This window comes from Manis pentadactyla, chromosome 7, assembly GCF_030020395.1.
Source record: "Manis pentadactyla isolate mManPen7 chromosome 7, mManPen7.hap1, whole genome shotgun sequence".
Classification (NCBI taxonomy): Eukaryota; Metazoa; Chordata; class Mammalia; order Pholidota; family Manidae; genus Manis; species Manis pentadactyla.
In genome coordinates, this window is record NC_080025.1 from 14170215 (window position 1) to 14746930 (window position 576716).

The following is a 576716-nucleotide window of genomic DNA, read 5'->3' on the forward strand; positions in this document are numbered from 1 at the left end:
TCCAGCAGGATAATGTAGGTTGTATCTTCCAAAATTTCAGAAACAGTCGTACATGCCTGAACTCCTAAGGTTTTATGAAATCATAGGGAATTTCAAGGGACTTTTGTAGCTGAATAAATTCCACACCCTGTGCTCCTACACTTGCCAAATAAACTCAAAGTAAACTTTATGTCCATGAATAAGGGATTTATTTTAACTATCAAGACTGAATGACTTGATTCTTATTAGTTCTTATTTTTACTCTCTTATCCCAAAGCTGTTTCAGCAAAGGCAAAGCTAAAATTCCCCAATTTTTTTCAAATTGTTGTTGGATACTGGCTGCTGATGCTTGTATTATAAGTGAATAGGCTTGAAAGAGAAAAAGGGATTGGCTCAGAGTCCAGGCAACTAGAGTTTCAAGGGCTTTCAGTCCACTGTTGTTCTCCACTCCCCTTTCAAAAATGTGTAAAAAATTAAAGGCAACTTTTCACTGGATGAAATCCACATTTCCCCATCCCTTAAGATAAGCAGTAAAATACTGGGGGGAAAATGGTTGGAAAAAAATACAACGAGTCCTTATAATGACAAATAATCTTTTAAATGCATATTTTTCTGCTTGTCTTTTAACTCATTCCAAATAATGGTTTCGCAATGGTTTTCAGCCCTGCACTGCTCTCCCTATGAGTTTCTTTGCATCCTGTCATTTGGCTGGTTTTTGGGTTTTCTTTATGTTGGCCATTAATCAAGAATCGCCCAGAGCTCCACCCGCTCTGTGCTGGTCTCTGTTTCCTTCTGCCAGTATTCCTGCTGGGACCATATCTGCTGGAAAAAGTCAGCTTTCTCAGCCCAAATATCTTCAGTCAGCCTGTTGCTCTAAGCATTGAAAACTGGGGATATAGAGAATGCTCAGCGAATATAAATCCTCTTTTTTTCCTTCAGCTTTGACAGAGGTCCTAATTGCTGTAGAGGTTACTTCTTAACCAGGTCCAAAGGACCTGTTCTCGTCTGCCTCAAATTCTCTCCTGCTTTGTCCCTGTTTGTTTTGAAACTGTCTCCCAACTTGACTTCCATGATGGCTTCATTTTCTTCCCACCACCCTCATAACTTTTAGTCCTGTTTGATAACTATAGAAATCTTAGGATTAAATTCTTGACTCATTCTTATCTTCATCCCCCTTCACAATCTTAGTTGTTATACATTCCTAAGGTTTAACCACCTTGATGGCATGGATTCCAAAAGCCAGCCCTCATCTTTCATCCTTGCTCCAAACTATGTCTCTGGTAAGATGAACTTCCAGCACCTACAATGCTATGGTTGAAAGCAAATCCATCTTTTCCTTAGACTGGTGTCTCTTTCTGACTTCTTTCTTAACCATTCTCCTGGTACTCCAGGCTTAATGCTTTAAGTTACTATTTACTCCTTTTTTTCTCTATTTTATGTTCCACCTGTCACAAAGTTCTGCTACTATTCCTCCATTTATTCTTAATCACAGAAATAATCCTTTCTCTTGATCTCTATGAATTTACCTCCCTAATCTCTATCCTCTGTCCACAACAATAACTGGTTAAGACAAGTTATTGCAGTCTTCTAAAACATTCATGGTACCTTATCATTGATTATGGAATCAAACTGAACTCCTTCTGCCATGTAAATTCTCCATCAACTGCTTCAGTGTATTTTGTCCACTTATCATTTAGATCTGTGCAGCCCAGTATGGTAGTCACTAGCCACATGTGACTACCCTTGAGCCCTTGATTTGTAGCTAGTCTGAATTGAGATGTGTAAGACTAAACTGCACACTGAATTTCAAAGACTCAGTGCAGTTAAAGTCATGTAAAATGTCTCATTAATGGTTTTTGCACATTAATTATGTGTTAAAATAATGTTTGGGATATATTGGGCTAAATAACATGTATTATGAGAATAATTTCAACCTGTTTTTTTTTTTAACATCAATGTGACTGCTTGAAAATTTTAAATTACAAATATGGCTCACTACATATTTCTATTGGCCAGTGCGGCAGTAGACAACCAGCAAGCCTCTTCTGGGCTAGGCACTATATAATGGATCACAGGCAATTTTTAAAAGGAAAAACTAATTCAGACTCATCTCATCCCTCACAAACCAGCAGGGGAGATAAGATATTGAAAGTCAATTATTGATACAACTGGAAGGCAAACACCAAGTGACTAAAGATTAGCTCTGTGGGTGCTGAAGGGAGAGAAGTAGTCAGCGATACCTTCTCTGGAGAAGTGGAACTTCAAAAGGTCCTTGAAGGAAAGATGTTATTTCTTTTCTGCAGCTGTAGAAGAAAGAGAAAGGCATTCTGGGACAGCAGAGGTGGAAAAGCACTGAGTAGAAGTGGGCTAAAAGGTGCAGACCGGTTTGTTTGGAATGAAAGGGACTTGGGTCTACACATCTGTGCCTCTAGGCACTCACAGTGACTTCTAGAATGACTTCTTGCTTGCTTTCCAGCAATCTCCATCCCATCACTGTCTTCCAGCCTTTATAGTACTCAGGATCTGAAACTAGAAAATAGAGGTATGTGCTTGTTGCCGGCCAGATGCTCGCTCTGCTTCTGACCAGATTTCCGGAAAGCATGCTTCAAACGTACAATCCAGGCAAATGGGGTTTTCACTGAGCAAACATTCTCCTCAGTCAGGTAAGCCTTTGAATGGAGAGCCCAACCCACGTAAAGGGCCCAACACAGTGTTTAGTTAAATTGCCACCTACCTGGGTTGACCGTTCAGACTTGCTCATGACTGTCCCAGTTTTAGCACTGAAAGCCCCATGCCGCTGCAGACCCAGGGGAATAGAGATAGTAGGTCCACCTGACTGTGCCATATTCCAGGCTCAGGCTTTGTTTTCCATTTCTAGTCACTGGCCTCCTGCTAATTTGATTTCTATGACAACATGACAGAGATGGTGTAATTATGTTGAAAAGGAATGTGGTGGCTTTCTCTGGCCACAGCTGTGCTGACTTGACATCACTTGATTTTTTCCTAACCCTGGTTTCATGATGTCCTTGGTGAGGGGGCCAGGTGGGGGGTTGTCAAAATTCTTCATATTAAATTCATTCATGTTTCATTTTTAAAATATGCTACTGGATACGGTCAGGAGGGAGGACGTCATTAACTCCATCAAATTAAGGAGAGATATTTCAGTTCCAAAGTGTGTATAGAGGAAGTCCTACATGCACGTTAGACTTCTCTCTCCCTTGGAACCTAATTGTCCCTTTTGGTTCTCTGTCACTTCCCTTGAGACCACCTTCTGGCCGCTTTGAAGACATGCTTCTCTTGTTAGTCCCATTCTTGTGCTCAAGGGCTATTAGCTAAGGGGCAGCATCAAAATGCACTGAAAACCCCTGGATGAGAAACTTGGAGAAGGAGGTTCAATTGCAAGCTCTGGCAGTAAAAGGGTTGCAAAGGTTAAGCAGCCTCCAAGTCCCAAAGGAATGGTGAAAGGATAGACGGTAAGTTTGAACTTTCAAGATAGTGAGGTGACACCTTTCAGGTCAGAGGATCTGCGCTATCTATTTATAAAGCTAGATCTAGCAGAATCACCCACCCAGAAGTTCTAGCACAAGTCTGAAAAAATATCTACGTTCCAGTTTCCACTGAGCAACAACTTCTTGCACAGTGCTGTGAATTCCAAGTTGCAAAACTTGGGTCTCAAAATATTCATGTGGAAAATGTTACACTCTAGCACCTTCCAGGGCTATTCTGTAGCCACATCATGAAATTCTTTGAGCTCAAACAGTGAAAAGTAAATTAACTTCTGGTGGTGGAGGGAAGGGAGAGGGACAGTTGATTCCTGGCTCGGCCTGACTTTGATGTCTTTAACTGTCTGACTTAGGCTTATAAGATCTATCCCTTAAAAAACTCTTTTGAGTTAGTAATATGTCCTAAAGACCTCAGGGCATGAGTGCTTCAGAGAGAATATTTTAGAATTTCACACCTGTTTTATTCTTGTATTCAGATTGGCACAAATTGTTGCCTCTGAGCAAATTAAGAAGTCTTTTTTTTTTTCTTTTGTGTTCTAGTCAGGCAGACAGAATCTGTTTAAATGATGAGCTGTCTGGTCCAAGTACTTCTCCGTAACAAGTCAATGCTGGCTTAGTTAGTAAGGGGCAAACATCTGGAGTTCTTCCTCTATTATACAGAAGGATCGAGGCTGCTGCCTCTCATGTGGTTTGTCCCCTGGTCTAGACTACCAAATCAAACCACACTGTGCCCAGCAACTATGCCTCTTCTCCAGAAGCTATAGAAGAACTGGCCCTCCTGTGCTTTGACATGGAACTGGAGAGAGAGTGCTTACAGCCAGACCTGACCTCTAAGGCACTCCAGTTCGGCTTAGGTTTTCATTTTGATCCCTCCCAGAATGTAAATCTGGGGAAACACTCCTGAAATAAAAACAGACAATTGCATAGGGATGTGCAATAAAAAACACAAATGAATCCTGCTGTGCTGCTGATTTAACTAAATGTATGGTTTTGAGCAAAAAGTTCTCAATTACATTTTTGGGGGGCGTTTCTTTTTCCTGTGAAGTGGGGGGCAATAATCCTTATTTTAACTTCTCCAAAAGATTGTGAGAAGATACACAGGTAAGTGGAAACACAGTGGACAAGTTAAGTCACTAACTAAGGTTTTACAGTTGCATTAGTTTATACCCCCATCAGTCTAAAATTCAGTGCCAAATACATTTGAAGTTAAAAACCTAACTCTTAATTCTCAGGCTATACACGTAAATCATGTGATATAGCCTTATTGTTAATATTACATTGAACAGTATAAAGTTTTAAAAATGGGCCCCTTTAAACCAGATTAATCTGTCCAGGTTGTATTTCAACAACACGACTTCCTTCTTTGGTGCCATCTTCCATGTGTCAGCAATAGTGACAGGCAGAATGTGACCTATGACCTATTGATTGCCCAAAATGACTTCAGTATGCTGGTCATGCTGCCTCCCTTTCTGTCTTTTAAATTCAAGAATAACTGACATATAACATTATCTTTGTTCAAGGTATACAACATAGTAATTCAACATTTGTATACTTTGCAAAATGACCACCACAATAAGAAGCCTAGTTACCACCTGTCACCATACAAAGTCACAAAAAATTTTTCTTTTTGTAATGGGTCAATGTTAAGGTTTACTTGGCATCTTTCAACTCTGCAATACCATACTAAAGATGATAGTCACCATCTGCATGACATACCCATGATTTATTTTGTAACTGGCAGTTTGTACCTCTTGATCTCAGTGGTTTCCCCTTCTGCTGGCCTTGTGTCCACCTTCTTTATAGGCTTCTTACAGTTCAGGGAACCTTAGTGCAAAAAAATAACTAGCTGAAGAAAGAGGAGAGAAGAAAAACAGCCTTGAAACGACAACACTGAAAATTTTTAATCATGTCAGAACCTATGTGGGTATGTAATAGGTTTTTAAAGTATACAAAAATATGTTCACATTTGCTATGAAATGCATCTGAGTGTGTGTCTCAGGAAAATCTATTGGATGCCCAGTTTTAATCTCAGTCTGCCAGCAAAGCCAGGCAGGTGACACTAAAATTTGAATCTAGTTGGGTATCTAACAATAGTGAGCTGGACAGAGGGAGGGCATGGGCCTGAGAAAGCATTTAAATACACAAATTTAAACACCAACCCAGACAGGCAATGCACAAATATGGACTGAGTAAGCCTCAGGGCTGCAAACATTTAACATCTGCCCTAAAGGTTACTCATATAATCATGCTGTCAACTGAAGTCATTTATTAGAAATATTTTTTAAAACCCATTCCTCCAGGCTTAGTGGATATTTAATTTCTATGCTAGTCTAGTATGGTATTCCTCTAAGGTACTGTTTTATTTGTTGTTTTTTAAAGAAATACAAAGTTTAGTGTAAATTTCTTTCCAAAAGTTACATAAGCATATTTCCCATGAGAAACTATACTCGTTGGTGTGGGAAACTTTACAGAGGAGTGTATTAGTAATAAGATTGTGCATGATCATCAGAACAGCAAAATAATCTTTTTAACTGAGTGCATATTCTAATCCTTCTGTATGAACTATGTGAAAAAAATCTTTGAAATATTGTTGAGGAGGTAGTGTTGGCCAAATTGAACTTGACAGCTCCCCCTTATCTAGTTCCAATGTGATTAGACTTTGAGGCGCATATAGAAACATAGAGAATACTGGTTTAAAATATGATTCAGTGAGTACATTCCAGCATGAGATAAAGCAATTCAGAACAATGAAAACTGCACTGACTCAAAGTAGCTTCAACATCCACAATTTAACATATTATTTTTGGGGGTGGGGGTTTAATTTGGTCCAGACTGTTTCACATCATTTTGTATTTAAGACAGTCTGGCAGTAATATCTAAGGGGGGAGCCATTCATTTTACAAATGGATGTTGTAGACCAGTGAGATCTGGCTGGCTGTGCTCTACATTACCCTCAAAGGTGCCATTCATGTGGACAACAATATAAAAGAATTATGCAGTACAATTTACACAGTCAGCTTCACTGTGGAGTCAAGGGTTAAATAAGCTGTTCTTTATAAGCACAATTCTCAAATAACAGAAATTTGTCCATTTAAGTACCCAAATTTAAAATGTCTTTGTATGTATTTGTAAATAAGCATTTTAAATGGATTTTTTAAATTAGTGCACAATTTTCTGGACCTTAAAAGAGACTTGGCAGAAGAAATTTTCCTGTACCTTTTGGCCATGATAATGAGCCTGCAAATAATGAGAACACTGTTTTGTAATATATGTTATTCCAGTGGTTATTGAGGTCTGCATGGTTAATGACCACTTCAACAGTGTTCTTAAAATGTTATTGGTATGTCTTTAAAGGAAAGACATATTTTCAAGGACCTGCCTTAATTTGGGTTTTTCCAGAAACAAACAATGAGACAAGGATTTGACTGCAAGAAATTTATTTGGAAATAGGGAATTAAGACAGGGAAGGGAAGGAAGCTAATACAAGGTATGTTATCAAAAGTGCCAGGAGTGGAGCTTAACCCTTTGGGAAATAGTGTACATATGTGTCTCAGAATGATCTCACTGAGGGAGAGGGAAATGGGATATCTGTACACCAATTCCATCATGTTTGACCCAGGGCTTCTCCTGGGGCTAACTCCCCCAGAACATGGGCAAGCATATTTTAATGGCCAGAGAAAAACCCTACAAAGAGAGGCAAGGCATAACCTTCTTGGTCCTTATTATGTAGTAGCAATCCTGTATCCTCATACTAACCAGGGCTTCCTTCTTGGTTATTGGTCATCTGGAATAAGAAGCTGCTGAAAATGCAGGGGAGAAGATGTAACTTAGGGTTCAGTGGAGCCCCTCCTCTGTCCATTTATAGAAGGAACCCTCTCCCTCCCAGAAATGAAAATGTCTAGCTCCACATAGGCAAACGTTGTGGGGATGAGAAGCACAAATTCCCCATTTCCTGACCCACGTACATATTTTATTGACATTAGTTTTTATATTGAGGCACAATAAAATGCACAAATCTTAGGGTATACCATGATGAATTTTAACATGTATATACATTCATATGACTATCACTTAGATCAATATACCAAACATTCTAATTTTTTCCCGTTCACCTTTTCACCCATGCCCTAGGCCCCCTCCCCTATGGTAACCGCTGGTTTGTTCTGTGTTTACTAATCTATTTCAGTTTTGTTGGTTTGTTTATTTGTTTTGTTGAGCAGATTCCACGTGTAAGTGAAGTTATATGTTATTTATCTTTCTCTGTCTGACTTATTTCACTGAGCTTAATACCCTCTAGGTCCATCCATGTTGTCGCAAATGGCAAGATTTCTTTCTTTTCTATGGCTGAGTAATATTACACTGTATATATGTACTACATCTTTTTTTATCCATTTATCTATCAAAGGACATATTTAGGTATTGTAAATAATGTTGCTATAAACGTAAGAGTGCATATATCTTTTCAGATTAATGGCTTTGTTTTCTTTGGGTAATTCCCAGGAGTAGAATTGCTGTGACCCATGTATTTTAAACACAGATCCTATGGCAGGCTCACTTATTAAACTAAATTAAAATGTGATATGATGGGGACTACAGCCCCTGTATCCTACCAGCTTGCCCAAGATGTGGTACTACTCTTAATTTATTATCATGGCTGGTGGGGCATTTTCAGAAGACTTCCATTCAGCCTTTCTTAACATAGGACTTCCTCTGCTGGTCAAAGAAACAATGTGAGTTGAGGTTTTAACAGCTCTAATTGTATTCCTTTTGATTATGCACTTGGGCAACACAGACATTCCTACCTGGCAGTTCCATAGAGCCACTGGATCTACTGTGAGTGGACTTGGGCCAGGACTCTAGACTCCATTTATCATCTAGCCTCTGTGCACCCCACTCTAAAAGGGGGCTCTGGTGTTGGCTTAGGTCCATTGGCATGAGTGTCCTGCACATAACTTAAATCTGCTGAGGAAATGTAGGAAATAGTATCAAGCATGTGCTCAAGGTCATGTCACCCACAAGAAGAGACCTGAGGTATTTGCACACCAACTCCCTTCAGCCAAGGTTGAGGGCTGCTCCCAGGCGGGTTAATTCTCTGGAATATCTGGCCTGCCATGTGCTAAGGCACAGCAGGCTCTGTTGACAAGAAATAGCCCTCAGTTGCCATTGGCAGTTGGAAGTCAATATTAAGTGCATTATTGACACAATAGCTGAAGGGGTAGGCATGAGACACTGACATTACCTTCTACTTTTAATTAACTTTTTATTTTTATCTATTTGACTTTTATTGTATTTCTTAAATGTCTCACAAACATGTGCCTTCTGTTTCTATCCCTTAGAAAAATATAAAACTTACCCAAATTATAAATTAAAGCAAAAGAAAATTTGCAAACCAATAAAATTCAAACTAACATTAATTCAATATGAGAGATGATATTTCATAAAACCAAAATGTCATGTAAAATATGAATAGGATATTGATTGCTAAGATTTTTGAGTCAGTCTTCCTTTATTTCACATGAAGCCTCAACTTTTGCCACTACTTTTCTCTTTTTCTTTAACTGTTAAAGAACTTTCATTTATATAGGGACCCATAAAATCATTTACCTTCACTTGGGTGAACCATCCTCTCTTCTTTTATTCTCAAGATCCAAAAATTAAAATTTTACTATAATGGACATGCAAAGTCTGGCAAAGAAATGTAATAAAAATTATATATTCTTAGAGAACGTAAGAGGATGTAAGAAAAACACTACATTGCATAGAGAAACTGTTTTAAAATGAACAGGACTGGGACTTCTGGCCAAGATAGAGTCATAGGAATAAGATTTATCTTTTCTACTGAAATTACCAAAAAGAAAAAAAAGAGAGAGAGAGAAAACCCAGACTAAATATATGCAACAATGCTTTTCAAGACATGCAAATAAGCTTATGAAAAGATGCTCAAACATCACTGGTTTTTAGGAAATTACAAATTAAAACCAAATGAGATACTAGTTCATGCCTATCAGAATGACTAAACTTAAAAAGACGGACTGTAGTACATATTGTCAAGGACTTGGAAGAACTGCAACTCCCATCCACTTTTTTTTTTTTTTTAACTCCCATCCTCTTTTGATGGGACCATATAGCTATTCTGGAAAGCAGTGTGGCAGTTTTTTAAAACATTAAGCATATACCTACCACATGACCCAGCCATCCACTCCTAGGCATATAAAAGAAATAAAAGCATGTGTCCATAGAAAAGCTTGTACACAAATTTTCATAGCAGCTTTATTTGTAATAACCCCAAACTGGGAACAACTCAAATGGCCATCAACAGGTGAATGGACATACCAACTGTGGTGTAACAGTATAATTGAATAGAGTGCAATAAAAAAAGAAATGAACTATTGATACACACAACAACGTAGATGAATCTCAAAATAGTGATACTGAGTGAAAGAAGTCAGATGAAAAAATCGCAGCATGCTGTTTAAGGGAAAAGGGTGTGGGAAAGGGCAGGAGTGAGGGGCTACCAGGGGCAAGAGGGAACCTTGGGGGTGACAAATGTGCTCATTAGCTTGATTGTGGGGATATTTTCATGGGTGTTTATGTGACAGAACTTATCGGATCGTATACTCTAAATGTGCACTTCATTGTATGCCAGTAATGCCTTAATACAGTTGATAAAAATGTAAAGAACTGGACTGAGGCTCTAAGAGCTGACATGAAACTGAATAATTTAAATTATTGAAAAGTTTTGGAATTGGGCTAGAGAGAATTGAGTCACTCCTCAGGAGAAATGGCGTAAGTTAACAAACACAGTTAGGGAGATTGTTATTCTTTATATTTTAGTAAGTTAAGACTTTGCAATATGTTACAAAACCAACCATTCATTTGCAGTCACCAAACACTACAGCCAACCAAGAGCCTCATTATCCTATAATATCTTGATAACCCAGTGTTAGTCCTGCTAGTGCATTTGCAGGGTCTCCTGGCCGATCATGTGCTCAGGCTTGAGAACTAATCTCATTTCTCTTCCCTCTGAATTCTGAGACAGTCAAGAAATAGATACAGAAATTGGAGGCAAATATTAGCTTTGATTTATTATAACTGGGTTGGGGAATACAGCTTGGACCTAAGGTCCAACACCTTCCCTTATGATTTGAAGTTATCCTGCCAGCACCTGAACAGTTGCATTTCATCCCTTCTCTTCCCTCCACCCCTCTGCATCACCAAGGCAGGGACAACCGCAGTAGATTCATATAAAGAAGCAGGTGCAGAGACACCCAGGTTTTGTCTCTTCAGGTACTGAATGTGTCACTGCAATGAGCTACTTGAGGAAATGTTTGGAATTATTGAGGGACTTATTGTCATTTTAACCATCAAGCTGATTAAGATGAGAATGTGTATTTTTGAATCACCAACTGTTCTCTCTAAATAAATCAGTGGATTAGGATTCAGGAGTTATTTTCTTTTAAAATGACTGCACATATTGATGGAATCAACACTAATGTTTGTACATTTTTTTCAGTTGATGTCGAATTCACAAAATAGTTTTGACTAACTGAAATATATCTTTTCCCATAGCAAAGTTGTCATGCACATTTCTCTTACATTTCAGTTATTTAAATGTAAAGTGAAATACAGTAGATATGAAGATGTACACAGGAGTTGCATTTTCATTTTGAAATATGTTGATACAAAAATATTATACCATTTGTTCATTTAATTTAGGTGTATTCAATTCTAGGTGCAGAGAGAGAGCGAGAGAGAAACAACGCACATAGTACAATTCCATTGACTCTTCTACTTAGTGTGTTAATGCCCCAAATTAAGCATGAGGGGCTGTGAGTCTGTTCTTCATTCATTAGCTGCTCTCAGATCCCATATGTCTTTCATCCCATTGCACTAAGCATGACTTGGTGGTTTAAAGGAACATCTATTTTGTATAACATGGTCCCCAAATGCAATCTAATTCATCCAGTGCCAACCGATGAAGGAGTGATCTGCTCCAATGTTGGAGGAAAAACGGATCTTGTTGTAGTAAGTGACAGATACTTTGTCTCTTAAGTGGTGACTGTTGGACCCCACCACCACCATCCTGAAAGCTTTCCAAGAGGAGGAATTTCCCTTTTCTTTCTATGCTACCTGTTTAACCTTTCCGCTGGATAAGATACAGGACCTTGGTAATACTTACCATTCACCCAAGTCATTTAGCAGAGAGATTTGGGGAGGAGTTAATTCTGGTTTCTCTCTGAGTATAGTATTTGCCCTTAACTGTGTAGGTGGTTTGTCAAGCTTATTGATGAAACCTCTAGCTTACTTGTTTGTTTTTTTTCCTAAAAAGTACAATTCTGAATATCTTTATATTTTGTTCTCTTCACCGTTAGCAACAACACGTATCGATTTTATACTATAAGGTATTATTTTGTACTTGTTCTGGAAGTAGGTTCACCTGAAGGACCACTGTTCTTTCTCTTTTAATGATAGGAGAACTTCTGTGGCAAACTTTTATCATAAACAGTGTCCTGAGTACTAGGGTGGCAGGATTGCTAGTCTAATAAAAATGTCTTCAGAGAGTCTTCAATATCCTTCCCATTGACTTCTCTTTTGCAGCTGCTTGTTCAAAACCATCTTTCAGACTCACTTGTCCCAACATATACTGGTTGACATTCTAAATTCATGCTAGACTGCTGTGTTTTCTGTTTACATTTCTGACTTCACTCGGAATTGTATGTTTAAAATATTATTTTCTTCTTCAATAAGTCACTTTTGGGCAGCCCTGCATCCTAGCTATGATTCATTGTGTTATATTTTTATACTGTTGAGACTTACATTATTCATATTCTATTCTTTAACCATAATTTCCAAATTGGCCAGCATTCAAATGGATACACCATTCACTACCAGTTCAGCACAGCATTATCTATCAAACTGGTGTCTGCAAATTCTCCAGTTTGAGAAACAGTGCTGTCTCTCTATGTAACATAATGTCTTTATTACATTCTGCTATGGTCTTGATGAGCATACAATGTTTGTATTATGATTCTCTTTCAGAGTTTGACATTATAATCACACCTTCATTGTTGGATCTTAAGAATGAAAGAGAAGAGAATGGCTCAAACCAAATGAAGGTAAATGATTTATGGCTCTCTATAGAAATGAAAGTTCTTTAGTAATATTTTTTGTGTGATTTCCACTGTCATTTTACTTCTCAAAGGGCTGTTTTGCTTCTCAAAAGCTTGTCCCATGACATTGCCTATATGTGATGTAGGAACATTCTCTGGAAGTTCTCCAGTCAACTGGGTATCTTGACTGCAGGGATGTATTTGAATGTCAGGAGAGATGCACCTCGAGTGCATCATTGCTCTCGTAATGAAGGTGGCAGGTGCCTGTGGGTCAAGGTTGAAGCAGTTGGCAGGAGAATAGTCCCTGCCTCAAACATGCTTCACCACTAGACAAATACAGGATTTCAATACTTAGGACAACTTGTCCATTAACATTGTGATTTCAAACAGAGACGTGAGTGGAAATGTAGGTGGAGACACAGCAAGACAACAACTAGGCATTCGTCAAAGTCATTTGTCAACAACATGAAATGTGCCACAAGCCTGTACAAATACAAAAGATAATATGTGGGGTACATGACTAGAAAAGATCAGTTTTCTAACATTACATTATCCATCTCTAATGTACTGCTTAATTTTCCTACTAACGGATTAAAACAATGTCTTCTTAATGGTTAAGAGAGGTTACATTATGGTGATATGGCTCAAGGAGGTTAAAAGAGGTTATACAAAGGCAAAGCTTGAAGCAAATGCAGGGGAAAATGAAGCCAGGCTAAACTGATTGGTTGTCTGTGCGTGTGGAAGCCCTGTGATTAGTGATATTGGGGGCGTGGTGGCGGGGTGTGTGCAGGTGTGCAGCCAGAGAGCTGCAATTGTTGCTTTCTGTCTGGTGTTGACATAGGTGTCAAAGCCAGTTGACAAGCTTGATATGTTGGGCAATTCTTGTGATAACTTAGTTCAAGCTTCTGCACTTAGGCAAACACATAAGTGAAAAACAGACTGTAAATGTCCACTAGCTGGAAGACCCAAGCCTCACCAGGTTTTGCTTCCTGCACCATATACATGTCATCCCAGCACATGGTCAGGATGGCCTGGGGCAGGATGGTCGCATGCTTTCTCATTCACAGACCCATAGATGACAAATTCTCTGCTTTATACCATTAACTGAAGTTCACTGTGATCCTGAAAATAACTGTTGGGCTGACATTAAATAATATCAGGGATATATAGGGGCTTAACAACTTTTCTTAAATTAAATCTTAACAGCGGTGATGTGATTTTGTGAATGCAAAAGGGAACTCTGACACCCCTAAGGGAGTTTGAAGATAAAAATAATGTTTCTTCTGCTGTGGCCATAGAGTCAGCTACAAAAATCGTTTCAAGAACATCGCGTTTTTACTCATCTTTCTAAAAACAATAGAGGATACATACATAGGCAACTTTTTTTCCTTTAGAGTACAAATACAATTTTGCTTAATAAAAAATAAAAGGTAATGTACAACTGTTACATGTCTGGTGCTTAAAACTTAAACTTTGTTATAAAGAAATAATGAGTTACTGGGCCTAAGAGTTCTTTTTCCAGTAAGTGTGAGGCTTTGAAAATTCTCTTAATGCAATTGCATTGATCGTAATCCAGTTCATAGAGAAATAGGGGGCTTTTAAAATACCATACAAGCAGATAAAACACACGGTTCACTTCCCAAGAACTTTCCATTAAGAATAATAATCAATGCAATCAATGTGTAGAAAAAAATTCGTATGTGAAACAGTATAACAAAGGAGGGATAACATGGCAGGATCCACATTCTTGAATGCCCGTCTTTCACACTCAGTATAGGCATACCCTGGAGATACTGCAGTTTCAGTTCCAGACTGCTACAATGAGGCAAATGCCTCCATACAGAGAGTCAAATGAATTTTTTTGTTTCCCAGAGCATATAAAAGTTATGTTTACACAATAACGTAGTCTATTACATATATAAAGTGTGCAACTGCATTATGTCCAAAAAACAGTGTGCATACCTTAATTTAGGCAAAAATTTAACCATAATTTAAGCAAAGAAGCAATACGGCCCTTTGAGAAGTAAAATGGTAGTGGAAATCGCTCAAAAAAATTACTGAAGAACTTTCATTTCTATAGAGAGCCATAAAACCATTTACCTTCACTTGGTTTGAGCCATTGTCTTCTCTATCGTTCTTAAGATCCAACAATGAAGGTGTTATGCTAAAAATTGCCAACCATCTGAGCTTTCAGGGAGTCATAATCTTTTGCTGGTGGAGGGTCTTGCCTTGATGCTGGTGGTTGCTGACTGATTCAGGTGGTGTTTGTTGAAGGCTGGGGCAGCTGTGTAAGTTCTTAAAAGAAGACAACAATGAAGTTTTCTTCATCAACTGACTCTTCCTTTCATGAACAATTTCTCTGTAGCATGTGATGCATTTGATAGCACTTTACCCACAGTAGGACTTCTTTCAAAATTAGAGTTGATCCTCTCAACCACTGCTGCTGCTTTTATTATATAAACTAAGTTTGCATAATATTCTACATCCTTTGTTGTCTTTTCAACCATCACAGCATCCTCACCAGGATCAGATTCCATCTCAAGAAATCACTTTCTTGCTCATGCATAAGAAGCAGCTCCTCATCTGTTAAAGTTTTATCATGAGATGCAGCAAATTCAGTTGCAACTTCAGGCTCCATTTCTAATTCTAGTTCTCATGCTATTTCCTCCCCATCTGCAGTGACTTTCTCCACTAAAGACTTGAACCCCTCAGAGTCACCCATGAGGGGTGGAATCAACTTCTAGACACCTGTGAATGTTGATAGTTTGACTGCTTCCCATGAATCATGAATTATGGTTCTTAACGGCAACTAGAATGATGAATTCTTTCCAGGAGGTTTTCAATGTACTTTGCTCAGATCCATCAGAGGAACCGCTATTTGTGGCAGCTATAGCCTTACAAAAAGTATTTCTTAAATAATAAGACTTGAAAGTCCAAGTGCCTCCTTGACGCATGGGCTGCAGAATGGATGTTGTGTCAGCAGGTATGAAAACAACATTCACTGCTTTGTACATACATCTCCATCAGAGCTCTTGCGTGATCGGGGGCAGTGTCAAGAAACAATAGTATTTTGAAAGTAATTTTTTTTTCTGTGTAATAGATCTAAACAGCTGGTTTAAAATAGTCAGTACACTATGTTATAAATAGATGTGCTGTCATGTAGGCTTTGTGGTTCCATTTCTAAGGCACAGGCAGAGTAGATTTAGCAAAATGATTGGGAACCCTAGGATTGTCAGAATGGCAAGTGAACAGTGGCTTCAACTTAAAGTCATCAGCTACATCAGCTCCTAACAAGAGAGCTGGCCTTCCCGGCAAAGTTTGAAGCCAGGCACTGACTTCTCCTCTCTATCAAAGTCCTAAGTGGAATCTTCTTCCAACAGAGGCTGTTTCATCTCCATTGAGAATCTGTTGTTGAGTGTGTCAGCTTCATAATTCTCTGAGCTGAATCTAGGTAACTTGCTGCAACTTCCATACCAGTACTTGTTGCCTCACGTTGCACTATTACGTTATGGAGGTGGCTTCTTTCCTTAAGCCTCATGAGCCAGCGTCAAATTGTCATGCAGCTTCGTCACCGCTGTCAATTTTCACAGAATGGGAGAAAGTCCAGGCCTTGCTCTGCATGAGGCTTTGGTTTCAGGGAATGCTGTGGCTGGTTTGGTCTTCTATCCAGACCACTAAAACTTTCTCCTTATCAGCAATTAAGCTGTTTCGCTTTCACGTTGTTTGTATGTTCACTGGAGTAGCACTTTTAATTTCCTTCAAGAACTTTCCTTTGCATTCACAACTTGGCTAACTTTTTGGTGCAGGAGGCCAGGTTTTTGCACTGTCTCAGCTTTTAATGTGCCTTCCTCACTCAGTTTAATCATTTCTTTGCTATGACTTAAAGTGAGAGATGTGCAACTCTTCCTTGCACTTGAACACCTTAGTCTACTGTAGAGTCATTAATTGGCCTAATTTCAATATTGTGTCTCAAGGAACAGGGAGGCCCGAAGAGAGGGTGAGAGGTGGGAACAGTGGTTGGTGGAACAGTCAGGACACACTCATTTATTGTTAAATTTGCCATTTTATGCTTGGTTTATACAAGTGGCACCCCAAATCCAATCACAAAAGTAACAGCAAAGAGCACACTGACCATAGATCACCATACCAAATATAAAAGTAATGAAAAAGTTTGAAATATTGTGATAATAACCAAAATGTGACACAGAGACTTGAAGTGGGCAAATGCTATTGGAAAAATGGCACCAATAGACTTGCTTGATGCAGGGTCGCCACAAACCTTCAATTTATAAAAAAATTCAGGATCTGCAAAGCACAATAAAGCAAAGACCAATACATGAAATATGCCCATAGTTGGTTTTTTATAAATAAAATTGTATCTCCCATTTGCTCACAAACCACTGAAGGACACAGCTGTAGTTCACGTCCACTTAAATTAGTAAATCTGAACCCAGGATTTTTTCTTTCAGTTTCATATTCAATAGGAAATCATAAGCAATGCAGAGGTCATATATAAAGCTCAAAGTTTAAAATAAGGGATATATTCAAATGAGATTAAAATAGGGAAAAGTAAAATTCACCTTTTTAAAGTTTTTAAAAACGCCATGCCAGGTTTCTAGTAGAATTCATTAAGGATCCAAAAGTAAAGAATTTCAGTGGGCTTGGTTGAGAGATACACTGTACCAAGCTTTCTCCAGAACATGTTTTGACAACCACTGTTCTATGTGATTTTTAAGCTCATATGTGTTACAAAGCAAATGAAATCCATATGTTTCTGATTCACTTACATTCAACTCATCAAAATGTCGTTGTAGGAGCTTCTTGTCTGAGAAGCTTCTAAACCATACTTTATCCTCATGAAATAGAGCTCAAAGGTAGAACTGGATAGTATTTAGCTATATAATTATTTTTAAACTGTCTATTGAATTTCCCTGAACTCGTGTGGCTTAATCCATATTATTATGTTATCTGTTGGAAAACGGTAAACAGTACAAAACGTTTAGCCAAATACATCCTCACTGTATCTTCGTTCCATTACCTGTGTGCTTTCCATTGTTTTGCAAATGAAACAGATGGAATTTGACTTGCAAGGAGAAATCTGTTCTCTTCTTAAGGAACACAATGCATTCAATAATTTTTCTAGTTCTCCACATAAACAATAATGCTGGTCAGCCATGGAGTCAAGCAATTCTCATTCCTAGCTCTTGGCTGGACTTTATTCAGGGAATTTGATCAGAGCTTAATTATTGTTTATAATTAGTTTAGGTGTCAGCTCCATGAAGATAGTGACTGCCATTTCCACATCTGGTACAAAAGACTATTAGTTGAAGGGATGCATGTGGCTGGTCTTGTTGAGGCAGCTGGTACCCTGCTCTTTGTTCCTTGTTCCTTAATAAAGCACATGCAGCCCCACAGTCGATTTTGTTTCAAGTAGACGTGCTTGAGGATATATAGAGATGTAATAGTAAATCTAATATTGGGTTTTGCAGAAGATTTAAAATATTTTAACTGCTCAGATCATTATATCATCAAGCATTCTCCAGGCAGTGTTTCCAAGCTACTGTATTATAACCCAAATGGGATTCAAGAGAGTGGTCAAATAAAAAATCCACTGGACATCTTGACTGTGGCATCGCTAACATTCCGTGCTATCCCCTGAGTAAAGGTCTTCTCCAAAGACAGTGAGTGCTTTTAGGGCTTGGGATTTCTCTGTCACTTCTTCACCCACCTTGTGGTGGCTAGAATTCTGCTGCAACACAACCAGTGGCCCCTGGTATGTGGCCCTCTTAGGCAAGGACTTCGCAAAATACATATTTACTAGTTTGGTCTGTTTTCCCCATTAAGATCCCACAGTTATTTTCCATTCTCTTCTAAAGGAGATTTTGTCATTGAATTCTCTCCTCTCATCAGGGCTTAGGGTGGCAGTGAGGTATAGAGGAACAAAGTATTTAAGGTCAGATAGACCTGGGAAGAAGGATGTGCAACTCTGGGTAAATGGTTCAACCTCTCTGATCTTCAGTTTGGTTATATCAAATGCAGTCATAATAGCCAGCTTGAGGGTTGTAATAAGAATTAAATGAGAAAACCTACATAGTGCCAAGCACATAATTGATTCTCAGAAAACTATTTCTTTCCACTCTGAAGAACATCAAATATACCTTTAGGTTGTTCACAATTATTGTGTCAGTGTGTTCTCATCAGGCACAACCTATAGACTAGGCAGGCTGTTGGGTAACTTGGACCCTGGAGTGAAGAAAAGGTACATGGCCATATCCTCACCGGGTTTCAAGTGGAGTGGGAAGGAAACATTAAACAATGATACAGACGAGTATGTATTTGCACATTACAATATGCTATGAAGGAGAAATAGAGAGCTGTAAGCCCACTCCTGCCAGACTCCCATCTCCTGGTCATCCGGCTTGTTTCCAGTCACATATCAGGATCATAACACCAAGTGGATGTGCATGGTCCTAGTTGCAGTCATATTCCATGTTTTCAATCATATTTGGTTTGTATGAAGAAGGAAGGGATCACTATTTGTGTTTGTCACATATAAGAGCACTTGCAAAAGAGTATGGGATCCAAGTTAAAGCATTAATAAGAGAGAGGTGAACATTATCATTGATGTCTATTTATTATAAATGGTCAAATTATTAATAGATTTACATCTAGAAGACTGTAAGATGAATCTCCTTGCCCTAGGGAAATCCTATAGGCAAGATTTTTATTGCCAATATTGAAGAAACAGTAGTCCTTGTATTTTGTTGCCCAGGAAAGGCAGTGCTCCTTTTTTTTTTAGTTTTATTAAGATATTCTTTATATAAAAATTGCACATATTTAATGTATGTATTTTGATGAATTTGTACATATGCATACACTTGTGGCACCATCGCCACAATGAAAGTGATAAATACAGCCATCACTTCCAAAAGATTTCTGTTGTCCCCTTGCCTTCTTGTTTGTGCTAAGAGCACAGAGCATGAGATCGACCCTCTTAATGAAATGATAAGTGTACAGCACAGGATTGTTAACTATAGGCACTATGTTGTACTTAGATCTCTAGAATGCATTCATCTTTTATAACTGAAACTTTACACCCATTGAACAGCTATTTCCCATTTTCCCCTCCCTGCCATCCCCTGGCAACCACCGTTCTGTTCTCTGCTTCTGTTAGTTTGATTATTTAGATACACATATAAGTAGTATTACGCAGTTTTCATCCTCCTGTGATTGACTTATTTCATTCGACTTCCTATCTTCCACATTGTTGAAAATGGTAGGATTTCCTTCTTTTCTAAGGCTGAGTAGTATTTCATTGTGTGTATATGCCACATTAAAAAAAAATCTATTCATCTGCCCATAAACATCTGGGTTGTTTTCATATTTTGACTATTGTAAATAATGCTGCAGTGAACATGTGGGGTGTGGATATCTCTTTGAGGTAGTGATTTCATCTTCTTAGGATATGTATCCAGAAGTTGGATCATTTTTTATTTTCCGAGGAACCTTTATACCGTTTTCCATAGTAGCTGCACATTTCATATTCCTACCAACAGTACACAAGGATGCCTTTCTGTTTTATGGACAGTGATTTAGAATTCAGAAACAACGTAATGAGTGATGAATAGGGACAGCTCACATGGCATAGATTACCCATAGCCTAAGTGGACGTGATTGTTAATAGTGGTATACTAAGCTCTGGGCTGTGTGAAGTAGAAAGTGGAAGGCAGAGAATATCTTCCCCTTGATATAGGGCCAATCCCAGGCCACATTTAAATAAAATTTAATAAATTTTAAATAAAACCACAGGAAGTTTTTAAATGAAGTATAACATCCAAACCAGGAAACTGACATTGGTACAATTCATGGACTTTACTTACCAATTAAACATGCAGTTGTTTGTGTGTGTGTGTTTGTGTGTGTAGCTCTGTGCAATTTTATCACATGTGTAGCTTTATGTAGTCACTACAACAATCAAGATACTTCACTATCACCATAAGACACCCTTACTACCCATTTATAGCAACACCCACCACTCCTCCTACTCCTTTCCGCTGTTGACTACTAATCTGTTCTCTCATCTCTATAGTTATATTATTCAGGAAGGTTGCATAAATGGATTCTTACAATATTTATCCTTGTGAGATCCTTCTTCCCTTCATAATTACCCTGCAGTTCATCCAAGTTGCTGCATGTATCAAGAATTTGTACTCTATATTGCTGAATAGTACTTCATGGAATGCATGTACCGTAGTTTGTTTAGCCATTCAGTCAACATTTGGTTATTTGCCAGTTTTTGGTTATAATGAATAAAGTTTCTGTAAACATTTACGTACAAGTTTTCTCATGCAAATAAGTTTTCATTTCTTGGGAATAAATGCTAACAAGTGCAATTGCTCGGTTGTAGGATAATTGCATAGTTTTGTGAAACACTGCCAAACTGTTTTCCAAAGTGGCTGTGGCATTTCACATTTCCATTAGCAATGTGTGAGTGATCTAATTTCTCTGCATTCTTGCCAGAATTTTGTTATCACTTTTTAATATTTTAACCTCTATGGTAGTCATGTAGGATATCTCAATTATGGTTTTATTTTTCATTTCTCTAATAAGTAATCATATTGACTGTCTTTTCATGAGCTTATTTGCTGTCTGTATATCTTCTTTGGAGAAATGTTTATTCATATGTTTTGTCTATTTTCTAATTGGATTTTTTAAGTGTTCAGTTTTGAAAGTCCTTTATATATTTGCTGGACATGTGATTTGCAAACATTTTCTCCCTGTTGTTACTTTTTAGTTTTCATCTATTTAGCAGGGTCTTTCACAGAGGAGAGGTTTTATATATATATCTGGAGGTCCAACTTACCATTCTCCTTTTATGAATTATGTATTTTTTTATATATATTTGGAGGTCCAACTTACCATTTTCCTTTTATGAATTATGTATTTTTTGTCTTGGTCTAGTCCTCATTCCCAAAAACTGTCTCTTATTTTTTTCTAGAAGTTTTATAGTTTTCTATCTGCCATTTAATTCCATGATCCATATTGAGTTAAATTCTGTGTAAGTTGTGAGGTTTAGGTTATAGTCCTTTTTTGTGTATGAAGTCCTCTGCTCCAGCTCCATTTATTGAAAATGTTATATCTTCTCCACTGAATTGCTTTTGCTACTTTGTCAAAAATAAATTGAATCCATATTTGTGTGGATCTATTTCTAGGTCTCTATTTTGTTCCACGGATCTCTGTGTCTATCTGCCAGTACCACAGTCTTGGTTACTGTAGCTATGTAGGAAGCCTTAGTCTTGGGAAAAGTGAATCCTCCCCATGTATTCTTCTTTCTCAGAATTGTTTTGGCTATTCAAGGGCTTTTCTCTTCCTATATAAATTTTAGAATAAGCTTGTCTATTTCTGCAAGAAACCTTGCTGAGACTGACAGGAATTGTGTTAAACCTATAGATCAACGTAGAGAGATGACATCTTTATTATGCTGTCTTCCAGTCTATGTACCCAGTTATGTCTTTTCAAGTATTCAGGTCTTTGATTTCTTTAAACAGCATTTTGTGATTTTCATTAACTAGATCTAGTACATATATTGTTAAATTAATACCTAAGTATTTTTTTTTTGGAGCAATTGTAAATGGTATTGCATTTTTTAGTTTGAGTTTCACGTGTTCATTGCCAGCTGGTAGAAACTGAATTAATTTGTGTGTGTTGATTTACATCATGTGACCCTACTGGACCCATTTTTAAATTCTAGGAGTTTTTTGTAGATTCCTTGGTATTTTTAGGTAGATAATCTCATCTGCAAATAGAGACAGTTTTATTTCTTCCTTTTTATTCTGGGTGCCTTTTATTTCTTTTATTTGCCTTATTATCATGGCTAAACCTTCTAGGAAAATGCTGAATAACAATGGTAAGAGTGTACATCCTTCCCTTGTTCCTGATCTTATAAGGAAAGCTATCAGTCTGTCACCATTGAATATGATGTTAGCTGTAGGGTTTTTGCAGATGTTTTATATGATGCTGAGGAAGTTTCCTCTATTCTCATTGTACTGAGAGTTTTTATAATGAATCACTGTTGAATTTTGTCAACTGATATGCTGATATGATTTCTGCTCTCTAGCCTGATGACTTGGTAGGTTACATTCATTTTCAGACATTGAACCAGATGGTATACCTGGAATCAATTCTGCTTAGTCTTGGTGTATTATTCTTTTTATATGTAGCTGGGTCACTAAATTTTGTTGAGGATTTTTGCATCTAAATTCCTGAGTACTACTTGTCAGTAGTATTTTCTGTGTTGTCTTTGTCTCTATTGGTATCAGAGTAATAATGGCCTTGTAAAAGGGGTTTGGAAGTATTCCTTCCTCTTTCTGAAAGAGATTGTACAAAACTGGTGTTAATTATTTGAATGTTTGGTAAAATTTTCCAGGGAAGACATCTGTACCTGGATAGTTCTTTCTCAAGAGCTTTAAAATTACAAATTCAACTTCTTGAGTACCTACAGGACTATTCAGGTTATCTCTTTCATCTGTCTCAATTTTGGTAGTTCCTGGAGTGCAGAAAAAGGGTGAAGGAGAAAGTATTTGGATAAAGGCAGTATCACCACCACATTAGGCAAACTATACCTGGAAGTTAGTCCCAAGCTAAACACTTCCTAGCACAGACCACTTGCCACTTTTCTCACTGATAGAGCTTCCAAATGCCCAGACTTTGTAGAAGATCCCTTTTTTTTTTTTTGAATAGCATATAAGACTAGTTAAGAGTGGGTAACTGAGACAGTAGTAATTAGTCTATACATGTAGTTCAGAAGTCAGTATCCCCCTTTATAATTGCACTGTGTGGTAATACAGGCTCACCATCAGGTTTGCAGCCACCCTTACTCCAGGGTAAGTGTAGTCATGTATGGAGACTGGACAGTGACAGAATACCCAAGCTTCTGCTGTGGGCAAAGGTTGAGCAACCCCAGATGCCGTAGGAACCAACAAATGCCTTACAAACCAACTCTAGGAAATATGCTCTTTATTTGCAATTGGAGACCATTGATTACAAAAAGAAAGAAAAAATCTGCAGTTCATTTTTCAGAGAAGCTGACCTAAATGTCAATGAAACTGTTGTTGATTATCAGGAGGAGGAAGTCCCCTTCCATTTCCTCCTTTTAGTAGTGTCAGAGCATCGGAGGCCAAGAGTTTCTTAGCACCACTCCCTTGGAACCATGGTTGGAGGCTTTTCCAATGTCGCCAGGCTCTGCGAGATCCGTATTCTATAAACAGAGTTTAGTCACTCAAACCTTTGGCTTTTTAATCAGCTTCTTGGCAAGGTTGCTGTTGACTGCCCACAAAGAATTCCATTCTCTCGAGAAACACCTGTTGATGTAGAATGGTTCTTTCCCATCGGCTCTTCACGTTTATCACTTTTTAGCAAATATTCACAATGGAGGCACTCCCCTTCAGAAATATATCTGAGCATCTACATTCATGAGGAATCAATTTTGTTAAGCCCACTGGAAGAACACAAGCCCTGAGCATGTCCACCAAATACCCAGGCCTGGTTACAAGTGGTCATTAGACCATCAAATAATCAAAGACCCCAGCTGGTCGCAAATACCAGCCAGGACATCCAAGTTTTCTTGACTCATAGGACAGCCATCTACCCGTTCCCAATCCAGCTCTTGGTCCGAACACCTTTAACAACAGAATAAGTTTCATAGATCACCATAATGGAGAATTTTTTTTTTTCAGTTTTAGAAAAGTAGGACACTGATGAGTATTGTAACTCCAAACTACACACATTGCAGGATTTCAATCTGATGGAGTCATACATTACAGGGATTTGGTCACTGTATAAAACTCACCAGATTTCCAAAACATGCATTTTATTCACATTTCTCCTATTGAAGATATTTAGGAAGTATGAATACTTTAACCAGAGATCCACTTCTAGCATTTTTATTCAGACCATCTTTCCTTTTCTGGGCAGATTGTTTTGGTATGGTTTTGTAAAGTGAAAGTAGAAACAAGGAGACAGATGTCCTTGGGTTTTATGAATAAATTTTCTTATCAAATCAGCTTGCAACGGCAACCTAAACTGTTCGTAATGTGTGGGGGTGATGACATGGAAAAGTTTAATTCGCTCCATCAATCTTCTTGCAGAGTATGCCAACCAGAAAGAGGCACTGTGGGTACAAACTCTGTAACTACAGCTGCTTTAGCCTAAAACTGCAAGGAAATATTCCCACTTTCTCCTTCCATGAAAACATGCAGCTGGTTTCAGTATTATTCTTTCCTGCATTTTGAACTTGTGGAATTTTTTTCGAGCCTGCTCTTCTTCCTATTTTATTATTCTATTCTATTGTGAGAAGCAGTGAGACCTGGAGCGGGAAGATGCCTCTGATTTCCCCAGGGGAAAGGATATGCCAAGGACCAAGGTCGTACCACTGTTCACATCCCTTAAGTCAGTGCTCCCCAAACTTCTCTCAGGTCATGCCAGTAACCAAGGCACTTGTTAAAAATACTAATTCCTAATCTGTGTCGTTGAAGCATCTGATTCCATAGGCTTAGGGTGGGACCCAGGAATCTTTCATTTTAATAAGTAACCAAGATGTTGTTATCATCAGGGCAGTTTGGGAAATATTGAAGTAAAGCAGGATTTCACACGTTGTATTCCAAGGACCACCTTTAAATCCTCAGGGTCCCCAAAGGAGGCCCTGTAGGTTGCACCATGCCCAGCCAAGTAGGCAGGAGCCAGAGCTGAGGTTCCACCAGCCCTGCCAGCCTGGAAGCACCCACTGGCAGGAGTGGGACCTGAGGCAGGGGAACTTTTTAAATTGGCTCATGCAGAGGAGGCACTTCTTTCTAAATGGCACCACACTGCACATGTGCTAGCAACTGGTCCTGATCCGAGTAGCCTCGAATGCTGGTCATATGTACAGATTCCTGGATTCTTTCCCCCGTCTACTGAAAAAGGATCTCTGGATTTTATTGTATTTTAAACAAGCTCTGTCACTCTCTGCTGTGATGACTCTCATGCATACCAAAGTAGGAGAACCACCACAAATTTAGAATCAAACCTTTTAAATGGCAGTCTTTTTAATAGATATGGTTCTGTATTCTTTCATCCCTAATCTTTGAGGACAAATGTCAGAAATTGCAGGTGGCAGAGAACAGGAATCAGAAAGGGATTCAAGACTCTAGTGCTCTGTTAGTAAATCTGAAAAGTCAAAGTTTGTAGGTCCTCAGTTCCTTCGACCTAAAGGCACTCTACCAATCCCTAATGCCTTTGGGTCTGGAGGCAACTTATAATAAACACTGCACACCCAAATTGTGACTCTCACTCCTGGAGCTCAGCCAGCACCCTGACCTACACCGCTGTGGTAACCCAGCAGCTGTGTCTCCCTCCTTTTCCTCTAGTTTCCACACTTCATGATTCCTTTGCTCAGGGGTCAGTTGTGCTGCAGCTCATTTCAAAGTCTGTCTCTATTCTCTATACATGTTGCAAGGTCCTTGAACCCAGCCCCTCTGATACTTCATCTTACTCCCATTGCATTGCTTTCCAATTGCTGATTCTCTCTGCAGCCCCTTCTCCTCACCCTGCTCACTCCTCACACCCGAATGGCTGTTACCAGCCACAGTGCTCAGACCATGTACCCTCAGCACCAGGGGTTGCTCCCTCAGGACATGCTGGTCTCCTCCCTGTGGGACCCAGCTCCTTTGCACACCCACAACTGGTTAAGCTGCACAGGGCCTCTGCACATTCAGATATCTGGAAACAGATGTTTTTGATTTGTTTACCTTTTTGTTTAGTTCTACAACTTGGCTGTTACTGCACTAGTTTGTGTGCTGCACGTGTCACAAGGTGGTCTCTGATTTAAAGCCTAGTGAAATGAGACACAGGAGAAAGGGCAGCGTTGAGAATCACCACAAATTTTAAGCAACTTTCTCAGTACCTAATTATCTTATAACTAGAAGTTTGTACCTTTTGACCACCTTCATCCAGTTCTCCCATCCATACCCCCCGACCTCTGGTCACCACAAACCTGATCTCTTTTTCTATGAGTTTGGTTTTTTTTGTTTTCTTTTGTTTTAGATTCCACATAGAAGTGAGATCATACAGTATTTGTCTTTTTCTGTCTAACTTAGCATAATGCCCTCAAGGTCTTTATGCTATAGTTAACACTGCTATATGGTATATTTGAAAGTTGCTAAGAGAGCTGATCCTAAAAGTCCTTGTAACAAGGAAAATAATTTATTATTATATGAGGTGATGGATATTAACTAAACATACTGTGGTAATCATTTCATAATATATGCACGTCATTATACTGTTCACCTTAAACTTCTACAGTGAATGTCGATTATATCTCAAAACTGGAAGAAAAAACACTTAAGCTTAAGCAACTTCATATTTGCCTGTAAACCTTACATAGTGATTTAAAAACTGCTTCCCTCTTTCTTAGAGTATTTTCTGATCTTAGAATTTCCTTTTGAGTCTACATCTGAGTTTTTCTCCTGTTTCCTGCCTTCCAAAGCCGTGAAAGCCTCTAAGTGCTGGTTCGTCTACCCACTTTGAGACACAGCGAGGGATGCCTTCCTGTTCTCAGACTCCTTCTCTGTGTTACCCCTACTACGGCAGCTGCTGCTGGTGGTATCCAGACTTCTCCCACCACTCCAGAGTGCAGAACATTCTAGATTCTGTTTGACATATCAGGAAGGGAAGATGCTTCCCTGATGAGAGGGACTGGTCTTTAATGTGGCTGTGCTAGCCTCATATAACGAGAGTCATATACATAGCAGGAGAGCCAAAATAATCTTTAGCATTTTAAAACAGCTTTCCAAGGGGTAAAAGAACCTCTAGTTTTGGGAAATCATTGGGTGGGGGATAAAAACCACAACTGCAATCAACTGATTTTTTCCTAAAAGCTGTTATTTTGTCACAAAGATTGGATCAAGCTCTGTTACTAGTCTGTGATCATGAGAAAATGACCATTACCAAAAGTGAAAGGATACACATGTTATTGATTAAATGTTGTTAATGAGGAATACTGTTTTATTCAATAACACAAAGTGAAGTTTTAGTCTTAGAAAGCAATTCTTTTTCTGCTAGAATTTGCCCGCAGACAACTGAGTTATGGATGGATGACGAATGATTTCCCACGTAGCCAAACCAGGCTTGAGTCATCACTGCCAACTCTACTCAATGTTGTCAAACATGTGACACAGATGTCCTACAAAGCTCTGCTAGTTGATGCACTTTCAGTGGCCTTGGGTCTGGAAATCAGTGAGTGCAGACGACCTCATAAAGTGACTGTCCTGTTGGAACAGAACCACACACTAGACCAGTTTCTGCATGTGCTTTAGTGACTGATTCACAGTGGGAAAGACAGACCAGCTCAGGTGGCAACCTCATTTAGGATCAGGAAAGCTTAGGCCACATCCAGTGACAGCATGTCATCATCAGCAGAGGAAAGGACAAACTCATACAAATTGCTAAACCCTCTTCCATCTTCCAGCATTGTTTACTTGTTGCTGGTCTTTTATTATATTTCAAGCTACCCAGAGAACACTTAAGTCGAAAAAGACATTCTCTTTTATTGACAGTACTGGAAAGGTAATATAAAAGCCCTTCTCTTACTCAGATAATTTGGAAAATATTTAATTGCTCTTCCACTTCCGTCAGCTGGGGCTGCAGGAGGGTGAGTTACAGCAGGCTGGAAGCTGGTGTGCATTGTAGAGAGCCCGGCTCCTGGTGTCTCCCTCAACCCTCATGTTCTGTGTTGGAGAGAAAGTAAATCGGTGCTCTGATATTAAAAGCTATTCATTCCCAGAAGAGCTGGATCCATAGCAACATAATATTTAAAAACTAGGATTTACATTTTGAAAGCTTCAGAAAGGGATTTGGTGCCTTTCTTCGTTGGTTTAAGGAGAAGGCAAAGAGATAGACACGGGGGCGGGGGTTTGGTTATGGGTTTTGCCCAGGTTAATGGGTGGTTTGGGATTTCACTCCACTTCTCTAAGTCCAGGGTACAAGACATATCACCCCAAATCTTAGTAGGTGGGGTTGGGAGAGGGATGAAATAATGGTGAGTCAGTGCTTAGTGTCAGGATTCAGATAACAATTCAAAGTTTATAATACTCAGAAACACCGGGAGTACACCAGACTGGCTTGGCTTGGTCACAACAAATGGCTCTTTTGAGATTTCTCAGTTACCACCTGTTCTCCTCAGGACAAACATTTATAACTGTCTTACATCAGTGTGTCTCCACTTCTGTTTCCAGAGGGATGGAATACATAGGTATGATGGGGCATAGAATATTATTATTATTAGAATATTATTATTAGATGATGATCTCCATGGCCTCTATCACAGACCTTTAGTAGTCAAAAGATCTATCTGGTAATTTGTTGAAAATGCAATTTTAATAAAGACCCCTATATATATCCAGATATGTTTGTACATACGTCATGTGCGTATGTACACACACACACACGTATGCACACATTTATTTATGCATGTGTTTGTTTATGAAAAATAAGGAAGAGGGCAAAACATTCTGGTGTCCAGACACATGGATATACAAATACAAATGCTACAACCATTTGTGTTTTATGGGAAAAAAATGTGGAGCACTATATATATGAAGAGACATGACTTTACCTTTAGTAAAATTCTATAATTATAAGACAAATTTTAAAAACACTTTTTTCTATATATCTAAAAATGAATACACTAACTGGCTTAATGGAGGAAAAAATAGATAACATGAAGAACTTTTGTATTTTTCTCCAGGGAGCAATTGCTTAGTATTATTAAGAACTGCAGATATTATTTCCAGTTTACAGGAATAGTTTGAAACTTATACCAGAACTTTCAAAGCTAACCTCTGAGTTCTGAGCCTTTGCCAATACACAACATTTATTTCTGGCTCCGTCTGTGCTTGCAGAACTTGCTTACACCAAGCTTTATGGAGCCTTTGATTTTTATCCAGAAGTTTGGTCTAGCACTCCTGATGAATGAACTCCCCTTTTAGACAGGTTAATGGCCTTTCCATAGGGACTGAAATGTTTGTACCAGATTGGCTTATTTTAAATAAACATATAAAACCCATAATGGCAATGGGGAGAATACACAGGGTCCCAGTGCTGGGGCTTGTGTCACAGCAGGAATGACTCATCAGTAAGGCAGTCAGAGTTCCCAGAGTCAGTAATTCCCATTTTACCACTGGACTGGGAGATAAGGATAGAGCCAACTTTTAAAAAATCAATTTTTGAAATTTGACATCTTATGTTTGGTAATATCTTAGAACTACGTTTATATATCTTAAACGCTATCTTTTCTAGTCCTTAAAAAATACTTGGGGGCATCTTACAAACGAAAAACTCTGCAGGGCCAAACATGAGCATAAGAGATTACAGAAACTTGGTGATAAAGCCTAATCATATCTACTTAATAAAGGACAAAGGCATTTCTTATAAAAAAGGCAAAAATAATCAAATGCTAATTTTATTTTGCTTTAAATTTGCTGAGTCTAGTGATTACGTTTTTCTAAGGTGAAGTCTCAATAACCCTATACTCCTTGTATTTAATGAAAAGGAGATTGTGGTTCATTTTCTCCAACAAACATATCTAAGAATTTTGAGAACAGGCAACCATGTTAACCTGGGTTATTATTCAAAAGATGTGGGGCTTAGAATTATTGTTCAAATAATGATTTCAATTTAGATAAGAAACAGATCTGAGAATGTGTGGCCAATCTCCTGGAGTCTGGGAGAGCTGCTCTCACGTTCTGGCCAATCATTCAATCCGTAGTTTATTAGTTATCCATGTATGTGGCAAGAACTGTGCAGGCAATGAATACTTAAAAATGGAGGGGTGATTGGGTCACTTATGGCCCAGTGAGCGTGCCTGGATATGCAACAGATTACTGGAATATGCCATGACGAGTGATGACGGAAGTATAACGGGGTCTTCTAGGGAATCACAGGGTCAGAAGATCGGGCTTGCCTCAGAGTTGGGAAAGGCTGTGTAGACAAGGCAACCTCTGAACTGGGTCTTGGAAGCTGTACAGGCGTGTCCCTGATGGGGAAGGAGTTGGCCATTCCAGGCCAGGGGAACTGCCCGTGCCACGATTTGGAGTCCTCGAGTCACCGGATCTTCTAGAAAAGTTTCGTGTTGCCTGAGGCTAGTTAGCTAGATGGGTACCAGCATCGGAGATGGGCTCTGTGGCTGGATTCGCCCATCCTTTTCCTACATTATCCTCATCCACCCAGTTTATAAAAGTTGACTAGATGATCTTAAGTTTCAAGATTCTATGATCCGATGAAAGGAAAAAAAAAATCTGTTCTTAGTTGGAAGAAAAGAACTCTTTGGGGTGAGCAAGGGTGTGGGATTGTTTCCATGAAAGTGAGGATTTGCAGCTGCCTCACGCAAGCTACAGTAACAGGAAAAAAAGGGGAACTTTGGTTTTTATTCTTAGTACACTTTGACATGTGCCTCTAGTGCTATTCGGAAAGAATATGACAGTTTTTCCTCCGTTAATAAATATGCTTCTTTCCATTTTGTTTTATTAAACTCCCTCTTCAGAAGGAAAGTTTTTGTCCTTGTTTCAGTCTTGGACAGAAAGTGCTTGTTTTAAAATCCAGGCTATCTACTGCTAAGAACCAATTTGTTATCATTTGCAGATAGGCACGTGTGCAGGAATCTTAGGACCCCGTCCTGGGTGGCACTGCCTCATAACAGGTTCCTTTGTAGATGTCAGAAACAAACTGAATCTCAAGTTAATTGGGATGAGAGGAACAACCTGTAAGAATGATAATGAGAGAAAAAGAAATAAACAGAACATTCCCCACATAGCACATAATTTCAATTAAAAATGTAGAAGAAAAATAATAAGATGAAAACATTTGGGATTTTTTTTTACTGTGTCATATTGAAAATTACTGTGAGCCCTCATATTTATGGGAAAAAAATTAATCTGCTGGTGACTTAAATAATTGAACTTTTTTTTAACTCAAAAACACAGAAACTGGAGTTAAACTTTAAGTTTAAACTCTAGGAAAAGATGATTACTTTTCCAAATGATATTTCCTTAGGGTGTAATTTTACACGTTGAGAACATCAGAACAAAGCAATTATCTGATTTTTTTTAACTTCAATTTTAACTGTTTTCTTTAACTTTGGTCTCCAAAGTCCTAAAGAATACTAGAGATATTCTGCTTCTTTGAAATGGATAATTAAAGATGACTGATTGCTCTGACATAAGCAACTTCATCCCACCACCATGGCATTCTGTCTTTCATCGAAAAAAACAGACTCTTAGATAGGAAATCTTTGCATTTCCCCATTCTCATGCCTTTTCATAGCGGCCTCCTCTACACCTTCATTCACTCAAAGCTTGGCCACCCTTTAAGATCAAATTCAAACCATCTCCCCTGGAAAATATCCATAGGTCATCTCTGATTGCTTCTGGTCGCTGCTTCAGGGACCACAGATACGCAGCGGCTCTTCCCATTGCCACCAGCACAACTATCCCATTGTATCTTTTTCTTTAACTGAGAAATAATTGGCAAATAACATTGTGTAAGTTTAAGGTGTGCAATGTGTTAATGATTACCCCGTAGACTTAGCTAATGCCTCTACAGGTCACATAATTATCATTTCTTTTTCATGGTGAGAACAATTGAGATCTAGTCTCTTAGCAACTTTGAAGTTTATAATACAGTATTGTTGACTCTAACACATGGGATCTTTTATTGCAATCGGCAGAAACACAGAAACCAGGTCCAGGGCGTGCACCCGTGTCGCTCTGGTTCCCTCTGGTCTTCCTGACTTCTCAGGGGGACGAAACACCCAGGGCCTCTGTTCTATGGCCTTTTCATTCCCCAGTACAGGAGTTTGTGGGTGCCCTCCCACAAGTTAGAAGGAGAGCCAAACAAACTTACACTTAGTCAGACAGGGCCCCTCTCTCTGTGTGTGGGCAGGTCAGGGCCCGGGTGGGGGCCGGGTGAGGAGGGCAGCCCAGGCAAAGACAACTTGGAGCAAAAGCTGCCCAGGCCCATTTCCGTTGAAGCACTGGGCCTACGAGTTCCCCATCCCAACAATCCAAGCTACCAGTCCCATGTTCTTGTGTATCAGCTTTTCTTCAGGCACATCCAGTCTACCACATACAAATCTTCTGAGTCCTTAGGGGCAAGCTTTCCACATATAGCACTCTATACAATTTGATAAGTTTTGACATATATGAAACCTTCACCAAAGTCAGGTTAGCCAATCACCAAATGTTTCCTTCTGCGGTTTGTAATCCCTTCCTTTCTTCCTTTCCACTCCTTCCAACCAACCCCTTCTGCCATCCCCCAGACAATCACTGATCTGCTTTCTGTCATTATAAATTAGTTTGCATGTTCTAGAATTTTATATAAATAGAATTATATAGTCTGTACTCTTTTGTGTGTTGTGAGTGGGGAGTCTGGCTTCATTCAGCTTAAACATTTTGACATTCATAATACTTGAATGAGTGAGTTAATAGCTCTTTTTTAAAAATCGCCTTTTAGAGAAATACTCCATTGTATGGATATACCATAATTTATATATCCGTTCACCTGATAATGTACAACAAGGTTGTTTCCAGTTCTTGGCTATTACAAATTAGTGTGCTGTGAGCAGCTATGTACAAGTGTTTGTATGAACAAAAGCTTTTGTTTCTTTAGGATAAATACCTAGAAGCAGAACAGCAGGTACACGTTTAACTATTTGAGAAATGCCAAACTGTTTCCCAAAGTGTTTGTATCATTTTAGACTCCCCCTAGCCATGTATGAGCAAACCAGCTATTTATCTTTGTCAGCCTTTGATATAATGAATCTTTTATCTATTTTTTTAATCTATTTTTATAGATATGAGATGGTGTCTCATTGTGGCTTAATTTGCATTTCTCTGTTGACTGATCATGTTGAGCATATTTTCATATGCTTATTTGCCATCATGGATCTTCTTTGGTGAAATGTATATTCTAATTTTTTACCTATTTTTAATTTTTTCCCCACCTTTACTGAAATATTAGCATATAACATTGTGTAGGTTTTAAGTGTGTAATGTGATCCTTTGATAACCTATATATAGTGAAATGTTTACCACAGTAAGGTTAGTTAACACATCCTCTACCTCACATATTACCATTTTGTAAACTGGTGAGAACAGTAAAGCTGTACCCTCACAGCAACTTTCTAGTGTTCAATTCAATATTATTAACTACAGACACCATGCTGTACCTTAGAACCCAGAACTTACGACTAAGCCTTTGTATACACTTTGACCAACATTTCCCATTTCCTCCATCCCTCAGGCCCTGGCAACCACCATTCTCCTCTTTGTTTCTATGAATCTGATGTTTTTAGATTTCACATATATATCCATCCATGTCTGGTTGCCCATTTTTAAAAATTGTGTAGTTTGTTTGACCTTACTGAGTTTTGAGAATATTTTACATACAAGTTCTGGGTATAAGACTTTTATCAAATATGTGACTTGTAAATATTTTGTTCCAGTCATTGGCTTGCATTTTCATTCTCTTAAGATGCCTTACAAAGAGTAGAAGTTTGATTTTGATAAAACCCAGTTAATTTTTTTTAATGAACTGTGTTTTTGGTATTATATGTAAGATGAATTTGCTTAGCCAAGGTCTCGAAGACTTTCTCCTTTTCTCCTACATTTTATTCTAGTAGGTTTATAGCTTTAAGTTTTACATTTAGATTGATGATCCATTTTGAGTTGAATGGTGTGAAGCTGGATCACCGTTTTATTTTTGCACATGGATATCCAATTTCACTAGCACCATCTGTGGAAAAGACTATCCTTTCTCTACTGAATTGCTTTTGTTCTTTTGTTGAAAGTCAATTGACCATATATGTGTGGGTGTATTTCTGAACTCTGTATTTTGTTTAGTTGTTCTATTTGTCTGTTCTTAAGCTAATACAACATGGTCTTGATTACTTAGTTTTATACTTTTGAAGCTAGAGACTGTAAGTCTTCCAAACTGGTTCTCATTTTTCAAATCATTTTGGCTATTCTAGGTCTTTTGTATATGAATAATAAAATCAGTTTGTTAATGAATCAAAAACAACCTGTTGGTATTTTGACAGGGATTGCACTGAATCTATAAATAAATATGGGGAGCAACAATGTATTGATACGGAGTTCTCCAATTCATGAAGGCAGTATAACTTTCTATTCTTTTACATCTTCTTTAGCATCTCTCAGCAATATTTGTAGTTTGTGATATATAGAAGGTACACATTTTTTGATTAGATTATCCCTATTTCACATTTTTGATGTTATCATAAATGGTATTGTTTTAAATTTCCAATTATTGGTTACTAGCATTTAGAAATAGAATTGATTTTTGTATTGATGTTGTATCCTGTATCCTTGCTAAGCTCCCTTGTTAGTTCTAATATCTTTTTGTAGACTCCATAGGATTTTATGGTATAGAATAATGTTGGTTGCAAATAAAGATAGGTTTACTCTTCCTTTTCTATCTGTACATTCTTGTTCCTGCCTTATTGCAGTGGCTACACCCTCTAGGACGATGTTGAACAATAGTGGTGGAAACAGTCATCCTTAGCTTGCTTCTGATCTTAGGAAGAATGCTTTCAATCTTCCCTCATCAAATGATGTTAGTTGTAGATTTTTGTAGCTGCCCTTTATCATATGGAGAAAGCTCCCTTCTTTTCCTAGTTTTCTTTTCTAGTTTTCTAGAGTGTGTTGGTTTTTTAATCAGGAAAGGATGTTGGATTTGTCAAATGATTTTTATGCATCTTTTGAGATGATAATATGGATTTTCTTTTTTTAGTTGAAACATATAGCAAATGACATTTATTTTTGATTATCAAACCAACCTGCCTACTTGCAATAAGCAGTGTTTTTAAAATAGAGACATTCATCAAACTGGATTTGAGTTTTATGTACTTGACTGCTTAGTTATAAAAAATTGGTTATTTTTCTATGATTGTTTTCAATGAATTGCAAAGACTGTTAATTTTTAGAGTGTAATAATTGTAAAATATATTAAATTTTTAATGATAATTGGCTTGCCAAAGTTAATTGCAATGTGTTTTCTTTGGTCAGAAAAAATATTTGAAATGTCTTCTCATGACCTGTTAGGCATTTCCAAATACATAATTTTTCAGTGTAGGGCAAAGTATTTTGTGTGCTTCCACCTGTTTACACAACTCTCTTTCCCCCAGTCTGTTTTATGAGAACACTGGCTGGGAACTAGTGTAAATCAACTCCCTTTTGGAGTCATTTTCCTCAAAGGAGGTTTGGTGACCCTAGTGGTCCACAGGGGGGCACATAAAAGGATTAAACAGTAATACCTCCCTTTAGCTACTGTTCCCCAACAGATATACAGGAAATGTTCATGATCAAATTTCAGTTGAAACTCAGGGCAGGAAATGACTATTCTCATCAAAGGGGAATTAAAGGATTCCCTCAGGCCTCAGAAGGCAGTGAGACTGATTGTACTATTGAGGAAGTACTAGCCTCAGAAGCCAGAGGAGGCTGATAATGAGATCTCCAGTTGGAGTGACAGAGCCAATCAGCCATCCCCCATTTCATTAACCAGTAAATCAGGCAAAGCAGATTGGACAGAATCCAAGCCTTTGGAGAAATGGAATGATCAAATCTCAATCCTCAAGGACATTAAGCAAGCACATAAGCAAAGTCTGGGAGTTTTTGCAATACAGTGGCTGATAATGTTAGATTTGTGGATTCTGGGGTCTGAGTATTACCTGTACAATTTCTGATCTATGCCTCCTTCCATTTGCTTTCTGAGCCTCTATATTGGTTTTCTTATTTGTGTTATGCTGAGGTGAAGTGCACAAAGCAACTGGCACATTCTGGCACATAGATGTAAAAAGGAGAAAGAGGCTATTCATAACCCTAAGTGACTTCTAAGGACAGATTCTGTTCAGTGGAAAGGCACTTTGAGTTGTCAAAGACTTATCTAGGTGGTACATGATGAGATTAGGAGCTGAGGTGTGTTGACTTGCTCTGCCTGTTACAGAAACAGAATCTGGAGTTCCCGAGGTAATCTTGATGGAAAAGGAGCGGAGAGGTGCATGTGAGTAGAGACCCTGGAGAGAAGAAGAAAGGCTGGGAGGGCACTGTCCCAGCAGGAACCATGGGTGTTTGAATGGAAACTTGACAGACCCTCCTCACATACTGCACAGGTATGCAAAATGGGAACTGTCTGCATTTCTCTAGAATTGAACTAAATTCTGAGTCCTCCTTTTTAATGGGTGGTGACAAAAGTAATCTTGATTTGAGGTTAACACAGATACCGAGGATTTGAAACTATCGAGTATGGCTACCTTTTCAATCATTCCCTGTTCTGCCTCAACTCCTTTCTTCTAGGAGGTGACAGAGCTCCAGAATGAAGGGAAGTTAACTATCTTCTGGATTAGGGGATTGAGGATTCTTCATTCTTATTCATCCTGTGTCCATGTCATGCAGCCACTGAGCTCTGGATGCACGTCCCACTGCTTATGCAGAAACGACCACTGTCGTCCTGACGCCTCTCCTGATGATCTGTTCAGTGCAGGCCACTCTGGGCCCTACTCACTAGGGCAGAGATCCCAGCTTCCTCCACATCCACTGGCCTGGGGACCATCCCTATCCCCACCTCAGGGCTACAGTAACTCTCTGCTGCTATCCCCAGACCTTCTTGAGGGCCTATGAGGTTGCCCTCAGGTCAGATGTCTGGGCATCTCTCTCAGATTCTCCTGGTGCCAGGATGGATGCAGAGTTCCTCTAAGAGATTCGCAGTCTTCCCAGGCCACATTCTGAGAAGGAAGACCCAGTCCTTTCCTGCCTTGAGTCCCCTACACCCGTCTTGAATTCAGTTGCCTTCCCCTCCTGGCCTCAGCCTAGGAGTGGAGCCAGAGGCCAGAAATGCTCACATATTCACTCTCTTGATCGTCTCATCTCTTTGAAGTTCTTTCCTCCAGCCACAAAAGTCTTTTATCTTCTTATGTGTCTGGAAATGGGCTCTTCATCTTTCTCCTTTCCATATATTGTTTGAGGGTAAACATTATGTCTTCTTTGAGGTTTTGACTCTTGATAATTAAAGCTATGTTTTTGGAATTCAGAAAACATTTGTTTTCAGTTGTGCCTCACAACTCAACTTTGTGCTGCTTTGATTCTAGTTTATATCTGATCTCAAATGTATGTGCAAGATGTTATAGCTGCTTCAGTAGTGAGAGGAAGGATGATGGTAAGAGGAAATTAAGGAAAGGGACCTTTGATTAATATTTCAAATGTTATTTGCTACACTGATATGTGTTTTCAGATTGGTAGTACTGTGTTGGGTGATGTGACATAAGCAATCCTAAAACTCCTAAAAAAATCCTTAGTATTGTTTATATATTCTCAAATATTTGGTTTGAGTTACTTTAGGTAGAAATTGAGAAAAAAGCTGAGTTGTAAGTCTAAGATGACATAGCATGGAAGAGAGGCAAAGGACCCTAGTGCCTGTGTTGACATTCCTTCTAATCTAAAAATCTGCAGAAATCTGGACTTGCATGGGGCATTGACTGTGGATTCAAGTTAATTTTATCTCAGAGAGTGACTATATTCCTACTGACATCTAGGTTAAAGAGGAAATGGTCAATAAATGTTGGCTAATTTTAGTAGTAGTAGAGGTAGAAATTGTGGTGGTGGGAATGTTCTTGAAGAAGCAGGCATCCCAGTGTCAACTGGCTGGGGAAAGAACATGAGACAAGACCAGCACAGTTGGTATCCCCTTAGCAACACTTGTTAGAGTTCTAGGTAAGAGAAACTGAGTCTGATATCATAACCCACCTTGTATCTCCTACAGATCATTATCTACAATATAAAATGATGTTCCAGAAGCCTGAGAATGATACTCAATCAATGCCTGGTTTGCTGACCTTACAAGCAGGTGACGACTGTGGGCATCTGTTTATTTGTGTTGCTATGATTGAGTACTTCTGGGTCTGAAAGAGGATAAGGTAAATTGTATTAGTGTTCTCCAGAGATAAATATGAGCTATTATAGGAGATACACAAATATAACAATATATATTCCTATGATTCTATTATACTATAAATATTCTATATATCTATCCGGTATCTATCCACTCTCTATATTTAGATCTAGATCTAGGTAGATTGATTTGGAGGAACTGGCTCATGTGGTTGGGGGCTGGCCAGTCCATGGTCTGCAGGGCAGGGCTGCAGGCTGTGAATCCCAGCAGGAGTTGCTGTTGCAGTCCTGGGTCTGAAGGCAGTCTGGACGCAGAACTCCTTTCTCTTCAGGGACCTCAGTCTTTTCTTTAAGGCTTTCCACTGATTGGATGAGGCCCACCCACATTAGGGAGGGTAATCTGCTTTAACCAAAGTCTATTGGTTTAAATATTCATCCCATCTAAAAAAATACCTTCACGGAACATCTAGACTGGTGTTGGACCCGAAAACTAGGCACTTTAGCCTAGTTAAGTTGACAGATAAAATTCAATACCAAAATAAGGCATTGTTCTTTTCTTTTCTATTTATTGGAATGTAGTTGATATACAATCATGTACTGGTTTCAGATGTGCAACATAGTGACTCAATAATTATATACATTACTAAACACTCACCACAGTACATGTAGTTACCTGTACATGTAGTTACCCTGTTACTGCATGAAGATATTATAGTCTTATTTATTATATTCTCTATGTTGTACCTCCTATGACTAATTTATTTTATAATTTGAAGTTTGTATTTCTTTTATTTACTTTAGAGTCAGAGACAGTGGAAATCATGATTGACATAGCATTTACTCTGTCTGGTTCCTCAGACAGGTTTGAGCACCCAGGGAAAGATGGGAGAGCCCCAAACTAAAGGAGCTTTTAAGACATTCTGTGGATTTGGTTTAAGCGGAGCTGCTCGGCAACTCAGAAAAATGTGACCCAGAGTTTGGAAGAGAGGCATTGCCCCTGGGAAGCCCAGGATGGCTTTGACCCTTCCAAATGGTCAGCCTGGAAGTGGCAGGAAGCAGCTCCCTTGGCCTGGGTGGTAACCCCCTCACTGAAGGCTCCTGTAGCAATGGCAGTGGTGAGGTGTCCCCCATCTGGGGTTTTCATAAGACAGAGGCTGGAGAGGAACTGGACGAGAACAAGAGTTCTGGGCGAATCGGAGCACGTCTCTAGGAATGCCTAGACATGCCTTGGGGGAACATTTCTGGAGATGGAATTTCTGTCTGAGCAAGTGGAGACCATGAGCCACTGGAAGACATATCCACAGGCTAGAAAGACCTAGAGACTTCTGGGTTATACTTGCATTACTTTACAGACCACACATGCAGTTAGTAATCCGTGTAATTTTTGTGGGTTTCAAAACATTCATTACAGGTATTGTTATCTGTATCTATCTACAAACTGAACTCACCTGATCATTAAAGTCAAGAGTCCAGGGTCAGGGTGAGCAAACTCAGCTCTGTCCAAGGTATACTGTATAGATACATAGATGAGTGTGTTAACTTTGCACCAAATTTGGTCGTTGGTCAAACTGATGGAGCTGTCTGAAGGCCAGCTAGTTGAATCAACTTAAAACAGTACACTATCTAGTTTGATGAACAAGAGCACAAGATGGAGGGTAAAATAACCATGAATTCAACTTCCAGAACCACCTTGACACTTTTTGAAATGCCAGAAATAGATTGTTGAAGCTCGTGCCTGATTGTTGAATTATGCTAATGGCGGCAATGGAAAAATCTTTAAAATTAAGGAGTGGGAATCTGTACTGAAAATGCTCCAGAGATCCGAAAGCTCAGGCAGTTCTCAGTTTTTGACTTGGGTTAGTTATTTCATGTTTAAGACTTAGTTTCTTCCTCTCCTATGGATCTGTTACGAGCTCTGGCACATAATAAGAACTCAATAAATAATAGTTGTTATATTATTACTGTCTACTTTATCTACCAACATTTCCATTTTTTCTCCTTAAACTTTAGCTAACACTTATGAAAGATAAGTGTTAAGTATCCATTGTGGTTCTTAACCAGGCGGGGGCGTTAGGAACTAGGGGGCATTTGTAAATGTCAGTGGAGGGAGGGGCTTTCTTGGTTGTCACAGTGACTGGGGAGTTCCGCTGGTGTTTAGTTCCCAGACATCAAGGACAATAAATTTCCTACATTTTGTGAGCCTGAATTAATTGTCCCACCCAAATACCCCTTGTGTCCATTAATGAGAAACACTGTGTTTTCATTTCGACCTATTTTGAGTGAGAAAAAAAGAAATGAAATGGAGGAGGAGCTGGACCCAGGAGAAGGGTCTGTGAGGAATTACATGGGATGCTCTCTATTCTAATTGCTCTAAACTCAACTCTCTTTGGTTCTTCACAGCCACCTAGTTATTAATTCCCAATTTACGAGTGAGGAAACAGAGGCACGGAAAGGGTAGGCTCGTCCCAGGCTTATCCATTGGTAAGCGGTGGAGCCCAAACTCAAGTCCAGGCTTTCTGGGTCCTGAGCCCCAAGTTCTTAAGCATTCATTATCATGCCTCTCAAAAAGAGGAAATAAAGCAGAACTAAATCAAGTAGCAATAATTAAATGATACAAAACACACACTGCAGGTATCATTGGTTTTAAGGTTTCCACTGATAAAGGAAAATATTTGTTTTTTCTTTTTTAAGCTCAGAAAGATGAAAGAAAATGAAGTTATTTCACGGGTAGTGTCCCACTATGTTATAGGAGAAACAATCTGAGGAAAGTGTTAGCACTGCGTGGCCCAGTTATGTTTTCAGGAGATGACCTCTCTCAGTACCGTGGACACTGTGCATGTATGTGTACATGTATTTCTATATCTTCTATTTTTAGAGATAAATTTATATTGAAGGATTATGCACTCTCTGTAGAAGTCTTATAAAAACTTTGATAATTAAATTTTTTTCAGAAAATGTTGCTTGAAGGATGAAATGCAGGAGTAAAGTTGCTCTGACTTACAATTAAACTTTAAAACAAAATGTAGTCTTATATATTCCGTGGTGATGACTCTGATATGCAGACTTTGAACTTTAATTTATCAGCTGATGAACATTCACTGTACCCATACTAGCCAGTCAACATATTACTTTAAACGATGCCTCTGTCTTGTTTTTTCCAGAATTTTTCATTAAAACACTTGAATATTTATGGACTCTTATTGCATTTTGTCCTTAGTTTAAATAATTGGTAATAGAAAAATGATACTAGTGATCTGACAACTGTAGCAGATGTAAATAATTAGTCATGATCTGGTGTTTAGCTTTAATCACAACTGGGTACTTTTGAACTGAAGTCTGTCAAGTGTGTATGAAATTTGATGGAAAAAAATTTTGAATGTATGAAATGCTAGAAATAGATTGTTGAAGCTCGTGCCTGATTGTTGAATTATGCTAACGGCGGCAATGGAAAAATCTTCAAAATTAAGGGTTGGGAATCTGTACTGAAAACGCTCCAGAGATCCGAAAGCCCAGGGCAGTTCTCAGAGCCACTGCCAGCGATACGGCCTGCAGCAGCTTTCTCTTTAAAAGCAGAGTCAGGTGCTCAGTTTTCACTCAATAAATATTTCAGTACAGTCCACGAGCATCGTCACATTCTCCTGCTCAAGCCTAGGCAATTCTTTTCTCCTAGCAAGAGTCTCCTCCTAACATTAAAACAAATTGCTTTTGTTTCATGTCAGTGCCACTTTAAGTAATCTGAGTGAACCTAGAATTGAGATAAAAAATTACTTTAGATAAAAAATTTGTCTCGATGTATTTGTCCTATTTATTTTATTTATTTTTTGGTGTTCAGTGCATGCACTGCGTATCCTGTAAAGAGAAAATAATGGGGGCTGCTTTCTTGTTAAACTGTGAGTCTTTGCCCTGCTTTGATTTTTCAGAGACCCTGGACTTAGCAAAGGTAGGTCACTAAATATAAGGTCATGGGGGGTCATTTTGGGGATCCTCCCTACGCCTCCCTCCTCTCCTTTGTTATTTAATTAAAAACCTTTAGAGTTTAAACAACACTTTCCAAAGTTGGACCAGTATACTGTCAGTTAAAAGAGAATAAGATTAATTTTTCCTCAATTTTCAGAAAAAGTTAACAGAATTAACTCTATTTAAATTTTTTTCTCCTACAAATTTTCTTAAAATATTTTCTGCTTACTATTTCCCAGATCACAATGAATGAATAATGGCTAATAAATGTTACCAAACTCAGGAGCAGCCTATGAAGCAAATCTTTTATTGACACATTATTGTGGTTGAGATATTATATTCCATATATGACTGCAAATATAGTCACAGATATAGTTATATATATGTTACTCTATATCCTGGTAGGATATTGTTATGGAACCTAAAGAGCTTTACAACTTTTTCAGGTCATCTTAACCTAACAAGTTAATGTAGAAGAAAGAGTTGAGATATTGGTCTTCAAGAGAAGTCACGTCAGTTGGTATCCCTGTCATTTAAGACTGCCCAGGCCATTACCTGTCTGGGACTTGTGGAAGTGCCCCCTTTTGCTTCTAAGGTAGAAGGAGAAGGTCTGTTCCTAAAATGCAAGATCAAACAGGTTCTTAGGTATTTTGATGTTGATGTAATGTTATAAGTGGGAGTTCCATACAGTGTGAATAGTAGCACAATTACAAGCATTGTCTGTATAACCTGCTGAGACACAGCTCAGAAACATACGCATTATATGCGAAGTTTGCGCACTAACCACCCCATGTACAACCTGACTTTTGGGCTATAATTTATTCATAAATTAGTGATTATTTGTGGAGACTCCCTAAAATGGTAGAATAATCAGGAACAAAACACTGAAAATAAACTTGATCTGTTCTACCTGAAAATGATGAAATTCCTATTTTGGGCTCTGTTCAAGATCTCTAAATATGTCTTGGCTGTGGCAAGACAGTCAATAGTGTCTGCTAACCCAAATGCAAGCATGGGGGGTGCTCAATGAGTTAGATCCAGATCCAACCCTTGCTAGTTCCCCATTTTGAACAAATCCTGTTCACTGCTTTTGTTTACAAAAACATTCTCTCTGCCAAAGAAGGAAAGGAGGAATTTTCTTGTAGAGCCAGAATTCAAAAATTACTCATTATCTCCACAAGAAACCCTAATATAACCCAAGAACAACTCTTACATCTGTTTATTAAAAATCTCAAACTGTCCTGGCCCCGAGATTCATGTTCACAAGCATTTTGCCAGTATTTAGCACCTGTACCTAAATAAAGAGGAGGAAGATTAAGGTACAGCTTTATTATTATGTAAATTCTAGGACCCACATACCAAAGATGCATTTTAGGTTTTTACAAAAGTCAAAGATCAAGTAAGCAATTTTTATAGAACATTGGCGTTAAAGCACCATAGAACATTCCTCCAGATTATACTTCACAGAAAACTCTCTGGATTTTTTTTTTTCTTTCTGGTTGTAAAAACAGCACTGCCAGGATCCTGACCCTCAGGAGGGAGTGCCCTCCTCTATTCTTTTTCCAGCGATTGTTTGATGTCTGGGATATTTGTTTTTATTGTTTCCTCATGAAAAATAAGCCAGATTTTATCCTTGAAAAAGGGTACTTTTTGGATTATTTTTGAATTGAAATTTTAGGCAATATATATTTAGAAAGTCTCTTGACTATTCAGTATCCAACTTATGTTTTGCTTCAAAAGAAACTTTATCCTCCACAAAAATGTTTGCTTTGATTTGTGACATTATAACATGATTACTGATTATGACTTGTTTTTTATTTGAAAATGGACTTTTATTTATTTTTGCAGGAAGTTATTTGTAGTCTTTTTTATTGCTTTTTAATAACACACTTTCTTTGTTCTCTCCCTTGTGTAGGGTATACTTCTCCATTTCTCCATTCCAATGGCCTTTTAAAATACATGTTCTTTATAATTGTTAAAATACACACTGTATTTATAAATTATTTTTTTAAAGTAATGAGAATTAAAACCACCCACAAGCCCACCACCCAGATATAATTCTTATATCTGTATATTTCTTTCTTCTATGTTCTCTTCCTTTCTTTTCACACATACACACACATTTGCACCCACACATTTTGCAGCACAGCTCAGATTATACTTTCTGTACAATTTTGTATCTGGCTTTTGGGCTTAAAATTTTGTCATGAGCATTTTTCTATGCCATTAAGCATTCTTTTAAAGAAACTTTAAAGCTCACATATTATTTCATATACTGCTACACAACATTTTATATAATATAATACATTTTTTAAAATAATAAAAATAATTGTTTTTTATATATGTTGTTTCTAATGTTTCGCTAATCAAAATGTGAAAGGGGGTACTGGCCAGGTCAGAGCCGATGCTTCTAGATTGTTAGGTGAGGCAGAATCCAGTCCCCCAGGGGCTCATTGGAATGTATTTATTTTCACAGGAGCTGAAGAATGTTTCGAATTTACAAAAACTAGAATGCCTGTACAGGTATTTGCAAATGTCTGAAGAATTTGGCAGCATGTGATGCAGGCTGGATACTAACCTACCCCCAAAATGAGCCCAACTCCATCCAAGGAATGAGAGAAATCCTTCATTACACCTGAACACGGGATAAAACTGGAAAGCATATTCTTGCATCAGGGCTTGATATCAGTCAGGGGCAGAGTGGTGCTTTGGCATCCACTGTGCTGACCGATCTTAGAAACACATTCCATTTATGCACCTCGTAGGGGATGGTGACGTGCAGGCATCGAAATAATGTGAACTCTTGACACACTGGTGACCCAGGCATTCTGCTGCAGGACAAACTGTAGCTGAGCCTAATAGGAATGTTTTACCTTCTTCTTCTTTTTTTTCAATTAAAGTATCATTGATGTACAATCTTATGATGGTTTCACATACACAAAACAGTGGTTCAGCATTCACCCATGTTATCAAGACCTTAACCCCTCCACCATGTTCATTGTCTATCAGCGTGCTAAGACGTTGTTGAGTGACTGTCTTAACTTTGATTTCACAAGACTATCTGCAGTGGGCAGCTCTCTGGCACTGCAGTGCAGTGGTGGCTTTACAGTTTCACAGACACAGAGGAGAGCGTGCTTTCAGCCCTGTCGGTGACGATAACCACAGTGGAAGCGACAGTGTTGAGAATGGCAGTGACTGACTGCCACAGGGCGGAAGTCCCGGTTCAGGATGGATGCTGGATGCAGCTCTTGGAGGCCCAGCGTGGATCATCATGATGGGGAAAGAAAAAACAAGAGACTCTTATAATCTGGAAAACGGAACATGTTTGGAACAGGAAATCCTCAAAACTGGGGGTAAGTTTGATTTCTGAATCAGAGGGTGGAGGCGGCATTGCGCCTTCCCTGAGGTCAAGGGCAGCAGGTTTCCAGCAGGAAAGGTAATGAGGAGTCGCATTTTTGAGCCCTCACCATGTTTGCTGCAGCAGACTCCTGGCCCAGCTAGCAAGGTAGCCAGAAGCCACCAGAACTGGCTTGTGTGCACACATTGGTTCCCCTGGGAATGTTAGGGAGAAGGGGACCCTATCATGAAGATGGAAGCTTTGGGCTGGTAAGATGTTGGGTATCTGCCTTTATATTCACAAATTTATGAAGGCTGAAATACGTACTTTGCATAATTATGTTGTTCTAAATATCTGTGTCAAGTTAGGATCAGTACGAACCATTCTAGGTATTGGTATCATTCAGCTTGAGCTGCCATAACAAAATGCCATAGAGCGAGTGGCTTAAACAACAGAGATTTATTTTTCAGTCTGGAGGCTGGGAAGTCTGAGATCAGGGTCCAGCAAGTTCTGTGTCCGACGAGAGCTCTCCTCCTTGACTGCAGATGCCCACCTTCAGGCTGCGTTCTCACAGGACGGAGAGAGCGAGTGACAGCCCTGTGGTCTCTTCCTCTTCTTACAAGGGCACCAACTCTAGTGCACTAGGGCCCCACCCTTGGGACCTCATTTTACCTCACTACCTCCTCGCAGGCCCTGTCTCCAAATACAATCATATTGTGGGTATGGGATTCGACATATTAGTTTTGGGGGGACACAAGCATTCAATCCATGAAAGTATTTAAAAGTATTTTAAGTAGACAGAATTTAATGCAAAGGCTTAGGTGTTTATAAAATTAATGGAAGGGCAAGAAGAAGAATACAAATCAAGGGGCTGGTTCCTGAACTATTGTGTTCAAGCATACAGGGCCACTGTGTCTACCTTAGGATAAGAGAGCCACGGTCACTGGGCTTCTGCTGAACTGCTGGGCAGCAGCCACATACACGTGGGTCTGCTGAGTGTTGGCCGTTGCCACTGTATCTAAGTGCATCTGCATGACTTTGCCTGACAACAGAGGAGCACATGGTGGCCTTTTCTTTAACTCTACCTCTCCAGTCTTCCTGTAGTGCACCATTATTGAGGGAACTGCTGTCAGATTCATAACTCTAATTGCAAAGAAGTCTGGGAAATATAAAAATGTAGTTTATACCTTCCAGCCTCTCTAGTAATGAAAGACATGTTTTAGGGAGGTGGGGATAAATGCTGGGTGACACGTGGCCCTCTCTATCACAGCCCACCCTTTAGTGACTTGACATTTCTGCACGATCTTTAAGCTGGAATCCTCAATCTACAAAAGCAACCACAACATGCTTCTTCCTAGTTTAGTTCTGACTACTCTTAATATAAGAAAAAAAACTTGCTCATCTCCTCCTCAAGTGAATAAGTCTAAAACCCCAAGTTCACAGTACCCATCTCTGGGTGACAATCATTTCTCTTCTAGTTTAAGCAAAATTCCAATTTGATATTTTATCATCTCAATGCTTACTTACAAAATTAACCCTCATTAACACACTTTGTATAAAATAGAATAGGAAACATGAGGGGATAGGTTAAAGTAGACATTCAGGTAACAGTGCAGGGGAGACTATATAGGTAGTTGCTTCTGTCACTGTTTCCACAAGTGGTCATGAGGCCACAGGTGATACTTAGCAATGTCCTTCTTCAACTACCCATTCTGTCTCCCTTTTACCCCCAGACAGCATATGAAACAGGGTCTTTCTCAGTTAATTTCTGGATGATCTGAGCCCTTGCGCATCTTTCCTGAATGGGGTCGCTGCATCTTCTGGTGCTTTTCTTGCCTCTGGACGAGTGTCCCAGAGAATCCCTAAGTTGCCAATGCTCTCCTCAGGGTCTCGGTTGTGCAGCAGCAACCCTGTTCCCCTCTGGATAATGAGGGTGGATCTCCATGGCTAAAGAAGCATCTCTTTCCTAGCATTCAGTTTACTGGCATGAGGAGCAACACAGCAATCTTGATTTCAAAGGTAGTAAAACCATTGTTGTGTCTCCTGTGGAAGCACATCCACCTTAGTTACTACCTCTAAATCAAGAAGCCTGAAAGTGTAGTCAAAGGGCAAAAAATATTAAGTGTTTGAACAGATTTAATCATAAGAGGTGCCATTCTCATTGCCATTCTTGTTTCTTGCATCCATATATTCTATCTAGAGGAAAAAGACTATATATAATACAGGAAACTCATTCCGAGCATAGACCCCATCCTGTGGGATACCACACACACTAGGAAGGCATTTATCTCTTAGCAGGCGGCATAACAGAATCTTGAATAGGTCATTCCATGAGTCTATGAGGCCAGAAGCCTCTGAGTGATTGCTTATATGACAAGACCAGTGAATCCTGTGGACACTTGCCTATTTCTTTTCTAATTTTTGTTTAAAACTTTTCTTGAGAGTGTGCAAATAAAAGATGAGGTGGGATATTTGTGGGATACTGTGACAGTGAGTAAGCATTAAGTAAGCCCAGTGAAGAGGTGCTGACAGAGATATTATGCAGGAAAGACAAGTTAATATTTTAAATAAATGTTCATTCTCTTGAGGATAAATACCGTCCCCTCCATGATGGAAGCGGCTCAGTATAATCAGCCTTCCACAGGGCCCGGTTGGCTCCCCAGGGATGGGAAATACAGGAGAGGGAGGGGAGAGGCTCAGCCCTGGTCTCTGGTGTGTGTACATTGGGCTCCCAGCAGTGGTGGTAGTCAAATCAAGAGGTGGTGAGGGAAGGCTGAGTTCTGTATAGACTTTATTCCTACCACTGTGATTATGAAGCCCATTCAGTGAGCTCTGGAGTGGCTGGGAAAGTCTCCAGTGACAGGTAACCATAAAATTGATCATCGTGCACATATAATTATTGAGGATATCACTGTGGCTCTAGAGTTGTGCCCCATGGTGAGTATTTACACGGGGCACAAATATTTCCATACTCTGGGCTTATCCTGAAAGAAAAACCCATAAATATTTTCCTTAGTTCTCAATGCCAATCTCCAATTTTTTTCTTTCCAAGTTCCTGATATTTGAACAAACAGCTCTTCACATGCCTTAAACTGGTGTAGATCTGTACATCTGGCCATCTGTCCTTCAAGGGCTGTAAAATTCCCAGAAAAAACTGCATGGAGTTATGCCCACAGGGACAATTGCCCTCCCCTCCATCCCTCACATATTTTTATGTTAAATGCATTATATACTGTATTCTTACAATAAAGGAAGCTAGAGAAAAGAAAATGCCTTTTCACATTGTCACAAACTTCCAAAAATTTTTCCAATATGTTTACTGAAAGAAAATCTTCAGTATTTTCTATAAGGGGACCCAAGCAGGTAAAACCTGTACAGTTCAAGGGTCACAGTACTGTTTGATTTCACATATATGGAGCTGTCATATTCAGAGAGAGAGAGTAAAATTGTTGCTGCCTGGGGCTGAGAGGAGAGGAAACAGGGAATTAGTGTTTTATGAGCACAGTGTTTCAGTGCTGCAGGATGAAAAGGGTTCTGGAAATGGATATTGGGGGCAATTGAACAACAATGTGAATGTATACAATGCCACTGAATGGTACACCTACAAACGATTAAGATGGCAAATTCTATGTTATGTGTATTTTACCACAGTGAAAAATTAAAGAAAACTTTAAAAATTAGCACAAAGGCACTGTGGGGCCATGCCAGTAACCAGTTGTGATTCTTCACTTGTGTCTTGCTGGAGGCTTCGTGCCACATTCCTGTTTGCTGTAGATAACCTCTGCATACTTGGATCCTCTGGGGTCAAAAGGTCACTGTGGTAGGTCTGTGTCCACTGTACCCCAAGCCAGCTGGAGAGCCTTCTCTTGTTCTAGACCCCACGCAGAGCTGGGAGCCCTCACGGGCAGCTTAGGTATAGGTCAGAGCAAGAAGCAGTAGGGGTGCAAAGTGAAGCAAGTTGTCTTTCATGTCGGAGAAGCTACTTCAAGGTGTCCCAGACTACTGTAGATATCTAGAAACTTCACTGAGGTGTCAGGACCCTGAATGTTCTCTCCGTAGCTCCCACCCTCTGATGCTCGTATGCCTTACTTGGGCATCTCTGCACCCGCTAGTTTCTGCTCATCAGGTCTAATCAGCATGATGCTGTCAGTGGGGTGGCCATCGTGGTATTCTTGGGATGGTGGACTGATCGAGGTCCCCTGCAGGCAAGTTGTGACAGAGATGTATAAAATTATACTTCCAGATGAAAATAAACTGCCTCTGATAATCTCTCTCACTTGGAATGAACAGGTGAGTTGTTTTGGAAGAATTGCATTTGGTGGGAATATTGAACTGAGATTTGAAATGAACCTCAAAGGACTTGATAGATGGGAACAGTATGAGCAGAGACAAAGATAAGCTAATGCAGGAAAGTGCTTGGTTGACGAACTGAGATATACAGAAAAATATTTATTGAGCACCTGCCAAGTGCCAGTGACTGATTTTGCTAAGGTTATAAAAGACAGTGATAGAATATGGCTGGGCCTTAAATGACAGAATAAATAAATGATACTTAATTCAGAAGGCAACTATAAACCACTTGAAGGTTGTTAAGCTAGAGAGTGATAGGATTAGAGTTGTCTTTTAAGATTCATCTGGCAGCAGAGGCTAATATTCCAGCCAGAAAGAAGCAATGAGGGTCTGAACCCGAGTAATGACTGTGAAAAGGAAGGGGAAATAGCTGGGGGAGGAATCTACACAGTCTGGACATGGGCGCCAATAAGAGACATTAGACACAAACAACTTCACAGTTTTGAGCTTGAGTGAAATGAGATCAACGAAAGAAATATTGCAATCGAGAAAGGGCTTTGCTTTTAGGTAGAAGATAATAATGATAGCTGATGTTTATTGGACTGAAGTACCTTGAGGGCAGGAACTGTGATTGCTTTGATACACACTTTTATCCACACAAGGTGAGCACTCAATAAACATTTGTCCCCAAATATATAAATGCTCAATCCCACTGAATTGTCACATCCACCCTAAGAAGGAGGTGTAACCATCTCCCACTTTTTGCTCTCAGTTCTATTTCTTGTTTTGTGCATTATCAGGCATATACAAACACACAGGGAGTAATATGATAAACATCCATATATAGAGATACCTGCTCCTCAGTGTGAGAAACAAAGCAATGCATTTTATCTTTATGTCCATTTTACAGCTGAGAAGCCTGAGACTGAGAGGGGTTAAAAAACTGGCTCAAGGTCACACAGCCAACATGAAGCCAGCGTTGTGATTTGCATATAGGCCTGTCTGCTTCCAGAGCCCACATTCTTCACCACAACTAGTTTGTGACATTGATGGGATGACTGAATAGAGGTACTCTGTATACTCAGCATATGGATGGAAATAAAATAAGGGAGGTAGAGAATTCAGGGCTAGAAATATCGATAGAAGAGTCAGCTGCGTCAGTGGTGGTTGCTGGGATGAGAGTGCAAAGGCGATAAACAACTGTAAGTGGTCTGAGGACACACACTTGGGCTTGAGCAATGTGCCTTCTTGGAGGGAGAACAAAATGTAAGAGGCTATTTTAAACCTTGCCTGTTTGCAGAGTAAATGCTCTTTTTACACTGCCCTGGACTCTCTCCCTTTTGGTTCCTCGAAAAAGAGCAGAGCTGCCTGCCATCCCCAGAGCTTGTTCTCTGTATCTGGCATAGGTCTGGGCCAAGAGGATGTGGCTGTTACGCATCATTGTGTTTATAAAAATCCTGAAGGTGAGGATGCTATTTTTTTTCCAGGCAGAACTCCAAATTCTGCTTTGACTCTGTCATATCAGGTATCTAATACATTTCTAGCTCAAACTGGGCTTGTTCTGATACGTGTACCCTTCTCTACACATACTATGAACCACTAAAGTTTAATAGTGCTGAATAGGATTTTATTGAGTTTGTAATCATTAGCCATACTACCCCTGAGGAAACATTTCTTGGCTTCCCTGCCAAATCAGAAGTTTTAGTTGCCTCAGGAGAAATGTAAGAATTCTGGAAAAAATCTTGCAAGTGTTTGATAAGTATCCAAATCTCTTCAGGCCACTGAAGATCACAGATTTGGGGGAAGTTACCAGTTAACATAAAGTTTTGACTTAAAAATTCCTGTGGCAATATTATTTGCATCTAAAGTATATGTGTGATAAAAATTTCTTAAGCAGATATCCCGAAGAAGTTTGGTCATATACAATAAAGTAGTTTAGGTCTGAGATATGGCATGTGTCCTTAGAACTATTTAATGACATTATCAGCTCCATTATCTTTCAAAAGACATCTAAAAAGATCAGAAACACAGAAGGTAGAGACAGATTTTATTATTATTTTGACTCTCAGATTCCTCTTCTCTATAAAGTCAAGATAGGCCAGGCTAGGTACAAACTTAACTTTCACATTCCAGTGGCTTCGTGCAAGAACAGCTGCCACAAAAAGGCATTCATTTCACTCAAGAGAATCTGCTGTGACTCTGAAGAGTAGCTTCCTTCCAATAAATGACTTGAAGAGAGAGTCTGTTTCTCTCTTAATTCATTTCAGTCTAATGCTGAATAGTTTGAGGCCACCGTCACATCGTATATTTGGAGTGAGTTTACCATTTTTATTTTCTCTATAACCTCAAGATGCCATCAGCAAATATCTAGAAAGCTGAAGGGCCACAGCATAGGGAACTGGGTCTTAATCCTATTGTCCGGTATTTTTCTAGATGGTGGAAAGCATTTTGTTGAAATACATTTATTTTCCATCCAGGAGTCACAAATATTAGAAAAAAAAATAGACGTTTTCCAACTCGTTGGGCAAAGTCTGCTGTAGAGTAAATCTGGGTGTGGGTCCATCTGCAAAGTAGGTAGTGTGAGAAGAAAACGTTTTTCTCCTCCCTCCTCACTTCTTGGTTCCAGGGCCAGATGGAGAGATTTCTGCTCTGTGAATACTCAGAGATGCAACATCCATCCAAATGACCCATGGCTCATTCCAAACACACCAGATACCAAACTTGAAGAACTAAGCAGCTGATGCCAAGTTCTCTGTATTATTCTCTGCATACTTAATACGGAGAACGTAGGAAGTAGATCAGTCTCTGAGGCTGCTTGTGGCATTTCCAGGTGCCCCTTTGGCATCCTAGTTGGTCTGCTTTTCCTTCCTTGGTGTCACCCATGTTACTGTGAAGGAACTTAGTATCCTTCTTCTCCAGGTCTCTCTTTACCCTCCCGGCATCTGTTACCGTACCTTGTGCATGACCGTCAGCCAATTAACATCAATGTTTCTTAAGTCACTCTGCCCTATTAGGATCAGTGTACTCAGCCATTTCTACTCTGCCTTCCCTCACTTCCCTGCAGTTCATCTCTTGCTTCTTTGTTCAATCTCTTGTGACCCGCTGGGTGGTGGTTCAGAGAAGCAGTGAAACTTGGGGATATGAAGAGGTGTAAGTACCAGAAAGTGCAGAGTGTCTGTCAGGGGTCAGCACGGTTTGTGGTCTAAAACCCTGCATGGCGACTGGGGCCACCAGACAAGGGCAGAGGGTTCCTCAGAGAACTGTTAGATCAAACTAAAAGGTTTACTCCTAGGGACAGCTTTCCCTGGTGTTTTTTATATTTCTAGCTTGTTCTATGTTACTTTATCCTGATAATTTGAATATAATTCAAATTGCCTCATTTTAACCTAATGCTGATTTTATAGCTATGATTAATGGGAGATGGATTTTTGAATTAACCTATAACATTTTTCTTAGTATTAAGCTATTTAAATTGGTCAGATTTACATCTTTTCACCTACCGATCTGTGTTTTGAGTGTTTTTAAAATTATGCTAATATGTAAGGTCAGAAATAGTTGAAAGCAAAAATCACTCACCAAGTAAACTCTGGATTACCCCACCCCAGAGGAACAGAAGAGCCCTGAAAGCATGTAATTCCAGGATCATTATCCTACAAGAACCCCTCAAAATGGATATAGGATTCTTACTACCTATGGAATATGGAGAGACCAGCAAACGTTGAGATCATCTGGGCAGGTGATTCTCTCATTTTGTAGATGAGGAGACCGAGGCCAGTATGTGAGCTGGACCAGAGAGCTCCTGACTATTCTTGGTGCTCTTTAGTGAAGGATGAAATTATCCCCTTGGTCAGTTCTGTCACATGCAAACATCACTTCATTGTTCTTGCCCTAGTTGCCTCCCAGAGCAGTAAGAGGATGAAATTTCAGGAGATTTGTCAAGGAGACTTGGACATTTAAAGATACATGTAACACTATTGATTAAATAAACATTTATTTGGAAGGTGGCAATGTGTCTACCATGTACTGGGCAAAAAGAAAAAAAAGTTTCTACAGCTAAAGAATGTACACTTCAGTGAGAAAGAGACCTAAGAAGAGCTAGGAAAAATTAAATAGAGTATCCTAATAACAATATTCAGATTTCCGAAATTTTAGCCATGGAGTGTTGTACATATAGGGTTGCAAAAAACAAAAAGGAGAGGGCATTTCTTCTCTTTGGTTTTTCTCGATGGCTCAGTACTAACAATGGCAACGAACACTTTTAATATCATAAATGGAAAGCGTGATAGCTTATAATAGGTGCTTTGTGTCTGTGTCTTACAGTTACGTTAGAGCTGAGTGAGGACGGCAAGTGGGCACCCAATACGGTGCCAAGGGAAAGCGCCTCTTGCCCCAGTTCCGACAGCGAAGCCGCGGGTGGACGTGAGATGCTGGACTTCACAGAGCACCTCCTAAGGCGCGCAGTGGCTGTTACTCTCACCCTCCTCGGAAGTGCCAGGCCGGCTGCTCCCGGCTGAGATGTGCAGCCAGAGCCCACCAGGCCGCACGGGGTCTGGAGCGCCCGCCACCAGGGCCCGGGGCGCCCTGACGGAAGCCGACGGGCGGTGGGGAGCGGCGCGCGCTTCCCACCTCTGCTCCGAGAGGCCACACCCAGCACAAGGCCCCCATTGTGTCTCGGGGAACAGTAGCCCCACAGTGCCACGCGGCTGCCCCTCTGAGACGGGAGCGAGCGGCTACGGGCGACGGCAGGCAGCTAGGGGCCGGCGGGACGCGGCAGGCGGGCAGGTGGCCGAGCGCTCTAAGGCCACGCTGGCATCGGCCCCGCACGCCCGCCTCGCGCGGACGCCAGTGCACCTGGGGGCGGAGCCAGCCCCGGGCCCGCCCCTTCCCGCGAAGCCCCCTCCCCGCACCCCTCCCGCCACGCCGCAGACGCGCGCAGGTGCGGGAGGCACGCCCGCGGGGCCTGCGAACCCGGCGAGCCATGGAGCACATCCGCACGCCCAAGGTGGGTGGCCCGGGCGCCGCGCGTGGGGAGAGCGGGAGCTCGGATGCTGAGCGGGCGGGCGGCCTGGCTTCCCCGCTGTGCCCGCGCGGCGACGGTGGGTGGTGAGGCAGCGCCGAGCATCTCCGGGTTCGCGGAGGCCGGCCTTTCTCCAGCTGCTGCATCAGGCCTCGCTTGGGATGCTGCCGGATCCCGCCTCTTGTCCTTGGATTGCGCCATGGACACAGGCGTGGACGGGAGGGAACCCCAGTTGTCTGTTGAGTAATGGGGTTGCAGACCTCCTTGTGAACGCTCCCTTCTGGTCTGGCACTAGGCTGCTGCTTTTTCTTTTCTTTTTTTTTTTAATTCAGTATTTCTGTTCGCTCCTCTGATTAGTTGAAGGAGAAACACGCCTTTCTAATGACAGGTGCAAGGGAACGAGTTTCGTGCAGGTGGATTGAATGCGCTCGGGAAGCTTGTTGAATCTGAGGGTTCAGTCGCCCCCCAGCTCGCCCTTCTTCAGACTGTCGGCCGCCAATGGGCTTACACAGAGCAGACGATCAATACTCGCTGTAGGTTGAATGTTATTTTCAATCCTTCCTTCTTCTTGCCTTTCCCACTCTGTTTCGTTCATTGGGGCGAAGCGGGCCGCTTATAGATTTGTCACTGTTGTGCTTGAAACAACACCGGCTTTTGTCACTCAACAAATGAGCGACCGGTCCATGATCATTCTAGATAAATAACACTGGAAGCGTTGACCATTCTACCAAACTTTCCTACTCATAGTTGTACTAGTAATATAATTTAGGGAGAAAAAGATGGAAGACATTCCTGTCTGATAAAAACCCCAAAGTAGTCAAAGAATACGTTTAAAAAGCCTATTGGCTATTTCTTGCTACTACCAGTCAGCTCTTCGTATTTCCAGAATGGTCTGATGTTCAGAATCTAGGCCCTTAATGGAGTTTAGTCAAAGCTAGTCTGTGTGGTGGGAGTTTAGGTGGCGCGGTGGATCTGACTCACCCCTAGGGATGTAAAAACATCTTCCCTTTAAGTTCAGTAAGAATAATTCGTTTCTAAATTCTGGAATGGTTCCTAATTACCTCTTTGTAAAAACCGCTTTACAGTTATGTCAGTTATTTTAGCTTGCTAGAGAATGTCAGTTTTAATAGTGAATTTAAATTGTATTGATTTTGCACTATGGAATTAAATTGTTGCTTCACCATCAGGAAATTGTAAACGTAGAAGAGAGTGCCATAAACCACAAGATTGGTGGCTCAAAGCTTTCAGGGCTTAAGTGGTGCTAAATAATTTATTCCGGAATGACGAATTTAACTCACAGACTCTCTCTGCCCTTGCCAAGGGCATCTGTCTTTATCAGGATGAAGAGGGTCCCTTATAGAAGTGATACCTGATGTGAGTATCAATAGCAAGAGTGATAGAGTGACATGGCACTATAGAATATGAATTTGGGGAGTAAAGGCTTTTTCTAATCTAATTCAAACTAGCTGTACAAAGCCAAGTGTGCACACCTGTGCAGCAATATTCTCATTTACTCTTAAAATTGGTCTCATTAACAACCTCTAAGCAGTGTTGTACTTCAAATTAAAAATCCCCTTCTATCAGGCAATGGAAAGGAATGAGAGAAACTGGAGAATTACCTGAAATACCATTGAATTGAGGGTCATTAACATTTTGGATATTGCAGGTGGAAAAAATTAAAAACTATAGCGGTTGGATGGATCAGATTCATTAACTCATTGATTTCCTTCCACGAGCATTTGAGAACCTTCTCTGTGTCAGGCTCTGTTTAGATCCTGCGGGTACAAAGCATCAGGTACTCCTAGTCTGGAAGGGCAAGCAGTTGTAAATCTGTATAGAGAGATATACAAGGGGCAGGTGGCCGAGAAGGGAGAATGGGTAGAGGATCAGCTGTACCATAAAGGGTGAGGGAAGTCTTCAAACAGCTGAGTCTTAACAAGCAAGGAGTCAAGGAGGCCCAGGAACATTTGAGGCAGCTGTCATGCAGTTGTGTCATTATGGTGTATTGTAATAAATCATTACAACCTCAAGCTGAAAACCTTAATGGGGATAAAGATAGAAGTGATGATATGACTCCTCAAGGCTAAACAACATCTCTTTTCATTTTGTATTTTAAGTGCAAAATTAATTTTCACAGTACAAATGCAAAAGAGAACAAGACCATTTACAGAGCTTGTGCTGCAAAGTATATAACTATTGATGGCCATATTTACCTTTATTGTTTGCTTCCAGTATACTCAGGAAATGCTGAATAGGTAGCTTGCCTTAGATTTCATGATTTCATGTCTTGGGTGGTTTATAAGGAGTATATACAAAATTTGTTTATCTGACCGCAATATTGTTTATTGAAGCAATATTTACCATGCGGATAGTGTGGTTTTAAGAGAAGAAATGTGTGTATAACATGTAGTTGGTTTCCTACTACAATGAAAGTCATTCATTTACTCGTTGTAAACTGTGTGATATTCATCACAGCCTCTATGTTCTGCTTCCATCTCTTGAGTGCAGTTTAGGGGGACAGATGCACATGAATAATCTGGAATACTTTGCATGTATTTTTTTTGTGTGTGTGTGTGTGAGTGTTGTTAACTGAAGCCTTTAATAAGCATATGCTAAGCAGGGTGTTTCTCTCCCAAAATGGTTCCCTAGGAAAAAAACGGTCCAAGGACCAGCTAGTTGGTAGCTGGGTCTAAGTGAGGACAGTGAGCATTACCTATCCTTGTCAGTGAACTTTGGGTTTTGACGTCACAATCTGGCTTTCTTTACCACTCTGAAAACTTGCTGGGAAGAAAATACCCTGCAAGAAGCTAAGGGATAATTTGGCCCTTCCTTAGTCATATGAAACGGCTGCAGGACTCCTGGAAGTAGCCTGGAGTGTCCTGTAGGATTTGGTTTGGTACTGGATTAATGCTAATGTGTCCAGGACCCTGGAAAGTAATCTCTACTTCTTATGCTTTGGTCTTCCTGGAAGATGTTTTGTTCCACATGTGTAAATTTGAGTTGTAAAATAGAATATGTGATGACCTCCAAACTCCAGCAAAGACCTTGAAAATGTCTTCTCTTCCTCTGACCCTGTTGTTGGAGCCGTTAACCTGTCCCTGGGTTTTCTCTGCTCTTCTATAATCCCTTGTCCACACAGGGAGCCTGGGTGCTGCCTTTTTTTTTTTTTAATCAAATGTACAGCACAGTGGTTCAATAGTTCCCTTCCACCGACCCACCATCCCAGCCCACTGCCCTCCGCTGTGGTAGCCACTAGTCATTTCTCAGTGTCTATGAATCTAATGCTGTTTTGTTTCCTCTGTTTTGCTTTGTTTCTATTTTCCACAAATAAGTGAAATCATATGGCATTTGTCTTTCTCCACTTGACTTATTTCACTGAGCATACACCCTCTAGGTCCATCCATGTTGTTGAAAATGGCAGGGTTTCTTTTCTTTTAATGGCTGAATAATATTCCATTGTGTATATGTACCACCTCTTCCTTACCATTCATCTGCTGATGGACATGCAGTTTGCTTCCATATCTTGGCTATTCCAAACAGTGTGGCGACAAACATAGTGGTGCATGTATCTTTCTGAATCATGGATTTTGTTTTCTTTGGGGAAATTCCTAGGAGTGGGAATGCTGGGTCAAATAGTGTTTCTATTTTTAGTTTTTTGAGGAACTTCCGTATTGCTTTCCACAGTGGTTGCACCAATTTGCAGTCCCACCAACAGTGTAGGAGAGTTCCTATTTCTCTGCATCCTCCCCAGCACTTTTTTTTTTTTTTTGTCATTTGGATAGTAGCCATTCTAACTCGTGTGAGGTGATATCTCACTGTGGTTTTAAATTGCATTTCTCTGATGATTAGTGATGTGGAGCATCTTTTCATGTGCCTGTTGGCCATCTGTATTTCTTCTTTGGAGAACTGTCTGTTCAGCACCTCTGCCCATTTCTTGATTGGGTTATTTGTTTTTTGGGTATTGATGCGTATGAGTTCTTTGTATATTTTGGATGTTAACCCCTTATTGGATATGTCATTTATGAATATACTCTCCCATACTGCAGGATGCCTTTTTTTCTGCTGATGGTGTCCTTTGCTGTACAGAAGCTTCTTAGTTTGATTTTGCTCATCCCTGATTTTGTTTCCCTTGCCTGAGGAGATGTGTTCAGGAAAAAGTTGCTCTTGTTTATATTCAACAGATTTTTGCCTATGCTTTCTTCCAAGAGTCCTATGGCCTCATGACCTACATTCAGGTCTTTGATCCATTTTTTTAGACTTTTTTTTATTTTGGTATCTTAATATACAATTACATGAGCAACATTATGGTTACTAGGCCCCCTCCATTATCAAGTCCCCACCACATACCTGGTCCATCAGCATTATAGTCACTGTCCATCAGCATAGTAAGATGCTATAGAATCACTAGTTGTCTTCTCTGTGCTACACTGCCTTCCCTGTGCCCGCTGCCCCCCACCCCACATTATGTGTGCTTATCGTAATGCCCCTTTTTCCCCTTTATCCCTCCCTTCCCACCCATCCTCCCCAGTCCCTTTCCCTTTGGTAACTGTTAGTCCATTCTTGGGTTCTGTGAGTCAGCTAATGCTTTTTTCCTTCAGTTTTCTCTTTGTTCTTATACTCCACAGATGAGTGAAATCACTTGATACTTGTTTTCTCCACCTGGCTTATTTCACTGAGCATAATACACTCTAGTTCCATCCATGTTGTTGCAAATGGTAGGATTTGTTTTCTTCTTATGGCTGAATAATATTCCATTGTGTATATGTACCACATCTTCTTTATCTATTCATCTACTGATGGACACTTAGGTTGCTTCCATTTCTTGGCTATTGTAAATAGTGCTGCGATAAACTTAGGGGTGCATCTGTCTTTCTCAAACTGGGCTTCTGCATTCTTAGGGTAAATTCCTAGTCTTTGATCCATTTTGAGTTTACTTTTGTGCATGGAGTTAGACAATAATCCAGTTTCCTTCTCCTACATGTACTGTCCAGTTTTCCCAGCACCAGTTATTGAAGAGGCTGTCCTTCCTCCATTGTATATTCATGGCTCTTTTATCATATATTAATTGACCATATATGCATGGGTCTAAATCTGGGCTCTTTATTCTGTTCCATTGATCAATGGGTCTGTTCTTGTTCCAGTACCAAATTGTTTTGGTTACTGTGGCTTTGTAGCAGAGCTTGAAGTTAGGGAGTAATCCCCCCAGGTTTGTTCTTCCTTCTCAGGATTAATTTGGCTATTCAGGGTCTTTTGTGGTTTCATGTGAATTTTAGAACTATTTGTTCTAGTTCATTAAAGAATGCTGTTGGTATTTTTATAGAAATTGCATCCAATCTGTAGATTGCTTTGGGCAAGATGGCCATTTTGACAATATTAATTCTTCTTATTCATGAGCACAGGATAGATTTCCATGCTTTGGTGTCTTCTTTAATTTCTCTCATGAGTGTCTTAAAGTTTTCAGGGTGTAGGTCTTTCACCTCCTTGGTTAGGTTTATCCTAGGTTTTTATTCTTTTTTATGTAATTGTAAATGGAATTGTTTTCCTGATTTCTCTTTCTGTTAGTTCATTGTTAGTATATAGGAATGCAACAGATTTCTGCATATTAATTTTGTTTCCTGCAACTTTGCTGAATTCAGTTATTAGTTCTAGTAGTTTTTTGGTGAGTTCTTTAGGGCTTACTATGTGTAATATTATGTCATGTGCAAATAGTGAGAGTTTAACTTCTTAACAATTTGGATGCCTTTTATTTCTTTGTGTTGTCTGATTGCCATGGCTAGGACCTCCAGTACTGTTTTGGGTGCTGCTTTTATGACACAAATTGATCATGTTACTTCCTTGCTGAAATTCTTGGATGACTTCCCTTTGTCCGCAGGATATAAAATGAGAATCCCCACAGTGTCCCAGAGCCCCACATGGACTGACACCTGTTTGCTTCCAGGCTCTTTCTATGATTATTCACTGCCCTCTGATCACAGCTAGCCTTCATGGGTTTCTCAAATGTGACAGACTTTCTTCTGCTCCAGGACATTTACACTGCCTTTCTGTCTGGGAAACTCTTATCCTCACCCCTCACCTGGCAAAATCTCTCATCTTCCCAATTTCAGTATCAATATAATTTCCTTAGAGAGACTATTGCCCAATTCCCCATCTACAGGAGGTCTGATTGTTATAGTCTATCATAGAATCCAGTATTTCACCTCATGTCCCTTGTTACAAGTTTCATATTGACTAGAGTGGTGATTTCTTTAGTGTCAAGCTCCCCTGCTAAACCAGGGCCCCCATGAAGGGGAGGATCTGATCTTGTTCACTGCTCTATCCATAGCACCTAACACAGTTTCTGTCACCAAGAAAGGATATGGTAAATAAATTACTAACTGAATAATAGAAGGAATGAATAATTCTTGATTTCAGCACTTTAGTTTTTAGTGTTTGCTTTAGTAATCCGGGCCTCATGGGCATCTCACCTGTGCCTAGATACAGTTTGTGAATATTCTAATAGTATCAGTGTTAATTACTTGTGGATGGCAATATATTATACAAAATATATAGTGTGTGTATGTGTGTGTGTACAGATATATATATATAGTATATATATAGTATATATATAATATATATTTGTGATTATGTGTAGTTTTACTGAGATAGAATTAAAATAACATAAAATTCACCATTTTAGTCATTTTAAAGCATACAATTCAGTATTTTTTAATTAAAAACCTTTTTTTAAAATTTTGGTATCATTAATCTACAATTACATGAAGAACATTATGTTTACTAGGCTCCCCCCTTCACCAAGTCCCCCACACAAACTCCATTACAGTCACTGTTCATCAGTGTAGTAAGATGCTGTAGAATCACTATAGCATCTTCTCTGTGCCGCACAGCCCTCCCTGTGCCCCCCCACATTATACATACTAATTGTAATGCCCCCTTTCTCCCCACCCCTTTATCCCTCCCTTCCCACCCATCCTCCCCAGTCCCTTTCCCTTTGGTAACTGTTAGTCCATTTGTGAGTTCTGTGATTCTGCGGCTGTTTTGTTCCTTCAGTTTTTCTTTGTTCTTATACTCCACATATGAGTGAAATCATTTGGTACTTGTCTTTCTCTGCCTGGCTTATTTCACTGAGCATAATACCCTCTAGCTCCATCCATGTTGTTGCAAATGGTAGGATTTGTTTTCTTCTTATGGCTGAATAATATTCCATTGTGTATATGTACCACATCTTCTTTATCCATTCATCTACTGATGGATACTTAGGTTGCTTCCATTTCTTGGCTATTGTAAATAGTGCTGCAATAAACATAGGGGTGCATCTGTCTTTTTCAAACTGAAGTGCTGCATTCTTAGGGTAAATTCCTAGAAGTGGAACTCCTGGGTCAAATGGTAAATCTATTTTGAGCATTTTGAGGAACCTCCATACTGCTTTCCACAATGGTTGAACTAATTTACATTCCCACCAGCAGTGTAGGAGGGTTCCCCTTTCTCCACAACCCCGCCGACATTTGTTGTTATTTGTCTTTTGGATGGTGGCGATCCTTACTGGTGTGAGGTGATATCTCATTGTGGTTTTGATTTGCATTTCTCTGATGACTAGTGATGTGGAGCATCTTTTCATGTGTCTGTTGGCCATCTGAATTTCTTCTTTGGAGAACTGTCTGCTCAGCTCCTCTGCCCATTTTTTAATTGGACTGTTTGCTTTTTGTTTGTTGAGGTGTGTGAGCTCTTTATATATTTTGGATGTCAAGCCTTTCTTGGATCTGTCATTTATGAATATATTCTCCCATACTGTAGGATGCCATTTTGTTCTATTGATGGTGTCCTTTGATATATAGAAGATTTTCAGCTTGGTATAGTCCCACTTGTTCATTTTTACTTTTGTTTCCCTTGCCCGGGGAGATATGTTCATGAAGAAGTCGCTCATGTTTATGTCCAACAATTCAGTATTTTTTAATATATTTACAATGTTGGGCAACTATCACCACTGTCTAATCCAGGACATGTTCATCACCCTCAAAAGAAACCTAGTACCTACTAGTAGTCAGTCCTCATTCTCCTGTCCAGCCCGTGATGATCACTAACCTACTCTCTGTCTCCATTAGATTTGCCTATTCTGGGCACTTCATGTAAGTGAAGTGATGTAGTATGTGGTCTTTTGTGAGTTGCTTCTTTCACTGAACAGAATTTTTTCTAGATTAATCCAACTTGCAGCCCATAGTGATATGTGACTCCTTTTTCCTGCAGAATAATCCATTCTGTGCACATACGTTTTGTTTATCCGTTCATCAGCTGATGGGCATTTGTGCTGTTTGGTTATTAAGAATAGTTCTGTTGTGAACACTCATATACTTGTATTTTTGTGTGAACATAAGTTTTCAATTCTCTTGGGTATATCCCTAGAAATGGAATTACTGGGTCATATAGTAACTCTGTGTTTACTTTTTGAGGAAATTGTAATTACATCATATATTATACAACTAAAACCTTCCTCTTTTTATGCATCCAACAATATAGAATGATTTATATAGTACACAGAACATAGGAGCTCTGGCAGTAATTGTTAAAACTAGACAAGGAGCTTAAGAATGCCTGACCTAAATAAAATATGAGGAGTAGTAATAGTAGGGCCCCAGTTGAAATGATGGGAGCCTCTTGTGGTCAGGAAAGCCAAGCCAGAGACTTGCCATCAAGTTTCACCCGCAATACCTATAGATTTGGGTGAATTCCTCTCTTCTTGAGGTCCCCAAGATATTCTGAGGTTCCTGCACCTGCCAGGAAAGTGACCTCCTTACTCACCTGGTAAGGCTGCTGGGAACCCTGTAAGTAAGGTACCAGGCCCGTTCTTCCAAGGACATTTATTGGCTCCATAAAGTCAACCTTAGTTCCTGAAAGCTGTCTGACCACATCTGAGTCTATACACGTCTCTCCTGAATATGACATTCTAGTCAAGGCCTTGGTAATATAAACAATGTTTTTTATTGTGCCCTGTTATAAGGAGAACAGATTCTTATTGAATTTATGTAAATAAATATACTGCCATAAAATATAAAAATACTAAGAGTTTCCAGATTCTGGAGGGATCAGGGAGAGAAAGATAAATATTTCAGTTCTGCTTGTAAAGGTATAATTTACTAAACTGCTGTAAGTTAGCTTAAGAGAAAAAGTTTAAAAGCAAACATTTTTTAAAAGATCAGAAACATTTGAAACAAAAATTCATAAAAATTAAAATAATTTCCCTCCATTTATTCAATCATATGTAATTCTTGTTCTGCTTGAATCCAGTTTTTCTACTAGTTTCAGAGTAAAACATGATAAAAGACTTAAAAATGGCAATGGTTAAATATCTGATGAGAGTTTATCATAGGCAATTGACAAGGAAATTTGGTTATTTCTATAGCATAACAGTTTAGTAATCCAGAGTTTAGCATCATTCATTTGACAATGCTTCCCAGGTAATCTTACATATCAAATCAGTCAGCCAAATTAGTTAAATAGTTCTCCTTTATGTTTCAGGTTCCTCTAGAAAATCTCAGTGTTAACTAGAAGTAAAAGGACTTTATTTAGAAGTTTGATTTTGGGAAGCTGTCAAAATTATCAAAAGGCTTCAAGGCACTTGCCTAAAAAGAATGGTAGGTCACCATGAAACAATACTTATCCATTTCAGCAAAGTGACAGTAAGAGATTTTTAAAGGCAAATACGTAAGGTTACATAGTTGTTAGCAAAGCTTAGCTCTTTTAATATTAAGATTTTTTTCTTGAGTACTGAAAGACCTAATTCAGACAACATGAAGCACAAGAAATTATTCTGATAAAACAATAGGAAAACCCTTCAAAATCTCTTAATATTAAGAGCAGGCCAGTAGTTCAAGAAAACTTTGTCCTTTAACAAGCAGACAACAAAATTCTAATCTTGCTGTTTACATGATATCAAAACTCATTTACTTCAATCTCACATAGCATGACCATATTAAATTAATTTTCTACAAGCATTCAACAACTTTATTTTTACATTCAGAAGTTTCCCTCGTTAAAGAACCAGCTGTACTTCAGGACAAAATTACCTTCTTTTCCTTCAAAAGTGCATTTCCATTTCTCATACCTTCTCATATCAATCTCATATCAAGTAGTCTTAATTAGTTCTCACTGAAAACTAAGAAATAAGCAATTCTAAACTGTTATACTAACATTCTTTAGATTTGCAAAGTTATGAATATATTTCATAATTTCTAGAAACATGTGCTTCTTCATAGTACAGTCTTTCAATAAGCACAAAATATTTTTACTGATAGACCCAAATTTGTTTTTTCTCTGTAATAAGGAAGCTAAAAGTGAATACACCTATAGTCAGTAATTAATGTTTCATTATCTTGTTTTATTTGGAAATGACCTAATTCATTAACTTGACTCATTACTTGGCAGAACTTTAAGGTTTCAGGTTACCAAATAAGATTTTCAGGCTGTTTTTTAGGTATACATACTGTAACACATAATTATTGTTGAAAAGTGTACCTATAAAGCTATTTGGTTCACCTGTAAACAACAGTTCATTGTAAACTGGAGTGCAGATTACCTGCAAAGGCTTCATTCAACGTCAAAGTCAGCCATTCTCCCAAGCTCCTTTTTTTTATTTGAAAGGTTTAACAGGTAACATCCACTTAAATGACTTTAAGTAAACAAGCAGAATAAAACTTTTCATTTTAATGCTGATAACCATTAAGTCAAGTCTATTTTAATTAAACGAGCATTAATGCTGAATATTTCCCATCAGAATTTCTGAAAGTTTTGGAATGCCTTGTTTTTACAAGTGCTTGTCTTTAAACGGATTGATTTTTAGCAGTATCATTCAGAGGTAACATATGTGGACACAGGCACAAAGAAACTGATGAGCGAAGATTTTTCTAGCTACTAATATCCAACTGCAAAATGGTGTTGTAATTAAGGGTCTCATTTTGGGGCCATTTTTCTCTGCTTGGTGGTTTGTATTGAGACCAAGCAGTATTACAAAAGGAAATTAGCTTCTGACTTTTTAACCTATGTAATGTAAAAAAGTATCTCAGTTTTTAAGAAAACACCCTAAGGTCTAGTAGTTATGGTGCCATTTCAGGCCAGGCGGTGTTAGTTTGTTCCATTAGGGAGTCTAGTTTAAAGACTTCCCAATTTTTGAGGATGCACCCTAATGGGGAGTCAGAATGGAGGAGGTGTCATCCATGACCAAGCCAGGACCTGAAAGGAGAAAGGAGTTTCCTACTACCACCAGGGGCAACCAGGTGTCCCTGATGTCCAGGGCGTGAGGGGTTGTACAGGTGTCTCTAGAAACCCAAAAGTACCTGTAGGTGCAGGTCATGTGAGGCATCCCTCCACACCTAGACCTAAACTGGGTGTGCACAGGAGGTCCTGTGATCCACTTGAGCATGCATAGGTGTCCCTATGGCTCAACTCCATCCCTGGCCAGGGCTCCAGAAAAAGGAGTGGGGAGAAGTGGGGGAGGGGTCAGGCCCTGAAGTCCAGGGTAGACGCCTCTTGACTGAGCATCCCGATAACCTCACTTTTAATGGCCCTGAGGGGAGATGTACAGTGGGATGACATTGAATTAGATGGGTTATAAGGCTGACCCAGAGGCCAGGGTCTAGTTCTTGGCTGTCTCATAAGGCATCCCCCAAATGGCTTAAATCCTAGGTGACCCTGGCTGTCATAGACCCAGCAGACTGTCCATCCCAAAGGGGAAGGTGATAGGTGTGAAACAAGGACATAGAAGTTGGGAGTTCAGATGTGAACAAAGAGGCAAGGAAATAGTACAGACAGAGCGCTAGCCATGGAACTGAGAATAAGAAGTGTTAGACTGAGTCACAGAGGAGGCACTAGGGAGCACCGTGAGTGGAGGAAATGGATCCTTGGAAGTAGAAACTAAAACCTATAGGGAGAAGGTGCTATGGGGTGAGGTGGGGTTGTTTTGTAGGTGGCAGCCATACTAGTGGCTTTTACATGGTTGACCCGTGCCCACCAAGGAAGTGGCAAGAACAAAGATCCAAAAGAAAAAGACAAGGAGTGTCTTAATGTAGCATAGAATTCCTCTTTATGTAGACCATTGGTGAGGACTGTGATAAGAGTCCCTTCATGGTTACCAAAACCCAAACCAGGGAGGTCTCCTCTCCCTGTACACTAGGTGAGATCTCAACACGTGGGAGGGTTCTGAATTCTGATCGAGAGAATTTACGAGCAGGTTGAGCAGGTACAAGCAAAGAATAGTTTAATAAAGCGAAGTACACACTCAAGGGAGTGTGGGCATACTGGAGAGGTGAAAAGCACTGGTTTCTAGTCTTACATGTAAGTATTTAATCCATTTCAAGTTTATTTTTGTATATGGTATAAGAAAGTGGTCCAGTTTCATTCTCTTGCACATAGCTGTCCAGCTTTCCCAACAGCATTTATTGAAGAGACGGTCTTTTCCCCACTGCATGTTCTTGCCTCCTTTGTCATAAGTTAATTGACCATATAAACATGGATTCATTTCTGGGCTCTCTGTTCTGTTCCTTGATCTATGTGTTTTTGTCCAGTACCATATTCTCATGACTGTAGCTCTGTGGTATAGTTTTGAAATAAAATTTTAGGATTATTTGTTCTAGTTCTGTGAAAAATGCAATTGGTATTTTGATAGAGATTACATTGATTTTGTAGATTGTTTTGGGTAGTATGGACTTTTTAATAGTAGTCTTCTAGTCCATAAACATAGTATATCTTTCCATTTATTTGTGTTGTCTTCAATTTCTTTCATCAACACTTACAGTTTTCAGAGTACAGGTCTTTCACCTCCTTGGTTAAATTTATTCCTAGGTATTGTATTTTTTTGATGAAATTGTGAATGGGATTGTTAATTTCTCCTTCTGCTAGTTTGTTATTGGTGTATAGAGGCAACATATTTCTGTATTTTAATTTTGTTCCTTTTAACTTTATTGAATTAATTTATTCTTAGAATTTTCTGGTGGACCTTTAGGGTTTTCTGTATGTAGTATCATGTTATCTGCAAATAGTGACAGTTATTTCTTTTTCTTGTCTGATTTCTTTGGCTAGAACTTCCAGCACTATTAAGTAAAAGTGGGAAGAGTAGGGCACCCTTTTCTTGTCCTGGATTGTAGAAGAGAATCTTTCAACTTTTCACCATTGAGGATGTTATCTGTGACTTGGTTATATATGGCGTTTATTATGTTGAGGTATATTTCCTCTATACCCACTTTGTTGAGAGTTTTTATCATAAATGGATGTCAAACTTTGTCAAATGTTTTTTCTGCATTTATTGAAATGATCATATGTTTTGTCTTCTTCATGTTGTCAATATGGTATATCACATTGATTGATTTGTATGTATTGAACTCTCCTTACATCCCTAAAATAAACACCACTTAATTATGTTCCTTGTAATATATTGCTGATTTTGGTTTGCTAGTATATTGTTGAGGATTTTTGCATCTAACTTCATCAGGGATATTGACCTATCATTTTCTTTTTTGAGTGTCATTGTCTGGTTTTGGCATCAAGGTAATGCTGGCATCATAGAATGGATTTGGAAGGGTTCTTTTCAGTTTTTTGGAATAGTTTGAGAGGGCTAGATATTAACTGTTCCTTAAATGTTTAGGAAAATTCACCTGTGAAGCTGTCTGACCCTGGAATTTTGTTTGTTGGGAGTTTTTGATTACTGATTCAATTTAATTACTAGTATTTAGTCATTCAGATTTTCTATTTCTTCCTGATTCAGTCTTGGAAGATTGTGTGTTTCTGGGAATGTATCCAGTTTTTTTATATTCTCAAGGAACGAGCTTTTAGTTTCATTGGTCTTTCCCTTTTTGTTTTTTAGTCTCTATGGCATTTATTTCTGCTCTGATCTTTGCTACTTCCTTTCACTAACCTTGGGCTTTGTATGTTCTTTTTCTTTTCCTTTTAGGAGTAAGATTATATTGCTTATTTGGAATTTTTTCTTGTTTCTTAAGGTAGGCATGTATCACTGTAAACTTCCATCTTAATAACTGCTTTTGCTGCATCTCATAGGTTTTTGGAATGTTGTGTTCCATTTTCATTTGTCTTAAGGTATTTTTTGATTTCCTCAACTGACCCATGGGTGGTTTAGTAGCCTGCTGTTTAGCCTTTGCATGTTTGTGTTTTTTTCCAGTTTTTTTTTGTAATTAACTTTGGGTGTCATACCATTGTGGTCAGAAAAGATGATTGCTATGATTTCAATCTTTTTAAATTTTTTGAGACTTGTGACTAAGCATGTGACCTTGTAAAATATCTTGGAAAATGTTCTATGTGCTTTTGAAAAGAATGTGTATTCTGCCTTTTTTAGCTGAAATGTTCTGTATACACTAAATGCATCTGGTCTGCTGTGTCCTTTAAGGCCACTGTTTTGTTTCTTTGATTTTCCATTTGAATGATATATCCATTGATGTAAGTGGGGTATTAAAGTCCCCTACTATTACTTCATTACTGTCAATTTCTCCTTTTATATCTGTTAATATTAGCTCTTATGTATTTAGGTGCTCCTGTGTTGGGTACATAGGTATTTACAAGTGTTGCAGCTTCTTGGTGGATTGTTCCCTTTATCATTATGTAATGCCCTTGTCTGTCTCTTGTTACAGTCTTTGTCTTAAAATATCTCTTGTCTGATGCAAGTTTTGCCACCCCAGCTTTCTTTTCATTTGCATTTGCATGGAATACTTTCTTCCATCTCTTCACTTTGAGTCTGTGTGTGTGTTTCTATCTGAAGTTAGTCTCTTGTAGGCAGCCTATAGATAGGTCTTGTTTTTTTAATCCATTCAGCCACCCTGTATCTTTTGCTTGAAGCATTTAGTCCATTTACATTTAAAATAATTATTGTAGGTATGTACTTATTAACATTTTGTTAGTTGTGTTCTGGTTGTTCTTATAGTTTTCCCCTATTCCTTTCTAGAATCATGTTTGAATTTACTGAGCCACGTGCCCAGCTACATCATGCATGCTTCATACTTCTGACGTGTTGAACTCACTGTGTCCTTCGGCAGCCCTTGATGACCATGGTCAGCCCTAACCATTAGGAAGTTTTCCTTATATTTAGTCAAAATCGATCTCACTTTTTTTGGTAATTGTATGTAGCTGTCCCTTGAGATATTGCCCAATACCCCTACCCTCCTGCCAGGCCCTTCCAGTGTTTTGTATGATGTTGCCATGCCCCTAACCCTTCCGTCTTACCTAAGTAGTTTAGCACTGCCTGTTCTGGCAACCAACCAGAAGCTTGGTTTTAAGTCCTTTACCATCCTACTTACTTTACTCATTGTGTTAAAGGACATATGATTGCTTTAGGTCTTGTTGAATTTGAAAAGAGTAAAATTTGGTAAATATTTTTGATCTGTGTATTCTATAGATCCATATCTCAGTGGCCTTCTGGTGAGCGTACTGTGGAAGAGAACCCTCAAGTTCTCTGCACATTGTGCTGTGAAGTCAAGTTTCCTCCGCCTTTTCCGTGAATACTAGTATCTTATACTTACCTTTGTTGAACATTATTTCATTGGATTTAGCTTATTGCATGAGGTTACTCTGTTTTTGGATCCTGATATACACCTGCTATTCCTCTCATTTTGGTACCATCCATTTCATTAGAGCTTTCTGTCTATTACCTCATCCATGATTTCACCCAAAAAAGAAACTAGATTAGGTGGATATGACTTCTTAGTAAGTGGAGACACTTGCCTCCCTCCCTCTCCCAGGATCTCAAGCCTGACAGCAGATTAACAGATTCTCTGTTTGGTGCCATGTCACTTTTGGTAAACCTGTCCTCTGTCACCTCTCCAAATAGCTCATCAGAGTAAAATGAAGTAGTCTTCTGTGGTGACTGAGTGAATTCATGATGTTCCTGTGGATGGATGGTTTCCTTTTTTAGGTTGATACAAAATTCCATTAAAGAAGCCACTTTAGAATCTTGCCTAGAATTAATGTCAAACTCACCAATGTGTAATTACAAAATTCCATATCCCTCATTTGAAAATAGTGATCTCATCTGCAAGTTCTCTGGGTGATCGAGAGAGATTGATAGAGCCATGAGAAGACTGGCTTTCTCTGTGTCATTAACCACATTATACCATCGACACCAAGTGTTTATTCTACTTTGGTCTTTAACAAATAATACTTTTTTAGGTTATAAAAGTATATTACTTTTTGATTCTAATTAGAATCAATATAGAAATTACTCTTAATATTTGAGTTGTTTCCACTTTTTATTATGACTAATGCTGCTATAAATAATTACATACAAATTTTTTGTGTGAAGAAATGTTTCACTTCTCTCGGGTTTGTACTCAGGACTGGAATTGTTGGGTTATGTGGTAACTATTTAATCTTCTGAGAAACTAACAGACCCTTCTAAAGAGGCTATACCAGTTTATAGACCCAGCAGGAGTGCATGAGCATTCTAATTTCTCCATATCCTCACCAGCACTTGTTATTATTTGTCTTTTTTTATTATAGCTATTCTAATGCATGTGAAGTAATATTTCATTGTGGTGTGATTTGCATTCCCCTGATGGTTAACGGTGTTGAGCATCTCTTTATGTACTTATGGGCTACTTGTATATCTTACTAGGAGAAATATCTATTCAAACCCTTTGCTTATTTTTTAATAGACTTCGGTTTTTACAACAGTTTTAGGTTCACAGAAATATCCAGCAGAAGGTACAGAGGTTTCCCATATACCTCCTGTCCCCACACATACACAGCCTCCATTATTGATATCCTCCACCAAAGTGACACATTTGTTACAATTGATGAACCTCATTGACACATCACTAACTTCCAAAGTCCATAGTTTACCTTAGGGTCCATTCTGTGGCTTTGGACAAATTTATGACATGTTTCCACCATTATAGTATCATATAGAGCAGTTTCACTGCCCTAGGAATCTGTGTCCTCTCTTTCCCTGCTAATTTCTGGCAACCACTGTCTTTTTAGTGTCTCTGTAGTTCTGCCTTTTTCCAGATCATATAGTTGGAATCATACAGCCTTTTCAGATTGACTTCTTTCACTTACTAATATGCATTTAAGTTTCCTCCATATCTTTTCATGTCATGATAGTTCTTTTTAATGCTGAACAATATTCCCTTGTGTGATGTACCAGAGTTTATCTGCTCACCTCCAGAAGGGCATTGTGGTTCCTCCCAGGTTTTAGCCATATTGAATAAAACTGCTACAAACATTCCCCGTACATGCTTTTGTGTAGACATGGGTATTTAGCTCCTTTGGGTAAATACCAAGGAGGGCGATTGCTGGACCGTATGGTAACAGTGTGTTAAGTTTAATAAGAAACTGCCAAATTATCTTCCAAAGTGGTTGAACCATTTTGCATTCCCACAGCAGTGAATCAGAATTCCTGTCGCACCACATCCTCTCAGCATTTGGTATTGTCAGTATTTTTATTCTTGGACATTCTAATAGGTGTGTAGGTGTATCTCCTTGTTTTAATTTGCATTTCCTTCATGACAAATGATGAGGAGCATCTTTTCATCTGTATTAAAATACTCTATTTGCTCTCTGTATATCTTCTTTGTGAAGTAACTGTTAAGGTGTTTGGCATATTTTAATTGGGTTGTTTTTACCAAAAACGTATTTTGTAGATATTTTCTTCCCATCTGTGGCTTGTTTTTTCATTTTCTAGGCAGTGTCTTTTGGAGAGAAGTTTTGAATTTTAATGAAGACCAGTTATCAATTCTTTCATTTTATACGTCATGCATTTGGTATTGTATTTAAAAAGCCATTTCCAAACCCAAGATTGAGATTTTCTCCTATGTTCCAGCCTTTGTTAATTTCTAATTGGGTCATCTCTTTTTATTACCGAGTTATAATACTTTATATATTCTGATGCCAGATCTTCATCAGATGTATGCCGGGCAAATACTGTCTTCCAATCTGTGGGTTGTATTTTTTCACTTTCTTATTGTTGTTCTTTGCAGCACAGAAGTTTTTAATTTTGATGAAGTCCATTTTACCAGTTTTTTTCTTTGATTGCCTGGCTTTATGTGCCATATTTAAGAAACTGTTGCCTAACCCAAGGTCACAAAGATTTACATTTTCAGGTCTTTGATATATTTTCAGTTAAATTTCTGTATGTAATGGGATTTAGAGGTCCAAACTCACTGTTTTGTGTATCAATTTCCTGTAGTTCCAGCACTGCTTATTGAAAAGGGTTTTCTTACTCCATTTAGTTGTCTCAGCACTCTGCAGAAAATTAGTTCACTACCAAATTGATTTTGCACAGACTATAGATGCATGGGTTTCTTTCTGGACACCCAGTTCTGTTCCTTTGCTATCCATGCCCATCTTTTACTAGCACAGACAGTCTTGATTACTGTGTATTGATCTTGAATGAGTCACTTGAGGTCTCTCAAAGCCTTGATTTCCTCATCTATACCAAGTCCGGAGACTAAACTGGACAACACATTTAAGGCATGCAATAACATGGCAGTTAGTACATTTTAGCTGTTTTTATTACTTTGATCAATCATTATTGTACAAAGAGGTTGTCACAGGTTTAAATGCTGAAAGCATTTCCATGAAATTTGAGAATAGACTTTTCTTAATCCAAACATTTTGTTTGACTTACTCATTCACTTCCCCACTGTGTGATGGGTTTAATTTTTTTCTCCTCTGAAAGCACAAAAAGTGCCTTCCTTTGGTTACTTACAAAAAGTAACCAAAGTCCTGTTCATACCCATAGTTGATGGCATATTTTTCTTTTATAAAAACATTAGTTTTATCCAACACATGGATTTTAGGAAAGGTGTAAGTTTTGCTCAGGACGCCTCGGTAGTGCCTGTGTTCCTAGAGACAAAGCCTCGGGCATCACCCAGATTCCTAGGGAGAGTCTTTTTGGAGCAGATATGCGGAGAATATAACTGAGAAACACACTTTGTTTCCTTAGTAACATTTCTTAGGAACACGGTAACTTTTGTGTCAGCATTCAGGCTTTCAGAAGGAATATAATTAAGGCGTTGCACACCTTGCAACATTGGAATGCTCGTGAGAAATGATAAAGGTAAGAAACTGGAGCCTCCTCTGTAGGTCCGTACTTATGAGTAGATTTCAGCATTTCCCATTGAATTTACATCATTAACTGATTCAGTTTGTTTATCACTTCTGTCATATCTCTGCAAGCAAAACAGTGTCTGGAATGCTTGTTTTCGGAGAATAGATGTACATGTATTTCTCATCCTTGCTCAAAGCTGAGTTTTATTGTTTTTCCATTCTGAACAGGGCAAGCTGTGAAGTATGCATGAAATCAAACCTTTTGACCAAACACCCAGGATTCCGTGACTGTGCCCTGTGATGGTTCCGTTTTGTATTCTTATGTTGCACTCAGAGGGAGTCCAAGAAGCTCATTTTGCACCATTTTTCTTAGGCCAGGAACAGTCTAAACTTTTTTTTTTTAGTGCCCTTTCCCCTGGTGGACAGCTAGTTGAAGCCTTTGGGAGTAAAAGTACTTCCCAGGACATAAACCCAATCCTTCCTCCCACAGCTACTTAAAATAGTTTAAAAATAACCCCCACTTAAAGTTTTGTGGCAGGCTATGACAACTTTATAAAAGTTGTGTTTACTTTTCTCCTCTTTTGCATTTATTAAAACACTGCTTATCACAGATTCCCGGAGAAATAAATTTACTGCCAAGCAGTGAAAGGAAGTTTCATTCCTTCGGGCATGTCAGAAAGCACAAGACCTTAGAGTGTTCTGGGCGCAGTTGACTTCCACCTTGAAGTAAACTGTTCAGCCAGTGTGAGTAGTGGTGGTTTAAGAAAGGGATCTGCTTTCTTGACCTCAGCGGATAGATTCAAAGACACTCTTCATGCATTTATTCATTCACTTGTGCATTCAGCAAATATCCTCGAGTGCTTCCTGTATGTCAGGTACCATTTTAAGCCACGGAGATCTGATGGTGAACAAGACAGGCAGGATCCCTAGTTTCATGGAATTCGTAGGAAAGAAGTAAAGAAAAACATTGCAATTTTCTGTTAAAAAATCATATAATCCCTGTAAATCAAGACCTTACAAAATCTTCCATTTTTAGATGTATTTGCGAAATCCTGTTACCCTTCCCCCATAAACCTTCCAGTTGCTTCCCATCCCAGTCAGCGTGAAAGCTAAAGCCGTAATGTCCTGGAAGGTCCTGCAGCCACCCTGGCTGCCCGCGGCTGCTCCTCTCCTACTCCTCTCCCCTCAGTCTCTGGGCCAGACACCCCTGAACATGTCAGAGCTGCCCCTGCGCAGGGCCCTCCATTGTCCCCTTTGTCTCCAGTCTTGCTCATAGCTGGCACCCTCACTTCCTTTGGTTCTGAACTGAAATGTCCAGTCCTTTTATTAGCAAGGACTTCCTGGACATGCTGGTGCCTCTCCACAGCCCATTCCCTGTGTTCATCCCACCCCCTAGCATCTTCTGGCATGCATATATGTGTGTGTGTATATATATATATATGGAGATATATATTTATTGCTTTCTGTTTTCTTTATTGCCTCTTGCCTTGCCCAACTATCCCGAAACAAAATGCAAGCTCCTGTGAGTAGTGACTTTGCATCCCTGGCACCCAGAGCACCCTGTACATTCCTCTGTATGTTTTACTGTATACTGATCTTGCATGAGTCACTTGAGGTCTCTCAAAGCTGCAGTTCTCTCATCTATAACTAGTCAGGAGACTAAGGAAGAGGATACGTTTAGAGCACTTGATAACATGGCATTTAGTAAATGAATGAATGGATCAAGGAAATGGTTTAATGGAATGTTGTGGTGTCTAAACTTCACTATCTTTCAACAGCTTTATTTCTTCTTTTTTTTACACAATTATGCTAATATTTTATTAATTCACAAGTACTTAACTGTTTTTTTTTTTTACTACAAAATATAACTATAACTTCCAATAAGAATGTTATACCAGGACTTGGTACCAAGCTCACAGATTTTAGTTTTTCAAGGAAAACCGAGTGTTAAACAACACTGTAACTGAAACTTTAATCCCACATATTCTCACAAAATATATTACAAATGACAGCATGAAAAAAAATCTTGCACAGTATCTCAAAGTTCAGCTCCACCATTTACCCATAAACTGGCAAGACATTGGTGTCTTGAATAGTCTTAACTCTCCAAATAAAGAATCTTATGGAAAAGGATGTATTAATTGTGCATAAAGAACTTAGGACCTAAAGGAAAGATGAACTTTTTTGAAACTTCACAGATTGTATACCAACCTCTGTCCAGTGTGAAGACTGGTTGGATTTAAAAAAACAAACAAACCTTAGATCTATTTTAATAATGCAGCTTTTATTTTTGCCTGCTGGCTTGTGTTCACAGCAGCTTTTAAAGACTGCTTGTTCAACTGCAGCTGCATACATACTGTATCCCAGCTTTGGAAAAAAGTAAGAAGGCTTAGTTTCATGTTTGTTACATAGTACTCAGTTTTCTCTTTGCAGATGAAGTTCGTTTTCTTTTTTCTTCTTCTCTTTCCTTTCTTTCTTTCTTTGTCTCTGTTTCTTGTTTATTACGCTTGAAACGTCTTCCACAATGGAATATTCCTCACCTTCTTGTCTGAAAATACAAATTAATAATAAAGCACTCCTAGTAAATCATACTTGATTCTATACAGGCCCTCACATACTTCCTTTGACCACAGTATCGTTAATTTTCCGTCACTGGACAAATATTTGAGCACACGTGTGTGCCAGGCATCAGTATCCAGAGGTGACTAAAACGTAGTGTCTGTCCTTAGGCAGCCTGCAGGCGTGGGTCGGTATGTTGCTCTGAAATCATTGTAATGGGCTGTTGTTCAGGAGCCAACACGGCAAGCACTGTGTCTCTTCTCTCTTCCCACAGTTCTGTTGTAAGTGTGGGCCTAGTGTTGTTCATGGTGCTGCAGGGGATAATGGAGATAAAGGAAGTGGTGCCTTCTTTGAGAACATATATTCCTGGAAATAATAAGAGTGGCACAATGAAAAGAACATGTGATGAGGTAGTGCAGGATGATTGGGAAGGAAATAGTAGTGCCCAGAGGTGTCACAGCAATTCAGAGGAGAGAGAATGATCACTGTGGACTGGATGGTCCAGGAAAAGTGGTATTAAGGAGTCAGGTCTTGGGTGTTACGATGGAGGGGACATGCTGGGCTGGCTGAGTGGTGTCCTCACTGACCCTGGTAGCCTCCAGGCTCACCGTGATGGCCATGGAGCCTATCTTATTGGGACTCGGAAGAAGCGACCATAGTCTTGTGTCTGCAAGGCATTCTGCTTTATACTCAGTTCCCACATGGGAATGATGGGCTCCAGAGGGCTGCCCTGTAAGACGAGAAGGAGAAAAATCTTGTGCCGATTAAAGAGTCTGTCCTTGGGGGCCTGGATTCCGGGGGGGAGGCATGGGAATGTGTAAATGAGCTGGAGCCTGGCCCTGCCTGCTGGTCGGGCCACACCCCGAGGGAGTGTGTTTGACTTGGGGTTCCCTGTGCCTGGACTCTCTCCTCTCTTTGGACCAGCAGTAAGTCCCGTTCGGCACAACGTGCCCTTGGAAAATTGTTTTCCTATAGTTCCCAAAGAGCTATATAAGTGGATGGTTTAGTCCTTTGCTGTTAGTGCCTTTGTCAAAAAAAAATGTCAAATTCAGAAGGAGTTTTAGAATTTTAGAAATAATTTTGAGAGAAATCATCACCATATTAAAATAATCCTATGACTTTCTATATTATTTCATAGCAAGGTCTATTCACCCAATACTATTTTTTTTTAAAACAATTGTTTGTAACTAGCTATCTGTAATAAGTTACTCCATACATTTATTATTTGAGTCACACTGGGCCCAGCATCTGGTCTTCATTATTGTCCTCTTAAGATGTTTCATCCTCTTTCTCTCTTATTTATGCTTGTTGAAAATGGTATTTTTGGTTGAGGTTATTTTAAGGTGGTGTTGAAATAAATCCTGGCACTGTCCTCTTGTTCAACAGTGCATGTTCTTTTAAGCCTACACATCCAGGGTCATCCTACCAAAATAAATTATATGAGCCCTGTGCAAAACTCTGACGTGCCTGACTTTTGATTTATGAGAGTTGGCTGCTGGCATAACGTTTGTAGTTTCCTCTGAGCAAATATGGGCTCCCTTTCTTTTCTCTGCCTTTTCCAAGAATTCCTAGCACTCTTATATCTTAAGTAGCTACAGCTCTGTGTCACTATTTTAGCTTTATTATCCCCCACAGGGAATTAGAAAAATTTATTTAAATGTCAGTCAAATCTGTTTTACCAATTGAATAGGTAGATGGAACTCTACAACCTGCCCATTTATAGGCATTCAAGGCTGTCTGAAATCATCAAGATATTTCCTTTACCTTGACCCCAGCTGTATAAAAATGCCCTTATCTGTATAGGGAATTTGTCTGACTTTTTTTCTTCCTTTAAAAGCAAATTTCGCAAGGCTCATATTTCTCAGAGTATAACCTTAATGGAACTATTTAGAAATTTGTAGGTGGCTTAAAAGTCTATAGAAATATGTGTATCAAGTACCCTATTTCCTATGTGGAGAAAAAACTTAAATTTTCCAGCAAATTGGAGAAATGTGTAGATTCTTCACTGTGGAAGCTGACACCTTCTAACATGTATGCAGTTCCAGGATCTTTATTCATTTTCAGTGTTTTTTGTGCAAACAGCAGAACAAAATAACATGGACAAATCACCTGCCCTTTCCCCACTTACTTTTGAAAATTAGATCAAGATTACTGGGATGAACTTTTCTACGAATATTTACCCTTGAGTCTGTCTAAACTCCTTGGATTATAAATCTGTTTCATACTGGGTTTTAGTTTTCCAAATCTGAGCCCTCTTACTACAGTTAATCTGACTGAAACTGGCTCTGTCCAGAGGCAAGTTGGTGCTGGAGGAGGTTAGGGTGAAGGTGTGGCCTCTGTCTGCCACCTAGCCTAGATGTTGGCAGAAGAAGAAATGGAAAGAAGGATTACCTTCCCGTGCATAGTTTCTGATAGATCAATGTATCTTTGGAGAGAATTCAGTGACATCTATTCTGGCGATGGTTTGGATATTTAAAAAACTAATCTGCAGAAAAGGTAAGGTGGCGCCAGGGGGCAGAAGGGCCAGATCAGCAGCGGTGGGAGCCGTTGAGGCCTTGAACCCTCAGGGACGTGATGAAGGCATGCGGTAGGACGGTGGAGGCAGGACTTCGGCCCCGCGGTGGCTGCTGTGAGTTGGTGGTGTGCTAGGCGCACGCCCGTTGCACACTTGCCTGTGCCCTCGGTGGGGCCGCGCCTGCTTCGCGACTGGGTATGTGGTTTTGGTGTGGCTTGTATCCCAAATCTGGCCACTCATCAAGACATTGCTGTGCCACACTGACTGGTGTAAGGATAAGCACGTGACCCAGTGAAATGCAGAAAGGCTTTGCTTAGGCTGCAGGGAGGGCAGCTGGCTTTCCCCTGCTGGCCATGGAGGGGTGTAGATGGCGATGCCAGGTTGGGAGTGAGCAGAGAGCCCAGATCCAGCAGAAGGGAGGCCACTGAGAGACCAGGGTGAGGAGCTTGGTGATTAGAACCCCTGGACAGTCTGAAGCCAGCCCTGCCTCTGATCTCCATGGAGATAGGCTTCAATCACACCCCTCTGGGCGTAAGCCTTTGAGGCTGATTTCTGTCTCTTGCTCCTGGAAGAGGCCTGACACAGAGAGAGATGTGGGATCAGATAATCTGCGCGTTGTGTTACCAGTTAGAAGCCTTTTGATAAACAGTATGGGTGCCTGGCACAGAGTGGACACTCATCAAGTTAGTAACATCAATTTATATTTAAATTAAATTAAAAGGGTGAAACCTAATGAATGGCAGCTAACTTTCATAAGGTCCTTTCATGGGCACCTTGCTTTGTGCCTGACTTTATTATGTTTTAAAAAACAATTTAGCTTCATAGCAGGACTCATTTTAAAAAGAGTTCTTTTCTCAGGCAGCTTGGAAATAGGATTATTTTTATGCAGTCTCAGTGTATGTATCCCACTAGCAGTTGATCCTGTGTTATATCAAAGATACGGATTTAATGAAGGACAGAATATCTAAGTCTTTACATATCCTGTGTTTTCTTGGATGAGGCTTTGTGATTTTCTGCTCTTTTCCCAGTTCTTCAATATCTAACCTCTGAATAAAATGTCCCTGGGGTAGGATGTTCACTGGTTTTATAGTTTTAAACAGATTGAATCTGCCTTTTGGTACAAGGATTGGTGTTCCTGATCATTCTGCCAAATGGCTGAGTTAGAAAAACACCCGAAGTTTCGTGACTATCCCCCCTTTTATTTGTTTAAGCAACTGTAGGGACGAAAGGGCTTCTTTTATTTATTTATTTAATTTTTGAAAACAAGGTTGTTATGTAACATTTTACAATATGTTTTTTTTTTCCCAGTTTCATTTAGATATAATTGACATATAACATTATATTAGCTTAAGGTATATAACAAAATATTTTGACATTTGTATATATTGTAAAATGATCACCACAGTACATTTGGTTAATAGCCAACACTTCACATGGTAAACAAATTATTTTTTTGTGATGAGAACTTTTCAGATCTCTCTTAGCAACTTTCAAATATACAAAATAATATTGAAAGTGCTTCTTTTTAAATTGGAAGGATCAAATACCTTTTTTCTGCTATTGTGAGAGATGATAATTCTAAATGGTCTGAAAATTTCTTATTGCTTCACTTTTTCCTCGGTGTCAAGGCACTTGTGACTATAACTGGGTGGTCTGTTTTTCTTGCATACTCTGTGGTCACCACACTTTACCAGGTGAAGTGAAGTCACGGGCATGAGAGGAGCATTCAGTAGAAACAAGAATTAAATTTCTGACGTCTCTGTTATGGATTTGTTTATTAGTAATTACTGTTTATTAACAGCTGTTAGCACTTTTTTCTTTTCCCCTCACACATGCGATTACTCAAAAGTAGGATCATTCATTGTCTAAGAGCTCTGGATTCAAGCTTAAAACATCTTAACAACACAGGGATGCCTGCCATAGATAAAACCATTAGGAATTTCTGATAGGGTAGGTGTTTCTGTAATTCGTGACTGGTTAGATGTGCAGCTTGGTTCCTGAAATGGTTTTCCCAGTGCTGCAGGAGGTCATTGCTCCTTATGACGTGAGACGTACCAGTGCACAGTTCAGGACCTGCCCAGGAGTCCTGGGTCTGCCTGGGAAGCAGGCTCTCCAGGCTGACCTTGGCCCTGAGTAGGGGGTGGTCTGCTCCTCCTGAGAAGAGGGAGTAAACAGACAGGGGCTCTAAATGGCCAGCCACACTGCTCTATACCAAATTATCAATGCTTTAGCTTTAGCTGGAGCGTTTTACTTACTGACCTAATTGAAACTTTGGGGTAAATGGGAGGATAGGCTTTTGAGTCATGATGCTTTCCTTAATTGACATTAGGCCTGGACTGCAGAAGTCATGGACTGTTTCTGGGGAAATGGGTATGGGAGTCAGTCAAACTGGTTGAAATCTGGCTCGGCCACTTGCTGGCTGTGAGACCCTGGACAACTGAGGTACTATTCGTGCTCTCTATCATTTGTGAAGAACCATGTCTGCCTTCCAGCTAGGGTTAGAAGTAGTGATGGGCAAATCTCAGTGCAGTACCAGACCCTAATTGCTCAGTAAATGGTAGTGAGGATTGCAGTCATCACTCTACCTTCTTTTGTCCCCTCTGCTCAAGGGGGAAGTTGAAAAGAATCTGCCACAATTGTACTTCCTTCTTTACCATCTACTTTTCTGGAAAATTACTCCAGGCCGGGCCCGATTGTGACTCTCAGGGAGCTGTTGGGGGGTGAGGAGTGGGCGCCCACTGAATGGGCCCACAGCCTGGCTGCCCCAGCGCAGCCCCCTTCCTGGGAGCATCCATGCCTGGCCAGTGCACGCCAACCCCCCCGCCATTTCCTGGTCTCAGTGCCCGTTCCTGCACAGCATAACGGAACTCCATGTGCTGTTGTGCTATGTAAACTGCAGTATTAGTGCACATTTTCCTGTTGTACGTCTGCACATTTTGTGGATCATGTGATGTGTTCTGCTTATGATGGAAGAATATTTTAGGAAAAACGGACTCTGCTTTTACTTCTAGCTTTTCATTATTGTGATGAAGTTGGCTTTCTGCATAAGTCATCCTGTCACTTCACCACTTTCTGAGCAATGGTGTGGGAATTTGACGGGTGGGCACTAAGAAGCCATTTAGCCTGAGTGCCACAGAACCTGCGTATCACCATTGAAGATTGTAAAAAACAAACAAACAAAAACAGATAGCAGGCTAGGAAGGTAGATATTTAAATATTATATTTTCAGAAATTAGGTTGGCATTCTGATATAAACATACACTTGACATAACATTTTCTTTCATTTTACCTTAAAGAATTTTATTGGTGTCATGGTTAAAAATAATGTATTTTAAAAGATGCAATGCAATATCATTTGTGAATGGCAGCCAAAAGACTTTAAAACACTACGATAAGACACTTCGTTAACTAAGACGATACTTAATTGTCGGAGGTAGAAATAACTCAGGAAGCCTTACCAAATACTCCAGGTGCCCAGGGAGCCATTTCCTAATACTCCAAAAGGAGGAAAGTGGGTGACTTAAGCTGGGGAATGGGGCCTGGAGATGGAGAAGAGCCAGCTGTGTGGCCCGGGCAGCTCCTCTACAGGCTAGCGGGCGGTGTGCTGGGGCCCAGCACGTTCATCTTCTGCGGGCCTCCAGCAGTGAATGTCGGTGCGGCCCCTGGGTGTTGTGGAGCTGGAGCTCCCAGTCCCCAGGAAATCTGTTGGCCAGCCACATTACTGAGTGCCCGAATTTCTGGAGCATTTAATATGGACTCATGTGTGTTTTCACAGTTGCTGCTTTGCGTGCTTTCTAGCTTCTCCGTCATGTACCACTGAGTTAGAACTGCAGCCTGTTATAGTGGGGAAGGACATTAAATACTCTTTAGGTCCTTTAATGAAGTGAGCACGCAGAGATGGTAACTAAATGGCCTGTGCCCAACAGCTCAGCTTCAGAACCAGAACCAGAGCCTAGGCCTCCTGCCTCTGAGACAAACGCTCGACTTTTCACGTGGGTAGGGTTAGAAAATGTCAGGATACCAAATTTAGCATGACAAACTATTTATCTAGCTGCTTTTCTTAGATTAGAACATAAACTTGTCTTAGATTTTGGCTACTGCAGACATTTTGGTTTCTCCCTGTTCAGCAACCTCTGGATTTCTTCCCCAAAATGATTGGCAGTGACCTTCAGCCTCATTTTTATAGGACTGAGGACTTGGTCTTTGGCCCAAGTAAAGCTGCTGGCCAGGGCTGTTCATTTTTCTTCTGTCCTTTTCAATAAAAGGTAACCCTCCCCTGCCCTTTGGACTCCTTGTCCTGAAGAGCAGCTCTGTTTTTCCAGATAGTCTATGGTGGTTGTGGAACCCGACATGTTCAGCAATTGAATATTCAACCTACAGTGTAGAAAGTAAAGGTTTATATTCTGTTAAGCTTGATATTTGATATTAGAAGGTGCCACAATGGAGAAGTGCTGGGGAGGTGTTCTGTCTGGTATTAGTTCTGAGAATCCGGAATGTCTCCTCATGCCAGCGTTTGGGCTCTTGATCCCATTCCCAGGCTTTCTGTGTGTGGATTTATCTCAAAGAATATTCTTAGAGTGGTTTGTGAATATAGTATAATTTTGTCTTAAAGCATTCTATTTTTTTTTATTAAGGTATATGATACACACTGTTATGAAGGTTTCACATGAAAAACATTGTGATTACTACATTCACCCATATCAAGTACCCTCATACCCCCATTGCAGTCACTGTCCATCAGTGTAGTAAGATGCCACAGAGTCACTACTTGTCCTCTCTGTGCTACACTGTCTTCCCTGGGACCCCACACACAATGTGCACTAATCATACCCACAATCCCCTTCTCCTTCTCTCCCCACCCGCCCTCCCCCACTCCTCCCCTTTGGTAACCACTAGTCCCTTCTTGGAGTCTGTGAGCCTGCTGCTGTTTTTCCTTCAGTTTTGTAAAGCATTCTGTTTTTTAAAGTACTAATTTCATGTATAAAGTTGCCTAAAATAATTGTTAATTGATATTCCTAAAAATATTAATGTTGAGTATCAGGACTAACAGGACCATCAAGGCACACGGCCTTGGTGAATATTAAGTTTGGGGTTTGGATTTAGACCTTAGCTCCAGGCTGAGCCTTGACACACACCGTCTGGAGAAGCTATAGACTATGTAGAAAGTAAGAAGAGTATTACTGCAAACAAAACTTGTAAGATGCAACCAAAGGTTTACTCAGAGGAAAATGCTTGGACTTCAAAACTTCTTAAACAGGAAGAATGAAAATTCATGAACTGTTAAAGCTAAGGATTTAGGAATGGACAAATAAATAAACAAAAGCCACAGCATATACCAAGGAAAGCAATCTGTCTGCTTCTGGGGAAACTGGTGCAGTCTCTAAATGTAACTGAAATGGGGGTGATGTAAAGACCTAACTCAGGGACTGTGGCATTCTTCTGAGGTCAGATTCACCAAGTGACAGCACAGTGTGTGGCATAGAGGAAATACTATAAAAATGACTTGTTATTTTTATGGTAATTTTTACATAGCCCAAATGACAGCTGGGATTGGCTTGACCCATGAGATATTGGTAAAGTTATTTTGAACACTCCCATTCTTTTCCCTTTGGAAGTTCAAGGCTCAGCCCAGAATTTCTGCCAACTCCCATGGAGGTTTGCGTTTTCACAGTGATCTCAGGCATAATCTTCTGCTCCCACGGAGGTAGTTCAGGTTGTAGATGGTCTCACTGTCCATTTATGCACCTATGTTTCGTGACACAGCTGTGCAGAATTAAAACCTGCCCCTTACATAATTACACAGCCATTGTCCAGTCCATCAAGGCATTATGGCATATAGCCAACCCTCCTGAAGATTTGGGGCAATGGAAAGGTTCAGTAAAGCAAAAGGTGGAGATTAGATTTTGTTCCCATCCCTGGGATTATTTCCTCTGGCCCTTCTCTACCTAACCAAATAACACTTAAAATGAAGTATAAGTATTTTCTAAAATACACCAAAATAGTAACAATACTAATATTTGGATTAGGGGACAAGGAGGGCGTTTCTTTCCTTCCTTCTATATTTCAGAATCTTTAAACATCACATAAATAAGTATACATTTCATAACTTTTTAGAAGACCAGTTTTTAAAGCTGGGGAAGAAAAGTTCTCAGGACTGGGGAGACTTCAGCGAAAGCAGGCTAAACAAATCCTTGCCCAGTGATCCTCATCTCCTTTTTCTAATCCTTTAAAAAAATGTATGTCTCACTAATTCCTCCTCATGGGAATTATTTTGTTTCCTGTGTATATCACAACTCCAGATGCCCCCTCAATGGCAACACACATAGACTTCATTTTTTAACATGTCATGATACGCCAGTTGCTTCTGGAAAGCTCTTCATATGCTTCGGCCTTTTGCTGCTCTGGGATGGACTTTGAATGGTCAGGCGATTCCCCCTGGCTTCTGTCCAATCCCACCGTCACTTCTGCAGAAAGTAGACTCCGCTGTCTCGGCTCCTGTGAGCTCACTCCTCCAGCCATTGTGCCCCCTGGAATGCCCCTGCTGAGGTCTCCGGCCTCTTCCATGTTGCTGAATGCAGTGGGCATTTTACAGTTCTTGCCTTACTTGATCTCTCAGCAGCATTTAGCATAAACTCTCCCTGTCTCTTAGACCTCTGTACGCTCTCCCTCGACAGCATGCTTTCCTGATTTTCCTTGTAACTGGCCATTCTTTTCTAGTTCCCTTTTCTGACTCCCTTTCTCCTCTCAGACCTTGAAACACTGCATTTCCTCAGATCTCTTCCCATTCTACATGTTCTCCCTAGGTAACTCTCTCAGTCTCATGGTTCCAAATATTGTTTATATGCCAATGACTACAAACGTAATTGCATTTCAGCAAATCAAAGATACCAGGGGATTGTAAGACACACCAAGAATTTAGGTACCACAAAGAAAGACAGAAGCATTGCAGCAGTGCAACAATGGCTTCTTACTACATTAATCATAAGATGCGTTACCATTCTCAGAAGTGTTGAACTGTGAGAACTGTACACCCAAGAATTAATGATCTACTGTAATATGTTTTACATAGATGAAATTCCATTTGCAGAGCATGAATACCTAGTGTGTCTTAAGCTAAGTGTTGCTAGGAGCACACAAATGAATTGCAGAAACTGTCTAGAGAAGCTGGTAATTTCTTAAGTCATCTCCAAGTATGAAGAGGTCTTATTACCGTATGGCTTATTATATGTGGAAATGAGATAGAATTAAGTTTGCTGAACAATGAAACAGAGTTATTGAACCAGTGGGCCTACAAGATGCTGCCAAACCTCTTGAGATTTATTTCTTTGTATCTAAAGTTGATGACTCTAGAGTCACAGTCAAGAATGTTCTGGCTATCTTAGTATAAACCACATAGTGGCCCCTGAGCACTATGTTCCCTGTTGTCACAGAATTTCTCAAACAACTGATTTTAATTTGTATTACTCATTTCTTTTGTTGGTACACGTCACTGGGAAATCATGCTGGTGGTGTTTCCCTCATTTTTTTTTTTAAAATTTCTTCATCCCTCTACTTCAGAATTACTTTTGACAACTGTGGGACCTGTAAGAACTACTGCCAAATGTTGAAATGTAATTTTCCTGCAGCAGCATCCAAAGTTAACAAAAAGACATGGAAAAATCGCATTAAGTGTTCTAATCTACCACCATCTGTGAACCTTGTTCTGTTCCACTGAGGTTTTCTAAAAATAATCTAAGGGGTATAACTTCATTCACTTCTATAGGGAGAATAATCCATGCTAAATATTTTTGCCTCAAAATATTATTGTACGTTCAGTATGATTATCTCAATAATGTTTTTTGTCATGAGTCCTAAGTTCAGGTAGAATTATTTACAGTGCATTTTTAGATATTGTTAACTGGTATATGACTCCTGGACTTCTGCTTAATTTGGTAGGTACTTTTTAGCATGCAAATGAGTTTTTTTTCCCATAGAAATGTTCCCAAAATAATATATCCCCTTGCTTTTCTCCTGCTACATCTCTCTTTTATGTTTCTTGTAGTTAGTTCAAAATAGAATGTTTAATGATAAAGATTTAAATACAATAACCTATTCACATGGGGATCGAAAAATATTTTCCTTAAAAACTAGTGGGTCAAAGAAGAAATAAAAACTGAAGCTATAGACTATCTAGAAAGTAAGAAGAATAATATTGCTGCAAACAAAACTCATAAGATGCAGCCAAATATTTACTTGGGGAAGGATGATTGGACTTAAAAACTTCTTAAACAAAAAGAATGAAAATTAAGAGGCTATTAAACCTAAGAATTTAAAAATGAACAAAGAAATGAAAGCCACATGGTAGACCAAGGAAAGCAAGTTAAAATGCTTATTAACAAACATGAGTAGAAATTAATAACCAGAGAAAAGAAAAATTATTATTAAATTGATAAATCTAAGACCTTTTACTTTGAAGAAAACCTTTGTTTATATTATCACAAAAAATGTAATTCACAGAATCAGGAATGAGAGAAGGGATAAAGAGGGATTTTTGCATAGATAAGAGTTAAAAGATTGTAAAAATTTAAAACCAGCAATTAGAAGATAATTTATAAAGAAAACAGATGTCAAAAGGAGATTTAATTACCAAAGGAAATATTGAAGAGATCAATAATCAGATAAGAAATTGAAATAATTATTTTTGTATAAAAAAGTACCTATAATTGTTTCAAATAATAATTTGTATGTTGAAAGCTTCCTCATTGACATGATCATAACTGTGATGAATTTACCTCATTAAAGTCACACAAATAAGCTAGGACATGCCAGTCTCTTTTAAACGGATAGATACAAAAACAAAAACAAAACAAACCATAAAACAATTATAGCAGACAAAATACAAGGAATATTAAAACATCAATACACCAAGTCCAAGTTGGTGGAATAAATACCAGGAATATATGCCAAGAATAATAAATCTATAATTATTATGGGTAAGATAGGACTAAAGTAAAAGAGCAAATGTTTATCCAAATACATATGAAAAAGGCATAATGTTCACTCCTGATTTTCAGAAATCAGAACTCTTAGTAGACTAAGAATAGGTCACTTCCACAGTGTAATGAAAACTCAGTGGTGAAATACTGGAAGTGTTGCCATTAAAAACAGGAGTGCGTGTGAAAAGGTGATTGACGTCAGTAAACATGAGGGAGATGCAAGTTCAGATCACAATGAGACACCATTTCGCTACCTACTAGGGTGGCTAATCAAAAAAGGGAGATTATAACAAGTGTTGACAAAGATGTGGAAGAATTGGAACTTTCATACATTGATGGTAGGAATATAAAATGGTGCAACCACTTTGGAAAGTAGTCTGGGAGTTTCTCAAAATGTTAAATAAAGAGTGACCATATGACCCAGCATTTCCTTTCCTATCTATCTATCTATCTATCTATCTATCTATCTATCTATCTATCTATCTTATCTATCTATCTATCTATCTATCTATCTATCTATCTATCTATCTATCTATCTATCTATCTATCTATCTATCTATCTATCTATCTATCTAATCTAATCTATCTATCTACTGAAGAGAAATGAAAATGTATGTCTTCACAAAAACTTGTACAAGAGTGTTCATAGCAGAACTATTTATAATAACAAAAAATGGAAACAACCCAAATGTCCATCAACTGACAATTACATAAATAGTGGAAAGTTGCTTGGCAATAAAAAGAAATGAAATACTGATGCCTTCTACAAATGTATTCACTTGGACTGAAACATGGATTGAAAGCATTATGCTAAGTGAAAAAACTACGTCACAAAGTACAACATATTGTCTGGTTCTGTTTATATGAAATGTCCAGACAGGTCCATAGAGACAAAAAGTAGCTTGATGTTGCTTATTGCTGAGGTGGTTGGGGGAGAAATGCACAGTTAATGCTGATGGGTATTGGGGTTCTCTTTGGGGTGGTGAAACATGTTTCACAGGTGATGGTAGTGATGGTTGCCCAGTGATGATATGCACAATGCAGTAAATATACTAAAAAATCATTGACAAGTGCACTTGAAGTGAGTGAATTGTATGGAATGTGAATTAATTAAATCTCAAAGCTGTTACTAAAAAAAGTAACGTGAAAGAAACCCACGAGTGACCGCTGTCACCACTGTTATGTTATTCTGAAGGTTCTGGTTAATGTCATTAAACAAGAAGCAAAAAAAGAGGCATGAGAATTAGAAAGGAAGAGACAAATTATTACAAAAAATATTCCTCTCAGAACACCCCAGAGACTTTTTTGAAAAATTACTAAAACCAATAAAAGAGCTTGTTAAGGAGGCAATTGAATGATCTTGAATATATATTGACATTCACATGGCCTCAGGAGTTATGCAACCACCCTGCATAAATTGTTTGAATAAAAAAATACTATCATACTATAGTGTGAAAAAAAAAGAAGATTGTGGTGCCTCCACCCCCAATACGCGGCCATATACTAATCATAATAAAATTGTGTTTTGTTAAATAACAACAGAAGAAATTGAATACCGCATTGTTCATTTACCTCATTAACTCTGGAAATAGAGAGGAAGTCGCCTGGGACCCTCAGGTGCCCCTCCTGGAAGGCTGGTTCGGTTCTAAGTGCTCAGAAGGAGACGGAGGCATGGAGTATCTTGAGGGTTCACCCTCAGCATCTGGGGGAGCAGTCCTTGGGTCTGATGTTCCCCAGGTCTTCTTCACTAGAGCAGCTGAGAATCCGCGGGCTCTCCGACTACATCAGGGCCACAGCTTCTGTATGAGACTAAAGAAGGGAGCAAATATGATGCACTAGTCCCTCAGCTGCATCTTGGAAGCAAGCAGCCGTCCTGACTTGAAGGATGAGGGTTGAGCCCAGTGTGTGCTTGTAGATAGTTGATCCTTAGGGATAGTAAGGAGTGTTGCTGAGCCCTGCCACCGTTCCTGGAGTGTTTATCTCGTGGTTGTGGTGGCTCTGCCTTCTAGCGTCATCAGTGATCCAATCTTCACTTGCCCTGTCTTGTTATTTCTACTACATTTCATATTGGGAGTCATCCCAACACATGTATCCTTGAAATACGGTGCATATGAGAGATGTATGCTTCATAAAAATAGTTTCCAGAAATATGTAACAGTTCAAATTTTAGCTCAGAGGGAAGAATTCCACTTATTAGAGATATTTATTATAAATGAATGTAAATCTCTTTAATTCTGTAGTTTTCCTAATAAATATGCAGAACATTTCTCTGATGCTTTTTGCTTTTATATGTATATTTGTATTTCCTACTTGTTTATATGGAAGCAAACAGCCTTGAGGCCATTTCTACAACTGAGAAACACATAGGAAAATACACTATTTTCTTTTTAATGGAATGTAATTCATACAGAGTTATTGTGTAAATTCAGAACTTTGATGCATACACTTCCTGCCCTAAGTTAGAATTACATAACTATAGTGAAATAAAAATGCTGACCGATTCAAAATACAGAAAGGGTATTCTTAAAGAATACAGTCTGTAAGTCTTTTGTGGAACATTTAAGGTTATGGTGTAGTAATTGGTGAATTTTTATCTTTTGATATATAGAATCATATCCTGAGATCTAATTAAGGGGGCAAATTTTGATTTTTGTGATTGGGAGAATTCTCAGAATCATATTTCGGATTAAGTACAAGGTTACCTACTTACTATTTATCTTTGTTACTAGCCCATTTGCTTTATTATAACTCTGTCTAACTGATTTTTCTAGGTCGAAAATGTTCGCTTGGTAGATCGAATATCTTCTAAAAAAGCAGCCCTAGGTACTTTGTATTTGACCGCTACTCACGTCATATTCGTGGAAAATGCGCTGGACTCAAGAAAAGAAACATGGGTATGCCTTCCATATTTCTGGCTTTACATGTTTTCCACTGTTTGAGGAAACACGTTTTGAGCCTCCGTGCGTGTGTGGGGTGATGTGGTGGGTGTGCGTTTGGTATTTGGGTGTTTAGAGGACCGTTTTTAAAATGTGAATTTTGCCTTTTTTGACACACAGTCAAATCTACTACTTAAATTCATTTAAACTGATATTTGAATGTCATCAAACATAGACCTGGAAAGAGTCAGAGATACAAATATTCCATGAGATACAAATATTCCATGTCATGGCTGTCAGACAGAGATTCATTAATGTCAGCATACGGCATCTACCCAGTGCTATATTTGCAAATGCTTTATCCACAGGATCCTGTAACGCAAGCCATTTAGTCGTTTTATTATGTTGTCTCTGCTTTTCTAATAATTTAAAAAGGAAACAGAAAAAGCTAGGGAAGGGTCCCATCATCAATTATTTCTGTAACTTAATAACGAGACCATTAGATATTTCTTATTGTGTATAGCCACGCAACCATGACGTTATGACTGGAACCAGAATCCCTGAACTGTAGATTTTCCCTTTTCTATATTCCAAAGACATTCATTGTTCTGTTTTCAGCAGAAGGTGGTGGGCACTACTTTGTGGAGAGGAATTTAAAGAATGAAGTGCTGCCACTGAGGACAGAGCAGAGACCCTCCTGAAACAACAGAGAGATGTTTCAGCGTGATTTCCTTTAAAATAAATCTCTTCTGCAGCCTGCCTGACCACCAACAGCTTAGCAAACAACAATCTCAAGTTGCTATTGAACTTGAGCATTCCATGTGGAATGAAGGAGCATGGTGGCACCTCCCAGCGGAGCCATCTCTGACTTTTGTCGATTGCAGCATTTATTTTACTAACTTCTCATGACCTTATTTAATTTTAGCTATCAAGTGCATTCAACGTTTGACTATCAAAATATTCCCTTACCTGGACTTGTGCAAAATTACGTGCTGGATAGTTTGCTCCAAATGATTAGGCTTAGTTATTAGAAAGCTTGGTGTTGAAAAATGAAATGCTAAGTTTAGACATTTGGTTCTTCCCCAGACATCTCTGTCCCTGTCATCTGCATGCAGGTGCTGAGACCCCTGAAGGCTGGGGGTCGGTGGGGGGGTGTTTTTTGTCTATCTGCATGTGGCTGAGATCTGTTATTCCCTTTCATATGTATCATTTATTTGTTTTAGCTTATCCATGTTAACGTTTGGTTGCAGATTCTTCATAGTCAGATTTCCACCATTGAAAAACAGCCAACCACCGCTACCGGCTGCCCCCTGCTTATTCGCTGCAAGAACTTTCAACTGTTACAGCTCATCGTACCTCAGGAAAGAGACTGCCACGATGTGTACATCTCTCTGATACGCCTCGCAAGGCCAGGTAGGGCAGAGGCGCGCGGCCTTTAATCTGGACCCACTCTTAAGAAATTGACAAATCATGTTCAAGAAATATAAGAATTATAGTGCTTACAAATTACAGTGTTTTAGGAATTGTATGCTATCTCAGTCTTCAGATGAGGCCAGGAAATGGGAGTGAAAACAGTTTCTTTTAGGGTTTCTCCTGAGGTGTTCACTCTGTGAGCCCCTTTTGTTGGGATTTACTTTATCTCAGGGGAAGTTAGAGTGTGTTTTCCTTTCAGGATGAAATCATCTTAAAATTGTGCCCGTCTGGTACTGTGATAATAAGGCCACCTTGACTGAGGCCTCGAACAAGCTGACCGCATTGTTCTGTGTGGAAAGCACAGGCACCAAACAGTCTGAGTGCAGTTTTTGCCCACCAGGGTGTTTTAGGTTTAGTTTCTGTTGCTTCTTGATGACAATGTATGTTTCCCAAGGTTGGTATAAGTAGACCTTTGTTAGCATCAGTGAGTACTTGCCATATGGGTATGTTAACTGTCCTAAATGAAATGTTCTTAAGTGTTGTAGGAAGAATGTTTGGTTGCTTTGAAAAATATGTGCCCTCGGTTACCCTCTTGTGACAGCCCTGATTTAGGGTTCTTGAGAGTTGTAGCCTCCTATGCATTTCTACCAAAGTGTGTCTTGTCTCTCTGTGGGGCATGTATGTGTTCTTTTGCTTAAAAGAAATAGCATCTAAGTTTCTTGGGAGAATATGGTGAAAAGAGCTTATTTATATAAAGTAATATCCACAGTAGTGTCAGCCGGACGTCACCGGTAAGAGAAATAGGGTCTGTGCTTATAGCCACTTTGCTAAATGCTGTTAGATTCAGGACAAGAAGTTTGATTAAAACTCTTCAAGGCATTTGGTTGAGTCTTCAGTTTATGATGCGACCATATCATCTGTAGACAGCAAAGAGTCACCGTTATGTAATGAAGTTGATGCCAGAGAGCTGTGAAAATCTGATAATTCTGACTTGACTTTGCTCCCCTTTCAAGGCAGCTGGTTGAGGCTTTTTCATCTTAGTATATTGAAAAGAACTGCAGAGTTTGCCAGAAAAGCAGTTGAACTTTTTAGAGGGTGCACTATAATTGGAACAGAAGTTCTGGGAAGATGTACGTTAGGTTGCATGCAGCCGAGAATGCGAGGGGAATTGTGCGCCAGCAATTTCTGTGTCACTGATTAATGGCTGTACCGGGTAATAAATGTGCTCTGACTGGATTGCTGGGATTTAGGAATGGCCCAGAGAACTGGGAGGGGGCTGAGCAGCTGGAAGAGGAGATGATAGTGAGGACTCTGGCCCCGGATGACAGCGAGCGCCAAGACTCTCAATGCCGTGATCCCCAGGGAGGAAAAATCCCTGTGTTCCCTGCTCTTTAAAATGCACAGTGCTTCTTACAGGTGAAGTTTTGGGAGTTAGGAATTAGACATAGCCAGAGACCAAAAAAGGGAGCCATAATCATTAATCGAATTAAACCCATTACCTGAGAAGAGTTTTAAGAAGCCACCAGCATTTTGAAACACTGGAATTGGAAATGCCGGTTTATATAAAACGCAGTACTTTAATAAGTATGGGAAGATAAAATAGAATACAAGAAATTTCATGATTTCATGTTAAAGGCAATGCTGAGAATAAAACATATTACAGCCTATAACCATGGAAGCAGGGTTTGAAATCTGGGTGGAGGTGGACGGGGTGGAGTGAGGTGCTCCCCCCAGGGGGTATGGGTGGCTTACTGGAACCATCTGAGTATCTTTTACAAAATCCGCCTCCACCCTGCCAGAAGTGTTTCAGAATGTATGTGTGTGTGGAGTATACTTTGAATTCTAGCAGCGCAGTATGGCTCTCTGTGGATATTCTGGCTTGTCACCAACATGAATCACATATTTTCAGCTTCCCTTATGGACGCAGCTAACGGCAAGGTCCTGTAGAGGACACATTTTTTTCTTTCTGAAAAGAAATGTTTGAGAGTCCATTTTGGTCAAGGCCTATGAACTAGATATTTTCAAAGCTCTCAGGATTCTGTCTTTACTGCCTTAGGATTTCTGGGAAAAGGGTAAGTCAAAATACCACTAAAAATTTGGCAAGATTTTATTGGTTTGCCATTTGTGTGAATTCAGATTGGTAAGAATTAGGTCGTGGGATAAAAGATCCCAGTACAAAATAACATAGCCAAATTCAGGGAGCATTTTAATTCTTAGTAAAGAATAATTCACATTAATAAAGCTGTGGTCCAAATGAGAAAATAAGTCAACCCTGTAGATCCAATGAACTAATATGGATATACATTTTTTTTATTAAAAGCCTCCTATTTCTCAGGGGGCTTCCATTTTTCCCCATGCTTTTTTTTTTCTCATCCCTCTAATTTTCCTTGTGCTGTTTATGTTTTTAATTTTAATTTTTTTTACTGAAGTTTGGTTGATACAATATTATCTTGGTTTCAGGTATATAACACTGATCCAGCAGTTACATTAAGTCCTCATTCTAACTAGTGCAGTTACTGTCAACACAGAAAGATGTGACAGAACCATTGACTGTGTTCTCATTGAGCCTCCTTTTTTTTTCTTTTGGTATCATTAATATAAAATCACATGAGCAACATTGTGGTTACTAGACTCCCCCCATTATCAAGTCCCCCCCACATACCCCATTTCAGTCACTGTCCATCAGCGTAGTAAGATGCTAAGAGTCACTACTTGTCTTCTCTGTGCTGTACTGCCTTCCCCGTGGCCCCCCCTATATTGTGTGTGCTGATCGTAATGACCCTTTTTCCCCCTTTTCCCTACCTGCCCACCCACTGTTCCCAGTCCCTTTCCCTTTGGCAACTGTTAGTCCTTTCTTGGGTTCTGTGATTCTGCTGCTGTTTTGTTCCTTCAGTTTTTGCTTTGTTCTTATGCTTCACAGATGAGTGAAATAATCTGGTACTTGTTTTTCTCCGCCTGGCTTATCTCACTGAGCATAATACCCTCTAGCTCCATCCATGTCGTTGCAAATTGTGCTGTTTATTTTTGTATCAATTATTGTTCCCTCTGTAGTGTTTGTGGGCCCTTTAACATTGAAACCACATCTTGTTTATTTTCCCATTTTTTACTAAATAAGTTTTTTTTTTTTTTCAGTTCATCTTAGTCCCCAATTCTTCTGCATATTTCTTGTGATTTTAACAATCTCATGATTGATGGAATCTCATTTGTCTAATTTAACTTTCTGCAGTCCTTGTCTAAGTCATAGCTGCTTAAGCAGTTTCTATAGTGGTTTTGCCTTTTTGTTGATAGTACTAGTTTCTGAGTCCAGTGGCCCTTTTTCACCAGGAGCTTGCTTCCACCGTCCTGATGTTTAATTCGATCACTCTGTGTGGATATTCTGGTTAGTCCGAAAATGGACAGCAAAATCCTCGTTATGTTTATTCTAAATGTGCAAAATGCAATGTGGCTTTTCAACTGCAGTTATTTTCAGATGCCTGAGTTTAGCAAGACGTCTGCAACAATTTAGCTTTCAGTTGTTAGGGTTCTGAGGAACTCCCAATATCTGTACCCTGACTACTGGTAACTTCCCTCCCTTCCCCACATTCTGCTGATAGCAGTTCACTTTTGTTTTTACTTTTGATTTTTAAAAAAACTTGCCTAAGGGAAACTGCCAATACACAGTGATAGTATGCAGGTTTTACATTACTTGTTGCAAGTTTTCTTCTCATTTGTTAAAAAGTACTTCTGATTTTAACATTGAATTACCTTTTGTTTCTCCCAGTTTGTAATGAGAGGGAATTCCACCATACTTTTTTTCCTAAATATTGTGTTGTTATAATGTTTAACTTCACCTGGGAAACAAGCTAGGTTATTTTTCTATCTTTCCTAATTGCTTTATTTTACCCACAGCTTTCTTATTTGATGGAATGAACACGGTTTCCTTTTTTATGGGGGGGAAGGAGCAGAGGTTGGGTGAGGAGATGGGGCCATTTGCAGGCCTGGTGGCTCCACGTTGAAAGTCCCACTGGTTGGCGTCGTCTTCTCCAGGAAGTAGGAGGTGGGGCTGTCTGGGAGTGAAGCCGCTGGCGAGAGCAGTAGGTCTTGAACCCATTGCAGTGACCCGTGCATCCCTGTGCTAAGGCGCATGCGGCGCACACAGAGCTAAAGTAAGACGAAGTAAATCAAAGCGTGCATCTCTCCTTAGTCCTGAAGCACTGACTTGGGTTTCCTAGAAACACAGCCAAAGTGCTACTCATTCTTAATTTAAAGTAGTATTTTAAAACTTGTCATTTTTCTTTCTGAGCAGATAAAAAAGCCTTCAAATCTGTCTTTGTTTAGCAATTGTATGCTTGAGGAAGGTAAATAAATACTGGAATGATTTCCACATGATTTTTTCTGAAATTGTTTTCTGACCCGAGGTGCACGCCCAGCTTCTCCCACAGTGCGAAGGCATGCCGAGTGTTCGCTTCCTGTTGGAGCAGGTCCTGTGCCTTCCAAGTAATGGGGTCCCTGGGGGCGACGCCTTCTAGTGCACCTCCCGCTGAAACCTGACGTCACTAACCGCAAAAGATGTTTTATGCTGGATATGCTGGGTGGCTCAGACTTCGTGATGTGAAAAGCCAGGGGGATGTTTAACACGTCTGTTGTAAGAGAGGGTGAAAAATCAGGGATTCGACCTCTCCAACGCAGACAGCTTTTTTTTCTCAGTTCAGATTCTGTAAAGACTAGCGATTCCTCTGGCCTTACTTTTTGATTTTTTATGGAGGGGGTGGTTCTGCTATGCATTTTGCAGGAGATGGAGGTGAGGGGAACAGAACCATCGAGAACAGGAAAACATTCAGTAAAATTTACATCTGTGTTTATGGTACTTTTTAATTTCTCAGAGTGGGCAGTTCTCAGCTGAAGGCTTTCCTGGGCTGTCCTCTGGGTTAAGAAGCTTGCTCGTGGTGAACTAGACTGAGCTTCGGCTGATAAAAATGTGGGTTTCCCTGCCTCGATGCAGAATTTTACTTAAACTGGGCTGGAGGTATCGTCAATCCCCCTTTTCCTTAAAAATAACTGAGAGAAAAAACTTCGTAATTGCAGCGGGAACCCGTTCTGATGGCTCCCAATTCAAGAGTGATCTCAGTGTCTGTTATAAATTATTCTTGCTTTAATTTGTGCAGCTTTCTCGCATCCTGCCTGTGACCGCAAGCAGGGGCTCATGCACGGAAACCCACTGACAGTCCTAGGCTGGTTGCTGCTGCTTCCTTTAAACTCACTTGTAACTTTTTAACCAGGGGAACTTAACTTCCGTTATTCCCCCTTATTCATCAGCTCTTCTTTGATGGAGGGAGCTGAAGTTTTTCTCAAGAGATTCTGTCGGCATCTTAAACAAATTGCATTTGTGGTCAACGTTATGGTATCAGAAGCCTGAGTCACGAAAATGGTCCTTAGAGATGGAAAAGATGTGTCAGTGTTGAGCCAACGTTCCCAGACTGGATCTTAGTTTCATATGCCGTCTGCTCAGTCAGCTAGGATTGTGAGCAGCAGTTTCTGCTGAAAGCGTCTACTCTGTGTGTGTTCCTGTCTGTGTGTGTTTTCTCGCTTGTTGATTGAATAGTCAGTAGTCTAAGTTTTGGGGCTTAGCAATAAGACATCAAGAGAGACTGACAGAGCATAGTTTATCTCACTGATAACCTACAGTCTTCTTCCTTTTTAGTCTGATCCTTAAAATATGGCCCTTATTTATCTTTTTCCTTGAAAGGTGGGGTGAGTCAATAGTAATGACAAGTCTGAAACTGTGTTTTAATCTCAGGCTGCCTGGGTATTGCTGCAGCCGGTCAGGTCCTTTTAGGGAGGGCCTCCAGGCACACACGTTTAGGAGCATTAAATCATCCATGCTGAATGCCACCTACAGATGGAGGGATAAATGGGCGGACTTGGAAAACTGAGGAATAATAAATCTACTAGAGAAAAACAGGAAGATGAGGGGATGAACAGGAAAGAGTAGATACCAAAGTGATCCATGTGGGAAGAAGAGAGCAGGGTCTGCCTTGGGGGAGCAGTGGGTGTGGGGAGGAACACGCACCATGCAGCCCGGTTACCTAATTTAAATCCACACTCCCTGCTTACCAGCTGCCTGGCCTGGGGAACATCCCTCACCTGCCCTTTACTTCAGATTTCTCACCCACAAAATGAGGTCCATCATGGTGCCTACCAGATGGGTTAATATATTTAATTAGACTCTAGAATGAAACAAGGGTTTAGTATCAGCCATGGTTTGTTATCACCAGAAGTACATCGATCCGCCCTGTCCGATATGTAGCCACAAGCCACATGTGGGTGGGTATCGAGCTCTTAGAATGTGGCTGGAATGAACAAAGAGGCACATGTCAAGTGTGAAATATACATGGGATTTCAAAGACAGTACAAAACAATATATGAAATATAAAAAAGTCTTATGTACATGTTGAAAAGATACTATTTTGGATATATTGGGTTCAAGAAGATTTATTAGTAAAACTAATTTCATTGTCTGTTTTTTAGTTTTTTAATGTGGCTACAAGTCTATTTTAAATGGCATCTATGTCTTGCATTATATTTTCTGGTGGACATTGCTGGCCTAGAAACTTCCCTTAATATGGCAAGATTGGAGCAAGAAAACCAAACCCAGATCTTACTGGGGAGGGATTTTAGGCCTGGCCTCCTAAGCGTGGAAGGCGACGCATAAAGATTAAGATACCCTGGTAGAATCGAAAGATTTGCGTCCTATATCCTTACACTTGTCCCTCATGACAAGGGTGCCGTGACTATAAACGGACTTTTTTTTAGTGAATCCTATTAACTATTATCTGAGCTGCACAATTATGACACTCTTGTAGTTTTACAAGTTCACATGTTTTCAGTGCAAACATTAAATACATTCCACAGCTTTTTCAACTACTTTGTTATTTCTTTTTTAATACTGTGAGCATCAAAATGTGGCGATGGCCTGAGCCTCTAGGCACCTCTGAGGGGCCATCCCACATCTGAGCTCGATACACACAAACAGATTGAACTTTTGATGTCCGATGAATGCATACATTCTTAATTAATTTTTATGCTTCATATGTTATGTGATCTAGGAAATATATTAACCTTCAAAAGCAACTAAAAAAGGCAAAAATCCATGAAATGGAGAATGCCTTCTTTCTAAAAGGAAAGAAGCTCTCTCAAAGTTGAGTCCTCTTGTCCCGTGTCATTGCTGGGAGGTGGGTGGCCCTGCCCACAGGGACGGGGTGCTCCTTGGGGTGCCCTGGGGTTAGGGAGCTGGGCTGGCCACTAGGTGTACCCCAGCCCAGACAGAGTGCTCCTGGGGAGATGGGGTCTGGCTTTGACTGAGCTGGATGCGGCTCCCTTTGCTTGCAGTGAAATACGAGGAGTTGTACTGCTTTTCATTCAACCCCAAGCTGGATAAAGAAGAGCGAGAACAAGGCTGGATGCTGATAGAGCTCGGTGAAGAATACCAGCGAATGGGCCTCCCGAACACGCACTGGCAGCTCAGCGATGTGAACAGAGACTATAGGGTGAGTGGGGCGTTTGGTGGCCTTGGCTACTTGACCCAAATCAAGTCATGTCCCATGGCTCAGCATGACCTCTGCTCGATCTGCTTTAGTGTTCATAGTTCTGTGTAGATGCAAACGTGTGGGTGTCCAAGTCTCTATTTCCTACCTGCTTCTAGAATCAAGAAGCTTGAGCAAGGGCATTTTAGACTGTCCCCTCCACCGTCTTTCCCTAACAGTTGAGGTCATGGAAACCCAGAGAGGCCAGTGGCAGGCCTCACGGCCAGGCAGTTGGTGGGAGGGCCAGCCAGGACCTTGTTCCCCATCAGGTCTTTTTATAGTCCAGTGAGTGATGAGTGGGGAGGTCAGGACTCCACTGGCAGCTTGGCCCCAGCAACGCTCTGGACGCACTGAACTTGTGATTGGCACACAAGGTCACCGAGAGGCTTCCCAAGCGACAGGAGGAGGACTGCGTCTACACTTACAGAAAGGACTGTGGAAGGGATGGAAGCAGGGTGGCAGAATTAATTCCATATTCTCCTTAATGATGGACTGACAAACCAGGGTTGATTTCCCCATTAATTTTCTAAATCGTTTAAATAAAGTAATGTAAGAACATTGCAGAAAATTTGCAAACGAGGGGAAAAAGGGAAAACACCCCCCATCCGTTGCCCTCACATTCTTCTGTTAGGTTTCAAAGTTGTCCTTTAGTTTTTTTTCTCATCTGCATTGTTTAATAACTTTCTTCTTATTTAAGTATGGGTTTCATTGTTTAAAATTGGAAAATATAGAGGAAAAGGAATCATTCAAATATATAGCACCAATGAAATCATACTATGTATATATGCCTGAGTTCTGCTTTTCTTCACAGAGAATATTGTATTTTCCTATTTCATAGTATTGGTATATCATACTCTACCTAATCTCCAATTTTAAGCATTTAGATTATTGCTTTTTTTTACTGTTTTAAATAACATAATAAGAACATTCTGGTAACTGTACTTGCCCCCATTAAAGTTCTCTTTATAAAGACAGATTCTTAACAGTAGAATTTCTAGTTCAAAAGGTTTACACAAATTTTTGAACATATTGTCAAAAAGAACTATGGAAAGGTTGTACCAATTTACATAAATTCTCAGCAGTTGTATATGAGAATGCTTGAGTCTTTGTACCTTTGTCAGTAAAGAGTTTATTTCTTAAAAAATATTTTGACAGCTTTATAGTAGGACAAATGAATTTTCAATTTAATCTGCGTGCTTTGATTTCTTGATTTGGTAGCTTTGTATATACTGATTGACCATTTATGTATTTTATCTCCTGTTGAGTATTTCTAGTCACATGTTTTGAATCCTGATTATTTTCTTCACCTTACCATAATGATTATAATGATTATCTATATTGCTACACAATTTTCCTGTCAGTTAAATGACTATATAACATTGCATCAAATAAATGTACTTTAGTATTTCTCAGTTATTAGACATTTAGATTACTCATAATTATGGGAGCAATATCTTTGTGCAGATTGTTTTGCCCATATTTTAAGTTATTTGCCAATTCCTAGCATCTGTCAAAAGGCATAAAGAACTTAAATCTTTTTTTTAGATTCCAAACAAATAGGCCATTAATAGTTTTGGACATCTCAGTGTTGTTCTTTTTATCAATTTTAAGTATCCCTTTTTCCTGCTTTTGACTTTGAATTCTGTATTTTATGATTATATTTCTACCATTTCTTTCTTGTCAGAATTTGTCTGGTAGAACTCTATTTATCCCAGTATTTCCAAACTTACTATATGAATATTTTGTCCTTTTTTGAAGTATGTAATCGTCATCATCACGGGGGTGGCATGTTCGATATTTATAAAACTAGGTATGGCTAGATTCTGATTTTTATTCAATCTAAAAATCTTTTAGTAGTAACTGGTGTCTGGGATATTGTCCCAGATACTATACTTTGCGTGTTTTATTAGTCATGTTTTCCCTCTTCATATCCATAGCTGGATAGTTTTTTCCTGTGTTTACCTGCAGTAATTTTGGAAGTATACTGTTGCTTTTCTTCCATTGACTGTCATTTACTTTTCAAAATGTTACTTATTTATTATGCCACACTTAGAGCAGATACAAAACTTTGAAGAAGAATAAAATGAACGGCAGGGACCCACGTACTCTGTAGGAACACACACGGCCAGGGCTACTAAACCTCCTGATGTTCCCTCCAGATCACCTCCTGCTCCAGTGTCACTGACTACAGTTTAGTGTTGTCATTCCCTTGCTTTTCTTCATAACATTGTACATTATAAATAGTAATATGTAGTATTATTTTGTATGGTTTTATACTTCTGTATGTGGTGTCAAGCTGAATATAGTTTACTGAAAGTTGGCTTTTCATTCAACATTGTGAGGTTCGTTTTGTTTAATAAGCACATATATAGTAGTTTTAAAACTGCTGCCAGCCACTGGTCTAAAAAGATGACAAATTTTAGCAGTCCTATGTGGTAGGTGGTGTTTTTATCCCTATTTTACAAATGGTGGAACTCAGGCATAAACCAATTAAGACAAATAAGTTAATACTTACAACTTATTAGATACATATAACTCTCTTTCATCTATTCTTCACTACTGTGTAATATTCCATTTTAGAAATATCCCATAGTTTAAAAAATGATTTCTTCTTTTTCTTTTCTTTCTACTCTTTTGTTTTACTGTTACAAAAAAATGCTGTTAACTGGCTTACATATGACTCATAGTATATTGTGGGTTTCTTCTTAAGGGCAGAATTTCTGAGTTAGAGGGTATGTCGTTTTAGACTTACTAGATATTACCAGATTCTTTTCCAAAGTGTTTGCCTGGATTTACAGACCTACTGCCAAGATACGAGTTCTTATTACTTGTAGATTCACCAACAGATACTACTGGCAGTGTTTGGTGGTATACCTACTTATTGAGATCCAGCAGTCTTACTTCTGGAAATTTATTCTGAAGAGTTAATAGCATTCACACACAGTGATGTAAAGGCTACTTACTGAAGCATTATTTGTCATAGCATATATTAAAAGACACCCAAATTTCTTTAGTAGAGGACCAGTTAAATAATTTTTGGTCTGCCCATATAATTAAGTTAGTGTATAGCCATTTAAAAATATGGAAGATTTCCATGTACTGATAAGGAAAGATTGCTAAAGTATAGTGTTAGGTTCAAAAAAGCAAGGCACAATAAGATGAATATAGTGGGATACCTTTTACCTAAAAAGAAAACCTTTCCATAAGGTTATATGTCTTTTTTCTTATTGATTTCTAGAAGTTCTTTGTATATTCTAGATAATAATCTGTTATCACTTATAGTTGTTGGAAATATCTCCTCTCAGGAGATATTTATATACTTTTCTGAGAGTATTTTTTGATCCTAAGAAGTTTTGAGTTGTTAATGCTTCCTATTTTGTTTCATGGTTTGGCATATTGTTTATAAAAAGAAATCCTGGTCTGTTTGGTAACTGTTGTCTAAATTTGACTCTGTATAATTTCCATAATTATATTATTACTAATTATGATTGTTATAGCTTTATAATAAGTCCTGCTATCCTACAGGCCAGGTCTTTCCACATCATTCTTCTGAATTACCAAATTTATAGATTATTTGGGATAGAGTGGACATTTTCATGATACTGAATTTTCTTTGTAATTACACTTAAATCTAACAAGCATACTCTTACACTGTGAGTGGATGTTTGGGCCTTCTTGTCTCGACCATTATAAAGTGTCTAGCTAACGTAATCAGAATAGTTTGTTGTCCTGCTAAAGCCAACCTTTGCAGTGACTTTTTAGCCTTAAAATGAAAGAAGGACAATCCAACTTTTGTGAGGGAAATTGGTGACCTTTTTATATTGAAAAAAAATATGACACACCCTTGGGTGAGGAAGAAAATGAAGTCAAGGCACATCTTGAAGAATAACATTGCCTTGGAAACACAGGTTCTTCCTATTTTGGGTGAACTTTCCTTCTAGAATTAGCACCACAAACATGACTCATCTGTAGTACTGAAGTCCCACGTTTGCAGGAGAGACTGCACAACACGAGTCATTGAGCATTTCTCTTCAGAAGTTGCACACAGGAAACCCAAACTAACCATCAGCAAGCTGTGTTGCAACAGAAAAGGTGGGAACCTAGGGAATTTTCTGATTTGACAAATATCATGAAAATAGGGAGAAAGATGATGTATCCTTATTTATTGCCAGTTGAGAAATATAGTGAAAGTTGGTTCTCTAACAAATTTCCGACTGATAGCCCACGGAGAAGGTTATATCCTCATCTATTCCTTTTGCTTTTAACCTCACAGTTGAGAAAAACGTTTGCTTTTCCTCCCTTCTTTTACAAGAGTTACTCCTTCTTCTCACTGGTGGTGTCTCCTGACGGCAAGGAAGCTGTTATGCATGGTGGGGACAGCAGCATACACACGTCCTGGAACCAGGGCTCCAGACCAGCGCTACCGTTCCCTGTTTGTGTGTTTTGGGGCAGGATCACTATTATCATCACCATCTCTATCATCATCTCTATTGTCCTTGGTTATAAGGCACTTGGTTATGATAGCCTAACTCTCCCAGCTAAGATTTCCTTCGGACTTAACTCTTGTAAATATCTTTCTTTAAATAAAATGATTGGCATTCATTACAGGGTTAAAATTTTAATCTATTTCTCTTAGAGTAAAGTTTAAAGTGTCATGCGAACCAGTAATTTATAACCTTGTTTATTTCAGTTGTCCACAGCTATAATTCGTGTGTTATGTATTATTTTATTTATCTATAAATCACTGTAGGCTCGTCCTTCGCCCCATTACATCATAAATTCCTCGAAATAAATTTTAGGCCCTACATGTTCAAGAAGGAAGTTGTCTCTGTAGTTGTATCTCAGTTCCTGACGACTGGTTCTCCAATGTGCTCCATGAAGAAGGTGGTCCTCAGTAAATGCAGAGTTCTGATGTAGGTGCCTCAGATGGCATCTCAGATGGATACCACCCTGCAATGGTAAAAAACATTTACTCAAGGTGATAACCGGGTCAACAAAGATCAGTTTTCCTGGAAACCTGAAGTCCTTGAGGCCAGTAACACTTTTGTTATTCATTTCTGCTCTACCACCTAATGTAACGCCTGGCACATAGTAAGTATTCAGTAAAAACTCACTGGTAGACAACACGATTGTCCTATAATCATCAAACTTCAAAAAGACAATGAGTCCAACCATAAAAAAAGAATAATTATGTAACATGAGAGAGGTGCCAATTATCTCTACAATGGCAGTCATCCTGCAGTATATACATATATCAAAATGGCATGTTATACACCTTAAATTATGTGATGTTATATGTCAAATGTATTTTAATAATAAAAAAATGTTGAATGAGTGAGAGAATTACCAAAAAGATTCTTCTTGGCAAGGCAAACTCAGACATGCAGGCAATCCACTCAGGCTGATTTATTTAGTGAAAAGCAAAGAAACCTATTTCCTTATTCATAAAAAAATGCGCAAATGATTTTTAACTTAATCCACTTTCATTGGGCTGAGGCAGTCAATGTAAAGGACGTTCAAAGGAAAAGCATTTCCCACTTTGAACTTCTCATTTTCTCTCTCTATTTTCTTATGTGATTTTCCAAGATTTTGGGAGGCACACGGAGTGGCTTCAGAATTTGGTGGCCTAAATGGCACTTTGGAGAGATCTCACCCATTACTTTCTTTTTCTTACTTCATTTAATTATAAATAACTTTGCAAGTCCTGGTGGTGTTACAAGGAAGAAGGTAATCCCTAGCTTACTGTAAACTTACTGATTTCCTTTGAAAAAGTGTCATTTCAAGAAAAATAAGTCTGGAGCAATGACTGCATGTCTCTGAACCTAGACCAGCAGGTGCGGTGTGTGTAGTCATGTCCTAGCTGACTGGTCAGACACCGGATTTGCACGGGGAAGGAAGTGTGGTGTCTTGTGGCAGTGATTCCAGTAAGAGCTTTTCGGGCCCAAGTAGGTTGGGCCATGTGTTGTTAGCATGGGATTTTCCTACAGAGTGTCATTGCCCAGCCCACGTGAAGTCTTTCGTAATCTTTCCAAAAATGTCTTTGGTAAAATTATGAAATCACACCATGGGCTGGGGAGCATCATTTTTGTGGCCCATTTATCTCCTACTCGATGTTGTTCACCAGTCGGGTAACAAAGACAGTGGAGGCAGGCAAGAGAGGAACCATCACAGAACAATTTACACGCGCTTGGGAGGCTTGGATCCCACGGTGGTGGGTTTTCATTCCCCCTAAGTCCCATCTTTAATGAGGGGTAAAGGTGGGTGGAGATGGACAGAGGACAGGCAGACATTGCATTTGCCCTGTTGCTGTACACAGTTGAGGTTTCCTCTTGAAATGCCCAAGAAGAGGCTTGACTTGCAGGAGGTAAACAGCCACTTTAGCAAAGGCCAGAACTGCCGTCCAAGTGAGCCTCACAGTGCAAACGATTGACTGGCTGATATCAAAGCAAAATATGTGTGAAGCAACAAATCAAGCACTTTTACTGTTTCCAGCACAAACATTTCTGGGCCGACCTAATGGCTCATAGAGTGCTTTGTCATAGCTGTTACCTGATTTGATCCTCATATCAACCCCACGGGTTCTGTCAGTTGTAGGGATCAGAAAGCTAAAGCGCTCAGGTAGTAGGCCTCCTGAAGGAGGCAGCGTCGGGCTGGCCCTGGACGGAGAAGGGCCGGTCTGGGGAGAAGGAGGGCAGGAGTGCCCAGGGCCACCAGCCTGGCGGGTGCAGACGCAGGAGTGCGTGTGGCTTGAGCCCGGCCGAGGAATTTTGCTGCTTGTGCCTGTGGTTTAGGAAACTGTCCCCCAGTGTCAGGCTATCTTTCATTTGAAACAGGCAGCTAAAGTTTTCTCAGCTTCCAGAATACAAAGTTGCAGTTTGTCCCATTTTGATGAAAGAAATCCTTATGTGTCGCTGTATTGCCTCACGTGACGAGTCCTTAGAAGGGCCAGTGCACAAGGACACGTGTGCTAAAGCAAGTCCCGCTTTCCTTTGCGATGGTTTCAGAGATTCAGCAGCATCGTATCTGTGAAGTGGCTGTTGGTTTCCTCCAAATAGCCTCCTCTGTACCCTGGTCAAGGAAACGTCAGTGTGCGACCGAGCAAGCACGGTGGGCAGAGTTTCTTGGGGCAGTTCACAGAGCGTTACCAGCTGGCCTAAAAATGCCCTTGTGTTTCCTCCGACAGGTCTGTGATTCTTACCCGACCGAGCTGTACGTTCCCAAGTCGGCCACGGCACACATCATAGTGGGGAGTTCCAAGTTCCGGAGCAGACGGCGATTTCCTGCCCTTTCTTACTACTACAAAGATAACCACGTAAGTCTCAAGGCATGCTTTTGTTTCATGCTTGCTTTGCTTGTTTTATCATAGACCGGCATTCTCTAGCGGCCTTCTGCTGTGTGTGTTTGAGATCTCCTTGAGGTCTGTGGATGTTGCTGTGTGTGGTACGACACTATGCGACTCTGCTTAACCCTTCCCTGTATACCGGACTGTAAGTAATTGGGTACAGTCAGCAAGTGTACCCAATTTTTTTTTTTAGTATCTCAGTATAAGAAATCTTTGTTTATGGAAAGCAGGTTTTATTTTTTTCATGTTACACGTAAAAACTAGAATTAGGTTTGTCTGCAACTAACAGAGAGCAGTGGCTTGAACAGGACAGAGCTTTATTTTCTCTCACGTAAAACTCCAAGGATGAGTAGTCCAGGCCTGGTGTCCTGGGCCCACACCACTCAGCCCTCTGCACCTTTCTGCTGCGCCGTCGCCAGGGCGTGGCCCCCACTGAGCGATGGGGGAGCTGACTTTAGTACCAGCCTCCACCTCTGTGCAGCAGCAGGCAGAGGGGGGCCGATGGTGCGCTGACGGCTTTGTGAGGAAGGCGTCCGAAACGGCCACGTGACTCTTGTGCACACATCCCGTTGGTCAGACTGCACAGGGCCCGTGAGAAAATACAGTCTCACGGGGAACCCTAAGACTCACAGCAGCGATAAATGGTGGTTCCATTGCCATGGAGGACAAGAAAACAAATCTGGGGAGACAAAGATGGGCTTTGTCACTCACTTCAGACGTTACTTGACTTTTGCTAAGTCAAAAAGTTTGGTTTTCAAGCCAGATAATATGGTCTTGGATTCAAAGCTAAATGAAATTATAAAAAAGTACAACAGGTGCCCATGTGAGCATGTACACATGGGCATGAGCCTAAAGGCAGGAGTAGGGTAGGGTCTGTGTCAGATTTAAACTTGTGTTTTATAACAACGTTTTAGTTTTTCATCAAGGTTAATTATGTCAGTGCTTTGACCAGAGACTTTTATAAAGGGAAATAAGAGTGCAGTGTTTCAGGTTGTCATTGCTCAGCAAAACCCGTACATGAACCAGGCAGTCTTCATACAAAGTAAACAGGTACAAATGATACAAATGTGCTGATATTTCTTTCTTCCCTTCTGTGATTTTAGGCATTACAGAGTTAAGTGTATATATTCCCACCCCAATAGAACTTATGCTTTTGATAAGAATATCACATTTTTTTAGTTAAAATGCTTTTCCCTACATATCCCCTTGTTACCAAAGGACACTTAAGATTTTTGATGGTGAGATGGCTTGGCTAATGTTGGGCTGGAGGAATTGGTGATTATATTAGGAGAAGCTTGAAATGCACATCATTCCATGCATTGGAAGTCCTGTTGAGGTTCCTCTGATATATGTGCCCCTGATCGTCCATAATTCCCTCTGGATTGGTTTTTGTCATACATGGTGATGTGATTCCTTCCTGGTCACCCATTGGTGAGGTTAGGAATCCTGCCCTAGTGTTACTGGGATGGATGAGCAGAGCAGTTTACTAGTTACCTGTACCCACTGCTCGGGGGCCAAGGCCACTGCCTGCCCTGCAGGGCCACAGGGGGTGCCCTCAGGAATGGAGAGGACCAGCAGGCGCTGAGGGAGGCAGGCTTTGTAGTATTAAGAGGACGAGGTGACCCCCGGTTCCCAAGGGAGGATGTGACTGGCTTGAGTGATTCCATGGGCTGGCGGGGAACCAAAGCTGCTTTCTCAGGGGTGAGCAGAAACTTCAGCTGGTCCTCTGGGAGAACTGTGTGACTCAGGGATGTTACCCATGGGAGCACAGTGTGGGGGGAACTTGCCAGCAGGCCATTCGAGGCCCTCCCAATTTTACCAGATGTCAGGGACAGCACAGAATACTGGTTTTAGGCCTTAACTCAAGCATGGGTTATATAGAACCATCCATACTCCCTTTGGATATCAAACTGTTAACAGCTTTGCAGATCACAGACTTGTATAATGTCACTTTTGTGTTCAGAAGCCTGTGTGTGTTTGTAATATGCCCACCACATAGTAAGTATTAAAAAATGTTGGATATTTTAATCATCAGTAGAATTGTGAGAGGCATTTGTGACAGTTTACAGGTGACTGAGGTCAGTACGAAGTGCTGCCAGGAAACGGGCCATTCTCTCAACTGTCTGACGCTCTGGGGTGTGTACAGGGTGGACAAATGCACTTAGAGGCCACTTACTCTACTCAAAATTGATAACTGTGTGTGTTAGCAGTCACCGAGCCGATGAATTCCATTTGGAGCATAGCTAGAGATTATTAAGATAACTACAGAATATTAAGATGTAGTCTGTTTAACGTATCTGGTTTAATTGATGGGACACATTTCGTGGTATAACCCGGTTCCGACTTCCCTTAAAGCTAGCTCTCAACCTGGAGGCCACTAGTGCAGTTGTTACTAACTGGCTTCCTCTCATAATTGGAGTCTCACCAGTTCAGCGCGTGTAGGTGTGGTGTGAACATTCTCAGACAGCTGCTCACCGTATAAATATGTGCCCTTACCCATCTAATTCTTCGGACAGGATCTGAGGACTTGCCTGGTGGGAGCTGTGTTAAGGAGGGTTTCTTAAACCCACAGTATCAGATAAAGCCAGCTCAGGGTTGTTGTCTTCCCCGTCAGAGCCCCCTCGGGGCCTGGGAGCAGTCCTGGCCCCCTGAAGGCCAGAAGGCGCAGTGCCCGGATGCAGTGCTGTGAGGGCCGTCAGTGGCCACTTGCTCTCAGCCATTTGGCGCAGCGTGCCTCTGCTCCCCGACCCCGCTCTGGCCGCTGCCCTGGCTCTGCCTGTCTCCTGCCCCCGCACCAGCCCCCCAAACCCATGTCCTCTCGCACTGTGCAGGCCCTCTGCGCGCTCTCCTCCATGCACTGCACTTTGCTGCCAGCAAGAACTAAACAGCCCGGGAGCAACTCTGCCTCTCCTTTGCGTGCCACTCTCCTGAATTTGGAACCTGGCAGCGCCCTGGGGTTCCTTGGATCACCTCTGGAACTGCCCCTCTGTTGTAGAATGGGACCGGGACCCCGGGACAGTTGCTCAGTCCTGTGTCTGGCTAGTCTGTATTCTCAGTCCTCCAGCAGGTTCTCAGCTGGAGGGTGTGGTGAGAAACATCCCCATCTTCCCCAGTGAGGGGCAGCAAAGCTCCCCTTTATCTGGAGAAACCCAAACCCTAACTAAGGGGTCCTGGGTTGAGCTTCAGGAACAGTTCGGCTGGGCTTAGACTCAGAACTGGGCGCCCCTCCCTGCACAGAGCCCTGGGCTATGCCTCGACTGTTTCCAGTGGAGGTTTCCCCTGCCCAGCCTGCCCAGAGCCCTTACTGACCTCTGCCGCCTCCATCCTCTGACACAGTGGATGCATGGTCTCGGTGTAGATTCTTTGAGTCACTCCTACATTTTATCGGTGACTTGAGTTTAAATGTTAAAATCTAAATCTATTAAAAGTACTTCGTCATGAAAGTATAAGTTTTACAGCTGTGAGGTTGTATCTATATTCACCTGCTCATGACTTAGAGAAATGTTTATGCTATTGTATATATTGCCTGACAGTGTGATATACTCTGTTGATACTGCACAGTAGGGAAATTGCAGAATAGAACACACACTGGTTCCAAAGAAACCCCTCGCCCCTCCTGCTCGGGCCACGCGAGGTGTGTGCCAGCAGCCCGGGCTCTCCGCACAGTGAAAACTCCCCCACTTAGAATGGTTTTAGGGTATTTGTGATGTTCCTACATGGGCCAGTAAAAATGATGGCAAGCACTGGAAAGCATTGTTTTTATTCATCTTGCCATTAGTGGTATCTTATAAATTTTAGAAGCATAGTTATTTACTTTATATTTCTACTTTATATTTCTATCTTCAGTAGGAAGATGAACCAATACCAGTGAAAAGGAAAGTAAGTGGGTTAGTTAGTTAAATGGCTTCAGATTTCATAATTTGGAGCCTGTCTAAGCATCCTCACACATTCCCCATTTCATACCCAGAGAAACTTCTTGCGCTGCTCACCCGGGTAGTGGTTTCTCTGGCCCAAGGTAAAGAGAAACCGACCTCGATTTCTGGAAGGCATTATCATGGGGTTTTTACCAGCGGGCGTGGGCGTCAGTGACGCGGACTCTGGGCGTGGAGGTGGCCCTGGGGGCCCGCTTGGCTGACGCGGCCGCGGCGCCCCGTCCCTCCCCTCTCCCCGCAGGCCTCCATCTGCCGGAGCAGCCAGCCCCTGTCCGGCTTCAGCGCCCGGTGCCTGGAGGATGAGCAGATGCTCCAGGCCATCCGGAAAGCCAATCCGGGAAGCGACTTCATTTACGTCGTTGACACTCGGCCTAAAGTAAGTGAGCCCGTTCCGATCGATGCACGTCTCTGCAGCTGGAAACCTGAAACCGGGGATGAGGCAAAACTAAACGGGCTCCTGTCACCTCTCAGGGTGCTGCCTATGCAAAGCGGCTGTTCCTCTTTGCACACTCGGTACTTGGCCGCCACACTGGCTGCTCCTGGGTGTGTCAGGCTCCCGACTACTTCAGAGGATTTGATGTTTCCCCTCCTCCTCGCGCTGTGCGGGGTACATCATGCATACAACCCATCAGGGCCGTTTAATTTTGGAGATCGTTCTCCTGAATACACCAAATTATTTCTGGTTTGTTTCTAAAATTATCTCTTCTGCTCTGATAATATGAAATTGACTATGGAGCATGCGCGCAGTTCCATTTTTTTGGCGAGGTGTTCAACTTTCGCATTCAACTGTGGTGATCTTTATCTGTGACTTGGAAAGGTTTACAAAATATGTGAAGTACAAAAAAGGACACAAAATAATATGTAAACTACTGTGTTTATGTAAAAATAAAAAACAAAAAACTGTAAGTATGTAAAAATTCCTATTAAAATAGAAAAGGAGCAGGAAGGGTAAACACTAGCCTATTACGATTCCATGGAGAGGGGAGGATTTGGGGAGGTAGAGGACTTGTTACTTGTCTCTTGTTTGAAAGTATTATTTCACAATTATGCATGTATTCATATGTTAATTTTATAATCTAATGAAACAGCCAACGGGAAAGAATATAACTAGTCATCAAGGGGTAAGCCAAGTGCATCGTACACTCACTCCCGGTTTGGAACGCTGGGTAGCGTCAGGGCCAGCACCATTCCCACTCTACTCTTTAGACCCATTTCTTTGTCAACCAGCCAACAGAATTTTCAGAAGGATATGCCAGGGAATACCTGGAAACAGACCACCTCTAAATGCCTGGGAAATATAAGACACAATGAGGTGCCAGAGCAAAGTGGCCTTTATTCGGTCTATTTGTGATTCTCGCCCATAATGAATACACCCCTGGACTATATGCCTGATGAGAGAGGGAGGTGCATGTAGCTCTGTCTCTCCATATGGGTGTGGAAAGGTGTCCATGATAGATGTGGAAGGTATGTATAATATAATCCCATTTATGTAATAATAACTTTTATAAAAATTGTATATTGTTCTTTGCATTTAAAACATTGTGAGGGTCCATATACCAAACTTAACAGTGGTTTTTCCTGTGGGGTGTGAGGAGGATTTTAAGAAACTCTTACTTTATAAATTATAGTCAGAAAATATTTTTTATCAGAAAGAGATTAAAAGAGCATGAAGATCTTAAATGTTAGAGTTATCGGGTGACTCAGCAATTCCACTCTTAACTCAAGAGACATGAAAACATGTCCACACAAAAACTTGACATGAATATGTGTTTTCATTAATAATAGCTCAAATGATGCACTGATGTTGAGAATAGGTAATTACGGCCGGTCTACACTCATGGGCGACTCGAGACACCGGGGGGCCTGTGCTTTGGCCTCGGCTAGGCACTTGGCCCTGGCGATTTTCACTGCTTCTCTGAGCCTGTTTCATCAAACATTGTGGCTCGTGGTGGGGGTCATTATTCTGATGGTTCTGCAGCGTCACATCAGTGCCCTTTTCATCCCTTGACCTCAGAACTGGAGCGCAGGGGCAGCTGGGGCTGGGGCAGGGACATGGAGCTGCTCTCAGGCCTGATGAGTGGGTCGGTGGCAGAGATCAGCCATCAAACAGGTGCAAGGACCAGACACATTCTAGTAGATTCTATGTGAAGAGTTCTCTTCCTTTTAGATAATCTGAAAGCATAACACACAGGTGGGAGCTTCAAACCACTTGAAGATTTTTGCTTGAACGATGCTGGGAAACCTTTGACTTTATGTCTCTGTTTTGTGCTTTTCTCTTTAGTTCCTCGTGCTTTACCCCATCTTCCCTCTAACCTGGGGTTCTTTCCCTCCTCCTCATTGTACCGTCGTGTGAGGAAAGAGGGGCTGTTCAGAATTGCCTAGTAGTCAGAGATGCCTTGAAGAATGCCTGCTTCTTGGCCACATATACTGAACACAGTGAAGAAAAGCAAGGAAGGACAGGCTTCACTGACTTGGGATGCCCGCCTCTATCCTGTTTTCCCAGATTTAAATAAAGGCAGCCAGATTTGCCTACTAATTTAAGGGCTAGTGATCCGAGTGTGTACTAACTATGTTATGTAAACATTCTGGGAAATGTGGCAGCTGTTGACCCAGGCATATTCCAGATTTAAAATGAATTAATCCAAAGGATTTGTTTTGAAGGGTATATTTAGCAGTAAGTGTGTTTACTCTTGATGATAAAAAGTTTGATGCTGATCCATTACAGAAAATTGGTGTCTCATGTAACTATGCCCTCTTCCCATATTTCCCGGGGCACACACACTTCACATGAGTTTTAAACTGTTTGCTTAGAGCTTTCATTCTTTTAAAGATCATGTCTGTTGATTTTTGTTCCGGAGTCTGTTAGGCTTCCTTGGTAGCCAGGAGACTGAGTCCATGTTTGCTATAGGTGGTGGGCAGTGGGAATGGGGCACCGCAGGTCTGCTCACAGGTTTAATTAAAAAGAGAAAGGGCCAGGAGGCTGCCTTGATCATTCTTGTCCTAGCAAGGCTAGCCCCAGATGCTGCCTGTGCAGATAAAAGCCTTCTGAATTGCTTCTTAACATTAAAATCGAGAGGCAAAGGCCGTGAGGTCCTCAGCAGGTATTGAATATCCATTCAAAAAACAGCACACATCTATACTCTTGAAGGCATATATATCTGCTCGGATTTAGTGCTTTAAAAAGGTATGAAATAGTATTAATACAATAGCTGTTGAATTGTTAACTAAGACAGAACTCATTTGCTCTCAACCTCGTTCATGATTTTATCACTTTGTTCTGGGACTTTGCTGAGCTTATAAAAGTGCCAGATATCTTTCTCATTTAATCCTTAAAATAATCCTATGATTTAGGAGATGTTCTTCTTTTGTGGATAAGGTCTTAGGTGTAGAGAGATTAAATAATCTGCCCAAGGATGTCCAGCTCAGGGCAGGGCCCAGATTCAAATCCAGACTATCTGAGGCCAAAGCCTCTGCCCCTTGCATTCGACCCTGGTGCTGTTCAGGAAAATCTCTGGGGGAGCCCAGTGTCCACTGTGAACTCAGGAGGATCATGGCCCCCTGAGCGCACACCCGGTGACGCCGGAGACCCCGAGCTGAAGAACCAGCCCTGAGCTCCGCCCAGTCAGGCCAGGCCAGCGGAGCAGGAAGGCCTCGGGGCTGGGCTCCGGGCCGGCGCTGCGGGGGCAGGTGAGGCGAGCACCTGCCTCAGCCAGCCCCGGCCTTTGTCCCAGCGCCTTCTCCCAACAGCTGTCAGGGTATGGCTTCTATTTCACCTTGTAAGCAATTTTTTAGTTGCGTAACAGGGTGTCACACTGGATGTTTTGTTTCTCTGCTTTTGGTAACTAGGGTGTTCTTACTCACTGAATCCTGAGGGGGGGTCGGAGAGAATCAGGTAAAGGTACTGGGGTGCAATATCTTCATTCCTGCAAAGAGGAGGAGGAGGATCTCACCTCTTAGGGGATGTGCGGCGTACCTGCTGATGGCCACCTGGGCAGCGCACAGGGCGAGGGAGCGGAGGGAGACAGTGGGTGGCAGGAGCGGTCCCGACGCCCTCCCTTTGGCACAACAAGGATGCAGGAATTCCCTGTGGGCCGAGTGGGCGCTGAGGAAGGAAGCCGTGCATGAGCCACCCCACTAGTGTTCCTGGGAAGTCTTGCACACTGGAGGTTCCCAGCAGCACGTGATGGTGGGTGTTTGCTGGGAGGGGAGCTGGGGGCATGGGGAGAGGCCCAGCCAAGGGGCCCCTGCAGTCGGCGAGGAGGGAGCCCGAGCTGCCCTGGGAGTCGGCCTCGGGGGCCCAGGCCGAGAGGGCTGCCGCGGGCAGGCAGTGCCGCCCCGAAGAGCAGCGCCAGCCGCAGGAGAGGATCGCGGGCTCGTCCCGCTGTCTGAAGAGCTGTTTGCCTCTTAGCCCTCGTCTGGGCCTCCGCTGCCCCTGATACTCTTCTAGAGCCCAGAAGAAAGAGGAGGCAGAGGGAGCAGACCCCGTGCAGAACAAGGAGGGAAAGAGCCAATTTTGCATCCTGGCTGGGTTGGAATTTCAAGTGGGGCTGGTTGGCGAAGTCCCGTCTGAGCTACCCCGCTGGGCTGTCCCGAGAGGGTAGGGAAGGGTGACTTTGGCGGGCACTCTGCAGACATGGGGGAGGAAATAAAATCATCTCGTACTGGCAGGTTTTCCCCGCAAGGTGAGGTTCTTCATTCCGCCCGCTGGAGGTGGAGGGAGGGGGAGCACCCTCAGCCCCGCAGTGCGGGGGTGCGGCCCAGCCCTCCTGCCCCCAAGGTCAACTTCTGCCCTCCTTTCCCAACCGCGTCGGTCAGCCCTGTCATTACTCAGGTGCAGAATGTACTCTGCTGAAATGTTACCCTCCAGCCTAAGGCAGTCTTCGTTTCTACGTGACCAGGCTGACCTTTAACTTGATAACAAGATAACCCCTGACTAAGTTGCCGTGGTTTGGGTGTGTTTGGTTGACCGAGAGTTAAGAATCCGATTCCGTTCCTGCACACGCGGCCTGCCCACCTCCCGTCGCGTGCGTGCTGCTCGGCTGGCCCGGGCCGCACCGCCCCATCGCCCCCTCCGTCATGGGCACGGCACCCCGCGTTTCTCGGTGAAACCACAGAACCCTTCCTTTGCTGCCCACTGCCACGCAGTGTGACCGTCCCCGCCGGTCCGGTCCGTGGGCCCCGCAGCGAGGCCTCTGTCGGCAGCTGCTGCAGCGCTGGGGGCTCCCCCCCCCCCCGCTGCCTCTCGGCCTCCTGCTTCCGCAGGACGCCTCCCCCGCCCCCCGTGCCTCCCGATCTTCTTTCCTCGGGACGCGGGACCCCCAGACCGCACGGGGCTCCCGCCCCGCCGCTCCCAGTCCCAGCGCCCCCACCACCAGGGCCGCCGGGCGCCGCCCGCTGCAGGTGGGTGCCGCGTGCTTTCCCTCCCGCTCAGTGTAAGCCGGCGGCGACAGGCACGTAGGCCCTCTTTTCATTCCGTTCGATGCCTGGTATTGAGAAATGAGTAGATTCTTTTGGTTGTGTTCGCGAGCTTTTCTGTATCTGATGCTGAGATTATCACATAGGATGACCTTAGGTTAGAAAACAGGGAATTTTTTCCAGTCCCACCTTTCATTTATCTGTTGTGTTCCTTAAGCAAAAACTTAAACTGGAATGCACTTACCTCCATTGTTTTATCTATTCGAGAACTTTCTGGAACTGAAATGAACAGCTTTTCCTCTGGTTGTGGAGTTCTCCCCCAAAGGGACAGGAGACCAATTTGGACTTACTGTAATAGTGTTTTCTTTATATAAGGGACACTCTATCTGCATATGTAAATAGGTCCAGGGTAGCTTCTTGAATTTTCTAAATTATAAAACTATTTCTTGAGTTGAGGGTTTGGCTTTTGCCACCTTATCATGAGGTCCTGTGACTTACGTGCAGACCTTGACAAAGTACATTTGGGATGGTAGATTAAATACTGCCACCTTCTGTTCATAATGAGAAGTACCACTGGCTTTCAAGAAGCCATCTTGTGTTGCTCCTTTGCTTTTAAAGCCGACTACAAATAAATTCTCCCAGGTCATAGGTAATCAGCTGTTTAAAATGTGAACATAGAATCCTACAGATAGATTAAAATAATAGTGCATTTGGGGTTTTATTCATTACACTGTTTAAAAAGAGTATCTTCACAGTATGTGATGAGTAGCTTAACTTGAATTGTTCAAGATACAGAATAAGCATAAGGTCCATTTGGCATAAGGACACTCACAAGTATCCTACTAATTGTTTTATTTTAGAAGCTTGTAAAGGATAAGTCAACAGCTTTGGGGAATAATTATACAAAGCAGAGGTATTTTAGAATAGTAAGTTTCAAAAGAACAAGGTCTTTAGGCAATTTTAGGAAAATTTTCCCTTTAAAATATTAAAAAACTTTAAATAGAAGTTGTCTTAAAAATAACACCATTTTTATATATTTTTCTTAAGGCCACACCCTTTATTCTCATAGAGAGAAGTTTGCATTTAATAAATTTCTTCCAAGTCCCTTATCATTTAGCCAGTTTGCACTAGGAAACCTCCACACAAAGCTGTGGTAATGCAAGTGATGAAAAAGCTGTCTTCATAGGCCTCTAGATTTAAATACAGGGGCTGGAGGGAATATCTCTGGGGACGTAGCATCTACATGCCCCCTGTTCAGTTTAATCAGTAATTCCTGCTCAAGGTTTAAGTGGGAGATTCTTGTAGGCAAAGTAGAATGAGTCACCATTCCTATTTGATGGCATGTTTGATGGCAACTTAACACTGGAAGGTGCAGTTTAACTTACGGGGGTTCACATCGCCAGCACATCTGCTGATATTCCTCCAGCCTGCAGGATGTCTTGTTGGGTTAAATCAGGGCCCCTTGGCTCTGTCACAGATTCCATATTCCATTTGGTGTATCGGACAGGGACCTGCAAGACGCATCTCCAGAAGGTTTATCTGCAGACCGCTTCCAAGCTAAGAAAATGTTCCCCGTCAACAGATTCATGTTGGTGACTGTGAGCCCAGCAGGCGTGCCCACCAAGTGTGCCCACCAAGCGCGTATCTCAGTACAGTGTTCCAGTGATTTAAAACACACCATGTATTTCTGCACATCATTTGGAGTGTTTTTACGGACATCCCTGAAATGTCTCAGTTCTTTCCTGTCCTGGATATAATTGGTTGCTGTTCTGTTTCACCAATCCCCACAGCTTAATGCGATGGCAAACCGTGCCGCAGGGAAAGGCTACGAGAACGAAGACAATTACTCCAACATCAAGTTCCAGTTCATCGGGATAGAGAACATCCATGTCATGAGGAGCAGTCTGCAGAAAATGCTGGAAGGTAAGCCATTTCCTGATGCACAGTATTAAAACATGCAGCTAAATGTTTTAATGCCAAACAGAATAAGAGCATCTTTTGATTTAAAATTGTGTTTTTTACGGTGTGGCTGTTGCACAGTGTGTTCACAGTGGTAGGTTGGGAGAGTTGGGAAGATCATATTGCAGCGAACTGTGTGCCTTTTTCTCGTGTTTTTTGTAAGCATCATGGGGGGGGCGGTCTGCCACGTGGATAGCATCAGGCACTCCCCAGGGGGAGACTGAGATAAAAGCGCATGGGTATTTTTTCTTTCTGCCTCATTATATTAGTTTGACCCACCACATTCAAGGCCATTTGGAGATAAAGCAACTCCTACACTTAAAACAATAACCAGCCACTCTTGTATGGAGACGAGGTTACTGAACTGAATCCAAGTGGCAGAATGGCCCCAAAAAGCCCTCCTGTCTAATCAGCAGCCCATGCACCACGCCGGCATGCAAACCATTCCGCACACAGCAGCCCCGCCGGACACACGCACACACACACACAACATAGCAGAGACGGATCACGTGATAGAGAACCGTTCTTGTGGCCAAACCTGCCATCAGCTGCTGAGTAGAGACCTGCATTTCAAGCACAACCAGCTTCATTTTCTGCTTATGCTCCACACAGGTGTAAAGGCCCAGGGAGGAAGGTGCTGTCACTGTCTGCCGCCTCTGGCTCCCGTGGGGACCCTGCAGCTTTGTGCCTCGGAGCCTTAGGGCCGTAGGCCTGGTACTCCTGTGGACGGCCCTGGAAGGAGGGGTTCAGGGCTGGGGAAATGGGCTGTCTGAACAGGAACTCTGGGGTCTGGAAAACTGCAGAAGCATGTTTTCTAGGGTTACATCTTTGCTGTCAGATACTCTAGCAGTTAGTTCTCGGCTTCATCAGACACACACCGGTTGGAGCGAGAACATCATGTGGGGCCAGGTGGGACCAGGGTGATGGAGGACCGCCGAGTGGCCTCATTTCCCTTCTCTTTCCTGGATTCGCTGGCTCATCTCAGTCGCTGTGAAACTTGGAACACATCTGTTACCTTCCTTGGGACTCTGTTACCTGCTGTAAAATGAGAAGATTAGACTAGTAATTTCTGGGGGCCCTTCTAGCCGTGACTGTCTATTAGACTAGTAATTTATGGGGGCCCTTCTAGCCGTGACTGTCTGGATCTACAGGCCGATGCCCTGGTTGCAAACGCTTTCACTGAGCATTTGAATGGTTAGAAGAAATCTCTTCCTGTGTCTGAAAAATATCCCGGCCCAGAGCTATCACCTCCTTATTTCCACATGAAACTGGCCGTGTGTCAGGTCCCAGTGAGGATAGCCCGGGCATGAGTGTTTGAGCTTAAACTTCTGGAGATTCTCAAGAGCAGTTTGACTATCCTGCTATCAGCTATGATTTTTACCTGTTGAAAAGTTGGATGAGCTCAGTGCTGTAATTAAAAAGATAGTCTAACTTTACTATGAAGTGTTTGTCATTACCAGAGTGATTAAAAAACATTTAGGCTGATATGCTTTATATTTTATTTAGTAGTTTCATAAGCTGACTTTTGAGAGCAGGCATTCTCTTCTGTGCAGCAAGTAGCTCATGAGAGTGCTTATGACGATGTATCACCTAGCTTTAGTCTTTAAATTAGCATTTATTCAGTTTCTCAGGAACCTTTCCTCCTGTCCTGGGATCTGCGGTCTGACTCACTGCCTAGCAGGACAAGTAGACTGCCCGCGTCCTGGAGGGCGGGCTGTTCCACAAGGGATCATGGTTCTCGTACCTCGGTTTTCCAGCCGTGTCGGCGCACTCGCCGGGATGACCTGCTGGATGCCTTTCTTGGAACTTGACCAGTGTTTGACTATCTGTTTTTACCAAGTAAATCATAAGCTACCTATGGAGGCTCAGCTGATAAGTGATGCAATCAGCCCCACCCTCGGAGGCCCCTTCTTCAGATGGCTGTCTCTGCCGTCAGAGAGGTTGAAGGTTTGCCCTGCTGGTCACTTGGCAGGAGAGGAATGGTGCATTTCATTCATGATGATTTTTGTCTTCAATTTCTTCTTACTGCTGTTACTATATGTTAGAATAGCTTCTGAATAACAAAAAAAGAAAAGTTGTTTGCATTCTGGCTCCTACTAGCCCTGTGAGCAAGACCTGCAAGGTATTTCATCAGAACTGGAATCTAGGACCAAGTTCACATCCTGTGTGCGTCCTTTCATAGAGCTGATTTTTTTAACTTGGGTTTATATGTTCTGCACCAAACTGTTCTGTGGTATTCCTACCTGCCAAGGAGGTAATAATGATGCCAGGAACATAGCAATTTTGCAATTTATTCAGTGCTTTTTATAGCATCTTCCCTTTTGATCACATAGATAATGGTTTTTCCCTGAAATAATAAAAGGAGGACCTATATTTTCCTTTTTCTTTTTTAAACAGTTGATAGAAGAGCCTGGAATACGTTCCTCCCCAGGATGATGAGATTGTTACCATTAGATGTGGAGATAAAAATCTAGGGCATCGCTGGTGCTGGGGAGGAAGTCAGTGAGAGGAGGTGGAGGCTCACACGGGCTGTGACACATCCAGGCCTCTGGTCATGGTGTATTGTATCGCCTCTTTCTAAAGATGTTTTCAAAGGAGGAAGGAATTTATGGGAAAGATGTTATGGCAAAGACTTCTTTCTTTTCCAGGCAGCATGATCCACCTTTTGGATGTTGTCTGAAATTTGCACTTTCTCTCCACCGCGTTTCATGCCTGGATTCTATGTGAATGTCATGTTAATACTTATGGTCATTGTGTAGTTCTCTATTGCCGACCACTTATTCATTTAGTCATTTAACTGAAAATCGAGCAACTACTATGTGCCAGCCTTCATCAGTATTTCCATTAAATGGTTGCATTTTATTTTCACGGCAATCATGTGCAGTGCATGATAATAGCTGCACTTCGCAGATGAAGAAACGGAATTTCAGCAAAGTTAGACACCTCGATCTAAGACAGTTTGTTAAAGAGGAAGCAGTCGAAACAAATGAACATACAGAAAAACATATAAACTTGCTCTGGCAATTAAAGAGCTGTCAGTTAAAACCTCAAGGTATCGTATTTTCACTTTAGTTAAAAAAAAAAAATAACCCAATAGTGAAAAGAATGTGGTAAAACTAGTACTTTAAAATTTTCTAGTATTAAATTGGCTTAGACATAATATATTTTTTAGCAGATTTCCTCCCCTTAGTGGCTAATCCAAAATATGGCTGAAAAAATAAAGACATAGACTTGCCTATTTTGATAGTAGTGTTTTATTTGTAATGAATAGAATTTTGGAAGCCACCAGAATGTCCGACAAAAGACTGATTAAATGATTTTGCTCCACCTCGATAGAATTTTTGTATCCATTAAAAACAGTAAATGTGAAGACTATATGTAGTAACTAACATGGGAGATTGTTTCTAGCGTAAGTGAAAAATTCAGGTTGTATAATTGTATACATACTCTGATTCACTGTATGGTAAATATATTTATGGAGAAAGACTAGGAGAGAATGCCCAGAATAACTGGATTATCATGGAAGGATGATGGCTGTTTTTTTCTTTTTCCTTCTTTATTTACAAAATATTCTCTGTGGTACATAAAAAAAATACACTATTATCTTATAGTTTCTGTGGCTCAGGAGGTGAGGTGTGTCTCATGTAGAAGTGGTAACCCGAGGACCCTGTGCTCAGGGTCTTTCCAGGCTGCAGTCTAGGTGTCAGCTGCTTGGACGGGGAAGAAACTGCTTCCAGGTTCACTCAGGCTGTTGGCAGAATTCGACTGGGGGCCTGAGTTTGGGTGGCTGTCATCTGGGGTCCACCCGTTAAGTCCTGGAGGCTGCTCATGCGCTCTGCTGGGGGGTCCTGAGCTGTGCACATGTGGCACACATGACTTTCTCCATGCAGTATACCAGACAGTGCCTGGCATGGCATATTGTAAAGTGTATGGAGAAAGACTAGGAGAGAATGCCCAGAGTGATAACTGGATTATCATGGAAGGACGGTGTTAGTATTTATGGTCATTGTGTAATTTCTAGTTAAAAAGCTTTTTAAAACCCATCCTTCCCAGTGTTACATAACAAAGCAGGATCTGAGCCTCGTCCCTCCGTCATGTCACAGTGACCCGTGTGGGTCTGTGGTTCCCACGTGGGTCAGGCTCACGGATAACCACCCCACAGGGTAAAGGTGATAGAACATTTATGGAGTGATGACTCTGTACTGGACACTGTAAGTTTTTTAATAAGTGTTTACTCAAGTAATCATGCTATCGTTATTCTTAATACCCTCATTCCACAGATGAGGAAATTGAGGCCCAGATGCTAAGGAACGGGTAGGCTCACAATAGTAAGTGGGAGAACCAAGATTTTCACCTAACTAGTGTGAATCTGCACGCTGCACTGTTAACCACCTGGTGTCACCGCCGCTCTAGGTGGTGAGCCGGGTAGAAAGTGCTCTGGCCAAAGTGTCTGAAGATCTGGCTTTCTTGCCATAGTTGCTGAGTAAACTTGAACAAACCTCATTTCCTGTAAAAATGTAAGCAACGTGTGGTCTCTAACTCAGAGACTTATTAAAAAGGTTCCTTACAAACTGTAAAGTGCTTTCCAATTTGAAGTGCACTTTGCTTACTCCTGGGAAGCAGTACTGTACTTTAAGCACTGAATAACATAGTGAATGAATGGCCTGTAGATTCAGTCAGCCAAGCAAGTATTTGGCAGGTCCTATTCCTCCTCATGGGTGACTTTTCTTAATTTCGTGATTCAGGAGACATGGACTAAGACGGTGCGGCTTCAGGGGCCTGGAAGTGCTTGCCTAGTGATTGTGATATGGCCTCTCTCCACCCAGCACAAGCTGATGAAAAATCATTTAGTAAACCACACGTCAGATGCTGTGGGTGTTTTCTCAGCAAGCTGTTTTACAGAGACACCAACCTTGGCCTGATGGCGGAGCGGATGGGCGGAGGCCCCGAGCACAGGGATGAAGGCCCAGTGTCAGTTCAGCAGTGTGCACAGTGCCGCAGGGAAGGGGCCGAGCCGATTCACTTAAAAGGCCCCTCCTGTAATGACTCTTGTATCCCCTGCAGTTGTGGGCACTGACTGGGGGAACGTCCAGAACGTCCGTCAGGTGTGGGAAGGATGCTGGAAGCAGAGACTTTGCGTTGGCCATGGGGGCCCCTCTGCGTGCTCTTGAGGTCGCCCGACTCCCTGCTCTGCCTCCTGCCAGGTTGTCTTGGGCACATTAACGTCTAGAAGGGAACAGCCCCTCACGCACCCAACTCCAAGGTCTCCGTGAAGTATTTCTGCTCAGAGTTAAGGCTGTGGCTGTCAGTGCAAATGTCCTTTTTCTTTGACACCTTCCTAATCTCATGTCTTTGTGAGGTGGTGGCTAATTCAGCCTTGAAGAAATGGTGGGGTTCAACCCATTATAAATATTTCATATTTAAGTTTTTCTTTTAAAGTATTTCCTATTACATTGCCCGCCAGTTAATGGTATGAAATTCTACCAGGTAGGAACTAATAAAAGGCTACAAGGTTTAATCTCTTTTCAGTGCTCCGTATTCTGGCTTTTGTTATTATTGATTTCCTCAGATTACTAACCTATTAGATGAGCCAGCCAATAATAAGATCTGGCTAAAAATCTGGTCACTTTTCCTGCAAAGTTTAGCGACAAGGCATGAGTTTCCACAGAAAACCCACTTTGCTGTTTACGTGGAACTGCATAGCTGTACACAGCAGTCCCAGTTGAAAGGCTTCTTGAGGAGTGTTCTGCTGGAGCCGCAGGTGTCTCCTGTCGGGCTTCCCTCATTACCAACTCATGGTCAGTTGGAGGAAAGAAATGGATGAGGTGAGTGCACCTTGCTTTCTCTGGTGGTGTAAGAGGACGTGAGATTTGGCCGATGGGTGCAGGATGGTATCGGCTCATCTAGACGCTAACATCCCAAGCACCACACAAGGAAAGGGTGTGACCCTTTCGGCACTGTGTGCTGGGGACTGGATTCCAGTTCAATTATTTACTGGCTGTGTAACCATGGATGACTTAGTAAACATGAGATGAGGAAGAAGGTGTCAAAGAAAAAGGGCATTTGAACTGATAGCCACAACCTTAACTGAGCAGAAATAGTGGGAGTAAAGCGTATCCTCTATGGCAGATAACGTATATAGGGTACCAGGCATGACGCCTGCTTATAGTAAGTACTTAGTAACCAGGAGTTACCACAGTTACCTCCGACATCCAGTTGTACCTCAATCAAGGAGCGTTTTCCATACACCAGGCACTGGATAGAAAAATGCTTCATTTGTTAATATAAAGTGAGCAGTTTTGATGTAGGGCAAAGAAAAGGCAGGAAGAAAAAATAATGCTTGCTTATGAGTGACCTCACGTTCAGAGGGCTGCTTTAACTGGAGTGACCTCCAAGACTTAGGGTGACACTCCAGGGAGAAGACATGAGGAAACTAAAAGTGCTTTAATGAGAGAATAGTGGCTGTTTTAATCCTGACTCTGCTTTATCTTGATGTTCACTGAGACACATCAAAGATTAAAGACTTGCGCCCTCAGAAGTACTGTTTTATATTTAGTGAGTCATGGCGGCTGGTGCTGGGGTAACTGGGTCGTTCAGGAAAGCAGCGCTCGAGTGTCTCCGTGCCTGAAGGCAGACGTGGCTGATTCAGTGGCAGGTGAGCTGCTTTCCCCGCAGGCTGTGGTTGGGGTCTGGCAGCTCAGCATCGGCTTGCCGGTGGCAGTATGGTCCGAGATGTGGCGAGCGTGCGTAGTGGCAGTCTCTCTACCGCTGTGACGAGCGCGGTATTGTCCCCCAGCTGCCCTCGTCACTGCCTCGCCGTTGGCCTCCGTCTTGATCTTAGCGATTCGCGGGCCTTCTCGCCAGCGCCCACCACTGACGGGTTACAGCTGCCACAGCCTCCCAGCCTCCCAGCCTCCCCGTCTAGGCTTCTCCATTTCCATTTGCTTTATGTTTCCCGTGTAGACCTTCTCACTCCATAAGCCCTCATTTCAGTTTCGTGTTCATCCTGGTGCAGTTTGCTTACTGCTTTAGCTATTCTTTATTTGAAGAAAATAATCTGAAATTGGACCCAAGGGAACCAGATTCCAGTCACACTGTACCTGCTGCAGTGCCTGCGTCTGAACCCACTCCTCCTCTGCACGTCCAGACCAGAGCACTTACTGTACACGGAAGGTGGTCTGTTCATTGACAGCCAGCCACCAAGCCCCGAGCCCTGCATGGGGCACCCGGTGAAAACGGGCACATACATTTGTAAATTTGTTTGCTGCAATTGTGTCTTTAGACATAAAATTCACATGCAAAGCTAAATAGATACCAGAGGGCATTTTTTTGTGAACCTGCTGTTTGATTTTCTTTAGGCCATTGGTGATTAGTATTCACACACATGTTGATTAGTAGCTGGATACACTCATGCTCATGCAAATGTGTGTTTGTACTACTTTCTATGCTACTAACTCAAGCAGTGCTAATATAGGCGAATAGAATTTATTGATTGTACCTTACCATTTCACATTAGCATCAAATTGTTTACAAGGAAACAACTATACAAAAGCCTTCATGGTATAATTAATTGTACAGAGATTCTAGAGAATAGCATCATGAACAAAGCTGGAATTGTTTTAAAGAATCATCTATAAAATCCAGTTGGTGTCTTGTGGAGGAGCAAACATACAAATCTCTCCAGTTACTGGGAAGTTCCCTATGGAGAGGGCTCACGTCGTTTGGAATGGGTCGGGAGAGAACACCACTAACATCAATATGCTGGATACAATTCATTGCAGAGCTCAGAATTTTATTCTGTGTCACCGTGTGGGCTCTAAGTAAAAGAGCAACCCCAAAACAGGCTACTCACACATTTCTGTTTATAGACCATGATGAAATCCTCTGGTGAAGGGAAATGATCATTTTGCCAGTTCTTTGAGGACCATTTCATTGGTCTTGGTTTTCTGAGTCCAAAATTCAAAAGGGGCAAATCAGACATCAGCAGAACTCAGGCGAGTGTCAGGCTGTTAATTAAGGGAAGGCCAAGGTGCATTTCAACTTCGGATCTTAAGAGACAAGAAAGGCCAATACCACAGGATCAAATGGAGCATCTGCATCCTCACTGATCGCCACTCGGCAACTGTATGGGAAGAAAGGACACTGGTGTGGGAAACAGCGAAGAAAGATCATCTGAGGCTATATTTCTTCCAAGTAAATTTAATATTTCCACAGGTTCCATAATTATATATCTTTCTTTTTTAGTGTCATTTGTATATGTTTATGGAATATAGTTGCCCTGTTATATAAGCAAGTATTATGAGACCTGGGCATTAAACTCCCGGTTAGGTAGTGTGACTCTGTAATATGTGGCATATACCTCTGATGTCAGCTGAAATGAACTTTGTTCAGCAAAATGGTTTGTAAATATTGGTTTGGGTTTGGCAACAAGAGTGAACAAATCAGTATTTCTGCCTTATCCTGAGTTTATCCAAACACACACACCAGTTCTGTTTAGAAATCCAGGCACTAATCGTTTGAGTCTCAAGTGTGCCCCCATCTGTCTCTGCATCTTTTTATCACCTGCAGCGCTGTTTGCTTGTAACGCTGCTGCTCGGCACTGCGGGGAGGACGCCCTCGCGGTGGTTACCTTGCTGGAAAGCCTGGCGAGGTTATCTTGCATTACACACACAGCTTTAATGTTCCTGAAAATGGAAATGTTAACCAAGGAGCCGTTCTCAGTGTGGCAGAAAGGAGCTGACCTGGCAGGAGATGCGGCCCCTTGCCCCTTGCTGGGTGAGCTAAATGAAGACAGAAGCATTGGAACATTCTTGCTTGCAGTACATTTTAGGGCCTTGTTCAGGGAGGCATCCGTTCCTCTCTGGCTTTTGGCACAGGCATCTCCAGGTCAGCTGGGAAGTCTGGTGTCTTTATTTTTAAACTTGCTCTCATTTCCATGCCTCGTAGGAAGAGAAGGTGAAAAGGATCATTTATTCTTGGGCTGAGCTTCAGAGGGTGGATGCCAAGCCATCCCACCAGCTCGCTGGAACTTTCTGAAATAAATGAGAACACCAGCTAGCCCTGTAAGCCTTACTCAGTAACCAGAATGTTGAGCCTGTTTGGTGGAAAAGCAAAAAACAAAAAACTGTTGGCAAGAGTACATTATCTGTGGAAGACTCAGGGGATTATCAGTTGAGTCCTGAGACTCTACGTGGAGGAATGTGTATATTTTAGGATTAAGTTGGATCACAGCCTGAGGTTGGACAAAAAGCCGGAGCAGCAGGCACCCAGGAGGGTAAGGTGCGTTCACAGAGGACCGTTGACCTTCCCGTGCTTCCTGCTGGCTGCATGCTTGCGGGCCTGCAGCCGTGCTGGGCAGTGTCACTGCTGGCTGGGAAATTGCAGGAAGGCAGGGATCGCTCAGGCTTAACTATGGGCCATCTCTCTGCTGCGGCTCGGAGCATACACCCGGGCTCATGCCCTGGCTGGACTGCTTTATGGCCTTGACCTCTGTGTGCAGTGAAAACCATGAGCAGCCTGCGAATGCTCTGGGTCCAGGCTGGAAGCCAGCTTTCCTTTCCCACTTCCCTTTCCTAAGTGCCCTTTTGCCACCTCATGAAAGATAAACACCCTTTACCAAGCCCTCAATTTTACTATGATGCTTTATTCCAGGATGTGTGAGGGGGCACATAGGTTATTATTGTCGGGGTACATGTGCAAAAACATTTGAAGACTGCTGATCAAGTTATCCTGAGCGATCAAAGTCAGTGTCGTCGCATTCAAGCATAACGGAAGTCACAAGTGTGGGCAGCGTTTGTATTTTAACTTTTTTAGTGGCCACATTAAAAAATAAAAGGATGAATTTTAATAATTACACTGTATTTAACCCAATATAAAACATACCCCGAATATCATCCTTTCAACATGTACTCAGTATAAAAAGCTGTTATTTTACATTTCTTTTTTTTTGCACTGAGGCTTTGAAATTTGGGATACATGTTACACTCACAGCGTCTCTCAAGCCAGACTTGCCACCTTTCAGGTGCCCCAAAGCCCCATGTTGAGTAATGGCTCCCGCCCTGGGTGGCCAGCATAACCTTGAAGTGATGGTGCACGGGGGCTGAGGAGCACTTAGACCGGCTGTACATGAATTAGGGAAAATGGCATGCCGGCGGGGACAGCTGCTGCTGACGAGCAGGAACCCTGGAGCCGGACCGGTCCCGGCCTCACTCTCCGGCTGGCTGACCTTGGACCAGGCACTTCACCTCACCGTCTGTGTAGTTTTCACTGGGCTTCAGCAAAGCACCTCTCCCCGTCCAGATCTGCGTGTGCTGCTTACTGGCACCGAGAGAGCCTTCCTGCCAGGGCATGTTGGTGCACAGCGGGCTGCACCGCCACCTCAGATGAAGGGACCGTGCACTGAGCCACAGCGACGCGAGCTCCGTTCTCCTGCTGCGCGTCAGGCCCCTGGGGCTGCTCCCAGCTCAAGGCGAGCTTTTGGAGGGAAGAGTTTGGAGTCTTGCCTAGATACACTCAGAATGAAGTGTTTTTACAGTACGGCCTTTTGCTGGGAATCCTGGTGTTACTGCTGTCATCTCCGACTCAATTTAACTTATGCTTTTTATGTGTGGCTCTTACATTGCAGGAAATAGGTATGACCCCTGCTATCTGGAATATTTGAGGGAAAGACATATGCTAAATTAAGTATTGTAGTGAATGGTTACTACAGATTCAAATGCACAATGCTTTTGAAGAGTTACCAAAGTTGAATCTGGGAGTTCAGGGTTGGAAAGGCACTTATATAATTTTATTACACCTTCCCTGTTTTAAACATGAGAAAATTGAGGCTCCATGAGTTGAAATGATGTGTGCAAGGCTCTACCGCTAATCACCGACAGCCGGGAGGAAATAGGGCTCCTCACTCGCTGCGCGCCACTGCATCACGGAGTACCCTAAGATACACTGAGGCGCACACACCAATCTGTGCAACATTGTCACTGGTTGATGTATAGGACTCCTCAAAAGTGCTTTACAGGAGTCAAACCCATAAACTTTGGAATGTAATGTTTGTGACATGTAGTGAGAACACTAGCTTTAAAGCTTTTTCATGCTGCATGTTAACTAAAAGATAAGCTCTAGAGATGAAATAGCTTATGGTAATATTAAACAAGTATTTACATCCCCTCCTTAGTTCTGTAAATATACATATCATTAGATTCTAGCTTATCTTCATTATGTTTTTTTAAAAATTGAAATGCAGTTGACATACAATATATTAATTTCAGGTGTACATCAGTGATTCAGTATTTACTATGAATATATAATGAAGTGATCACCTTATCTAGCTGCCATCTGTCACCATACAAAGTTGTGGCATATTATTAACTGTATTCCTTGTGCTGTTCATTGTATCCCTGTGACTTACTTATTTTGTAACTGGAGGTTTGTACCTTTTAACCCCCTTCCCGAATTCTGCCCATCTCTCCATCTTCCTCCCCTCTGGCAACCACCACACTACACTGTTCTCTGTATCCATGAATGTTTGTTTTTCTGTTGTTTTGTTTTTTAAATGCTATATATAAGTGAAATCATATGGTATTTGTCTTTCTCTAGCTTATATCACTGAGTATAATACCCTCTAGGTCCCTCTATGTTGTTGCAAATGGCAAGATTTCATTCTTTTATATGGATAATATTCCATTGTGTATATGTACCACATCTTCTTATCCATTCATCTCCTGACACTTAGGTTGCTTCTGTATCTTGGCTGTTGTAAACAGTGCTGCAGTGAACACAGGGTGCGTTTTCTTTGGATAAATACCCCGAAGTGTATTTATTGCTGGACTGTATGAGGAACCTCCATACCATGTTCCATAATGGCTGTACCATTTTATGTTCCCACCAGCAGTGCTCGAAGGTTCCCTTTTCTCAACATCCTTGCATATAAACTTCTTAGAATAGCGTTTGCTGTGTCCCACAAATTTTGGATTGTTGTGTTTCCATTTTCATTTGTCTCAAGGTATTTTTAAATTTCCTCTATGATTTCTTGATTGACTCACTGGTTGTCTAGTAGCATGTTAACTGCCAAATGTTTGTCTTTTTTCCAGTTTTCTTCTTCTAACGGATTTCTGGTGTCATACCATTGAGGTTGGAAAAGATGTCCGATTTCATTCCAATCTTCTTAAAATTTGAGGCTTCTTTTGGGGCTCAACATGTGATCTATCCTGAAAAGTGTTCCATGTATACTTGGACAGAATGTGTGTTATGCTGTTCTGGGGTAGAATGTTGTGTGTGTATCTAGTAAGTGCATCTGGTCTTACATGTCATTTAAGGCCATTTATTGACTTTCTCTTTGGATGACCTGTGCATTGATGTAAGTGGGTCTTAAGGTCTCCTACTGTTACTGTATTACTGTCAGTTTGTCCCTTTATGTCTGTTAATACTGCTTTATGTAGTTAGGTTCCCTTATATGGGATGCATAGATATTTACAAGTGTTGTATCTTCTTGTTGGATCCCTTTACCATTGTGTCATGCCTTCTTTTATTAGTTTCTGTTTTAAAGTCTGTTTTTTTTCTGATTTATGTATCGTGACCTCAGCTTTCCTTTTGTTTCTCTTTGTATGGAGTTATCTTTTTCTATCCCTTTGCTTTCAGTCTGTGTGTGCCTTTATATCTGAAGGGAGCCTAGCCTCTTCTAGGCTGCATAAGCGTCTGTGACAGCTGTAGACACTCCAGTGTTGGGGGACTGACCTGCAGGGTGGGGGAGCTTGGGAGGGGCTCTGGTGCCAACTGGGGTCACTGAGCCACTCACGAGGGGTTCTGGGGGGCTGGGTAGGGGGGGGCATGTTCACGAGGGAGATCCGGGACTGGGTTAGTGGTGCAAGCACAGCAGATGGACAGTGTCAGAAATGCTGCCCCTTCCCAGTGCTGGGCCAGCTAGGTAGAAGTGCCAAAAAACAATAAGGTGCCAGCCAGTGCTTCCATCCCTGGAGAACTTTCCCACAGATCCCTGCCTCTCTGGTACACATCCTAAAATTAGTCAGTGGGCCTTCTTCCTGTGTACCCCAGGTGCTTTTCAAGCTGCTGCCTCTGTGCTGAACTTAGAGCGAGACTGTGCACACCTTTTAAGAGCAAAGTCTTGGTTTCCTCCTGCCCTCTGGCTCTCCTGGACAAACACCCCATCAGTCTCAAAGCCAGACGCTGGGGGGCTGGTCTTCCTGGTGCAGGCACCCTGGCTGTGGAGTCCAGTGTGGGGTCTGGACCCCTGGTTCCTAAGGGAGGGCCTCAGTGGTTGTGGTACCCTCCCACCTGCTGTACGTCAGTGTACGTGACCGAGCTGTGTTCCCACCCCCCAAGCCCTCAGCTGGAGTGCTCCTTAGTGGCCCATTTTGAATATCTTTGCTGGAAGAGTAAATAGCTCTTCTCTGATAGACCTTTACTATAGTAGCATTAGATTTTCATTAATATTGGGATTTAAACCTAATAAAACTTCAAAACAGATGCAACGTCATCCATGACCAAAAAAAGCAGAAAAGCCTTACGTGAAGTGGTTCAACAGAATCAAGTTTAATATGCCTGGGCATTTATCTTGACTTGTCTTCCAGAAAATACTACAATGAAGGAATCATTAACAAACTACCTGCAAATATGATATGTAAAATGGGATTGTTTCATTTTGCCTTTATGATTTATCGTGCAGTGTGTGAACTTAAATCTCCCTCCATGAGTGACTTTCTGTGGGGACTGGAGAATTCTGGCTGGCTAAGGCACATTAAGGCCATCATGGATGCAGGAATCTTCATTGCAAAGGTATGTGATTGTGAAGAAAATAAGGGAGAGACCAGCCAGTGCATGCTGACTTCAGATTGGAGATCCCGTTTCCTCCTCAAGGGCCATGTGCCAGGCTGGGCTGCCCTGCAACGGGGGGCTGGCTTTGCAGGCCTCCCGTTTGCCCTCTCGAATGTGCTTTCGTCAAAGAGTACAGTGCTCAGGGGTTGGTATGTCAGCACAGCAGTAAAGTAAAATACTTCCAAAATACTCTCTTTCCAGTTAGGCTTGGTCATAGATGGAGGAATTGCCTGTAGAAGATTCATCCAAGTGTGAGTCACTTGGTGCAGAAGGCCTGAGGCTTTCCCCTTGGCAAACAGCTCCCCCTTTCACTGATGGCAAAGCAGAAGTCATGCTCCTGAACCTGGCAGGCAGCCTTCGTTCTGCCGCAGGGGAAATCTTGCTACAACTTTCACATAAGCTGTTTTGGAATGCAGAGTCTATGTTGTTGTTCAGTGTTTTGTTTTTTAAATATAAATCCCTCTCAGAGTTATAGGTAAAGACAATCATGTGGTATGCTCCCCTCTATTAGAAAATTCATTTACTCAACAACTACTTACTTACTGGCAGGCACTCCTCAAGGTGCTGAGGATGCATGTCGAATAAGCCAGATCAAGTCTCTTCCCTCACAGAGCTGACATTCTGGTGTGGGAGACAGAAAATGAATAAAAATAAAATTTCAGGTAGAGGTAGATGCTACGATGAAATCACATTCCCCAATGTTTCCTACCAAGATACTCAGCTAAACTTGTGTGCATATTTGCAAAAGCAAATAGAAATTCTTACTGGAGCAGAGACTTGCTAGCTCTAATTTTTACCTTTGTTTTCTCCTCCTTGCCCTACTCCTGGGCCTGTGAACTCCAATCTTACCCTTTTATCTCTAACCTCGTTGTTTTCCAATTTATAATTTTTGTGCCTTTTCCTTTTTGGAAATGACCAAGGCCAGTGGCAGTTCCAGAATTTTGACATGGAAAGGCTTATTACGTGGAAACCTAGAGGGGAGGAGAGGGTGGAAGGGGGCTTAGATGTCAGCACAGGAAGCAAACTTTCACGTAATCCCTGTGCTCAGCGGAGGCGGTCTGGGGGGCGGCTCCTGGGTATAACGGGGAGGGGAAGAGAAGCTTGAGCTTCCGGCACCAAGCCTCTCCTCGGCTCTGCCCTAAGTAAGATGGGGGCATGACCACTACATAAATGAATAAGCCAGTTTGGGTTTTACTGTTTTTCATCTGTTTCTTTCCTTAAGTCTAAAACCAAACCTAGGTCTGAAAAGCTCTTTTCCATAGCCATTCTTTGTGAAACTTTGCTGATCTGTGTTTTTAGGCGGTTTCAGAGGAAGGGGCAAGTGTGCTTGTTCACTGCTCCGACGGCTGGGACAGGACCGCTCAGGTGTGCTCGGTGGCCAGCCTGCTGCTAGATCCGCACTACCGGACCCTGAAGGGCTTCATGGTGAGTGTGGCCGCCCGGCCTCTCCCATCAGGACCTCGGAGGCAGTGGACCTCTCTTTGAGCAACTACTGGCAACTTGCTCTGTTTTTCCTCATTGGTGTTATTTTTCTCTTATTAGATCAGCAAGATTAATTAAAGGGAAAAAGGTGTGAAACAGGCTTTGAGTAAAGGTGTGAATGTGGGGTCAAAGAGAAAATATATTCAGGACTATGTAAAACAGTGAGTTTTAGACATCATTTGCTCATTAAGTATTTCAGTAGGAGGTACTGTGAATATGTAACAGAAAAGACTCTTCAGAAAAGGTATTTGGAGAAAAAAATTTCTATATTGTGTATGCAAAAATCCCTTGGGAGGAAAAGCTGTTTTCACTTGCTGCTTTTATTAAGTAGTCCTTAAAATTCTGGAATGAGCATAGTGAAAATGTCCGTGTTTCGGCATTCTTTCCTGAAATGATGAATCCATCCTCTCCTAGACTTTGTACCTTTTTAGGTGTGAATCAGCACGTGGCATGTCGCTTCCAAGAGCAGAATATTTGTGTAGTTGCCTGGAATGGTGAAGCTTTGGCTAAGCTGGAACCACTTTTTTAAAATGACTGCAGGGGCTCCCTAGTGACTAGGAGATTACCTGGCTCCTGCCTGCTGAACCATGGTTTGGTAGAAAGAACTTCAGTGAATCCTGACTTCATGCTAGACAGATGCTGACAGCAGAGCCTGGAAGGGATCTCTCTACTGCTAGGCATCCTTTATCAGGTCAGATCAGCTGACAATCTGGGGACGAGAGAGCAGAGGTAGGTTTCCTCTCTTGGGCCTTTTCTTTTACTTTTTTTTAAAAGTGTAAGAGAACTTCTAGGCAGTGTGACAGCATTGAGGCTTCAGAGTGACACTCCTGCTTCAGACTCCTCCCTTGGACTGAGGTTAGGAGGGCTGATTCCTGCACTGACCTCTGGACCAAGGGGTTCTGAGGCGCACACTTGCGTCTCTTTCACACTAACCATCCTTTACTACTATTGACTCTAATTCTGCCCCCTTAAATTTACGAGTTGTCAAGGAAAAACTTCAACTACTCCATATTTTGTTAGGGGAAACCTCTGGCCTTTTACAGCGTTGATGATATTGATGGAATTGTGCTGCGTTATTTGATTACATTTTTTCAAATGCAGGCAATTTCAGATTATAAACTCAGGTTGCCCTTCACTCCAAAGAGCTGAAACTTGATACATCCCAAACCCCCATCATCTTAGAATTCTTGTAATGTGTAGTAAAGATCACTGGAAAGCTTTCCTTATTGTTTCCTGTAAAAAGGATGATATATGATATTATATTGACAGGCAGCATTACCTGTTGGTTAAGGGGGTGAGCTTTGGTGTGGAAAGAGCTAAGTGACGAGGTGATATCAAACACTTCTTGGTAGTTTGATCTTAGGTGAGTACTGAACCTTTCAGTTTCCCTTTCTGTAAAATGAGTGATGATAATACAAATCCCACAATGAAAGAGATCATGCATGAAGCAGTATGAACAGTGCCTCACAAGAAAGCACTCGGTGGTAGTATGACACTTTTCATACATCCCTTCCCATTTGTGTTTCCTACGGACGAATTCGCCTTTGCCCTTCTGACATGCATCTCTGTATTGGAGGATAACGAGTGGATTCGTGTTCAGGTTACCCAACAATAGTGACTTATGCTCCAAGAAACTTTTGTTATAAAAAAGGGGACAACAGGCCCAAAATGGAGTCACTTGTGCTGAGCCCCGTCATCAAACCAAGACTGAACATCTGACCTAATTGCAGTTTCAGCCCCCCAGAAATGGAACCTTAAACCAGGTGACCTGGAATTAGTTGAGCCGCCTTACATTTCCCTCAGGAGAGCTATCTTGCTTGCAACAATGCATTCTTAGCTAAAATTCATTTTTTTGCCCCCTGTTCTGCCTTTAAAAACATTTCCTCTTCTACAGCTTGGTGGAGATCCTTTCTGTTCCTAGATGGGATGCTGCCTGATTCATGAATTGTTGAATAAAGCCATTTGATCTTTAAATATACTCAACTGAATTTTTGTCACTTAACACTTTGAATTCTTCAGCATTACTGGCTTTGGTCTTGTTTTCCTTGTTTCTCTCTGTGATATTTATATTTTCTTGTACAGGTATTAATTGAAAAGGACTGGATTTCCTTTGGCCATAAGTTTAATCACAGGTAAGAAATATTTAAAAATCTGTTTTGAATGTTTAGGAGAAAAAAATCTGTTTCTGAAGTTCTCAGTTGAGTGGGGAAAAATAGCCTTATGTTTTAAAGTTTGTGTATTTTAGATAGTTAGAATTTGCCCATGTATAACTTGTATCACAGATAAATTGTTCCAGAAGAGACAGAGAATGCTTGTTTACCGACCTAGAAAGGATCGGCCCTCCCTCTTACCATTTGATTACTAAATTATTCCATTCTGGAGTGTGAACTTTCATTTCAAGCTGGGAGTTGCGAAATGCCTGTGGAACAGTTCCTTCACACGGGAGTTAAACTGGGCTTGTCCTAAGACGGCATTGTCACAGGTGAAGTGGGTCCCAGCTGTCTCTGGAGCAGTAATGCAGGACACTGGCCCAGGTTTGCGGCCACAGATGGCAGGCTGTGGTATTTACTAGCTGTGTGGTCTCGGACACCTGTGAATGGGATATCATCCCTATACTACAGGGTTATTACAGAGAGACTTTTAAAAAGGCAGACAAACTCCTTACCTGGCCAGTGTACTAGGCTTTCAATAAACAGAAGCTATTACTTTTGGAGCCACCAGCCTTCTCTGTTTAGTGTTGATGATAATGCCTGACTGGGGGTGTGGTGTTCCCTAATCTCTGCATGTTAAATGTAGGTGGTATAGTGTAGACCTTGGGTGCCAAAAATCAAGTTTAGGCAGCGTGCTAATAATTTAATTAGATATTTTTGACTGTTTCTACTTATTTCCTTATAGATTTTGAGTTTATTTTTGTAGTTTTTGCATTTAGCATTGAGCATCCCCGCTGTGGCTTTCTAGAACTGTTTTTGTAATAATTATTTTTCCAGGAAAGCACAGTTATTCCATTTTACAAATGAGAAAATTAAAGCCCCCAAACAATTAAGTAACCTTCTAAAGATCACGTTGTCCTTTTTAGTTTGGGGGCGATACTCCCTGTTAGGATCTCTGATATGGAGGATTTATGGAATATGGAAATAGCTGAAGACTAGTTGGATAATTGTTTTATAAGGAAAGAATATATTAGATAACCCTTTTCAAAAGCTACCAAAGGTGAGTGAAACTGATACTTTCCAGTATCTAAGTTTCCAGTTTCTTATGTTCCCACTCTCAGAAAAACCCTGAAACTGATCCTTGCTCATTTCTATTCCTCAAGTTGATTGTCCACTGCTGTGGAGATGGGGTTCCTAATGTACTTTGTATTTCATGACACCCAAATCACCCTTTTGGGTTCTTTCTGAAATTCCGGTAACAGTTTAAAGGACTAGGCAGTCTTCATTTTAAAATAAATACAAATGTGAGGAAGATTCTGATGTACTCTTGAAGACCTTAGGGGAGATATAAATGTGTATGGGAATCTGAGCTCACATAGAAATAAATTATGTGACAAGTTTTAACACTGCTCTAGAAATGAAATATTCCTAGAAATTTACGAAACCACAATTTTTTGAGTTTTCTTGCTCATTCTTTCCCAACAAAAGTGAGAAACTCTAGGAGATTATTTCAAAAGTTCTGATGTACTTTTGAAATCTGAATTAAACGAAGCTTTTTCCATGGAAAGCTTTTGAGTTTTATCTCTAGCACTAACTCTTTTTCTTTAAATTAGAATTTAAAAAGTTATTCTACTTTTTCTGCATCCCAGGGTTTATAAGATAAGACTTATTTAGGAACCAGGGGTGCTTCTATGATTGGTTTTGCATGTATAGCTTTCTATTTACAAAACAAAAAGTTCTGTAAAGTCTCCACCTTTTGCTTCCTAGGTATGGCAATCTAGATGGTGATCCAAAAGAAATCTCTCCAGTTATTGACCAGTTCATTGAGTGCACCTGGCAGCTGATGGAACAATTCCCCTGTGCCTTTGAGTTCAACGAGAGGTTTTTGATTCACATTCAACATCACATTTATTCCTGCCAGTTTGGAAACTTCCTATGTAACAGCCAAAAGGAGAGACAAGAACTCAAGTAAGTGTTTGAATGGTATTTAGTCACACATTTGTACTGACAGATTAAAATTATTCTGTCCTGCCATCCCTTCATAAAAGGCTTAATGTCATCAACTGATGAAGATTATATACACTTCCCCCAGTTTCTGCCTGATAGCCACAGACAGGCTGACAGACTTCACACACTAATACTGAAATGAAACCACCTGGAGTCAGAGGAAGTGATTTTTGCATTTTGGAGGGAAAAAGGTTAGACGTCTTTGATCGATATGCTGTCTTACTAAGAAATGCAAGTAGTAAGCAAATTTGAAACTCATGCTACTCCTTTATTCAGATTAAAGCTATTGCTTTTATCCAGGGGGAGAAAACATATGAATCTAGACTTTGCTGTCAAATTTTTTATAATTTAAAGTGATTTATGAGCTGCAAATGAGAACATTTCTGAAGTTTTCATAAAAAAATGATTTTAACTATGATGTACATAATATCAGATTTAATTTTGGAAATGATCAAATAAAATAGACCCTAGCAATTTATTTCTTCCAAGGAACTTCAAACGCGATTCCTGATAAATGGTAATGATTTAGTAGCAGAGCACACCCTTGAAGCTCACCTGTTTTCCCAGACAGTTTTGTGTTTTGTTGCAACAGACCAGCCAATTTAGTGGGCTTGAATCCAGGCTGTTCCACTCACTAGTTGTGATTTGGAAAACTAATTTCTCCAAGCCTCCGTTTCCTCATCTGTACAGACCTCATAAGAATTCAATGAGGATTAAATGAGAGGAAACGAGAGGAAACATGTGTAGCATTTGAATAGTACCTGGAAAATAAAAGTTAAATGACTATTTGGGGAAAAATACCCCCCAAATTAGTTTTATTTCATGCTCAGAGGAATTACAGATCTTACTGAGGCCAGTCCAGATAGCAGAAGAGTGGAGACTATTACAGCTTTTCTGCTGTATTTTTAGCCAGTGGATAACCATGAAGACAAAGACTGCTATAGAAGAGGGGCATGGATATTCAGATAACAACTTCTGGTTCCTTTCCAGCTTTGATATTACATATTTACCATTTATAAGAAACAAGATAGGTTCTTTTCAGGATCATTTTCTTTTTACTAGAATTCAAGAAAGAACATACTCTTTATGGGCTTACCTGTGGAAGAATCGGGCCAACTACGTGAATCCTCTGTTTAGAGCTGATCACAGCCAGACCCAGGGACCCCTTCATCTCCCCACAGCGCCATGCAACTTTATGTACAAGTATGTAACTCTCTCAGTTCTGGTACCATTTTCTATCTGGAGGCCAAAGTATATGAATCACTGAGCTTCAAGGCTTTTTTGGATGCAAAACACACCAAAGGCAGGTGCTTAAATATTTAATCTGGTGTTTTTGCCAGTGTCTCCTCTCTCTCCCCTTTCCTCCTGATATGGAATTCTCTGTAGAAATTGATGTTTTATAACAGTGGTATCTGAAAATGTAAATGTATTTAAAGAGGAGGAGGGAAAGAAGAGGGCTGAATAAACCTTGAGTGCCCTCTAAGTTAAATGTGCAATGACAAGTTTAAATAGCAGAACCAAGCTTACCTTCTTTCTCTGCTGAATCAAGTCCTGGTGGAACTGTTTCCCTGTGGAAATAAATTATTTTAAGACTGTATAATATATATTAGGATAGGGACATCCTGTGGGTTCTACTAGGTATGCACAAGGTATAATATGTTACATTTTGTCCTTTGGCTTCTCTAGGCTTGTATGATACGGAAAGATTAGTCAGATTGGCAAAGACAAACTTACACAAAATAAACCGAGAAACCCCACCCCTAACACACACTTAGCAGCTTCCTTTCTCTATTGTTTTGTTCTTAAATATTGCAATTTATTTCCCCAGAAATGTTGTAGCAGAATAGTAATTCTGTCATACTACAGAAAAAAAAAAACCTCCATGGTTTGTATAAAACAGCAGTTTTGAGAACCACTGAGACAGGCTGCAATCAATTGTATTGCAACTAATTTGTTATTAGTAGCCAGTTAGCAAATATATTGAGGATCTAGCACTGTTCTAGGGACTTTGAATAAACCAACAGAGGACACTGAGCCCCTGCCATCAAAGTACTTCTAAGTAAAATGTGGGTCTATTTTGTAAGATAAAGGACAGATTTATTGCAAATACAAATTTTTGTGATAAGAACCAAACTGAAAACCTCAAATTTAAACATTTACTTTAAAGCTAGGAGCCATTTTCTTAAACCAGAAAAAAGAAAATGGTTAACATGTGCTACTTCATTTTAGAAAATTATAGTATATTCCTAATTCAGTGCCATACATACAAGTGATTCTCCATGAATTTACTCTCCCCAGAAGAAGTTTACTGACCTAAGAAAAAGAAAACATCAACAAAAATCATTGCCTTAAGTGAGTGGCTTTTTTGAGGCTGGAATTTGCATTTGGTTATTACTGGGGAGGGAGGACTGTGGTATCACGGATGCCTACAAAGATGAGAACACGCAAAGCTCTGCCCTTCTCCAGGTTTTGGAGCGGAATGTATAACCGCTTTGACAAGGGACTGCAGCCTCGGCAGTCGGTCACAGATCACCTGACGGCAGTGAAAGAGGAGACCCAACAGCTGGAGCAGGAGCTAGAGGCCCTAGAGGAAGTAAGATACGCTCACTCTTGTCAAACTAGTTTCTGTGCGTATTTCTCCATGAATGTGTGAAATGTAGCAGTACAGCCATTTGTGTTTTTAGCCAGTGGATGACCTGAAGCCATCCCACCAGGTGAGCTTCCCAGTGACTGAAGCCCAAGACTAGGCACTACAAAGTTAGTTTTACTTACTTACTCATCTGAAAGATAGCCAAGCTTCCTAAGATTCTTAGGAGTCTATGAGTTTATTCCAGTATTCTCTTTATTAAAATACTAGTAATAAAAAAATTACTTAGAATATGTAAAAATACCTTAAAAACTGTTGGCTCTGTTTTCCCGATAACAAAGTCAGAACTCCTTAGCCTAGCAGTTGAGATTTTCCCACAATCCAGTCTACCTACCTTTCAGATTTATTCTCTGCTTCTTACATATAACTGACACCTTCCTACCTTTGTGTTTTTCTTTCTATCCCTCCTGCCAGAACTGCTCTGACCATAACCAGCATGTCCAAGTTTAATTGCTTCCCAGTCCTGTTAAAATGCTCCTTCTTCCCTGGAACTTACTCTGAGCTCTTCCTTCTAAAATAATTTTTGCCTTTTCCAAATTCCTCAATTACATGAACTTCATCTCTAGTCTGTTTTTCATATTGCCCCACACAGTGCTTTTGTATGCAGTAAATATCAATGTTTTTTGCATGAATATGTGATGTTCGATCTTATAACATCTCCCTTGCTGACACCAAAGGATGAAATGTATTTTGAAAAACCCAAATATCTATCATCTGATGAATGGATAAACAAAACAGAATATTCATCCAATGGATGATGATTCAGCCATAAAAACAGTGAAGCACAGACACGTGCTACAATGCGGATGAACCCTGAGCACATGAGCTAAGTGAAAGAAGCCAGACATAAAAGGCCACATTACATGGTTCCATTTCTATGAAATAATCCAGACCAAGCAAATCCGAAGAATAGAAAATAGATTAGTGATTGCTAGGCTGTGGGAGGGGGTTTCTTTGGAACTTGGCAGTAGTGAATAGTGCATATAACCTTGTATTAAATGTACTAAATAAACCAATGTACTAAAACCACTAAATCGTACACTTTAAAAGGGTGAGTTTTATAGTGACTTACTCAACACCTCAATCCTGATTTTTAAGAAGTGTACTTTGGTTTCAGAGGTTGACAATTACTAATTACCAGGCGTTTTACCTATATACTGTATCTATAAAACTGTCTGACAGAATCTAATTACTTTGTCCAAAGTCTAGCTTTGAACAGAAGTCCATCTAAATCTCACAGTTTTAACATTATACCCAGCTGGAAGGTAATGAATACTAAAGCGATGCATATATAAGAAAGATAAATGATTTATGACTTTTTCCTGAAATTATTTCTTTTTTAGAGACTGGAAAAAATCCAAAAAGTCCAGTTAAACCACACTAAAGTGAAGAGTAAGCAAAGTGAGCTCAGCAAACACTCGGGGTTTTCTACCTCAGACGACAGCACAGCCAACACTCCCCAGGACTACAGTGGGCATATGAAATCATTCCCGTCCAGGAGCCCTTCCCAGGGCGATGAGGACTCGGCTCTGATTCTGACTCAAGACAATTTGAAAAGTTCAGATCCGGATCTGTCAGCCAACAGCGACCAAGAGTCAGGGGTGGAGGATCTGAGCTGTCGGTCTCCAAGCGGCGGGGAGTGTGCGCCCGGCGACGACAGTGGCAAGGACCGGGACTCCGACGAGGCTGTGTTCCTCACTGCCTGAAGCAGCCCTCTGGAGCTCCCCAACGGAGGGCCCACAAGAAACACTTTCCAAGTATAAGGGAACAGTGCAATTTAAAAGATAATTCAAGAAATAGCATGTGTCATCGAGACTTATAAAATGTAGCAATGAAAAGAGGAGAAGTCCAACCTTTAGTTTCTTTAGATGTTAAAAGAAATGGCTACTTCCTTTTCTTTATCAAATGAATATAAGGAAATAATTCCTCATTTCAATAATCATTCAAGACAATGAAAGACTTATGCACTACAGAACAATAAATCCTACCATCACCTGAGGTTATCAATACAAATCTTGTCCTAGCATGCATCTGCTCAAAACTGCCCTGATGCCCTTCCTTTGCACCTGTTATCATCGTCAATCCCCTTACTTCACTTTCAGGTACACATTTTGTTTTCTATTCCTCAGTTATAATGTTTCTAATAACAGCACGTTGTTGCAGGCACCTTTTTTGGTTAATAGATACACCACTGTAATTGCTTACCTTTGAGGTTTAATGATTAACTCTTCCTTAGACAATAATAATTTTGTCTTTTTCTAGAATCTCTAGATATTCTCGTCATTTAAAAAACACTACAACTCATTTTTTTACCTAATAAAGCAGAAGCAACATTTACTTGCTGGTTCTTAAATATGAATTCAGATCTTAATAACTCTTAACCTTTTATTACTATTCTAGAAACTACATTACCAAGACAGTATGATCCAACCTCCAGCCATGTTCCTGAAGTACAACAGTGTAAAGTTAGTAGGGTAACATTTTGATGAGAAAAAAATCCCACCTGAGAATTTGGCTGTCATGTCTATTTAACTAATGGAATAGGTTTTGTTATCTATCATTTTAGAAATTGTATAACTGGCTAATATGATTTGATTAATATTAGTAACATCTGATGACCACTGCTGAAAGTTCTGAAAAGAGTTTTTATGTTTTGCTAAAATGCACATTTGAAGCAGATTCATTCCCTGGTCTTTGATAAAAAAATGGGACTTTAATGGGTGATCTAAACTTTTGATCGGAACTAACTTAGTGGAGAAAAGTTGCATTTAGACAGACATAAATAACATCCACAATGCATGGTTTCTGATTATTAGTACATTCTAGAACAAAGACATTTAAATTTAATTTTAACAATCTACATCAATAATGTGAAATAGGCTAATGTTTAAAATAGGCTAATGTATTAAATTTTGCTGAAATGAGAACAAAGGAAAGAAGAGTGGTGTCACCAGGATGGTGACATAGGTCATTCCTGACTTCATTTCCTTTAAAAGAAGAACTAACAACTAATCACGGACAGGACAGCACCGAGAGACTCTGAGATCTTGTGAGTGAGGCTGAGGCACCCTCTGCACCCCACAGACCCAAGAAAGACTATTAGAAGGGTATAAGGAGCTACACACTTGTGGCTTTGGCCCCCCACCAGACTGGCACAGTATCATACCAAGAGGTCTCCCCTGAGCCTATGTTCCTCCAGGGGTTAAGGGTGACATCCAGCTCCCCCCAGTGTTTTGGGTTGCTCTGTTGGGAGCCCCTACTCTGCTTTTACCCCATGGGGACAGCTGAGGAAGCTATAAGGCTCAGCACATTGGGAGTCTGATTGAGACAGAGCACTGGCAGAGAGGCTCCCAATGGCCAGCACTAAAATTTTGCAGTCCAAGTTCTTACCTGCACAGCCCGAGTTCTAGTCCCAGCCAGCGACTTTGCTCACCTGCAGAATCAGGTCAGTGGTTCAGTCTGACCAGGGAATTTGGCTGGACGCAGGTCAGCCGAATTCACATCTGCAAGAGAGGAGTTCTACCAGCTCTGGAGCCTGGTCTGCCCACACCCGGGTGGAAGAGCTGAGCTAAAGCTCTACCTGATGCAGAGGGTGGCTCCCAGCCCCTCCTGACCAGAAAGCCTATTAGGAGTTGCCTGAATAAGCCCTTTCAGTCTTGCCAGTAGGAGCCAGAGACATAACTGGTCAACTGTAGAGCAGGGCCCCTGGCATCATCTGACAGGAAAGGCTGGTGAGAATGCCTGGAATCTGCATGACCCCCCAAATTCTGAACCAAGAGGTGGGGAGCAGAGCTGACGGCCCACAGAGCAACAGCAATGTCTGTGTTTGGCTAGGGAGCTTGGCGCACAAGTTGGCTTGAGGCAGTTAAGTCCACAAAAAAGAACACGAGTAGCCTTCAAGCTGCTTCTGCTGTACCAAAGCAGGGAAACTTAACTTGTAGCTTCACTTACTGCTGAACATAGCTTTCAACCCACCAGACTGTGGAACCTTACCAGAGCACACGGGGAGCTGTGCAGCCCACCCAAGAGCCAGTTGACAGTGTCACTTGAACAGGGAGCACAGACCGTGGCTTTCACCATCTGAAGAGCAAAAACCAGTGGCCTCGCCTGACCATGATACTCAGTACACTCTTGCCTGACTCAGGTCCCCAAAGAACCATGTAGGTACTGGGTCCTATCTTGCTGCTCTGCCAGAACAGGGCAGTTACTTCACAGCTCCACCCACTGCTGAGTGTAGTACCTAGTCCCAACCTTCTGGTAAGCCTGACTGAAGAATCCAGAAAACTTCAGAGCCCATCCTGCAGCCTCCCTGGAGTGGGGAACCAAGCCAGCAGTCCTACCCAATTGTTCTCAGCCAGTGGCACGTTCCCCACAACCTGTCCTCAGAGCTTGAACAGTTGCCTTGCCTGAGATCCTAGTAACAGGCCCTGTACTCAAAGACACAACCAGAAGACAACCCAGAAGCCCAGATTCTGCTGTCTGGTGCAGCACCATCTCTGCCAAAGCAAACCTGCAAAGTCTGGAAGAAATCACTTATTCACATGCACAGGTACCATAAAGAATCAAAGATGACAAAAAATCAGGTAAATAATGATAGCAAAAAAGGAAACAAAGCTGTAGTAACTGATCCTAAGAAATGGGTATCTATAAACTGTTAGACAAAGAATTCAGAATAATCCTCTTACCAAAGCTTAGTGAACTATAAGAACACACAAACAAAATTAGGAAAATACCCCAAAAACCCCAAACAAATCCTAGACCTTAAAAACACAAAAACAGGGGAGTTTGATAGCTTCAAAAGCAGACTTTCCCATGTGAAAGAAATAAAAAGTGACCTGAAAGATAATTGGAATTATCCAGTCAGAGGAACAAAAAGAAAACAATGAAAAGGAGTGAAGCCTATGGGAATTATAGGACACAGAAGAACACTATTCACATTATAGGAATTCCCAGAAGAAAACAAAGGCACAAAAAGCACATTTAAAGCAATAATAGATGAAAACTCCCCAAACTTGGGGAAGGAAGCAGATTTCCAGATCCCTGAGGCCAAAAGGAACCCAAATAGGTTAAACCTGAGGTTAAAACTGACATTATAATTAAGTTGTTAAGTTAAAGAATTTTGAAAGTAGCAGGAGAAAAGAGAGAAATACAAGGGAAATGCTGTAAGTCTATCGACAGATTCCTCAAGAAACATTTCAGGCCAAAAGAGAATGGAGTGACAAATTTGAAATATTGGGGGAATAAAATGAATGTCAAGAATTCTATACCTGACAAAGCTATCCTTCAGTAACAAAGGAAGGATAAGACTTTCGTGACAAAACCTGAGTTCCTTACCACCAGACCTGCCTTTAAAGAAATGTTAAAAAGGGAGTTGAGTGGAAATAAAAAGGATGCTAATTAACATCATATAAACATAAAAGAGGGCAGTGTAAAACTCACTGGTAATGGTAAGTATATTGTCAAAGTTGGATTCTAATAGGATAATGGTGGTGTGTAATTCACTTACACCACAGTTTAAAAATTAAAAGCAAACATAGCAAAAATAACCATATCTACAATAATCTGTTATTAGGTACACAATATAAAAAATATGTAAAGTATAACATTAATAAGCTAAAATTTGAGGGAAAGAAGTTAAGAGTGTAAGCCTTAGGAATTCTAATGAAATTAAGTTCTTACTTTAAAATTGGTGTTATAATTTTAAGATTTTATATAAGCCTCACTGTAACAAGGGAAACACACCTGCAGTAATTATACAAAAAACATAAGATGTCAAAGTATACTGAGACCACAAGATATACTGAGACCGCAAGATATCAAAACACCAAAAAAAAAAAAAAGACAGCAGGATAAAAAACAAGGAACAATGGATCTACAAACCAAATAGAAAACAACAAAATGGCAATATAAGTCCTTATGTAGCAATAATTATTTTAAATATAAACAGATTAAATTCTCTAATTAAAGACACAGAATGGCTGAAAGGATACAAAAAACAAGATCCAGTAGCATGTTACCTACAAGAGACTCACTTTAGCCTTAAAGACACACACAGACTGTTAGGAAAGGAATGGAAAAGTTACCAAAGAAAAGCAGAGGTAGCTACACTTTTACCAGACAAGCTAGACTTTAAACTATCAATACATCAAGAAGATACAGCAATTGTATATATGCGCACATCAGAACACCTAAGTACATAAAACAAAAACTACCAAAGCTAAAAGGAGAAATGAACAGCAGTACAATAATAAGACAACAAGTGTTGGCAAGAATGTGGAGAAAGGGAACCTTCCTGCACTGTTGGTGGGAATGAAAACTGGTACAGCCAGGAGGGAAAACAGTACAGAGGTTCCACACAATCCATCAATTCCACTTCAAGACATTTATCCAAAGAAAATAAAAATACTCATTCAAAAACATATGCACCCCTATGCTCATCACAGCATTATATACAATAGCTAAGATACGGAAGCAAGTTGAACTTCCTTGATAGATAAATGGCTAAAGTAGTAGTGGTGCATATACACAACGGAATATTACTCAGCCATAAAACAATAAAATCCAGCCATTTGCAATAACATGGATGGATCTAGAGGGTATTACACACAGTGAAATAAGTCAAAAAACAAATACTGTATGATTTCACTTACATGTGGAATCTGAAAAATAAAAACAAATGAATAAACAGAACAGAAACAGACTCAAAGATACAGGGAACAAACTGATAGTTGCCAGAGGATGGCAGGGGAGATGTACTAAATAGATTAAGAGGATAAAGAGGAACCATCTGTTTATAAAGACATGGGGATTAATGTACAGGATAGGGAATACAGTCAATAATACTGTAACTACTTTGTATGACAGATGTATTACTGTGATGACCATTCTGCAAAATGTGTATGAATAATGAATAACTTTTTTTGTTTCAACAATATAAAGAACTACCATGTAGGATTCAGCAATTCCAGTTGAGTAGTTATCCAAAGGAAACAAAAATACCAACTCGAAAAGATATCTGCACTCCCTGTTCATTGCAGCATTATTTACAATAGCCAAGACATGGAAATAACCTAAGTGTCCATTGACAGATGAATGGTCAAAGAAACTGTGGTATATATAAGCAACAGAACATTATACAGCCATAAAAAAGAGGAAATTCTGCTATTTGCAACATGGATGGACCCTGAGGGCATTATTTAATTGAAATTAAGTCAAAGGAAGAGAAATACTATATAATCTCACTTACATGCAGAAGTAAAACAAAAATAAAAAACTAGACTTCTAAAAGACATTGTATTTGTGATTACCAGAGGTGGGGTGTGAGGGAAAGGGGGATCGGGGGAAGGTGGTCAAAAGGTACAAACTTACAGGACAAATAAGTACTAGAAATGTAATGTACAGCATGACTAGTTAACATGGCTACACACACCACACATACACACAAAGATAAATATATAGAGATATATATAAAACTTGGGAGTAAATCCTGAGTTCTCTTCACAAGGAAAACAAATTTTTCTTTGTCTATTATTTTTCTTTATATGAGATTATGAATGGTAGCTAAACCTCCTGCAGTAATCTGTTCATGATGTACAAAAGTCAAACCATTATGATGTATACCTTAAACTTGTACAGTGATATATGTCAATTATTTCTCAATGAAACTGGAATTTTAAAAAAAGGCAAGAAAGCTATATTGCTGAAATGTCTAGTATGAACATTTGGAGGGAGTGTAGTTATATACATAAATAATATAGAACTGTATGCTAATCATTCAAAAATAGAATAAGTTTAATATGTTAGAGACTTTTAATATAAAAGTGTTATATAAAATGTATATTACCTTTAATATAAAAGTAATATACTCTCAGAATAAAAAATTTGAGCATGCTCTAATGAGCAGTTCCATATTAGGTATAGGAAATGTTTATTCATTTTCTGCAATATAATATATGTAGCAGGGAATATCCTGTTAATGATAAATACTTAGGATAGAGTTGCAATGGTTTTTGCATTTTTATAACATAACTTACTTTATGTCATTCTTGTAGTTATCACTCTTACAATCTTCTTTGCTAATATTGAGGCTGTGACTTTAATTTCTTCCACTTGCCAGTGTATATCTATAAAAATAAAAAAATAAAATGACACAGTAACTATATAAATAAAACTTTTGAAAATCAAGTAGTGTAATTTAAAATTTCTTTAATGTGATGATCTTTCACACAGACTCCAGAGTGCTCCTTTTGCAAGACATAATTTTTTGCATATATTCATTTTGACTACTTATTAGAAGTTAATGTAGCACTGAAATTTATATAAAAGGTTACATTTATTGATTATTATTTTATTGTGCTTTTACAGACCCTTGAACGAGCGTGGCCAATCCAAGAGGACTGAAATCACTAACAGTACTTCTCATTTTAAATCAAACATCAATCAAAAAGTTTTATTTAGGACAGTTGGTTTAAAACATAAGAGAACAAAACAATGTAACATTGATTCGATGCAAATTACTTCCCAACTAATAATACTTAGAGCTGAAGTGATTTATTATTTAGTGATACTAAGGAAAACTTAGTGATACTAAATAAGCTTCTCATCATGATTCAGCAATCAACAAAAGGACTTTTTTTGAGGATATGTCGAGAAGAGAAGGAAAACCCTGCATATGTTCTTTATTCTTTGAGAACACATGATTAATTTCTTCTCCTAAAAGTGAATCTGAGCTGTCCTTCAATTTAAGTATATATATATATATATATTTATATATGTTATAAAGAAACTTACCTGTCAAAAAATCTCTCTTCCAATGTACATTTCCTAGTTTAGTTTACTTCTAGAAAACCTTCTGACTTTGAAACAGAAATCTTTAGTATTTCACTGATTTAGAAAACTTTTTCTTTTTTGAGATTAGCCTTTAAATTTCTGCCCATCACTAACCCCTGCTCAGAATAATCTAGTAACTCCTAAACTTTCCTCTACCATTATAATTTCCATCTAGTTTCCATTATATGTTAACGTCAGAATGCCTGCTTTGGCAGGCAACCCACCCTCCACACCCCCAGCACTGCTTCTCCAATATGGTTAAATTTTTAGAAAAAAATAATGTAGCTATAAAACTACCCCAAAACGTTAATTTTTTTGCAATAAAAGCCACCAAATTCACACAAATTTACTCAAAAGCAGACTTCTTCCATCCTGTATGACTTACATAACCTATATCTGAACTAATTTGTTAAATGCAGACGATGATGGTCAAACTCCTCTTTAGTGACTAGGTTTTAAGGAGAAAATTATCTATTGAATCAATTTTGGAAGGAGAAACCAAGCTATGATAACTGGTATAGAATGAAACTGGGATAGTTCAAGTTTAAAAAACAGAAGACATTGAGATAAAACTCCTCGTGTGTTTATGCAGAAGAGAGTTAGTGGGTAAGAACATGGTTTTTTTCTTTTGGTGGAGGGGAAGGTAGATAAGCACCCAAAGATCTCAGCCATGTTGGAGTTGTAATATACTACTTCTACAATACCTCATTAGAAAAATATGAACCAATGCCCTTTTAGAATGGCTGTGGTCTGCTGATGCCTTGTTCTGGGGCTCTATCTGGTTTCTAAGGAAACTACAAAAAATTGTTTGCAAAAGCTAGGGACTATTACGTCCTCGACGGCAGAAATTGCTGGGAAAATTGAAGCTCTGCTGGTCAGTGCAGTGAGGAAGGGTTTTTGAATAACCAGATGTTACAGACTTGAAACACCTACCTCAGTTATCTGAACTGGAAATCCAGGATAGTTTATCTTCCTCGTCTGGTCATTTTGAAGCTTAACAGCATGCCCTTAGCACAGTGTCAGGAAGACAGGTGGTTAATAAAAGTCAACTTCTTTATCTATTTATATATTTGAAGTCCATGTGAATACCTGCCCTTCCACATACAGACTATTGTTTTTCAAGTCTTAAGAAAATAATTCTGTTTTTCCTAAAACTCAGTCAAAAAAATGTATAGGAAGAACAGCAGAATGAGGAAAGGACAAAACTACATGTGCTGGTGTTTGGAATGACAATCATATTGAGATGAAATTTAAACAAAAATATGCATTGGGTTGTTTTGTGATTTAGATACTACCTTACTAATCCTTAACTATTATATAGTTCGAGATTTTCTCCTTTATTAGCTTTTATGGCTATCCATAAAATGTGTTCATTCGGTAATATGTATAGAAGGAAGTTAACATATACACGTTAAAGAGAAAATTCAGTTAAAACTAGACTGCCTAAAAAATAAATATTAAATTTATTACCAAAGCTCTCCTCTTATGAACACTAAGAGTAAAGGTTAGAAAAATTCACTGATGCTTTTGTGTCTAGATTTACTATTTATTAACAAAAGGATTGTTTTTGACTTTAACATTAGGAATTTAGCATATACCTTATCCAACCACAAACCCATCAGCTACTTATATAATAAACTAGTATGAATATTTATGTTGGACTAATTTAAGGCAAATATTTTCTATTAAGCAAAATATTAATTTACCTTTATTGCTTCTTTTATAATGTGTCTTTAACTTAAAAAACTAAGCAATATAGAAGAGCAGCTGGTTTATTCTTTTGATTTATTTTAAGAATTAAAAGTTACTTTCTTGAGATGGGACATTGTCAGGTTTGGTGTTTCCTGACACTAACAGTTCAAAACAAATTGTTTTTTCAAAGTCTTACCATCCAAAAAGAAAGGAAAAATAAGTCTGTTAACAGTGAAAATGGTAATTTTCAGAAAAGGTTAAGAGGATAAAATCTGAACCATTCTTGATAAAGAAATGAAATCATTTTAAATTAAAAATATAAATTTAAATGAAGTAGTAGTATAAAATATTGAAACCAGCTAAAATTACATGCATAGGTATTTAATCAATAGTAAGAGAGAACAGCAGTGGAACTTAAATATGATAGGAGTGATCAACAATAAGTTAACACTTGTAGTGCAAACAGTGCAGAAAAATTTCTCAAAGCAAAGATTATAGCAATCATTCTAATCTGTATAAAATCAGTCTCAGTTCTGTATACAATCTGTATAGTACATCTATGAATTCAGTCACTGTGATGAAATGCCAATTTTCAAATCATAAATATAAAAGGTGCTTAGTTTTGTGTCCCATTCCTCTCTTGGCAGTACATGTTTTCAGGAAAATCTGGAAAGAAAAGAAAACACTCTATTATTTAATTTAAGATGATATATTTTACCCCTTTACATTCTCTTCCAATTATATTTACATATAAGATGACGACTTGATTATGAGGGAAAAGAAGTAGGGAAGGGATTCTAGCATGTTCATATAAATAAAAAAATTAGTGTCCACTTCTCCAGCTATGATACTAAAAATTAATTCTTACCCTCATGATTTACAAAATAAGATACAGAATAATTCAAACTTCCAATTATAAGTCATGGGGATGGGAGTACAGCATAGGGACAATAAAAATACTGTAATATCTTTGGTGATTTATGGGTATTTCATAATTATGTAGGTGCTGAATCACTATTTTGTGCACCTGAAACCAATGTAATATTGCACATTAACTCTGCTTCAATAAAACATACACACACACACACACAAGATATAAAATAATTCAATGTTGGCACTAATGTTAAGTACAACTAGACTGAGAGAAGTACAACTAGATGAGTTTCAGCTAGAGATGGGAAATTGCTGCTGTTTCCCTCACTATAGCCTGCTCCCTTTTTTGGGAACCTCCTATGCTCCCTTGAAGTCTACTCCTCTTGCCCAGTTGCGTGTCAGCAGAGGACATGACAGCATGTTCAGGCCAAACTGCTGGTGGGCCAGTGTCTCTCGCGGGGGTTTGTAGGGAGAACTTTGCCAGTGTCCGCTGGTGGCCTGAACTCTCATGATACAATTGGGCCTGTGGCAGGAATGGCTGAAGCATGTGCCAGTGTACCAAACAAAGGCTCTCTGACAAGCAAGTGAGAAAGCACATGAGAGGGAGAGATAGAAAAGAGCAGAGAGGCAGAAATGAGAAACAAGTGGCCTTGGAACACATGTGAACCTGAGCAGGTGCTTTGGTCACTGACGGCCTCTCATGGTGCTGTCACTCGGGTGAGTGAGTTGTACTTTCTTCCATTTTGGCTTCATAATGTACCTCTGCATTATCCAATAATACAAGCTTTTACTTAAACTCACTGGGGTGTGAACTATTTCTTACAGCCAAAGCATTCCTAAACAAGAAAGAGGGAGGGGAAAAGGAAGGGTGTCCTGCGATAAGAGAAGAGCATGAACAAAGACACAGTGACAGAAGAACGAACATGACAGGTGACAGAACGTAAAAGGAGAATGGAAAATTAAAATGGATGATCTCAAATATAGGCCAGATTATGGAAAGCTTAACACCAGAGAGAGAAATTTGGCATCGATACTGTCATTGCTAGGGGCTCCTTACAGGTTCTGGAGCAGAGAAATTATATCGCTGAGTGGTATTTTAGGAAGATGACTGTCAGTGATGTGCAGGAAGGAGAAAACCTGAAGTCAGGGGACTGGCCAGAAAAACACTGGAAGAAAGAGACTGGCAGTTCATTTGAAAGAAAGAAATGACAAAGGAGATTACTGAGAAATATGTCAACGAAGTGGTATGGTACACTCCACACATAAACTGAGAGAAGAATTATAGCTTATTTAATTATAAGTTGCTATCAAATATTGAAAAAAAAACATTTCATTGAAGCCAACATCATACTGAGAAAATACCCAAAAGATTTCTACTGGTTATATGCTATTATACAAAACATTATGCTCAATACTTAATACAAAGCGTTCTATACATTATGCTTATAGTACTATGCTTAACAGTGGCTGAACAGGCACTAGTAAGAACATTTCAATTAAATCATGCAGTAACCTGAGACTCAAACCTTCTAGAACACCATTTACCTATAATGGAGCATGAAATTGGCTGTGCAGTGTTATTGCTTGCTGGAGTTTCTCTTCCTTGGCTCTTCGACAGTGACAAATCTACAAGAAAAATTATTTAAAATAGCAGTCACTTCTCCAGCAATTTGCCTATTTACTTCCTACATTAAGAATCTGCTACCCCCATCCCCCACTTCATCCCCCCCAAAAAACCCACTGAATTTTGTTTGGAAAATAACCTCTTTCTGTAAAATTCCAGAACATAAAACAAACTCTGCTCCTGCATATCAGTTCTCTGTGTAGTTACAAATATCTATGTATTAAAAATATAAATGAAAACTTCAAGGTTTACATAGTACCAAAGAACAATGGACCAGAATCAGTGCCTTACTAATAGTGCAACCATACTCATTAATGTCCCAGACCTTCAATTTTCTCTCATGGGAAATGGGGATAATAAAACCTATCTAAAGATAATATTTAAAATGTGATGTTTTAAAGAAAGTAGGTAAATACTTAGGACTCTATCAAAGGGCAAGGTACTAGTAAGCAGACTTTGTTGCTTTTTCCTTAAATATAATAGAAATATCATCAGAAGAGAATGTTCTTAATATTTACAATAAAAAAAATTATCTTTGTAGATTATTCTTTTTAAACAACTTGTCAAACAGGTAGTTCAGGAGGGTATCACAACTGTTAATACTGTACTTAGGCTGACTTACCATCTTTAACTACAGAATTATAGATATTTCTGAAACAGAATTAGCCTTTGATTTACCTGCCATGTACTCACAACAAGCAGGTTTAAAGTGATTAGTGGGGTGTTTGGCTCTTCAGTTTCCTCCCATGGCATTCCAAACTCCAGCTCAGTAATGTGCTAACTTCTTAAACTCATAAATATCCTTAAATAGTTTGACATTACACTGCCATCTGTCCTCAACTGAAGAGTATTACATACTGTTCTCTTTTCCATGAAGCTACTGAGAAAATCATCTATTTCAGTTTTTCCCTCCAAGAAATCTTCAGCAATGTTATCAGATTCTTCCTCAGCTTCATGTGCAGCTACTTTCAATCTTGCCTGTAGGGCACTCGCACTACAGCTCTGGAAAAGAAAGTCAAGTACTACATGGGTTTATAATGCTCAGAAAAACTCCTTAAAAGCAAAGAAAAGGAGATGCAGGTAGGGAGAAACATTCCATTCTATGTCTTACACAGCCTGTTTTTGAGGAAACCTGCTACGACTCAGGTCCCTGAGCTTTTGGATATAGGGGTGGATAACTAACAAAATAATCCACCTCATTGACTGCAAGCTATTCAGTACGAGAAACTGGGCAAATCAATGTCCTCTCCTGAGTATTTAGGAATTGGATCACTGTGGCAGGCACCACTGAGGATGGTCCCCAATAATCCCCACCTTCTGGTATTCCTGCCCTTGTGTATTCCCCTCTTCCAGAGTGTGGGTTGGACATAGTGACTCACAGAATATGGCAAAAGGGGTGCAATTTAAATCTTACCAAAGGGGTGAAAGATCTGTAAACTGAAAACCACAAAATGTCATTGAAAAAAAATGAAGAAGACATAAGTGGAAAGACACCACCCGTGTTCATGGATTGGAAGACTTAATATTGTTAGTATGACAACACTACCGAAAGTTATCAGTCAATGAAATTCCTATCAAAATATCAATGATACTTTTTGCAGAAATACTAAAGTCCATCTTAAAAGTCACATGAAATCTCAAGAGACCCCAAATTGTCAAAACAATCTTGACAAAGAACAAAGTTGGAAAATTCACACTTCCTGATTTCAAAACTTACTACAAAGCTACAGTAATTAAAAGTGTATGGGCAAGAAAAATATACAGACCATGTAACAGCAAGCCCAGGAATATACCCTCACATATATGGTCAAGTGCTTTCAAAAAGTGTGCCAAGACCATTTAACGTGGTAAGGACAGTCTTTGACAAACAGCGCTGGGAAAACTGGATATCCACATGCAGAACGAAGTTGGACCCTTCCTTACTTTACTTCACATGCAAAAATTAACTCAATGGAGCAAAGAATTAAATGTAGGAACAAAAAATATTTTTAATTACAGTCACCTAGAGGGTGTAACGTAGCAACTCATGGTGATACCTCACAAGCTTATCATCCTTGCCAACACTGGTTATCTATCTTTATAAGCTGGGCTCATGCAGATGATGCAATTTTGATTAGGATTTGTAAGGTTGTTTGAATATTTTTTTCAAATGTTTCCATTTATTTATACATTAAATATATACCAAGTATCAACTATGTTCCAAGCACTAGACTATGTACTGGAGGGAATAAATACCCATGGGTATAAGGGAGGAATAAAACGACAGGTTTCTGCACTTCTGACATCAACAGTCTAGTTTAAGTGGTTCACATATTTTAGAGTGTAGAAGATTCATCAACCCCTGAGAGTCTGAGCGAGCACATCTAGAGATGAGCCAAGGCATCAAGGTTCTTTTTTTAATGTTTCAACAAACACTTTAAGCAATTCCTATATACATGGCACAGAATAACTGTTAAATTAGAATCTTATTAGACATTCATATTTCTCCTTTTATGAGTTTCCTGTTCTTTGCCTTACTTGTAAAGACTCTTCATGGACCACTGGCATTAATATTTACCATATATGCTACAATATTTGCTCACTTTACTTCACTTTTAGTTTTATGATCTTCAATATATATGCTTTAGATTTATAACAAAATATATACATTTTTTCATTTATAATTCTGCCTCTTGTATCATATTTAGAAAGGTTTTCCCACCATAATCTTGAAAAAAAAATCCTAGGAGACAGATGTCTTTGATAATTTTGTGTTTTCTGCTTAAATACTTACACTATCAGAGTAGCTCTGTGTGTACAGTATGACACAGGGAGCTAACCTTCTAAATGGACTGCCCATTAGATCATTTATTAAAACCTCAATTTTTTCTAACTATTTACTCATATACACATCAGTCTGTTTCTGAACTGCATAGTCTGTTCCACAGAATGATTTTTTCCTTCCTACAAAGCTACTCTATTGTTTTAAATTATGAGGTTTTACAATGTATTTTGATCCTGGGAAAGGGAGGTCTTCCTCACTGTCTCTTCCTCATGGTTTTGTTCAAGCTCTTCCTAGTTTTACCCATTTATCTTTCAGATGAACTTTAGAGAGTAAATCTATTAAAAAAAAAAAACTCTTAGGATTTTGATAGAAATATATTAAGATTTTAAGTTATTTCAGAAAGAATGGTATCTTTATAATACTCTACCAGTCCATGGATATTCTGTCTTTCCATTTACTCAAGTCTTCTTTCATGTAGCAAAGTGTCCTAACTTATTTAACTGGATTTGGCTCCAAGTATTTTACAGTTCTGTTGCTATTGTTAATGCTATTTTTCTCTACTTCATTTTGCTCTGACAGTTGCTGGAATCTAGAGGAAAACTTCCTCAATAAGCTATGATTTTTGCTTGCTTGTTTTTGGTAAACAATTGTTTCATCTTTCCTTTCACACTGTGTCTTTTCTTTTTCTCTGTCTTGTTGCAGTGTCCAAAACTTCCCGAGCAACGTCAGACCACAGTGACACTGTTACATCACTTCTTAACTGAACGCTGATGGGATCCTGGAAATGTTTGGTAATTAAGTGTGATGGCTGCTAGTGACTCTAATATTCTTTATCAAATTAAGGAATTATTTTCTATTCTTAGTCTAAAAGTTTGTATAAGAAAACATGTGACTGTTATAAAAAATTTCACCATTATCTACTAAGCTCTAACGTGCATCTCAGAGGACAGCTGACCCTGAACAATGCAGGTGTTAAGGGTGCCAATCCCCTGCACAGTTGGAAATATGCATATGACTTTTGACCCCCCCAAAACTTTACTGTTGACCAGAAGCCTAATAGTCAATTAGCACACATTTTGTATATGTAAGGTATTCTTACAATAAAGTAAGCTAAATAAGAAAATGTTTTACCAAACTGTCCAAATCTCAAAACATTTTCTAATTATAGTCACTGAGAGAAATCTGCATGTAAGTGGACTTACATAGTTCAAACCCATTTTGTTCAAGTATCGACTGTATTTCAGCTGATTCTCTCAGACTTTCTAGTTAAGAGTGAGGGAAGACTGCTTATGTTTGACTCCTGACCCTAATACTTTCTATATATATCATCTCAGGGAACTTACTGTTTGCTCATTGATAAAATAGAAAAATAGTAACAATATTACCTCATAGGATTTGGGGGGAATAATGGGCAATATATGTAAATAGCTTAGTTTAGTACAAGATAAAGACTAATCATTGTTAGCTATTATTCTTATTTCTCTTTATTCTAAAAGATGATCACATTATCTGAAATACATTATAAATTTATATTCTCCTTTATCATTTTTTTGCTGCTGTTTTATTTCTATTTCATGTCTTATTACATTGGCTTTACCTTCCAGAATTTCTGATTTTTAAAGGAAATAGAATGTAATTATGATGTTGGCTACTGATACAAGGTATAAAGATTGTAGCCCCTATTCTTTTTATTTTTAAAGATTTATTTTATTAGAAATATGGGTTAATTTTATAAAATGCTTTTAATTTTTCACATAACTGGATTTCTATGATTAAATCTATTATTTGTGGCAAATTATAATTTATACTTTTTAAGCTTTTAGATTTGCTTATTTTTTCATTTAACACATGTGTACGTAAGCTTCCAAGTGAATCTAAAGTTACAGTTTATCGTTAGGTTTTATTACAAGAGTTAAAATGGCCTTATAATAATTTTCCCAGTTAAGTGATTTATGGGGCTTTTCATATTTTTCTATTTGGAACGAATATGCTCTCTCATGAGCACAAATGATTTATAATGCCTCAATAATTGAAAGCTACCATCTGCATTTAATTAAAGGCATCATGCCTTATAAAGTCAGGCACCTAATAAATGCTTTCTCATAATGATGAAAGAACGTGGCTCACACACATTAAGATTAAAAATTCTTACAGTAAAGGAAAACAGTTAAGCAATCTTACCTCACTAAGTTCATGCTGCCTTTGCATCTTCTTTTCAAAAGTAGATTTCATTTGTGTAAGTAATTCATACTAAAAGAGAACATAAAAATGCCACTTTATTCTGCTTTTACATTGCTGGATTTCTTCAAAATGATAATGAACTCACCTTATCTAAAACAGTTTGCCTTTTGGCTTCCAAGCTGGGCTCCAACAAGAGATTTTTTCCTGTAAGATAAATTTCTGGTTTATTTCTAGGTAACAATCACATTTTTCTTAGGAAATTTAAGAAGTAAGGGAAGACATACTTGCCAGCTCCTCAATACTTTTTACTAAGTCATCCTTGTCAGTGATAATTTGTTTTAGTTGAGGCAAAGTCAGAAACTGTTCTAGCAATATCTCCTCTTGTTCATTCATATCTGTAAGTTGTGAAACACTAGAAACACAACAGAAAAAAGTATGTTAATTAGTATCAGTCATCTAAGTTGTTCTCCAGGAGGATATTCATGACTTTTCAGTTTTATTCAGCTGATAGGATTATAAATACTTTCCAAAGTATCTATATTTACATATACACACAGGAAGGCAAACTATAACATTGAAAGCAATTAAAACATCAACCACAATGGAACGTAAAGTAGTCCGAATGCAGTGTCCAGTCATTATATGACTATGAAGACTAGGGTACATGACCAGACCCACCAACCTCCCAATTTTAACCTTTGAGTTTAGCTAGATGTGTGGTGGTCACAATAAAAGATACAGGTGTATGTGTGTACATATGTTCATAAAACATTCCAATAAAAGCAATCAAAGAGGGCTGAACCAAAAGCAAGAATCAATACCCAGGGATTAAAAGGGGGAACAGGATGGGTGAGATAGGGATGGAAGCTAAAGCTTTCTGAACCTATCTTTTAGTTTTACCTATAATATATCCAAATAAAACCATTATAAGATTTAAAAACAAAATTAGAAAAAAGCAGGTTCTAAAATTCAAAGCAAATGGAAATAAACGAACTTTCCCCCCCTAAGTTACCATCCAGAGAAGTATCATTTGGAGAGACTTCAAAAAAACAGTATTTGGCTCCATCTCTGGTGTGATATATTCTGAAGACAAAAGATGTATAAAACCAAAAACTTATTCAATAATCACAGTAATAATGCTGGTATTATTATTTTGAAACAGAGTAAGTCCCTTTCACAGAAATGGCTGACTTCAGTCAAGGAAAAGAAATGCTCATGATGAATCTATGTTATCTTTGTTTTGTCAGAAAGGATACAAAAGCTAACTTGAAGAATTTCCTATTGACCACAGTTAGGACTGTTTAAGCATAAAAAAGAATGATGACTGCAATGGATTGAAAATACCAAATATATAAAATTAATGAGCTCTAAATAACAAAAACAAACTATGAAAGCAAACCAAAACCCCTCACCTATCAGGAGTTTGAAGCTTGCTTGTGAACCAACTATTATGGAAATAGATAAATGAAGAGAAAAAAATCAAGCTTTTATCTTGCCTTTTCTGTATCAAGTGTATTTCAAATAACTAAACAGACGATTTAGGGATGTTCTCCATAGAATTCTGGCTAATTCTGTCAAGAGGAAACCACATTTGCAACCCTTAATGAAATAATCCACAGTCAATGATTTCAGGTGTTTCAACCTATTTAAGTCTTAATATCACTAAAAACAGGGCAACCAGATATCACTGCTTTCCTGTGTGATGTACTATGAAGTATACACTGGTTATGATATAAGTTTTCTTGTCAAAGGAATTGAACATAAATCTTTTTTTCAGCTCTATTGAGATATAATTGACATACAGCATTGTGTAAGTTTAAAGTGCATAACCCACAGGTGTGATAAAAACTGAACCTAAATCTAATCAAAATTCTAGAACTAGCCACCCATAGAAGGGAGTATGTCAAATAGAACATTGTCAATGGTTCCAAAAGAATACAATCTGGCAAAAACAGGATTTGGGAAATGCTACAGGACAAATATCAATTCTTTCAATAAATATGTTACAATATGTGTATAATTTATATGTATCACATGTATTTATGTGTGCATATGTATGTGTGCATATATACCTATCTACTTACATATATATTAATAAAGGTGGGGAGAAATGGTTCATGCTTAAAAGAAAAATAAGAGAAACAGTATTCAAATGTAATAGGTAGACTTGTTTTGAATCCTGATTCAAATAAACTATCAACAAAAAGATTTTATCATTAGGACCTGAGCTAATGAGATGGTATTAAAGAATTACCATTAATTTTGTTAGGTATGATGATGATGTAGAATGGGATTATGGTACAGAAAAAGCTCTTACCTGGTGGAGAAATTTGGAAAAATTTATGGGTGAAAGGGATATACTATTTGAGATCTGGTTTAAAGTAATCCTGACCCATAGCCATACTTGCCAGAAAAGGCTGGAAGAAGGGTATATGAAGCAAGATGAACAAGGAGGTTCACCTTTTTGTATTTTTTGGCATTTTCATAATTTTTTTTTTTTAATGGGCAGAAATTAAAAAGAAAGGAAGTGAAAAAGGATCCTTTATGACATGAGAACAAATGTGGGGGTGTTGCAAGCATTACAGTACATATAAACCTTTACCACATGTTGTAGATTGTAAACCCTCACTCATTTATTACTAGCAAAAAATAATAACTCACTACTTCCTAAAATGATTATAAAACACTGAGTCAAATAAAGTTAAGCTTTGTTTTTTTTTAACTAATCACAGAATTTGTCATGGGTATTTGAAAAAGAACTGCAAAAAATTTTACTTGCATTCAGTAGTCTTAGTAACAACAGCCTTATGAGTATTGTAAATGTTCAATGGGGGTATAAAGAACTCAATGCTTTGCAAAATTGAGTGTCCCCAAAACAAACACTCCTTTCAATTACTTAAGAGGATCAGGGTTCCAGGAAAAACAGTACCATAAGCTCTAATATTACAAACTTATTTGCCATCAATCTGAGTAAAATTTGGCTCTGTAAAACCTTGCTATTTACTTTATAAGAACTTTAATCTGTTTCTCTATGTACCAAATTCTGTCTATATGGGAACACTGAAAAGGTCTAAAATAGGCCAAGATATATTTGAAATCTTTAGGATAATGCATTCAGAAATAATTTTCACAAGAAGTCATACAAGAGAGAAGACATTATTATCCTGGTAACTATATCATTCCGAGTATCCAGAAAAACCCGTGGGTTCATACAAGTAACTCAAGAAATACAACCTACAAGGCATTAAATTTATAAAACTTTCCCTAAGACAACCACAATATAAGAATAGTGAAGATTTGAAAAATCTATTTAATATGGACACAAAAATGACAGTCTGATTTATAGTTACAAATAAAATGGACAACGAGTACCAAAGTTACTCTCCAAGTTTTTTACCTTAATTCTGAGAGTTCTGGAAACACATCAGGGACATCTGGCATCTTGTAACCAAAACCATTTTGACTTATCTAAAAAAAGTTTGAAATGGTATTAAATTTTGGCCGTGTTTTTGCCTGCTCCTGTTTACTTGTAAATGTAATTGTGAAATGTATATCCCATTCTGTTTGCATCATCACATCTTCACCTTCTCACTTTACACTGTCCTTACTCCTCTTTCTTCAGTCTACTTTTCTCAGTGTACTTTTATACAAGGAGAGTTATTTTTACTAATTTTTTTGGTGGGGATCATGTGCATACCTGTGTTAGCTCTCTTTCTTGAGCAAGTATATGGCTATAAAATAAATCTCTTAAGTGTATCTGTGATAAGTGTGGATAATTATCTGTGGATTTAATTGATATGTACGAAAATAAGCTGGCAAAGCCTGAATAATTATATAACCAAGTCTGATGAGACAGCAGGGCAGATAAGGAATTGTTTGAATATACATGACTTTTTAAATTGTGAATTCTTGAAAAATTCTTTTGCAGTATTCTCTATACTAGTAAGTTGTGCTTTGTTCATAATACTCATTAATATAACAAAGAAGGTTTTGGAAAAACAAAGTCTATTTGGGTCTATATTCTAAATTACTACAAACACTAAAATTAGTGAATTCGAATATAATGTTATATAATATTTGAGCCCTGTTATGGGTAATATTCACAAAGGGCTAAATATAGAGATACTTAAATCCCTTTATGTTTTATGCACAAAGTATTAGTCTCTCCCTCAGTGACATCCCACGTTACCAGCTTAAGAACATATAAGTTTTTTAAAAGAATGGAACACCTGAAGCTCTTAGCAGCTATAGCAGACCCTCCTTCTACATGATCACTCTCGTGCCTTTGCTATGTCCTGTATGGCAGCCAGGAAGATCTATTATAGGCAGCTATACCAATACACCATCTCGTTTATGCCTCCACACCTTTGTCAGTGCTGTTACCTCTTCACAGAAAGCTTTCAGAACCCCATCTGGCAAATTTATTACCATCTGTCAAAAGCTGGCCTCAAGCCTAAACAGATTCATTTGTTGACCCATCTGCTTCATTTTAACTGAGTACCTATGTTTTACGGCGTGGCGTGAGGCACTAAGGATTTGAGGCACATGGTCAAAAAAAACAGCACCACATTTTTAAAAAGGCATCCCTTCTAGTTCTACCTTGGACCCTGGGAGCACTGACCCTTCCCACAACTGTGTCTGAACTGTGACTCTAAACTCTCTCTTCTACTCTATTCAAAGTTCCCTATCTGCAAATAAATGCTCTGAGTTTATTACTTGAGTTGAAAATGGGATTTAATCTTTTTGTCTTTTGTTCCTAAGTTAGTGATTGGCACAAGGAGGCATTTAATACATATTTATTCATTGTTATTCACTGTTTCAAGGGTACAAAATATAGACAACTGAAAATACCAACCGGTGCTGAAGTGTCTGTTGTGGGAACAGGTAACGGCAGATTTGAAAGGACACCAAATGAAGGAGCAGCGGGTTTGGCTGTTGTATGACTTGTTGTTGAAGAAGAAATAGTGTCAGCAACAGATAAAGAAGTGATAGTCCTGTTAGCTTCTTGTGGGGGATATGGAGAAAGAAAGGGAAAACCCTGAGAAGCATAAGGAGGCATCCCACTGGGGTTACTGTATAAGCTGAAGAGAAAGAGAAAAGAATTAGGTTAGATTTTCAGGTAAATATATAAAATTATTCCTAAACTGTTCTAAATGACAATGGTCTTACATTATGGACAGAAATGGTTCATGGCAGGAGACAATTGTCACAATTAACCAAATTAAATCTTATATAAACTGATAAAATTTGAACACTCCAACGAGAGAATTGTGGTTTCCATGAAAAAGAAAAATGTTTTAGAAAAAACATAATCCAACTAGTCAGAGAAGTGAATAGACAGGCTGTTTTTGAGTTTTGGGCATCCATTGGCATCAACCAGTACCTCATACAAGGAACAGAGAACAACACTTAAACCAGAAAATTTATTCAAGAGGAGGTTACTCAGGAGCTTTCACTATATCTGGGAAAACATGAGTTAAAGTCACTATTTTTCTAGAAAATTTTAAAGGAAAATTGTATAGATGAGCTGCTAAAGATGTTGAAATACAAATGAGATGCATATAAAAAACATGTATTTGTATTTCAAAAATTGGCACAGGAGTATGTACTTGAGATTTCACCAGAGAACAATATTTCTTTTTGCAAGATAATAAGTATTTGGGTTCTGCTTCAAGATGGTGACATAGGAAGATTCTGAAATCACCTTGTCTTATGGACACATTGAGTTTACATAGTCATGGAACAATTTCCTCTGAAAACACTCTAAAGATTAGCTAAGTGATTCCTACACATCTGACAAGCAAGAAAACCACAATTAAGAGGGTAGGAGAGACTGACATGCAATCTTGCCATCAACCCCACCCCTGGCACAGTGACCCACAGTCATGCGGAAACTTGAAACCCAGAGCTTCTCCCTGAGGAGCAAAGGGTGTGAACTCCACACTGAGTACCTCAGCTTTTAAGATCTGCACCCATGACATGAGCCCCCAAAACATCTAGCCTTGCAAAGGGGCTTGCATCCATGAGACCCACAAGGCTATAGTGAACTAAGAAATGGCTTGTAAATGGCTCACACATTTGGAATGACCTACCCCAGAGCCCAGCAAATAAGTAGCAGATTGAGAAGCACCCACACTTTATGCGGAAGAGGCTCATTTGCTCATCTTGAAGCATCAGCCTAAGGATCAGGCATCTAATTTAACATACATCCGTCCAGGGACGCACTGGGATATCCTCTGGGGACAGAAGCTGGTGGGCACCGTCTGCTTGCTAATAGCATGCCTCAGTCCAGCTGTAGATGCCACCTTTGCGCTCCTCCTCTGCTGTACTCCAGAGAGCCAGGATCGCTCAGAGGGAAGCTTTGACATGTCTGGTACCCTGGATTTTGCAGCTGCCACATACGGGATGCCACCTGATTGCCTGACTCTGGAGGTCAGAGTGGCCTGCATTCCTCAGTCCCACAGAACTGCACAATCAGGTGACAGATCTTGGCAGGCACCACTCCCACGGCACTGCAGAGACAGCAGACTAACACACCCCAGTCTTTCTGTGGAAGAGGCCTATTTGCTTGCCCAATAAGTATTCTGTGGAGGCACTCTGAGGGAGTCAAAGGACTCCATTCACAGCCACTCCATCTGCCCCAAATTCCTCACTGGTATATCCCAGAAAGGAGTTTATATGCTCATCTGGAGACCGGATTATTATGACTGCTGCCCAGAAGACACCTCCGGATTGCTTGGCTCTGGGGGACAGTGGGGCTTACACCTGCAGACCCACAGGACTATATTTAATTCCACACTTTAAAAGCTGCTGTCTGGGATTCTGGGTTCCAATAAGCCTGTATCCAAGAACTGATAGAACCTCCCTTCTGGGACACTGACAGGTTTTGGAACACCATCAACTACAGAGGACTATTAAAAATATAACAGATTGCATGAACTATCACAGAGGTTTGAGAGAGTCAAAACCTAGGGCACAGTTGAAAAATAAGGTTCATCACCTACTCCAGACTTCAACAATGGGAGAGATGGCTGTTTTATCCTATATATATAAACCAACACATGGAGTCAAGCAAAATGAAGAAACAGAGATGTGTTCCAAACAAAAGAACAAGATAAAACCTCAAAAAAAACCATCGATGAAACAGAAGTATCTGATATGGAATGCAAAGTAACAATCATAAAGAGGCTCACTAAATGAGGGAGAAAATACTGTAAGAATGTCAATAAAGAAAAAGAAAAAGTAAGTAACTACCAGGTAGAAGTCACAGAGCTGAAAAATACAGTATCTTCACTGAAAAATACACTAGAGGAGTTCAATAGCAGACTAAATACAGCAGAAGAAAGCATCAGTGAACTCCAAGATAGTGCAGTGAAGTCACCCAGTAGGAGCAGCAAAGTGAGAGGAGTGACAGAAGACGGTGAATAGGGGGTCACTATGATAACCTCCTCCCATGTACACACTGAGGAAGCAATGCCCTCTGATACAACTAACTCTAAAATAGACTTGAAGACTGCAGAAGAGACTGTCTACACCTAATGAAAAGAAGACCTCACTGATCACTGAGGATCCAAGCCCATCCTTCATTCCAATCCACAAGTGGGAGGGAGAGAGGAGCACAGTGGGGGATGGGGAAGAAAAATGCTCAGGAACCTGCCACACCTGGCCCTGGGAATCTTCTCTGGGAAGATGAGTCCCCAAAGCATTGGGATTTGAAGATTAACAGGGCTGCACACCAGGGAGGGCTGGAGTGCTGTGGGGTAGCCAAGTCTCTACTTACTGAGAAGTGTGTTCTGCCCATCTCTGAGACCCAACACAGGCAGTAGTCTGAAAGTAGATTTGCCAGCCTCAAGAAGTGCACTGGAGGGGCAGGGGTTTGGGGGAACTCTCTCCAGAGGACAGAGGGCATGTGGACAAACTTTTCCAGCCTTCCCTTAGCCTAAGTGATTAGAGGCTTGCAGGAGGAGCAGCTCTGAAACTCTCCATCTACCTGGCTGGCTCAGACCCAGCATTCTCCCTACAGACCTGCCACACGCAACACATTCAGCCCAGCAGCCAGTAAGGTGGTGGCCCCACCCACAATGCAGGGGAAATGCCAGGCTTCACACACAGGCTAAGCAGTGGAGAGTCACCGATGCTGGCAGAGAGGCAGAGGGTAGACCGGGCCCACAGCCCACCAAGAGCAGTCACTGTTTAGCCACAACACAGAACCCCACCGGAGCACCTGGGTCTGGTGCTTCAGGATGCCACTACTTTCAAGGCCAGGAGGTATAGCTGATATATCTAATACATAGGAACATAGAGAACCAGGCAAAATAAGAAAACAGAGGAATGTGTTCCAAACAAACAAACAAGACAAAACACTAGAAAAAGTATTAAATGAAAGAGATCAGGAATCTGTCTGGGGAAAAGAACTATCCCAGGGAGGACTTCAACAAAGAGTAGAAAATATTAAAAAAGCAGTCAGAGCTGAAAAAATACAATAACCAAAATGAAAATGCAGTACAGGGAATGAACAGTAGACTAGAGGCTGCAGAAGAATGGATCAGTGAGCTGGAAGTCAGGGCAATGGAAAGTAACCAAGCTGAAGGTCACAGAGAAAAAAGAATTTCTAAAAATGAGAGATGATAAGAGAGTTCTACAACAACTCCAAGGAAACAATATTCTCAGGATAGGGGTCCTAGAACGGAGAGAGAGAAATGGGTAGAAAATCTACTTGAGGAATTAACAGCTGAAAATTTCCCCAGGGAAGGAAGCAGACATTCAGCTCCTGGAAACACGGATAACTCCTAACAAGATGAACCCCAGGACCTCAACAAGACACATAGTAATTAAAATGGCAAATATTAAAGATAAAGAGAGAATTTAAAAGGAACAAGAGAAAGGCAAAGTTTCCTACAAGGGAAACCATTTAAGTTTATCAGCAGATCTTTCACCAGAAACGTTACAGGCAAGAAGGGAGTGGCATGAAATCAAACTGGTGACAGGGAAAAATCTACAACCAGGATACTCTACATATTGACAGCAGGGGCTTTAACATGCCCTTACATCAACAGATAGATCATTCAGACAGGAAGTAAATAAGGAAACAGCAGTGTTGAATGACAAATTAGAGTAGATGGTCTTAAGGTATATAAGAACATTCCACCCCCAAACTACAGAATACACATTCTCCTCAAGGGCATGAAACATTTTCCAGAAGAGATTATATAATTTGATAACAAGATAAGTCTCAATAAATCAGGAAGACTGAAATTTTATCAAGCATCTTTTCAGACCAAAATGGTATTACACTAGAAATCAGTTTTAAGAAAAAGACTGGAAAAAACAAACACTTGGTGATTAAACAACATACTTCTAACTAATAAATGCACTGGTGAACAGATCAAAGAGGAAATTAAACAATACATGGAGACAAATGGAAATAGAAACACACAGTTCAAAATATGTGGAATGCAATGATTAAAAAAAAGTGTTTCTAAGAGGGAAGTTCATATCAATACAGACCTACCTCAAGAAACAAGCATCTCAAACAATTAACCTTATAAGTAAAGATACTGGAAAAAAGAACAAAGCCCAAAGTTAGTAGATGGAGGGACATAATAAAGATCAGAGCAGAAATAAATTAAATAGACTAAGAAAATAATAGAAAAAGAAATCAATGAAACCAAGAACTAGTTCTTTGTGAAGATAAAAAAAGACAGACCTTTAGCCACACTTACTAAAAAAAAGGACACAAAATCATGAGTTTTTATAAAAAGAAGTTAAAACTGACACCACAGAATTTCAGAGAATTATAATTCTATGAAAAATTATATACTAATAAATTGGACAAGCTAGAAGAAATAAATAGAAACATACAGTCTTTCAAGACTGACACAAGAAGAAACAGAATATCTGAACAGAATAATTACTAGCAACAAAATTGAACTGGTAATCACAAAACTCCCAACAGGCAAAAGTCCTGTATGAGATGACTTCACAGATCATTTCTACCAAACATTTAAAGAACAATATCATTCTTAAAGTAGTCCAAAAAATAGAAGAGGAATACTTCCAAACATTCTATGTGGCAAACATTACTGTAATACAAAAATATGACAGACTGCAAAAAAAGAAAACTAGACACAAATATCCTTGATTAACACAGATGCAAAAACCCTCAACAAAATATTAGCAAACCATATTCAAAAACACATGGAGATTCTGGTAAAAAGATGGTGGTGTGACAAGTGAGGCAGAAACCTCCTCCCAAAAGCGCATATGCCACAAAAATACAGCAAATACAGATAATCCTGAAAGACTGACCTGAAGACTGTTACAGACTGCCTACATCTGGGGAAAAGAGAAGACCTCACAGAAAAGGGTAAAGTAGCAAAGCTGTGATCTGGTGCGACCTAAGCCCTCCCCCGACCCCAGCTTGCAGGCAGGAGGAAGAGAAATGGAACGGGAAAGAAGTAGAAGCCCAGGACTGCTAAACACCCACCCTGGGCAGCTACATGTAAGGGAATGAACTGGATTACTATCTAACTCCATACACAAAAGTAAACTTGAAATGGATCAAAGCCCTGAATATAAGTCATGAAACCATAAAACTCTTAGAAGAAAATAGGCAAAAATCTCTGGAATTTAAACAAGAGAAATTTTTCCTGAACACATCTCCTCAGGCAAGGGAAACAAAAGCAAAAAATGCATGGGACTACATCAAACTACAAAGATTCTGTACAGAAAAGAACACCATCCGCAGAACAAAAAGGGATCCTATACTATGGGAGAATTTAATCAGAAACATATCTGATAAGGGGTTAACAGCCAAAATATATAAAGAGCTCACACATTTCAAAAAGCAAATAACCCGATTAAAAAATGGGCAGAGGATCTGAAAAGCCACTTCTCCAAAGAAGAAATTCAGATAGCCAATAGGCACATGAAAAGATGCCCCACATTGCTAATTATCAGGGAAATGCAAATTAAAACCACAATGAGATATCACCTCACACCAGTTAGGATGGCCAACATTCAAAAAAGAAGGAACAACAAATGCTGGAGAGGATGTGGAGAAAGGGGAACCCTCCTACATTGTTGGTGGGAATGTAAATAATTCAAGCATTGTGGAAAGCAATATGGAGTTTCCTCAAGACATTAAAAACAGAAATACCATTTGACCCAAGAATTCCACTTCTAGGAATTTACCCAAAGCAAAGAAGATCCATGTTTCAAAAAGACATATGCACCCCTATGTTTATGGCAGTACTATTTATAATAGTCAAGATATGGAAGTAACCTAAGTGTCCAAAAATAGATGAATAGATAAAGAAGATGTGGTACATATATATACTCAGTGGAATATTATTAAGCCTTAAGAAAGAAATCAATCCTGCAATTTCCAGCAACATGGATGGACCTAGATGGTATTATGCTCAGTGAAATAAACCAGTCAGAGAAAGACAAAATACCGTATGATTTCACTTTTTGGGGAATATAAAAACAAAACAAAATAAATGAACAAAACAGCAGCAGACTCATAGACACTGAGAAATGACAGGTATTTGGGGGGGAAGTGTGAGGGGGATAAAAGGGCGTAAATTTTCAACCATAATATAAGTTGGTCATGGGGATGGCAGTACAACATGGAGAATATAACCAATGATTCTGTAACTTCTTCCTATGTTGACAGAAAGTAACTTCACTAGCTGGGGTACGAATTTAGTAGTATGGGTAACTGCTGAACCACTGTGTCATATAATTGAAACCAATATAAGATTGTGTAGCAACGATGCTTCAATCAAAAAAAAAATGGACACAGCAATATTTTTGTCCCATACACTCTTCCAGAATGTTGGCACTCCACCATCATGAGTAAAAGCCTATTTCCTCCCCTTAAATCAGCCAGGACTTTGTGATTGCTGAACAAACTGAATGTGGCAGAAGTGACACTCAATGACTTCAGCAGCTAAATCATAGGAGGAGACATGACTTTCTTATAGCTCTCCCTCAGGATGTCAGCTAATGCCTTTGATGAGCAGGCTGATAGCCCTCTGATGATAAGACACAAGAGCACCCTCTAATCAACCCTTCCTGAATTACAGGTTAGTGAGCAAAATTAATGTGTTCATTGTTTTAAGCCAGAATTTTGTAATTAGTTATGAAGCCTTAGTAACCAGACAGGTTTTAGCACCTGGAAGTGGAATGCTATGACAAAAAAGTATGAAAGCATGGGAGTGGCTTTGGAACCAAACAGAGATGAAAGCTGGATGTACTCGCAGGAGAGTGTGAAAGAATGTTAGCAGGTGCCTCTTGGGCCTTTGAGAAAGGGGATCAAGGAGCACTTAAAGCAAAGAAGAAAATGTTATGGAAGGGGAATTTTGGTTTAAAAAGGAGAGCTAGTGTCAAGTGAAAAGATGCCTGCGGACCTTTAAACTTCTATAAGCAGGAAGCAGGTTGAAAAAACTATTCACCTGCAAACAAGGGTTCAATTTAGGAAAGGTAGAATGATTCAGAAGATGAAAGCAAGAACCCAGAATTACTCTGTGAAAAATCATTCCCACAAAGTAAGACTAAGTCCTTATTAAAGAAACGGCAGTGTATGCTTAGCAGAATTTCAGAACTGCTATGGAACAGTGGCTCCTGTGCACCTCCATTTTCTACCTTTTTGAGCAGAAGGGTTGACAGTGGTTATCTCAAGCCTGTTCTACTGTTGTACAATGGGTATGTGAGGGGCAGCTACCCTGTCTTTTTAATTCATGCCTTCATATCAAGAGGAACTGTACTTGCGGAACATACCTAAGAAAACTCATCTGTACCTGAATCTGATTTAGATGCTGAAACCTTGGATTCTGAACAAGAGTTGATTCTGTAACGTGGCAAACTCTGAAAGTTCTTGAGAGAAAGAATAAGTGCATTTTTGCATGTGGAGATGTGAATTGCTATGGCCAGAATGTGGCACACGATTTTCCAAAATGGCAATAACCAGATTTCCAGTCCCACATGCCCTTCCTGATCTTTGCAACTACAAGAGATGGTGTTTATTTCCCTTCACCTTTGAACCTGGGTGGAACTTTGTGACTGACTGTGCAAACAGAATGTAGCAGAAATGATACTAACTGACATCCAGGGCTATATCATAAAGGACAATACAGCTTCCACCTGACTTGCTGTCTTTCCTGGGATGCTTGCCCTTAGAATCCAATCGCCATGCTCTGAGGAAGCCCAGGGCATACACAGATGTATCAGCTGATGCTGTCTGCTAAGGGCTCAGCTTCAGCCAACATTAACTGCCAGACAGAATTAAGTAAGCCTTCAGATGATTTCAACCACTGGACTTCAAGCCACACCAACTAAAGCAAAAGATGAAACAAAAACAAGCTATCTCCATAGTCCCTAACCGAATTGCAGATTCATAAAGAAAATTAAAGTTGATACTTTAACCATAAATCTTAGGGTAGTTCTTTATTCATGCTTAGTAATTAGAATATACCCCTATTCAAGAAGCTTTTGGGAGGCTGTAAGCAAGAAACTAGGAAATAGCCTGAGAAAGAGAAACACACAGGATCCAGGAAAAGAAGAAGAATCCAAATGGTAAAGTGACAGAGGGAAATCCCAGGGTGAGAGCTGTGCAGTAGTAGTACAGAGTAACAAATTCAGAATGGGCAGGAAAAAAACAGAGCAATGTCTACAGGGGGAAAAGAAATAAAAGGAACCTAGAGATTATCCGACAGGTTTGATGATTTTGAAAAATTATTTGAAAGATATTGTTTATAACTTCTGAAAAATGTGGAAAATTAAAAAGATTGAAGAGAACAAAACCAATGGAAAATGGAAGTAACTATTAATTACAGAAAAGAAAAAGTTATAGCATAAGGAAATGTAATCATGACAAAGTACTTGGCTTAGCAATAGGGAATATTTACAATCAAAGTAATGAAAACACCTAACATGAATTTAATAAAAATCACAATATAATTTCACTGGGAGGATGAGGGGAAACAAAGGTTTGTGAAAGATAATGAATCCTCATCAATTGTAACAGGAGGTCAATAGGTAACATCTAAAATTGAAGAATCAAGAGATAATAATACATATATATTATTCAGAAAGACAAAGGTAAATACAGCTAACCTTTGAACAACATGGTTTTTAACTGTGTGGGTCCACATTGTGGATTTTTAAAAATAAATACAGTACAGCACTATAAATCTATTTTCTCTTAGGATTTTCTTAGTAACATTTTCTTTTCTCTAGCTTACCTTATTGTAAGAATCAGTATATAATACATATACAAAATATATGTTAATCAACTATGTTATCAGTAGGCTTATGGTCTTTTACATAATATTATGTATGATATATAATAGCCTACAATAGCAGTCTATTAGTTAAGTTTTTAGGGAGTCAAAAGTTATATGTGGATTTTCAACTGTGCGGTGGGTGTGGGGGTCAGTGCCCCTAACCTTCATGTTGTTCAAGGGTTGACTATATTAGAAAAGCAGCTAAAAGAAGAAAACACAGTTGCCTCTGAAAAGTATGAATGTATTTACGCGAAGGTAGGGATGTGAAAACAGAGGACTGCTCTTTAACATCATTTGAAATTTTAAATTACATTTTGATTTACTTTGATAAAAATAAACATATATAAGCAGTTTTCTTTGTAATAAATATACTTACTATGGAAATGCTGTTGAAGTAGGAGCTAAAACTGGAGGGTTCTTCCAAAACTCATCCAACAGACTCTGAATGATTTTTCCAAGATCTGAGTGCATTGTGAACTAAAAGCAACAGTAATACAGGGTGATCAAAATCACTTTCAGAAGTCTCATTAGGACAATGTCACTACAAAACTTAATTTTTAACCCACTTTTGCAAGTCAAGAATTAAATGAAAAGCAAAGGATAGTATGCCAATGAACATATTAGCAATCTATAACTTAACAACATTATCTTACAGCATCAATACAATAAGTCAGGTTGAAAGTCTATTTAATCAACAAGGCTGAAATATTTCCACATGTTACTATTTATCTATTTATAATAATTTGAAAGTTCAAAGGTAAATACTGAGAGTATATGTAAGCTATAGTCCCTCAAATTAATCAATCACATATGTACCCTAAGAACTTCAAGGAATAACTGAATTTTATCCCTTCCTAACAACTACAGAAGATCTGTGAACCAAAGTTCTAACAATAGGTTCTCACCAACAAAACATCTTCAAATTACTATTAATATTATATATAGTGAATTTTTTTTGAAAACTACTGATTCCAGATGAGATTTTAGATCCATTTTAGATTTCTGAAATATTTAGTAAAAAAAAATACACCTGTTATATTACTCTGAAATAAGTTATGCCATATACATACATTGTTTACTAATGGAGAGGTAACATATATTCCTTGTTTATCCATTAAGTGATGTCGTATTGGTGGATAAACACTGATCACTGGTTTTTCCTGAGGAAATTGTGGAGGGAGCAATCTGGTGAAAAGCAGAACAGATGAAAAACAACAACAAAAAAAGACAGCAAAGGTTACATTACATAGTCATAATCCTAAAACAAAGTTAGTTAAAAAATTTAATTTTCATACTTTCCTTTAGATTAATTATTAATAAGTGCTCTATTATGGTTGTTGAGTTTATTAAAATACACAAAAGGATACACTTTGGCAACAAGATTATATATAAAGTAATTCAACACAGTAAAACCTCCTTCATGTGGAATATGGATATCCTGAATTATGGAATATTCTTCACACCATGACAGTTAATTGCTTTTTAAGACAATATACTAAGTCATACAAAATCTAACTAAACATCAGATCAGGCATTTCTACCAGATGAGCCATATTAACCCAGTCTGGTTATTTACTAGACCACAAGTTCTGGCCATATAAGTTCCTTGTGGTTTTTCTATTTTTGAAATGCTGCCAAGAATTATTTCACTATCTGTTGAATTGTTAAAGGCTGAGAGGATAAAACGGGAAGTACTAGGACTAAAACACTGCTTTGGTTTTACACTGCTATCTTCTAAATGTCCCAAATAACACATTTCTCCTAACTTTAAGGTCAATCATATGATTTCAAGTAAAGAACACTAAATTTTCAATACAAAAAAAAAAAAGAAAATCTTAACCTTTTTGGAACTACTATAAATTTAAAAGTAGGGAGTGAAATCTTAAAAAATGGGATTTAATGGATACAGAACTGTTTTCCAACTCTCCTCTAAAACTCAGAAGAATGTCCCTTTAATTGCCTCTCTTTTCTCCTGCTGGCTCAGAAAACTATTTGTTGACAGCATAAGAAGAAAGCTTGAGTCCCTGTTGGTTTCTCCTACTTAGCCCTACCTAGGGCATGTGAAGAGATAAAACTACTTCACTTGCATAGTTGAAGACATTAAATTAGTTTGGTACAAAAATAGGCAATGAATGGCCTTTGGAGACCAACCAATCTGGGTTTGTACCTTGACTGCACTATTTTTTACTACCTATGTGATTGTGTTTACCCTAATTTGCAAAGCTGTTTGCTGTGAGGATTCAAAGGGTTCCTATTTATCAACAACATAGCATAATGTTTGGCACTGTTAAATATGCATGCTTTAATTCACTCATTCAATTAGGATTTAATAAGACCTCCGATGTGCTGGCACTATGATAGACAATGAGGATATGAAGTGAACAAATGATGGTTCCTGCCTTCAAATTAGGTGCCTTTATACTTTGCCCAAACATCTGCTCCAGCACCGAGCCATCTAACATAATAATTATTTGACATTAAAAGCTACTAATTGCACTTAAAGTTAAATGGGTACTTCAGCAATCACTTTGTCCAACATTTCCTCTTTAAAACTTAATAACCTCATGGCTTTATATTCTAAACTTTTAATTTTCTTTTCTTTAAAAATAATCAGATCAAAATCAGCCTTGAACTTTCTGGTTGATACAGTATATCTGTTGCTGAAAACTACAATAATTTAACTTGTTTCTGAAAGAAGTGAATACATCTCTAACAATTTTCTACATATGATAGCTTTGCCATTATGTTCTTACTCTTTTGGCTTACCTCCAGCTAAGGCTTTCATGCAAATCAATAAAAATGATCATAGTACTAAGAATTATTATTACATCTTTTTATTGCATTTCCACTTTTACGGTTTCTTCCTTACAACAATATACATTACAGTGATGTCTTTAAAAATGTTTTATTTCAAGAAATTGTATAACTTTACTAAACTGTAGTTACTAGAAAGGGAATATTTGAAATATGTTCAGTAACTAAGAAACAAAATTTTAAAAAAGATTTTTTGAAGTCCTATTACATGACAAAATAGGATACAATTCTACTCACATATTAATGTTAATTGTCAGGTTGTTTACGGTGATGGGCAACCTGTATTCCACATCTTTCTGTATTTCTGCTATACTGTAGGAGAAAATTTGAGAAAAAAATTTACCTAAAGTTATAAAACCATTAATGTTAAAAGAAATGCTAAATGTTTTTAGAGCCTACTAAAACTACTTCTAATTTTAATCACAGAATCTAGATAGCCAATATAATTTGTATCTTTAGGGAAAAATGATAGGTTTATCAAGTACTTTTAAAAGACAATAATATTTTGAGATATCCAAGTGTGTGTGTGTGTGTGTGTGTGTGTGTGTGTGTGTGTGTGTGTGTGTGTGTGTGTGTGTGTGTTGGGGGAGAGGTAAGGAGGGAAAAACATTGAGGCAAAGAGGCAAAGAAAAACTTTTGTATTAATACTAGATTGATTTGCTATCACTTCATCTAATTCATCATTAATAAAAACAATTGTTAGCCCTCTGGTTAATACAGGTCAGCAAGACATCTGGGTTCTGATTCTAACTCTGCCACTACCCAGCAATAAAGACAGCTGGGAAGTCTGGGTCTTAGTAGCTTACTTAGAAGTCTGGATGATATGTCCCACAGTCTTAAGACAGAGTCTGCTGACTGCTGTCCATAAACAAGTATTTCCCTTCTACCTAAATAAGTCAAGTGTGATTTTAATCTTGGTAACAATGTTCCAGCCAATAGAGAGAGGTACAGCTAGTAGTTGCTACAGACTTCCAGCCAATAGAGAGAGGGAAGTTGTGGGGTGGAGTTTCCAGAAAGCGTTTTAAAGGGGAACAAGAAAACTGATATGAGTCCATTTGCCCTTCCTGGCTGGACCTCACAGCTGTCTGGACCGTAAGTGACCCTGAGAATGGATGCCATTCACTAGGGAGAGCTAAGCAGAAAGACAGAAATAGTTTGGGTCCTTGATGACTATGGAATTGTCAAATTGAATGCCTTTTGTGTGTCTGTTTTATCTTAAGTCACTATTTTGGAAGTTTTTGTTATGAGCAGCTGAACGTAACTGCCAACTAATAAGGGTCCCTAGTATTTTAGCATTCCACATTCACAATTTTTATTTTTAATTGCAGGCATACATTACAATTATAATCTACCAACCAAATCTTTTGGAAGCCCACTTGCAATTCTAATCAACATTCATAACATTTGTAAAGGGAAAAATGTTAGGTAGTATTGAAGAGTTAAGGTTGGGAGGAAGTTGATCATTAAGTAGACATGAAATTTTTTCAGGTATAAATACCTTTGAAAGATTTAGCATTTACATCATGATTTTTTGTTCTTTTTTTTGTTGCTGTAACTACAACTTTAGAAAACCTTTTATTTTCCTAGTTTTTTGGCCTTCTGACAAAAACCTAGCCTCTAGAATATATAAATTTTAGGTAGCCTGAAAGGTTGAGAATGCTGGGATGGACTTACAAAGAAATCACGGATGTTGATAAGCTCTCTCCTCTGAGATGGGATGGGGTTATGATTGAGAAGAAACAGCTGAGACTCAAGAAGATATTCCATATTAGGACTTACACAATTTTTATAAAGTTTCTCATAAGGAATCAGGTTTGGATTGGGATACTGTCAGCTTCCTCGGCTGTAATGAACACTACACAGTCAAAAAATGGCTTAAGGTTTTTATTCCTCTTCATTATCTCACCACCCTAATTTATTACTGCTTCAAGGGAACACTGGTCACAAAAGCACCCAACAGTTCAAAGCCAAGTAGAACATCTTAGTGATTAAAAACTTGACCTCCTAACCTAGGCTTCCTGGAATCAAAAACCTCCTATGATTTACTTGTATGATCTTGGCAAGTTACTTACACTGTCTAAGCCTTATCTCTCAAATGGGATGTTAGAAGTATTTACCTAAAAGAGTTCTTAGATTAAATGAGATAATACATGTAAAGCCTCCACATAATACCACAATAATTACTCAGTATACACTAGTCATTATTAAATAAGCATTAGAACATGCATATAAGTTGGAGCCTTGTCTAATCTGTAGTACTAAAGTTATATAGCTCAGTTTTTTAAACAGTGTATTTTTTAAAAGAAAATTTTCATAGAAAAGTTGATTTTTACTTAAATCATTGGCTAGAGGTGTTCAATTCACTGTCCCCACAATTATATTTTTTGACATTTATTTCAATTTTTGACAAGTTTCTTTCATAAATGAAGTACAAATACCTGAAGGTAACACATGCAACATTAGTAAGAGCTGAACAATCATTAACAAATATCAAAACAAGTTAATTATGGCAACTGATTGGGTTCAGGAAAGGCTACCCCAAAGTATGGCACTTTCTCATTTTGCGTATTTTAAGCTGATGGAGGAATTTTGAGAAAACAGCAAAAGCAGGAAAGTTACTCTGACCTCCCACCCCCACACTTTTTCCTGAAACAGGTCATAAAATCCTCATGTGAGAGGTGCCCTACCTTATCTCCAAAGACAAAGGGGCACCAAGAAGAATACTGACAGGCTTTGCTAATCACACCCCACTCCCCTTCACTACAATTACCCCATATTCCTTAACCTATCACATTCCTCCATGACTGTTTACTCTTTGTCAAACTTAGCATAAAATACTCAGGTCTGTTTCTTTGGGTTTTCATTTCCTTATTAAGGCTCCTGTGTCATGTAAAACTTTTATTAAATACATTTGTATGCTTTTCTCCTGTTAATCTGTCTTTAATTTTCAGATCCAGCCACAGACCCTAAGAGGACTGAGGAAAACTTTTTCCTCCCTTACACCAGCTGCATTAGACAAAAATGACATATCTGTTCTACTTAATTAAAATAATAATCACTCCCTGAAAAGTTACCATGTGATTTTTGTTATTATAAATAACTTAAAAAAATCAATTCCAAATATAATTCATTCTCATTAAAAAAACAAACATAAAAATCACTTAGAACTTGTATCCCTAAGATAACCATTGCTAACATACTGGTATATTTACCTTTTCATCTTTCTACATTCACAGCCTTATTTATAATACATTACAACATACACAGTTATACTGTATATTCCATATACAAATAATAAGCAGAAAGAAATTAAGAAATCAATCCCATTTACAACTGCATCAGAAAGAATAAGATACCCAGGAATAAATTAAACCAAGGAGGTGAAAGACCTATACTTTGAAAACTATAAGACACTGATAAGAGAAACTGAAGAAGACACAATAAATGCATAACTATTCCATGTTCATGGAGATGAAGAATAAATATTGTTAAAATAGCCATTTTACCCAAAGCAATCTAAAGAGTCAATGCAATACCTGTCAAAATATCAATGACATTTTTTACAATGATAGATCAAATAATCCTGAAATTTTTATGAACCACAAAAAACCCTCAGTAGCCAATGCAATCTTGAGAAAGAAGAGCAATGCTGGAGGTATCACATCCTCCCAATTTCAAACTGTACTATAAATCTATAGTAATAAAAACATTATGGTACTGGCACAAAAACAGATCAGAGGAACAGAACAAAGAGCCCAGAAATAAATTCACACTTACAAATGGTGAATTAATATATGATGAAGGAGCAAGAATTTTGGTATAATGACAGGGTAACTACACTTTCTGTGGTGAGAATTTAGTATGTATATAATTGTCAAATCACTATGTTGTACATCTGAAACCAACATAATATTGTAGAGCAACTATATTCCAATAAAAAACAAAGCACGCAAAAAATAAAATTGACTGCAGTGATGGTTGCACATTATCTGTGAAAATACTAAAAATAATTAACTGTACACTTTAAATGGGTAAACTATAATCTCAAAGCAGTTAAAACTTTTTTCAATAAAAGAACAATTCTATTGTTCTTACAATTTTTAACTTGCTCTTTTCTAAATCAGTAAAGGTTATTTTACAGTATCTTTTTTTAATGGCTTCATAATTTTCTAGTGTGCTATATAACCTATTCTCTATTAGATGCTTAGATTGTTTCCAATTCTTACTACTACAAATCATGCTCTGAAAAAAAGTTCTTAGTCATATGTTTATGCTGACAGGTAGTACTTTTTAAGCTGTAAATACACACACACACACACATACACACACACACACACATTTTAAAGTAATACATATCACAAGAGAAAATTTAAATGACCTTCCATTAACAGTTTTATTTTCTAGGTTCTTTAAGAGAAGTGAATTACTATGGTTTTACCTAAGTGGTTCTAAATCTGTCTGGGACTAAAGAAAGCTATAATAACAGATAACTTTGTTAGCCAAAATGTTTGATTAATTTCATCTTCATTTCTTTGATAGTCCCTGAAAACTATAAAATAGACCTTGAAATGCAATGGAGGCACAAATTATGGTCAAAAGATTCCTTTTGTAGAACAATCAATCATTTATTTCCTACTTCATATTTTGTATAAACTTGGATTTCATAAGACTTGGTTTAACTGAACAACTACATTAATCCACCATCTTGAAAGGAAATGGAAATAGAGATGAACAGTGTGTATTTGCTCTCAAGAGGCAATGAGCATGAAGAGAAAGGCCAAGTGATTAAAAAAGATCAATTCAAGATACTGATGGCATGCCTTTCCCACAGTGTTAGGCACATCTTGTAAATAAAAGATTCAGATGCTTGATGGAGGCAGGTAGACGGAGATTAGACAACTTCCTTTTCCCATCTAAATCTCCAGGAAATAACAAAACAGACTTTAAAAAAGCAAATCTATAATAGTGCTGGAAAGCAAATAATTCCATAAGCAAACAAGAAATTTTGAGGAACCCCTGAAAGATAAAAAAGATGGGATAAGATTTAAGGAAAAGGGATGAAAATAAGGAGAAAATAAAGAGAAAGAAAGTAAACACAGGAACTAATGACAACAACAAAATGTAAGACCAATGCAATGTAGGGGCAGTTTGAAGGTCCTCCAAGCCCTTGAACTTAAGTCAGTGCAAATCCAGAGGGTGGAGGGTGGAGCAGGAGCATTTCTCAGGATAATGAATGGGGGAGAGCTTTGGAATCAGATAGGTTAGAGCAGTTTCTTTTCCCTGCTCGTTCCAACCAGCAGACAGCAGTAATATCTGCACCTGGAACACAGTGAGGTAGCCTCTAAGGTAGCACTGCCTTAGACTACTGACTCTCAGGAAGGCTCCATTTCCAGAAGACAACTATCAGCTTGCCCCATGTTGGAGCAAGTCACTCTTTTTCATTCATCACTAGAGGCAGAAATGAACATAGCAAACCAAGCAAGACATGCATCAAACTCAAGAAGCCCAAAACACAAAAACTCAAGGAAAAAGAGGTAACTGGGCAAACACAAGACAATTCTTGTGCATTAAGAAACTGAAAATTTAAAATAAATAGTTCAGTGATCTGATAAATAAATGGTTAAGTAAATGGTTCAGTGCTCTCTTTGGAAAATACTTATCATATCCTTCTCTTGGAGAATACTGATGCACTTTACCATACTGAAGTCTTCAAGAAACTCTATAAAGTTTTAAATCTATTTGACAATGGACCACTTACTTAACAGTATTTTTTGAACAGCGTACTGTACAACACAGGATAATGACAGAGATGTGCAAAGAGCTAAAGAAACACAGAAGAAAGCACCTAACCTAAGCAGGGCTAAGGGTGGTTGGGTGTTCTGGGGGGGGGGGGGAATCTGAGCTACACCTAAAAATCAGTAACAGTTAATACTCAGGAAAGAGAATTAGGGAAAGAAAATATACATTCTAGACAAAGCAAAGAGCATTAGAAAAGCTTCAGATATGAAATAATACTGGGTCTCTAAATGTGTCCACATCCTCTGCCATGTAAAAAGACTTGATATCCTCTCTGCTGACACCTCTCCATCAGTCACATCACCATCTTCTGGGACAACCAGGCATTAAGCTAAGGAAGTTGAATTTTTCTGGGCAAAAGTTAGGAAATTGCTAAAAGGAACAGCATGGTCAAACTCGAATTTTAGAAAAGATTACTCTGGTAGTCACATGGAACAAAAAAATCAAGGGAACAAGACTGGAGGCAGAGAGAATAGTTAGAATCCTGTGGTAGTAGGGATGGAAGACTGAGTAGAAACAAGGACGATCAGGTTTTTGGTTTAGATGAGCAGAAAGCAGAGGTAGCTTGGAAGGAGCTCAGAGGGAGGAGGAGAGGGGAAGATGTGGCTGGATTCACCTAGCAATGGAGAAATGATTGGGTGCTTTTTTTTTTTTTAAGTAGGTATGGAGTGAAACTATTAGGGAGAGAATTAACTAGAAATAGCACTTGAGCTATTTATGTTCTATGTAAGAAAATTTTTCTTATAAACAGTAACATGATTTATTGTGTCATGTACTCTTTAATTATAGCTTTTAATCACTGGTTATATAAACTATATGGTTTGATAGCAATTAAAATTCACTTATGGGATTGTTTGATACACTTAATTTTAAAGTTCACTATAAGAGCTCAACATCCAATCAAAATATTGACATTTTGTAAATTTCTGTAGCATCAATAAGCTAAGGCTTAACAGGTTCTTGTAGGATTTTTTTTTGTTCTTAACAAGGCAATTTCCTTCCCTAAGGAAGTTTTAATGTCAAAACCTGTAAGAGTTAGATAAAGTATATAAATGAAGGCAGTTGCTTGTAGTACCACAGAGAGGACTACAAACTGGTAAAATGGAGAATGGGCAGCCCCATAAAGGGGACAACAGCCAATCTTCAACTCAAAGCAATGTTGCTATATGAGAACTGTTTCCAGGTTTTCTATTTTAAAAGAAAAGTTGGAGGGGAGGGGGTTATATTGTACTTGTGCTCAATTCTGTTGTGAATTTAAAACTGCTCTAAATAATAAAGTCTATTTTTCTTAATTGGAAATTTTGGTTTTTTAAAAAAGTCTCAAATTCTAAATGCTGGTAATGGATCCATTTTTAAAAAAATGTAACACTGTATAGTGAAAACACATATACATATCCCTTCGCTATAAATTTATTGTGTTATCAAGTTTGTGCATGTGTCCTTAAGAAATGACAGTGAAACTTACAGAAAATTATGGAATTTAGGTTTACTTAGAAACCCAGGGGTTTACAGGAGAAAGTCTTAGAACTGTGAGTGAGGAGTTAAAGTTAACAGCTATAAGGTAGAGAGCTCTAAGACAACAGACTCTCCTAGGCAGTTATAAAGCTAAAGGCTTGGACAATCAGAATGAGCAACAGTCTTCAGGGTCTGGCAGCACAAGAAAATTCCAAAACAATTTTTAAAGACTATGGAGATTGACACTATTATTTTTAAGATATAAAAATAAAGTAACTGCCATCTACAGAATACCTGCTGCATGCCAGATAGTTCTAGTTTATTTACTTGTATCATGTCGATAACTTCAAAATAGGTACATCTCATTTGTGATGAAACTAACTCTCTCAAATGAACTTGATCTCTGAATGGCAAGTCAGAAGCAGTTCTGCCAGAGACAAATGAGCTGTAGGTAGGCTTGTGGGGGTTCAGAAACAATAAGCTTTGTAAAGGCATTTAGGCTGAGAGGCAGCAGTTCCTGGCACCCTGTTTCTATGTAGTGGAAAGAAGGAGCGTAATCTGTCACATGTACTATGTGCCAGATGCTCTAATAAACGTTTATACATATAACTTAAATATCAACAATCCTGCATGACAAGAATCACAACTCCTGGTTTTACAGATGGGAACTGGAGACCCAGAGAAGTTCCCAAGAGATCCTATTGCTAGTATGTGTTAGAGCCAGGACTGGAATCCAGGACAGTCTGATTACAAAGATTTCATCAACCTGTATCATGCTGTTCTCCCCAATGCCAGTAATTTTTGCTTACTTCCACTTATGTTGTCCAAATTCATTTTGTCTTTTATTTCTGAGAGAGTGCTGACATTGAGGAACCTGCTGAACCAACAGACTTTCACAGTTGGGCAGGGCACTAAGACATCAGGTAGTTGATCCTTTCACTTGGGCTGTCCTAAACCTATTAAGGCTGTGTGAACACCCAAGGCTGTACCACCAGCTAATGACAGACACATCAATATTTCTGACTTGTGGCTCAGGGGTTCCTTCATTAAGACCATTAGTTACACAAGAGTGAAAAAGAAAAAAGCAATTCTGATAAACATAATAACAACCCTCAAATTAGATTTTCTTAGTAAAAATAAAAACAGTACCAGAACCACCATGTGATTATTAAAATGAATGCATAAGCTCTTGAGAGCTGATCTAAGTATAAAGTAATAAAGGATTACTATTTGTATGACTTTAAATTTACATCATTAATTACAGATAATAATACCATTCACAACATAGCTCCAGGTTGTTGTTTTAGAGCCAAGTAAATAAAATAATAAAGAAGATATTTAACTTTAGATACTGAGAGAGAAGAGAAACTGGCATAGTTAGGATGGCAACTGTTAACACCGCCAGTTTTCAGTACTTTCTGATTGCAGGTACAATGCAGGAAAATAACAGCCTCACTTCTGAAGAATCTTTAAATATTGGGATTAGTAAATATCACTTGGGATACTTTGAACTGCAAATAACTAAAAACCTGGGCTGAAAGTGGCTAAAATAGTGAGGGGTTATTCATCTTATACAGCAAGAAGTCCAGAGGTAGGCAGTTTTCAGAGTTGGTCAATTCAGCTTCACAGTATTATCATGGACATCCCACCTTTCTATTGTACACTTCAGTAGTCAGCCTGTCTTTTCGTGATAAGCAGTCCCAAATGTCCCATGTAACACAATACCCAAACCATAAGAGGCACTTCCTTTCAGACATCTCTGTTATTTAGAGATTATTTTGAGCTGCTCCCCAGCAGACTTCTCCAACTCCCATTGACCAAGATTAGGTCAAGAGTCTTGCTTTCACAACAATTAGTGGGAGGAATGAAACCATCATTACTGGCATAAACCATATTTACCTACTGTGGTTAAAAGAGCACAGCCTCCATTAAGTATGTGGTCCTGCAGACCAGGAAACCAGATAGAAGCAGATGTTCTTATAAGAAGTCAGGAGAAATGGATTTGGGTGGGAAACCAACAGTGTCCCTTAGGAAGTGGAAGAAACAACAGATTTGAAATCTATTCCTGACCATTAAGTCAGGAATTTTGGTGGTAAATTTAATGTGATGATTATTACGATGGTAGAATCTATTCCTTGAACCTAGTCTATATAACTATCAGTTTTCATTTTTATAGCAAACAGTGTCATTATGCTTTGGTTAAATACTTTTTTTTCTTGTCATCTGCTTTTTTTTTTTTTGTTAGAAGCTTCTCATTTACTAGTAAATCGATGGGGAAATACACAAAATCCAGCTAACCTTTAGGAGAGGCCTGAGGAAGATGAGTGAGTTAAGAACTGCCTAAACTAAAAAAGGATATTACATTCATTAGATTCTTTCCTGAAAGGGAATTTTAATTATAAGGTGTTAACAGAAGGTAAGAGTGGGAATGGGGTGGGGAAAGACTGAGGAGGGCAAAAGTCGTCAGAGACTTTCAGTGCCAGGGAAGAGCTGCTGACCCCTATGAGCGTGAAACGTGAAAGAGCTGGGCAGCAGGAAACAAGATATTGACATTCATAATTCAGGAAGTTTTGCATTATTCATTAAAATGCTACAGGAAACATTCTTTCAACTTTTTCAGAGTGCACCTTCAAAATAACCAATCAAAGTGTCTTTCTGTACAAAAATCTTTAAATTGTAGTACTGAATTTGGCTACTCAAGCAACATGTCAGATACTACACAGGTTACTTTTTACCAGTTAGCTTTAAAATATATGTAATGAGATAAAAGGGCAAGTTTAACAAGAATAGATTGATGACACCTTTTCTGGGATGGTACCATTCCTTGAAAACTGGAAGTACATGACTTACTTTTCTCCAGAATTATCCAAGTATAGTTTATAAACGTGAAATATTTCAATAAAACTGCAAGTATTTTTATAAAAGAACTTAAAGAATCAAGTACTTTAAGTTAGACAGTCATAACATTACAAAATATGTAGATAAGGCCACATGTCCAATAATATATGCATAATTTCTGGCTCAAGAAATAATAAAATGGATCCTTTCTGCATGTGACTCAGGCTATTTACTGATCCTCTTAAACCAATTCCAGAGCTCCTTAGATTAGCAATTCCTGCGTTAAGACTCTCACCTGATTTGAGACGCAAAATAAATACCTAATAAATTTCAGATCAATTACTTCTCTTATTTACCAGCCTTACCAGAAAGGGACTTTGTGGAGTATTTCAGAAATTCAACTCCAACCTCAAGGAAAAAAAATTTGCCAGCAGTGAGAACACTTAATAATATTCTACAGGCTTAAAAGCAATTAATTCTAAAGGTGTGATTCCAACAAATATTTTGGTAACAGTAGTACTAATATGGTACATAGACTTCCAAGGTGACACCTTCTAAGGAGACAAACTTGTGCTATGTTTGTTAAAAATGAGTCACCTTATTTTAAAAGCATTATAGTCTAAGAGTAGTACAGAACACTATAACTATTACAGATTAGTACAAAACACTATTTAGAATAAGATTGACTTGTAAGAACTCTTGTGAACTTATTTTCCAAAGAGAAAGCCACCATTAAATCAAATAGAACACCACTCTTTCCTTTTAAATACCACAAGTTTTTACCTTTGTAAGGTTCTGAGCAATTAAGACAACCAAGAAACACCTGAAGTTCAATCACGACTAGGCCTCAACTTAGCCAAACTGATTTTGCAGTGAATTTTTCTTTGAGCTACAGACCTAATTTAAACTATTTACACTATAACTTACTTACTTGGGAAATATTATTAGTATAAAATGGCTCCTAATCGTTCATTCAACAGGAATTTTATTATCTCAGAATATGTATTTTCTAAATGTATGGAAAATCTACTAAAAAAGAGGGTTGAATATGTCGATAGCTTTACATTAAAATATATGCCGTGGCACTTGTCAATATATTTGTTCAATTCATATAATATAAAAATAGGCAGTTTTAATTTTTGAAAACCATTAGAGGCCACAGACATTTGCAATAAACAAGGCTGAAGCAGACCGGTTTGCAGTAAAAGCAGCTGAAATAGTTTGAAGTCCAAAAGACTTCCAATCTAACCATGCTGAAAAAGGAAAACTCCTAGTAAAAAAACAGAATCCAAATGAACATAAGACAATTCCTGAGTGTGTGAACAAGAATAATAAAGTGAGAAGTGTAAAGAGACTGGTGGTAGTTGCCAGATGGGGGGAGATAAATTTAAAATTACAGACTTAAGAATGAGTATGTCACTCCCGGGCCAGAATAGCTCACTACTTAAAACTCTGACTTCCTTTTTTTCCCCCCCCCGATGTTAACAGTTTTTTTCAAAAACTTTCCTCTAGCGAAATCTGGAGATTACTCTTCACAATTCTTTTGAGGCAAGTACTGTATTTTAACACTTCTGCCAAGGCAGCAATCATACAGGCATAGGAAAAAGCCCGTGAGGAAGCACGGCAAAGCAAGAGATACAGGATGCAGATTAAGAAGCCGACCACAGTCAGCGGACGACGAGTCAGCTGGGATGAGCAAATCGGAATTAGAAGACCTGAGCAGTTGGGGAGCAAGCGGGAGGGAGGGTCCGGAGCAAAACCCTGAACGTGAGTCAGGGATGGGAGGGCAAGTGTGCGACCCAGGACCAAGGGAGGTACACGAAAATGAAGCAGCAGGCGGGGAGTCGGCCTGAGGAGCCGTGAGTGTGGCCAGAGCCCGCCCGCCCGCCCGCCTTCCTCGCGTCGGAGTCAGCGGCCAGTCACCTGGAGTGTGAGTTCCGGAGGGACTCGATGAGGCGCTGCTTCTGCTGTTGGAGGCTGGTGAGGCCACCGGGTGACCCAGATGCGGAGGAGGAGGCGCTCTTGGTCAGAGGAAAGAGCCAGCTCATCCTCCACGGGTCCCCGGGCCCGAGGCCCTAAAGGCTCCGGCCTTCGTCTCCCAGGTGCTCAGTCCAGCGGTTCTTCAGTGACAGGGAAGCGGGCCGGGAGGCCCGGGGCCCAAGCGCCGGGAGGACCGCGTCTTCTCTAAGCAAGCCCGGCCGGAGGCGCTCGGGTTCCGGGGCGCAAGCTGTGACTACAGGGAGCCGGATGGAGGGCGCTGGCCCCCAGGAGCCGCCAGTCACGCCTTCACAGCCCGGACGCCCCAACCAGCAAGTCCGGCAGCCGGAGCGGCGGCGTTCCACCACCCAGGCTCCGTCACTTGCGTGCCCCGCCCCCTGTGTGCGCGTCATCATGTAGCGCCCCCGTCAGGACGTGCAAGAAGCGACGGCGCTGCACGGTGCGGCGCAGCTCCGGCTCCGCTTTCTCTCTTGCTGGGCGTAAGGTGTCTATGGGGCACCCGCCGCCAACGCCGCTGCCGCCACCGCCGCCGCCGCCGCCGCTGGGTGCTGTCTCTATGGCGAGGAGGAGGAGGAGGAGCGTGAGCTCAGCGACACAAGTAGATCTTGCGTCTGCCGCAGACTTGCGGGGGGAGGGGCGGGCCGGGGAAGTGGGAAGGGGGCGGGAACGCGACGCAGAGGCTGCGCGATGGCGCCCGCTGAAGCGCGGCCGAACAAGGCCAGAGGTCGGCGCCTGGTGGAAGGAGGCAGGGTAACCCGCTGGGGATGTGTCAGGGGCGTGGCGCGGAGTGATGACGTACAGGCTTTATACCTGAGGCTTCGACGCTGTGGGACGAAAATTGGGAGTAGAGGGCGGTGCCCTAGGTCTTCTGCAGCTCTTATATCTTCACGCAGCAGTGCTTGTGACTCAATCTGGCTCCCGTAAATGGTTATCACGCACCTTCTCACTGGCTCCCTGCCAGGGAAGAGCGTTATCTATGACTTGAGTGCCTCTGTGTTGTCTTCTCGGTTCTTCGGGAGCCTGCAGGACGGAGATGCTAGGTTCAGTAAGGCCTTTGATGCCTTCTCGGGGCTCCTGGAACTGTAGTGAGAGAAGGGTGGAGAAAAGGCAATGTTAAACCACAGGGTCTTCCAAAGTGTGTGTGTGTTTAGCGGAGTGGGGAGGGCAATAAAGAAGGGGTTCCCTAGGTCTTTGGTTTCTCTTCTTAAAGCCACTCGTGGTTACGTTTGTCAGTGCAGGTGGGTTGGGTGGGGTGGAGTGTCACAGTTCCCTGTTTTACCCTGTTTGTTATAAATTTTTCGAACTCGAGTGAAAAATGAAGGAGCAGTTGGAATTTCCCTGCCCAGGAATCGAAGTGTTGGTCTGTACTGTTGTTATATACCAAAAAAACTTGTGTTTATGGACCAGAAATATGAGGTGTGGGTTTGGTAATCAAGGAAGATGCTCAGATCTTTAGGACATTAGCAGGAAACAATTCGAAATGCAGACATTATATTGCTTCCTTACTTTCTGCCTCTTACAGGTAGGGACTTAACTTTCTATGGCTGTTACTTATTTCTTAGAAAGAGCTATTTAAAAAAAAATTGATTTACTTTTGTCCCTTCCGTCTGACTTGAATGAAAGCCAGCCAGTAAAGTACATTTTGTAATTAAATCAGATTTTTGAATGTTCTCTTAATGAGGAGTAAAAGCAAACACTGCCTTTGTCCTGGTAACACCTGATCTTGTCACATGTGTATCTATATTAAACTTCTCATTTTTATCTGGAAATGCCTGTCTTTATAAAGTTTTATTCAGAGAGTGACTTGAATTCAGAGCCATCTTTCATTAGTGGGAAGTTCTAAAAAATGATCAGTGTGTACACATAGAAAACACTATTTTTACATAACATTGTTATTGGAAACAGAAAACCTGTGTTTTAGTTTGTTCTTTTTACTGATAAGCTATGTGGCTTTAGACACATCACTTCCTAAACTTTGATTTCTTATGAATCCAGGACTTTGGAAAAATAATCTCTTAGGTTCCTATCAACTCAGTTATTCTGTGATTCAGATTTCTGGTATAGTTTTATATTTGTTTTTTATTTTGACAGGTACACAAATAAAGGGTAAAGTATTTTATGAAACAAGTCTTCAATCAAGTATAACATTTTGATGTTTGGCATCTAGACTCCTTGTGCCCTCACTATGCCAGCAGCAACTGTAGATCATAGCCAAAGAATTTGTGAAGTTTGGGCTTGCAACCTGGATGAAGAGATGAAGAAAATTCGTCAGGTTATCCGAAAATATAATTATGTTGCTATGGTATGCCTAAGAGAAAATCCTTAAAATGCTTCTAAAAAAGGAGGCAGAGAGATTTTAAAAGTCTCGAATTCAACCAGTCTGGCTAATTTTTCTTTAGGGCTTAATTTAATGAAAAAATTTTTTCAATGTCCTTCAGCCAAAGATCACCAAGAACACACCTGTAATGTGACAAGTTAGTTGTGTTACGGCAGTGAGGGAGAATGTATACCTTTGCAGCTATGAGGCACTAGAGTAAGAATGTTAGAAAGGGTTTTAGGATTTAGGCTTATGTTAGTTGGTTTTACGGAAGGTTTAAGGAAGCAGGGCTTTGCTCTGGAATGGATACTGCCAGGATCCTGGGGTAATTCCATGATAGAGGACATTAATAAGTCTTAAGTAGAAAGAAAGAAGACCAAGGCAGTAGGGAAACAAGTCCCTCATGTTAGCCAAGACAGAGGGATATTTGGTCATTTTTGTGGTTTGGACAATGTTTATATTTTTGTCTCTGTTCAGTCATGATTACAGAGTGGCTTTGTCTGATGGTGAAATGTGAAATTGTTTATCAACAGAAGGAGTGCCAGGTCAGCTCCTAGAAAAAGGAAGGCCTAACTGATAATGCCAGATGAGCTCCCAGGAGCCAGGGAGCTCCTGATATCCTTCACAAAACAAAAAATTCAGATCTCCCAGTGAAACATTGTTCTTCAGTTTTTTGATTTGTTTTTGAGTTGTCAGTGGAGTTCTATGGACAGACGCACTGTGCTGTTAAGCATCTTGTTTTTGCATATACTAGTCAATATGCCTAGACTGTCTACTCAGCTAATTTTTCGCTTCTTCATTATTGTACTGTGTACATGTACTCTACCACTTTCTAGACTATTAGTTCTAGGAAGCAGGAGTTAGGGTCTTAATCATCCTTTCTTCCTCCTCAACATGTACCATAATGTAGCATCCAATAAAGTGGTTGTTGAATGAGCCTGAATTTAGAGAGGTTTTAATTTCTTTACTAGTTCATAGTGACTTGGAATTTAGATTTTGTAGTTTCCTAATTGGAATTTTAATAATAAACTGATATATCATTTTCTTAGTATTTTTAATACAAATAAATAAATAGGCTTCTATGTGGAGAGGCACATTGGGTAAAATATGAATATTTGAGTGTGCTAGATGACATTCTACTTAATAAAGGTATACTTACCCATGATTTAATAGAATTGAAGTTTTTTTTTATTCAATAGAAATTCATAGTAATCATTTATTTTTCAGTTGATAAGGAGTGACAGCATTAGAAATGTGATAACATTCTACAAGAATGAATGGGTGGCATGCAATTTGTGATGACATGCTTCCTCTGGAGAAAAAGTACTGTTTTAGGCCAAGAAATTAGGAGGCTTTGGTGTTTGGATAAACCTTGTTTCAGAAAAAGAATTGGAAACTATGATACATTTTCCAATTCTTCTTAACCAGTTCTTCATTGGTTTTAACATTAGAATACTGTGAGCCAAGTTTCACAGACCCCTTGAGAAACATGAGTTTATGATTTTGTTTCCCCTTACTTGAGAATAGAGTCCTTGATTACATTTATAATGTGTATCATACACAGTAATTTTTTACTGATAATTTAAAGTAAGAAAAACTCATTAAGTTTGTAGAGTTTCATGGTTCTAAAAACTAATTCTAGTTAAAAGGCACTTTATAATTAAATATGAATGCATAAAATTTCATGTATAATAACGTTCGTAGACTTGCAATGAAAGTTAATTATTCTAGTAACTTGCAGAATGTTTTTGACCTTTTGGTAACTAATGAATCTTAAAAAACTATTTTACAGGACACCGAGTTTCCAGGTGTGGTTGCAAGACCCATTGGAGAATTCAGGAGCAATGCTGACTATCAGTACCAACTATTGCGGTGTAACGTAGACTTGTTAAAGATAATTCAGCTAGGACTGACATTTATGAACGAGCAAGGAGAATACCCTCCAGGAACTTCAACTTGGCAGTTTAATTTTAAGTTTAATTTAACGTAAGTGAGAAATAAATATAACCCAAACTTTTTTTTAAGTTTAATTTTAGGAGTAGACTTTTCTCAAGTATGGTGAATGAAATTTTAACCGAATTTGGCATAGTAATCCTGGAAATATTTAAAACCTAAAATTTTTGAAGGTTAAATTTCTTCTTTCTATTATGGGCAAAATAAATTAGGATGAAGATGACTTTTAAATTCAGTACTTTGAATTTTTAGAGATGTTATTTGAAAAGAGTGACTGCCAGTTTTTTTGAAATTTGGAAAACCTTGAGTATTGAAAATACTAGTAGAAAAAACCTTGTGAGTTTCACTTTCAAATCCTGTGTGCAATTTGAACTACATACATTTTTGTTAAAAAATAGTTACCCTTCTTGTGATAAGGTTTTTATTAGTCAGATTCCAGTTTATGAGTAGATTACAAGTCAGAAGGGGTGAGGCACTGCTTAGAAACTTCAGTGCCATAGTATCTGTCGTATAATGAAAAAAGCTGGATTTATTGAGATACCCTTCCTAAAGTGTTCTTTAGGGGAAATGAGTAAAAAGTACTTATCTCTATTCAAACTGATAATAACTTTTATAAGTACTAAGTGTCTTATTTTTTGTAAAATTGACATTTTCCTATTCTAGTAACATCTTTGTTCTAGTAACAACTGCTTTATTGCAGTCTCTAAAAGACATTCTTTTCTTATACAGAGAGTGCTGTTGTAGTTTTGCTACCATTTATGCTAATGTTAACATATTGGGAGGTGTTTAAGGAGAAAGTTATAATGAAAAATATTATTTAAGTAGAAAAGTCATTTGGAAGATAAAACTAGTGCTTCCCAGTGTGGACACAGAGCACCATGAGTAGAGACTTGGATATTTTGAGGAAAGATACAAATGAACTTTTTGATTGAGTGCCCAGAATGAATGTGTCCGCAGCTCTGGTGGGCGCCAGGGACACATGGTTGAGTGTGTGCTCAGAATGAATGTGTCCACAGCTCTGGTGGGCGCCAGGGACACATGGTTGAGGAAAATTGGTCATGGGCACTATAACTTAGGGTCCCTGTATCTCTTTGTCTGCTTTCTGTTGCTGAAGTCCAAGAATTCAAATTGTTAGCTACTGATTAATGTATGAGAATTCTCTCCAAACTGAATTTGGACTTGATATGTCCAAGAAAATTGAAGTGGAATATTGCTTAGTTGTCAAGAAAAGAAGAAAGCTATGAAGAGAATTCCACTCAGAGGTCAGGAGATGAGAACCAATTTTTTTAAGAGTCATCAGTTTGATGATGTTACTACTATTTGAGAAAATCATTTTAATAGTATAGTACAGATGACGGGATCATAGATTCAATGGTAAAAGGAAGTTGATCAAGAACATGGCAATGAAAAGAAGAAAAAGTTAAGGCACAGACATTTGAAGGTGAAGGGCAGTTGTCATTTAAGGAGTTGCAGGCTGTTCTTATTTAATAGTTTTTGCAGATTGTGGGGGGCATCTTTGCATTACCAGTTTGAGTTTATGAAATGTTAAGCTTAGTAACCGCCTGTGTATTTGTGATAATCTTAAGTACAATGTATTTTCCTTTTTACCTTACTCATGATTTTTAGCATAAGTTTAGATATATAGCTTACATTTTAAAAAATGAATATGTGTGGTTAGCCAGGAGTGGATTGAGGTTAATGGGCATTTCCAAATTGTAAAGTCTCTCATGTGCATGTTTAAAAATGTGAATTTGTATAGTAGGCTGAGTTAATACTTCCAGGCTGAATTTAGCAAATTCAGTACAGTTACTGAATTTAGCATATGTAGTTGAGTTAGTTTCTGTCCATAGGATGGTACTTGGTTATTACTTGCTATGGGATGTCTCTTGATGTGAGTGTTGGGGCCTGTGAGTTTCTTGTTGTTTAAGGTACTTATTTTTAATATAGTAAGGCCATGGTATCTGTTGTATAATGAGTATAATGAAAAAAGTTGGATTTATTGAGATACCCTTCCTAAAGTGTTCTGCAGGGGAAATTTTGATTTAAAACTGCCATAGTTCCCTTCTGTTTTTTAATATTTCAGTCGCTAGTTATTTTTCAAAGACATTTAAAAGCAAATTGATTTCCAGAGACTAGACTATAAGAATACTTTTTTGGCTCAAGTATAATGTTCCTTTTAGTTTAGTAAATTTTGTTAAAGCTCTTAATAGAATTTTCTCATGCTAAATGGTAGAAACCAGTATTCTTACAATTTAAAAAACAAGAAAAATCCAGTGGGCAATGCACAAAATACTTTCACTTATTCTGAGAAACGTATACCTTTGTTTTGATATATTTTTGCTTAAGTTAGTGTTTTGGATACCTATGTGTTTGTGCTTAAAAATTAGAGATGGTTTTCTTCTGGCTTTAGTAAAATACTGAAGGACTGGCTTATACTTAGATTTCCTGGCTTGATTTTGGGAAGGTAATCTTCTAGGATTAAGATTGTTAAAGAAAAAAATTGTTACAGCAGAGTCCTTTTAAATAGTTTATTGTTTTTGAAATGGCTCATCATTAGCGAGAGGAGGCATCTCCTTCTCCTTTAAGCTGGAATGTCGTGTCAGTCAGTCCCAGCAGACATTTCCCACTGGCTCTCCTTGGTGCTGCTCTGTGGCAAACGGACATAGGCCCTCACCTGTGGCTACACGCCTTCTGGGAGCGTTAAAGTGGCGGCTGAGACTGAAAGGCCCCGAAAAGAACATGTCTGTTACTTCATGGTGGTAGCCCTGGTGAGTAGAAGACCCCAAACTTAAATGTATTTCACTTATGAAAGGCTGAAGAAATTGAGTTGATAGTAAGATTAAAATCTCTCCATTGGTCTGTATATTGGAATGGTTATTTACTGTGTGAACACTTTTCTAAAAATAGTAACATTTATGTTTTCATTGTTTTTTCCTTTCATATACTTGGAACATTGGGAATAAGTGAACCCAAGCCAGTCCTCTATCTGGCACTGTAGTTGTAGATGTGAATGGGGGAAAAATAGTGTTTGAGGTATGGCACTTTTGAAGGTTATCTTTCTTTTTCTCCTGCCAGGGAGGACATGTATGCCCAGGACTCTATAGAGCTACTGACAACATCTGGTATCCAGTTTAAAAAACATGAGGAGGAAGGAATTGAGACCCAGTACTTTGCAGAACTTCTTATGACATCAGGAGTGGTCCTCTGTGAAGGGGTCAAATGGCTATCATTTCATAGGTAAAAAGCTTGCATTGAAAATGGCATTTGTGTAGCCATTTCCTTGCTGCTTCACGCTTGACTTGGGTCACTGTTTCAGTAGTTTCAGGCTTAGCTCTACACAGAATGGCCTGCCATACAGCTGTCTCCTAACTTGAGGCGCTAATGTTCGTCTACTTAAAGGTTAATTTAACAACATGGGATACATTTCAGCCTGTGAGATACACAATATTGCATAGTGGAAACAGTACAAGCTGGAAAAGTAGATATCTGTTTAAATCCAGCAATGCCACTTGGAATTTGTGTTGCCAAGGGTTATTTAATTTTCTAAGCCTTAGACTGAAACCATTCATTTATCAAAAAAATATTATCTACCATATGCCAATTGCAGTGATAATCTAGGAACTAAGCTATGAACTAAGACTAAAATCTTTGTCCTCATGGAGATTATATGCTGGTAGAAGTAGGCAATTTTTGAAAATAATGCAGTTTATGTCATGGTTTGTTAGATGGTGATAAGTGCTATGGAAAAAACAGTGCCAGGGGTGAGTGTGTGGTGGACTTTAACATTTTTTAAATAGAGTGATCAGGAAAGCATCACTTAGAAGAAATTTCTTGTAGAATTGTTCTAATGACCAAAAAATGACATATTTAAAGCATCTAGTAAAGTACTTTGAACAGTGAATTCTCAGTAAGTGGTAGTTTCTGTTACTATAAAATAGAACTGGGTTGGTTGAGAATTTCTAGAAAAAAAATTAGTTCTGTTTTGTAAAAGTAGACTTCCAAGTAGGAGAAAGAGTTTTCCTACCTATGTAAACTAAACTGGCAGCCCAGGGACTAAAAGTGACCTTCGGAATAATTTTATTTGGTCTTTTATTATGGTTTTTAAAAGCTTTGCATTATGCAGCTATTATTAATGTTCTTACACTTGGTCCACTTCATACATTAAAAAAAAAAAAAGTCTCCTGTATGTTTTAGAATTTCCAGTTCTGGCCTATGGAGTGATTATAGTGAAGGGACTGTTCACATTGTAAATTTTGATGCAGTATTAAGCAATAATTTTTGAGTTGGAGGGATTGAATATACTAATTCTCACTATCTTTTCTTTCTCCTCCACTTGACCCTTACCTCAGGAGACAAGACTTAAGCCTCTGTTAATTTGAGGGGTGTTTTTGAGTTCATTTTTTACTTTCTCAGTCATGAGGATACAAAAGAACTGGAATGCATATGACATCTTTCATTCAGAAAAACACTCTGAGCAAATACTGTGTGCTGGGCACTGTGGATATTAAAATGAACAAAACCAGAAAGGGTTCATGTTGTCTTAAAGTCTAGACTAGACTCTGATACATTTGAATGTTTGTCAAGGATGGGACTCAAAATTTCTATCAGAAAAAACTTTTTTCACCTCTGTGGTATTTATGTGCCCTCTTCTGTATTCTTTTAACCCTTTTGTAGTGGTTATGACTTTGGCTATTTAATCAAAATCCTGACCAACTCTAATTTGCCTGAAGAAGAACTTGACTTCTTTGAGATCCTTCGATTGTTTTTTCCTGTGATTTATGATGTGAAGTACCTCATGAAAAGCTGCAAAAATCTCAAAGTAAGGTTTCAGTACTCAACACACTATTAAGACCAAGTGATTGACATAGAAGATCTAGACTGGGATGTTGTTTTAAACCACATTTTTAAGTTTTATGTTAAGTGCAGGTACATTATCTGATTGATCCTTTTTGCATAAACAGTTTCTAGGAAATGGTTTTTAAAACTTCAGTATATATAGGCAGAATGTTTTCAAGAAAAATTTGAGCAAAGGATCAAATTTTGTCACTGCCAGATTGAAAATTATAAACTAGCACAGTAATGTGAAGACTAGTGAGGCTTTTCATGCACAGAAGTACAAATTCTCACTCACTCCCAACAGGCACATAATCTACCCATGCAAGATAAAATCTGAAGTGTGCAGTATGCTAATGTAGTTGTAGTGTGGCAGAAAGAGTTTTCCTTTCAGCTTATCTTGGCTAGAGATTAGTCACAGGATCATGTCCCTAGAATTAAATTACATAGTTATAAGGGTTTCCTTGCCCCCGGCCTAAAGATGTCAACTTACTGCCATAGTAAATGTGTAGGTCCTATCCAGACATAGTTTATATTCTGACACTGCTTAACTTGCATGTAATAATTTGTTACTTCTGAACATTATTTCTTTCAAAAGGAATGTTTCATTAGTAAGGAAAAGTGCTCCTTCAGTTTGAGAATGAATTCACCTATGAAGGTGCAGACTCCTAAGGAATACAGTGCTTTTATTTTTTTTTCAGCTACATTTGTATTTAAGCTGTAACTTAAAAGCAAAAACATTTAGGTAAAGAGGTTGCTTCAAAGAATCAACATTGGAGTTGATCAAGTTTTCTCACCAGGCATTGAGAAGTCAAGTTATACTTTTAGGAGATGGTAAAAACTTTTAAGCAGAAAGAAGGAATTTTAGGAATTCAGTAAAAAAACTGCTTTTGACAAATGAACTAAAAATCATGAGAAGCCATCTTTTGGCCCTTGTTTCCTTGCCTCATTACAGGATACAGCATATAACCAGGGAAATTTTTAAGAGAGATTACTTCATGTATGTAGTACCCAAGAACAGAATTCTCTGCAATTTGAAGACACTTCTGTGACTCACATGAACTTGAAATAAGATACTTTTACGACTCTAGAAACTCAGTCCGCCCCCTGAAATTCAGTCTATAGCCTGAATGACCCTATTCTGTTGCTCTCCTAAGCAGCTGCACTGACACCTAATTCTTATGTTATTTTTAGCACAGAAGCAACTGCTATGCAAAGTACTCTTTTGACCTGTGAGGTAGAGAAGGGCTGGTTAAGTAGAGGCCTAAACAATTTAGAGGAATTTGTGTATTTTTTTGGTCCTGGTCTTTTTTCTCTTCCCACACTCCCCCTTTTTCTCCTCTCCTTCCTTACCTCTGTCCTCCTCCTTTTATTCTCTCTCCTTTTCATCTCATGATCTTTCTTTTTTAATCCTAGCAATATTAATATAGGCAGATTTTTAGCAGAACCTTGTAAAGAGTTGTATTCTTAAAACATACGTCTTTTTATGTAACAAAACCATAATTAAGCACTTAGTGGATTCCTAAGGATTTGGTTAGTCATAATAGCTTTTATTTTATGCAAAGTGTTTAGCTCAGACTATTTAGAGACAAATTGGCAGGAAGCTTAAAGAAAATTGGAAAGTAACTGCCAAGTATCAGTTTTATAATACTGAGTGATGATGGATTGACTGAATACACTTGATAAGTGTTACCCTATATACTTGTTACCTTGTATATGATCTGCTTCCCCCAGATCTTTAGGAGTTACTTGACTGTCATGTGCCTTAAAGCATATGATGAAGATAAATTTTCCCAATTAGGACCTCATTTTCTATTAAATTATGAACTACTCCCACATTCAACAAATAACAATAGTAATTCACATTGTCTGGTTTTTCCTAGTCTTCAAAAGGTCTGTCTTTACTAAAGTTCAGTTATGTTTTGGTCAGTGTCTTAAGTTACATAATTTGTGAATTCAGGCATTGCAGTGGTTTTTTTTTGACAGGCAGTTTTTCTTTCTTCTAGGGTGGTTTACAGGAAGTTGCTGAACAGTTAGAGCTGGAACGGATAGGACCACAACATCAGGCAGGATCTGATTCCTTGCTTACAGGAATGGCCTTTTTCAAGATGAGAGAAGTATGAAGATATCACTGCCTTTTTCTCAGTCGGTTATTAGGTTGAGAACATTAAAAATCTTATGGCAAAATTTTGGGGGCAATAAGTACTTACTAAGTGAAGATATAAATAAGAGGTACCATGTAAGTCATATCCACCATACTTGAATGAATATTCAGAAATGTTACCTTGCAATGTAGTTCAGAAGGAAATGAAAAACAGTTTCTTTGTAGATTAAAATTTTAAGTTACCTTAGAAATCACGTAGGTCCAACTAATTTCTTAGGCAAGAAAACTGAGGCCAGAGTCTAGTGATTTGTATCCAAGGCGGCGGATATTAGTGGTGGAGGACTCTGGAGCTCTGCACACCTCAGCGGTGCTGCTTTCGCCCAGGCAGGGCGTCCCTATGTTACGTTTCCCTTGGCATTATCATCTCTTAGGCATTAAACTGCTGGTAAAAAATACCTCTTGCTTATTGCTGTTCTTCAGTACTTGGAGGACTTAGAGTGGGAATTGTGCTTTTTTAAAAAACTGAGTTTTACAAAGAGGTTTTGAATTTTAAAGGGGTTAAGTAAGGCTGAAGGTAGTTGAGTCAAGTCATATTGGCCAGACCCGCCATTAGTGGCTAAAGGCAGAGGTCAATTCCTCATATAGAAAGCATTTGTGTCTGGAAGATGAAAGTGAATGAACCTGTGTCAGCTCCTAGGTTATATACCGATACGTGCAGGTACATATCATTGTAAGTACATGCAAAGAAAAGAAAGCTAGTTTTGCAAAAACAAATAGAATGGACTTTTTTGCTTACAAATAAAGGTGTTTTTTGTCAAATACTTGAGAATTCTTTTGAGTATATCCCCGTAGACATTAAGGAATTGACTGAGAACTCTTGGGAATTTACAGCTTCTTGTAGAAACTTTTAGTAATAAGGAAGCATAATAGCTTTTTCACCAAGTGATTCAGAAGTGATCTGGACTATATGTCCATGGCAAGCAAATATTTTGTCTTGTACTTCTTGCCAATGCTGCATTAGAGAATTAAAACCACCTTTGGATTTTCAGCTTTGCATTAAAAAAAATGCCTTAATGGTTCAGGTAATAGTGGATTCTCTAGTACTTAATTGATTATCTTTATTTTCTTGGCTTCTTCCAAGGACAGTAACCTACTAAGAATGTTCAGATTTTACTGTCCGAGTGTGTCTAGGGCTTGCTTATTTGTAGCCAACTCAGCTGTGCACGTAGATTCAAGATTATTTATAAGCCTAAATTCTTTTTCCCCATCATTGGCTATTTTCATTCATTCTTACCTTTGAGATTATTAAATTAATGGAATAAAAATGTCTGCCACTTTTCAATGATGGCTCATTCTCATTAAAATGGTCTAAAGGTTAATTAAGAAAGACATGCGTTTATACAGTTTTTGTAGTCTTTGGTTTCTTTTGAGCTCTGTACTTCTTGAGAACATCAGTCTTATTCATTGAATTTAAGTTTGTGACCTCAAGCACCACAGAAAAGAGCTGTCATTGGGTTAATGAACAATCAGTACTTACATTGCTGAAATATAAATTACCAGTGGTACCTTTTGGTTAAAATTCTTTTTTTTTTTTTCCCAAAATTCCTTTTTAGATGTTCTTTGAAGATCATATTGATGATGCCAAATATTGTGGTCATTTGTATGGCCTTGGTTCTGGTTCATCCTATGTACAGAATGGCACAGGGAATGCATATGAAGAGGAAGCCAACAAGCAGTCATGACATGAAATAGTCCTTTTATTTTTATTTCATTTGAGCTACACACATGCCTGTATATAGGTTTTATCTCTGGTTGAAACTCTTGAACAATACACAATACTTTTTTTTTTATAGCCCATTTTATTTTCTGCCTTTTAGTACTAAGTATGACCATTTGTATCTCAGATCTTACTAATAAATAGAAAAGCATTCAGGTTAAATTTGGCCTTAACTTAATGTACCTGTTAGCAGGCGTGTGTGACAGCGCGTGAAAAGCTACATATTGAATATTTTGATAAACTTTACCTACTTGAGCTTGGTTTTTCAACTCTTTCTAAATTAACTAGCACTGACTGTAACTTATTTCCCTGTTTCATGTCTCCCTTCCATTCTGCAGGAGTTTTAGCTATTTGAGATTGTGGACCATCAATTTTGCACTTTAGAGAGTGATTCTGACTCAGATCCTCTGTTTTATCAGAAATTTTGGCTTTTCTTGCTCTTAGCTGGAAAGATGACCATCTGCCAACTTTACACAGTATTTTCTTGTTTTTGACCCATGGAATATAGCACATGCATTGTGTGAACGGTTGATTCAGCAAGACTACAAAAAATAGAAGTCAAACTACTGAGGAACTTAATAACTGCTGTTTCTGTATGTAGTGTTTAATCTTCCAAGCACATTTAGTGTCTGTCGGTTTCTCATTGGCATGTGTAGGCTGTTCTGTGACTAAAGAATTTTTCAAACCAGCTTTACACCCTTCAGGAAAAATCCCTTATGATTGGATGTTTTGTGTCTGCCAGGAAACTGGTATCCAAGATATTGAAGCTGTAGTTATTTTATAACAGCATACTTCCCTGATCTTTTTTTTCTGTCACTGCTTACCCTTATTTTTAATTAAAAAATATATATTATAGCCATACTTACAATGCTCTTGATTTGTTGATTCTACAAATCAATTTCATTAAAGCCCAAAGGTAGCAAGTCTTTAGGTATATTTTATACCAAATTAGAAGAAAAAAAATTGTGCTTTCTTAGTTGTTACAAAAAAGAGATTTGGTGCAAAACAACAAAATACAAAAATTATATATATATCAGCTATATATATATATATATATCTACTAAAATTACCTGAGGAGTGTAATGCTTGTTTATTTTTTTGTGTATATCTTTGCAATCTATTTTATATATATGGACAAAAGAGACTGTGAAATATTGAGTCATCCAGAATATGTGACCAGACCAGAGCATGTGTAGGAAGACATTTTGGTAATATTAATTCTACCCTGAAATGATAGATTACAAGTTATGATGTGTGTTACCTACATTTCAATCTAATATTACTAGCAAATCTCTAAGTGTTAGCCACATTGGTTTGTATTCCTTGTACATTCTTGATTCATATTACTATGCTGTAACTGGGTGGTCCTTTTTAAACAAAACATTATTTGCAAAAAAGAGGGTATTTGTTTTTAAAGCTTTTGTAAATAAAGGCTTCAGAAATGTTTTCTTACATATGTTGATGACTGGTAATTTTATTTTAGAAATACTTATTTGGGGGATGTTTTAAATTTGGACAGCTGAACAGAATTCAGTTCACTTTATTAACTAGCTAATTATTAATCTCAATTGAAAAATTGATCTGAGCTTTCCACATTTCAACAGTGTCGGCTTATTTATGAATACCTCAACTAGATGTTAGGAATTGATTTCTATCTTGTTTCCAAGAATGCATTTATTCTGAAAGACAAAGTTTGGTGTAACTTACTACAGCTTCTTTTTAAAGCTGACATAGCAGGTGTCTAATAAGTTTTTTATTTTGATCACCTTAAATAACAGGAGTTATGTAAAGATTGCCTTTTGAATAGGCACACAGTTGATGAATTTTATAGTTTGTATCAATTTTGACTTCTGTCTCTAAAAAGTATTTTATAACTTCTGTAAGAGAAACATTCTGACCTTTACAAAATTTGGATATAAATATTTGATAATTTTTTAGTGTTCCTGTGCCCTTCATTCTGGACTTACCATATTCTGTTAAGTATTAGAGCAAGAGTCAGCAAACGATGGCCTACCGGCCAAAATCAGCCTGCTGTCTGTTTTTGTATAGCCAATGGCTTTACAGTTTTAAAATTGTTAGGGGAAAAAAATTAGAAAAATACTTTCTGACAATTGAAACTATGAAATTCAAGTTTTAGTGTCTATAAATAAAGTTTTATTGGAATGCTGCCACACTCATCTTCAATGTACTGTCTGGCTACTTTTGCAGTAAAATGGGAAAAATTGAGTACCTCCTACAGAAACTGTGGCATTCTCGTCATTGCACATTGCTCGGTTTGCTACAAAATGAGTGATGCAGATGGGACCTGGCACCATTTGGAGTGCAAGGTTTATCTCTGTACATTTTACTATTTTGTTCTGTTACTAATTCATGCCCCTTATGTCAAAACAAGAGAAGTGCATTTTGAATGGTGTGTTTTTCAGACATCTTGTAATATGGACTATCTTACCGAATAACATGAAAAAATACTGTTTACTATGCAGTGCCACCATAACCGTCCTGAAAGAAACACAATTATGTTGACATAACCAGCCCAAGCACTCATCACAATACTCCCAACTCATGGGAAAGCAGCAATCAGGAGAATTAGAAATTTTAAATGGAATTATCACAGCATTTCTTCACGAAAATAAAAAATGAAGATGAGGCTACAATCAAGGTTCATTTCTGAGTGGCCCACTGATTAGCCAAGCAAAGCCACTTACTGATGGTGAATTATTTCACGTTTTTGAATGCAGTAACCCAAAGAAATGTGTCTAGAAAAAAAAAAATGATGATTAGAAGAAAATAAAATGAGGACACTGGTTTCAAAAGTGGGGATACTGAGTCTAGCTTCAACAGTCAATGATAAAACATAATTTTGAGTGTATTTCTTTGGCTCTTAATGAGTCAGTGTTACCAATACAACCTAGCTGTAATTTTTTTATTCAAGAAATCAAACTGAGTTTGAAGTGACTGAAGGATCAGTCTGTATTGATAGTCTGGGACAACCACAGTGAGACTTCTTTCAAAGTTGAGCTACCACAAGTACACCTAAAGTGGAATCTAAGATGTGATACAACTGCAAAATACATAAAAAATATGCATGAAGCAGAAACGAATTTGGCCAAATTTCAAAACCTGTGAAAATGTGAGTTGTTTTGATTTGGCAGGGACCTATTTTGCTTGTTACACACCCTTGTTTTCTTTTTTTCTAAACAAACAATACCGTTCCTTGGTAGCTGGTATAATATACCATCACACTGACCATGTAGAAAGAGAAACAAAACTTGAGATGTACATACATATATACACTTTTCTTTGGTTGATTGATTATAATTATCTTGGGCTCATCCATAACCTTTATGTCTTGCCTAATTATAATTTTTAGAGCCTTATATAAAAGGGTTTTAAGACATGTTTGCATGTTACACTAAAATTAGTGCGTACAATTAAGGTTGCTTTTCAAAATACTCAGCTTTTACAGAAATGATTATTAGGATGGTTTTAATATTGGGCTTTAGGGGGCTGTACATGCTAACAGAAAAAGACATGAATTCTAAACTGACAGTCTTACAGCTGAATAAAAATCAGTGGAACACCACATCAATGAAAGGATAAAACCATATGAACATCTCAACAGAGGCTTAATTAAGCATTTGACAAAATTCTACATCCATTCTTGATAAAAACTCAAAAAAATGTAGAGGAAACACCTCAAGATAATAAAGGTCATCTATGATAGGCCCAGAGCTAACACACTCTGGTGAAAAGCTAAGAGCTTTTCCTCTAAGATCAGGAACAAGAAAAGGATGCCCATTCTCGCCACCTATTCAACATAGTACTGGAGGTCCTAGCCACAGCAAGCAGACAAGATAAAGAGTGAAAAGGCACCCAAATTGGTAAGGAAAAAGTTAAACTATTTGCAGATGACATACACAGAAAACACTTGAGACTCCACCAAAACACTATTAGAAGAAGTAACTGGATTCATCAGTGTTGCAGGATTCAAAATCAAAAACAAATCTATTGCATTTATATTAGTAATGAGCTAGCAGAAAGGGAAATAAGGAAAACAATTCAATTTACAACTTGATCAAAAAATAAAATACCTAGGAATAAACCTAGCCAAGAAGGCAAAATAACCTGTACTCTGAAAACTAAGACACTCATGAGAAGAATTAAAGATGACATGAATGGAAATCTATCCCATGTTCATGGATAGGAAGTACTAATGTCAAAATGGCCATCCTACCCAAAGCAATTTTGCAAAGCAGATTCAATGCAATCCCTATCAAAATACCCATGGCATTTTTCAATGAACTAGAGCAAATAATCCTAAAATTCACATGGAGTCACAAAAGACCCTGAATAGCCAAAGCAATCTTGAGGAAGAACAACAAAGCTGGGGGTATCACACTCTCAGACTTCAAGTTATACTACAAAGCTACGGTAATCAAAACAGTATGGCACAGACACAAAAACAGACCCATAAATCAATGAAACAGAATAGAGTGCCCACAAATAAACCCACTTAATATATGATAAAGGAGCCATGAATATGCAATGGGGAAAAGAGTCTCTTCAATAACTGGTGCTGGGAAAACTCCAGCTACATGCTAGAGAATGAAACTGGATTACTGTCTAACTTCATACACAAAATGGATTAAAGACTTAAATGTAAGACATGAAACCATAAAACTCTTAGAAGAATACATAAGCTAAAATCTCTTGAACATGAGCATGGGAGTTTTTTTTACAGACACATCTCCCCAGGCAAGGGAAACAAACAATGAACAAGTGGGATGACATTGAACTAAAAAGCTTAAGTACAACAAAGGACACCATCAACAAAACAAAAAGGCATCCTACAGTATGGGAGAATATATTCATAAATGATTTATCTGATAAGGGGTTAACATCTAAAAAGTACAAAGAGCTCATACGAACCAAACAGCAGTAGACTCACAGACACTGAGAAGTGACTGGTGGTTACCATGGGGGAGGGGTTGGGGTGCGTGGGTGGGTGAGTGGGGAGCGTGAAAGGGATAAAGGGTCACAAAAATCTCAATCATAATATAAGTTGGTCACGGGGATGGAAGTGCAGCATGAAGAATACAGTCAGTGGTTCTGTAATGTCTTCCTATGTTGACAGATAATAACTGTACTAGTGGGGGTGATAATTTAATAATGTGGGTAACTGTTGAATCACTGTGTTGTATACTTGAAACCAATACAATGTTGTATATCAACTACACTTCAATTAAAAACAAAATAACAGTGGGAGGACTTCCTTTGATAGAAGTTCTTTAATTTGGCATCAAGAGAATTCTACTTTGAAGCATTATTTTTTTCTTATTTTGATTACTTTCATCTCTTGAGAATTATTAATAAACTCAGGTCAGGACTGAGCTACTTATACTATTAAGTCTTCCCTGAGAGATGCTCCTTTATGTAGCAAAAAACAATGCTTAAAATCACTTTTCAAAAGGCCTCTTTGATTTAATTGGTACTAAGATATAAGTCAACTCAAAAGATAAATAATCAGAGAAGACATTTTCCCCCTAACTGTAAACAGTACAGAAATACTGAATATTGGCTGTGAACAAGAACAGCGAAGATCTATATTTGAGCACAGTCACCAGTTACCTGCAGGCTGCAAGTGATTTAAAGTCGTCTCTAATGGCATTGCCCACATACCATATATGAACTTTTTGCTTGCATAAGAATATTAAAAGTGTCAGATATTGAATCTTAGTAGCCCAGGCTGCATTAAGGTAGAGCAAATTCTTTACTTACAAGCTCTTTCGTCAGAGGATGGAAAAAACATTCTATTTCAGAGCCTCCTGCTACACTAAACTTGTGCTGGGAGACACTTCACATTCAGTGTTTGATCCACAGAATTCCTTTGAAGAAAACCTACTTGAATTCGTCCCTTCAGTGATGTTCTCTTGATTCATATCAGGACACTACTATAAAAGAGTAACAAATTCATCATGGCAAAGGGAAGGAAAGCTCAAGGATTGTGCCATTATAATGAATGACACCACTTCCTGAGTTCTGTAACAAAGATTCTTTGGTAATAAGTTCTAAAGGAAACCTAGTGGTGGAACAGATTGCTCAATTTTAAAATCGAGACTTCTGTAATGTGTATTTTTATAATGCTTTTAATAAGTGACAGGATCAAACTGCTGAAATTGCAATAAAAAATTAGAATCTGAATGTTTACCAAGAAAGGGTTAAAAATTTCCAGTGATATCTTTGTAAAAGAGTAACAAACACTTAAGGTGTAAAATGTGGTTGGCTTCCACATTTAAGAGGAAATAGTTCTAAGTTGTCTAAGTATGTGGAAGAGGAGTGTAGGCTGCTAAAACTTTTGGGATTAAGCCAAGTAGCTTTTTACAGTTTTTAAGTTTTCCACAGAAGGATCTTACCTGGTGATACACGGGATTTGTGAAAATCCATTGCTGAAATGTGTCACTTAGACCAAAATATTGGCAGATTAGAATCTGTAGTGTGAGCCTGGATGGGATGGTCTTTTTGGAGGAAACCTTCATTGTGATCTGCACTATAAGCAGATTTGTATTTATCATATTTGTGTTTCATATATATGTTTGTGTGCTTTTTTAAAATTCATAATGGTTTTAGAACTACCACTTTTACAAGTAAATATCTGAGAGTAAGTGTATTCCTAAGTATATAGTATAACTTCAGAATCAGTCCAGCAAGTTTATATGTATTTCAAAATAGGGAAAATTTGCTAGTTTATAATAAAATGGAGTAACTATGTTCACAAGTTGTTTTCTTGAAGCACATCACACGATTACTACCTTAATTTTTTAATGAATATGGTTTTTAAATCCTTTATATTTGATTTCCCTAGTGAAGATAGTTTTTGTCAAACATATGCCATAATTCTAATAGTTACCTGTTAAGTACAGTGTTCTCAAGTTCTATAGTCCCTTTCTGATTGTCCTGAGAATCATTTAATTACTAATGAGTAATTAACTCATCCTGATATTCACCTCTTCTCAAAATAGCTGTTTTGACCAGCTGAAGACATGAGTTATGCCTATAATAGCTCTAGTAAACTGTTAGGATAAGTATATCTTCAAGGCAATTTATATTGTCAGTGAAAAGGCAATTTCATATAGACAGAAGTATAAGGGGGTCAACCAGACTTTATTACGATATAACAGAATTTATGGATAAGCACTTCCGTGAATGTCTCATTGCATTTAGCATAATTTTTCCTTATCTTCAAAAATACAAACCTTCTTTCACCATACAATGGCAAATAGTTAACTAACGTTTATGAAGCATTTGTACATTTTTAAATGAAAAATTTCTTAAATATTGATACTTACATGGTAGAATCTCTTAAAAACAGGAAAAATCAAAATTACCAGTTTAATGTACTATTATATCAGGACAGCTGAAGTGTAAAAGTGTCTTCAAGTTTGAGTTAACCAAGTACATTTTTTAAATAAAATGTCTTTAAGATACATTTTATAAGCATGTACAAAATGTAGGTCTATTTGATGTTTTATTCACTCAGGTAAATTTATACTGCATACCTAATGAGATATGCCACCATATCCAAAAATTATAACCCTCTCAAATTGAAAACCAAACTAAACAAAAAACCCTTTAAGAGCTATTCACTGTATGAAAACAAAAAGGGAACTGTAACAATTTAATGAAGAAAATTTTAGTTTGAAAAAGCTTTTTGAATCCATTTCTAATTACATGTGTATTGAATTACACATTTCAGTAATTACATAGAAGACCTACAAGGGGAAAAATTAACAGTACTCTAGCAAGGTAAAGAATAAAAATCCCTCTTTTTTTCTTAGCTTCTAGTTTGACAAGAGGGAATACCTAATGGAATCCTGACTGTAAAAATAGCTGTAGTACTGTGCTTTGAAAAAAATCTGGTTGCATTTAATTCTGAATACATGACATTGCCCTTAAGACTTCAAGCAGTAGCTGTAGGTTCCAACCTGGCACTTCAGGTAATGAAAAATGATGACACAAAAATACTTTGAAATAAAAATAAAAATGCATCACCTCTGAGATTTCTTGAAGCAGATTGTCAGATCAAAATCTTTTAGCTTAAAAAAGAAACCTGAAAAGACTGCCATTCTAGTTTTCAAAGAACTGTACTAAAATGATCTATAAAATGGACTTGGCTGACTTTGGGTCTTCCATAAATTCATTTCAACATAAAACTCAATACTTTTAGGAAGGATGAGTAATTGCAAGGATCTTTTTATTCCATTATCCTCAGGTCTTCTTTTTTGAATTTTTGCCTCCTTCCGATTTTGAAAAAAATACCATTTTCTCTTTTATCAAATACCAGTTTTTTAGGCATGTAAGTGTTAAAACATATTCTGCTTTAAAGTCTCAAAATCAGTACCAAATAATGTATACACTGTATTCTAATCTCTAACATTTACAAAAATTTACACTTCAATCAAATTTTTTAAAAAAACAAAACTTTTTTTTTTTTCAAATAGTGCATACAAGGCACAAGCGCTTCTTAGTATATTTACTGAAGCCGAACATTTTGGCATCTACAAACACACCACTTTAGTTTATCTTAAACTCAATATCTAAACAGCACTGCATTTAGTTCATGTTGAACTAAATCTCTAAAAATATATGACTTTTTAAAATGATTTGCATAATTTAATCTTAGTAAATATTTGAGGAACTAAGTAGTTAAACTGTCATACTTTTGGTGAGAGGATACAAATAATATAGATACCAATGGAGGACTAGTCTACGGGCCCATCAGGGATTCTTAACAGAAATTCACTATTTTGCTATTTCATTAGGAGAAATAACCTAAAAAAAGGAGATTTAAAAAAGAAACTGGCAAAAGAATATCATAAACCAATCTTCATAATTATTATTATAGATTTCTTCCAATTTAGGAAGATTAGAAGAGATGAAAAATATGTTTCTGAAGTAACAGAAATGTATTAGTTTTGACAAAAATTTCCTAGTCAGTTGCTTTTCAGTGAACTCAAGCTTCAACGATCACACTTTTCCAGCAGGGAACTAAGGTTATAATTAAAGTCTGGCAAAAAATGGAAGTAAACTTCAACTGTAGGCCACTTGAAATTTGCAATGAATTCATACTTTTACGGTTCACTCCAAGGCTGGATTCACATCAGAAGGCATAAACAAAAAGTCTGATACTCAACTTCCACCTTCTCATAGGTAATGAACAGATTTTACGAATAAAGCTTGTTAGTATACTGTGACTTGAAATCTTTTAAATTTCAAAATCTTAATAAGTCTCAATTTTCTCAATCAGAAAATGGGCTTTGGATCTGGTAAGTTGTGCTGCCCAAATATTTGGCTGAAAACTAGCCCATGAAGTTTATTCCAAGTTTTTAAGATAGAAAGTATTTTGTCCTTGATTCATTAACCATAAGTACTTTTAATACTTAGCAGGAATTTGTTAAGTTGAGACAATCTGCATAGTGAATATAAAATGTGTTGTGTTTTAAGCAACTGCTCTGAGAGAACTAACCAATTCATATTCTGCATATCCAGCCAAAGGGACATGGGAACACCTGGCCGATGGTGCCTTCTTGTGGGGAGCCTCTTCCATCCATCTACAGCACTGAATCCTTGAAATGAAACAGAAAATGAAAAAATCCTTTTTTATTGTGTTAACTATAAAAAAGAAAAGAGAAACTAATTCACTATTTGTTGCAGTAACATTCCCTGTTCAAAATTAGATCTTTTTTATGCTAGAGGCCTCAGAGATGTGTTCTTTAATATAGACCTCTACATCAGGGCATACACCCAACTATAATGTGCATGTACAAGACCAGAGGATCTCGTCAAATGCACAAAATGCAGATTCAGATTCAGCAGATCTAGGTAAAGTCCAAAATTCTGCATTTCTATTAAGATCCCGGATGAGGCCAATGCTGCTGGTTTGGGGCTCCAATTTGAGTGGCAGGGCTCTATGTTATTCTGCATTTGTCTTCTGAGGCCAGTAGTAATTTAGGAGTGACAACTGAGTTGGAAGGGGGATTCAGGGAAATAATGTTGAAATTTCATGTGCATAAAACACAGCATTTTTACTTACATTGTATTAAGAGGAAAGGTTGGACAGGCTAAATTTAACTAACACTAATACTTTAAATCCTGCGCTACTGTGGGTCCAGACACATTACAACTATGTGGAAAGTAGTCTGAATGAATAAATATTTTATAAAAAGACCACAGTTCACTAATGTAGCTCAAAAGAGGAGAAGAGAATATGAATTTATCATTTGGTAATATAAATTAAGCATATCAGCATCAGAATATATTGTCCAATATAAATGTGCATTAAATAACTGCAAGTCAGATGGAAAGCAGGAACTCCTAGTTTAAAAGCTTTAAAATTAAACTATTTGGAATATTAGCTACCTAAGGAAAACTATTATTTTAAGGAAACATTTTACCATGACTGTTTATGTCACTGGAATGAAAAACATGACCCCAGAAAATCACCTTTTCTTTTTTTAACAGCAATGCAGCTGATTCATGCTACCACTTGGTTATTATGACCACTAATGTCACATCGTCAAATGCAATCAAGTTTCTGTGAGATTCTTAATTTTAGCAATGTTATTTTATCACTTATTTATAAAATGATTTTTTAGAACCTACTATGTATGTGGCTCTGTGTAGTGTTAAGAGAATAATGATAAATGCAACATTGGTGTGTCAGAATGCTGGCAAGTTGACGTGACTTATACATGATATCCCTATGTAAACTTACAAATACTTAACACAAATGACCTCCAAACAATGGTTATTATAACTAATGATTCAAATGTTGGTGAAAAAAATCCTGTGAAACTTTATATGCTTTACAGAACTATGTTCTAAAAATATTTCATTTGTGGTATTGGTTGGTGATTCACATTTGTGTGTTCATAGGTACACTGTAAGAATTATTTCCAGAAATTTAATATTGCCTCTCCATTTAACCAAATTAAAATAAAAATTATACTATCCTAACCACAGTTATGATAAATCTGATCTACTACACCATCATGTACAGTCATCCAAAATCAAAACATTAGTCAACTGGCAAATCACCAGATCACTCTCTTGCTGTTATTACACAGCTACTCATCAAAACAAAAATAAATCAAAATCCAGATTTTAAAAAAGCAGATTGTGAAAGTTAAAATGACTTAAAAAACAAAGAAAACCAGATATTCTTTGACACAAATGATTTTGTTTTATATGCTACTGTCCTGCTTCTCATCAACTTTAGGAGGCTAGACTGCAGCTTTGTAAACAGAGTTGTCTTGATAACCTCAGTGTTCAATGCTTTATACTGTGTTTACTGTAATGGTACATAGAGCTGTTTTGTTTATATGTTTATGGCTTTGTTCCAAAGGGGCTCTTTATTGTAGCTTTTTATAGATTATGTTTTAAAGCAACTGATTTGGAACTACAGGTTTAAAAAATTATGCTTTAAAGACAATGATTTGGAACACCCATTATTTTAAGAGTGACAGATGCTATGGGGTCCTACTGTGACCAAAAACAGAGATGATAAAGGTTTGTGCTAACAAGATATAATTATCTTGCACTAGACCTACTGAGATTCTGCTAATGGATGGTCAAAGATATGACTACTGTATATCCTGAAGGATAAAAAAAAAAATTGTAAGACCTATGAAATGACAAAATTGTCATGTAAAGCTCAATATTTTAGGATCAATTTTTGCCATTTATTGCATTATTATAAAAATAAATTTTGTTAATCAACCTATTCCTGTTACCAAGTTAATCTAAATACTAGAGAATACCAAAACTAGGTGCATGTCTGGAGGTCTGCAGCATAACCAGTGCAATCCCAAAGGACAGCTAATACAGCTTTTAGGAAACTCTGCTCTAAGAGAACTGGGAAACAGTTAAAAATATAAAATATAACAACAGAGGAAGAACTTACTTTCATAAAATATGAATTAATTTTGTTTGAAGAGCTAAGTCTCATTCTCCATGGTTAATGCAGGATTGCTCATACCTTCAAGAAAAACATATATTAGCTTTTATTTTTTGTATTTTTTGGTTGCTTCAAACAAATAGGAGGAGACTTGTTTATTCATCCATGAGTGCCCCCAGTTTATCTCCTTGGGTGCCTCATATGTAGTATGGAGTATGTATGTAAAGTTTACAAATAAACTTTAGTGCCAGTTTAAGTAAATATATTGAAGAAACATTAATTTTATAATTAAACAGGCTATAGCAATTATGCAATCACTAAGTCTTAAAAGACATACATCAATGGTCATACAGAAACACAGTTACACGTGATACAGTGTTGGCCACAACCAGTGCTACAAATAAGCATGTAAAAAACAGAGCTAAACCCTGAGGAAGTAGAGCTATGAACAAAGCAACGGAAGATACATTGAGCCTGGCACTTCTCCATCACCTTGCATCATTGTCTCCTAATTCTCCTCCCTCATTCTGGTCAAACTAACCTTTGAGCCCTTTCTCACCTAATCCTTTTCAGGTTTCTCCTCCTCCTTTTCCATCATCTTTTAAACTTAAAATAATTTCTCAATTCATGTATCAAAGTAACAGAAAAAAAAAATTAATCTAACATGCCAAATTAGAAACCAAAAAATCACTTCTATCTTAATACAGAACCATAAGAAGACACATGAGTCCCTTCTGAAGTAAAAGGAGCAATTTGTCTTTCCACCCCCTCACCAAAAAAAACTGACCGCCACCACTTCTTTGCTTCTAAGGAAGCTGGTGGATTCAAAGGGCAAAGAGTTGTCATCAATTTTTGTGTAGATAATGCCTGGTCCTTCCCATAGACTAGAAAATAGAATGGCAGGTTTGAGGGGAAGAGACAGAGCCGACTTATGATAAGTAGCCATTTTAAAGATAAAAGTCTAAAAGTTCTTATCTAAGTCTAAAAGAGATTAGATAACTTTACAAATATCACACACTAATTAGGTGCTCAAATTGGGATTTGCAATCAGGTCTGCTTAAAAGCCTTACTTGTTCTTCCTCAATAAACTATATTGACTGAAGTAATCAAAAGATGAAAATAAACAATTACAAGATAAATGTGAGTGGGATATGAAGAAACAACAGGAGCTGAGGCTATAGCAATTATGCAATCACTAAGTCTAAAAAGACATACATTAATAGATTTTTTTCAGCAGATTATATTTCAACCTGTTATCTGAACTGATTGCATTGTTTCCATATTTTTAAAAAATTTTGAGTTTATTTTTATCATCTTATTTAATAAGCAATAATAAAGATTTGATTCTTTCAACTGGGGGAAAAAGCAACACAGATCTTTCTCTCATAAAATGATTTCTACAGGTAACAGACATTGATCAAAGTATTTCACAAATAGAAATTCCTGAAAATGATTCTAAATTTATAATAGGGGTCCAACTCTAAAGCAAGAAAAATTCTACTGGTAACATAATGGAATTTTTTCACAAGTTGTACCTTTTAAAAATAAAATATATCAAAACAGCCAAACACCCTTACCAGCTTTGCCTTTTCCCAAGTTTGTGCTGCTCTCTGTCCAAGACTGAGAATCAGTAAGAAGGTGGCTCTGGGATTCTCTCAATGGCTTTGCAGGAAACTGATGGTTTTCAGGACTGAATAATAATAATCATCATCATAATCATGTTAACTGTTGATTATATTGAGTGTTTCTCAAAAGTATACAATTCAAACTTGTGGTACAGATAATTGTAGGATTTACCAAGAGAATATGGGGGACACAGGAATAAGACACTAAATCCCACTAACTCACAACCAGAAAAGTGGTCTCTCCTCAGTTCTTTTCCTTCTTCTGATTACAATAAGACGACAATCTCTAACTTTGGCAGGTAAGAGAGTCTACTTATAGTGTAACAAAACAGTGTTTTATTATCAATTTTATTTTTTTAAAGTTATATTCTGTTTATGGCAAATTATACTAATGTCTCGTTTAGGACAGGGATAGAAACTTTGGTTTACAAATAAACTTTAGTGCCAGTTTAAGTAAATATATTGAAGAAATATTAATTTTATAGGTGGTATGTGGATATGGAAAAAATTACATGAAGGTGATGCTAAAAAGACCAGTTTGAGAAAAACTGGCCTAATGTTTCTAGAGTAGCCCACCAAGCAATGAACAAAGAATTCTGTCTTCCTTCATAAAACTGAAACAACAGATTTGAACACTATCTATCAGGACTGTTGAAAACTTTCGACATTATCAGGTCTTGCAAACCTGGTGTTTAATTTGTGGAATGAAGTTTTAAAAGGAAGACTTAAGTTTTAAAATTTATTAAATATGCTACATAGTGATATATGGGATGATAGGAAAAAAATGTTAAGTTAAAAATAGTATTTCGTGTAGTCAGAAAAAATTATTGGCATAGAAACTATTAGTGTAACTTTAGAACACCCTGGAATAGCAATTACGAAAATGTTCAAAAGGAAAAGACTTAAAATTCTTCCAAGAATAATTTCACATATTTTAGTAGATATGTTTTTGCTCTTAATAATTCCCTCGTACTTTAAGTTTGTGTAGCTTTAACATCCCCTTATTAAAACATTAGAGGTTAATCTTTAAGACAAAGCATTGTTCCATTCATATGAAAAAAATCCCTTTTACTTTAATTCTCATTGATTCCTCAGGAAAGGGATCAGGTACTAGGTACATCATACTAACGAGGTTCTGGTTTAGGGATTCCTTGCAGATTCCTTGCTAATAAGACTCTAACAAATGGCAAGGATCTTTTTATTCAACAATATCCACTGAGTACCTGTTGCACCAGTGCAAAAAGTCTTTGATCTCATGTAAATTTTTGTAACTGAGGAAGAATAACCATAAAGGAATAAACAAATATATAATAAATCAGGTGACAAATAGAGCCGTGACAGTAGAAAAAGTGTAAGGGGAAGTAGAGGAGCAGGTCACTATTCTGCTGAGGGTTTTCATAGATGGCCTCTGTGGTGAACTTACACCTGAGCTGAAAGGGAATGAAAAACAGATACAAGACCATTCGGCTCTCTGGAGAAGACAGTTGGGAAGAGGCACTAAGTAAGGGGCACACCAGGTGTATTTGAGGACCAACCAGATCTGCTGGAGGCCAGATTAGATAGGACAAGGACAGGACAAATGTTAGATTTTATTCTGAATAAGATGGGAAAACAAGGGAGGGTTTTGAGTAGAAGAGTGACACAAACTGATGTTGTAAAAGGATCACTGACTCTTAATAGAGAATGGACTAGAGGGCAAAAATGGAAATCAGAAAATACCACTGAGGAAAGAATGGAAATAATAATGTGGGGAATGATGGCTGGCCCAGGAAAGCAGCTGTGGAGGTGGTAATAACTTATTTGGATCATAGATATATTTTGAGGGGGCATCTGACAGGATTTGCTTGTGCTGTAAATACGAGGAAACTGAGAGTGAATCTAGGGTGCTTCTGGCTTGAGCACCTGGGAGAATGGAGGTCACTAACACTGATAAATGGATGAATGGAGGAGAATCTGGTGTAGGGTGGGATAACGGTGAGGATGGCTGGCAATCAAGAGTTCTGCTTTGCACCTGTTCAGCTAGAGGTAACTTTGACAGTTAGATGGGATGTTGAGTGGACAGCCAGATATAAAACCCAGGAGTTCAGAGGGGAGACCAGCACTAGCCATAGACACTTTATAGGCCAATCAGGGGAAATCACAAAATTCTGTAGAAGAGACTTATTTGTCAAAACCCAATCTCAACATTTAAAGGAAAGGAAAGAGAAGCCTCAAGAGGTTACCTGACCTCTTAAAGATCACCTAGCTGAGTAACAGTGTCAGAACCAGCATTTCTCCCAAAGCCCAATGCACATTTAGAAGAAGGAGAGATACTATCTCTAAAATCCAAATATTCTTCAACTACAAAAACCACTTAAAGGGGAAAAAAAAGAGAACTATAGTTAAACTTTCTTGTAAAAGCTTAAAGATACATACTAAATAATTTACTAACACAAGATTTTTCTGCATCGAGATCTAAGAACAACCATTAACATTTAGTTGTGTGGAATTTCCAAGCCAAAACTCCCAGGCCACCACCCTGTAAGATGCGGGTGCCCTTGGCTGCCCGTCAGACGTACCAGAATGGCCACCTCATTGCCTGGGGGAGTGCTGTCTGTACAGGGAGCTTTGCCTACGGATGAAGTGGCAAATAGGTTTCATTTCATGACAATTTTAAATGATGTTTAGAATGGCTGCAAGGGTCAGTACCCTTCAGAAGGATTCTGGGGCCATTTTCATTATACTGTGACCAATAAGAAATATGCACAAGATGAGAGGCGTGTAGGTACAGGTGCTATGCTACCTATACTACCAACAAGAAAGCAAATTTCAAAGTCAAGAATGATATTGTGATTATGCTTTTGCTTTTGGCTTTCATTTAAAAATTAGAGGAATGGTCACATTCAAATGAACCCGTCTAAAAGGTGTAACAGTTGGATGGCTCAAACTTAAAAACACACATATAATATTCAGTAAGTTTAAGTGGTTTTGCCTTTTGCCAGTTAGTAGTAAAGTCAGAATCAAGTTTCAGGTCCCCTTCAAGGTCCTGCTAGGCTGCAACTTGAGCAGACTTGAAGCAGGGGCGAAGGTCTCCAGACCTGCATATCCAAGGTTCATTCCCTATCTCTCCACAGAAGCGGCTCACATAGTGCTTAGAGGTCTTCAAAGAGGAGTAAGAATATGGTGCACGTGGCTGATGGAACTGTCAAGCAGGTGTCTGGATCCCATTTGACCTCCAAAGGCCTGATCTGGGGAAGGACCCCTCCAGAGGACCCCTGTCATCTTTTTATAAGGTTCTGATACCACAGCGAGGAAGCACCCAGAGGGCTGGGGAGCGTTCCCCCTTCCTGCCCTATCTGCTCTCCGGACCACTAGGGGAGCTAATCTGGACCTACTTTGTTTTTCTTACAAGCACTACATCTTAAAAATCACAACATATTTCAGCCAACCATAGTGTGCAGGGAATTAACCCCAGTGTGCCCACTACCCAGTTTAATAACAGTTTTACACGTGTGGTTGAAGCTCCCTATGTACTCCTCTTCCCAATTGTACTTTCCTCCCTCCCTCATTCCAAGTGGTAACTTATCTTATGTTCTCATATTTTTTTTCAAAGGAACATGTAGCCAAAGGACACAATATATTATTTGAAAGCAAAACAGACAACAATGTATGGGATTACTTTTTAGACGTTGAATTCAATCCTGCAGGAGTAGATGGTTGTTCAGGATCCTGGTTAACAAGGCAAGTTGGAAAGGAGCAGCCATCACCTAGACTGTAATTAAAATTAAAACTTACACTTGAGCAGCAAAAAAAAGGTAATTTTCACAATAGAGTGAGATTCTGTTAAGATGCTGATGTCTGTGAGCAGAACATTGTTATTATGATGGACAAAACATGTAGCACACATTGGCTTCAATACAGTACGTTTAGCGAGATGATGAGTTAACTGATTCCCACACTGGTACAACAGGGAATCACCGAATAATACTGTAAATAATCAGAGGTCCTATTTTCATTTCTTTTGTTGCATTATTTTCATGCATTTAAAACCTGAACATTTTCACAACAAAGTACCTTGAAAAAATGGGTAGTAACCAGTACTTCTTCTCATCACCAAAAACTTGTCGCATGTTTTTACTGAAACCCAAACTGAATCCATTCTTATCTGTTCCGTGTCGAAATACTGGACTTCTAAATGCCTCTACAAAAGACGGTAGAGCAATCACATGAGCAAAGAACACACCAGCTAGTAACCCCTATATCTAGAAGTGACTGAACTAAACCAGGGAACTCTGAAAATCAGGCTCCTGTGAGCGCTTGTGGGCTTATCAACAGCTCTATAATAGAGACTCCCTATATGGTTTTAAAATAATCACAAGATTTACTTTCATGTTTAAGCAACCCTTTTATTAGAGCAGCACTCGTGCACTGCAAGAAAGGTGAAAAGGAAAGAGCACTGAGCACTGGGTTTGCAGTGAGCCCTAATCTGAGTGGCAGCACACACCCTAAGTAGAAAGTGGCCCCCCACGCCCCTTCCCCAGGGACTGCCCTCAGCATCCAGTCACCAGAGCTTTGAACTGTGCCTGTGAGCATCTCTGCTGTATCTCCACCTTTTCTGTGCATCTGTTAGCAGGAGGTAGCCTAAGGTGTCAGAAAAGCCTGAGAGAGGTATGGGTATAGGAACACTAAAAATCTTTTCCATATAAATTAATGGTGACTGTTTCTTCACTTCATACCATTTCACAGATAACAGAAGTTTTCATACGAATGAACTGTACTTATATTCTACAACCTGCTTTTTTCAGCCAATAAATTCCACTTTCCAATTTCATTTAAATTTCATCTCATCCATATCATACATTTTTTTTTCCAACTGACCAAAAAAGGTACTTAAAGTTAATTTGTCCAAACCAGGATTCAATGTAGAAACATACACTGTATCTGCATGGAAGCTGGGGTTCAGAGAGGCTTGTGGGACATGGCAAATAGACAGAAATGGAACCTCAACAACATGATCATTGTGTACACTTTCTTCTTAATGCTGAGATGTAAAAATCTAAACTGTTATTTTTGGAATATGAGCCAACACAGAAGTATAATGAAGTTTGTCCATCATTAGCTTTTATATAGCTTTATATAAAACATAATTATAGGACCATATTGTCCAGAAGATGTCCTTAAGTGTGACAAGTTATATCTAGATGATTCTAGAAGTTAAAAGCTTCTAGAAACAATTCATTTGCTTTGGATGAATTATATTGTCCAACAATGATTTAAAATAAGATTGTTTAGAAGTTATTATACCAATGTGTTTATTTACTATAATGAGATTTCACCTGAATGTAAAAAAGTAACATTTGGTGACCATATACTATAATTAATCTTCACTAATATAATATGGAATCATATAGTGTGACCTTTGAGACCATATGTCCTGGTTGCATTCTTAAACTCATAACCTTAGTCTAGAAGATTCTACTTAGCTTAGTCCCTGCTTACTTCTGAAACCTCAGAGTATGTTTTGTTCTTTAGCTTTCTATACTCCAGCCATGCTTCACAAGCATTTCTAGCTCTTTTTCTATAGGGCTTTTTAAAAAATTTGGGGTAAAATTCATAGAACATAAAATTAGTGAACAATTCAATGATGGCATTTAGTACATTCACAATTTTGTGCAATCACCACCTGTATCAAATTCCAAAATATTTTCATCACCCCAAAAGAAACTCTATACCCATTAAGCAGTCACTCCCTTTCCCCACTCCTTCCCATTCCCTAAAAATCACTAATACACTTTCTCTCTCTATGACCTTACCTATTCTGGAAATTTTATATAAATGAAATTATGTAATGTTAACCTATTGAGAGTTTGGCTTCTTTTGTTTTAGCATGTTTTTGAGGGTCATCCCTGTTGTAGCATGCTTTTTACGGCTGAATAATATTCCATCGTACAGGCATACTCTTATTTTCTCTATCCATTCATCCTTTATGGGCATTTTGGCTACTGTGAATAGTGATGTACATTACTGTGAACATTGATATGCAAGTATCTTAGTCTTTTGCTTTTCAATTCTTTTGTATATATATCTAGAAATGGAATTGCTGCATCATACAAATTCCATGTTTTACTTTTTGAGGAACTGCCAATCTATTTTTCATGTTATGCATCACTTCATATTCCCACCAGCAAGCTGTGAAGGTTCCAATTTCTCCATATCCTCACCAACACTTGTTTTTCTATTTTTTTATTATAGCCTTCCTCATGGGTGTAAATTGCTGCCTCACCATGGTTTTGATTTGCATTCCCCCAATGACTAATGATGTTGAACATATTTTTATGAGCTCTTTGGTCACTTGTACATTTCCTTCTGAGAAATGTCTATCTAAGTCTATTCAAATTTTTGCCAATTTTTAAATTGGGCTGTTTGTCTTGTTGAGTTGTAAGATTTCATCATGTATTTTGGACACTAGGTCCTTCTCAGATGCATGATTTGCAAATATTACTCTCATTCTGTAAGCTTTCTTTTACTTTTTTTGATAATGTCCTTTGATGTACAAGTTTTTAATTTTGATAGAGATCAATTTAGTTTTCCTTTCGTTGTTCATGTTTCCACATTTAAGGTCCTGAAGATTTATCCCTAGTTTTCTTCTTAAAGTTCTTTGGTTTTAGTACCATTTGTTAAAGATACTATTCTTTCCCCCAATGAATGGTCTTGGCACCCCTGTCAAAAATCAACTGGCCAAAGATGTATGGCTTAACTTCTGGATTCTCCATTAGTCTACAGCTCAAGGCCAGTCCCACACCACTTTGATCACTGTAGTTTTGCCATAAATTTTGAAATCAGGAAGAACTTTGTTTCATTTTTTGGTGGATATTGTTTTGCCTACTTGGGGTCTCTTGCAATTCCACATGAATCTAAGTATCAACTGTTCTATTTCTGCAAGAAAGGCTATTGAAATTGTAATAAAGTTTGCACTGAATCTGTAAATCACTTTGGGTAAGATTGCCATCTTCACAATATTTTCTTCCAATATGTGAACATGGCAAGTTTTACCATCAGGTCTTCCTTAATTCATTTGAGCAATGTTTTGTAATTTTTAGTGTATTACTGTTGTACCTCCTTGGTTAAGTTTATTCCTAGGTATTTTATTATTTTGGATGCCTTTGTAAATGGAATTGTTCTCTTAATTTCCTTTTGGATGGTTCGTTGCTAGTGTATAGAAATACAACTGATGTTTTTGCATATTGATCTTCTGTTAGACTTTATTAGCTCTAATAGTTTTTATTGTGGATTAATTAATGTTTTTGATATATAAAATCACATCTGTAAAAAAGATAATTTTGCTTCTTTTTCAATTTGGATGCCTTTGTTTCTTTTTCATAACTAATTTCTCTGGCTAGAGTACCAGTACTATTTTGAATAGCAGTAGTAAGAGTGGCCATTCTTGTTTTGTTCCTGATCTTAGGGGGGTAGGTTTTCCTTTTTTACCAATGAGTATGATGTCAGTTCATATCTCATAAATGTCCTTCATCAGGTTGAGACAGTTCCCTTGTATTCCTAGTTTAAGTGCTTTTATCATGAAAGAGCGATGGATTTTACTAAGTACTTTGCATCATTTGAGGTGATGGTGTTTTTTTCCTTCATTCTATTAATGTGGTTGGTATCTTGCCACTGACTGATTTTTATATATCAAACCACCCTTGTATTCCTGAGATAAATCCTACTTGGTACAATATATAATCATTTTAATAGTCCTACTTTGTACAGTATGCAATCATTTGCTGGACTTGCTGTGCTAATCTTTTATTGATGATTTTTGCATCTATATTCATAAGGGATATTGGGCTGCAGTTTTCTTTTCTCGTGATGTTTTTGGCTTGGCATTAGGGCAACACTGGCCTCACAGAATGAGTAAGGAAGAGTTTCCTTTTTTTTTTTTTGGCAGAGTTTGAGAAAAACTGATGTTAACTCTTCCAGAATCTTTGGTAGAATACATAAGTGAAGCCATCTGGTCCTGACCTTACTTTGTGGGGAGGCTTTTGATTATTAATTAAATCTCCTTATTTATTATAGGTCTGTTCAGGTTTTCTATTTCTTCTTGAGTCAGACTCGTAGTTTAAGTGTTTCCAGGAATTTGCTCATTGTTCAATCAGGTCACCTAATTTTTTGATTTCATGGTATTCACTTTTCATCCTTTCTATTTCTGTCAAGTTGGCAATATGTCCCACTTTCATTACTCATTTTCATAATTTGAGTCTTTTCTACTTCTTTTTTAAGCTAAGGCCTTGTTAAACTTGTTGATATTTTCAAAGACCCAATTATGGATTTCACTGATCTTCTATTCTTTAAATTCTCTATTAGCATCACCTCCTCTCTTAATCTTTATTATTTCCTACCTTTTGCTAGCTTTGGACTTACCTTGCTTCTCTTTCTGTAGTTCGTTAGGGTGGAAAGTTCTTGGTTTGAGATATTTCTTCTTTTTCAGTGTAATAATTTATAACTAAGTGTTTCCTGCTATGTATTGCTTTTGCTGCATTGCATTTCTGTAGGGCTTTTGAATATACTGTTTTCTCTGCCTGAGATGTCCTAGCTCTTTTCATGACTGACGTCCAACGTTAAACTCTTTTTGCTTTGGTGAACTCTTCTGTGACCACTCTATCTGCACAGGTTCTCTTCCACCATCCCCGGCCCTTGGTTCATACCTCAGCACTCTGTTTTCTTGGAATCACTTTGCATTTTGTAATTACCTTTGGTTACTGATTTTCTGTGCCCCTCATTAGACTATTGTGCTCTTGCCCACCAGTGTATCTACACAATGCTTTACATACAATGGACAACCGATAAACATATGAAATGAGTGTATGTGTATGTGTCTAAGTCACCATCCCACAGTACCACTTTAGGACAGACTGGCATTTAATTATATTGGCAACTGTTGGTGAATATCTACTTATGGTTTTAAAGTTGTGTTAACTACAATAATTGGATACTCACCTAATGTAGATTTATTTTTGCTCACTAGCCAACAATGATAGCCAAACAGAGAAGACAAGCTGACAGAAAACATAGCTGCAGCAAAGAATAAAAACATAATATGGAACTTGGCTTGAGTATCAGGTAGGCCATTCTATAAAGAAAGGAAGAAAATAAAATGTTTTGTCAAAGGGATAAATATTCCCCTACTTTTATACATTATTTTTTGCTTTAATTTTTTAAAATTTAGATGTGGAGAAAGATACCTAGTTTTGTATTAAAACTTTGAGGAAAAATGTCATCAGATTAGAATAAATGTTTACTATATAAGAACATATATAGGAAAAGGTATTAAAATTTGGGCTCTTTCTTGCTTTATATAACCAAATCATAGAAAAATCATAGTAGTATGTATATAATTATAATAGGAGGAAGCAAGATAAAAGGAACTATAAAATAGAGCTTTTAGTTTACTTCCTGACAAAGTTTTGTTAACATACTACAAATGTTGACATACTTTTATTATAATGCTTGGAAATGAAGGTTATTGGGCACACTTCAGCTACTATTCTGTTGATGTTTTACATTACTACAAACAACAGCATCAACTACAAGAACACATACAAAAACACATCCACAATAATGATTGCAGCTATTTTAGAGAACAGCATCACAGAAAAGATCAACACTAGTGTCTAGTAGCTGTCTGAGAAAAACCTTACCATATCCATGGGATAAAACAGGCCACTGTAAAGCAAAACAGTTTGATTTTTCTTGTATATGTTGTGCAAGGATACCTGGACCTGCTCTAATTTGGCAGGTTTTGGGTAATGGACACTTAGAAAAGCACCAGAGCTGCTAGGAGGTGTCCCTTTCTGACAGAAGGTAACACTGTTTTAAAATCCTGTAGTATCTCTCAGACCAAGACAGGTCACAAGACCTCACTGACAGCTTGTGACAGAGTCCTCACAGCAAAAACTGGTCACTCCTTTACAAATGTATTTGTGGTTTAGAAGTAAAACCATCCATAGAAATGAGGAGCAGTGAGGTAATATTCTCTCAAGCATTCATTAGGGATCCCTTTACACTGGACATTGGAAGTATCCCTGAGTGCACGGGGCATGTCTACACACCTGTGTATTAGCGTGTAGCACTGTAACTCCCTAGGAAAGCACAGGGTTAGGTTCCCGTGAGCCTCCGAACACAACATTTTTGTGAACTGAACAATACGTAGCCTTGTCTTACGTTGTTTCTACTTAAAGACACCTTATTGACACTTCATTAAAAATGTATTGTTGATTCATTGTTCACATAGAACTCCTGGCCAACGGCACTGTGACTCAGGCCTGGGAGAAGCTCATCTGACGCACATACTGACTCCGTGAGGCACGCAACAGCCTTCTTTTGCTTAGGTATACCAGACAGCACCTCAGCTCTTTTGCTTAGGTACACCAGACAGCACCTCAGTGCTGTGCTTGAAGACCATTTCAAACAGTGAAATCACCAACACAAAGCACAAAAATGCAAAATGTGGTGCTAACCAGGCTGAAAAGCACACTTGTTTACAGTATCAGAGTTCAAACAAGATGACAGTAAGTCACCTTGTTGGGTCTCAACTGGGAATGTGCGCACAGGTGCCTCAAATGTTCCCCACACTTCTGTGCATGACCACTAAAGCTCTCTGAGCATTGATTTTGGGGTTAGGAGTTAATTTTAGCAAGTAGGTGAATTCACAAATACAGAACCTGTGAATAGTGAGGGCTGACCTATTCCATAAAACAAGCTCTATTCCATAAAACAAGTGTCTGAAATAATTCACTACTGAAAATTTATTATATATTTTTGTATACCCAAAAGTCACCAGATGACTTACTGTCCAAAACTTGATAAAATACTGCAAATCCGTAGCAGCAATAAAAAGGCAGTACAGCAAAGAATAAGCCAAAAAAAGAAGGAAAAATTTATAATTTGAAAATCCAACACAATTGTTCACCCTGTTAACAAAACAAAAATAATTTTCAGTGAGTTTTACATTTTCAACTTAGGTATACATATGCTCAGCCTTAACACAGTATTTGGTTTCCTAACATTTAAAATGTATTGGCATTTCTTTAAGCAAGACTTACACTTCTTTACACATCCAAACATTAAAAAATCCTTTACTAAAAAGTAATTTGTGTTAGGTATCTAAAATTTGATATGTAATAATGCTTTAATCAACCATGACCCATATAACTATATTTCATGTCCAATTATGTAATAAGCACATGCCTAAGGGCACAAAGCTTGTGAGCCACCTTATAAAGTCAGGCAGATAAGAGGAATTTTATTAAGTTCATTCACTATGTTATACTTTTGGGTTTGATTTTTAAGTACGATTAAATAATTTAAAATCTTTCAAGTTTCCCAAATAAATAGCTTTATCCCAAGATAAAATGGCTTCACAAAATACTGCATACCACTGAAGCAACCTGGTGATCAAAGCATATTAAATGGCACATGTAAGAAAAATAGGACTGGGAGCCAGACAGCCAGGGTTGTAATGCATGTTTGACCCTAAATAATCATGTGGACCCAATGAGGTGAAACAGCCCATAAGAATTTCATTTTCCTTATCTGTAAAATAAGCGCTCTGAGAACCAGCTCTATATTCTATGATCCCAAATATTCTTACTTTAAAATCATTATTATCTCAAGGGGGTTAGGAATTCAAACTATTACATCAATAAACATAAATACAAACACAACTCATACTTATATAGTCATACATTTTTCTATGAAAGGTTTTTTTTTTCCCTTTTCATAAAGACAAAGGAATTCCTGGATGATCCTGTGTAAATGCGACACAATGCCTAAGTGGAATTGGCTAATATCTTCACTGGTTAGCTTTGTTAACTGGTGTAATAAACCTACTGCACAGAACATACATATATTGTGTCCTCTCTTCAAATGTCTTTGTTCTACTCTAATGATGGGAGGTAATCTCACCCTCTTTGACTCTGCTAATAAATTGGAATTTTTCATTCTAAATTTTAAAAGTGAAGCAATGTTTTTATGAAAAATGTTCACTCAACTATACAAGATGAATAAATTCTAGAGATCTGCTATACAACACTGTGCCTATAGCTAACAATACTGTATTGTGCACTTAAAAATTTGTTAAGAGGGTAGACCTCATGTGAGTATTCTTACAATAGAAAAAAATGTAAACATTTATTAAAAAAATAAAAAAGGTAAACATTTACTTGGCTTGTGAATAAATCTTCATTAGTTAATTTGATCTTCCAAATAATCCTTTAAGTTATATAATTTCATATTCACTTTGAAATGTTTTTAAAAATATTAATGAATTCTAAGTAGATACCCTTGTTTAAACATACATCATTGTGTGTTTGCTATACTGATACCATAGTGTCAAGTTTTATTTAAAACAAACTGTTAGAGCTTTAGATGAATTAATTCTTTATTAGAAACTTCCACTGAAGTGCTGTGTATAATTTATGTGTGCATTTTGGTATAATTTCTGGGAAATATTTATAATCTCTGTTTGTGCAGTACATTTAAAGTAAACAATTTGTTGTAAGCAAGTAAGAGAAATTAACTTTTATATTGATAACCTACTGGATTTAAAATTATTTTATGGAAATTTATTTTAAAATTATTTCATAGAAATTCTTCTGAATAAAGGTTCTTTTGAGTTAATTAAACAAATATTAGAAACTAAATCTAAAAGTACCTCCTAGATTTATTTATTTAAGTCAAGATTTTATGTATAAAAATATTTAAAGAGTAAAATGATTCAATTAATTAAGTTATAAGGGAGAGAAACTTGTTTTAGTATAGAGCCATACTCACCATGGGCAATGATGATCCATCTTCAAAATACATCTAAAAAAAAATAATAACCCCATACACAAAAATCAACACTCCATAAAATTCTAATCCTACTGAATTACAAAAAGGAAATATAAAACAGTTTCAAAATAGTGGCAACTAAAATATTGCAAAATTATTTACTTATCTAAATATTGAATAATAGCAAAAGTCCTCAACTAAAATAAACATTATAACCAATTCTAGTTATGATACAATAATAGAACTTTAAATTCATTTTAAAAAAATACACAATTAAGATGTAAACCAAATAACTCATTTTCTAAAAACAATGCAATATGCTAATATACAACTATTTCACGCTAAAGGAAGTACAACATGACAACAGATTTGCAGAAATTCTGTATAAAACTTTTCCTTTAACATCAATCCTTAAGCCAAGCAGTACTGTCCTTGTGGTATGTTAAGTATATGATAATATCTCACTGTCAGACAGTAGCACAGTCCTTGGTTCCCAAATACTGAAGTTAATGCGTTATCTTCATAAAGATGGAAAAGAGCCATAGAAGTATTTGTTAAAAAGAACTAGCCCAGTCTGAGCGTTAAAAAATGTGCCCTTCATTCACACTTCACTGTGAGACACCCAATAAAGTCAGACAGATAAGAGGAATCTATGTGAATTTGGGGGAAAAGGGACAACTGACTGTGGCCCTAAGCTACACTCACATTAAACCAAAGAGAATGGCCCAGTTATATTTCCTAAATAAAAGCTGGAGAAACATAAATAAGGGGAAAAGGCAATCATCTGGAAAACTGAGAAGAAATACATTAATTAAAAATACCACCAGCAGCACTCCTCTCCCTGAGGTCGCTCGCACTTTCTAAGTGCGTAACCTTTTCACTTTAAACTCTTTCTTTTCAACCTTTCAGGAGGTGCTCCTCTCGCTGAGGTTGTGCGCCTTTTCTAAGTTTTAATCTTAAACTTTCTCTCCCCAAAACTTTCAGGGCACCTCTCCTTGCTGAGGTGGCCTGTACTTTTTCTCTCTTTTAAGTAACTTTAAATAAACCCTTTACTCTGCTTCAAAACAAAAAAAAAACACCACCAGCATGTAGACATTTTAGAAGAAAAAAAAGTTCTCTTACTTATCACAGACGGAACAGTGATGGCAGCGGTCTGGTTTTATAAGTTGGCATCTGTCACAATAGCGGATTGCTAGGAACAAAACACTCCACTTAGATTTAACAGTGAACTGAATATGCAATTAAATGGCTTTTATCATCTATCCAATTTTAAATTCTAAAAAGTACACTGAATCTGAATTTGGTAAATATGAGATACTGGACTCTGTGTAAAACAAAAATGCAATGAATTTTCAGCCACCTCAGTCCTCGAGAGGTTTCCCAAGAATAGGGAATCTTTTGGGGGAAAATTTTTCTCAATCATCAGTAGTTACAGGAAGGCTCACAAAGGTACAAATATGCCCATTTCTATCAGAGTAAACAGAATGTCTCCCTCAAGTAAATTAACTTATTCCTGTACCCTGCCAGGATAAACTAAGTGAGGATACAACCACACTTTAGAAATTTGTGAATAAACTCTACTGTGAATTGCTCCAATTGGGAAAGAGCTCACATCTTCTCTGCTGGGTGAGAGACAAGCTTAGAAGTACTGGAAGACATACTTCCCATACAGAATTTTAATTCTTGGAAGTGAAGTCCTGATCCTTCCTTCTCAAATGAGATATAAAAGATATCTTCTCTTTGTAAGATATCAAAGACATTTATGGGTGAATGATTTGGAGATGCTATTTGAGTACACAGGCATCGTACAGGATGCAAGCAGTCTACCAAAATTATAGGAAAGCAGTTATTAAGTGGGCAGTCCTACTTAAAACTAAACTAATGAATTTAACATTTGGAAAAAATACTTGTGACAAATAATTACCCATGTTAGACTGGCTAATATTACAATCTCTGGAAAAGGGAACAGTTGCTATAAACTAAGAATAAAAGGAGCTTTTTTTAATTAGACAAAACAACCTATGTGGAGTTATTTTAAATATTGAAATAAGTTTTTATTCATCCCCTTACAAATTTCTTTTTCAGGACCTGCAGAGATGAAAGGCATGGCCTGCTCATCCATCTCCTGAATGACAAAGTCTCACAGGTATACATTCCAGGCTCTTGCTAAGCATTAAAGTGTAAGGCAGTGTTGTCCAGAAGAAATATAATGTAAAACACAAGTGTACTTTTAAATTCTCTAGGAGTTACGTTTAAAAAAAGTAAAAAGAAACAGGGGCAATTAACTTAAATATTTTATTTAATCTATCCAATATACTATTTCAATATATAATTAGTATAAAAATATTAATGACATATTTTACACCTACAGTTGCATTTTAAGTGTTCAGTAGCCACAAGGGACTCGTGGTTACCACAATGGGCAGCATTAGTCTAAAGTCAGAAAATTTCCAGGTGGGTTTTAGGGGGCAATGCTAGGTCCTCTCCAGATGGCGAAGAAACTTTTCAAATCAAAGTGGGCAAGAACTTACACACACAACAAAAATCAAAACCACAAAGAAGTTTTTTGTTTGTAGTTTTTCATAAAGAACACTGTAGTCTTAATTTAAAAAGCATTCCTTGCACCATATTATATGCAGCTAAAATCATTCCATTGTAATTTAAAATGAACTGCCTGATTCTGATTTAAAGATTGACAAGTTCAGCATAGGGAATATGTCAATAGGACTGTAAGAACTTACAGATGGAACTACACTTATCGTGGTGGGCATTTCATAATGTATGGAACTGTTAAATCATTATGTTGAACTCTTGAAACTAATACGATGTTGTGCATCAAGTATATTTCAATAAAAAAACCAAACAACAACCTTCAAAACTAAAAAAAAAATTAAAAATATGAAGATGGAAGAGTCCTGTAAGAAAGCAGAAGATGGTTGGATGGGAGGAAAGCGGAGGACGGTATGGGATGAGCAGTTCCCTGGGGCCCTGCCTGGCCACACCCCACACCCAGGTCTGGACACGGCTGCATTTATTCTGTGCGTACACCACTCGGTTTAACTTACCCAGCTAGCATATTTTTCTTTGGGTTTGGACGAAGTATTAAGGATTTAGAATGTATGGTAAAATCCTATTTTATATCACCATCCACTTTCTTCAACTCTCTATGAAGTGTGTGAACATCAACTGACGCTTTCAGTTGCCTTAGTCCCTGGACTTTCCCAGGGTGAAGGAAGTCATCCAAAGGACCCAGGGGTCCTGGACGGGGGTGGAGCAGGAAGGACCCCCTCACTTCCTGCCTTGGCGGTCCTGTGACTGCTCCGCTGAGCATCCACTCTGCATCGTGCTCACCTTTGCATACTACCTATTTCAGAGGGGGATTGATCACACTGGTCTTATGACCTATTTATTATTCTTTGTATAGTTTAATTTAGTCAATGATTCTAGTCAGTTAATAATGATTTTAACAGGCACCCAGAATTTTTGCACTGAAAATATAAGGACTGTATTAGGAAATCCAGATTCTATTTCAAACTGTCACAAATATTGGGAATCGTAAGTTCATCTCAGGAGCGAGGCTTATAATACCTGAGAGGGACAAGAGATGACAGCCTTAACATCAGTATATGAGCTACCCAAGGAGATGACTTATAAATCCAAAGTGTAGTTGTTTTTATTAATGAAAGTTAATTATCTTGTTCTGGTATAACTTGTGCTTCCCCCCTTTCTTTTAATTCAATGTATCAAGGGGTACAGTAGAAAAGCACCACGATAGGAATGAGGAGACTAGATTTCTGTACCTGTCACTGTCACTCATTAACTAGTTTTGGGAATTCACGCAGCAACTTATTTTTAGGGGCTTAAATTTCCTTGATATTTGCTTAGACTTCTACAGGGTAAATATACATCAACATACATAATCACATCTCTGCCTTTGTGGGATAGAATAAATGGCATAATATTAAATCAGGGAATCACCACTTGCTCACTGAGGAACAGTGAAAACAGGAAAAAACTGTGTGAGAACTAGAGTTACATTCAATTATGGTTCTAAAGTGACTGAGAAACAAATATAAGTTATATAAAGTATTAGTGATATATTTCACATTCTTGTTTTCATACTAAGTCTTTAAAACCAGCTGTGTATTTTACATCTGGTTTCCAAGAGAATATGAAAAATACTTTCTTGCAGAATTGTACAGGAGAGATATAATAACAATCCAAGACAGAACACAATGCATCTCAACGAGTGTTTCATGGTTTCTGGTCTATAAATATGCTTTCTAACAGTCCCTAACCGATCGTGCCAGAGCATTCATTAGTGTCTACCTCCAGACACGGTCCTGGTGTAGATGGGAAGGTCTTTGGCTGCTCGCCTAAGAACTTCCTGATGGGCTTCTCCTCTTGGCTCTCTCTCCAACAATTCTTTCTCTGCATAAGAGAGATGGAACTGTAGAAGAAATTTAAAATTTAATCTGTGTTCTCAAAAATGACAATAACATATTGCTCTACTATACCTACAAAGAAGGTATTTATAAAATATTAATAACATGTAGCACATATATTCCAAGAGGTAATAGAGTTTGAAATCTGAGCATGTCTATTGATCTACTGGATAGTTTACACATCTATACAAAGGGAGTAACAATAATAATAATAATAATACCTACTTCCTCAGATGTTTGTGAAACTCAAGAGGAATAGAATATGTAAAAGTGCTTTATAAACTTTAAAGGTCTATCCAAGTATTAGTTATATTAACAGATGAAATGGCAAAATAAGTGAATTTGACTCAATGGATGAAGTTTTCAACTGGACACCATTAAGAACAAAAACAAATAAATCCATCAAGCACATTTGCTCATGTGAGTTTTTACTTGGGGATAATCAAGGCATGGATTCTCTAGCCCTTGAAAGAACAGATTAATTTTACTTCCTATACTGCCAATTCAGCCCAAGCAATTAAAAAATTATTTACTTGAGAAAAATGAAAATTTGGGCTCTAACTTGATAATCACAAAAACAGTTTTAAAAATCTGTTTGAACTCCCATAAATGTGTTTCAGGAGACATGTACAAGGATATTCACACCATCACTGTTTGAAATGTATAAAAAACTAAACATAACCAACTGTCCATCAAAAGAATAATGGATAAATAAATTGGCATATAATATATATGAATACTTGAAACCTCTATGGCACCTAACAGTTAATGAACTATAGCTATGCACAAAAAGAATCTCAACACACTGTTGAACAACAAATAACAAATCATCTTATAAAACATATATATAAAATGATTCCACTTACACAGAATTTTAAAACCAGAAAGTTATATTTATTATTAAATATATATTACATTATTGCTTATGGATAGATATATGTGATAAAATTATAATGAAAAACAGGATAGTTGTTACTTCTTGAGGAATACAGGGACATAAAATGTGGAAGTGCACAGGGGATACTGAGTAAATAAATTATGTTTTCTATATGGGCTGGTGGCTGTTGAAGTGTTCGCTTTTTATTATTCCTTAAATTGTGCATTATGCATGCTTTTCTATATGTAGATTTTATACTTCTTTTTAAGTTGTAAAAAAGTGATCTAAGCATGTCAATGAAGGCAAGAGAAATAATAATGAAAATGAGGTTAAGATATTTGAGAGAAATGAAAATTAAAAATTTTGTTTAGAGGTTGACAATTCTACTGAGGTTTTTATAAAAATAGAGACACATCTCCAGCTTTCAAATATAAATAATTTTTAAGTTACCATAATGTTATTTTTTGCATGATATTTTTGTTTAGTATAATTGTAAAATTTCAGACCTGTTAAGATAAAGAAAGTTCTATGTAGAAATTTACATAATATGAATTATTCTAAATTAGTATTTCAAATTGACTAGCCTTAAACTAGCATATATGTTACAGTTTAGGCTCTGTAAGAGTTTCCAAAGTATCTGAAAAAGTATTCTCTACACTAAATAGCCCTCCTGTTATAAGTTCATGGCATTTGCTTATCATTCGTTTCATAGTGCATCAAATGACACTTGAATCAGTCCTTTTCAAATGAGTATAAATAAAAAATAAATGAAGGTCACATTTATGAAGATAGTGTATACTTGTTATCAGTGCTCTTTAGTTGCTACCTCAAATCTCAGTTTAAAAAATGAAATAAATTTCCACAATTATTCTGACCGCTTGGGTATATAAATGAGGATGGTGAATGGCTGAGCAGTGTTGAGTATCAAGCCCAGAAAAGAAGGGCCTTGCAGCCTGATCCCTGAGACTGGGGCAGGGTCAAGTCTTGGTACAGCATAAGCACCCTGTTGTAACCGTGCAACAGACAAAAAAACCAGCACCAGCAGGCCTAGGTCATGTCACTCGATATCAAAGAAAAAGTTATTTTACATCCTTGGCCCAACTTTCTACTCCCGGAACCATAATGCTCATTATTCAGGAAAATGCATCTCCCCTCCCTGGTCCTAAAATTAATTTAAAACCCAGCATTGAAAATTAGTATGGTAAAGACCTAATAATAGTCAAAAGGATTAAAACTATCAACATTTTATTACAGTTTCTTACAGAATTCTGAATCTTTTTAACCTTAAAGGAAAGTTCTAGTGAGTGACAGAACTGGAAGTCTCCTCAGAACATTAGATGCTTTTACTAATAAATAAATAAAACACCCTGTACCAGTTCCAAAAAAAAACCAAACCCAGGTGGAACTTTACTCACATACTATAGAAGTCAAAGTATCTACTGCTATCTTGGAATGCACCAAATATACAGTCCCCTCCCCCAGAACACTTCTGTGTACGAAGGCATGTCACATATTTGAAGAAAGATGGCATTTGTAGAGATGTGAAGAAATGGAAGGTCTCCTAGGGTGGAAAGGATAGTTATTCTAACCTGCTCCCAACCTCCAGATGATGGCAGTCTGCTAGCCAGGTCATGCATACTGTTTTATTTATGAAGTTTTACTAATTTTTTACTATTTTTTGCTAACTTCAGATTTAGAGAAAACAGTATGAGGTCCCCACATATCCTCTCACTAAGCTGCTCATATTATTAACATCATGTATTAGTATGATACATTGAGCACAATTAATTAATGAATCAATATTGAAGCCCATAGTTTATTCAGGTTTCCTCAGTTTTTACTGGGTATCTTTTGCTGTTCCAGGTTCCCATCCAGGATCCTACAGTGTATTTATTTCTCATTTCTCCATAGGTTCCTCTTGGCTGTGACTGTTTCTCAGATATTCCTAGTTTCTACTGACCTTGACAGCTTTGAGTAGTATTGGTCAGGTATTTTGTAAGATGCTTCCCTACTGGAATTGGTCTGTTTTTCTCCTGATTAGATGGGGACTATGGGTTTTGGGGGAGGAAGACCACCGAGGTAAAGAGCTGTCCTCACCACGTCATATCGAGGGAACATATTATCAGTGTGATTTATCACTGTTGATGTTGACCTTGATCCTCTGGTTGAGGGAGTGTTTGTCAGGTTTCTCTACCTCAAGTTACTCACCATTTTCCCTTTTCCATCCTGTACGCTTTGGAACAAATTCACCATATGCAGCCCACATTTAAGGAGTGGGGATTTATTTTTTCCCTTCTTGAGAGCACAGTATCTACATAAATTATGTGGAATTCTTCTATAAAAGATTTTTCCCTTCTCCCCATTTAATTCATTCACTCATTTACCTTTATCAGTAGATTCTTAGATATTTATTTTATCCATTAGGTTACCCAACACTGTTTTATTTATTTGGTTGCTTCAGTCACGGGAGTTTTCGGTTGGCTCCTGTGTCTCTCTGACATACCACCATCAAAGTTTGTTTAGAGCTTCCCTACTTTTTGCCACTGTAAGATGTTCCTGGCTCACTGTGACTATTTCCTGCCCTAGTTCTAGAGCCATCCTCCCTCCTTTCACGAGAGAATGGTATTAGAAACCAAGATCTGGGATCAAGTATAGTATGCAGATTAAAGAAGAATATAATTTTAGAAGAATATATAAATTAAGAAAAAACAAGTCTAATAACAAACAAAAAACTCACAGGACTATATTTCTTTTTAGCTAGTTGTTTTTCACATAGGACAAAAATGAACATATAACTTGGCAGTATCTAAAACGTACAAATTAAAATACAGAACGTTTTTGCCTATTAAACTGGCCACAGTTTTCTTAATGACAACATGCAAGGCTAAGGGTCTGATGACATTGGCGGCACCGCAAATCGCTACCAACCTTCTGGCAAACAAACTGGCAAGTGTCTTAAATTTCCTTGATTGGGTGATTCTATGTCTGAGAATTTATATTAAGGAAATAATCCAAAATACAGGTAAAGACCTAAGTAAAAAATGTTAGAAACATTATTTATGATATGAAAAGTTGGGATCAGCCTAAAAATCCAAGATGGGATGAGACTGAGTACATTTTTATGTGTTTTGGTGAAAATATCATGCCATTTTAAAAAATGACAATAATCCAGTAATGAAGTATTACTTGGAAAAAAAATTGGAATAGGTGCACTCTGAATACAACTAAGAAGAAACAGAAAGAAATTCAGAATGTAAACTGCCTTAATTAGCGGGGTGGGATTTTTTTTTTTTCCTTTTTCTTTTTGCTTAGTCTCCATTTTTGCAATATAATTTCATATGTTATATTACTTTTATCTTGGGAGAAAATGTCAGAAATTGAAAAACTAGTATCAATTTAACAATCTTGCTATGAAAAAGGTAAATATTAGTTCATACATCCCAGAATTCTTATATTCTCTCAATAGTGACATAAAAATATTCTTTTTTTATATCACTTCTTCTGATTTTCTCCCCCCATTTTTCAAAGATTTGTAACATTTGAGAGCATTTTACTGTCCACCTAAGTCCAGGAGCCCTCGTTTTACAAGTGAGAGGGCTCTGGCTGCTGATCAGTTAGATTGGCCCACGCCTTGCATTTTATTGATGGACTGACCCAAGATTCTTAGCCAGCAAGCACGGGATCTTTCTTTCATGTGGACGCCAAACACTTTCGATCATATTACCCCTTATCAGTATAAAGGAATTTGAGAGTGCACTGCCAGTGTATGCATATTTACTTATTTATATATGTAGTATTACCTAATATATTATGAACTTCATATGTGAAACTTCAAGAAAGAGAAATATTAAAAGAATAGTGTGTACATAGCAGTGGTGCTGTATTTTCTCCACATTCCCGCTAATGTCCTAGGCACACCCACTCATTGGGACATCCTCTCTCCATAGTAGAGAACATAGTGGTACAGTGACAAGAGTGTAGCCTTGATGGTCAAAACAAGCTAGCTTTGAATATTAGCTCTGCCACCCACCCACACCAGATGTCTTAGAATGATTAGCTGGTGTTCAGAGCCTATTGCTCCATTCATAAAATGGTAATAAATAATATCTATCTTTCTAAGTTGTAGGGATTCAATAAAGTATTTGTCTTTTATAGAAAAATCACACCATAAAGTCTGGGACAGCTGTAAATTCACTGTCATCAATCTCAAGCACTCCCTTAATACTGCATCATTTATTCTGTGTTCTGTATTTTTTCATTTTTCTATACTCTCCAACCACTATTTCAACCATCTCTTTGCTCCCAAACCTCAACCTCCCTCCCTCACCATTCTTAGCCGATGAGCTCACATATAATCTTAGGGAGAAATCAGAAATGACTTCAACTTCCTGCCAAAGCTATAAACACAAACCTACTTCTGTACATATAACTTCTTCCCTCATTCAATTATTTAACATATTTTTTGAGTACCTTTTATGAGTCAGACATTGCTCTAGGGATGGGAAATGGATTAGTGAACAAAACACTTCAAGTTCCTGCTTTTGTACAGCTTACATTCTGGGGATGGTATAACAATGAATATGGAGTGCATTCTAGAAATGATATGCCATGAGAAAATACAGTGAGGTAAGGTTTATAGGGCATGCTAGGGACAGGGTTTACTATTTTATGCACAGTGGCCATGAAAAACCTCAGAGACAAGGTACCCCATGAGCAGAGACACAGAGATAGGAAGAAAGTGAGGACCTGGCCACCCAGGTATGTGGGGGAAGGCTGTTCCGGGTCAAGGGGAAACAGCAGGTTTCAAGGCCCTAGCAGAGGGATGTGCTTAGCATGCAGACCAAACAGCAAGGAAACCAAGGTGATTAAAGCAGCATTAAAAAGGGTCAGAGGTGGCGTGGGCCAGGCCATGCACAGCCTGCAGAAGGGAAGTAGGTTTTTGTACTCTGACTGAACTCAGATATCACAGGAAAGTTCTGAGCAGAAGAAAGATATCTGTTTTGTGTTCTGAAAGGATCACTCCAGCTGTCGTGCAGCAAACACAGAGAAGAGAGCAAGCGCAGAAGCAAGTTAACCTGCTGAAAGGTGCCGCGCACACACACGTGAGAGATAGCCCCAGCCTGGCGTGGGGGGAGCCGGTGGGCAGGAGCTCACCCTGGGCACCCTGAGGCTGCTGCATATACGGGTCCTGCGTACAGCATTTGCTGACTGACTGGGCATGGGATCTGAGCAAGAGGAGCCAAGGATGATTCCAGGGCTTTTGGCCTGAACAGCTGGAAGAATGGAGTTGTCATTACTGAGGGGAAACCTTAGGAATAGGAGGAATTAGGGAATGGGTGGGAGACAAGAAGTTTGCTTTCAGTATGTTGCATTTGGAATTCCTCTTAGTTGCCAAACAGGTAGCTGGAAATGAGTGTATAGTTTAGGAGAGAGGACCAGGCTAATGATAATACTTTGAGAGCCTAAGCAAGGACACGATATATAGTCGTGACTTACATAAATAAGGGAAGATGGCTAGAGATTGAGTTCAGGGACAATCCTATGCTTTAGAGGCTCAGGAGAAAAGGAGGAACCAGCAAATGAAACTAAGAAGGGGTTGCCACTATGAATACAAATAGAATTATTCAGATGAGAAAGGAGGTAATAACATTCTAGACAGAAAACCATGGCATGGTGTACACAGGAAACTACATGGAATTAAGAACCACTAAACTATAGTAGGAAGTCAGTAATTTAGACAAGAGTCACTGTTACCCGACTAGGGAGCTAGGCCTTTACCCTGTGGGGTAGGTGGAGTCACTGAGGTGATATAAATGGTAGAGCGTAAGTGTTAAATGTGTTTGTAGACGGATCAGTCCAGCTTGGGGTGGAGCATGAAGTTCTGCAGGTACAGGGTTCTGGGAAGGGAACATAGGCGAGACTGTAATGACGCCACCTGGAAGACTGCAATGTCTCAGACAAAAAAGATGATTGAGACAGAATTAGGGCAGTGATTTAAAAAAAAGAGAGAGAAACTGGAGTTGGAACTGAAAAAGAAAAATTAGGAAGCAGAAACCTCTGCAGGATTTGCGTGTTGGGGGAGGGGCGGGCAAGGCTGCCCAGCTTCTGGCTCGAATGATGAGGTGGATGACAGTGGCATTAACTGGTACACTGAACAGAGGAGTCACGGTTTGGGGGAGCAGGCAATGACTTGTTTCTGCTGCGCTGTATTTGAGGTGTCAGTGGATCAAGGAGCTCTGTTTGGCAGGGTGAATGTAAGCTTGAAATGCAGGGAGAGGTCGGAGCTAGAAAGAGATGCGGGAATGGTCACCAGGGAGGTCCCTGGGAAAGCACCAGGGTGGATGGCATCACCTACAGCAGAGGTCAGCGCAGTCCTTCAAGCCTACAACTAAGGCCAGGATGGCAAGAGAGATGACAAAAAAAGAAGCAAAAAGGGTAAAAGGGAAGGAAAAAGAAGTAGGAAAAGAAAAATTAGTAGAGAGAAGAAGAAAGGATCCCTCTAAAGCATCCCAGGCCAGGCCTACCATTAATTCTGTGCAAATATCTGTGGTTTTGTTTTTTATATCCTTTCCCGGGTCATATAGCATATTTATTGGTCTTTTTAACCACAGCTGCATTTCAAACATTTCAAACTTCAGGAAACAATTTACAGTGTTGCCAAAACCTTTTTTTTTTTTAACTTGGCCTATTAAAATGACACTATTTTAGCACTGGAGCAAAGTTTATTTCTATTCAACAAACATGTACTGAACTAAGGGCCAAGGATACAAAAATGAGTAAGGCACAGACCTTTGACCAAAAACATTTAGCCAGGATAAAAGACCCAGAAACTAACAGTTAGCCAGAAAGATCTTTTCAAAGTATAGATTTGATCGTATCACTCTACTTAAAGTTTTCTGTAGCTGAGGCTGCCAGGGGTCCCCCAATATCCACTTTTTCCTTCTAATGTGGCCAGAATAAAGACTACACTCCCAGCCTTCCATGTGAGTCAATATGGCCACATCACTAAGTTCTAAATGTAAGTGGAAAGGGCACCAGCAACTCACAGAAACTCTCCTTAAAGGGAAGGACATTTCCTTTAATCCTCTTTCCTACTTTCTCTGGCTTGCTGGCTGGACTATTGACGTGATGGGTAGAACTGGAGCAGCCACGTTAGGCCAGGAGGTGATATCGAGAAGGATGGCTACACGTGTCAGAGCGACAGGATAAAAGGAGCCTGGGTACCTCGCAGCTATGGACTGGCTACAGACTTTGTATATAGAGAAGTTCAGTTAAATCCTTATTTGTTGCTATTTCTGGGGGGCTGAAGGTCAACTAATCCATCATTACTATGAAGGTTATCCCAGAAACATGTCTGCCTTCAGCTCTAACTATCCATCCCTCCATCCTGATGTCTGACTCTAAAGCAGAAATGAAACACCTAACAGACTTAATATTGGAAATGTAATATTGATCCAGTGCAAAAATAATAATTACCAAGGAAAAATTCAAATACTAGGAGACATTATAATGTAACAGACACAATATAAAACAATTGCTACACTCAGTAAGTTTGGAACATTAATGAAAAGACACAAATTTATTCTTCAGACATTAGTATTACTAATTTCCATCTTCAGGATAAGTTTACTAATATTTTAACTTACTTCTTTTGAAGGATTCATTGGTAATGTAAAGATAGTTTTCCAATACGACCAGACAAACATTGCAAAAAGGAGATGATAAGCAATCAGGCACACAACTAAATGAGAGAAACATAAGTATCATTGTAATATGCAAATACATTCTAAAATCATGGTATTCACAAAAGATCTGCTTGTTTTACAACAACCAAATTGTTTGACAATTTAATTATTTAATGTCCCATGATTAGAACGCTCCCATCTGTAGGCAGGCCCATCTGTTGATAAAATGGCTACAGGGACCTTCCCTACCTTATAAAAATAAGGCAAGTATGCCCACAAATTTAAATAATCAACCTAGCATTAAACAACTGTTAAAACATTCAGGCTTTAAGAACTTTGCTTTACTGATAAAAAACAGCAGAAGCAGTTCCTATTTGAGAAGCTGTTTGCAAATTTTGCTTTGCTCTAGTTAGATGTGGTGGCCCTAATTGTTCTAATGACAACATATTTAAACAGAGACTATCTGGACAAAGAGAAATTTCCTACAAGTTCAAATGTCTTTTTTATCACATGGGACAACTATTAAGAAAAGCATTCTGAATACTTTTTTCATTAAATATATAAACACACCTGTGTGGTATTTTAGTCTTGATGTATTATGCCAATATAAAACATTAATTTACACACAGTAGTAATGATTAATTCTGGGTAGTATATTAATACATAACTTAATTCTGCAAGAGACAGTTGAATAAGATATGCTAATGTAAAATATAACATGTTTGGTTATTTAAAAACTTAAACAGAAATTTTTGACTTTTTAAAAGAATGATGATACTCACAGAATCATTAAAAATTCCAATTACCCACTGAAGCAATTAAACCAGTGTGAGATGACTAATGTCAATGACATTTTCATTAATTACATGGATGACTCAAGTGGGGCAATACTCCGAGCTGAATCGGGAAATTGTTCATCTTCCTATACTGGAGGCCACAGGGCTGCCTGGTACAATGACTGCCATTTCAGGGTAGAGCTCCCTGCCGGGCATCTGACAGAATTCAGTTTGGGGACTAAGATGTCTTTAACCCCATCTTGTCTCAGGCATAACTAATTCCTACCAAATCTAAATGAATGCTCTTTTGTTTCCTCAAACTGTTTCTTTTGTATCTAATACAATGATAAACATATCTTACCTTGTTCTCCAATGTTTTCCATGGACACTATAAAAATAAACAGAAAAAAGAGATAAGGCAATAGGTTATATGAAGCTTATGGCAAACACAGGACTTGCCTGAGATACAGGGCGCTGCAGTAGGTTAATAATTTGGCTCCCCTCCAACATTCTTTAAGTATTTGTTTAGCTTTCTTCAGAGGAGTGGTGAGCACTGTGGGAGTGGGGGTGGAGAACGGAGGCTGGTGCCTCCACTGGCGTTTTAGCCCTGGCTACCATACAGAAAACAAAACCTGTCAAGCATGCCCTTTGTGGGGCTTCCTCCTGGATTGGATTGGTTTCTCGGTTTTCCTTTCAACTGTAGAGTCCAGATAAAAGCAGTGTTCACCAGGTCACCACATCTCCAGACATTTTTGGATCTTCCTAAGTCAGCAAAGACCGAGTGAGCTCTCCAGAAAGAATAAAATGTAGTGTGCACAGCATACGCTCTTCTTGATAAGTTTCTTCTAAGTATGAATTCTATGGCCCGGCAACTAATTGCTCCCTAATGTACACTGAGGGACCCGGGCAATGTGCCTGAGAAACCTCCATCCCGTAGGGGCTGTTGTAAATATCCCACGGTAGATTAGGACCGGGATCACAGAGCTAAACTCAGCTCGGACAAGAAACTGAGTATATCTAGTAACCCAGGCAGTCTTCTTATCTTCTGTAGTGTCTACCTGTTCTGTTTCCTGTTTGGCCTTCCTCTTGTTGTACTAAAGTGTTAGAAGTTTTTGCCTATCTCAAAGTTGGAGGATGTAGCAAGCAGAGATTTGAATTTGTTTATTTGTGTGTTTTTGTTTTTATTTGGCTTTTTAAAGGAGTGCAGTATTCCAGGCCTTACTTAGTCTTGAAATATTATTTCATTGCCTCAAGAAGCACTGGAATCAGAGGGTAATGTTGTGAGAGATTTTTAAGATAACCTGATCAAACCAATCCCCTATGACAGCTATGGAATGTCAGTTTAGGCATTTGTAGGGGAAGCAGGAACCCACAATTTTGGAGTGCAGCCCATTCCATTATTGGATTGCTCCAAAGAATGAATGTAAGATTAAAGTGTGCTAAAATTAGCCTTTGTGGCTTCTACCTATGGTACCTAGGCTTCCAGTCTATAGCAATAAGCAGAAAATCTAAATGACAGACTTTTGCATAAAGGGAATGTGCTCCCCTTAAGTGTTCTTTTAGCCCAGGTAATACATGATTTCCAGATCTCTCAACAACCTTGATATGGCTCATTTAAAGGTTTCCTAGGTTCTCAACTTTCTTTAACATTTCTGATCCCCAGAATGGGACAGGCAGACACAGGTGATCTTTGACTTAGAAATGCCTTGTTCCACACGTTTGCTCATAAATCAGAGGTTAGAGAGTCAGAATGCACTTTCTTACAGAACTCCTAAAATGGTCAATCTGAGGGCACAGGAAGGACCTCAGACATCCTTGTCTTTTAGACCTGGCCCTACCACTCCCTTTATGCATTTCTCTCTAGGCACTGTCTCCAAAATTAACTGCAAGTCTTCCCTGGATCAAAATTTCCAGTCCTTCAGGGGAACTAATTTAAGGATATGGAAAAACAATGCAACTCCATTTGCACATTTATATATGAATGACCCTTAATGACCATTTCAATCATGCTGGTGTTTTAAAGAAAATGTATTTGCTAACCCATGGCTCTAGCTGTCAGAACTGAAAACAGCATAACAAAATGACATTTGAAAACAAAAAGTACAGTTAGTATGAGCTGATAATCTTTTTGACTTGAGATGATTACTAGCTGTATATGCATTCACAGACTTTTTTTTTTTGGTATCATTAATCTACTATTACATGAGGAACATTACGTTTACTAGACTCCCCCCTTCACCAAGTCCCCCCCACTTACCCACCCCATTAGTCACTGTCCATCAGCATAGTAAAATGCTGTAAAATCACTACTTGTCTTCTCTGTGTTGCACAGCCCTCCCTGTGCCCGCCACCACATTTCACAGACTTTTTAAAAGCAATTTCTGTACCCTTCATAGCTTGTTTTCCCTAAATGTACTTCAAAATGCACATATCTTCTGTTGTTTTCAATTTATTAAGTTACAGATGGATGCATACATATGGTAAATAATTCTAATAATATTTATAGGGTAAAATATGAAAGTCCTAGAAGGCTGTATCCAATTACACTTCCACAAAGATTCTGAGCCTATCCAAATTTCCTATACACATAAAATAGGTCTTTACTTTTTGTCAGCATCTTGGGACAAAATAAAAATAATTGTTTTTATATTCATTTCCCTAATTACTAATGAAGTTTAGTATTATTTAAAAAAATTAAATGATTGGTTTTTCCTATCTCTACTGAGTGAATTGCCACTTTTCTATCGGTCTACTTCACTTACAGTGATTGAGAGTTTATATAGTCTGGCCTGTAATCCCAGATATGTTGCAAAAAAAGCTGTGTATAACTTTTTAAAAATGATTTAATAAATACTAGAAAACTCTTATGACTTATTACTGATTAAATAACAGTATCAAAACTTCCAAATTAACCTATCTCCTTAACAGATACATGAACTATACTAGGTTTTGCTTTATGACATTGAGGAAATTAATCTTCTCTCAACTATATTTAACTAATTGGTAAGTCAATGATTCACCTTGTAATTTTCAGTTAGTGAAGAAGCCATCAATTTCAACATTTCCTTTCTAATACAGATGGTAAGTCAAACATAATTTGATTATTTAAATCAACATAAAATAAAATAGCAATACCAAACATACTACAACGATCTTCTAAAAATAACCATTGGGTTTTAATGTGAATTTTGAGTTTTATCCAGTATTATTTAATTTTCTTATGTCATAGAATTATTCCAATGTGGTCTATTTAAAACTGTGCCTGTTCCTATTTTCCAACTGCACATATATAGACATTTCAAACGTTTTATAGCCATAACTTCATCAGTTTCTTAAAACCAGCTAACTAGTTAAATCATTTCTATTTTTTATATAAGAAAATGGAGGCAAATGAACTTTACTTAAAGTCACAATGAGTGGCACATTAGTTCTATCCTAGAAATTCTTTTATTTTCAATTTTAAAGTTCCATGTATGCGACAAAAACTTTATGACTTTGGGCTCTGCTGGATCATACTAAGACTAGTTTCTCACAAAAGCCCAATGTCTGCCAAGGAGCATCTGTTCCATAAATGTATACTGAATAATGAAGAGATTTAGACAAACGGAAGAAAACATAATAATTTGAATCACATAGAAGTGGAATATCAGGGCAGACCTCTGAGAAATGTTTATTCTTTCTTTTCTAGGGTGGAAAAACTCAAGAAAAAAGTTATTTCTGCTACCTGTCAGCTTAGCACACTTTAAAACTCAACTGGAAGTTTGCAAAACCTAAAGTAATCCTATTTGTACTCCCCTGCTAGTACATTTCTCCAGGAGTGAAGAAAACACCTCAGGACATAAATAAAGTGCAGAAGACAAAGTGGTCCATGACCCTTTAATGCGGAAAAGGTTGAGGGAGATACTGGCTTCAGTTGGGTTTCAATCAACTTTGAAAAAAGAAAGGTTTAACATAAAGTTATATAGGGTTTTTCCCTTCTAGTTTGGTTCTTCCTTATTATTATTTTCTTTGTTTTATAGTTCAATGTGTCAAAATGAAAACGAATTTTCCTAAGCATAATAAACAGCAAATATCCTGGATTAAGACAGGCAAAGTTTAACCCCATGTCTGCCACTTAACCTGCTCACACAAATTATCCCATTTACTCTGTCACAAAATAAATGCAAAAATACAATAATGATATTATTAGAGCTGTTACAAGAATTAAAAGAAGTTATGATATAATGAACATAACATAGGGCCTGGCACAAGGCAAGCCTCCCATGAGAATATGAAAAGAAACAGAATATTAATTTTGCTGCACTATATAATATACAGGAAATATGGGGACTAACAGTGAAGAAAAATTACAAAGAGAAAAGTAATATTTGTAGAGGCTTTTGAAAGAAATAAATGTAAAATTTTGAATGAATATAGACTTTATAAGTGAAAATAAAAGGTTAACAAAATAACAGGTCTCAATAGCTTGCGTTTTCATATAGAGATACTATTTCAAAAACTTTTTTGTATAAAACAAAAGTAGTGGTACTCATCCTTAGCCCAGAGGAACAATGAGACATAAAAACTTCATTCCTGATGTGGCAGTCTGCATGAGAACTTCTCTTAAAAGTGTGAAAATCTGTTTTAGATGTGACACCATCTGCTTAAGTCAATGAATAAAGACAATTGCTTTTAAAAAAAAAGAAGACCTAACTCTTACATACACCTGCCAAGAAGTCAGATGCAATTTACTCTTGGGAATAAGAGCACTGCTGTTATTCCACTAAATTATTTACCATTTGTACATCTGGTGACCATCTAAAGGTATACAATAGGAACACTGTGGCTCAAATTTTAACTTTGACTTCAGTATTCACTTGCCCAACTTTATCTTGGATCAGCCTTATTTCTTTTTGGTCTGCATCCTACAACAATGACATTTTGCTTTAGGGATTTCTAATGTTCTAACATCCCTCCAAAATGTAAAACTCTTTCCTGATTAATTGTGGTACAGCTGGGCAATAAGGACTCAGACTTGCTGAAAGATCCTAAGGAATTGCAGCACTTTCTTGGCACTGATGATGGGTAGGAAGAGAGAAAATGGGAATGGTAAATTACTACCAAACATACCAAGGATGTTCCTGTTTCCCAAGAGCAAAATGAAGGCCTTTGGGGATTTCACCTTGGAATCTGGGACCATCATAGATACTGCAAGCCCTGTAGTTTGGGTTGCTAGTTGTTTTCTGGCTACCCTTTCTGCCCAACCCCTTCCTCCTTCATTAATCCTTTCTCTAAGAAATGGAATAGGACATTAGGAAAAGGGCTGACTGGTCAGTTATCAGTTTAGAATTGATAAGAGTAATGCTTTCTGTTGTAGTATTATAGTTAAGAAATTCTTGTGTAAAAATGAAACATACAAAACTGAAGTTGAGGGACTACTGAGACTTTCAGTCCAAGTAATGAGCCCTAACATACATAAGGATAACAAACTACTTCTTGATTCAAATCTGGCTAGAATGAACATCTTTAAAAATATATCCTCCCCTAATCTCTTCTGCATGGATTATCAAGCAATCATTTAATCAGGGGTCAGTACAGTCCCAGGCCCAAACGCAGCCAACCACCTGTTTCTGTTAACAAAGTTTTATCAGGCACACACACCCAGCATTTACATGGATTTCTGTGCTACAATAGCAGAGTTGGTTAGCTGTGACAGGGACAGTATAGCCTGCAGGGCCTTAAATATTTACCATGTAGCCCTCTAAAGAAAGTTTTCCAATTGCTGTGTATTAGAGCTCTCCAGAGAAACAGGACCAATAGAACTGTGTGTATATGTGTGCACATATATCTATATAAATATAGATACTGATATATTGGTGGGGGATGGAGGTTAAGATTGATTTCCTAAGGAATTGGCTGACATGACTGAGGAGTTTGGCAAGTCTGAAACCTGCAGAACAAGCTGGCAGGCTGGAGACCTAGGGCAGAGTTAATGGTGCAGTTGGAAGGAGAATTCCTTCTTGCAGGGAGAGTTGGGGGGCCCTCAGTCTTTCCTCTTAAGACCTTCAACTGATTGGATGAAGCCCACCCACATTCTGGAGGGTAATTAGCTTTACTCAAAGTCTATTGATTTAAAGATTAATCACATGTAAGAAAATACCTTCACATCAACATCTAGACTGGTGTTTAACCAAACATGTGGCCACCATAGCCTGGTCAAGTTGACACACAAAATTAATCATCATACTCTGAATCTATAATTGAATTTTATTCTGAGAATCTCCTGTTAAGGAGGCATGTGCTGATCTTTTGTATCAGTTCTCAAGCCAAATTTATTATTTATTATAAATTAATAAATTGGAATAACATCTAACAAATTACATACATCTTTATGTATCTGCTGTAGGGAAAACAATAATAAAATCCTTTCTCATACTTTAACAACCTGACCACAAATAGTCTTACCCAAAGTTTGTTTATATACTCATATGATGGCTAAGGATGCTATCAAACCCTATTCTCTAAAGAGGTCTAAAAATATTAGAGCTGATTTAATCTAGATTGATTTAACTTCAATCTTGATAAAAAGCAGATTATCTTAAAGATTATTCCAGTCCTATATTTTTACCAACAGAGTTTAAAATTCAGTTTTGGTCATTATACATTACCAGCTTGTTGTGAAAATAATACCTATTGATAAGAAGCAGCCCAGTTAACTGTTGGTAACTTAAATCTACTTCAATCTTTGGTACTTCCAAAATTCAAAACCTCAGATACTAAAATATACCTGTCTAGTAGATTAAAAAAGTACTTTTCCCCCTTAAATTAGCAAAGAACAGTCACATAATTGTTGGTAGAACAATGTGGTTTTGGGATACTCGCATTACAAACATATATTGCTATAATATTCTTATTTCTTTCATTAATCTGAATTTTCTTTTTCTTGCCTTCAAATTCAAACTCAGTATTTTGGAGGAATAATTAACCTACATTACATATACACATTAGTTACCTATGTAAAACCATTACACTATTTCCAAATTTCATCTGACAAAGATACATCTTAGCCCAGTGTATATACTCTGATAATGAAGAATACCAAAAGTACAGATTTGGTTCTAATGCATGACTCTTAAGGATAACTTTGTAGCCACACTGTGTTTTTTTCCTGCTTTTCCTTAACTCATTTATTGAAAAACATTCACTGACGATATAATATTTACATTGTTGAGGATGAAATGATAAATAGGATTCCATCCCTGTGTTCAAAAGGCTTAAATCTGTAAGATCATTTTAGTTAGAAGTTAAAACTGAATGAAAAGCAAGGACATACTTATTAAAACATTTTCATTTGAGTCATAGAAGTGGCTCAGATTCAGACAATTAAGACTAAAATAGTAGTATCAGTACAAACATGCTTCAATACTTTCTATCCTAACAAAGTCTCTCCTTAGACCTCATGTCTCTAGCTGCCATCCCATTTTTATGGCTCTTTCACAGGAAAACTTATTTTCACAGGTGTCCAAGTGTATGTACTGTCTCTACCCGCTCTAACTCCCTATTATTTCCCAACAAACACCAACTGGTCTTTGATTCTCTACATTCCACTGCTAGCACGCCTGTCAAGGTCGCCGATACCCTCACTACCACAACTCTCCAAACTCAATTCACCCCAACAGAATTAATTATGCTCTTCTTCAAATGCTTTGTCAAATGGACAGTGAATTCTCTGACAAACTGTCCAGTGGGAATCCCTGGAAGTAGGATCCTTTGTCCTTTCAGAGACTTTCCAAGAAGCTCTAGTTCATTTTTAATGCATTAGAAATGAAAATTGGGGCAGCAGTAGGTACCTGTCAAATTATTCCCATGAATACTGATGGAATTACTGCTAGACCTAAGAAAAATATATTTTAAGTTAGACCTAAGAAAAATATATTTATTCATATTGATGTTTCCAGTTGAATTCCAACCATATCCTTTTCTTCCTAGTAAATGTTTTCTAATTTATTTCCTTTAAAACACCTCTGTTTAGACTTTTAAGGCTTTATCAAACTGTGTTTTCCTGTGTAATCTTCATATGTCACTATAATTTCATTGACAACTAGACTCCCTCTCTCCTCACTAACCTCACCTCACGCCATCCCCCCTCCGGGACATGATGCTCCAGCCGCTCTGGGCTTTCTTGCTTCCTGAACTAATAACACTGTCCCCTCCTCAGATCCTCTGTATTTGCATTTCCCCGTGTAGTAGGAGGCTTGGACTCAAGCCCAATCCTCCCAATAGGTGTAACCTTGATCAGGATATTCAGTGATCTATGCTTCCATTTTACTGTTTCAACAAAAATTAGCACTTTATCATAATGGCTCTTTTGGCTCTAAAATACTCTTCAGGCCTACTCTGATGTGTTCGGAAAAACATCCATGACTTTCAAAAACCTTGGGCAAAAGTCATTCCACAAATAAATTTATCAGTGGGTTTGTAGGAACTGTTTGTCAAGAATAGAAACAAAGAGTTAGGATAAGACTTCACCGCACTTGGACCCCAAACACATGGTTTCTAATTTGGGCTCCAGATCTAGCATTCCCAACCACTCTAACCACAAGCACCCTGCCAGGCAATCTACTGTCATCTCACTAAAATCCCTCCCATGGATTTGCAATGAATTTACAATGAAGTCCAATCTCCTTATTTAGGTGGTGGACATGATCTGGCTCCTAACCACCTCTCCAAGGTCTCTCCTCACTCATCCTGCTCACGAAGCCGCAAACAGGCTGACCTGACTGTTTCTGGAACAGTAAACCTCATGCCTTTCTTGCCGAAAGGCTCTTCCACTCCTGACTATACTCCTGGCTGACTCCTGGCCATCTTTCAGGTTGCAATTTAAATGTCAGTTTCTCTCAGAGACCCTCCTGTCTAGTTCAGCCCTAAAATCATTATCATGATACACTGTTTCTTTCTTAGCACTTAGCACAATCTGTAGTTATTTTTCTTCCTTTCTTTTGCATACTCCTCACTGAGGTTAGGATCCCGGGTCTGCCACCTGTTTGATGTTTTATCCTGGCCAAGTTACTCAGCCTCTCTGAGCCTTATCTCAATATTGATCTCACTGAGCGGTCTGGCGAATTAAACGAGGTGACACAGGAAATCCGGCATCCAGCAGGGGCTCAGTAAATGTTAGCTGAATAGGCAGCATATGTATTAGCAACCAGTGAAATTTCAGGGCAGAAGCTCCCCAAAGTTTAGTGTGAAGAGTGTTACAAGCAATCTGGGGGAGGAAGCCTGCAGTGTACTTCAGCTTGCAGTGACACTACAATTTTCTGGACAGTGAAATGCCAAGTTGGTGGGAATAAATTGCTGGAAGTCTTTTTGAGTGTGAATAAGCAGGAAAGCACAGGGGAATTACAGAGTGGCCAAATAAATGTGGTGAGAAAAAACTACGCCAGTGTATTTTTAAGCTACATTTTCTTTCCCTGCCCCTCCCAGAGCTTCTTCCCTCCAGCGCCACCCGCCCGCATCCCACCTCCACCTGTCCGGGTTGTAGCAGGGCTGGACACACACAGAAAAGGAGTGGAGGAGCTGTGTAAGTTAGGGGAAAAGTAGGACTTCCCAGGCAGTTTGACACATTCCCTGTGACTCTCGTCCAGAATTTATATTTAACAAACTATGCTGATCTAAACTATGTGCTAGAAATTATCAAACAACTGTGGAAATGGTCGAGGAATTATCAGAGATCGTTTTCTGAAGAATGGCACAACCCACATCGAAGACAAAAATGAGCCACAATAAGTCAGGCAGTATAAACCAAGATACAAGAAGTCTCTTACTTAAGAATAAAGTCATGGTCCAAAGGTTATGCAGTCATTAGTTATCATGGTGGTCAAGTCTCCACTGTAGCCATCAGAAGCCTATCTAATGCATAACATACCTGAAACAACATCACCAGATTATAAATTTACAGTATTACAAAAATTAGCCACTTTGTGCTAAGGGAAGCCTTTTGAGTTTGCAACATCCACTCACCTCCTTCCCCCACAGTGGATGCAGGCTGCCCTTACTCCCTGCCCCTACCTGCCAAGCTGCGAGAGCTGGTGTTCACCCCACCCTGTTTTCAGTGGTGACCCCTATATTATTAGTCAGCTTGGGAAAGTGACGCAGACTGAGCAGCTTAAACATCAAACCATTACTTCCTCGCAGTCCTGGGGTCTAGAAGTCCAAGATCAAGGTGTCAGAAGGATTGGTTTATCCCATGCCCTCTCTCCTTGGCTTGTAGATGACCACCTTCTCTCTCTTCAGATCATTTTATCTCTGTGTATCTCTATAGCCAAATTTCCTGCTCTAAAAGGTCACCAGTAACGTGGTGTTAGGGACAACTAAACAACTTCATCTCAATTTAATTAGCTCTTTAAAGGCCCTTGCTCCAAATACTAGTCACATTCTGAAGTCCTGCAGGTGAGGATTTCAACCCATGAATTTTGGGGAGACACAATTCGGCCCAAAACACTCCCCACAGTGAGACAGCAGCTGGAGCCGGAAGTGGCTGGGGAGGGGCAGGAGTTGGGTAACAGAGAGGAGGGGAACTTCTGGCTTGACTTGAATGCATATACATGATATAAACTTGGTATCATCTTAAAATGGCAGCCCACAGATGAAAACTTGAACTGAATGTTTACTAGATGGTACTCATTTTTTTAAATGTTTCTCTCATTTAAACCTTGTAACAATCTGTGGGGTTGGTATTATCATCACAGTTTTAAATGTTGGGAAGACAGTCTCACATAGGTAACACTTTTCTAATGTCATTCAAGCCATCACCTATGGAGCTAGGATCTAAATACGTGTCTGTCTGCCTCCAGAGCCCTTTCAGGGATTCCACACGGCCACCCTGCAGCCCCTGCCTGTGCATCCGCCCTGGGCCTCTTTGTCCGGGACAGGCAGAGCTCCGGTTACTCTCACATACTCCTGGCCTGTCCCATCGAATCGGGGCGCTGGGATGGGGATCCCTGACCTCCCCGCTCAGCAGTGGAGGCAAAGAAAGATCATTCTTGAGGTCAGCGCTGCCCAGACACACTCCTGAGGCACAGCTTCGACTTCTACAAATTGGCAATGAAGAGAGATGCAACATCCATCTGTGCTGGAATAGTAATTTGTAATTCTTAGTTACCAAAATCTCCCAAGTTACAAGTGTTTTTTTCTCCCTCTCAACATTTCTTTAGCAATTTGACCCAAGTTTACTCTAAATATCTAAGAAGCCCTGCCCTAGAGAAGCAGACTGTAAAATCTAACTATCCCACTGAAGGCTGGGAACACACTCACTGAATGCTTATACTTAAACCATTAAGAATGTATAGGTCTTTCAATTTATCAGTTTTGAAAGGGGATTAAAGACTCTGTCTCATGATTATGGCCCTAAAAAACTCACTGCCACTTTTCTCCTCGGCAAAGGGGAACAATTCCTGAACCTCCTACTGTACCAAGCGGTGCGGTTCAACAAGGAAATCTGAGCTTGGGGCGGGTCCCTTGCTCTGTGTCCTCATTTCAAAGCTTACTCAGTGGAATCCTCTAATCCCTCTGTCTCAAATTTAAATAGATGTGATTTCCAGTGCCAGCCAGTGGGGCAGGTTTCAGTGTAGGGAGTTTACTTATCCTGTGGGATACTGACTCCCTCTCCCACACACGGCCCCAACTCAACTGGAGCACCTGCAGTGCCTGGATCTTTTCACCCCAACCACCTTCCTGTCCGTTTCCAGATGAACTTCCTTGGGGTGGGCCTGAGAGGCCTGGCTGGCCCCTCTGAATCATGCGAGTCTGTGGTAGACATCAGATCCTCAGCTAAATTCTGCCTGGTTCCCACACGGTGGCTGTCTACTATCCGGGGAAGGTCAGGTAGGGATGTGACATCCTGAAAACATTCCCCTCATTGGTTAGTCAGAACCAAAGTTTCAGACTGGGAAGGAACCTAATGATTATATTGCTGATGTAATTACTCATCTTTCTTATGTGTACATACTTATTTACTGGTAGCAAATAAATTTTGCATTGTTTTTTTTTCATCATTAAAACATATGTAAGATCAGATGGAAACAATTTCTGTGGTCTGTTTTTAAATGTCTTCAGTTCTGCCCTCTTTGTTGGGTTCCTTCCCATATAAATTCCCACACCTCTTCATCTGGCACACTGAGAATTCTCACAGAGGACAATACCGAGAGTGTGTTTTTTTTCCCTACCAAACACTGCTGCCTGATTTATTAAGTAGAAAAATTAATGCTTCTTGTTTGCTTCTCCAAGGAAACAGACAACCTTCTAAAACTACCTCCCAGGGTAAGCAGCTACGTGTTTAGTAGTATATCAGCTGAGCACAGATAACAAAGCACGTATAATACACTTAAAACCAAACCAATACATTTAGCTTCATGTAAATTATCTGACTCTACAAAGAGCTCCAGAGAAAGGAACTGTATAAGCTGTAACTCCAACCTTTGTGTTTATGATGCTCATCAGAATAGAATTTACAGTAGCACACTTGAAGGGGTGAAGCAAAGGATTTAAAACAACTTTAGCAAAAGCAATAATGACCACAGAATACACAGCACTAGGTCACAATATCCAGCAACACAGGCAAGGGTTATTGGATTATTCACTGGCTCACTTGTCGATACTGGCTCACTTCTGTTTTAGAAACAGAAAAGAAGGACTATTTTCTTTTGTACCTTTACTGCCATATATTCATGAAGTAAACGTCTCACACACAGCATCTGTCTTTGATCTCAGCTTGAATTACAGTACGCCCTTCCCTTCTTGGGGGAATCACACCTGCAGTGAATCACACCGGCTGCAGTCACACACACAGTCACTGCAGTTGCGGCAAAAGCAAATTTGATATAATCACAAAATGGCAGGCCACAGATCAAAGACTTGCACTATCAGTGTTATAAGACACCTTAAATTATAATAATGCAATGTTACAAAGATACTACCCAATTTTATACTAGATTCATTATTAATGTAAGTGAGAAGTTGTAAAAATTTGTGTACAGAATTGAATAACATAGTCATCAATATTTAGACTGAACAGAGACTCAGTAGCTCATTGTGTGAGCTGCATCTCATGTCTCCTGTCTGGCTCACTGCCCCAATTACACATAAGGATCTTCACATTTTGTTTCTAAAACCATATTCACTTACCCTAGATCTGCGGGCAGTACCAACACCTTGCTATTCATTCATGAATCATATTCAGTCCCCCTACTGTAGATAAAGATCCAGTTCATGATTAATATCCTGGGTTAGCGATGCATCTACAAAAACTGGTCTATTTCCCCCCACTTCTCCCCACCAGCTCATGTCTACCTGGGGTGTGTCCATCTACACTTGCTAACAGTGTTGCTCATTAAAAAGATAAAATTTATACCCATTAGCAGCAGTCCTCTGGGTACTCAAAAACTGCTGCTGACTTGCAGATGAGTACAGGAGGTGGCAGCTCTCAGCCTTCCTGCCTCGGCACTCCTGGGGCCAGGATCCTCAGGACGGACATCCTCCCCAGCAACGAAGGCTGATGCATGGGCAAAATAATGTTATTCACGAGTCCCTAACCTTAACTTCCCTGTGGCGCCATGAAAGGCAAGGTCGTGAAAAACTGCAGTACCACTGAGACGCGCCACACAGATACTTCTAGGGAGCAAATTTGGGCATGTTTACAAGGGTAGATACAGGCTTCTCGGGAATCATACTTCCATCAAAAATCATCCGCTCCAGGAATACAGTATGGTGGTCCTCAAAAAATTATACACAGAATTACCATACAATCCAACAATTCCACCTCTGGGTCTACACCCAAAACTACTGGAATCGGGGACTTGAACAGATAACAGTGCACCGATGTCCACAGCAGCAGTATTCCCAACAGCCAAAAGGCAGAAACAACCCAGATGTTCACCAAACGACGACAGTGGTCTATATAACCAACATGAGGTCTATACTTACTACGAGTATTAGTATCCTTAAAGAGCAAGGAGATCCAGACATTCTACCAGCATGACACGTGCCTCAGGGGAGAACCTTGATGACACTACGTGTAAGTAAAACAGACACAAAAGGACAAGTATATGACTCTACTTACGTGAGGGACCTAGAATAGTCAAATTCATAAAGACAAAGTATTTATGGTTGTGAGGAACTGGGGGAGGGGAGAACGGGGAGTTACTGCCTAACAGATACAGAGCTTCACTTTGGGAAGGTGAAAAAGGAATGGAGATGGACAGTGGTAATGGTTGCTCAGCAGTGTGACCATAATGTCACTGAACCGTGCACTTAAGAAGTACAGTTAAAAACAGTAAAATGGTAAATGGGTAAAATGGTAAATTTTGATGTCAGTATATTTTATCAAAGTAAAAAAATCTCCTGCTCCAGAGCCTATTCTCAAACCACAAATTAAGGTAATATTCCACTTTAGCTGAAGTTTTCTTTCACACTTCTGATTATTTCCACAATGAAGGGTTTTGTTGTTTAACCCCCCAGAAGTGGTAAATAGAGAAAAAAAAAACCTTTGTTGAGATGTAAATATCTGGCTAGGCATTTCCACTCAAGTGGCTCATTCATGAGCCTTCCCAGATTCTCAGTGCCTGAGATTCAAAAGCATGCCCAGGCAAAACTACAAATTCCACTCCTCCTTGACCTTTTTTTACTCAATAGGAAATTGATGACTGTGAATGCAAAATCCAAGGACCTCAAGGGTCCAGGACATCCTTGGATATTAAGTTCATACATGCATCTGTCTCAGACTGGTAGCTTCACATCAAAGTTAAATTACATTCAGCATGCTCTACTTAAGAAGGCTGGGGCAAGGAAAGGGGGAGCTGAAACATTTTAAGAAGTCTTTTTAAAATGTAAAATGGGTAAAAATTTCAGCATTCTACGGTGACACTTCAGTTATCTGATAACTATTACAATGGACATCCTCTGGGCGATGCTGGCTACAGTACAGTGCTCCCTGAAGTGCACTTATCTTTATACTGATTCTTTTACAGGTATAGTAGGGCAAATATTTTATAGTCTACATTATTTTTTATCTTTTAAATTTCCAGATGGATCTAAGTTAATTTTATCATCTAGATCCATATTACAGATGATTACATTTCAATGTCTTGAATGAAAAGAAAAAAGCAGTTGATTAATTGGCTAGGGCTGTCATCACAAAGTGCCACAGACTCGGTGGCTTAAAGAACAGAAATTAACTTTCTCATAGTTCTGGAGGCCAGAAATCCAAGATCAAGGTGTGAGCAGGGTTGGTTTCTCCTCAGGCCTGTCTCTCGGCTTGTAAATTGCCATCTTCTTCCTGTGTTTTCACACTGTCTTCCCTCTGTACATGCCAGTGTCCAAAGCGTCTCCACTCATGGTATCAGGGCTCATCCTAACGACTCAATTTCAACTTCATTATCTCTTTTAAGGCTCTGCCTCCAAATACCGTCACAGTCTGAGGTCCTGGGGATTGGGGCTCCAACATATGAATTTGGGAGGGCCACAATTCAGCCTGTAATAATTTGACACCATAAAAATATTATAAACTTGTTTATGAACATCTGAGTGATCAAATAATAAAAAGCTCTAATAGACAATTCTCTCATAAAGGATGCTTTGATGCTTGAAATGTCCTGCACCCACAAAAGGCTCAGTTACCCAAGTTCAGCTGGCATTCATGCATTCATTTAAGAAAAGCTTGTACTGAATGCTGCCATGTATTGTCCTCTGTCGGGCACCAGGGTTACAATGCTAAGCAGACATTAAAAATATGCTATAATTAACCAGACATAGTGACTGCTCTCATGAAATTTTCTATAGATTATCTTCAGATAATAAGAAAAGTAAGCTTGCCTGACAGAGTAAAGCCTTTTTTCATTTGCACTGAACGAATTCAGATATCCCAGCAATTCACACACTGGTGTATGTGTTATTTTTTGTACATCTTTTAAATTGAACTTGGGCCTTCAGAGTATAGTCAGTAATAAATTAAAAGTTCAATATTCACATTGTTAAATTCTCAGCCCTTATCTTCCTTGACATAGTGTATCTGTCGAAGTAGATTCCTCCCTCCTCAGTGACACCCTGTCCTCCCAGGCTTCCAGACACCACACTCTCTTAGTTTGCATCCACTTCACTAGTCACTGCTTCTCTGGCATCTTAGCCAGTTCCTACTCATCTCCTGAACTCTCAGCATTGGTCATCTTTGGCTCTCGTTTCTGCTCAATTTATATTCACTCCCTTGGAACAAATGTATCCAGAGTTATGTTTTTAATCATTTATGTTCTAAAGACTCCCAAATTTATTCCTCCAGCCAGACTCTTCCAAATGCCAAACTCATCTATGCAACTGCTCGCTCAGCAGTTCCGACGTCACTGCCGCCCACCTTTGCTCTCCCTACAGCCATCTGCATCGCAGCTGACCGGTATCCTTCCAGTTGTTCAGCCCAAAACACTGGACTCATTTTGACGCCTTCCCTTCACAAGTCACATTTGTCTGTAAAGAAATTCTGTTGTCTCTACTTTAAAGCCAAGATCTTCACACAGGTCTACTGGGCCCCAAAATCTGTACCTTTCCCATACCTCTCTGACTTTATCAGCCACTCCCCTTCCCCTGGCTCACTCCACTCCACCCAAAATGATCTTCCTCCTCTCTCATGTTTGCACACTCCTGCCTTAGGGCTCTTGTACTGGCTGTTCCCTCTACCTGAGATGCATTTCTTCCCAATACCAGCATAGTTAGATCCCTCAGCACCTTCAGGTCATTGCATACATTTCATGACCCCACTCCCCTGCCACCATATCTAAAGTGCAGACCTGCCACTGGCATGCCCAATCCTTCCTGCCCTGATGACCCTCTAACAAAATCACCGAAGCTACTTACTTGGGTTTCTTATTTGGTGGGGTTCTACCCCCCACCCCCTAACTACAATGTCAACTCTAAGAGCAGTTAAATATTTTTTAATGAATAAATTGGAAGCGTACCTAATAAGTGATAGACGGTTGAAATGCACTCAATTCTTGGATTTTGTAATTTTTTGTTAAATGCAAATTTATGGGAGCTTATAATGAATCACAGCTCTCTACCCACTTCCAACTGACAGCTCTCAATTTGTGTATCTTGGTTTTTTTGTATGGCCTAGTCCTAGAATAAGCTGCTGCATTTCATTAAAAATATGCTATCACTGAAAACGTGATTAAATCAAACTGGTCTCTGTCCTTCATCCTTTCACATTAACTGACCTCCCTGGAAATATCCTGGATAATCACTATTCATAGTTAAGTAAATAAATCCCTTACTGACTTTCTTCCCAAACATGTCACATGGAGTTGGCCACTTGGTAGTAAACTTGGTCAGAGATTAGCCCCTGCAATTTGGGGCAAGGCTGAAGGCTTTTCAGTTCGAGGCTCATAACTAAAAGCTTGTTCATTCCCTATAAACGGTACCAGGCACCTGTCATTACAGTTCCCCATCCACTGTTTCAGAGCCGACGGCTTTTCCCACAGCGGAACTCCCAATGTGGATTTTATGTGCATTACAGAGACTACGATTTAAGTCACACCATCTTTCACATCCCCACAAATTGGGTGAAAAGCCATACTTCAGATTCAGCTACCTACCTCTTTGGGGTGTCCCCAGAGCCCCCACTGGAATGGACACATTCCAGTATGAGTTTTAAGACATCTCATTCTAAACATAGCCTACAAATATGGTGAAAATCCATTTTTCACACAGTGCAAGAAGAGATAATAATTCTCACAGTCAATATTAATAGCTTATAAATAATAATCAAGGTTTTAATGACAGCACATTTTCAACGAAAGTATGAAGAAAGTGACAGAGACGGAAACTTAATTTTATCTACATGTAAGAAAACAGATAACCAAGACAAAGCTTTCTGGTTTCCCAAATTTCACTGAATTATCACCAAATAAGTCTATAAAGTCTTGAAAATACATGAACTGTGTTTTGTAAGGATTATATCTGTTATGAGATGATTATGAGGATGAACAAACTACCCTGACACTACTGTACTCTTTGAATATTTGGTTTTAAAGAACATTTAAAAAGGTTGTTTGTTCATGGCTTGGTGTTTATTTTCTCACTGCACCCCCCTGACCCACTCTTCTCCTTCCCGATGGCAATGCTGGCGAATAACCCCAAGCAGGTCAAATTAACTCAAGTCGAGCAGGAACATTTAGTTTATACTTCATGTTAGAAGAAATGTCAGGATACCACAGAGAAATGCTGGCAGAGAAACAAACTTTAGTCATCTCTAAAAGCCTCTCTCCTTCATGTGCATTTAAAAAATGTCATCAACAACGTATCTAAAATGAACTACCATCAAGCATGCAGTTTAGGTGCAGAGAAGTGCTAAGATGATAAATGCAGTGTGCAATTTTGCTCAGGAGGGCCTCCCAAGTAAAATGGACTCTGTGACATTTTTGGCACTTCGTGTTTATAACTGAATTTAAAAGTCATGATCAGATGAAAAGTCGGATTAAGAAAAATGCTAAAGAAGTGTTTCAAAATGTGATACGATTTGGAAAGGAAAAATTTCAAGCAATCAGAGCTTGCTGCTTTATTGCCACCATATGCTTCGTAAGAAATCAGGTCACCTACCTCTCCCTGCTGCGGGCACCCCACCCCTGCCCTGAAAATTCCACCCCTTTCCACTCACAGCATTTGACTGAGATAACAATTGAGATGTCATAATAAAATTACTCGTGAAGGAATGAGAAGTATTTCAGCAATTTTCTAATGGACTATTAAAGAAATTAATTCAATTTTGTTAGACTTTTATTATTAATTCTCTGTGGTATATCAAAATGGCAACAGAAATCACAGGATTCCGCCTAATCCAAAGACTGTCTTTCTAAATGATCTTTGGGACACTGTTTTGCCAACACACAGCATTGAGGATCTATGCCATGTTCTAACCTATCATTTTGCAAGTCAGATGAGATACTTCTATGCTCATTACAAACAGTGCTGGAGCCCCAGGAGACCCATGAACTCACCACTTCCTAGAGAAAAGAAGGCAAGAAACGTGATATGAGCATCAAAACACATGAGATCAGCAGTATATATATTGTACAATGTAAGTCATGGCTCCGTTCTTCTGAGAAGAAAAGCCACAAAATATCCATCAAGAATAAAAAAGAAACAAAAACAAATCAACAAGACTCTCCTCATGGAGAACATGAGGAGAATATGTCTTTTTATATATATATATTTTTGTCTTCCTGGCACTTCTCTCTACCACAGAAGCCAAAAAAGATCAGACGCATGCTCTTGCTGAAACCTACTGCCTGGGATGTGGGTGCACCAACCTCAGCTCGGAGAGCTGACGCTCCGGCACCATCTTTACAAAGTCATGGGAGTAGTGGTGGCCCGGGGGCTTGCGGTGACCGGCCACTCGAGCACCAGCCAGGTTCTCCAGACCTTCCACAGACTCGATGGTTGTATGAAGGAAGTTCTCTGCCTCCTCACGTTCACCCACCAAGTCGTAGGCCCTGAGCTGGGAGCAGAGTAAGAAATGAGGGAGCTGCAACAGCCACCTGCCTGCATTAGGAACGACCACTGCGGGTCATAATCTCATCCTTAGACAGCTACATGTGGTAAGACTTACAATGTGATTAGAAATCCATCACTACTGAAGTGCTCTCTATCTGCTTTTTTGATTATTCTTTTATGTTCATCCAGCAACCAATTCACAGCTGCCAAGAGTGGGGTGTTACGTTCTCCCCTTCTGCTTCCCAGCCACTCTGCTGTGAGAGTAGCGTTCTCAAAGGGAACAGCCCTCTCCTCGTGCCCTAGCTGGACATTAGGCTCCAGGTCTTGTCTTCTTTCCCTCAGAGGCATTTTTTTCCTCAGCTATTAGGAGAAGATCTCTATTCCGTTCTCCAAAATCATCTCTGCAGGGAAAGTGTCTGGCCCATAAGAGTCTTCTTAAATGTTTCTGAATGACCTCCACTCAAACCCTTCTGAAGCAGACCTCTTTCTAACCTGGAGGAAACAAACCTTCTCTAGAAACAATTATCTTGATTTAAGAAACCATCCCTTCAGCTTCCAAATTAATTAACTAATTAATTAATTACTGGAAACACTTGGGCAAGTATTTAATTAAGTAGTATGGGTAACTTTCCCGGGAAGCATTTAAGAGCAAACTTTCTACAAGCAGCCTTTGTTTAAACTAAGTTTTGACTGCTGGATCCTGTCCTCTCACTTATTCTCATTATACAATTGCATGTTTTCATATTAAAAATGGATTGAATAAGACAAAATCACAAAGAGATCAATTCACTCAAAAATTACTGAGCACCTCTATACTAAACACTGCGGTAACTGCTGTTCACATATACTATCTCTAGTAAGATTTAATAGCAAATGTAATGCTGCATTGGCCAATATATCAAAAGAAAAAGAATTCTCTGACATACTAAATGTAACTAAGAAACCATTAAGGAGAATCTTCTTTTCTCCTACTTTTCCAGGAACCATAGATATTTAAGTCAAATGGCAGCACAGATCAAGAATTTTGAGCCTGTCTTATTTTATACAGTTAAACTTTATATTTAAAGAAATATTGAGTTTTTATCCCTCTATTCAGATAACTTTAAAACTTCAAAATACTTGATATTATCAAGTAAAGTCACAAAGCTAATATATTTTGCATCACTATTGTCAACAATAAACAATTCTAAGCAATTTAGGCATTAAAAGTTTTGTTTGCATTGATTTTCTATGGAAGTGCCTTCTATGTCCCCTAAAATTATTTTAATAAAATAGTTTATTAAACTTTTATAAACAAGATAAACTTTGTATTCCCAAGATCATCTGTCTACAGTTTTTTCTAAAAAAAAGCTTTAAGGTGTTGTAAATTTTTTTAAATGATAGTATAGAAATAATGAGAACACACTTCTTTCTCTGCATGGCTCAAGTTCATTCATGATGGAAGGCAACTTAAAGCCCCTTTCAGTCTCCCTCCTTGAGCTTGCAATGACCTTGAATTAATGGTAGATTATAGCCTAACAGTATCCAAGTATGAAGTTTTATATATTTTATCCTTAAGGGTGTTGTTTATTTAAAACATGGTTGTACAAACTGATCCCTAAGTAGGTAGACTAATTGTTTTCATTCTTGACTATCTTCAATATAAGAGGTTGCAATTACTTCTGAGAGATGTGTATTAATAAAGATCATGACACTGGGAGTAAAATCTCAATATTCTAATAGACTCACTTCTCCAGGGGCAGCAATCTATATTGCCCAAGGCCCAAGTCTGGCCTGCCAACTATTTTTGTTAATAAAGTTGTATTGGAACACAATCATGCCCATTTTAAAGTATTGTCTAATGTTTCCTTTTTGCTACAGCATCAGAGATGAGCAGATAAAACTATTTGGCCCCTACTACAAACCCTTCTAAAACTCTCTAACTTTGTGTAAAGGCTGTTGACTCACTTTCATAGCTGTGTTAATTTTTATTAAAGAACAACAATGAACTTCAACAAACTTGCTAAACAACTTCATTGAGCTAGAGTGGTGAAAGCTTTGGAGGGAAAGGGAGACAATTTAACACTTTTATCACAGTGGCTGAAGTCACAGCCTACACCTTCACCAGTTAATTCGGAGAAAGGACACAGACCTCGTAGCGGCTCCTAAACATTTAACTTCATCTACAAAGCTGGAGGGGGTTGTCCTAGGTGATCTCTAAGTTTTTCGACCTTCATGACTGCTTGAAATGACTTAAGTAAAGCTATATGCAAACTCAGATCCATACAAGTGCACAACTTAATAATAAAGGTTTCAGAGCACCTGCCGGGTTGTGGGCAGACAACTAACACATTTTAGAAAAATGGAAACCAAACTGGTTAAACAAGGGCATGGGGAGCATTCTGCTTTTATTCTTGAAAATTTTTTGTAAATTTGAAATTATAACAAAATAAAAAGGTATCAAAAGTTATAGCAATTTTAAATGTTAGCATTTAAAAGGGAAAACTTCATCTTCTTCCATAAGTAAGGTTAACACTGCCATAACGTGTCTAGTAGGTCCACTGACTCAAGCATGCCTGAGGTTCAGACTAACCTTATGCCTTCTAATTCTGCATCCTTAGATGCCACCTTACAGATTTCACCCTTTGACTGTATCTTACCTTATGGAAAGCAAGCTAAATAAGTAATTAAATGGACCAAAAGATAGATAAGACACCAAAGAAGCTGGGGCAAAGAGAGCAAGGAAGAGGGAAGGAAGGGGAGGAAAGATAATATGAATAAAAGAGCCTGATTAAAGAACAAAATAGATAAACATGTTCTGAATGATCACAAGTATTAATAGTCTGGTAGAAGAGGAAGGGAACTTACCCAAACACTTGACTCTCTTTTAATATATGTACTTTTCATATTTTTTAAATTTATCCATATATTTCAAAAAGAGATATGAATTTTTTCTTATAAAATGCAGTCACTAAGCAAACATTATGCTAACTGAGAAAAAGTGCCTAGAGAGCCACACACATCCATGTTGTTAAATATAGAAGCTAACTGTAATGAGAATCATTATCTCCAGTTTCCAAGGATACCAGGATAAGCACTGCTCCTAAATTGCAGTTCATTCAGCAGAGGGCGCAGAATAATTTATAGTCAGGGTCATCCCCGGATGGGAGCAGATGCAGGGGGAGGACCAGGGTAAATCACCCTGTTAGTTCTCTTCTGTTACCTACTCCAGTTCCCAGCCCCCAACCCCACCCTCCAGTCTCAACCCTGATCCATGTTCTATAGGTGAAATTTGAAAAAATCTGATCGGAAATAGTGACCTCCAAAAGAAAAAGAATCCACAAAGGGCAGGGCAGCCTGAGATGTGATGACTGCTGGGTGGTGGTGGGGTGGGGGTGGCAAGGAAGGTTGGCATCCCATTTGCTTTGTTTGCAAAAAGGAGAGGAGGCTGGTTTGTGTGTCTGGCTGTGAGTTTGTGCCATCTTTCCCAGCACCCAGGATGGAATGGTGCAGTTCATTCCAGCTTCCCACCCAATCAAACTGCCCAAGCTTCCAGAGCTTACCACTCCTACACTACCTTCCTTTCTAGAATCAAATTCATTTTAGTTTGTTCTGTTTTCTAGACTATGCTATTTAGACCTTTCATACAATTACTACTTCTTTCTATAGTAATAAAAATATTAAAACCACTTTCTAACAACCTCAGAGATACTAGCTCTGAGAGTCATTTACTTGCTTATTCATTACCGATTGCTTTCAACAGGACAAGCATCGTACCAAGCTGGTAGGCAGTAACAAGAAAGTGATAGGAGACTTCACTTTTGGATATCAGGTAAAGTATCAACAGGAGACTCATTCTCCCTCTCAAATTTTCACCTACCAAAATAGTGATGTAGATCTCATGGAAACTTTAGGTTTATCTTAAGCTTACATTAAGAAAATATGATCCAGACGTAACAGTGATTTTCCATTTAGTTCCTCCTCCATCACCTATCTACCCAAATATGAGACCTCCGTGTAGCACCTCAGCCAGAAGCACAGGTAGTTGAAAGGCAAGAACAGCTCTCCCTGCCTTCATATGCTTTCTCCCAAGGGGCAGGAGACAGTGCATCAGGCTAAGCTCCTTAGCTTAATGTGGTAACAGGAGAATAAGCTGTCTGTTTTGCTAATCAAGGTCTTCTGGGATTTCTCTCTTTTGCACCAGTTACAATAATGAAACTATTCACTGCTTTTCAGAGTGAAAACATGACATATAATGAAGGTTTCTAGTAGTTACGTAATCTATATGGTGTATCTCAAAAGGGCAAGCTATTTTAATAGTAACAGTTAATACAAAAATTGCATGTTTCAGAAAACTTTCTACCTATACATTTTAGATTACTTGACTATCACATAGAAAGGCTGTCTTAATGATTTTAGTGCCACCTAATCTCCCTTTTTGAAAAAAAGCAGACTCACTTTTTTGGTAGTGAAATATTGTTTCTAAATTCAGTAAAGAAAATAATATCAAATTTAAAAACTATATGAAATGGGAAATAAGTCTTAATTCTCTTAAAAGTTATGTCAGTCATTATTTTGGTATATTATTCTGACAGTACTTCTCACAAGGGGGCAACATTCTGAGGTAGGAGGGCTTCCAGACAAGATTCAGGGTAGGAAACCCGAGGCTTTGAAAATGCTTAAGTTGAGAAGGTTCAACTAAACGGGTCACTGTTTAAACCTTTCTCCAAGTCCCACTGAAAGCTAGTGCTCCCTCGGGCAGAAATGTCGACAGGTCCTTAGGAGGGGCACCAAACAGAAAAAGCACTCCCGAGTCCCTGACAGGCGGCCATCCCGTTTTAACACCTGTTCTGAACCACAGATCAGCTCTCACAAAACCTCAGAAGGTAGAAACCTGCTTACGTTAAAGATCATAATTGTATTCCCTCATTATGCACAATCAACTTTGGTTTTCTTTAACCTTTAGCATTTAAAGCACTCTACCCACCAACTCAGGAGCCTAAAACTTGGACTTTTAGCCACCTGGCTCTGCGGATGAAAACACCTCGGGTGGTCCCTCCGCCCCCCCCCCCCCCCATTATTCCAACATCGAAATTATGGTCTTGCGTATTGCTTATATCTTGGAAAATACTTTCTAGTAGCTCACCCCCTCCACTTCCTTGTAACTAGAAAGTGTCCCACTGGCAATCCTCACATCAGAAAGGCTGCCAAAACACCCCCAAGTGCTTCCACAGATTTTTAAAAAGTGGATTAAGGACAACCGGAGAGGGAGAGCTCTGACACCAGAGGCCGAGGCCCCCGTCCCCGCGCGGGTCTGGCGCAGCTCGGACCAGGGCCCAGCCGGGGGCCCTCCGGCTCGAGCGCAGCCTCCCCGCCCCGTCTCCGCCGAGGCTGCCTGCAGGGGGACCTCGGCGCTCCCGGCGACCGTCCGGCGAGGCAGGGGGTGTGGCCGGCGCGGCGGAGGGTAGTGGGAGGCGGAGGGGGCGGCTCAGCGGCGCCCCGCGGGGAAGCGGCTACCCCGCGGCCGGGGCGCTGTGAGGAGAGTGCGAGCGGCCGGAGGCCCCCGGAGGCGGCTTTCGGCCGCGGCGGCGCCGGCGCGGAGGCAGCTGGTCAGCGGCGTCCGGGCCGCAAGGCGAGCTCAGGCGGCGCGCGGGGCCCCGCGGCCGGGCTGCCGGCGGGCGGCGCAGGGGCGAGGGGCGCGCGGGGGCAGCGGGCGGCGGGGCGCACTCACCGACGCACAGCTGAATGGCGTAGGCGTAGTAGGACCAGCCGAGCAGCAGGCAGATGAACACCACCGGGACCCAGTACAGCGCCCGCCGGCACCGCCGCCGCGCGCCGCCCGGACCCGCGGGCGCCATCTTCCAGCCGCAGCCACCTGCCCGGCTTTGCCGCCGCCTCCCGCGGCTCTGCCTCCGGCTGTGGGGCGCGCTGGCCGCGCCCGGCGCCCCCGGCGGGACGGGCCCGGGGGCGGCGGCGGCCGGTTGCGCCGCGGCCACTGCCGCCGCCGTGGCGCTAACTCCCCATCCCGCAGCCCCGAGCCGGCGCCGCGGACTGCCGGCCCTTCAGCCCGGCGGGGGCGAAGGCTGCGAGCGGCGGGGGCGGCGGGGAAGAGGAGGACGCGGAGGGGCGGTGGGAGCCTCCGCCCCGCCCCCGGCCGGCACCGCCCCCGCCCCCGCCCCTGGGGAGCCCGGCTGCGCCCTCGGGCGGCTGTCCGGGCGCCCGGGCCCTCGTCGGCTCCGTTCTCCCGCCGCTGGGCGCGTCGGCGGTGTCCGAGGGGGGAAGGCGCCCCGCCTTGGCCCCGCCGCCCCCGCGTGGGCCGCGGGCGGGGGGCGGGGCAGCTCGGACCGCGCGCGCCTGGGAGGGGGCAGCAGCCCCGACAGCCGGAGCCGGGAGCCCGGAGGCGGGCGCGGGGCGCCCTGGAGAGCCTTCAGGCCCCGAGGCCAGGGTCCCCGCTTCCTGCTTGGAACCGTCCCGGGGGAGCGGCGGCGAGGGCGGGGCGCCTCTCCGGGGAGCTCACCCTGGGGTGACAGCCTGGGCCCCGGGGAAGCGCCATCCACCCGAGGGTCCGGCGAGCAAGCCGCTCTTGCTGGTCAGGAATCCAGAGACCACCGGAGTTCCAAACACAAACTGTTTCCTCTGAGAAGCTGAGCTCTTTTGTTACTTCGTGATTAACAACTACTACAATCCCGCCATTCGCGCCGCCCAGCCCGGCGTGCGGGGTCCCTTCCGTGCACCTTTCCAGGCCGTTCTTCACGTGGAGGCTTCCGCGGCGGCTGCTCTAAACTTGGTTTATAGCTGGTTCTAAAGTGGTGCTAGAAATCCTGGGTGGGATTCTGAAGCCCTGGTGTTATGATTGATGAAATGGGAAAAATATGAATGCTTTTGAAATTTTCTTTTTTCCATTCATGTGATTATAAACGCACCTGATTCTGCACGAAAACACCTCGATAAATGTAGTGCATTTGAATTTTATACATAATTATGTATAAGGTGCACAATTTTACTTAACGTTAATGGATGTACATATACACACCACACAGTTACCGTATTGAATTACATTACTTCATATGTAGAATAAAAAAGGTTTTTAAAAGTACTGACTTCCATAAAAACAAAGAAATCTAAGCTCATATCTTTACAATTTTATTTGTGAGGGGATTAAGCAGCAGGCTAATCTTCCCTCATGAAATAACTGCTGTATTACCCACACCCCAAATCTTTTTGCATGTCTATTCAAAAATTCATAGAAAATGCCAGTCAAGTTTCTGTGGGACTTTAAATAATTGAAATGAGAAAATTTGCGTTCCAGACAATCATTTTATTTTGGTGTAGCGCCTTACACCCTTTATTGGCTATCCTGTAGAGGAGATGAGCATAAAAATGTAACTTTCCGGGAATCCTCAACTTTTCCCATGAATGTCAACCTTATGTGGCCATTCAAAAGGGTCTAAAAACAAGAAACCAAAGTCCCTTCCAGGACTGAAATACCCCCACAAAGATGAGCAAATCCATGACTGAAAGTCACTCAAGACCAATGAGGAAAGAGAAATAAGGTGTCCAATCTCCCACACTGGAAACTGGAAGAAAGTGAAAAGTACCTCTTTAGACAGTAGATGCCACAATGCCCTGAGCTGCTTCTCTTCTACACGTAACAGTCTTACAGGGTCTTGAGGTCAGGAATGGAGTCACACTCAACATTTTTCACGTCTTTTACCCTTTGGGAAGAATTTGCAGACGTAATATCTTTGAAGGAAGCTACATTCTTACTACTTATCTAAAATGTTATTTAAGTGTTCATATTTATAAATATTTGGAATAATTGCCACTTTTAGTAATTTTAGGAGTACTACTGAGTTCTTCAAGGGTCTTACTCTTATCTTTAAAAAAATGTTTAGCTCAGGAATAGTTGTCTCTAAAACCATGTAATAACAGAATTTGTCTCTGCACAGGCTCTAATTAGGCATAAGCATGCATGCATAAATGTAAACTCTGGTGAGTAGGCAATCTCTAGATATTAAGCTCTAATAAGAGTGGAAAGATAATTTTAATTTTTAGGAATAGAGAGGCTTTGATTTTCTTAGGGGTTGGTGCTTATTTAGGGCTGTGCATTACTAGGAAAACAATTCGAAGGTCACTAGGAAAACAATTCGAAGACAGTAACAAAGAAACTTCACTAGAAACTTAACTCTTTAGAGAGAAGTACAGAAGGTTCAACTCACCTATTTTAGATGAAATGATTATATGAAATTGTGGATTTCATGTAATGATTTTGATAAAACTGTTATGGCCATTTATGAAAAAGAAAGCTACAGCGAAGGAGGGACAGGGTAACATTAGGGGAAGAGGAGGAAGTGGAGGGCCAGGTAAGTAGGAGGGCAAGGGAAGCATCCAGAGTGGAGAAAGGCGCCCGTACCTGGCCCACTGACTCCCTAAAGCAGAACTCCGTCCTTACCAGGCTTCCGCCTGGGTGTTCCACCCACTCAGTAGTTCTTCAAAACCATTCACCTCTCAACATTTTGAACTCCCTGTTGGATCAGACTGTCCCCACAAAGGAAACTTGATCTCCTTGTCTCCCTCCAGCCAAGAACTACTTTGAACCAGTTCCCAGGAGTCTTCAGTCCCCAAACCTCTAATCTACCTTGCCATCATGGTCAATATTCCAAATCTTCCTCCTGCTTCCAGATCCATAGTAAAATGTTCACTTACTTCTTTCACTAATCAAGAAGAGCACATCACCCCAGCCCAGGGAGCCAAGGACCCACCCTGTCTCCAGGGCATCCATGCACCCTGGAGACTGGGTGGGACACCCATCGTACTATCTGTGTTGTGCCCACCTGGTATCTTCAGACAAACCACCTATCAGAAACCTTCGTAGGTCACTTGCTTGATAGTTACTTTTCCCTTTTGAACGTGTTCTTAGGAGGGAAACTGCATCTTTGAAGTATAAGGTCAATTAAAAAAACTTATTAAGGTATGATTGATATACGTAAGGTCAATTTTTTATTTATCTCAGCTACATGAGAAATTGTGTTGATTTTGCTATTAGGGTATAGTACTTGACAAATACTTCTACAAAACTGCCTTCTGCACCTTTCAAGGACTGGAAGAAATGAAGCTGAGATCGGGATCCATTCTTTCACTTCAGACTTTCCCATCCTTACTAGAGTGGTCTGTCAAAGTACTGAAAGATCTCTCACTGTTTTCTTAAACTACGCTTATTATTTTTTTAGGGGGGTTTGGGGGGGAGAATCCTTTTAGAAGTTAGCAACCCGTGACATCAGTGACTCCAGGGTTCATTTGCACTTTTTCATAATAGTGGCCAAAATATTCTCTGTAGAAGAATAATAGCATGCCCAAAATACATGTTTATGGACACATGGCTTTCAGAGATTTATAATTTGAAATTAACCTGGAATTGAATAGAATAGGATTAAAGATAATTTCAAAGGTTTAAGGAATTTGGGAAATTCCCAAAACTTTGGGAAGATTGTGAAGTGAGAAAAACTTGTTTCTGGCAAACCTTGCCTTTCAAGCACCGGAGGATCTCTGTGGGAACATTAACCTGTCTTGCCACTAGAGGGCAGACGCACACCAAGGAGTGTTCCTCTCCTGGCATCTTTTTCAGAGATTTCAATGCCATCAACCATTAGGTTGCCCAAGCCAATTTACAAGTTATGAATTATAACTTCATGAACAATTATATCTAATTAGAGCTAATCATAATAGTAATTTCAAAATTTTATAATTATAATTCCTGGCTAATGATTAATAAAAAACCGTTTTTGGAAAATTGAAAATTAAAAGAACAATTTTCTATATAGCGAATCAGTCTGATTCTGCTTCCGCTTCTCTACAGTTTGCACTAAGGTTAATCGCTTTTAGAAATAAAACTGAAACTTTTCATTTAAATGAATGCTTTTGCCTGCACCGATCCCCTCCCTGGGCCTGAAACGGCAGTGTCTACGAATCTTAACGTTGAACAGATATTTCTTCTCCAGGGACTGGCAGGATCTATAAGGAGTGACAAAATGGCAGAAGTTCAATTAGAAATTATTAGGAGGGGCTATTGTGGAGTGGAGAGGTCAACGGCCAGCAGAGAGTGACCAAGGGCAACAGAATCCTGTAGTGTGGTGGCAAGTGTCCGCGGAAATCAAGGCCAGCAGCGGCCTCCTAGGCAGAGTGTTCTTGGCAGCAGGACCTTGGCGATGAAGCCGATTCATCGGTGCTAGCTCAAGCCCGATTCTCCAGGCTTCCTGTTGATTCTGTAGGGTCTCTATACCTGCAAAAGCATTTTTTGTGTAAGTCAGTTAGTGCTGACTTGTGTTTGCAACCACAAACATCGACTGGTACACAGTTTTAATTTCATTCTAGATGCCACTTCTTAAAAGGTCAGTTTCAGGACATGAAGATGGAGGCATTACAATAGGGATACAGGGGAGCTTGGTGCCCTTCAAGTTACACTGTCTAGACCTGTACTGTCCACTAAGCAGCTGCTAGCCATATGTGCTTATTCAAATTTAATTAAAATTTAAAAAATTTTTAATTCCATTTCCTTAGTTGCAGCAGCCACCTTTCAAGTGCTCAAGTCACATGTAGCCAGTGGCTATTGTATTGAACTGTGAAGATTTAAAACATTTCAATCATCATGCAGGAAATTCTGTTGAACAGAACTAATTAGACATTTTCTCTGGTCTGAGTATTCATGAGGCTGGCTTTATATTTATACATGCAAGAAACAAAGAAGCTCCCCCTAATAATTATATCTCTGCTGTTTTATAGAAATAAAAAACGAGGGGTAATAGGAAATTGAAGACACTTTAGGTTTATATAGTAGGAGCTGTCTTCCTTTGAAGGTGTGAGTCTAAAGAGTAAGGAGCCATTGCATCATAATAAAGGTTAAGACTACATTCTTCAACCTGAGGCTTGTATACACATGGTACCTTTCAAAGGACAAGCAGGGAGAAACCTATCAGAATTCCTCTATTCAAATTCCTATACATAAAGCTATCTCTTAGATTTAGCTTTCCAACCAACAGTGCTTGAAAATAAAGCCTTATTACTGGGTAAGTCCCGTCTTAAAGCACAGAATCATCTATCTTCCTCCATTGGCCATCAGGACTGTTTTTGTTCTGTTGGTTGAGCAGATAATGACTGGGGAAAGCCAAAGAATAACTGGTTATATTCAGCTCTGTTTCAGGCAAGCTGTAGGCTAGATTAGTCATGCTGGATTTTCTGTACAGCAGATGTGAGGGGAGGTGGGATTAATGTGTCTCGCCCAGTGGTGGGTACAAACCCACACTGGCTCTCACTCAAGACACTCTCTTCTGAAAAAAGTAATTTTTTAAATTAAAAAAACATTTAAGTAAGAATTTGCAAGTACTGTCAACTAAACATAACTTAGAGATCAAATTCCCATTTACAATTTATAATTGTAGAAAGAAACAAAAGCCTGCCAGGGTTTTTCCAGTCTTCCAAAAGAACAGGATAAATGAAGAGTAAATATTTAAAGATGACGTTTAACAAAAACGGCATATTGGCTTCAGATCCAGGGTAGACAAATTCTGATTATCAGGGACTCTTCGGTGAGCTAGAATTTATTCAGTGTAAATTCTCTCTTGCACCTCAGAATCTTTGAGTCTGTAATTATTTTCAAGAGATACTTGGACACTCCAGATTCTAAATTTCTTTGCATTTTTATTTCACTGGTTGATAAAACATTTCTACATCTCCAGACTCATATTTTGGTCTTTTTGATGGTGGGTCATGCTATGAAATGCCAAGTTGGCAGTAGAATATATCAATAACCTTCATATCTGGAATATAAGACAACATAGGTTTTTGTTTTTCAAACCTTCAAAATAGTGGTCGAGGGTTCAGAAGCCAAATGAATATAGGTTTTGGATTTTAAGCTTTACATAAAATAATAGACTGAATAATACATTTTTGTTCTTTTAAGCTTCCCTTTGAAGTCAATAAAATATTAAAGACAACACTTTTTTAGTTTCCAGAAAGTAAAAAAGACTTGACAACTTGGCAGAGTCACTTCATGAATTGTTGAAAAAATATGTCAATTTAATTATAATGTAGAAATTATGCAGTTTTTAAATATTTTTAATGGGTAGAAAAGGTAAATTGGCCTTTATTTATACATAATATGATAATGAAACTTTTCCAGCGGTTAAGTATAGAGACCTATAGGGATATATAACTACCTTTAATTAGCAATATCTTGGAATATGAATACACAAACTTGAATGCAAATTCCAGTGACTTAAACTAACATTAAAAACATCAATATTTGATTATTTTGCTAAGTGTAGTTGTATTTCAATGACGTTTACTGCCTCCAACACTGGGATAAAATATCTAGTTTGGTTAAAAGGACTAATTCGTTTTCTTTATAAAACAGCAGTTAAAATTATCACTAGAAAATCAGCTGAAGTTTCCAATATGTTTATAAAATTAAAAAATCATGAACCTATTGAGGCTGCTTAAATATCACTAGGAAGTTATCAAATTTTCTGTAGTGTGTATTATTTAACAAATATTTATTAGCCTGCTATATGCCCATGTTCTGGGGATATTCAAACTAAAAATTATGGTTTTTAGCCTCAAGCTTATGTTTATGTGCTAGTGAGGAGACTAACATACACTTTCAATCATAAGATAAATGCACTTTTAGTACTGTACCAGGTACATCGGCAATAGAAGAGAAATGACTCGATGTGCCAGAAACAGTCAAGGAAGCCTTCTGAGACAAAGTGGAATTTGCAAAGTGTAAGGAGAAGCAGGAGTTTGTACCATGGGGAAATGAAGGGATGATTTCCTTGCACAGGATGTGACCTCTCTTCTGAAAGGTCCATTTTGGGAACTAGAAGGAAAGGGGGTATATTATCAAGGTCCAGACAAAAAAAGCAAAACCCACCCTAGGTAATTCAATGGAAGAGATTTAATACAGGAAATGAAATTCAAATTTGTTTGCAGCAATAGATACCTAGTATAATAGCAAAGGAAATATTGTTCTGAAGCATTTATCTAAGTTCAAATATGAGGCAGTTAGCATCCTAATCCCAAGTAATCATGGCAAATTATTGTCATTTAAAGTACCTGGAAAGAGCCAGAGAGACACAGAACAAAAGAAGACAGAGAGAGAAAAGAAAAAGAAAATGAGGGAAAAAAGAAGGAATAAAAGAAAAAGCTAGCAATAGAGGGACATGAGAAAGCATATATATAGAGAAGATATATATGTATATATTTTAGCTACTGTCTGCATCTACTATCACAGAAGGCAAATTCATCTCACCGAGGCTGAAGCACCATAGTTGCTGGGGCTTGTATTTTACTAGGGATTCTCAATTATGTGAGTAACTGTATTTATTAGTTTAGTATTAGAATGCCCAGACATAGGTAAGGAAAGGAGTAAAGTAAAAGTCAAGCGAAAACTGTATTTGCTCTTCAGGGTTAATAGGTTTTACTTCGTTCATTCATTCATTCATTCATAAATTCATCCACTTACGTTTTCAACATATAGGTATTGGTTATCTACCAGGTTTCAGATGTGCTAAACACAGGATTGAGCAATGCTTTTCAACAATAAAGCTTTATTCCCACTTCATAAAGGATATTCCTTTGAAAAAATGTGTTGTGTGGGAATGAGTATTAATCTGAAGCCAAATTAAAACATACATATATATGTATTTTTTCAGGATGACCAGATTTTATTTTAAATTAGCTGTGAAAAATAGAAGCAATTTTTTGCTATTTTAGCTTTGACTTAACTTGATGGTTTTCTTAAACTAAGAGTGGGAAAATGCAAATTTTTTGAATATATAATTCAGAATTCTTGTGCTATCAGCAGAAGGAGCTGACAGGAAGACAGATTTTGTTTTAGCCATAGGCATTCCTCTTTTCTGTTTTTAGGAAGGGAAAACTAGTAGACAGAAATAGTCCTAGATACATGACTATATTTCACATGCACAGCATAAAATATTCATAAATAGGTGCCTGAAAACCAAGAGAATTCAAAAGATGATGACAATGACAACAATTAAAATAGAAAAATATGCAGAGAATAGGTTTAAAGTATTTGGCAATGTTTACCTAAAGAAAGTTTAAAAGTATTTTCACTCTCTTTATTCCACTTTAATAGTGAGCAAAAGTATCACTTTATGTTTTTCAATAGCCTGTGAGTTTTTTAATCTTTGTGTTAATCTTCAAGGTCAAGTTTATGAACATGATTACAAGTAATCTGACTCTACACAAACAGGATATTATTTTAGGAATGATACTAATATGTATTGTTTGCTAAACTCAAGGCTTTACAGGCGATTTCCCATTTAATTTTAAGACGCACTGTTATCATTACCTCATCTCTCACACATAGAAAAGCTGAAGCATGTGAAGTGTGAGACCCTTCCTTACCTACAAACGTAGTAGTAACAGAGGCAGGATTTGAACTCGGGAAGTCTGTCTCGACAGCCCCTGTTTAACCATGCTCTTCTTAATAGATGTGATAAATGTATTTCACCTGTTTATGCATATTTTCCAATTTATCTTTTTGGAAATAGTTATGTCTTCTTGGATTCTGCTTTGGGTTCTTGCCTGTTTTCTCAGTTCTATCCAAGGATCATTCAACTTCATAATTATGCAAGTGCACACCTGTCCGAATGATACAATGACTCATTCTTTTAGTTGGAAGGTAAAAACCAAATTGTTTTTTAAAAATACCATAGGAATCTAATTGAAAAGTTTCATGAATCACTTAATGAGAAAATGGCACAAGGATCTCAAGTATAGAGAACCTCAGACAATTGCTTTTTTTTTTTTTAGACAATTGCTTTTTAAAAGTGCTTATCAACTATGTATTAATCTTGAATGAAAATGCTTCTCTAGCAAGATATTGTAATCATGGAAATTTAGGATGTCAGAACCATTTCAATGGCTTTTAAAGAATTTTTAGTCATTCTTATATGCTTGAAAATAAAGCATCTATTTATTACAGAAAAGTGAGGTGATCAGTATTCTTTCCAGCTTTGGGTAAATGAAAGATGAAGTTGATATCATTATTTGCCAGTTCTTGCATTTTTTTCCTTGCAGCTGACATTGATCATTTCCTTCCCTAATTTTTTCCCAGTCTACGTTCTCTATTACAATCCTTTGCCCAGAGTTGAGGGTATGTCCTCCATGTCCTTTAAACACCCATTTTTACCTAAATAGCTTCTGTCTCATGTAAGATTTTAAAATGTTGTAACAACTTGCTATTATTTATAATTTATACATTTACATTCTGTTGGAGTTAGCTTATCTGTGTACCTTTTTAAAGTGAACCTATTTGGAATTTGTCTGTTAGAGTCCCTGAGTCATTCTGATGAAGCATCAATTCAGATAATTCATCATAATGGCTCTTTGGGCATCAAATTCTCCTGGAACTCAAGGCTATGTGGTGCCATATACTCCGAGTGTCATGACCAGCATACTTACCATCTTGGTAGTCTTTCTCCTTACATTTTTTCTGCTAATACAAAAAACATTTCTCCATTACCATTTTGAGGTTGATTAACATCCATTTCCAAATAGCATAAAATATTCTTTTTTTCATTTGTTTCTTACTATCTTCTCTCTCACCAAACTCACAGACACCCTTGAACAATGGCCCTGATTTCCATATTCCGGGCAAGGACTGGAATACATACTTTTTGGAGCCTATTGCAAAATGAAAATGCAGGGCTCTTTGCTCAAAAAAGCAGGAAAATGTACTAAGGTATTATAGTTTTTTTTTTCTTTCTTCTGTGCCTCTCTCAACTTGTTAGGATGTTTTTTATTGGCTATTTAAAGTCATTTTCAGTAAATAAAAATTGAACATTTAAAATTATTAGCATGACTTCCACTGTTCTTTATATTGTGCATTGCCAATTTTAAAAGCAAGTATCAGAATATTTGACTCCTATGTGAAATCTCCAGAATCACGTAACAGCTATTTTTCATGGCATGGCTTCTGCGAGTGCTTCCAGTTGGCCAGCAGAGGCATGCCCAAGTCAGACTCAGGAAGGTTGTGAGGAAGAAGAGAGGGTTGTCCCACACAGATAGGCTGAGGTGTACTCCTCAGGCATCGGGAGTCCTGCAAGGTGAGCGTGGACCCGACAGGTGCCCTGGGAGTGCATCGTACGACTCAGGATACACCTGCATTTGCTCAGACCTGACAGATGCCGGCTTCCCTTTCACACCAGCTGCTAGACTCATGTACCACCCTGCAGCTGGGAGAGCACCTGGGAGGTACAGTCAGATTATCTCTGCTTCTCACAGGCTTGATGTGCCACCGCACAATAGATGGGCAGCTACCAAGGGTATTGCAACCTCTGAGTTAGAAAGCTCTCCGTACTTCGATTAGGCCTGGGCGAAAGGCTCACCTCTACGGAGTTGTGGCCTCAGGCTGGCTGCCACGGACGCCCCATGGCAACACCAGCTTGGGGCAGGATGCTCCCACCATCGTCTGCCCCAAGACTGTGGGTGTGGGTGCCCTTCCCCATTCTACACAGAGGCCCCTGCTGGGGGGACAGAGGGTGGAGGCAGACTCAGGGCAGGGGTGGAGAGGCAGAGGCTAGCAAGGCAAAGAGTGGCCAAAGGCCATCCCAGGGAAGTGGGGAAGGAGTGGGAAGGAGAACCTCGCGTGTGAGCAGAGAGTTCAAATGCCTGTGTGAGCTCCACTGTCCGACTGATTCACTTATATGACAAACATTCAAAGATATTATTAAGAATTTCAAGAAGGTAATTGCAGAGCATTAACCCCAAACGTGAGGCCTTCTGTCGTGGGGCTTTGTGCAACTGCCCTGGTCGCCAGATCGTGAAGCCAGCCCAGCTCAGGGATATTATGAGCGGGTTAGTATTTGACCCACAAGAGGAGTGGTGTAAACAAACAACACAGATTTAAAATAAAATAATGAGAAAATAATGTCTTATTGTTCCTTCCCATGATGCATACATGAAAACTGAAAAACACCTACTTTATTTTTTTTAAGAAAATATGAGAAATAACATGCTCATGAATATAAAAAAATTTTCCCCACTCAAAACATTCAAGCCTCTTGGTTAATAATAATAATAATGCACTATTAGCTGAACATATCTTATGTGCCAGACATTATGCTAAACACTTTATTTAAATTTAATTCATATTTTTATGAATTCATAAAATTATCCCATCTAATCCCTATAACATGGGTTGCAATTTATAATCCCAATTTGGAGATGAGGAACCTGATACAGGGAAGTCAGTTTTAGTCTAAGACCAAGAAATGAAAAGAATGGTCTACCATGATCAGAGTTTATTAATATTAGGAAGCCTATAAAGCAGAAAGATCACATCAAGAGGTCAAAATGGAAAAACGTATAGTTGTGTCAGTGCAAGCTGAGAAGACATTTGAGAAAATTCAACAATCATTCCCTTTTCCAGACTTGTCCAAATGCAGGAGATTAGGGATACTTTTTAATAGGATAAAGTATGTGTCTAAATCAACAGGAAAATATTATGCTTAACTTGAAACGTTAGAGATAATCCTTTTAAATATGAATTCTGAAGATTTCTGCTATTGCTATTAGTATTTTACATTGTTCTGGGAGCTATAATCAATGTGATAATGCAAGAAATAGAAATAAGTACAAATATATAGGAGTGATAAAAACACATTTATCATCATTTACACAAAATATGACTGTCCACCAGAAAACTTGAATCAGTAGAATAAATAACAGAACTACTAAGAGTTTAGCTAAATAGTTGAATAAATCAACTACAATAAATCAACAATAATCAGAAAACCAAATGGGAAAAATTTCCACTCTTAAAATCAACAATGAATTTGCAGGATCTAGAAAAGACCTTATGTAAGAAATAGTCTGACCTAGATAATGAAAGCCATAAACCTTGAGGATGAATTACTGGAACAATAGTCCTGGATAGGATGGAATTACAAATGTGTTGTAATGGTTAATTTTTTGTGTTGTACTGACTGGGCCATGGGATACCCAGATATTTGGTCAAACATTTTTCTGGGTGTTTCTGTGTGGGTGCTTTTGGGTGAAATTGAGATTTAAAATGGACTGAGTAAAGCAGATGGCGCTCTCTAATGTAGGTGGGTCTCCACCAATCAGCTGAAGGCCTGAACAGAACAAAAAAGGCTGACTCTCCCCCAAGTAAGAATTTCTCCTGCCTGACTGCCTTTGAACTGAAACATTGGCCCTTGAACTTGCCAGCTTCAGACTGGAACTAAACCATCAGCTCTCTTGGTTCTCAGGACTTCAGACTCAAGATTGTAACTACACCCCTCCTGCACCTCACCTTGCTGACCCTCCTTGCAGATCTTGGGGCTTGTCAGCCTCCATAATCTCATGAGCCAATTCCTTGTAATAAATCTTTCTGTATATATGTACATCCTATTTGTTCTGTTTTTGTGAAGAACCCTAAGACCGTTGTTAGTTCTTTCCAAAACTCAGATGGCTCCCTGCACTGTGACCCTCAGGAGCTGTTTTCTGCAGTGCCTCATGGAGTCTTACCCCTCTGACGTGCAGCTTAGTTAGGATTCAGCTAGACATAAGAGCACCCCATGCAAATTTCTGGTGTGCCTTCTCTGCATGGCTCCCTCTTCTCTGGTACTGTCCCACACTATCCTTGACTCTGGTCTCATGTCTTACATCCCGTGAACTGGTTTTCTGTTTGGGCTTCACTTCCCTCTGCTGCTATCTGGAAAGTGTTCCCCAGCACAAAGCCAGAGTGAATGTAGAGGCCGCCTCACAAGTGTTCTTTCTCTCCAGGATGAAGGCCGTGAAGTGATTGCTGTATAATGCTGTAATTGCTTATGAAAGCAGGATAAGTCTAATACCAGTCACTCAGTCATGGCTGGGCCCATAACTCTCACTTGAGGTACTGGTTTCAGCAATTAAATATTTTATTTCTAGAAATTCTATCTGGTAAGTGTATCTGTTTAATCCTTACTGTTTTTTGTTTTTGAAACTCATTTTTGTCATTTCATAGTTTGTTTCATACATGGCTCTTGGTGCAGTCTGTATTCTGTATTCAGTTCCAACACTGTATTCCTTGGGGTCTAAACTTATTGTTTCTGTTGATTTTCACCCAGAGCAGCTGGCCTTATCTGAATTTGGTAGTTTGAAAGAGGTTATGCTTGATTATAATCTATGAGTCTTATGGGATGGTTTCTTCTGCTTCAGCCAGTTTTGGGTGTGTGTCTGTATGTGTGTGTATGTGCACACTTATCTCAGGACCTCCTTCAAGGTTTTAACTCAGAGGTGCCAGGAGTCTCAGAATCAAGCTCTTCTCCTCTTTGTTGTTCCAAGGCTCAAGTGCTTACAGACTGTCAGCACAGCACTCTGGCCTCAGGGCAACCCTACCCCTCCACAGAGGCTGCAGGCTCCCTAGCCCAGTTGCAAGCACCTGTGAACTCTGTTGCTCTGGCCTGGGATCCTCACCTACGTTCCTCAACATTTTCAGCAAGTCCAATTCACACTCCACACTACCTCATCTTCGCCCCAGGGTACTTGGGTTTCAGCTCTTAGATTTTTTTAAAATTTAGTTTCACCTCTTTTTTTTCTTTTTTTTTAAGTTTTGAAGGGAGAAATCCCTGGAGACTAGAAATGCTTTAGTGCATGCTATACTTAGAGGTCTAGCCACTAAAGAGGAGAAATAAACTTTTGAGCTTCTAAAACTTCAATTATCAGGGAGCAAAAACTCATGTATTAATTTTATAATCAGAAAAATGAAAAAGCAACTAACATCTGTGTCTGAATTACTAATAGACATATTTATATAGCAATGAATCACTATGAGAAATTGAGTTATTAGTATAATCTATTTAGCATTTTTGTGTTGCTTAATTTATTTCACAAATCCAATGACTAGCTAAAGGATACTTCCATAGACTGGCTCTTTGTAAATTAAAAAAAAATCAACATATATAAGTTGACAAATGAAGACTGACACTTGGCTATGCTTTAATAGGCTAAACACCAAGAAAATCTTATTCCTTTATTTGTTCATTTTGCAATAAGTCTTGACATCACCTTCTCCTCTTTCTTAAATTTGCTTACTTAGCAGGGCACAATGCAGTTTTGATGTGCAATCTGCTTTCAAAAGAATCTTTGGGACAGCTAATCTTCTGTACACTCACTGTAATTAAATATTACAGCACAAATGGTACATAAGATACTCACTTTCTTGAGAACCTCTTAGCACCAAAGAGCAATGACATAAAAAAGTATAGATTTTCAGAGTGGTGTTCTGAGGATTTCTCAGGTTGAATTTTTAACTCTTATAGCGCCTAGAGCCTATGCAGAGTAAAGCATGTCATACCGTAGACTGGAAATATCTTTACTAACTGTCTTTCACTCTGTCCTAAACTCTCATTTTATCTCATTTAAAATCTACTAGTGGACTAATCTGCTTATCTTCAAGTATCTTGCTTCATCTTTGAATATGCAGAAGGATATGCCATACTGAATTAGAATAGTAAGATCATGGTAAACATTTCTTATGGTATAAACATCACCAACTGTATGTTTTGTAAGAGAGTATAGCTGCTATCTTTAACGTTTTAAGTCTAGTAACTGATTATCACTGACATTCTTTTATCCATTAATCCCATTCCCATTCTTATCATCCAAGTATAAACCATGTGATAGCTCCAAAAACTCACAGTCACCAGTATACTTTTATTTTTCTTAAAACCATCTCTCCCCACTTCAAGAAGCAGCAGCCTAACTCTGAATTTGGTAAATAACCCACCAACACCTCACCTTTGTGAGTCATTCCCATTTTTCCAGACTGAGATCCTAAGTTTTAGAAATATGCTTCTCTTGAAAAAGTACAAAAACACATGGTTAAAAACACTCAAATAGTTCAAGAACAGCTCATCAAATATATGTGCTTATGGCCCCCTTCATAAGATATGTCTATGGTCCCATCTTCAAAGGTAACCACCATTAAGCTCCTATGGGTACTTTCAGATAAGTGATCTAAGATAATTACATCTAAGTAGGGAGGTTACATATATTGTTTTGGACACAATTTTTTCACTCCCTATTGAAACCATACTAAAAATGATTAGAACACATTGAAATCACACAAAATGACAGAAAAGCATAGCTTTCTCTCTAAGGACAAGAAAACTAGAAAAGAGAGTATAGGCATAAAATTTTTAAATCTCAGAAACAGGTGGTAATTAACTTCTAGACCAAAGAGAACTTAAAATGCCTGCAACAGAGACACACCCTGAAAAGGCAGATTCACACTGCAGCGTTCCCCAAAGGCTTAAGAATGGTAGGATCCAGATACCTCTGAAGGTTGCACAGTAAATAGGACTGACTGAAATTCTGTTTATGAAGCATTTATATCTCAAGTTCCCTGCCAGCAGAAAACTTCCCAGAGGTCAAACCAGAGATGTTCTATGTATAGAGAGAACAGCAGAGTTGAAGATGGGGGTTGCCATGTTGAAGAAAAGGGTATTAAATAAAGATCTCCTTCCTATTGTCAGTTCTGAACAAAAGAGTGGTTCGTCTTTGAACTACCAGGCAGGAGAAATCTGACCAAAGAGAAACACTGAGCGTCAAGGGCCCTTATAAGCAATGGCCCGGTTGTAACTGCAGCTAGTGACACATGTCAGTCAAAAGCTAATTCCATGTGCACAGAATTAGCTTCCAATTTGTCTTTAAATGTAAACATATAGCAAAAGATTACCAGATATTTGAGAAAAAACTCTAAATAGATATCTAAAACACAAGCAGCAAAAAAAGAATGGGGGGATGAAGGGAGCAGAAGAAAACTTCCAAGAAACTGAAATTAAATAATCAGAGCAAGAATGAAAGCTACTGAATATACAAAACAAGAAGAGCAGACAATACAAAGGTAAATTCAGAGAAAAAAATTTTAAAAATATGGTCAAATTATAAAAACTCAAGAGAATGGATAAAAGGTAAGAAGGGTCTCAAGAAATTTCAAGTAATCTTTTAAAAAGGTACAACAAAAAGACAAAGAGATCAACAGTGAGAAAGAAGTCAAGAAAAATTAAAGGCTGGAATAGGAGATTCAATATCTAAATAATAGAAATTCCAGAATGACTGGATAGAACAAGAAGAGAGTAAGTTCTCAAATAATTTTATTTTCATAACTGAATGCCATAAATTGTTAGACTGAAAGGCCTATTGCGTGCCCAGCAAAATCAATGACTTGCCTTTCTCTTCCTTTAAACATTGGACAAAATTTATCTTTTCCAGGAAACTTTTATAGTGATGTTTTTAGTTCCTCTGAGCATTGTATGTTCATATGCACATTGTCACAATTATAGGTATATTCCTCAGTTTTTAAGACATGTGTTAAAAAAACTGATTGCAAAATAAGTCAGCAAAGAAAAACACCATATGATTTCACTTATGTATGTGGAATCTAAAATACAAAACAAACAAAAAATAAATAGACTCATAAACACAGACAACAGACTGTTGGTTACCACAGTGGAAAAGGCCAGGGGGATAGGTGCAAATGGGGAAGGGAATAAAGAGGTACAAACTCCAAATTATAAAATAAATTATCATAGGAATGGAAGTACAGCAGAGGGAATGTAGCCAATAAAATTGTAATATCTTGGTATAGTGACAGAGGGTAACTACATTTAAGCATGGTGAGCACTTAATACATGTAATTGTAAAATCACTATGTTTACATCTGAAACTGATATGGTATGTCAACTATATTCCAATAAAAAAAGAAAATAACTAAATGATTGTGATATTAAGCAAGTGATAAAGATTTAAAAAAGGTACAGAAAAGTCTCACCACTATACCTTTGAGTTGATTTTCAACATACAATATTTCACAGAATTTGTGACTGATTGCAGGACACACCATTATTTCATGAGCTACTAAAAAAGTAAAAATGCTGCCAATTAAAAGAAAAAAACACAATGCTTTCTTATCACTTAGAATTTTTATTTTATACTTATTGAATATTATACAATTCATAGTTTTACATCCTCTGAAAGTAAAAATTCTATGTAAAAATGTTTATGTATTGTATAGCTATAAAAATTAGGATAATATATCTTGAAAACTGGTAAATTTCTAGGCATTTTCTTAGTAAGATGAAGCCTAGAAAATACCAATATTAGTAAAACAGGGTCTACTATAGTATTGGTTTAATTATTTTAAGCCATTTACACAATCAGTTCTCCGTAAAGTCACATGTAACCTTTCTGAAAAGCTTTCCAGTACCAATGACCAAAATACTGTATTGTATGAATTCCTATTACACACTTTGAGAGGCTTTATGGCTCTGTGATTTATTTACCTACAAAAGTGTTGAGGAGATTTTTTACTGGCATGTACTGCCATAACACAGGGTATGAGGTCAGTGGGTGTTCGATAACCGACAAAGATTTCTGAAGTTTGAATGTGACATTTTTCAGAAAGACATTAGTCCACAGATATACATAAATGCAATATACTAAGTGTTTTGATTCAAGAGCAGGCATATTTATTTTAAGATAATATAAGAATGTGAACAGATTGCTTTACAATTGTATTTCACAATAAGAACAACAGACTGTAACTTAAGTTAAATTTCTTAATATGAAATTACTCTGAAATGTACCATAAATCTTTTACCATGTAGACTTCCTGCAAAGAGTCTTGATATTAAATTACAGAAGGAAATGCTGAGAATAGCATACATGTATTTAGAATATTATTATTCTGAAAGCAGTAAATCTTTTTAATATTCTAACAATGTTTTAACAACAATCCAGTGAGATATACTTATCTCCCATTTGACAGATGATAAATTTCAGGAGTGATAATAGAGAATTGTTTAATTTACTAATCTCTCCCATTTTAATTGATCAGAATATTTCACTTATTCCCATTTTAATATTTAATATGCTATAGCCTTATGAATAAATGAATATCCACTCACACTGATAAGCAATAAAGAATAAAGGTTGTATATGTAGTATTCCTTGGGAGAATGGTAGATTTACAAAGAATTTTAACAAGCTAATTCAGTTTTGAATCTATATTTATAGAACTGTTCTAAATAGGAATTTTTCCATGTATGCAAGATCATGTGACTTATAGTCAAGATAAAAGCAAATTGCATTTTTACAATTATTTAAAATAGCAAGTAATAAATATTGAGAACACTCAGTATAAAGTAAAACAGACCTGGGGCATGTCAAATGAGTGGGAGGCATTTAAATTTAGTCAATCAATTGAGTCAACCTTCAAAGCAGGTGAAATTAAATTATTATACTATGTGGAATCTTCAAACTTATGAATCATATTTCTTAATCAACATAATAAATAATATCAGATAAAGAATGTAAAAAGTCTAACAAATACATAGTCAATGCCAATAATAATATTTTCTTGGAAGTAACATTACTTCCATAAATATGCTGATGCAGAATTTTCAATTTCACATTTAATAACTTATAAAAACAAAGTATTTCCTATTTTCATACACAAAAGCAAGGTAACAGCTAAAGTGTGTGTAATTTACAATAAATACATCTTAGAAAAGAAGATAAATGAACTTATCTTCCATATGCAATGTATAAATAAATGCTCTATTTTTGCATATGTATCCCTTTATATTTTTTATTTGAACAGATTTCCATTAAGTACTATCAAATCATTTTCTCCATGTGAAAATCTAATTTTGTTTTTCAATATAAGTTTTTCTTTTCTCTTTTAAGACATACTATTTTCATTTTCTCAACATACTATTTGTTACTACTGGCTGTTGGGCATCACTTCTGCATGTGGTCCTTTTGTAAGAAACAAAATGTTAACTTCTACCTAATATATACATCAGTCTTCCAAACGACTTTATATTTGTCTTTTATAGTACTCATTTTGATGCTATAGACATATACTAACATCAACCAATAAGTACAGTTGTCAGATATTATTTTTGCTAGTGTTATCAACATACACCATCTGCAATCAGGAGCAGCATCATGTTAAGACAATAACAATGACAATGACAATGACTACTGCTACAACTACCAGTGCTTCCACCATCAATATATGACTCTTTTTTAGAAAAAGAACCTACATTTTAAGTTTCTTTACTGTATACAGAAAAGAATACATTCTGTTGACTTTGGTAAATGAACAAAAACTTAAAAAACTTCATGATTCAAACAATATATGTTAATTAAGTACTTTTAAAAATTAAAAGTACAATGTAAACCATCGTATTATATAGTAGCTTAATTTCTATTTGTTTTTCAAAATTATTTCAGTGTAATTAAAAAACTGATAAATAATTGGGATTTATTAATAATTCTAAGGGCTCTAGGCTAAGTCTTAAGGAATATTCATTTCCTAGAACTAAGTTCACAGTCTAAAACCAAGGAAAATATGTGCTCATTTTTAAGTGATTTAGATTCCAGGAGTCATATTATTTTGAAATGAAGCAGATATCTATTAAGTTTAAAAAAATACTTAAAATACATTCTTATATAGTCATTGGAAGTATCTATATACTTCTCAAAGGAATGAAAAAGTGCAGAGTTCAGTAAATCAAGGTAAAAGCTTAACTTGATAACACATAACATTTGTAGTTAATAAGAAGGTGCGTTTTATCTGTCTTATGTTCAAGAAAAAATTATAATTAGCATTTCACCTTTTCCTTCATTTCTCCATGTTCTGATCTCAGACCTACTTCTGCTCTCTGAAAATTTTGCTTCTTCCATTTGTTATGTAGGTAATAATCCTTTGAACTTTGTTACAGAAGTACCTAATAAAAAGTATATATATATATAAAAGCAGTATCTATTTAGGATGAAATTCAAAGGTGATGGCAATAATCATGTATTATTATGATAATAATATAAGACAGTAAGGCACATAATAAAAACACCCAATTGACAATATAACATCCAAAGACTCAACCACAGAGTATTTCCTCTAATTTGAAACTTGAGTATTTTGTTTAGTAACTTGTCTTATCATAAAGTAAAGGTCTAGAATAAACGTAATCATTTTTACCTTTGGTTCTATGTACAACTACAGAGAATCAACAATGTCTGTGTGACGCTGTTATAAGTTGATAATACTGCCTGCAAGGGCACAAGTGGTGTGTCCTGCCTTTCGGTAAATGTGCAATAGAAGTTCTTATAGGGCAGTAAGGAACTTCCATTCCTTAAAAGAGAGATTAGGAAGATTTGACTTCTTTTGTTAGCTCAATCACTACAGTTATCACTTTAGATAAATAAATAAGCCTACTTGCTGATAAACATGTTAAAACAGCATTTTCCAAAATGGGTTCCATAAAACATTAGGCCTCAAAGCTACTTTGCAAAATACTGAATACTGTTTTCTTTCAGAGACACAAATGAATAGAGGCATATTAAGACCTGGTAAGTTCTATGGGGGAAGGAACCTATTTAACCATGTTTATTATATTTCTCAAACTTTTTTGACAAAGCAGCCCTCTTTTTTTTTTTTTTTTTTTGTAAAGAAGAACATGCATTGACATCCTATGGAACCACTTCAGCAAATACTGCTATGGACAAATAAAACTATTTCCAGCTTAAGAAAAAACAGCAAGAAATATACATTTACAAGCACGTATGAATGAACAAAACCTTTACTGTAGATACCTAACTGATCAGAACCCACAATCGACCAAAATTTTATAGTTACCATTGATTTTTAAAAGAAAAAGGAAAGAAGAAACCCTTCATTTTGGAGATCAGCAAGAAATTTGAGATATTTCTTTGGGTTGATACAAACTGAATCTCCTCTATCTTCTTTAACTACCACTTTCTATGGTGACAGCGTAGTAAATAATGAATAAGATGGCTTTGCCATCGGACAGAATGAAGCTCAAATCCTAGTGCACCATTTACTAACAAGTTATCTTGAGCAAATTACTCACTAAGCCTTTATTTTCTCTGCTGTTAAATGGAATATCTATCTGTGAAGATTAAAGGAGATACTATACTGGAAGAACACCTACTATAGTGCCAGGAACCTAAAATAACTCTAAAAAAATTACTGCTATAATTGTAGCAGATGTTTGAAATCCTGATCCTATAAAACAATAACAAATATCTCTTTGATGCTAATGGTCCTAGATTATAAAAACCCACCTTGGATTCATCGTATTATACCTGCCCAGATGCAAAACTGCAGGTTACTGAAAATTTTTCAGTCAGGATACTCCAAATTAGGTAATTATTTATTTCAGTTCATTTTTAGATCACAACTTAACAATGGCAAGCTAATGCTTTTTATAACGACTAATTTTTAAATTAAACTCCTGGTCTAAAATGAAATAATTAAAATACTAATTTTAAATTGAATTAGTGGCTTAAAATTATTAAAAAATTATAATTCTACTTTCATCTATTTCCAAAATATCATAAAAAAATAAATTATGACCCTTCCTTTATGGTTACTGAACAAATTTAGACAAACAGTGAAGCTAACATACTTATCTGCTATGAAGTTCCTTCTTCAGACAGGATTTGAAAGTGGGATACTTCTGAACTGTTTTATAACCCTGTGGAACAGATAATTTAAATTGTGCAAATGTAAATGATGTTATTGGCCAGATTCACAGTAAATAAAGCAAAACTAAAAGCACACATAACCTCTAAGAGAGAAATACAGTGTCAGAGGTTTATAGCATAGTTTAAATTTTAATTTGATCTTTCCACTCAAAAAATTTTGAGGAAAACTGATCTGTAATGCATGCTGTCATGTATTTGCGCCATCGTTGCAAATGTTAACAACTAACCACTAGGTGGCAGTTAAGTACATACTATCTTTACCTGCACAGCTTACGTTTAATACTAAAAATAATGTCTAAGGTGATCTTTTTTGTATATACATTTTCTCTTTTTAAATGTATAATATGTAGAGATATTCTTACAAAAGAGGGAAGATTGACTATCCTAGCTGCTAATCTTAATAGAAAAATTTTTTTTCCATTTGTAGCACATCACAGATGTTAGATGTATAAACATTTATTGATTCATGCTATATTTCATTATTTAAATAATGAATTACTTTAAATTATTATGAAAAAATTATTTAAAATAGTTCTGAGAAAAAAATCATTGAATTTCTAGTATAAGATGTGCATATAGGAAAACAGTTCAACAGACAAAAAAGTTTTTACCTTATTTTCCATATTAAAAAGTACTGGCTATTCAGTGACGTAAGAGCCTCAAGTTGCCTAATGAAAATTTGCATCATATAAAATGAGGAATCGTGATATTTCTTTGTATACTAACAAGTATGAACAGCCCTGTGTAAAATAAAATATTTATAAAAAATATTTGGCAACATTTGCCCCCACAAACTGGGATAAAGATATTAAGCTAATTATATATGAAAATAAGTTACTGAAATTCAAACTAATTTTATATTTTAAAAAAGTATTAACTTTTATCACCTCAAATTGTTTTTGAAAGTATATAGAGCCTTATGTTTTTCTTTCCAAGTACAACATTTCATGTTTATATCATTAAGATTTTTTTCTTTCAGTTTTTAAAAAGGATTATCAATAGGCTTGAAATATATAGGTTTACCCGGAATCCTCTATGCAGTCTGTCTTTCATAATTCCAATAAATTCTTTATAACTTAATTGATCATCTTTGTCAACGTCAAAAATCTTGAAGACTGTGTTCACTAAATGTGGTGAAAATTTGAGGCCAGTAGCTACATAGACAGCACGCTTAAATTCATCTAGATAAATGTCACAGAAATGGAGTAAACTGTTAACATTACTTTTATAATATGTGCTAATTACCAGAAAAGTTATTAAGCTTTTTTTCTAAACATAGGTCATGATCTTCTAAAACACATGACGTTTCATTAATCACGCTATCTTTAAGGGAACAAGAATTTTTGTGGTTTTAATTAAGAGGGCCAAGGAATAGCTGTATCTTAGGTTAACAATGCATTCAAATTCAGTGTTTAATGAGCACCTACTATCAGTGACAGACACTTTAGGGATTATTAAGATGAATACATTCTCAAGAAACTTTCTGTTCAGATGGGAGATGAGACACCTGCCCAAACAACCTTTACACAGAACAACACAGAAAGGAACAACAAGGTACTGTGAGATTTGGAAATTAGTGATTACTTCTGTCTGTTGGGTGCAGTAGGGAAAATAGAGAGAAAGTCATGAGGAAAGCCTGCAATTTTGTATTTGAGCTGAGCCCTGAAGGACAGCTTGTACAGATGAGGGGAAATGGTAGATGGGAGGACAGGAATGAACAAAGGCATGGGGTGAAAGAGGAGAGAATATGGCACGTTCTGAAAATATGAGCAGCTGCTTGGGTAGAGCCCAGGGGACACACAGGAACTAGAGAAGCTCTGCACAGGGACTTTGAGGCCAGGCACCTGTACATTCTTCAACAGGCAACAGGGGTGTTGAAGAGTTTTCCACAAAAGTGTGTTGTAGAAAGGTCAATCAATCTGTGCTTTAGAACAATTATTCTGTGAGTGGTACAGGAACCGTCAGGGAGGACAATGAATAATGGCAGGAACACCACTGAGGGCACTACTGCAATAGTCCTTTTCAGAGGTAACAATCTGAATTAAGGTACTAGTAGTGGCAACAGAAAAGGAGATAGATCCAAGCACCTGTAAGAATACACAATTTTTTCATTCCCACGAAGTAAAAAAGCAACTTTCCATTCTGAACCAGGTAGGCAGATAATGACATTTTTTTCTTTGTAAGGTTGTTAGTAGGTGTATCATGGTAATAAATGCTGGTCTGTGAAGACAGGGCTCCCAAAAGTTTTGGTTTTAAAACATTCAAATGGGTTGAGTTGAAGTCACCAGGTTAGCTCAGTCAGTAGATCATGAGACTCAAAATGGGTTGAGTTGAGAAGATACCTCACTTGAACATCTAGACTAGACCTTGGGTGAAATGTGAAAATTTTTCAGGTTTCTCTTACTTGGTGAATAAATGAATGAAGCTATATGAGGGATTCAATATCTATGCTTTGGGAGAGAGATAATTATCATTAGCACTCAGGGGCTGCACTTTGGCTTCTCACCAGAACTTGGCAATAAAATAACACAGAACTGTCCACTGAGATTTAAGCTTGGGAATTAGCAATTACTAGATTATGGCAGACTCAGGTAAAATCAGCTTGAAGACATAAACAGAGTCGTCATATGGCAAAAATATTTTAAAAAGATGGATATAGGGATGGGAAAGTGGTCATAGTCACAGAATCCTAGAAAAAGGACTCGACTTGTTAGTCTATCTTCAAAGAAAGAATGAGCTGGTCCTGAAGACAATAGCATTCTGAATTCTAAGTATAGTATTACTTTGTACATTAGGCAAAACCAACATTCAGTTTTACATATCATTCTCAAAACTTGATTAATCTAAGTCCATAGCTAAGAGGAGGCTCTGCTGACAAAATTCAGGTTTCTGAGCCAGCAGATTGTGGGTACAATCAGTAATATAATGTCATCCTGTGACGTTATTTGGGGCGTGGCCAGCTGGCTCTTCTACAGGTAGACACGTATCCCTCAATGTGACCAGGCCTCTATGAGATTCCTTCCTCTCGGAATCTTTACAAACATTATTAGCTTTTCCCTGTAATATGAAATGAAGGGCAATAATAAATTTAATACAAAAATGTAGTGTATTTCTCTAAACTTTGTTTAGGGAAAATGAATTTCCCATTGAAGTATACACCAAACTTTGGGGCAAGGTGATAGGTAATATAATCTACCTGATAATTAATTTGTTGTCAAAAGTCCCTGGAAACATGTTGGATTATTTTCTGCTTTTAATTATTGAAAGATGATTACTTACCTTGCCCAATAGAACGACTTGCAAAGTTATACATATTCAAGGCTATTGCAAAGTCTTCTAGGTTGTTCAAAAACTGGAAAAATGACCTGAATTCATCAAATGTGATGCCCTATGTTGGGAGAATATATGTAAATATAGTTAGTATTGCTAAATTTCTTAAAATGAGAGTCTCCACTTACTAGAAACAAATAGATTAAGTATCTGCAGTGTATCTTGTAAGTAAACATTTCCAGGGCACAAACTGAAACCTTCTTTGCCCAAATAGAATGTAAAATTCACTCAGGTTTATTTCCACTGGGTAGTGTTGCTACCATAGGTGAAAAATATTTTAAAAACATTGTCATGCCAGCACAAACTCCCAAAAATTTCTACAATAAAAATGAATTTAAATGTCTTAATTTTGAAAGCTCTGTATTTTAGGCCTGAATTTTTTAAACCCTGAAAGTAAATATGGTACTTAAGAAAAAAAAAAAGAAAGCAAAAAAATACCCCTAAAGAAACACTTTCTCTGAACATGTGCTCAATGTAATTCAGCATTAGGTCATTAATGTCTTTATTATGACAATGCAAAATCAAAATACTGTTTAAGCCAACACTAGTTTATTTTTACTACTTCCTGCCTTGATAACACCGCCAGGACTCAGGAACAAGTACAATGACTGTACACATATAGTTCTGGGAGGCCCAGCACAGGGCTCAGTAAAGGACTCTGGAATGTCATTTCCATAAATTGCAATTATTGTCACTGCTATTACTTCAATTAAGTAGAAAAGTTATTTGAAATAAGCACAATGTATCTCAGATAAAACAAATTCGGAGAGCTGCATTTCATTAATGTGTCCTCGGAAAAATTAACATAATTGAGAGAGTACATAAACAGAGAAGAAGAGCGGAGGGATAAGAACTCAGGCTTAACAAATTCTAACCTTATTATAGGGATCACAGGGGAAGAGAAACTAACGAGGCAGCACCGGAAAGCTAGGGAGGAGCCAGAAGAGTCTACTTTTATCTAGGTCAACTACTGATTAATGATTTATTATGAAAATAATACCAATTTTCGGTATACATTATTTCCACCTCAATTACAACCCTGCTTCATGTGCAAGGAAATCCCCTCTTTTCTCTTTACGTTTTACTTTCTTTCTCCTTATATTCATTATGGCGCTCCAGCCCTGGATTCTGCTCGGTAACTTGATCCCACCTGCCATGTTTTCCAGAGAGGGCTGTTTGAATCAGTTAAGGACTCTGAGCCAGAAGGGGTTTGTCTTGCTGTGGAGAGCTTGTTGCCAGGGAAACTGGCCACTGCTCTGGGTCTGTATCAGTTTATGCGTGACCAGCTGCTGCAGCAACAGTCTCTACCTCAGGGGGACAGGTTAATGCTGGTGAAGGTGAAAAACAGGACGATGGCATATTTTTAAGTAAAGAGTAAAACAAAACTTTTAGGGAGCATGAAATTAAAAAGCAAATCAAAGAATGACAGAATACAATGTTCACCATCTGAACCTTTCGATTTTTCAAAATTGGTTTCTAATGTTTGAAAAGACAGGTCAAACTCAAATGAATATTTTTTGTGTAAACTGTTTTTGGAAAAATGGAACTGTAAATTGAAAAAACAGGGCATTAGTTTTGATGGCGATAATTTAAAGCAATCCATTCTTAGCGGTGAGGGAAAGGCACACTGAGGGAGTATGGTCACTTCTTCTCCCTCCCCATCCTCTCCGCAGAACCACTTCTGTAATGAACAATTGAGACTTGAATGGAATATGTTCTAATTGTTAGAAGTGCAGTGAAAAGAAGTGGTTTACATTTCAACAAAAACAAAATGATGGCAATGGAAAAATTAAAAGCCCTTAAAAATACATATACTGATAGTCTAGACTTGAATCGAACATGTCCTAATTGTTAGAAGTGTAGTGAAAAGAAGTAGCTTACATTTCAACAAAAACAAAATGATGGCAATGGAAAAATTAAAAAGCATCAAAAATACATATACTGATAGTCTAGAAATAAACCCAAATGTCTATGGTCAACGGATTTTCAGTAAGGGTGCCAAGACCATTTACTGGAGAAAGAACAGTCTCTTTTTCAGATGGTGCTGGGACAACTAGATATCCACATGTAAAAGAAAAGAGCTGGACTCTTTTTTTACTCCATATACAAAAATTAACTCAAATGATCAAAGACCTAAATTTAATAGCTAAATTGTAAAACTCCTACAAAAAAAAACCCACAGATACATCTTTAAGTACTATCAATTCACTCAACAGGGGTTCCAGGTGCCGTATATATATGAGTGAATAAAAAAGATAAAATTACCAGCTTTCCTGAGCTTTCATTCTAGTGGGGGTAGACAAATAAATAGTAAAAATAAGTCAATTCTATTTTTTATCCAGATAAACAATGAAATATATAAATAAGCAAATTATAACCAACATGAAGGGATGGGCACCAATTCTGCAAGTAGTTGAAAATCTGCTTTTGAGTCCCCAAAAACTTAACTATTAATAGCTTACTATTGTTGGACAGAAGTCTTATGGACAACATAAACAGTTGATGAACACATATTTTGTAATTATATACATTATATACTATATTCTTACAATAAAAGTAAGCTAGAGAAATGAAAATGTTTTTTCAAATTGTGGCAAATCTCCAAAAAATTTTTCAATATATTTATTGAAAAAAATACACATATAAGTGGACCTAAGCAGTTTAAACCCAGGTGGCTTGAGGGTCAACTGTACATATATATGTAAGTTAGAAGATGATGATGCTTTGGAAATAAAAACAGATTAAGGGAAGAAGGAATAGGAAATGCCGAGGCAGAGGGTAAAAATTGCTATAATAGGTTATTATGTATATAACAGGCTATATATAATTTACATAATAGGTGATTATATATTAGCTTGGAAGGATAGGCTTCACTGAAAAGAATATCTAAAAGGAGAGAATTCTGGGCAAAGAAAGGAGTATATACAAAAACACTGACATAGAAGACTGTCTGGTATTGAAGACAGTAAAGTGGCCAGTGTGACTGGAGTAGAATAGCAAGGGGAGGAATGGTAGGAAATGATGTCAGAAGTAATGAGGGAGCAGCCAGTACAGGCCTTGTAGGCACTGTACAAACTTTGCTTTTACTATGAGAAAAATGGGGAGTTGCTATGATAAGATCTGAATCATGGTATACAGCAATTCCTTTAATACTAAAGGAGAGCAGACTGTAAGGAGGCAAAGTTGGAAGCAGAGAGATGACTTAGAAGACAACTGTGATAACTGAGGCAAGAGAGAATGGTGACTCGGATGGTAGCAGTGGAGGTGGCAAGAAGCGGCGAAATTCTGACAGCAGTATCGGGAGCATTTGTTGATAGATTGTATATAGAACAGGAGAGGAAGGGGTCCACAGTGGTGGCTAGAACAACTAGGAAGAGTGAAGTTTCCATTAAGTGAAATAGGGACTATGGTATATGGAGTGAGGTTTTTCTTGGGATGATCAGAAGTTTAACTTTGCAACTATTGAGCCTACGATGTCTACTGGATACTCAAGTGGTTATGATGTAAAAGTCTGAAATTCAGGGAGAAGTTTAAGATGGAGACACAATCTGGACGTCTATATACTAATAGTTACCAAAAGTAGTCCTGATTGCAGCCCTAAACACTATAGACCTCCAACTGCCTGCGTAATTTCTTCACCTAGATATCCCATAGGAATCTCAAACTTAACTTGTTCTAAGTAAAATTATTGTTTCTTTCCTACCACCAAGCAGGCTTGTTTAGTTCAGCAAATGGCACAGCTATTTTACCCGTGGTTCAGGCCAAAACCCTAGGCATTCTTGATTCCTCTTTTATCTTCATATCAATATTTAATCCAGCAACAAGTTCTTTCAGCTCTGCTTTTTAAATGATCCAGTATCAGTACACTTTTCTGTACTTTCCTTTTTTACTGTGATGATTTCTAGTACTTAAGATCCTTCTGTCAATTAGAAGTTTTCAGTTGACTTTAACTTAAAACTTTTAATTTTGAAACAATTCTAAATATAAAAATAGTTTCCAAAACAGTAAGAGTTCCCATGTACTTTTCACCCTAGAATTGAACTTTGAGTTATAAATGTCTATCAATTTCCATTTGATATAAGGAAAAAAAAAAGATTTTCTAAGCCCTAAATAATATCCAAGCAGGCTGACAAAGCAGTACAATTTCCAATATTCATTTACAGGAAAGTGTCTATTAACTGGAAAAATTCAGTTTATGTAAAACAGACCAAAGTCCCCTAAGAGATTATGTAAACTAATGGCCAAATACATCTTTTCTTCTCATTCCTTAGGGGACCTGGAGAATTGTTAGCACTGTCACAGTGTATCCATTTTAAACAAAGTCAAACTATCAGCAAGTTTTTCTTGGATAGATTCACTTGATCCTTCTACAAACACAAACAGAAGTCAATATATCTAAAACATCCCACACTTGACGGGTATACTTGTCACACCAGTTCTATTTGGTTGCAACGATGCATTCAAATTCCACTAGATAATGCAACTGCTCAGAATTGCCGACAACACATTTGCTACTCAACAAATAGACAATCAGTTGTCCCAGGTTCTTAACCATTCATGTCATCCAAACTCCTTGAAAAACCTCACTTCAACTGCTGATAAGATCACTCACTCATCAAAGGCTGTCTTCAAATGATCTTTTATTAAGGATATTATAGAAATGAATAAAGTGTGACTGACATGATGTCAATATAAACTGTTTTATATGATGTGATGTTTCTGTAGTAATCAAAGCATACAGTACAGCAAAATTCTTTTGAAAAATACTATTCATAATCTGATTAAACCAATTGCTTATAACTTTAAGGGTTTTTAGCATATATAAGAAAAAACATGTATTATCTGCCCAGAATTTTAAATTAATCAATTTTTAAAATTTAACCAGAGCACTTAGGACACAGGAGAAAAAAAGAATGAAATATATACAAAGAATCTATTAACCCACAGACGATCAAAAGAACTAACAAAAGGACAATATATTTTATAGACCTATATAATTACCATATGTAACAAAATTAATATGAGGGATTAGATACCTTTTCCTCAGGTATACTGTAACGCACATTTTCCAGAAATACTGATGTATTTTCCACATTTGTATATCGTAAAAGAATATGAGCAAAATCTTCCTCACTGATAGTGTTCATCCCATTAGAGTAGGAAAGGAATTCTATTTCTAGAACTTCTGTTTGGAGGTTATCCATGAATCTATAACATAAACATATAAGGAATGAATAAGACAAATGAAGAGTGATGGTAACAGATGGTACTTAGCCTGTCAGGGCTTTGGCTTCCTTGTCTAGAATGGGGATAAAAAAAATACTGTGTTGGGTAGTAATGAGACTTAAAGACGTTGACTGTAGTGCCTGCTGTTACTACACTAGACATGGTATATACATGCTTCTTATTACCACTGTGGCTTATTGAGACTATGGAGTTGGTGTTATACTTTCTCCTGAGCTAGAGGAAATAATCCAGATATCCAGACCTCTTTTATCATTCAGTAACTTCCCACTAATCAGTATAACCACTGGTATGCAGGTACTGATAGAAACGGTATTTGTTAAAGAACATTTTCAGTTAAGATGAAAGCAGCAAAGGGGAGCATATCACTGCATAAGATGATTCCTTAAGACCTTTCTGACTTAACCATATTTTTCAATAGAAATATAAAAATTAAGCTCACCTGTAAAAATCTTCAAAGTTGAGCTCAGCTTTTCCTTTCTTTCCAAAAAAGTGTACAAGAAGTGTAGTATCTGTTACTAAACTTGTAATGTCATCAGCACGCTTAAAAAAAATCACAATGTAAAGTTGAGCTGCAATACACAAACAGAATAGGGATATACAATACCCCTTAAAGAATTTTATCAGCATATAAATATCAAAAACATAAATATGTTAACATTAGAATGAAAAAATAAAGGCTGTATTAATAAATGTCACTCCAGTTAAAATGTTCAAGATTTGAAAACAGAAGTATGAATGAAATTGATCTTTACTCTCAGAAAATCTTAAAGATATGATTATATTTTAAGAAGTTTTCAACCTCAAATTAAGCATATAGGGTATCTACATTTTAAATTGTCTAAAATAATTGAAATCCTTTAGTAATCCTCAAGTATTTTATTTTTATTTAAGTAATTTAGTTTGGCTTTACCTAATCAACCTGAAAAATCCATTATTTGAGGATGTTCAAAACAGGAAAATTCTTCAGATGTACTGAATATTTTGGGCTGATAAAGAACGGCCTCACGCTTTACAAATCAGCTTCCTTTAATCATGATACTTTCTTACTGTATTTCATACTTACAATACTTCAAATAGAAAATACTCTATTTTAAAAGACAAACTATAGTAATGTTACTTGGAATTTACATCATTGGTAATTTTTTTCAAAGAAAAGTCATTTTTTTTTGAATGGGAAAGAAATTAACTTCAGCGGGTTTTTCTTTCCCGATTCAACTTGATAAATCGAGATCCAATAAGTGTATTCTTAAAATAGCATAATTACAGTCCTTACAAAGTATAATGGCCAATGGAAATATTCCTTCTTTACATTAATGTAGCTTTAATAGATTTTCCTTTCTTTTCCCTCCCTCCTCTTTTGTTTTCTGCCTTCTTTTTCTTTCCCTCTTTCTTCCTTGGCCATTAACTCATACCTATCTTACAAACTCAGGTACAAAAATTGTAAAATTCAAATGATTGTAACTCTCCCATATACTCTCCTAGGAGATATAAGAAAGAACAAGTTAAATAATAACTACCATTTTTTGTATCAAAGAAAAATAAGATATAAATGTCCATCTAAAAGTACTTATTTGACATGTATTACTTGGCCAGAATCCTGATAAGTACTCCACATAATATGTAAGAAAGAGAAAGCAAATATTTCTCTATAAAGGATCAGTTGTCTTGTATGTTCCCTGACAAAAAGTTTCATTTTACCCATCTCCATACCCTAAATTTTGGTAACCTTTTGATTTCTCATACCTTCTTCCAAGTCTTTCATGAACAGTTACTTTCACAACATTTGCTGGATCTCTATTTCCCTTCTCCCTAAACCAAATATAAGTCTTTTTAAAATAGTATGTTACCTGGATTACTCAAGTAATCAAAGACAAAATTAGAATATGAGTGTAAATGAAGTATACAGATGCTCTTTTTGATAGTCGTAAGATCTTTTGGAAAAAAGCCCAAGACCTTTGGGGAAAAAAAGAATATGCTAATTATGGAAACTACATCTTCTAATTGGTCTTTTCTCCTCCAACATGTTCTTTTTTATCTATGAAACTGTTTTTCTAGTGATATTATCTTGATTACTCAAGTCTTAAAAACTCTAAAATGTAGGGTTATTTTCTAATTGTCTGAAATTGTTGAAATTCTTCAGTAATTGTCTATTGTCTCTTTATATGTAAATAATTTAGATTTGGATTGTCCTAAATAATCTCTAGTATATATTCTCCTTATAACTGGTTTGGAAGATCTCTACTACTTCTTAGTTGAGTCTGCTGACAAGTCCCAAGTATTCTCAGGAGTTGGAATAAACTGGAAGTTCCCTATAATATATTCAACTTCTTTGAAGGTCTAGTTCTTAGGCGGAAAAATATACAGCTCGGAGGCCAGGTGCCACACACTATCTTTTAAATATACCTTCTTGAACAAGCTTATTAAGGATGTTGAGAATATTAGTGGTGCCAGTTTCTCAGGGCTCCATATGTGACAGCGGACTAGTGCAATTCGGAGTAGTGCTCAAAGAGCGCTGCCACCTTCCCCAGTAGCTTTAGGTTGAGCAGGAAGACCGCTGTAATGGAAAACGGACAGGACCTAACATCAGAAGACTTGGGTTCACTGACTTTTTTGACCTTCAGCTCCCTTATCTGTAAAATGGGAATAACCCTATCTTTAACAATGATTTTGAGGATAAAATTAGAATGTGAGTGTAAATGAAGTACACAAATGTTCTTTTTGATAGTCATAAGATGCTTTAGAAAAAAGCCTAAGACCTTTGGGGAAAAAAGGATATGCTAATTATAGACATCCTTTTGTGATTGTGTACAATTGAGTCTGATCAGTTTATTACCCATGGAACAGCTTAAGTTAGTAGGGGGAGGAAATATTTGAGAATGCATGCCTATGTGGAGCATGACAGTGGAGACTCTAGCCAATCAGAAGTCAGCATGAAGAACTGGCATATTCATCTGGAAGTCAGAGAAATGGAATGTGGGGGAGGTACAGAACGGATAAGAGGAGGGGAAATGGTGTTTTAGAAAAAGTTGCTTACTTCACAATAAGCATAGTGTGGTAAGCAACTAAGATGATTAGCTCAAGAGTCAGATTTCTGGCTTTGAATCCTAACTTTTTTCTTATTACTTAAGTGACCTTGGGGAAATTAATCTTTTTGAGGATAATATTATTCCCGGCAATAACAATAGTACCTATCCTAAGTGGTTGTGGGAGGATAGGTACACGTGTAAATCATTCTGCACTATAACTGCCATATTGTACATGGTCAATAAACGTTAGCTATTATATATTTATTTTTGCAAAATCAGTATATTTCATGAAGTTGGAAAATGACTAGACAATATAAAAAAAGATCATAATGTTTAAGCTTAATGGAAAAAGATTTTTACATAGTAGTCTTCGTGTTACTGAGGCTACACATTACACAGATCTGAAAAAAATACCTTAAAGCAAAAGGTTACAGGAAGACCAAAAGCTAGTGAACTCAGATAACATAATTATGAAATGTTTTCCTCTAGTGCTGCGATGTCCTTAACCTCAAGATATAATGCAATGAAATGAGATGGCTTTGTTTTATATAAGTTGTAAATAATGACCTCATTCATCCCATTTTTCTTATGCTCATTGAGCAGAGCAGATCTTCATTTACAGTCTTTCATCATCAAAATCTTATTAGACTTAGGTTGCACTTATCCAGATAATCCAGACCCACAGAGGCATAAGTAACAGTTTGACATTAGAGAAAAAAAATTCGAAAATGGAAATGTTGAAAACCACCCCCCCACACACACCATTCAGTGAAACAAGAGTACTGTTGGGAGTCATTGAAAACTACACCAGTGTCCTCGGTATCCTACGTGTTATATAACTTAAATCACAGGAGAGTTGAGACAAAAATAGAGACTTTATCCCTTTGATTCTTGTGCTCATTGTTAAAATAAAATGAATTCAGGTGTTTTCATAACAAAGCAAAGAAAAGCCACAAAAGAACTGCATGGGCCATTTACATGAAAGGCCCTTATCTGTTTTGATTAAAAATTACTTTAAGTGATGTCATCCAAGATGAAATAAACAAATTTAATATATTTGCACAAAATAAAAATATGTTAAACTATGAAAATATTTTAAAGATATTCTTTCAAGATATGTATTTTTAATTGATCACAATGTGATAACCTTTTCAAGCTCTATCAAAGAGCTATTAGGAAATCTTCAAACTTAATTTGTTAGTGAAGGTTTTGAATAACCTACTGAAACTTATTAAGGACAAATAAAGCTTAAAGCCAATAAGGAAAAAGCTGAATTTCATCTGTAAAACTCAGAACAGTTTTTATAATTCTGTTACTCACAGACCATATTCAACAAATGCATGATAGGCTTATATTGTACTATGTATTATCTATTTTTCAGTAAGAAAATGGTGTCAGGGAGGTGATGAAATAGATAAAGGGGGAAAAATTGAGAATGTTTGATAGATATCTGGATCTGGACATAGGTATATATACATGTCAAAATGCAGTGAGCTGTGTACTACGACAGGCATATATATATATGTACCTCAATAAAAAATGTTTTTAAAAAAGGAGACTAAAAAGAAAAATTTTAATGTTACGAAAAAAATCTAATTTAAAGTTTTGATTGCTATAACAAAAGTAGCCCAGGGTCCTGGAATAGAGAATAAGTGTGGCAGATTTGTGTGAGTCAATGACTGGGAAAGGCTACTCTGGATGAGGTGGTCAGGAAATAATCTTTTTTTTAAAAGAGAAGAAAAGAAAGTGGTTATCAGCAGGGGCATATTCAAATTTTCATTATAACATGGTTTCACTATAATTGAAAAAAAATCTATGGCTAGAAACAGTTCTGGAATTAAGAATATGAGAGGCTAACCTCAAATACACCTAGAATATTTAAAGAGTAATGCTTCAATATTTTAAATGCATTTTAAATATATAAGAAACAATGATATATAAATACAAATAGATTTCTAAGCTTCCATTCTGAACCAATATAATCCCAAATACTGATACTATAAGCAATTCAATGTTATACTAGCATCAGTAGTATCTATAGGGAATTACAATGAGTTGTAATTTAATTACAGTTACTTCTCAATATCCTCTCTAATGTGGGAGGGTAGTAACTGAGATAATCCCCAAATAATTATTTCACTTTGGAACACAATTTTCTTCTTTCATCTCTCCATCAGATTATTTGCATGATGTTTGCATCAGTTCATTAATTAAGCAGTTTATGACTATAATGTGTATTGATTACAACCAATGATGTGCTAGTCAACTGGCTCTCCAGGGAAAAAGAGCCTGGTATGTATTGTTTGCCCATTTCTATGGTATTACTGCTCCCGTCATGGCTGCTTTCAAGGTACACGGCACATCACAGAATGTCGAATTGGAAGATGTGCCGAATCAGCTCTGGGAAGCCATAAAGGTCAGTTCTGGTACACCTCTGATAGAGTGATGAATATTGTCAAAAGATCTTACACATACCACATAAACTTCGAGTGTATAAAAGAGCTGACTGGTCATCTGATAGTAAACACTTCTGATATAAAATCATATTCAGTATCTAATCAGCAGATTGTACCTAACTGTGAGAGTTTCTAGTTGAGTTAAATGAGATTAAAAATAGGGTGGAGGCAGAGAGGTAGACAGTCTAGTAAGGGGAGAGAACGGTGACATGACTTAATTTGAAGCTAGGTCACAGCTGGCTTGGAGGGCCTCTAAGGGTTAGTGTCTCCAGTTGCTCTTACTTTTATGCACAGCTTTTACATGGCTGTATAAATGATTACAGAATTAAGCACTTCTAAAATATCTGTAAATGTAACATTTATGAACATTTTATGCCTACAAATGGTTCAAATTTAAAAGGTAATTTTGGTATATTCATGGCTAGTCATAATTATATTTATATATCAAATGTAAATTAGAGGTAGGACAAAATGCTTTGCTTTGAGATTTTTTAATTGAGCACAAGTGACAATCAGCATTTCCATGTATTTGCCCTAGTCTAGAAGAATCAAGTAAGGAACACTGTATATATATATATATATATATATATGGATAGCAGAAGCCACACCTGATTTCATTTTACTTCTCCAAATATTTTTAGGTTTAATTTTTTAAAGTCAAATTTTAGAAAAATAAATGAGGCACTAACTTTAAAGAGAAAAAGAATGAAAAACTTATCTCCTAGTATTTACTGAAAAGATGTGGTAAGACTCATAGGCATCTCTATTAAAACTCTTGAAAATTCTCAAAAAGAAATATAACATAGTGCTTAATGTGAAAGACACAGCTCATCTTTTAAAATGACCAATCCTTGTTATGGTGGAACAATGACAGGAAGGGGTGGGAGCACCCAGGTGAGAGCAGCATCAAGGTACGTGTCTCTGTGAATTTCAAAAATAGTAACAGTCTGTCTACTTTTAATTTTCCATTTAGGACTGGCAATGCTAAACAATGTCAAGGTAAAATACTCCTCCCTTCCTTGATTGACTGTTCCTGTCACACCTCCCCCACATCCCACCATTGGTAATATTAACTTACTATTAATATTGCACGATTGTAAACATACCATAACTCTAAAGTGTAATCGACATTTTACCAAGTTAAAAGTTTCAGCACTTCATGTAACATTACAAATTATAAGGTTAAAAGATTCAGTAAATCTATAAAATAGCAATGTCAAGTTTCCTGAAAGTGATCCTTAAGAAATAACAATATTTCATTTTATTAAGTTGCAAACTTACGTGTTCTACAATATGCAAGTTGTTTAACATAGTCTATTATTAGAGTGACCTTCCAGGACCTGCCAGCACAGCTGACATGTTCAAATACCATTTATATATAGGAATTATTGCTTTGCAGGAAAAAAGGGAAAATATAAAATATATTTTGTTTCCATCATTGTGACTCTAAAATGAAATGAGAACTAGATTAACAAAATGGCAAACAGTACAAGGACCTGGTTGAGGTTTAATTATACCTCTGCGAGGTCTGAAAAGAGTGCTTGGCTTGTATTACGTCTCAGTGTGTCCCAATAGCTTCTGGAGACATGTTCCTCAGCATCTGTTTTAAGTACCTGTAGAAGTTTTAAGAAGCACAACTGAAATCAAAAGAATAGTCACAAAGAATGATAACTTATACACTTTAAGTCTCTTCTAGCCAACCTTGAAAAGAAAAGAAAACACATTAGCTTACCTTTTTTGTTTTCTGCTGCGCACAACAGTATTATATTACACTGCTGGTAAACTCAGGGTATTTTCAAAGGTGTAATGGTATACAACCACTATTTCTAAGTACAATGTGGCTTTGTCAAAAAGAACCACATCCTTCATCCCTTCCCCCATGCCTTTCCACCAAAACATGGTTAACTTCTAAGAAAGTGTAAAATAAAAATTGCATTTACACTTTATGTGAAGTTGATTCATTTGGGGAAGATTCTGATAATTTTGTAGCAACCTACAAAATACTGTTTAACTCAAAATGAACTACTGTTGACCAGCAAACACTATGTTTTTATATCAAAGAATGAAAAGGACCATATCCATACTTTGGAGAAACAGAACTTAAATTAATCCAAAACAGATAAAAAAGAAATAGTCTAGTTTAAGTAAAACTACTCAAAGCTACTCAAGGATTTGGTAGATGTGTCTATTGTGACCAGGTAAGGCACCTCTTAATTTATTGTAATGACAGAACACCAAATTTATCTCAGTATTGGCTAGTCTGAAGAAGGTGATATCAAGATTAAGAAGTGGACTCTAATCTTCACATGAAAGCAAACTACAAGTTTAACTTGAGTCTCTATAAATAAAACAATTAAATGCAGTTTCTGGCAGGATTTATCACGGAAGATTTCACGGGCTTGGTGTTCTTTTGGTTATTGTGGAAAGAATATGTTGCATGATGTACTTAGGAGTGTGTGGGTGATGAGAGAAAGCTTTCACTTCTGTGTGTGTGTTAATTTTTAAAAGTCTGAGTCACTAATGAAATTATAATGCATCACGGAATAATTTCAAAGATCTAAGTTTTAATTCATTATTAATAATAATAGAAGACACTGTCTACTAGAAGACACTGCCTACTGCCCATATTTTAATAAAATCTTAATGAGATAATAATAAAGTAATAACTAGCAAGAATGATTTATAAAACATAGACACTGACTTTAATACAAAACCAGAATATAGGCATACAGACTAAGGAAAAACTAATGGGGAAAGTGCCCAAATATAACTGAGCATTGTGATAGTTATGAAACAGATATTATGATACTTTGGTATGTAAATAGAAGGAAAATATGCAAAGACTTCCTGAAGACTCCTCAGTGTCTTTATTATATGAGCTTTAGGTCTCCTTACCAAGGGGTTAAGTTGGGTGCATACCTTTATTAAAAGAGGTAAAAGAAGTCATAAATAGTTCAGAACTTCAAAAATGGATGGCACAGGCAAAATGATGTCCTTAATGTGCTGTACCCTGTAAGTCTGATAAATCTTTTGTGTAAATTTAGGGTCTGTTATTGGTGGATTTTCCTTAAACTCTGCAGTTTATCCAATTTCCTTTGCCTTTTTGGCTGAGTAGGACCCTCTTCAAGACATTCCATTACATTTATGATAAGGAGGGAGAAAAGAAGGATGGAAGGAGCTTTGGTCTGAAAAATTCTTGTTGAAACCCTAACCCCCCAGGTGATGCTATTAGAAGGTGGGGTCTTTGGAAGGTGTTTGGGTCACAGGGCAGAGCCTTCATGAATGGATTAGTATCCTTATAAAAAGTGCCCAAGTTAACTCCCTTGCCTCCTTCCACCATGCGGGACACATGGAGATGGTGCCATCTGTGACTCAGGAAGTAGGCCTCCTCGTTACCATACTGACTATGTTGGCTTCATGATCTTGGACTTCCAGCTTTGAGGACTGTGAGAAGTGTTAGTTCTTTATAAGCCACTCAGTTTATAGTATTTTTGTTATATCAGCACAAACATACTAAGACAGAAGGAAAGAAGGAAGGAAGGAAATAAAATAAGGGACAAGGAAAGATGGAAGAAAGGAAGGCAAAAGAAAGTTAAGAAGAAAGAAGACTGATTTAGAGATGGGAATAGATCACTGTGGTAAGCAGAATAATGGCTGCTTAAAGTTGTCCATGTTCAGATGGCAAATACCCTAGATACAGTTAGGGTCTGAGAAAGGTTATACTCAAAGATTAGGCAAACTAGGGGGTAAAAAATAGCAGCTTATAGAATCAGATAGTAAACTGTCTTTACTATTAATATTATTTAAAAACACACGCAGCAAAATAAAAACAAATTTAAAAACTGTATCTTTTAAATCTGTGCCACTATTACAACTGTGACCTGAAAAACTATAATCTGAGAATTTTAAGTTAAAGTTACATGGGACTACAGTTCCCCCCATTTTTGAAGTTCTTTTCCATAAATAATTGTTAATGGGTAAGCAGTATTTTGAAATTTGTTTTAATTTTAATACAGTAAATATAGATAGATATAACCAACATAAACAAAAGTTTTTGGGGTCCTCAATAATTTTCAGCAATGTAAAGGGGTCCTGATATTTGAGTCCCAATTGAGAACTGCTGCTTACAGCAATAAAAGTGAATCAACTAGGACTAGATAGAACAATATAGATAAAATTGACAAACATGATATTAAGTCAAAGAAGCAAGACAGAAAAAATCATGTAATATCATCCTATTTATATAAAGGACAAAATTGGAAAAATTAGACTATATTGTTTAGGCTGCATTAAGCAGGTGATAAAACCACAGAGCAAAGAAGTGGTTTAGTCATGTTTGTGGTTATCTTTTGGAGAAGATGGAGGGATTATGATTGCAGAGACACGTGAATAGGCTCTATGGGGCATAGCAACATTTTATTTCTTCATCTAAATGGTGGTTGAACTTTTATTATTACTTATTTTGTTTTATATTTACATGTTATATGCTGTAAATTTCTGAACTAAAAACATATTTTAAAAATCTGGGAAAGTTTCGTCATCATTAGAGGAAAAAATAGGAAATAAAATAGAAAATAATACTAATAAAAATAAAGGTGGCATATTTATTCTGACAGCTAAAATAGATTTTAAGCCAAAAAACATTTCCAGAGATCTAGGGGCAGTTATAAGATTCATTTCACTAAGACCATATAAGTACTCTATATTCTTATACAGGCTTTAAAATATATTAAAAAAAGAAAGTAACAGAATTACAGGTAGAAATCAATAACTCTATCATCATAATGTGTAATTTAACATACCAGTTGACAGATCAAGCAGACAAAACATTAGTAATGATAGAGATTTAAAACATAATTAACACGTTTGGTTTTATATATATATATATATGATATACATATATATCATACAACCCTGTAACCCAAATTAGAGAATACACATTATTTTCAAACACAGATCTCTTACGAATAATGATGTTGTTTTAGTCCATAAACAAATCTTAACACATGTCAAAAAATTATGTAAAAATTGGTACATTTTTTGACTCCAATGGAATTAGGGTAATTAAGGTAATCTTTTGAAACTTACAAAATCATATAAGGTATGTCAAAGTCAAATATACTTGACTTTGCATTATGTATTCTTTTGAATTTTTTACATTTCTTTTCATTACTGTGGTAACATAATCAAAAGTTGACCTCATGAGAAATATGAAAAGAACCAGGTAGTGTTGCTTGGAACAGAAAAGGCTATCATGTAAGTATCTCCATGGATATAAAGGAATATGTTTAACCTTACACTGTAGCAGGAAATACTTTGAGAGAATACAGGCAGAATCTACTGAAGGAGTGACTGAATTTTGGAGCAATCTACTATAGAGGCCACTGAATCTATATAGTAAAAGTTGAGAGCCCCTGCCTTCCCTGAAGAAATTCTTCTTAAGTTATATTCAGTTATATCTTATGCTATATTCTTCTTAGATAATATTCAGCTCCATGGACTATACTCAAATATTTTACAATTCCAGTTGATCTACAATTCTGGAAATTGGCAGATAATTGCTGGTTAATTCATAACATTATACTAATGATATTTCATATAAATATTCAGACTTCATGAATATTTTTCTAATTTAAATGAATTTCCTTATTTGTTTGCATTTTTTGAAAATAATCATTCCTTTCTGAGCAAAAAATTTTCTATTATAGGAAAAAAGGTCAATTTATATAACGAATTAAGGGAGTTGAAAAATCATGTAATCCATTTAATACTATAGATTTGAATGACATTAATTACATCACTTTAAAATATGTATTTTATATTCTTACATGAAAACAAGATCTTTCTAAAATAAAAAGTTAAAAAATTACCAGAAAAAATGTAAAATCATAAATTTACTTTCCTATTAACTAAGCAGGCATAATATAAATGAAATAGGCAATTTAAGTCTGCTTCTCAGTATTATTCTTTTAGTGGCTGAGTGACTAGCCAATTTGTATATGCAGCTTAAGCTAGAGCTATGTTAGTACTATACACTTTGAGCAATATACTCAGAAATGTATTTTTTTTTAATCACATAATAATTTATCGATATGAAAATTGCTTGAGTTTAAAGGAGAAACATAAGTTGCCATGGCTAGAAAAATAGTTTGTATGACAGATTAAAAAAATTAAAAAGTCAAAAATATTATTAACGTTAAGTTTCACAGGGCATATAGCTTTATATTCTGTGGAATTTTCATCTTATATATTCTCACCAATTTTTTAAAAGATTAGCAGAAGACTCCTAAAAATTTTAAGAAAATGGTAGACTTTATTTAATAGAAGGCAGTAGTGAATTTTGTAGAAAAAAATCTGAAGTAATATCAAATAATTAGTCATAAGGGATCAAATAATTAGTCATAAGGGTCTCATGGACTTCAGCTTGTTCTCCAACCCATTCTAGGTCCCATATGTTGTGACTTAGGCAAGATATCTTAGGTTTCTTTTATGCTGAATCAGCCTCTAGTGTATGTTCAAATCTAGACAGTTGGTTTTATAGTTTGGAATTTTGATTAACTATCCAATACAAGAGGCAGCACACATACTTGTAAAGTTGTATACTACAACTGGAACACTTTCAGCAGGATACTGATTCAGTCACCCTTACTCAAGGGCTCCTCTCAGATAGAATTTGTATAATTTGAAGGCTCCTTCTAGTAACTTAAGGATCCTTGGGGAAATTAAATGAATTGTGCATGTTTCATTCAAAAGGGGTGCTGGTCTATGCCTAGTTGCTTAGTAGCTGGGCTAACCAACAAGCTCTGACTTTCCAGAAGAAAGTAAAGAAAGAAAGCTTAGCACAAGAGAAATACATCTGGAAGATCATTTGCAGGAATTCCCAACTCTTTCAGGAAAAGAAGAGTCTGAAAATCGTAATCCTTTTTGAGAACTAACATGATACACTAACACATTAAATATATCAAGTGTCATCTTATACCAGACTTTGTATAGGCTATAGGCAATTGGCAGGCATCAAAGATTTTAGAAAAAATTTAGGAGAAATACTGAAAACTAAGAAAAGTGTATACACTTTTTTACTAGAACTGAGGAAAGATTATTTATCACATGATGGATAGACCTAGTTCTTAAAATACCTGTGTTCTGCAGGAGCATAGCCTGAAAATCTGCTCCATAATTTGTATTTAACTCTTCAAATAACACTGAAAAACACAAAATTTCAATTATTCTAACAGCGTTTTTGATTGTGATTATTCCAATCTTAAGATATACAAGTGATGTGTAAATTTGAGTCTTCTCATAAATCTAGGGAGGAAATTTAAAAATTTGACTTGGTTGCACCTTATTTTATCCCATAAATTCCTAAACACTCTCAGTAGCAGATATAATTTTATATAAATAAGCAACACTTTCAAATATAACAGGTGAGGCTATTTACATAAAGAACATTTAAAGTATTGTACATACACTATTAGTAGGAGAATGGTATCCATAAAGTTGAAGACGCTGACATAGAGCACAAAGGGCCAAATGAAGTGTCACATTTCAGAATGAACCCAAGTTTAGCAAAAGAAAAAAGGAAAAAGATGACAAAATATTCAATTAGGAAGGGCAAATCATTATGCTACATTCTATATAGAGAACACACACAAGTGGGATAAATATTAAAGATGAGTAGCAAAGTTTTTAAAAGCTTATATAATTAAACAGTAAAAGAATGTGTGCTCGCTTCACCCATTTTCACTGTAACTCTCTGATAGAACCCTTGCTTTAAATAAACCATGCTCCTCCAAAGTGTGCTTCAGCAGTTCTGTATGGGGTGGTGGGGAACCTAGATGCAGCAGCATGACAGTGGAAATGGTATGAGAGACCTGCAGTGGGGTTTTGTTCTGCTCTTATTAGTGCTGTGACCTTAGGCAAGTTAATGAACCTCTCTAGGATGGTTTTCTCATCTGTAAAATGAATATGATACTTACCTGGGAGAAATGTAATGAGGACTAAATGGGAGTGACATTTAGGATGAAGGCAGTACAGAGCTTAGCACATAAATGTCCCAAGAAATGCTATGTTTCTCTCTTCTGAAGCACACTTGGTTTCATTGCGGTATACAAATATTTTTACATTTAGTTTTGATTTAATTTTGATTTGGGTATGTAAATATTCAGTTCAAAGTAGCTGTATGGCTCCACTAACTAAAAGAAAACTTTACGTTTCACAATGACCTGTGTTTGTTGTTTTACAAACTGTTAAGTGGCCATGTGTTTTAGCATATTTAACCCCCACAACTATTCCTTGTGGTCATTACTCCTATTATACCCACTATACAAATGAAGAAACTGAGGCACAGAGAGGTTAACAACCTTGCTGACGGTCATGCAGGTAATGAATGCAGAGCTAATATTCAAACACTGAAAATCTGGGTCCTGAGCCTATGCTATAGTGTCTCTTTAATGTAATCCATATATTTTCAGTATAAGCTAATTTTAATTGCTTCAAAACTTAAAAATCTCATCAGTTCAGATATGCATTATTTAAAATGTGACAACTATCAACAATAAGATACCACTGATTATAATCACCATTAAACATAGGATATTTGTGAAAAGTTGTATTGTTGTAGAGTGCTATTTAGTTCAGAGGCTGTACTAAAGATTATTTCTGAATTGTTCTAATAGATCTGATAGCTAAATTATATAAATGAGATTTCAGAAACTCTAATTAAACTTTGTAAGATAAATACCTCTAAGGTGCCTGTGGAAATCAATGACTTTAGTAAGCAGTCCTTTACATATAGGTAGGTTATATATTACATATAAGTTATTTTTACCCCTTTAAAACACATCACCTTCCCCATGTATTTGCTAGGGACTGCTTTATTGATCTATATTGTATTTAAAATTATACAATTTAGGGTATGATGATATAATTTAGATTTCAAAATTCAGATAAACTTTCCCTAATTAATCCAAGTTAATGAGGATTTGCTGTATCACTAGTATGTAATATTTACATTAAATCAGTATTAAAGTTTACTTTACCTGGCCTGCAATAAAGCTCAGACCCAAGCTTTGCACTGACACTATCTATAGCTTTTCTCAAAGCAGGTTGTCCGCTATTATTTCTCCCTTTCCTTTCTCCTTTTATTACTTGCCTTTTATATTTTAGTAAATGTTAATGAATAGAATGGTATTTTATTTTTAGTGGAAGATCTATCATCTTTTCTGGAAGTAGTAAAAATAAACAAGTAACAGTTAAGTTTCTACTCATTAAAATATTATATACTTTACCAATGAGTCTATCAAAAGATTCATTAACATGATTCAACCTCCTAAATGATATTTTATTAATAACTTGCCTATCTAATTATAGCTAACCTATCAAATTAAAATAATTGTTTACTCTTTTAATATATTGTCTACAGAAAAAATTTATGAAGACACTTAATTCTCTAGTGTTACCTGCTAATACTCTAAAAAATTGCATTTTATGGGGCTAATTCAAAGAAGATTTGTTGGTTACAATTTGGAAACCATGATACCTGAATTAGAGAACTCTTCAATGCAAGTTTAATACTTAGCTAACATTATAATCAGCTGTTTGATTTTTTAAAAAGTGTCTTCCATAAATTTTGTCAATTAGTATATTGGGGGTGGTTCAACAAATACTGGTAATTATATCAGTCAAATATCCTAAGAAATAACATTTATTTCATTATCTTGATAATCTACTTTTATTAATATAAATACTCCACAAATCTATTGGGATTGAATATGGCATGCATCTGCTACAGATAATCCATGTTTTAAAAACCCTAATATATATCCTTATAACAATGAGAATAATAAAAAATATGGCAACTCTCATGTTAATTATTTAAATTCCAGGTAGACCAATTAAACTACTGCACAGGGCCACTAATTTCCAATGAAATAATTATCATTTGTGTGCCAACAAAATTCACCATGTTCCTGCGCTCCAAGTACCAGACAAAGAAATATGCTACAGTAAGTAGAAGTACAGGTTTTGGAGCTGGTCAGCCATGGGTTCAAATCTTAGTTTGCCATTTAATAGTTACGTTACTTTGGACAAGATACTTAACTTTTCCAACGAACAGTTTCCTCATTTATAATTACAGATAACAAGGGAACTGTTGGGTAGATTAGAGGAAATACATGTAGAGCACCTAGTATAGTCCCTGATAGTAAGATCTCAGCACCTGTTATTTTTATTATGTGAATGTAGTGAAATATTTGGGACAAGCAAAAATAAAAATGGTAGGAAAATGGAGGGAAAGGCTGCTTAACTCTTCCTTTGTAATAATGAAAACACTGCTCATCCAAGACGAATCTATGATATATATTTCTGAGAATGCAAAAAAACGCATTATTTCTGTTTTGCTTCAACATTTATATTGATATAGTTATTATTAAATTCACTCACATGTATAATTAAATCTTTGCAATTCACCTTTAAATTTTTACATGCATAATGATCTGTATTAATCTATTATATGGTATACCCTTCAAATCTCACAGATAACAATAATATGGATGAAAATGACTTAACGAATGTGTTTATGGATACAGATGTTTAATATCAATATTTGCTGCAAATATTGATATTGATGCATATAAATACTAAAGCAATTTTTCTACATTAGAACTTTAGAAAGGGACAGCTCCAAAGTTACACAGTTTAATTATTGTTCCTCAACATCAATAAAATAATGCTTACCTAGAAAACCCACTTGAAATTACTATAAATTATTCTTACCAGCATTGCACGCTTTTCTTCATCACCTTTAGTTTCTCTCTTTTCATTTTTTTTCCTGAATATCTCTTGAAGCTGAAAAGGAATCAAGAATCAAATATCCAACAGGAGTTTCTGGGCACCTATCTACCACCCCGGTATATTCTAAGAACAAAGAAATAGTTATTAGCTTTACCCACCAAGAACATTAAAACTACTATAAATACATTTTCTGATGTCAATTTTTTTTTCTTGAGAAAAAGAAAATACATCCTTTGGTACTGGTAAGCTCTAGTTAAGTTAAACATACAGAATTATAGTTTTACTTTATCTCCCAAGACACAAACACAGGGAGTCTGTGTGACACCACATAAAAAGAGATGGAGTCTACCAGGGAATAAAGAACATTGAAACAGAACTCAGTGACTCAAGAGTTTGAGCCCATCTTCTGACACATACTAATTTTATGACAGTAGACAGGTCTCTCAACCCTTGCTGGGCTACAAGTTGCTCATATATGAGATGAAGATGGACTAGATGATTCTAAGGTGGGATTAGAATTGTGGTGGGAGCATGGACTCTGCATGTATAACCCTTTGAGCAAATTAATCTAATTATTTAAGGCTTGTTTTCCAAATCAGTAACATGGAGATATTTCTGTACCTTACAGGAGTATTTTTTTTTCCAAGTTTTACTGAGGTATAATTGGCAGATCTTACATGAATGTTGTACAGAGTATCACAAGTAATTGCTTAATTTCCTGTCACAGAGTGACTTCTCAATAGTATTAGCTATTATTATAAGTGGTATCATTTCCTCTTTAAAATCCTATTTTACAAATGGAAGTCTAATACCTCTTTCTCAGTTATCTGTCAAAGTCATTGTTCTTGTCTTTATAATTTGAACAGTGATCTCAATTCTTCATTTCATTTTGTACGGCAATAGTTTGAAAGTCAAATAAAATGTATTACCTCCCAAGACATGCAATAAAAATTAAAAATACAGTAAAATATGATTTTATAAACAAATTTATTTCCACACTTTTTCTAATGAAAATAGTTTTTAATAAAGGTTATTAATCACTTTTAAAAAAATAAATCACACAGTTATAAAATATTTATTCAGAATGCAAGTAGACCACTGTAATATAAGATAACAGAGTACAAAAACTTCATTGAGAATGCTCCAGATTCCGTATCCCAAGTGATCTTTGAGAAGCTATTCACTTGTTGAGTTTTGGTGCAGTAGCAAAGAAAAATTTCCACAATCTATACGGGTTATTAAGATATGCCTTCTTTTCCAACCACTGGGTGGTCAAACTTTTTTCATACTCTTCAACCAAAACATCAACTTGCAATAAATTAAATCTAAAAGAAAATATGAGAATCCAGTTGTCTTTTTATTAATCTAAACATTAAAGAGATGTTTTAGAATGTACAACATAACTGCTCAACTTTTTTCTGTTTTGGAAAATAAGATTTTTTATTTTTAAGTTTTATGTATTTGTTTTTATGAAAGTTCATTTATTGTGTTGTCTTACTAATAAGAGAATGTTTCCCCCTTTCTTTTTTGTTTTTGTTTTGTTTTTATTGAAGTATAATTGATATACAATATTATATTGGTTTCAAGTATACAACATAGTGATTCAACAGTTATTTACATTATGAAATGCTCACCCAACTAGTGGTTACTACCTGTCAACATAGCTGTTACAGAACTACTGACTATATTTCTGTGCTGTACTTCCATACCTCTAATTTATATTATAATTGAGATTTTGTGCCTCTCTATTCCCTTCACCTATTTCACCCACTCTCTCCAACCCCTTCCCCATGGTAATCACCAGTCACTTCTCAATGTCTATGAGTCTACTGCTGTTTTGTTCACTTTGCTTTGTTTTGTTTTTAGATTCCACAAGTAAGTGAAATCATATGGTATTTGTCTTTCTCCACCTGGCTTATTTCACTTAGCATAATACCCTCTAGGTCCATCCATGTTGTCGCAAATGGCATTTCTTTTATATGGCTGAGTAAATTTCATTGTATATATGTACCATATCTTCTTTATCCATTCATCTATTGATGGACACTGGTTGCTTCCATATCTTGATTACTATAAAGAATGTGGCAATAAACTCAGGGGTACATAAATCTTTTTGAATCAGAGGTTTTGTTTTCTTTGGGTAAATTCCTAGTAGAACTACTATGTCATATAGTTTGTCTCTTTTTAGTTTTTTGAGGAACCTCTGTACTGCTTTCCACAGTGGCTGCACCAATTTACATTCTTACCAACAGTGTGGGAGGGTTCTCTTTTCCTTACATCCTCACCGACACTTGTTATTTCTTATCTTTTGCATAGTGGATTCTGACTGCTGTGAGGTGGTATCGCTTGTGGTTTTGGTTTGCATTTCCCTGATGATGAGCAAAATGGAGTGTCTTTGTGCCTGTTGGTCATCTGTATGTCTTCTTTGGAAAAATGTGTATTTAGGTTCTCTGCCCATTTTTTAATTGGGTTATTTTTTTTGGTGTTGAGTTGTACCAATTTTTTATATATTTTGGATGTTGACTCTTTATCAGATGTAGTTTGGGAATATATTCTCCCACATAGTAGGTTGCCTTTTTGTTTTGTTCATGGTGTCCTTTGCTGTACAGAAGCTTTTTAGTTTGATGTAGTCCCACTTGTTCATTTTTTATTCTGTTTCCCTTGCCCAGGCAGACATACCCAGAAAAAAATTACTCATGCTTGTATTCAAGAGATTTTTGCTTGTGTTTTCTTCTAAGAGTTTCATGGTTTCATGTCTTATATTTAGGTCTTTAATCCACTTCTAATTTACTTTTGTGTATGGTAGTAAACAGTAATCCAGTTTCATTCTCTTGCATGTAGCTGTTCAGTTTTCCCAAAACCATTTATTTAAAAGGCTGTCTCCAAATTGTATTTATACAATTTACAATCACTTTATAAATAGGCAGAAGAATCACAGACTTTAAACCTCTGCAAATGAGTTAGCCTAACACCACCTCCTGCTTTCAGGAACTCTGATATTTACAAAAAAACAAATAAAAAACAAGAAACAGGACATATAAGGCAACAGTACAGCCACTGCAAAGAGCAAAGCACAGCTTTAAAGCAAGGGCAGCAAGGGCAGCTTTTTATAAGAGTAAAGAGTGGAAACAGATGTAAGTTCTATGTGAACATTTTCACCTCCCACCTTTGGGATATTGTCTACACAAATAGACAATATCCCAAAAGACATCTGAACAGGCAACTTCTGGTGGATTGAGTTCCAAAAGTTAATCTTTAAGTCAGTGGGTGCAACTTGGCAGTGTTGCCACAGAGTTTATTGAAAGCTATTTAGATTATTAGGCCCATTTTGAAAGTCCTAACATACAGCTATACACTATCAGAGCAGAACCCTATTACAGGAAATCTGTCCATCGTAGGATGTTAGGAAAATAGCTCTATCTTTGCAATGAAACTGGAAACTAACTTCCCTAACATCCTGAAAGCCCTGGGATGAGGGATCCTTCATGGGTCTGGCTCCAGTGGCATGGCTCAGGGACTGTACCTGGGCAAGGGCTACATGGGTGTTAGATTAGGCCTTCTGACAGATCCCAGTAATTAGACAGTTTGCTTCCTTTTGAATAGCTACTAATTAGCTTTTGACAAGGATTTTTATCTCTTCTCTTCCTTCTAGAGAAAAGAATGATTTCATAGTTTCTCTCCCATGTTTCAGCCTCTGAAGAAAATACTAAGCTGTTCAAAGAGGTTTTTTGAGGGATTTTAATGGCCTGTTACAAAGGTAAAATAGAAAAAAAACCCCCACCAATTTGTATGCCATCTTTCCCTTTTCTTTTTTACTAGAAGGGTATAGGTAAATATACAACTGAACATGAATGCTAAGGGGGAGATAATAAATTAATGATCTCTATTTTGGAGAAAAAACAGAACAGTCATTTTTCCACAGAAATATATGTAGGATACATGGATAAAAATATATATATAGAAAAATTCTGGAAGGGGTGGTGATGTGATGAGTGAGCAGCTGATGGTGTCACCAGACCAGGACCAATGCTGGACGGGCCAGGTGAGAAAGGCTGAAGGACAGATACCTAAGGACCATCTTGTTCCTCCCACTTTAGATCAGCCCTCAGTCAAAGACAGGGGAAGGGAATAGTAAAACGGGACAAGGCTGGAATTCAAAGCAGTAAGTAATAAGTGGAAGAGAAAAGGAAAGAGAAAAATTATATGACAAGGAAGGAAAGTTCCTGAGGCTGAGTTATGACTGAGCGGTTGATGCGATGGGGACTGGCTTTAGGACCTGGGCATATGTGACACCTCAGGACTGTGTGGTATCCACCCAGTGGAAAGTACTTAACACATTTCAAAATTCCAGAAAATGTGTAAACAGCTATAATCATTTTTATACACTGAATATAATTTATACTTTTATAATGTAAAAATTATTCAAAGCAAGTAAGAATATATTTCTTTATTAAATTAAGTGAAAGCATAAACTCTTCACTCTGTCTTCCACAACAGTATTCTGATAATGCAAAAACATAAATATATTAAGCCCTATTTATTGATAAAATGCAGTCGTATAATATACATACCACCAGAAACTCCTTTTTATCCACCATCTCATTGCCATCAGTGTCAAACATGTTGAAAGCTATTCTAAAACCTGCATGTGGCTCTGCCAGGAAAAAACAGAAAAACATTTGTGAAATGGAAAAATGTTTTTAAAGTACAACAACCCCTACTAGTTGTAAGCAGTTATGCATATTCTGTACAGAAATACTTTCTTTAACAATAAATTCAAAGCAACACATTATTAGTAGTTAAATATAATAAAGCTATATGTAAGTATACACATTTCTGCCTCATGTATTAGAGGTATTAGCACATTTAGTGACAGAATTGATAACACACTTAACTAACTGTATGATACTTGTTGCATAGGAATGACTGTAAAATTTGATTACTTTCCTTCCAAAAATAAATATTTCCTTTTCTTATCCAAAATCTGTTTAAAAGGAAAATATCAGTTCCTCACATCTGAAATATTTTCAGTATGTTTAACTACTTAGAGTAGAATAAAAAAATAAAAATATGACACAATGGACCAGTCCTAGTTCTTGGGAAATTATAGTGGAAATGACCTATGAAAAAAAAAGTCAAGCATTAGAAATTACATATTTGGGTTTAAACTTCTAGAGACTCCAGACACAGAAATATAAAAAAGTCTTGAATAATTAATTCCCAATTTCCCCAAAGACAAAAGAAACAATGTTTTTCTGAGAAAGGCAGACTTCCACAAACTACAAACTGCTTTAATTTTATGAACCTTATAGTGAGGTTCAATCTCTTTTCTCTTTTTACTTCTACAGCATAAAGTGGAAAACTTGGACAGAAGAAAATTTGAATGGGTCCTTCAAAGAGGAGCTCAGTGTACATGCCTTTTCAAGACATTTGATCTTCCCTTCAAGATGACTGGCAAAAAGTTTAAAAAGGGACCTCCCACAGATTTACCTGTTGTGAAATCTTGAACCTAGCAAAAGAAAAGTGTACAGCCCTACTTTTAACTGTCTGAAAATAATGGAAATGGAAGCCAGTCCTTTATGCAAGCTCATTTTTACTTTTATTTTAGGAATCTAAACTTATTTTCATTATCATTCACTTCAGAAAGAAATAAAAAGTTACACCATCTCTAATAATCAAGTTTTAAGCTTTACAAAGTTCTTGAAAATACACAGAGAAGGGAAGTCCTTACAAGCACTGTTTGAAAGGGAAAATAAAGTTAAAGTAATAAAAAGTAAGGAAGAGAAAACCAGAGACAAGTAACAAATTATTTAGCACCCTTACTGCCAGCTCTTACTGAACATTTCTCTTGGTTCTAATCTAGATAAAATCCATTAGTTTTTCAATTCAAATCCCTAGAAGTTTCTAAAATGAGTCCTGCACTCCAAAGGAAGATTTATAGCATCCCAAGATCCTAGTTTCTATAGTAAACAAAAACCACTATATGTGTTTTCTCCTATACCCTTAAACCATACCTTGTCCCATCTCAACAAGTAGCTTTCCTAAATATTTGTTTCATGCTTGTCTACCATTCTGCTGGTTTAGGCACTAATAAATTTTAATTTTGCATCTAAAGTTGTTCTAGTTAACAAGATAATTTTATAGCAGGTCTCTGAGATGCTCTTTGGCATCACTCTCCTAATTTTCATGATAGCATTCATCATTGACTGGATTGAATCATCATAACTGCATCACAGTGGCTTTCCATTCTGAAACAACTTCAGCTAGTCCCTGTTACTAACTGCACAATACTTGTTCTTCAGCACCATCATTTTAATTTTATTTTGAGCAGGAGAAAAAGCAAGAAAAAATAAATTTTGAAACACACATGCACACAGACACATACTATCTCCTGAACTTTCTGTGACAGAACTCTAACATACCACTCACTATTAAATTCAGAGTAACACAGTGGTTGTGAATTTTCTAATGACAGGCGTACAAGGAATTTAATGACTTGTTTCTAAGGACAGAGTTTTACTGATATCAATTTATTGATTGTATTTATCTTGTTTCCATACAGGTCCACAAATCCCCACAGTTGCGAATTACACTAGTGATATTCTTTCTTTCATTCCTTCCTGCATTCAATCACTAACTACTTTTTTGAGAGGCTACAATGTGCCAGACATTGTTCTTGACACAGAAATGGATAAAAACAAAAAAGATAAAACCTTTGCCATTATGGGCCTTGCATTCAAGTGTGGGGAGAAAGACAACATATAAACCAATAAACAAATATTTTCAAATACTTTAAGTGCTTTGAAGACAATAAAACATGGTAAAGGTATAAAAAGGGAGAGATGGAAGGGGAAACTATTTTAGAAAGGATAGTCAAGCAAGGATTCTTGAAGTCTTCACATTTCAAAGGAAACCTGAATGATGATTATTATCATGAGGACCTTGAGAAAAAGCACTAATGGCAGACGGGACAGAAAGTATGAATTCTTGAGGCAGAAATTCAAGGAATAGATAGGTCAAGAGGCTGTAGCACAATGAACAATAGCATATAAATTCCTCCATTACATGCAATGAAATTTAACTGAAAACCTTATGATATAAACCTTCACATATATCATAAAAACTGCTGCATATGAGAGGAAGAGAATAACATGGCTGCTTTAGCATGCATGATGGATATTCTGAAAGACTCACAGTGTTAAAAGACTCATTCTTTTACACTAGTCTTACAGGAACTGTGATTTGAATGAGGATATCAGGAAATTTACAAATCCCCACATGTCCTGAACTAAACCACATGGATTGATTTGAAATCAAAAACTTATGAACACTTTATTACTATACCAGTCATACAAATATTTATGGTTTTGACTTGATACTGCTATGCTGGCATTTAGACAGGAATTTTGCAAAACAGCATGGATGGACCTAAAGTGATTTTAAATAGAAAGAGAATCTAAGAAATATTTTTTTTCCAAGATTCTGATTAAAAAAGAAAACTCCATCCAGAAATACATTTAATGAGTATACTTACTTGTTAAAATACATAAAAGGAAAAGATATTCTGTGTAAGAAATCACACCTAGAAGAAAAATAATGTTAGCAATGCTATATATAAAATATGTTTCTCTTCATATTTATAAGGTAAAATATTATTCTTATAATAGCAATATTAAGTTATAGTTTTTTTAAAAATGCTAAGTATTGTTGTAACAAGCCTAAACTATTATAAAATCACAGCAAAAGAAGCAACAAAATTAATTTTTCTGTAATTGTGTCACATGCCTCTGTAGAAAACCATACAAAATTCCCATTAATGCTCCTAGATATAGTGGCAAAAAAAATCAAAATTAATAATGTTTAGTTACTGCTCTAACTTTAACATTTGTTGCTAGTTTTCAATGTATGACTCTAACTTAGAATAAAAAGGTTGGTAGTGGTTACTACTGTAATGTGCTTAACTCTTGACTAAAACATTTAGACATTCTTGCTTAGAAATCAGATTTCTGTATTGCATTAAAAAAATGAAACTCAATAGTTATCACTTTCCTTTTTTCAAATTATCATTATTCTTGACAAACTTAATGCTTCTATTAAATGTACTCTAACAAGTTTTTATTTTAATTAAATGGCCTACACTGTGCATTGCATCCTGAGTTCTCCATAATCCCATAATTACAAACTTTAAAAGGAGTTTGAAGTAAATAAAAATATAAATTGTCACTCAAATTCTTGCTTTTAGGCTATACCACCTGAAACTATGATTAATAGCTTAATTACATTCCAAGTGGATCCTAAGAAAATTAAGATCAAGAATAAGCCAGTAACACTTATTCAGGTATCAGATAGTCCTGAGGTTTGGTAAGAGGGTATAAAAAAGTCCTTAAGTAATCAGATTGTGGACCTTAAAACTCCACTTCGCCTTCTTTTCTCTGAGACTGCCCTCTTTGTTACAAAACAAAGAGAAGAGGAGTCACTGTCAGGTAGTTCGTCAGGAGACATGAAGGGAACCAGCTAGGAAGCTCTGAAAGCATTCCCTTCTTTTGTTTATACTAGAATATTGTGACCTATAGACAAATAGTTCTGGTTGATTGCCATGAATGTTATGGGAGAAAGATTCTGGAATGGCCAACGCATATAAAAATACAATACCTAGACTCCATAGAGATCCCTCAAAAAAAAAAAAAAAAACAGGCAAGCAAAATTGCAGGAGGATAAAAGGGAAATGGGATCTGGAAATGGGCTCTTTGTCTCCACAATCTCATCTCATTGACTATTGTTCTAGTTGACTTGGTAGAATACACAAAAAATATGTATTCCACAGTGGAAAATGTTGGTTGGTGTAAAAAAGCTTAACTGCTATATATCTTTTAATTGATAATTAACTCAAGACCACCCTCAGGGAATGATCACTTAACAGTGAGAGTACTGATCATGATTATTATGATAGGCACTTGTCTGGAGCACTAACTGGTTTTTGAGATGGTGTAATCCACAGGGAAGGAGAACAGAGAAACTCATGATATAATTTAATAAAAATGGTCAAGGAAAAGAGCAAACACTTGTGAATATCAACTGTAGATTCTTAATGTTTTCCAATTATGAAAATGGAAACTATTAGACTAACCCTTCAATTTATTTTAAAGCTACCTAGGATCAAAAACTAACATAAAAATAAATGCTAACCATATAGTAATATTGTGATTTTTAGAAAAAGTGAGTAAGAAAGATGCCAATCAGGTTTCTTTTGAAAAATTTAATTAAAAAAATAGAAGGAAAGTTCCTTAAAAGCATTACACTGTTCAGTTCCTGTATCATGAGACATAACAGCTGGCTGTTATAACTACGTCTACATAATACATGTTTTCATAAATTATGAATACCAATTAATTTTTTTGTAAAACTGCATAACATTTTCTTGCTGTGTAATATTTTAATCAGATAAAATTCACTTGTAAATTAATATTTAGTAGGTATAAAGATTTAGCTTTAAAATTCCTCTGTCACTTTATCTATAAACAAACAAGACTATTAACTCTCTACTTCACCTAATGTAATGGTCCTAAAACTTTTTGGGTATAATAATCCCATTACTATAACACAGATCTGCACTGTCCTTTAGGGTAGTCACTGGCTACATGTGGCTATTTAAATTTAAAATAATTAAAATTAAATACAATTAAAAATTCAGTTCCTCAGTTACAGTAGTCACATTACAGGTGCTTCATAGCCACAAAAGAATTTCCTTCTTCCATGCATTTATTTTCCTCAGATTATATAATTTCTATTTTCCCATAAAAGATACTAAAGAAATATTTTCAAAATTCATTAATTTACCTGATCCTTCTGAGCTTTGAATTTTCCTGATCCTATCATCTTACTGTAATATTTGAATAGCAGTCTTTAAGACAAATGCCAGGAAAAAAATTACAAGAGTTTTAAAGACAATTTGGCCCAGATTTCGCAATGATTTTAAAACCCTAGTTATGAAAAGTCTATAGTAAAAGAAGGGGTCCCCTCTTTCAGAGTCTATAAGAACCAGGTGGAAGCAATTTAAATTTCTAATTCTACTTAGATAAACTATATAAGTTATAACTATTCCTTTCAAGTATTTATCCTCTTGCTAGAGAAAATATAATATTTTAAAATCAATATTGGTTAAAATTGATGAAAATGAAAATTTAACTATTTATAGAATTTCAATGTTTTTATTTTGCATACTCCTATACTTGAGAATATAAAACAGTATGTTCCTAAGAAAAATTCCTTTTTAAGATTCAAGAAAGTTGGCTATTTTTTACTATAAATATGTACAAAAAGTACACTGTAAAAGAAAACTGTAGTAAAAGCTATGTAATTTGATTACAAGGAAATTATAAATTAATGAGTTAACTATGATAGAATACAGTAAGTCAAACAGGTGGATTTTGCAGTGAGTATTGTTTTTTGTTTTTTTTTTAGTGAGTATTGTTTTTAAAAGAAACATGTTCTTTTTTTATTGAGGTATAGTTGATATATAATATTATTTTGGTTTCAATATGCAATGTATACAATGATGATTTGACAATTATATACTTTATTAAGAGCTCACCATTTTAAATGTAGATATAATCTGTCATCATACAAAGATATTATAATTGACTATATCCCCTGTTATGTTGTCATCCTCATAATCAATTTACTTTATAATTGGAAGTTGTATTTCTTTATACATTTCACCTATTTCCCCCCACTCCCTTACCCCATGGTAACCACCAGTCTGTTCTGGGTATGTATGAGTCTATTTCTGTTTTGTTTGTTTGTTCATTTGCAAAAAAAGAAAAGAAATAAGTTCAAGTGGCCAATAAGTTTTTCATATTGATTAAATTCAAGAAAATCTATGATTCCCTGGAAGTAAAACGGAAGAAGGAAAAATAGATATTGAAAGATGAGTATTTTTGATAAAGGCTTTCTGTCGGAAAATATAATCTATACTTCTCTGTATGCTTAAAAAAAACATTTTTTTTAACTATAAAAGTTTACTTTGTTTTAAACGATTTGGAAGATATGAGTAAGATACATATAAAAAGTAAAATACAAATCACCTTTAATCCCACTACCTTGAAACAATAAATATTAATATTTTGGTGTTTTCTTTTCAGTTTTTTCTCTACACAAAAATACACACAAAACATACATATGTAATTGTAAAATTATTTTAAGTATGAGAAAAATATGTATATAAAATAGTATAAACATTAAATGCATAAATACTAAGTTAATTTACCTCTTTCTTTGAGATTACGAAATAACTTTGATGATCCTTTCCAAACTGGTGGTGTTCCTGAGAGCATTTGATTTAATTCCTATGACATAAGGTATCATAACACTCATTAATAGGTAAGCCACTTACAAAGCAGATCAAAAATATATTTAAATGCCTATGCAAAAGAATTCTCCACTTAAAAGATATGGCTGTATTTATTTATCCCATTCTATACCTGTGGTTCATTCAATCATAAAACCAGTATTTTCCCAATTCAAATATAAATGATAAAGATGCTACATTAGGTTCAACTGGCTACCAACAATTTCAGATAAATTTAATAATTGGAGGAATGTATATGAGATCATCAATTAAGATAAAACAGCAAATTTAAGTTCTGGAGCCAGTCCGATGGAATCTCGGATACTTTCTTTCATGAAAGCCATAGGAAAACATGGGTTTCCTTATTAAAATCAGATATGATATCTAGCTTCACATACTGTCTCTTCTCTGTAGCCCTCTTGGTTTTAGGGGGCTTTGTGGTAGAGGAAGTAAATAGACAAAGGATTATTATTAGGAAACAATGAAGAATACTTTAATAGAGACTCAAAGAATGAGGATATTAGATGAAGTGGCAGGACTGGGATATTGAGACATTGTGGCCACTGTTTTAACTTATTTCCCCCTAATTTTTTTTTATTTTGGTATCATTAATATACAATCACATGAGCAACATTATGGTTACTAGATTCCCCCCATTATTTTCCCCTAATTTTAACTTAAATATTCAATAAAGACTGCAGACTTCAATTGATGGTTAGTTAGCTTTTTTTTTTAATCTGTAGAGACATTATTTTGAAAATTTAAACATTTGAATCATTGCTCAGACACTAAGGCAATTTTGAATTTACTGTGCATACTGTGTTAAAAATAAGTGAAAATTGTTTTCTGATTAATTGTGAAGAAAAACTGTTAAAGGAATTGGCACAATAACTTGAAACAAGTAGAAATTTAAAAACTAGTCTGCTAAGTAACACACTGAAAACACTAGAAAGCACTTCTATTTCCAGATCTGATTCTTGCTACTCAAAGTGTGGTTCCTCAATAGATCATGATTCAGCTAGGAGCTTGTCAGAAATGCAGAATCTCAGTTGCCATTCCAGCCCTACTGAACCAGAATCTATATTTTTAACAAGTTCGAAGTGATTTTGACGCACATTCAAGTCTACGAAGCACTTTGGACAAAACTTCCTGATGCAGTTGTACTTAAAAATGCTCTGGTATTCAAACCAAGTTTTTCATTACAAAGCTGAGTTAGCAGGCAAGTAAGGAATTCCTGTGATAACAATGGCAGGCGAGGTATTTTTAGGTGATGTGGACTCTCCAAAGCCCATCTATGAACCTTGCTTTCATTTCAGAGTGCTTTCTCTGCACTGCAGGTAACAAATGCCACTAGGCTGTGGGTAGTTCCTGATTAGGGTAGCAATAGCACACAGGTAAGAATTCAGTTATGAATAACGATGAGAAGCAGGCATATTTACTGTTCAAACAATAATAAGCTCGTAAATATTTTTGTTAGAGCAAGAAATTTTTTTAATTTGCATATATTTTCTATACTTTATACCATGTCTATTGTATAAATACTAACTTCTTTCTCCATTTTACCTGTTTCCATGTATTCAACTCCAATTCTTTTAACTTAAACTAAGCTAGAGTTTAAGACCAAAAAATCATAGCTACTTTTACTCAGTACCCTCCATCTGCCTGGCTATGGGCTAATACAGTATCTTATTTAATTCTAAAAACTAATCCTTGTCATGCATAGTTTACTGAGATTTAAAGAGGATAAGTAACTCACCCAAGGTTGCACAACTGCTAAATGATTTACCAGATCCTTACTGACTCTAAGCAGTTTACTTTAGTAATCATTTATTTTATTCTGGTCTAGATCATAACTCATATACTGATCTTGTCTTCTTGTTAACTTTAAGGACTATTAAATTTTATTAAAATCTATTATATTTCCACTCAGACTGGGATTCTTTCTCACCACTCCCAGTGTTTATCTTGGTCTCATATGTAGGAACACTGTATAATGAATTGGCCTTTGTCTCTAGTTCCTGGGAGGAATCACACCTAAGTTATGAGATGACTCAGGACAGGGCTGATTGTCAGAACAACCAAGTTAACAGAGGGTTGAGGCTTTGAACTCTTCCAGCCTCGGGGGAAGGACTGGAGATTGAGTTCAATCACATGGCCAATAAGTCAGTGAAAAATATGTATGTAATGACATTCTCAATAAAAACTTAGGACACCAAGCTCAGTGGAGCTTTTAGGTTAGTGAAAACATAGATATGCTAGGAGGAAGAAAAATACTGATTCCTTGGGGAGAGGGCATGAAAGCTCTGTGCTTGGGATCCTCCTATACCTTGCTCTACATGTCTCTTCATTTGGCTGGTCCTGATTTGTGTTCCTTATAATAATTATAAACTGTAATTGCAAGTATAGAACATTCCTAAGTTCCATGAGTCAGTCTAAATTTATTTAACATCCTTTTTATGGAGTTCTATGAGTACAAGACACTTAACCTTTTCTGTTAATATACCACAAGCATATTCTCTCATTTGTCATGCAACTTTGAACATTGTTGATGATGTCTTTGGAATGCTGGTTTTTGATATTTAATTTAGTAAAATTTGACAATAATTTCAAGTTAGATCATCCATCAACAAGATATATTGTTCTATTTATCCATCTCTTTTAAAAACTATCTTGCACATTTTCTATTGAGCACACTAAGTAGTTTTGTACCCTATTAGTTCATACTAGTAGTTAAGTACACTAATAGTTTTATTGCTATTGTGAAAAGCATCTTATTTGATAGTACAGTGTCTATGTGCTATTGTTGGTGCAGAAATAGCTTATTAATTTTGGTTCATTGATCTTACAGTCAGCAGCAACCCCGCTAGGCTTTAAATTTGAAATCTATGTTTTCTTTTACATTTTTCTCTCATATTGTTTGCTACTATTACAATATTTAGAACCTCTTTTATTTTTCTTGTCATACCACATATATGAATTGTGCCCACCTCAAATTTTACATTTGAAGTCATAACTCTCAGTATCTCAGAATGTGACTGCATTTGAGGATAAGGCCTTTAAAGGGGTAAGTAAGGTTGGTAAATGACATCATTACTAGTGGGCCCTAATCCAATATGACTGGTGTCCTTATAAGAAGAGATTAGTAAACAGACATGCACAGAGGAAAGACATGTGAAGATGAAGGGAGAAGACAGACATCTTCAAGGCAAGGAGAGAGGCCTCAGAAGACACCAACCCTGCCAACGCCTTGATTTCAAACTTATTGCCTCCAGAACTGTGAGAAAGTTAATTTCTGTTGTTTAAGTTACCCAAACTGCAGTACTTGGGCAGCCCTAACAAATTAATGCACTACATTAGCTTAGACCTATAGTAAAATAGTGAGTAGTTGTGTGGTAGCAGACATATCTGCAATATATCTAATTTTAAAGAGAATGTCTCTAAAGTTTCACAAGTAAACATGATGTTTGCTACAGGCTTCTAAAGAATTTAATTTGTTAAGGAAGTTCCCTAGACTACTATGCTAATACTATTTTTTTTAGTTAAAGTTTATCATACATATAAAAGTACAAAAGGAATGTATGTAAAATTTAAAGTTAGGAATGTTTAAGATATGGAAAATTACCAGTTCTTTAGAAGCTTCTTTGTCCCCCTCCATTGATGGTATTCCCCTCTGGCTCTCCCAAAGATAAGTATTGTCTTGAATTACATATTTATCATTCCTTAGTTTTCCTACCTATGAATGTATCCTTAAACAATATGGTTCCATTTCCCCAGTTTGGACTTTATATAAATGAAATTATACTTTATATTTTTCTGAATTGCTTATTTTGTCCTTATGTTCTGAGATTGATCTAGTTAAAGCGATGTTATAATTCATTTGTTTTCCCTTGGTATAGTATTCACTGTATGAATATATCAAAATTTATTTATCAGTTCTACTATTGACATTGTATTTCAGTCTTATTGGTTATTATGAACAATCTATGGACATTCCCATGAACCTCTCCTGCATATGTGAATTTCTCTAGGTATATGCCCTGGTGTGGAACTGCTGGATCATAATGCACATTCAAGTTTAACTTTACTAGGTACATGTGCATGCACTGTTGTAAAATTTAAACCTAGGATTAAAATCGCTAGGTATAGGATATATGTTTTCTTTAATTTTTAGTAGATAATGCCAAGTTATTTTCCAAAGTGAATATACAAATTTACATTCCACATGAGAGTTACCACTGATCCACACATCAACAACAGTCGGAATTGTTCACCTTTTTGTTTTCTGGAAATCTGCAGGGTAAAATTGGCACTGTGATATGATTTAATATGTAGACATTTTTATTTATATATATATAAGGTACCTGCATATGTACACCAACAGCTTTAACTTACCTGTTTGGAAAGTGACTTCCACGTTTTAGCAACTATAATAAGCAAACATAAAAGAATTAGTTAATAAATACATCATGTAATGTATATCTGAATTCAGTCACCATATACAACCATATACTATGACACCAAGATTTTATATCTAAAAGGAAGTTTTTGTTAACCTCAAGATTTGGATCTAAGATATGATTTTATTTGTGTTAGGTATTTGTGTAATCTACTATAAAGTATTTATAATAAATAATGTCAGGAGATTAGGAAACACAGTTTCCATAATCATTATCTTACTTTGGGGATTTCTGGATTTATAAAGTAAGTTAACTTATTACTCCATGTTAAACATCCTACAGGCTTTAATATTTGAAGTTCCCTGAGTACAGGGACTTTATATACATAAGTAGACATATATGTGCTCCATAGATTTTTGCTTAATTGATTTAGTACAATATGGATTTTTAAATATTAAAGTTAGTATAGATTTCATAAAACTCTAAATATATTTCTTAGAATATCACCTGGTATTTTTGTATTAAATTCTGTAAGTTTTGTCAAAAACATAATGATATTTATTAAATATTCATACTAGAATATAAAATATTAACACAGAGAGATTATAATTCTAAGCTGTTACCTATGATCTCTGTTGTACTGATATCTCTGACTATAATTCAAAGGTCAGTTCTCTCTAGGTTGAAGGGGAAGAATAGGGGACACTGAGAAAAAGAGATGAAGGAGAGAGCAGGTAATGTGAGGGGGACTCTTCCATTTTCCATTCTTTTCTCCTGTTTTAAGAATCATTTCTGGAACAAAGTGTTAAGAGTTTAAATAAGATACCTGGGATCACTTTCTTTTTCTGATTAGTCCTCACATCCCTGAAGATCTTAAACACTGTACATCTTGCAATACTGGAATAAATGTTCAGTCAATATTGCTGACTCCTTTACTCAGATTTGAATACTGCGTTGTCTAATGCCTGCCCAAGAATTATCTCCAGCTTTATATGCGATTAAGTCCTACAATACTGCTGCATTAGAAACTGGTAAATATTAATTATTTCAGTTACATTACGATAATAACAACCAATAATTTTTCTACATGACAATGTGGTTATTTCTCCATAGTTAACCACAGTTAATGTAAAAATATGTCAAACTCAAGATTATAAAATAGGCATTTTTTGCTATATAATTTTCTCTTTTAAAACATTATTTTAAGTCATTTTAAGATCAAAAGAAAAAAATATGCTCTAAAATTTAGTAACTTACTTTTATGGAGATAGATTTCTTTTCTATACAGCAACATCTTTACTCAAGAAAGTTTACACGAATGTGTAATCAAATGATTAAAATCACAAGTCTAAAAAGTAGAATTCAGAATTTAACCTTAATTATGATATTGTATACATTTATTTCATAAAGACATCTTCCTTTTCCAAGTGAACAGAACAAAGGAAATAATATTTATTATTCCATTGCTTTCTAAATATAGCAGTAAAAAAAGAAGAAAAATAAATGGTACAAAAGTACATGCAAATGCTCTTATGCAATGTTCAGAAGCTATTTATCAAAAAAGGAAGTTAGACACACTCTTGAGTTTTGTAGGGTTTGTAAGATTTCCAGGGTAAATTATTCACAAAAGACATTCATTCCGCCGGATATGTTACCATGTTCAATATTATTAGCTTCTTTTATTAAGTCTAAAGAGCCATTAAGATTATTCTTCAAAGGATTTTCTGGTTTTCTAAATTCCTTATTTCATATGAAGCTACTTCATGTATTAATAAATCTTGGGTGAAGAGGGATTTCAAATCTACTGGATATATTTTATTTCTTAAACTTTAGGCTTATTTTCATTATATTTTTAATACTTTACATATGTCTAAAATGTTTTAACAGTATATTTCTTTAAACTACAATTACAATAATACTTGAAGATATATGTTATTACAACAAAATAATCAATTACTCATTTGAGTTCTAGAAGGAAAATTCACCTTTCAGGTTCTATTTAGGTAGGTAAAATAAATTTTCTAGATTTCAGATACAAAGTTATAATCAATAATCAAATGTATATCAAGATCACCATTTATTTGCACTATAAGTATTAGGCAAATGTTTATTACAGCATACCACGTTTTTCTGTTGAGGTCACCATAAAATTATATGAGATTTTTTTAAAACTGTGGTGATTAACTCAGGTGATAGGATAGTGATGCTGATGATAATGACAAAGATGGGTACCAGCATTTACCAAGTGCTCCCTGTGTGTCAGGATCGATACCAAACACGTCTGATACCACGCAGTTCTCAAGAACCTTCAGGAAGCTATTATTTTTATTTTAGAAATGAGTGGAAAAAAAGTTAAAAAAACTTAACTAAGTGCTCAAAGCTAGTAAATGAATGCCAAGGCTGAAACACATGCCTGCCTAATTTCAATATGCTGCTTTGATATGTATACGATTTAATATTCAGTTGGTAAAGCATATTTTATGTTCTGAGGCAAATACTTCTTTTTATAACCTTACACTTTCAAGAAAGTTTTTACAAACATCTTGATCTTTAGTGATCATCCTTAATTATGTTTTATGAGTAACAGTTGAAAATTAACTGATCAATTTGTGGTTAAATATTCGATGAAAATTTTAAAAAATGGAAACCTGTCTTTTTCTTGCAAGTAATGGTTTTGGAAAACCTATGAAAGAATCACCACAAAAGTCATTTCCAAAAAGCAAAAATCCAAAAAGCAGGCTTCCAGTGAGTATAATATGAAGAAAAAGCTCAAGAAAATAATGAATTAAAAGTTTTCATATTAAGAAATTTTAAATCATTAAGCATCATTTAAAGAATGACTTCTCAGATATGTTAGACAAAACTTATAGAATTTAATACAAAAATACCATGTGATATTCTAAGAAATATATTTAGAGTTTTATGAAATCTATACTAACTTTAATATTTAAAAATCCATATTGTACTAAATCAATTAAGCAAAAATCTATGGAGCACATATATATCTACTTATGTATATAAAGTCCCTGTACTCAGGGAACTTCAAATATTATAGGACAACAAATACAGAAACAACCAATTCCAATGCTAAATAAATATGGTTGCCTGGTACATGGAAAGTACTCAATAAATATTTCTTGAAAGAAGGGAAGGAGAAAGAAAGGAGGATTAAAGGAACACAGAAAGATATAATAATCCCTATCACAGCCTTCCAATTCTTCAAAAAAAGAGCCCTCCTTAATTTATAGCCTTTTCTACCACTATTACTTTACACAGTCCTATGAACACACCATTTATTCTCTTGATCCATGTTTTTGCTCATGTGGTTCCCTCTGCTTTAGATGCTATCCTCACAGTTCCCTGTAAAATCATGCCTGATGAAGTCTCTACTTCAACTACCTCTTTCATTCCCTTTCTCTTTCACAACCAAACATCTTTAAAGAGCTTTTTATACTCACTGTCTTCATTTTTTCATCTCCTACTCTTGCAATCTTCTCTTTGCCCTAATCACTACAATAAAACATCATTGAAGAAAATCATCAATAATCTTCAATTACTAAATCTAGTAGACATTCTTCTGTCTTCATCTAACTTGACTTCCCAGTAGCATTCTACTCAATTGACCATTCTGGTCCTTTTCCTTGGCTTCTATGCCTCCAAACTGTTTTGATTTTCTTCCTATGCCTTGGACACCCCTATGTCTCCTTTTGAGGCTCATCCCTTCAAGCCTTCGTTTCCTCATCCCTTACTGTGTAGGAGTTCCTCAAGGATTGGACCCTGGTCATCTATATTCTCATACTGCACTGCCTCCCTAGGCAATATCATCCATATATACTTGCATTAACTATCAATCATATACAGATGAATTCTAAATAATACTTCAACCCAGCCCTCTCCCCTGTTCTCCAATGGAAATAATCCAAAGCATCAAAAACAAATTCATTAAAAGCTAATTTGCAAAGTAGCTGATCTGCCAAATTATTTAGGATTTTTTTAACTTTCACAAATTTTTCTTCACCTTACATTGTTACTTTTTTTTCCACTACTGTTAAGAGTGCTTAAAATCTACCTCTCTTAGCAAATTTAAACTATACAAGAGTATTACCAATTACAATACAGTATTACAGTTACCATGCTACACATTAGATCTGAGGATTTCTTTTAACATTTGGTTATGCCATATCCCTTTCTCTGAAGAAACAATGGCTATAATAACCTAACTTAATACATTTGTTTGACAGTTTCAAGGAGATAAACAAATTATTTGGTACTTTGATTTTCAATGAATTGAAATGAATGATCAAGAGCCAGACCCAAATGCCTCTGTGATATCATCTCTTTTACATATCTAGGTTGTCTTAAAAACATCATGTCCAAAACTAAAGTTGTAATTTGTCCCTTCAATCTTGATCCCTACCGCCATCCACCCAGTTAAGCCAGCCAGAAAACTTTATTATTCGTTACTTATCATCACTGCTACCACTTTAGAAACTTTTGAAGCATTGACAAGTCTCCTCTCTGATCTGCTCATGCTCACTCGGGCCCTCTCTAATCTAGCTCCATCCTGAAAGATCTTTTAAAACAACTCTAATCATGGTATGCACTTGCTAAAAACAGGACAACAGCTCCCAAATGGAGTCGCTTATGCTGAGCTCCATGTCACCAAACCAAGACTGAATTACAGTTTTGTCTTTCCCAGAGATGGAATCTTACACCAGTCAATCAGGAATGGGCTGACGAGCACTAGTTAGATTATCTGCCTGACAGACCCTTGCTATTCCCTAAAGGAAAGTAATCTTGCAATAATCAACCCACTTTTTTTTTTCCTTGTATAACTTCCTTGTTCCTGATCCCTTCTGCCTATAAATCTTTCATTTTACACACTTTCTTGGAGCTCCTTTTTATCTGCCAGATTGGATGCTGATTCATGTATCATTGAATAAAGCCAATAAAATCTTTAAAATTTACTCAGTTGAATTTTGTTTTTCAACACATCAAATTCTTCTGCAGCTTAAACTGCCACCATGATTTTCCATTACATTTAGGATAAAAACAAAGATGTTTAATATACGCTTACAGACTCTGAATGACTTGGCCTGGCCCCACATACCCAGCCTCAGCTCACACCAGTCCTCCTGGCTCTTTGCACTATAGCCACCAGGATCTTCCTTCATTCTGTAGATGTAGTATGCTCCTTCTTGTCATGGCACCTCTATACATGCTGTCTCTTCAGCTGCAATTGTCTATTCCCAACTTCCATTCCCCTAGTTAATTCTCACTCATGATTCATATTTCACATTGATGTTTATTTCCTCAGGGCAGACTTCCCTGAGCTCTCTGACTAGGTCACTTCTTAACATGCACACTCACAGCAACAAGTATCTTTCTTTCCTGATATTTATCACAGATATAATTTGTCACACATTTGTGTATTTCATTGATCAGTATTTGTTTCTTTAACCAGACTGTAAGCAACATGAGGGTGGAGAGCATTTGTTTTTTTATTCCTCTCACCACTGAGTGCAATTCCTGGCATTTGACAGATGTCCTTGAATACATGTCATTTAATATTCTGGGAGATGAAATGTGAAGTGTGCATAAAGCACTTCTGGTGTACATTCCAAAGTACTACAGCTGTCCTGAGAAAAAGCACTGTGTGATCATGTGAGTGGTAAACTAAACCTGTTCCTTTTCTCATGGAACACAATTTTTACTTGAAAGAACAACTGAAAGACAAATTATAGTTACTCAGACCTAGGTAGTTTGCAGATGTTTTCTTACAAAAGAGCAGTCAGCTTATTGCTTAAGGAAAACAACAATGACAAAATTTTTTGGCAATGACAACACATGAGCTTTCAAGTGAAAAGTTATTAGAAATCTGGAAAAAAATTAGAATGGAAAAATTTTGTGTTTGACAACTTTTCAATAAGTAAATACTTTTATGATAAGATTATGATAGTATCAATGAATGTGAATTTTAAAAAATATTGTATAATAAAATGTGTTAACATGTGGAAGATCTGGATAACTCAGTGAGCCATCATTTATCCAATTGATGCTATAAGAGGACATAAAGGTAAAAGATCCACACAAAGTACAATGTAGGCCAATGGACTTTAATCTAACAGATCACAAAAGTTTCAGATTACACATTGCAACTACAAGAAAATACCACTCGCCCAGTGATGATACAGCGTCAAAGAAGAGTAACTATAGTTATCTGAAAAGGCTATTAAAATACTCTTCCCTTTTCCTAGTTACATATTTGTGAGGTTTTCTTCGTATACTCATGAAAACAACTTTTCCTAGTTACATATTGTGAGATTTTCTTCATATACTCATGAAAACAACATATTATAAAAGATTGAATATAAAAGCAGAGACAAAAATCTAGCTGTCTTCTATTAAGTTAGACATAAAGAGATATGTAAGCAATGTACATAATCCCAAAGATTTTGAGAACCACTGTTCTAACACATGGAAAGAAACAATTAGTGTATATTTACACTATAGGAGCCATGACATATACAGAAGAGATGGACAGAATTCTTGCCCAGGTCTAACTTCAAGGCCAGTCTTCTGAATTACTATGTTCAGGTGAGATACAAGAATTGAACAGGCAGACCATGAACCTATTGTAAAAAATGTCAAGAGTAAAGTGATGTTTAAGTTTGAGGTACTGAGAAAGAGGGACCAACTCAAAGTTTATGAAAAGAGAAAAGATAATCAGTAAGAGTTTATACAAAACATTAGTCTGGTAACATTCTATAGCATATCTTTTGAAATAGCACATTACCTGGTTAAGTTGGTCTGAAAAACTTGTACTGTGCTAAACCTTTACAAACTACAAGTAAGAAAACTATTTAATTGAAAAATTATTAAGATAATTCTAAAGGTATACTTACATTTGGGCTCATCTGTTGTAACAGCCAAAATAAAATCATATGGAGTCATGAATAATTGCCCTTCACATTCTATAGAAGCAAACAAACGAAATCGCCTTTCCCGAGATGTAGCATAGAGGTCTAAGTCTTCAATGTCTGTTCTGCCTATAGCAACCTAAAGTTAAGAAAGCAAATAAATTAGGACTGTGAAATAACATCACCTTTTAGAAAATAAATGCTTTTAATTATGCTGAAAGTGAATAGGAAAAAAACTCCATTTACAATTGCATAAAAAAGAATAAAATACTTCGGAATAAACCTAACAAAGGAGGTGAAAGACCAATACCTGAAAACTACAAGACACTCAGAGGGAAATTAAAGAAGACACCAATAAATGGAGCTGCATCCCGTGCTCATGGATAGAAAGAACTAATATAGTCAAAATGGCCATCCTGCCTAAAGCAATCTACAAATTCAATGCAATCCCTATCAAAATACCAATAGCATTCTTCAACAAACCAGAAAAAAGTAAGTCAAAAATTCATATGGAACCACAAAAGACCCCAAATAGCCAAAGCAATCCTGAGAAGGAAGAATAAAGCTGAGGGGATTATGCTCCCCAACTTTAAGCTCTACTACAAAGCCACAGTAATCAAGACAATTTAGTACTGGCACAAGAACAGACCCATAGACCAATGGAACAGACCAGAGTCCAGATATAAACCCAACCATATATGGTCAATTAATATACGATAAAGGAGCCATGGATATACAATGGGGTAATGAGAGCCTCTTCAACAAATGGTGTTGGCAAAACTGGACAGCTACATGTAAGAGAATGAAACTGGATTACTGTCTAACTCCATACACAAAAGTAAACTCGAAATGGATCAAAGACCTGAATGTAAGTCATAAAACCATAAAGCTCACAGAAGAAAACATATGCAAAAATCTCTTGAATGTGAACATGAGCAACTTTTTCCTGAACACATCTTCCCAGGCAAGGGAAACAAAAGCAAAAAAGAACAAATGGGACTACATCAAATTAAAAAGCTTCTGTACAGCAAAGAACACCATCAGCAGAACAAAAAGGCATCCTACAATATGGGAGAATATATTCACAAATGACATATCTGATAAGGTGTTAACATCACACACCTCAACACCTAAACACAAATAACCCGATTAAAAAATGGGCAGAGGCAAGAAATGGAAGCAACCCAAATGTCCACCAGTAGATGAATGGATAAAGAAGATGTGGTACATATACACAATGGAATACTATTCAGCCATAAGAAGAAAACAAATTCTACCATTTGCAACAACATGGATGGAGCTAGAGGGTATTATGCTCAGTGAAATAAGCCAGGTGGAGAAAGACAAGTACCAAATGATTTCACTCATATGTGGAGTATAAGAGCAAAGAAAAACTGAAGGAACAAAACAAGCAGCAGAATCACAGAACCCAAGAATGGACTAACAGTTACCAAAGGGAAAGGGACTGGGGAGGATGGGTGAGAAGGGACAGATAAGGGCGGGAAAAAGAAAGGGGGCATTACAATTAGCATGTATAATGGGGGGTACAGGGTGGGCTCTACAACACAGAGAAGACAAGTAGTGATTTTACAGCATCTTATTACGCTGATGGACAGTGACTGTGAAGGGGTATGTGGGGGGGACTTGGTGAAGGGGAGAGTCTAGTAAACATAATGTTCTTCATGTAATTGTAGATGAATGATACCAAAAAAAAAAATGGGCAGAGGATCTGAACAGACACTTGCACGAAGAAGATGGATGGCCAAAAGGCACATGAAAAGATGCTCCACATTGCTAATTATCAGGGAAATGCAAATTAAAACCACAATGAGGTATCACCTCACACCAGTTAGGATGGCAAACACCCAAAAGACAAGAAACAACACATGCTGGTGAGGATGCAGAGAAAAGGGAACCCTTCTACAATGTTGGTGGGAATGTAAATTAGTCCAGTAATCCCACTCCTAGGAATTTACCTGAATAAAACAAGATCCCTGATTCAAAAAGACATATGCACCCTTATGTTTATTGCAGCACTATTTACAATAGGAAATTTATGGAAGCGACCTAAGTGCCCATCAGTAGATGAATGGATAATGAAGATGTGGTATATACAGACAATGGAATATTATTCAGCCATAAAAAGAGAAGAAATCCTTCTATTTGCAACAACATGTATGGAGCTAGAGTGTATTATGCTCAGTGAAATAAGCCAGGCAGAGAAAGACAAGTACCAAATGACCTCACTCATTTGTGGAGTATAACAACGAAGCAAAATTGAAGGAACAAAATAGCAGCAGACTCACAGACTCCAAGAAGGGTCTAGCAGTTACCAAAGGGAAGGGATTGGGGAGGATGGAAGGGGAGGGAGGGATTAAGGGGCATTATAGTTAGCACATATAATATAGGTAGATCATGGGAAAGGGAGTATAGCACGGAGAGGACAAGTAATGACTCTATAGCATCTTACTATGCTGATGGACAATGATTGCAATGGGGGGGAGGGGACTTGATAATAGGGTGAATGTTGAAACCACAATGTTGCTTATGTGAAACCTTCATAAGATTGTATATTAATGATACCTTATTTAAAAAGAAAAAGAAAGTGAATTAGCAGAGTAAATGAAAAATATGAAAATATTGCCTTCTGGAGAATTTAATCATTTTATAAATTACCCATGTGAATAAAATGAATTCAAAACATCCTACTATAAATATCACTAAGGGTCTGAAGATTTTAAATTGGCACTTTGAAGGACTTGTGATTTATTTCTTAAGTTTTAGTCTGAAAGATTATTAAATTTCTGAGCTAAAAGTTTCTTTAGAAGGAATACTAACACTTGCTGAATGCCTAACACATGCTCTCTCTTTAGGCTTATGTGTTTAGTTAGAAGTCTATCAACTACAGTCGATTGAGATTAAAGGAAAGTGAAACCCTGATAGGCCACTCAGGCTACCACTACGTAAACCATCTAGTGGCAGTGCTTAGAGCAGAACTGACATTGCTAACTCTATATTACCACCAACGGTCATTCTGAATTCTACCCTATGAACAGAATTAGAAAGAATGTATGTATACCAGGGGAAGGAAGTCTCCTTTGTTTTCCTTAATTTCCTTGTAGATAAATTAATTTTTCACTGTTACATATTTCCTCTCTGAACTAATTATAGGAAATTTATTTTTTAATGAAAAGATTTCCTTCTGATTATGAAAGTGGTGCATAGTTACTGTATATACTTTGAAGACAGAATTTTAAAAATGTATAGGCATAATTTGGGGGGACTTTTTTGGGCAAAATGTGGGATTATACAATACTGTTCAGTAATCTTTTTTACTTAATATGTCAGGGCCATTCTCCCATGTAACTTCGAATAGACCATTTTTAGTAACTGTATAATATTTCATAGTAAATGTTTATAGCATAACACAATTTAAAAATTCTACATGACTAAATGTTTAAGAGATTCATAATATTTTCCTATATAAAACAAAATGACCAACTTTGAAAATATTTAGATATATCTACAAATAGTTTCTTGGGATAAATTCCTAAGAATAGATCTGATTGGTCAAATAAAATTTTTTTGTACATATTGTCAAACTGCACCTATGGAATCTACAGCAATTTACATGACTACCAACAATACAAAAACTGTATTTTCACACATTTCACAAAAAATTTTTTATACTAGAAAAAAGTTCCTATTTAGGATGGTAAGCTTATTCTCTTCATCATCTCTTCCATGACTATTGTCATAATGTAGATTGTGCATAACTATTAAAACTATAAAAATATATAATATCTTGAGAAGTCATATCAAAACAATCCATAAGAAGTTTTAGCAGAGACACATTTTTGTATTTCTAAGTTACATCTTATTAGATTAAAAGCCAGGTAAATGATTAATCTTTTTCCACTATTCTGAAGACTTAAGATTTTTCAAAACATTACACAAGTAGTCAAATAAAAACTAAAAAAAGATGCACTCCTCACTCTTCTGCTCTTAAGAAATATACAGTGTATTTGAGGGGCAAAATACCACTAGTTAGAGAGACAAAAGATACAAACATGGGAAAAAGGAATGAGTCAAGTTAGAGTAAACAGAAGAAAAGTACTATAGGTTGATGTTAATAAGAAGGCTTTGGGAAGAATAAAATATGAGTTTTAATGTCAGGAAGAGATTTGAGCATTCTAGGTTTGTATAGCATATTTGAAAGCTGGCAATAATCTTCCTAGAGCAGAAGATTTGCATTTATGGAAAACAGTAGTTAAATTAATAATGATTTCTGAATGCCAGACTAAATAAAGCAAGGGAATTTAACCTGACAGAAAACAAATGGCCTTAGGAAATTAAGTGAAGCAATGACACAAAGAAAATGATGCTTTAGAAAGATAAAGCAACGAACACGTGGTACAAGAAAAAAAGCTAGCTCAGCAGTATACTAATACAAATTATTCAGATAATCCATAAATTTTGGGAAACTGTGTTGGTTCTGCCATGGATAAAAAGTGACACACTAAATAGTTCATGTCAGTAACAGGCAATAATCTCTCTGAACACTTCTCAGGGATCAGTCTACATTTTAGATCTCCTTGTGTGCCTATATACCCAGCGGTTTCTTCTCCTCCCAGGACAGGGAAATCAATCTTGTCTATACCATAGTTTACTTTCCTGCTTTCTTCCTGCTAGGCCATTTCCCTTGGGCCTAGTTGGCCCCAATCAAACATGACTCATTTCCAGTGAATTTCCTAGAGCACCACTCTAGGCGGAGCTGTCTGTTTTTGCACCAGTGTGAATACATGCCTCAGTTTAACATTCTGACCCACAATTTTTGCCTATAACATCTATGTTTGCTATGACCTATATGTACTTAATCATCACTCTTCCTGGTATTGCCATTACTGCTCATGAGGTGCTTGTGTTTTCTCATCAAGCTTTCCTTCCTTAAGCACAGTCCCTCATTTGTCAAGGGCAAGCCAAACCTGCTTGACCACTGCAGCTGCGAATTTGATATGTCTTCTATGAGCTAATGTTGACAAAGCCTTCTTATCCTTAACTTCTACTAACAATCAATTAACAAAGCCTATTGTTCTCCCTATAATTTCTCACATCTACCCACTGCCACTGTCTTTGTTCAAGCACTCTCCCCTTTTCTAAAATTTTACAGTAATAGCCTAACTGTGATTTTTGCCTCTAATCCATCCAATACCAAAAGAAAGTAAAAGAACATTGATAGAATATAAAATAGGTAGAACTATAAAAGTCTGTGTTCTTTAACTACTTGAGTAAGGGTACCAGAAGAAATTAGACCGTGTAAAAGGTTTTCATTAATATCTGAAAGTTCTGTCCCTTGTTGTCTTAGCAATAATACCCATCATTTTTTATAATGGTGTTAGGTAGTGTCTACAGGACTAGTTAGGACCATCATAAAAGGTCTGAGGAGGAGTTTGGGAATGGCTTGTACCCCAGACAAATACAAACACAAATATCCTAAATGGGAAGAATACGATTTATGTATATGAGATAACCAGAGCCTGGGTGCTTAAAAGGGCTTCCTGCTACTGTAGATTTGTTGCTTCCCCCATCACCTTTGCTCTGTTTATTGTGTTAAAAACATAATAATAATATGTTAAACACATAATAACAACAAACACTGGCACCGCTCAAATGAAAACATGGTAAAAAGTGGAAACAGATTTTCCCATGATAACCCAATAAACTGGCCTTATCCCAGAACAGTGTAGTTATCACCAACTAGACGGACTGGGCTCATCTGGTTGGAAAATGGGATGGGATAGACAGAATTCCAAGGAGTCAATATTTATGTTAGTTCTTATATTCTCTATTCTATTCCACTGATTTTTCTCTTCCTACTCAAATGCCATATTGTTTTCATTACTATAGGTTCTGATTATGTTTTGACATTAGGTAAAGCAAGATTCCGTTTTATCATCAAATTTTAAAAAAATACTTGTGGTGACTGATATGTAATTTTCACTTGTAAGTGAATTTTGAAATCAGTGTGTCAAATTCTAGTTAAATCATCTTCCTGGTTTTTTATTTGGAACGTTCAATTTTGGTATAATATTAGACAACTTGATTCTTCCCATCTGGGAACAAGGATGTTTATTTTCTCAGTTCTTTAACTGTGTCTTTCAGTAAAGTTATATAGTTTTTATATGTTTTAAATTTTTTGATAGATTTAGTCCTATACATTTTATAGTTTCTGTTTAATTGGGAATTGGGAATGAAATTTTTCATTCCTATTACATTTTCAACTAGTTATTACTGATGAATGGGAAAGCTACTGACTTTACTATATTTGCTTTGTATCCAACTACCTTATGAAATTCCTTCATTAATTCAGTAACTTTTTCCTTGGATTTCTAAGTAATCATAAATTCTTTTAAAATAATGACAAGGTAGCTTTTCCTTTTTAATATTTATACCTCATTTTCATTGCCTTAATTACTAGAGGTCTAGATCTCTAAAAATTATGTTGAATAGTTATCAATAATGTTTAGCATTTGTGTTTTGTCTATGTTTTCAGGTTAATGCTTCTAGTGAATTGCCATTATATGTAATGTTTACTATTTTTTTTTATTATTATTATCATTGATATACAATCTTATGCTGGTTTCAAATGTATAACACAGTGGTTCAACAATTACCCATATTATTAAATCCTCACCCCCTCTAGTGTGGTCACTATTAACATAGTAAGATGTTACAGAACCATTAACTGTATTCTCTGTGCTGTACTACTATCCAATGACCAACTTTATATTGTGATTGTGAATTATTGTGTCCTTTAATCCCTTTCCTCCTCTCTCCCCACCCTCCCCAGCCTCTCCCCCTTGGTAACCATTAGACTGTCTTTTTTTATGCATCTACTGCTGTTTTGTTCCTTGTGTTTTGCTTTGTTGTTATACTCCACGAATAAATGAAATCACTTGGTACTTGCCTTTCTCCACCTGGCTTATTTCACTGAGCATAATACCCTCTCGATCCATCCATGTTGTTGCAAATGGAAGGATTTTTCTTTTTATGGCTGAATAATATTCCATTGTATATATGCACCACATCTTCTTTATCCATTCATCTATTGATGGACATTTTGGTTCCTTCCATATCTTGGCTACTGCAAATATAACAGCAATAAATACAAGGGTGCATATGTTTTTTTGAATCAGGGAATCTTGTTTTCTTCAGGTAAATTCCCAGGAGTGGAATTCCTGGCTCAAATGAAATTTCTATTTTTAGTTTTTTAAGGAACCTCCATTTTGCTTTCCACAACAAATGCACCAATTTACATCCCCACCAACAGTGGAGGAGGTTTTGATAATTATCTTCTACTTTAAATCAAGAATTGGTATTTACCTGGACTCTTTTCTTTGCTGAAAATAAATGAGTTTAGAGTTAGAGTAGTCCTTAGACATCATCTGATCCTCTTGTTCGTCTACCTTCTTCTCAGTATAGAAGCATAAATATAAGTCCCCCCAAAAACAATCTTAAATGTGTTAAGCAGAAGAACCATAAATAGAAATCCCCAAACAAAAACTCAAATGGTATTTGACAAAAACTCTATTATTTAAGGTATCTTTAACTATGTTTAGTTTCTAAGATAAATATTTAAAATCAGCTAGTGAGCTAATATAAATTCATGCATTCACTCCACAGATGCTTGGCATTTACCTAACATATGCAAAAATAATCATTTGGAAGATTACTTAATCTAAAACTGTTTTAGGAACAAATATGAATTAATAAGTATGGTTTAATCACATTCTACCTTTATATGCTTAATGACTTTTAAGCCTTTCAGTGGTCTACATGCTTCTTTCTCTGTTGTTTATGAACAGGCTATTTTCTTAAAGAATGCTCTAAGGGCACAGATGAGGCATTTAATAATTTTCTTTACTGTAGTGCTGTTTCAACCAAATTAAATTCACAGTGGTTAGGACATGCAGCAGCAGCCCATGAAGTTCAGCTGAGGATACCTGACTTGATCTACCACGATTCTGAGGACAGGGACAGTTTCAGGCCAGAACTACCAAAATGATAGAAGGAACTCAGACCTTAAAAGATTCAACTTTTCTTTTGAACTTTCCACAGTTTAAACAATCTAAACTTTCTGAAATTTTAACATTACTATTATGAATATTCAGAAACAAGAACGAATAAATAAAGGTGGAAAATGATATCCAAACCAGTTACTAACCCTCTTGGCAGTCCTGCTTGCCTACAAATCAGTGATCTTGTATCATGTTAATGTTCTGAGCCTTTCAAAAAGCAAATACAGCCTTTTCCCTGACACACTGGTATGAATCTAAGGGTATAATCCCTATGTTACAAGGAGCATGTTAAGTACTCCTGTTTTCACTGGGTGATCTACTGTACTTGGTACCTTTTTTGCTCATGTAAATCCAATACATCTTTTGAACATTAAATTCTAAAGCCTAAAATTAACCTAAACATCTTTCATTAATATGTAGTGTTTCAGTAAATGATACTTTCTGCATCACAAATTGACAATATAGTAAAGACTCATCAATAAGTACAATGGACCTAAGGTAAATGAGAGAGCTAATCTGAAACTGAAAAAAACCGTATTATGTCCTTCTAGTTGTTAAAACATTAACTGCGAAAGTGAAAATCTTTATTACCAATCTGGTATTATGTACTCAAAAAACAAGCCTTTAAAAGTGGTAAAAAATTATATACTAGATCATTTGTGAACCTCAGGAAAGAGACTGACGGGAGTTACAAAGTCATGGTAACTTAAGAAAAATTATTAATTTCTATAGGTTGACAGTCAAACTAAAACACACATATTTGGGAAATTGAGGAAGTGACAGCCTGTAAAACGTTGAGAAATATTAAAGAGAGAACTCCTAAGCTTGTGATGGCTGCAAAGAGAAATTGCCTAAGAAGCTGGAGGGTAGTAGCAAAGATGGAACTGAAGACTTTAGTTTTCAAGAAATGACCTCTCCAAAGTAAACACAACACAAAGGGTAACACAGAGTTTTCACATTCCATTTTTCCTGGAGATGCCTCTTTAAAAAGGGCCTGTTGCAAGGTGAAACCCTTTCTCTGAGCACATTCCTGCCTTTGGAGCTCTACTGCCTCTGTTATCAGCCACGCCAACTGAGGAAGCTCTTTAATGTAGGAAGACTGAATCACAATTTTTGTTAGGCACTAAGGAGCACATCAGACTATGGAGTACAGCTTATTAATTAGCAATTTTAAAAATTCACTCTAATTAAAAATTCTTAGAGATTGAACATAATTATTTGTACGTTCATGTTTTCCCTGGCTTTTATAAGAAGCAGCATGTTTCTTTACCATAAGAACTCTGATACTGAAATAATGTCCTTGATGTCCTCTTTCTATAACCATCTTAGGAGGAAGACTCTTAAGTAATATTTGTGGTATGCGCTTCATTTCAGCCTCTGGAACCAACCCCATCCCAAGCTGGAGGTAACTAAAGATATTCAGGCCAGAGATTTGGGTGGCAGTGCCTACCTTGTTCTGAGACAAGCTCCTGATTTATTTCCTATCATCAGAAACTATCCTTTATTTCCCAGTTTCAGTCCCTGGGTTTCTACCTGCCAACCTGTGCCTGAGACCTTTCCCTATTCCAGAGCTCCCCTGGAACTACAGGGCATGCTTACCTCCCCAGCCTGGTGCTTGGTGTTAAGCTGCTACTTACCCGGTCTCCTCCATGCTTCATTTTAGACTGTCTGCTGTGGAGATCTGCCATTATGAACATATTCAATGGTTGACTATTACTAGTACTCCATGAAACCTACTAAGCTAATACTAACCAAAGTCCCTAACCTGTTGATAGAAACAAGAATGAGTCTAATTTCACTTTGCCTGAGATAAGCTTGGGGAACTGTAATGGTCTGAGCTATAGCCTGCTCTGGTAATATTTTAGATCAACTTCAGCTTCTTGCTTAATTTTTCAATTTCTCTGGACGCGAGCCCTGATACCTTTGTAGCTATTACCAAGGAGATGAAACTTTGCTCCATATCCAATAGTCTATGTGATCCTTCCACTCAGACTCTCAGGAAGGATACCTGCCAGAAAATATCTGCCACACCCTCTCTATTGCATATGATACTCCTCCAAATCAATCCTAATCAGTCACAAACTTTGTAATAACACTCCTTACACTCTGACAACACTGAGAGTGTTGAGAGTTCCTTGAAAGTCAACACAACCTTGCGCAATCCTAGCTATTTCCTTTATATATCCCTATTATATCACTTGCACTCCTTTCCCCCATTCACACTGGACTGCAATTATCTGCTTACATATCTGTCTCTGCTATTTACCTGTGAATTCCTTGAGGGATGCAACAGTTCTTACACTTAGAAGAACTTAACCAGTGATTAACAGTGCCTGACACAGGCACTCATCTAAAGAGCTTGCTAATGTTTACTGCATGAATAAATGAATGTTTGTGGATGAAACATAACTGGCAACTGTGTAATAAAGAGCCAAAGGGATACTGAGTCTGGGTCAGATGGCAGTTAAGGACACCAGTAAGAAAGGCTTCTGTTTCCAAACTAGGAATTTTGACTAAGGTAATAAAAGTGAATCTAAAGTTTGAGTGAGAAAGGTATGATATTATAACTTATTGGTATCTATCTTTTAAAAGTTGTTAGAACATGTCATATTTAAAACCAATGTTGGTAACTGTTTATAAGTCAGCTGTTACAATAAGAAAACCATGGAATTTATTCTTTATTTTGATTGTTTATTATTTTAATATAGTAAAGACTCTAATAAAATGAATCTCTTCTTAAGTAGGAATGCAGGCAAAAGTAACTGGTGCCCTAAGTCTGAAATGGGGAGCACTCAATTTTCAGGCACTCCTCCCAAGTGAATACAATGTATAAAAAGTGCATATTAGATTTTTTTCATATTTAGATTTTAAAATAAGACTCTATATACTTAAAATTTTGAAAGTAATTAGTGTTACTAGCTACGTATTACCTAAATTGGATTCTTTCAGTTATAGATTACCAATTCTTTCTTACAATAAAGGGTATGTTTTGCTTCCATAATATCTTTCCAGAAAGGGTTAATCAAATTCACAAATTCTTTTAACTTTAAACTACAGGAATAACAAGAATAAATGGACAGTATATCTGGTGAGAATTTTATCAGTGTATGAAATAGAGAAGGCCAGGAAGTGGAGATTTGAAATTTGAATGAATACTGGGAGCTACAACGTAGAGATACTTTGTTTCTGTTGGAGAAAAAGACAAATACAAATATGATTTGGAAGAGACTCAAATTTGGTAGATTACTATCTTTGCTACGTGGAGGATTGTAGGACAGGGCAAGAGTGGAAGGGACGAAAAGCTAGAATTGTAGGACAGGGCAGGAGTGGAAGGGGCAAAAAGCTAGAACAGAAAAGATATGGGACATGTAGCATTTGATTTATTTGTCACAATACTGAACCAAGTATTGTGAACCCAACTGTGGATCTCAGCCAGGAACTCAGAGGTTCAAGCAGCAGGCAAACTGACTAAAGTCCATTATTAAAAGAAGAGATGAGTAGGCCAAGTCAAGAGGAGCCTGAGGTCAGAAAGAATGCCAAAGAACTCTCAAGTCTTAGACAAAGCCACTATTAGCCTGAAGTTTAATGTTGTTTGCACTTGCACTCACCCTAACATTGTTTTTCCAAATGTGACAAAATGCATCTGTATCTCTAACCATTTCACAAAACATGGCAGTGAAATTAAGAAAACATTGAGCCTGATCCTCCATTCTTGAATGTTGAGAGCGGTCAAGTATAAACAGATGTTTTGTTTACCCCTGGGTTAACAGGCTTACCCATGCCATCTATGGGAGGCTGAACAGCGATTATGGGCTCATAGTTTAATCTACAAAAACAACTGAACCATCTCGAGGTAAAATGATGATGGTCTTCAATTTTTACAATTATAAAACTGAGTTATTCCTAAACTAAATTTAGTGACAGACTCCTACACTCAAAATATCCAACTAACTGAGAACTCTAAACCTAAAGTCTAAATAACAGAAATAAAATAAAATTACCTGAAAATTCATATGTGTGTATATATATATATATAAAATTGAGTTGTAAATTCTAAAAACTTCATTTCTTTCACTAATATATTTAACTTCATTCTGAAAACAAAGTATCATCAAACTTTAAAATAATGAAAAAGAATATGTGCAATTTTGACAAATATTACCTCTTAAATGTAATACAAATATGATTTCTTGGCTTCATTTGCACATATTCTAAATAGGTAAGCTAAAATTTTCATAGTGTATTTTTCACAGAAGAGGTGAAAATACTGATATCTTAAGTTTAAGGCATCACTACAATATTTTTAGATATGGCAAATTCTACTGAGGAAATAGGATTTTTCATATCGAAAAAATACTGCAAAACTGCTATTGAAAACTACCCAAGCACGAACCTCCATTAGCATATAAATTATCTGTAAGTGCAAGGTCACAAAGCAGAAAAATGAAATCATAAAAATCTAGAGGTAGAGAGTAAATTTAAATTTGTTTTACTCCTTCTAGGAAATCACATCTTAAACCTTCTAGGAAATTGTTTTATGAAAACTGCTTCACATTCAATTTTGCTAAAAATGTTTAGGGCATCTTTTGAGCTCTAGAAAGCTCTATCTTTTCTGTTTTACTGACAAAATGTGAGCTATATTCTACTTCTTTAATCTCAGTTTTCCTACTTATACAAATGAAGAATTTACATGGAAATAAAAATTTCAAACACACCTTTGAAATAACACACATAATGTAGTCATAAAAATAAGTAATGATCATTGCCAGGTAACTTTGAAACCCCTAAGTCATGCTGACATAAGATGAGGAGCTTAAAAAGTGGTAGAAATGATAAAAGTTACATTTTTTAATTTCCTCATCTTTTCAAAAGAATAAAAATACTGTTGTCAATGCAATTATCTTCTCTGGAATTTCCAAACTCAGACCTTTGCAACTAGTACTTAGATGTTACTTCTTAAGGTAGTGAAACTAAGGCCTTCAGGCAGCAGAGTGCATCATTATCCTTCCTATGAATAACAGGACGCAAAGGTTCACTGCCAAGGCACAGTCTCATGTTACTTCAGGCCAGCAATTTGAAAATTCACTCTGTGGTAAGGTCTGATTTTCCCAGGGAGGCAAGATTAAATGCCAGATAAAGGATTCAGTATTTGACAATTAGAGAAACTGATGCCTACAAGTAGATAATACTCTAAAAAGGTAACTTGAAACAATTATATCAATTATCTAAACACTGTATAACACATTACTTTTTAGCAGCAGCTGAGAAACAGAGACATGAGAATGAAGAATGAAAGAAGGTAAAATAATAAGAAAACATTTGTATTAAGAGAAATTATTTAGAGTACTCATTCTTACCAGTCTCTTTAAAAAAATTTTTTTCACATTAAAGCAATACTAATTTTTAAAAATGAAGACTGATTAAAAAATGTACTTGATTTCAGGTAGGAAGTTGAGTATTTGGTATTAAGACCTATCTGATATTGGCACTGTACAACATTTGTATAAAGCATCAAAGAGCAAATATCTTTTAAAAATAGATTTTCACTTTATATTTTCTTGGCCAGAACCTTATAAGATGGGCATGAGATTCTATTCCTATCTATTTTTATTCTAGCTAAAAAGATGTTCACGGAAGTATTACACTTGGCTTTCTCAAATGGCTTCAGGCTTGTTTAAAAGCTTCTGAGAAGATAAAAGCGGTAACATTTTCTTTGCTTGTTGGGTGGTCGAAAGGTTAAACATCAAATTCCCAGTGTGGGAAAATCCCAAAGTACTCTAGGTGAAATGTTTTGATGCTTAGTAAATGTGTCTATGTAGAAATACACACAGCTGAAGACCAGCCAGCCAGTAGTATATCCGTGGCTGAGATCAAACAGAAAAAAAAAGTTGTAAATTAGAAAAGAAGAGTAACTGATCACTTATGATTTTAAAGTCTCCTCTTACATCTTACAGTAGCTTACATTATAGGGTTAGTTACAGGTTACAATGTATTTTCACATATATCCTCATTGTTTGATAGGAAGATGATATCAGTGAAAGTATCTCTCTAGGGATGCAGTATGCACAGCATCTGTGTACGTCTCATCTCTTCTTGCCTATTCAAGGATTTTGCTCCAGCAGTCCCTTCCGTGCCCTCCTATGTGCCTCACTATATTTTTCTATACTACTGAATATTTCTCCAGCACATACGTTTACATTTCTCCCATCTAGAAAGCTCTGGTCCCACTTCATTTAGCTACTCTTCATTCCTCCCATCATTTCTCCCCTGCTCTTTTCAGCAAGGCTACTAGAAAGAGAGGCCTACATTTACTGTCTCTGATTTCCCCTCCTTCAGCAAGTTCCCCTCTACCGCTCTACTCAAACTGCTTGTCAAGGCCATCAATGACTTCCTTGTTGCTAAATCCAAAGGTCAATTCTCAGTTTTCATCTTACAGCATGTGACACAGTTGATAACTTTCTTTTCCCTGAAATTATTTTTCTCAGTTTCCAAGACCTCACTTTGATTTTTCCTCTATCCTCTGGCAGTTCCTTCTTGGTACTTAAACTGGTACTTCTCACCTACACTATGCCCTAGGGCCAGTCCTTGAACCCCCTCCCCTCCCTTTTTTAAAGCTATAATTACTCCCTTGATGATCTCCTTTTCGTATTATAAATATGCTGACAAATCCAAAATTTATATCTCTGGCTTTCCAAAATAATATAAATTCCATGAAGAGAGAAATGGTACATTTCAGTTTCCCTATTGCCTAGAAGAGTTTCTGGCTTGTAGCAGGCTCTAAAATATTTGCTGAATAAATGAATGGGTGAATGTGGTTGTAACTTACTGCAATTATTAAATGATTCCTTAAAATTAAAACATAATAAAAAATCAGTAATTATTGGGTACTAACAATATAGTTGACTTCAGAAATTCAGGGTGGGGAAGACAATACAGCAGAACATGTTTCATGACTTGTTTTTGTGTAGTGGGAAATATTTTGATACTGATTTATCCTCAAGTTTCAGATATATAGTTAAATTATGTTAAATTTATGTGTAATCATTTGCAGACTAGAAATAGGATGTATAACTTTCAAATCACTAGAGGGAGAGGAATGATGAGAAAAGAAAGGATCAATCTAATGTCAGATGATAAAGAAATAACATGCTCGCATAATACAGAAAAATGCATGTAAATATGTCCATAATCACAATAAATATGATTGGGTTAAACTCCCTCATTAAAAAAGAGCAACTCTCATATTGTGTTTTTTTAAATTCATATAAACGTTCCTTACAAGAGTCAGGGTTAAAAAACATTACCCAGAATGTTTGAAAATACATGAAGTTAAGGGTTTAAAAGCATTAAATGAGACAAAGAAAAATTCATCAGTAAGATATTACACACATAAAGAAACTAGCTTAAAATTATATGATAGAAAAACTGTTATAAGAATGCAATTTGATCAATTTACAAACATAGCTGAGGTATCAATACATTTCTACTAGAAATGAGCATATCAAGTAGAGAAACCAGGAAAGAAAAAGGATCTGAGTAACACAACAAAAAGATGCTTATTAACTTTGTTTTTAATAAATAGAAAATATATAAACTGACCATGTATTAGTCTTCAAAGAAGGTCAGTAAAGGTATGGAAGTTATATAGGTTTAATTAAATATTTATAAATACTACATAGTAGTAAAAGTAAATTTACTAGAAGTACATACATCAATATGGATAAATTTCTTATATATTAAATAAAAATACAAACTATAAAAGGATAAGTACTATTACATAATATTTAAATTTTGCAAAATAAGTGTGTATTATTCAAGGATATATCTTTTTGTAATAACATGAAACAATGTGGGAATGGTACAAATCAAACTTAGAACAGTGGTTACCTCTTTGGGGAAGAAAGAACTATGATAGGATGTAATATGCATGTTGATAGTTTATTTTATAAGCTACCATTATATAGTGTCTTTTTGAAAATATATATATTTAGTTTTTTTAAAAAAGAAATCATTCAGGTCTTATTCTCTGCCTTGTATGGAAAAATGCTAAAATTTAGCAACAAAAGACTAACAGAAAAAAACACTTTGGAAAATTTAAGATACACTATTAAATAATTAAACAACTCTTATGTTAAAGAAGAAATAAATATGGAGATTGTAAGCTCTCTGAAATTAAATGACTCTTAGGGACTTACAAATAGCAGCCTGTGTAACTTGGTCAAGGTGATTGCTGACACAGAAAAACTCATATCCTTACATGTATCCTTTAAATGTAAATCCTTACTGAAAAGCAGTAAGAATTTAAAACAAACTATGTATTCAACTCAAGAAGCTAAGAAAGATAAATTTGAAAATAGAAGGGAATGGTCAAAAATAAAAGCAGAAATAAACAAGGAATAAAACAGCATACTATTTTAATTAAAGATAGGTATTTGAAAAGACCTATGAAATAGGCAAACCTTTAACAAGTCTGATTTTTAAAAAACTGAAAATGAAATAAACAATATTAAACATAAATTATGGTATACCCATAGTTTGGAAGTGTGTCCAAATAAAAGACAATAACTGACCTGTAATAATATACTGATTTCATATGTCAACAACATCAGTTTATAAGGCAAAACAATTGATACAGTATGGTCACATTTGTACAAAGGAAATGACATATGTGTTTATCAGTCTGTAAATATATTTTTAAAAGGCCTGAGGTGAGAGAAAATTTCTATGACCTGTAATCTACAAATAGGATTTAATATTTTTAATATCCTAGAAAGCAAAAAATAAACAGAAATTGGCAAAAGATATCAATAGGCAATTCCTAGAAAACGATAAACAAAAAATTTTCCATCTCACTAGTAATCAGAGAAATGGGAATTTTAACCATCATGCTATATCATTTTTTCACACTCAAACTGTAAATAAGTCTGATAATGTGAAGTGAAAGGGGACACTAGAAGTCCATTACCCACTGCTGGTAGAAATACATCTTGATGCAACCATTTTAAAGAATGATTTGATAGTTTCTATTAAAATTTCATAGCTCTGCACATTTAACATTTAAGTCTTCATAGAACCCTGAATATTCATTGCAGCACTGTTTATAATAGTGAAAAAAAATAGAAACCATGAAAATTATCATTAGGACAATATTTAAATCAATTATGGCATATCATGTGGCCATTAAAAGGACATGGTAGATCTGGAAGTGGTACTATATAAAGATTCATAAGACACATAGGTGGGTGATAAAAAGCAAGTTACAGAAGAATGGTTCAAAAAAAAGTCATGCTTTACAGAAACATACACATAAGTACAGACAGAAAAAGTTATAGAATGGTACATTATTTCTTAAAAAGCAAACAGAACATATATTATTAGTCCAATTTTATAAAATAGTTCTTTAGCTTAATTTAGAGAGGCTTTCATCAAGATCACAAAGACAGAAAATGAGTCTGGGACCAGAACCTAGGTGTTATAACACCCAGTCTGTCTTCTTTCATATTACACAGCTTGGTATATTAGAATAAAGTGCATGAGTTTTGTAATCCTTCAGGCCTATTTTCAAATGCCAGCTTCACTATGTCCTAATTAAGTAATCTTGGGAAAAACGACTGCTCTGAACTTCAGCATTTTCAATTGTAAAACGGACCAATAGATACTAATTCCACAAATTGCAATATCAAATGAAAATATTTTCCTCCCTTGGCCAACCAATCAGTTTATCAAGAGTATCTATTCTATTAATCAGCAGGGTGCAGAAACAGTCTTTGGCAGCTCAGTTCCATTAACAAAATTTGAAATACAAGGTACCTCTATGACACTGTCAGGTGGAAGTTCTCTAAATAAAACTATTCCAATTTCCTGGAATTTCCTGTGGCTCCCACCTGCCTCATGTTCTACCACCTTTCTCCCAGTCTTCCTGGCTCAGTTTGAAACATCTAAATTATACAATAGGTGGTATTCTATTTATTTCTTGAGAGTGCTGGCTAACCCTTTATGACAAAATTAATGTAAAGTTAATTAGCTTTGTCAAGGGTCTTAATCAAAGAGTTGAGATTCAAATCTAGTATTCTGACTCCAGGGACCACACTCAACCATAATGCTATACTAACCTTTGTTTCAATTGCTAAGATTAAAAACAAGTTTAAAAATGTGAAGAGAAAGTCTATTAAGAGCCAATGTTGTTTAATACTGCTATTAAAAAAGACAGCACACTTAGTTTTTCTCTCTGAAAAAGACTAGAAACAAATAATTCAAAATGTCAATTATTAATTCTGAGTGGCAGAATGTATAATTTTCTGTATCTTTTAAATTTGACAAGAAAAAAGCACTAAAAGGTATAAAAACATTTTAAATAATATTCAATTTTTCATTTGTAGAAATTATTACTGAAAAGGGTAAACAAATTTTAAAATCATATATTGTTTATTATAATTATGCTGTTAATTATAATTATTTTAAAAGAAAATGTTAGTTTTGGCAGTTTATTCCCATCACATTAGCATTTAGTGTTCTGTAAGAACTTAAATCACTTGAATTTAATAGGAATGAAAGATGGAAAGGCATTATCTGAGACAAACATACTTCCAAGAATTCAAGAATGAATCTTTTACCAACCAATTTTTTCTTTGTTATTGATGATGATGAAGGCTCTCTGCTCTTCTCTGCCACCAGCTTCACTCAGATACTAATATTTGGCAGTAAATTCTAAGTCACTGATACTAACAGAGACAGATACGCCCTGGTTATATTGTTAACATCTTGCCTGTGGCATTCCTACTCACTTATTAAAGAGGATTTTAATATGTAACTCATGATTTTCCTCATCACCCCAAATTATGTCAAAGAGAACCTCAATGTTCAAGCAGATGGCCCACCTAATAACAGCCTCAAAGCTCTCTGACTTCCCAACTTCAAAATTTAATGACAAAATTTTATAACCACTCTGCATCATCATCTAGAACTGCTCCGCCTCTTGGGCTATTGGGCACTGCTAGAGAAAAATCACAGAACCAAATACTCATTTATGAACTCCCAATTCTTTTCTCTAGTCTCAGGAAGATTCATCATTTCCTATCAAATTAGAAGTGAGGGTCGATGAAAGCAAATTTGGTTGTGAGGAAGTAATAAATGGAGCAAATTTATTTCTGATAGATATTTCCTCTGTGAAGAATGGTGCTGTTTCCTTGAGACAGGGCAAGGTGGGATGCACTGCAGGAAGAGGGAAACACAACACGTTGGAGTAGCTGTTGAGGGATGGAAAATGGAGGTATCAGGCACATATAAAAGGACTGTTAAACATGTCTCCTTAGGTATATGTTTCAGTTTCTCAAGGATTTATATCCAGATAGGATTTCTGAGTTATTAGGCAAGTGAATCTTCACTTTACTACATAATGTCAATCAATAGTCCAAAGATTTGTGCCCCTACCAGCAAAATATGAGACTTTCTGTTGCTCCGTATCATTGCCAACACTTATTGTCACTACTTTTAATTTTACCAATCTAATTGCTAAAAAATAGTGGTTCATTGTGGTTATAATTGTATTTTCCTATTATTAGTGGTGTTGAGCATCTTTTCGAGGTTTTTGGTCTTCTGAGTTATCATTCTCTAGAATTGCAATCCAGACCCTACATATATTTTGCTGCTGTCTTTTCTCTTACTGATTTGTAGATGACCACCTCATATTCTCAGTGCTTATTCCTTGTAAATGCTATGTATTTTAAGTATCTTTTTCCACTGCAAAGCTTCTTTGTGTTCTATTAGACATTTCTGTTTAATAAAGTGAAATGTAGCAGTATCTTCCATTCTAGATTGTGTTTTGTATTGTTTTGAAAATCCTCCCCCTCCTCGGGTCAAAATTTTATTTTCATATGTATTCTTCTAAATATTTCAACATTTTACTTATCACATTTAGGCCTCTAATCCACCTAGATTACTATGGCATGAGGTAGGCATCTAATTTTATTTCTATTTTCCACAAAGAACACTTAACTGTAATCAAGCCCTATTGTCTTACACATCATTGTTCAATATTTGAGATCCATTTTGGTTTAACTTATTTCAAAACAATAACTATTGTTGTAATATGTAAGAATTACTCCATTTTTACCAATTTCTTTATTCATCACGGTTTCTTGGATTTCATCCTTCTTTTTATGTCCTTTTTTTCCTGGTAGTCACTGTTTATAGTTCTTTCAATGACGATCTGAGACGGCTCCTATGAAAATGAATTTATCTGATCCTCATTCCAGTTGACCAGGAATCACCAGAGCTGGCAGATTAGAGAAGATGATGACAGCCACATGTGATAGCACAGCAGTGCAGGTCTAGACCAGGTTACCCAGACTGCATTTTTTACTAGAAAGACATGAAATCCTGACGGGACCCATTTATTTGTGTTGGAAGCAGTATGCAGGAAGCCATGTGACAACAAAGACTGAAAGGGGAAAGGAAAGGATGTAAAGTTTGAGTCACACTCATCTTGTTTCACCACAAATTCCAGTCCAAAAGCTGCCCATTACCATCCTTAGGACTCTATCATTAAGTGTGGTGGTAGTGGTGTCTTCAAAACCTTTCTTAATCTCCTGAAGACAGTGAGTGAATGTGTTTGTAAGTATATGAAAACTAAGGTCATATCCCATCTTTAGATTAGTGAAAATAAATTTAAAGTGTTTGGAAGACGTTTAGATGACCCTATTTGTAAAGAACAAAATAACAGGTTGGAGTAGCTTAAACTGGACCTAACCTTTGAGAGCCTTTCCAACCTGAGGTGAATTGAAGCCAGTTAGGAAAATTTCACTTTGACTAATCCATTATATCCCCTCCAGGGAAAGGGATAATCCAAATACCTCACCTAGTCAATACTTACAGTATCAAACTGGATAGATATTATCCTTATCAAAAAGAAGAAAAAAATGGAGTTTTTGAAGGTTTTTATGTGCACTTCCTGTATCCTAAATTCTGGAGATGTAATATTAAAACGGGTAAAAGGCAATTCAGAGAATGGGGAAAAAAGCATGGATTCTACTTTTCCAATTTGGAAAATAACTCTTTAATGAGCAAACACTATGCCAGTCTATTAAATAATACAGCACTAAATTTTCACATTTTACTTAGTTTACGTAACCTATCGATATATCAGAGAATAAAGGAGTAAGGTGTTACTTAAAGAGGAAGGTGAAGAAAATAATATATCTAGAAAATACTGTTTAATACACAAATGACTAGGCATTTTCTTTAATGCTAGATGGATAATGCCATAAACAGAACTTGTTTTATTTTTTTAAACACATTTTCTCCAACTCAAGCATATTTACACTATTCAAAATGAAGTTACTCAAATTCTCTGTGTTTGATACAGTAATTACAGGAGATCAATGAGAACTAATATTCTCCAGTTTAAACTTGCCCATCAAGGTTAAACAAAAGAATAAAATCTGTAGTATAAAAAAATTATAAGTCGGTACATTTTCTATGTAAGTTAAATATTACATTATGGGTAAAAAGTACTGATTAGATCATATTACTAAGGTTTATACATCTCAAAAAGGGGGGTAACATAAACAAGAATTAGAACCACAAAAGTTATGACAATGTAAAAATATTCATTGAAAAACTTGTACATTTCACAAGCAAGTTAAAAGTTCATTTTATCATTTAAAAACTCATATTTAACCTTGCAAATACAAAACATGAGCAAATTAAAAATTTCATGGCTTTCTGTGTTTTTTTTTTAAGTGGTTATTTCAATACTCTACTTTCTCCCAAATCCCTCTCATGGTTACTTCACAAATTTCTATTATTTTGCTCTTAGATGATGACATCACCTTCTATTTCATAGAGAAAAATAGAAGCTATCAGGCAAGAACTCCTTAACTACTTGTCCTAAACATGCAGACCTTCTATCTCTTTCCATCCTTTCTTCCTATTACTTCCTATTACATTACTCCTATTATTTAAGATTAAACTCCACTCATGCATTAACTTTCAACTCCATCTCCACATTGGTCCTTGGCAAACCAATTATCCACTCTTTCCTTTGAGTTTAGTGTTCTTCTTCCTTCCTTCAGCATTTCAACATATTTAAGGGCCTTTTATCTTTAAAAAATCAAATTAAGCTACTGCCCTTTCTCCTCCCCTTCATGGCCCAATTCATGAAAGGGTTGTCAACACTTACCTCATCTTGTCCACCTCACCTTTTCTTTACCTTTACTATCAAAATCATCCAACTATAACCTGATTATCACCTCCAACATCTCACCACGATCACCTATGATCTCCCTATTGCTGAATCCAACAAACACCTTCTATTTCTCATCTTGGCTGACCAACTATGGTACAGAGCTCACTGCAACTGACTACAGTACTTATTGGAAGCACTATCTTTCATTGGCTTCCAAGACTCTCCTGGCTTTCTTTTAGTTGTCTGGACCTTACTTCTCAGCTTTTTGCAGAGTTCTACTTCTCTGCCAGTCTTTTAAATCACTGATGCTCACCTGGGCTCTCTCCGTAGGTACTATTTTTATTCTACATATTCTGAACTATGTCATCCATTCTTAATGATTAATACTTGATGATTCCCAAATCTACTGCTATTATAGATTTTTCTCCCAAGCTTGGGTATCCAACTGGAAATAGCCCTTCAGCTGCCTAAGACTCCTTAATCCACTGTGCAAGTTAAAAACTTATCATCCATGCCCACTACCCCCAACCTTTGTTTTCTCCTGAGGACCTGGTCTCAGTGAATGGCTGTGCAATCCATTCAGTTACCCAAGACAAAAACTTACTATCATCCTAGACTCTTCCATCTCCCTCACTCTACAATCTAATCCACTACGAATCCTGTTGATTCTGCCTTCTGAATGTCTCTCCAATCCATCAACTTCTCACTGCTTCACTGCCATTCCCTTCATAAAGCCATAACCATCTCTTGTCTAAAGAAATATTATGGTTAAAAAACTGCCTGACGTACATGTAGTAACAGAGAATCATACCTCTAACATTATTCTTATCTAAGAAGCAACAGCATTTTAGCTGGCCCCCGTTTTTCAGCACTGTACCCCTCCCTATACTTCCCTATCCAGCATTTTGATATTACTAAAATTCGAATATGATATTATCCTATTGCCACAATACATCAATGCCTTCCTATTACTCTTAAGATAAAGTTCAAATACCTTAATAGGTCTTAGAAGCCTTACTATCTGCCTCTTGATTGCCTTCGGTGTGAAGAAGCCTGATCACTTGCCTCTATTTCTCTGATACACATCCACACCAGCCTTCTTTCAGTTCTGGAAACACATTATGCTTGTTCTCACACGTTTTTTTCCTCCACCTAGAATACCTTTCTTCACACTCCTCCCCCTGCCTCCTCTTTACCTAATAATTCCAACCCATCCTTCCAGTCTTAACTTAAATGTTACTTCCTCCAGAAAGCCATATTTAAAGTCCCAAGTCTGAGTTACACATCCTTCCTACAGGATTCTATGGTCATCTCTCTATCTCCCATCACATCACCGTGATGCACTATGATTCTTCTGTATCCTCAATAGACTGTAAATTGAAAAAAGGACGTGAATTTTATTTCATCCATTACTAAACCCCTAGTACCTATTATACATCAATAAATATTCCTTGAATGAAGTATTTGAATGAATAAATGGATTGATGGATGGAAAAATTATTTCCAAAATGGAGAGGATATGGAAATCCTGATTTTATGGTTATGAAACTGGAAAAAAAACCTGCTTGAAACATTAGTTTCAGAGAATATTAATCATTCAGACAGAATCTCATACTCTAACATTAATGTTCTTCCTTAATACTTTTCCAGAACCAGAAAAGATAATACTCTTCGGTATATTAAGGACCATTAGCATAAGGAATGTTATTTAAAACAGAGAGAAATGGAGGGGGAAGAGGTTAAACGAGCCATTTGCTTACAGAACTGTTACAGTGATAACTAAGCAACTTGCAAAAACTGGTGTTGGAATTAGATGGAATTTAGATATGTGATTTTACATGTGCAACCATTTCAAAATACGAAAAACATTAAAGCATTTAATAATAAATGACTAAGGACTTCAGGGAGAATAAAAATTTGCATGGATGAGATGACTGTGTAAAAACAAGATTTCTAAAGAACTATAAGAGTAAAAATACATTTCTGGATTTAGAATTCATGTACTTGGTCATTAAATAAGAATTTATTAAAATATTATGATACAAGGTTTATGTGCTAGATGGGAAAATGAATGACAACCTCCCTCAAAGAATCTTCAAAAATTAGGATTAATATAATTGTTTTAATGATCCCAAATACCTTCTTTAATCTTTAGGTAGAAAATGGCATCCATTTCTCAAAAATTATTAGAGATTAAGTGCATATTTAAGAGGACAGCTATATTTTACTTACTACTCATAAACAGTCCAGCCCAAAATTATATAAACAGAATTATACGTAAGAATGTGAGAATTAGGAAATCACATTAAAACCAAATATTATTTATCTGAATTCTAATTCATGACACAATTCAATGTCTTTTTTATTATTATTTTTAACTTGGAGATTATATAGACCAAGAGAAAAACCCTATTATATCCCTTCATTCAAACTGATTGCTGGGCATTAGTTGACAATTTCCAAGTCCTGGAAGAGAATTATAGATGTGAGTTGTTTTTGTTTTTAATTTAGGATGAAGGTTGTGAGTTTCATTCCCTGATTTCCAATATGAATTTGAACAAAAGGACATCGATAATATGTTGCTAACTATCTTTCATTGCAACCCAGACAAAAGGTGCACGCACTTCTGTAACTCCTGGTTGGTGTAACCAGAAGGAGGAAACATTTTTTCAAATTCATTCAAATTTGTAATTTACTTGAAAAAAATACCTACAAATTGTTGTTTGTGAATCTATAACCTGATCAGGGATGTGGGTAGACTCTGGTTTATTTATTTGTCACAGGTGATTCAGGAAACCAAAAGAGGGGATCACCTGGTTTAGCTTCCTATACAACAATGTTATTCTACACAGAATTAACCTATCTTCAATTTCACATATAAGTGACTTCCCTCACCCTATAAAAAATTAGGACTCTTCCCCATTTATACACCTGGCAAATTCTTTAATAATTTTGGAAGAAATAAGCATAATCTCATGTCTCAAAATGCACTGCCTTAAAAAGAGGTTGGAAAAGATATACAGTGAAAGAAACATAAAAATGCATAATTATTGGCAATTATTAAAGAAATACACACAAGAGATACAAATATTGTTCTTTTTTCCACTTCAGAGTAAAACTAAATAAACTGAGTTGTGTAAAGCTTCTAAAGTGAGTAAATCATAAAATAGATCATGTTTTCTGTATAATAAGTAAAATACTAATTAAAGAGTATTAGGCAATCTAGATTTTTTTATTCTGGACCTGAAACAAAGAGGCAGTTCTAGAACAAAATTTTTTGCCATTAATAAAAAGAATACTCTAAGGCTAAAATATAAGTTTCTAAAAAGAATCTTGTCAACATCAACATCTCTTTATAATAATAAAAAAGTTCAAGGCCATATTTACTGAAAAATTTTGGCAAGTAAAACTTGCACAATTAAAATAAATAGTGTCACGTGATTTGGTTCCCAAAGCCTGGAATTTTGACCTTGACAAAATTCTAATACTATAAATAACTACTTTAGCTGAACAAAATATTAAACCATTAATTCTCAAAGAATGTGATTGTGCCTTTTCAATGAGTATGTCCCATGCAAATATTTAGCAAGGACAATATTCAACAAATATTTATTGTGTCTACCAATGACAGGCCCCTTGTCAGGCAATCAGGCAATGAAGATATAATGGTGACCAAGACCAACATAATGTCTCTCTGTAAAAGGCTAAAAAAAGCAGAGAAACAGACAATTAACAAGTAATTGTATAAAGTCATCATCATAAGCAGGGGTATGTTAAATGTATAAAGTCAAGGAAGGCTTTCTGGAGGTCTTCTGGAGGCAGGTCAGAGAGAGAGTGTCCTTAGAAATGTCAAGACTATAGTAATAGAACTGTATTTTTCAGCAAGTTACTGCTATTCATTCCCATCAGGTAAATTATTCTCATAACGCATACAGGTTGATTTATATTCTAGACTATGTTCAGTGCAATATGCTTCTTAAAGAGGCTTTATAAATCAAAAGTTCTTAGCTACAGTTTCAAACATCAAAAGGAATCATTTCTACCACTTCAGCAGAAATCATATAAGCATAATAAGTGAAGTGGCAACACAGATTTAAAATATTTCTGAAAAAAGACAGATTGACCTCATGCATTTCTTTCAACTTCTTGCTCCCCTAACCACTTTAAAATCACAATAAAGAATTTTTTTAAAGGTGTCAACATAGAAGAACTGAGAAAAAGAAAAAGGAAAGGAGGCTAAAACACTCAGGAGAATTCATCAAATTTTTATAATACTGAAGAGATGGAGGACAATTGATGTAGAGGAGCAGAAGCTCTACCTGGAGACCAAATGGAAGCCAACTGATGTGTAGTACAGACCCCAGAGAAGATAAAGCCTTGGAAACACAAGGACCTGTGGAAACAGCAGTGGCTAGGTGGAAAACAGAGGATTAAATCACAGTAAGTAAGTTTATCACTGACACTCCCCCAACACACACACTTTCACACATATGTGCGTGTGAGCCCGCATCCAGTAGATTACTGCTCCTCCCCTTCTTCCTGCTTTGGGAAAGCTCAATGACACCAGAGAAAAAGACTTACGAAATACTGACAACTGGATGCCACTCTAATGAAAAGTGCAGATTACCAAATGAAAAGTCATGGTCGTACAAAGAGTTTCTGAGTGCCTCTCATATAGATAGGCAACCACCACAGATATGTGAGGAAAACGTCCAAAATGAAAGTGAGTACTGAGAAAATCAACAGGAATAAGTGAACCTGGAAGAAACAACAAGATGCATGGAGCAGATGACAATAAAAAACAGAACTATAATTAACATCCTAATAGTAAAAAGAGAAACTTAGAAGCCATAAAACAAAATTGAAGTCAGTAACATATGAACATCAGAGAAAACAAAATGGTTCTTTGAATTTAAAAATTTGGATAGCTGAAATAAAACATTCAATAGGAGGGTTGCAAGATTAATTCAAAGATATCTCCCATAAAAAAAAAACAGAAAGATTTATAAATTGGAATACAGGAAAGACTAGAATTAGAACTAGATTAGAATCTGCCAGGAAGTTTATCTTCAGACTAATAGAAGTTCTAGAAAAAGAAAACAAGAAAATGGAGAAGAGGAAATTGCCCAAGAAATAATACAAGAAAAGTGTAAGAATTTTCAGACCTGAATTTCCATATGTAAAGACCCTGAAGTATCTAGCACAATAAATGAAAAAATGACCACATCAAAGCTCATTACTGTAAAATTTTCAAACACCAGGGATGAAGAGAAGACTATAATAGTTTTCAAAGGGGGCTAAAAAGTCAAACACAAAAGGAATAAGGATCAGAATGTAGGACTGGAAACTTGGGAAGGGTAAGACACAGGACTTTAGTATTATTTGACTTCCAAAACACTGTACAGGAATTTTTATAAACACTAAGCAATAATAACATAAATAGATAATATATAATTAGAAAATAAATGAATAAAAGAAAATATAAAACAAATTCAATTAACACTTACCATATGCTAGCCATACCATTTTGTTTTAAACTTATTAACTCATTTAATTCTCACAACTCTATGAGGAAGACTATTAACCTCATTTTATGGATGAGGAAAAAGGCATTGGGAAGTTAAGTAATACTACAACTAGTAGAAGTTAACTAGCTAGAGTCCTAGCTTTCTCAGTGTACTCTTTTAAAAAACTGCATGATCCTCTCTCTCAACTTTAAAAGTAAAATTAGTTTTAAAAAAGAAGGAAATACTATTTTTATCTTAATCCTAATTGGTTCCCAGATCAACTATGGTTGATTAAAAGTTCTGACTTGGTTAATGAAGATACAAGTTTAATGTGTCTACATATGTTGGGGACTTGTGTGGGGGATGGGGCATGAAAGTTGAGGGTACTTGCTATTATTCTAAGTATTCATCATATAAAGGTACTTTATACTATGTATTTATGATTTGCTGCTAGAAGGTCCATAAAGAAGATTTCCTGATCTAAATGCAATTAAACCTCCACCAGAGGAACTGATGCATTTATCAGATCATCTCTGTGCATCTGGACAAAGAACAAAGGATATATATATGTCATTAAAGTTAAAAACTGAAGAGCTGCCTCTTTCCTAAATTATTTTCATCTAAGCCCTTCACACTCTTCTAGTCTTGCATGGAAAATTTCCCTAAACGATTTCGTAGTTGTTTACATGACTACTTATTAAACATACCGAAATTACAAATGGATGCTGCCTCTGTATTCACTCTTGCCTTATAATCATCTTTACCATGTATGATCAGCTACACAATAATATCTGAACATTTTCATTTGAAGTTCCTCTGTAGGAGTTACCTTCACTCAGCTTCCTACTTTTGCAATCCTATCCATGTTCTCACTTGTTGTCCCCACTTACGAGATCCTGGCTTTAACTGGGGGTGGGTATGAAATAAGAGAAATTTATTCGTTTTGAATAGGTTTTCAATTGTTTCTTTTCCAATCTGGTGACATCTTCATTTTTTCTGACTTATGATGAGGCTACAGAGTTTTGACGTTTCCTCTCTAATTATCCATACGATAATGTAGCTGCTTTTGAGACCTCAGACAACTGGACCTAGTGCACTGTACCCCGCAAGTCATCCGACTCCAGACTGGAGTCCCCATCTCTCACAGCCCTCCACGTTCTGCCTGTCACCCCTTGACTGCTTGGGAATCGGGTTTTCCTGTTGCCTTGTCTTGGTTTTGGGTTTTGGTTGATAGGTGGTACGGGCAGTAAACTTTAAGGTCCTAATACATCAATGACAGTATCTTTAATGTCCTCCCAGCACCCGGGTGAACAGGCCAGTGGCTGCCCGGCCTAGAACGTCTAGGTCTTGCTCACAGGCTCTCCCATCCGCGGAGCTCACATTCCGACAACCTCCAATGTCCGGTGTCACTGTGGCCCAGTCTCAGGCGCACCCTGCACGCTGTCACCGGCCCTGCCCGCGCTCAGGTGGAACACCTGGCTGCCCCACGCTCGCGCGTCACCTGCGGGCGGCTCGGCGCGCGCACGCGCTCACGCACATACCGTTTCCTTGGCAGCCGTGACCGGGATGGGAAGCAGCCCCCGGCCGCGGGGTGGGTCCTCCGGCTCAGGGGCTGCGCTCTCGAAGGGGCGCCCGGGGGCCGGCGCCCGCGTGGAGTCGACCTTGGGGTCCCCATACAGCTGGTAGCACACGAGGCCGACCAGACCCCCGCCGGCAGCCGCCGCGATGCTCAGCTCCCCCCAGCGCCGCCGCCGCCTCCACGCCGCCTCAGCCACAGCCCCCTCTTCCTCCTCCCGGCGAGAGAAGGGCCGGCCGGGTGGGCCCGGGGCGATCCCCGCAGGCCGCCCCCACGGCCCGGGGAAGGGCTGGTGAGCGGAGGGCGGAGGCGGGAGCCGCGGCGGCGGCCACAAGAGCCTCCGCAGCGCAGCCATAGCGGGAGCCGCCCGCACCAGAGCTAGGAGGGGGCGGCGCGGGGTGGAGGGGGGCTCCGAAACCTCGCGAGAAGTCGGTGCGCGGAGGTTCGCGGCTGTCAGAGAACGACCCCTGCAAACCGGGGGCCTGGGGTGCCCTCCCGGCAGCCTCGCAGCGGGGGCCTGGGGGTCTCGGGCCGGGAAGAGCCTGCAGGGTAGGGTGGATCCCAGCTGCTCCTCCGCTACGCACTCCCAGCCCAACCCCACAGTCATAAATAACTGCGCCTGCCCCCGGCGACACCTGACCGCGCGAGAACCCAACACCGCAGGCTCCAGCCAGGGCGGCGGAGCTCGCCGAGCCCTCGTGTGCGGGGCAGCCCGGGCGCCCCGTCTCCTCGGCTTTGCGGGATGGGTCTTAGCTCACTGGGAGCGACCCTCAAGACAGTCACATACCCTAACGGTATCCTGATGTTCTAGCGCAAGGTCGTGAATCATTTGCAATTGTATCTTCACGTGCACAACAAAAATTTGGCTCAAGTCGTTAAGATGTCAGATTAAGTCAAAAGATGTTTTGACTACACAACGACAGTTTTTGGACTTTTGATGGGGAACGCTAGTGCTGTTTTTTAATTACCGTTAATATATATATTTTAAAACATTACCATACCTGTGTAATTCAACAAATTAGAACTGTCTTGAAAGGTACTGTTACTTTTGGGGGGAAGCTGTTTCTATTAATATAAATAATAAATGCATCGTCTTTGTTTTTGTTCTTGACACTTGGTTTTGGTTTTTGTGACAGTGTCAGGATCACTTTTATGGTAAAGTACAAATGACATTCTTACCAGTTTCCCACCCCTACCCCAGTTTGGGTTAATTGAGTTATACTAGCTTTGGTCTCTATACTCTGGAATGGTGCCAAGAGCCCCTAAAATTTATTCAGGGTCTAGAGGTGTAGACAACTAAACCCAGTAGTCTCAATTGGGCTGCAGTCACAAGGGCATTAGATCAACTGATTCTGACAATTCTTATGAAGACTGATTGATGGCTTTCAAAAGCAAACAAAATGAAGTTACCTGGCCCAGACCCTGCTATTTCCATTCCTCACCCCTTGCTTATAAGTAATCTATGAGGTGCACCTACATTACATCTTGTTTTAATGTAGGTTAGTAGAATTTTCCTATCCTAAAGCCAATAAAAGTGGTAAACATAAAAATCCTTCATAATGTCTGAACAAAAATGCATCTATTGGGATGACATTTCTGTATTTCTTTCACTTTCAGTCTGTTGGTTTTATATAACCAATGCCATAGGAAGACTCAGTGGTAGCTCCTTGCTTTGTCAAGATTCCTTCAATTCCTGCCCTCTCTGAATTCTGGAAAAGTGTAGTACTCACAAAGAAACATTTATTCTCTGGATATATAACACAGCTCTTCTTCTGGCATTGTCTACTTTGAACTGAACACAGTTTCCGGATTTTCACATAAATTTCCAGCATGGCCTAATAGAATTCTTAAACAGACTGATGAATGTTTATTAGTGTTAGATTAAAAGCTTTAAAGAGAATTAGGGAGGTAACAGAGTAACATCACATTACATATAAGGAAAATGACAGAAATTCTCCATCTAAGGTGACTTCAGATATGTACATAATGTCTCTCTAGTTTTAATAATATGTCCCTGCAAATCATTTCTCTGACTAGAAGCCAAATTCTTCTGTGAGAGGTGCTGGATTTAGGTTTGTTAGGTAGTCAGAGAGCTTTGGATAAAAGGTTTTTCTAGTTGAGAGAATTATTCTAACTCCACTGTACCTTCCCTCTAAAGGCCAAATTTCCCTAAGAATATTTATTGTTTTTTTCTCATAGTTGAGTCTCTGTAACTGTAGCAACATAAAAACAACCATATTCCTTTATTACTTGTATATTTTTCTGAGTTTAAGTTTTAAGGGAAACAGTTATAACAAACCATGATATTGGGAATTTGGAATTTTTTTGAAAAATTGCAGATGATATTATTAGATCAATATAGAGTTAGCTCTATTTTCTTAATTTTTTTGTCAACTCCACTGATCTTTAACAATATCCAAAAAATATCCCTACTATACAATGAGAACCCACAACTTCAAAAAAATACTAACTTATGATCACTCACTCACAGTCTAAGTAAAAAGAATGCTCTGAGGCATTTAAAAATGTTTTCAACAGCAAAGATCAAGCCAAATGGTATTTTAGGAAAGCATATCTATCAGGAGAGTAATAAACTACATAGCAAAGGATCTGGACTCTTGGTTGTACTACATCTTACTTGTGCAACTTTATAATATTTGGGAGCCCACCATTTCCTATGAAATAATAGATCAATTATACAACCAAGACACTAGGGCAGCAAAACAAATAATACAATCTTTCTTAAGTGGTTGGTAGTAAACCATAGAGTTGACTATATGAATACCCTTTGACCCCTCTGTTTCACTCATAGATGAAATATTTATCAGAAATGAATGCTTATGTGCACCAAAAGACATATAAAAGAATATATGTAATTGGCCAATACACTAGAAAGTATTCATATGTCTATCAACAGTGGCCTGGATTTGTTTCTTAAAAGTGTGCTATATTCACAAAATTGAATGCTATATAGCAATGAATATTACTGAACTATAACTATATGCAATCACATGGATGAATTTCACAACAGAAAGTTGAGTCAAAGAAAGCAGACACAAACGAATCAACTTTTACAATGTTACAATGTTCAAAAACCACAACAAATACATATATATATATATATATATATATATATATATATATACACACACACACACACACACACACACACACACATGTGGTGTCAGAAATCATGATACTGGTTTCCTTGGGTAGAGGATGGTGACTGGAAGGGGGAAAGAAGGGGTGTCAATTTCTGTTTATGCTCTGTTTCTTGATCTGGATGCTGATTAGACAGTGTATTTACTCAGACAATTAGTAGAGCTGTCCCCTTACAATTTGTATATGCTTTTAATTTATGTTATACTTCAATAAGAAACTCATATAAAATAAAAAAATAGATTTTCTTCCTAATACGTTATTTGCTAGAAGACTTGCTCGGATATGAACTGTACAGCTTAGAAGGAATGTATACCGCTTGTAAAGAGTTGAAATAAGAGCAAAAATTGATTGAAGAGTTGGAAACTACTCACAAAGGAAGATAATCTTGATAAAGCCTGAGATTTAACCAAGGAGCATCCTAATAAAAGTCATTTTTAGTACCTGAAAACCCTTAAGAAGATGCTCATTAGCTATTTTCCTTGTTTACTAAGGAAAGACCAAAAGGAGCTTGCTATTTTAAGCAATAACCTACTGTTTCATCTTTGATTTGTAGCATTTTCCCCTGTGAAATGTCCATATGGACAGACCCAGCAGGTGTCTGGTGGTAAGGCCTAGTACAATCAGTATATTCCCTTGTCTCTGGCTCTAACCCCAGACTGTCAGGTGTTGGATGGGAAATTGCTTTAAGGGAAGATAACCAAACAGAAGGGCAGCCTTCAGAACAGATGGAAAGCTCAGCACCAAGAGGGACCATTAGACAAATCAAGCATAGCATAAGGTAAGTCCATGTACATACATGCAGAAGCCAAGCAGGGTGGCAAATCAGCTTCATTTTTTGCCAACTCCAGTTGATTGGTATTGCTCACCTAGAACGCTGTGCTGAGCAAAAGTTTCAAACTAGGTCCAGAAACAAAAGTTTCAAACTAGTTCCAGAATTCACAGGAAAATTTGCCTTGTTGATGAGTAGTCTGCTATCAGATTAGGCTGAGTTGCATTATAGGATCACCATGTTTTCCTTGCAACTCTCCAGTAAGAGAAGACTATAAATAACAGTAGGGACAGAAAAACTGGCAAATGTTTTAATATTTCTTTAATATGCATGCAAGCATTTTGTATTTATTCTATAAATATATAGCAGACCAAAAATAATTTAGAGAGAGATTAGTCTGGAACAGTTTTAACTTCTGAAGTTCTTTTTAGTGGAATGGGGAATACTTAGCAGAAACTGTCAAAATAAATCTTATATAAAAACCTCAAAATACAAAGTAAATAACTGAAGAGTGTCTCTAGTTAAAAACAGGAGGGGATCTGAACCCTGTCCATTTAAAGCCTCCCTTTAAACTCCCATAGCCAGGCCTGAAGCATCTCTGTAGAATCTTAGAGCTTAAAAACTATTCAAATGTACACACCTTTAATTTTTTCTGATGAGGAAATTGAGAAACTATCAGGTTAAAGAATTTTCACTGGGTCACACAATCAAGACTTGAACCCTGATATCCTACCCTACATCTACATGGTTTTTATACCGGAATCAGAAACTGAGAGAATTTAAAACAGTTTTTTTTTAAGGCATACTACTTTGCAAGGAATAGACTATAAATTGCATTAGCTGAAATAACAGAAACATTATGAAGATAAAATCATATCAAATCAGGGAAAAGTGGTCCTATGAGGTCTTATGAGGTGTGGTACCTAAGTCAGCTCTAGACACATACCCACTAAGAGTTCAAGGTCATTTTTTCTAACATACTGCTATGACCATGATGTGGCAACTAATTCCATTGGTCTCTGTGAATCTTAGTTCAGATTCCAAAGGAAAGCATTGGCTTGGTCTGGCCTAAGGATGTTTTCTACATTTGTTAGTTTCTTGTAGGCCAGTCACTGGGCCTGGATGAAAGAAGTGGAGTCATATGGAGGATCACTTTCTGGAAAATAGAACAGCTTCTTTTAGAGGCCCCTGTGGGCCAATACCACAGCTGTGCTTTTAAAAGTTTTAACAACTGGTTCTGGAATAGAGGGGGCTGGATTCCTGATCTGTAGCATTTGCAGATTCCATCGTGTAAATATTCCCACCATGGCTGCTGTGAAGCTGCCAACATGACATTATTGATTGCAGAGCTGTGAAAAGATGCACAATAGTATGTCATTGTATAGAATTATCACTAAGTATGTACATAAGACATAATAGGTATAGGAAAATAATAGGGAAGGAATGAGGATTTATTACTTGTTACCTTTGATTTTAATATAACGTGTCTAATTGTACATTTATATTATTTAATGTTTAATAATGTCTCTAACAACTGGCTCACAAAGTTCCTGGAAATTTAACAATCTGCTCTATTGAGCTACTACAAGCTGGCTCCAGCACATTACTAGCAGGTACTTAGAGATTACCATATCCATTAGAAAGTCTGGGAGCTCTTGAAGACCAGTGTTTGACATGAGAAGGAAACCGTATGAGGAAGACATAAGTCTAAGTCAAAGAAAGATCAGAATTAAGAATTTACCTTTAGCCACATACAGCAAAATCCATGTACCCATCCTTTAGTCAAAAGAGAGGCTAACAAGCCCCCTCCCTTCCTGTAAGGCATAGGCTCGTTTCAATCAACCTACATACATAATATTACTTATGGAATTATTTTTACTCTTGCTAATTAATTATATTTGTTCAAAGACTTGGACTTAAGGAATCATCCCAGGTCTGGATGGGAACAATCAACTATCCAAAACCAGGTACAGACTTCTCTTGAGCTGAGTTTGAAGTTCCCCAGTTGCAAAGTGTGTTTAACAGCTGAGACACAACAGGGACCAGCTCTCATTTCACATTGCCAGGTAATAAGGTCTTGCTTTATGCTAATGTTTAATTTTTAAGTTGGATTAAAATGTATTATTTCCACTGTATAATACATCTAAGTAATACTTACCTTAGTCAACTTAAAATTTTATATTTTGCCCACAGGAAGGTAGTCATTCTTAAGCCAAAGTAATAACCAAGTGATTTAGGTCACTATGCAATATATTCTTCTGTTAAAATAAATCAGTTTGCCTCAACCACTAGAGATTGAGCTAATAACAAAAAGTCTGAAAATATTGGTGTTCATAAATTCCTTGGCAACTGAAGCATATCAAAACTCATGCCCTTTGGAAAGGATTGCAATTTTTTCAAGATTGTCTCAAATCTATGTTCGGGCACCTCTAAACCCCAGAACTACCACATCAAGGGAAATGAAGTGAACCTTTCACTTGATGATAAGACTTTATAGAAACCACTAAATGAGCTCCTCTAAACAGAATCATGCAGGTGCATGGGGCTCCTTAAACAAAGTATTCCAGATTAAGGAGGCCTGTTCTGCATCCTTCCAGTGTTGTACAAGGAAACCATGTTTGATTAGGATTTTACTGTGTGTAGTATTTATTTCAGGGCATATGCTTTGATCAAAATCTATGTCATGGAGGCCTGTGTTCTATGATATCTAGAATAAATCACTGAACACTTGGCTTTGGCTAAATATAGTAATTACACTGACTGACTTACTAAACATCTCAGTGCTGGAGAAGAGTTTGTCCCTAAAGTGAATTTTTAAAAAAGAGGAACAACCAACAGTGATGAAACCAATACAGGAAACTCGAGACATATCCAAACCAGGTGCTTTCTCAAATAGAAAACAAACCAAATGAAGAAGAAGGAAGAGCTGAAAGTTCAACTAATAAGACTGATTCATCACTTTAAGTCTTTTAAAAGTGGAAACAAATGAAAAATGAGTTCCAGAACATGGTGTGAATGCTCCTTTGTTTTAATTTCCAGTTTGTAGATTAAAATTAATTTTTCTTCTAAATTTGTCCTGATCATTATGAAGGGCTGATATGACATCCAACTAGAAGAGGCCAATAGGCAGTTAGAAATGTGAAACTAGAAATTTGGGAGGGATGTCTGAAAGGTGGTAACCGACCACTATACAGCTTGGCACTGAAATTCAGTTGAGTTTTAATCTGCTATTAGTAAAAAATATCATGCTTTGGGAGATACTTTACATATTCTGTAAGTGGACTTACATGTTACAATGTTAGAGTGAATCATTATAAATTTTAGATAGCATTTAGATATTAATGGGGACATGCATCTACAGAAATACTGTGCTTTGTTGAGAAGTTAAAGTTGGAAGTTCACATATATATATAAATATCTTTAGCTATATATTTGTTTTGATAATGTATCAGAATCTGGTATTTAAATATCAGTATTTGATTCTTGAAAGCTCTGATTTGAAGGGAAAGAAAATTAAAGTACTTGGAAGAATGAGGTTTGTGAAAATTGGTCTAAAAGCAAAATTACTTCATTCTATTTTTCAATTAAATTTTACCTTGAAATTTAGAGAGAAAATCCTAAAATGTTAGGTTGAATGGAACCATAGAGATAATCTAGTCCAGGGTTACCCCCATAAAGAAAAGGAAATTGAAATGATCATGCCTCACGAGGAGATAGTTCCTGATCTGGCTCCTGTCTGCTGCTTCTCTTTTCTCTGGCACACCCTAACAGAACTCTGCTGAGATGTAACATTTTTCAAAATGCTTCTTCCTCATTCCAAAGCTAATTTAGTCTACCCTGATCCCTGCTTTCAACAAAGTACTCTGAATTTCCTATCACAGCACCACCACCAAAATGTCCTTCTTTACTTATGTCTATCAGCCAACTAGACTCTAAGCAGCAAGAGATACTGTTTTTTTGCTTTTTAACAAAAACAAACAATTCCTGTTCTGTAGTAAGAACTTATGTATGGTTTGAATGAAAGACAAATATTCATTTTTGTAAAATTACTGGGAATCCATGCAAATCTAATATGAGTTAACGTTCTTTCTTCAGGATAATAAAGGATAAAGATAAGAATTGAATTATTATTCAAAATTTAGAAGCTCAAGTCGAGAAACTACTAGTCTAAATCGTCTGGAAAAATACATTTCAATTGCAATAGCTCATTGGAGATACTTATAACTTATTATATTGATAACTGAGGAAATGATAGTGGGTCTGAGTTTACTGAAGTCAGTCATAAAACGCTGCTATCTCAACCCTTTGTCTCTTATTTTTAAAAATCCACGTGGAGGTTTTTTGTTGCTGTGATTGTGTCTTTTTGTTGTAGTTTGTGGCACATGCAGTTTTATGCATGATGCAATTTTCAAAGAACTCTTTTTATTTGTTTTGCATGACAGCAAGCTGCTCTGAATCCAGTTCCTTGTCGTGTCATTTACTCGACTCAGCTCTTTGCCCTTGAACTCATTTCTCAATTTCATTGCCAGCTAGAAGCTTATAGTCTTGTTCGCAGGAATATGTGGAGTCAAGTATTTTCGGCGTCAACACTTCCACACTGACAGCTGCACAGTATCTGCTGAGCTGCGTTTTATTCCTCATTAGATAATTGACATTTTCACGACTTTTTTGTGATTTTTGTCTTTGCCAATGACCTACTCATTATAATTGTGCTGTATTTCTGTTTGTGTTCTGGAAGTGAGACTTGCATGAGCAATTTACCAACAAGATGACTAGAAGCTGGAGAAGCAAAACTTGGCAGCGTTCATTCCTGTCTATCAAGGTCCCTCTTGGCCTTATCAAGAGTCTGGCAGCCTGTGTACCCACACCGTCCTCTAGTGGCTGACCCCGGGAGAGACCGCAGCCACTCTGCCACTGTGGCAGACTCCTTTCTCTCAGGGCATGGTTTTAGGCCCAGTGGTTATTATTTTTTAAGATGAAGAATATTTTTCCTACTGTGCACATGTCTTCTAACAGTCAAATTAAAATTTATATTTTCGAATATACACTCTGTGACTTAGAAACATTCTTAGGGTAAATATAAAAGTACATTCAAAAATCAAAGTAAGTACTTCAGGTTTCTGGAAAAGTCTTAACATGTGTATCAATTGACCAACAGGTGTTTATCAAGTATAAAAAAATATGCCAGGCACTGTCATAGATGCTTGAAATGCATTAATGAACAAGTAGACAAAGATCCTTGCCCACAGGGAGCATACACTCTCATATGTTACTTAGGATAACATTCAATCAGACTACTTCCAACTGTGATGTAATTCAAAACTGTATGCTTAACATCCAGGAATGAAATTGATGTTTGTCTGATCTTTTCTAACCTGCCTTCAGGGCAATTTGGGGTGACTGGCACTATGTCACTTATACAGCTGGTACTAGCCCCAGTTATACCTTGGCATTTATATACTTGCCAAGTATACGAAGCATTACTTAGATCCCATGTGTGACCATTGTAAAGAGCTATTTACAGCTTCCTAAACTGTGTACTAACATGTATGAATGCCCTTCTAGTCCTCTCTTCATTCCCCTTCTCCCAGTTCACTTTCCTGCTCCTCCAACACTAATTTGGCTAAACTCCTTCTGAGCAGGTTTTGCCTGGGGCTGGGCTTCTGTTCTGCAAAAACAGGAATAGTTATCTCAGACCTCTAATTAGGGAAGAAAAGTGGGTAAATAAGGCTTTAGTTGTTCTTATATTCCTTTGCTTGAAAGACATGAAATTTCAAGGTAGGTTAATACATCACTTGTCCACTTTCTGACTTAGAAAAAGAATGTAATTAAACTATGTGATTGATGTTACGACAGATTAAACACTTGTTATCACCACTCTTGTAAAGATGTTTTTATTTCTAACTAATTCTAAGAAGAAACAATGAACAAATTACTTAATTGTTTAAATCTGTTGACTTCCTAAGTTTTATGAATAGATTCTTTATTTGGAAGGGTGTCATTTCAAAAATACCAGAATCTTGATGGCAATTCTATGCTTTTTATTTGAATATGCAATTGATTTGAACATTTATGATTTAATTTTATTTATTATAATAAAAATAATCAGTGTTTATGTGGCATTATGTTTCAGTAAGATGAAATACATTTAAAATACTGTTTATTTACATCAAAAATGGAGAAATAAAAACAAAAAGGTTTAGTGGCATTTGCGGACACATTCATAGTAAGGAGTTAATAAAGCAATAAAAAAATATCAATCATAATCATTTTTCTTAATCTACTGTTCCAATTACTGATTTGGTGGCAACAGCATTGGAAAATGGATGTGAAATATTTAATTTAAATGATGCCATTTCTCAGAAAGCCATCTTCCTCATCTGTATAATGAACGTGTTTGGTTGCAATGATCTGGCAAGTTCTTTTCAAATAAAAATATAAAATATTTCCCTTATATAATTTTATGATATATTCAAATGATCACAGAAGATCATACAGAATAAGAATGAATGATGTGTATTTAGCCAGAGGCTGTGAAACAGGCAACTTCCAAAATGATTTGTTTATTTTAGAAGTATATTTCTTTCAGATCCATCTCAAATACTATCAGTTAGACCTTGCATCAGAGAAAGCATAAAAGTCATTTCTTCTGTGCACCAAATAAGGACCACTATTAGTTTTGATGATGTTGGAAATCCCACAAGCCATCTTTATTTCCTTGCAACATCGAGCAGAAAATGGAATTTTAAGTGGCCTAAACCCAGAGAACATTGATAATGATTATCATCATTAAAATAATTGCTTAGATGCTGAAGTACTAATAGATTTTCATATACACATATCCATATGATTCCTACAACACTTCTACAAGTTAGAAAATACTTTATTATCTCAATTTTATAGATTAGAAACTTTTATTCTGATATAATTTCTCACTTACAGAATAGCACAAAGAATTCCATATTCTACTTACTCACATTCTTCAATTGTCACTTTCACTACATCTGCTTTATCACTTATTATATTGGAGGAAAGTTTTGTAGACATCATGCCTCTTTATTCCTGAAGTTTTATTTTGTATTACCTAAGACTTTGCCTTATATAATCATAGTACTATTGTCAAAACTAGAAAATAAAAAATATAGATACAATACTATTATTTAATTCACAGTCCACATTAGAATGTTGCCAGTTATATCAATAATGTCCTTTATGGTTTTATTTTTTTTTTGGTTCAGATTCCATATCAGGATCATACATCACATTTAGTTTCATGTCTGTTTAGTTTCCTTTAATGTGGAATAATTCCTCTACCTTTCTTTGTCTTTCTCAATTCTGACATTTTTGTAGGGCACAGGCCAGTTGCTTTATAGAATGTCCCTCAATTGGGGTTTATCTGATGTTTTCTCATGTTTAGACTTAGTGTATGCATTCATGACAGAAGTACTAAATTTGTAACATTGTATCCTTCCTAGGGTATCAAGAGGCATATAGCGGTGGTTTGTTCCATTTATTATTGTTTACTTTTATTATGTGGCTAAGGTAGTAGTCACTAGAGTAATGCACTATAAAGTTACTGTTTTCTCTTTGCAATCAAGAAGCAATTTATGAGGGGATATTTGAGCCTTTGTAAATAGCCTCTTCTTCATCAAACTTTTACCCACTAGTTTAGCATGCATTGATGGATTTTGCTGGATTAGTAATGACCCCATGATCATGCAAAATGGTATTTTTCTAATTCCATCATTCCTTCAGCATAAAATAGTTGGTATTCTACCATAAGGAAAAATTTTCCCTTCTCCCTTACTTATTTGTTTGACAGGTTGTTTGTCTAAACACTTGCCCTCATAGATTCTTATTTATTCTATAAATATCATGTTCCTATCATTATTTATTTTGCTGTTCAGATTATCCCAGATTTGACCTGTACCTTTTGAGATGTCCTCATTACTTTTTGTGTACTTCCTTGCCATCTGGAGCAAAAAGTTGCCCAGTCCTGGACTTCTCAACTTGCTAAAGAAGATCTATTAAAAAGTCCTAAAGCTAATATCATACTTAATGGTAATAAACTTGCTTTCTCAGTAAGATCAGGAACAAGGCAAGGATGTCTTCTCCTTTTATTATGATTTTTCAGCATCATACTGGAACTACTAGCTCATGCAATAAGATAATAAAAGGAAACAAAAGCTAAAGCTATACAGATTGGGAAGGAATAAATAAAACTGTCTCTGTTTGCAAATGACCTGGTCATCTGTGTAGACAATCCAAGAAATCAACAACAATAAAACTCCTGGATCTAGTAAGTAATTATAGCAAAGTTGTAGACTAAAATGTTAATACATAAAAGTCAGTTGCTTTCCTACATATACCAGGAATGAACAAGTGGAATTTGAAATAATACCATTTACATTAGCACCCCAGAAATGAAATATTTAGGTGTAAGTCTAACAAAATATGTACAGGATCTCTATGAGGTAATCTTCAAAACTCTGATGAAAGAAGTAAAAAAATAACTAAATAAATGGAAAGACAACTCATGTTCATGGTAGGAAGACCATATTGTCAAGATGTCAATTCTTCCCAATTTGAATAGATTCAGTGCAAATCCAATCAAAATCTCAGCAAGTTATTTTGTGGGTACTGACAAATTGATTCTAAAGTTTACATCGAGAGGCAAAAGTCCCACAATAACCAGCACAATATTGAAGATCAAAGTTGAATGACTGACAATACTTAACTTTAAGACATACTATAAAGCCATAGCAATCAGTACAATGTGGTGTTGGTAAAAGAATAGAAAAATAGATCAATGACAGAATAGAGGGCTCAGAAAAGGATCCACATAATATATAGTCAGCTGATCTTTGACAAAGGAAGAAAGGCAATACAATGGAGCAAAAGTCTTTTCAGTAAATGATACTAGAACAACGGGACATCTATATGCAAAAAAATATATCTAGACACAGAATTTACACTCTTCACAAAAATTAACTCAAAATGGATTATAGACGAATGTGAGAATATGAAACTATTAAACTTCGAGAAAATAGCATAGGAGAAAACCTAGAAGCCTGTGGGTTTGGTGATGACTTTTTATGTACAGCACCAAAGGCATGATCATTGCTGGTAGGAATGCAAAATCATAGTTATTTTGGAAGACAAATTGGCATTTTTTTACAAAACTAAACACAGATTTACCATATGATCCAGAAGTCACTCATTGGTACTTACCCAATGGAATCAAAAACTTATGTCCACACAAAACCTGCACATGGATGTTTATAGCAGCTTTATTCAAAATGTCAAAACTCAGAATCAATAGGTGAATGGATAAACTGTGATATATCCAGACAATAGAATATTAAGTGCTAAAAAGTAATGAGCTATCAAGGCATGGAGGAACCTTAAATACATATTACTAAGTGAAAGAAGGCAATCTGAAAGGCTGTATGATTCTGATTACATGATATTGTAGAAAAGGCAAAATCATGGAGACAGTAAAAAGATCAGTGGTGCCAGGAGATGGGAGTGAGGAAGGATGACTAGGCAAAACACAGAGAGTTATTGTGGCAGCAAAAATATTCTGTATTATGCTTTACTTTTTTATCCTATCTGATGATCTATGTGATACTTTAATGATGGATACATTTAATGATGGGTACATTTGCCCAAACCTATAGAATGTTCACTCTTGAACCCTAACATAAACGATGGACTTTGAATGATAATGAGGTGTCCATATAAGTTCATTAATTGCAATAAATGTACCACTGTAAGGATGTTGATAGTGGGGGAGAGTATGATGTGTAGGGGTAGCAGGTGTATGAGAAACCTCTGTGCCTTCCTTTTATTTGCTGTGAACCTAAAACTGCTTTAGAAAATAGTTCTGAAAAAAGAGAAACAATGTCCCTGTCCTGAAACCAGATATTTTCCAGGGATCTCTGGTTCATTTTAGAGAGATTGGTTTGAGAAACTAAGATCTAGGCACTAAGTGTGCTCATTTGCCTTTATAGCATCTTTGCCTCTAGGCCCCTTGAGTGGACAGACCTCAAGTATACACAGCTACAAACAAATGTGCATGCAGTGTCAGTCCTGAAAACTGCATTTCCAACTCAGTATTGCAGACTTCATTCTAGTCTTCCCTTTTTATGTTTATATTTATATTCACTCCAGCAGTGAAACACCTAGTTGCCATCATTGTCAATATATTTACTCATTTGTTCATCTCATAATGCACTAGTGTAACCCCTACCACTGAGGAAAACAATTTTTGTAACTGAAATTCAATATTTGTATATGGACTTTTTTGTCTTTAGACCTTGATTTTATAGTCAAAGAACTATGTTTCAAAGTTACTTAGTTTTTTTTTAAATGTTATCATTAGTCCTTTCTGTGTGGTTATGTTATTCACTTGTATTCAGTTGGATTCATTTGTTCCTGATTTTATTCTTTTCTGCCCTCATTCTAATTATTTTATTTTACTTAAAAAAAGGAAAACATTAACATATTTTCAAAAGTCAAAACTCTACAAAAAGTTTTTCTAAGAATTGTCACTCATCTCTTATACTCTAACCATAGCCATCCCACCAAAGTAATTAATCAGGTAACCAATATCATTAGTTTCTGGTTTATTCATCCTGTGTTTATTTTTGGGAAAAAAGCATAATATTTGTAGAAGTTTCTTATATCCTGCAGAAAAGGTAGGGCACTACATAGAAATCATGCTATATCTTTCCTCTTTTCAATTAATAATGTTTTCTGGAAATACTTCACATTAATTCAGAGAACATCTCACTGTACTTTTTTCCAGCTGTATAATGCTCCAGTGTATGAAAGTACCATCATTTGTTCATTCAGTTTCCTATGCATGGAAATTTATGTTGTTTCCAATATTTTGTAATTATAAATAGTAAATAATGTTTGGGACATGTATTTTTATTGAAGGTGTAAGTTGTGACTTTTAAATCAGGTCTTTCTCTTTTTCACAAGATAAACACTGGAAGTACTAAAAGGCATTAATTCTTTTTTCATGTGTAAGAAAGATTCATAACAATGTATGTGCTGATAAGCTATATAGGAAGTATATAGTCTGGAAAACTGTAACTGCATTTTGTGGAAGTAGAAACTGTACCAGATATTTGTATAACAGCAAGGCAAGTGTGGTCTCTAGGAAGTATAGGCAAAGTTGATTAGATTGTAGTGTATACTTAAAAGCTGAATAATGCACTTTTGTAAAACACTCTTCAAAATTATTTAACTTCCCATGATATCATCACAGAGTGTGCAAAAAAAATCTTTAGTGTTATCTTTTCCTGTCACATGACTAGTGCAAACAAAAGAAATCCTTATCTTTTTGTTTCTATTCTGGCCTTTTATAAAATGGCATTAAGCACCATTCAAGACTTATACATTAAAGGCTTGGTTTGGGGGGAAAAGATTTATTTTGAATTTCAAACAAATTATATTTGCCACTTTATAAAGCAAAATAATTCCCAACCATGGAAGGTGTTTAGCATCTTATATGCATAGAAAACTATAGTTTTAGAACCACTTTCTTACATATTTTCATGTTTAAGTCCTATATCAACCCTAAGCATAGTGAACTAGGAGTTATATTTTACTTCTTATACAAAAGAGGAAGCAGAGGTACTTAGATAGTTAAGGAAATTGTCCCAGAATGTAGGACTCTGGACAAAACTCTGAAACTAGAACTCAGGACAAGTTTTTTCTTTATGAAGTGAGAGGTGCCTGTCTCAGAGGGTTACTGTAGTGACCAAATAAGAGAATGCCTTGAAAATCCTAAAGTTGTACAAAGAGAAGGTAATTCTATTATTAAAGTAGTTGGGCTCAGTGACTATATATAAAATATATCTATAAATAATTCAGGAGACTTAAATAGTCTAAGATCTATAGATCACATATCAGGACTTAAAATGTTCATGTAGGGAAATAGTTCATAGATTGAACTGTACCTCAAGGAGCAGGTGATGATACTATATATCCGTTGTGGAATAATTAACAGCATTACAGGTTGTACAGAACTCAGACCTTGAAACAAACTTCATTAAAAGGTACTTGATCTTAGTTTTAAACCTTTAAGTTTCTCTTCTTTTAAAGTGATCAGTGTGTGTACTGGCTACTTTAGTTATCTCGCTATTAGATTCCCATAACTTTGATCTAACTTTCTTTGATTTAACACTGCAATTAAGAAGATTTGGTTCAAAGTAAAAGCTCATTGGTTGGTGTTTTACACTGATGTGATGTTTACACAGATGTGCTTTGAAAGCTTGATTATGGTGGATTTGGGGGTCCCACCACAAGACAGACTGTGTTATTTTAAAGGTGAAATAATATGACACTTACCTGGTATAACCTTCAAAACAGGCTTAGATTATGCATTTCTAAAGCGATGTATCTGTTTATTGTTTTTAGCCAGTGTTTTTGTTTTACTTCATATCTATCAACATAAATCACTTGCTTTAAGGACTCTTTTATAACTTGGTTGCACAAGGGCCAGTTCTTAGAGCAGTAGTAATGAAAAGGTGTAACTTTACCTACTTAAAGCACCTGCCAATTAGTTAGTAAAAAAGTCTTCAGAGCAAACAAAATACAGCAGTCACATCCATGTCTGTTCCCAGGTTTAGGCTTTTGCTGAACACACCATGAAACAAGACCGAAAAAACAATCTTCAGTGGTTCCCTAAAACTTTTTGCTCAGGGGGAGCATATGTAAGTGTGCCAAATGAGTCTCAGCTCTTCTGCCACTGTGAAAAAGTTTCAGGGAAAGATCTTAAATGTAACTATTGGTACAAAATCAAAAATTTCAGGTTTAAATGGACATGTACCCAACTCCTTCACTTCCATGACTTTATTTTACAAAAATGCACAGGCACTCTGACATTTTTACGGGTTACTTTTCCTGTATCAAAAACACATCAAGAATCCATTTAGTTTATTTTTATAATTGAATTGTGAACAACAACAAAAATCTAACCTTAAAGAAAATAACAAGGAAGTGTTCTTAGTTTGGATAAGGGCCCCAGAGGCCGCTTACCATTTATGACACTATTACAGATACTCATTTTCTGTTCTTGGCAAATATAAGAATGTCAACCATCTCTTTTCAGGCTATTTGAATTTACTCTTAATCCCTAGATCCATGATTATATTATGTTATTGTATTACGTTGATTAAAAATTGATGACCTTAGCACACAGTTTTAAACTTTCATATAGATACGAGGCAATCATGGTTATATCACGTGCTAAGTCAAGATAAACATTAAAGAGAACCTGGGAAGGGTGTGTGTGTGTGTGTGTGTGTGTGTGTGTGTGTTCCTAACCTAACCTGATTATGTAAAGAAAATCCCCCATCTAAATGATAAAAGAAAAGAGTAATGCTTGTACATTTTATTAGTGTTTTAAAATTAGTGAGTTAAACTGTCAAAGCTTTGGTTTTCCTTTCATCTGTGTCTGGGCAGGTCTAAGCCTCAGGTAACGCCCTTTTCCCTTCTCCATCTCTTACCTTTCTTTGCACCTGTCCACTGCAGGCTCCCAGCAGCTCCCAGAGTCCAATTCTCCTCCTCTTCTCTCCTTTTCCTCCTCCTACCCATCCTGTCCTCCCTCCACCTACCCCCACCGCCCGTCCCTCCCCCTTCCCCTTCTGTGTACCTGCCAAGCAGGGCTCCTTTCCGCAGCGATCTATCACTGCAAAGGAGCTCACATCAAAGGCGGCTGCATAGCAGTCGCTGAGCAGCATCGCGGCCGTTCCAAAGACAACCCCAAAGAAGAGCCTTGATTGCGCCTCCCCGAAGTTGCTGGCTAGCTTTGGCCAAGTGTGAGAATGATTTTTGCTACTGCATGGAGAGAGGAGCTTCAAGGGCCGCTCTTGGTCACTTCCGAAGAGCAAAAACGTGTTGAGAGGAGGCCGGTTTAAGATTTCAAACAGAACCTCCCCAGCGCGCATGAAAGGACTTGATTAGCATATGTCAAGAGGCCCCGCATATATAATTGGTGTGTATGTACACAGGACTCTGATCTGATCAGTTTTCGGAGTTGGAGCCCCAGCCCCCAGCCCCAGCCCCAGCCCCGGTATTGGCTGCGGCAGCTATAGATGTTTCTGCAAAGCCAGCAGCCAGCTCTCACCTACCCAAGGAGAGAAGATCGCTCCAAGACAGTGAAATCTTCCCTGCTATCTCAGTGCAAAGTCCATCCTGCGACCTCACAGGAGTAACCCGGCCTTAACTTTTTGCGCTTGTTTTGCTATAATTTTCCTCCGTTCACCTTCCCATCCCCGTGACACTTTTTACTGGGGTCTTTTGTTTTCTGGACCCTCCGCCTCTCCCTCTGGCCCTCCATGGCTCCCTTAGCCGAAGTCGGGGGCTTCCTGGGCGGCCTGGAGGGCTTGGGCCAGCAGGTGGGCTCGCACTTCCTGCTGCCTCCTGCCGGGGAGAGGCCGCCTCTGCTGGGCGAGCGCCGGGGCGCGGCGGAGCGGGGCGCCCGCGGCGGGCCTGGGACTGCGGAGCTGGCGCACCTGCACGGCATCCTGCGCCGCCGGCAGCTCTACTGCCGCACCGGCTTCCACCTGCAGATCCTGCCCGACGGCAGCGTGCAGGGCACCCGGCAGGACCACAGCCTCTTCGGTACGTACCGGCACCCTGGCACTCCCAGACCCCTGGCTCCTCTTCTTTACCCAGGGCCCTCCCTCCTCGCTGGCCGAGGCTCTCAGGGCTGCGCGGAGCCCCGAGCCTCCCGAACCCATCTGGTGCGGGGTGCTGGCTGGGGCTGACTGGAGGGCCAGCGCCGGAACAGACCGGGCTTTCCCTGCGCGTTTGCCGCCGCGGTTCCTAGCAGGCCAGCTGCCCCAGACTCGGGGCGGGGGAAGAAAGGGTGAGCGCCCCGCATGCACCTGGCTGCCTTGACCTTCCTGTGCCTGAGACTCCAGACCGGCCCTCGGAATTACATCTTTCTCTCACTCCTTACCTCGCAGGCAGGTTTTTTTTTGTTTTGTTTTTTAAAATCCCTGTATTATTTTATCCTACGACCTTTCACAATTCTCCCCGGTATCGTGCACTTAACAAAATAACAGGCAGCACCCTGCGACTTTAAACATGCCCGACTATGTTACGCCGTTTATGCGGCCACGCAGACCGCTCAGACGGTAGCTCTGGAACGGATGAGAGCATTTACGTGTCTACCCAGAGAACCGTGAATGTTCAACACCTGACGTGGTAACAGATGGACTTTGCCCTGGCACGTTAGCTACTGTGGCTCACCTGTAGTTCTCAGGCTCTTAAATTTTTATTTGGGTGAGAAAGAAAGAAAGCAAAAAAAAAAAAGCCTACCCACCTACTGAGCATGCCCAGTGCTTTAGCCAAGATCCTCTGGAAATTCTGAAACCCGAGGGCAAAGATCTTGGTATTGACCATATGTAAGAGAAAATGGGGAAACGAAAGAGGATAGGGGTGGGAACACATAGAGACATGTTTCAGAGTACTTCCAGCAGTGCCTGGGAGCAGAGGGGGTTAAAAGAAAGAAAAACCAAGTGTTTGTTAGGGCAGATTGTTATGACACTAGACTGGGAAATCATAAACTTTCTACTATTAATCCCTAACTTACTGCGTGACTACTAAGTGTCCTTACCTGTCTGAGCCTTAGTTTCCTCATTCTGTACAATGATGGGGTGAACCTAGGTGATAGCTTTAAGATGCTTTCTGGTTCTCACATCCCAGGATCTTCCCTCCATTGCAGAAGTTTTCATTATATTAGAGTTAAGTGGCTAGCACTCTTAAAGGATTTTTATCATCAAACGTGGGACCTCATTAGAGAGATTCATTGCATTTTTAAAAAAGATACCATTTACTTGTCAGCCGCAATGTGAAAGGGTCCAACAAAGGGCCAGCTTTCCTTTCCCTTCCTTTGCATTGTGAGATTCTTTGAGAATCTCATCTCTCAGTGGTGCTATATTATCTTGTCCTTATCCTCTTGTTCTTATACTCTTATTCCTTTTTTGATTGGTAGTACTCATTAAAACTTTGGAGAAGTGTAATCTCAGTTTGAGGGGCATTTGTAACTCTAGATGTAGAAAGGAGCATGTGGTGGTCATTTGGTAGCACTTAAAGGCTTAGAAAATTATCTTTTTAAAACCCATATGTTTGCAGCTTCCACTGATCTCTCCCAAATTCCCACTGACTGTGAGTCAAGAGTGTCATGACCTAGTGGCCAACCTTGGGGTCACTTTTGGACAGTGGTTTCTAAATTAAGGAGGCTGAGATTCTGATTCCAGAGAACTTTGCTAACACCAGGTGGCTCAGTCCTCTTGCCTAAAAGAATTACTGCACTCCATTCATTACAGAAAGGTCCTCCAGCTAAGGGAAAGATTCAGAAATAGACACGAATGTGATAAGGCCTTTAAGTAGAGCAGGTAGAAGTTAAGTTCAGAGTTCGCCTTGTGATTCATAGTGCAGCCTGGGAAATTCAGCCTTTTAAGACACTTGTAATTCTGAAATTTCCCCAGTGACAAGTTGCTTCTGCCACTTGTGTCTTCTTATAAAACTGACCCTATGGGAAGAGATTAGTAAATGTTTATAGACTTGATCACATGCATTAAACTAGTGTTTAAATCCATCCCTTAAGAAATGAATGTTGCTCATCAGCATTACCATTTTACTGGAACAATTCTTTTGCTTAAGTTTTGTAGAATTATTTAGTAATTGCAAAAATGTGACAGCCTGATTTAAGTCACTCTATGGAGGAATGCAATTTATGGAAATAAAGTATATACTTCCACACAAAGGGAAAATAACCCAGATTAGTCTGATAGCCTGAAGGAGTTAACAGTCTCTATGATGCATTGCAGCACATCCTAGTGGCCTTTGATAGTGCAGACATCATAGTTTACTACAAGGGCATGTAGGTGAAAGGAAAGTTCATGTTTAGCATGTATAACATTATACTCTTCTCTTTGTATTTGCCTTCTTTTCCTAGTGTCTCAGTGATTAGTATGAAGTTATCTTGCTGTTTTTCGTTTAAACTTCTTTCTGTGTCATCAAAGTGAGAATTTTGAAAAAGTTTGAGAATGGCTATTTGAGATGTTAAAGTAAATAATGTGTTTGATAATTTCTACTAATTTAGTCATGATTGAATAAAAAATGCAGAGGGCTGTATTTCTGAATTTCAAAACCACATCAATGGAATATAAACTAAAAGGTCCAATGAGGTTAAAATAATCTCCTATCTGAGTTAGCAGTATATGTGTAGTAAATTTTTTCTGCACAGTAGTACAGTAGGAAGATTTTACCTAATACATAAACATGGAATCACTACTTTAAAAAAAGTTTAGCTTGAGATCAAACATATTCCTTTAAAGGCTTTTCCTTTAGTTTCCCCTATTCTCCGTAGATTTGTCTGATGTGGTTGCATTGTGGGTTGACTCACCTGTTTATTATGATTTTTAAAAAGGCTGGCTTTGAAAATGATACCAGAAAGACAAAGTACCTCCTAGTCTTTTTATGGGACACTGGGCATTAGAAAATCTATCTAAAATCTGTGATTACCTCTTAAGGGAAGTTTTTCATGTCTCCTCTTTGTTAAGGAATTAGCTTAGTTGCCACCTCACATTATAAATAAGAAAGACTTGTCAAATCTCATTTAAGAATCAAATGATTACAAATTACTATGTGGTATACTATTTCCTTGAGGAGAAAAAGGATCAGAATTTTAAAAGTGTGGCTAAAATCTTCAAGAGGAATGAACACAAAAAACGCATAACCTTTTTTCCCATCGACCCCTCTGAGCCATTGCAAAAATGATTTATGCCTAGTTCTGAATGAGGTTTCAGATGCTGTTTAAAAAATATGAAACTATTGAATGTAATTATTATTCTGCCAATATATATAATTTCTTGTCTTTCTACAACTACTATTTATTTGATAACAGCAAATCTTAAGATGAGAATTAAAGTATGGGTGGTTTGCCATTTAGTCTTGCAAGAAAAATGGATATAAGATCTGTTATATACTTGGTTTATATGGAAATGAAACATACTGTTCTTGAAAACTGGCTCTATTGTACATTCTAATCAGTTCCTGTTCTTTCAAAGACAAGAGCATCTAAAGTAAATCAGATATTTAAAGAGAATCAAGTTACATGTGAGCCATAGTACAACTTTTCAATTTGAATTTAAAATTCAGTACTTCAAGTAATTATGCATATGACAGTACACCCTAGATGAAATTCCATTAATATATCTTCTTCTGCCAATCATGTTTTGGACCTATATTTTTGTTTCTAACAGGAATCACTCACTAATTAGGTTGGCAGTAAGTTTAATTTTTATTTATTAACTACCTCTGTATTTGGCTATCCTATGGGGTCTGTGTCTTCCTGCTTTATCTTATCTTCTCTCTGCTTCAGGCTCTCAATTAGGGACCCTGATTATTTCAAGCCACTTTTAGACTATTTAGTGGTATATTGTTGCTGTAAGATCCTTGATAGCTCTAGTGTTCTACATGATCTCCTAAAGTTTGAAAGAGCTCATTTGAGCTCTTAAGAATCTATGTTTAGAGCTCAAGAATCTGTGTTTCTGCCAAAGACTGAATTAGGCTCTGGATGGAACAAAGTCCTCCATATAAGCAAATAGCCAGATTTTGGACTTTCCCTTGGCTTTGGGAACATCACGTGTCCAAACAGGAACTTGTACAATAAATCAAGACATGACTTAAGAGCAAGAATCAAGCTGAATGGTACACATTTATACTGTTTATAGAGCTTAAGAGGGAGTGAAGGGGTGAAGGTAGAAAGCTCTTGAGGAAAGCAGTTCCAAGCATAGAAAGTATGTCTGGACACTTTTGCAGCAGAGTCTAAAGGGAAGAACAAGACAAAGATATTAGTCCAAAGGCTAGTGTGTCCACAGTAAAGGAGTCATGTAGAGGGAAGCATTTTCTTTTTAAACTATGGTGTATAGTTTATTAGTGGAACGTTTTCTATACTAGTCCTGTTGATAAATGAAAATAATTCTAGAAAGTTACTGATAGCAAAATCTACTTGCATGGTAAATTCTTGGTATTTGGCTATCACATTTAATGAATTATAAAGTCCTTTTACTGCTTTGAACTGTAAGTTTATTTTTAAGAATGATGTAACTGGAAACAGCATATTATGTAATATTTAAAGTTTTGAATCTACTATATTGTCCTCAAGAAGTAGAAACATTGGGTTAAGGCTCAGGAGATGTGAGTTCAACTTAGCAGTTCCATTCATTTGAAATGTCGTGTCCTTTGGCAAGTCAGTGAACCTCTTTGAGCCTCAGTTTCTCTTTATGTAAAGTAAGGATAATATCTTCCATACCTATCATTGGGGGTTGTTTTTTGAGGAACAAATAGAAAATATAAGTAGAAGTCCTTTATAAACTATAAAGCGCAGATGTACCCATTATTGTATACTGGCTGCTGCTCGAAAAAGATTGACTTGGTTCACAGTAAGCGAACGAAAACAAAACAATTAATAGAACTACAATTAACTAATGGAATCACAGAAAACTAAAAACACCTCTCCTAGGTACTGATTTATATAGTCATAGCTTCTATTTGTTGAATGCCAAATGCATTAGTCCTTCCCATTCTCCTGTAGGGAGGTATTTCACTGATTTGCACATGAGGAAATTGAAGTTGGAAGAAGACAAATAGTTGCAGAGTGGGACTAACCAGTAAGTTACTGAACTGGAATTCAAAATCAGGTCAGTCTGGTTTAAGGTTTTACACCCTTAACATTATACCATGATAGGCGGTTTTTTTCTTTTAATCTGGAAAATCAGAGGATCATCTTAATAACAATTATACAGCACTTTGCAGTTTACAGAGGACTTCTACCTACATCACTATATTTAGCAATATTGGTCTACGACTATTTGGAAGATTTTCATTAGTCATTAATAAATACAAATCATTATTTTGTCTATTAATTTAGGTATCCTGGAATTCATCAGCGTGGCAGTAGGACTGGTCAGTATTAGAGGTGTGGACAGTGGTCTTTACCTTGGAATGAATGACAAAGGAGAACTCTATGGATCGGTATGTATTTTTTAAAACTTTGTCATTTTTAAAATGATGACTATCCATCTTATAAGTGAAACATCTACCAATAAAGCATATCCAAAGAAATATATAAAAACATAACACATACACATAGACATCAAAAATCAATATCCTCATACACTTCCATGTGTCTGGGCAATAGTGTAAACTTCCCAGTTTCACTTTTTAAACCCCAAACCTTAATTGCTTTCAGCTTGATCATTCTTCCTGTCTGGGTCTTTCTACCTTTCTCCATATTTTGATCATTCCTACCAAAGATAGAAAAATGAGAGCATGTTCTTGCCATGTTAAATTCTTTTAATCACTTTTACACTCATTTGTTGTCAAATTTCTCTACCCATTATCACCTTCCATAGCTGCATATATACCACTTACTTGCTGACTTTTATGTAAGGAAATGAGTGAATGAAATCTGTGGGCAACAACAGAAAATGGTAACCACGCTGGTTCAACCATATCTGCAGTCTTGATAGTTGTAGCAGCCACAAGCTCAGTCAGAGTTGCCTTGGGCAATTTTTAACACACAACTGAGGATAAGTGCATATTTGTGGGTCTATATAAATGTTTTAAATATGGGGCTTAAAGTAAACTTTTCAGGTTAATATTTCATCAGTAGAAGTATATTTTTTACAACAAAACAACAAGCATAATGCAAGAATTAGAGTAACAGGATAATATAAAACTGCACTTGCAGTACAATACAGATTTTTCTCTTTTACTGGTAACATTTGTTCATAGTTGCTTATGCAATTTTAAGAAAATTGGTTAGGTATAAATGTGTGCCACTCTTCCCCACCCATCCTCTCATAAGGAATCCCTTCTTGAAGTCGATCCCTGTAACCTTTCTAAGGAGAATTTAGTTTTTATAATTGAGCAGGTGACATTATCTGGTCCCTTTTTTCTTAAAATTTCAATTGAGATTCTATATAACAATATACTGTTACAATCTCAACAAACACTGAGAAATGTTAGATATAATACTTTAACCAATAGAATAATATTAGTTCTTTGTATGAGGCAAAACTTATCCTTTCCAGGCTTTCTGTCAGTTCTGAAGAAAGAGAAATAATGCACTGTGTAATAGTCATAAGGGTGAAATTACAATTGAAAGAGAAAAACAAGCATAAAGTCTTCCTTCTTCAAATATGAAAAACACTGGTGTTTTTCATATATAGAGAAACAATTTTTTTAATATATTAGAAAAACAGTGGTGGTCTATCCCTTAGGATAATATACATTCCACCTTGAGAAGACAAGAAATCACTAGGCTTTTACTGCATATACCTAATAGTAACGTAAAGTTAATCATGGAGAATGTATCATCCAACAATTAATAGATTCATAAACAGAGGATATAAGATTGGAGTAAGGATCTTGAATTAAGAATTTGGTTATTAGCAAGATCTTGAAATGTTTCAAGATGGTAGTAGAGAACTTTGCATCTCTGCAGAGCATTGGCATCAAATGATGGAACAAGACCAAGAACAGGCCTGTGTGGTAGTGATGGTAGTAGGAGGGAGATAAAATGGAGCATGGGAAAATTCAGATATTTAATAAGAATTCGAAAATAAAATGGAGAATTGACATTTTACTTTAAGTTCTTTGAATTAAAGTGCTGCATGAAGTCACAGGGAAGAAAGAATTCCAGATAACATAAAAACTAAAACAAAATAAAGCAAAAACAATCAAACCTTTCTCCTTGTTTGGCAAAGATATAGTTGTAGGCAAAGAAATAAAGATATATGATTGAGACTTTTGAAGGAAATTCTCTCAAAGGTCTTTGTTTTAATGGCAGTTATCTTTTGTTTTAGGAGAAACTGACTTCTGAATGCATCTTCAGGGAGCAATTTGAAGAGAACTGGTATAATACATACTCATCCAACATATATAAACACGGAGACACTGGCCGCAGGTATTTTGTGGCGCTTAACAAAGACGGAACCCCGAGAGATGGTGCCAGGTCCAAAAGACATCAGAAATTCACACACTTCCTGCCTAGACCAGTGGATCCAGAAAGAGTTCCTGAATTGTACAAGGACATACTGATGCAAAGTTGAAGTGTCATGTCTTTACTGAAGAAGGAAACTGCAACCGTCACACTTCCCGTCATAAAATAATAACCCAGGAAGACACGCAGGATGTTACAGTCTATTTTCCACTGGGAGACTGAATTTGGAAAGACTATTGAGAACAAACCAAGAAATTTTGATGTGAAGCAGATCTTCTCATTATAAGTGGATTAAGTTCCCTTAGGGACATGGGCTGAATCCTTACTAGTAGACTGAAGCTGGAAATCTGTTAAACTGTGGCTAATGGAAACCCCACCAAGTTTGCTGCTGGTCCCTCACCTTTTTTGGATTATGTTTACTTTAAAAGCTACATTAAAAATAGATACTTCATGTTGAAGAAATGGATTGACATAGTTGGCCAAGATTACTGTTACATAAATTCTGAGGACCTTGTAGGATTTGGCAGTTGGTGGCATTATATGTAAAAAAACCTGGGTGAATTTTGGACCATGAAACATGCCATACCAAGATGGAACATTTTTTTAAAGGATGGACCTATTTATACATTTTCAATTTGCAAGTATTTATTATATATATTTATTTATTAAAGAGTTTATTTTTTACTGGTATATGAAGATAATACAAAGAGAAAAAGAACAAAAAATTCTTGATTGTGCCATTACTTTGTTGTGATGTCTTGGGCTGTAAGGAAGACATCCTTATTGCAACACACTAAACATAGGATAAGATCTTGACTTTCTTTTTAAAAGTAAAAATATAGCATAGATTATATTTTTTTGCAGTTACCTTCTAAATGTAACCTTGGTTCCTTTGGCCTGGAAAAATACTTTGTCAATTTGAATTGAATTCAATACACATTCAAAAGGGAATTAAACGTTTTTATTTTATGTTTTGGTTTCATTCCTTTTTAAGTGAAAATTATCCTACTTATATAACATATTTTCTAAGTGACAAAATTCTAATCTCCCTAGAGAAAACCTTTGGTATTTAGAGAAATTCTAATGTTGAAAATTACAAAACATTATAGGCAATTTAGGCTTATTTGTTTTCTGGATTCAGTGTGGCAAAGACCATTTCTTTGACCCACTATGATCACAGGAAGAGTCTGTATGGCACCTTCATTAAAAATGGTAAAGCCCCATCTACCTGAGTCTGTCCTCTCTTCCATTATATCTCCTATTTAGTCATTTGTTCATTAAATATTCATTAAAGCCTACCATACAGAAGATATTGTTGGCACTAAGAACAATGTGGTGATCAAGATAGAGGTGGGTCCTGCATCAAGAGCTTAATGTCTAGGAGAAGAAACATAATAAACAGGCAAACGAACAAATAAATACTGTAACTGCAAATTGTGATATGCATTATAAGGAAAAGTTCAGGCACAGAAATAGAGCACATTTACGTAAGAGGAGTCAGAGAAAGCTCCTCTGAGGAGGTGACATTTGTAATGGGCCTTAAAGGATACGAAGGAGATCTCAAGGCAAGGCTAAGAGAGTAAAAGCCTAGTAGGAAGAGGAAATAGGGAGCCTCCAGTCCCTAAGGCAAGGAAGGGCTTTATGGCTGGAGGCTCGTGAACAGTTGGAAGAATGGCACAGGTATGTGTAGAAAGCTGTGCAAATACAAATCTTGTAGGTTCTTAAAAGGGCTTTCCGAGGTTTTATTTGCTCCTGCCCGGCAATTGTCAATGTCACCATGCTTAGACATAGCATCATTGCTGAGGCTGTGGTAACAATAATGGTAACAGCTCCCACCTCTTCCCAGCCTGCAAGGCTTGGTAACACAGATTGCTGGGCCCAAGACCCAGCGTTGTGATGTGTAGGTCTGGGGTAGGCTCTGAACATTTGAATTCTTAACAGGTACCCAGGTATGTGGATGAGGTTGGTCTGGAGACCACACTTTGAAGACCACTAGTCTAGACCAGTGTTTCTCAAATGTTAAGGTACATACAGAATCACCTGGGGATCTTGTTAAATGATGGATCTGTTAAATGTCTGGTCTGGGTACAAGGAGGTCCTGTGATTCTGCATCTCTAATAAAGTCCAAGGTGATTCTTAATACTGCTGGACCACAGACCACACTTTGAATGGCAAGACTGACTGTTGCTTTAATGCTATCTGGAGTTACTCCTATTAGTTCATCCTCTTATTACTGAATTAATGGTGGTGTATGGGGTGAGGGCTGGGAGTTGAACATATAATTTTAATAAAGTTACATGGGAATGTGTATGTTGGAAGAGGAATTGTACACTTGAGCATACAGGGTAAGAGTGAAATAGAGAAATGTTTCAACTCAAAACCTCTTGGTTTTATGATTGTAAAATGTAACAGTATAAAATAGTTTAGCAGTAATACTTTAATAATCTTCAGAATCAAATAATTCCTAGTTTTACAAATAAAATAAAATAATTTTACAAATAAAATAATTCCTATTTATACAAATAAAATTAAAGAACTATTTTTGGTTCAATAATACCTATGTTTAAAATATGAGTCCCAAAGCAAACATTATGTAAGCCTTTGAAGTCTTTTGCAAAATGATGCTGGTGTCTAAACTTGTAACTGTGGAGGAAGTCTTATAAATTTAAAAAGACAATACACTGCCAAAATAGCCTGCAATACTGTTACCAACCAAAACTTTTTCTTTGTTTAAGATAAGACAGGAATAGAGGTTTAACTTTTCAAAAATTGTGATTGGTGCTTGTAGCAATTTGAGATACGATATGATTAAAGTAATGGCTTTATAGACTTTCAGAAAACTAGGAAGTCACTATGTCTTAGAATAAACCTAATATGTATTTTCATTTTATTTATATATTGGTATGTCTTCATATGTCAGAGAAACAATTTGCATCAGCTGAATTTGTACTATTTAAAGAAATGACCTATTAGGTATCTGAATAGATTTTATGTCATACGCCTGAATGGAAGTAGTATGTGAACATATTAATTCCTATGTGGAAGGATAAGAATAATTGGGCTTATAATCAAACAATATTTTGAAAATAATTTATTATATCCTCAGAATGCTTGAGGAATATCTCACCCATTACTCATCCTCTTCGCTTATTTTAATTTTCTTTCATTTTTAAATGTTCTATTAACAATCACATATTAACTTACATTTCCATTCCTTCTTGCTTAGAATATTAACTATCAATTGCTAAATTTCCCCACATTTTCTGCAATGATAAGAGAAATCCAAGTACATGGTGGGATGGGGGGGTGTTATCTCTTGGTGTGCCAATTTCAAAGAGTTTGGTTTTCAGTTAAATGCAATGTCAAAATAATTCAGGAATTTAAAGCTATTGATCATTTGTGAGATTATAGATCTATCATCAACTTAATATACAAAAGTTAGAGATCCATTCAGGCTATCATATTTATAATATGGAAATTGCCAGTTTTGTGAATAAACTAATGATCAGAAATATTATATATATTTATGTAAATATATAAATATATTTATATTTATATTTTTAAAAGATGTATATATCTCAAAGCTCTGAACTTTGACTTCAATACATAACTTTTTATTTCTAATGATAAAATTTTAAATGCTTTTACATATTATTGGTTAGTGAGGAATTAGTACATCAAATAACTCCTGTGTGGTTCAATGTATGCTGCTTCTACTAGTAAAAATAATTTTAGGACATCCAAGTACTACTAAATTAGAGTATTTTGGTTAATAGTATAGTGTTGGTTGGTGTCATTAATTCAGTGCATGTAATTCCTTGACCCAAAGTTAGAATTTCTCAGTCTCTCCCTACTGACAGAGAAGGGGTCTAGTATGACACTCTAGGTCTTTAGAATAAACCTAATATTTTTATAGAACCTGTAGTTAACATTATTGTAAGGTTCCTAAATGAGCCTACTAACCAAATCTGCTGTGGACCAGCAGTGTACACTGGGGTAGCATGAAAGAAGTTGAAGTGAGGAGGTAGATACATATTTAATATAATTGATTGAACATTTCACTTCTGGTGAATAGAACAATTCTACAGGTCACACCTGCACATTTAAGCTTTTTTTTAAACAGTTATCTTTTATTTACATTGTTGGAAATGTGTAAATAATAATGTGGAAAAGAAGGACTTGGTAGTGTTTATACCTAGTACCAGTTTGCTTTCCAGTATGGCCGTACAAAGTATGCAACATAATTTACTTTAAAACACATACTTTTATCTAAGTACGTTAGGGCAAGTTTCATTGTTCCTGTGGTTATTTGTTTGTAACACAACTTCAGTTCTTTGGGCACACATTTTGCACAGTCTGACTCATTAGCGTGGCCATTGTTTGACTAGTTTCAACTGAGTTTTGCAAGAGAATTAAGCCAGGGACATATCTGATGTCATCTTAGATGTATAGAGCACAAGTTAATGTATTATATATGCTGGATCTCTTTGGGCTTAATTCTTTGAGGAATCCTGTTGAGAGTCTGTTGTGAGGTTGGCTATAGTATTATTACATTGGCCCCTTCTCTTAACAAAATTAATTGTTTGACACAGGGACCAAACATGTTACTACAATTCTATTCCAGCTTAATAAAAATTTTTAATATTTGAGTAGTGCCAGAGTAATCTGGGTATGATGTCAAAGCCAACCAGATGTAAGATTCTGTGGTCTCCCCTATTTCACATCCTTCATATTTCTGTCCCAAAGGCCTCATCAAGCTGTAGAGGAATGTTCTACTTGCACGGCACAGGTACATTGCCTTGGACTTGTGGCCACAAACACTAGCTGAGTATTCTTCCCAGTAAACAGAAACACTTCATTTACTTTGTTGTGCAGCTGCAAGTGTTCTCCTGTTCTTTTTAATCCTGTGGATACATTAAATCACCCAGAGACAATGTTAGATTGTACTTAAATCAACTTTCATTAGACTCCATTAGGTTTTCTAGTTGCTAAAATAGAACAAATCGATCTCTTTCCTGGTTGAGAGTCTTGCCACAGGTCCCAGCCATTGCCCTGACCAAAACATGATTGGATGCAATTAATACTTTGAGACTAAGGCTTTTCTCTGTAGAAGAGGAGGAAACTGAAATGTCTATCAGCACCAAAGGGACCATGACAACTGGTTAAATGTTTCCATATATGCCTAATTTAGCCATACTTCTCATTAGAGTAAGTAATCTCACATTCAGGCCCCCAAGATGCAGTTGACTGGGACAAGATGGGTGTAGTGAGGTTGTATCCTAGTCTTGCTAGTACTAACCATCAACAGGGGAAAGAAAGTACACTAGAAAAGAAAAAGAAGTGGGGAAAAAAACCAAAGGTCTCTTCGTTTTCAAAGATTTCTGAATTTTAAATTAAAGTTTCCCTAGCTCTGTTTGTCAAAATAATATTTCTTGGCTCCTCAGACACAAAAGTTCCCTGTATGATTTAATTTCTAGGGGGTTCACATGTATCTTACCACCCATTTGATCAAAAGGAGTTTGAATATTTATTTTAACATTTCTGGCAGCCAGAAATGCATATCTGTCTTCATTTCATCAAGTTTTCCTCCAATATGGTTAAAATATAAGAAAATAGAATTCTACATACAAGTGTTTTATTTTTTAACCAACTCATGTCCCCCCCACCCCCACCGCCCAATGTAATGTATTCTTTGTCCCAATTCAGTAAATAAATCAGCACACTTCTGTTTTCTCTATGGTGCTTTATTTGCACCAGATAACTTCATGGAGGTGGATATGGCCAGGTATGTGTGAGGTTCTAGCATATTTACTGACCAGGCTGTTACCTTATCTCATTTTCCATGGGGCATGAATTATGGGAAGTGATGCAGTGATGGGAGCAATTATTGAGAAGGTAAGTTGTTACCTTGAGAAGGACTTTACCTCCAGTCATATTGTTTGACCCCAAACTGGGGTTTGGGTGGCTGCCACATCTAGTATGTGAAAGTAATAGTCTTAGAGGTATGAGACTGAAGAGTGCAGGGGTCAAGGAAAGTGTTTCTGAGAAGCAGCAGTCTACCTGGGGAACTACTGCAGGGCCCTCGCAAAGCGCTGGCCTCCAGCACGCCGCACACTTCTGTGAAGGGCGTCACTCTCTCCTGATTATGCTGCTTCCACTAGCAATAGCTGTTTCACTTGCCCATTTTTCCTTGTGTGTCCTTGGGTGTCAGATACAATAAAATTCATACTGGGAGCAAAAAGGATTTAATGTTCTCTCTTCAGGTTGCTCTGTTTTAGCTAGGGCCCAGTAAGTGACTGGCAACTGGTTTTCAAAACAAGTACATGACTTTGATGGACATGACATCTTTGTTATCTTCTTAGGGACACACCAATGATTCCATGTCAAAAGATCCCTGGACAGTCCCCTGGAGAGTCTTGTCTTGGTTATATGGGCTGAGAGGTTAGAAAGTTGCCTGTGTAAATAATAGGGAACCTGCCACCCAGCAAGCCGTCTATCTAATCTAATGATGGCAGTGCCACATAAAACCTGGGTGTGTCAAAGTCCATACATGGTACTAACTTTCTTTGCATTCTGTTTAGTGATATGGATTTCAAGGACAAAATTTTTGTCCCATTCAATGCACAATTTATTTGTTCCAAATAACAGTACTTCTGGAAAAGTTACTATGTGGTGAGGGGTCCTTAAATTTCTTTTCTTCTGTTAAATTTCCCTATCATTTTTCATCACCAAACTAATAAGGGAAGACAGAGTCTCAGATACAATTATTTCCGACTTCTACTCAATTTACCATCTATAATGTGCATACGTTTATTTGAATTAGGGAAGGGGACACCTGTTTAAATTTTACCTTATTAGATTATAACATATTGCAAGCGGATTTATCCCTAGAGTATTATAAATGTACAATTCTGGCCAAATGAAGGCAAATGACATCGGTGACCAAAATTAAGAATGCATTTGCTACATCAGTGACCACAGATCACTGAAAGGTTGATTTAATGTCTATCTCTGTTTTGAGTAGTAGTCAAACCAGGGAGTTAAAGGGTAAGTGGTGTAAGGGGCTATTCTCAGTTCCATCAACACCGCATTCTGTCGTTTGGTATAGCCCTACTGCACCTTGGTACTACTGCATATTTGCAGCTGTGGTATTATAGGGTTCCCTGTGGTATTACCTAGAGGTTCCCTTGTGGCATGCCCAATTGTTGGGGTCCTACTCTTCAACCTTTCAAAAGCTGTTTCCATCTCTTGAATTGCAGTAAATCCCTTGCCATTACATACTTAAGGAAAGGAGATACCATCCCGGGAAAACCTCTCTGGATCTGTGTCCAGCAATTATCACCACCTGTCACAACCCGGAGACCTCAGCTACTTTCTCCTCCTTATCCTTCAATAGTCAAAATAATTTCTCTCCTTATGTTCGAGTTTCCCAGATTCATGTTGTCTTTGATCTTGTCTCTAAAAGCCCCTGAGGTTCTTGAATATTCTTCTTTGTTCAACACAGGTCACAGGGTTTAGCGTCTCTCCAGGCAGATCTAATGTTTTAATGGGTCTCCATGGAAAGGACTTTGGGGCACACTGCCCTTCATTTTGTGGGACTGGGCCTGTTCTCCAGACTTCAGGGCCCAGCTTCTGCAGTGAGGAGAGATCAGAAGAAATCAAAGGAAATGCTTTGGAAGTTGTCCTTTGTTTTTCATGTGTGGGGAGTTGAGCCTGAAGATTTACAAAGTCCTGGCTGCGGTGTTCCCTCTCTTGGCTCAGCTCCTGGTGATTTTGAAGTGGCTTGTTGCTCTCCGCGTGGAGGCTGCCAAGGCTGTTTCCATGGCTGCGGTGCCTGCACGATTAGCTGATTTTGTGTCCTGTTTTCTGAATCTTACCAGTTTGCCAGTGCTCCTCTTACCAGCTGGGGGGATGATACCCCAAATCTAATGACCTGTTGTCTTAGTCCACAGGGAAATCGTTGTGCAGACAGCGGGTCCAATCCGAATCTAAATCTTTTCCATTAGCCAGTTCTCAGCAATTCCCATGATATCCATGCTTCCATTAAAAGCATTTGGAAGGGTAAAAACATAACCCTTTGGAAGAGACTTAAGATGCCAATTTCCTTGAATCTCAGTATGAACATAATCATCTGGGTTGTTGGGTTCACCTATTCTGCCCAACAGGACAGTAGCTATTGGAAGTTCTTCCTTTCTAATCTTCTTATCTATTGCTTATCAGTTTTACAGGACCAGGGTTGCTCCACTGCTCCCTGCAAATCAGCTCATCTTGGTTTCAGTGCTGTCCGTACGCGTAGAAATAAAGCATTAATTTCAATGAGGGTGTTTTCTCTCACATATTGTATTTGCTACCTCTCTCTCTCTTTTTTTTTTGAGATTTGACAGATGTGTATATGTATGTAACCATTACTCATATCAAGATATCAAACATTCTCACTAATTTATTTTTTTCCCTTTCACCTATTTCACTCTCTTACACTCCTCCCCTATGTCAACTACCGCTCTGTTCTCTGTGATTATGTTATGAACATATGTTTTTGATTCCCTTGGGTAAATATCAAGGAGTGGAATTGATGAGTTAAGACCACCAGTTCCATTTTCTTGTTAATACTTAGTGTGAATTGTCTTGCCAATACCTGATATCTTTTAGTTTTAGAATGCTAATGATGTGAAGAAATCTCATGTAGCTTTAATATGAATTTTTATGTACTTAATTAAATTCCCTGATGACTAATAATGTTAAATGTATTTTCACGAGCTTATTTGCCATCTGTATATTTCTTCAGTAAAGCATCAGTTCAGATGTCTTACCCATAATTATTGGGTTATTTAACTCACTATTACAGAGTTGCAAAAGCACTTCACATATTTTCGGTAGAAATCCTTTTAAAATATGTATTTTGCAAATATTTTCTCCCAGTCTGTGGTTTATCTTTTGTTACATTAACAGGGTCTTTTGATAAGCAGAAATTTTAAATTTTGATGAAGTCCCATTTATGACTTTTAAAATTCATGCTATTTATTTTGTATCTAAGAAATCTTTGCGAAACGCAAGTCACTGAGAGTTTCTCCTTGCTTTCTTCTTGAAATATTTATAGTTTTAACTCTTATATTTGGATCTATGATCCATATTGAGATTATTTTTACTTGTGAAATTAAAAAATTTAAAAAATATGTATGAGGTAAATTATCCATGCATATCAGCTAAGATATTTGAGAATTTATTTACACACCACTTCACTTACAATAGGGCTACAAGCATAAACCCAAGAGTAGTTTTAAAATATATACTTGTATAGATTAATGAAATTGTCCTGAGATATTAATATACTCTGGGGCCTCCCATGGCTCACTCTTTGCCCTGAGACTCATTCAGAAAATTCAGGGTTTTTAAAGACCCTGAGATGGAGCTTGGAGAACAAATATTTATTAGCCAGTGCCCTTTGGATCAACAATTGTGGAGAAAAGGCAAGTAAGTAAGAATGGCCAGGAGAAGTTGAGTGGTGATGTAGACACAATGTCAGACTTGGCCATCTTGAGCTCAGGAGCTAAAATGGCCCTAACTCACCGGGACAGGTTGGTTGAAATTTTTACTCATTCTTGGATCAGATGGTGGATGTGGGCCACCACAGGAAGTGGGGCTCTTCTTCCCCAATGCAATCAAGGCAATTCCTGAAAGGCAGGCAGCACCTGAGCGGTTGGGGCAATCAATCCATTCTTGCAAAGGTGTGTAGACAATGAGTCTCCATGTCCATACAATCTGCTCACTTGTTGCTCAGATCCACATTTTCATGAATGTGATATGACTGTTATCTCCCTTTGTCATGGGCTTATTCTGCTGTATGTGGGATCCTGTGCAGGTGGAACACACCCTCGGATAGTGATGCGGGCTGGAACACTGTAGAGACAGAAGGCAGTCCATACCTAGAAGGTCTAGTCACATCTGAATCAACCACAGGCCTCTTGGGCAACAGGGGCCCAGTATAGACAACTTGGTATCAGATGGACAGATAGTCTCCTTGAAGAATGGTGTCAGATCATTGGCTCAGCACTGGGCTTTGTTACTGGCAGGTTGGACATGGAGAGGCACCAGTAGCTAGATTCATTATAGAAGACAGGAGCCCAGCCTGCTGGGCTGAAAGTCCTCCAAACTAGCTATTTGTTCAAGATAAGTAGCGGTAATGAGTTCCTCTTCTGTGTTTCCACTTCTCAGAGAGGCAAGGCTAAGCCCAGATCTCCTAGTATGCCAGTATAATACACTACACTTTAATAAATACAAAGTAAAAATATACAAGATAGTGTAACATAGATACTATTACCTTTCCTTAGAGGAAAATAAATACTATTGATTTAGTCTAAAGGCAAAAAAAAAAATAGAATAGAGCTTGAAGATATTTTAGCTATCAGCTAGTTCAATCTGTCCATTTTATAAATGAGGGAAATCTTTTATCATATTGAGTCTTTTCAATAAAGTCATGAAACATTTTGTTGTTTATAAGTTAGTAAATGTATCTATATGCATTTATAAATTTCTTTTATGATTTTGCCTGGCAATGATGAAATTAGTATGTTTTGATCTTTGTGCAAGTTGTTCAGAGGGAACTTAAAAGAAGTATTTAGGAAAATCCAAGTGCTGAAACATTTAAGATATGCTTTGTGGTCTCAGTTTTCTGTGATTGTCAGCCAGGAAGTTTTCTGATTAAGATGCCTTGCCAATTCCCTGCCAAAAACATTATTTATTACACTAATGGGGATTTCCTATTTGAGATGTTAAAGGCGAAATGTTACTAATATTATTTCCCTTAAAATAATTGACATGGATCAATTGATGCATTCAAATAAATTAAAATCAAGGACAAGACAGAGGCATATAAAGACAATTAGATATTTTATTGGTAAATACTTATTAAAATAAACTAGATTTTTTTGGATTAGAGATTTCTCATTCATTATTGATAGTGAAACTTGAAGCTGGATGTCTTTGAATATTTCCTTTTTTGGGTCTAATGTTTTGTAAGAATGAAATAACTTTTAGCAAGGACTAAATTTTGTTGGGTTAAAATGGCAGTTAGAATCCCACAGTGATGTGTGTAAATATTAGAATTTCATGAGTTCCCTAAAATTATAAAAAACCTGCATACTCTTGTGCGTGTGTGCATGTTCTTATGGTCCAAAGGGAGATGGGTTCTGAGCATCTAGTAAAGACTATATACCTGTAGATAAATTAATAAACACTGAATTACACCTAGCTTTAGCCAGGTAGTAAAGGTGTGAAGCAAATTTTAATAACAACACAATTTTAATTTGTTTGTACCATTAAAAATTTTAAATTACAGATTATGATAAGTGCTGTGAAGGAAAAGAATGTGGCACTGTAAGAAAGACCATAGGCGTATATCCCCTTTAGTTAAGACAAAGAGTTAGGTAGACAAAGAATTTGTGCAGCCTCTGTGTGAGGGGCAGGTTGTATATGGACAGCAGTCAAGAAAATCCAGGGAACAGCATGAAAAGGGCCTTGCAGTTGGGAAAGAGTGTGATATGTTCAGGAAACTGAAAGAAGACCAGAAGGTCAGAGTATAGTCAGTGAGTAGAAGAAAAGCATGAGAATGAAGGGGTTGGCTTAGAGGCATAGCCTCACACAGGGCCTTGTGAGGCATACTGAGTTGTTGGAGTCTTATTTTACTGAGTGGGATGTCAAAGGAGGATTTTAAGTAGGAGAGTGACACACTTTTATCTGTATCTTTAAAAAGACCACATTGGTTCCACTATGGACATTGGACTGGGTTGGGTAAGAGTGGAAGAAGATAGGCATTATTAGGAGACAATTGTTTTTTACTCCAGGCCAGAGTTGGAATATCTTGGACTTGGATGTTGGCAGTGCAAATGGAGGTTGATGGATGGATTCAGGGTATTTTGAGGGTAGAATCAGTGAGTCTTAGTAATAAATTAAATGTGGGGATAAGATATATCAAGATGTGTCCAGATTTTTGGTTAGAGCACATGTGATTGTGTGTGTGTGTGTATGTGTATAATAGTATCACTTATTGATTTTATGTAAGTCTAGAGAAGAAACAATTTTGGAAGAAAATAAAAACTTCAGTACTGGAAATGCTGATTTTGTGATACCAGCGAGATAATCAAGTGAATAGATCAAGTAAGCAATTGAAGATAGAGGTCTGGAAGTAAGGGCTAGAGATATAATTTAGGAGTTATTGACATACAGATAGGAGAGATAAAAAAATGAAAGTTCTGAGTCATATCAGGTCAAGTGGAAGTAGAAGATTGTCTAATGACAGGGGAAGAGATACTAGATTAGAAAATCAGCCAAGTTTTATATCACATAGACCAAGAAAAGCATTTCTAGAAGGAGGGAGCAATTAATTGTGTTTTGTATTACTGAGAGATTACATAAGATGAGAGCTAAAAAAACTGTTATTAAATTTGGGAAAATGGGAGTCAATGGCCACCTCAGGAGGTGACTTCAAGAACAAGAGAGACCGATGCAAGATTAGAGTGAACTGGAGAGTGAAAAGGAGGTGAAGAAATGGAGAAAAATTGTGTAGACAACAGCAGTAGACACCAGGGGTTGGCTACCCAGCAGCTATTTCCCCAATGTGAATAGAATGCCCAGTTTTTCAACAGTATCTGAGTGGTCAAGTTCCTTAAGAGAGTGAATTGATTTTGTGCAAATGAATCACAGTAGTCTCACTCACTTTGCCATGTGAGTGGGGTAGCCATGAGCATCTTACACATTCTGGCTAGCATCTTCCTCCAAGTCTTAACTTAGGAAAACACTAACATTCCATATAAAATATTATCATAGTTAACAAAACAGCTTTCATTTGGGAGTATTATTCCAACAGTCTCATACTGATCATGAGCAATTATTCTATTTAGCCTAAAACATCTCCTACTATCTAATATAACAACAATTATAATGATTGCAATGTATTACTTACTTGCTATGTACCAGATATCATGCCATGTATTCTTTATATTTCAGCTAAATCCCCAACAACCTTGCAAGGCATAATTATTTTTATTTTTCAGACAAGTTAAGGAAGACTTAGAAAAATTAAGTAAAAATGTCCAAGATCACAGTCAGGTACATGGGAGAAGCAGTCAGTGACTTATTCAACCCATCAGAATTACTCATTCCCTACAGAATAGAGTGCACTTTCTACTGTACCTATGTAAGGGGTGTTTTACTCTTGTACTCGTCTACACTTGTCTTTTTTCTCCCTTGCTCAGACCTGCCCTTTTGATTCCATTGGCTCTCAGCCAACTATTACATTTGAAGATTGAATATGTTGATTTTACTGGGCCAACCCTACTGGAATGGTTAAGCTTTCACTGAAGATACAGGGGGAGGGGTTGCACTCTTTTAGGGCTTTAAGGGCTGACCATAATAAGAAACATTAAAGGTTTTTTTTAACCATACATTACATTAGACTAAAGGAAAGGAATTCACAGTATATTTATAACACGGAATCAAAGAAATATTACACAGAATTATCCAACCTTTATGGAAAGCCCGATTTTGGTAGAGCATTTAAATTTCTTTTTTGAAATTATGCAAATACCTAGTGTTTTTGAAGATGTAGAGTAGTTAATCCAGGCAAAATGTACTCTGCTAGGAATCAAATAACACTTTTATTAAAGACTCTAGTATTCTGTGGCCAAAGCAGGGCTTATAACTGTTTAAAATCTCTTTCCTCGTTAGTAGAGTGGGCGTAAAACTGCCTTGTCTTTAAGACTGAAACTCAAATGGAAGAAAGTAAAACCAAGTTTTCTGATAAATGGCAAAGCATTCACACAATAAGCAGTAATTTCATGTCTGTGGTGTTTTAGGGACTGTGGTCACCTGTAGTTATTACAGGTTGTGGCACAAGTGCTTAAATACATAAATATCATGGCAATAGATAATAAGCACTGGAATGAACAAATGTGAAAAATCCTGCAGACGTGCAGGAAGGTGAATGTAGTGAGACATGAGGTTGGCATAGTAAGCTAAGTGGAGGGTATAAGGGCATTAGAGACATATTGAAGAGCTTGGTTGTTCTTCACAGCAGTGTGGTTATGGAAAGTTTCCAAGTATAGGAATGATATGATTCTATGTGAATGTAATAAAGATGGTTGGTTTTGGATAACCTGGAAGAGAAAATTTAGAAGTTAGGGAGATTTGTTATCTGGCTACTTGGTGAGCCGTAGGTAAGGCCATCAATACAGAGAAGGGATGGTGTTTCTGTTACATATTGCTGCCCAATAAGTTACCTCAAACTGAGTGGCTGGCACAAAGAATGACTTATTTCTCATCAGCATATGGTTTGCCTGGATGGTTTTACTGCTGGTCTTGCTGGGGCACATTCCTGTGGCTGCAACCAGATGACGGCCGGAGATTCCGGATGGTTCCAGATGGGCTCACTCATTTGTTCAGCTGTTGGTGCTAAGGCATCTCTCCACTCCTCCATGTGGCCTCTTGTCTTTGAGGCACACTGACCACTTTTAGTCTATCAAAAATGGTTTGAGAGATTTTGGAGGCAAAGTTGGTGGTATTTTGGGGAAAATGAGATATGAGAACTAGGAAGAGGGAAGATTAAGAATGACTCAGGTTGAAGAGTCAATAGTAGTGCATGACTTGAAGCAATGAATACAACAGGGCAACAGGACAACAGGAAGATTTGTTGGGAGGTGGCCGGGGAATTGGATTTGAGTATTTTTAGATGTTGAAATTGATGCCTGTGGGATATGCTCAGCAAGAATGTGGACATAAAGATCAGAACATAGAAGAATTTTCTAGGAAAGGGATAGATATTTGGGAATCATTGGCTTATGGGTTTGTAATACCATATAAGTGAATTAGATTTCCTAGTGATGAAAGACATAATAGAAAACTGGGCCAAGGGTAGAATTGAGGAAGTACAAGTATTTAAGAGGTAAGCAATAGTAACAGCTAGGAAGAGAAACTGAGGACAAAAGTGCAGTTGATAAGAAATATATTCAGTGGGAGAATCATGACAAAGGCAAACTGGTAGCTATATAAGGTAAATTATTGGAACAATGCAACACATTGTATAACACCTATCAAGAGATTTACACTTACAGCTAAATTTATCCTTAAATTGTCCTCTGTATAAAGGATTTGTATTAGTCTGAAGACTTTTGAATTCAAAGAAAAATTTAAACTGATGGATAAATTTTCAGCTACAAATTCATAACTGAGCATTTCATACTGAAATAGAAAGTGAAAAGTGGTTGAGACACCCAGAAAGATCATTTGGAAGTTAACAGTGACCAAACTGAGAAGATACAGTGTGTGAATCACAATCAGTCTCTGAACTGCACAACCTTAGACACCTAGTGGGTGTCACCAAATAGCTGTTGGTGGGGTGGGTGGGGGCAGCTGGTTAAATTTAAAAGAAAGAAATGCGTTCCTAAATGCCTGTCATTGAAATCTTTAAACTTTAAAATGTATCCTTTAAAAAGTATGAATGGTAATGATGTGAATGAAATGGTATAACCCACCATATGATATCCAAAGGTACACTATGGACCCAAACATGGGGGGAAACCTTGGCCCAAAGGGCTCAGGAAAGTTATTGAGACCTGGCTTGAGACAATTAGCTTCTTGAGTCATATTATGTTGACTACATGAGGGAGGGATTGTGGGGTCTAGGGCCTGGTATAAGTCTCTAACTTTATTTTCAAATTGTCTATTTCTCCTTCAGATCTGTCAGTTTTTGCTTCTTGCATTTTGGGTCTCTGTTATTAGGTGCATGTGTGTGTGTTTATTATGTCTTCCTGATGGATTGATCTTTTCATCATTATAAAATGTCCTTTTTTTGTCCTTAACAATGATTATTGTCTTAAAATCTATTATGTCATATATTCTTATACCTACTAAAGCTCTCTCTTAACTTATTGCTTGAATGGTATACCTTTCTCCAGCCTTTTACTTTCAACCCCTTTGTGTCTTTAAATCTAAGATGTGTCTCTTGCAGACAGCATGCAGTTGGATCACTTAAAAAAATCCACTCTGTCTATGTATGTCTTTGATTGGAGTGTTTCACATTTACATTTAATGAAATTTCTCATAAGATCATATTCATGCTATGATTTTGCTATTTTTTATATGTCTTATGTCATTTGTTTTCTATAGGTCATACCTCCATTACTGCTTTTTCTGTTCTAAATAGATATTTTCTAGTGTACCATATTAATTCCCTTGTGGCTTCTTTTACTATCTTTTCTGAATGTCATATTTTAAACTAACATTTAAAAAGTATGATACTTCAGGAGAAGTGCCTAAATTGCTTGGTATAAATGAATTTCTTGGTTTCATACTAGGCATTCTGCAAATAAATATTAGGGGATTTTGCCCAGAAATTTGTCTTTTTCACAAATTCCACCTGATTCTTATGCACCAAATTTGAGAAAAAATATGTGTAGGGAAAATTCTTCTCTGGTCTCAAATATTAGGAAAGAAAGAAGACACTAAGATTAATTAAAGTTTCAACGCACCAGTGTTTGTGCCAGATATTTAAAATATATTATTTTATTTAATCCTCACAACAACCCTATAATGTCCATAATATTATCTTCATCTCTGGTTAATTAACTTCACCGAGGGCATACAGATAACAGGTAACAAGTCAAAATTTAAATTCAGGGTTTTTTAGTGAACAATGAGAATGCAAATCCCAGACAGTATAAGACTAACTTATGGGGGAAAGGTATTTAAAAGAATATTAAAGGAAAGGGAATACATGTACTTTGTTTTCTCTTCCTGGTAAGAGACTCTGATGATTGTGTAATGCAAAAGATTTAAATTCTGGTACTAATCCACATGAGAAAAATCAGAGCTTTAAGAATTGTCTATGTTCTGTAAGATTTTTAAATACCTGTAGTTTAACTTAAATCTTTACAAAAAGTTGTTTAAGAAGTGATATTCCATAGGGTCTTCCTTTTTATTGCTAATTTAATCAACAAATATTTGAGTGACTACTGTAATGATAAGTGGAGACATCTGTGAGTGCTTACTGCATGCCAAGCATTATGCTAACTGTATGCATTTTTATAATATTTTATAATTTCATGTACTTTTATCATATTTAATAATAATACTACCAATAACATAGTATTTTACAAATGAGAAAACACAGACCCAGAAATATTAAGTAATGTGACCAAGGCTATCTTCAGAATTTATATTCTTAGGCATAAACTCTATGTGTCTTGTTTCTACTCTACCCATCTAATGCTTAAATCTTTAAATGATAAAAATAGCTTTTGAAAGCTTTGCATATATTTTCCACTTTCTTTAAGTTGGAACTCACTTAAAATAACTCCTGGAAACATAGACCTATTGCCTTCTCAAAGTCTCCAAACCAAGTAATCTATGTGATCCAAATTTAGAGGTGTATTTCCCTTGAAGTTAATAATGCACATGTAATACATTTTGTCCCCTAAAGAATTAGACACCGGATGAGGTGTTCTGTAATATATGTGCACCTACAAATTATAATAGCAGGGAGGGTAGAAGAGATCATAGATTTGGAAGTGAGGAAATGTGAGGCTAAGTTCTGATTCTGCTACTTATTAGCTGTGTGATCTTAGGCAAAAAAAAACCAGCCTGAATTTTCTCATTGTAGAAAGAGGTATCGAAATAATCTTTTTTAAAGACTTGATGTAAGAATCAAATGTGATAACAAATGTGTGAAATTATTTTCCATCTATAAATTGGGTGCTATCTATCACTTTCTAGGTGTTTGAGCTTTTTGCTTTAGAATCATCTTTAAAATAAGGGTGAATTATTATAGGCTCTTCTTAGGTAGTAAAAAGCCTAGGATTAATATACCTTTACAAATCTGCAGTAATTGTTTCAATCTTGGTTTGACAACATTCATTTCCAATAGTAGTGATAAATTTTCTCAAAATTAGAAACTGCTACTCCATGTTTTAGTTTGTTCATTTTCAAAATGGGAACAAATCCTTATTATTTTTTTGTGAAGATTAAATTAAATAAGGCATATAAATGTATTTTGTAAATTAGAAAGAGCTACACAAGTGCAGTTAACTATTATTCATGGTTTTGGGGAAATGTATTTGATAAGCAACTAAATAAACAGTGTGTAAACATCTTGTATCTTCTGTATTGAATAAACTTAATTTTTTTAGTGAAGTTTTAGGTTCACAACAAAATTGAACACACAATTGAACTCTGAATTGAATATATAGAAAGCACACAGATTTCCCATATATCCCTAGTCCCCATATATGTTCAACCTTCCCCACTATTGACATCCCATACTACAATGACACATTCATTACAGTCAATGAAGCTAAGTTGAACATTGTGATCACCCTAAGTCCATAGTTTACATTAGGGTCCAATCTTAGTGTAGAATATTCTATGGATTTTGACAAATGTGTAATGACATATATATATATATATATATATATATATATATCCACCGTCGTGGTATCATTCAGAATAGTATCACCGCCTCAAAAAGCATTTGTGCTTTGCCTATTCTTCCTTCCTTCCCTCTAGCAACCACTGTCTTCCTTGTATTCTTCATAGTTTTCCTTTTCCTTCATATAGTTGGAATCATACAGCACAGGATCTTTTCAGATTGGTTTCTTTCACTTAGTAATATACATGCAAGTTTCTGCCATGTCTTTTCATGGATTAATAGCTCATCTCTTTAGCACTGAATAATATTCCATTTTCTGGAGTTTATTCATCCAGTCACTTATGGAAAGATGTATTAGTTGCTTCTAGGTTTTAGTAATTATGAATAATGCTGCTATAAACAACCACATGCCTGTTTCTGTATCGACATAAGTTTTCAGTTCCATTGGGTAAATACCAAGGAGTATAATCATATGGCAGGAGTATGTGTAGCTCTCTAAGAAATTGCCAAAGTGTCTTCCAAAGCGGTTGTAGCATTTTGCATTTCCACTAGCAATGAATGAGAGTTCCTGTTGCTCCATGTTCTCATCATGATTTGGTGTTGTCAGTGCTCCAGATTTTGTCCATTCTAATATGTATGTAATGGTATTTCATTGTTTTAGTTTGAAATTCCTTGATGATGTATGATGTGGAATATCTTTTTATATGCTTATCTTCCATCTACATATCTTCAGTGAGGAATTGAAAGAAAGCTAAGGATTGAAGTAATCAGTGGAAGCTAGGAAGAGGCAAGGAAGGATTATCCTCTACAGGTTTCAGAGAGCATGTGGCCCTAGTGACACTTAATTTTGAATTGCTAGTCTCCAGATCAGTAAGATAATACATTTCTGCTGTTTTAAGCCACCCAGTTTGTGGTATTGTATGGCAGCCCTAGGTAACTAGTACATCACTTCTTGGGTTGTTTTGACAATTAAATGATTTTATGTCTAGAGACTGGTGCATGGTAAGCCTTAAATATAGTGATTTTAATTATTTTAACTATCTGAATTATGATCATCCTCTTACTTGTTTGTCTACTAAGAAAGAGACTCCAAGTTGTCTATCAATGTCATTCTTCCCTTCTTCTTTATTAATAAGATACCAAACTTTAGCTAGGCAAATTACTCCTTTTCCAAAGACCAACACTGATTAATTAGAGCTAATCAATGATACTGTCCCCTTATCCTTTGTTTTATTTTACTGTTTTCCACATTCCCATAGAGAATGTGATTACTATAGTCTCTCAAATGTTAAATCACAAAATAAAAGAAAAAGCTAAAGCTTCTGCCATAAAAAATATATTAGAAAAGCTGGTAGATTGATGTTTACTTGTAATTTTCAGCGTGTCTCTAAAAGTTATTACTATTATATATGCTATTGCATTCTCAAAGATACATCAATGATATTCTTCATGTATCCTGGTTCTCAAATGTAAAATTAATTTGAGCTGACATAAAAATATCAGTGTTCTTCAAATCACAAACGTTTTTGAAGATTCATTTTATATAGAAGTTTCCAACTTCTTCACATATTTTTAATCAGAAACTCAAAAAACAAAGGAATTCATTTTGAGAAATTTTGAAACTCAAAACAAGAACATTTTATGTGCATACCGCTAGATCCCAGCAGCTGTTCTGCTATTTTAGTACTCATTTGCAAAAGAAATTCACCTTAGTATTGCTTTCAAGGAATGTTTTTGGGTAATGATGAAATCAGATGATTAAAGGTTGAATTATTGCCTGGTCAATTAGGAAACCATCAAAGCGCAAAACTGTATTCATGAGCGTCTCTATCACAACATTCTAACAGAGGTCTAAGTCAGACTAACAATTTGTTGGGTAGACCACCTTCACTTTGTTCAAACACTTACCTCTCACAGAGAAAACTTCTTACAGGGAGGCTGAGGGAGCCCAGAGAGAAAACAAAACTGAAAGCTGAGAAATTGAAACTAGGGCAGGAGAAGGTAATAAAAAGGGGAGGAGTGTTAGCCTTTTAAAGTAACTCTATTGTTCTAACCCCAAAAAGTCATAAATTCAGAGACTCAGCCTGTCATAGACACAAAGGGTCAAGGAAATCCAAGTTTTCTTTGGGATACCAGATCCTGTGGGCAACCTCCAATTATCAAGGAACACGAAAATAACTGAAAAGGTTGAACAGCAATCCTTCAACATTAACAGGCTACTTAACGTCTCCAATTGCAGCGATGCAATTGAAAGGATGGTTCCCTCCCTGGAAGTCACGTGAAGATGGTGAAGAGGATGAGTCAGTGGGTATGAACAGCTTTATTCTCATCAAAGACAAATTCTCATTCTCATGGATATTCCAATTCATGGCATGATCAATCTTATGCCAAAATGTGAATGAAAATTGTTTAACAAATAATTCACATGCAAGAGACTTAATTTCAAAGTCTTTGAAGTTTTTAAATATAGAGATCATAAGAAATTATATGCTGATTAATATATGTTGTATATATTATATATTAGTTACTTTGTGCTATTAACCAAAGGAAATACTTAAGTAAAAACCTCTAAGACCTCTAAAAAAGAGACTTATATAGTGCAAAAAAAAAAAAAAAAGGTAATAATCCATTATATCCTTTCTTTGTATATATTTTGACAGAAAGGCTGGAGGCCACCAGTAGAGAAAAACCACGTAACATAACAGGTCTAAATATAGTTTAGATATAACTCAAGGTGGGGGCAAACTTTATTAAAACTTAAGTAAGACTTTAATTGGTAGGGGGACACTTTTGGCCTAAAGGAAATGCCACATTTATCCTTATGTAAATTTGTAAACATGGTATCATTGGTTCTCCTTTTTCTTCTCTACATACCACCTTTGATGGTCTTATCCAGGGTTATGGCTTAGAGTCTGGTATATATGCTGGCGTTCCCTCTCCAACCTGAATGCTCCCTCTTAACTCCAGACTAATAATACATCCAAATGCTCTATTACATCCCTTTTTGATCTCTAATAGTAAACTCAACATGTCCAGAACTACTGCCCCTCCCCAAATTATTTTACCCAGTCCTGCTCAGGCTGAAAATCTTGGATACCTTTTTGAAGCTCTTCACTTTTTCATACCTTCCATCAAATCTTTTTAAATATATCTAAAATTTGACCACTTCTCTCTTCCTCTCCTGCTCTAGTCCCAGTCTAAGGTGCTGTCATTTTTCACATGGGTGGGGCAGTGGCCTCCTAACTAACCTCCCTGCTTTTACCCTGGCCCCGCCACCTAGCTGCTCTATTCTCAATACAGCAGCCAGACAATGCATTTAAAAGCTAACTTAGTTTGGGTCACATCTCTGTTCAAAACCTTGTAACATTTCCACATTTTACTCAGTGAAAGCCAAGTTCTTAAAAGAGCTTACAAGACCCTGTATTATCTGCTCCCTCTGCCTACATGCTCACTTCTTTGATGTAATTTCTTATTCATCTACCCATTTTCACTATATCTCAGCAACATCTGAGTCTTTTTTATCAGCTAGTCCCTCTGTTTGGGACAGTCTTCTTCCAGTTATCTACATGACAAATTCCCTCCAGTCTTTGCTCAATGTCATTTTCTCAGTGAGACCTACACTGATCTCCCTTTTAACACTACGTGTTGACCTCCTCCCCCAGCACTGATTGCTCCCTTTCTGTTCTGTTTATCATTTTTTCTATAGGCTTTCACCATTTTCTAACATACTATTTCCATTAAATGTCTTCTTCCACCTTTGGCATATAAGCTCCAGGAAGGCTGAGATCTTTGTTTTGTTCACATGTGTAATGGAAGCATCTAGAACATATCCTGTCAGTCAAAAGGTGCTCAATACATTTTTTTCATACATGAACATGAATGTAACTTTGTGTGATATTAAATGTTTCCAAAAATTATATTTGAGTTTAGATGGATATATTCAAGATATGATAGAGAAAGTGCATGTCAATACTTACTTTTAGCACACTTAATTCCCTCTTACAACTTCGAAGAGATCTATTCCTCACCACAGTGTTAGATTTTTTTGGTTTTGGATGTTGTGCTGCCATCTAATGAGGTAAATATAAATTACATACATTTTCTTTTCTGCTGTTGCCATAGCTTTTTCTTCAAGAATACCTCCTAACCCTCATTGAATCACGACTGGAGGGGAATGTTAACTAGTAAATTTTGATCCATATCCTTGTAGGCAAGCAAGTAGAAGCATGCAAACAGTTCTCTTGAAGTCTGAAAGTGCCCGATGTACAAAGCTGACACAGAGTAAAAGATTAGATAATTTACAAATATATTATCTTTACTTCAAATAACACTGGAAAATGAAACAAATCATTTTAGGTGGTCACACTTTTATTTACAAAATAAACCTCTGGTTTGACCTTGTACTGACCTGAAATATGGGGAATTTCTCTACCATAAAGTGGTGTCTAGAGAGAAAATCTGCAGGGGACTTGGGAGAGTGAAATTGAAGGGCTGTATTTCGTTCTCTGTACCTAGGACTCCAAAACTGCTCACCTGGGGCTGAGATTTTAGAGGTGGTGGACCATAGATGCCAACTTTGGATGAAATATCTTGCAGGATTATAGACCTGGTTCAGCTTTAAGGACCTTGTAACAAAGCACCATACTGAGGCACAGGAGCAGACCCACTCACAACTTAAAATATTATATAAAAATTTATTGCTATGCATGCTTTTTGTCATTTTATGCATGCTGTACATGCATAAGAGTTTCTCAAGGACTAGAAAATTATCCACGGTATACTGGCTATTTAATCTAGAGTGTGCTGTCAGTTCATTTTTTCTTTTTCCAGGAAGTTGTTTCTTTACCTTGCTCTTTATGATGGCTAAGAAAAGAGTTTTTTCTATTTGCTTTAGTTTCTTTTTTTAGACTTAAACTGTGTGTGTTTAGAACATAATCTCGAATTTTCCCTTTTTTAGAATTGAGATCTTAAAAACTTGCCAATATTTTATAGACCACAAAGCCAAATCATTTTTTATTATGACAATGTGCAGGATTAATGTTAAGGCTCTTAGCTTGTTTATTCTTAAGAATAGTTTAACAGAATTATTTCTAACCTTTAGTAACTGACAATTGAAAGGCATCAGACACAAAATGGAAAGTCAGCACTGACTTAAATGCTTGATGTTTGATTCTACTCTCACTCTCATCACTCTTTTTTTTTGTTTCAGGCCTGGAGTCTCAACATGAGAATTACAGTAACCTTCAGTATCATATGAGTGGGGGAAACACTGCTTTAAGTGATTCAGAAGTCTTGACAATGCTTGTAGAAATTGAGTTGTGTCTTACAGGTGTTTGTTAGTCCTGATTTTGTATTTGGATGAAGTACTGCTTTATTTAAACCATTTTACATATAAAAAAAATCCAAACCACTTTATTTTCTCAGAAGCAATCTTCTGATTACCTTTTCGAGGCCCATGGGTTGCTCTTCATGGTTGGAAAACTGTTAAGTCATGTACTATAGTGCTCCCTTGATGTGATTAACATGCAAGTCCAAGTCAAAGTCGTTAAGTTATAAGTGATTATCTTTCATGACTTTTTGCTTTAGACACTTTTCTTCATATAATGTGAAATTCACATTCAAATAGTCTATTTCCCTTTTATGTTTCATCATAAGCACATATTTTGGAGGATATGATAGCTCTAAACAAGTAAAAGCTAACTTTAGAGGTTGCCAAGTATCCCTTGCCTGTTCAACACTTCTGTTCATTTCTTCCCCAAATTGTTCATTTTTTTCAGTTTTCAGCCTTCGTGATAGATGAGAACCACCTCATGTCAAGGTTATGAGTGAATGTGAGGTCCTGCCAGAAACTGGAAAGCAAGGGCTAGGCAGGAATTGAATTGGACTCTCCTCCCATTTCAACAAATAATTAAAAAGGGTTGATCATGTGAACCATTTATGACCCAGATCATGGAAGAAGAGCTGTGATGCTGAACAATTTGCTCATCCTTGTGAATCAGGGTTGTTAATTTAAACACGTCCACATTTCAGAGGAGCAGTCTAAAGTGAATGAATAACAAGGAAGTAGAGCAGTGTTTCACTGGTCATCAATAACCAGAATTAGCTTTGCATGGTGCATACTCACCAAAGTAGAATAATGGCATTATACCAAATTACCAGTGGTTAGGGAAAGCTTTATGCCAAACAAAAAAAGTGCTTAGCACAGCACTGTAGATGCTCACGTCATAGAAACATGCCTATTTTCCTTTAGAGCTTGACTTAAAATGTAACTTCCTTCTCAAACCTAACTTTGTGCATTTCTTTCACAACACTTAGCACAATATAATTTTTTTGCATGTGATTACTTGTGTGTGTGTGTGTGTGTGTGTGTGTGGCTTCCCCACTAGACTGTAAGATTCATAGAGCTGAAATTGGGTTTCTATCTCATCACTACACCTTCAGTGCCCTTCACAGCACCAAGCCTATATAGCAGGTGTAACTGAACACCCAGAGACTCCTCTCCGGGAGTGTCAGCTCTCACGAGAGCCAAGTCTCACGAGATTTATGTCTCAGTGAGTGTCAGCTCTCACGAGAGTTATCTCTCAGGGCTGTCAGCTCTCACGAGATTTCTCTGTTGCAGCGTGGGTTCTCACGAGGCTCGTCTCTTGGGCAGTGCCAGCTCTCTGGGAGTGTCAGCTCTCAGGGAGCTCCAGCTCTGGTCACCCGTTGGAGGGCGTCAGTCGCTGGTGAGCGTCAGCTCCTTGGTCAGACTTCTGGTCGGCTCTTGGTGAGCGCCAGCCCTCTGCGCAGCCCTCCGTGAGCGCCACACCTGGTCTGCCGTCAGTGAGCGCCAGCCCTCCGTGAGCGCCAGCTCTCCGTTCACCCCTTTTGTGAGTACCAGCGTTCTTGTGAATGTTAGTAGCTCAACCGAGCCAGACAGTAAGATAGGGCAGTTTATTACTCGCAGCAAGTAGGAATATTGGGGACCGTTTAAAGCAGTGTCTCTCCGAGCTAAGAACAAAGCACCTCCTTCCTAGGCACAAAATCAGCTCTCTCCCGGGTCCTCGTAGTTAAAGTGAAAACTCAATTCAGTTCTGACTGGTAAAAACGAGGGGTAGCTATTGGCCCAAAGCTCTCCATCCTTGGCACAGGGAGGGAGCCCCCAGGCAGCGGTCAGGCAACTCCTCAAGTTAACAGCTGCAGATAGAAACGGTTCACGCTTGTCTGGTCACATAGGCATTCGGTAAGTAATTGCTGAATAAATAAAATTGACACTTTATATTGTATATCTGTGCCAGAAAATGTTTCGGTATAAACGTGTGAATTCCAGTGATGAGCACAGCTTATATTTAAATCTAATCTCTCCCAGTCCATGTCCCCATGTCAGAAAAGAATACAAATATGAAGGGCTTGAACACAGGTGAGGTGACTTGTGGCGAGCTTCATTTCTTACAACTTAGAACAATGGAGGGAATCCTTATCCTAAGAACATTGCTAATTTGTTAGTGGCAGTGAACTAGATAAATGATTTAGGAAGTGATCAGGAGGTTAAGACTATAAAGTTCTGTGTATTATTCCATTTAATGGATACAGTGACCTAGAACAAGTAGCTTAGCTTCCATGGGCTTCACTTCCTTCATATGAAAGATGAAAGAGCTAAACTACATGATGTGTAATTTAGTTTCTTCCTGTTTGCAGATCTTTGTTGTGCCATACACCCTTCAGTAACTATGGAAACAGAAATTTGCAATTTTTTTAGCAAGAATGGAAGGCAACTAGAGGTGATGGCTATCCTAGAGAACTTGACACTCAATAAAAAAATTTAAATTAGGAAACATGAGAACTTAGGAAATTCGTGAAAAAAGCATGGATTGGAAAGCCTAGAATCCCATTCCTAGGATCAAGCCGCTGGTGTAATCTACTTAGGATACTTTAGCTAGCAATACTGTTGGTGCACCCCAGGACTTCGTACTCTGCTTCCCGTGCTGTGAATCATCTTTTACTAGCTCTGTTTTTTCATTTGCTTATTTTTTCGATCACTCATTAAAGATGCAAAGTCTCAGGAATAAGTCAGCCAGCCAGGGTCAGGTCCATTTTTTATGCCTGGCTACCCGGACTGTCTCTCTTTCTCTTTACACTGAGAGAGAGCCAAAGCTTGCCCCTTTCCAGTCTAGCCCATCAGGTTTTGGGGGGTAAAAATGACAAACCTCTGCTATATCCAAATCGTGACAAAATAACAATCTGGTTGAATTCTTTAATCTTATGATTCTGAGGCTCATTAATGCAGCTTCATGGCATAGATCTGGACTTAGAAAATCCATTTTAGGCAGAACTAGATGTAGGATTTATGTGCCAACTTTTGTTCCATGCATCACAGCACACCCACTGCTCTGAGCTGCTACTCCAGGTTTTGCAGAGAGTCAGAGGAGGCTGTGATTTCCTGACACTGCCAGCAGCCCAGAAACAACAATCACTGGGCACAACTATCTATCTTCTACTTCTTGGCTTCTTCCATTATCTTACTTCCCTGGAGCTAAGACATTTGACTATTGCTTTGATGGTAAAAATGCACCCCACTGCAATGTGTGCCATGGGTGTGCTGGTAGTCTCAAGAAATGTTTGGTTAGTACAGAGGCATTAAATGTTTCAAGTTGACTTGATCTTACTAAAGAAATAACCTGATGTAATTGTGAGCATCCTTTGTGTGTGACTAACCCCCTCTAATTTGCTAACCTCCTTAGTCCTGATCCCTAAGCTTTCAATGATATCTTCTAGAGTTTTATTTAAACTTTGACATTTCATGTATTCCATATAAAATTATTATGAATCCTTTATGGACAGTATCTATTTAGTAATGTACTCATTCAACAAATAATTAAGCACATGCAGTGTTCTGGATGCTGAGTATACAATTGATTAATAAGACACAGTTCCTATTCTCAAGCAGCCTACAACCTTGTGAGGCAAATATATATGTAAAACTATATCTGGAGTATTATGAGGCATGGTATATACATGTATGCAGAGCATCCTGGGGGCAGGGAGATTGGCACCTAACTCTATGGTGTGCCAGGGAGAAAGTTGTCATGGAAAGTTTTTCAGACAACTTGAAAATTCATCTAAAATCAAGAGGAAAGGAAAATTTTAAAATAGGAGAAGCATGAAAATGACATTTTAAAATGTGGAAGTATTTGCAAAGGAATAGAGACATAACTGAGCATGGCATAACTAGAGAGTAGAAGGTAGTTTGGTTATGATTGGTGTATATTTAATTTAGATCTTATTTTTGGTGATGTGGAATTTTTGGTGTGAAAGTGAAATGATCAGATTTGAGTTTCAGGCAGATCACTTTGGTAGCAATTACTGTGGGAGATGATTGACATGAAGTGGCACTCATGCATGGATATGTGCATAAGATACATGCATGTGTATGTGTTTGTGTTGTATGTGTATGTGAAAAAGTGGATGTATGCCTATAAAAAAGCTATACCAGGAAGGAAGCTGAATAGACTGGTTCAGTGAGAAAAGGGAATGAATTTATAAATGGGCAGCTACACATGAGCACTAATTTTGAGTTAAAAGGCTTATGTGTTTATGTAAATTCACATGGCACTTACATTTCCTCAGTTAGGACTCTGTTTGCAAGCTTGAAGCATCTAGTGTTGCTAATATGTGTACACATATGCCACTGGGCAGAACATTTGTTCGTTCTTGCACAAAAATACAGTGTGGATCTCAAAGCCATCTGTCATATGCTTGGCTCGATGATGTTAGAAAATTAGCAGATCTTTGAGGAAGCTGAAGAGTAAGATGCTGAAATAGCATAGAATCATATTTCCAAGATTTGGAAGAACATAGAACTATTTGATTCTCCTAGCTAATGGCCACTGTTTGTTTATTTTTAAACCTTAGTCGTTGCTGAGTACGTGATCAAAGACGATGTAAGAAGAGTAGGCAAATATTACCTCTGGTTTCCTTTCCTGCTTCCATCTTCCTTTCTGTTTTGTGTTTGCTATCTGCCAGGCTCTGTGTTACATACTGGGGGGTATCAGGAAGACTAAAACACAGTTCCTGACTAAAAGGAACTAAGTTTTTATAAGAGGAAGCAAACAGGATATTTGAAACCAATATGATACTGTATACCAACTATATTTCAATAAAAAAAGAAAAAAGAAGTAGATGTAATGCAATTTAATAAGTACTATGGTAATAGTATGAGCCAAGATTTGGGATAACAAAGAAACAATTAATTATTACTGCCCAGCAGGATTGTGGGTATCATTACAGAGGAGGTGACACCTGAACTGGCTGTTGAAAGATAGACAAGATTTTGCTTGTTAGGAAATAGGCTAACAGGGAACTGCAGACTTCAGGCAGACCACCTTTCCTTGCCATTCACAAGAGTCTCCTGAACCTGTCTGTGTTCAGTGTCTCAAGAACTTGAGGATGTATGTTAATGCTGAAGCACCACGCTTACTAAATTGCAGTATTGGATTAAAAACTTGGAACGAATTCTGGGTATGATCTGATATGGGGGGGAGGAAAAGAGAAACAGTATTTGTTGACTGCTACTATTTACCAAGTGCTTGCAATAATCAATCCCCAAATCAGCAGAGCAGATATTAGTACTTATTAATTTTTAAAGATAAGGAAAATGCTCAAGACCTCTCGGCAGGAAGGGCCAATATTTTGACTTGGATCTTTTTTACTACAAAGGTCAATGCAATTTTCACTGTACCTGTTGCCTTTATGCAATGTCTTGAGTATAGATGTACATATATACACAAAAACGTAGCATTGTAAACAAAATATACACACATACATACAATACACAGAAATAAATAAAATGACCCACATGCATATATATCTTATTTATATTCTTTACCACGGTGTGCATCTGTGTTTGGGAATATTTTTGCCCACTACCATAAGTGATTTGGAAATAAATACATATTCTGGGTTTCAAGATGAATGCTTTATTAGGGAATAACTTTGGAAATTATGAAAATTTATAAATGGATATTATCAGGCCTAATCCTGGCTTGAACTGTGCTCTTTTGTTTTATTTTTGTAAAAAATATCAGTAGGACAGCCTGTACCTGTGGCAAGACATCCCATCGCTGAGTCTTTTTATGGAGAGGCTTTCAACACATAGCTCGCTTACTGTTTGCTAACACTCACAAGTGCTAAAATCTTTCATGTCAACAGGTTGGGGATCTGGCTGTTGAGTCCGGGGGGGGGGGCATTTTGTTGACTTCATAAGGTTTTTACAAAGGAGATCAAAGGGATGCATTATGTTTCAATACATAACTTTATAGGACAGATGGAATCCACCTTGAAAGACCCATGACACTTAAAGCCAGATTATCAAAAGTTTCAGGCACTAAAACCTATTAGCTTGCTCGAACCTTATCCTAATACTGTCAGCACTTTCTAGCTTCATTTATAGGTAGTGGACAATTCAATTTGAATTTTAACTACCACCAAAGTTCAAGTATGGGTTAGAAGGATGGCCACTGAAATAGGACTTGTTTTGATGATGCTCTGGGCTTGGTATGTGGACTTGCTCACTTGAATGGTGATATCACACCAATGACTAAATCACCTTATTGAATAAAAAAACTACCCATGCATGACTTTTGGTAAGAATTCCAGAGCTTGAGATTTGTCGAGGTAGTAACTTCACAAATCTGTTCTATCTCTGATGAAGAAAAGAGCATGAAAGAAAGTCATTTGTTCTTTCATCTTCCAGAAACTCCAAAGGGATTCTGCTCCTAGCCACATCTAACATGGGAAATACACACAACTCTGAGTTTTCCCCCTCAAGCCTTGAAACAAATTTAAGTGTGTTGCAAATGAGAGTGGTGTACTTCAGTATCCCCATTTCTTTAATCAGTGACAAGAAATAATTTCTGTGTATCCAAACCATTAACTATTAAAGCTTGTCAAAAATCCTGTTTTGTAAAAACATTTAGATATATATGGTAATTTAAAATAATTATTTTATAAAGTAAGATGCCTAAAACATATCTTGTTTGATGGTATAGGCATTTAGCCCAGTGTTTGGAAATATTTTAAAATGTAATTAAGTCCCAATTGTTAATTATACATATAACATATACAAAGTCTTTTACATATGCTATTTTAAGTGGTGCTACAAAGTGATGTCTTTTGGATTTTCTGTAATGTGATACTTAAAGTAAGCAATTATTACAAATTTAATTTTTTTACTTTGACATAAGTGGTTGGCTTATTTGGAAAATAACATTTTTCCAAAGAGATGGTATAGTTGTTCATTTCTTAGTGACTTACCTATTTATCAACTGAAACTTAAAAAAAATTAGATTAAACAATTATATATTATTTTAAAAATAATATGAATACATATGGCACTAAATTAAGTATGCAAATATTTAAAGTCTATAAATTAAAAATGGTATTTGTGAGATAATTTTGTCTTTAAAAATGTTTTTCAGAAATACATATATACTGTATTTATGCTTGATAAATTTTCTAGGAAGAAAATAAATAAAAATTGGTTACCATACATACTATGAAATGTCATAAGTTTAGTTTGCTTTAAATAATGATTAATCTTGTTTGTTGTTTTTAGAAATCTGGCCCCCCCACCCATTTTCATTAGGTACAACAATGAATTTTTTCTCTTAATGTACAATTTCTCTATTATAAAATATTATATTATATTAATATATTAATATAATTAAATATATATAAATAAATAAATTACATATAATATATATTATAATAATAAATTCTCTTTATATATAATAAACATGTTGCCAGATATATTCTATAATTAAGCATTTAAACCTTGTGTTGTGTAGCAGTTTTGTTTGCCTGCCCTTCTGAGACTCACCCTTTGAAGAGTGTGCTTTTCCACCTTGTCTTGTGGGGGACCCATCAAGAGCAGAAGAGGTTAAAGGCATCCACCCATCCAACAGGTGTGTAGGTACAAGTCTGTCTTCCTTTGTTGGTGGCTCTGAAAGTGCAGGTGTTGAACATCGGCATCATCATTCTGTTTGATAGTTTGGTTTTGTATGTGTCAGGTGGGACATTTACACTAAATCTAAAGGGAAAAGGCTTTCATAACTTTGTTGTCTAGTCTGAGAAGCATAAAACAAATTTTTTTTGACTGGTTTTAAAGCTGAAGAGATTGGTGTGGCTTCACCTGCCAGGCTTATATGTAGGAGTCTTGTTTTAACTTGACCATAAAAACAGATACAGTTTATTCCTTATTTAAAAAAAGTAAACATTAAATGATTCTAAGTATATAATACTGGCTGTTTCCAGCAATTAATCAGAATTCTTGAGCAAAGTGAATGCTTTGCCCTGATTAGAAAACATACCACCTTTAATATGCTTCTATTTATTCAGTCCATTGGGTATAAGCTATAATGGTACTTTATTTTTTATCACACATCTGTCTCCTTAAATTAAGACTTATTAGCACCAGGTCAGAGGCACCGAAGAAAATCTCCCTTTAAAACACAAAATGATCTCTGGTATCTCTTGGCGGCCCTGGCTCTTATCCAGCTGTCACTTCTGCCCCATGATTCATTCTGATAATGGTAACCAGCTGTTGATTTAAAAATCTCTTCTTGTTGGAGTTCACTTCAGGCTTTTTGGTTCTTCCTGAAATGGCAGAAACAATACAATAATGATTTTATACTCTTTATGCCCATGTACATATTTTCATTCTGCAATCCAGGTGGAAATGTACATCAATTATGATTTGAACTACCTCAGTGTCTAAGCATGACTCAAGTGGAAAAGTACTTCTTGTGTTTGCATCTCATAGAAAAAGTATCAGGAAGGTTGTTGCTAGAGCTCCATACTGTATAAACATGTGACACCACTGATTTTCCTAAATATTTTATCACTTGCTCCTTTTCTCTAATCAGCTAATATTTCAGTCTATATTGCCCAAAAGAAGAGATTCAACAAATGTCAACAATATGGCAAATTAAAAAATGTTTGTCTGTACGGTTAAGTACATTTATCTTTTAAGTCAAGGTCTTCTACCAAGGAATTGATAGTCAGATGAAAACATTTTATTAAACAATTAAAAAACATCCTTTACATGTTATGATACAAATGAAATGTTGAGTACTCTAATAAAGTTTTCCGTGTACTAATTGGTAATCGCATACATTATAATAATTGTAAGAGCTACTATTTGTTTCAGGCCTACTCCTCTGTGTCAACTAGCTCCTTTAATCTTTATGCTAATGATTATTCAAAGTATGAGAAAACAGTAGGAAAAGTTCAAATAACTTGCAGTCATCCAACTACTAAGCAGCAGCTGAAATTCAAACCCGGACTCATCTGATTCTAGAATAGCTGGTGTTTCCACCAGGGTGCTTGCTTCTCAGTGAAGAAGAAAACTATTAAAAAGAAAGAATTGTATAATATGGTGCTAGAATTAATTGCATTTTCAAGTTAGAATACATTAATTAACAAAATCTTCATTGGGTTGACTGTATTACCAAAAGATTTCTAATACACACACACACAAATACATGGACACACACCTGATTGCTTTAAGAAAGTTTAATAAGAAAACTGAATTGGTGACATAATGTACATTTCCTATGTGCTTAACACAGATCTTTCATTCAGTTATCACAAAGACTCTGTGGAGTAGATACAGTTATTATTATTATTCCCATTTTACACAGATAAATAAATTGAACCTAATAATTTAGCAGCTAAGCAGAAAAGCCAGGTTTTGAACTTAGGCCTCTCTGACTTCAGGAACAGGTTACTTTGCATGTTAGGTTTACCCTGTAGTTCAGTTTTTGCTGCACAAATTTGAATGTAGAGGATTCACAGTGTTTGAGGTTAAATTTATACCGAGTCCAGGATATATTGTAAAAGTTGTATATATTTGTTTAATTAAATCTAATGTGAACTTTTTGGGGTGTGGAATTTACCACTTTCTCCCAAAATTATAGAAGAAAAAGAGCAGTTAATTAAGGATTCTAGTGTAGCTATTGAAGTTTTGCTGTATCTTGAATCTTACCACTGAAAAAAAATAATATTGGAAAAAGAGGCATGAAGGCTGGCTCTTCCTGCTTTTAATGCTGCCCAGATCATCTGAGCATGCCCCTTGCTCCGGAGTCAAGTCAGCTCTGGTTGGAACATAGCTGAGAAGTATGTGTACAAATTTGGTCAGAATTTGGCTAGATGAGAAACTGTTGTCCTTTATATTCTCTGTGGTAATGTTACTGTGTGTTGAGCTTTCTTATAAATTTTGTGGTTATTTTGTTTTCACTGTTCTTCTAAGTATGTTTTCCCTGCCTTTTTAGGGTATCTGAAGAATACAGAGAAAACAAAACTAATTCATAGGTGGATTGAGGAGTTCAAATGAGTTAACAAATGTAAACTGACAGGCATTATAATATTACAATAGGCCAATTGATTAACATAAATGTTACAAAAACTTAACTTTAGGCAAGATGACGTGTAACTTCTAAATGCAGGTCACCTGACTAAGCACTTCTTTCTGATCTTAGAATTGTCTTTGGCTGACCCAGCTATTTAACCAGGTTTCAGTCTTTGTCAATAGAACTCATATTCAAACTTACATGAATGAATGAATTATATTATTAAAATAATAAAGTACTAGGCTGCTAGTGCACTGTACTGCTTGTAATTCTAAGTTATGTGTGTTTATAAGCACATATTCATGTTGCTCTACTTGACTCTGTAATATTTTTATATGATTAAAAGACTAATTTGTTTTTCACATGCAAGTAAACCTTAAAGAAAACGATGCTCATAAGTTTTTGGCAGTCGAATTTTGAATTTTTGAGAGAATTAATTTTTCTCTCTTAGACGGTTCTTCAATGTTTCTTTTGGAAATAATATTATTTGTTCCTTTCTCAGTTGTTCGAGGATACTTGAAGTAAAGGCAACATGGTAAGTCAAAGTATATTGGTTTTTATTAAATACAATTGTATAAAGTTACATATAAAACAAAAATGCCTTCAGGTACTATGTAACAGTTGTCGAAGAGTATGCTAGATGTACTAATCAGATCCTTTTTTTTGTATTTATAATTTCTTTATATGACTTAAAATCCAAACAAGTTTAATACATTGTGATTAATTGATACAGCTATTAAATTAATTTAATCTCGGATTCTTCCTCCAACCTTTGCAATTTATTTTTCTCTTGCTTTATTGATAAATAATTGACATAATACATTGTATAAGTTTAAGGTGTACAATGTGTTGATTTGGTAGATTTATATATTGCAAAACGGTTACTACCATAGCTTCAGCTAACCACTCCACATCACATAATTACCACTTCTTTCTGGTGGTGAGAACATTTAAGATCTACTCTCTTAGCAACTTTCAAGTGTATAATATGGTATTATTAACTATAATCACCATGGTGTACGTTAGATCTCCTGAACTCCTCATCGTACAACTAGAAGCCAACATCTTCCCATTTCTAGATCATATTAACTGATCATATTTAAATACGAGGGCATCTTTACTTCCACCAAGAAACAAAGTCCAATTTTTCTTGAAATAACTGTTTTCATCCATCTATCATCTTCCCACTTTTGAAAGGGGGAATTTGGATATAAGAGATATTTTGTTTTGTTCTCTTTAAATCTGTAACATGGAAAAGAGTGGCACAAGCACAGTGATGAAAAGCAGCTGGCCCATTTGCACAATGGAGAGTACTGAGGAGTACCTGACTTTGTCATCGCAGAGGGCATGTGACCTTGGACATGCAGTGTCAGTTGATTGTTACCATCTGAGCATATTTCTGACTCTTTCAGGAGAAGCCAGAACTTCACACTTTTATATGAAAACTCCCAGTTTTTAAGGATTGGCAGTGAATTGAAAACATTTAAAAACACCTTGCTTGCTGGAAGGAATAGAATAAAACTCACTGCTCAAAGGTCTCCAGTTTGTGTGGCAAGTGGGCCTATTTTTCCCTTCATGTAGTTCACCCAGAGAAATGACAGATTGTCAATCAACCCAAGATGTAATATTTCCCCACTCTCCAGATGTTTCTCTTTCTCAGCATTAATGACATTTTTGTAATTCTTCCTTTCATAGAAATTTTAGTGTCCAAGCATTCAGGTTAGCTATTCGAGGCTCTTGGTTGAGCCAAATATTTCAGAACTGATTTGGTCCGCTTTCCTCATTTTATAAACGGAAAAAATGAGACAGGAGCATTTGTTCTTTTATGCTCCTTTATTTTATAATTTGGCCAGTAGCATTCTTCCCAGAGGATTTTTTCAAAGTAAATTTCAGTTAAGTTCACTAGACCTATACTGTGGTATTCTCAGAATATAGTTTCTTAAAAAATATATCTAGTTTATTTACTGAGGGATGCTGTTGTAGATATTGTCTACTCTGTCTTAATATCACATTTGTGAGAAACCTCAACACCTTACTGTAGAAATTTCTATCAAATTTCAATATAGGGAAAAGCATTGCTTCTCTGATGCAATCAAGATACTAGTCTCATTAGTTAGGAATGTGAGGCTATGTTTCCTGTGTTTTGACCTGTGTTCACCACTAGAAAAGTCAGAGCCAAATTTGCAAATGACATTTAGTAACTTAATTTAAGGTCTGCCTTAATGTGCTTAAAATTTCTCTTGGTCTTTTTTCCCTGAAGAATCTCTCTCTCTCTGATGGTGAATATCTATTTTATTGTTCTGTATTCCATTATATACATTTCTGTAAGTCACATAAATGTATATTTTACAGAAATACTTGGAATATAAATAAATACATATATCTGTGTTTACTTACATTTGTACATCTATATATATGAACATGCACATATATATACTATATATATGTATGTATATGTATATACACACACACACACATACACCTTTAGAGCAGGTAGCATGCTATTATTTTCTTCACAATTATCTACCAACTTTAGTAATACTCTTTTTAAAATTAATAATCCCCAATAAACACTTAATTTATTTTTTAATGAATCTATTTCTTTAACATGTTCTTGTACAAAGGGTGAATAATTGAATGGGCGACTTCTCATTGACAGCCAGGATGACATTTTTTTGGGACAGCACATGAAAGCTCCCGCAGAATGGGTGTCCACTTTGTATTCAAGTTCTTTTAAGTTCACCTGCCTTGTCAACCTTGGCTTGCAGGGCTCTTTAGTTAGGGACCATGCTACTTTCATATCCCTGTGCATTGTGTAACAGTATTTCTCACAGATGCTTAATAAAGTCTTCAGGGATGGGAGTAGCTGGCGATTTTGTATGAGGAATGGAATTAAACCAAAACATCATTGTGAACCTGTAATGTTTCTTGTACTCCTTCCATGCATTCTTTCAATTACATTGTTCAACATTCTGACAAAATAGTTAACTATCCTCATTCTAATGGTTAGAAAACAGAGGTCTGACTTGCCTGAGTTCATGAAATAACCAGTGATTTCCAATCTGGAGATCTAACTCCATCCATCTATGCACACCCATTTGTAGGGCACTGCTTTCCAGCAAAACTAATTTTGGGGATTTATCTGACTCAGTTTTATGCTCACCTCCCACCAACCCATCTCTGTGATATAGTCTTTTAATGTTCAGGTAAAGAAAATATTTGGTAGGTTTGTGGAATTCAGTATTCCTTTAGGTCTAATGATAGTGTGATTAAACCCACTTGTACATGTTTGTCTTAACTGAACCCATTTAACAAAATTATTTAATTTAGAATGAGTTATTTAGAATAATGCTGTCTTCCTTATAAAGGTGTATAATTCAACTCCAGGTGTCCCTGGTTTGATGAATAATTTGGGGTATGAAATATTTAAATCCCTTCTAAGTTAAATATAAAAGTCAGAGGTCTTATCTTTGCCCTTATGATGCCCCAAGCTATGCTCCGACCCTTTCTCCTAGGACTGGCAACTTATTAATGGTATTAGTCATCTAATACCTACTCTATATTTTAGTCTCTTTATATACTTGTGACAGATGATTCTGTTGAAATAACTATTATTTGTTGTTGGCTTGTTGCTAAACACTCACTCATCTGATTAATGTGATAAGTTAAATAATGTTAATATAATTTTAGAACAATTAGTTTGATTTTTTAAATATATTATTCAGTGACAAATGGTTGACCTAATGGCACAGGTAGATAGAACTTTGCATTTAATTTCTGAAAGATAGGAACTTTGCTGGTTACTCATGTTTTCCACTGTGATTGATTCATGCCATAGCAAATAATTTCAGTTTCGACTAAGTAATTTAATAAGGTTAATTTTTTTAATTAAAAAGGGTTAGTATAGAAAAAAATAATTTCATTTGACATTTACTTTCTTCCCTATTTTTTGGTATTGTGAAAATTTTCTTCAATAAGAATGCCTTATTTATATTATTAAAGAAAAACAATAGATCTATTAGTATTTAAAAAAACCAAAAACGTACCAAAGAATTTGTAAACTCTACTTTCGTGGATCAAGCTAAAGATGAGATGATTTCTAGGAACATGGTATTTTTGTTGGTATTGTTTTGTTGTATTTTTGTATAGCTAGGAATGTATTTCCAAAAAAAGGATTGAATACAGAATAAATAAGATGTGGCTTTTCTTGTGATTTTTGATGAAGAGATTTTCTTTGACTTTTGATGACCATCAGTTCAGAGTCTACAAATTTATTTGAGATGGAAAGGGCAAGAATAACTTAAATGGCTGGAACAAAATCGGACTTACCTGTAATAAGTGTGTTTTTAACCTAAGGACTCGAAGTGATTATATCAGATTGGAATAAGAAAAATTCAGGCTCAGAACCATTGAGCTTTATCTAAAAAACAAAGAATAACAAAAAAAGCCCACCCGTTCTTTACTATCAGTAAATTTTGAAAATACATTTTGATACACATTAGTTTGCCTTCAAAATGGATACAGATAAATCTGGAGAGGAGAAACCCATTAAAACAAGTAGGGGCACACAGGGATTTAGGAAGATATCTTTAATGAAATACAGAGCTTCAGCACTGAGAAAATTAAAACTTGGGCCAAGAATCAAAGAGGAGCTCAATTAGCCTTCAGAAGGCGTTTTTATAGTCTGGGATCAAGGGGGTTTCATCTGCTGAAGTGTCGAGGACTAGTAATGGTCTGTTAATCTATGAGATGCTTTTATATTGTTTTCTTTGCACTTTCTGAGACTGTTAAAGCTTAAGAGTAAGAGGTTGCAGGCTGGAAATCAGATGTACTCTAGATGTAAGGTGTCCCACTTCATTTCAGTGCCATGTGATGTTCAGGGGGCGTGGAATGCTTTTAGGATTCCCTTAAAGGTTAAAGATGTTAAACTCTCTTCAGTTGCTTTAATCACATTCTAGAAACAAACAAACAGAGAATGAAAGAGGAGGATCCAAATGCATAGCCAGCTATTTAGTTTTCTGACTAGAGAGTATATCAATTTTTGGATATATGGCAGTTGATTCCTCCCTACCCAAGTGATCTGGTGGCCAGTGTAAATTGGGTATATATTCACATATCATTTACTTTGAATGTCTATGGAGAAACTCAGGCTCTTCATAATAAATATTGGTGTTTTAAAACTAGAACTTGATTCTCTCACTGAAAGAAAGGTGAATAAAAACTTTCCATTTTGAATGCAGTGGTACCACATCTTATGGGGGGCAAATTTCTCAAGTTAGAGCATGCAGAAATCACATGGAGTCAAAATTTTGCTTGAAAATGCCTTATATCTTCCCCAAAGTATAGCATATCTGGTTTTATGTAAGTAGCCTTGTACGATAATTAGGTACATATTAGAATATAAAATAGAATAGAGTATGTGTAAAACTTTTCAATTGTATATTTATTATTTTTTGTGCCAAGCACATTATTTGTGCAAGTTACATATGCAGCTGAAGAAATTTTACACTGAAATAAAACCAATTAAATATATGAAAATATATATAAAAGAAAAAACTCTTTGGTTTTCAAATGTCAAGGTAGCAGGAATATCCAGAAGGTAAATGTTGCCTTGGTATGTTTAATATGTAGTAAGATTCTGTTGATTACTTAAATCATCACCATTGGTCTCAGTAGAGCACTCCTCAGAGAGGTGCTGAGTGCTCTAAAAACCATCCCAAATAGTTTTGAAACAGTGATTTCAGCAAGAAATCCATGAAATAAGCTAATGGAACATCCGCAATCTTTTTATTTCCTTTCTGTTAAAAATTTAGAAAAACACCAAGTAAAATCTGTCAACAGATGACCTTCTAAGAATATTTAAAGTTCTATGAAAAGCAAAGCATGAAAAGTTGCTCTTCATTTCTTACTTTCCCTTTTTCCATCATTGACTATAAAAACCTTCCTCCTTGAAAATGACCACCACTATCAAAAGAGTCATGATTTTATTAGCTAAATAGAAGAAAAAGGGATTTTTCCTACATTTTGCCTTGTGGTAGGGAGATGGGTAGGCTGAATTTAAAAAGTCCTTAGAAAATTAAGAAAAATATTTTCATAGTTTACATATACCCAAGTGTGTGTTTACATGTTATTGTAGTAATCTTTTTTCCTCCATAGCTATGTTTTAGAAATATGATATTGCTGTTAGTTAAGGAATGGTGTTTAGATTTGACAAGTTATCTCTTAAATTAGGCCAAGGTAAGGCAACTGTGGCCTTGGGTTTGAGTCTGGGCCCCATGTACAAAATGCAAAATGTGCATGCCCCTCTGAGAGGTGGTTGTGAGGATTAAATAAAAATAATCTGTATAAGTTCTTTATACATTTTAAAGCACTTTAAATTCATTTGGAAGCAGTACTGCACAGGATAGAATAAGAGCTTTATTGTCATGAAGTTAAACATTAAAACCCTAGCTCTCCAGCAAACTCTGTGTGTTACCTTTCCCAATTTAACCTCTTTAACTCTAGGTTAATAATCAGTAACATGAACATAATGATATTATCTACAGGATAAAGATGTGCAGATTAAACAAAGTGATGCAGATAAAGTTTATGGTCCTGTATTTAGCCCATGTTAGATGATCAATAAATGTCTGTTTTTAAAATTATAATCCTTTAAGATTCTCAGGGACTAAGGAAGTTTCATTGCAAATGCACATATAAACAAAAACATTTTCATGTGTTGTAAGTCTACAAATTATAATAGGTTTTGAACAGTTACAAATAAAATGTAACACGATAAAAAAGAACAAAATGATCTATTGTTCATTAAGTGTACTCTGTTCTCTTGAATTTTCTACTACCATGAGGTTCATCAGTGTCCAAAGACTCAACAGTTGGTGGAGGGGATCTTTCAGAGTCATCTAATCTCAGCCCAAACCCACTAAGCCAAGTAAATCCTTTGCTGAGATGAACGAGGATGGACTTCCTTACTTTGTTAACCTGTGTGTGTCTGAGTAGTAGTAGCAGTAGTAGGGAGTTGTGAAAACTAACCAATCAATCTTAAAGTGAGATGAATTATAATAATTCAAATCTTACTGAAGCCATTTGCCAGAATGTGATTTCTAGCCATGGCTAGCATATTTTCCACATGGAGCACAGTCTCCTACAATTAATCAACAATTCACAAATTACATCAATTTGCATATCTCCTGTGCAAAATAATACTTTTAAAATATGAATTCCTGTTAAGACATGAAAACTGTATGAAATCTAAACATATTAACACAGTTCAATATATATATACTGTCATATGCTAGTAAAACCAGTGGTTAAATGTGGATTAAAGAGTTTGGTTCAAATAAATAAAACTATAAACAGAAACATTTCTCTCAGTTTATGAACTTTTAACAGTCTTCTTTGCTTAATTTGTATACACCAAAAATTTTAAAATTCAAGAAAATTTTTGTTGTACACTGTAATAAATTTACTTACAAGCATGTATGACTTGCAAGCCTTCTCCATGCTACTAAATTTTTGCCTGGGATCCTCCCTGGTTTCTAGATATATGTACTTGGCATTATACAAGATTACATAAGATTAAAAGTAGTTTTTGTATATGTCACCTAAAGGGAAACTTTCATAGGGAAAAGGCTTAAGTGGATTATATTGAGACTTCAAGTATTTGGCCAATTTTATTGTGATGACTATTGTTCTTAAATGGCAACTGGAAAAAATACGGGTGAAGTGTAACCTTTTGAGTATTTTATTTCATTTTTGTTTTGTTTTTTACTTTTATAGTTGGATGTAGGAGTGAGATTCAGTATATTGAATAATATGATGATATAAATTAATATGTAGATCTAAACTTAAAAGTACATTATGGTTTTTCTCTACACCAAATACGATCTACTTACCCGGTGATTTAAGTTGAAGTACAACTCATCAAATCATTCAAATGATTTTTTACAAAACATTTGAATGTCTTGAAAAAAAACTTTCTAAAATGTTTGAATCCAATTTATTGAAACTACTGAATCATTTTAGAAACTGTTGGTATAATCTTCTCTTTGTATGTGGCTGTTATTAGCTAAATGATGCCCTTAACGAGTTGTGATTTGTCACAGAAACTGTTACGTTACAAGGACAAGTGCCAAGCAGCACACCTCTTCCACCTTGCCTTAAGCACTGGCTGCATTGGTTTCCCTGGAACCATGAAGCAGACCAATTCTTTTCCTGAGAGAATGGCCGACAAGTTAACCATTACCTGTCAGGAACCACATCAGAGTCTTTCAGCTCTTTCCAATTAAATTCGTATTCAGTTGACTTAACGTTTCCATAAAGTAGAGAATTTCTTTTAACATCAATGATGTGCTAATGATGCTGAACTTTTTTCTGTTTCTGCTGAACTTATGGCCATCAAATTAAAATTATTTTCTAATTCTTTTAATTCTTTCTGCAACATTTAAGTATTAAATATGTGTATCATATACTAATTAACAAAAATGACATATTGGAAGGTCCTATTCGATTAAGTCAAACCTAATCCTTCAGCTCAGAAATGAGGTGTAAAAATGGTATATTTGAGCATGGCTGTTGTCAGGCTGCCTGGGCTTTTTATATTATGTAACTTTTGCCTCTATTTCCTTACCAGTAAAATGAAGTTGATGATAAAAATCTTAATTACTGAATGGGTTAATATATGTTTAGAATGGTAGTTTATAAAAGTTTTATTTTATTAATAAAATCAAAGCTGTTATGCACACACTTTACATTTAGTGAAGTTTTTTGTGGAAAAAAGTTTAATTATTCTGGTTGCAATGGGAAGTCATTGGAGGGTTTTACAAAAATGGACTTTATTTTTCAGAGTAGTTGTAGGTTCACAGCAAAATTGAGCAGAAGGCACAATTTCCCATGTACTCCCTGTCTCTACGCATGCATAGCCCTCCCCATTATTAACATTCTCTACCAGAGTAATATACAAATTATAATTAATGAACATAGAGTGATACCTTTTTATCACCCAAAGACCATATTAAAGTTTATATTAGGGTTTACTCTTGGTGTTGTACATTCTATGGGTTTGGACAAATGTGTAGATGACATGTATTCACTATTCTACTATCATGCAGAGTAGTTTCACTCTCCAAAATATCCCCTGTGCCCCACCTTTTCATCCTCCCCTCCTTATTAAGCCTTGGCAACTACTGATCTTTTCAGTGTTTCCATAGATTTGACTTTTCCAGAATGTCGTACAATTGGAATGATAGAGTATGTAGTCCTTTCAGATTGGCTTCTTTCACTTAGTAATATGCATCTAAGATTCTTCCTGTCTTTTCATGGCTTGATTACTCATTTCTTTTTAGCACTGAGTAAATCTTCATTGTCTGAATAATCACAGATTATTTGTCCATTCTACTGAAGGGCATCTTGGTTGCTTCCAAGTTTGACAGTTATGAATAAAGCTGCTGTAAATATTCATGTGCAGGTTTTGTTGTGAATATGTTTTCAGTTCTTTTAGGTAAATACCAAGAAGTGTAATTGCTGGGTCATATGGTAAAAATATGTTTAGTTTAGTAAGAAGCCATCAAACTGTCTTCCAAAGAAGCTATAACTTTTTCACATTCCCACCAACAATGAATGAGAGTTCCTGTTCCTCCATGTCATCACCAGCATTTGATGTCAATGTTCTGGATTTTGTCCTTTCTAATAGGTGTGTAGTAGTATCTTGTTGTCGTTTTAATTGTGATTTGCCTGATGATATAGGATGTTGAACATATTTTCATACATTTATATGCCATCCATATATCTTCTTGGGTGAAGTATCTGTTAAGGTCTTCTGCCAATTTTTAAATCAGGTTGTTTTCTTATTGAGTTTTAAGAATTCTTTGTATATTTTACATAACAGTCCTTTATCAGATGTGTCTTTTGCAAGCATTTTCTCCCAGTCTGTGTTTTGTCTTTTCATTCTCTTAATAGTGTATTTCACAGAGCAGACACTTTTAATTTTTAAGAAAGTTCAGTTTATCCATTTCTTTCATAGATCATGCCTTTGATATTGTTATCTAAAAGTCGTTGCTATATCCAAGGTTATCTAGGGTTTCTCCTACATTGCCTTCTAGGTGTTTTATAGTTTTGTGTTTTATATTTAGGTCTGTGATCCATTTTCAGTTGATTTTTCTGAAAAGTATAAGATCTGTATCTAGATTAATTGTTTTGCATGTGGGTGTTATGTTGTTCCAACAGAATTTGTTGAAGGGACTGTCTTTGCTCTATTGCTCTGCCTGTGCTCATACATCAGAGATCAGTTGGCTGTGTTTACGTGGCTCCCTCTCCCTGGGTTTCGGATAATAATGGGAAGACTCTCCATAACTTCTCTGGTAGTTACTTAAGCTGAAACAGAGGACTTGACAGTTACCATGAGTGTTTATTTGTTGATTCAACAACTTTTTTTTTTTTAACTTCATGTAAAAATTTATTGCCTTTTCCAAAATTCATTTACCAAGGTAGAGTAACTTTAGTGATCCTAAAGGGTTTTTTTTTTTTGAGAGGGCATCTCTCATATTTATTGATGAAATGGTTGTTGACAACAATAAAATTCTATATAGGGGACTCAATGCACAATCATTAATCAACCCCAAGCCTAATTCTCAACAGTCTCCAATCTTCTGAAGCATGACGAACAAGTTCTTATACATGGTGAACAAGTTCTTACATAGTGAATAAGTTCTTACATGGTGAACAGTGCAAGGGCAGTCATATCACAGAAACTTTCGGTTTTGATCACGCATCATGGACTATAAACAATCAAGTCGGATATGATTATTCATTTGATTTTTATACTTGATTTATATGTGAATCCCACATTTCTCCCTTATTAATTAATTTATTTTAATAAAATGCTGAAGTGGTAGGTAGATGCAAGATAAAGGTAGAAAACATAACTTAGTGCTGTAAGATGGCAAATGTAGATGGTCAGGTCTGTGCCTATAGACTAAGTACTAATCCAAGCTAGACAAGGGCAACAAAACATCCACGGATGCAGAAGATTTCTCTCAAAACAGGGGGGGTGAGGTTTTAAGCCTCACCTCTGTTGATCCCCAATTTCTCACCTGATGGCCCCCCTGTGACTGTGCCTGTCTTAGGTTGTTCCTCCCTTGAGGAATCTTACCCGTCTCTGGCTGATTCAACAACTTTTATTGAGGTCCTACTGTTTATAAGATCCTCTGCTAGCTGCTATGACACAGAGAAGATTAAGGCAACAGCTCTTTATTCCCTAAGCAGCTCATGTCGTCTTTTGGTTGGCTACACAGGAAGTTAAGTGGTTCAGCAGACTATGTTTAGAACTTGAGGAGATTTTATTATCTTCCTCACCTGATTTATTGAATTGGATACACATTTACACATAAACATATACCAGGAATTCTTAAGTTTTTTAGCAGAAACATAGAAAAAGAGCCCCCCAAAACTGTAGAGGGGTCCTCTTTAGGCTTTGCTGAATAACAGGACATGTATACATAGGAGTGTAGAACAGGTAGAGGATGACTACATTGCTGTATGATCAACAATACCAAGTATTTTTATTTCCAGGTCTGGATAGTAGTTACACGAATGTGTATACTTTGTGAAAATTCATTATGCTTTACACTTAGGGTTTCTGCATTTTTGTATGCATGTGTCTTATTAAAGAAAAGGAAACCCAAAGCTTTGGAGGAAATGGGCATCATAGTTACCACTTGTATTGCTTTGACTGTTGAGGGCTGTTCCTAGAAATCAGTGTGATGGTATGTAAGCCTAAGAACAGAGAATAAAACACTAGACATAGTAACTGAGTACTCTTTTTTTTTTTTAGAAAAAAAATCATGTGGAGTTGCTGGGGTCAGATGAAGTTCAAAATGTAATATTATGTACTATTGACATAAAATCATGTATATGTGACTTTTTCTTTCAAAAAAATTTGGAGTCTTTGTGAAGACCAAAGTAAATTCATTTTGTATGGAATAAATACCTTTTCTAAGCATATATCAATGTATACATGAAACAGCAACTGTTTTTCACTTTTATTTTCTAGATTAGTAATAAAATTAGAAAAGTGATTTGTATCAACTCAAAAAAATGAGCATTTAGCACATAGTTCCATCTGATGTCAAGGACCATAGTTTTGATTTAGTTCTTCAGTTTAAAATCACCATAAGAAAGAATTAATTGTCCTTTGAAAAATCATTTAAGGTTATTACTTGCTTTATGCCTATAATGGAATATAGAATAGTTATCTTTTGATTTTGTGAATTGGAGAATAAAGAAGGGCTCAAAAGTTATTTCTGTTCCTTCTGAGGGGATGCATGCCACAAGTACCATGTATTTTGGATTTTATTTGTTTCACAACATTCTTATATTTGAATACAAGTATCAAGTCCACATATACTACATAAATTTGAATTCTAACATCTGTTACCTGGTCTACTGTAGTGACCTTCATTTCCTCTGATTACAGTATAGTTTCCTTCCAGCTCATCTTCTACATAAATGGTTTTCAAACGTTTGTAAAAAAAATGCAGCCAAGTTTTAAAAAATCAAGCTAACTCTCAGGTGAACACAAACAAACTCAGCAGTACACTAAATAGATAAAGGAAGAGCCCTCTGACATAGTGGGGTAGGAGGATGGAGTCTGGCCTCCTCTGTCCCCCTTCTTCCCTTACCTTCAACTGAGGTCCACTTGGTAGAACTTCTTAAAAGAGAATTGAAAATGACTTCAGCTTAAATTCCATTTTTAAAGCCCAAATTTGATCATCCCATTCTCCTTCTTAAGTTTTTATGCTCTTTTTTTGCCAATAACTATACACCTAAACTTCTTAAACACTCTCTAAGGCTCAACACCAAGGTCTGCTCCACCACCGAACTTCATGGTTAGTTTATATATATATTTTACATATATGTTTTTATTTTTATATCATTATTATTTATATTTTATTAAAAAATATATTGTACACATGTGTAAAATATAGGTTATATATTAAGTATATATATATACATATTTATATATGTAATGTCTATGTCTTTATGGTTATATTTCTGTAAAGACATAGATATTAAATTTCCAGTTTCCTAAATGCTGAAACCTTACTATTTAACTTTCTTGTCTCAGAAAGTTCCACTCTCTGAGCTTTTGCAAACATGTCTTTGCTTAGAATCCTCTTTCCCTTCTTGCCTACAATAATCCTGGTAATCCCTTTTTCAAAGTTTAGATCAAACCACACCTCCATGTAGAGCCTTCTGTGACACCATGTGGAACAGTAAGAGGATCTTTTCCTACTCAAGTTAAGTATCTGAGTTCTCCAGTGGTTTATGAAATCCTAAAGGACCAGGAGCAATGTCTTTGTACCTTTGTATCCTCCCTTCTTTTCTATCATCCATGACCATTATGCTGTCTGACACACAGAACTAATCCATTAAATATTTGCTGAATAAATGAATCAAATATTCCCACATAATAGAAAGGATATAAAATGGATAAATATATTTGTTTGGATAAGTGGAATTTGAATCCAGATCTCTAGGCTCCCCAAAATGGGGAAAAAGATGAGTTTTGACAAATATTCGTGAATGCATATTGTCCTATTATTTCTGACAAGACTAGATCCTTTAGAATAGTATTTTCTAATGTTATAATTTTATGTAATGTTTATTTGCCATTAGAAAATTTTCTTTTACCAACATAATGTACTTTTCTATTCCTAAATGTATACCTAAGATAAGAGAATAATCCTAGCCCAGCAAAAGATCTGCTTTCTAAGAGATATTGCTGCATTTTCACTTCAAAAAGAAAGTGTCTCTTTAAGAGGGCTCCAATTCTGAACCTCTTCCCAGTCCTTAAATGTCAAAGAAAATTCTCCCTTAATCTTAGAATTTAGTCCTATTTTTCTTTTTTGAGCTTTAAATTCCATGGTGATCTCTTGTCTGGAGTACTAATCTTTATCATTTTAAGAGACACTTAGCATTATTATTATTATGTGACTGAAGAGGTTAATCCTTAACTGTAGGTCTGTGGCTGGGGCCATTTTAGAAAAGCTGACTTTTGGCAGGAACTTTAACCACAAATATTTAGGGATTTTTCTTTTCAGTTCAATGACCGTAGAAGACCCAAACAGAGGAGATGATATCAAGTATCTGTTTATCTTTTAGAAGGCAAACTCTTAGAGGGCAGGGCCCTGGATTCTTCTAGGCATTCTGAAATATGTTATGATTGTGAATGGATGGTGATGAAAATAAGTTAAAATTTTCTGTTTTGAAAAGTTTTACATTATAAAAAACTGTAAAAAAATTTTACATTACAAAAAGCCATCTGAAATGTCTTTCATTTCATCTTTGAGCCTGTAAGTAAAAAAACATGTCAACCAGTTATTAACACTCCACTTGTTCTATAAAAACAATATACAACTATGCACTATAGGAGCTTGATAAATACTTGATGACTGAGGAGCTGGCTCTAATGGTAGCAATGATTGTTGCCACTTGTCTGATCTGTGTATAGCAACATCTTCTCCTCTACTTCTTATATTTCTCTTCACTTTGGACATATGTATATTTTCATGTATCTGAAAACAGGATGACAGAGAAGAAAGAGTACGGGAATAGATTTTGAAGTATAGCTTTAGAAGGGATTCTATGAAATGAGTCTAACATCTTAAATTTATAGATAAAGTAATATCCCAAGACACTAAAGGATATGCCCTAAGTCACAGTTAGCTAATAGCAGAAACATTTCTAGAAAACCTAATCAGATCACCAGGCTCCCAATCAATTTCTTTCTATTGCACCAACCTTTTAAAAATGTTTAAATTGAGCCAAGTCATTACTCCTATGCATTCTCATTTTAGCATTAAGTATAAAAAAGTTTTATAAGATCTAGCTTAGTCCCTTTGGGGTAGCTGCTTTAGGATTACCTAAGTGACCTTTGGATAAAGTCTCAGAAGACTTCACAATTTCCTTCTCAGTTTCATGGATATAATCTTAGCCTGGGCCAGCTCATGGGCTATAAGCTCTCTGAGCAGGGCATTTATCTTGAACCCTCTTTTAGTTTAAAAAAAACCCCACAGCTTTAGTGAGATATGATTGAAATAAAATAAACTGCAAATATTTAAAACTAAATTTTGATAAATCTTGATGTACATATACATCTGTGAAACCACTCACCACAATCAAGATAACATATCCATCACAACCAAAAGTTTCTTCATGTCCTTTTACCATCTCTCCTTTCTGCCTCATCCCCTGGCTCCTATCCCACCTTTGTTCCTCGGAAACCACTGTTTCGCCTTCTATCACGTAAATTAGTTTGCATTTTCTAGAATTTTAAATAAAGAGAATCATATGATATGAATTCATTTTGTCTGGTTTCTTTCACTTAGCATCATTATTTTGAGATTCATACATGTTGTATTGTGTATTGGTAGTTTATTCTCCCTTATTAGTAATGTTTATTCATTCATCTGTTGATAGACATTTGGGTCCTTTCTAGTTTTTGCTATTATAAATAAAACTGCTGTGAATATGCACATACAAGCCTTTGTATAAAAATAAGCTTCTATTTCTCTTGGATGAATACCTAGGAATGGAGTGACTGGGTCACACGTGTAAGTTTAACTTTACATAATCCTGCGAATCTGTTTTTCAAAGGTCTGTATAATTTTATATTCTCACTAGCAGTGTATGGGAGTTCTAGTTGCCCCATGTCCTTGGCTACACTTGATAGGCTCAGTCTTTTAAATTTTAGCCATTTTAATAGATGTGTAGTGATATTTCACTGTGGGCTTAATTTGTATTTCCCTAATGACTAATGATGTTAAGCATCTTTAATTTATTTGCCATAGGTTGACCAGATGAAGTATCTGTTCAAAACTTTCACCCTTTTAAAATTTATGTTGTTTATTATCTTACTATTGAGTTTTGAGGGTTGTTTTTGTATTTTGGACACAAGTCCTTTATCAAGTGTATGACATGAAAATATTTTCTCTCAGTGTGGCTTGTGTTTTCATTTTCTCAACAGTGTATTTGAAGAGAAAATGCTTTTGATTTGATGAAGCTCAGTTTCTAAAATTTACAATTTTTTAATTGGTACAGTTTGAGGTACCTCACTAGGACCACAAAGATTTTCTCCTCTGTTTTCTTTCAAAAGTTTTAAAACTTAATCCATTTTGAGTGAATTTTTGTATAAATTCATCTTTTTTATATGGAGATCTGATTGTCTCAACATTATTATAGAAGCTATTTTCCCACTGATTTGCATTTGCAATTTTGTTGAAAATTAGTTGTCCCTATGTGTTTGGATCTATTTGTGGACTTGCTTTTTTTTCCCACCAGTCTATTTATCTACCTTTATGCCAATACTGCACTCTCTTAATTGCTGTAGTTTATAATATGCCTTAAAATGAGGTAATGCTAGCACTCTGTAATTTTGTTCTTTTTTTTGAAAGCTTTTTTTGTTGTTGTTTCTTGTTTTTGGCTGTGTTAGGTCCTATGCATTTCTATATGAATACTAGAATTAGTTTGATAATTTTTATTAAAAAAGTCTTTTGGGAGTCTTTTGTGATTATGTTAAATCCTGAGTTCAGTTTGAGGAGAACTGACATCTTAGCAATATTGAGTCTTTTGACCATGAATATGGTGTATCTCTCCACTTATTTACTGTAAAAACATATCTCAGAAATGTTTTATAATATTCAATGCACAGGTCATGTGTGTCTTTTGTCAGAATGCCCCCTATTTTATATTGTGATGTATTGAAAAAATTTTTTAAATTTCAGTTGTCATTATTTATTGCTAGTACATAGAAACATCTTAGAAGTTAATCTGGTATACTGTGAATTAAGTTCACTTGTTAAATGTAGTAGAATTCTTGTAGAGCATATAGAAAGTTATAAACTAGGGGATTCAAGGCCGTTCTTCCATAGGAAGGGCCATATAATATGAGAAAACTTGATATTAACTAAGTTAAAGTAGAAGAGGAAAAATATTCTGGACACAGAGAGAGGGACTCGATCATCTATTCATTCCCTCAGAATTTATTTGAAAACAATCATAGGCACCTCTGTGTGTCAGGCTGCATTGTAATGAACAAGATAAGCGTAGATCCTACCCACATGGAATTTATATTGACTGACAGAGGCAGAGTAAAAATAAGTAATGAAGATATGTAAAATAATTATGCATTATTATAAATATTATGAAGTACTGTATCATTATCCCAGTTTCTTATTTTTTCCCTTGCATTCTAAGAGTTTTTCAAGATGGTCTTAACCTCCATTGATTTGGTTTTTCATGTTACCAGGTTCTGCCCTTTACTATGTCCTCTGTACATGTTAATTCTGCTGTATTTTACACTTTCTAAAAATCCTGCCTGGTTTCGCCTTTGTCTTCTAAAATTTCATCAGGACTCCTTTTTGTTTTGTTTGTTCTCTCCTGTTATTTATTCAGCTTCATAAAAATTATTATTTTCTAAAAACCTACCAAAGAAAACCAAAGTTTTCACCTTTTTTTGTTATGTACTATTTTACAGGTTATTTCTCTCAATTTCCAATATGATACTTACTACTTCTTACCTGTAGTAATATTTCTCCCCATATACTCAATGTTGATGTTTCTTCATCAACTTATTTTTTAAATCTTTGTGAAAGATAGGGTGAATAAATTTCCCAAGATCTCCCATTATTCACAAGGGTGTTTTAAATGCTCTATTCAGACCTTTAGCTCTATCGTGCTTTCCCACGCATTGTTCCCAGCCCTGTCCCCCAATGTTAGCAGGTTTTTATTTTGTTCAGTTTTGTTGAATTGAGAAGGTATCTTCTCTTTCGGACACCCTAAACATTATACAGTTGACCCTTGAACAATGTTGGGTTTAAGTGTGCTGACTCCTTGCAGTTGAAAATCTGCATATAACTTTTGACTTCCCGAAAACTTAACTGCTGATAGCCTACTATTGAGTGGAAACTTTACTGATAACATAAACAGTTGATGAACACATATTTTTTTGTTATATTTATTATATGCTATATCCTTACAGAAAAGTAAGCTAGAGAAAAGAAAATCTTTGTTCAAATAATTGCAAATCTCCTAAACATTTTCCAATATCTTATTGAAAAAAATCTGCTAATAAGTGGACCTGGGCAGTTCACACCTATGCTGTTCAAGTGTCAAGTGTACATAAAAAAAACTACTATTGTAAGTATGCACTGTGTCCAGGCCTTCTCCTGCCTTTTCCTTCACCTGGAGATTTGTGTGGCTCTGTTCCTACGCGGATGCAGGAAGCCCCTCCCACGCCCTCCCTTGCACTGCTGGAGCTGCCCATCTCCCCAGTTGATGCAGAGACCTGGAGTTTTTTGATCCACAGTGTGTGTAGTCGTGGTGGAAGACTGTTGGCTATTTTCCAACTAATAGCTTTCTCTCTTCTCATGGTATAGTATACTGGCTAATGCTTGAAATTTTATTCACTTTCATCGGTCTTGAAATTAGTGGAAATCTTCTGGGTTCTGATAGTGCCTTGACTTTTCATTTCATGTTTTCAGTGCTGTTCTGAAGTTTGTTATCTCTGTTTCTTCAGAGGTGCTTTTTTAAGGAGTAGGAAAGGTTATATCACAGGCTACTCCCCTATATGCTGTTTTAAACTAGATGCATTTGTTACTTCTGATTTTATAGTCATAAAATTTTATTTAAATTACTTCTTATTTTTGTATTTATATCAATCATAGTCTATAAGCGTTATCTATGAACTGTGGACACAAAAATTATGCATGAATAAGGAAGTCCCACAAAATGTTAACACACTAGTTTAAAAACAAGTGTGGTTTAAATAAAGTGATAAACTGACCAAAGCTGGCAGAATTTGAAACAAATGCATCAAATAGAAATTAAAAATGATACTGTAACATCTTTCTACACTAACAGATAGTAACTGCACTAGTCATGGTGACGATTTAATAGTGTGGGTAACTATTGAAGGACTGTATTACATACTTGAAACCAATATAAAATTGTATGTCTATAATACATCAATAAAAAAGAATAAAAAATTTGTGAGTTATTCATATTCACTCCATAGGAGTTGGAAACTGTCACAATATGTGAAAAATCATGCAACTCATTGTGTCTGATGCATAGACGTCATCAATAAATGTTATTTTCTTTCCCTTTGCTCCTTCTTCCCATTGTCCTCCTTCCCTTTCTTCATCCTTCTATTTATTTCAATTTGGGCTGAAACTGAAGACACAGGCATAGAAACTAACAGCATATAATGGTGTTTTTGTTAGTGGGAGACAGCCATGGTGTCAACTCCACTTAGTTGTCATGGATGAATAATGCCTAATTTGTTTATATATATATCTTCTGAGGAATTAATATTTGGTTACTGTTATTTAAAAAAGTAATAATGGGAGTGATTATTTTCAAATAGTCTTATAGTTCCTAATCGTGGCAATTTGATAGAAAGCAAATGTAGGAAACAATGTCACTGATTTCAAAAGAATAGAAGAATATAAGTTGTATATCATTTTGTCTATTAATATAAGAGTGATAGAATGGGGAAGTATTTTTGCTACTCCTTTTCCATTTTCCTCATGTTCCTCTGTACTTGAATTTTTAAAATGAAATTATTAAATTCAGTTTTGATATCTGAAAAGATACTTTGAAAGTAGTTACTTCAAGGTGTATCATTTGACTACTGCTCTTTTATACACCTTGGGCGGCTAAAGCTTCAAAGACCTCAGGTGTCTCAGAGAATTACCACTGGACCATTAAACAGCTATGTCATGCCATAAAGCTATATTCCTGGCAGCCGTTGACCCATGTCATCATGTTCTTCCTTGCCCCTCTTCTAAAATAACAGTCCGACAGTTTTATGTACCCATGTGTAGCCTGGTAATGTGATCTCAGGCAGGGTGGAGGGATCATGTTCAGCCCAGATATGTTGACCTGTGGTCAAACAATGGATAATATGTCAGTCACAGGATTCGTTTCCAATACGAGAACTTTGTTCTAAACTATAACACACTTTGGTATATGCCACTTTTGTGTGAATCTTCAGCTGAAATCATAATTTTGAGGAAAAGATACAGGTAGATGTATTTTTGAGTCCTTTCTGTTTTTCTTCTCATAATGTGTATACCCCAATCACTGCCAGTCAAACCCATGGAATTCACTTCATGCATGTCTTTGTGACTACTTTATGATCATTAGAGTAAAATGAAAAAGGTGGCAAACAAAGCTAAGGGTAATGAAAACTAAGGACAGCATGGTAAATGAGTAGGGTGATGCACAATTGGTTGCTTTGAAGGGTAGGTAAGGTACAGATAGGTCAAACAGACACGTTAGGTTAGGTTGGGGAAAAAGAGCATAGGTTTGCATAGAAGATAAGATTCTTGAGAAGAGTAGCAACTTGACAAAAAGTAACATGTTAGGATGATTAGTAAAGCAGTGGACCACAGGAGCGCCTGAAATAGGGATTAGAGGTAGGAGAACCTAAGTGTATTTATCTTTAAGTCATGACTTGAAAACTATGGAGTATACATAAGGAAGGTGGCACCCAAAGCAGATGAAAAAGCAAATTGAAGAATTATGTAAAGAACCATTAGAATTTGGAGTTGGCATGCAATTACCTAAATGAACGGATGGTAGGAGGAGTCTAATGTCCTGGAGTGCCTATCTCTAAATCTTTCTCCTTAAATTATATTTTGATGAAATAATAAATATTCTTAACTCATATATTTCCAAATACAAGGCACTGACATCTAGAAATTTACAAAAAATATATTAATAATTGAGGGAAAAAAGAGGTAATCAAGATTGGAAATAGTGAAAAGACGTGACTGGAGAACAGAAATAGATTCCCCCTTAAGTAGCCTTGATATATATAAGAAAGTAAGTGCCAAGTATTCTGAGGCTTTGATAGTATATCCCTACGTCCAGGAGCCAGGTCAGAAGTTTCTGGTCAGTACTTCCCTGGCTGAGCGTTACCGTGGCAGACCTAAAGCTTTTAAATCATGCGTTGCTGGAGAGGGGGCTGGAGAAATAGCATGGTGAAGTCTTCCTATAATTTCAAATACTTAGCATTTCCTGTGCCAGGCCCTCTTCCAAGACCTCTGTGTGTTTCCATTTGATTATCACGAGCTTATATCCCAGGTAATATGTATGCACATTCAATTTTGAGACACGCTGATCTAAAAGGTCTCTTTCTCCCATGTCTGACACCTCTGCATGGTACTTGCTTTCAAATGTAATTTCGATATATTATGTAAACTTTTTTCTGGTATCTGGAACCTTGGTTTATAGATATCTATCTAGTTTCTCAAATCTCTGTCAGATTTCTGAAGTCTGTGTATTTCTCAAATTTTCCATTTCTAGTTTCTCCTTATAGTCTACTTCTTGTACCCATAGAGCTAAAGGAATGGTAATTATATTACTTAAATATTTCCTTACCAAAAATATAACAAAATGAAGATATGTAACCAAAGGAGTAATTAACTGATGAAGAAATTCATATGAATTCTTCAGACCTAATATTTTAGCTTCTTTTACTCTGGAGCTATAGAAGTCAACAGAGGCCCCTCACCTCATCACCTCCCTCCTTGACAAATCTGTATTATGTGGCATTATACACGAAAAGGAACTTGGTACTTGTTCTTATTTTCTCATTATGTTAAGCGAAAAGACAAATAATCATTCATCACTGTTTGGTGGGTAATGATTAATGAATGTATTTGGTTGCCTCTTTCATAAGTGTAGAAGAGGTCAATTGGCTGTTTTCCTCTGTTGTTACTTCTAGGATTCTTATGGTGTGTGGAATTATTCAGTTTAAGTGTTAGTCATCCATGGGGATTTCCTGTATAACTTTTACAAGTATAATTTCAAAGAAGGGCATCAGGGTGTATTTATAGGCATCCACCCACACCTTTTCCCCTGCAGAGTATACTTTGCAAGTGCTACCTTGAGCACTCTTTGAAGATCTAGTATCAGGTTAAGTCTAAAAAAAAGAAAACTTTTTTTCGTTGAGTTACAAAAATGTTTTACTTACTAAGTTTAGAAAACTACACAAGGCTAGCTAGGTACAGAGGAAAGTCAAAATGCACCATAATTTTTAAATTATGAATTAATTTGATAATTAAATGACAGAGTAATGAGAAATAAGGAATTATTCATTCATGCTTTAATTATGGCATTTGTGTGATTACTACTATTATATTCCCTTAGTTATTCTTCACAGGTATGCATTGAAGAGTCAACACAAAGACTCTGCTAAGTGACTTCCACATGTCTCATTAACCTTTGACACTGCAAAGGTTAGGTATCTAGAAAGATTCTGCTCTCCCAAGGAGAGTTTGCAGCTGAGAAATAGTAGCGTACAAATTAAAATTTTCAGGAAAATCATGGAACACTTTTGAAACATTTTGAAAGTAGCCTTTATCCTGAGTTTATCTCCAAAGGCAAATAATTGCAACAAGAAACACATATGCATTTTTCTAGGTTATTGAATTTATTTTATTTTTTTAAATGATGCTCTAGGTACTCTAAGGCTATGCTGTTGTATAATGAGCAAAGATCTCTAGTGTGTATTACTCATGATTTCATTGTGATTGTCTTTGCCGCCTCTAATGATTCATATAGTGAAGTTGACTGTATGGCAACCCATATTGAATTTTGCAAACTGAGTGGCTCTTCACTAAGGGGTACAGACAGATTGATTTTGCTTTATAGTTTTGCTACATAGGCAAAAATTAATTTTAAGCCCTTTTTAGGGACAACATGAGGCTGGAGTAATTTTAAAAAGCGTAGTTGCAGAGATTTCATCCTTCACAATATCAGAATGTAAAAGTAGGGGAATGGGTAGTCTTTAATAGTGAATAATTTTTAAATCTCATAAAATAAGAGCATGCCTAGCAAGACAATGGTGTCATGATATTTCATTTGATAGTAACTTGTATCGAGCAGCTATGACATGATACAGTGCTTTCAGATGCAGTCCCATTTGTTCTTTTTTGCTTTTGTTTCCCTTGCCCAAGGAGATGTGTTCAGGAAGAAGTTGCTCATGCTTATATTTAGGAGATGTTTGCCTATGTTATCTTCTAAGAGTTTTATGGTTTCATGACTTACATTCAGGTCTTTGATCCATTTTGGTTTTACTTTTGTGTATGGAGTTAGACAGTAATCCAGTTTCATTCTCTTACATGTAGCTGTCCAGTTTTCCAACACCAGCTGTTGAAGAGCCTGTCATTTTCCCATTATATATCCATGGCTCCTTTATCATATATTAATTGACCATATATGCTTGGGTTTATATCTGGGCTCTCTAGTCTGTTCCATCAGTCTATGGTTCTGTTCTTGTGCCAGTACCAAATTATCTTGATTACCGTGACTCTGTAGTAGAACTTGAAGTCAGGGAGTATAATTCCCTGTGCTTTAGTCTTCCTTCTTAGGAATTCTTTGGGTATTCAAGGTCTTTTGTGGTTCCATATGAATTTTAGAACTATTTGCTCTAGTTCGTTGAAGAATGCTGTTGGTATTTTGATAGGAATTGTATTGAATCTGTAGATTGCTTTAGGCATGATGGCCATTTTGACGATATTAATTCTTGCTATCCATGAACATGGGACGAGTTTCCATTTATTGGTATCTTCTTAATTTCTCTCATGAGTGTCTTGTAGTTTTCAGAGTATAGATCTTTCACCTCCTTCGTTAGGTTTATTCCTAGGTATTTTACTCTTTTTGATGCAACTGTGAATGAAATTGTTTTCCTGATTTCTGCTAGTTCATTGTTAGTGTATGGGAATGCAACAGATTTGTGTGTATTAATATTTTATCCTGCAACTTTGCTGGATTCAGATTTTAGACTTACTAGTTTTAGAGTGGATTCTTTAGGGTTTTTTGTGTGCAATATCATGTCATCTGCAAACAGGGACAGTTTAACTTTTTCCTTGCCAATATGGATGCCTTTTATTTTTTTGTGTTGTCTAATTCCTGTGGCTAGGACCTCCAGAACTATGTTGAATAAAAGTGGGGAGAGTGGGCATCCTTGTCTTGTTCCTGATCTTAAAGGAAAAGCTTTCAGCTTCTCGCTGTTAAGCATGATGTTGGCTGTGTGTTTGTGATATATGTCTTTTATTATGTTGAGGTACTTGCCCTCTATACCCATTTTGTTGAGAGTTTTTATCATGAATGTATGTTGAATTTTGTCAAATGCTTTTTCAGCATCTATGGAGATGATCATGTGGTTTTTGTCATTTTTTGTTGATGTGGTGGATGATGTTGATGGATTTTCTAATATTGTACCATCCTTACATCCCTAGAATAAATCCTACTTGATCATAAAGGATGATATTTTTGAGATATATTTTTGAATTTGGTTTGCTAATATTTTGTTGAGTATTTTTGCATCCATGTTTATCAGGGATATTGTCTATAATTTTCTTTTTTTGTGTTGTCTTTTCCTGGTTTTGGTATTAGAATGATACTGGCCTCATAGAATGAGTTTGGAAGTATTCCTTCCTCTTCTACTTTTTGGAAAAACTTAAGGAGGATGGGTGTTAGGTCTACACTAAGTGTTTGATAAAATTCAGCAGTGAAATGCTCTGGTTCAGGGGTTTTGTTCTTAGATAGTTTTTTGATTACCAATTCAATTTCATTGCTGGTAATTGGTCTATTCAGATTTTCTTTTTCTTCCTGGGTCAGTCTTGGAAGGTTGCATATTTCTAGAAAGTTGTCCATTTCTTCTAGGTTATCCATTTTGTTAACATATAATTTTTCATAGTATTCTCTCATAATTCTTTGTATTTCTGTGGTGTCTGTAGTGATTTTTCCTTTCTCATTTCTGATAATATTTATGTAAGTAGACTCTTTTTTTCTTGACAGAGGTTTATCTATTCTGTTTATTTTTTTGAAGAACTAGCTCCTGCTTTCATTGATTCTTTCTATTGTTTTATTCTTCTCAATTTTATTTATTTCTGCTCTAATCTTTATTATGTCCCTCCTTCAACTGACTTTAGGCCTCATTTATTCTTCTTTTCCTAGTTTCATTAATTTTGAGTTTAGACTGTTCATACAGGACTGTTCTTCTTTCCTGAGGTAGGCCTGTATTGCAATATACTTCCCTCTTAGCATGGGCTTTGCTGAATCCCACAGTTTTTGCAATGTTGAATTATTGTTGTCATTTGTCTCCATATATTGCTTGATCTCTGTTTTAATTTGGTCATTGATCCATTGATTATTTAGGAGCATGTTATTAAGCATCCATGTGTTTGTGAGCTTTTTCATTTTCTTTGTGTAATTTATTTCTGGTTTCATACCTTTGTGGTCTGAGAAGCTGGTTGGTACAATTTCAATCATTTTGAATTTACCGAGGCTCTTTTTGTGGCCTAGTATATGATCTATTCTTGAAAAATGTTCCATGTGCACTTGAGAAGAATGTGTATCCTGCTGCTTTTGGGTGGAGAGTTCTGTAGATGTCTGTTAGGTCCATGTGTTCTAATGTGTTGTTCAATGCTTCTGTGTCCTTACTTATTTTCTGTCTTGTTGATCTGTTCTTTGGAGTGAGTGGTGTATTGAAGTCTTGTAAAATGAATACATTGCATTCTATTTTCCCTTTAATTCTATTGGTATTTGTTTCATATATGTAGGTGATCCTGTGTTCAGTGCATAGATACTTATAATAGTTATATCCTCTTGTTGGACTGACCCCTTTATCATTATGTAATGTCCTTTTTTGTCTCTTGTTACTTTCTTTGTTTTGAAGTCTATTTTGTCTGATGCAAGTATTGCAACTCCTGCTTTTGTCTCCCTATTAGTCGCTTGAAATATCTTTTTCCATCCCTTTACTTTCAGTTTGTGTATGTCTTTGAGTTTGAAGTGAGTCTCTTGTGGATAGCATATAGATGGGTCTTGTTTTTTTTATCCATTCAGTGACTCTATGTCTTTTGATTGGTGCATTCAGATCATTTACATATAAGGGTGATTATTGATAGGTATGTACTTATCACCATTGAAAGCTTTGGATTCGTGGTTACCAGAGGTTCAAGAGTAATTCCCTTACTATCTAACAGTCTAATTTAGCTCTCTTAGTATGCTATTACAAATACAACCTAAAGGTTCGTTTTTTTTCCTCCTCCATTCTTTATATATTACATACCATGTTCTGTACTCTTTGTCTATCCCTTTATTGACTTTTGGGGTAGTTGATTTGATTTGGATCTGCTTAGCAAGTAATTGTTCTACTTTTTTTATTGTGGTTTTATTACCTTTGGTGACAGCTATTTAACCTTAGGAACACTTCCATCTATAGCAGTCCCTCCAAAATACACTACAGTGGTGGTTAGTGGGAGGTAAATTCTCTCAGCTTTTGCTTATCTGAAAATTGTTTAATCCCTCCTTCAAATTTAAATGATAATCTTGCTGAGTAGAGTATTCTTGGTTTGAGGCCCTTCTGTTTCATTGCATTATATATATCATGCCACTTCCTCCTTCTGGCCTGTAAAGTTTCTGTGGAGAAGCCTGATGATAGCCTGATGGGTTTTCCTTTGTATGTGATCTTTTTTCTCTCCCTAGCTGCTTTTAAAAGTCTGTCCTTATTCTTCTTGATTTTGCTATTTTAATTATTATATGTCTTGGTGTTGTCTTCCTTGGGTCCCTTGTGTTGGGAGATCCATATATCTCCATGGCCTGAGAGACTATCTCCTTTCCCAGATTGGGGAAGTTTTCAGCAATTACTTCCTCAAAGACACTTTCTATCCCTCTTCTTCTTCTGGTACCTCTATAATGCAAATTTCATTCTGTTTGGATAGGTCACACTGTTCTCTCAATATTCTTTCATTCCTGAGATCCTTTTTTCTCTCTGTGCCTCAGTTTCTTTGTATTCCTCACGACTTTCTTTTGATCCTTCATGAAGCTAAAGCAAGCTGCATGACTTGATGGAAGAAAGCAAGAACCGTCATGCTGAATAAGAGTCTGTCACAATCATGATCCTATACCCTGAAGACATTCTTGGTGTTGCTCAGACTCTCTTTAGCCTTGATAGATTCTTAAGAAAGAAAAGAAAGAGTAGAAACATCAGACCATTGTCAGCTGTTACCCTTATTCCTCAAGTGAGCCTAGAGTTTTGTTGCCTAGAGTTTGCTGCCTTAAATGGTCTGGACAATGTCTTCTTTCCTTGTTCATATCATCTTTGTGAAGTTTTGAAATCAAAGATCTTTTGGTTCCAATTAATGATAATCAAAATGGCACTAACAACAACAATGGAAAGAACTAATTAGTAGAGTGACTGTGTTTGTTTACTAGGGCTGCCATTAGAAAGTACCACAGACTGAGTGGCTTAAACAACATAAATTTATTGTCTCACAGTTCTGGAGGATAGAAGTGAAAAATCAAGGTGTTGGCATGGTTGGTTCCTTCTGTGGGCTCTGAGGAAGAAACTATTCTAGTTCTTTCTTTGTGTTGTAGATGGTGCCTGCATGTTAACATGGTGTTCTCTTTGTATGCATGTATGTCTCCAAATTTCCCCTTTTAAGGATGCCAGTCATATTGGATTAGGTCCTAATGACTTCATTTGAACTTGATTACCTCTGTGAAGACTGTATTTCAAATAAGGTCACATTCTGAGATACTGGGTTAGGATTTTACCATATGAATTTGTTGGGGTGGGGACAGAACACAATCCCACTTATAATAACGACCATAGGTTGCTTTCCTGGGAATAGTCCCAGTTGATCTTTGTTTTCCTGAAGTAATTACTAAAAGTGTTCCCTTTCCAATGTCAGTAATGTACCAGTTTGAGTGATAAGTTATTTGACCTGTTTAATTAGGAGAATACAGGGGTACCTCACTAAATGCAGAGGCCTCAGGGGAAGCTTTTGAACAGAACCTGGAAACAATATGGTAATACAGTTACTCTCTGTTGTACAGTAATGTTAACTTATTCATATAAAATGACTTTATTAACTAGACTATATATTTTTGTAAGAATCTGTAATTTCTACCTATATGCTTAGTGGGTGCTTCAGAATTTTAAGAGTTTAAAAGCAATAGGTTCTCAGATTTAAAGAAAAGTATGGGCTGTATACACATACACACACACACAAAACATTTATATAAACATATAACACGTTTATTATATATAACACATTTATTATATATAAATACACATACCTCCCTACATAATCTGTAAATTTATATATAGTATTCCCCTTTAAGGAATAATTCTTTTGTGTCCATTCCCATAACATTTCTCTAAGCTGTTATGGAAGTGAAATTCATAAGTGTTATTGTAGTGTTTTATGGTTTTATGGATGATGAGAACAAAACAACATAACAATGCTTTTTATCTGATAGAAGCAGAGGACACAGATGTCTTCTCTCTGATCCAAACGTTCTTAGTTATACAGATTTCTAGGTAGAGCTAACTCACTTCTTTGAGCAAACCAAGATCCTCTTCTTATCCTGTCGAAAGGAAATTATGAGAGTTTTAACAAATAAATAAAAGCGGGTAAAGGGATTTGGGTTAATTTAAAAACAAATGGAGAAGAGATAAGAGGCTTTGAGGAGAGATAACCTGCCACTGTCAGGAGAGGGCCCCAACCAAACAATAAAAGCAGGATAGCGGGGAGCCTGGGGTCTGAATGCACAGAGGAAATTCCTCCCTTAAAACAAGTGCAGAAGATGGGAAAATCTAGATAATTTCAAGAAAGAGACAGCAGGAGAGGCTTTAAGGTTAGACTCTTTCCTGGCTTCTGTTCCTCAAGGCCAGAAATACTGAGTTTGCATTAGCAGGTGAGGTGAGATTGGAGGATGAATCCAGCACTCGACTCCTGTCTCAATGCATGTCATTATAGCAGCCCTCTCAAGGTGAACAAATAATCATCAATAGAATAGAACATAAAGATACATTTTTTTCACACTTCAACAAAACTACTTCTTTCCTACCAAATAGGTAAGTACTTTTTAAAAATAGAGTGTGCATTTAAGTGTGTGATTTTAATATATCAAGTTAAATCAAATTATTATGAAGACCACTATCATAAAACTATTGGTATAAGAGAATTCTCTAAGACTCAGCTAGTCCCCTCACCTCCTTTCCTCAATTCTCTCAGTGTCTACTGACATCTCTTCAGTTGTGAAATATATACTTAGGTACAGAAATACAGGTACTTCCCAGATCTACCTGTTGAAGACTGATCCTTGTTTTGAGTCCCATACTTTCATTTCCAAGTGTCTGTGGGACAGTTTGCATATATTGTTCTCACTACAGATACAGGATTATTAAAATATTATAATCATTATCCTTTTCCATAAAGTGGTTCCCTTTTTGAAATTCCAAATTCTTGCAATATTACTACCATTTTCCTACATTTCAGCATCATCTTTCCTACTTATCTTTTAATCACTCCCCCCATAGTTGCTGATCAGGTCTGTTATTTTGTCTTTCTTTGTGACACCATTCAAGATCATCTCTCTCTTTTCACTCACTCACACTACTTTCACCTTTGTTCAGACATTCAGTCACTATTCACCTGCAGTGTGGTGACCACCTCCTCACTGGGTTCCCTGCCTACAGAAATCGTTCCCTGGCCCAGTCAGTTCTAAGTCAGATAAACCTTTTAAAAATGAAAATCTTAAATTTTTTTGACATGTTTCCACTGCTCAAACATTCAACATGTTGTTATTAGTAACAGAATAAAGTTCAAATTCTTAAACTGAGAACCAGAAATTTCTATGATCTTAGTTTCCTCTCTGCCTTCTGGTCTTAAAATTCATATTTTGTAGAAAAAAATATACGTTGATAATAATTCTTCCTTCAGCCCTCCTGCAAAATGAGATATTTAATAATCATTTTCATCTTACTAAAACATTTTACTAAAATAAGATTTCATAAAAATAATTTGTATCTCTTGGTTTTTAATTTTAAAATAAATGCATTCTAGAGATTAAATTTTCAGTATTTTTCAATTTACAGATTGATTCGAGGACTGAGAATATATACTTCACTGGGTCACCATTTGCTGCTGTTTTAAGTAGAAATCAGGTCCTGTGTTCTTCATTGTCAAACACTGGTCCTCAATATGACCCAAGCCACATCTGAGAAGTGATAACTTAAATCCCTCTCCAATGATTGTTAATGGAAATGAATCTCTTTCTAGAATAAATGTGCCTTGAATCATATCTGGCTTAGAGTCTTCATATTATAATGTGCAGAGTCACTGTATTCCACAATCTGTATACTTTTTATCTATTTTGGAACTCACTTTCTGTTCCTGAGAGTCTCCCTGTTGCCACCTGCACAGTGAAGTAAGGAAATTAAGGCCTTGCTGAGATTGATGGGTACAGAAATAAAAAAAAGGCAAATCAGATATGTGAATTATTTTGTAAGAAAAATTGACAAAATTTATTACAGATTCACTAACAACGAGGAAATTCCAGGTCACTTAGAGAATTATAGTGCTGCTGAAAATAGGAAATTAGGTGTTAAGAGGCTGATTTAGGAAGAAAGATGCTGAATTTAGATTCAAACATACTTAGTTGATATGTGTGATCATAGAATACCCAGGTGGAGAGAATGTAGGTTTAAGTGAGTGGTTAGGACTGTCACTGTCCTGAGGCGGTGACTAAAAGTGTGAAGTAAATATGCTCATCAAAGATGAGACTATATGGTAAGAACAGACGCCTGAGAACTGGTCAGAAAAATCCTTTGCTCCTCAATGTAGGTTTATTATTTATTCGAATATATCCACTTATTATAACTTCAGTTCTGTCTTGTTGGAATTTTGGATGTCGTGCCCTACTTTCTGAACCTTGCTAAACTCTGGAGTTAAGAGAATCATGGCTCTTCCTCTAACCTCCAGAATCTGCATCTCCTTGTTTGCATTAGTTTTTCTGGATTCAGACCACACCACTGACTTGATCTTTTGCATTTCATGTTCCTTACTTGGTCTTAGTATCTCATCTGCTCTTCGTGTGAGGTACTCTGACAGCTTTGAGCTATAGGTAAGAAGAGAAGAAGCTGGTAAAACAGAAAGGAGAATGGTTATGAAATATGAGAACCAGAATTATGGAAGTCAAGAGGGAAAGGAGAGACAGTTCAGCAACTCTTGAGGGTTTATATTATCAGATACAACATCACTGTTACAAGAATACCAGCAAATTCTAAGACTAGCAAAGGGAGTGCGTTGCACTGAATTGGGTACTGCCAAAATTCATATGTTAAAGCCCTAACCCCCAGTGTGTGGTATTTGGACTAGAGATGGGCAGGAAGTAACTAGTTTAAATGAGGTCATGAGGGTGGGTTCTCATGACAGAATTAGTGTCCTTATAAAAAGAGACACCAGAGAGCTTGCCTCCTTTCTCCCTGTCACACCCAGCAACACAGAAAGAGGATGGCTCATCTACAAGCCAGGAAGAGCCCCCACTGGAGAATCTAATTGGCCAGATAGTTGATCTTAGATTTCTCAGTCTCCAGAATAGTGAGGAAGAAATTCCTATTGTTTAAGTCACCCAGCCTGTTGTTTTGTTATGGCAGCCCAAGCAGATTAATACAGGGGCTTTTATTACTACACTTGGGCTTCACAAATCCACATTAAAAAAATCATCCTTCAGTGTTGATATTCAGTGTTCAGTAAAAACTGACTATTATAGAAAGTAAAGCTTTCCTGGCATTGTAATTTATTAAGCTTGTTTTAGTGCTGCTGAAAACATTTTCATGTGATGAAGTGTAGGATTGTATTTTCTGGGATTGCAATTGTAAAAATTATGAAAGACCTTTGAAAAGATGCCTGGTTCATGTTATGGTGATAACTTCTGGAGGAACTTGTCACAAACATTAGAAAGGGATGTTCTGACTTGGAGAGTGAAATTGATTCACAAAGGGGCGCAGATGAACTGCAACGTGAATCTCAGCAATTAGGTTTTGACATTAATAGCTAAACCAACTTTTCACGATAGTCTCTTATGTGTCTTTCTTCTTCTTGCCTTCTTTCCTGCCTTCCTTCCTTAATATTGTTTTCCCCTTATAGGCCTTTTGGTTTCTGTCTGAATGCTCCTTCTTGAATGAAACCTTTAATGTTTCTCTTTCTGAAAAAAAAAAACAAAAAAAACCCTCTTCACATTGAATTTAATTTTTTTTTTTGTAGAACGAATAAACAGAGGGAGCAACACTGTATAAAATATAAAGAGACAAAGAGAAATGAGTTGCAGAGGAAAATGATGGAGAAGGGGGAAAAGAACAGAAATGGAAAGGGTATGAATGGGCAAAGACTGAAGGATGGGAGAGGAAGTTTAGGTGGTGCTGGGATGACAAGCAAAATGGGTCAATGAGATTGTAAGAGGTTCAGGTTCAAATTGGTACATTACGTTTAACAACATGGATCTAACTTTATTTCTTTTTTTCTTTCATTTACAATGCTTTTGCATTATCTCAAATTACTTAAAATGCAGTGTTGGATAAAAAGAAGCACCTTTAAATGAAGTCTCTTAATTATTTACACCTTTGGTTATTTAAACCATTAATAGTGAGGTGTTAGGACACAAAGAAAAATTTTTCTCCTAGTATATTAACACATACTTAAGTCAGTGTACAGAACACAGAACTCTTGGGGTTTGATAACCAAACAAACCTTCTACAATACAAGTATCATTTTTATTATCTTCTTAACACTTAAAGAACTGTTTTAATATCAGACATAGCAACATTTTTAATAGTATATCAAGTTTCTGCAAATTCTCACTTTTTTCACTTGCCTTTTTAAAAAAATTAAAGTATCATTGATATACAATCATAAGAAGGTTTCACATGAACAACATTGTGATTTCAATATTCACCCATATTACCAAGTCCTCACCCTACCATTGCAGTCATTGTCTATCAGCATATTAAAATGCTATAGAATCATTACTTGTCTTCTCCATGCTGCACTGCCTTCCCTGTGACCTACCTATATTGATTGCTAATTATAATGCCCCTTAATCCCCTTCTAGCTCCCCAACCACACTCCCCAAACCCTCCCCTTTGGTAACCACTAGTTACCTTCTTGGAGCCTGTGACTCTGCTGCTGTTTAGTTCCTTCAGTTGTGCTTTGTTTCTATGCTCCACAAATGAGTGAAATCAGCTGGTACTTGTCTTTCTCCACCTGACTTATTTCACTGAGCATAATACCCTCTAGCTCCATACATGTTGTTGCAAATGGGAGGATTTCTTTTTATGGCTGAATAATATTCCATTGTATATATGTACTACCTCTTCTTTACCCATTCATCTACTGATGGACACTAAGGTTGCTTCCATATCTTGGCTATTGTAAATAGTGCTGCGATAAACATAGGGGTGCTTGTGTCTTTTTGAATCAAGGATCTTGTTTTCTCTGGGTAAATTCCTAGGAGTGGAATTCCCAGGTCAAATTATATTTCTATTTTTAATTTTTTGAGAAACCTGCATATTGCTTTCCACAACAGCTGAACTAATATACATGCCCACCAACAGTGTAGGAGGGTTCTTCTTTCTCCACATCCTCGCCAGCATTTGTTGTTTCTTGTTGTTTGGATGTGACCATCCTAACTGGGGTGAGGTGATATGTCATTGTGGTTTTAATTTGCATTTCCCTAATGATTAGCAATGTGGAGCATCTTTTCATGTGCCTGTTGGACATCTGTATTTCTTCTGTGGAAAAGTGTCTGTTCAGATCCTCCACCCATTTTTTATTCAGGTTGTTTGTGTTTTGGGTGTTGAGGCATGTGAGCTCTTTATATATTTTGGACGTTAACACTCTATTGGATATGGTGTTAACAAATATATTCTCCCATATTGTAGGATGCCTTTTTGTTCTGCTGATGGTGTCCTTTGCTGTACAAAAGCTTTTTAGTTTGATGTAGTCCCTTTTGCTCATTTTTTATTTTATTTCCCTTGCCTGAGGAGATGTGTTCAGAAAAAAGTTGCTTGTGTTTATTCAAGAGATTTTTGCCTATGTTTCCTTCTAAGAGTTTTATGATTTCATGACTTATATTCAGGTCTTTGATCCATTTGAGTTTACTTTATGTATGGAGTTAGACAGTAATCCAGTTTCATTCTCTTATATGTAGCTGTCCAGTTTTGCCAACACCAGTTGTTGAAGAGGTTGTCATTTCCCCACTATATATTCTTGGCTCCTTTACTGTATATTAATTGTCCATATATGTGGGTTTATATCTGGGCTCTCTATTCTGTTCCATTGATCTATAGGTCTGTTCTTGTGCCAGTACCTGTTTGTTTTGATTACTGTAGCTTTGTAGTAGAACTTGAAATTAGGAAGCATAATCCCCCCCAGCTTTGTTCTTCCTTCTCAGGATTGCTTTGGCTATTTGGGTTCTTTTGTGGTTCCATATGAATTTTAGAACTATTTGCTCTAGTTCATTGAAGAATTATGTTGGTATTTTGATAGGGATTGCATTGAATCTGTACATTGCTTTAGGCAGGATGGCCATTTTGACTATATTAATTCTTGCTATCCATGAGCATGGGATGGATTTCCATATACCAGTGTCTTCTTTAATTTCTCTCATAAGTGCCATGTAGTTTTCAGGGTATATACCTTTCACCTCCTTGGTTAGGTTTATTCCTAGGTATTTTATTCTTTTTGATTCATTTGTAAATGGAATTGTTTTCCTGATTTCTCTTTCTGCTAATTTGTTGTTAGTATATAAGAATGCAACTGAATTGTGTGTTGCACAACTTTGTATCCTGCAATCTTGCTGAATTCAATTATTAGCTCTAAGAGTTTTTTGGTGGACTTTAGGATTTTCTATGTGTAATATGTCATCTCCAGTTTAACTTCTTCCTTACCAGTTTGGATGCATTTATCTTTTTGTGTTGTCTGATTGCCATGTCTAGGACCTCCAGTACTGTGCTGAATAAAAGTGGGGACAGTGGGCATCCTCATCTTATTCTCAATCTTTAAGGAAAAGCTCTCAGCTTTTTGCTGTTAAGTATGATGTTGGCTGTGGGTTTGTCCCTTATTATGTTGTTAATATATGGCCTTTATTATATTGAGGTACTTGTCCCCTAAACCCATTTTGTTCAAAGTTTTTATCCTGAATGGATGCTGAATATTGTCAAGTGCTTTTACAGCGTCTGTGGAGATGATCATGTAATTTTTGTCCTTTTGTTGATTTGGTGAATGATGTTGATGGATTTTTGAATATTGTACCATCTTTGCATCCCTGGAATAAATCCCACTTGGCCATGATGGGTGATCTTCTGATGTATTTTTGGATTTGGTTTGCTAACATTTTATTGAGTATTTTTGCATCTATATTCATCAGGGATATTGGTCTGTAATTTTCTTTTTTTGTGGTGTCTTTGCCTGGTTTTGATATTAGAGTAATGCTTGCCTCATAGAATGAGTTTGGAAGTATTCCTTCCTCTTCTACTTTTTGGAAAACTTTAAGGAGAATGGGTACTAGGTCTTGTCTAAATGTTTGATAAAATTCAGTGGTGAAGCAATCTAGTACAGCGTTTTGTTCTTGGGTAGTTTTTTGATTGCCAATCCAATTTAGTTGCTGGTAATTGGTCTATTCAGATTTTCTGTTTCTTCCTGGGTCAGTCTTGGAAGGTTGTATATTTCTAGAAAGATATCCAGTTCTTCTAGGTTATCTAGTTTATTAGTATATAATTTTTCATAGTATTCTCTCAAAATTCTTTGTATTTCTGTAGTGTCTGTAGCGATTTTTCCTTTCTCATTGCTGATTCTCTTTATGTGTGTGTACTCTCTTTTTTTCTTAATAAGTCTCACTAGGGGTTTATCTATTTTGTTTATTTTCTTGAAGAACCAGACCCTAGTTTCATGATTCTTTCTATTGTTTATTCTTCTCGATTTTAGTTATTTCTGCTCTGATCTAATAATGTCCCTCCTTCTACTGACTTTGGACCTCATTTGTTCTTCTTTTTCTAGTTTCACTAATTGTGAGTTTAGACTGTTCATTTGGGATTGTTCTTCTTTCTTGAAGTAAGTCTGTATTGTGGTATACTTTCCTCTTAGAACTGCCTTAGGTTTTGGGTTGTTGAGTTGTTGTTTTCATTTGTCTCCATATACTGCTTGATCTCTGTTTTAATTTGGTCATTGATCCATTGATTATTTAGGAGCATGTTGTTTGTGGCAAACATGTGTTTGTGGGCAAAATCTCATTTTTAAAACACCTTTAGTCAAGTGTAATTGACATATAAAACACACCTATTTAAAGCATACAATGTGACATGTTTCACCTGAAAATGCCCATTCAGTCCTTACTCTCATTCAAGTTAATGAACATATCCATCACTGCCAAAGTTTACTTGAGCTCCTTGGTAACCCTTCCATCTGACTATATTTGTTCTCTTCCATGCTTCCATTATCTCTGAGGCAACCTTGGTCATTATACATTCATTTGCTTTTCCTAAAATTTTATATATACAGAAACAAACAATATGTACTCTTTATTGTCTGATTTTTTTTACTCAGTGTCATTGTTTTGAGAGGTATCCATATTGTGTATCATATATGCAATATCATAAAATAGCTCATTCCATTTATGGCTAAACAATATTTCTCTGTATGGATATAGTATATTTAGTTAATTCATTTACTTTTAATGAACATTTTGGTGGTTTCTAGTTTTGGCTATTGAAAACAGACCTTCTCGGAACATTTGTGTACAAGTTTCTGTATGAATGCATATTTGTATTTATCTTGTATAAATATCTAGGAAAGAATGTCTAGATCATATGGAGAATTTATTTTTAAAGAAAGTGCTGACAATTTTGCATAGTGGTCAATCATTTACAGTCTCACCAGCAGTGTATTAGAAGTCTTATTTGCTTGGATATTTTGATTTCCTATTTAAAGCCATAACTAGTTCTAGGACCTTTTAATCCGGAATAGCTTGAAACCACATTGCAACATTCAGTCAAGTTTGTTGAAATAACTCTTGCCGTTTTTCTCAGGTCTCTGTAATATATTCAGGGACCCTGGAAAAATTTACATAAAATTAGAATACTATTACAATTTAAGGAAGTAAGTAGTATACTTAGAAAAATTTAAGGAACCCTTGTTTAAAGACAGCCCAGAGAAATACTTGTTATTTATATAAATAATATATAAATATACATTTATATAAAATATAATATTTAATATAAAGTAATAATAAATATTATAAAATTATAAATAAATATAACATTATTTATATAATGTTATATAAATAACTTGCATAAGAAAGATGATAACTGTTTAGTTTGGTATACACATTTTATCAATACTGCTAGGGAACCAGGGGCTGTGCTGTTTTAGGGACAAGGACTGGAGTCCTCCTCTTCATTTACATTGTGGGTAATTTGGTCTAACTTTATTAGGTTTTGCTTGGTCAGATAACAATAATTAGGAATGGGCTACTTCCAAAGGAATCTTTCCTTTACTTCTGACCATGTAAAACTAGCCCAAATTAAAAATACCATCTTTTCTAATTATCCCATGAGATACATATGAGTCCCACAGGTCTTGTGATAACCTCAAATATATTTTGCAGAGTATATTTGTGATTCTGAATTAGGTAAATTTCAATTAGATTTGGATATCTTCCCCAACATTCTTAGCAATAGGATCAACATCATTTTACTTAATACATCACAAAGACCAATTCATATCTGATGACCTCTACCTCACAACTTAAATATTTTGGTTTTTTTCTCTTCCTTCCTCTCCCATTCAATGATTGTAAGTGAGGGATTGCATTAACTCCTTCCCAAACCCATATCAGTAGTTTTACTAAGGATTTTTAGAAGTCTTAAGTTTTTCTCCTGAATAGTTTGTTTTTCAGGTAGAAAGTCCTTCCTAAGGAACACAATGTCTCAGCACCTCTTGATGTGAGGGCGTTGAAGTGATTGACAGGCTAAAACAAAGTGTTCTAGAGGAATTATCAAAGGACTGCCTTTTTTAGAGTATGAGCCATTTCTTAAAAAAAAAGGAGTTTCCTTACCTCCGCCTTGGTAGTTTTTCCTGGAGTATAGAAATATCTAAACTACATAGTTTAGAGCTTATGAAAATATGAAGCCTTGGTGATATACTACTAGTGGGCTTCATTCCACATGGAATTTTTCTGGCAATGTAGACAGGGAACTATACAGAGAGTAAACTCAGGGACCTGTTGACTGATGCAAACTTCTAAAAAGGAGACCCTTCTTGGTGCTTTGCAGGTAACTACCTGTGTAAACACCCCCACTCAGGTGAATACACACCCAACAGAGGCCACGGAGATGGACTGATAGCCTCTCAACTGGAGAAAAGAGGACAAATGAATTTATAGGTGAATAAAATCTTGAAAATAAAAGGATGAGAACAACCAGGATGGTAATTTTTTATGTAACTTCATAGTGGGGGGAATGTCACTTCTGTTGGTATGATTTTCCTACCTATGCGTTTTGATTTCCAGTGTATGGGTGGTTAGAAGAACTTTTTGAAATTCATCCAATTATCATCATTTATAAAATCATTCATTATTGTGATATATTATAAAATGAGAGGACAAGCAGTGCCAAATGTGGCAAGAGAACCTACTCTCTAAGCATACTGGATATGCTCTTTCTCCCACCCACCCCAAATCAACCTTCCCCATGTTAGGCGATCATAAGTACTTACAATATGCAAATGCCACTGCTTTAAAATTCTGTAAATGGCTCAACTGAGATTTAGACTGGATTAATTTAAAGGTTAATGGATACAGAATTGTAAATCCTTGAAATGTGAAATGTTGTGCTATTTTCTTCTGAGAATTATTAACAGTTTGAAATCAAATGGAAATAAGGAAAATCACAAACTCTTGGCAAAGATAAAAAAAATGTGGATCTGAAACTCAATTCTCATCTGTCAAGAAGCAGTGCACTGGAACTTTACATTAGTGCCTGGGAAATCCATCTGGTTTGGAGAAGATTCATCTGTGCAGACCTTTCGGTTCCTGCCACAGCAGAAGGTCACTCACTGCCCATTCACATGGGATATGCTCTTCAGGATTTGTCTAGAGGGAACCTTCCTTTTGAATTCTTGCCAAGTGGTTAGAAGTTCTTTCCTTGAATGGCACACACCATCCTGGGAGAGGCTGAGGTTCCAAGTTGCTCTTATTTATCCCTACCGTGATCCAGATAGAATCCCGTTTGCTTGTCACATTGCTTCACAGTGAACTTTCAGGAGTGACATGCATTTCCCAAGAGTGGCTTAATAAAATCTTGTTAATTGTTCAGAAAAGCTGTCAGAAATTGTATGGCTTTTCTTGGTGTGTGCTAGCTGAACAGCCCAGCTCACCTTTTTGGGGGGAGTGGTTAAAAAACATGATGAAATGCCATGTATACGTTACCATTATTTCATGGTTCCATTGCCTACATGCTGGTGTCAATAAAAAAGAAAATAGGCTTTTCCACTGTCACTAGAATGGAGAGGTAAAAAGTGGTAACACCAATTTTTAGGGCATATTTCCCCCCAGAAAGGTGAAAATTTCCCATTGCAATTTCAGTGTAGGGTATGTTAGACATCTTCTATATGCTAACTGACATTTTATTGACCCACATTTTTGCTGTGGCTATTGCTGCAGCAGTCAGCAGAGTGCAGCCATTTGTAGCCTGAGGGCACCTTGCTTCAGCTGCATTGCTTATCTTTTGCTTTCTGCTTCTGTTTGCTTCCCCATTCCACCTCTGCAAACTTTGACCAATGGGTAAGGAAGCCAAGTGATAAATACTTTCTTTTTCACATCTGTGGGCAGATAATCTGAGACATGATGTAGGTAGTTTTCAGAGTTCTTCGCTATGGTTGACCAGATAAAACATAGTATTCCTAGTTAAATTTCAACTGAGTGTTGTGTGTTTTTATTTTCTAACTCTGTCAACCCTATTTCCAGTGGAATTGAGACCTAGTTTTATGTAGCATTACCCTGTGCTTCATCACACCCTTAGATGAGATTTACTTCTTTCCTGACTTCATTCTTTCCAACCCTCCTACTCCACTTCAAAAAGACACGTGGCTGATCTAAGTGGGTGGGCAGGTTGGAATGGTCAGGATTTGGTCTCTGGTGGTAGAATTGCTGGAATTAGAAGTCAGTATAAAATTTATTTCAACTTCTTTTTTTTCTTTCTACCTACGTATTGATGAAGGTCTTGTTTATAAAATTTGAACACAGTAGTCATAAATCTTGTTGGTCATAAATCATAGTCTGTCACTCATATACACACATAAAGGAAATCTTGGATCTTTTAACACAATTGATGTCCTGACTCCAGTTTGAAGCTTAATTTCCTATTTCAGTTCACCCATTTGGAATTTCTGTGGTTAGTTTGGTGACTAAGCTGATAAACTACAGTTGCTGCTTTGATAATGATTCAATCTCAGTTACATCAAAAAAAAAAATTCCAACCCCAAAACAAACCCAGCAGAACAAAGGCAAGGTAGGAGAAACATTATACATTTAGAAAAAGTCTTTGCATGTTATTGCTGAGATAAAGATAAAATAACTCTTTGTCATTGTTATAATATAGGAGTCATTTTCTTTATGCTCTTTGAACTCTAACTTCTTAAATATCTTTAATGTTCATAGGCAAGAGATAATGTTCGTAGGCAAGAGACACATAGCAGCATTCTATTTCTGACTTCTGTTTTTGGTTTTTTAAGTCCAAGACAGAAAACGGAAGCTCTATTTTAGAATGACTCTCTGATACCTGTTCATCTACTTTAAAGATGACCAGCTATCTAGCCAATATAAAACTAAATATTTTAAATTATGCCAACACTTTTAGAAGTGATCATTTTCTGTAGCAAATTACACCTCCTATCAGTTTACTTCATTAGCTTTAAAATTTGGTTTGTACAAAATTCAGTTTTAATTACATTTTTAAGGGGGAGTCCTAACTAAGGATGGTGTATACATTTATTTAAAAATCTATAGTTTTTTTTTCATTGGTAAAACCGGCTTCCAATCTGAGTTTGTTGCTAGCAGGGCAGTTCGCACTGTTCCTCTTGATTCTCTCTGGCCCTGGTTGTAGGTATGTTTGACTTGCTCTTTATTCATAGCATTTGCAAGAGATTGGGCCAAATGACTGCAACCAAGAATCAGTAATAACACCAGGAAAAGAAAAAACTTGCCAACTGTTGTGAATGAAGTTTGAAGTGACACAAATCTTGTTTCAAGAGCTTACTGTGTGGTGCTGGAGAATTAGTCTTTGACTGTAAACCTTCTTCTCTTTCCTTAATCAGATAAGCTGTCTGGCCTGAAACACAGGTCTTTTCTTTTCACAGACAGCTCTGTTTTCTCCCCATAAGAGACTTTATACAGCACAGGGACATGTTTCAGTCTAAGTGGAAAGTGTCTTTGATTTGTATAATTTCATTTATCTTATACCATATGTGGGAAAGAGAGAAATTGATCATAAAGTCACATTTAAAAAGAAATTTATTCTGGGAAAATCTGAGGTGAGAAAACAATTTGCATCTTCCTACTTTGGTCAAATTTGCTATTTTTTTTTCAAGTATTTGTTGCACCAATTTTTCAATAGGGGAAACTATTAACTATTAACAAAATCACAAAATATCCCTTTACTACATCACTGTGTATAAGTGAAGCTTAACTACAGATGTAGTTAATGGTACAGATGTAGCTCTTACCTTACAACATGGTGGCTTATTTTTTGTTTTATGTTTTTTACTAGGCATGTAAAAATGTTTGGCTTTTTCATAAAGCTCTACAAAGCTGATTATTTTTTCATTTAAAAAGATATTTTAATCTAATGACATAATTTTTATTTTTTTTAACTGTTCACTGAATATTTGGCAATTGAATTACTTTTTTTTCTCTCACTTTCCTTCCTTTCTTCCATTCTTCCTTTCTTTAAAAATTTTAAACTTCCCTGGATACAAACTATATAAATGTATTTTTTTATATCATAGGATACAGCTTTATGAATTTTCTTATATATGTATTTCCCAATTGCTTTCTCAGCAGACTAGTCATTATTATACTTACTTTTCAATTTTTTTGTACATGAAATATTTTTATAATGATTATTATAAAACGGGAGACACATAAGGAAGAAAATGAGGTATCCATTAAATTGGTACACAGCTTCTGACATGATCTTCAATAATCCCCACCTCTTGGTAGTCCTAGTTATGTGAACTCCCTCCCCTTGAGTACCTTGCTTCTAACTAATAGAATAGAATGACGTTAGGGGGATGTCACTTTGGGGAGTCAGCAATACAAGATTGTGGTCACTCTCTTGCTCGCAGACAGTCTCTGCTGTTGGTTTTGATGAATGAAGCTGCCATGTTGGAGAGGCCCACATAGCAAGGAACTGAGGGTGGGATAGGCAACAGCAAGAAAGGAACCCTCCGTCTAATACCCCTTGAGGAACTGAGTCCTGACAACAACCATATAAATGAGATTGAAAGTGGATTCTTCCCCAATCAAGACTTTGGAGGAGACCTTAGCCCTGCTTGAGAATAAGATCATAATCTTGTGAGAGACTGAAGCAGAAGTCCCCACTAATCTGTACCTGGATTCCTGACTTATAGAAATGGAAAGATAATCAATGCATGTTGTTTGAGACTCCTAAGTTTGGGGGTAATTTGTTACATAGCAATAGATAACTGATACAACTGATAACAATTCATTGATTTCTCTAAGTCTTGTTTCCCAAGAAACAAATACATACATATTAAAGGTATCACTCCACCTTTAATATGTATGTATTTGTTTCTTGGGAAACAAGACTTTATAGCTTTTTCTCATAATGTATTGCACTTTAAAAATCATTGTTTTAAAATTATGTTTATTTTGATCTTGATTCTAGAGCAAAATGGCCCAAATATATTTACTCTTCTAGCAGCATTTCTCCCTCTCTTCCTTTCTCAGTCATATTCATTGTTGACATTCCACATAATAAAAATATTAACATTAAACAGTCTTTATTAAATCTGTGTCATACGTGCAGTGCCTTTTATTTATTTAAGCACTGTAATACATATTATCTCATTTGATATTCATAACCCTGTCTAGGTAGGTGTAGAAGGTCTTATGATTTCAGTTTTATTAATTGTTTAAATGTAGCCCAGAAAAATTACTTAACTGACCCAAGGTTACAGGGTTTAGTAATTGGTAGAGTTGGACACAAAGCCTTGACTTCACATCCACTTCTTTTCACTTTGTGGTATTTCTTCATTTTCAGTGTCTGGCACTAATCTGAGTATTGATGGCTATAGACAAAAGAGGGTAGAGAATTAATGTTTTCAATGTGTGAGATATTTTTATGTGCATTAACTCATTTAATCCTTATAACAATCCTGTAAATAATAACTTTCCTTATTTTTCAAAGGAATAGAAATCTCAAAGATCTGTTTGCCCAAGTTATAAAATTAATAGAGGATATCATCCAGCTCTTAGGCAGATGTACTTAAAGGCCTGCAATCTGTTCTTGTATAATTTGGAAACGGTTTAGTATATGGAGTGAGTGGAATTTATTCTAGAACCACTTTTTTTAAAAATACTTCTCTTTTCCCACTGTCTACAATTTTCTTCTCAGGACTTTTACTAGTAAATGAAGTTTTATTGGGGCTGGAGTTTTTGCCTCATTAACACCTCATGTTTGGTTAAGGCTTATGTGAGGCATTGCCTCCTTCAGGAAGCCCATCTTGGACTTGTTTTTCCTTTATTCAGATTGCATATCTCCATCGTGGTACTCATCTCATTTCATTCTGTCTGTCTGTTTGGGTATCACCTAATCACTAAAAACTGGATTTCTAGAGGTCATGGAGGACTGCTTATGATTAATTTTGAATTCTCTTTGTTGAGCACGATGCCTGGCCCATAGTGGGAACTCAAAAATTGTTAAAGGAACAAGTGAGAAGGATGGACCACAAGGGGTGCTTCGGACCGATGGTAGAGGCAGCTGGCGCATCAGTACTTCTGTGAAGAGCAGGAGTCTTAGGTGCTCGATATGTTTATATATATTACACACTCACACACACACACACACACACACACACACACACACACACACACACGACATTTACTATATAGATTGATCATAGGGTAGAGTTGTTCTGATACCCAATAGAAATGGTAATTCTAGTCTCGCTTTCTGCAAGTAGACATTGAAAGCGGTGATATTTACCCATGTCATGTTCTATAGGGGAAAATTTAAAAAATAAAAGTACCAAAATAAAAATAAGACCCTTTACTGGAGAAATAAAAATACAAAGTGCCAATTCTAAATACAACAAACAACTAAAATCCATTCATTTCTTTTGTGAGGTGAGAGTAGCACAGAGTAAGCTCTTCAGTGGGCTTGCTGGTGAAAGTGGCCTGTCTTTCAACTTCAGAGTACCTGGAAAGATATAAACAAATTAAATCAGTAATGAAAACTGAATAATGACATGTTACAAAAAGTTAGCTATACAGTAGTTAGTACTTGGCTAAAAAGTGCAATGTAAAGTAGTTCAACTATGTATTTGTATTTTCCCTGTTTGAAATTGTATAATTTGGAAGGAAGAAAACACTTCTTGAGAATCAGCTGGGTGACTGCCAGTTTTGATCAAAGAAAAGCTTCTGGCAGAATGCTATAAATCCTCAAGATCCTTAGGATTTTTAAAGCAGTAATCTCTGCTGAAGAAATTCACAGATGCACAAAACATGCTGATGCTATTAATTAATGAGCAAGGCTTAAAAAGAATTTCAAAATAAGGAAACTCATGAATGCGAATATTGACGGCCCTATTTCAGGGTCAAAGAATTTATGTAATTAATACATTATTAATGGATGTCTCCTTCCTTTCAAAGATGCAAATTAACACTCTCAAAAGCATTCTATTTAAAAAAAATTATCATTATGGTACCCTTTTTAGTTCCTAGCAGTCTTATACCTTAACAAACGTGAAACATCTGTTTGACTAGTAATTTGCATTCAGTGACTGTACTGTACCAGTGAGCCACACGCATGCTCTAGCACCATCTAGCTAGATTCCAAGGTAATTCATTACAACTCAGTTCTGCTGAGAGTCTAATTATTCCAACCTTTCTTTTCATCTTTTAATTATACTGCATTATTTAGATGTTTTTGTTTTCCATTCTCTTTACACATAGCCCAATTTAAATAGCCTACTGTGGTAAACAGAGTCCCACTCCCCTGAAGAGGTATTCATTAATATGTTCCTGATATATTATAAAAGCAGTTGGTTCTATAAATAAACATGAGGCTCCGATTAGTTTTGCATTCCAGGAGGTTACTAAAACTTGAAGGTTAGTGCATCTACTCACACTCGAATTATTATTAGTTTTTTGATAGTCAAGAGTAGATGAAGATAAGACTGCGCCTTCAGGCATTACACATTTCTCCAGCAGATCAACTTTGGCAGGAGTTGACTGCCAGGGTGAGGAGGTAAGGAGAGACGCAGGGACAGAATGGGAGGTGAGTGGGAGAGCACTGGTGACAAAGACAGGCTCGGAGAGGCAGAGGATGCCTTTAAAGAGGAGAGTCTTCAACAGAAAAAACCAAGAGACTTGAAAAGGAGAGTGTAGAAAGAGGAGATGGGAGACAGTAAACAGAGAAATCAGACGAAGGGACAGACAGGGGTCAACCTGAGAGTAAAGAAGAAGTAAGAATAAAGGAAGTCCAACAAAGAGTAGAAAAATAAAAGAGGAATAAAAGCAGAAAGCTGAGAATAAGGATTTGTTTTCACCTTCACAGTCAACATTCTTATGTGATATGACCTATGTGAAAACCAGGGTCCGTAGACTGGAACCAAATCAACACTGTTGATAGTTAACTCATCCACTAACATTCACTCTCTTGATCTTAACTTGATAGGTGGAAATTTACATGAGTTGATGATACAATTTGAAATAAGTTAGTCTTTTTTTTAACCTTCAAAGTCAGCTTACATCCACGAAAGGGAAAATTAGGTAAAGTTGAGATTTACTTTGATAAATATTTTACATATTACTAACTTTTTCTCATGGTCAGAGATGCTGAGATGCTCATGGGTGGCCAAAATATACTGTGAGATAGTCAGAGTGTTCTCCATGGAAAAAGATTGTTGTACTGCATAAAATCACATTTCAACTGCCTTGTCTTACAGACCTCTAAATGAATTACACAATGAGGCAACTTATAATAGATGCATGGGCAAAGATTTTTGACAGTTCCTTAATGTAAAAGAATAGAATCAGTAAAGGATCTATACAGTTGCACTTAAAAAGGGCATTTAATTTTAGAAATGTTTAACCTAAAGTTTTAGTGTATTTAGCTTTGTAAAAATTGTTTACCATTTTTTCATTTAATGAATGTGTCACATAATTTTGCAGGACTTTAATTCTTAGTCACCCCTATTTTACACGTATAGATCAACAGCACTGTAATCACCTTAATTTTATACCAAATCCAAAATGTGGGGAAGGTAGTTTGTAAATGACACTCTGTTACTCTTAATTACTCCTTTGGTATCTCTGACTCCTAATTTACCATATAGCTTGCCCCACTCTCCAATTTCTGTTCAGGAATAATCATGAATGTCATTTGTACAAATAGTTTTTTACTAATCTCTGCTTGGTTATGAAGTGGTAATTAAGATATGAGAAGATAGTGAGTTAATACCTAACTTCTTCCAAACATTTTTTGGAAAGAGATCTATCTATCTATCTATCTATCTATCTATCTATCTATCTATCTATCTATCTATCTATCTATCTATCTATTGTAAACAATAAGGTCTATCTATTTTAAACAATAAATCTAAACCATTTATTTGTTTCCATTCTATAGCAGACCCAGAGGTGGCCAGGCTCTGTGTAATACTGTGACTCTACCATGTTATTAAGGACTCAGGTTCTGTTGCTTTGATACTGTCAAATTCACCTTCACCCTTAGTGTGGTTTCCGTCATGGTCATGTAAGATGATGGTGGCAGATTCAGTTAAGCAAAGCCCTGAAGAAGAATCAGGACTCTTTCTTACATCCTTTTTTTTTCTCTTTTAAAGGCAAAGAAAGCTTTCCCAGCAGCCCTCCATGAGACTTCTCATCTTTGTTAAGGATTTTGTCAGTTGCTTATTCCTAAATCAATCACAGAAAGGAAGGATTTCAATGATGGCCTCAGATCGGTGGTTCTCAATCTTGGCTGCATTTTGAAAGTTGAGAAAAATACTGATACATGGGTCCATCCCCCAGAGGTCCTGGGACGCAGCCTGTAGCCCTGGGAGTTTTAATGGAAAGACATTTTGATAGGGATCCTTAAAGGAAAGAGACCTTTAAGAGCCAAAGGGATAAAAAAAGGTAGAATAGGAGGTAGAATTCACATTTTTAGGTGAAACTTCCCCAGTCACCACAGATGTCTGCTGGTAAGGGAGTCTTCTTCACACCTTGTGCAGAGTGTCTGGAAGCTTTCACATCACCCCCCTCAAGCCTTTATAGGGATTCGTCAAAAGAGCTCAGAGAATTGCATAAACATGAAATTCTGGCCCCTTCAGTGCTCTCTGCCTGACTGCCCGGTACCATCTGACTGCCTGTGAAGCCACACGGTTCCTAAGTGGGCTTGTGTGGATGGAAAAGGTGCATGTGGGCTGAAATTCAGACACTCTGCTTCCAAGCGCTTCACTCTGGCACCAGGCTGTATCGTTTGAGGTCCTTGTGGGATGGTGACCTCATGGAGCATGACAAACACAAACTTTGAATCATTTTTAGTACCTATCTAGAATGGTGGATTTTGGCTTATTTATAACTGAAAGAAATTAAAAATAAAAATTTAAATATGAAGCACTCTGTAAAGTCCTATTTTATTCCAATTCTTTTTTTATGATACCGTTATGTATAATGTTTACTATGGAGTCCAAAATATGGAAAATTTTCCAACTTTTTATTTCACAGACTCATAATACTATAATAGGGTATATCTCAGTGGTTTTAGATTTATATGTAACTCAGGAAGTATTCTGGGAATTCTTTCTTGAATATCTCATAAAAGTTTTTAGCTGTTTACTTTTTATATTCATGATTCATTTTCTGAAGTTTTAGAGTAATGAGACCTGATTTAAAAAAAAGTGTAGTTCTCATTGCTTTGGTTGGACTTGTAAGGACAAATAGCCTCCCTAGAAAAGCAGACTGTAAGACCAGATGGTAGTTTTATTAGTAATCCTGAGTTTCCTGATAATGATTTTTTTTTTTCAAGTTCAGGAAAGACAACCATTATAATCCTCTCTGCTTCTTCATTGTTACAAATCACACTGTAAAAGGTAATTCATTTTAATTCTTCTCCCATCATAGCTATGAAAAGTCATTGTGTCACCTATTTACATGTATTATCTTATTTATTCTTTGCGACGACCCATCCATGTTAGGCACTATTTTGTCCTGTTGCCAGTGAGGAAATTATAAAGCTCCTTGTCCCAGGTCACATGACTAGTAGTGGGGGAGCCAGAAATTGAATTCAAGTAGGTCTGACTTGGAAACTAGTGCACAAGTGGGTCTACTTTGGAAGCCACTACTTCATTAGGTGGTATGTGCACAAAATAAATAAATAGGTAGATTTGTAGATACGTAGATAGATGACAGATAAGTAAATACATAAATTATGGGCCTGCTACAGTATTGAGTTACTTAATATTTGAATCGTTTACTGAATATTTTTAGAAAGTTAACACTTTAAAAAATATGTTTGGACTATGAAGGGACATATTATTGACAGCTAATAATAGCCACTACAATAATGATAGTAACTAAATTAATTGTGTACTTTGAGCAAGCCATTATGATAAACACCTTACGTACTAAAAATCATGATAATAAAAACATGAGCTCTGGTATTATTACTATTATTAATAAGAACAATAGTAACTAAATGACCTTTCCCAGCTACTCTTCTAGGTACTTCACATGGATTATCTTAGTCCTCACGACAACCATGTGTGTTCCATTATTACCTCCATTTTATAGATGAGCCACATAGCGGTCAAGTGCTTTTCTCAAGATCACCCAGTTAGTAGGTAACAAGGCAGAAATCTGAACTCAAGTCATGGATTTTACTACCAGATGTGATGAGGTTATTCAAACAAAATAACAATGTTTGTTTAAAATCATCTATGTTCTTTTTTACTGAATTGCATTTAAGAATAGGCTTTCTTGTGGTAGGAAGACTCTAGGCTGAATATTATATAACATATGTAAAAAGTTAAAGAGGCAAATCGTCTAAATTAGATTCTTTCAAAATGATCTTCTAAATTGAATATATTGTTTTCAATGTTCTGTATCTCCTTTGGACAGGCTTGCATTGAAATTTCGAAGTTTTGACAATAAACTTCCTAGAGAAGACCACAAAACTGGATCTTTCTTCAGAAAAAATTAAAAAAATCTAGGACATTACATTTTATTAGTATGTGATACTGCAGTTCTTAAATTTAAAAATTTGTTTGAGTATTTCATTAAGTGGGTTTCAGACTCTATGGACTTACAGATTTGGAATGTCTTCAGAGTTTATAATGTCTGTACCTTGTTTTTGGTATTCTCAGAATTTACTACCACTGATGAGAATGCGAGAGATTGCAAGGTTTTTTAAATGTCTATTAGCCTCCCACAGATTTGCAGGTGAACCTACACATCCATCCTGAAGATAGACAGCCTCTCTGACTTTATGAAAAGACTACTTTGGTGGTTTCATTTGTTGACATTAGTTGAATTCAATGATTCTACTAAGTCCAGCAGGGACCATGTTCATTTTGTTAGGATCTATTGGAAATGCAGGGGCAGGGCTTAGATCCTGCTCTTGAGTGACCCAGTCTAGTGGCGAAGTGGAGACATGCATAAGGCACTCTAACATCAGGCAGGCAATCATGCACACTGTTTAACGGCTTAGCAAACCAAAGTGCTGTGGGGATATATGGAAATGTTCACTTCTGATTGGAAGGGTTTCTGAGAGATGGTCTAAGAGATGGGATTTGAACTGAGTCTTAGAAGATATGCAAGACTTTCAGATTGGCTTACGGGAGGAAAATTCATTGTACAGCATGAACACAAGCTTTGGCATCAGGCTAGGCTAAAATAATGGCCCGAGCTCTGCTCTGTTAATATTGGGTAAGGTGCTTCACCTATCTCTACCTGTCTTCTGCAAAAAGAGGATAATACTTGCTTCATGGATTTTTTTTTTGTGAGGATTAAATGAGAACTTGAAAGAAATTCTTAGCATAGTAGCAGGGATGCTACAGGTACTTGGTAAACTGTGCATTAATGGATACACACACACAATCCAGAAATAATATATACAATTTGTCATATTTTCAGGATTTTTTTGGAGAATTGCTAATTGAAAACTAGAATCAATAAAGTTTTGTTCAATTATTAGCAATTTCTCCTTATCCCTTAAGTGATTCTTATGTGGTGTGTCAGTCTTCCACTCCTATCCATAAAAGAGATCCTAGATTTTTCTGGAAATTAAGGTTTTCAAGTTAAAAAGGGAGTTCTGAGGTGAAGAGGGAAGAAAGGATAATACCAGGCACAACACTTTTTCAAATTTGGGGGCCTATTTCCTATGTAATGAAAAGCAGAAGACAAAATCTACTTCATTGAATGACTTAGCCTTTTATGTGGGAGATACATGTCATTACTGAGAGAAGGAAACAGCCATTGACCTGTGAATGATGGCAGTGACCTAATCATGCACAGAGCAGGCAGTGAGTACACTGGGAAGCAGCCCAAGGTGGCGTAAACGATGGCATAGAAGGAGAATGCTTTCTTCTTGAGTCCTCTTGCTCAGTGAAGGAAGCTTTCCTTTTACATTAGGTGAGGACATCATTGAGGATGTCTGCCGGGAGATGAGAGGGTTTGGTGTCTCAGTGGATCTAGCTGGAATGAAGCCCAGGGAGTGTCTGTCTGAATGACTGGAGATGGGGCCTGGTGCCCAGAAACTAGGTCAGAGCCTTTGCATGCAGAGGCAAAGCTTTTCAATTTTTTTTTTTCTGGCATCATAGCCCGACTTAACAGAAACAAAGCGACTGTACGGGAATTTGCCCCTGGGCTTAGATTTTCAGTTGAAGGATCAATTTTGTTTATTTTGTCTTAATAAACAATTTACTCTGAGAAATACTGGGTGGCATGTAGGTTACTACTATTCCACTCATTATCTCTATTTAAAAAGCACTACTAATTATTCTGTGTAAGAAAACAAGTTTCAAGACAAATATCTAGTAAGATGACATTAAACTGCAAACATTTATGCAGTTTGGGCTGTGAACTTGAAACTGTGAGCTCATCCTTTTCTATTCCCATTTTCCCCAGAACAATTAGGATCAATCAGTCAGTGCCATTATGCTCCTTAGTTTGACTAAAATGTTCCAAAGTTAAAGTTTGCAAATGCATGGTCTCCAGAACCTTGCTTCCTATAAGTATTGGATTAGGAGGATCCAGTGGCAATATTTTGCATATTTCTATTGCCACATCATGTCATGGATTTCAGTGCCCACTTTACCACTGGAAAAAGAGTTATTAGTGCCTTTAAATCTAATCAGACTAAATAAATTCTAGAAAACCCAGAGTTAATTCAGGAACCCCTCCTTAAGATTTTATGCTTCTAGAACCTCTTATGGTAGCAAAATCAGTCTGGGTTCAGGTATTCCTTTATCTCAACCAGGTTTTCTCATTCCAGTGTGAAACATTCGTGCTGTTCTATTATTGTTCATTTATATTGCCTTTTTCTAGTGAGTTTACATCATCTGTAGGAAAGTTGCACTGCTCCTTTTCATTGTTTTCTTACAGAATTCTACACAGCTTTCTCAATAGATAATATACTGTCAGACCAAAAAACCAGTGCAGGTATAGTAGATCTGAACCACACAGGATGGAGAGGACCTAAACACTGAGCCTAAGTGTTTGTATGGTGGCAGAGTGCATTCCTCCTAGTTTACGCATGTTTTATTTAAAGGACGTGGGTTTTCCTTGTCTAGCAGCAGAAGGTCCCAGGGGTAAGTGGGAAGTAGGGTGGGAAATATGCCAGAGGCTATGTGTCAGAGTACCGGGGTTACTTCCCTCTTATTTCAGCAAAGGCCTTAAAATAGGGTCCTTCTTTGTGTTTCTTTTCTCTGGCTCTCAGCTCAGATGAGTATGGAGGTGTTTCTATCCCTAGTCCTGAGCTTCCCAGGTCTCCTCACGTCCTCTGGGATATTCCCACCCCACGCCCTTCTGACCTTTCCTTCCTCCTCAGAGCCTACCCTTGTGGCGTTTTGCCTGACTTTGTCTTTGGCAGTACTATGTACTATTAGGAATCTGTGGTTGTCTCTGTTTCCTTATCTATGAAAATGTCGCTTATACATACTTAAGGCATTTTTATGTTCACTCGATGTTATCTGGGCAGAAAGGTGGGAAGATGAAGAATTATGCCATTGTTATCCCTATGGGGACTAGAACTCTCTATATTTAATTTATAACAATGAGAATTATATTATTTCTACATTGAAAATAAGGAAAGGAGAAAAAAATGGCTTTATTTCTTAAGCTTAGGTTTTAAGTTTGAGCTGCAAACTCAGAGAAGCAGGCATAGTTATAGGTATGCTGTGCTCTGGTCCCTAGCCAAATATTTTAAAGAGCATTTGTTCTATAAACTAACAGGAACATAAATTTGGTGTTTGAGTGGCCATAATACTGACAGTCCCCAAAACAGACTCCTGTTGCCAAGCAGTGGTGTTTAAAAAACTTCTCCCACCCATTCTGATTAGTATGGAAACAGTTCTAAATTGTTCCACTTTAAAAATCTCCTTAATTATAAAGTTCTTAGTTCTTTTGCTCTTCAACATATTTTCTTCTTTAATGCATTTCAAATATTTTTTTTTCCTAAAATGTTACTGATACCTTTTCTCTCATAGAAAATTTGTGGTTGTCAAGAGCATTATGATATGATTTTGGCGCAAAAGTTTACAAATGTTTTCCTTGGTTCAATTTCAGACTGATAGAGTTTACAAGTTGGGTGTTGAGTAATGTATTTTTCAGTGTGGAACTTAGATAGAAATCCAGTGATTAATTCCTGCCTCCTTCTTGATGAACTCCTTCAAAGATCAAAGGATAACTTGTTAGCCACTTAGAGAACAGAACAGATTAGTTAAAGCCCATGTATTCCTGAACTGTTCAGAATTTCCAAAGTTACTTGTCAGACTTTGAACTAGAGGAAAGTGACAAGTTGAAAGAACTAAACAAAAATTAACTTCCTTAAGTATCTCCTGACAATGATGAAACATCCATTTGTAAGATAGCCTGTGTGCGGGTGTTTTACCCAGACTAAACGATGCAGCTTTCATGATGGTTTTGCAGTATATTTTTATTTTGGTAACTTTTTTTCTAAAAACTGAACAGCCTACATTTTCTCAAGTAAAAACAGATGTATCTTGTAATCTGATAAGTTTGCTATATACTTTCTGAGCATCTTGTATGTCATTTTAGCCCTTTTTATAATTTCAATGCTTTAATTATTCTGAAATTATTTAATATCTGTCTTTCTAGCTGTGCCATCAACTACACAGGAAAAGGGTGTATCTGGGGTGTCTGAAATGACCTCTATTTCTTAGGACAGTATCCAGTGCTCAGTGTATATTTATTGGCTGACAAACACTGAACTGAATAAAGTATGTTGAAAATTTTCAGCATCTATAGGTTAGGCATGAGATGGAAAGATTAGAGTTTAAAATGGTAAATAGGTACTCTAATGTTAGTAAGTTTACTTGGACTCTCTTCATAAGCTTCTGCACTAGGATTTCCATGTAACTGGCAATAAATAGTGTTTATAAACCTACCTTCCTTACCACGCAGTGATCACTATCATCTGGCTATCTTCTGACCTTTTTCTGTATTACTGTATCTCTTCTACTAGACTTGAGTATCTTTAGGGCCAAGACTTTGTATTCCCAGGAAAGACTTAAGAAATATTTCTTGATTGACTACTTGATTGAATGAATAAAAAAATTACCAACCCATTTTTAATGTAAATGTCCTTTTGAGTGGGCTTCTACATAGAAGAGAATTCTTAAGCAAAGCTTACATTTTGATTCAAATATATTGCTTCCATCCCTCTTTGTGGAAAGAGAAAAATTTTGAAATATTTAATAGATTATAAAAATGTGATTTATATGTAAAACTAGCCACACTCAATATTTACATAAGCACACTCCTTAAAAATAAACTATTCTTAAATTTAAGCTTAAGTATACCTATTAATGCCTCAAATTTTGAGAATTAATGTTGGTGATTAGTTTTGGAAAACCATTTTGTTATGATCTAACAAGATTAATATTCTTGTGAAGATCATAGTCACTGAAGGGATTATAAAAAAAGACTTTTAAAATCCATTTTTAGTAAGGATAATTCATTAAAGTGCAAAACATTTCTGTTTGAATACTTGAAGAAAACTTGACTGATAGATTCTGTAGTATTCAGTAATAAAGTCTTGTTATGAGTATAAAGTATTTATACAATGCTTCAGAATTTATAAAGTATATTTTCATGTTGCATCTCATGTAATCCTCAAAAACATGAACTATTTAGTATTTTCTTTATTTTACAGAATAAGAGACTGAAATACAGAAGCATAAGTGGCTACCTATGACCTACTAGTTTGTCAGTCTACAGGTTTTATAGCTCCATCTGTTGAGGAAAAGTAGGACTCGTGTTCGCATAGGTGTTTTTCCCATATGAGCAACACAGGTTAGGATGGATTGTCTTTCTACATTTATGGATAGAAAAACGAAGTACCATAAAGCAGTCTCTACAATACCAAGATGATAGAATCAAAGGTAACTAGAGCAAAGGAACAGGATCTAGTTCAAGCTGGTGATCGAGTTCTCAAAGATGTTTGAAAATGCTTCTTTGAATTTAACTTTTATATTTAGTAGTGTAAGTATTTTAGCCACCAAATATTGGATTTCTAATGATGTATGTAGCTGCAGGAGTGAAAAGAAATGATTTGTACAAGTTAACTGAAAATCTATTCCTGCCTCTCTTCCTCTCTCTCTCTCTCTCTCTCTCTCTATATATATATATATATATATATATAGATAGATAGATAGATAGATAGATAGATATAAGATATATCAGATACATATAAAATTCAGTATTTGCTTTCTTATCTATCCATTCCTAAGATTTTAATTTTGAATCCCTCATTCAGTGAGAACTTGCTGGGATGTTTGGAAAGGAATGTTTTCATTTCAAAAGATAAATTTTAAGTCTGATTTCTATAGAGATTTTGGGTTTTACTTTTGTCACGGCAGGATTTTATCATGCAGCATGCTTCCTTTTACCAAGTATCTGGCTTGAGAAAAAAAGTTTTAAAGAGATGATTCATCCAGGGTCACTTAAGAGCTTCCAAATGGCTCTAGAAGGCAGCTGTGGCATTTGGATTACCAAAAGAAATAAACTTGTCTAAGAAAATCCCAACCTGTTGTTATATAAATTTAAGACATTGACACAAGCATTTGACCTGATGGTCCCAGTAAAATGTGAGAGTAAACATGAAGAACTATTGCTTTTCTTTGTTTTTTGTCTTTTTCTATTGCCCAAACTTAAAGCAACATTGAGTAAGATTAGAAATTTTTGATTTTGACATTCTCAATGCTAATAAAAATGAATAGGGCAGTTATTCCGTGTTGATGCATTAATATATTCATTATTTAAACTTATGTTTGTAAGCTGTAATACAAGTGTTGAATATTTTAGAATTCTAATTTCTTTAATTTTCTGAGTCTCTGGAAGAATGGATTCTAGAAGATAATGACAAAAATAGTACCTACCAGGTATCTGCCTAATTTATTGTAGAACTTGGAATCAAATGCAAAATAAATGATGATTAATTATTTTGGGTAATATTTAGAATAAAGTAATAAAACAGTCAATGCTAATATTGAGGATTTGATTAAGCAGAAGTTAATCGAATCTTCTTTATAACTTCAAGATTTGTATTTATTATCTCATACCCAATTAATTATTTAATTAATTCAGCAAATATTGCACCACGTTTGCCAGACCTTTTGCAGGCTCTTGATATTTGTAGTTTAAAAACAAACACTTATGCTGTGTATAAAATACATGTTTGCATTCAGTAGATTTTATAACACAGTAAACAATGCTAGTGGTGCACTTAAAGGCTAAAGAACTATTAGAAACATGTCATATTAAGTCACACTTTGGAGAGCCTTTTATCATTAAGCACAAATTTTGCAAATGCACTCAACGTTTTGGAAATGTTCTATGAAAAAATTTTCCTTATTGATCTTAGAGGTCAGAGTAATCATAAAGCTGTACATCATAAAAATGCAACATCCTTAGTTGGAAGATGGATGAGAAAATTCATTAACTGACATCTAAATAGCAGTAACCCATGCTTGGGTTGCTGTGATGATCATCAGTTAATGCAGTGTGTTTTTTCTTGATGAAGTAGACTTGTCGAACAATACAGGACCCTTGTGGCTTATGGTAGCTGCACACTTCCACTTGGGTCAAGCAGGATGGCCTTGGTAAGACATCTTCATGTACGGATAGAAAGAGAATGGAAAGGGGATGAGTTCCCCTCCACCCCACCTCCCCTACCAGTGCTCTTCACATTGTAGTTTGAGAATATCTCTAGAAAATACCAATATTTTCTTTAAATATAAGACATGATTTCAATAAACAAATTATATATCCTACACAGATTTAAAAGCTTTCTTATAGGTTTTTATTTGTTATAAATAATTTATTTATTTTCCTATTTACTAAATGACATTTCCCTATGTTAAGAATTTTTAATATTTAGAAATACACTGAATAAAGGTAAAATGTTTTTGGTGAATTTAAGAACATATAGAAAAGATTTAAAAATCTTTCTATATTGATAACTAAGTAGAATCACTGGTTATTTAAATGGCTATCTGTTTAGACACATTGAGGCAATTTATCTTAGAGAAAGTCACTCAAACAAATCCCCTTCAAAAACCTGGCAATTCACTCAACTTAAGCATTTTAATAAAAAAGACCTTCTGTTCCTGTTGCTTTTGTCCCAGAATGGGGGTGCGGGTAGGGGGAAGCAAACTATAGAGTAGGCTTTTAAAAACAGACAAAATGATATTTTCCTTTAGAATGGGCAAGGGAAGTTTTATTGAAAGAAACACATCTCAGGTAAAGCTAGTTTTCCTTTTATTCTTCATCTTCTTAAAACTGACTGGAGAGAGGCTTATTGTGCGCCCTATACTTTTTGTTCTGGACACCTGAGCAGTGCACAATGTATCACTTATCAGTAGAACAAAAGACTCCTTCATCAGGCGAGCGATGGGGAAGATGACAGCTGCAGGCTCTGAGCCTCTCTAGGCAGCTACGTGGCTGAGACGCAACAGGAAGTAGATGACTCCTTTAGGACTTTTGTGTCTAACCCTATTTAATTTGACTCAAGTAAGATTAGCCTCTTCAAATCCATGTTTAATGGTAATCCTAGATGTTTGTTTCTTATGAGAGACAGGTTCAGAAAATGTAGAAGATAAATTGCATTGTATGGGTTTTACAGTAGAAACAATAACTGTTTTCATTTAGTTGAAGACTACTGTTGTATATTCTAAATGCCTTACATTTGAAATAGTATCTTATTATTAAACGTTAAAATAAAAAAAAATATTTTTTTCTCTGAATGCAAGAACAAAGAAAATTGAGGTTTTGTGCTGTTCATATGAATATTAAAAGAAAATTTCATTATCCTGCAAAGACACAGTTTGAATTGTACTTTATTCTATCATTAATCTTGTTATCAAGTATATTCTTTCCCCTTTATGTAAATATATTTATCCTTTAAAAATTTTAAGATTACACTCTATTCCCATGAAACAAAACATTTGTGAGTGGAAGGTCACTAAAATGGCACAGCCCCAAATTCTTGAGCTATTATGAAAGAAAAAACTGTTTTTCTTAATAGCTCAAAGACATCTCAGTTGCTATGTAGGTCACTCCATGTGAGAATAGTTTAATACAGAATATTTCATACATAAGAAGTCAGCACTGATCATATTTTGTTTCATTCTGCTTTGTGTGTCCCTGACATAAATGTTTGAATACTTATAAGTTAAAATAGATAAAATGAATTTATTTCACCATATACTCCAAGCCAAGACTAGAAAAAAATAATGGTATGTATTTGCAGTGTGATTAATTGTAGAATCTTATTAATTTGGGATGCTCTTGAGTATGGAAAGAAGTCTATATAAAAAAATTTAGAAAAATAAAAAAATTTTTATAAAACACCTGAATTTATCACCTGACTCTTAGTAACTTAGTAAAGATATGTCATAAGAGGTTCTTGTTTCAATAAATGGTTGCTTCTACAATGTTTTGCCAGTAGATGCTTCTATATGCTTGAAAATAATTTCCTTCCCTTTCCCACAATTATCTCTTGATCTCCTATAATATTTATGGCACTGATTTAGATACTGAGAGTGGCAATAAATTTAAAAAAAGATTTATTTTATGTAGCCTGATTATAAACACTGTGGAATATTTGAGTTAAGTCATTTAAATCACTGAATGAAATTAATTTAATCATGTTATAATTACTAAGTTAATGTTTTGTACAGATCTGATTTTCCATTTAGTGTTCTGTTACCTGTGTCAGGTGAGAAAGTTGGGCAACATTTACTCAGTAGTACCTGAAATTTGTAGTGGTACCTGATCATGTGTGTATATCTATATCTATCATCTATTGATGTAGATATATTGATTGTTTATAACTACATTTGTAAATACAGATGTATATATATATATACTTATATCCTAGTCCATATACCATGGGCCTAATGAAAATGATCTTCAGAACTCTAAGAACAATATATCTTGTCTCTTTTAAAATATTCTTCTTTTCATTACTTTTCTTAAGATGCTTGATAAAGTGAAATAAAAAAATGTTGAAGGAGTCAAAAAAGGACTTTGAATTGAAAATTGAATGCTGGAGGTGTTTTGTTTTGTTCCTGTTTCAGTTGAGAACTTATTTACGGCTGCTCTGTGGTTTGCCTGCCTGTGGTCCTTATCATCTTCAGTTTTAGAATCAGTCAACTCCTCTGTCTCTGAGAACAATTATTTTCCCTTACTTAACACAGCTGGATGTAGAATAAAACCAGTGTTAATTTTTCAAAACAGTCCAAATTTTTTTTGTTCTACTCTATTCTCTGACCGTCCAGCTATGTGTGCCCTAATCATGGAACAGTTGGAAACAATGTATGTCTTTTTTCTATTTCAAAGTCATTGACTAAAATTTGAGAAATTTCTGGGTTTTTTTCTTTTCTTAATCTCATTGCCACTCCTGGAGCTGTTAGCAAAGTATCTGCTTTTTATGATGAAATATAAATGAATCCTGTCAAGAGTGAAAGTGTGTATTGGTGTCTGGAATGCTTGAATTATTCCATATTCCATACACTTTTGCTGAAATATTCCTCAAAGGATATTCCTGATCATTAGACAAAATACTACTATTTTTTTTTAAAGTTACCAGAGGCTCGTTTGTTTTCAGTGTTATTCTTTTAGGGAAAACAATTTTTGTAAATTGTATAGTCTGTTGGAACAATGGAAATTTAATAAATTAATGTGTTAGTAAAATAAGCTATGGGAAAACTAAACCCCTTTATTGCTCTCTCTTCCTCTGCCTTTCCTGGAGTTGTTGATTTTCTGTAGGACTCGGTCTTGAATTCCATTTTCTTATTTTTACTGCAAGAATGTAAATCAGTCTCCTTTAATCTGTGCATTATCCGATGCAGCAACATGATAATTGCATGTCTCCTCAGCCATCATCTTGTCAAATTTAATGTTTTTGTATGCATTAGGTGTATTGAATATGCTTTAACAAATATATTACCGATGAAAATAGCCTCTGCCCCTACTTAGGCTGCTTGAACATCATGGTTTACATGCTCCGTAAACTGTGCAGTTTTATTTGCTCTCTGGCTTTAACTATAATCTCTATACCAAAGAATCCTGAAGCCACTATTTATATTGAGATATTTATCTTTCATTTCTGTTTTTTCCATTCATGTCCAAATTATCTTCCATTTTAAGTTCAGCGCTGTCTTACATCAGGTGTGCATGTAAGTGTGCATGCATACATGCCACCACTCTCTGAGATGGGCATTAGCATCACCCCTTAGTCTCTTCTTCATGCCTCTTCTCCATTTGGTCACTCATTCCCACTGAGTCTGTTTCTACAGTCATCATTCTTTCCTTTACTTCTCTTCACTGCTTTCTTATCTGGACTATTTTATTTGCTTTGCAACTTCTCTTCTAATCCACATTTCCATCACTTCCCAGTTATCCTACTTCTTCATGTTGCTATTCGAATTATGTTTTGATAATTGAACTTCTAAACCTACCTCAACAGCTTCACCTCTGTACTTGCCACCACTTTATTACTCCAGAAAAAATTAATAATAGAACAGAGCCCAGCACATAGTAGACACTCCATATGTGATTGTTGGTGAATGAGAAAACATCATTTAGGTGTTAAGCAATATAGCAATATTTGTTAGCAATATAAAAATAATATAAATAGCAATAGCAATGTAAAACAAATAGCAATCTAAAGTAAACTTTTTCCCCCAGACTGACATAAATGTGTGAATTCTGTAGTGATGGCAGTGGTCTAATTCATTGGCTCTCAGACTTTAGTATCAGAATTACCCAGTGGGATCATCAAAACCCAGACTGCCAGGTTGCACTCTCAAGTTTCTGATTCAGTGGGTCTGGGATGGGGCCCAAGGCAAGGTCTGAAAATGGGGATGCTTCTGGTCTGGGGACCACACTTTGGAGATCTACTGATCTAGTTAATACCACTGAAATTGTTAACTAAACTGAAAGTCATTACGTATCTTTTTGTTGTTGTTGTTGTTCCTCTATGCATTCAGTTAAAGAGCCTGGTCTTGTTTATGGCTCCTATATGCCATCTACACAATTTCTGCTGTATCTTCAAGTTTTTCAACCCTCCTGTGATGGTTAGTTTTATGTGTCAACTTAGTGAGGCAACAGTATCCAGGTATTTGGTCAAACACCAGTCCAGATGTCTCTGTGAAGGTCTTTTAAACATGAGATTAACACTTAATTGTGTAGATTTTGAGTGAAGCAGATTACTCTCCCTAATGTGGATGGGCCTCATTCAATCAGTTGAAGGCCTTAAGAGAAAAAGACAGAGGTCCTCTTAGGAAGAGGGATTCTGCCAGCAATCACCTTTGTGCTCCAACTGCAACATCAGCTCTCCTCTAAATCTCTAGCCCGCTGGCTCACCCTGCAAATTTTAAACTTGTCAGTGTCCACAATTGTGTGAGCCCATTTGCTTAAACTGTCTCTCTTCCTTCGTCCCTCCTGCCCTCCCTCCTTCTCTCTCTCTCTTTCTGTACATGTATGTATGTATCTTACTGGTTCTGTCTCTCTGGAGAACCCTGACTAATATACCTCCCTATGTGCTTAATCACTGCACATAGCCACAGGATTGGAAAGCACCCGGTATCTGCTCTCAGTCTTTTGCCAGGTCTGTATAAAGTGGATTGATATCATAAGGACAGTAAGTTCTTTACTGTTTCAGAGATATAAATACTAAGATAATAAAGCACTATTCAAATGTAAATTATATCATTCATGTCAATCCTAAAATTTCTAAGCTTTGTTTAGACTAACCAGTCCTACTGAATTTTTATGATTTAGCTTTGTAGAAAAATATTAAGCTAATAAATAGAATATAGAAAGAGCTTTTTCATTTTTTTCTATTCAAGAACCAACATTTTTCAGTAGCAGGTTAAGATCAATTAGGAAAAAATAATACTAAAGATCTTTGCAACGATTAATAAAATAGGGATACCAATTTTGAATTTAGGGGTATCATTCTAGCTCCCAATATCTTTAAAGGAATGTAATTGTGTCTTTGTGTTGGCTTTATAAATAGGTAGTATTTCAAAGAGAATTTGAGTCCCACAGATATAAAATGGGAAAGCACTTAAAACATGTTCCTATCTCAGGCTTCTTGGTTCATTGTAAGAAAATTATTTTCTCTTTTCCCCTGAGTTGTAGGTACTTCATTGGCATAATTATATTTTAGTGGAAAGAAGGGAGCAGCAATGGGACAACATTCTGTACAATTTCACACTAAGGAACATGATCATTTTGTGCATATGTTTCTTTATCTTAAACTAACAGGAATGTAAGGATTACACAAAATAATTGCATAAATGGTTATTTCCTGCCAATATAAAATGTCACTGAACACAATGGTAAGGCCTTTCTCCAAATCACTGCTGACATTTTGGTCTGACCTGTGAAAGTAAATCACATAAGCTACTTAAAGTTGGAATAATAATCTTTGGAGATTAAAATGATGAAAGCTTTTAAGCTAGCCTGATTCCAGAATTTGATTTCCAGTTGTGTCTTTGGGCGTAGTGTGGTGAATTTTGGGAAACTGTTCTCTTGGTTGATGTTCAAATACTTTTTTTGCAGTTCAGTCCAGTTTAGCTACTGTCATATATTTTAATAGTGGTCAGGTAATAAGTTCTAAGAAAACATGATCCTTTAGTACTGTTTTCCTATTTATTAGTAATGAGGCCATGTAGAGTAGAGGCTAAGAGCACAGATTTTGAACAAAGAGAGGAATGGGTTCAAATTCCAGCTTCTCCTTTTATTAGTCCAGTGATCTGGGGCCAGTTAATTAGCTCCTGGACAATAGCTATGAATAGATATTGTGAGAATCGTCTCAGATAAGATGATGCACACAAGCTGCCTAGTAAGGTACTGGTCGCTACTGTGTCATTGAGGAGGTAAACAGTTTCCAGTTCAGTGTCTCCCAGGCATTCCCAATTTAACATACCCAATGCTGGACTCTTGAACTCCACCTCCACAAATTTCTCCATCTCACCTAATTACTTAGGCCTTCATTTTCTTTTTATAACCCACATAAATCCTCGAGGAAAACCTTTGGATCTACCTCCAAAATATTCCAAGAATATAATAATTTTTTCCTGCTTCCCACTTACTACCATTTTGTTTCAGGCCATCATCATCTTTCCTCTGGCGACTGCTACAGCCTGCTGTCTTGTCTCAGTGCTTTTACTCTTTACGCACTAGAGTTTATTTTCAACAAAACCACCATAGCGGTTTTTTACAAATGAACAGTGGATCATGTCACACTTGCTTTTAAAGCTCAGATGGTTCTGCATTTCCCTCAGGATAAACTCCCAAGGCCCTAAATGGTGCACATGGCTGTGTTTTGACTCAGACTTTATCTCCTGCCTTAGCCCTCTGTGACCTGATGCCCATCTCCTCTCCCTTCACACTTTCTCTGCGGGCTCATTCCCTCCCTTCCTTTAACCTGTGCTCACATGTCCCGTTCTCAGGTAGGTCTGCCCTGACTCTGGCACGACTCTCAATTCCTCTGACCTTGGTATACTTCTCCATATGATTTACTGCTTTTTAATGCATCTGATAATGTATTACTTATCATGTTTGTTATTTATTGTGTTTATTGTGTTTATTGTTTCTCTCTTCGCTAAAATATAAAGCCCACCATGGCAGCGACTTTTTTCACTTTTTTTGGATGTATATACTCAATACCCAGAACACTGCCTGACACCTAGTAAGCTGATACATAATCATTTATGCATAATCAGTATCGTGATGACTCATCAATTTAAAGATTCACAGAAGAATTTCATTTGGAGTATGACTTGTTTAAGGAATATAGTAAGTAAATTATGAAGTCAAGATTTGATTTCAGGTTTTCTGATGCCATTCCCATTCCTCTTCCTCCATTTACTACGCTTCCCTTGCAAAGGTAACAGGAAGTCATATCTGAATTTGGATGAAAGAGCAATATGAATTTGTCTGTGCTTTAGGATGAGCCATGTGGGGAAAGTGTATAACAATACTAGAGAGGAAAGAGACTACATTTCTGATGCTGGTGATAAAAAGAAACAGATTATTTGAAAGACTTTTTGGGGTAGAATCTACAGGATTTGAGGGGCTAGAAAGAGAATTGAAAGATGACTCCAAAAATTTAAGCCTGAATAGTTGGACAGTGGAGCTACCAAAAATGTATTCATTTTCAAGAGGATCAGAAAATAAGTTTAGTCAATGGGAGTAAGTAATGTCATTGCTTAGAGGTTAGAGTGATTAGTTAGAAAGATATAAGCACCTCTGTGCTGTCTGTACTATAATGGTTCATTTTCAAGTTTCCTAATACAGTAGCAGCATTAATCATTGCAATGCTCCTGTTGATTAAGATAAGCTGCAAAGTACAAGGGGAAAAGCAGTTGATAATCCTTTCTGACAACAAAATATTGTGTTCAACATAGAAGTGGAAATTGTGGTAGCTAAGTGCACATTTGATTTTCTGGTAGGTGATATCATTTTGGGGAACACTTTATTAAATTTCTTATATTGATTTACATCAAGCCTTTATTGTTTGTTTTTTATTTTGCCCTTATAACTGGTAATTCAAACCATGAAACTTGGTTAGTTAATATGCTATAGCTATATTTTAAAAACTTATATTATGAAAAGTCAAGAAAAAGTACAGTGAACCCCATGCACTTACAATTTGGCTTCAACAATTATTAGGTCTTAGAAGTATTGTTTCATTTATCCCCATCCACTTCCTTTTCTCTCCTCAACTGAGTAATTTTGAATTGTATTCCACACATCATGTATTTTGTCCATAAATATTCAGAAAATATTTATTAAAGATCCACAATACCTTTAAACATATAAAATTGAGTAATTTCTTGTGCTTGTTTTGGCAACCTGTATATTAAAATTGGAACAATACAGAGATTAACATGGCCCCTGCCCAAGGATGACATGCAAATTTGTGAAGCATTCTGCATCTTAAAAAAAAATTTAAGAAGAGTAATTCCTTAACATCAATAAATACCGAATTTTCTCATTGTTCTAGTAAGCATTTATTCAAATATCATTGAGTACCTCCATTTAAAGCTAACATTTAGGTTCTTATTCCATGTTGTATTTTGACAATCTCTGTAAGGTGATTTTCAAAGTGAATTATTTTTCACATAACTAGTATTTGCCCTCAAATAGCATATGGTATATTAAACTCAAGAAAAGAAGAAGGGATTTTTGTATATTTTGTTCACTAGTTTATCACCAGTTCTTAGAACATCACTGGTACATAGCTCACTCTCAGTCAATAACTATTGAGTGAATGAATAAATAATCTATCCCTTCATCATTTGTACATTTTATCTTTTTAGTTAATATTAATTCTTATATACACTAGGTTTTCTATTAAGCTATAATTTTCTTCTATTGGTTTGATTTTTTTTGACTTTATTGTTTTAGTTACTGTATTTTTATAATGTTTTAACTTTGGCTAACTTCCCTACTTCTCTTCTTGTAAAAAACAGTTTAAATTATTTCAGATATGTACATTTATAGTATGAGCTCCACTGACATTTTGTGCTGTTAGCATTATAGTAAGATGGTAAATTACTTTTTCATGAATCCATTTGTTTTTCATTAATCAGTTTTCCCAAATTAGTATGTCTTTTTATTTAATTCTTCTGTATCATCAATATGATTTTGTAGTTTTCTTTATCTAATTTAAGCTTCTATAAAATATATCTACCTACAATGACTTTACATATTTGTTATGAACAGGAACTGTTTTCCATTAAATTAAAATTAATGGAAGAATTTTAAAGAGCAATTGTTTTTGCATATTTATAACAAAAATTATGAAATAATTATAAAATTATGAAATTGTGAAATCTGGATGTGTTTAACATAAAAGTAAAATTATTCTGACACTTGTTAAAATGATAAGGAAAACTTTATTCAAGACTATTGCAATAAGGAAGAGACTCTTGCAATAGGGGAGAGAGATGGGACTCAACTCTGAATTCAAGGATGAGTGGGGATTTATAGTCAACAAGCAGACTGAGAGGGTCAGTGGATGAAAAATTACTAAGGGAAGGCACCAAAGCCAGACGGATCTTTGCTGGACTCGCCTAACAGAATTCTTGCTAAAGTTGGGCCATGGACTCCATCAGCAAAGAGTGGGAATGAGGAATTTGAAAGGATATCAAGGATGGAGTGATTCTCCCTAAACTGACTTAGCAGGATTCTTTGTAACGGCAGGCCAAGGTCAAAGTCTGGGCAAGTAGAAGGCTCAGAGGAGCCTGAGGAAAGTTTGGTTAAGGAAGGAGTCTTTGTCATTAGCTTCTTTTCTCTGTCTCTCTCACATTATTTCTGGTTTTCTACATTTTATTGGAAATTGAAGTTTCATCTTAGCTTTCAACTATAAGTCTCTCTTTATCTTGGTAAATTAGTTTTCCTAAAATGACCACTTATTTTTTTTTTGTGGTGAATTAGTAGAATAAAGACCTTTGATGGACTTCACCTTCTATTATTCACTCCTCTATATAATCTTTTCCACACTGACTATGGGTTTATCATGTGACTTGCTCTGTCCAGTAGGACATCGGCAAGGGTCATGCAAGCAGAGGCTTGATGAGAAATTATGAACTGGGGCTGAGCCATTGGAAGTTTGCTGCCGTCTGGCAAGGAAGCTCAGTCTAGCATCCTTGAGGATGAAAGATTACATGGAGAGAAAGGCACAGGCCTCAACCTACCCTCCAACTAAATGTAACCAGATGAGTGAACCCAGGGAAAACCAGCAGAACTGCCCAAATGATTAAATCTTGAGAAATAATAAATCAATGATCATGTAAACCACTAAGTTTTGAAGCATTGCATATCAACAGGTAATTCAATTTGCATTCATTGGTAATGTTTCACTGTTTATTAAGATATTATTACTATTATTAAAGGTATTTCAAAACTGAGGAATGCATTAAAATTCTTTGACTCCTGTCAGGATAACTACTATATTAATCTATTCCTGTAGTAATTTAAAAAATCTATATTCATGGGTGCTTTTGTGTTATACCTTTCTTCTTTGTATTACCTTTGGAAAAAAATCAAGTAACATTTCTTGTGTTCTATTTGTATAAATCAGATAATCTTCTGGATTATAATATTTTTGACCACTCCTTTCCAGTAGAACATTCTACCATGATGGACATGTTTTATACTCTGTTCTATCCACAAGGTAGCCACTAGCCATATGTGGCTATTGAGTATTTGAAATGTGGCTAGTGAAACTGAGAAGCTGAATTTCTAATCCAATTTTATTTCAATTTTTAAATTGAAATTTGAATAACCACATGTGGCTAGTGGCCAACATATTGGAAAGTACAGTTTTATTCTCTATTCGGTGTGATTCCCATACCAGTGGCATTAATACCACCTGGTACATTGTTAGAAATGCAAAGATTAGCAGGTTCCACTCCAGACTTACTGAATTGGAATCTGCATTTTAGCATGATTCACCATTCATATTTGAGATGTATATTAAAGTTTGCAAATCACTATTGTATCGAGTATCCCTTCTATACTAATCGATGATATTATTTTAATAGGCATGATGAATATCATTCCTTTAGAAAAGCATTCTGTGCATCACTGTAGTCATTGCAGTTAGTCTAGTAAATCAGACAGGTATGATCCTTGCACTGTGGGTGCATGCAGTCTAGCAGGGAAAGGTAACCTGTATCATTCTTGAACAGACATAATTATGTTGAGAAATATTCCTCCTTAGCTTATTGTTTTTATTATCTGAGACAACATAAAATTTTAATTTATTTCTATATGATAGTCCTTTAACTAATAAAAGACAGTTATAATTTAAAAGTTTTCAACTTTGATGTTTTTCACAGATCAGTGAGAGGATTCCACCAAGCCTGTAGCCTACTTTGATTTTTACAGTATCCTTTAGAGTAGTTTTTCTCAAACTTTGCTCCACCAGTCATCTGCATGGTATTAAAAATGAGGATTCCTTGGCTCCAATCCATACCTATTCAATCAGAACAGGTAAAATCTTTAGGTAATTCTCATGCAAACTAAAATTTGAGAGCCACACAGATGGGAAGAGACTAGAAAAACATTGTTTAGAGCATTCTAAAGTATGTCCCAAAAGTTTGTAAACAGCTGGTTGGTGCTCATGCGCACACGTTTGAGTCACCCTCTATTCCTGCTAAGACATGATTTCTGCACCCTTGCCATCCTCAAAACCTTCCTCTGAATGTACTCTACCTTTTCAATGCACTTACTCAGCACAGGCTAAAATTTCCTATGTAATAAACACCATAGGGACACAAGTTTTCCTCACTAGCACCAGGCCATAATCATGTAACTTTTTCTTACCGGCAGATTTTACTAGAATTTGCTCTCCTATTCATCCTCAATTAATACTTTCAGAGCTACTTGAATTGGCCTGTTTGCCATCAAGACCAGCTTAGCACTATAAGTTCTTATAGCCTCACATGCCTGTTGTCTATGACCTATTTTCCAATCTGTTTATAAAGTAATTCTCCCTAAATTTTAACTGTATCCTCATTTTGTCTGTCAAGGGCATTGGATTAAAGAGATAGGAACACTTACTTGGAATCTGAAAGATTCACAACTAATCTGGTAGAAAAGATAAATTTTCTTTGTCTCTTAAGGAAGAAAAGACAACTCTCCTTTTGACAGGTATTTTCTGGGTAGCCACTAATGTACGTATTTGTATATAATTTGTTTACTTAGCCATTTATTTATTGTAACATTTTCACTTATTCATTGAAATCATTTTCCTTTGCAGTTATACTTCTTCATTTATTTTGTATAATTATTTTCTTCTTTAGATAAGATTAACCCTACAGGACAGCTTGTATCATATATCAAGTATTTTAGCAAAAAAAGATACTCAGAATTAATCGTCTATAGACATTTTATCAAGTACTTACCAGAATCCACTCAGCTGCCTGTAACACAAAACTAAAATTAAGTGAGTTAATGTTGTAATGGTATTAATTGTCTCACAAAATACAAAGATCAGAACTAGGACAGGCTTTGCAATTGGCTGATCAAGTGTAAAAAAGTAGCCAACTTGGAGAGAGTGTGGATCTTTCTGTGGCTTTCTTAAGAGGAAGATTTTTCATAATTCCCCAGCAAAAGTCTCCTTATGTACATCATTGGCCTTACATGGGTCATTTGCTCATTCCTAAACTGTCTCTGTTTCCAAAGAAATTCCTTTTGCTGATGATTCAACATTCCAACCTGCAAGACAAAGAAATCCAATGATTGGTTTAAATGACTAGAAACCTATCTCTGTGAAACTGTACTATTGATATGTAAAAGTGGCTGGGAGAAGGTGAAAGAGAAGTCTAGGGAGATGAATTACAGTATGAAATACAACGTCTCTAGCAAAGTATTTAAAAAATATATAAATTTATATGTTATATACATATTTAATATGTGTTTATAGTATTCAAAAGTATATACATTAACATATATATTCATATTCTGACAGAAAATCTGAACTCGCTGGATAAGAGAACAGACCATTTACTAGTTTATTATTTTATGGCTGGTTTTCAGAGCTCTGATCTTCATTGGGCAGTGTGGTAAAGACCTGATGTTACCGTGTACATGGAGTGGGATCCCGGGAGAGAAACTCTAAAAATATGAGACAAGACCTCTCTCTTTTTGAACTTTTTTGCTCTACTCCTCATCTTGGTGTATGTACTATCTAGTAGTGTTGTGGCTCCGCAACACTGGTGAGTATTGATACATGACACTTAAGTTGAATTAGGAGACGTTAGAAAAGGAGGACTTCATTTGGGTGGAAGAAACAAAGTGCTGTATTGGGATTTATGGATGTGCAGTCAGCAGGATCTGACCAATGAAATGTGAGAGTTAAAAAAAGCAGAGAAGTTGACTCTAATTCTGAACTGTTTGACTTAGGCAACTGTATGAAAGTGGTGTAATTAAGTGAGGTTTTACAGAAGAGCAAATTGAATCATGCTTTTAAAATGACGCAGTTTTAACCTATTTAATGAGCCTTTGTAAATTCTCGATCAAAGGAGTACTATGATCAGAACTTTCATGTTAAGAATATCTTGGAACTTGATGATGGGGGGAGTCTAGTAACCATAATGTCACTCATGTATTGTAGATTAATGATACCAGGGAAAAAAAAGATTTTCTTGGATTCATAAAGTAGGTCTGCAAGGGGCTTTGGAATTTCTAGTTCAGTTTTTGTATTTAAAAAATAGTACTTAATCGAAGTAAAATTTTCTGATTTCAAGGATCGATCAGTTATTGTAATTGTCACTTAATCAGATTAAACTCCTCTTTATGGTTTCGTTTTACTATGACCTGACAGATGAAAAACTCATTCCTTCATTAAAATAACTTTCTCCTCTCTGCTCTCCTCAGAAATCTCATTCATTTTTCCCTATTAAACTATGTCTATTTATGAAAGGCATCCAGACAACTGCACATTGCTCTATTTATTCTAAAGGTCATCATTTCCATTATATTAATTTCTAATTTCTGAGAACTGTATAAGTCTCTGTATATTTTTTGTGTTTCTGCCATTTATGTTTTATTAGAATTTTTAAAAGCTAACATTTATCAAGTGCTTACCATGCACCAAGCCTTTGGCTATTTTGGGTAGTCTTTCAAAATCTTCACAATGGCATTAGAAGGTAGTACTCCAATTTTACAACTGGGAAAATAGAGGCAGGGAGAGATTAGGTAATTGAACAATGATCACACCATTAACAATGGCAGCTTTCATGTTTATCAAGTAAGAAAATTCACATGGAGTGCCCTCTGCAAGCTGTACACCTCCATGCATGTTACTATGGTTAGAATTATTTATTCTTCCATCTCTTCTGTTAGATTTGAAATGACTTTAGGGCTGTACGTTTTCTCGCTTTGCAATATCCCGCAGTCTTTGCTCCTATGTTTCCAGTGTTATCCATCGTTAGAGTTGAGTGACCAGACGATTATCTTTGCCTACAAAAGCAGTTGTTTTATGAGTTCACAGAAAGCAATAACCGATCTGACATTTGCTAGCAGCTGCTATGTGCATCAGTGTACACTGGCTGTATTGCTTATCAAGGCTCAGCAGAGCCCTAGTCACTCAGGCAGTGGCTGCTGATTTACTCGCTGCTTTATTCCCACTGCCAGTGCTGCCCAGCTAGTCCTGGCTGCTCTGCAGCTTGCTCTTTAACATAGATCATTTACCAGGAGTAAACCTATCTTACAATGGTCATCTTTCAAATGACTTTGAAAAAGACTCAAGGCAGCAATTATTCAACGCCCTCACTGACTTAAGAATTTTTGCTTTAATGGGCTGCCAAGCTATATGGAGAGAGAAAGTGCTCGTGGTGTGACCAGAAAGAGGAGAATGCACTGGGAGTTAGAAAAGGAAACTCTGCTCCCTGGGGCTTCAGCTAAATAGCTGGCTTTTAGATTTCTGTATTTCAAGGAACTCTCTGATACTGGCAGCTGGGATTAGGTATTTGACCCCCTTTATCACCTGTTCATGTTAACACAGAGAAACCAGGGTAGTTTCTTGTCAAAAGAACTGTGCTGAGAGGGAAGGGCCTGATTGTGTATTTTGTCCTACTTATGACCCAGATGCAGGCAGAGCACCAAAACAAGTTGTGTAGAGAGAATATTTTTCAAACATGGCAACCCGTGGCACAGAGAGCCCCGGAAAGATGTGATTTGGGCACAACTAGCCAGATCTCAGATGTATTTGTTACCACATGTTTATGCTTTCTGTGGGCAACAGGTGCCTGAGGTATCATTTGAACAGGGACAAATTGCTATTTTTTTTATAATCCAGGGTTGCTTTTATCAGCAGATACAAGTGTACTAAGTGCATCTTAAAAGAACACTCCAAGTAGGTAAGATAATAGTTATTTGATCCTTAATGAAGACATTTATCTCACTTTCTATTACTCTGACAGAGTATTATATTGCATTAGGCTGATGTGTCTGAACAGTACTGGGGAATACAACAGCATTTAAAATCGTTCCAGGAAATTTGGTCTGCCTTACATGATTTTGTACTTAGCTGTGGAGGGTATAGTATGAGATTGAAGGCTGTTGAAAACAAAGAACCCGGCGTGATTTCAAGGCTGTGGGTTCTATTTAGGTTGAGGATGAAATGAAATAAGTATGTTCCTGTGATTCAGTGATAATCATAACCTCAACACCAGAGGGCAGGAACTAGAATTAAGGAGAGGATGGATTAGTATCACAGTTCTGAGTTTTCTTCTACAACTGTAGCAAAGGTGTGAAACAGCTTGCCCAATGAAGTGATGCTCAAATAGGTGCTAGGGGGGTTGAACCAACTTAGCAAAGGAAAAATGAATACTTTTTATTGTATACAAATTTTATGGTATAAAGAAGCTGGAAGTAGTGAGGTATCAGGATTTTTTAAGGGTCTATATACACTTTTCTTGGATAATCCTAAAACTAGATAATTATATGCACTTGTACATGCCTTGTATAATAAAAATTACTCTGAGAATTGTAAGCAAAGAGTAAAAACATGGATGTTATAATTTATTTTCTTGCCTTTTAAAAATAACAAACTTCCCTTGGGTTTCTAACATTATATTTGACTAAGAAATTAATACTTGACTAAAAAATAGAATAAACTAATAATTTATTACAGTGTATGATTTTTGTATAAGATAAGATTTATAGTCAGGTCCATTATATGCTGGTTTCTGTAGTTCAGTTTCAGGGTTTAGGGAAGAAATCCCTACCCAAAAACTTCACAAGTTTATTTAAAGCTCACAGGTAAGATTAATATATAACCTGTGTAAGATCATATTTGATTATCATACAAGAAGGGGACTGCTGATGGGGGGTGTAGAAGGAGTAAAAAATTGGTGAAGGGGGAAAATTATTTTGATATCTTGACTTGTGTATGGTAACGTGAATGTATACACATGTCAAAATTCATCAAGCTGTACACTAAGATTTGCATATTTTGTTGTATGAACCTAAAATAAAATAAAATAAAATAAATATAAAAGAATCTGATGAAAACTTTAGATCCTTTATATAAAAGAAATTAAACACACACACACACAATAAAAGTAGTAAAAATAACATGAGATGACAAATAGAAATATTTGCATAGTATTGTTGAGGAAATTGTGAAGTCATGTGTAGGTTAGGTGGGGAAGAGTTCAGTGACAGGTTAGTGCTGCCTTTAATTGGTCCTGGACTAAGGGAAGGCGGGATATTTGTCTTTTATTTACTGAAGTTGTAAGTGTAATGGTATCTTGATTCTAATCTGAAAAGTAGAGAATGCTAATTCATCAGGCTGACATAGGTTGATGGAAGTATTCTCTAAGTGGCTGCACCATTTTATATTTCCATTGGTATGAGGGTTCCTTCTGATTTCCCCAAATTCTTGTCAATACTTGGCATTGTCTGCCTTTTGGATCACTGGCATCCTGGTGGGTGTGAAGTGAGATTTTGTTGTGTTTTTACTATGCATCTCCCTGATGACTAATGATGTTGAGCATCTCTTCATGTGCATATTAGCTATTCCTATATCTTCTTTGGTGAAATATCTAGTCAAATATTTTTGCTGGCTTGTTTATCTTAATTATTGAGCTGTAAGTATTCTTTATATATTCTAGATACAACTCCCTATTGGATATATGATTTCAAACTATTTTTTCTAGTCTATGGCTTGTCTTTTTACTTTCTTGATGGTATATTTTTAAGGGCAAAGGTTTTGAATTTTGATGAAGTTCAATTTGTTAATGTTTTCTTTTCTTCATTGTTTGATGTATTTAAAAAAATCATTTTATAATCCAAAAATCACCAAAATTACTTCTGTTTTCTCCCAAGAGTTTTATAATTTTAGCTCTTACATGTAGGCCTATGATACATTTCAAGTTACTTTTTGTGTATTATGTGAGGTAGAGGTTCAGATTCATCCATCTGCATGAGGGTATCCAATTGTCCCAACACTATTTGTCGAAAAAGACTATTCTTACCCATTAAATTGTCATGGCACATTTGTCTAGTAATAGTTTCTTGTTGGGCATAATTCTCATTACAAATTAATGTGCATGTATCTGGCAGCTATATATTATAGTCAATATCCTCATCATGATCACAAAGTAACCTAGAGATAAATGCTAAACCTATAAATTTCTGACATACAAGGCATTGTGCTATTGTGTTAAGTCTTTGCTGTTGTAAAGGTGTAGAGGCATATCTCAATGCAAAAGAGTGGCTATAGAGGAGACATTAATAACATAATGTATGTATGATTCTGAACCATGTATAAGTGCCAAAATGATTTGTATTACTAAAAACAATAGTTTAATAATAAAACTACTATCAATTGTACTTTTCTTACAGTACTGAAATATCAATTTTTATATTGATATTACAATTATAAATCTGGAAAATGTTATCATAGTCATATTAACAACTTCAGTTGTGTTGGTTGAAAAAAGAAGCTGCATAACAAAAGTACTTTCTATGTTCTGAACGTTTGTATCTGCCCTACCTCCAAATTCATATGTTGGAACTTAACCCCTAAGGTGATGGTATTAAGAGATGGGGCCTTTGGGAGATAATTAGGTCATGAGGGTGGGCCCCTCCTGTAAGAGTGGGATTAGTGCCTTCATCAAAGAAGTCAGAGAGAGCACTTTCTTGTCCTTTTCTGCTATGTGAGGACATAATGAGGAGTCTGTGTCCCAGAGAAAGACCCTCACCCTATTGTGCAGGAACCCTGATTTCCAGCCTGCAAGACTGACTTAGAGGAATACATTTCTATTGCTGATAAGCCACCCAGTCTATGGTATTTTGTTATAGCAATCCAGGCAGATTAAGACATCATTTACTAGTGCACTGAAGATGAATTTATTCACCAGATTTTATTGTGCACTGAGCTAAGCACTGGGCATCTACCATATCTTTCATAAACATTTTCATTTAAATTTTCTGTGGAAGATTAAGGCCAAGATAGACTTCATTCTTATGACTTTAGGAAAGTCACTGTATTCTTTTTGCCCCAGTTTCCTTTCTCTTAAATGGGGATACTAATTATATCAATCTCATAAAATTGTTGTATGGATTAAATGAGTTAATATGTATAAAATACTAAACTAGTACTTGCCTCATAGAGTTAACTACTATTGCTCACTTGAATGTAAGCTGTTTGAAGGCAGATTTTTGTTACTTTAATTCACTGATATAGTCTTAATTTATTAGAAACATGCCTGACACATATTTGGTGTTTAAAAATGTGTAGGATGGAGAATATAAGACATAAAAATGCTAATTTACACTGTAGAGTAAATGTAGGAATCTGTTAAACTAATGGCTTATGATATTGAGAAATTTTCCCATAACCACCTGCTATGATTTACAAGAATGTGACACGTCAACAGAATGTACAGTCATCATCGTTACCTTGTAAACCGTAAATATGGAACAGTGTGACACATAAGAATGCAGACATTTTACAGGCCTAATTGAGAAAATATAGAACAAACCACAGACAAATTTGGGGAAAAAAGCCATTACCTAAAACAGCCACTTAAGGACTTTAAAATATTTTAGTGAAAAATCTTGTCAGAACTTTCAGATGATAGAGAGGGTTATGACAGAGTATGGTAGAAAAAAAGAGTTGGAATAGGAATCCTCTTTGGTTTCAGCAAAGTTCCCTATAAATTTATTGAATTTGCAATAACATTTAGGATGATTTGAGAGAAGAAGCGGTTTCTAGAAATAAATGTAAATTTGAATGCCACAGCAAAAGGCCTCTTGGAAACTCATTGCTTTCCACTCTGAGCTACACATCCAGTCCAGTCTAGATTCTATCAAGTGAAGATTCTTCCTTTAAAAGGAAAGAGAAATTTGATCTCTACTGGGAGTAGGTAAAATCAGTTGCTGAAATGAACAGGAAAAGGACACAGTTTCAAAAAGAAAGTGAGAGTATCCAAGTCGGCCCTTTCAATGTGCTTCTTGACAGATGTGCAGTCTCTGAGCTTCTTTTCTTGAGGTGGTTAAGGAAGAGAGTCTCTAACACAGGAGGGCTCTCCTGGGCCTCCCTGTATGGAAGGCAGCATCTCTGATTGCATTTGGTTAGCTTTAGAAGCCATAGTTCTTACGGTCTGAGCTCTTGTGGGTTTTCAGGAAGTAGTCTGAGGAAAGTTAACATTTATTTTCAGAACCCAGAGAGACAGATTTCATTAAAATGTGTCCGGTAAATATTTTATTAAAATGAAGTACAATGCCAAATATCTCTGGAACAAGTAATTTAATAACTTGAGGTGTTTCATTGCAGTCTAGGTTAATATTAATTTATCATAATCTTTTCCCCATTATCTCAATGGATTTATTTCAATTTAAATATGTATATATTGATTTAAGCTTTGATTTGTTTTGTAAGAAGAACAGTTTTTTTCAGATCAGTTCTGTGACCATGCCCTCTGCAGGCAGGAAGTGAATGACATATATGACTGAGATTTTCGTAAGGGGTTCATTATTTGCCATAAAGGGTATTGAATGGGAGGAGATGAGGATCCTGGATCTCAAACAAAACAAAACAAAATATCCAAAGGAATAGTGTAAAGCAGAAAGTTGTCAAGCAAGCAAAAGTTGGAATAATTTTTTCCATGGGAGAAAAGAGAGTTCGTGGATTCCACTTAACAATGATAAAAAAATTTTGTATCTGTAAGTATTTTACACTGTGGAAGTAGTTTCACATACATTACTGTGTTTGATCCTTGTAGCACTATTGTGACAATGCAGGCTGGGCCGGCTTTTATTAACCCCATTTTGTAAAGGTGAAACGGGTGTATTAGGTGTCTAGGGCTGCCATAATAATCGGCCACAAACTCAGTGGCTTACAATGACAGAAATTTATTCTCGCAGTTCTGGAATCTAGAAGTCTGAAATCAGGGTGTCAGTAGGGCTGCTTTTCTTCTGGAAACTCCAGGGAGAATCCATTTCTTAACTCTTCCAGCTTCTGGGGGCTGTCAGCATTCTTTGGCTGTGGCCTCATCTCTGCCATCTCTGCCTCTGGTCACATTGCCTCCTCCGCTTCTGTGTCTTTTGTTCTGCATCTCAAATTTCCCTCTACCTTTGTTTTATAAGGACTATTTCATTGGATTTAGGGCCTCCCCAACCCCTGCCCCCAGATAACTAGGTTGATCTCCTCACTTGAAGATCCTTAAGTAAATTAACATCTGGAAAGACCTATTATACCTGTGTGCTTACAAGGGACGTCCCTTGGAAACTGGTGTTCCCTGAATGTTACAGAGAAATGAAATGGTCTCACGTTAGGGAAGTTAAGACCTTGAAAAGAGTACAAAGGTGAAATAACAAAAATGAATAAATGAATGTGGAACTGAAGGGCCAGGTGGTCCTATAGATTTGAGATTCAAAGGTTAAACAAAGTTAAACAGACTTCCTAATTGCAGGTCTCTCAAAGTCTTTAATATTTCAGTTTCAGTGCATTTTGAATTTCCGAGACAAATGCATTATTTTCCAAGATTATGTGAAGAAGGAAATTCCTTTTTGTTGAACTTCAGGGAATACTGGGATTCAGAGTGTAGTTTGGGAAACTACATTTGCCACTCAACAAAGAGAAATGTAGCCCAAGTACTATGAGTAACATGGGAGCATAGTAATATGAATCCCTATCATTTGTTGAGTAATAACTCTGAGTTAGGTACTGTGTTAACTGCTTTAGATGAATTAATTCATTTAATATTCACGGCACACCTACGAGGTAGGTTCTACTTCAGTTGCTTTACAGCTGAGGAAATGGAGGCAGAGAAGGTCAGCAATGTGTTCGGGTTTACACAGCTAGTAAGGGCTAGAGCCTGGCTTCTTCTTAGGGCAGTCTATCTCATCAAGCCTGCTGTCTTAATCACCACGTTATTCTAATATTAAAATGTTCTAATGGAACTATTCCAGTACAACCAAGTAATTAAATATATATGCAAATCAGTTTCCAAAACTCTGGAAAGCAGCACCTGGGTGCTTTGGTCTGTATTCGGCATCAGGGGAACAAGGCTCACTGTCTAATCAGTCCGTCATCATTCCTGTCATTCAGGCCTCTGAGATGAACAAAGCAAGTGTTCTGAAGGAGGAAAAGAAATATGTTGCTGTGTTCTCAAGACTTATGTCAAAAATGTTTCAGTCCTCAGGTAATTTACTAGGGCTGCTTCTACTCCTATTTACTTCAAAGCTTCAGTAAAAATGAAAGGGATGCAAAATGGTATTTGGTTTTGCAGAGAGACATCTGGATTCTTCTTGTGGCTCTGGCCTTGCTGACAGGAAATGTCCTCTGACACTCACATGTCTGAGCTAAGGTGGAAGGTATTTCTTTTCTCCTAAAACAAAATTCAGAACCATTTCCTTAAATATTCCCCAGGAAATTTTCTATGTGCACTTAGAGCCTTTACCCACTGTTAATAAACAATGCTGAACATTTATTTTAGGAATGAATGCTGAAATATTTAACAATGAAGAAGAGGTTATAAGACCAAGGAGTGGCATCAAGCTCATTGGATTAAATCAGTTACTGCTGCTAAAGTGCTTTGAACAGTGCCTGCCACAACTAAGGATTGTCAACTAAGGAAATAAAAATGCAACTCAGGGAGAGATTGCCCTTCTTTCAGGGTAGTCCTGGGGGCTTCTGAGAAAAATCTGAAAGGAGTCAACTACTGCAGTAAGAAAAAGCCTTTGTAGGTGAGCTGAGCTCAACATGGAATATGTAATGGATTCTAATTTTTAAGCCTTGGAAGTTTGGTACGATGACAAATGCTTCTGAATGATGGCTGGCTTCCATTTAGATGGAGGAAGGGCCATCGTTTTTTCCAAGGATCCTCAGGAAATACAGAGATATTATTATCACTGTTTTTCAGACAAGGAAATGGAGTCTCAAGGAGATTAGGTTTCTTGCCCAAGGTCAGGCAGAGTGAGGAGTCAAATCCCTCTCTTACTCCCATGTCAAAATACCTCCTTTGCTCTACTGGAAGCAAGCAGGCATGGCCACTAAATATGCTCACTGGAACAAGCATTTGTAAAGTACATTTATGTACTTTTACTTTTTCTCAGATCTTATGCAATTCTGTTCCTCATCAGACAATAATTCTTATTGCAAGATTTAAATGGACAGGCAGGGTTTCCTTTGCTTGAACTACTGCTTTCTGTGGAGGACTCAGAGAGGCAGCCAATGCTTATTAGGTGGTATGAGAACAGGTCGTTGTTAACGTGCTTTGAAAGGATGGGATCTTCTGTCTTCCTTTTAAAAGTAACTGATGGAAATAGTGAAATAATTTACCATTTTGGTTGTATCGAATATAAGTTCCCTCTCTCAGCAACCATTTTATAAAGTGGGCTTTTAAATGAGGGGCTGTGTTGGGCTTGGGAAATATATAAGCCAGGAAGACATGTATCTTGTAATGAGCTTGCAACTGAGCATTCACAATCTAAGTGTGCAATTCATAGTTCTGAGAGGCACTAAATATATAATGTACAAGAAAGCAGAAACTATTATTTAACCACAAAGCTAATGTGTTAAACCAGCAATATTCTACAGCAAAAAGTTACGTGTGTGTGTGTGTATGTATATATACATACACACACACAAATGTATATATATATATATATATATGTAATTTTAATCACTTTCTTATATTATGTCAAAGTCTGGCTGTAACAAGGAAGAAAAGATTAGGGCAATTTATATTAGATGTGAAATCAAGATGATTGACAGGTCCATTCAAACCAAATTATACTTACACCGTGATGATTACCAACTACAATTTGTAGAACAATGGTCTGAATCAGATGCCATACATTTTCATATAATGTTCCATTTGTTTACTTATTGTGGAGTGTTTTCCATTTAACTAACCCCAGCTGTATCTTTCACTTAGTATCTGTGACTAACTAATAACAATAATACAAGTACCAGGCTCTGTTTAATATTAGTCTTCACTAAACAGTATTTATGAAACACTCAGCCAGCATAAGTATCTTACTACCCCTTCTCTTTCTAGCCCCTGACAATACATTCTGGACGTTTGCTGCTATGGCATGTGTCTCCTAACATTTTCTTAAGACTTAAATTTCAGAAAGCCAGAGGTAAAACATGATAAAAGGTCACATTCTGCTTCATGTCTAAAAACGCTTCAGAGTGGCATATCTCCTTCACAATTTTATAATTGGTATGAACAAGTGTTTTGGAATGAATCTTAAAATTGTACATAATATGAGAATATTATTCCTAGAGACCTTAAATGTAAATGTGCTTTAGAATAAGTTAATAAATAATAAGATAACAAAAACAGGATTCACAAAATCATGACCTCATTTTAATTTTTCCACAAGTCTTTACTTTCTCCACCACTTCCTAAAACAGACTTTTTTTTTCTTATTCAGTTCTTTGAATCTATTTTTGCTTTAGCGTAATGGATAACTTATTTTCAGCAACCACCAAAGCCTACACCTTATTCTTCAAGGTAAGAGGATAAGCGATGAGTGCCTTCAGGCTGCTTCTTTAGAAAAAACATCCCGTATGAATTTGTAGCACAACCTGAGTCTTTTGTGTCTGTTGTTTTTCACGGAGGGCAGATGGACCTACCTCATCCTTAGACTCCTGTCAGGCAAGTTTGCCTTCCCTTTTCCCACCCCCAGGACAAATTAAGCATGCTGAAACCTTTCACTCATAACAAAACAGTGATAAAGCAGGTAACAAGACCTCACATTAATCAGGTCTTTCAAAAAGAAGGGGCCCCAACCTGGACCCTTTGTCTAGCCTGCTGGTAGGTTGGATTTTTTTCAGGCTCTTTTTAGGGTCCTAGCATTCTTCAGTTCAGCAGCACATTCTCCTTGGAATTGTTTCACTTTTCAGACAGCCTCTGTGTTGATCAGAAAAACCAGAGAGCACTACAGAAATCTGAACTTCTAATGATCTTCCTTTATATTAACTTACAATGGACAATGGTTCTCTCAATACTAATGGCATCAGCAGAAAGAGGGGTAACAATGCACAGGGATGGAGGGTGGAGAAAGAGTTGCCACTATCACAAGATGTGCTGTATCATCTTGGTGGAAAAAACTCTGTTTTCTGTAGCCAAGTTTGTTGCTATCTCTTGTTGAAAATATTCAAGGCCCCTGCAAACCAATGCTGAGATGAGGAAAGATGAGCAGAGGAACAATTGTCTTCTCAGGAAGAAACATTACTATCAGTTAAATGGTAATAGACCAGTCTTCTTGTGCTTCTCTAATCCCTTTCACTACCAGAGCAACAACAGAAAACGGACTCACTAATAATTCCTTAGATTTCCTCCCATAAGTGTTCTGACTTTTTCCAAGCTAAGTGAAGAAGGCTGCTAGTGTGCACACAGTCATGTTGAATCACGCACGCCCTCTACTGATCAATCGAAATATTACCAAGCAGGTGAAAGATTGACCAGATTACTAAAATCAGAAAGGAAAGATTCTTGGGGCACTTTTATTTGTATTTTTTTATAAGAAGAGGGTAAAAATTTTGGATCAGATTATATAGGAACAAAACTAAATATAAATAAGTTTTTATGATTTAATTTGTATTCACAATTTACAAATTGCCAAGTTTTTTTGGAAAAATTGAAATAACTTTCATATTTTTTGTGAAAAAATTGACATTTTAATAATGCATGGAAATAAGTTATGATTATAAGGCACAGATTAGCCAACCTTTTTCTGTAATGAGCCAGGTAGTAAATGTTTTAGGTTTTGCTAAGCATAATGTGTCTTTTTCAATTACCTGACTCTGCCATTCAAAAGCATTCACTGACGATAATAAATGAACGTGTGTGGTTGTATTCCAATAAAACTTTACTTACAAAACAAACTTCAGGCCAGATTTGGTCTATAAAGCAGTGTACCTGCAGGTCTGTTGAGCCATAAGAGAACATAAACACCTCCAAAGTTTTGCATTCTTTAAAAGCCAGTTACTGTGGGGAGGTGCCTGCAATTTTTGCTTGAAGTTTGCTATCACTTCCAAACATTTTGCAACTTTTCTTTTCCAGACTGAACTGGCAAGCTTCACTAAAAATAATGAAAAGTTAGAAATGGCAGGGTCTTCAGAGGTCTGCTAGTACAATTCTGTCATCGACAGAAGAGACTGAGGCTGAGAGTAGTTCCTGAATGCTATTCTAATCAGTGACATTACTCACTGGGGCAGTTCTGTATGATTTTTGGCTATTTTGGTAAAATAACATATGGAATAATGTTTTGAAACTAGAAAGAACTAAGCAACTAAATATTTTTATTAATGTATTAGGAAAATAAAATGAAAGACATTTGCATTTTTTCTCCCTTTGACGACCAAATCACATAAATGATAAAATCACAAGTAGTAACATCTTCTCGCCTGGAACCACCACAAATTTTAGAGATATTAACTCATATAGGTATTTTATGTAAATAGTACAATTTCATAGATTTTAGGGTTTTTATTAGCAGTCAAGTATAGAGGTGAATGTTATTTGAGCAAAACTGTGAATTATATGTGTTGATACATGATAACCAAAGATAAATGTATTTTCACTATTGGATTATTTTTGACAAAAGATGTCATTATGTGAAGACAGAACCTTTGTGGTGATACATGTAAATGAAATTTCCTTGAACTTGATCCATTGCTGCATATTCTGATCAAATAATGAATTTTAGATGTCTTCCAAATTAAAGCTAACACTGGAGACTTAAACAGATCAATTCAGCAATTATTCATTCACAATAGTGACAGGCTCTATTTTAAATGGTAGTGATACAGTTCTGATTTTAGAAAGCTTTCAGCCCTTGCTCTCAGTGAGCATTCAGACTATGGAGAAATTATTACTGGTAAGGCCTTGAGCTCTGATTTTGAGAACACAAAAATGAACATGACACCAAGTTTGCTCTTAAAGATTCTATACAAGATACAAAGAGAGAATAAATGAGAATGAGGAGATGAGAAGAGAATATAATAAATATAAAAAGAGAAAAATAACTGGCTGGCACTAAAAAGTCATATAGGGAGGAGATTTTTTTTCCCATGGGACTTTGAGGAATACTTTGTAATAGAGTGACTATTTGATCCAGGCTTTGAAACCTGAATAGGGTTGAACAAGTAGAGGTGAAGCAGGAGAGGAAAGGATGAACAGTTTCTTGATAAAACAATCAGCATCATTAACAGACATAAAGTGGGTGTGTCTGGGGAGTAGTGAATAAACTAGTGGGGTTTGACTGTGTATGCTTTTGTGAGAGGAGGATTATGACAGAGTTTGTTTGGACCCAGATCATGGAAAATATTGAAATTAATGGGAAGATATTGAATAGTGGAGAGCCACTGAAGGTTTCTGAACTGTGCTTATGGGTGGTAACCTTAAATGGATCAGATTCAAGGAATATATTATAACCATGAGACTGGCTGTTGCAATAATTTGGGAGAAAAGTAACAAAGGCCTGAACTTCCCAGTGATGTGTGGGAATAGAAAGAAAGAAAAACAATTTGATTCAAAAGGTGGAGAAAATTCTACAAAACTGGATGACTGAATAACCAAGGAACTTGTTGAAAAAGGGAGAAATGAAGATGACTTTTAGGATTCATCACATATATGTTAAAAGGTTGGTAATGCCATTGATAGATGAGGAAACAGAAAAAAAGACCATATATGATGGAGAGAGTATGAAGTTTTCATTTGGCCTTACTGAGTTAGAACTAATAGTAGAATATCTACATAAGGATAAATTGCAGAAATTTGCCAGTATGATTCTGAATCTTTAAAGAGATTTAAATTAAATTGAAGTCATTTACACAAGGTTGTGATAGAAGCACTAATAAGTGGTGCTTTGCCTTATGGCTTTGAATTTGAATAGGGCAATGCTTTTAATTTTAGTTAAATAGGAGCTATAAAATCTTTGTAAACCTGTGATGTCATAAATTTATATGCACTGTATATTTGATAAGAATTTCTTTGGTGATTGGGAAGAAATTTTTTTAGAATGTTACTGCTTCAGACCCAGCAACTTTTCCCCCCCTAAATGGGTAGGCAAAGAGTTAGGTATTAGTTTGGAAGGAATGCTTAAGGTCATGGTATACTGGGCATGTTGCTATTTGTTAGTAGGATGGAATAAAAAGGAAAAAAGAAAAACAGTTCCTTCACGTCCTCTGCAGTCATTATTATTAAGGAATGACATAATTAAAATCATTTCCAGAAAGCTGAGCTTATGAGCACGTTAGAGCTTAGAAGGGTTGTACAGCAATCTCTAATTTTCCAGCTTGCATTTTCATTCTGAGATCATTCCTAGCTAGATTTACTAATTTAATCCTTCATAATGTTTGTTTATAGGCTTAAAGAGCAGGGAAATATTAATGGCTAGGATAGAAGTGTCTTTTTGGAATTTAGAAACTTAATATTCACTTAAAAAAGGAAGAAGGAAGCCTAAAAAAGACTGGATGATATTTTGTGGAGAGAAAGCTCAGCAATTCACTCTGAAGGGAGTAAGCTGACTTTTGCCAGACAAAATAAAATACAGAAAAGGATTTTACAAAATTAATAAGGAAATTGAGAAGGCACTGACATCACTGATCCCAAATGTCCATAGCTACATTTCCTCCCTTTCTGCACCTCCTGTTCCCAGAAAAAAGAGGAGCAAAGTGAATCCAACCTGTCAGTGCCCAGCCTCCACACTGGTGCGCTGAAGTTCAGATGCACTTAGGTCTCACATATGATGAGAAGGGATTCAAGGAGAGTTCACACATGGGAAGAAGTAAGAACTGCCATGTCTAATATGAGTGAAATGAGAAAAAATAGGATAACAACTTTGAGAAAATGCCACAGTTCTCCAATTTCTTTATTGCAACCTCTTCAATTGCAAACTGATTTTTCCCCCATTGGCTGAATATGAGCTAAGGCTTAAAAAGAGTTTCTGACCATCCCTTCTTCAAATTTTGTACCTATTACATTTCTGTAACCTCAGCAAAAGTTGGGACAAAAGATCCCCATTTTAACATGCTCTTACATTATACTGTTTTTCCACCAGAGAACGCATATTTCCTTAGCTCTCTATCATGTTCTCAGTCTTAATGGTGAGGTTTAAATGGGATAATAAAGTATGTATTAATATATGAGAAGTATTGATTTCATTTTATTTGACTGTAACAGAAATCAAGATAGTGATGTAGTTGTGAGTTGGCCTTTTGTATCAGACAGTTACAGTTCTAATTCTGGCTTCATGATTTATTAACTGTGAGAGCAGATAAGTTATTCTGTAAAATGGTGATAACAATGGCCTACTCATACTGTTTTCATGAAGATTAAGAGTTAAAATATGTTAATACATGTTAACCATATCAAATACATAATATCAATTTTACACAACTTCTTCCATAGAATTCTTCCCAATTTATTTCAAGATTACCCTGATGGCAAAACTGGACAAAAAATTCACAAGAAAACTATAGACGAGTGACCTTCATGGAAATAGATGCAAACATTCTGTAAAACTTCAGCAAATCAAATCCAACAATACTTATAAAGGATGACACATCATGATCAAGTGACATTTTTGCAGGAGTGTAGGATTAGTTTACCATTTAAAAATCAATCTGTGTAATCTACCATATTAACAGATAACAAAAGAAAAACTGTATGATTATCTCATTAGACGAAGAAAAAGTTTTGACAAAATTCAGTATCTATTTTTGGTAAAAACTCTCAGCAGAGAAGGGAGCTACCTTAATCTGATAAAATCATCTATAAAACACCTATTGGTAGCATCAGACTTAATGGTGAAAGACTGAATGCTTTTCCTTCAAAGAACAGAAACAAAACAAGGGCATCTCTCTTCACCATTTCTACTTGATCTTGTCCTAGAGGTACTGATCAGTGCAATAGGCAAGAAAAACAAATAAATGGCATACAGATAAAAGAAATAGTAAAACAAATTTTATTTACAGATGAAATGATAGAAAGTTCAATTATATTTCTACATATTGCTAATGAGCAGTTAGAAACAGAAATTTTGAAAGCACATTAAAATAGCATTGAAATAATTAGAATGCATTTAAGAAAAGATGTGTATGACCTGTATCTGGAAACTACTAGATGTGAAGAAAATTTAAAGAAGGCCTAAATAATTGGAGAAATATATTGTGTTTAGATTAGAAGATTCAATATTGTTAAGTTGTCAGTTCTCTTGAAGCAGCTCTAAATAATCAACATAATCATAATAAAAATTACAGGAAGCTTTTTTCTGGAAATCCAAAAATTATTTTCTTCACTATCTAATTTCCCACATCCCTACTCCCAAGCTCCACACACTATCACTGTAAATCCTGTTTCGCATTTTCTTGTGTTTGATCAATCATGATTTCATGTTGAGAACCAAACATCATAGTTCCATATTTTGAATCTAGTTTCTAAATCTGCAAAAAGTCAGAAGCGAGACTAAAAAAAGCAACATCACAACAGGAAACCCTAGCACAGGTGTGGTAATTCATGTGCCCTTCTGGGCTTTGGATCCTGTCTTCCTCCCTGGTTACGATGAACCCTAAAAGCAATCATACACACCTATAGACAGGTTGGTTTGTTGTGTTTAGAGACATCTTTATATTTGAGAAACTTTGGGCAAAGAGAGTGACAAAGATTCCAGGGCCTGTAAGAACTTTGCCATGGTTTTCTCCTGGAAGTGGTACTGCTTCCTGTAGGGGTGAGTTGTGGAATGTTCAGTGCTCTACTGGCATTTTAAAGGTGGGAACCAAAGATGTTAACTATCTTGCAGTTAATGAGATAATCCTGCACGACCAAGAATTGTCTCACCAAAGGCTAACAGCCTACTGTGGGGAAACACTGAGTCCTATTCAGTATTTTTATACAGGAAAGGAAACAGAGGTCCCAGGCCCTTGTGGGTCATGCTCTTCCAAGTGTCATACTCTTCCAAGTGTATTTCAAACCTTATGGAGGTTTGGGTTTGGGTTTTATACACTGTTATGACTGCCTTGCAGTGGGTGTGGGAACATGTACTCACTTTAGAGATGACGCTACTACATCCCACTGACTTCAGTACCATATGATATGGACTCAAAATCAGTAACCCAAGGAAAAGAGGCAAGTAATTCCATTACAAAGGTTAAAGAAATGGTGTAAGGTCAGAAAGGAAGCAAAGGCAGAGACAAAGTTAGAATCCAGGACCTCTGGTTTCACTGTAGTTCTTCTTAGGCTGAACTGGGATGTTAAATTTCTTTAACATTACCAAATAAATAATATAAATTAGAAAAGGATGCACACATTTTCTTAAAACATTGAGACTGTGCCTTTACTTTATATTTTACTAACTTTATTTGTTTTCATTTCTAGATTTAGGATGTGGCCTCTGGAGTTTGACTTATCTCAAATTCCAGTTCTGCCAGTTCAGTGCTGTTTATGTTGAAGGCCCAGTTTCTTCATCTGTAAAAAAGAGGGAAGTTTAGGATTATTTGGGGGATTATATAAAATAATTTATATCAAGTCCTTAGCAGTGCTTGGAACATGGTGAATCCTCAAAAATTAACATCGTTTTGGTTTAGTCTCTGTATAGGTGCTCAGGTCCTAATAAACACATTACAGCACAATATAAATTTCAAATCTGTTGTTCTGTAGAATTTTAATTAACTCAAAAGCCATACAATTTGGAAACCATCATAAATGACAATAGGAATCCTACAGTTGTCTTTGAAAATGACATGACTTAGAAGCACAGTTACTTTTTTGTCTTCTGACCCCAGAAAATCTTGGCCCATCCACAGGGCTGCTGAGGAAGTACCCCAGGCGCCGACGGCCTGTCAGCATGGCGACTCATGTGGTGTTGAGGATTTACAGTATAGACTCACTGCTGTTTCGGTATGTACACGTTTTTACTCACCTCGCTAAATGTTCTTCACACTCTTATGCTGACCGCCTTTCAGTTTCTTCTATTGCCTACATTTATTCTTAAATGTATTACTGGTGGCTACCCTTTCTTTGTCTCCCTGAAAGATTGCGGAATTCTTTTCAAGTGTTGTTGGGCTTACAATGTAAACAAGAACTAACCGTAGACATTTCTATTTTCTATGTCCTATAAATCTATTGATACTTTACTGTGTAAATCCCAAATTCAACTTTAAAAACCAAGTTGGTGAATTATCCACTAGGGGGAGGTCTTGTTCTTCCATTAAATGTGGATTTCCACTTCAAAAAAGTGAAATACACATTTTTCTCCTTGTGAAAAGTTGAATGCTTCTGTTCTGGTATTAAGAACTCTGCTTAAAGACATGGTTATATCTTGCTTCTTTTGGGGCTGACAATGCACAATTCACTCAAAGAAAGACATGGGTTGATCTGTAAATAGTGTTTAGTTTCCTATGGCTACAACAGTCTCACATAAAACGTTGTTTTTCACAGAAATGTCACACTAAAGACTAAATCTGAGGGCTCCCTTCTGTCTCTTTGCAGAGATGACTTACTGAAGGATCTCCCTGAATCGTATGACCATAATCTTATTAGTCTTTATTTTTTCACCACTTTGATAGAATTTTTCACAGTAAATATAACAGTGATATGAATGTTCATGATGTTTTTCAAGTAGATTTAGGAAAAAGCATTGTCCATTTGTATTTGAATTTACTAATGGTTCCAAGTAACCAGCATTTAATTTTATCAAATTATATCACTTTAGTGATATATATGCTAATAGAAAATGATAGAATGATGGAAGTACATTAGCTGGTAAGAGCTGGCAGACATTTAGAGTCCACTTGGGTTAGGAAATCTAGGGTTTTTCAAAGCACGGTGATAGTTATTTATCTGGTACTCAGAAAATGTAGAGTTAGATAGAATGATGGTGTAGCCACTTTGCAAAACAGTTTGGCAGTGTCTTAAAATGGTAAACATAAATATACCATATGACCCAGCAATTTCACTCCTACTTATCTACCCAAGAAAAATGAAATCATGTATCCACACAAAGACATGTATATAACTGTGTGTCAGCAGCATTATTCCTACCAGAAAAAGGAAACAATCCGAATGTCTAGTGAGTAGAGTTGGCAAAAAATGGTGCATTTTTCAGCCGAATGTCACTTAGCAATAAAAAGAATAGGAGTACTGAACATGCTACAGCAGGATGAACTCAAAAACACTATGTTAAATGGAAGAACTCAGACACCAAAGATCACATATTCATAGTGACAGAAAGTAGATTAATGGTTACCTGGGAGTTGGAGTAGGAATGACGAGTGCCTGCAAAAAGGTGTGAAGTTTCTTTTTGGGGTGATGGAAATACTTTAAAATTGGGTTGTGGTGATGGTTGCACAACTCTGTACATTGAATTGTACACTTAAAATTTATAAAGCTGCAAGAATTAGTAGAATAAATCTGAAGATGAAGTGTTCTTAGGAAAAGTTCAAACATTCTTCCAGAGAGAACTCAAGCTCATTAGATATTCCAGCTCCTAGGTCATGGCAGCTTCTTGTCTTAAAGTTTCAGAAAAGAATAAGAATACATGACTTTCATTTCTGCCACTTTGGAAAAAACAGCCAAATGTTCCTGCATCAAAGCATTAGAATTCAAGCTCTGGGGCTTATGTTTGCTTGTGACCTATGAAACTTTCCTAATTCATACAGTGTCCTACTCACTGATGTGACCAGACTCTCTTAGCTCTGTTCCTTTCTCTCAAGGAACATGGACACTCTATCATTTGCATATCTTGAGCAATCTAATGTCATTATTATGAAGTGAGGTGGGTATAAAGAAAGGAATTCTTTTACCTCGCTAACTTCTGATAGACTGTAAACCTACCTTGCCCACCTTTCTCACTATGCCTTTGAGCTCTTTCTTGGTCATTGTCTGGCCAGGGCAATGGGTTATTGTTCTAACATCAGTGTGTTGGTTTTGTGACATGATATAGGTCTAAAAATTCACTTAAGGACATCTCAAGGAAAATACATGAAATAGAATATCCATAAATATGTTAATTTCACTTATAGAAATGGATCTCTTATCTCTCTCCCCCAAATCCTACTAATAATTGCTACTATTTTGAGTCATTGAAAATGCTTGGAATTGGTTTTACAAAACCCATCTGAAACCTGCTTAGATATATAAGGAAATGATGATATAGTTGCCAACACACTGCATTTATCTTTTCCATCTTGTAGGGAAACACTCCTTCTTTCATGTCTTTGGGAAGTTTTCCTTGATTATGTTACCTTGTGAGTGTTCTTGGATCTCACCTCTTTTACTTTCTTCTCTTGGCTAGGCTTTTACCTGCTTCAGGAAGAGAAAAAAAATCAGTGCTTACGTTGATGACCAGAAGGACTCTGCTTCTGTGTCTCATTAACTTTCACATCACCCAGAATGTCTCTGATGGGTGATCAACAGTTAACTCTTCAAAGATGGTAGTAAGCCTGGTTTTTCCCCTCTTCTGTGTTGGGAGGATCAAACTTAGGATGTCAATCAATTAAGAGCAGAAAAGGTATCTTCTATCTTGAACATACTCCAGTCCCAGTTGGAAGAAATTTTCATTTGTTCTAAAATAGAAGCCTCGAGATGAGGATCATGGGTGAGTTTTAAGAAAACTAACATTATTTCCTAGGTTCTACAAATTATGTTCATGGTTGAGTGGAACATCTCAGCTTTTTGTCAATGGGCTCCTACCAATCATGTTTTTTAAGCTAGCCTGGTTGTAACCATCTCTTCCATTGTTATGGTTGTTATTATGGTGGGTGGTATTAACTGTACAGGCTAACTGCCTTTTGCTTGCCTATTATTATCTCCGTGTCCAGTGTACCTTCTCAGTGTTGCCCAGTGAAATCCTTTCCATCTTTTTTTGGTTTAGCTAAATGCTTTCTTCACAAACCTTTCTTTGATCCCCTTGATGAAAGGGTCTCTCTCTGAATTTTATTACTCTCCCTATAGACCTAATCTTTTTAACAACAAAATAAGGTGACATGGTTATATTAAGGGACATTTTTTTTTCTGAATCATTACATCCTTTGAGAAGAAAATTCTTATAAAGATTTTTAAGTGAAACAATTTTTAGTTGTATGTTATATGCATTGTCATTAAAGAATAAAATCACATAACATCTGAATTAGTGTGAAAAATCCAAAATTAATTGGTACTATAATTAGAGAATGTATTTCACTGTATGTGGTTTATATTTTATGCATACCTACCCTACCCCCATCTAGAGCTGGACTGTATAAACTCTCTGAGGGAAAGAAAATTGCTGACCCAAATTTGTGACTTTCAAAGTGTTTTATGTGTTAGAAATTCTCAGTGATACAAAGTCTGTGAAACACCCAGAAAAGTGACTGCCAAAAAGTAACAAGTCACAAAAAGTGTTTTTTCAACTTAAAGTGGCAGGATTTTATTATAACCTGAGATAGAGTGGTGGCAAATGCCACACGGCTCCTAGGGATCCTGTTTCTTTGCATCTTGACTTTATAATGCTTTTGCTTTCAAATGAACTAGCTAATGTGTATTTTTTTTGATAATATACTTGGTAATTATGTATTATACAAAACCAGGGTTTGTCTATTAAGCAGATTATCTTTCTCTTCAAGGATCTTTCATGTCTCTATTTGGTTATGCTCTTCCTAACATTTTCCCAGCTAAGCCCTCATCCTTCTCACCATTGCACCTGTTTTCCATCCATGGAGTATCAAAGAATGCTATTGAGGATTGGCCCTCACCCTGTAAGCTGTGCCATTCCCTAGCCCAACATTTCTATCTTTCATTCACTGAATAACTGAGTGCTTACCATGTGCTAGCCTTGGTATTACAGAAGCCAACCCATTACAGTTTCTGCCTTTAAACCCATTTTTAAAAATGATCTTCAAAAGGGAATCAAAAGATGATGGTCAACTTAGGTAAAGAAAAATTTAGAACCTCTATTTACTTTTTTTATAAAAAAGGCATTAATTTCTTTTTCTGAGAAGTGTTTAGAAGATATATCATATGTTAGTATAATAGAACATATGTATGATTTATAAATTATAACATCCACAAATATTAAGGCTGCATACTCAAATTATTTGCAGATAGAGGTTGCAGTCAAAATGTTTTCAGACCACTGGTTTAGTGCATTAGTGGTACTAATTTATTTTATAGGAAATTTTAGGCTCTCTACCCCCAAAGTGTTTATTAACCCCTTCAAATGCATATCAATAAACAGTAAGTATAAGTAAAAATAGTGTGCTGGCTAATTAAATACAACTTTAAGGTAAGTCCCCTATCCATCCTTCCCCCAAATCACTTTTCTGCTCTTAAAGGCCTTACGATTAGGAAAGTTCTGGCATTAGCATAATTTCATGGTCAATAAGGCTGGAAACTAAGCAATTACTGTGGCACATGAATGGGGTATTAGGTGGTCAGCAGCACACCAGACAGGGGCACACTAGCCATAGAAGTTAGGAGAAGCTTCTAGGATGCAGCATCTAACCTGAAACTTGAAGGCTAGGTAGAAATTTGCTGGCAGAGAAGTAGCACAAGAGCCTTCTAGGAAGACACAAGAGCACAAGGGCATTCTACGGTCAAGAGAGAGTATGTCAATGTAGGGGAATTAAAAGTGTCGTGTGCAGAGATAAAGAAGTGAGATGAGGTGCGGGAGTGACAGGCCCAGACCATGAAAAGCCTTGTTGAGAAGTCTGACCTATTTCCTGAAGGCAGCGGGGAGCCATGGGTGCCTTTTAAACAAAGGCATGATATGGTGAAGGATGTGCTTTAGAAAGACATGTCTCTGACAGCAGTCTGATAGTATGACCATTTGTCATGGTTTTTCCAGAATAGATCGAGTTTTTGCTTATTTTCCTGTTGTAAATACCAAGAGTATCCCTTTCAATAATAACATTCGATTTTGGTGATAAATTCTGTGGTTCTCCCAAGAGTAGACTGAAGACCAAGTAGCATGAAGATCTGGGCTCCTTGGTCGCAGTATTCTGGAGGAGAGATGATTTTGTGTGTTAAGTTAGTGATGGTGAAGACAGAGAGTGGTGGAGGACAGACATTAGTAGTAGTGATATTTCAGAGTAGAGTGCACAGCAGAGGATGGTGATTCGATCTGGCGATGGTGAAACAATGACAAGGGCTATGGCACCAGGTTTCTCCTTTGGCAGCCGTGTAGATAGTGGACTGTATACTGAGATTCCGAGTAGCAGAAGATAAACACATTTTTGGGATGGAGAATAACTTTGGGGAATTGTGAAATTTAAGGTGTCTGAGGGATGTCTAAGAGATCTGGTAGATGTTCTAATATATGAATCTGAAGTTTTCGATAGAATTATGAGCTGAAGAGAGAGAAATTCCAGGTTGTCTTCAAAAGTATAGCAACTGATACTGTATGAGTGGCTGAAATAGCTCAGATTGACTATGTGGAGAAAAGGCCTGGCACAGAGTCCTGGGGGTCTCCAGCACTTGAAGGATAAGTAAAAGAGGAGTCGTCATAGAAGAAACTGAGAAAGAGGCAGAGAAGTAGGAAGCAAGGAGAGTGTGATGTCTTGTCCCAAAGAGAATATTTCAAATGGAGGAAGATTGTCAATAGTGTTGAGTGGTGTAGAGAATAAGCTGAGGAGTGATAATAACCACAGAAAATTGAATATAGAGAGTAGAGACTGAATTAATTCCTTCATTTGATTAGCAGATGTGTTCCATTTCCTGAAAGACATAACAGTTGACCCAGTTAACATACATGTCTCATTAAAAAAGTCAGAAAGGGGTTTAAGAGTGAGAATGTCTGGCTATAAAGAGGACTGTTGAGAAAGATCTTTAGTATCTGTGTGGATTTTAAGATCTCCTTAAATGTCACTGCATAATCAATTGCTTTTCCAATAAAGAAGGCTAGAACTTGCTGTGAATTTTGCTTTTCCTTTTTCTTATATCCTGAATGCAATCAATTACCTGCTCTCAATTGCCCTACACTATTTTTGGTACCTGCTTTTATAATTGTCAGTACATGTCAAATGAGTATTAACTGATAGGAAGCTAGCTGGAAGAAACAAACTGCTGGGGTACAGACCGGGGAGCACAGGAGCTTGGGCCTATATATCAGCTAGAACTGACTCTGCACCATGCCTCAGTTCCTCTTATTTGGAAAATGTGGATGTTACTAGTACCCTCATCATGTATATTGTAAGGATTAAATGACACAAGATGTAGCTAAAGCACTTAGTTGCCAAGCCCCCAGTAAACACCCAAATGAAAGTTGATCACTAGGTAAATTATTGTTTCACTTGTTTGGGTAAAAATGTCATTTCACCAAGGTTTTGTGAGTATGGAGAAGCCATTTCAAGGTCAAGATTAAAGTCACTATCAGGGTTGTAAGAATAAAATTGATAGTACGTTTATCAGCTATATTCATTTGCCTGCTGTATTGGAAAACCAGGGATAATCTTCTTAGTGTCAGTCAACCCTCTTCTGCTTCTGCCTTATATTAGCAAAACTCAACTGTCCTTTCCTGCTTTACATTGTTAATTTATAATTATTGACATCTCACTTCCTGCAGAGGGATTATGTCCTTTTTGGGGATCACTTAAATATTACAAGGTTTGGTTGAGTCTGCTAAGGAAATCCCAAGCACTGAATACAAGAGTTCTTAATTGTGTGATGATGTTTGCAGCATCCTTAGCCAGAGCTGTCAGAAGCTGGGGGTATATCTCTACACTGAACCATGTTGGAAGGTCAGCTCATGGTGCTATGAAGATTTGGAGGTATATTTGTTTTAAGATTATGGGCATTATGAATTTATTAGCCATCAATATCAAATAAGCAAGGTCATCAGCGCTCAGGAGGGGAGGGAAATATACTTTTCTCAGCTGTCAACCAAAGGGAACAGTAAGAAAAAAGTAAAAATGCATATAGTATATTTTCAGTATGCAGAAAAAAAATTTTTGGGTTGACAAAAATGTACGCTGTACAGGGATTTTGGAAGACTTTGACAAAAATGAAACTTCCATGCTGAGTACTCACTTGCCTGATTCTAGCATCTTTCCTTAATTTATTTGTGATTAGAATTTTTGGTTGAAGGAGGAATGACTCAAGGGATTTGGGTATATTGACAAAGTGTGAACAAAGTGATGGATGGTAGAATCTAGATAATTAGTATAGAAAATAAAGGCAAAATGGGTTTGAAAATGTTCCAAGAAAGGAGAAGGGACAGTGGAATTAAGAAGTAAAAGATGTGGTGTAATGGAAATTCAACATGTCAAAGCCAAGCCTGTTTTTGTTAATATCTGACAAGTCTTGAACCCTTGGTCTTGCTCAGGTGTCCCATTCTTCCTCATTTGCAGTAACACTGCCTAACTGCTGCTTTTGGAGGTGACTGGGACTCTATGGAAGTAAGTTAATTTTATAGCATTTGAAAATGTAGTAGGGTCCTAGCTTACCCTTGGGGGAATGTCGCTTTCTCTTTTGTAATGAGGAGGTACCAGTCTGTCTTCCTACATAAAATTTCCTCCTTGCTTAAATGTTTTATTCAGCTGGATTCAGAGAATACTGTACATGAGTCAGTATTTTATGGTATTTCCTAATTTAGATCTTTTTATTTTTTAAATACAGTTTCCAGAATTACCTAAGAAAGAGTGGTTCAGAACCATGCTCTACACAACTGTATTAAAAAAAAATCATTGCATGCTCAATTACATAGTAATGCCTAGAATTTTTAATGTCAGGAGTTTGTGAGCTAGACTGAGAAATGATCAAAGAGCTATGAGTGCTAACCTTACCTCTATAAATAGTCATCATAATGGCCCCCAGCCTTGACTGCTTCTCTTGTTCAACTTCAGTCATCCTGAACCCATCACCAGACCTTTCAATGGATTCGCTTATTCTCTTACTTAAAGTTTCACTGATGAATGTTTTTCCCTATTTGGTGCCTGCCTTTGGAAAGATAGCTGTGAGCAAGGAACACTCATTAACTCAGTTATGTGTGGGTGAAGCTCTGAAGAAAGACAAACTTTTCATACGGATGTAAAGTCATTTTTGGAACTATTAAATCTCTAGAGGAGAAAATGATTTTCAGTGCAGAGTCCATGCCTTGTAGAGTCTGTCACAAACACAGCCAGTGACTTTTAAAGCTACTATTTAAAAAAACACAGCTAGCAGGCATAATATTTAAATATTGCCCCACCATGATGCCCAGCAGATGTAACATGTGAAATGCATAATAAACAGTCAAAGTCAAAGCAGGCTCTGGGGAGGTGTTCAGAGAGTGAGCAGAAACCTGTTCTCTAGTCTTTTTCTCCCTGACGAGAAGCATGGCCACAGGAGGGAGAGATGGGAAAAGGCAGATTCTTCTGTGTAGGTGAGTGGATGAGATAATGAAGTAAGTTAATTTGGGCTCTGCTGACTTATTTATCTGTTCCTGGCACTTTTCTCTGTACAAACACAGAAAACCACCTCCTTCATGAGGTTTTTAATGAAACAATTTACTTGAAATAATAAAAAAAGAGCTTCACATACTGCTTGCATTTAAATGAGAGTCCTTCCTCTACAGCATAGGTCTGTCTAATTGACTGGTAACAGTAGGATGAAAATACCCCAACTATCTCAGGGAAAGCTGGATTAATTCACTTGTGGCCCACCAAGTGATCTGTATTACTTGCACTTAAAATGTGACTGTGACAGGTTCTGAGAAGATTAATGTATGTATTGTACTTAAACAAAAGAGAAAAGCAATTAAAAAAAAACAGAGAGAAAAACAATGTTAGTCTTAACTCACAAGAGACAAAGATGGACAGTACAGAATGATAAAGGGGTCAATTCAACAAGAAGATATAACCATTATAAATATCTATGCACCCAACACAGGAGCACCAACATATGTGAAACAAATACTAACAGCATTAAAAGGGGAAATAGAATGCAATGCTTCATTCTAGGAGACTTCAACACTCCACTTACTCCAAAGGACAGATCAACCAGACAGAAAATAAGTAAGGACACAGAGGCACTGAGCAACACATTAGAACAGATAGACCTAACAGACATCTACAGAACTCTCCACCCAAAAGCAGCAGAATACACATTCTTCTCAAGTGCACATGGAACATTTTCAAGAATAGATCATATACTAGGCCATAAAAAGAGCCTCAGTAAATTCAAAAAGATTGAAATTCTACCAACCAGCTTCTCAGACCACAAGGGTATAAAACTAGAAATAAATTACACAAAGAAAAAAAAAGCCTATAAATACATGGATGCTTAATAACATGCTCCTAAATAATCAGTGGATGAATGACCAAATTAAAACAGAGATCAAGCAATATATGGAGACAAATGACAACAACTGCACAAAGCCCCAACTTCTGTGGGACACAGCAAAGGCAGTTCTAAGAGGAAAGTATATTGCAATCCAGGCCTATTTAAAGAAGGAAGGACAACCCCAAATGAATAGTCTAAGGTCACAATTAATGAAACTAGAAAAAGAAGAAAAAATGAGGCCCAAAGTCAGTAGAAGGAGGGACGTAATAAAGATTAGAGCAGAAATAAGTAAAATCGAGAAGAATGAAACAATAGAAAGAATCAATGAAAGCAAAAGCTGGTTCTTTGAGAAAATAAACAAAATAGATAAACTCTAGCCAGACTTATCAAGAAAAAAAGAGAGTCTGCACACATAAGCAGAATCAGAAATGAGAGAGGAAAAATCACTAAGGACACCACAGAAAAACAAAGAATTATTAGAGAATACTATGAAAAACCATATGCTAACAAACTGGATAACTTAGAAGAAATGGACAACTTTCTAGAAAAATATAACCTTCCAAGGCTGACCCAGGAAGAAAAAGAAAATCCGAATAGACCAATTACCAGCAACGAAATTGAATTGGTAATCAAAAACTACCTAAGAACAAACCCCTGGACCAGATCAGTTCACTTCTGAATTTTATCAAACACCTAGAGTAGACCTACTACTACCATCCTCTTTAAAGTTTTCCTAACAGTAGAAGAGGAAGAATACTTCCAAATTCATTCTGTGAGGCCAGCATCACCCTAATATCAAAACGAGGCAAAGATCCCACCAAAAAAGAAAATTACAGACCAATATCTCTGATAAACATAGATGCAAAAATACTCAACAAAATATTAGCAAACCGAATTAAAAAATACATCAAAAAGATCATCCATCATGATCAAGTAAGATTTATTCCAGAAATGCAAGGATGGTACAATATTAGAAAATCCATCAACATCATCCAGCACATCAACAAAAAGGAAGACAAAAACCACATGATCATCTCCATAGATGCTGAAAAAGCATTCGACAAAATTCAATATCCATTCATGATAAAATCTTTCAACAAAATGGGAATAGAGGGCAAGTACCTCAACATAATAAAGGCCATATATGTCAAACCCACAGCCAAAATCATACTTAACAGCGAGAAGCTGAGAGCCTTTCCTTTAAGATTGGGAACAAGACAAGAATGCCCACTCTCTCCACTTTTATTCAACATAGTTCTGGAGGTCCTTGCCATCACAATCAGACAACACAAAGAAATACAAGGCATCCAGATTGGTAAAAAAGAAGTTAAACTGTCCCTGTTTGCAGATGACATGATATTGTACATAAAAAACCCTAAAGAATCCACTCCAAAACTACTAGATCTAATATCTGATTTCAGCAAAATTGTGGGTACGAAATTAATACACAGAAATCTTTTGCATTCCTATACACTAACGATGAACTAGCAGAAAGAGAAATCAGGAAAACAATTCCATTCACAGTTGCATCAAAAAGAATAAAATACCTAGGAATAAACCTAAGGAAGTGAAAGGCCTATACACTGAAAACTACAAGACACTCATGAGAGAAATTAAAGAAGATACCAATAAATGGAAACACATCCTGTGCTCATGGATAGGAAGAATTAATATTGTCAAAACGGCCATCCTGCCTAAAGCAATCTACAAATTCAATGCAATTCCTATCAAAACATCAACAGCATTCTTCAACGAACTAGAGAAAATAATTCTAAAATTCATATGGAATCACGAAGACCCCAAATATCAAAGCAATCCTGATAAGGAAGAATAAAGCAGGGGGCATTATGCTCCCCGACTTCAAGCTCTACTAAAAAGCCACAGTAATTTGGTACTGGCACAAGAACAGACCCACAGACCAATGGAACAGACTAGACAGCCCAGATATAAACCGAAGTATATATGGTCAAGTAATATATGATAAAGGAGCCATGGACATACAATGGGGAGATGACAGCTTCTTCAACAACTGGTGCTGGCAAAACTGGACAGCTACATGCAAGAGAATGAAACTGGATTACTGTCTATCCCCATATACAAAAATAAACTCAAAATGGATCAAAGACCTGAATGTAAGTTATGAAACCATAAAACTCTTAAAAGATAACATAGGCAAAAATCTTCTGAATATAAACATAAGCAACTTTTTTTCTGACTGCATCTCCTTGAGCAAGGGAAACAAAAGCAAAAATGAGCACGTGGGACTACATCAAACTTAAAAGCCTCTGTACAGCAAAGGACACCATCAGCAGAACCAAAAGACATCCTACAATATGGAAGAATATATTTGTAAATGACATATCCAACAAGGGGTTAACATCTAAAATATATAAAGAACTCATACGCATCAACACCCAAAAAGCAAATAACCCCATTAAAAATGGGCAAAGGATATGAACAGACAGTTCTGCAAAGAAGAAATTCAGATAGCCAACAGGCACATGAAAAAATGCTCCACATCACTAATTATCAGGGAAATGCAAATAAAAACCACAATGAGATTATCACCTCATATCAGTAAGGATGGCCAATATCGAAAAGACTGTGAACAACAAATGCTGTCAAGGATGTGGGGAAAGGGGAACTCTCCTACACTGCTGGTGGGAATGTAAGCTAATTTAACCATTGTGGAAAGCAATATGGAGGTTCCTCAAAAAACTAAAAATAGAAATACGATTTGACCTGGGAATCCCATTCCTAGGAATTACCCAAAGAATACAACTTCTTAGATTCAAAAAGACATATGCACCTGTATGTTTATCACAGCACTATTTACAATAGCCAAGAAATGGAAGCAACCTAAGTGTCCATCAGTAGATGAATGGATAAAAAAGATGTGGTACATATACACAATGGAATACTACTCAGCCATAAGAAAGAAACAAATTCTATAATTTGCAACAACATGAATTGAGCTGGAGGATATTATGTTCAGTGAAATAAGCCAGGCGGAAAAAGACAAGTGCCAAGTGATTTCCCTCATTTGTGGAGTATAACAACGAAACAGAACTGAAGGAACAAAATAGCAACAGATGCACAGACTCCAAGAAGGTACTAGCAGTTACCAAAGGGGAGGGGTGGAGGAGGGTGGATGGAGAGGGAGGGAGAAGGGGATTCTGGGGTATTATGATAGCCATACATGGTGTGGGGGGGATCAGGAGAAGGCAGTGTAGCACAGAGAAGGCAAATAGGGACTCTCTGGCATCTTACTACACTGATGGGTAGTAACTGCAGTGGGGTATGGGGGGGACACGATAACAGGGGTGAATGTAGTAACCACATTGTTTTTTCATGTGAAACCTTCATAAAACTATATATCAATAATACCTTAATAAAATAAATAAATAAAGAAAAAAACAAAAAGAGTGTTAGTCTTATAAAACTGAGATGCATATTTCTCCCCAAAGGTTTTATAATTCAAACTTTAAAATGGATATACATCGACTTTCTGTTATCGTCAGATTGTACAATTCTGTATGGAATGCGGAATTCGAAAGGGCACACGCTTAGTTTTGGGAACATTTTACTTAGTGCCATGTATTCTGTGAGTATAAAGTATTAATTGATGTTGACTACAGAGGGATTTCTCTGTAGGATTGTGTTTTTGAATGCTCAGTTTGTTTTAAAAACCATTTTGGATTGAAGCATATATCTTTTTGTGTTTAAGCCTCTAGAAAGATATTCCTCATTTTTCCCATGACGTGTATCATCCTCTGAAATCCCCAGTATTAAGAAACTCTTCATTCTGTTTAAATATAATTAAAGAATCACAGGATACCTCTGTGAGAGGTTATTTCTTTGTGCTCAGGGAGCCTTAGAGAGTCCACTTCAACATTTAAAAACCTAAAATCCTATGGATATAACACTGCCATTTTCCTTCAGATTATATTCCAGTGTCCAATAATTTATAGTTGAGAACTTTTTCCCGCCCAAACTAAATTCCTCCCCTTAAATTTTAAGCCTGTATATCAAAACCCAGAACCAGGCCCTGTCTACCCACCTTGTGCAAAGCCATCATTCTTGTTTTCTTCTGGAATGATGGAATTGGAAAAAAGCTGTTTGTTTTCACATCAGGGACCAGTTTTTCACCTTGACAAATTCATGAGATTACTATATTTACTGACTTAGTTCCATGACTAATCTTTGAGTTATCCGTTTGGAGATTCTACCACTTTTGACTGTAATGGAAAGAGAAAGTTATGTGAATCTATTGCTCTGAGAGCATCAGGTACTTGGAGAACAAAAACTGGGGGATAATGATTTCACCCAGCAGGCTCTAGGATACTAGAAGCGACTTTCTAGGTGATTAAAATTCAAGGGACACAGATAGCCATTTAAATGTAATGGGTTTGAAGAGGAAAGTGCTCAGGGTATTTGGTTAATTCCTTAGATCTAGCCTAAACTTGTTACAGTTAATGTCCAGTAATGGGACAATGTCCATTATCAGCCTAAAGCTTTTTCTTAATTTCCATTTTCAATGCAAATCTAATTATCACAAACGTATTAAGCTATTGGGAGTGAGTCGAGCAAACAGGAGGGAATAATTGTCGCATGTTAACCCTTGCTTTCATTTATATAGTCATTTCCTGTTAGAGGTCTGAAGATATGTAAGAAAATGTTCTTGCTTTTAATGAACTAATGCTCTAGAAGGGACAAAAGGTAAGTACAAATGCGTGTTTTTCACAATGTGAGAAGAAACCCAGAAATGGAAGAGCAACAATAATTGCTGAGGCAAACCAGTACATCCAGTCTCAAGTATTGAACAAAGTGCTGAGCCGCTGTGGTGGAGATGGTGCATGTGGAATGAAGAGGAAAAGATTACTTGTATTAGACATGTAGCCATTTCAGGAAGCAGCAGGAGTTGAAGAAATAACTCTTTAAGTGACATGAATGAGAAGACATAGCCAGATTTTTATAAAAAATATTCCAAGTCTTCCCTTGAATTTATAATGACTTGTTAGTTTTATGGCTTCAAGATTTAGAACTACTGCCATTTTGAATAAAATGAGAGCAAAAATGTTTCAGTATATCCAGAAAATTGCCTGGTAGGAGAAAAAGAAGCAATAAGTGAAGATGACAAATAAATGAGACTTAGGTGGTAATAGGATTTTCCCATTATTTTAAAGTTAAGGCTCATTTACATCTTTTGTCTTACCTGATTGTCTTAGAGTAAATCATTTATCTCTCAACAAAAGCAGAAATGATAAGCAAAACACGAATTTTCATAGTATGTTTCTTTTAAACTTTTACTTTAATTTTTACATTCTCAGTGATAGGAAAGCAATTAAAACATGATCTAGGAGGGAAGAGCAATGCCTTCTGGTTGGGAGACCTGTTAGAAGTCTGTCTCATTATTGCTTTGAGGCTTAGTTTCCTTATATAACATTTACTCTGTTAGTTTTAATAGGCACATACTTAGTTGGGAGCTGAACAATTTATCAGCTGCTTACTGACACCTTGGCTGCCAAGGAGTAGCTGTGACGTAAAGGATGATGGAGGCAAGTGTGCATCCTCCTCTCATCGGGCGTCCTGGGTTGTATCGTATTCTGGTGGATGGCATGAATGTGAGCCACCAAGGGTCATTTTCTCGTCCAGGTTAGGGCTAGATTAGAAGCAGGCCTGTTGGCCTCCTTATTTCCTTCCTCTTGTCTCCTGTGGTCTTATCACTCTGATAGCAAGAGAGAAACATAAACATAAACACAAGATGAAAAGAATGTCTCTTTCTTATGTTATTAGAAGAGCTTGCTCAAACCATCCAAATCTGGGTTCTTTTTTTGGGGACTTTACCATGGTCCTGCTAGGTCTCCTGAGGACCTCTTAGCTCCTCAAGAAGGAGGAAGTCCAAGTTATAGGGTAAGAAACAGAGGGTGAGAAAAGCAGTACACATACATGTGCACACAAACCAAAACAGATAAAACAGTTGTACTACCCAAGCAATGTAAGCTAAAGGGAGAATGACTGAAACAAGATAGTCCAGATGGCTCATGCAAGTTGGTGTTTGGTTGGCCATTTGTTCATCCTGATCTTAGAGAATGTCTGCCCTTTATCAGACACTTATCTTTAGGGATTAAGACAAACAAGAACTCTTCCTTCACGGAGTTTACATTTTAGTGGGATGAGAGGAACAATAAACAAATGCATAGCTGAATAATTCTAATTTCTTACTATGGTAAGAATTACAAAGAAAATAAAATATGTGATAGTAAAGAGAGAGGGCTGAATAAAGTCAGAATGAATCTTTCGGGAAGGCTTCACCATTCTGTGAATATTGATTTGATATCTGTGACGTGCTAAGCATGGCACCCATCGATTGCTGCCTCTTTTACCAAAAGCCCTTCCCTCTAACTTCCCGGTTGGCTTCTATTTCTCTTCACAGCACCCCCCCTTCACCTCCACTACAGGTAGAGCACGTGACTAGTGCCCATTCTTCAAGACTGCCAGGTCAGGTGAGATCACGTGAGATAGGTCACATGCAGGAAATTCTTTTATAAACTCTATTCAAGAAGAAATATTTATTATATACCTTCTATATGCCCGGAATACATCAGTCATCAATGAATCACACGCACATCACCCATATGGAGTTTACAATTTATTCAAATATATGATACTTTTTTTTACAAAAAGGCATATTTTAAAGCCAGAATTTCTGTAAAGAAACCATTTTTCTTTGTGCTCCATTAAACTGAGATTTCAAATATTTGCAAAGCAAACACTATGTGATATTTATTTAGAAGCTCCAATATTCCTGCAACTTTCATATTTGCATTATTCTTAATCAGGTTTGGTGATGAAATGAAAAGAGGTCTCTATTTCAACTTGATCATTTCAGTGTTTCATATATATCTGGTCTTCTGGTTTGTTTCAAAATTTTATTTACAAAGAATTTGTCTATTTTTGAAGTTATTTATTATCCTATAAGCGGGCATGAAGCTATCTCTTCCACGTGCCTTATATTTCAGTCCACTACCTTAAAACAGCTAGGTGGGTCTATTTATCTTTCCTACTTTTTAATGTATTTCAGCAGACTAAGGAATATTGGTTGAAGATGCAGAAACATACGGTCATAAGAGAAAAACGGTTGGCTTAACATCTTCCACTTTGAGATGGGCATGCTGCCCAAAACATTCACAACAGTAAAATTATTCCTTAAGTTACAATGATGAATGAGAAGAAAGCACCTCTTTACCTCAGCTAAATTCTACAGAAGATAGAACAAGTAGAAGAGAAGAAGTAAAAAGTTGTTCATGGTTTTCTCGTGACTCCAGCAGAGTTTAGAGTGACCAGAGCTGATGGGCTGTAGAATGTCTGTTTCCTTAGGTGAAAGGACCTCATGAGGCTACTGTGTTGGAAACTGCGCATAGGCAGATGAGCAGCATTCAAGATTCCCCATGTTATTCAGGGAGGAAATGAAATCCATTTTCACCCATTTACCCCATGATCTGTGCTCCTGATTTTTGCAGTGGAAATGCCTGCAGGTATGTAAAATTAACACTGCACTTTGGGATTCCCTTGAAAAGTGTTCTGCTCACTTATAAAATGCAGTTTCAAATTAGAAAAGGAAACAGAGAAAAACTGAAAAACGAACAGGAAAAAAATTTTTGAATGAGAAGGAAATAAGTTTAGCTTTCATTGATTCAAATCCACTGAAAATTTTCCCATTTGGAACAAAGTAAACTATGAAATACTGTGAAATTCTCCCTAATCCATATTTTTAAAAAATGGGTGACACATGCACAGTCATTTGATATTGGGAGAAAAGATCCGTTTTGGGGATCACAGTGTGACCAGGCACTTACAGAGTCAAACTGTGAGGCTGCATAGCCTCCAGATAAGGGCAACGAGGTGCTGGACAAAGGGAAATCAGTGCGTAAGGACTGATGTGGTGGTGACATAACATAGGAAAAGGATGAACTGCAAACACAATTCACTCAGGATCTTTTATTTCAGACAATGGTATCTTTTTTATAGTGTATTTTTTGAAATGTCATTGTCTAATCCTATGTGTCAAGTAGGCTGCTGTGTGTCATTTTCTGCCTCCTGAGCCTATCTAGAACAATCAGGCATGCAAGACGTTTTGCTCTTTATTTTGCCGTCTAATCTATTTTGTGTCATTTGCAGATTTTCATCCAGACAATGAACCTATGACAGGTAGATATATGGTTATAAAACATTATGTTTAGCTACCACAGCATTCGTTTTGATGATATTTTTACTACTCTGGTAACCACTATAGTGAGTGGGTACAGATTATGACCAAGGGCAGTGGTATTGCTAAATGAGTCAGAAATTAATCTAGTCTGAGGTCCTGCAAAATGTAATTCAGCAACTGCCGGCTTTCATTTTGAATTTTGACTCTTTTCCCTTTTGGGGGCATTGAGTGAATTTTTTCATACTCAAGGATAATAATTAGCCCTTGCTTGTCAAAGACAGAAAATTCTGCTTTGTTAGTCGGCCCAGGAGAGGAGGCTCTCTGGATTTATTTTAACATCAAGCTGGAGAGACTTAGGATTCAGTACAGACACATCTGGGGTGCTAAGGGATTGGGAAGCCCTTGGGGGGTTTCCTCCTAAGGACTAAAATGTTGCTTTCTGTAAAGATTTCTGTTATACCAGGGTCAGGGGGCATAATGAAATAAGAGTAAAGAATCAGTCTGGGCAGCTAGAATCTTATTTTTCCTCCCAGTGCAGTGCTTGGGAATCACTGTGTTAAGCATGACTTTTTCCATTTCTCTCCATTATACTTATACATGAAGGAAAGAATTACATAGTCATTCAAGGATATTGAGTTCTAGATTAAGATGCTCTTAACATCTGACTACTCAAAAAATGCTGCTAGGTTGAAATCATAAATGAAGTTTTATGATATCTGTCTTTCTTTGACTGACTTATTTCACTTAGCATAATACCTTCTAGGTCCATCTATGCTGTCACAAATGGCAAGATTTCATTCTTTTTTATGGCTGACTAATATTCCATCACACCCCACCCCAACCCCAACACACATAATCTCAAATCTTCTTTATCCATTCATCTATTGATGGATATTTAGGTTGATTCCATATCTTGACTTGTACATAATGGCTCAGTGAATATAGGGGTGCATATATCTCTTTGAGTTAGTGCTTTTGTTTTCTTTGGATAAAGTCCCAGAAGTGGAATTGCTGGATCATTTAGTAGTAATAGTTTTAATTTTTTGAAGAACTGTCATACTGTTTTCTATAGTGGCTGTGTTAATTTACATTCCCACTGACAGTATATAGATATTCTGTTTTCTCTACATTCTCACCAGCATTTGTTTTTTTTGCCCTTTTAATAATAGCCAATTTGACTTATGTGAGGTGGTATTTCATTGTGGTTTTGATTTGCATTTTCCTGATAATAAGTGATGTTGAGCATCTTCTCACATGCTATTGACCACTGTATGTCTTCGTTGGAAAATGGCTATTCAAGTCCTCTGGCCATTTTTATTTGAGTTGTTTTTTTTAAATATTAAGTTGTGTAACTTCCTGCTATGTTTTGGATATTAACACCTTATCAGATGTATTATTGGCTAATATCTTCTCCCATTCAGTAGGTTACTTTTTCATTTTGTTTGTTTTCTTCATTGTGCAAAAGTTTTTTAGTTTAATGTAATATAATTGGTTTATTTTAGCTTTTGTTTCTTTTGCCTGAGGAGACTGATCCAAAGAAATGTTGCTGAAACTGATGTCAGAGAGCTTACTTCCTATAATTTCTTCTAAGAGTTCTATGGTTTCAGGTCTTACATTCAAGCCTTTAATGCAGTTAAAATTTATTATTTTTTTTGTAGATAATTCTTTTTTATTGAAGGGTAGTTTACACACAGCATTACATTAGTTTCAGGTGTACAACACAGTGATTCAACATTTATATACATGATAATTCTAGGTACCAGCTATCACCATACCAAGCTGTTACAATATTTTGACTATATTCCTTATGCTATACATTACATCCCGGTTACTTATTTATTTATTTATTTATTTATTTATTTATTTATTTATTTGTAGATAATTATTTTTTTATTGAAGGGTAGTTGACACACGATATTACATTACATTAGTTTTAGGTGTACAACACAGTGATTCAACATTTATATACATGACAATTCTAGGTACCAGCTATCACCATACCAAGCTGTTACAATATCTTGACTATATTCATTACATCCCGGTTACTTATTATTTTACCATTGGAAGTGTATACTTTTTTTTTTTTTCTGTGAGGGCATCTCTCATATTTATTGATCAAATGCTTGTTAACAACAATAAAATTCTGTATAGGGGAGTCAATGCTCAATGCACAATCATTAATCCACCCCAAGCCTAATTTTTGTCAGTCTCCAATCTTCTGAGGCGTAACAAACAAGTTCTTACATGGAGAACAAATTCTTACATAGTGAATAAGTTCTTACATGGTGAACAGTACAAGGGCAGCGATCACAGAAAACTTTGGTTTTCCTCATGCATTATGAACTATAAACAGTCAGTTCAAATATGAATAATCATTTGATTTTTATACTTGATTAATATGTGGATACCACATTTCTCTCTTTATTATTATTTTTTTAAATAAAATGCTGAAGTGGTAGGTAGATACAAGATAAAGGTAGAAAACATAGTTTAGTGTTGTAAGAGAGCAAATGTAGATGATCAAGTGTGTGCCTGTAGACTATGTGTTAATCCAAGCTAGACAAGGGCAATAAAACATGCACGTATGCAGAAGATTTCTCTCAGAATGGGGGGGTGAGGTTCTAAGCCTCACCTCTGTTGATCCCCAATTTCTCACCTGATGACCCCCCTGCGACTGTGCCTGTCTTAGGTTGTTCCTCCCTTGAGGAATCTTACCCGTCTCTGGCTAACCAGTCATCTTCCAGGGCCATACAGGGAAATGTAAAGTTGGTAAGTGAGAGAGAAGCCTTATTGTTTGAAATGGTTAGCTTTCTATTTCTTTGCATATTTATGCCCTGTAGCTTCTATGCCCAGCATTTGTCTTGAGGTATCTTTACCACTTGGAAGAATTATGATACTTGGTAAATTTGATATGAGGCACGAATTCTATTTAAGGGTTGTAATTAGGAAGGAAGAAGAAAAGCTATAGAAGTAGCAGGCGGCAGAAAACATGGGAAGATTGATTATTTCTTTGACGTATCTTCTTGTAGAGTAACTTCAGCATGTATAGGTCTTAAGCTACTACTTAAATTTCGCACACACATTAACATAATAGGAGTATAGTTACATGACCAAAGCATATCTGTAGTTACCAGCCATCTCCAGTGAAACCAAGAAAACCAGTTAGGTACCTTAGGCATTTGTGAAAACTTATCTATGATATGGTGGATATTGTCCAACTGAACTTGAACAGTCTGAAAGAAATCAGACAAATTAAAACAACCCATTCCTGGGGAATGTTCACATCCCCTATGTTCTTTTAACAGTAAATAGTCTGTAGTTGTAAGATTTTGGAGCGCTATAATTTGCACTTCTCCTATTTCTTGACTGAGTTCCAACAGTATAGATCCAGTCAAATTTGTTGTTTTACTGTATGCACAGGCCAGCTTAGATATCTCCTTCTTCATTCCCATGGCAAGTCCAGGAGCTGGTGGGATGAGTGCATCTACAGCTGTAGCAGTGCGTGGATCTTTGTTGGGGTGTTTTGATGATCATCTTCTGGCATGAGTCTTCCAGAGAGTGCTGATGTTGGAAGTTCTCTTTCATATCGTATCTTAGTTCATTTTCGGGGTAGCCCAATTAGGCTTTGATCCTCTATATAAACACAAACAGACCCTTTGCCTACACTTTTATATGCCCTTTATACTCTTGTGTAGAACTCGTTGGAGGTTACCACACAGGAACTGCCCTTTTTTTTTTTTTTGGTATCACTAATCTACACTTACATGACGAATATTATGTTTACTAGGCTCTCCCCTATACCAGGTCCCCCCTATAAACCCCTTTACAGTCACTGTCCATCAGCATAGCAAAATGTTGTAGAATCCCTACTTGCCTTCTCTGTGTTGTACAGCCCTCCCTTTTCTCCTACCCCTCATGCATGCTAATCTTAATACCCCCCTACTTCTCCCCCCCCTTATCCCTCCCTACCCACCCATCCTCCCCAGTCCCTTTCCCTTTGGTACCTGTTAGTTCATTCTTGAGTTCTGTGATTCTGCTGCTGTTTTGTTACTTCAGTTTTTCCTTTGTTCTTATATTCCACAGATAAGTGAAATCATTTGGTATTTCTCTTTCTCCACTTGGCTTGTTTCACTGAGCATAATACCCTCCAGCTCCATCCATGTTGCTGCAAATGGTAGGATTTGCCCTTTTCTTATGGCTGAGTAGTATTCCATTGTGTATATGTACCACATCTTCTTTATCCATTCATCTATCGATGGACATTTAGGTTGCTTCCAATTCTTGGCTATTGTAAATAGTGCTGTGATAAACATAGGGGTGCATCTGTCTTTCTCAAACTTGATTGCTGCATTCTTAGGGTAAATTCCTAGGAGTGGAATTCCTGGGTCAAATGGTAAGTCTGTTTTGAGCATTTTGATGTACCTCCATATTGTTTTCCACAACGGTTGAACTAACTTACAGTCCCACCAGCAGTGTAGGAGGGTTCCCCTTTCTCCACAGCCTCGCCAACATTTCTTGTTGTTTGTCTTTTGGATGGCAGCCATCCTTACTGGTGTGAGGTGATACCTCATTGTAGTTTTAATTTGCATTTCTCTGATAATTAGCGATGTGGAGCATCTTTTCATGTGTCTGTTGGCCATCTGTATTTCTTTTTTGGAGAACCGTCTATTCAGTTCCTTTGCCCATTTTTTAATTGGGTTATTTGTTTTTTGTTTGTTGAGGCGTGTGAGCTCTTTATATATTCTGGATGTCAAGCCTTTATCGGATGTGTCATTTTCAAATATATTCTAGGGTTCCTTTTTGTTCTACTGATGGTGTCTTTTGCTGTACAGAAGCTTTTCAGCTTAATATAGTCCCACTTGTTCATTTTTGCTGTTGTTTTCCTTGCCTGGGGAGATATGTTCAAGAAGAGGTCACTCATGTTTATGTCCAAGAGGTTTTTGCCTATGTTTTCTTCCAAGAGTTTAATGGTTTCATGACTTACATTCAGGTCTTTGATCCATTTTGAGTTTACTTTTGTATATGGGGTTAGACAATGGTCCAGTTTCATTCTCCTACATGTAGCTGTCCAGTTTTGCCAGCACCATCTGTTGAAGAGACTGTCATTTCGCCATTGTATGTCCATGGCTCCTTTATCAAATATTAATTGACCATATATGTCTGGGTTAATGTCTGGATTCTCTAGTCTGTTCCATTGGTCTGTGGGTCTGTTCTTGTGCCAGTACCAAATTGTCTTGATTACTATGGCTTTATAGTAGAGCTTGAAGTTGGGGAGTGAGATCCCCCCTACTTTATTCTTCTTTCTCAGGATTGCTTTGGCTATTCGGGGTCTTTGGTGTTTCCATATGAGTTTTTGAATTATTTGTTCCAGTTCATTGAAGAATGTTGCTGGTAGTTTCATAGGGATTGCATCAAATCTGTATATTGCTTTGGGCAGGATGGCCATTTTGACGATATTAATTCTTCCTAGCCATGAGCATGGGATGAGTTTCCATCTGTTAGTGACCCCTTTAATTTCTCTTAAGAGTGACTTGTAGTTTTCAGAGTATAAGTCTTTCACTTCCTTGGTTAGGTTTATTCCTAGGTATTTTATTTTTTTTGATGCAATTGTGAATGGAGTTGTTTTCCTGATTTCTCTTTCTGTTGGTTCATTGTTAGTGTACAGGGAAGCCACAGATTTCTGTGTGTTGATTTTGTATCCTGCAACTTTGCTGTATTCCGATATCAGTTCTAGTAGTTTTGGGGTGGAGTCTTTAGGGTTTTTTACGTACAGTATCATGTCATCTGCAAATAGTGACAGTTTAACTTCTTCTTTACCAATCTGGATTCCTTGTATTTCTTTGTTTTGTCTGATTGCCATGGCTAGGACCTCCAGTACTATGTTAAATAACAGTGGAGAGAGTGGGCATCCCTGTCTAGTTCCCGATCTCAGAGGAAATACTTTCAGCTTCTCGCTGTTCGATATAATGTTTGCTGTGGGTTTATCATAGATGGCCTTTATTATGTTGAGGTACTTGCCCTCTATTCCCATTTTGCTGAGAGTTTTTATCATGAATGGATGTTGAACTTTGTCAAATGATTTTTCAGCATCTATGGGGATGATCATGTGGTTTTTGTCTTTCTTTTTGTTGATGTGGTGGATGATGTTGATGGACTTTCGAATGTTGTACCATCCTTGCATCCCTGGGATGAATCCCACTTGGTCATGGTGTATGATCCTTTTGATGTATTTTTGAATTCGGTTTGCTAATAATTTGTTGAGTATTTTTGCATCTACGTTCATCAGGGATATTGGTCTGTAGTTTTCTTTTTTGGTGGGGTCTTTGCCTGGTTTTGGTATTAGGGTGATGTTAGCTTCATAGAATGAGTTTGGGAGTATCCTCTCCTCCTCTATTTTTTGGAAAACTCGAAGGAGAATGGGTATTATGTCTTCCCTGTATGTCTGATAAAATTCCGAGGTAAATCCATCTGGCCCGGGGGTTTTGTTCTTTGGTAGTTTTTTGATTACCGCTTCAATTTCGTTGCTGGTAATTGGTCTGTTTAGATTTTCTGTTTCTTTCTGGGTCAGTCGTGTAAGGTTGTATTTTTCTAGGAAGTTGTCCATTTCTCCTAGGTTTCCCAGCTTGTTAGCATATAGGTTTTCATAGTATTCTCTAATAATTCTTTGTATTTCTGTGGGGTCCGTTGTGATTTTTCCTTTCTCGTTTCTGATACTGTTGATTTGTGTTGACTCTCTTTTCTTCTTAATAAGTCTGGCTAGAGGCTTATCTATTTTGTTTATTTTCTCGAGGAACCAGCTCTTGGTTTCATTGATTTTTGCTATTGTTTTATTCTTCTCAATTTTATTTATTTCTTCTCTGATCTTTATTATGTCCCTCCTTCTGCTGACCTTAGGCCTCATCTGTTCTTCTTTTTCCAATTTCGATAATTGTGACATTAGATTATTCATTTGGGATTGTTCTTCCTTTTTTAAATATGCTTGGATTGCTATATACTTTCCTCTTAAGACTGCTTTTGCTGCGTCCCACAGAAGTTGGGGCTTAGTGTTGTTGTTGTCATTTGTTTCCATATATTGCTGGATCTCCATTTTGATTTGGTCATTGATCCATTGATTATTTAGGAGCGTGTTGTTAAGCCTCCATGTGTTTGTGAGCCTCTTTGCTTTCTTTGTACAGTTTATTTCTAGTTTTATGCCTTTGTGGTCTGAAAAGTTGGTTGGTAGGATTTCAATCTTTTGGAATTTTCTGAGGCTCTTTTTGTGGCCTAGTATGTGGTCTATTCTGGAGAATGTTCCATGTGCACTTGAGAAGAATGTATATCCTGTTGCTTTTGGATGTAGAGTTCTATAGATGTCTATTAGGTCCATCTGCTCTACTGTGTTGTTCAGTGCTTCCGTGTCCTTACTTATTTTCTGCCCAGTGGATCTATCCTTTGGGGTGAGTGGTGTGTTGAAGTCTCCTAGAATGAATGTATTGCAGTCTATTTCCCTCTTTAGTTCTGTTAGTATTTGTTTCACATATGCTGGTGCTCCTGTGTTGGGTGCATATATATTTAGAATGGTTATATCCTCTTGTTGGACTGAGCCCTTTATCATTATGTAGTGTCCTTCTTTATCTCTTGTTACTTTCTTTGTTTTGAAGTCTATTTTGTCTGATATTAGTACTGCAACCCCTGCTTTCTTCTCGCTGTTGTTTGCTTGAAATATGTTTTTCCATCCCTTGACTTTTAGTCTGTACATGTCTTTGGGTTTGAGGTGAGTTTCTTGTAAGCAGCATATAGATGGGTCTTGCTGGTGTCTTTTGATTGGTGCATTCAGCCCATTAACATTTAGGGTGACTATTGAAAGATATGTACTTATTGCCATTGCAGGCTTTAAATTTGTGGTTACCAAAGGTTCAAGGTTAGCCTCTTTAGTATCTTACTGCCTAACTTAGCTCGCTTATTGAGCTGTTATATACACTGTCTGGAGATTCTTTTCTTCTCTCCCTTCTTATTCCTCCTCCTTGATTCTTCATATGTTGGGTGTTTTGTGCTGTGCTCTTTCTAGGAGTGCTCCCATCTAGAGCAGTCCCTGTAAGATGTTCTGTAGAGGTGGTTTGTGGGAAGCAAATTCCCTCAGCTTTTGTTTGTCTGGGAATTGTTTAATCCCACCATCATATTTGAATGATATTCGTGCTGGATACAGTATCCTTGGTTCAAGGCCCTTCTGTTTCATTGTATTAAATATATCATGCCATTCTCTTCTGGCCTGTAGGGTTTCTGTCGAGAAGTCTGATGTTAGCCTGATGGGTTTTCCTTTATAGGTGACCTTTTTCTCTCTAGCTGCCTTTAAAACTCTTTCCTTGTCCTTGATCTTTGCCATTTTAATTATTATGTGTCTTGGTGTTGTCCTCCTTGAATCCTTTCTGTTGGGGGTTCTGTGTATTTCCGTGGTCTGTTCGATTATTTCCTCCCCCAGTTTGGGAAAGTTTTCAGCAATTATTTCTTCTAAGATACTTTCCATCTCTTTTCCTCTCTCTTCTTCTTCTCGAACCCCTATAATACAGATATTGTTCCTTTTTGATTGGTCACACAGTTCTCTTAACATTGTTTCATTCCTGGAGATCCTTTTGTCTCTCTTTATGTCAGCTTCTATGCGTTACTGTTCTCTGGTTTCAATTCCATCAATGGCCTCTTGCATCCTATCCATTCTGCTTTAAGCCCTTCCAGAGTTTGTTTCATTTCTGCGATCTCCTTTCTGGCATCTGTGATCTCCCTCCGGACTTCATCCCATTTCTCTTGTGTATTTCTCTGCATGTCTGTCAGCATGTTTATGATTCTTATTTTGAATTCTTTGTCAGGACGACTGGTTAGGTCTGTCTCCTTCTCTGGTGTTGTCTCTGTGATCTTTGCCTGTAGCTTTGCCTTTTCATGGTGATAGGAATAGTTTGCAGAGCTGGGACGAGTGACGACTGGAAGAACTTCCCTTCTTGTTGGTTTGTGGCCCTCCTCTCCTGGGAGAACAGCGACCTCTAGTGGCTTGTGCTGCGCAGCTGCGCGCAGACAGGGTTTCTCCTTCCTGTCGGGCTGCTATGGAGTTTATCTCCACTGTTGCTGTGGGTGTGGCCTGGTTCGGGCCTCTGCTCCAAAGTGGTGGAGTCGCGTTGGAGCGGGAGCGGCCTGGAGGCTATTTATCTCCATAAGGGGCCTCCCTGCTCCCTGCAGCTATGGGGTTAGGGTGCCCAGAGATCCCTGGATTCCCTACCTCTGGATTAAGTGTCCCACCCTGCCCCTTTAAGACTTCCAAAAAGCACCCGCCAAAACAAAACAACGACCACAACAAAAAAAAAGAAAAAAAAAATTTGAATTAAAAAAAAAAAAAAGTGGCCGCTCGTTTTTCTTTATTCTCTGGCACCAGCTTCAGGCATCTGCTCACCGGTCTTGCTGCCCTGTTTCCCTAGTATTGGGGGCCCTATCCCTTTAAGACTTCCAAAAAGCGCTCACCAGAACAAAACAGCAAAAAAAAAAGAAAAAAAGAAAAAGGTCGCTTTTTTTTTGGTGTCCTCCAGCGCCAGGCCACCGGTGCCCGCTCACTGTTCTTGCTGCCCTGTTTCCCTAGCATCCAGGGTCCCCTGGGCACGTACTGTGTCTGCACTCTGGCCCGAATGGCTGGGGCTGGGTATTCTGCAGTCCTGTGCTCCATCTCCCTCCCTCTCTGCCTATTCTTCTCCCACTGGGAGCTGGGAGGATGGGCGCTTGGCTCCCGCCGGACCGGGGCTTGTATCTTACCCCCTTCGCGAGGCGCTGGGTTCTCTCAGGTGCGGTTGTGGTCTGGATATTGTCCTGTGTCCTCTGGTCTTTTTTCTAGGAAGGGTTGTCTTTGTTATATTTTCATAGATATATGTGGTTTTGGGAGGAGATTTCCGCTGCTCTACTCATGCCGCCATCTTCCGCCCCTCCCTCTAAAATTTATTTTTATATATAGTGTAAGATAGTGGTCCAGTCATTCTTTTGCATATAGCTGTCCAGTTTATCCAACACCATTTATTGAAGAAACTCTCTTCTCCCCCATTGTATATTCTTGCCTCCTCTGTCATATATTTACTGGCTATATATGTGTGGGTTTATGTATGGGCTCTCTATTCTGTTCCATTGACCTAAATGTCTGTTTTTGTGTCAGTACCCTATTGTTTTGGTTACTATAGTTTTATAGTATAGTTTGAAATCAGGGTGTGTGTCACCTCTAGCTTTGTTCTTTCTCTAAATTGCTTTGGCTCTTTGGGGTCTTTTGTGGTTTCATACAAATTTTAGGATTCTTTGTTCTATTTCTGTGAAAAATGCCATTGGTATTTTGATGGGGATTGCACTGAATCTGAAGATTGCTAGGTAGTATGGACATCTTAACAATATTCTTCCATTCCATGAGCCAGTATATCTTTCCATTTATTTATGTCATCTTCAGTTTCTTCGATCAGTGTCTTACTGTTTTTAGAATGCAGGTCTTTCACCTCCTGGTTGAATTTATTCCTAGGTATTTTATTCCTTCTGATGCAATTGTAAATGGGATTTTTTTCTTTATTCTATTTCTAATAGTGTATTACTAGTGTATAGAAATGCAACAGATTTTCTGTATTTTGAGTTTGTATCTTACAGTTTTACTGAGTTTATTTTCTAGTTCTTATAGTTTTTTTGATGGAGTCTTTAGGGTTTTCTGTATATAGTTTCATGTCTGGAAATAGTGACAGTTTTTTTTCTTCCTTTCCAATTTGGACACTTCTTATTGTTTTTTCTTGCCTAATAGGTCTGGCTAGGACTTCAAATACTGTGTTGAATAAAAGTGATGACATCCCTTTCTTATTCCTAATCTTAGAGAAAAGCTTTCAGGTTTTCACTGTTGACTATGATGTTGCTGTGCATTTGTCATATATATAACCTTTATTAGGTTGAACTGCATTCTTTCTATACCCACTTTGTTGGAGAGTTTTATCATAAATTAATGTTGAATTTGACTAAGGTTTTGCCTGGATCTATTCAGATGATCATATGCTTTTTATCCTTCATTTTGTTAATGTGGTATAAATCATGTTGATTGATTTGTGAATATTAAACCACCGTATCATCTCTGGAATAAGTCCCACTTGATTGAGGTGTATAATCCTTTTCATGTATTGTTCAATTCAGTTTGCTAATATGTTGTTGAGGATATGTGCATCTATGTTCAACAGGGATAATTGGCCTGTGAGTTTCTTTTTTAGGGGGGTAATCTTTGTCTGGTTTTGCTATCATGATAATGCTAGCTTTGTAAAATGAGGAAGCCTTTCTTCCTCTTTGATTTTTTGGATAATTTGAAGATATGGACTAACTCTTCTTTAAATGTTTGGTAGAATTCACCAGTGAAGCTGTCTGGTATTGGAATTTTGTGTTTTAGGAGTTTTAAAATTACTGATTCAATTTCATTACTTGTAACTGGTCTATTCATATTAGCTATTTCTTTGAGATTCAGTCTTAGAAGATTGTGTGTTTCTAAGAAATTTTCCATTTCTTCTACATTTTCTAATTTGTGTGTAATTATTTTTAGTAGTCTCTTATGATTCTTTATATTTCTGTGGTGTTAGTTGCAAGTTGTCTTTCACTTCTGATTTTATTTATTTGGGCCCTCCCTCTTTTTTCTTAATGAATCTGGCCAGAGGTTTATTGATTTTCTTAATCTTTTCAAAGAGCCAACTTTTATTTTCATTTTTTATTCTTTCTACTTTTTTTAGTCTCTATTTCATTTATTTCCACTCTGATCTTTATTATTTCCTTCCTTCTACCAAATCTGGGCTTTGCTTGTTCTTCTTTTTCTAGTTCTTTTAGGCTTAAAGTTAGATTGTTTATTTGGGATTTTTCTTGTTTCTTGATGTAGGCCTGTATCACTATGAATTTCCCTCTTAGAACTGCTTTGGCTGTGTCCCATAGACTTTGAAAAGTTGTGTTTCCACCATTTTCATTTGCCTCAAGGTATTTTTTGATTTCCTCTTTATTTTTTCATAAAAATAAATGTTTAGTAGCATGTTGTTTAGTCTCTACATGTTTGTGTTTTTTCCAGTTTTCTTATAATTGATTTCTGGTTTCATACTGTCATGATTGGAAAAGATGCTTGATATAATTTCAGTTTTGTTAAATTTACTGAGAATTATTTTGTGGCCTAACTTGATCTATCCTTTAGAATGTTCCATATACATTTCAGAAGACTGTGTATTCTCCAATTTTTGGATAAAATATTCTGTATATTTCTATTAAGTCAGTCTGTTTGGTGTGTCACTTAATGATTCTTTTTTGATTTTCTGTCTGAGTGGTTTTTTCATTGATGTAAGTGAGGTATTAAAATGCATTACAATTGTTGTATCATTGCTAATTTCTTCCTTTAGATCTGTTAATATTTGCTTTAAATATTTTGGTGTTCCTTTGTTGGGTGCATAAATATTTACAAATGCTTTATCTTCTTGGATTAACTCCTTTATTTTATGTAATGCCTTTCTTTGTCTTCCGTTATCTTTGTTTTAAAGTTTGTTTTGTCTGATATGAGTATTGCTACTCCAGCTTTCTTTTCATTTCACTTGCATGGGATATCTTTTTCCATTCCTTCACTTTCAGTTTGTGTGTTTTAGATCTGAATTGAGTCTCTTGTAGGCAGTGAATAGATGGGTCTTGCTTTTTAATCCATTTAACCACTCTATGTCTTTTGATTGGAGCATTTAGTCCTTTTATATTTAAATATTTATTGATATATAAGTACTTTTGTGATTTTATTGACTGTTTTATGGTTATTTTTGTAGTTCTTCTCCCTTCCTTCCTTTTCCCCCCTTGGTTTCTTTCCTTGTGGTTTGGTGGTTTTCTTTAGTGTTATGTTTGAGTTCCTTTCTCTCTATTTTTTGTGTATTTATTGTAGGCTTTGGTTTGTGGTTACCATGAGGTTCATATCAGCCTATTTAAATAGGCGTTTTTTTTAAGCTAATAGTTGCTTAAATTTGAACACATTCTAAAATATTACATTTCTACTTCCCTCCCCACATGTTTTATGTTCTTAAAATCAAATTTTACATCTTTCTGTTTGTGTATTCCTTAACTACTTAAAATTGATTTTACTACTTTTGTCTTTTAACCTTCATACTAGCTTTTTTAGTGGCTGATCCACTACTTTTCCTATATATATTTGCCTTTACCAGTGAGAGTGAGGTTTTTTCTTTCATATAGTTCTTATTTCTAGTTATGGCCTTTTATTTTCTACTTAAAAAGACCCTTTAACATTTCTTGCAAGGTCATTTTAGAGATGATGATTGCCTTTAGTTTGTTTGTTTGGGAAACTCTTCATCTCTACTTCAGTTCTGAATGATGACCTTCCTGGGTGGAGTATATTTGGTCATAAGTTTTTCCCTTTCAGCACTTCAGGTACATCCTCCCACTTCCTTCTATTCTGCAAAGTCTCTGCTAAAAAGTCACCTGAAAATTGAATGGGGTTTTCCTTGTATGTGTATTTATTTTTCTCTTGCTGATATTAATATTTTTTCTTTATCTTCAACTTTAGGCATTTTCAGTTTAATATGTCTTGGTGTGCATCTCCTGCCTGTGCTATGAAGGTGGAGGAAGAATGTAAAAAATGATGCTCCTGACCCCAGAAAGAGTTCCAGCAGTTTCCTGCCCTTTTGAAGGATGCTCTAATAAATGGATTCCTTTGCTTATAGTTTAGTTCCCCTTAACCTGATGTTTTTCACTATGCTCCGTGGTAGTGAGTCTCAGTGCAGGCTACTCTGATATCCCTCCCTACTGTGGGTCACCATGTCAGGGCTGGGGTTCCTGTCATTCCTAAGTCTCCATCTCTCCTACTGTTCTCTATTTGGTCCCTATATCATTTGCTGTGCAGAAGCTGTTCAATCAGCCCTTAGTTCTTCAAGAGGAATTGCTGTATATGTAGGTGTAGATTTGGTGGGTCCATTGGTGAAGGTGAGTTCAAGATCTTACTATGCCGCACATCTTGGACTCCCTCTCACACACACTTGTATTTCTCACAATATGTGGGGTAGGTATTATACTTTTCCCCTTTTACATGAGAATTTAAAGTAGCCACTTTTTCAAGGACATTTGGCTAAAAATGCAGACCTATGACCACAACTGAGGAAGATGCTGCTGAATCTAACCCTATAATAATTTTTCCAATCCTTATTAATATATATTGAATGTTTAGTGCACAATATATGCCAGAAGGTAGTATTAAAAATAAATCTATTGCTAATATTTTTATTATTCATATTAGACCAATGTTACTCTCCTGTTGGCTTGCTTCCTTGAAGGTGTAGTGGCCACTGAATGAGTTAAAGCTGTTATAAGGTTGGATGGGTGACTGACTTGTCTGTGAAATGTCCCTGGAGTTAGCTTTCTGTCTATAATTGTTTTCTGGCAGACATGCCCTGAGTCAAATCAGCTGACTTGGTTTAAGGCTATCTCAAACAGCTTTGTGGAATACAAATCTTCATTTTAAATTTGAGTGTCTAATGCCCCTTGATGTTTCACAAATCTTACTTACAATCAATGTTACACTTCTTTGGAAGCTATAAAGCATATTTCAGTGACTGGAAGCCATTCAAGAGATTATCTGGAGATTTACTACTTTTAAATTGGAAGCAGAATAAGTGCAGTGGCTGAGCAACGGAGGAGAAACTCCAGTGCTGAGTCTTCATCTAATTCTTACCACTGTCTTCTGTTGGTCTTTCCTCATTTCAGTCAAACTTGACCTTTAATAAAAAATTTAAATTAATAAAATGAGATGAATGTTCACTTAAATTTGAAATGGTTGTATTTATTTGAACATGTCCAAAAAGACCAGCTAATGTGCCAGCAAATATGAAACATACCTGGAGAGAAATCTGTTAAAAGAGTAGAAGATTCCCAAACTTTTCTCTAATGGTTAGGGAAGGGATTCTGATGGTCTTCTCTCAAAGGATTATTAGGAAGATTTAAAAATAATTAGTCTGTAAAATATCTGTGCAGGGCCAAACATGTACTAAATAGTATTATTTTTCCTAATCCAATTATTAGTATCAAAATATTTTTAGGGATCTTATTCACAAGTTGCTGTTTTACTATGCATATACAGCAGTATATAAAGGCTGTGTTAGAAAGGAGGTGTTATTTTCTTGTTGCACATCTCTAAAGAACTGTCAATGTCCTTTGACAAACCCTGTGGCTAATGGAAGGGCCTAAAAAATTAAAAGCAGAGAGTGGTCTGGATTCTTTCTTTTCTTACTGTATACAGTGTGTGAAAAATATAATAGCTGTTGGGGCTTGTACTAGTATTCTATTGTTGTTATAACAAATGACCATAAAAGTAATGGCCTAGAACAACAAAATTTATTATCTCACAGATCTATAGGTCATTAGTCCAGCTGGCTCAGGATTTCTCTGCTTTGGATGCCATGAGTTTGAAAGCTGGAGACTCTGGGGGAGAATCTGCTTCCATTCTCATTCAGGTTGTCGGCAGAATGCAGTTCCATGTGGTAATAAGGTTGAAGTCTCTGTTCCCTTGCTGACTGTCAGCCAGGGGTGATTCTCCGCTTCTAGAGGTCACCTGCATTCCTTGCCTTATGGATCCCTTTGTCTTCAAAGCCAGCAACAGTGGGCTGAATTCTTCTCATGCCTCATTTCTCCTGCCTTCTCTTCTGCTGCCCCTCTATCTCCTTCTCCCTTTTCCTCTCCACTCCCTCTACCTTTGCATACAGCGAAGGTTCTCAGCTTTTAAGAGCTCATGTGATTAGACTGGTTTCCCTGAATAATCCAGGATACTCTCCCAATCTCATCGTAATCTCATCTGCAAAGTCTTTTCTGCCATGTAAGGTAACACCTATGCAGATTCTGATGATTAGGATGTAATCACTGTTCATGTGGTGATTTGGAGGGATTATAATTCTGCCTGCTACAGAGCTTCTTTATTTTTATACTTGGTTAGTCATGTGAGGTTAAAGAGATTACAAGACTTCTGTTCTCGTAATTGCAATGCACAAGTTCTTAATTTCCAGCCTTATTTACATAATCTGTCTAGACCAGGGCTTCTGAACCTCAGTACAATTGACCTTTAGGGCTGGGTAGTTCTTTGTTGTGTAGTGTTGGCTTGTGTGTTGTGGGCCGTGGAGCAGCATCCCTGGCCTCTACCACTCGGTGCCGGAGTCCCTCTCCCAGTGTGACAGCCAAAAGTAGCTCCACACGCTATCAGGTGTCTTTGGGGGACAGAATTACTCCTTGTTGAGAAATACTCATCTAGACTAACTGGGTGTATTTGACTAAAATGAGAGCTTTTCTTTTTTTTTCTTTTTTGATAATAGCTCCCTATTCTTCATGTTTGTATAACACCACTGGCATGTGTACAGGAGAACTGGTCTGAATCAACTTTTCTCTGTGGGAATGCCCCACCCCCAGGAGGAAGGGAGTTGCTTCCTATTAAGCTATTAGTTTTTCCTTCCTAGTTTGATAGACAGGAGCTATAAGTTATTCCTTTTTTGAATTTATTTATTAACAACTTTGTTTAGTATTTTTCAAGGCAAATGCAATTCTTTCATACATTACCTGTTCATATGTTTTGCATGTTTTTCTACTCTAATGTTTAGTTTTTGTTAGTTTAATCATTCTTTTATATTTAATGTATTAACTCAGTCTGTAATATATACTGTGAACATTTTTTTCTGATTTTTATATATTAATGCATTATGATGATCAATACATCAACAGAAAATGAAAATCCAACCTGTAGATTAAAGATATTCTGAAAGAAGATACCAGAATAAAAAGAATATAAGGAACAATATAAGACAAAAGGAAAAAAATTCTCAGCGAAGCTAAATTCCATTATAGTACTGAGACTTCATTCATGTGACAATTACTAATGACACATTGCCTCCTCTGTCCTAGGCTGTTCTAGGCTCTTTGGATTCAACAGTGAGCATACTAGGCAGTGCTTTCTGCCTCTAAGGAGTTTACATACTGGTGGGTGGGACAGATAATAAAAATACTAATTAAGAAAATTAAGTGGTGGGAGGTGAAAACAGTATGACAAAATAGAACAAGGAAGGCAATTAGAAATTCTGGGGGCAGGGCGGGAGTTGCAGTTTACAATACCAAATAGCAGCATCAAGCATCACTGGCATTACCAGAAGCAAGGCTAGAAGGAGGTGAAGGAATTAGCTATGTGGGTGTTTTGGGGCAGTGCATTCCAGGAAGAGGAAATACCAGTGAGAGACTCTAAGGTGGGAGCATGCCTGAAAGATCATGTATGATGATCTTACAGTAATTTAAATGAGATGAAGTGGCTTTACCTATGGAAGTAGCACTGGAAATGGAGAGAAATGGTTAAATTGTAGATATGTTTTGATGGTATAACCCAAAGGTTTCCTGGTGGAAAGGATATGGGATGTTATTAAAGAGTGTTTCAATTTGGCCAGGACACAAGGAAGGACGGATCTGTAATCAATTGAGATGGGAAGGTGGTTGGATTTACGAAAAGGCCTAGGAGTTTAGTTTTAGCATGCTGAGCTTGAGATGTCCAAGTGGGATTGTGCTAATCTGTTCAGGCTGCTGTAACAAAATACCACAAACTGGGTGGCTTATTTATTTGTCATAGTCTGGAGACTAGAAGTCCATGATCAAAGTGCTGGCATATTTGGTTTTTGGTAAGGTTTCTGCTAAGTTATATCCTCACAAAGACTTTACTCTATGCTTCATGGAAAGAAAGCAAGTTATCTGGTGTGTTTTCTTATAAGGACACTAGTCTTACTGGATCAAGGCCCCCTGTCCCTCATCTTTATTTAACCTTAATTAGTTTCTCAGAGGCCCCATCTCCAAATAGAGGCATATGGGGGTTTTGGTTTCAGCCTATGAATTTGGTGGGGGGGAGGTGGGGCTGGGGACAGAAACATTCAGTTCATAACAGGGATTTTGAGTAGGGATTGGAGGGATAAGTCTTAGGCTTTGGAGAGATGTTTGAACTGGAGATACAAATGATACATTTGGGAGTTATCTGCATGTAGATGAAATTTATAACCTGAGACTGATGAGCACATCAAGGAAGGGAATGCAAGTAGAGAAGAAAAGGAGATCAAAGACTGAGTTCAGTTTTTAGAGTGGGTTTAAGAAAGAAGTTGGAGGCCACCTGAAAGGCAACTCTTTTGAGAAACTTTGGTGCAAAGGAAAGCAAAGAAATGTGGTACTATCTAGAGAAAACAATGACATCAAATATTTTATTTTAGAGATGGAGCACTAATGGAATATAAACTCATAGAAATAATCCAGTAGTAAGGGAAAATTGATGATTAGCCAAGAGAGTAAAGATTCCCCTGAGTGACATCCTTGAACAGGTGGAAGGGGATGGGTTATAATGTGTAAGTCAAATTAGTATCTTTAGAAAAGAGAGGGAATAGTTTATTTCAGGGAAAAATAGGGATGTCAGAGTGAGTGAAGATGCTTGTTGGAGAGTTGATTTGTTCGTGGGAGTTTGTAAGAGTTCTCTTCTCGTTTTGATAAGGTAGGAAGTCATTATCTGCTAAGAATGAAGGCGAGGAGAAAAATTTGGAGGTTTGAGGACAGAGAGGAGAAGGTGGGAAATAATTATCTAAGGGAGTAGAGAATGAACGGACTTGAGAAAGTATAGTATGAATTCCAGAAAGCATTAAAAGGTTGGTTCATGCTCATTAATACAAATCAAAGACCTGCTAATATGATAGTTGGTTATTCTTCATCTAAATTCACTCACCTAAATTCAGGTGAGAGAGTAGGCAGAGAGTTGGATTTAACTAGTATGTGTTTTTCAGAGAGACAAAGAGAAAGAGATCATTGAAGGTATATACAATGGTGTGATTATAATAATTAATCATGGAATTTCAACTGGATAAGGAGAGAAGTAGGGGTTGTTCAAAAATAAAAGGTAGGGGTGAGAATGGATTGGAGGTTTCGATGAGGACTCCCTGTTTAAATTGGGGTACTACAGGAAGTGAGCTAGAAAGCCCCAAGGTGATGGTCAAAGAATGGGAACCTTGGAATTGAGATTATGAAGAAAATGCTGTTATTGCTAATAATGAAGTCTAATTATGGCCATAGGAATGATTGCAAATTCATAAGTGAATTGTGTGTGTGTGTGTGTGTGTGTGTGTTTTAATAAGCTCTGGAAGGAAAAGAATTATACTATGTTACTGTATCAGGGAGTATTTGAACTACCAAGAATTTCTAGATGGTAGATAACAAGAAAAATGTATGATTTTATCCTATTTCTCCTAAAACATGACTGTAATGTTTTTTTAAGAGTTCAATTAATATCATAAAGAAATCCATGGCTGATGACAGCACTTCTGAATCTACAAAAATGCAGAACTTTAAAGTGTCCTAATTTCAACAGGATTTGAAATTCTCTCTCTCTCTCTCTCTCTCTCTCTCTCTCTCTCTCTCTCTCTCTCTCACACACACACACACACACACACACACACACATATTATTTTCCCCCAAGTTCTGAAATGTGTGGTCACCGTGCAGATCACTGCCCATCCAAAACCTGCTCAATTCATAGACATTTTCAGTCTGGTTTCTAGGCGGTTCTCCCAGTGATGAAGCAGTAACTCTGTGAATACAAAATGATTTATGGATAAACTGAAACTGTAGCTTTCCTGAAATTCTTCTGACTTTTGAGAGTCAAATGCAAAATCCAGTATCACAGATGACAAATTTTTAGAGGATAAAGACATGACCTGGTATTACTTTCATTGCACTGAAGTAGTTGCACTCTTATCTAGAAAATCACAGTTTGTTCAGATCAATGGGTTTCCATTATTTCTTGCTTGATACAGCTGGTTTAAGTTCAATTTTAAATACATCTCATTTTTAGAAAGGTGTTGGTTTTTAATGTGTGCTGGTGACACTTAATAGTATTTCAATAATCTTTTGACATCATTGAAATATGTTTATGGTAATCATATTATTCAGACCAGACAATTATGTCTAAGATAAAAATTGATCAATTGTCCTCAATCTCTCACTGATGGCATTTCATTTAAAAGACTATCTGTGTATCTGTCTATCCATCTATCTATCATCTATCTATATCTATCTATCTATCTATCTATCTATCTATCTATCTATCTATCTATCTATCTATCTATCTATCTATCTATCTCATCTTTGTCTGAATCTATAAATATGAAACTCAGAAAACTTTTAAAATCTCAACTAACCATATTACAGAAGAGAATTAAGGCAGCCTAAAGCAGTCCATACTTCTTTGCCTCTTTTTTTGCACTAAATCTTGTAATGGTGCTTATTTAGGCAGCCTTCTCCACTACTTAATTGTATTTCCCAATATAGGACGTTGCTTCTTGAGGCTTCCAAGAGGACTTTAAGTCTCCTTTGGCCCCCAGCTCTAGTGCTAACAAGGTTAAGCTTGGCAACAACACTCCACAGGCAGTGTCATAATATTTATATTCATTTATGCCATCATGTGATACATGAGGCCGAATATAAATAAGTACTGGAATGAGAAATCTAGGTAAAGACAAGTGATGCAGGAATTTAATAGAGAATTAGAATCTGGCAAGAATATTTCTTTGCTTTTATTTGTTTTGAGAGGATATTTAATTTTCAGAATTTTCTCTAAGGATTAGAGGATAGAAAGTCTTTATACTTGGAAATTTTGAATGCTCTCCCTTGATCACAGTTTTAATGTCTTTGCAATGTTTTGACCCAAATTCTCATTCTGGTCTCACAGAATAGATGGATGGGAAAGGGCAGAATATATTAAAGAAAAATTTTAACATTGTTTTTTCTTTTGAGAAGGATTACCATTAGCTCTCTACATGAAGTGATTTCACACTTCTCAAACTTCTGAAATACTTTACTAACTCCTTGCTGTCTGGTAATTTCCCCATTAACTTTCCTCTTCAATGATTTAAACCTTTATTCATAGTTAAATTTCAAAAGCCTGCACTTCAACTACCTAAGCATTTTGGGCAGGTGTGGTGAACTTTGTAAATCCCTACCCTGAGGCCTGAAAGTGAGCGAGGAAGGCTGACGTGGGGGAAACCACTCAGTCTCACGGCCTTGTATTCAAACCTTCTCCTCAACTGGGCCTTAGTCAGGCTGGGTGTCTCCCTGCCTCGCTCCTTCCTTCCTTCTTTCCAACCTCCTCCCCTCTCTCCTTCCTTACATTTTCCCTTTTGCTTTCCTGACTATATTGTTGTTGAACTGATTTTTCATTTATAAAATTCAGAAAAATTTCCAGTTTCTATCTCACTTTTAACAATTCTGGTTCATATATGCATATATTTTTCCCAGACATGATAGGCCCCTTTAATCAGCACATCTATCTTTTCCCCTTGCATTTCATGGGTATTTTCTTTAAAATATATATATATATATATGTATATGAACTATTTCACCCTCTTCCATTTATACACTAGGATACAAGATTTCCCTAGAACGAAGAACAGTTGATTTTCTTTTGCTGGATATCTGTCAGAGGTAACTCTTTTCTAAGAGATTCGTAATCTCTCTGTCATTATTCTCTGAGCTCATTTGCTCTCTAATTCATTATTTGACCCCGCATGTGTTCTGTTTTGTGCTATTTCAAATTTACTTATTATTTCTTGAATGGTATTGGTTGATCTCCAGTTTGTCTTTTTAGCTTTGCACTCTTGTTTTCCACTTTATTCTGTTATCATATTCTTTCATCTTGGGTGTCTTGTTAGCTATCTACGTGAATTTAATTCTGTCACAAAATTTTCTTTAAACAATTTTCTACAGGTCATCTCACTCAGTTATCTACAATATGTATTTAGCACTTAGCCAACAATTCAGGGAGTTTATGATATAATCTGATTAAATACTAGGAGTAATACAAATAAAGTAAGTACCATACATTGGGTGTTCATTATATGCGAGGCACAATGGCAGGCAAACCCAGATATAAAGTCTCTGTTGGCAAGAAAGTTGAGTATTTGAGGCCATTGTATGCTGATTGGGGAATTAGATCATGATGTCTGCACAAAAAGAATATTGAACAAAATAATCAAATATTAGTTGATTTTGTAGTTAACTTTGTTTCCCATCTTTAACTTAAATCAAGATTTTTAGAAATATTGTATCTATATAAATATGTATAATATAATAGTGTTATATATATTAATAGTTCTCTCTATAAAGTATTTGACAATGCATGTAGCATTGGATTTTACTTATTGGATATTCAGAATGTGGTATGATCAGGGCAATGTGTATTCTTATATTAGAAAAATCTTATTAATAACATTTATTGATTACCTACTAGGTGCCAGACACTGTTGTAATAATTTTGAAAGAGTAGATCTTTTAATTTACCAACTTTTAGTTTGTGTTTGTATACTTTAATTTTTCAACACATAATATTTCAGCATACAACAGCATATGTACTGCTTTATTTCAATAATGTAATGTATGGCAGACTATATTCTTATAAGAAACTAAAGGAAAATATATGGGAGAAGATATGTTCCCAAGAGTATATGACCTCTTTATAAGGACATTGATTGAAAAGTTGCATTAATATAACCATTGATGGAGTGGCTACTTTGGAATAAAAGAACAATACTGAGGTTATAGAGATACATGAAATTGATTGATTGTCTCAGGTTCAAGTGACTACAGCAAAAAAGTTGATACCAGAAAAGCCACAAAATGATGCAAACGTTAGTGTGGTAAATTTTGTAAAGATAAAATAATTGTTACATCTGATCGAAGAGTGAAAGAAAGCTTACTCGTAGATGAGGTGAAATAACATTTTTTATGTTAAGTTCCAGAATATTAACATGTGGTTTTTGCTTATTGAAAACCCTCTTCCTCCTCACATAATTTCCTCATTCATTTGTACAGTGGGTAATTGGGTGTGAGAAAGTTAAGATATTTAGGATTTTGGAGTTCATTTGAATATACTGATAATTCCAAGTATATCTCTGTCGCTTCTTAGCTTCAAAATAAATTATTAGTTGGGATCAAAATACTATTCTCACTTGGTAGGTTGCTTTAGGCACACAGTAGATAAGTGCCTTATTGGAGATTGCTGGCAAGCCAGGGGCAGAGTGGGAATTAGACTGTCAGACTCTGGATGCTTCATTTTGGGTTTAGTTGAATTCTCACCAACTCCTGTGCAGACCCCATTGCTAATGGGGAAGCAAAGGTGAAGCCAAGAATCACTGCTACCTGGTTCTGCCTGAGGCTCTCACTGAATTTCTTTGTGTCTGGAGGGAGTTAAGAGTCCAGGAACCATAAACTAACCTTCAAATAATAACATAAACAGTTTTTTCAAGTTCATACATTTCTTTGAGCTGGCAGCCTCATCTCCCTAGTTTACTGCCAAAGGCTAGTACTGTGCTGAGCTTTGCCATGAAAATCCCCATCACTTTAGAGAACAACTCAAAGAAAATAAAATGGCATTTTTTCTCTTCATTTAAACCTATAGCTCTGTTAACTATAGCAAAGTACAATGCTTACTGAAACAAAGGTCTATGATTCTACTATAAATCTCTTAAAAACCAACTTATATTAGGTATATAAAATATATCAGTTAAGTGGAATTCAGTAAAACTGCAAGACTAAGTGATGTGGTAAAGGAAAGACTGGAGGAAAACTTGTTTATGGCTTTATACTGAGAACCAGAAGAACTGCTGAATAGGTCTGCATATTAAAAACATGCTCAGATTCTGGAATTTAATAGTTTTTAAAGAAACTTATAAAAACCTAAGTTGCCCAATATTTTCTTGTCATAGGCAAAATTGCAAATTTGATTTATAAAGATTGAAAGTTACAATAAAACAGATCAGAACATAGTCATTTTACCTAATAAGTGATACGATGTTATAAATTATCATAACTCCAAACATACTGAAAGCTTCAGAAAGAAGCTTTCAAAGCCAGAAGAAAGACACTTGCATTGACCTACTATAAATTCTTCCAAAAGGACTAAAGTTGGATGTGACTAAAAATACTATTTGTTTTTCATTAGAGAAAATACAGAAAAATTTAAAGAAAACAAAAATCTGCATTACTTAAGCCATAGTGAGCATTTTGTTGTATTTTCTTCAGTATTTTTCCATCCAAATGCATACATTGTTAAAACAAAATCATTCTGCAATCCATTGTGTAACTGTTAATTCATGTATTAATGTATTGCAATGATTTCCTATATTTCTCACTATTTTTTGAATATGTGGTTTTAAAATATTACATCTTGGTTCATCATTTGTTATACTATTATCCATTTAACCAGTTTTGTGTTTCTGGTCATTTGGATGGTTCCAATTTTTACCATGTTATAAATAATACTATGGTGACCATATATGAACATGTATTGAAATTTTTGTGCCTATATTTGATATTAGATTATTTTCTTAGGATTTTTATTTTTTTAGTGTCTTCATTATTGAATTCTTCTTAACTTTTGATTAATCCTTTGGATAGTTAGAATTTAATGTTTAAAATTTTCATATTAAAAAATAGAATTGACTACATTTGAATTCTTACATATCTGATAATAAATTTCTTTGATCTTCACATATGAGAAATATTTTATGTCTTGATAATGCTGGCTTATGAATTTTAACAGTTAAAACTACAGATACTGGCGCATTGCTTCCTTTTATTTATTGATATAGAGGCGTCTGAAGTTACCTGAATTCTTTCTGCCATTGTAGGCAAACTTTTCTGTGTAGTTAAGAACTAAACCTATGTTATTTTCTTTACCCTTGACATAATGAATTTCGTCAGGATTGTTTCAAGTTTTTGTCCTTATTAATACTGCCTTTTAATCACTGAGGCCTTTTCATCTGAGGACTCAAGCCCTTTTTTTGTATAAGAATACATTATCCTATTATAACTCAGATTTATGGCTTCAGTTAGAATGGTTTCTTTTTCAGGAACACAAACTATGTTGCACATCATTTTTCCATCAGATACATCTACTCTTTCTTATGATTTTAATCTCTGCTCATTTCTTCTATACTGCAGGTAGCTGTTTGAATTTATTCTACACATTACTATTCAGTTCTTAGCAGTTCCTTAGGGAATGCACTCTTGAGTGATTCTAATCTCATGAAAATATGAATTTTGCCACTTTACTGTTCATTTATTTCCCTTTTATTTCAACTTACATTCTAGCCAAATTTCTCTTCTTACCAGTATGCTGTATTATCCTTTCATCTCTCAGCTCTTATTTTCAAGGTCTCTACTTTGAATTTTATTGCAAACAGAAGACAGTGTTTCTAAAATCTCATTTCCTGTAGTATCCTTTAAAAGAATCCAATCTTGAAGTCTGTTCCTTTTTGTCAAAGAAGAATGTTCTAATCTCCACACCTTGCATTCTTTGAACAGGAAATGAATCCAGCCTGGCATGGCTAGTGAGCAGGGATGTTACATCAGTGAGAAATGCTTTAGGCTGAGGTAAGAGAAAGCACCACAGTGGCTTGACCAGCCTTTTATTTTCTTGTGTCCAGAAGTCTAGAGCTAGGTAATCCAGAGTCAACACAGCAGGTCAAGGAAGTGGCTGAGGAGCAAGACTTCTAGCTTTGAACCTCCAACCTCAATGTGACTTCTATTCTAAGGGTCCCAAAGTGGCTGTAACAACTTTAGGCATCATTATATATATGCAATATATAATGTACATATGTATATACATAATGGGTATGTAACATGTTATGTATGTAAGGAGTATATAACATACAAAACAAATAATGGGTTTATTGCATATTATGTAATGGGTATACTGTGTGTGTATGTGTGTGTGTGTGTGTGTGTGTGTGTGTGTGTGTGTATGAAAGATGGTTATCTTGAAGAGGGAAAGGAGGAGAAGAAGGTAGGTGTCCATTTTATTTACAATTAGAAAAATAGTATATTTGTTTAAACTCTACTCAGGACATTTTTGTTTCTGCTTCACAGCCAAGAACTGTGTTACATGGTCCCCCCACAGCAATAGAGTTTGAGGACATAATTATTTTTAGCTGGTACAAACCAGGTTTTTTTTTAAAACCAGGGATGAAGACCAGTATTCACAGGTGCAAAGGCCTTTTTGTCAATAACTGGTCATTGTCAATAACTGGCAATGCACATAAAAAGAGACCTGCAAAGGCAGACAGTCTCCTGCCATGTAAAAAGCAGTCCCAGTGAGGGGAGCCATCCCAGTTCCTCTTCTCTGACAGAGGACATTACCTAGGATGGCGATTAATTTTTCAGCTTTTGCAGTCTTATTACCAGCAGAAACCTTTTTCAGATTTTGCAAGAAGGATATTAGTTTCTGTTGGTGTGAGTTTTTGCTTCATAGACATTTTAGTGACAAGATTAGAAGAGAGTCAGGAATTTCAGTATTTACTCAGCTATCATAGGAAAGATACAGAATGTGGTAGGACATTTGAGTCCCTGATCGAGTTAGTGGGCTTTCAAGTTGAAAAAAAATACATGGGTAGGTTTGAAAGTAATAATAGTTAATTACCTTCTGTTTATAAATACTAGGAAATATGCAAAGGTGAGACTTATTGACACTGCCTCTTTTATTATCAAGTAGGACAAGTGAGACAGGAATACAAATAATTCTAGACTATACACTGTTTGAAGGCATTGTATATGCTTCAGTAATATTTTTTCTTCCAAACTTGTTGCTGCCTCATTAATAGAAATAAATAGTCAATAACAATTTGCCAAATTAGCAATATGAAATCAAATGCTTTGGATAAATTCAATGATGAAGATACATATGCTGTGCTGTGAAGCACAGAGTGGAGACAGATTATGGGCCAGCTGATTTGTGGATGTGATGGTGGCCCTTGTAGGCCTTACAGAATAAGTAGAATGTGGTTAGGAAGGAGGAGAGGCTGAGGAAGGACAGGAAAGCTTGCAGGACCAGGGACCAGCAGGAGCAGGAGGGCGGTGTCAAATGAAGGAAGCCATGAGTGGATGGAAACGGGAGACCTGGTCTGTATCACGGGGGGTTCTTGACTTAGTCTTTATTGTGTGGACAACATGAAACTTTCAAGGTTCTGAGAGATATGTCAGAGATATGTAGGTGGGGATGGAGAAGGACATGTTTAGAGACAGGAAGATTAATCTGGATCTTCTACCTGGTCTCCCTGACTCCAAGTGTGAGAATTTAAATAGGGTGATAAGATTATATATTATTTTTAAAAACTTTAAGAACTCAGAATTTGGAAAATTATCATCCTTATTACATGACAGAATTTATTTTCTAGGCCTGGATTGCTTTTATTCATTCTTGTATTTATTTTCATGTAAAATCTAATAATCACTATGAATACTGAACTCAAGTAAACAAATTCCCTTCCCCCCAAACCCCCCAAACAGCTGTTTACCCTTACTTCTTCCAGTTAGTTTCTGTGGTAACCCTCCCTCCCTCCCTCCCTCCCTTCCTCCCTCTTTCTCCTTCATTCATTCATTTCTTTTTCTTTCTTTTATTGAAGTATAGTTGATATACAATCTTATATTGGTTTCAAGCATACAACACAGTGCTTCAGCAGTTAACCATCTAATGAAATCCCCACCCCAACTAGTGCAGTTATTCTCTGTCAACACAGGAATATCTTACAGAATCATTGGCTATATTCTCCATGCTGTACTACTATCCCTGTGACCAATTTATATTATGATTGACAATTTTTGTGCCTCTTTATCCTAACCACCAGTTACTTCTCAGTGCCTATAAGTCTATTGCTATTTTGTTCATCTTGTTTTGCTTTGTTTTTAGATTTCACAATAACTAAAATCATATGGTATTTGTCTTCCTCCACCTGGCTTATTTCGCTTAGCATAATACCCTCTAGGACCATCCATGTTGCAAATGGCAAAATTTATTTCTTTTTTATGGCTGAATAATATTCCACTATATGTGTGTACCACTTCTTCTTTATCCATTCATTATTGACAGACACTTTAGTTGCTTCCATAACTTGGCTATTGTACATGATATGGCAATAAACATAAGGATGATATATTTTTTTGAACCAGGGATTTTATTTTCATTGGGTAAATTCCTAGAAGTGGAATTGCTGGGTCATATGGCATTTCTATTTTTAGTCTTTTGAGGAACCTCCATACTGCTTTCCACAGTGGCTGCACCAATTTACATTCCCACGAACAGCGTAGAAGGGTTCCCTTTTCTCCACATCCTTGCCAACACTTGCTAGTTCTTGTCATTTAGATAGTGGCCGTTCTAGTTGGTATGAGGTGATATCTCATTGTGGTTTTAATTTGCATTTCCCTCATAATTAGCAATGTAGAGAATCTTTTCAAGTGCCTGTTGGCCATTTGTATTCCTTCTCTGGAAAAATGTCTATTCAGGTCCTCCATCCATTTTTTAATCAGTTTATTAATTTTTTTGGTATTGAGTCATATGAATTCTTTATATATTCTGGATGTTAGCCCTTTATTGGATAAATTATTTGCAAATATATTCTCCCATACTGTAGGTTGCGCTTTTGTTCTGAAGATGGTGTCCTTTGCTGTACAGAAGCTTTTTAGTTTGATGTAGTCCCACTTGTTAATTTTTAATTTTATTTTCTTGTTTGAGGAGATGTGTCCAGAAAACAATTGTTCATACTTTTGTTCAAGAGATTTTTGTCTATGTTTTTTTCTAAGAGTTCTGTGGTTTCATGACTTATATTTAGATCTTTAATCCATTTTAAGTTTACTTTTGGAGTTAGACAATGATCCAGTTTCATTCTCTTGCATGTAGCTGTCCAGTTTTCCCAACACCAGTTATTGAGGAGACTGTCTTTTCCCACTGTATATTTGTGGCTCCTTTATTGTATATGAATTGACCATATATGTGTGGGTTTACGTCTGGGCTCTCTATTCTGTTCCATTGCTGTATGAGTCTGTTCTTGTACCAGAACTGTACTGTTTTGATTACTGTAGCTTTGTAGTATAACCTGAAGCCAGAGAGCATAATACCCCAGCTTTGTTCTTATTTTTTAGGATTGTTTTGGCTATTTTTGGCCTTTTGTGGTTCCATATGAATTTTAGGGTTATTTGTTATAGTTCATTGAAAAATGTCATGGGTGTTTTGATGGGGATTGCACTGAATCTGTAAGTTGCTTTGGGCAGTATGGCCATTCTGACAATATTAATTCTTCCTCTTCATGAGCACCAGATAGATTTCTATTTATTTGGGTCTTCTTTAATCTCTCTCATGAGTGTCTTATAGTTTTCAGAGTACAGGTCTTTTACCCCTTTGGTTATGTTTATTCCGAGGTGTTTTATTCTTTTTGATGCAATTGTAAATTGAATTGTTTTCCTGTTCGGACCAACTTATCCCAGTTAATCTGGGTCTTCCCAGTTTTTACACTGAAAGTCCTGCATCCCAGTTGGGGCTGTGCTCTTTAACACTTTGTCAAGCACCTAAAATCGTGTATAGTTAGGTCATGTCATGTATCAGTAATACATGTTCTTCTGGTGATGAATTTCAGATGTATTAGATTCCTATTTACATTTTAATGTAACATTTATACTCCTTCAAATTCATATTTTATAGTATTATGCAAAACCTAAAATATGAATATTTAAAATCCATCCTTTTAACTAATCTGAATTATAGGATACTTATGAAGTCATTTTATTTCTTTTAAGTATATACAGTAATTTGGACTAGAACGACTTTCTCATTATGCTTTAATGAAGAAATGAGAATGATTTGTGGTTAGTATTTCAGTTGTTTGTATGCAATGCAGGAAAATAATTTCTTTTAGCAATACTTAGATATAAAGAGCTTCCTCTTTTAGTTTTATTTTTATATTATAAAAGAGCTTAGGAAACTTATTCCCTCTTAGAGTGGGAACAGAGTATAGTAATTTCAAGTATCTCTTCTGGAATCAAAAGTCATTGGTACAAAGCCTGCCTCTTCCACGTACTGTGTGTTCTTGGGCAAGTTGCTTAACCTTATGAAGACACAGTTTCTTGATCTGTAAAATGGTGTAATACTTGGCACCTTCCTAATAGGTTGTTATGAAAAGTAAATGAAATAATGTAAGGTAGCAATGTGTCACAGTGCCTGATATGTGATTTTCAGTATTTTGGCTATAAGTAGCTACAAGATAAGTTGAGCCCAGACTTGTCCTGGAGTAACGTCTGGTCTGTTTTTTGTTTTTTTTTAAATCTGTAATAGGAATCAAGATTTTAAAATTCCAATAATATTTGAGGAAGGAATTCTATTATCTCTGTCCTATTGCCCTTTTAATTGAGAGCTCAGGTGGAAACCAACAGCTAAACTGAGGTTAATTATTTCTTCTATTAACCCATTGTTGTATGTGAAATTTTTCTCAGGGGATGGGAAAATAAACTATGTTTGCTCATGTTCACTCTCTCATTGTAGATATCTTTTACTAAAGTAAATGTTGAGTTTGTAATTGGTTTCAGAATGATTTAATCAGACAGTGTTTATGCTCTGGTCATAAAGAGCACACTGTGATAGGCTTGCCATCTGTTCAAGATACAAATGAAATCCCCTTTGAAGATGCGGGCAGTTAATAGAAAGATTTTAATGAGGGTTTGATGTTTTTTTTATCTATGTGAGAGGGTTATCATGACAGTAACATAAATGGTGTACAGCCTCAGGGCTCAATCTTAGCGTTTTGGTTCTTATTAAATCTCTGATGGAGTATTGTGTTTTGAATTTCTGAAGTTGTACACTGAGATGATACAGCATAGATTTGGTCCAGTTAAATGTTTGTGCCAGTTAAGTTCTGTTTTGAATCTCTGTTTGCTCCTGCAATCCAATAGAATGAGTCTGGTGATTGCAAAGTGGTTTTTTCTTTTGGGGACTGATCTTTCTTTAGATATTGTTTTTAAAAATTATGCCTATGGTTTTTAAATACTTTCATCTCTTTGGATCTGACCTGTGTTATCCTATTACTCTAACCTACAGCTGTTTCCTTGCTGATGTACATTCTAACAATATTTCTTTCACTTTTGAGTGACCTTGTTTCTCCTTCCTGATGTTTTGTGTCCAAAACATGAACCCATTTTAGTATCCCACACATCTACTGTGATCACTGGTGTCTCTTCAAATTGAAGTATATAGTCCCCATAAACCCAGTAAGAGGTCCAGCCAGGGAGCAATTTTCTAATTTAAGACTGTCACTGCATACTGTTTAGTTTTCCTCAGATTTCTGATTGAGGTTGTTACAAGGGTATTATAAAAGAAAAAAGGAAGAGGAAAGCTTATCCCCAAGTGCGATATCATGAAATATATACACTTGACCTACAGTGTGAAAATTTCGTGTATTTTCTTCAATATAAAGTGCTATTTGGCACAGTATATGTTTCCAGTGTAATGCTACTATAGAATAGTTGGCCTATTTGTCTCAAGCTATTTGTTAGTTTTCTCAGTATCTGCAGGTGGTAAGTATGCTTCAGAATTCAGAAAAGGAAAATGGTGTGCTCACAGGGATTTCTCCAAGTGCTTGACAAAAAATGTGACCTTATTTCTGAACATTTGTGTGGTTCAAATGTGCATAATCAGGACATTCGCTACATTTCTTGCTATCGGGACAGTTTAATCCATCTTAACTGGCGATGGTGGTCACTAACAGTTTAGACATCAAAAATTTTTCAACATATATTTTTATCTTCTAATTATTCTATTTTGATTTAAATCAATGTAGTTTACATATACAAAAAGGCAAAGGGAATCGGGTACCTATGGGAAGGAATACTGCTAAGGTAAGCGTTAGGGTACATGGGTGCACATACTTAGGACAATGACCTTGCAGATTGAAGAACATTTAATCAAAGATATATAAATTAGGGTACCTTTGATTCATCTCTATTTGGTTCCATAAGGTGAAATGTGTCTTCTTGGGTAAAATAATTTTGTAGGTGGTCAGTACACCTAACAGTGTGATGTGAATATGAAATGGATCAGAGGAATTTTTGATAGCACATGCTTAATATGAAAGCTGAAATTGGTTTGTCTTTGATGCATTAAGTATCTCATGTTGAGGGAAACTGATAACTTTTCAACTCTAAGGGGGGCAGGCTGCCAAATAAACCCTCACAATGCTTTTCATTTGTGGAAAACTCTTGTCAAATTTTCTATTTGAGCCATAAAACTTTCAAAAACTGGTGGCGTGGATAGTCAGAAACATTCATTTCTTATTGATTTGTGAGGAGGCTGCATTGAACCTTGGGTGGCATGGCAGATTTTATTTTAAAAGTGAATGCTCATATAGGGTATTCACATTTGCTCAGTCACTGACTGTACAGCCTTTGGAGCTAGAAAGTCTGGGTTTGAATCCAACTCAGCCGCTTACCAGTTAGGATATTTTGAAGAGATTGTGCCTCAGTTTCCTCATCCATAAATTGGGGGCATTTACCTACATTGGGATAATTATGAGGATTTAAGTAAGTTTCTTTTTATGTTTGTCAGTCAGCATCTGGTACACAGAACAAAATATTTAAGTGTCAAAAAATACAGATATGCTTCAAATTATAGGAGTATTCTTGCTTATTAAATATATTAGAAAAATAAAAATAATTTTAGGAAAAATCATCCTCTAAACAGAGCCCTCTTGTGGTATGTGACACTTTTTATTTTTTCACTTGACATGCATACACGGAAGCAATTATTCAGTAAATTTTCAACAAGCATCTATATTGTATTGTTCTTTCTAGATGTGAGTTTATTGGGAGTAACAGTAACTTCTTAACAATCAGGCAGATAACACATTGCACTCTTCTATAATGCTGATGAGAGGAGGTAATTAGTGTTATGGCCATAATGTGCATGGAGAGGTTCAAATTGGCAAATTCACTGTCAACATCAACATATGTAGACAAATGAAGACAGAACTGGAACAAACTTTAACACTTACACATTTCTATTGGGGTATAATATATATTCCCTCTGTTGTAAGGAATAATTATGCTGCTTAAAAATTAAGTTTTTTGATGATTAGTTAGGTACAGACATGGAATGATATCATGGAGCGGGAGAAAGGTGTATGAATGTGACAGAGATTTATTAATGTTCACAGGTCTTAGAAGAAGGAGGCACACACTCCACACAAAGGGCTATCCAGGAGGTGCCTCATGGGATCCGGCTCAACCGGCTAGGTGGGGAGGTAAGGGAGAGTAAGGTCCCCTGCGAGGGTGGCTTTACTGGGGGTCAAGGAGGAGTACTATTGGTACATTTTAATGTCTTTAGGTCACAGAGGAGAGGAAGAAGGGGAACATGTAGCAGGGACCAATCTTACCATACTGGGACACCTAGAGGCCTGGGAAGGGTGCTCATAGCCTTCATTAGCACTTTACTGTAATAAGATTTTAAGATTTAAAGATAGCAGACTTTGCTTTGAGGGCCATATGTCCAGTGGCAAAAATAAACAATGAAAATGATCACAAACAAAATAAAACAAGAGGAAATAAAACTGAAAACAATTAATAGGACTCTGTGAATGGGTGAAGGATTGTGGTGTGGAGGGTGAAAGAATTTTCCATGGAGATGAGTGGTCCCAAAGGCCACATCTGGATGAAGGGCGTGCAGTGGGGTAGGGTGAGGAGGACATTGCTGGGAGTGAGGGCACCCTAGCCAAGGTGCTGTATGGTGCCTGTCATCTTCCTTGTGCATGTTGACACGGCATTGTCATTAAAGGTACAGTCTCATTAAAGTTGAATTTTCACACTAATGACAGTGGGCTAACAGGAAGTCTTTGAATACATATGTTGGGAGTACATCATTTTGAAAGTCAGTGAGAATGTTTTTACTTCTAGATGTTTACAAGTAAGAATGATTCTCAAGGAGATTGTCTGGAAAATGAAATAAAAAGGAGGAAACTCTGACATCTTCAATGCATGAGGGGTTGTTTTGTGGCAAAACTGGGATACAGTAATGAGAACCTGACCTGCAGGAAGTAGTGAAAAAAAAAACAAAAGGGAAAGAATACAAAGGAGAGACACTGAAAAGAATGTGTTCACACTGATCAGCATGTATCTGAATGGATTAATATGCATGCACTATTTACTGTTTTATGTGCTAGTATTCACCTCTATTAATGTGGAAAATAAAAGGTGCTTGATTTAGGTCCACTATGTGTATTTCAATCTAGGGATATCTGACTGATTTAATCATTTAGTCATAGCGTTTAAAGCAGGTTGCAATTCAAAAATAAAACTATGACTTTTATTTCATGCAGAAAGTGATGTGCCAGTGGATTCATGTGAGAACATAGGACATTTTCCTCTCCAATTTTAGAAACTGAGCATGTATTTCAGAATTTTGTTTCTATTATGTACAATCACATTCTAATAAAAGAACACTATTCACAAAGCCCCACAAATTGACCTATTTCACCTTATTCTTGTTCCTCAGAGTTGTATAGTGAAATAAGTACAGTAGGAGGAAATGTGCTTGGATTTGGGTGACTGTGAAGTTCTCTCATGGGATTGTGGTTTAGCCTGAAGCATCCAATAAAGTCCTCTTTGAGTCAGATTCCCCCATCCTGGCTGCCAATCACAGTGAGGTGGTATTGATGTATATAGGGATGTGCTTTAGCAGTTCTATTCCCATCAAACAAAGGGAAATAATAACAAAAGGAAACAGATACATCCAATTATAAATCATACACAATTAAAAAGCAGGCACATATGACCAAGAAATGCTCTCTTAGCTCCATAGGGAGCAAATATGAGGATGTTTCTGGCCGTGCTGCCTGACTAGAGTGTTGGAGGCAAACTGGGTGTTCATTACAGGAGGAATGGGTGGGAGAGGGCCTGCCCATCTGGGGATATGCCACGGTTAGCACTCAGGAATGGGTTAGATACACTTGTGAAAATAGGGATGAATATTTGAAAATAAAATGCTAAGTGAGAAAAGAAACAGATTGAAGTATGTAACACAGTTTATTTATGCAAAATAAACATATGCAAACCAATCACCAGTATATATTTTGTAAGAGCCGAACAACAACCAGAAATTAAATATTTGAAAATAGTTGCCTGTGGGAATGGGGTGAAGGGTATAAACAAGGCAAGAGATGAGACCGAAGATTACAGTGTTATCTGTGAACTGAAGAGTACGATTTGCTGAACTCTGTACTCTTTGGGTCTAATAAGATCTCCTCTGCTCCTGGCCTCTTCTTTTTGCTAGAAATAGATAAAGTTAAAAAAAGCAAAGCTTGAATGCATGCAGTAACTTTGTTTTTATATTTATCTTACAGTGAAGTGATTTTGATCTATTTATACCTGGTATAAATATACTTATTTGTATGTAAACATCTATGTTAATATTTCTTCAAAAACAAAGTTCACCTCTTCTTTAAATTTTAACTGTGTTTAAAAACTAGTGGGAGGCATCTGTTTTCCAGAAGCAAAAAGTCTTGGGACAAGAGCTACTTTCTGTGTTTTCTTTTGCTGAGGTTGTTCCCTACTTTGGAACATTGCTCAAGGCTCTCAGCAGAAACTCTCTTTGTTCCAGACTCTCATCTGGCTGTTCTTCATCTCATGATGCACTGACATCTATTGCAATTGTTTGGCTTTATCAATTCCTACCAAATGCTTCATTTTGAAAAAGACAAAGGACATTGCCAGTCAGAAGCTTAAGGTTGCATATTCACTTTTTAGAATCAACCTATGTCCATCATTAAGTTAACAGATTTCTTCAAAATTATTTTAGTGTTAAGCTTCTGACTTACTCCTAGTTTTGAAAATCTATAGTCAGTTTTAGCACAGTTGTTTCAGAATTTCATCAGCTATGTTCTTATTTATAAAAATTCTCCCCTATCCTCATGTAATAGAAAAAACCCTCACTTTTGATATTTACTAGCTTCATGAGTAACATCTACTTGACTTTCATGGAGCAAAAGCATGGACTCCTTTTATTAGTCCTTGAATAGAAAATAATGCAGCTTTAAACAGCCAAAATAAAAATGATTCTGTTTGAACTGCTTGCTCTTCTCTTTTGTCTTGGAATTCAATGAATAGATTTGATTCAGGGAAATCTGGTTTGATATGTACTTCTCCAGAACATTTCTGGCAAGTGCTTTGTTTAACTTATAGGTTGTTGTAATTATCATATTGATTCTTAGCTACCAATAATGTAATTTTGAGCATAATATTTGCTATTTTGTATAATTCACTTAGCTATATTAAAGTATAAAGACTCAGAACTAACTTCGAGAGAGTAAAGTATGAGGCAAGACACTTTTAATAGTGAGATGTACATTTATGTTCACAGTGAGGGAACGGGACTGTTTTATTACTGATATATCCCAAAGTTTTTGCCAGTTTTAGAGGGTAGTCATCAATAGTAATTAGGCTATTCTGATTGGAACTGCACTATTAATCACCCTAACAAGGGAGGTATACAACAAAGCATTAGAAGGTAAGAAAATAAATTGGGAAATATGCTTGAATGTTAGGTAAATCATTGAAAGAGAGCCAATGTTTCTATTTTGAGTTGTGTGGCCTCAGAGTATTAGAAACGAACTTCTCAGAAAACTTTGCTTAATCTATTTTCATGAAACAAGTTGTATAGTACTAATGTTTCCTATTTTTGTTCGTGATACACAGGTAACAGAGTTGATAAACATCAGGAACCAGAATTTTCCGATATCACATTTTGTTAAATTCTTACAGGAATCTTTTCCCTTAATCACATTATGAGCCTTTCCTCATTCATTCATTCAAGAAATATTTAATGAGCACCTTCTTTGTTACCTGTCTGTTCTAGATGCTCAGAGCACACCAGAGTCCCAAACAAAGATTCTTGTCCCCCTGGATATTCCATTCTAGTGAGGGGAGGAAGAGAAAAACAATAAACATAATAAATGAGTGAATTACATTGTATATTAGAATATGATTAAGTGTTATGGCAAAAAATAATAAATAAAAAATAAAAAACCAAACTGGAGTAAAATAAAGAGATGTAGGAGACTTAGAAGATAGGGAAGAGGTTGGAAGGATGCAAGATTAAATTGGTTGTCATTGAGCTGGTAAAATGCATGACAAGGCTAGAGAAATGTGAGGAAGTTGCCAAGGAATATTAGGGGAAGAGTTTTCTAGGCAGAGAAAAGAGCTTAGAGCACAGGCCTCAAAGCAATGAAGTTGTCTAGGGTGTTTCCACAAGAGGCCAGAGCGGTTGGGCAGCGTTGGGGATCGGGGAGTAGAAATAGAGAAATGATGGAAGGGCTAAAACTTGTAGAGTCGCGGGGGCATTGTAAGAACTTTAGATTTATTATACGTAAAGTGGAGAATCACTGTTTGATTTGAAGTGGAGACTTGACATGATCTAACTTATGTTTTAAAAGGCTGACCCTGGCTTCCACATGAAGAACAGACTAACGGGAGGCTGGACTTGAAGCAGGATGTGGTGCAGTAAACCTCAGGCAGAAGAGGTTGGTGGCTTGCATAGCAATGGAAAGTGGTAAGACGATTGAATTTTGTAAATAATTTAAAGGTAGAGCAATAGAATATCTGAATGGTTAGGTACCAAGTGGGAGAAGAAGAGAGGAATCAAAGAGAATTCCAGAGCTTTGACCTGAACAGCTGGAAGGATCAAGTTGCTAATAACTGAGATAGGAAGGCTCCAGGGACAGCATGTTGAGGTGGAAAATCATGTTTGGTTTTAGAAACATTGAGCTTGAAATGTCTATAAGACATCCAAGTATAGATTTTTAACAGTCAGTTGGATATATGAGTTTTTAATTCAGATGACTGGTCTAGGAAATATAAATTTGGGACTTGTCAATCAGTGGTACTTAGAGCTGTGACTGGATGTGAGTCCAAGGAAGTGAGTAGATAAGGAGAGAAGAGACCAAAGGCTGAGAACTCCAAAACTATGAGCTCTGGAACAAGAGGGGAGACTGACCATGCATGAAAAATATGGCATGAGGAAATTCAAGCAAGTGTGTTATCCTGAAAGCAAGAATATATTCAACTGTTGATCAAAGATTGAAAGGGTAAATAATTACACAGAACTAGCTCCTGACTGTCTATGAAATTGTTTTGGAAGATATTTTCTTTTGTATTGCTTGGTGAATGTTGCATATAAAACCATAACACATTCCACTGAGAGTAGGAGCAGGGAAAAGCTTGTAACTTTTGAAGAGTTGTAATGGTTCCCTTTTAAAAAAATAAGAATCTCAATGTATAATTTATTTGTTTATGTTGTACTTTTTTCTGTAAATTTTTTAAAAAAGAGTCTAAGTCAACGTTCAGACATGAGGTATGAAAGAAGAAGTAATAAGATAATAGTATAAAGCCAAATGAAAGATGAGGGGTCAGAAGCATAATAAAAAGTAGTTCTCATTTGTAAGAGGGGATCAAAATTTTGGCTTGGACCTTCCAGTAGCTAGAACTAACATAGAAACATAAGCATTTGGAAGAATTATTATGTGTGTAGGATAAAAATAAGAATGATTTCTAGTACTGAAATCATAGAGAAATTTTCCTCATGCGTCCTCATAAAAGGGCTCTGAATGTTTTAACACCTGGTTTAATCAGTAACACTCTTGTGAAGCCAGCATATCATATTTATTACCTTATTTCTCATTATTCTTCTCCTTTTGAGATCACAATATCCTAGACATTTCTTCAAATCATGCTGTGAGGAACCAAATCAGTTCTATTTTTGTCTGGATTGATGTAAAGATAACACTACATGTCTGAATTATAGTATGAATCTCTCGTCTATTCCCTTTTGATTCAATTTACATATGTGTCTAAAAACTGTATGTTTAACTGAAAATTTATGATAATTGGGGATGATGTGAATGTTTACTAGACAATTCTTTAGATTTTTCTTTATCATTCCTTTTGGGGAAAAAGCAAAGATGGTAATGTCAAGACATTTCTAAGAATGGAAATGGTGTCTTTACATGTGTGTACTACATTTAAATCATTTGTTCTTTTTGAGACTTGAAGCATGTTATACTCCTCAAGCTAGATTTTCCCACCATCCGCTGGACCTTTATGCTGGGAGTGGCACCAATTCGTGTGCCATGTTGAAGGAAGGAGACTACATTCTTTCAGCCACTCAGCCATCGAATTATATTCTAATGTTCACTGGTGTTTTAAAAGTTCTTTTACTACTATAATAGTGCATTTGAATTTGATATTGTACCATGTCTTTGAACTATTCCTGCTACTAGAGAAAGGAAGAATCCAAAAGGAATTGTTCATAGCTTCCTTTTTTGAGGGAAACATTGTTATTGAGTGTTAAAAAGCAACTTGCCAAAATACCTGCTATTTTTTTTCACATCTTCTTAATTAGAGAATGGCTGGAGCTGAGAGGATTTGGAGAAGTAGCATGAATATAAGGAAAGGCATTATGTTTAATTATTACAACTATGTGAGGTTTACTGCCTTTAGAGAAAATATAAAACGTTAAGTAGGTGGTCATAGGCAACTAAAGATTCATTTTTTACTTGTTGGGTAGATGCTAGTAGAGTTATGATATTATTGCAAAATACACATTTGAGGAAAATTACTATCTGAAATCAGTAACAGATAAAATGTAGAGATAGTGCATTTTCTGTCTTGTCCCTAATACACAACAAACAGTACATATCTGAAATATTCTTCAGAGGATGGGAGAACCATTTTCTTAGAAAGTGGAATCTGATTCTTGAAACAGAGAGAATTACATGGAATTTTAAAAATGTCATTAATGACCCATATACTGAATGCTATTTTAGAAGCATAACTTGATAAAAAGAAATAAAATAAATTTGATGCCATTTCACCAACAGTCATGATGTAACATTGAAATGTGTCATTAGGATCTACTCGTATGCTAACCCCTCAGCATTCCATGTGTCAGAGGCAGTTATGCAAACAATAACAATTTATATACTTGCAGCAGTAAATCTAATCCAGGCATAAGAGAGAGAAGATAAATGCAAATACCTATTTAGTTATTTGTAAATTATGGATATGTATGCTTAGTTCATTTTCTTGATACTGTCCTTTAGTTCCTGACACAGAATGTACCCTAGGATAATGGAGAGCATTTCATCAGCATTTGATTGAACAGTATTTTATTACCTCTGCTCAGGTCTTCCTTGTAACCTCATTGATTGCATATTTTCTACTCACTCTTAGTTTTACACTATGAATTTCCTTAGTGGAGCACTTTATCTCACTCTTAAGTAGCTCCAATTGCTCCAGTACACAGTTCAGTGAGTCAAGCTGATAAAGCATTAAGATTGTAAAACATTGCTGGTGGCTTAAAAAAAAAGTAATATTTAGATGAGAAGTATTCCTTAATAGATACTGAAAAACATTCCATTACAGTAGAACTGTAGTTTCGTGTGACTTATATCAGCACAGCTAAGACGGTATTTAGTTTTTAAGCTGCCCATCTCAGTACTGATCCTGTTGAGTTCACAGTTAAATCTGCCATTTATTTATTTTTTCCAGTAAATTTTGGCTATGTTTCATATCTTCTCCTTCCATACTTACGCAATTACTTTCTTGAACATAAATACAAGTTTTTGAATTCATCTTCTGAGTTTGAGATTCAAACTTTATTAGTGATATTAAATCTTGGTTTTATTATATTACTCTGCTTTCCAGCTTTGTGAAGTCTGCATGTTTGATGGTAATAAATTTTACATTTTAATTATAGCTAAAATCATTATCCTAACTGTTAAATATAAGTGTACTATGTGTATATTTATAAAATCCATTTAATTTCATAGTATGGGTAATGGGCAAAGTCAAGCAGCTACTGCAAGAAAAGACGCCTTTGAAACTTCATGTAAAGACAATTGAAGTATCTACAAACTCTAAAAGGTCGGGTTAAAAAAACTGGGACCCAAGAAGAATTGAGCAATATCATACAAAGAGCTCAAAAGCAATACAGAATATTAAAATGTCCCTGCAAATGTTTATATCAGACATTTTCCATTACATTTTAGTCCTTAAGTATTTCCCCTGAATCATCCTCAGTAATCATTAATGTATGTAGTAAAGTTACAAAATGATTTCTAAAATATCTTCTGGTTTAATTTTCTTTATCCCTGGGAAATGATTGTCAAAGACTACATTTGTATTTTATTAAAACATTTGAAGGACCACTAAGCTCCTGGTCCTAGAATACAATGTATGGAGGGAAAAATCGTTTGTTAAAATGTTATATTAAAGTTTAGAGATAAAGTTGAATATGTTTGGAAATTGCCTCTTTACTAGAATGTATAATTTTTATTTTTTTGTGTAATTTTAATTTTTGGTGTTCCACAAGCAGCATGTAAACACCCTAAAAATAAGATTTTGTTTGTTGTGTTCCTGTCCCTATCCCAAGGCATTGTACAGAGCAGGTGCTCTCAACCTTGTTTTCCCCAGTGATTGAAATGGAAATGAGAATTCTCTTCAGCAGGAATGAAATCAAGTCAAAACTTCTCTCACGTATGTTAAATGATTTAGGAGTCACAAAAAGGTGAGAAAGGACAACTTACTACAGTGAACACTTGGGCATCAAAAGGCATTCTGCATATCTATTTTGTAAAGGACAGAGATATATGGAAGACAGAAATGACATCCTTTCTTCCACTGCTAATTTCATAATTGTTGGATACAAATGAGGTCCAGGTATTTGAGTTGAATCTTGGTGTCAATACTTTACCCCAAACATTAAAGTCATTCTTATCAATAGACTTAAACATAGTCACATATGGCGAGAAGTCAGCATGCATTTGTTGAACTAATACTGCCACTTAAAGGCAAGCAGAGCCTGAAATAGGAAATTGGTTGCCTGTGATTTCTTCAGGAAATGCTTTACAGGGAAAACCTTTATGGAAGGAAGTGACACAGGAAAAGGTCAAGAGGGAGAAAGGAAGGGAGCAAGGACATGATCTTAGACCAAGTCTGGCTTGGTCTGATGCACGGAGGCAGGGTATGTGCATGGGGCTTTGGGGTGTGGGGAACTCTGGCACATTAACTGCACAAAAGCTAAGGTGGTTGACTTCTGGACCCCAGAACCATTCAGTGATTAACTGGGGGCTGTGGCCGGGAGAAGGTGGGGAGGGCAAGGCAGCTTCTACTGGCTGAGGGCCAGTTTCTGGAGATGGGAGGAGCTATGAGCTTCTAACTGTCAAAGCAGTGGGAGTCCACCCTTGTGCCCAGGGTGAGGCTGAGGTGAGGCACTTCGAGTTATGGTCTTTTCAAATATCAGGACCAAAGAGTTTGATGAAACACTGTTAAGAAAATAAAAATTACAGGAATTATAGTGGCGGATGTTGACTTCACCTTTCTCTGACACAGGTTGTATTTTCCGTAAGACAATAAAGTTATAAATGACTTAACTGGATAGAGATAGAAATTCTCTATTGATTTATATCAAAACTCATGGCACCTCATTCTTTATCACCATTTGCTTTACCTCTGATTATAGCTTCTGTCAGGCCACAGCTCGTCATGTGCCTGAGGTTGGGATCCCTGGAAGTGACAGTTCTATGATGAAAACTTATACTAAATCAAAAGCAGGATCAGGTTCAATTTCTCTGACAATGGGTTCTTAAAATGCTCTGAAGAACAACTGTTGCAGGAATTAAGGTTCTCTGGCCCTGTGTATTTTCCTCGTATCAAGGAAAATGAGTTTTCATAAAAGTCTCTATGTAGGTTTTATCAGATCCAGAAGAACTTGTATTTGCTTGATTGTTTTAGTTGCAGTACAACCAGTCTCTGGGTGATTCTGTCATCCATGATTCACTGTAACATTTGTTTGTTTGAATGAATGTTTGTCACATGTGAAATTCTGATGATGGCAACAATCAATGATTACTACTATGCTTTCTAAAATGGGTGGGTCCAGAAAAAAATGTTCATTTATAAATTACCTCCATTTTAATTATTTTTTTAGTTACTGTTTTTATTAACTATTTTTCAGTGCACCACATTTAAAAAATTCCTTGTAATACATATTAAGATTCATTGGTCATCCCATACTCTGTTTAAGGGCTGGAAAGTGTGATACTATTATGACACATAAACTGCAAATGTCATTAGTTTATATTTATTGAATAATGATTGGACACAAATTATATTTAAAGTATATTTTAATGATTTAAAAATATACCTATATTATGGAATGTTTATATTTTAGGAAAAACTATCATTTATAATTTTATTATCCATATCATTTTGTTTTTTTCCTTCCAAACTCATTTGACCTTCATAGTTGTAAATAGAATTGGTACAGTTTTATAACCTGCTTTAGCACCTATATCATGAACATGGCCCATATCATATATTATCTACAACCACTGTTTAAAACATTAATTTTTTTCTGAATGGCACATCACATGCTCATTGGAGAAAATGAGAAAGAATAAAAGGTTCATTCTAGTCCCACTGCTTTCCCCCATTCTCCCACCCTGACCCCATGGCTCAGTGTCTGGACCTTCTTCTTGAGTGTGCCTGGCAAAAGATTCTGTCCTGATGACCTCTTTTGGACCCTGGTTAAGCTGGGGTCATGTCTCAGGTATTTGTGCTCGGGAAATCATTAGGTTGGCTTCCTAACAGTGTCTGAGGTGTACACTTCATCAGCCCTATCTCCAGCCTCCTTGTTTGTTGACTTTACCTTGGCCTCTGTCAGAACAGACTAATCCGTGACTGGTCTGTGTCCACCATGTCAATGACGTCAGACGCTGGGTCTTCTCATTGGCTCCTTTCCTTAGAATTACCAGCTTAGAGGAGTAGAGACTCTAATTTGCCCAACTGCTTAGACTAAGTCAAATTTCTTCTGGCCAAGTCTTACTGATAAGTACACAATGACAATTAATTCATTATGTATATTTAAAATAAGATATGCCCAATAGGTAACCCAACGATAATTATTTGGAATGTTACCTCTCTTTGTTTAAAAAGATGCAAAATAGCAAATGTTCTGTTGAAAATTCCCAGCACACAGGCTGATGCTTGGTTTCCTTTTCTTATACTCCAAGTCGAGATGATGAAATTAGAATTTTAGAAATCTCGTAAACAAATGGTCATGTGCCTTGTTTCTTTAGGGATTTGCTTGTTTATGTATTTTTTTTTCATTTTTAACTTAAGTTTTTATTATTGAGATATAATCGACATATAACATAAGTTTACTGTATACAGTGGTGTGCAATGTGATTTTATACCCATATTTTGCAAAATGATTACCACAGTAAGGTTAGTTTAACATCTCTATCACCTCACATAAGTACTGTGTATGTGTATGATAAGAATATTTAAGATCTATTCTCTTAGTAACTTTCAAGTATATAATACAATGTTGTTAACTCTAGTCATCATTACATATATTAGATCCTCAGAACTTACTCATTGTGTAACTGGAAGTTTGTATCTTTTGACAAACCCCATTTCTCCCACCCGCAAGCTCCTGGAAACCACCATTCCATTCCGTTTCTATCAGTTTGGCTTTTTTAGTTTCTACATATAAGTGAGACCATATGTTATTTGTCTTTTTCTTTCTGGCTTATTTTAGTTGACATAACGCCCTCAAAGTTCATCCTTTTGTTGTCGCAAATGGCAGGATTTCCTTCTTTTTGATGCTAAATATATTCCATTGTGTATATATTCCACATTTTCCTTACCCATTCAAACACTAATGAACACAAGTTATTTCCATGTCTTGGCTGTTGTGAATAAGGTGGCGATGAACATGGGTGTGCAGATATCTCTTGGAGCTAGTAACTCACGTTCTCTGGGTAAATACCCAGAAGGGGGATTGCTGGATGGTATGGTGGTTTTATTTTTAATTTTTTTGAGAAACCTCCGTGGTGCTTTCCATAGTGGCTGCACTAATTTACATTGCTACCAGGAATGCACAAGGGCTCTCTTCCTTCACATCCTTGCCAACAATTTTTCTTGTTTTGATAACAGCCATTCTAAGAAGTGTGAGGTGATTCCTCATTGTGGTTGCTTTGCATTTCCCTGATGATTGGTGACGTTGAGCATCTTTTCATGTGTCTGTGGCCTTAACTGTAGTGTTTACATTTAATAAGTTATAAGAGGAATTTACAAATAAAATATCACTTTTATCATTCACATTGCAAAATATTTCCCATTTATTAATAATATTTTTACAGCATGTATTTTACCTTTTCATAATTATTGATAAAATTTGTACATTTTTGTAATGACATTTACATTTACAACAATTGAGGCTTAGTTGTATGTTGAAAGGCTTTCACTACTTACTAGGCAACTTTCCTCCACCTCACTTTCTCTATTTCTGAGTTCTGTGTTTCAGTCCCACTAATGGTTATCCAGAATATGTCTCTAAGCAGCTTTTTTAAAAAAAAAAATGTTTATTTTTTGAAAAACTTAAACATTATGGAACATTGCAAAATATAAAATAAATAAAAAAAGGAAAGGAAACTTTGAACCTTATGTACCGAGCAAATGCCAGGTCTAGCAACAAATGCTAGTCCTAGAATACTTTATTGATTTAAAAAAAAAACCCCCAAAAATAGTAAAATATAAAAACAAATTAATGTTTTATAGACCCTGGAAAAAGAATTTTCAGCAAAGTACAAAAATTTAAAGCATTCCTTTCTTTAATTTTGTAATTCTTTACTGTGGAATAGCTCAGAATGTCACTTCTGTTCTAAATGACAGAATTGATAACTGAGCAAAAAAATTATTAATTTTTAAAAATTTTAAAATAAATTTTTAAAAAAAGTTTATTTTATGAGAGAGTGTCCCCTTCCTTCTTATGTGGAATGTTCATTTTTGTTTTGTTACAGAATGTCTAACTAATTACATTTTCAGTCTGTAAAACTTTGTAGGCTTGTTTCATAAAGTTCTTTTCAAATTATAGGGCAGAACAGTCTGAGGTCTGTTTGGTATGTTTATTTTTCTTTTGTTTTTCTACCTGGATGCTTATAAGACTCTTTTTTTTTTTTTTTGATTTGATGCTCAGATTTTTTTTGTGAGGCTTTATTAGGATCTTATCTATATTCATTAATTTCATTCATGAAAAGTTTTAAGTCCTTTTAAATAAGCAAATTGTAGCCTTTGTCTCAGAGATATGTGTGTGTATATATATATTGCTACCAAGAATATATATATATATATATACACACACACACATATGTATGTATATATTTATCACATTTGATTATTGCTTTTATCCCATTTTTATGGTCTCTTTCAGTTATGTCAAATAACCATTTTTGTGTTCTATACCTATCATATTTTCTCTTGTAGTTTTCATGTTTGTCCTATTTCAGTGCATTTTGATAGTTCTGGTAAGTTGATTAATTTCTTATCTTGGATTACATAGTTCTAGTAAATCGATTAATTTGATATATTAAATCTTGGATTAAATCATCCTTTTACTGTCCAAAGGATGTTATTGAATTATTTTCTGGTGGGTTTTGCAGAAGAAATTGTTGATGAAAGGTGACATTATTAGCTCTGTGATCCAGTAGGTGGGATAAGAGCATTCCAAATAGACAAACTTTATTCAGTACAGTTCTTTCTCTGT

General features: G+C 37.0%; 6 protein-coding genes and 1 non-coding gene across 40 annotated transcripts; 4 read left to right on the forward strand and 3 right to left on the reverse strand.

Annotated features, from left to right (window-relative positions):
* Window positions 1-54913: 54913 nt before the first annotated feature.
* MTMR7 (myotubularin related protein 7) lies at window positions 54914-158834 on the forward strand. 2 transcript variants are annotated; one of them, XM_036894200.2, is made up of 14 exons: window positions 54914-55166; window positions 91037-91159; window positions 92392-92554; window positions 99923-100080; window positions 107300-107428; window positions 111632-111766; window positions 118596-118728; window positions 132443-132552; window positions 133891-134016; window positions 136156-136205; window positions 137991-138191; window positions 139293-139433; window positions 140697-140823; window positions 157362-158834. In XM_036894200.2, the coding sequence occupies exons 1-14, from the start codon at window positions 55143-55145 to the stop codon at window positions 157428-157430; spliced, it is 1689 nt and encodes a 562-aa protein (XP_036750095.2). In that variant the 5' UTR covers window positions 54914-55142; the 3' UTR covers window positions 157431-158834. The 2 variants fall into 2 exon arrangements, with proteins under 2 accessions (XP_036750095.2, XP_036750094.2); XM_036894199.2 differs by lacking the exon at window positions 157362-158834 and adding an exon at window positions 142221-142583 and having other exon boundaries at window positions 54935-55166.
* On the reverse strand, window positions 126234-188379 carry VPS37A (VPS37A subunit of ESCRT-I). Of its 27 annotated transcripts, none has more exons than XM_057505118.1 (20): window positions 187955-188379; window positions 176180-176254; window positions 174199-174313; window positions 173505-173605; window positions 163696-163921; window positions 162238-162308; window positions 159125-159252; window positions 158986-159044; window positions 158841-158909; window positions 154754-154897; window positions 153817-153897; window positions 150640-152064; window positions 148911-149000; window positions 139758-139798; window positions 139327-139469; window positions 138786-138991; window positions 137977-138156; window positions 133135-133212; window positions 127506-127703; window positions 126234-126886 (listed from the first exon to the last, which is right to left on the reverse strand). In XM_057505118.1, the coding sequence occupies exons 1-11, from the start codon at window positions 188077-188079 to the stop codon at window positions 153817-153819; spliced, it is 1194 nt and encodes a 397-aa protein (XP_057361101.1). In that variant the 5' UTR covers window positions 188080-188379; the 3' UTR covers window positions 126234-126886; window positions 127506-127703; window positions 133135-133212; window positions 137977-138156; window positions 138786-138991; window positions 139327-139469; window positions 139758-139798; window positions 148911-149000; window positions 150640-152064. The 27 variants fall into 27 exon arrangements, with proteins under 27 accessions (XP_057361101.1, XP_057361106.1, XP_057361103.1 ...); XM_057505123.1 differs by adding an exon at window positions 134640-134782 and having other exon boundaries at window positions 138786-139469; XM_057505120.1 differs by adding an exon at window positions 134640-134782 and having other exon boundaries at window positions 133131-133212; window positions 138786-139469.
* A 109-nt stretch (window positions 188380-188488) lies between these two features.
* CNOT7 (CCR4-NOT transcription complex subunit 7) lies at window positions 188489-202465 on the forward strand. Of its 5 annotated transcripts, none has more exons than XM_036894204.2 (7): window positions 188489-188627; window positions 190121-190331; window positions 192139-192332; window positions 195375-195536; window positions 196974-197118; window positions 199139-199249; window positions 200850-202465. In XM_036894204.2, exons 2-7 carry the CDS (start codon window positions 190215-190217, stop codon window positions 200976-200978), a joined length of 858 nt encoding a protein of 285 aa, XP_036750099.1. In that variant the 5' UTR covers window positions 188489-188627; window positions 190121-190214; the 3' UTR covers window positions 200979-202465. The 5 variants fall into 5 exon arrangements, with proteins under 5 accessions (XP_036750099.1, XP_036750103.1, XP_036750104.1 ...); XM_036894208.2 differs by having other exon boundaries at window positions 190121-190301; XM_036894209.2 differs by having other exon boundaries at window positions 199139-199289; window positions 200850-200975.
* A 3831-nt stretch (window positions 202466-206296) lies between these two features.
* Window positions 206297-266672, reverse strand: ZDHHC2 (zinc finger DHHC-type palmitoyltransferase 2). Of its 2 annotated transcripts, XR_005026582.2 has the most exons (14): window positions 266401-266672; window positions 241543-241569; window positions 240367-240461; window positions 231728-231848; window positions 228521-228590; window positions 227399-227431; window positions 225417-225537; window positions 223565-223697; window positions 218645-218771; window positions 218250-218342; window positions 214544-214656; window positions 212973-213047; window positions 210537-210636; window positions 206297-206964 (listed from the first exon to the last, which is right to left on the reverse strand). XR_005026582.2 is itself a non-coding variant. In XM_036894203.2 (13 exons), exons 1-12 carry the CDS (start codon window positions 266525-266527, stop codon window positions 213007-213009), a joined length of 1101 nt encoding a protein of 366 aa, XP_036750098.1. In that variant the 5' UTR covers window positions 266528-266672; the 3' UTR covers window positions 208156-210636; window positions 212973-213006. The 2 variants fall into 2 exon arrangements, 1 of the variants encoding a protein (XP_036750098.1); XM_036894203.2 differs by lacking the exon at window positions 206297-206964 and having other exon boundaries at window positions 208156-210636.
* A 17020-nt stretch (window positions 266673-283692) lies between these two features.
* On the reverse strand, window positions 283693-366115 carry MICU3 (mitochondrial calcium uptake family member 3). 2 transcript variants are annotated; one of them, XM_036894309.2, is made up of 15 exons: window positions 365077-366115; window positions 335751-335904; window positions 328841-328872; window positions 324368-324446; window positions 320636-320683; window positions 317673-317755; window positions 313084-313155; window positions 309778-309816; window positions 303828-303923; window positions 297268-297368; window positions 296618-296789; window positions 291531-291639; window positions 289275-289432; window positions 288173-288241; window positions 283693-286471 (listed from the first exon to the last, which is right to left on the reverse strand). In XM_036894309.2, exons 1-14 carry the CDS (start codon window positions 365716-365718, stop codon window positions 288173-288175), a joined length of 1854 nt encoding a protein of 617 aa, XP_036750204.2. In that variant the 5' UTR covers window positions 365719-366115; the 3' UTR covers window positions 283693-286471. The 2 variants fall into 2 exon arrangements, with proteins under 2 accessions (XP_036750204.2, XP_036750205.2); XM_036894310.2 differs by lacking the exon at window positions 309778-309816.
* Window positions 366116-383169: 17054 nt separating this feature from the next.
* Window positions 383170-392141, forward strand: FGF20 (fibroblast growth factor 20). The gene is made up of 3 exons (XM_036894322.2): window positions 383170-383682; window positions 389006-389109; window positions 390945-392141. Exons 1-3 carry the CDS (start codon window positions 383397-383399, stop codon window positions 391188-391190), a joined length of 636 nt encoding a protein of 211 aa, XP_036750217.1. The 5' UTR covers window positions 383170-383396; the 3' UTR covers window positions 391191-392141.
* Window positions 392142-489634: 97493 nt separating this feature from the next.
* Window positions 489635-489736, forward strand: LOC118917004 (U6 spliceosomal RNA). Its single transcript, XR_005026630.1, has one exon. It is a non-coding gene; the product is annotated as a U6 spliceosomal RNA (small nuclear RNA).
* The last annotated feature ends 86980 nt before the right edge of the window (window positions 489737-576716 follow it).

Coding starts and splice junctions, on each gene's coding strand:
- ZDHHC2 (XM_036894203.2), bottom strand. CDS start 266,527: ATGGCGCCCGCGGGTCCGGGCGGCGCGCGGCGGCGGTGCCGGCGGGCG. Junction 223,698..225,416: donor ATTTTATCAAGTTTTGGACA/GTAAGTCATCTG, acceptor CTTTCTTTATAG/AATGGCCTACCTGATACTCA. Junction 214,657..218,249: donor TTGAATTCAACGTCTAAAAA/GTAATCCCATAC, acceptor ATTATTATTCAG/TCCTGAAAACCATCAGTTTC.
- FGF20 (XM_036894322.2), top strand. CDS start 383,397: ATGGCTCCCTTAGCCGAAGTCGGGGGCTTCCTGGGCGGCCTGGAGGGC. Junction 383,683..389,005: donor GCAGGACCACAGCCTCTTCG/GTACGTACCGGC, acceptor CTATTAATTTAG/GTATCCTGGAATTCATCAGC. Junction 389,110..390,944: donor AAGGAGAACTCTATGGATCG/GTATGTATTTTT, acceptor CTTTTGTTTTAG/GAGAAACTGACTTCTGAATG.
- VPS37A (XM_057505139.1), bottom strand. CDS start 188,079: ATGAGCTGGCTCTTTCCTCTGACCAAGAGCGCCTCCTCCTCCGCATCT. Junction 162,309..163,695: donor CAACAGACACTTCAGCACCG/GTTGGTATTTTC, acceptor AACTTTTTTTAG/ATAAGTCAAAATGGTTTTGG. Junction 159,253..162,237: donor CCAGAACTCTCAGAATTAAG/GTAAAAAACTTG, acceptor TTGTGTTTCTAG/TGTTTCACAACTTACAGATA.
- MTMR7 (XM_036894199.2), top strand. CDS start 55,143: ATGGAGCACATCCGCACGCCCAAG. Junction 107,429..111,631: donor ACTACTACAAAGATAACCAC/GTAAGTCTCAAG, acceptor CTCTCCCCGCAG/GCCTCCATCTGCCGGAGCAG. Junction 134,017..136,155: donor GGACCCTGAAGGGCTTCATG/GTGAGTGTGGCC, acceptor TTTCTTGTACAG/GTATTAATTGAAAAGGACTG.
- MICU3 (XM_036894309.2), bottom strand. CDS start 365,718: ATGACTGTGGGGTTGGGCTGGGAGTGCGTAGCGGAGGAGCAGCTGGGA. Junction 309,817..313,083: donor AAGAAAAGCGTGCAATGCTG/GTAAGAATAATT, acceptor GCTCTATGTCAG/CGTCTTCAACTTTATGGATA. Junction 296,790..297,267: donor AACTTTGAAGATTTTTACAG/GTGAGCTTAATT, acceptor TTTATGTTATAG/ATTCATGGATAACCTCCAAA.
- CNOT7 (XM_036894204.2), top strand. CDS start 190,215: ATGCCAGCAGCAACTGTAGATCATAGCCAAAGAATTTGTGAAGTTTGG. Junction 192,333..195,374: donor AATTTTAAGTTTAATTTAAC/GTAAGTGAGAAA, acceptor TTCTCCTGCCAG/GGAGGACATGTATGCCCAGG. Junction 197,119..199,138: donor AAAGCTGCAAAAATCTCAAA/GTAAGGTTTCAG, acceptor TCTTTCTTCTAG/GGTGGTTTACAGGAAGTTGC.